General features: G+C 35.0%; 4 protein-coding genes across 30 annotated transcripts in view; 2 read left to right on the top strand and 2 right to left on the bottom strand.

The window, feature by feature from the left end:
* Positions 1–71,892, bottom strand: part of LOC136039289 (zinc finger protein basonuclin-1-like) — a 166,218-nt gene extending 94,326 nt beyond the window's left edge. Inside the window, exons 1-3 of one of the 3 annotated variants that reach the window (XM_065722894.1) lie at positions 71,785–71,892; positions 50,993–51,111; positions 27,103–27,205 (exon numbers count right to left, since the gene is read on the bottom strand). In XM_065722894.1, the coding sequence (XP_065578966.1) occupies positions 27,103–27,205; positions 50,993–51,001 (112 nt within the window). In that variant the 5' untranslated portion in view covers positions 51,002–51,111; positions 71,785–71,892. Of the gene's footprint in view, positions 1–27,102; positions 27,206–50,992; positions 51,112–55,444; positions 55,774–71,784 lie in introns of those variants that run through there. The other 2 variants (XM_065722896.1, XM_065722895.1) reach the window with 2 other exon arrangements.
* An 87,246-nt stretch (positions 71,893–159,138) lies between these two features.
* Positions 159,139–359,177, top strand: LOC136039288 (DNA helicase MCM9-like). 4 transcript variants are annotated; one of them, XM_065722890.1, is made up of 17 exons: positions 159,139–159,203; positions 166,210–166,300; positions 182,032–182,128; positions 183,934–184,115; positions 197,976–198,142; positions 201,659–201,796; positions 209,025–209,131; positions 209,895–209,979; positions 223,844–223,975; positions 248,136–248,369; positions 254,836–254,982; positions 262,103–262,278; positions 268,141–268,380; positions 278,123–278,295; positions 302,398–302,708; positions 333,554–333,716; positions 357,015–359,177. In XM_065722890.1, exons 2-17 carry the CDS (start codon positions 166,279–166,281, stop codon positions 358,862–358,864), a joined length of 4,224 nt encoding a protein of 1,407 aa, XP_065578962.1. In that variant the 5' UTR covers positions 159,139–159,203; positions 166,210–166,278; the 3' UTR covers positions 358,865–359,177. The 4 variants fall into 4 exon arrangements, with proteins under 4 accessions (XP_065578962.1, XP_065578964.1, XP_065578965.1 ...); XM_065722892.1 differs by lacking the exon at positions 166,210–166,300 and having other exon boundaries at positions 159,184–159,203; XM_065722891.1 differs by lacking the exons at positions 159,139–159,203; positions 166,210–166,300 and adding an exon at positions 169,471–169,596.
* Positions 359,178–370,862: 11,685 nt separating this feature from the next.
* Positions 370,863–499,220, top strand: LOC136039287 (acetylcholine receptor subunit beta-like 1). The gene is made up of 10 exons (XM_065722889.1): positions 370,863–370,965; positions 373,819–374,021; positions 393,665–393,801; positions 421,451–421,495; positions 430,947–431,056; positions 435,763–435,853; positions 444,146–444,794; positions 450,145–450,313; positions 471,747–471,921; positions 498,871–499,220. Exons 2-10 carry the CDS (start codon positions 373,958–373,960, stop codon positions 499,030–499,032), a joined length of 1,602 nt encoding a protein of 533 aa, XP_065578961.1. The 5' UTR covers positions 370,863–370,965; positions 373,819–373,957; the 3' UTR covers positions 499,033–499,220.
* Positions 499,221–524,957: 25,737 nt separating this feature from the next.
* LOC136039286 (uncharacterized) overlaps positions 524,958–576,716 on the bottom strand; it is a 287,308-nt gene continuing 235,549 nt past the window's right edge. For 13 of the 22 annotated variants that reach the window (XR_010620404.1, XR_010620406.1, XR_010620411.1 and 10 more), the window contains 11 exons: positions 574,430–574,570; positions 570,655–570,846; positions 563,872–564,009; positions 561,310–561,495; positions 558,422–558,553; positions 552,978–553,160; positions 544,426–544,566; positions 541,982–542,164; positions 535,114–535,254; positions 532,336–532,518; positions 524,958–525,335 (listed from right to left, as the gene is read on the bottom strand). Coding sequence is in view for 12 of the 22 variants with exons in the window: in XM_065722876.1 (XP_065578948.1) it covers positions 525,166–525,335; positions 532,336–532,518; positions 535,114–535,254; positions 541,982–542,164; positions 544,426–544,566; positions 552,978–553,160; positions 558,422–558,553; positions 561,310–561,495; positions 563,872–564,009; positions 570,655–570,846; positions 574,430–574,570 (1,790 nt within the window). In the remaining 10 variants the exon portion in view is untranslated. Of the gene's footprint in view, positions 525,336–532,335; positions 532,519–535,113; positions 535,255–541,981; positions 542,165–544,425; positions 544,567–547,680; positions 547,822–552,977; positions 553,161–558,421; positions 558,554–561,309; positions 561,496–563,871; positions 564,010–570,654; positions 570,847–574,429; positions 574,571–576,716 lie in introns of those variants that run through there. The other 9 variants (XR_010620405.1, XR_010620410.1, XR_010620408.1 and 6 more) reach the window with 4 other exon arrangements.

Genomic DNA, 576,716 nt, shown 5'->3' with positions numbered 1-576,716 from the left:
TAGTTTCCCGTGGTGTTCCAAACTCCAGTCCCGGATGATTGGAAGACCAAGAAGAGCAGGGAAAACTATAATTTGGTGTTCTTGAGACTACCAAATATTAAGAAAAAACACAGAAAATACTTCGGTACATGTGTAATATTCAGAACACACTCAATAACAGAAGTTAGGTTCATTTGTGAAACAAACTACGGTACAGGTACATTTTATGAGAAAAACCGTTTTCATAGCCACTAAGACAAAACTCAATTTAGTTTGCTACGCATAGTGATAGAAGATAATGTATGAACATGGATTTTGCAATGAAGATTAGAGATCTGCCAAAGAGTAAAAAAGAGGCAATTATATTTTTCTAGGATAAGGGGTTGTTTCCCACAACAAAACAGTGCGTCAATGGACACAACATGACTTTATATCAAGCACGCATTCCACACATCCTAATCAACCACGTATGCAACTGTCATCACAAGAAGTGACTCAACAGGATCAAAAGCCCTTATTTCACTCCAAGCTGTAATTTAAGGTAATTTAAGATATACTCTTACGAGAAGGAATATTTTTGTTCCTTCTGTTCTTATGTTTAACCTAACCTAACCTGAACCACAAAAATAATTTTGTCGATTGTGTTCTGAATAATACACAAGTACCAATCCTTCTCTTCATCTGTTTGAGCGTGAGATTCAAAAATTGTTTTCAAATGATCAAATAATCCTATGTCAACCAAGCGTCGTCACCATATGTAGGCTACCTAAGCCTTTTAAACAATCTCTGCAGTGGGCATTCCGATTCCCGTCATGCTTTCGTTTAAATTTGAATTTCCCGCCATTTTCGGTTGTCTGGATTCGATTCCCCAGGTCTGATGAAAGAGTATGGATTCCACCATCATTGGAGACTTGACTTGCAATTTCTACCGTGGAAAACAGTATTTTGATCCATCAGAAGATTGCAGAAAAAGTGATTTGAGTGTCCTGGGGAATCAATCGATCAACTGGGGGACCGCAGAAAACTGTCGTAAGACATATAAAATCATTTTTTTTTTTAGATTTTTGGTTACTATTGGGCCAAGTGAAGAACTGTTTGATACACCCTGATAGAAATATATGTAAAAAGAATTACTGGCCGATTACTGGTTTAATCTATTTCTTCTTTCTACAAGAAATACAATTGTCATACATTACATTTTCTTGAATGAGGAACAAATATCAATGAAAAAAAAACCCAAAAAACAAAAAAAAATTCTGCAATGAAAAGACACCGACATTATAAAGTCATAATTCTTAATAGCATCAATGTCAATGAATTAAAAAGGTAAGCTGTGCCTCCTTATACTAGTGTCCTTGTACTCAGGAAGTACGTTTTTTTTTTTTTTTACGACGGAGATTTCAACAGCGAATACGACTTATTGTATGATTTGGTTTTCATTTTCATGCTGTAATAACTGGAAAAGAGAATATTTATAATATGATTCGCTTTTGGTGAAGCGCCAATGATACAGTAGGCTTTAGATTTTTAAATTTAGGAAAAGAGGCAGTAGCTAAATTCTGGTTTGTAGTGAAACTAAATTTGTGAAACACAGTCTTGGGAAGAAATAACTTTAAACTAATTATTTCATATAGCCTACAATGATGTCAACTGCTCAAAAGACGATCAACTCAAAATTTGACTTTTACTGTCAAACTTTTCTGTCATTGACTTTACTGACTTTTTACTTTACTGATTACTTTTCACTTTACTTTTTACTTTTACTTTACTGACTTTGACTTTACTGTCATTTTTTATTTTCAATGTTGTAATAAGTACGTAAGAAAAGGTCTGTAATAACTCGCCATTTGCAATAAAGCGCCAGTGACCCAGTAGGTTTTAAACTTTTACAGTTAGGGAAGGAGGCAGTAACCATACTCTTCTTTGAATTAATTTTTTTTTCGATCTTGATTCGCATATTTAATTAAAGCTTTATTCATTTTAAGGTTTATTTATTGATTTATGTTAGTACATGCTCTTTGTTTCTCCGCTATGATTGTTTACATAGTTTCTGTTCTTTTTGGATTTCATTTATACTAAAATATTAAAAAACTTTTGTTCGTTTTAAGCTTGATCTGGATATTCAATTTTAGGCGAACTCGTTCTAAGAGTTATTTATTTATTCACATTATTAAAGTAAAAGAATAAAAACGAAAGCAATATGAAACCGGAAGAATGAAACAACAAGAACAGTGCAAGACGAGATACGAAAACTAGAATCAAAATATTTTTAAAAGAGGAAAAAAACAATTGACTACATAATTGCATATAAGGGGGGAGGGGTAAAGTCTTTGGACAGTTTGAAGTCAGAGAGCAATTCTTACTTTAATATGCAGAATAATTGTACCCAACTCACTTTGCATGCAGACCCGCTATACTTTACCACCCTCTAATGTTCAAACATGTAGCCCAAATTTGTCCATGGCCTCAGGCGGTTTGGTGCTGCGATAAGTTCTTGGTAATAGTAGTAGTAGCATTGAACACTAATAAATATTTTGATAGCAAATACTATATTATTGAAAATATCAGTGCTGGCCCGGAAGTGTTACGGTTTCTGCCAATTTTTCATGTGCAGATATCCCGGCGAAATCGTCTGGGGGCTATTTTCCGCGTGTTTTGATTTCTGGGAAATAATTTTTACGGAAGGGGGTATTTCTTGGGTGATCGAGAAACCGATTAGAGATCTAAGACTTATTCAAATGAAAGAATGCTAAGGAGAATTTTTCAGGCTGAATCATCCGCAAGCAATTTTACAGGGAGGTGGGATTCTCAGCGAGGATAGAAATGTCTGGAGGGAATTTGACGCGGGAAGGTTTACTTTACGTCAGATTAACTTTCACCGAAGGAGATTTCCGACAGTTCGATGCGTAAAAGTATATCCGAGTTTGTCAGAATTGCTGCTTAATAGAAACCTGGATATGAAAAAATGTCGCAATAGTACTATTTTTACTTAAAAATGTCATTTTTGGACACGCGTCAAATGCCATAATAGAAAATAAACCATTCGTTTTCAAACCCGCGTCAGTTATTCTGTTATATTTACCCCGAGGATCGCTACCTCTAGGTAGCGAAGGAGTCCTTTCGAATAGAGGCCTTGAGAAGGGCAGATGTGCACCGCAGCTCCCCAGCGTTTCCAGGTGCAGCCTCATCCGTTGGGTCGTCAAACACGACTCTTTAAATACGACCATTGGCCATATCAATCCTCACTTATCTTCAAAGAAGTATGAGATAAGTACTTCAGTGTTAACACAACAATACTACCATTTCAGCAATTTTAAAAAGAATAACAAATCTTGTGATGCTACTCCATGTATGTTTCGGCAATTTACTTCTTATTCCAAACATTATACCACTTGTACGCTACTTGCATTTGAGTAATTGTAAAAAGACATTTATCTGGTATTTAATCGTTAACTGTCTTCAACTGTGGTCTAGCATGTTCACTTCCATAAACTCACTGTTTCTTGTCACATGGTCGAAATTACTAGAAACAGATAGATACCTAAACTGGTTGGTCATATATACTCCACCCTAAGTAAGTGGAATTAAAATTAAACGATCAGAATAAACATTTCAATATTTTGTCAACGAATAAACTCGAAAGGGAGAAATAAATTATTCCACTGCAAGACTGTAGCCAGGATTTTGTTTGGGGGGGGACCTTTAAAAACTGCATCAAAAACTTGCTTATATACATTTTTGTTACGGTTTTGCGAGACAGAAAAACTTCAAGGGGGGAGGGTCACACCGCTATACCCCCCCTCCCCGTAGATATGGCCTTTTTCCAGTATAGCAGTTTGGAAATTTGAAAACAATCAACTTGTTCATAATTTTGTTTTTTTTTAGACCACTGAAGTTAGTACTGGTCAACTGTTTAAGGATTGATAACTCCATCCCTCTAGTCTGAGCCATAGGGTACCACAAAACCTTTTAAAGGTTTATTAACACCTTTGATGACAATAAATATATTTTTATTACAGTTTCTTGTTTTATGAAGCGATTTTGTATCTGTGAGTACTTTGGCAGTGGTTATTCAAAATGTATTTGCGAGACATGCATGACATAAGTCTTATAAGGAAAGCGAAAAAAACTTAAAAATAACTTCCCGGTATTTATCTGATGGTAATGACTATTTGTTAGAGCGAGAGCTTCTTCTAATTTATAAGAAATAATAGAAAGATGATGTTAACATCAGCAGGATTGAATTTTAAGAGAATTTGCAAGGAACGTAATTTTGGAAAAACCACCGGAAAGGCGAATAATGGAAAGAGAAACTATTAAGAAAAATCGTTAAATCTCAAAGGACAAGGTATAACCCAGTAGTATCACCCCCTCCCCCCCCCCGTGCATTATCTTATAAAATTTTTACTGCAATACAAAATCGGAGGAAATTAGCTTGTGAAATTTTGAAAAAATAAAAACCGGTAAATGTCTCGAAGCATAAATCCGTGAAGTTTTGCAAAAAGGGCCTAACTTCACTTTTTTTCGGAAATGAGTATAGCATATGGTTCGAAAGAACTCGAAGATCTATGGATTTGTCTATTCAAAATGGGCGAATCTTTAATTCACACCGAATTAAAAATTGTTCCAAAAGGGCTAAAGAAGAGCAAAAGTGCCTTATCTTCTAAGTAACGAACAATCCAGCAATTTGGACATTTTCAGCGAATTTCGATCGAAAAGTTAACTATGAATCAGTCTTTAAAGTTTCAAGTTTCTTAAAATTCTGATTTATGAGAGAGTTTTTTTTGCATTGGGCGTTTTTATTTTCATTTTGTTCTCCGGTAAAATTGGGAAAAGTGGACTTAGGCCTTTTTTGTAAAATACCATGGAAGCGAGATTGCTGAAAATGGAGTTGACTAATCAGTGCGCTACGCTCAGCTATGTATGAGAGGCATTGTACCTTGGATTGTCTCACCAACATTGGCGTCAATTTGGGAAGGAGAACAGGGAAGGGCATTTCCCCAAGATTTCCCCCTATATTTTGAAAAATACATTTTTGGGGATATTTTCAGTGAGAAATACCTGTTTTTTGGAATGTTCATCGGACAGACCGAAAAACGACAAATTTGCCCCCCTCCTATATTTTGAAAAATGAAATTCTCCCTTTTAAATTTTCGTGAATTGACGCTGTTGCTCACCAAAATGAGTCTTAGCTCAGGCTACAAAGGCAAATTGATTCAATGCATTGGGTAAAAATGCAACATAACTCCTTTTGAGTTGCTGCAGCTGAACTGTGTTTTATACGGTTTAACCGCCAACAGAATGTGTCAACCGTAAACATTATACGGAATTGGATCTTCTTGAGAAATGAACTTATTCAGTAGTTGAAAAACTCGAATAAATTATCTTTTTGTGGAAATCCTAAGAAGGAATGCATGTCGTGCATGGAATCTATTACCGTGTGGACATCATACAACAAAAAGTATTCTACCTACCGCAAAATGTCATGCTATCATTCAATGATTGGACAAACAATATAGATGATACATTAAAAATGGATTTATTCAACAGTTCCTATTCTCTTCCCTTTTTATCATTCAAATAAATTCGACAAATGCGGAGAAGAATAAATAATATGTTTCACTTTTGCAACAAGTAGCAGAACAAGTCAAGATTGATATTTTCCAATACTGGACACCATTCTTAAACACTTAGAAAAAGATGGGACGGATGTTGAAGCATTATTCACAGACCTAGTTCAAGTTTTTGACAGTCTCAACCCTAGGCAGCGGTGCAAGTCCCATCTATTTGTTGTAAGTTTGCGAGCTAGTTTCTATTTTAAAAGATCCCAATGAATCTAACTCCCTGATCATGAGCCATTTGAATTTTAAAAGATGTTTGCAGTTCACCACAAGCGACCAAAATAGATCCATATTCATTTCTTATTGTTTTTAGCTGTCTTTCAATAGCAACTCGTGAACATTGATTACTTAACTGCCTTAGCACTGATACTAATCCATCCGAATATAGTACAAACTGACTTGGTGAGAATTTTTTTGAATTAAAGCTGAATTAGGTCAGGTAAAATTGACGGTTAGTAAATTTCTGTTGGTCGTGGTTTTCACTTATTAGTTCGTGGTGATTTCAATTCGTTGGAAGGGTGACTTATTATTTTATGACTTTACTTTTGCCTGTTTTAGGTTTAGTGTCGTTCATTCCTTTCATTCGAAATATCTCTCTATTACTTTTCCTTTAGAAATGTCTTACAGAAATGTGCTCTATCCGTCGCTGATTTTTGCCCCCACACTTTACATCTCGCCTTCGAGCCTCCACACTGTGGTTCGTACGAACTGAAGCATTGCACAGTCACTTGTAGAAGGGTTTGGACCCGGGCTGAACAGATCCCATGCTATCTGTAACTGACCTCTACTCAAAGCAGCTGACATAATAAAGATTGAAGCACAAGATACAGATTAATAATAAGTAAATTAACTGAAAAAATTCACATGAATGTTCCTAGTAGTTAACAATTATCAAGGGAGGAGGGTTGCAGGGGGTAGGAAATCCTCTAGCACATCAGCGCGATGAATATATTTAAAAAGACAAGAATTGTATGACTAATAGGAGAAAAAAGTGGTTGGCTTCTTGGAAAGGGTACGAAGTTAGAATTTTAAGTTATAATCGTTTTTTTTTTGTATTTATCTGTTATATCTACAACACTCAAGTTCTTCATCTAATAAGTATCGGTTTTTCTGACCATGGTATGAAATTCATTTAGTTTGCGATCTGAATTGATAGAAAATGGTGCCTGACCATGGATGTTAAAATGAAAATTTGGCTAGGTTAGTTTCCATAATTTTGTTAATAAAGTTTTATATTTTCATCATATTTGGTAATTTCATTAGGATTGAGCGTCAGAGAAACCAGTTCTACTTAGACGAAGAACTTGAGTGTTATAGCTATAACAGATAAGTACCTTTTTTTTACAATTGAATGAATGGAAAGAAGAAATATTACCGCTTTCGTAGTTACTCGAAGTTACCTATTCATGAACTTGATCATTTATTGAGTTCGCCTGTGTTGTAGACTCAGGAATCTAAAAATTCGAAATCACTCATGGAGCTTAAATATGGAGCTAAAGATAGGAAAAATTTTAGAATTAAAATTAGAGCCCTAGATGAAGTGAATTGTCCCAAATCAGCTTTGCCAAAAGGACTATTTAGTCCTTAGTAGACCGATAGTAGGCTATAACCGATACTAGTCAGATAGTAGACAATAAAACGAAACAAATTTTCGAATACTATAGCAGTTTCTCTTCGTTGGTTTCTTTTTTTCTTTCCTTAGTTAGCAAACTGGCATATTTGTATTAAATCCCTAACAAAGGTGTTGATATGTATCAATGCCAAGGCTGTATCCATGAGATTTAGGGGGGCTTGAACCCCCCAAAATATTTTTCTAACTCGTAATAACGTAACTAGAATGCACAAAAATAAATTATTGTTGTGTTTCTATAGTTTTTGTATAACTCCACCCCGAAAAAATAATCGTCCCCGAACAACCACCCCCCCCAAAAAAAACATCTTGAAACATAGATCAGGGCCGGCTACCTCCCTGACCTACAAATCATCATTTTGTATGCATTTCTTTTTTTTTCAGGAGTCATTCCCGGTGGCAAAAAAAGAAAAAAAAAAAAAAAAAAAAAAAAAAAAAAAAAGTAAACGAAGATGTAGTTTGTATTAGAACTGTGTAAAAATTTAAGATAAGATATTTTTGCTGGACCCTGGCACGATCACCCCCCTGTTGCACGCCAGGATAGGCTTAGGCAGTATCGAGCAATAATAGAGGTTAGGTCATGAGTGTTCCCATAGTCTAATGCGTGAGGGGGACAGGGGCTGAATAGTTGTTGAGTTTTGAGAATCAATTGGTAAATATATTGAAACAGTAACTTAAAATGACAATTGAAATTTTAATAAAGTATATTAAATACACGAATACATATCAGGTCATGATTAGATTTACACGAGAAAAATAAAAAAGAATCACAAATATTTGATATTGCAATTAAGATTGGCTTCAGTGATTTACATAGTAAGAAGTAAATAGCGCATCAGAAGACAATGGCTTTTGAGGTATGCGTCACTGGTGACTAAATAGCCAATTAAACGTGACCTGTGTCAAACAAAGGTATGCCCGATTTGGAAATGGTACTGATTTGCATACAGTTTTAAAACTAAAAGCTTTGAAGGATAGACTCATAAAAGTTGAATGTGTCCGTAGCATAATAATATGGTTGATAGTCGTTTATTTTGTCCAACGCACGGATTGACGGCTAGAATTCCACCCAGTTCCGTCCATAGTCATTTTATATACGCCAAGTACCTCATAAGTTTTGCCGTGTCTTAAATTGTACAATGGAAAGGCGGACCAGAGACCCATGTATGATAATAATGCTGATGAGAGCTGTAGGCTATCATCGCGAGGACATCAACCATACATCAGTGACATGAGAGGGTATAAGACAGACAGAAAATATTCATGAAGGCAAAAGATCCCGTATTCTATAATTCATAAGCTCGAATGACAGTAAGTGGCATCGATGTCCATTTAAGTCGAAAAGGGACAAAGCGTTAAGGGTCTAGCATGAGATTATCACATCGTTATTGGACTGACGGTGACCATAACCGGAAAGGATGAAACTACTGTCGACGTTACATCAGGGCACCAAATAAGTCCAAGAGAACATAAATTTTATAGAGCTTCTTTCTGTGACTCAACTAAAAGAACGAAGATGGAAGCAATTACAAACACCAAACTGAGCGCTGTTATTGACATACAAGTTGAACCAAGACTACTTCAGAAAACCAGTTGAAAAAATGATTCAATTGATGGCATTCCAAGACAGGACATAATCATCAAAAAATGGCGTTTTTCGACCTGTCGCGAGATCTATAATTAAGGTGCTACGACCGCAAGATGGATGGCCGTATATCCAACATAGGCCACCAATTAATGGAAAAGGTTCTCGCTTGCGTGATTGTCCCTCCTTTTCGATGCTCCAGAATCCAACTATATGTTTAAAGGACATCATCATGAGGCAAATCACCCTTTTTTTTAGCTCTTATCCTTCCTCGATCGATGCGTAAACGTCTCTCAAAATAAAAAATATGATGATGACATAGAATTCTGAAATTTATAGCCACAAAGAAATCAGTCTTCACGTTAATTTTCGCAACAAACTATCGCTTTCGTCAGAATTATCACAATTGTCAAGTGTAACTTTATTTTTTGGCATGAATTATCTTGTTTGCACCCAGAGACGTAATATATTATATATTTACAATATATATATATATATATATATATATACATCTTCGATCAAATAATTTATTCTCAGTACTTAAAAGAAAAACACTTTAATCTCTTTCAAAGCTAAAACCTTCTATATATTCATTTAGCTGATATATGTGTATAACGCTAAAAAGAATGATTTATAATGCATGAATTAATCACATGGTCTATTATTTAGACTGATTTAAAATGATTAAATAGCGTGTGTGTTCATTTCTCTCTTTTTTGTTCTTAATGTACATAGTGGCGTCAATTCACGAAATTTTAGGGGGGGGGGAATGTAGTTTTTAAAATTTGGAGGAACAAAAATCTAGGGAGCATATGACAAAAATTATTATTTTGTAGCATAAGATTATAGAAATTGTAATCACCTTTTACCTGTTATCTGTAATTACCTAAATTTCTACAAATTACCCTGCATTTCTTTTGAAATATGGTGTGAGCGTTACATAAATATGAAATAGTTATATCTTCTTATTAATTTTTTGTCATCAAAGTATATGCAATATATGTTGCCCCCATTAGTAATGAAGCATACATTGTGGCCCACGAAAAAAAAATATTTGCCCACCCTTGGGCTAGATAATGATACGGTTTCAAAATGACGTGATGGTATGCAAGACTGAATCCGAGTAGGCCGCGGTGGGGGTATGGAGTTTGAGCTCCCTCCCCCCGGATTTTTTGTCACACCCCTAAAAACATAACCAAAATGTATAAAAACCGATTTTTGATGCGTTTTTTCATAACCCTCCCCCCTCCCTGGATGCACCCTTGATAGTATCGCTTGCATTTCTGATGAAAAGCACTGCATCAAAATTCGATTCCATCTTGTTTTACGCGGAAGGCAATAATAGCTACACTAGTTTACCCTTAGAATCAGGAGAGCGGAAATGTATAGGCACTGAAATCCATCAGCACATTTTCCTTGGCCAACGGAAGTTACATTTAAGAGATGTTCCCCCTTAGTTTCAGCAGATAGAAATAAGACCAACTTCCGAATACTATAAGGACCATTGCCCTGGGCAATTTCTACCTGAGACAATAAGTGCTAAATGACCAACGGAATTGTTTTCGTCTCCCTCGATGAGCATGAGTTATCTACATGCTTCATATGTCTGTTAAAGTGAACTTGAAAGCCTTGATTTACATCATCTGTATGCTACAATTAATTGTGCCCTAAGTTCATTTATATAAATTCTACTTTCTTCTATTTCTTCTTACCCGTTGTAGCCAAGACTAAGAACAGTAAGTAAAATATTTACTACCCGTATTTTTCACATGGAACAAAACGGAGTTCAAGGAAAAAAAAAAAATAAAAAAAAAGAGAAGAAAAACGGAGAGAAATTTAAAACACAACATGGAAAAATATATAATCAAGAACTGTTTATTGCCCTATAGAATATTGAAAGCAATGTTCACGGTATTGTCATTGTCCTCTAGTGGTGCAGTGGGGTTGATCTCAGCTTGGTATACCCTGACCTAGATTTCGGTCTTAGCTGTAGCAGCGCACTGCAGGGGTCGGAATATAGTTCGGGTGATGAGATTATCCAAAATCGTCTATATATAAATCCAAACAAGAACAAGGTATATGCATACATATTATGTAATACAACAGTTGTATGATACATATAATTGAACCCATTCTACTTTTTTTTTCCTACTCACCTGGAATTCTTTATTGCAAGGGGAAACTGCGCTGATTGTTGACAAATTGATAAAAATGTGGCAGTTTTAATGCTAAAATATGACACCGTATAATAAAGATATAAATTCAAACTTTAAATGGCATTACATACAGGCTACTTATTATTTGATTTAAGATTGTCATTAAAGCCAAGAAACCGCAGAATTATGTCTTATCGACGACAAAACATATACATTAAGCCTTTAGGCAACAAAAGCAATGTTTAGGCAACAAAATTATCTGATGAATTTGAAATAATTGATATATAAAATAAGTTTTGAATTCTATTTTCAATTTTATATTAGCCGAATTGTTTTTGTTAGTTGTATTTTATGGGATGAACCAAATTTATTTTGGTGGTCAAGTATGTATTGATTTAAGTACCAAGGATAGTCAAAATTCAATCTGATTGTTTGAATTGGTTAAAATTTACACAGCGGTGTATATCGTAAGAAATTAGTAAAAGTTAGAAAATTGGGAAATTAAAAAATTAGGAAACTAAAAATTAGTAGAAATTATGGAATTAAAAAATTAGGAAATTAAAAAAACAGTAAAAATTAGGAAATAAAAAATTAGGAAATTCCATTTTTAATAAAAAAGACTTGTTAATACAGTTATTTAGTTTTGGTATTAAGAGGTACTAAATTTAAAAAAAAAGTGGGTGAAAAGTCAGCAAAATAGCTATGTTCTTACGACACCAAACACCTTGAGAATGTCCGGTTGCCCTTTGAAGGTGTATTTGTAATTGGAAATCGATCGTTAATATTTATATTCTTACAGACGAAAAGCGTCGTCAAGTTAGAATTAATTAGTTTTGCTCATTTATTTTCATGCTTTAGCGTGGCAACACTAACAAAAGTGTGATATTGCCCAAAAAGCTTCATAATGTTGAAACAACCGAAACAAAAATTTTAGAAAATCATAGGTATAAAAAGATTTAAAATGGGTCCTGGGTGGCAAGAAGTGCTTTATTTTCTGTCTTTTATGCTTAAGGAAAAGATCTGTGTTGCCATGACATGTTTAAAGAGTAAATTCAACATATGAAAGTGGTAACAGTTTACTGATATTTTGACAAGGGGTCTGTTTCCCTTACTCCAATCGACGCACAGTGAAAATAAGTTAATGATACTCCAATAAGAAAAGCATTTACATTTTTTTTCGACAATTGGACACTAGGAGGGCTAATAATTGTAATAACCATTTAAGCCTTAAAAAAAAAAACTTTCCGTTAAGGAAATTTCACGAATTGCTGAAATCAATTGAGGGCAAGGCAAGACACTCTAGATGACGCCTCGTGTACAGAGTCTGCTTACCGAGTCACGATTACTATAAAACTTTGGGATGCTCGTCTTTCAAGCATTCATTCGCCTTGAACTTCTTAATTACAATTTACACTAATTTTAAGTTTTGTTTGCAATGATTACTGTCTCGAGAGACATTAAGACACAATTTAAACATACCATGATCTTCTTAAAGTTAATTGCTTACCAATGTCAAATCAAGTAACTTTTTCTTGACAAGAGTGAAATGTGCACAATAGTTACAAGCGGCAGCAATAGTGCCGTGATGTCTTCCCTGCCACAGAACGACAGATCCAGAAACAACCCGTGTGTCCATTTCTGATCAGCAAAGAATATACGAAAATGTGCACATTCATCATGATTGAATACCGTTTTTTGATAATAGTAATACAATAACTTGTATCAACTTGGAGGAATCGTTGGACAGGGGCATTGTCGCTATAGATGACGGAGTGAAAAAATCAACTCTCCCAGCTGGTTGTCACAATCGGAGGCAATCATGTCCCTCTTGGACAATCCGTACAAATGAAAACGTACTGTCACGCTCAGTTGAAATAAACTGAATGACTAGCATGTTAAATGGAAACAGTAAATGGTGACATCTCGTGAGGGACGAGAGAAATCCTCATCAACAAACCATTCATATTGAAAAACAATATGTGTAGAAAATGTATGAAGAGGTAAATCAGATTAAAGAAGTAGTGAAGAAAGTTCATTTACGTGGGCTTACTTTTAGAGTTGGTATCAGATGTGAAAAAATCCTTTCAGAGGGGTATGGTCAGTGGCGGTTCTGGTCTCTCTTGCGCTTGGGTGAAATATTAATTAGTGCCCTCCCCCTGTATCCGACAAAAATTTTAGGCCAAATTTCAACAAAACTTTCATTTATTAACGAAATCATTTTCAAATTATTTATTAATCAATTATTTAGTTTTAATTATTTTTCATTTACTATTTAAATTTTTTGTTATTATTATTCAACTATTTTTTATTTATATTATTAATTATAATCATTTATTAACTGCACCCTCTGTATTATTTTAACAAAAGTAAAACTTTAAACATTACAAAATGACTATAACCGTTAGATTATCTATTTGAAATTTTGCACCCCTATACTTCTGCGCCCGGGGCGAGTAACCCCCCTGTCCCCTAAAACCGCCTCTGGGTATGGCAAATATAAAAACTAGTGAAGAAGAATCCACGAAAATTGAAAAGAATTCAGAACAATTCCCCAAAAATAGAGAAGTTCAGTGGACTCTTGTTTGAAAGTGTCATTCGGTAGGTGCCAGCCTAGGCTAATGTACAAGATCCGTTATGGAGTAACAACATTTACTTTAATATTAAAATCTATTCATATCAAATTATTAAAATGCACTATATGCTGCCTCGTTTGCCTCAGAGAAATGTTTAGTATGGAAGCAGGAAATGAGGCAAGAATTCAAGGTCGTAGCTCAAAAGTATAGGACATATGTTGGTGGAATATTAAGTAGATTCGGAGGCAACCATGGAAGCTTAAAGCATGGTCAGCTTGTGACATGCAGCGTGGGGCCCCTTATTAACCGCGCAGCCCTTTTGTATAACATAATCTCAAGATTTAGGGTCTTACAAAATCGTCCTTACCTAATGAAACAAGACTATCCCAAATAAGAGGAGGGCAGGCTTTCATATTCATCCCCCCGTCTTTATGCCTAATTTACACTTCTTATCATTATACTACAAAATTCAAAAAAAAAAAATTGCAGGCCAAAAAATACAGTTTTAAAAAAATACAAAAAACTACGGCAAGAGGAGAGTTTACATCCCTCCCTTTAACCAGAATCCGCGCTTAACCGAAGCATATTCCACCAAACAAAGGCAATTAAGGGGTTTAATCTCCCTCCCATTTATCTGAAGGACCTCTTATGAAAACTTTGGATGCTTGTGGATGTAAATACATTTATTGAGGGTTTAAGTCTCCCCCCACCCCCCAACACACGAAATATTCACTGATCTCTCTCCTGATAGCTGGTGCACATCTATTGAAGGGTGTATAACACCTCAAATTCTTTGAAAAACGGTCTAAATCAACCATTCATTTTATATGGACTACCTATTCGTTAAGCGACAAATACAGCTTAGAGTGACAGCATGGTTTCTGAAATTGGAAATCTATACACTTAGTTTTTTGGTAGTTCTAAACCGATCGGCTATACCAAAGCTTTTACTTGATTAAATAAAAAAAAACAAGTTTTTTTTAACGGAAAGTAAGGAGCGACAATAAAATTTAAAACGAACAGAAATTATTTCATATATGAAAGGGGCTGCTTCCTCATCAACGCCCCGCTCATTACGCTAAAATTTGACTCTTTCTCTTAACTCTACTTTTTTGAAACAGTAAAAAACTTTAGCGTAAAGAGCGGGGAATTGATGAGGAAGCAGCCCCTTTCATACACGAAGTAATTTCTGTTCGTTTTAAGTTTTAATGTCGTTCCTTACTTTCCGTTAAAAAAACTTGTTTTTTGTAGGTGCCCTCCAATTTTTTTGGTCACTTAAAAAGGGCACTAGAACTTTTCATTTCCTTTAGAATGAGCCCTCTCTCAAGATTCTAGAACCCCTGGGTCGATACGATCACCCCTGGGAAAAAAAACAACAAAAAAAACAAACAAACAAATAAACACGCATCAGTGATCTGCCTTCTGGCAAAAAATACAAAATTCCACATTTTTGTAGATAGGAGCTTGAAACTTCTACAATAGGGTTCTCTGATATGCTGAATGTGATGCTGTGATTTTCTTTAAGATTCTATTACTTTTAGGGGGTGTTTCTCCCTATTTAGTATTATAAGGCAAATTTTCTCAGGCTCGTAACTTTTGATGTGTAAGACTGAACATGATTAAACTAATATATTTAAAATCAGCATTAAAATGTGATTCTTTTGACATAGCTATTGATATCAAAATTCCATTTTTTAGAGTTTTGGTTACTATTGAGCCGGGTCACTCCTTACTAGAGTTCATTACCACGAACTGTTTGATAGCCTTTTGGAACTGTTTGGCCAAAAATGTTGTAAATGGAAGAAATCAATAATTTTCTCTGGCGTGATTTTATTTTTTGTTTTTGAAAAGGACACTACAGCTTAATATTTCCATTCAAATAAACCCTCTTTCAATATTTGACGACACCTGGTCCGATGCAATTGCTCTAAGGAGACCTCCCCCACCAAAAAAGCGCATTAATAGCCATCTTTCATGGGAAAAATAAAAAAACGAAATATCATATTTTTGTAAATAGTAGCTCGAAACTTCCGCTTTAGTTTTCTCAGACATGCTGAATTTCACAATGTGATTTTGACCCGGGTCATGCACCTTTTTGGGAATGTTTTCCACTTTTTCTAAAATAGTGTAAATTTTCTTATGCCAATAACTTTTTATGGGTAAACTTAAAATTGATTATGTGTCTTTAGATCCTGAATAAAAAGCGGATTGCTTCAATGTATATAGTGTACTCAAAATTATATATTTTCTTAGCTTCAGTTTGAATTGGCGAGGGTCACTCTTTAATTGCCGTTACTTTAAACAATTAAACAGTTTAAAACATTTAAACTTTAAAACATTTAATTAATCCTAAAAACTTAAAACATTAAAACATTTAAACATTTAAATAGTGTAAAACAGTTTGAAACATTAAAACAATTTAAAACATTAAACAGTTTATGTAAGAACGGAAAACTAATTTAAAATTTCAAAGTCAGTTATCTCCAAATATTTTTGCAGACACAACACTATTACTCCCAGAGACAACCTGTACAAAGTGTGTTTTGTGTTCCAAGAGTTTTATCTTTAAATTTTTAAATGAGGCTACTAGCTTTTTTACTGTGTTTAGATAATCCAAAAGACAAGTCGGTAGTAGCACTTGAAGAGACAGAATTATCTCCGAGTCGGCATGCTCTTTGATATGGTCAAAACTGTCAAACTACATTACCTCAACATCAACAAGACCTAGCAGCATGTGCGGTCTGGTACGACAATCGGGAGGTTGTCCACTTGCCTCAACAATGATCAAATTGACAACATATAAGGGAACATGTTTTGTCTCCCAATTTTCTTTGTCGGTAACATAGACTTTTTTTATCCTTCTATATCCAATGATAGTGGTGCGCGATTTTCAATATCGATATGCCGTGCAGGATCGAAATCAAATCCGACATTAAAAATCAAATAGCAAAAAATATCGATTTTGTTTGGTCTTTTTTTCAATTAAAAACTTTGAATAACGTATCACAAACAATGACAATAGTAATTTCGATGCTAATGGCGATTCACCACCGATTATACGATGGTCAGACAACTGATTTTCTCCTTGCAAAGATGCTAAACAGGATTTTCCTTTTTTTCTTTTTTGTTAATATCAATAGTTACCGACATAATAAAAGTTATGTAGTTTTGAAAAGGATACCACCTAAAGCAATGTGATCTTGGTGAAAATTACAACATTAAAATTTTAAGCCCTTATCTAGAAAGTTCAAAATTCCCTTATCTAGAAAGTTCTTGAAAGAAATTCAATTTTACCCCTGAAGTATGGTTGTGGATGAGATTTTTTTATTTATTTATTTGTTGTTTTTTTTACCAAGGTAATCATAAAAGGGTCTCAGAATAACAGGAAAAGCTTATTCAAGAGGAATTTGAATGCCTCTTTGGTTAGTTGCTTCGATTATTCTTAAAATAGGAAAGAGCAATTTAAAGCAGTAATCATAATATATTGTTAGGTACGTACTCAAACAAGAATTGAGTGATTTCTTCTTTTAAGACTTTTAAAGTTAAAGCCAAACATTCGCCCCCCCCCCTGCCATAAGATAAGAAAAAGCATAAAACCTCATAAGTAACCGAAACTGAAAGAAACAAAGAAAGAAAAACAGTCTTGATAACGATGAAAATATTAAAAGAATCCATAATAAACCTTGTTCCGTAAAATAAAACATGTCCTCTTTTACAACTTTTAAAGTTGCAGCAAAACATCCCCCCCCCCCCTGTCATAAGATAAGAAAAAGCATAAAACCTAATAAGCAACCGAAACTGAAAGAAACAAAGAATGAAGAAGAGTCTTGATAACGATGAAAATATTAAAAGAATCCATAATAAACCTTGTTCCGTAAAATAAAACATGTTTCTTCTTTTACAACTTTTAAAGTTGCAGCAAAACATCCCCCCCCCCCTGTCATAAGATAAGAAAAAGCATAAAACCTAATAAGCAACCGAAACTGAAAGAAACAAAGAATGAAGAAGAGTCTTGATAACGATGAAAATATTAAAAGAATCCATAATAAACCTTGTCAAAAAAAAAAAAAAAGAAAAAAAAATCTGATTTTTGCAGACATGGACACGGAGCCACTGAACTAGAGTTCTCGGATAAGCAGAGTTTTGATGAAGTAGTTTAATAAAGATTGCTGCCGTTTTTGGGGAAGTTTTCCTCTTTTTTCAAATTCAACAAATATTCTCAGGCTCGAAGCCTGTTTTTTATGTCCATAATAAACAAAATTTTGATTGAATATGTACTTGCTATGGCTATGACACTTGCTTGATAAAAAGTCTTTTTCTAGAGTTTCTGATTAACACAAGTCACTTTTAATTATTGTTTCTTACACCGAATTGTTTGAATATTAAGTTGTTTTTTTCTATAATTCTTTGTTTATTAATATATCATATCATATTTTATTTAAATTATATGTTTTTTTCATTTCTATCATTATATATATATATATATATATATATATATATATATATATATATATATATATATATATATATATATATATATATATATATATAGATAACTTCGAAGACCACACTGCCTTTCCATGACGAAAGTAAAACAGTTCAAAATAGGGATGATACCTTTTTATTGACAGTGAAATATAAAATTATTTAACTGTATATTTCGAACACATATACAGTGTTCATCATCAGCAGTAAAACTGCTGAAGTTTTACTGCTGATGATGAACACTGTATATGTGTTCGAAATATCCAGTTAAATAATTTTATATTTCACTGTCAATAAAAAGGTATCATCCCTATTTTGAACTGTTTTACTTTTATATATATATATATATATATATATATATATATATATATATATATTATAAATAATAGTATTTATATTATATATTATTTACGTTTATATTATTTTAACATATTTTATTATATTTATTAATTATAATAAAAATACTTGTTTGATTACAAATCAAACAAGTATTTTTGAATCTGACTATCATTTTCATTAGTGTCAAATATGCGTTTTTTTAATTGAAGGCGCCGGGGCTCATCATTTTGAATACAGTAAACGCATAGCCCTTCAATATTATTGGGGGGGGGGGATCCAACATCCAAACATAACTTGGACTGTGGCTCCCCCAAAGTTGGGACCCGTGCTTATTTTATACTCATAAGATTGTGACTGTGTTTAGTTTATAAAAGCTCTTAAACCAAAACCAAATTATGTTTGATAAGTTTGGAAATTGGAACATCGACTTCGGAATATCGATATTTCGATGTCTTCTGATATCATCTATCCGTTAGGTCAAATAGAGGACAAAGAGGAACGTGTTTTGTCTTCTAATTTTCTTTGTCGGTACACTCAGCCTTTTTACTGTCCGATAAGCGATAGGGCAAATACGAACATGATATTAAATACCTATTTAAAATGACGAGTAAGCTTGGTCTACTAATAATATCAATATTCTGCTTAAATATCATTATGGAAAGGCCGACTTTTAATTGACTCATAAATCTTACTTTTGGCTTTCAAAACATTGTACAACGCTTGCGACTTTTAATGTAGAATTTTTTACGACTAAGAGGATAATCAAATTACGTTTTGAGAATATACCTGGTTATATTTCAAACTAATAAACCGTAAGTACTAAACTAAACTTATAAATAATGAGTCAAACTGTTTAAAACTAGCAGAATTTTTAATATTTCACGTTGCAAGTAACAGTTTTTCTCCAAAACACCAGAACATCGTTTGAAAAAGGTCAAAGCCCCCTTCTTTGCTTAAAAATTTATAAATTGGTCACAAAAAGGCAAAGTTCTTCTGAAAGTAGGGTAAAAAAAAGAATTCATCCCGTCTTGTCCTCCCCCTAAAATTTACAGCTTTGCATCCCCCCCCCCCCGCAGTAAGACTGAGCTGACCTTTTTGTTTAAGACCATGGTGTACATAGAATTTTCCTACAAGGGCTAAAAATATACAAGAAGACCAGAAGCACCTCCTACTTACACCATTAGAACTGTTTACAAAGTTTCTACTAAATTTTTTAGACTTCTCGTTTTCTTAGAGTATAATCGAGAAAAAAAGAGAGATTACCGTCCTGTGCTTCCGTGTTAAAAGGACTGTGCTTTTATTCTATTGGCTTTAAAAAAATATGTCTTCCAAGAGGACACCCACTTTCCACCACTTGGTGTATATCTCCTGATATCGCTGGTTGTTTGGTTTGGGATGGGGTTCAATGGTGTACCTCTGTAAGCCTAGCCAAAGTCGACCCAGCTGTAAATGGGTACCCGGAGAAACCTTGGGGAAAACATGGGAAGCGTCGGATTTGCCCCCAACCACGCATTGCACTCCCGGCCGAAGGCAGTGAATCTCTGCGCAATGCAGACCATTGGTCATGCGAAAACATCTTAAAAGTTTTACAAAGAAAGTTTTCAGACACATTATGTTGATAACGTCTAATTTACAAGTCAAAATAAATGTCAAATTTGAAGCCAGTAAAAAGACCGCAAAAGTAAAAAATTGGACGGAATAAATGAAAAAAAGGTAAAGGTAAGGAATAAAGCACTAGACCCTTAAATTCCAAACCGGCGATACTGATCCCCGTCTCCAGGCCTTTCGACCAGGAAGTACAACGGGGGTTGAGGGTTAGCCATTCTTTGCTTTCGCACACCCTTCCTGATTATCTTCCCTAGGATTCTCCAGGTACCCATTTAGAGTTGGATCAACTTTGGCTGAGCTTAAAAATTCACGCCACTGACCCCCCTCTAAACCAAATAACCGGCCATACAAGGAAACGAACCCCCATTCTTCAGACAAAGGTTTCCAAATCCACCGCAATTCAATTATTTTTGGCTTTTGTTCTCCACCATATTGGACTTTGTTTAAAATAAGTTTTCCTTTTGCTTTTCCTGTTTTTCTTTGTAAGCCATTTTACTTCTTTGTTTGACCAGTTTTTACTCTTTTCTTTTTCTCGTTTATAAGAGCTTCTTTGTTCTTTTGTTATTATTTTTCTATAAAAGTTTTTTTAATTTTTTGCAGTCTTATCTAAATATTTACCCATTTTAATATATTTTCGTTTCAATTATAAATAGAAAGACAGCAGGGCTGTATCCAGGATTTTTTGGGGGGGGGGGGGGGATTATAAAAGATTTATTTTCGAGAAGGGTTACAAAAACTTTAAAAAAATGTTTCAAAAATTTGTTTATATTCATTTTTGTTTCATTTTTAACGAGTCGGACAAACATTTCAGGGGGAAAAGGGTCAAAACCCCTACCCCACCCACATCCCCCCACTCCCTAGATACGGCCTTGAAAGGCAGTGTGGTCTAGCAAATTATTAGGTTATACTTTTATCCATTTTAAGGACTAATGTGATTCGCTTGCTTAAATATATTACAAAAATAAACCAATGGAATCAAAGCACACTTTCTAACACGAAAGTATAGGGTGCTCATCCCTCTCTTTATCTTTGCAAAACACATTAAATATTATATTATTAATGATATAATTTTAATGACGTGTAATATTTTTTGTATAATAAATAATAGTATAATATCGTTTTTATAAATATATAAATTTATATAACATTATTATATGATTTACATAATGTTATTTGCACAACATATTATCATTATTTATTAATATGTTATTATTTTAGATATCATATTATTTAAACATAATATACTGTTTAATTAGGAAACAATTCAGAGAAGCGTGGCTAGTTTTAATTACACTCAACAGAAAAGCCTAATATCTTTAGGCAAAAAATGAAAATTGAATCCGCAGGAATCAACATGTTCTTTGCCTTTGGTTATTCGCCAATTAAAATCTTTCTGAACATACTTTTCTTAGTTGATGGCTAATAGGTGATTTTACAGTTTAATAACTTATCTTCGGGCTGTGAGTTGCCTACCTAAATTAGGGTTCTTATGGTTAGATATATGTGGATATCTTCAAAGATATGGCCACAATTTCTTATTCGTTTTTCATTTGGTTTCGTAGGTGTATTTTAAAATGTCCTGGGAAAGAAGAAGGTATAAAATGATCCATTTATTTGACTTTAGTACAGCTACAAGGACACCAATTCACGAAAATGTAGGGAAAGAGAAAGCATTTTAGAATGAAGATCAATGCCATATCCAGGGGGTTAGGCTATTTGGTTATTTTTGTTTTTTTTAATGAAAATACATGTGGGGTTCGGGGGTTTGCTCTCCCCCCCCCCCCCCAAAAAAAAAATGTTATCGCCTCATAAGAATTTAACAGAAGTTAATATAAATACATTTTTATATTTTTTTTTGTAACCACTCGAAAAAATCCTTTTGAATCCCCCCCCCCGAAAAGACCGAAAAGAATCTTTGATTCGACTGATGAGGTTATAAACAAAATCAAGGAGGGGGGCAATTGGCTATTTTTGGTTTTTCATGAAAATATGGTTAAGATGACTAGGGCTACAATAAGGTTTTTTTTTTTTTTTTTTTTTTTTTTTTTTTTTTTTTTTTTTTGGTACCTACTGCTACTAAAAGCTGCATACAAAGGTCTTTTCATTAAAATAAAATTTCTATTTATTCCCACTTTTTAAGAATGTTTGTTTATATTTTATATGTTTGTTTATATTTTGTTTTATATTTTGTTTATATTTATGTTTTATATTTATATTTTGTTTCATAACAAAATATGTTTTTTTATATTCTACTTAACCGATTAAAAACATTCTGCTTCTGTTTGCACTGTCCTTAGTATTTCAAATTAAAATAAATACGACTTAAAACTTTTTTTTAACCCTGCTAATATTTAGGGCATGTTCTGCAAATTAAGGATGGCATATTACCAAAGATTGTCCTTTGGGCCCACCATCTAGGGCCAAACAAAAATAGGTCACCCCTGAAATGGGTGAGAGGAAGTCAATAGTCAACATACTTAGAATCTATTTTTGAACTGTGGAGTCAATTCATGGAAATTTACGGAGGGAGAAAAATATATTTTACAATTTCTAGGGGGGCAACTTTGTCATTTTTTTAATTTAAAATGTCCAAACAATATATACTTCAAAGTCTAGGGGGTATGCCCAAAAGTCTAAGAATGCCATTGGACCCCCTGTCCTCTTCAATTGACCCCACTGATATTTTGAGTTTAACTGTTCTCATTTACAAACTAATATGGGCAGAGTTAAATTTCATCGTTTGAATTGCCGAATATATATATAAATATATATATATATATATATATAAATATATATATATATATATATATATATATATATATATATATATATATATATATATATATATATATATATATATATATATATATATATATATATATATATATATATATATATATATATATATATATATATATATATATATATATATATGTGTGTGTGTGTGTCTGTGTGTGTATTTAAAAACCAGTGGTCTTTTTCATAGAGTGGAATATTCTTCAGTCTTTTAACAGAGACTGAGACAATAAGAAGTCCTGTGAGCCACCTGAGCCCACTCTCTGTGGTCTAGTGTCCATCTTACAATACCACTTTTGGGACAACTTTGCCACTCGTCTTCTCCCCGTGCCAAGGGGTGTACACGTTTTTGGAAAGTGCCAGTGCCTCGTTAACACACAGGGTTAGAATTTTTCCGGGAGATAAAGTATAGACTTAAGTCATTTGATATTGGCGCTTCGTTTTTGTTACGAACATTACAGGAGAAGTCTTTACAACCAAATAAGAGGTAAAAAGGGAATACCAAATTTAAGGCATAACATTTATATTAAAAATAATCCAAAATATGAATTAATTTTGTTTGCAAAAAATATTTTGTTTCAAATTAAAAACAGAGGTAGATATAGAAATGACTTTTTTTAAACTGCCTGTATCAACCTATATACATTAGTTTCAAATATTACGCTTGAACTTCCGAGTCCAAGTTAAGAAGTAGAATCTCTAATAATTTTAAAATTAGAATTTTTAATTATTTTATCATCAGCACCATCATCCAAATTTTAAGAAAGTAAGAGAAATAAATGAACGTTATCTTGGAAACCTCTTAATTTATTGCATTCTATGATGGAAATCGGAGAAAGTAAAACAGTTTAAAATAGAGATGAAACCTTTTTATTGACAGTGAATAGATATAAAATTATTTAACTGGATATTTCCAACACTGTATATGTGTTCGAAATTCCAGTTAAATAATTTTATATCTATTCACTGTCAATAAAAAGGTCTCATCCCTATTTTGAACTGTTTTACTTTCGTCATGGAAAGGCAGTGTGGTCTTCGAAGTTATCTACGTCGGAAATTTGAGAGATATAAGAACACATCTCGATTGATTTTTCGATATCCTGATGACTCGAACGAGCTTACTCGGGTTCAGAAAGACAATCCAACTACAGGAGGAACAACCAGTTACATGAAAACTCAAGGACGTCGTTTCGGACGGAGGGGGAAGTTGCACCGCCCCCAATAATTTGGAGAAAATAACTATTATATATCACATTCCCATTGACTATCCAGATATGGACCTCTCTTGTCCCCCCCCCCAAAAAAAAAAAATTCTGGAGCTAATCTACTGTGAATACTTAATAGTATAAACTATAAACTTCATAAAGTGTAGTGAACCCATTTCTGTAACTGCAATCCCGAGCTTTGTAAATATTTCCATATAAATTTGGTATGCTCTGCATTATTCGTATTTTTGCTTTGTTGCCCCCACCCCCTCTCCTCTCGAAATTAATTTTTTTTTTACGCAGTGAACAAATTTCAAGTTCTTCAGAGCTTACCACAGTGATACAATTTTATCATGGCAAAGCAAAATCCATTGTGGCACTTTTAGTTTATATAGTGGCACTGTTTTATTCTGCAAGGGAAAGCTGCTCCTTATTCCTCTCAGAGCGACCATTTCCCATACCCGAATACAGACTGTGAGGAAATTCCCAAATTTCTGTTTTTCTTCCAGTTTCACTATGTTCTTCTTCTGTTCTATAAATTGCCTGTTGGGTAATGCTTTTGTATAACGTAAGGATATTTAACAAAAACCTAGTAGGGGGCCAAGAAGTATTCAATGACGAGAAGTAGTAATAGTTCTTATTGGAACAACAGCTTGTCCGAGGCATCTCTCGAGTTTTTTGGAACAGGAGGGAGGAGTTCATCTAGTGGCATCATTTCACTAAAATTGTAGTGGGGGGGGGCAAATGTATTTTTCAAAATCTAGAGGGGATATTTTTCACTTTTGAATGGAAACGCCAAAAAAAGGTATTTTTCGATGAAAATTCCAAAAAAAGTTATGTTCAATTAAAATATAAATATTAGTATATTTCCAAATCAAGGAGTGAAAATATCTTGTGCCCCCTCCCCCCAGCAGTATCCCCTAGAAGATCATAGCATTGATGAGAAAACAAAAATACCAGTTTAGCACCCCTTCAGAGGCTGCACACGGTGACAGCCGTCCCCCTTGTCCCACTAGCTACGCCACTGCCAAGAATAAATAAAATCCAGGTACACCCTTCTTCCTCTCCCTACAGTTATTTCCCATATCCATATAAACCTTTATTTTTCTTCCAGATTCTCTAATTTTTGAAATTTTAGTTTCAAACAAAATACTTGAGGGAAAAAACTCATTTTTCATCAGTTTTCATGATTTCCGTGAATTAATGGACAATTCCATATCAGTATGACGGCAATTCGAGTTTTTATCGTTGACTTAATTTAATGCACGTACTAGCCGACAAAGCCACTTGAGAATTCAAAAACCCGTCACAATCTTGATGACACGTTCTTATGCTGTTGCTACCCACCAATCAGGATCCTGGATTTAGAGTAAGTGACTTAACTATTGGTTAAGATGACAGTGACACATAGATTGTCGCAATACCCATCAGAATATTTATGCCCTGCCTAGAATTCTTGTTTGATCTTGGATATTTCGAGATGAATGATTTACTGACAAAGAATTTGGCCACTACAGTTTGATCAATACAATTGTAAATTCCTTCCATGCAAAGTTAAAAAGTTTAGACTTTGTAATCATAAGCTTCCGAAGTAACTATCAACGAAAACATGACCGGAAGTGAAGTTGGGCTGGGGGGGGGTGTCCTAAAAAATAACAGCTTCAAGCAAAAATTTTTGGGTTTTGCAGCTATGTGAAAGTACAGTGAAAAAATACGTTAAGGGTCTGTATCTGAGATGGGGAACGGGTCGGGAAACGCGGGGATATTCTTCAGTTTGGAAATTAATAAAAATAAAAACAAATTTTATTTGATAATTTGAATAAGAAACGCCAAGAAAATAGGGGAACTTAGGATTTCAGGACAGAGCCAGGCCCCTTTGTACGTTTCTAATTAGCCATAGTCACCGATTGAACGGTATTTTTCGCAGATTAAATATGGATCACAATCTAAAGCAAATTTAGGAGTAGGAAAAAAATACCGAACGTTTTCCGTCGATCTTTCAAATTTTGAATGCTTCCTAAACACCAGTAGGATAAAACAGTACTTTCCAAGCTGTACACAGCTCCATTTTGGGTGAGGATTTTCCCCTCTAGGTTTTTTGCGTCCCCCTAGATTCAGAAAAACACAATGCTTTGTTATTTTCATTGGAGAATACCCTTTTTGTTGCTTTTATTAAATAAGTCAAAATCCAAAATTGCCAAATCGGATGCATTGGCTATAGAGTCATCTATACTCTATAGATGTTTCACTAGTTCTGTTAATTAATAGTGATGATTGGGGGAGAAATCACTACTGCTTTTCAGAGTAATGGGTGTTTATCCGTGAAAATACTTAGTAAAAATTGGTCCATACGCAGTACGCACACAAGACTTGAACAATCGACTCAATACTGGTTATTTTGTATGAATTAGTCAGTTCACTATCCTGTCGTGAAACTCCACTTTGTTAACACGTTCCTTTTTTTCAGATAATAGTGGCACTAATTCACAAAATGTATGGAGATAAGTAATGTTTTGTTTGGTGTCTTTTAGTGAATGTACAATCAGTGAAGTATTCTTAAAAATTTGGAGAGGGAAATTTCCCTACCCCTTCCTTGAATTGGGCACTTAGCACTTAATTTACCACAGCAAGAATTATGGGGGACAGTTCAAAAGGCACGTAGCTCAAGCATTTTTATTGGGGGGGATGGAAGAAGGGTTCATACCTAGACAATCAAGGGGCATGTTTTGCTATATAAATTTTTTTCTTGAAATCGTCGGAGGGCAACTAACCCCCTTGCCCCTCCAGAACGACGCCCCTAGAACTTACCCCTACAAACCTCTCCTTAAATAAAGTTCTGATAAAAAAAACAGCTTAAGACTAAAGCATTCTCTAGTTTATACTACTTTTGCTTTTATAAATAAAACGAAGACAAAATATATAGAAAAAAATATACTAAATAAAGCATAGAAACCCTTAATTAAAAATCATAACCGTCATATTTATATTTTTAAATCATTTATAAAAAAAAACAACGTTAGTAATTTGGCAATATAATTATGATAAATGTAAAACAAAAATTGCGACACAACAGGTATTCAGGTGTTGATTTTATCCTTATAAAAGAAATAAGAGAAATGGCTCACCATGTTCTGCCCAGGTGTGTCCACAGCCTTCGCACACACGTTGTTCTGACTGTCGTGGCTTGAATCCCCCGCAGCTGCATTTATTTGTACCACATAATATTGCCTGACATATAAGGATGTGTTAATAATATAGAAAAAAGCATGTAATTACACTTCCCATAAAAAAGGTCATAAATGTGTTGCCAATAGAAACAAGTCATATCATGCATTTTTAGTTCTCTGTAAAACAAAGGAAAGATGGATCTTAAGCTAAGGAAAGGAGAAATTAAAAGAGAGAATGAATAAGGTTTATACCAAGTGACTTGATAAGGGTGAACTCCCAGTAAGAGTTCTGTGACATAAATGTATTGCTAATAGAAACATGTCATACCGGGAATTTTTAGTTCTCTCTAAAACAAAGGAGAGACTGAACTTAAGCTAAGGAAAATGGAAATTAAAACAGAGAATTAATAAGGTTTATACCAAGTAACTTAATAGGTATGAATCTCCAGCAAGAGTTCTGTCACAAAATAAGATATGGGCAAAAAGTGAATTTGACCTAAAAAACGGGGAAGAAATATTGCTTCCACTGGTCTTAGCCCCTTCCTAAGAAAATTTACTCATTTTGTCCCCTCTGAACGAAAATTAATGACGTCTCCCAGCTTTTTATTAATTGGAATGCCAGTACTATTATAATTACCGATTGTAAACCATTAAAATACTTGTTAATTTCATTGTTTTATCCCAATTATCAGCCTACAAAATTTTCCTTTGGTTGTTCATGACCGTGCATCAGTGGTTTGGTTTCTCTAAGATTGAAATACTTTCCCACAGAAATTATTTTTGATGGATTTCTAAACAACCCGTTCATCATCTTCTTTTGTGACTATACTGTAATTTTTTAACCCTGGGAGCCTTTTAGACTTTTATATTGATTAAAAGGAAGCATTTGTCCATCTCTTTAATTACCCCTTCTCATCACAATTTATCACGATAGCAAAAGTACTCAGGAAGACATGTTGTTCAATGAACTGTGTTTCCTCGATTCATCTAAGGAAATTCCCGTGATTGCCTTTTTCTTATCGCTTCATCACTTCGTAAAGACTTCATCGAGCACATAAAGGCGTACGACATCCGTTCATCTAAGTGATAATGTTGTCCTAAGATCATCAACGCTTAGGAAAAATTCATCAAAGGTCCCCGTCACAAGCACTTGGACGCTCCCAGGATCTAGATCGCGGTTTGACAATGGATTGAGAATCACATCCCATTACTGCTGGACTTTGGCTAATCTAGATATGACAATGGAGCCTCTAAGTGTAGTAACTAGCTATGGCAATTAATGGGAGAGAGAATATGGGTACGAAATGTCATGACACTGTTTTCCTATTCCTTGATCAATAACAGACAATGGACCTAATCCATTGGGATTCCAAAGTTTATTAAGACTCCCCTAGATTTTGAAAGCAACATTGCAGTATCTCAATTATACATGTCATTGACTAAAGACTGTTATTACAAATGCAGAAAAGACTGAATTACACTTACTTGTGCTCTTTTGGTGTTTATTCCCTAGCCAGAATCGTCAACATAAGTGAGCCTTGCAGAAGCTAATCTCATCCAGCTCATTTTATATTCGTTAGATTTTGCCATCAAAGGCCTTAATTAATTGGGAATTTATTTTCAAGGACATTCCCGCCCAAAATGTGAATTAATATAAAAAAACGGTAAAGAAAATGTTTGAGTCACCGACCATTCGACTTTTTTTTTTACACAAGCCAATTTGACTTAGTACATACTGTTCATTTTCAAGGACATCCCCATGTAAGATGTGAATTTATATCAAGAGTGGAGGAAAAAATGTTTGAGCCACCGACCACTGAATTTTTGCTTTTTTTGTAGAACCCAATTTGAAATGGCAAATACTTAAATAAAATAAAAAACATACTGTAGATTCGAATATAAAAGCAAACATAAGCAAGTCGTAGACACATTTGCAAGGATATTCCAAAAAAGTGGATTAAATTAAAAAAAAATCATTTTCAAGGATATCCTCACACAACATGTGAATCTATATCAAAGTGTAAATAAACTGTTAGATCCACCAACCATTGAATTTTTTTTACATAAGCCAATTTGACTTATGAAATACTAAAATAAAATAAAAAAAACACACTATAGTCAAACATACAAGAAAACATAACGAAAATCCTAGACGTATTCGTAAGGACATTCCCAAAAATGGGGATTGACGTAAAAGAAAATTATTCATTTTCAAGGATATCTCCACACAGCATGTGCATTCATATCAAAATTGGCAAAAAAAACAAACAAAAGACAAACGTTTGAGCCACCGACCATTGAACTTTTTTTCTCTTTTTTTGCAGAAGCCAATTTGACTTAGTACAAACTAAAATAAAATTAAAAATATATTATGTATTCGAGCATACAAGTAAGCATACCAGAAATCCCAAACGCACTTGCAAGGGGTTCTAGGCGTTCACCCCCTCCCTTCGGAAAATATAAGATCCCTAAAAATACCCCCTCCCCCATGGAAAATGAATCTTTCCAATTTTGAGAATTTTATTTGAGATTGTTTTTTTTTATTTTTCGTAGGGGAAGGAATTTTGGTACTTGTGCATTGTACGACACTCACTCAAGTTTACGCTGTGTAACTCGAAAACAAACCGGTTTCTTCGTTAGTTTCTCTCAGCTTAGGGCGAGACAAGACAAGGACAAGTGACAGAATAGACGGGAAATATATAGTTTGGGTTATATATTGGCACATAGGGGGGGGGAGAGGTCAGTTTGGAGTCAGAAAACAATCCTTAATTCATAATATGCAGAGTAATTGGACCTAACACATTTCGCATGCAAACCCGCTATACTTTAACCCCCCTCATAATGTGCAAATATATAGCCTAAATTTGTTTCTAAAGGAACAAAGAAACTAACGAAGAAACCATTTTTTTTTCGAGTTTTAGACATCGTAAACTTGAGTGAGTGGTGTATAATACACAAGTACCGGAATTATTCATGGAGAGATAACCTGATTTCCCGACATTATTTAAAAACGATCAGTAATTAAATAAAAAAAAAACAGTTTTTCAACTGAAAGAAAGGAGCAACATCAAAACTTAAAACGAAGAGAAATTATTACGTATATAAAAGGGTTTGCCTCCTCCTCAAGACCTCGCTCTTTACGCTAAAGTTTTTTTTTATATAGAATTTTAAAACAAAGCTTATCAATCAGTTGGTAATAACGAATTGTAGTAAGGAGCAGCCGAACTCTAATAGTAACCGAAACTCTAACAAATATAATTTTTATACCACTAGTTACATCAAAAGAACTTTATTTTTATGCTGATTTTAAGTATATAAGTTTCTGCATGTTTAGTCTTACTCATTAAAAGTTACAAGCCTGAGAAAATTCGCCTTATTTTAGAAAATAGGGGAAAACACCCCCTAAAAGTCGTAGAATCTTAACAAAAATCACATCATCAGATTCAGCGTATCAGAGAACCCTACCATAGAAGTTTCCAGCTCCTATCAACAAAAATGTGGAATTTTGCATTTTTGCCAGAAGACAGATCACGGATGCGTGTTTATTTGTTGTTGTTTTTTTTCCAGGGGTGATCGTATCGACCTAGTGCTCCTAGAATGTCGACTACCAGAAGCATGTTACCTGAAGCTAACACAGCTGCGTACGCCCCTCCCAGTTTGTCTGATCCTCCCAGTGAATTGGACGTGTCTGAGCAAAAAACAAATTGAGAAAGTATCCATATATTTGGACTTAATCCACTAAAAGAAATTCTGGCCCCCTTAATTTCTGGCTCAGTTGTAACGTAACCTCCTGGCTCAATTGCTATTAAAATAATCAGATTATGCATCCTTTAATATTAGTCTCTCTTCGCGACTCTGCCAGTTACTGTTTTCACGAAGACTAATTCAAAAAGGTGAAAAAATGCTTTTCAGTTTTCAGTTCATACCAGACGTCTTATTTGTTCACAATTTCATAATCAACAGAATGATGTCAAACCATGGCCCTTCTAATCTACTGTAAACAAAAGGAGCAGACAAGCAATCGCACGAATTTATCAGTTTTTTGACAACTAACTTGCAAAAGGAAATCAAGAAGCTGACGTTCTCTGAGTAAGCGACCCGTTCCGAGTTTTATTGCTGACACTCACGAACGTTTATTTATAACCTATTTAGCATATTTTATATTAAACTCGGACTATTTATGTCTACATTCCAACTGCTTATTTGGCTTTTTTACTGACATCTTTATCTGTTCAACTGTCACCACGTTTGCACTTTTACAAAATTTAAATTTAAAAAGAAAACTTGTTCCCGTTCTCTGTACCCCATTCGTTCCAATATACATGAGAATAACTTCCCCCAGAGAGGCATGGTTTATAAGCTAATTTTCGTTGCCCAAGTGGCAAAGTGTTTCCTAAAGCCGAACCCTTAATATTGAGGCTCTCGAACTTTACACGGCCTCCGGGAGGATTTCGAAAAGGGATTGCCAAGTTTCCAGTGCTGTTTAATTTGCATTTCTTAAACCATGTGTAGTAGCGACAGAAAAGATACGCTCCAGCTTCAATCATAATTGAAAAGCAGCGGAAATTAGCATTTCATGAAAAGAAGATCCATAGGGAGTTTCCACAATTCCAAGGCTTGGAATTTATTATAGATTCTAAAGTTTTTTCTTGTCGAAATAAAGAAACATATACGTCCTAAAATAAATTACGGCCGTGTAAAGTATGACACCAAACAGAAAGGGAGATATACATCAATGTTAAAGTGTATGTCTTAACTTTTTTGTTTTTATATCTAATATACAAGTCTAAAAGTACATAACAAGCAGAAAAAGACAGTTGTGTAAGACAATTTTTCTACATCAAGAAATTTAAAAGAAAAATTGCCAGGCATACGATATTGCTAAGATATTTTGCATTTTTTCCTTATCTTCGATGGTCTAGTCATTTACTCGTTTTATTCTCTGAATTTTATCAGATACATAGATTTCTTCTTTTTTTGGGGGGGAGAGGGGGTGGTGATGGACGTAAAATAGCTGAAACAACTGAATAATTGCATATAGAAAGAATTAAGAAGTAGTCACAAAACTGTGTGACGTCAAGGGCCTCAACTGGAGGTTCCCATTCTGTGCATGTTTGATCCTCTCTCAGATGGTAAAGTCGATTCCAAGCTTCCATAGATTATAAAGTCTCTAACAACCTTTACGTTAACTGTTTCTGAGACTGAGACTTTGTGCGTTTATGGAACTTTGTTAAAGCCACAATATCCTGGTCATTTTATGGACATATCCAAACAGGTAATTACAGCTAAATTAGTTCATGACAACGACGAAAAAAAGAAGAAGATGCCAAATGATTGTTGGTATTGTGGATCCAAGTCATTCATTTAGTTTATGTTTAGCTGCTGTTTTTATTTGAAACCTTGGATTGTCTTGAAGATAGCCAAGACATTGATTGGTTTTAAAATGACTTAAGAAACGAGTTTTATTTGGTTTTGGAATTGGCGAGTAATGCAGGGTGTCAGATGTACGCATGCGTTGGTGCTCAGACTTTTCTTACTTTTTGGTCAAAGTCAATTTTAGTCATGGTTAATTGTATGGTTATTAACTTGATTAAGATTTTGGGTACTTGCGTAATATACTACACTCACTCAAGTTTACGTTGTCTAGAACTGGAGAACAAACCGGTTTTTTCGTTAGTTTCTTTCAGTTTAGCGTCAAACAAGATAAACACAATTGACAAAGTAGATGGGAAATATATAGTTTGGGCCATATATTTGCACATTCCAGGGGGGGGTATTTGGAAGTTAAAATTTAGAAAACAATTCTTACTTCATAATATGCAGAATAATTGTACTAAGACATCTTGCAAAAAGACCTGCAATACTTTACCTCCCCCCTAATGTGTCAATCTACAGGCCAAATTTGTTTCTTAAGTATCATGTTTTCATCCTATTTTGTGTTGTTTTAATAGGATTGAGCGTCAAAAACAACAGGTTCTAATTAAATCAAGCACTTGAGTGAGTGGCGTATAATACACAAGTACTAGATATTTACACTTAAAGAAACGGTGCTGACTTTCTGCAATGTAGAAATATTGCATATTTTGCGTGATAAAGGAGAAAATAGAAAAATGCGTTTTGGGCGTTCTGACTGTTAGTAAGATGCGATAAAAAACTAGGATGTCATTTCCCCCACTATTTCTATGAGTGAAAAAAAGAGAATATTGGTAAAACTGAACCTCCTGAGAGTGAAAAATTTAAATGAAATAAAAAAAGTAAAATATGAAGTGAGTCAATTAATAGAGCTTCCTTAGTTTTGCGAAACATAAATTAAGCCCAAGTTTTCCGAAAATGTCACACAAAACCTTTGAATCAATTCAGCTATTCTTAAGATAATAGAATAGACTAAACCTAAATATAGCATAAACAGAATCATTTTGACGATTAATCTCAATGGTTGTGATCAGACATGTACTCACGGAAGAAGGGCCATCGGTTGCGTGCCCCCTACCCCGAGGTGTCAAAATTTTATGATTTTTCTGTTAGTTCTTATATTTTCTATATAGTGCACTCATTTTCGGTGATTTTTTCAAAATACCTTGAATTCTCCCTCCCTACCCTTCTCCATTTTTTGTACGTGCCTGATCATCATTAGCTGGTGATACAGTAAAATATAAAATGAATAGTTCTTAGATTGCTCTTGTTCACTCTATTGAAATTCTCTATTTCTGAAAAATAGTGTATTCTTCTCCATATTATATATTTGTACGTTCACATGTCACAACTAGACTAGAGCTTGTCACAATAGAGGGAGTGTCACGCACAGTTGAAATGGTCCCTTTGAGACAGTAGTGACACAGAAAACATGCTTTGGCTGTCAACACTGTCAATTTAATTGTCACTAATCCGAGTAACAAGTAGTGGTTTAGTTTTCATTTTCCCGGAAATCAATTTTACAGCAAATATTGAGGGATCTCTAGAATAACAGAGAAAGTTCTCTCTCACACTCACAAATACAGCTGCTAATAGGTGATACAGGGATCTAAATAAATAAGGAGAAAGTCGAGAGAAGTTTTTTTCAAGGTGGAGCAGACACAAAGGGTTAGAAAAGGGTTATGTTAGGATATTAGGTAGTCTGAAACTTGAGGCTAATTCTTCTATCATTAGTTGCTAATATGATATAATTAAAGTTCGAAGAATCGAGCATCTTGAGATTTGAATGATTTGTTCTAAAATTTCTTTAAAATTTCAACGTAATTTGTATTTTTTGGAAGTATTTGTTTAACTATGCCCTCTCCCCCTTGAATTGAATCTTTATGTATGTGCTTGTTGACAAATCTCAGAAGTGCAAACTGAAAGCCCCTAAAAAGCCTTCAAGCTACGAAATAGCAGCTAGAACATGTCACTAAGAGGATTTATGATTGTGCAACATTAAGATAGCACAAATAATTAATGAATTTTAATTAATACATCGTAAAATTTTACAGTGATTTTACTTATAAAATGATCTCACGTTGGAGTTTCAGGATATTTTAATTTTACTAACAATTTGTAGATAAGTTGAAGTCTCAGTTGAAAACACATGTGTTACAAATTTAGTAAAACAATAAAACTAATAGAAAGATCACAAAATTCGAAATTTTACTATGAAAATCGGAAGTTGCAGTCTGGCTTCAACTAAAAAACGAGCAGCTTTACTTTGAAAATTAGTAATGTTACGTCAAAATGTAAAAATTTAATTCTTTTGTTAAAGAAAATCTAGATTCTACCTTAAAAAGGAAAATACTTCAGGAAAGCACCCAAAAGGTGCTGTAGAAAGCTAACTTAAAAGGAGATCAGCTCAGTAGGGAGGGGGTGTTGCCCCCTAATAATTTGGAAAAAAACACAATTTATTAAGCAAATTTGCTCTCTATTTTGAGCAGATGATTGTTTTAATCCATACTCGTTTTTAACATAAGAAAAAATGGGAAAAATAGGGGTTCATTACACTTCATAATATATTTCACATTAATATTTTTCCGAATATACTGCCTTTGAAACTCATCAAGTGAAAATGTGAGCCTGTTCACAACATTTGAAAGGTCATTTTTCCCCTGATATTTCAGGTGCTTTTACTTCCTAAAATCTATCACTTCAAGCTTAGGTTCTCTAGTTTCAAAACTTCCGTAAGTTGAAATGAATACACCCTCTACATCTGCAAATAAAACAGAAATGGAATCATTGAAGAATAAGACGGTAGATATACAGTGAATATAATTTCCTGAATGAAAAATAAATCATAAAAAAAAATAAAACTTAATGCTTTTTATATTGGCATTTGTACTGTAACTAGACAGGTCAAATCAGTTGCAGTTTAATCATAGAATTTGGTAGAGTAGAGTCCGCTCCAGGAATCATTTAATTGTTTTACTTTTTATATCAAGAATTTAATTGAAATTCTGGTTCTCTTATTTGTCATGCCTAATAAGCGCTGATACCATCCTATTCCCTATGTTTCAGGTTCACACACAAACCCATAAATGTAGAACCGCCTATGTGTATAACACCATACTGACTTCACTTTTCTAAATATTTCCACTTTTTCACTTTTTTTTATTTTTTTTTCAGCTATTTTCACTTTTCTAAATATTTCCTTCAACCAGCTCAAAAAATATTGACATAAATGTGCTAAGAATTATGAATGAAATTAGTTGTATTTCACACAACGTCTCCGCTGTTTGTGGGACCTTTACCTCGGCATCAGCAAGCTGTACGAAATGTCTGCTGAGAAAAGAATAAAGTGAATTTAAACAAAATAAATATATATTTCTCTTACAATTTACAAATTGTATGTGCTCGTATAATCGGTATCAACCCATTCTCTTTTTCTATTGTTTTCAGTTTTATCATGCAGCACTAGGAGTCTGAGCTTTGCTTGTGAAAGGAATTATAGACATAAAAACAATATTCAGTGTAGCCCCCCCCCCCCATCCAGAAATGTATACCGCCCATACCCTGATATACACAAGAAAAACTTTTGAGTAATTTTTATAGAATTTTTGTGGGGAATTTGTCACAATATGTTACACAGTCTGTGGTGTGCTGCCTTTGGTTTTTGTTTCGGCTTTATGTGCCCGGCTGAAATCAATGCTATTACTTAATAAACATCGGTGAACCCACAAAAAAAACATTTTAATAGAAAATCATGAATAATGTTCCAATAAATCACGTAGCCTATATTAAAAGTTTAGTACAACAAAATAAATATTACAGAGTCAAAATCCATTCAAAATTGTGAGCAAATGAATAGCACGATACTCCGGGCTATTAGAATAGAGCGGGGTTCAATTTTTAAATTGAGCATCCTGTGCTGGGAGAGGGTTGGGAGAAGTGGAGGGTGGATATGTACTGCAGCATAAGTGGTAAATCTGGCTGAAAAAAGCCAAGTGTGTACGATATTCCCCTTCGCCCACCAGAAAGCCTGTTTATGCTATACTACTGTAGTCTCCAGCAGCACATTGCTGACAAATCGAACAGTTCGTGGAAACGAACTGTAGGTAAGGAGCGACCCGGCTTAATAGTAACCAAAACAACGGAATATCGATAACAATAGATATATCAAAAGAATTTGATTTTTTATGCTGATTTCAAATATATAAATTTCATTGAGTTTGGTCTTACCCATCAAAGGTTACGAGCCTGAGAAAATTTACCTGATTTTCAAAAAAAAAGGGGGAAAACCCCCCTAAGACTCAAGTTATCTTAATGAAAATCACACCATCAAATTCAGTATATCAGAGAAACCTACTATATAGGTTTCAAGCTCCTATCTACAAAGATGTGGAATTTTTTTTATTTTTTCCCAGAATAAAGATCACGTATGCGTGTTTATTTTTTTTCCAGGGGTGATCGTATCGGCCCAGTGGTCCTAGAATATCGAGAAAGTGCTCATTCAGCCAAAAATCAAAAGTTATAGTGCCCCTTTAAGTAACCAAAAAATTAGAGGGCAACTAGACCCCTCCCCTGCACCATTTTCCCCAAAATCGTCCAATCAAAATTTTTAGATAGATTTTTTGTTTATCATAGTTGAAAGACCCAATAACTATGCCTTTGGGTATAACATGACCCCTCCACAGCCACAGGAAAAGGTCTTTAAGTTATGAGATTTGCCCATTGTTTACGCATAGTATTTGTTATTGGGATGTATGTGTACATTTTCGGGGGGGGGGACAAATTTTCTGCTGAGTGTTTTTCTACGAAGGAATTTTCCATGGGGAGGGAGGTTTCCAGGGAGTGAACTTGTCAGGAGAAATTATACACTGGGGAAATTTGCCAGAATTCTTAAACAAAATTATTCTTATGTGTCTTGCTTTCTCTTTTCCGTCTCAATTTTACGCGCGGAGTTGTTAACAGTAATTGTCAGTTGTAAAGTTTCTCCGGGATTCAATTGTCTAAAGGATATTCCATTGGGGAGGGTGTTTTTCTGTGGAGGTGGGGCCAGATTTCCTGGCATTTTAAAAAAGATCAGAAATTAAATAAATAAAAACAAGCTTTTTCAACTGAAGTTAGAAACAAGTTCTTTGTTAACGCTAAAGTTTGAATTTTGTCCCAATTCCTTAAGAATGACTCCTGAAGCACAGGGGCCATTTAAGTAGAACAATGAGACACTTTCTTAAAAGTACTAAACAACTTTAGCGTAAAGAGTGAGGTGTTGAGGAGGGAGCAACCTTCTTCACATACGTAATAATTTCTGTTTGTTTTAAGTTTCATTGTTGCTCCTTAATTTCAGTTGAAGAAACTTGCTTTTTAAATTTAATTTTAGTAAAAGCCAAGCACCAGCAATTTTATTTATGATTGTTTAATGTGTTTATTGTTTATAATGTTTTGCGAACATTTTTAAATTCACCAAGTAACGAGTTTGTTAAATCATAGGCGCTTGAATAGCACCTACTTCAACAGTACCCCCCCCCCTTGCCCCCTCCAATAAAAATTCTGTAGCTACGCCCCTGACTTTACCATCTTGATCAAGCGTACAAATGAGCAACAAAACATTTTCCGTATGTCCTTAATTCATTGCTGATTCTGTCCGAAGTGGCTTTCTTTGCATAGTGTCTTAAGAGATATGATATAGCATTTTACAGGGCCGTATCCATGATTTTTATTATTGGGAAGGGGACTAGAGAAAAAACTTTAAAAACGCATCAAAAATTTGTTTATATCTATTTTTGTTACGTTTTTGAGACGGTAACAAACATTGTCGGTGCTGTGAGGGGGGGGGGGGGCTCGTGTCATAGCCCCCACTCCCCTTCCAGACACAGCCATGGTATTTTATATAGTATAGTATAGTATTTTGTATTTCTATAGTATAGCAATTTGCCATATTCCTTTGTTTTTTCGCAATAAATATCTATCTTAGATATTATAATTATATTATATAAGCCCACTTTTTCCTTCATGATACGAGGTTGAGATGCACTTGCATCAGTTTGTCTCCTGAAAGTACGGTTTCGTCCTAAAATGCCTAGGAGATAAGGTCACCTAAAACAACACTGAAATTACAGAAACAAGGTCTTTTGAGTAGTCAGTTGAATTAAAATACAAACAAATTCAGTGCATTATGGGGCAAGTTCCACAACAGTGTTCACTAGGGTGAACACTATTACGACGTATGAGCAGGGATATCAGGGTCCTGAAACCTAGGAAGAGGGAGAAAATACATATGTGTCTGCTAAATTTTCTCTAGTTTTATCAATAAAGACAACCTCCAACTTTCGTGAGTGAGAGACTACCCTGACCAAAGAAATAATTTTTAGAAACTAGAAAGTTTAAGAGGTTCACGTTGGCTCAGCAGAGACTTGTGTCGTGTTGGTTGGAATACAAGGAGTGAAATCTAAAACATATTTATTCCTACGATCTTGTGACAAATCAAATAGCGGATGTGTATAAGGAGTGTATGGGGGTCTCTACCCCACTCTGCCCGGAATCTCCTGAGGTTTTGGATGCTTCTTAAATTCCCATATAATTATCTTAGTTTTGGTGCTTTTAAAATGGTCATCAGCTGACATGACAGCAAACAAGAGGCTTGAAGATAATAAATATAGGATAATATCCCAGATAGGAATTCCAAGAGCTGAGGGGTGGACCTAGAACAAAATCTTGGGGGGAATGTGACAAGGGTGCCAATGAGCAAAATCTTGGGGAGACAATGTGACAAAGGTGCCAATAATTGACCAAATTGACAAATCTATTCTGAAAAAGAGTGAAACAAAGAAAAAAAAAGGGAAAGAGGGCACCAGAAAAAAATCATGGGGACCAAGAGCCCCCTGTTCCCTTGCATCCGCTGGTGCGAAAGCTAATTAGTAAACTTATTTAATTTATGAGCATAAGTATATTAGCTTCTATAATTTTAAAGTTGAAAATTCTTATTAGATTCCTTTTTTTTCATTCTCTGTGAAAATATCCGTCTGAAGTGTTATTTCAGCTGAAAAAACTTGTTTTATTTTGATTTAATAAAAATAAGAGAATATATGATGTATTATAAAAAATATTTTGCAATAAAAAATAATGAGTATAATCTTTTATTATTTCACTAGTAACTATTTGTTTTTGATACCAAGAAGAATTTGGTCGATAAATTAGATTATCCATTAGACTGTTATTTAATTGTAACTTTTAATTAATTTAAATTATGAATATACGATGTATTATCTGAAAAACACTTTTACTGTAAAAGTTTTTGAATTGATTTATTGTTATTCTGTGACGATTCCCCAAGGAACTTGATTTGTGAATTGGGGAATTTTTTCCTGAATGCTTTGACATCCGGGTCAATTCATACACATGTCCACTGGGGAAATTACAACTAATTAGTTTTTGACAACTGGAAAAAAGTGAAAGAGACCAAATGGCTGTTGTCAGTATGGATTCTAGACGACAAGCCACATGGGTGGGGGTTGAATCCTTTCCCTCATATTTACATTAGCGTTAAAATGTCTTTGTCGACGATCGTATGTCACAAGCTGTCAAACGACCACACGTGTGACGGACACCGAACACGAGACCTATGAGAAAACCGCAGCCTACTTGTCACATGACGGGCGTTGTATAAACAGAGCTAAATCTCGTATATTGACGCCTCAGAATGAAGTCAAAATAGCTTGGGAATAGATGACAAATTTAAAGTGTTGTCGTAAGGAGGAAGACTGTTGACAGCTAGGAATTTGTCCCTGCTGTAGTTTTTATTTCGACACCTTCAGAAAAATAATAACTAAATACGCATAAAAATAATGTAGACGAAGTAATATCGTAGATATTTCAAACCTGTACTGAAGGGGAGGGATAGGGAGGGACTGAAATAATGTTAGTTTTGAAAAGAGTTGAAAAGCCGTGGGCGGAGGCCACCTTTGTCAAAGCATCAAACAAAAGACACATTAAACGTAAATAAAAGCATTTTGTAAGTAAAATTAAACCCAAAACATGATTGTCTCCAAAAAAATTGACTGACATTAAAACTCAACAAGATAAAATTGTGTGTTGGGAAATGGCACACCATACTCCATAAATGTAGGGTATTTTTCCTCTCTACCCCCTAACTTTTCACTAAAGTTTGACTAATACTTCTTCAGAGTATCGCAGAACATCTACTTACCATCTACTTTTACTTTTAGTCTAGTAAAAATGTGGTTTGACCTCAAACAAACTGCTATACAAATGATTCTTTCACTACCCGACTAAAAAATATGTGCTGATTCCAAATCTAAAAAGTTTGCCTTTCACTAATTTAAGATTTTTTAGGTTGAGGGTGTATTTGGTTAATGTAAAGAATGCCGTCCTAAAAAGACAATTCTAAATTTGGGAAGTAGTTGGGGGGTTTCGTTTAACATCTCTACATATCTTAGAACATTACAACAACTTGGATTGACGATGGAGAGGATGAGGTAGTTTCTGAGGCAAATTTGAGGAACATAAAAGTCTAACTTTTTCGAAAATCGTCATCGTCCCCGAGTTTCTACATTTTTTGCTCAACACTTAAGTAGCAAATCACCTTGCATACGAAGATCTAAATAGGATTTTTAACATTATAAAAATCATGTAGATATAGTTGTATAAAATGTGGTAAGTTTTTTAGGGTTTTAACAAAAAATCTGATTTATCAATTAAAACTTGAATAATTCCTGAAAATTTTAACACAATCGCGAAAGTTTATTATGTAAACTGCAAAAGTATTTATATTGTCTGAGTGATAATTTTATTTTTTTAATTCCAACTAAAAGAAAATTTAAAATTAGTTTGGTTTTCCTTTCACTTCAGTTGACTGGTTATGTCATTTTATGGGGTGGAATTTTGGTCTAGAATGATGATTCATTTCATCTGTAAGAAAGAAATACTCGAAGCGGACGAGAAAGCTGTTGGGACGGAAGTAGGACCGAGAAGCATAAACGAATAAAGTAAAAAGCAAAAGCGAACTGATGTGACGGCTGTTGTGGGGACTGTTTTCACAAGTCATGCCGAAGTTCTTACACAAATGCAAAGACCATTGACCAGGACTTACGATTCTTAGTCAAGCAAACATAACTTTAAAGATGTTGAAAAGGTGGACTACTTTCTCCTGGATTTTCCATCTATCACAAAGGAGCCATTTCTCAGGAATATAGTAACTAGCGAGATTACGACTGAGTAGATGGACGCAGACGAGGCTGTACCAATAGGTAGAAAAATCTTGTATGGTTTGACTGGAAAAGACGCAAACATTTACACTTTCAAGAAGAAAGCAACTGCTATTACTATAAGAGTGCAAACTAACCTGAAGTCAGCAGCAGAACTGCCTACCGTTGACCCTGCTTTGATGTTTCAAAGGCTGGTCACTGTTGCAAGGAGTTCAGCTGAAGAACTCCAGACGTTTTTCAGCTACGGACTCTGCTTCTCACCACCTTCGTTATTTGAGCCGAATGGTCTCTTTGCGGACACACCAACGCTTACCAATGCGTTTTGGCGCAAAGTTGAAGGACTTCAACCAAAGACAGATTGCATGCTTAAAAGTTTGGATGAACCTCAGTATGTATTAGAGCCCTTCTACATCGCTTGCTTTGGGGAAATGCAGCACGCACGCGGATACATGCACCAAATATGTCGACTATGTGAAGAGAAAATATGGATGCACTTTCATACCGTTTGACGGGTATTTATCTGGACGCTCAATTAAAGACGCGACGTATGGGAGGAGGAGCGGGTCTATAGGCTGTCCTAAGATCAACATTCAGCTGTAGATGCGTTGTTTAGTAAAAAAGGATCAGCTCCTTAGCAACGCAGAAAACAAGCAGACAATCATCAGCATTTTGTCCGGCTACTTTAAGATGCAAGATGTGAAGTGTACCAGTCGCCAGCCGAAGCTGTCCTGCTGATTGTAATGTCTGCGGTAGAAGCGACAGAACGCCGACCCACTGTTAGGAGGAGACACAGAATTACTAGTCGTTTAACTGGACCACACGAAGCGAGACTGTAGACGAATATTTTTCCATTCCGAGTCAAAGTTACTGAAAACTGGAGGCCGTCTGTGGGATATATTGGCAACTAAACTGAAACTTGATGACACCCTTTGCGACCAAATTCTTTCCCTCCATACCCTTCTTGGATGCAATCCAACTTCACGAATTTATGGCAAAGGAAAATCTACACCACTGAACCACGGGAAAATAAAAAAAAACTTCCAGGATATTGCCGGACTATTGTTAGATTCAGATTCTACAAAAGACGACATTGGAAAAGCTGGAAAGAAGGCCATACTTATCTTATTTAAAGCTGCAGAAAATGAAACAAGTTTTGACCCGGTCCGCCACAGAAAATTCCTCGAAAAAGTTGGAAGTTCTGGGAAGCATATAGGGGCAAAAACGCTCCCACCAACAAGCGATGTTTACAAGTATCATTTGCTTCGAGTATATTTCCAAGTATAAGCGTGGAAAAATGTACCTTCCCTTCTGTCAGTGATTCTCAGTAATTTTAAGAGCGAGTGTTTGACTCTGCGATGTTCTTGCAAAAAACATGGCTTAAAATGTACCTGGGCTTGTGGAAACTTTAATGGAGTCGGCAGTTTTCCCAGTAATGGAGTTTTATTTGGAACTAGTGTTTCGTTTCCGCTAAGGGAAGCTCTTTGACAGAATATTTTTCTTGTTGTTGCCAAATATACGTTCCATCTTCCTTTCCTCCTCCTCATTCTTACTCACTTTCACAAAACCAAGGTTACGGGCATACTAGACTTTACCGGGACCCAGTCTTGGCTGTTACCAAGGTGCGAGGTTGTAAATGTTTTGCCATAGGCCAAGTTTGATATACACCTGCAGACTGGACCTCTCCCAAACCTCACTCTCCTTCAAAACTTTAAGCCCCAAGCAATTCTTTTGACTTTAAACATTTAGTTTCATGTTTATCAGCAAAAAAGCGTAGAAATGACATATCTAATCACATGAGTCAAAAGAATCATTTGTATATCAATTTGTTTAAGGTTGACCCCTTTTTTCATAGTTTTCCTAGACTATTTCTCTTACTTAGAGCATTTGTTGGTATGGTACTGAGACAAAAAAAAAATCATATTATAGCGTAAAGAGTGTAGAAATTGAGGGGTGGCAGCCTCTTCGTATATATGATGGTTTTTGTTCGTTTCAAAGTTCAAAATTGCTAATTTGTTTCAGTTGATTTTTAATATTACGTATTCAGAGGTAGCGAAAATACGAGGAGGAATTTTGCCCCATGTATTCTTTATACAAGAGTTCAACTATCTATTACTGTAGCCTGATCTTTAGGAACTATCATTTTTCGTTAGAAACCACCGTTTCGGAAATCAGAGGAGAGCATTCATATGTCAGCAACAATAGTGCACGCTTGCTTCAAATATATTCCTCCATCTAAAGAAATTGTAGGATGTAATTTTCCTCCTCCACGTTGATCTACAGGACCTCTCATAGAGAGGTTTTGGGCTTAAGCATTTTTTTGAGGCTCTGGATTTAGAGGATAAAATCATATTAAAAATTTGCATTCCTCTTCCCCCTAATTAATGGCACACAAGCAGGATAAGCATAGTTGGCAGCAGGGCCGTATCCAGAGTTTTACTTTATTGGGAGGGGGGTACCAAAATAATTTTTGTGTCGTGAATTACAAGATAAGAAATTACTCGGGAGGATCGGTTTTGTATAGTTTTCTTTTCTGCATTTTAACAACCATTTACGAGCTAGAGAAATATTAAGGATATGAGGGTTCAAATCCTGCAGCCCACCTCCCTGGATACGGCCCTAATTTGCATGGATGTGTAATCCGCTTAATTTAGATGAACCTATACCTTATAGTCAGGCATTCGGGCTATCTTTTTATGCTTATATTAGGTGATTGACTAACCTGCAGCTCGCCTCCCTGGATACGGCCCTACTTGGCATGGATGTTTAATCCTCTAAATTTAGATGAGTCTTTACTTTATAGCCATGCATTCGGGCTATCTTTTTATGCTTGTATTAGGTGACTGAATAACATGCAGTCCCCTCCCTGGATACGGCCCTACTTGGCATGGTTTTGTAAGCCTCTAAATTTGGATGAGCCTTTACTTTATAGCCATGCATTCGGGCTATATTTTCAGGCTTATATTAGGTGATTGACTAACCTGCAGCCCGCCTCCCTGGATACGGTACTTGGCATGGTTTTGTAAGCCTCTAAATTTGGATGAGCCTTTACTTTATAGCCATGCATTCGGGCTATCTTTTTATGCTTGTATTAGGTGATTGACTAGCCCCTTTCAATTAGAGGTATAATCTGCCTGCATTGTATCCATCCTCAACTCCTGCCAAATTGTAATATCCTTATCTTTCCCGTATTTTGTCTGGAATGCTTTGATGTCTCCTGTCATGCTTTTATAGCTTTGGGCAAATCATTCCATAAGTGATCAGACAAACTTTTTAACCACTTTGTGTATATCCCTTAGAATTCTTGGGATTGTGATCTCAAGTTTAGGGACGCTTTATTCTAATAACATTTAAATTAATTTCTTAAGAATGGCATATGCTATTGGAGTTATTGATCTATTTGGGTTACGGAAGTTCTGTCATGCAGGAAAGAGTATGCAAAAGCTTAATTTTAGAGAATATATTGTGTCATAGGAACTTCATAGCGTTTTTTTTTCTAACGGGATGGTATCTGATAAAAAGAAACGTGGATACTGCAAGTGTTAAAATCAAGTTTTGCATATACCGTAATGCGATTTCTTTAGAACTGCCAGGAGGGAGGGTACTAATTTTAGAGGAATGGTAAGCGTTCAAAAATCCATCAACATTAGCACGATAAGTAAAAAGGTTGTTAAAACTGAGTATACCCATTTTTTTTCAAATTTTCAAACGGCCAGGATCTTAATGGAAATTCCATTAACACCAAGACCGTGTCCAGGGGGTGGGGGTCTTGGTTAGGGAATTTGAAAGACCCTTAAATGTTTGTGCGACTTGTAAAAACGTAACAACGTGAACTTAAAATACATTTTTGATGTGTTTTTTTTTATGTTTGTTGTAACACTCCCAAAAAATAAAAAATCTTTTTGTAAATCCCTCCCCTCCCCGAAAAAAATCCATGATGCAGCCCTGACTGACACTACTGCTTTTCCGCCACCTATTCTTATATATCACTTCTACTAAATCCGCGTCTCCATTCAGGGTTTTCCGAAAACTTGGGCGGAAGACTGGTAATCTGGACAGCGCAGATTGCAACTGCGGCTCCAGTTTCCCGTTTCTGGGTACGGCTTAAAAAACGTCAATAAATGCCAAAATGTAAAAATTAGAGAATATAATATTTTTCTGCTATTGTACAGTAAAAATAGGACACTATCTAAGAAAAAATAATTCTTGCTTCCTGAAAGTTATAAAAATTAAGAACTAAGTAACTTAACATTACATTGGGATAGAGAAATAAAAATTTGCATTTCCAGGTGTTTTTAACTCAAGCATCAGTACCAGCTGCCGTCTTTTAGGTTACCTAAGCCATATTTTCAACCCCTTTAACTAAAAAAGCACACATTTGATACGCTGGACCACCCCCTTGGCATTTCTTTATAAAATCCATCAAATTGTAGAAAAATTCCACAGGAAAGTAAAAACTACACCAATTCTCGGAAACAATTATTTAAAATAATCCCCATGGAGAGGAAAAAAGTGTTTGACACTAGTGTTAACCACGAGGATGGCAACCCTGGTCTAAATTATAGGAGAACAATATTCAGAGCAATTTAATCCCGTCAGTTCAGGATTCTGCAGATACGACAATCTAACTTTGGATAAATCTCTTGAAATTTCCTAGACCTCTCTAAGTCGCGCCGCAAGAAGGATTGCTTTTGATTCCACTATGATCGAAAGCCATTATTTAACCTAAGAGAAGCCATTTCGGCTAAAAGCTTACATCTGGTTTATGTCTTGATGACATTTACTTTGTCACCTTATCTTAGCGATGGCTCATGTTCCGTCATAAAATGAATAGTTTGACTGTGGCAAGCGAATTCCATAACGATGGACTCTCTAAGCACGAGCATACTTTCTCACGAAAGACCGGATGCGTGATCAAAGATAAAAAATGCAAAGTTTCTCTTGAGAGGTTTATTTTACATCTTTTGGATGGACAGCAAAAAGCGCATGTTAACATATAGTCTTAGATACGAAAAAAAAATTATGTAAAAAGCGCTATGCAAAAACATTTGACTTTTGTTAGTACTGCAAACAGTTATATCACAGAAACAGAGAGTTTACTCGTGAAAAATATTGTAACTTTTCGCTCTTTTTACTGGATTAAAACTTCATGTTGAAGAATCAACCAGCTTTTGAATTCTTTATACTGAATCAAAATTTGTCATATCAATAATGAATATTAAAAGTTATAATTTAATCCAATTCAAAAAGCAGTCCTTTTTTATTAGAGATAATTAAGTTTTTTTAAAAGTCAAGACTTTTAATAAAAGAGCCTGTTGGGGCTCACGAAAGGTCAGAAGTAAGTAATAATGGTAGGTTAAATATACTATTAAATGTACAGCGGAAATAAATCAGTTCAGGATTTGGTTTCGTTTTAGTTTCATACGCTGTCTCATTTCTCAGATGGGAAAACTTTCTTTTCTCAACTGTATAGTAGAAGTTGGAAATGCAGTGTGTTTTCTTAATATTTGTGCCATCTATTTCCCCTTTTTGGAACAAGTTTTATTATTACTCAGGCATTTATTATTTATTTCTTTATTTCCTGTTTTTGAGTTAGTGTTTAAACAGTGTATGGTTCCCCCTTTACAGTCTATATAACCTTTGTGGGTATCAGGGCGTTATATTTATTTCAAGTTTTTTTTAGTTTTTGTTTAAAAATATATGTTATCTTTTAGGTAAATATAAATATATCACATATAAACATAAATAATATACATTCATAATCTTAATAAGTATATATAATCTTAATTATATAAAAATATCTTAAATGTTATTCCTTATAAAAAAAATGAAATTAATCATAATAAAGACACATACACACACACACATATATATATATATATATATATATATATATATATATATATATATATATATATATATATATATATATATATATATATATATATATATATATATATATATATATTATATATATATATATATATATGTATATATATATGTATATATATATATATATATATATATATATATATATATATATATATATATATATATATATATATATATATATATATATATATATATATATATATATATATATATATATATATATATATATATATATATATATATATATATATATATATATATATATAGACATACATCTCATAACCCTCCTTGCCATCCCCCTGCATGCCTATCCCCGATTTGTATTCCTTTTAACTTGTTTGTTTTCCAAAATATTCATGGGGGTTTTTTCTGACCAATTAAAAAAAAAAAAAACATTTTTTTCTGTCTCATCAGCAGTGCTTAGGTACTATCCATTTCTATCAATATTTAAAGATAATATTTGAAGTAATAAAACACAAGATTTATGCTCAAGTGTTATTTCTTAATATGTAGCGACTCCAAGAAAAAAACAAAACACAATATCAGTTTTATGCGTAAAACTGTTTAATACTAGCTTGGTCTATCTGGGCGAGGGAAGAGTTTTAGCCTCTAATCTTACACATTGTCCACGCCTACAGACGCGCCTAAGAAAAGTAGCTTATATTTTGTCATCAAGCCTTTTTAATTTATTGGCAAAAAAACATGAAAATAAATCAATAATTGGTGGGGCACGTTAATTATCTGTGTATAGATAAAGAAAACTAGACGATAACATAACCTGGCACTTATCCAAGAGATATAGTCAGTAATCCAAGGAAAAGGGGGGAGAGGATTTATCGTTTTTAATCAGAACTTTTAAATTTTTTTTTAAGATTTAGATTTTTGAGATTTCATTTTAAGATTTTTTTAGGGGATAATGAATTTCCAGGTGGAGAACTGCCCTTCAAGGTATACCCACGGCTATTATTCTACAACATTTTGGCAGTGGAAAATAGAAAGCAATTTCGCCCAACCTGTCAAGGTATGATTTTTTTACGTAAATAACCTAGACAAATAGGCGGCAGCGTTAAGTATGAGTGATTAAACTTACCCAGGGAACCCAGGGAATTTACCAGGGAATAAACTTACCCGAGGAATTTACTTGCGGCCACCTTGCAATTCAGGATGGGAAAAAACGGGGGAAAATTTTGAGAAAAATCTACAAAATTAAAAATTGTATACTAGACATCCGAAACTACAGTAAATTTCTGAAAGAAAGAATATATTCCGCAAGTTCTGCGCCCTTACTTAGGGGTCTGCGTAGAATATAGTGTTGAAAATGGACAAAGAGAACACAATAAATAATTACATTGTTTTACATAAAAATCATTTACTGTTTTTTTTTTCATTCATTGTCAAAAAAGGGTTCAATAATGAAAGTCCATCAACTAATAGTCCCAAAACTTATGAAGTATTACGTACTCATGACCAGCCACGCATACAGGAATTTTTTTTTGGAGGGGCTAATATAATAGAAAACAAAATATGATTTGAATAAGAAGTTCCGGAAAGTTAGAGAAAATTATGAGTTCGGGGGGGGGACTTATCAGGTTAATCAAGGTTATGTTAATGAAATCTACCTCAAGGCTGCACTGCTTCACGGGCTTTTTCAAAGACCAATCTCTATTTGTCATCTTCCGCCAAAATGGAAAGGAAAAGGCCATTTTTTTTAAGGGAGACAGATGGTTTGGTGGATTAACAGAAAAGCAACCGAAGACACTGTTTTTTCAGTAACATGGTTGAAAACAGAAAATTAAAAGCTGTAAGTTCCCGAATTCGTATGTTGGCAGACATTTTCCATTGTAATTCAGAAATTTGCAGACATTTTAATGCAGAATGGCCTTAAAGGTTCACAAAAAACTTTTTGGGTCTTTATCTCATGGAAAACTATAAGTAGTGAAAAGATATTCTTCGCCACATAGTTGAGAATTTTGGTTAATTATTCTTTTGAAAATCTCAGAGAACAATTTCTGGGGTATCACAATTTTAATGGCTTGTTAGTATACAAGCCTGCAATGGTGTCATCTACAATAAATACTACATTTCTGTATCTTTATGTGCTGGCATTATTCGGGGAAAAATAAACATATTCATAGCTTAAAATCATAAAATATGTGGATTTATTACGTTTTAAGTATTCTTTTGTTGATATTATTGTATTTTTTTCGGCAGATTTTTCTACTTTAAAACGGCAATGACCAGGGAAAAATATTCTTTTGTTGACATTATTATATTTTTTTTCGGCATATTTTTCTACTTTAAAATGGCAATGACCAGGGAAGAACTTTCTCACACAAAAGCTTACTAATTGTGTTATTACTGATAACCAAGGCCGTATCCAGAGGGTGGGTTAGGGGGTTTGAACCAAACACAAAATGTTCACCGAAGTAGTAAAAACGCAACAAAAATGAACTAAAAAAATGTGCAAAAAAACTATTTCTTTTAAAAATATAGAGAAAGGTGACAGAAAAACATTGGGAGGAGAGAAAATCTACCCCTTTATATCCCTACTGGCATGTTGTTATTTCGTAAATATATTGTTTTCTATTTGTATTTTTGACAGTTTTCTAGGGCCCTAAAAACTTTTCTTAATTCCCTAGAAAACTGGCCGATTTGAAAAATAATATAAGGGAAAAATGCAGTTTGATTTTCTACTTTCATTACGTCATGGACACAGAATTCGATACTTATGTGTTATAGCAACCACAATTTGTTCCTGATCTGTAATGAAACCGGTTTTCTGTGTCCACTTGGGGATAATCAGCTTAGCCTGAGTGAGATTAAATACAATGCAGGTACATATTAATTAAATATTTAATATATGGAGTTGGTTAGGTATTTAATAAAATGCGTTCTTAGTGGGCTGCTTTCCATATTTCTCTCTTGTTGTTTCCCTAATCTTGTTACCAAAGTATTATATTTTCATCGTATTTTTGTATATTTTATTTGGATTAGCCTAACTTCATTTCTTTGGTGTGGTCGCTATAACACATAAATACCCAAAATTCTACGTTACGTTGACCCTAATCACAAAAAAGAATACCGCAACGTAGCTTGCGATGTGTGTAAATCCGGTAGTGTGAAAGAATTGGCTATGTGAAAGCACCTTAATTCTTTAGAACCCGAACAAGTAGCCTATACCTTTCTTGCATTGTTTACATACAATTAAATTGCTAGAAGCCATAAGGAATATTGACAATTGCCATTAATCATATTGAAAGTCATAACAACAACCTTTCCCACAAACCCCTACGGAGTTTATAATTCTTTTTTCTAAAGTATTTCATACTACTTACTTGTTCCATGGTAAGATGGCAACGAAACTCTGTCTCTTCAGAACAATCACTAGCTATTGGCTAAGAGGCATTCAGGCGCTCTCATGGGCGGAGCTTCTGAGGTACCTTCACGATATATCCTAAAAAAGAGATACATGGTTATTTCCTAAAAAATGATGATACGTTAGGAAGTCGAATCTAGACGATTGAAACTAATACGGGTCTGAAATGGAGTAAAAGAATTCAGCAAATTTTTATTAGACATATCGGATAGCTAGAAACGTTACTGGTTAGCCATAAGCACGTCTGGAGTTTTTTTTTAGAGAGAGAACGAAAAACTATATTTTTGAACAATAATACACTAAAATATTTTTTAGAAATTGTAATATTTTCTGGAATAAGATACAATGCCCCAACTGTTGAACGTATCAGTCGTGTTGATTCACAAAACTTTACGGGGGGTATATGTATTTTTCAAAGTCTTGGGAGGAGGGGCAAGTTCAGATAGAATTACCAAAAAGGCATTTTCAAATTACAATGTCTTAAAAAAATTATTTTTCAAAATACAGGAGGGGACAAACAATAAAGACACTTCCCACTAATTGACACCATTGGATAGTATAAGAAAGACATGAACAATTATAGGAAGCTTAATTTTTAGTTGGGACAGAAGAAATCCCTCTATGAAACTCATTTCTCGGTCACAAAGTTATGAATTTGGACAAATGAAACTAGTATTGATCGAAAAAATAAGCAAGCAACATATCAAACTTTAATTAATTATATCCCAAAGTTTATCCAGGATTTTTGTTCATGGGGCAGGTGCAAAAAAACTTAAACAACGTATTAAAATTTGTTTCTATACATTTTTGTTGGGTTTTTACAAGCTGGACGAAAATTTTGGGGACGGGTTTCAAACCCAGCAACTCCTCCCAGGGTACGATCACAGCTGGAAACAAGCATCTGAAATTCAGGGGAAACAAAAGAAAAAAAAAATTTTTTAATGAGCTTGAATGACCGAATAACTGTTTCTAAGTGTACAAAAAATTTTCTTATCAAACCCAACTAACTGTTTTATTTATTTGCTGAGAAATTATTACTGCCCAGTAGAATGTACTAGAATTTTGTTACTCGAAATTTTTTTCTGAAAATCTAAATTTTTAATTATAATGAATTTAATTTATACTTTTTGATCAAGATAATTGATTTGTACTAGTTCAAGCAGGGCCGGATCCAAGAGGGGGTTTAGGGCTAGGTACCCCTCCCAACTATACAAAATTGGCACTAATTAAGGATTAGAGGGATGAAAATACCAATTAAAGACCGAAATTTTATCGATAGATACTTAATTCTGTATCCACTCTTGCACTCAAGTATGTTATTTTTTCTGTTAATAAATAGTTAAACATAGAAAGTTTTCCCAAAAAACCTGGCACTTGGTTCCACATTCTTTTTAGCAAAGAATGGGCAAAGGTGCTTCCAAAAGTCCATAAACAGAATTTGAGCATATTTGAAAGGTAATTCCAGAAGTCCACAAGCAGCGAGGATATAAAGCCTATAAGCAGCACTTGAACATTACTTGAATCAAACATGGCTTTCTAAATCTGTCTCGTAATTACTGTTCAGCCGAAAAAGGGCAAAAAGATTTAGAAAACGCCTACAAGCAGCGAGGATATAAAGCCCATTGACAGCACTTGAACATTATTTAAATCAAACATTGCTCTCTAAATTTGTCTCTAAAGCCACAGGTAGGCCACAGCTACAGATAAACTGTCAGCGTTTTCAGGTGATATTTGAAGTTTTGATAGATAGAATTGTGTGAAGAAGTTTTTATTTTCGAATTGGTAAAAGTTATTATATTTTTTTTTTCACACATTAATCTTAACTTTACGCCTGCAATATCTTCAAAAAGTGAAAATAAATAAAAGCTCCAAAAATGGAAGGCACTTTTTCTTCGATTTTGAAAATGCTTTTATCTTAAATTTTCATTAAAACAGATAAAAATATCCCTGCCCCCTCCATTTTCGTGTTTTGGGGCCCATATACTGCCTAAAACTAGATCTCTTTTTCCGAGGAGGCAATCCCATATGTCACTTCCTGGTAGCCACCCAATAACACATGATCTATTAATTGAACTGAGGTAGGGCACATAATTTGGTCTAGAGAGGCTCAAGGTCATTGGAGATCGAGGGGGTTCTAACGAAGGAGTTTGAAACAATGACTCTACATTTCCATGAGGTAGTTTTGGAGTAGAAAAGGGAAAATCATTCAGCACATACGTCGAAGAAGAGGTGGCTCATGCTTATCAATAACTTCAATCTGGATGTTCCCAGGTCATGGACTTTTCCAGGATTTGTTATTATCTTCATGTAAGTTGCATATTTATGAATCTTCCAAATTTATGATAAAAACAGCTCTTGCGTAATGGCTTTGTCCAAAAAATATGTTTTGACCTTCTATTACAACAACAAAAGAGAGAACAATGAGGACTTTTTTCCCCAAGACAGTGAACCAACAAAACCTATTTGAATATTTCGGCCCTATATCTAAGGGCTGTCTTCAGTAAAGAAAACAAAAAACAATAAAACACTTACAATAAAAGTTCTCAGATAAAAATCCATTTTTTTTAAATAGGTTTTGTTGGTTCACTGTCTTGGGGAAAAAAGTCCTCATTATTCTCTCTTTTGTTGTTGTATTATGGAAAGGCAGTGTGGTCTTCGTCATTATTTTGACCTTCTTTTTTTCTAAATTTACTGAAGTTCTGAAGAAAATAGAAACTGTACAAGCTAACTGTACAATTTTGTTGTCAAGTAAAGAACGAATATTCATATAAATGAAAAAAAATACATTCAGCAAAAATTCAAATCCGAGTCATCAAACGTAAATAACTGTTTTCATAGGCGTCAATAAGCATCACATTACAGGTCATCGTCCTAACAGGCAGAAAATCATCCGTTTGTTATCGTGCCAAAAAGGGAGAAAATGAGGGGGGATAAGAGTGAAAGAGAGAAGGAGAGCGAGGAGCACACACTTAGATTTTAGATACAAATGAGGGTAGGGATAAGAGTGAAAGACAGAAGGAGATCAAGGGAGCGAGGAGCATACATTTAGATTGTTAGATACATTAGATACAAATGAGGGTAGGGATAAGAGTGAAAGAGAGCAAGGAAGCAAGGAAGCAAGGAAAATACATTTAGATTATCATCGATTGAACGAGCTTTGATATAAATGTGCTATTTTGCGTCTTAATAACATTAATTAGTTTAGATATTAAAAAATAACAATTAATTTAATATAATTAATTACCCTGTTGTAATTAATGAGGTATATTTAGCGCAAAAACATCATTAAAGAGTCGTATAAGTTAGGTTGATAGCAGGTCATGGGGCAATACCACCAAAATAAATAACAAATGTTTCAAGTTCAGACTGCGTTGATACACACACATGAATCTTTTATTCGAGAGGTTCGATTTCAGGTAAGTGCTACAAGACACTTAAAGAGAACTTGGGAGTAAATGACAGAAAATTCGAGATTTTGAGTGGAGGGATTCTGAAGGCGCACGCATGCTTATGTACGTCAAGAAACAACACATTAGGGGATGAGTTCAGTTTAAAATTTTCTAAACCAATTTAACCAAGACATATTGAAGAACTTGTATCAATTCTCCAATGCTGAAATAATTTTAAAACGTAAGAGATGTTTAAACTTCTAAATAATGGGTTACATATAGATGGAATACTTGAATATAATGTTGACCATACAAAATATGCTTAAACTTCTAAATAGAGTAGCAGGTAAATTAATGCCTAGTGGAAGTCCAATAGTGATTGAGTAAACCAGTTTGGAACATAAATTTTCACAGCATGATGATATAGGGGTAGCCTTGATGCAGAGATGGCCAATCATTATCAGAAACAAATTATTGACAGAAGAGGTAGGAGCTGTCCCGTTCAGTTACTGAATTAGCAACAATAACTGTACAATAGTTACTATTATCAAAGGGAATCAAAATTTCAATTTCGAGTCTTGTCCAGTTTTATAAGAACTTGAGTCAAATCATGACTCGAGATCCTCAATAGCATTAGTTCATAGCCGATTTTGAGCCAAGCCCCACCTAGGCACTTATAAAATCCTGATGCCTTTTCGTGGTAATTCAATGTTGTTATTCAAAAATTCACGTGCATTCCACCTGAAGAAAGCGTAAAGGTCATTAACTTGGTAACTCTTTTGGGTCGTACTTTAGGTTTATCTTATAGGCTACTAATGAAAAATATTGTCAGAATATGACACCTTTTATGCAACGCGTAACGTCATTGCTTTAGGCCTACTATAATCTATATATATAAAAATAAGTTGTCTGTGTGTCTGTCGAGTGACGTCACTGTCCGCATATGACGTCTGAATTATTTCATCACATACCAATTCAAAAATGAATGTATTCAGGCCGAAGTAGCTCAGTTATATAACTACCTGTGTTGGCGCAGTGGGTTTGACCTTAGCGTGGTAATACGGGACCCAGAGATCGAACCATGCTGCAGGAATGCACTACAGGGCCGACACAGGGACCTTAGTAGTCAAAAACTAAAAAGAAAAAAAAAACTGAAAAAGAAAAAAAAACCTAAAAAAGGAAAAAAACTGACAAATAAAAGAGAAAAGAAAACTAAAAAATAAAAAAAAAACTAAAAAAGGTAAATGTATTCAAGCCGAAGTAGCTAAGTTGGTAAAGCGTTATGTTCCAGGTTTTAGGTCCGAGAGTTTCCAGGCTCGAACCTTGGCTTTAGCATTAATACAAAAGAAGAAGAAAAAACTAAAAAAGAAAAAAAACTAAAAAAAACTAAAAAAAGGTAAAAAACTAAAAAAAAAAAAAAAAACTAAAAAAAACTAAAAAAGGGTAAAAACAGCAAAAAACTAAAAACAAAAAAATAATAAAAACTAAAAAAGGGTAAAAACAGCAAAAAACTAAAAAGAAAAAAATAATAAAAACTAATAAAACAACTAAAAACTGAAAAAGAAAATAAAACTTAAAAAAGGAAAAAAACTGAAAAATAAAGGAGAAAAAGGAAACCAAAAAAAATAAAAAAAAATAAAAAAGGTAAAAACTACAAAAAAAAACTAAAAAGAAAAAAGAAAAAAACTAAAAAGCTAAAAAAAAGGTAAAAACCAAGAAAAACTAAAAAGAAAAAAAAGAAAAAAACAAAAAATTTATTTCATCATATACCAATTCAAAAACGAATGTATATATAGATCAAGACACAGGGAATATAAATGACGACCGGGACACTCAAAGAGAAATTACAGAGTGGGGCACCGGGACACAAATGACGACTGGGACGTGTGTGTCGACTGACGTCATGTTTGTGTGTCGACTGACGTCATGTTTGTCGACTATAAATGACGACTGGGACACAGGGAAACAACTACAACGGGGACACCGGGGGGCACAGGGGGATATATAAATGACGACGGGGACACAGGGAATGTTCGATTAGCAATCACCATCAACAAAGCTCAAGGGCAATCATTAGAATCATGAGGTATAACTAAAAAAAAACTAAAAAAAGGTAAAAAACTAAAAACTAAAAAAAGACCAATTCAAAAACGAATGTATATACAGACCGGGACACCGGGACACAAATGGCGACCGGGACACCGGGAATATAAATGACGACCGGGACACTCAAAGAGAAATTACAGACTAGGACACCGGGACACAAATGACGACCGGGACACAGGGAATATAAATGACGACCGGAACACAGGGAAACAACTACAACGGGGACACCGGGGGGGCACAGGGGACTATATAAATGACGACGGCGACACAGGGAATGTTCGATTAGCAATCACCATCAACAAAGCTCAAGGGCAATCATTAGAATCATGAGGTATAGATCTGAATACGGATTGTTTTTCCCATGGACATTTATGTGTTGCATGTTCAAGAGTCGGTAAACCTGACAATCTATTTATATGCACAGACAATGGGACAGCGAAGAATGTTGCATATTCGCAAGTTTTACGTAGTTAAAAACATATATATATATATATATATATATATATATATATATATATATATATATATATATATATATATATATATATATATATATATATATATATATATATATATATATATATATATATATATATATATATATATATATATATATATATATATATATATATATATATATATATATATATCTATATATATATCTATATTCACAGGTGGGACACAGGGACACAACTACAATGGCGCGTAACTAATATGGCGCGGGAGGGGGCTTGGGGGGTGCGAAGTGCCACCAAACAACTAGGTGTTGGGGTGGCGCGAAGCGCCACCCCAACAGCTAGTATATCTATGAAATGCATGTATCTTTCAGCACATTTGAATGTGACGTCATTCACATGATTTTTTTTAATTAAGGCTCTAATATATTGTCAGCCGAGGGGTGCACGTCCTACCCCTGATCGACCAAAATATTGTCATGCCCCATCGGTGGGACATGTGACTCCAAAGCAATGGATCCCACCTATTCTTAGATTCACACCTCTTTAAATCTTACAACAAAATATCGATATCCCCTCTCCCCTTAGGAATAGACTGTAGGATTTAAGTAAATATTGTTCATGTTACTTATCATAAGATTTTAACATTTGTAAATCATTTCAAGATCATCTAAAATCTGTCCACACATAATCTCTATTATGAACCTCCTAGCCAAAATCGCCGCCCCGAGTTTGAATTTTTCTTGATTCAACCCGAACTCTAGACTAAGTTTAAGTTAACTTTGTTTCAAGATTATTCCTAGACTAACAATTTTTAATAAAAACAATATGTAACTATTTATATACATTATATCTATAGATGCAACCAAATTATACTTGGTTACTAATATGCTTCTAGTGGTAGTGACTTCATCAATGTCGTTATCTTGTAGTTTTCCCTTCAGGTGGAAACATCTAAAACATTTTTTTAAATGCTTTTTTGACATGCTACCAAAAGTGATCCAAAAACTCAATACATTACTTTTTTAGTGAGTTGTTGCCAACTATTTCTTACTGAATAGTCGTTTTAGCTTTCTAGAATAAAGATTTAAAGCCCTGCGAATACAATATTGTTGTCGATGATTTTTTTACGATAAAATTTTCCTTGTGAGTTTCAACCTTTATTGTTTTTCAAAGAGAGTTTCAACTTTTGTTTTCTAATATATTATTCATTCTCCCTTGAATCAATGGTCCAACAATATTCCAAGGCAAGGCCGTATCCATGGGAGTGGGTTACCGAGTTTGACGCCTTACCCCTTAATTTTTTTTGTCTGGCCCGGAAAACAGCAACAAAAGTGCATATAAGGGAAGTTTTGGTGCGTTTTGTGAATTTTTTTAACCACCCCCCCCCCCAATTAAAACTCCTGAATTCATTCTTTTTCTAGGATAATTTAATGTTTTTTTCAATTCAGAAGAAAACAAATTGACTTCAGACCTACCCCCCCCCCCTGTATAACTAATATACAAGTTCCTTCTGTTTTCCTATAAGTATTTCATAATAACCATTTTCAGAATTTTTCCTAATTTTTCCCCTCCTCTGAGTGAAAGTCCTCTGTGCGTGCCTTTCTCTAAACATTGAATACAATTTTTAAGTATTTTTGAGTTAGAAAATTTTAACTCTAGATTAGCCAAATAGTTCCTTTGTCAAACAGTAATAATTATTATTACTGGCATGGAGGGCCCGGACAATATAAGCGTCAAATTTTTAATGACAACATAATTATGTGTCCCAACTTATCAACTTATCACGTAAGGTGGCTATCAGGGAGAGAGATTAGGAAGGGGTGCCAAGGGGTACTAGGACCCATGAAATCAAGGTAATCAGATGAAGAAACGCCTGAAATCAATTCGAGTGATGTACTTTCGGGACATAGTTTACCTACTTCATTTGCCTCGATCTTACCATAATCATGCTATCAAACAGTTCCCGGTAATGAAATCAAACAGTTCATGGCAACAAACTGTAGCAAGGAGCGACCCGGCTCAATAGTAACCAAAACTCTAAAAAATTACCCATCAAAAGTTACGATCTTACCCATCAAAAGTTACGAGCCAGGGAAAATTTGCGTTATTTTAGAAAATAGGGGGATACACTCCCTAAAAGTCATAGAATCTTATCGAAAATCACACCATCAGATTCAGCGTATCAGAGAACCCTACTGTAGAAGTTTCAAGCTCCTATCTACAAAAATATGGAATTTTGTATTATTTGCCAAAAGGCAGATCACCGATGCCTGTTTATTTGTTTGTTTTTAGGTTTTTTTTCCCAGGGATGATCGTATCGACCCAGTTGTCCTAGAATGTTGCGAGAGGGCTCATTCTAACGGAAATGAAAAGTTCTAGTGCCCTTTTTAAGTGACCAAAAAAATTGGAAGGCACCTAAGCCCAATCCCACGCTAATTATTTTCCCAAAGTAGTAAGATCAAAATTCTGAGATAGTCATTTTATTCAACGTAGCCGAAATATATTATAACTATGTCTTTGGGGACGACTTACTCCCCCAAAGTCCCCGTGGGAGGGGCTAAAATTTACAAACTTTGACCACTGCTTACATATAGTAATGGTTATTGGGAAGGGTACAGGGGTTTTTAGGAGGATTTTTGGTTGGGGGAGGGGTTGAGAAGAGGGGGATATTCTAGGGGAACTTTCCATCGAGGAATTTGTCATGGGGGAAGAAAATTTCCATGAAGGGAGCCCAGGATTTACTAGCATTATTTAATAAAAACAATGAAAAAATAAATATGAAAAAGTTTTTTTCAGCTGGAAGTAAGGAGCAGCATTAAAACTTAAAACGAACAGAAATTATTACCCATATGAGGGGCTCACCTCTTCCTAATACCTTGCTCTTTAAGCTAAAGTATTTTTAATAATTTCAACTATTTATTCTACGGCTTTTGTGATTCAGGGGTCATTTTTAACGAATTGGGACAAAATTTAAGCTTTAGTGTAAAGAGCGAGGTACTGACGAGGAGACGAACCCCCTCATATACGTAATAAAAACATGAGAATACAGAAGTTCTTTACGTAAGCTAATTTATAAGTTACGTATATCTTTTACTAATAAAAAAATTCGTAAAAAATTAAAAGTTACTAGTTGCCTTTTTAATTAACCAAAAAACCGGAGGGCAACTAGGCTTCCTCCCCCGCTCTTTTTTTCTCAAAATCATTTGATCAAAATTATGAGAAAGCCATTTAGCAAAAAAAAAAAAAAATGCAAATTTTGTTCTAATTATTCCTCTGCGGAGAGCCAAAATCAAAACATGCATTGATTCAAAAACATTCAGAAATTAAATAAAAAAACAAGTTTTTTTTAGCTGAAAGTAAGGAGCGACATTAAAACTTAAAACGAACAGAAATTACTTCGTATATGAAAGGGGCTGCTTCCTCATCAACGCCCGCTCTTTACGCTAAAGTTTTTTACTGTTTTAATAAGAAGAGTTGAGAGAAAGAGTCAAACTTTAGCGTAAAGAGCGGGGCGTTGATGAGGAAGCAGCCGCTTTCATATACGAAGTAATTTTTGTTCGTTTTAAGTTTTAATGTCGCTCCTTACTTTCAGTTAAAAAAACTTGTTTTTTTATTTAATGTAAGTTAGAGCGACACAGCTTAATTCTAACCGAAAATCTAAAAACGGAATTTCGATATCAAAAGATATATCAAAGAATCGACTAATTATGCTGATTACAAACATATAAGATTCATTAAGCTTAATGTTATCCGTCAATGCTACGCGCCTGAGAAAAATTTCCCATATTTTCAAATAAGGGGGAAACACTTCCAAAAAATCAAGGGGTCTTAATGACATCATTAAGATCCCTGTGTGGACCTTATGATCTTATGGTGAATCTGATATGATCTAAGGATGGGATCCAAAGCGCATCATCAGATTCAGTGTATCCGAAAACCCTATTGTGGAAGTTTCAAGCTCCCGTGGAAGCTGATAGGAGGGCTTGTTGCCCTCCTATCAATTTTGACGTTTAACAATTGCCCTAGAAATTTTAAATGACAATCTTATAAGCCCCCTCTGAAGCTTATACGACCACCCCTTCCATATTAAGTGCCTCTGGGAAATGATGAACAAACAAACATTATGACATTGAACCCTTTTAGCTCTTAGCTAAAGGCAATGCTACAGGTTTAAAAAGATTCGTAAAGGTTTAAATTTACCTTGTAATGAACATCCGGAATTATCCAGGAAGAATGTGTGTGTGTGGAGGGGGAATTACCTGGAGGAATCTACCGTGGGGGTGTATTTTCCACGGGGTATTTTCAATGGGGTGGGTAGGTAGACGCCGACCCCCTTTATCAAAGGACATTCGATAAAGGCTTAAGATAATAATAAAGGCTTATAAGATTTACGGGGATTTTTCTAATTGTCCTTAATTTAATCATTTCTATACTACGACGTTGTTTAATTTGGTAAAAACCTGAGGATAAACTTGTAATCTTGATTGTAAAATATGCCACTGTCAATGGATTGTTACTGCCACTGACATCAGCTGTTATAATTCATACACAAGTCAATTTGTCAATAAATCCTACATACAGTTACCTTGTGACAGCATAGAGGATACGACTGTGCCGCTCAACCACGAACGCTCAGGTTCGATCCCTGGTGTCACAAGGAGGTAAAATTTATCAAGATAATTATTAATTTTTTTTTATTTCTGCAGCGAATTTCATAAACTTCGTAAGCAATAACCATGAGGTACTGTTAGGAATGTTCTAGCACAAAAATTGAGCGATTTTTTTCTTGAAAATTTTAAAATTGCTGCCAAACATTGTGTTTTTCCCCATAAGATAAGACATAGCCGAAAACTTCATAAGTAGCCTAAACTGAAAGAAACAGTGTCATGATAATAATGAACATGTGAAACATATGTCCGCCAGGGGCAATTGAATCAAACCAATAGCCCTAGAACTTCAGGAAAGGACTCATTTGAACAGAATTTAAAAGTTATGGTGCCCTTTTTAGGTGACCAAAAAGATTAGAGGACAACTGGCCTCCTTTTTTCCTTAAAGTAGCCAGATCAAAATTTTGAGATATACATTTTGTTCAGCATAATTGACAGGTCTAATAAAGATACCTTTAGAGAAAACATGACCCCCTCACCCCCGGAGTGAAGCTCCATTAAGTTATTAAATTTGCCCATTGTTTACGTGTAGTATTTGTTACTGAGAAGTATTCCTAGATTTTTCGAGTGGGATGGTGGTGGTGAATTTTCTGCTCGGGGGATTTTCCATGGGAAGAATTTGTCATGAGAAGGGAATTTTTTGGTGGTTGGGGGAGGTTGAGCTTTCCAGGGGAAATTTTGCACCGGTGGATTTGCCAGAATTTCTATACGAATTTCTTTTTATTAGTATTACTTTATCTTTGCAGACTTAAGAATTTTGCGTGTGGAGATGTTAAGGGGAATTGTCCGGTGGGAAATTTTTACTGGGTTGGAGTTGTCTAGAGCATTGTTCCGTAGGGGATTTTCCACAGGAGAAATTTACCATGGGGAAATTTTCCACGGGATAAATTCTCAGGAGAGAATTTTCTGTGGGAGCAAGTTCCTACTAGGGGGGCAGGTTATTTACGGGAAAACTTTCCCACAGAGGAAGGGATTTTGGTCTGATTTAAAAATAATCTTTTCAAATGAAAGTGCGATAAGACAAATTTTCACCTGGAACTGTCTGCAAAAAAAATTTCGGGGGGAATTTTCAGCTGGAATGAAAATGTCTGTGAGGAGCTTTCCTGGCGAGGGAAGGAGAAACTGATTTTTTCATGGTGGATGAGCCAGATTTCTCGGCATTATTTAAAAAAGATCAGAAAATAAATAATAAAAAACAATTGTTTCAACTGAAAGTTAGGAGCAACATCAAAACTTAAAATGAACAGAAATTACTTCGTATATGAAAGGGGCTGCTTCCTCATCAACGCCCGCTCTTTACGCTAAAGTTTTTTACTGTTTTAATAAGAAGGGTTGAGAGAAAGAGTCAAACTTTAGCGTAAAGAGCGGGGCGTTGATGAGGAAGCAGCCACTTTCATATACGAAGTAATTTTTGTTCGTTTTAAGTTTTAATGTCGCTCCTTACTTTCAGTTAAAAAAACTTGTTTTTTTATTTAATGTAAGTTAGAGCGACACAGCTTAATTCTAACCGAAAATCTAAAAACGGAATTTCGATATCAAAAGATATATCAAAGAATCGACTAATTATGCTGATTACAAACATATAAGATTCATTAAGCTTAATGTTATCCGTCAATGCTACGCGCCTGAGAAAAATTTCCCCGATTTTCAAATAAGGGGGAAACACTTCCAAAAAATCAAGGGGTCTTAATGACATCATTAAGATCACTGTGTGGACCTTATGATCTTATGGTGAATCTGATATGATCTAAGGATGGGATCCAAAGCGCATCATCAGATTCAGTGTATCCGAAAACCCTATTATGGAAGTTTCAAGCTCCCGTGGAAGCTGATAGGAGGGCTTGTTGCCCTCCTATCAATTTTGACGTTTAACAATTGCCCTAGAAATTTTAAATGACAATCTTATAAGCCCCCTCTGAAGCTTATACGACCACCCCTTCCATATTAAGTGCCTCTGGGAAATGATGAACAAACAAACATTATGACATTGAACCCTTTTAGCTCTTAGCTAAAGGCAATGCTACAGGTTTAAAAAGATTCGTAAAGGTTTAAATTTACCTTGTAATGAACATCCGGAATTATCCAGGAAGAATGTGTGTGTGTGGAGGGGGAATTATCTGGAGGAATCTACCGTGGGGGTGTATTTTCCACGGGGTATTTTCAATGGGGTGGGTAGGTAGACGCCGACCCCCTTTATCAAAGGACATTCGATAAAGGCTTAAGATAATAATAAAGGCTTATAAGATTTACGGGGATTTTTCTAATTGTCCTTAATTTAATCATTTCTATACTACGACGTTGTTTAATTTGGTAAAAACCTGAGGATAAACTTGTAATCTTGATTGTAAAATATGCCACTGTCAATGGATTGTTACTGCTACTGACATCAGCTGTTATAATTCATACACAAGTCAATTTGTCAATAAATCCTACATTACATACAGTTACCTTGTGACAGCATAGAGGATACGACTGTGCCGCTCAACCACGAACGCTCAGGTTCGATCCCTGGTGTCACAAGGAGGTAAAATTTATCAAGATAATTATTAATTTTTTTTTATTTCTGCAGCGAATTTCATAAACTTCGTAAGCAATAACCATGAGGTACTGTTAGGAATGTTCTAGCACAAAAATTGAGCGATTTTTTTCTTGAAAATTTTAAAATTGCTGCCAAACATTGTGTTTTTCCCCATAAGATAAGACATAGCCGAAAACTTCATAAGTAGCCTAAACTGAAAGAAACAGTGTCATGATAAAAATGAACAAGTGAAACATATGTCCGCCAGGGGCAATTGAATCAAACCAATAGCCCTAGAACTTCAGGAAAGGACTCATTTGAACAGAAATTAAAAGTTATGGTGCCCTTTTTAGGTGACCAAAAAGATTAGAGGACAACTGGCCTCCTTTTTTCCTTAAAGTAGCCAGATCAAAATTTTGAGATATACATTTTGTTCACCATAATTGACAGGTCTAATAAAGATGCCTTTAGAGAAAGCATGACCCCCTCACCCCCGGAGGGAAGCTCCATTAAGTTATTAAATTTGCCCATTGTTTACGTGTAGTATTTGTTACTGAGAAGTATTCCTAGATTTTTCGAGTGGGATGGTGGTGGTGAATTTTCTGCTCGGGGGATTTTCAATGGGAAGAATTTGTCATGAGAAGGGAATTTTTTGGTGGTTGGGGGAGGTTGAGCTTTCCAGGGGAAATTTTGCACCGGGGGATTTGCCAGAATTTCTATACGAATTTATTTTTATTAGTATTACTTTATCTTTGCAGACTTAAGAATTTTGCGTGTGGAGATGTTAAGGGGAATTGTACGGTGGGAAATTTTTACTTGGTTGGGGTTGTCTAGAGCATTGTTCCGTAGGGGATTTTCCACAGGAGAAATTTACCATGGGGAAATTTTCCACGGGATAAATTCTCAGGAGAGAATTTTCTGTGGGAGCAAGTTCCTACTAGGGGGGCAGGTTATTTACGGGAAAACTTTCCCACAGAGGAAGAGATTTTGGTCTGATTTAAAAATAATCTTTTCAAATGAAAGTGCGATAAGACAAATTTTCACCTGGAACTGTCTGCAAAAAAAATTTCGGGGGGAATTTTCAGCTGGAATGAAAATGTCTGTGAGGAGCTTTCCTGGCGAGGGAAGGAGAAACTGATTTTTTCATGGTGGATGAGCCAGATTTCTCGGTATTATTTAAAAAAGATCAGAAAATAAATAATAAAAAACAATTGTTTCAACTGAAAGTTAGGAGCAACATCAAAAGTTAAAATGAACTGTTTACTATTCATATGAGTGGGACTAACCTCTCAATACCTAAAATTTGAACTATTGTCAAAACTCCTTAAAAAGAACTCCTGAAACACATGGGCGGTTTAATTAGAATAATAAGCTTTTTAAATGTTCTGAAAAACTTTAGCGTAAAGAACGAGGTATTGAGGTGAGGACAGCACCATCATATAAGTAATATTTTCTGTTTTGTTTCCAATTTTTTACATTAATTCATACTTTCAGTTCAACAGAACTTTTTTTTATATTTAATTGTTAGTAAATACGGTACTACGGACATTTTAGGGCCATTCGAAAGATCATTTTTAGCTGATAGTACTGTTTTTTCTCTGGGTTGTTTCCACCCGCAGAATCCCACTCTTTTTCCGTTGATGGTTGTGTATTTTATTTATGTTTATGTACAACAACGTTTCTTTTTGTTTCATTTTCCTAGTGCTCCTCTTGTGTTTTGTTGTTTTGCAGCGCGTTAAAAATAAATTATTATTGTTAATTAATAAAATTGAGTATGTACGGGCTTACAACATCATTTGAAGCTTTTTCAATAGTTTCCTCCCCCTCACCAAAATATTAAGAGCATGTTTCATCCGTTTAAACCCCCTCCTCCAACCACCGATATTTCTTAAAATGGAGACTAGGTGGAGAAGAATTACATCTCTTCATTTCTTTGCAGAAATATCCAGATACTATAATAACTGTGTTCTCAGCCGTGTATTACCGTGTATGATAACCGTGCTCTCGCTTCTATATGTTTCACTTTAAAGTTCTAGAAAATAAAAAAAAGGAAAAAATCGAAACAGAATTAGTCCACTTCAACTTAGTTTTTTTCGATCACCTTAATCTAAAATTGGCCATAAAACAATAAATTTAAATGGAAATAGCAATAATTGCATTTTAAAGCTGAACAACCGTATACAAAATCTATATACCGAACGTTAAGACAAAAAAAAAATACATGTACACTGTCAAAGCGGTATCCAGGGAGGGGCTTAGGGGGGTTTGAATCCCCCTGAAAAGTTTGTCCGACTGGTAAAAACGTCACAAAAATGAATATAAAAAAAGCTTAATGCATTTTTGAATTTTTGCTGTCCCCCTGAAAAATATCCTTATGTAACGCCCCCCGCCCCCCGAAAGAAAATCCTGGATATGGCCATGCACACTGTATAGAAATGAAAATTAATTTCTTTAAAGCGGCTGCAAAATTTTTTTTATGGACTCTTTTTGCTATTCTAAATATGGAAATCTAAAACACTCTAATGCATTGGAGGTTTTGAAGCATTGGACATTTGAACCATTGCAATATTCAGCACCACTACATTTAAATTGTCGTTACCATTAAAAATTACCATTTACCATAAAATTACCGTTACCATTAAAAAAAACAAAAAAAACTCATTCTCACAGATGAAAGCTCTTCATGCCTGGAGAAAACATTACAATAGCCCTCATTGACGGATTCCCAGAAAAAGCATAAATATTGATCTATAGAAGATCTTTTTTTCTAAAAGCTTTTGACAAACATTACTTGATATTAACCCCTTACCTCTGACCATATCCATATACCCTAAACTTAGGGATGAACCTATCTACTTCAGGCACAGACACATATTATTTTCCAGTGGGGGGGGGGCAATGCACATTTTTGGATGGGGTTATAACGAGAAAGCCAATTCTGTTTGAAAATTTGAGAAGGATTTCCCAGAAATTCAGGAACTTCGTGAGGCGTACGTCCCTTATCCACCCATAAATCTCCCTCTGCTACAAAGTCTTGGCCAATTACTAATCTTAAGCCCTGTAAACAATTGTATGAGGAGTGAACAACAGCTACCTGAAGCCAAGTGGGTATTTCACAGGATAAAGTCAATAGGCTTCATTAAAATGATGACGAATTTTGTACAAAAGTTTGTTCAAACTTAATATCAGGGAAGGGGGTAAAATATTTTTTTGCTCACACAAGTGGTTGAGCTAAGGTTTTTTTTTTTTAAATTTTACGCCTATCGTTGTGGGCAGAAATTAGTTCAAAAATTTTAAAGAATCTTTAAATTATGAAGTCAAATGAAAGTTTTAAAACTTGCCAGTACAATGTTGATAACAATAGATGCATCAAACGAATGGAATTTTTAAGGCGATTTCAGATATACAAGGTTTGTTAACTTTAATGATACCAATCAAAAGTTAGGAGCCTGAGAAGATTTAACCAGTCGTGAAAAAAAAGGGAAACTCACCAAAAAGGATTAAAAATGCTGATGGAAATCTCATTATCAGATTCAGCATATCAGAGAACCCAAATCATAGATGCGTGTTTATTTGTTCTTCTTTTTTGTTTTTGTTTTCCCTAGGGGTGATCTTATCGAGACAGTGATCCTAGAAGATCAGGTAAAGGCTCATTTGATCGGAAATCAGGAGTTCTAGTGCCTTTTTCAAGTGATCAAAAAGATTGGGGGACAACTTGCACACCCCACACCCTTTTCCCCCAAAGACATTTGATCAAAATTTTGAGTGAAAAATTGACTATGTCTTTAAATGACTATGTCTTTGGGGGTAACGTGAGCCCCCATAGTCCGTGCGGAAAGGGCTGTAAATTACGCATTTTGCCCATAGTGCTTGTTATTGGGAAATATACGATTTGTTTTGGGGGGGGGGGATTTTCACGGGAAGAATTTTGCGTGTGGACAAAAATTTATGGGTGGGATTTTTCAGGTTAAATTTTACACTAGGGGGAGGAAAGGAGAATTCCTGGCATGATTTGAAATACGATCGGAAATTAAATTAAAAAGCAAGGTATCTCAATTGAAATTAAAGGCCAACATTAAGACTTAAAACAAATAGAAATTACTCCAAATTTGAGGGGTTTCCCTCCTCAGCTCTCACTTTTTACAGTACAGTTTGACTTTGTGTCGTAATTTTTTATGAAAGACTGCTCAAGCACAAGGCCTGTTGCATTTGAATTTAGGACTTCAGATCAATAAGTAAGGGGTTGAGGATTGAGCAGTCCTTTCCCTCGTACATGGAATAACTTCTGTTTATTTTGAGTTAGAAAATTGTTCCTTACTTTCAGCTGATTTTTTTTTAACTAATTTATTTGTTAGGTACATGGATGAGACAAGCGTTGAGAGTCAAAGGTTGTTCAAACATTTCGTGGTAACGAACTGTAGTAAGGAGCGACCCGGCTGAGCAGTCAACGAAACTCCAAAAACTAGAATTTTGATACTAATAGATACATCTAAAGAATCCCATTTTTAGTCTTACTGATCAAAAGTTACGAGAAAATTTGCCTTATTTTGGAGAATAGGGTGAAAAACCACCTGAAAGGCATAGAATCTTAACAAAAATCATACCATCGCATTCAGCGTATCAGAAAACCCTACTGTAGAATTTTCAAGCTCCTATCTGCAAAAATGTGGAATTTCATTTTTTTTTTTTTTTGTCAGAAGACGAATCACGGGTGCGTGTTTATTTTTTTTTTTTCTTCTTCTTCTTCTTTTTCCCAGGGGTGATTGTATCGAGCAAGTGGTCTTAGAATGTTGCGAGAGGGCTCATTCTAACGAAAATTAGAAGTTCTAGTGCCCTTTTTAATTGAAAAAATTGGAGGGTACCTAGACCCCCTCAGTGTTTTAAAAAGTAGATTTCAGAGAAAGAGTCAAACTTAAATAACGGGACGTTGAGGAGGGAACAAGCCCTTTCATATACGTGGTAATTTCGGTTTCGTTTTACGTTTTAGTGCCGCTCCTTGCTTTCAATCAAAACTCGTTTTTTTTTTATATTTAAGTTTGAACCACGAATCATGAAGAACCATTTAAAACTGTTCATTGTTGGGCAAATATTGCCTATCGCATTATTATTATTTTTTAATAGAGTAAGAAAGAGTAATTATTTCTCAAAATAAAACAAAAAAGCAAAAATTTCACTAAATGGCACAAAAATCCTTAACTTTAGATTTAGGATCATTGTATTCTCCGGTAAAATTCCGGCAAAAATAAAATTTGATGAATAACACAGGCAAATTTGTGAATATTGTATATTGCCTTCTTTTTTTGTGAGCATGGGGTTATGCGAGGCACTTAAGATACGCAATAAAAACATACGAATATAGAAGTTCGTTACGTAAGTTAATTCGTAAGTTATGTATATTTTTTACCAATGCAACCTTTAGACGTAACTTCGACGTTATCACCGTGTGCTGTATCTGTACTTTATCTACTACAATTATATTTTACATAAGGTACAAATAATCTGACGATAATTAATTAAAGCAATTAAATTCCATAATAAAAAAGAAGACAATGACACATGAACCTGCTAAATCAAAAGCCGTCGGAACTTGTAAAAGGCCTTCGCACTTAAGAACCAGAACTTTAGCGTGTAAGGAGATATGTCTTTTAGATTTGATATAAATATTAGTTTTAAATCTAAGTGTACAAGCATGCTCCCTACAGGGTCCCGAAGAGAGTAGGGGGGCTGTAATTACGCTTTTACTAAGTTAAAACAATTTATCTAAACGTGCATTTTGCCGTGCTCTGGCAAAAACTGCTTTTCCAGAAAAAGCGATTTTTCTGGAAACGCTTGCTTTTCCAGAGTCAGAAGCTTTAAAATGGCTTAAGGGAAGTTTGTCAAATTTTCAAAGGTTTATAGCTCTGAAAATGATTTTCAGCCCTAGTATTACAAATGGGGGTGGGTGGGTGGTTAACTGTCCCCTTAAGTTTTAATATACTGTTTTGCATTTCTATTAAAGAATCGAAAAAGCCTAGGCTTTGAAAAAAGATTGTTCTTTCATTAAATAAAATGCCAGAAAATATCCTTACCCCTCCTAAATTCTCGTGAGCTAGTTCCTCTGAGCCCCCCCCCGAAAATGCGTACGGTATTTTCACTTCCTTTTTCTATCAATTGGTGTCGATGGTAGAATATTTTGAATCTCTAGCCTATTAAAACTATATGCAAATGGTAGAAGACTTATTAGAAGACTTATAACTCCGGAAATACTTGTCAGCCCTTAAAAGTTAGTAGACTATTGTTGCTTCAGTTGGCATATCAATTCTTGACAAAATGACATTAAAACTATCTCATAAGTACCGATATAGCTAATTCCGGGGACTGATGAGGGTAGAGGCGTAGGTAAGTTATTCAACATCTGGGGAGAATCTCAGTTTTTGTGTCCCCCTTTAATAAATTAATATCCCAACGATTAAAAAGCAAAAAACGAATATATCTAAATGATACCCAAACATACACTGTACCCAGGGGACAAATGTACACCCTGTCCCACTCTCCCATAGCTATACCACTGGAAGGGGGCTAAGCACGCCAAACACCATTGGAAAATACAGTAGTTTTAGAATTGGGCGGAATGTATCTTTTTCAGCAGCCGTCGGCCGTTCGCTATTTTGAGACTAACTGTACGTAGTTTGTAAGAGTGTTTTTACCTTCAGCCTTTCTGTATTATAGCGTTTGTTGTATTCATATTTTTCTGATAACAATTTATTCGCTTTACTGCTATTTCAATTAGACAAATTAATAAATAAATTTCAAAGATTGACAAATATTCATAATTATTCCGACAGAGAACTAACAGATTTGACACAAATATGGCTACTCCTTTTTTTAATTTTAATAATGATCATTTGTTACGTAAACTTCTTATTTAGTATGGGAAATAACAAATACATCTTTTCATATTTTATATTTTTGAAAATTTCACTGTATTAGGAATTGTTATTATCAAACATTTAATTAGTATAAAATATAAGGCATAAAGCTATGAATAATGAAAGCTATGGTTAAGTGTGCTTTGATAATTTTTTTTACTATGCCTGTGGCAAAATGATGGTAAACACTACGTAACAATAAGAGTGATGAAAACAGGGCTTCTCACACTGGTGTCAATTGAGGGGGGAGGGGGACTGTATCTCCTGATTTTTTGCTCCCAATCAGATTTCGAAAAATACCTCTTTTGAGGGTAGCCTATTTTCATTAGATAATGTCTGGTTTTGTACTTCCATTGGAAAATAGATAAATCAAGATCTTTTCTTCCCCCTTGATAATGAAAAATACAGGTTACATCCCCCCCTAGATTTTCAAAAATTGATGCCACTTTCTACTTTTTTTCTGACACCAAGATTAGACACAATCTGGCCAAATAGCTATATAGGGTGACTCTAACTTAAAAATACCCTTTGGTTTTTGATAGCCAAGCTGTTTCTAAGATTAATTTTATTATTTACCTTTTTTCTAATACACTTAGCATATCTCGAGCTATAAATAGCACAAAAAATAGAGTTTTAAAAATGATATAATACACACATTGAGCTTTCATTTGGACTGTAGAGTTAATATCACCTTTAAATGCTTACCCTATTTTTAGTACACTTATTAAATCCCTCTATTTAATTAACACTGAAACAAACAGTAATAGTCACCGCTCTGACAGCGACAGGAGACCATCGCCGATTAGGTTGGCCACAGAGTCCGACATGAGGACAGCCCCGCGCGCCCCGCCTGCTTGGGCCTTACTTCTGCGCCTCGAGGTGCAAACCGGTCATCTCTGTCGGAGAAATGTCACTTGAGGTGACAGAGGACAAGAGATTGGCTGAAATTTGTCGCATTGGGGCAACTGCTTGGAAGATTTATGCGTGGAGTTTGTTTCATGTTGTGAAAATCGGTATTCTTTTATATTTTTGAACATGCCGTGAAATTAAAGTATACCATAAAATTAACACTGACTATTATCGCTTTTTGTTAATTAAGTAAGCTTGACTTGGTTGAATATTAATAAGCTGAATGGGAATGGACATTGGTATCTATTTTTTGTAAGGGAAGGAGGGCCAAAAACATTTATAAGGGGCGAGGGCATGAATCTGAAAAAGAAGGGAATTTAAAGAAAACTATATTTTTTGTCGAACTTGGCGACTATACATTTTTGGTTGTTTAAGAAGGAGAACGAGCAAAATGCCCAATGCATCCTCGTTTGGATATTACAATGTATACAGCAGCCAAATACATTGGGGGAGGGTTGAGTTTGGGCGACATTTAACCCCCTTTTTTTCGTTCCTACCTGTGGATTCTGAAAAAAACTTCTTTAAGGGGGGGGGTCTTGGGAATAATGCCTTTTTATTATATTTTCCCTGGAGAAAATTGAAAAATGACAAACTTACCCTCTAAATTTTTACAAATTCATTTCCCCCTTAATCTTTCATGAATTGACACCACTGGATATTTTTATTTAGCGATACTTGTTTCGTTATGTTGGCTAACATAATGTTGTAACCTAACCTGCAAGCAAAGGTAGTTGAAGGGGTTTTCAGAAAACTTTAAAAAACACATCCAAAATTTTATTAATATGCATTTTAGTCACGTTTCTACGAATCACACAAAATTCTTTTTGGAGGCTCAATCCCCAACAACCCCCCTCTAGATGCGACATTGTGTGCAAGAATTATGATTGGCCACTGGAGGATGAGGGATTGAAACATTTCACCTTTATTTCATTTCCTCTGAAGCAGAATACAAGTTTTTTTTTACATTCCCGATCTGTGCCTTTAGTTGGCCCAAAACTGTAGGAGTTTTACTCTCATAGTCAGTGGTCTTTTGGTGTCCGATGAAATAAAAAACTGCAACAAATAATATCTAAGATCGCACTGCCGTTAAATAATTTGATAAAAGAATTTGTTTTTGATTATTTGACAAAATTTTTGCGTAATTTAAATTCTCTTTTTACTTACGGTGCTAAGTACAGATACAAAAAAACCCTTATCAGTGATTTTTTAGTCCCATAAAGTAGAAACTTCCAATAAATAATATCTAAGATAGTGTGCTAACTTTACATAATTTGATAGAACAAAACCTGACAAAATTTTACATAAATTGAATTTCCTTTCTTTTTTACTAAAATAAGAACTTCCAACTATAGATGTGGTAGCTACAGACACTAAAACATTAAGAAAAATATCGGATACTGCTTCCAGAGCCCTTTCTTGAACTGCTTCCTGAATTCTTTCTCATCGGCAGTTAGAAAAATTGAATCAAAAAATGAAATGAACCCGCAAAAGTAAAACTTTGAAATAAGAGGTCAAAACTTGCCACAACAGTATAAACAGTCTTATTAAAGCAGAACAAGGCTGTGTTTTTAATGAACCGGCCTTTTATATGGTTTCTAAAAGGAAATAATCGAATTAACTGTATAAAATCAAAATGCCGCAATCACTTATTACTAAACGGATAAAATCAGTTGTAATGAGTACAGAACTTTTTTTTTTTTTTTTTTTTTTTTTTTTTTTTTTTTTTTTTTTTTTTTTTTTTTTTTTTTTTTTTACTGAAACAAGCATTAACTCTTATTTTTTATTGGCTGAATAGCAGTCATAAACAAACCATTACTTCAATTGACGTGTGCCTGTATTAGGCATATGAGCACCTCTGTAAGGGTTGGGGGGAGGGTTATTTATGCACAATTTTTTTATTATTGGAAAACATCGTAATTTCCTGGCAGAAACCTTTTTTTTAACAACACATCTTCCCCGCAAAGGTATTTGACATCACTCAGAATGTAAGCACCAGCAACTTGGCCCGAAGAACGGGCAATAAAAGTAACAAAAGAGAATTTTATCTGGCTTTGATTTACAGCTGTGAACTAAAAATAGGAACAAAAAAAAGGGTAAGTGACGGTACTAGTCTGGAAGTCAATTTCTGGAACACCCTAATCGTCGCCAGAGTAAAATATTTGATTTCTATTTCTTATAAATATGTTTGTTTAATTTGATTAAACTAAAAAAATACAACGTAATTGAATAAAATTGAAGTAAGGCATTGATACATAAATCCAGCATAAATTATCAATCTCTTAATCCCTCACTTTTTACGCTTGTTCGATTACCCTTTCTTGAAAACATCATAGAATATGCAAGCATAACAAATCAACAATTGCAAGCATTGTATTTACAGACTGGCTTTCAAAACGTTTGCATTGAAAATCGATTGTTTAAAGCAATTGGGGATAACTAAGCCATTTTTCCGAAGCATTGTAATAAAGTTTTTATCATATAAAAATAAACGAATATCATTCTTTATTAGATCGCTATTAGCGTTTTAACATTTTTAACGTTTATTATCGTTCTTTATTCTTGAAGCATTAAGGAAAGAGTCAAATTTGCGAGTCAAAAAAGTGGTATTGAGGGTGGGTAGTGCCCCTCTCTGAAGGGATACTTTCTATTCATTGTACTTTTTCCTTAATTCATTTGAAAAGAGGTGTGTTTCTTTTTAATTTATGTACGTTCTCAATGTTATATCAATGGTTATCACAAGTATGAGGAGAGTTACCCCTCCTATCATAATCCCACTCTTTGAACTGAAGTTTAACGTTTAATCACAATTCTTCATTATAAGAAAAAACCCTACCGTTTTAAAATACCGTTAAAAACCGTTACTATTTTCCGTTAGAGACTACCATTTGCGCAACAAGAGAGGAGCTGTCGGCTTTTCACCACTCATACTGCATACTAGGTCAAAACAAGTTCCTCCAAATAAAGGAAAGTCAGTATCTCATAGAAATGTAAAAGTGTGGATGTAAAATTCTATTTTACGAAGTCTCAGATATTACCCTCCAAACACACACACACGCACGCACACAAATATAAACCCACTGACGAGCACTTATGGGGAGGCATACATTTGTTACTATTACGGTTAATAAGTTTGTAATAACTGTTCCTTTTGTATGAAATGCATAAAATAAGATTGGGACAATTGTGCCATCGACAGCCTTTGATCATAGATATGTTAAAATTGCTGTGTTGCCGGAGAAAACTGTGGAAATCGGTAGTTTGTGGTGGTGCCAATCTCATTATTTATTTAAAAGAGGCACTAGAACTTTAAAACGAGCCCTCTTTTGATGTATGAAAGTTTTTGATTACGTAAAACAAGGCCGTATCCAAATTGGAAAGAGGTACCGGATTTGACCTCTCCCTCCCTCCAGAATTTTTATCCGATTCGTAAAACGTAACAAAATGTATATCAGCAAATTTCGTGACTTTGTAAGATGAAGTCACACAAGTTTCCTTGGGTGCAATCTTAGTGGAAAAATAGTTCTAAGCCTGTATACTATGTATGGACGACCAAGTAGTTGAGATCTCTCAACACCCTAACTACTAAGAATTGCTGCTGGAGAAGGACTCTTCTCTGTTTCCATATTTTCAGTGTCTTTACTTTCTATGCTCTGTGAGAAAAGTAAAATATTTTGTTTGCAAATACCATAGCTTATACAACTGCATTGCGACTATTCTAAGGTAAAGAGTTAAATTAAGTAGCGCTCACTTCCGTGTCCAGCAAGACTTCCGTCACTAAGCCTCCAGAGTGTACAAAACCTCCACAAGGATGAACACCGTGACAAAAGAATCCTGATTGGTAGAAACTGAAATCCTAGTCGCAAGGTTCTTTACACTAGAACTGGATGCTTGGCTATAATTTGTAGCTGTCACGCACCAAAATTTACTTGTCAACGGTAACTCCCTGGACATTGGTGTTTGGACTGATACAAGTCTAGGCATGCCGGTCTAACTAGACAGACATGTGAATGCTGTCTAGCTGGATATTAGTTTTAATATCTGTTATGTAATATGTGAGTGTTTTTGACCTAGGACTTTAGTTGAACAACAGTCAACCTGAGACATTTTACCCTGCTCTGATCCTGATCCTTACAGGTGTTCTGATTCTTTGCCCTTCAAATCTGGTTGACTTTTCCTAAGTCCTGTCACTGAGTTGAGCCAGAGTGCAGTCACATAAGGATGGTGGGAACATCGCTTATGAACTAAGGTATTGACAAAGGTAATGTTGGGGTATTTAGAAGGGATTCCATTTAAGTTCCTCTGTGGACAAATTTTGTCCGACTTCGAAACAAATGCCTTGCTGAAAAAGAAACAAGCTTCTGATGTTCACATCTCATCGGAAAAGTAGTTATTCATCGTAGTTCTAGGTCAAAACACACTTTTAGCGTATTTTTTTCTGGTAATAGTAGAAGGCTTGAAATTGAGAAAAAACCGACAAAAAATAAATCGAAGAACTAAGTAAGGACCAAGATAGTTTTACGTTAAAAAAAAAAAGTTTGCTGGTTTTCCATGAAAGAAGATTCGGTTTTTTGGCATTATTTAAAAACGATCAGAAATTATATAAAAAAAAAAAGTTTGCTGGTTTTCCATGAAAGAAGATTCGGTTTTTTGGCATTATTTAAAAACGATCAGAAATTATATAAAAAAAAAAAGTTTGCTGGTTTTCCATGAAAGAAGATTCGGTTTTTTGGCATTATTTAAAAACGATCAGAAATTATATAAAAAAAAAAGTTTGCTGGTTTTCCATGAAAGAAGATTCGGTTTTTTGGCATTATTTAAAAACGATCAGAAATTATATAAAAAAAAAAAGTTTGCTGGTTTTCCATGAAAGAAGATTCGGTTTTTTGGCATTATTTAAAAACGATCAGAAATTATATAAAAAAAAAAGTTTGCTGGTTTTCCATGAAAGAAGATTCGGTTTTTTGGCATTATTTAAAAACGATCAGAAATTATATAAAAAAAAAAAGTTTGCTGGTTTTCCATGAAAGAAGATTCGGTTTTTTGGCATTATTTAAAAACGATCAGAAATTATATAAAAAAAAAAAGTTTGCTGGTTTTCCATGAAAGAAGATTCGATTTTTTGGCATTATTTAAAAACGATCAGAAATTATATAAAAAAAAAAAGTTTGCTGGTTTTCCATGAAAGAAGATTCGGTTTTTTGGCATTATTTAAAAACGATCAGAAATTATATAAAAAAAAAATTTTCAATTGAAAGAAAGGAGCAAGATCAACACTTAAAACGAGCAGAAACTATTGCTTATATGAGGAATACTTTCTCATATATTTAATAGTTTCGGTTTGTTTTAAGTTTTGATGTTCCTCTTTACTTTCAGTCGAAAAAAACTTTTTTATTTTACTTTATTCAGTTAAGCGTTAGGTTTTTTAAACTAAGGTCTTTTAAAGCAATTTTCAATTTCAATACCTTTTTCTAACTCATTTTTAAACTTCTAGTATGGTATAGGCCTATGGTATGTAGCTAGTCTACGTTAATAATTTATAAGATATTAGAATGGGTTAGGACCTCAAGTTTAATTGACTATAGTTGAGCTACCGTCAACATTAAGGCTTTTACCCTTTGTACTCAAAGTAACTCAGGCCGTTTTCTCCTCGAATTCAGTTGACTTTTCATAATTCCTGTCACTAAGTAGAGTTAGAATTTACTCACTTATTAACTTTGGAAATTCCACTTATAGATATTTTAATTTTTGAAACAACTGATCCTAGGGTATTTGGAAAGATTCCTTTTAAGTGTTTCTGAAGGTTTCTGGATATAGCATAAAAACTAAAAGTTAGTAATAATAGACAACGTTAAATGTTCCTACGTTAAAAAAGCAACTATTGTATCAACATCTTGATGGATCAGGCACTTTGAAAGTGGCTTATTAGGAGTTTCGGGTACTCGTATCCCAGGGGCAGGAAACATGTAAATAGGCGATATAGAAAATATTTACTCAGGTAGGAGGGATGTGGTACATAGGCAGGGAGTAATGCTCACAATGAATAGGGGAATTACTTTGTCTTGTTTAGGTTTGGAAGGTATTAGTAATAGGATGCTTGTGGCTCATTCTATGACTAAAAACTATACGGTATCAGTTATAATGGTATATGTCCCTGTAAAACTGACTAACAGGAATATTATTGAGTCAGATGAATTTTAATAAATATGTCAGATATGCATAGATTTAATATAAAACTGAAAATTAAGAAAGGATGACTATATTCAGGGATGCTTTTAGGTGACGAAGCTTTGATGAATCTGAGCGAAACTTTCGAGGAACAGTTGAATACTAAATTGGAGAGTTTGAAATTTAACAATGTAGAAAATGGATGGAATAATTTGAAGAGAATAGTCTGTGAAGTCGCTGATTATGTATTAGGGAAGAAAGTTACAAACAAAACTAGGAAAATTAGTGAAAACGCTTTATGTTTTATAGAGAGGAGGAGGGGCTTATACACAAATTATTTCGGTGATAGATTAAACGAAAATAAAAGGGGTGTAATGAAAGTGGAGAAAGTAATAAAAAAGGAACAAATTTTACTTCCTTGTAAAATTCTCTCAACTCTTCTTATTAAAACAGTAAAAAACTTTAGCGTAAAGAGCGGGCGTTGATGAGGAAGCAGCCCCTTTCATATACGAAGTAATTTCTGTTCGTTTTAAGTTTTAATGTCGCTCCTTACTTTCAGCTAAAAAAACTTGTTTTTTTTATTTAATTTCTGAATGTTTTTGAACCAATTCATGTTTTGATTTTGGCTCTCCGCAGAGGAATAATTAGAACAAAATTTGCATATTTTTTTTTTTTTTTTTGCTAAATGGCTTTCTCATAATTTTGATCAAACGATTTTGAGAAAAAAAGAGCGAAGGAGGAAGCCTAGTTACCCTCCGGTTTTTTGGTTAATTAAAAAGGCAACTAGAACTTTTAATTTTTTACGAATCTTTTTTATTAGTAAAAGAAATGCATAACTTATAAATTAGCTTACGTAAAGAACTTTTGTATTCTCATGTTCTTATTACATATATGAGGGGGTTCGTCTCCTCGTCAGTACCTCGCTCTTTACACTAAAGCTTAAATTTTGTCCCAATTCGTTAAAAATGACCCCTGAATCACAAAAGCCGTAGAATAAATAGTTGAAATTATTAAAAATACTTTAGCTTAAAGAGCAAGGTATTAGGAAGAGGTGAGCCCCTCATATGGGTAATAATTTCTGTTCGTTTTAAGTTTTAATGCTGCTCCTTACTTCCAGCTGAAAAAAACTTTTTCATATTTATTTTTTCATTGTTTTTATTAAATAATGCTAGTAAATCCTGGGCTCCCTTCATGGAAATTTTCTTCCCCCATGACAAATTCATTGATGGAAAGTTCCCCTAGAATATCCCCCTCTTCTCAACCCCTCCCCCAACCAAAAATCCTCCTAAAAACGCCTGTACCCTTCCCAATAACCATTACTATATGTAAGCAGTGATCAAAGTTGTTGAAGATCTAGAAGATACAGGCCAAGACTTTGTAGCAGTGGGAGATTTATGGGTGGATAAGGGACGTACGCCTCACGAAGTTCCTGAATTTCTGGGAAATCCTTCTCAAATTTTCAAACAGAATTGGCTTTCTCGTTATAACCCCATCCAAAAATGTGTACTGCCCCCCCCACTGGAAAAGAATATGTGTCTGTGCCTTAAGTAGATAGGTTCATCCCTAAGTTTAGGGTATATGGATATGGTCAGAGGTAAGGGGTTAATATCAAGTAATGTTTGTCAAAAGCTTTTAGAAAAAAAGATCTTCTATAGATCAATATTTATGCTTTTTCTGGGAATCCGTCAATGAGGGCTATTGTAATGTTTTCTCCAGGCATGAAGAGCTTTCATCTGTGAGAATGAGTTTTTTTTGTTTCTTTTAATGGTAACGGTAATTTTATGGTAAATGGTAATTTTTAATGGTAACGACAATTAAAATGTAGTGGTGCTGAATATTGCAATGGTTCAAATGTCCAATGCTTCAAAACCTCCAATGCATTAGAGTGTTTTAGATTTCCATATTTAGAATAGCAAAAAGAGTCCATAAAAAAAAAATTGTGCAGCCGCTTTAAAGAAATTAATTTTCATTTCTATACAGTGTGCATGGCCATATCCAGGATTTTCTTTCGGGGGGCGGGGGGCGTTACATAAGGATATTTTTCAGGGGGACAGCAAAAATTCAAAAATGCATTAAGCTTTTTTTATATTCATTTTTGTGACGTTTTTACCAGTCGGACAAACTTTTCAGGGGGATTCAAACCCCCACTAAGCCCCTCCCTGGATACCGCTTTGACAGTGTACATGTTTTTTTTTTGTCTTAACGTTCGGTATATAGATTTTGTATACGGTTGTTCAGCTTTAAAATGCAATTATTGCTATTTCCATTTAAATTTATTGTTTTATGGCCAATTTTAGATTAAGGTGATCGAAAAAAACTAAGTTGAAGTGGGCTAATTCTGTTTCGATTTTTTCCTTTTTTTTATTTTCTAGAACTTTAAAGTGAAACATATAGAAGCGAGAGCACGGCTATCATACACGGTAATGCACGGCTGAGAACACAGTTATTATAGTATCTGAATACTGCTGCAAAGAAACGAAGAGATGTAATTCTTCTCCACCTAGTCTCCATTTTAAGAAATATCGGTGGTTGGAGGAGGGGGTTTAAACGGATGAAACATGCTCTTAATATTTAGGGGAAGGGGAGGAAACTATTGAAAAAGCTTCAAATGATGTTGTAAGCCCGTACATACTCAATTTTATTAATTAACAATAATAATTTATTTTTAACGCGCTGCAAAACAACAAAACACAAGAGGAGCACTAGGAAAATGAAACAAAAAGAAACGTTGTTGTACATAAACATAAATAAAATACACAACCATCAACGGAAAAAGAGTGGGATTCTGCGGGTGGAAACAACCCAGAGAAAAAACAGTACTATCAGCTAAAAATGATCTTTCGAATGGCCCTAAAATGTCCGTAGCACCGTATTTACTAACAATTAAATATAAAAAAAAGTTCTGTTGAACTGAAAGTATGAATTAATGTAAAAAATTGGAAACAAAACAGAAAATATTACTTATATGATGGTGCTGTCCTCACCTCAATACCTCGTTCTTTACGCTAAAGTTTTTCAGAACATTTAAAAAGCTTATTATTCTAATTAAACCGCCCATGTGTTTCAGGAGTTCTTTTTAAGGAGTTTTGACAATAGTTCAAATTTTAGCGTAGAAATTGAGGTATTGAGAGGTTAGCCCCACTCATATGAATAGTAAACAGTTCATTTTAAGTTTTGATGTTGCTCCTAACTTTCAGTTGAAACAATTGTTTTTTATTATTTATTTTCTGATCTTTTTTAAATAATGCCGAGAAATCTGGCTCATCCACCATGAAAAAATCAGTTTCTCCTTCCCTCGCCAGGAAAGCTCCTCACAGACATTTTCATTCCAGCTGAAAATTCCCCCCGAAATTTTTTTTGCAGAGAGTTCCAGGTGAAAATTTGTCTTATCGCACTTTCATTTGAAAAGATTATTTTTAAATCAGACCAAAATCCCTTCCTCTGTGGGAATGTTTTCCCGTAAATAACCTGCCCCCCTAGTAGGAACTTGCTCCCACAGAAAATTCTCTCCTGAGAATTTATCCCGTGGAAAATTTCCCCATGGTAAATTTCTCCTGTGGAAAATCCCCTACGGAACAATGCTCTAGACAACTCCAACCCAGTAAAAATTTCCCACCGGACAATTCCCCTTAACATCTCCACACGCAAAATTCTTAAGTCTGCAAAGATAAAGTAATACTAATAAAAAGAAATTCGTATAGAAATTCTGGCAAATCCCCCGGTGCAAAATTTCACCTGGAAAGCTCAACCTCCCCCAACCACCAAAAAATTCCCTTCTCATGACAAATTCTTCCCATGGAAAATCCCTCGAGCAGAAAATTCACCACCACCATCCCACTCGAAAAATCTAGGAATACTTCTCAGTAACAAATACTACACGTAAACAATGGGCAAATTTAATAACTTAATGGAGCTTCCCTCCGGGGGTGAGGGGGTCATGTTTTCTCTAAAGGCATCTTTATTAGACCTGTCAATTATGCTGAACAAAATGTATATCTCAAAATTTTGATCTGGCTACTTTAAGGAAAAAAGGAGGCCAGTTGTCCTCTAATCTTTTTGGTCACATAAAAAGGGCACCATAACTTTTAATTTCTGTTCAAATGAGTCCTTTCCTGAAGTTCTAGGGCTATTGGTTTGATTCAATTGCCCCTGGCGGACATATGTTTCACATGTTCATTATTATCATGACACTGTTTCTTTCAGTTTAGGCTACTTATGAAGTTTTCGGCTATGTCTTATCTTATGGGGAAAAACACAATGTTTGGCAGCAATTTTAAGATTTTCAAGAAAAAAATCGCTCAATTTTTGTACTAGAACATTCCTAACAGTACCTCATGGTTATTGCTTACGAAGTTTATGAAATTCGCTGCAGAAATAAAAAAAAAATTAATAATTATCTTGATAAATTCTACCTCCTTGTGACACCAGAGATCGAACCTGAGCGTTCATGGTTGAGCGGCACAGTCGTATCCTCTATGCTGTCACAAGGTAACTGTATGTAGGATTTATTGACAAATTGACTTGTGTATGAATTATAACAGCTGATGTCAGTGGCAGTAACAATCCATTGACAGTGGCATATTTTACAATCAAGATTACAAGTTTATCCTCAGGTTTTTACCAAATTAAATAACGTCGTAGTATAGAAATGATTAAATTAAGGACAATTAGAAAAATCCCCGTAAATCTTATAAGCCTTTATTATTATCTTAAGCCTTTATCGAATGTCCTTTGATAAAGGGGGTCGGCGTCTACCTACCCACCCCATTGAAAATACCCCGTGGAAAATACACCCCCACGGTAGATTCCTCCAGATAATTCCCCCTCCACACACACACATTCTTCCTGGATAATTCCGGAAGTTCATTACAAGGTAAATTTAAACCTTTACGAATCTTTTTAAACCTGTAGCATTGCCTTTAGCTAAGAGCTAAAAGGGTTCAATGTCATAATGTTTGTTTGTTCATCATTTCCCAGAGGCACTTAATATGGAAGGGGTGGTCGTATAAGCTTCAGAGGGGGCTTATAAGATTGTCATTTAAAATTTCTAGGGCAATTGTTAAACGTCAAAATTGATAGGAGGGCAACAAGCCCTCCTATCAGCTTCCACGGGAGCTTGAAACTTCCACAATAGGGTTTTCGGATACACTGAATCTGATGATGCGCTTTGGATCCCATCCTTAGATCATATCAGATTCACCATAAGATCATAAGGTCCACACAGGGATCTTAATGATGTCATTAAGACCCCTTGATTTTTTGGAAGTGTTTCCCCCTTATTTAAAAATCGGGGAAATTTTTCTCAGGCGCGTAGCATTGACGGATAACATTAAGCTTAATGAATCTTATATGTTTGTAATCAGCATAATTAGTCGATTCTTTGATATATCTTTTGATATCGAAATTCCGTTTTTAGATTTTCGGTTAGAATTAAGCTGTGTCGCTCTAACTTACATTAAATAAAAAAAACAAGTTTTTTTAACTGAAAGTAAGGAGCGACATTAAAACTTAAAACGAACAAAAATTACTTCGTATATGAAAGCGGCTGCTTCCTCATCAACGCCCCGCTCTTTACGCTAAAGTTTGACTTTCTCTTAACTCTTCTTATTAAAACAGTATAAAACTTTGGCGTAAAGAGCGGGCGTTGATGAGGAAGCAGCCCCTTTCATATACGAAGTAATTTCTGTTCGTTTTAAGTTTTAATGTCGCTCCTTACTTTCAGCTAAAAAAAACTTGTTTTTTTATTTAATTTCTGAATGTTTTTGAATCAATGCATGTTTTGATTTTGGCTCTCCGCAGAGGAATAATTAGAACAAAATTTGCATTTTTTTTAATTTTTTTTTTGCTAAATGGCTTTCTCATAATTTTGATCAAATGATTTTGAGAAAAAAAGAGCGGGGGAGGAAGCCTAGTTGCCCTCCGGTTTTTTGGTTAATTAAAAAGGCAACTAGAACTTTTAATTTTTTACGAATCTTTTTATTATTAAAAGATATACGTAACTTATAAATTAGCTTACGTAAAGAACTTTTGTATTCTCATGTTTTTATTACATATATGAGGGGGTTCGTCTCCTCGTCAGTACCTCGCTCTTTACACTAAAGCTTAAATTTTGTCCCAATTCGTTAAAAATGACCCCTGAATCACAAAAGCCGTAGAATAAATAGTTGAAATTATTAAAAATACTTTAGCTTAAAGAGCAAGGTATGAGGAAGAGGTGAGCCCCTCATATGGGTAATAATTTCTGTTCGTTTTAAGTTTTAATGCTGCTCCTTACTTCCAGCTGAAAAAAACTTTTTCATATTTATTTTTTCATTGTTTTTATTAAATAATGCTAGTAAATCCTGGGCTCCCTTCATGGAAATTTTCTTCCCCCATGACAAATTCCTCGATGGAAAGCTCCCCTAGAATATCCCCCTCTTCTCAACCCCTCCCCCAGCCAAAAATCCTCCTAAAAACGCCTGTACCCTTCCCAATAACCATTACTATATGTAAGCAGTGGTCAAAGTTGTTGAAGATCTAGAAGATACAGCGAGACGGCGAAAAAGTAAAATGCTGTACTGACATGTTAATGAATTAAAAGGGAACAGTCAATTTGAACTTGTCCCTGGTAAAGATAGAACAGGACTAAAATTAGTGATACGAAAAGAGTTAAAGAGAAATAGACCGTGACAGAGTTATAGGTAAAGATATGGAAAAGAATGAAATGGGTTCTGATACTTATGATGTGAAGGAAGATTTATTTATGTGAGGAAGAATTAGTACAGAATTAACAGGAGTAAAATAATAAGGCCCCAGGGGTTGATAGTGTGGTAAAGATTTTTTTTTTTAATATCGTGGTTATGAAGTTAGAGGTAAGTTACTGACGATTGTGAATGCCATTTTTGAAGCAAAAGGAAGTAGCCTACCTAGAGATTTTTAGAAAGTCCATAATTAAACCCATTTGTAAGAAAGTTGCTAATAGTGAGTGCGGTAATCATATATTAAAGTACAAATTAACAAATAAACACTTTAATGTGATTAATGCTATGTACAAGAATAACATTGATGCGGTTAAGGTAGGAAATGAGGTTAGTAGCTACTTTCTTATTTAAAAAGAAGTTAAGCAGGGTTACTTCCTATCCATATTTATATGAATCATTTAGGTAGACTTTGCCTAGGAAACTCTGTCTAAGGCGCACATCAAAGGAAGTGGGAGAACACTGAACCAATTGGGGAAGTAAAACTCTCCTTGACTTACATTGTGCTGGTAATTTAAGCTGATATTCCTAGATGAAAAAATTAGAAAAATGAATGCATTTTAGAGGTTTTGCAATTTCAGGGTGTAAGAATAGTTTGGAAATAAAATTTATGAAGAGTAAATCCCTCAGACTATGAATAAGTGAAGGTGAAGAAGTGATGCTAGGTAAAGAGAAGATCGATCAAGTAGACAGCTTTACTTACCTAGGTAGTATCATAGGCAGATAATAAAGAGCGATGTGGGCACAATGTATTATTATCATTTTTGTTGCTGTTTGATTTCCTTAGACGAGGGCACTTTTTATAAAAGGAGTTATCGTAGAAACTTCGAAAGGGACTCAATTGATTGGAAATTTCATTTGTTTAAAAATAGTCCAAAATAATAGGCAGCGGAACTGTGCTGCATTACTGAAGAACAATGTGGGCACAATGTATATACATTGTGAAAAATATACATTATGTATAGAAAATATATATCAAGGTAAAAATATATATACAAAAATATACATTAAATATACAAATATACAAGCACTAGTACTTGTAGCAGCAGCAGTTTTAACATATTGCCTTTTCGTCAGTTGAACACCCCCCTTATCAAGTCCTTGAAGTTTCAGCTTAATACAATTAGCTGTTGCTTTGACAGTCCAATATGCCCTTTTCATAACCTGTCTATTCATATACTTCCTCAAATCTTCACCTTAATGCTCTTAGCCTTACAAGTAGTTGCAATAGAAGTAGCAGTTGGAGTAGTATTATTGTGAGCATGCATTTATTAGTATTAGCGCGCACATATTGCCTTTTGGTCAGTTGATCCTCCCCTTTAAGTATTCTCTGAAAGTTCCAACTTAATACCGGAATCCATTCTTAAGATACACCCTTTTGACAATCGTTATGCACATAGTTTTTTTTTATTTAGTTCAAATTTCCCCTCAATATTCTGTTAAACTTTTACCATCATACACTTGACCTTGAAAGTACTGGTTTTAACAGTAGTGGTGGTAGTTGGAGCAGTACTAGCAGTAATATCGTATTATTGGCAATAGTAGTAACAGTAGCTGCAGCAGTATTGAAAGCAGTAGCAACATGTACGTGCTGCCTTTTGGTCAGTTGAGAATCCCCCTAATGATACCCCAGAAGTTTTATCTTGATACGTTAAGCCGTTCCAAATTTATTGATGATATGCTTCCCCCCGTTGATGCCCTTTTCATCTTAATACTCTTAGCCTTAAAAGTAGCTGCAATTCCAGAAGTAGTTGGAGTAGTTTAGTAGCTTAGTACTAGCAGTAGTAGTAGCACAAAATCCAACAGCAGCAACGTTAGTAGTAGCATCCACATATTACCTTTTGGTCAATTGATATTTCCCTTTAAACATTCTCTGAAAGTTCTAACTTAATAACCAAATCCATTCTTGAGATATACCCTTTTGACAATCTTCAGGCACATGGTGTGTTTTGATTTAGTTCAATATTCCTCAATATTTTACCCTCAATATTATGTCGGACTTCACTTTCATACGTGTCGTTTTAATAGTACTAGCATCATAGTAGCAGTGGTAGTAGTAGCAGCAGAAGTGGCAGTAATAGTTTTATATTAGTGCTAATAGTAATAGTAGTTGAATCAGTATAATAACAGTAGCAGCTGGTACATGTTACCTTTTGGTCAGCTGAACTTTCCCCTTATTATGCCCCAAAGGTTTCATCTTGATGCGGTAAAGCATTCTCAAAATATTCCTGATAGGAGTAAAGTAGACCCAGTCTATTTAATGGGCATGTACTCCCTTCGAATCTCAATCCCAACACTTTTTTAAGCTTCTTCAAGACGCAGGTGTCTTTTAGGTTTTATGGAATGTTTTCTAAGAATTGTGGGTGCTGGTAATGTCATGGGGAATGTTTTTTATGAGATGCATGTGTTAATTACCTAATAGTTTCTTTGATTCTTTAAAAAACATCCAGGGGCTACTTTACCCCAGGATTTCTAAGGCTGTTAAATAATAGATTCTTCAAAAAAAAAAACTTAAGGACTTCTTTACCCCAGGATTCCTTTGAAATTTTTGTTAAAATCATGATTTCCTTTTAAAAACCTATAGGGAGCCGCCCCTGAAGTATGGGCATAATCCATACATCATCCCAATATATTAATGCTTTTTCGCCATTTCGTGTTAGCAAACCGTTATGAAGACTATAGATTTCATGGAACAAAGGCTTGTATCCTGTTATTTCCCGGAAAACAGAAACGTCATCCGATGCTATTCTAACGGGGAACTGAGTAATTTCGTTTGTCCCTCAGGGTATAAAGCGGGTATTAGAACGGAAGTTTTATCAATCCTACATAAGATTCTGAACATGACACATCTTTCTAAAATTGATGCTCGTCCAAATTTGAGGAAGAACTGGATTTCCACTGATATGTTGGTGAATCTCTCTTTCTATATCACACGGCAAAAAAGATGTTCATACCCAAATTTAGTCTACTATAACTCTCTATATTTAATTAACAGCTAAAACCAAATCCCCCTCCGTCTCCTCCGGATTCTCACAAATTGTAGATTAACCTTATTTTCCTGCAAAATTCGTTAAATGCCATTAAACAGCATAAGCTGTGTTAAATCATTAATGGCTTAAGGCTTATTTTCTGTCGGACAGCTGTTCTTCTTATAACTATATGAAAGAGATTCTTACTAGCCGTCGAATTTGAACACTGTGTTATTACACATGAATCGCAAATTGGCGAGTTATGCTTAAACAAATTGAATTCTAGCGCAAAACACTTACATAAATGCATTTTGTTTTGGCATTAAATGAGGGCGCGGGTAATATTCTTTCATTATACTGTAAAACTATTTATTATCGTTTATGGAATAATCAACGACTAGCAGATCTTGATTTCGCCAACGAGATCACCCTGATTGATGCAAACAAGGAAAGGCTCAAGGAGCTTCTTGATGTCATGCGAGAGAAAGGTAAGTCTTTTGGGACTGAAGATAGTTCGGACAAGACAAAAAGCGTGACAACGAGTGACTCACCACTTCACATAAAGTCCAGGGACAATTCAGTAGAGCAGGTATTGGAGTTCAGATACCTCGGAAGCACAGTTGAACGAACTTGATTAAGCGGAAAGGAGATACAGTCTGAGATTGGACAAGCCAGTGGGGCTTTTAATCCACTAAAGCAAGTTTGGTGATCAAAAAATCACTCCCTGAAATTAAATTGAGGCTGTTCAACTACGTCCTCTCTGCCCTCCTGTTTAGGTGTGAATGCTGAAAACTGAGTCAATAGCGAGAAAATAGAATTCTCTTTTTCGAGAACAGCTTTCTTCACAAGGTACTGACTATTAACTGGAAGAACAACATAAGGAACCAGACAGTTTGCTCTGTTTCTTATCAGCCCTTGGTAACAGATGTCATACTCAAACAAAGATGGTGCTACTTGGGGCACGTTATCCTTATGGTAGAAGCTAGACTCCCCAGAACGGTACTCGTGTGGCAACCAGAGGGAACCCGAAGAAGGGGAAAGCCAAAACTGCACTTCGTCGTACATACCAGCGGGTTCTGAAGTTTATTAATTCGACAATATTCCCGACCATATTCAAACCGTTAACAATATCCTTGTTATTGTTAATAGTAGCCCATCAACTGTAAAGATGGTTTATTGGAATTTCAAAGAGCGAAGAGTATTGAATTTTTTGATCCTCTTGGTCTACCGTATATGTTCTACACGCCGCACATTAATAACTCTCTTGAGCAAAGTAGAAAATCTATTATTCAAAATTGGAAGCGAGTACACAATTTATCAACCAAAAGCTGTGGTTGTCTTGCCCTGTTATATTCTATTTTTTGATGTTGCAGATATACGTAGAGTGAATTTCTTAGCATTTGTGGTGACAATTCTCGATTGAACGACTTTCTAGTTGAAAATACTCTTTCCTAACTGTATAATATAAATTTCTGTGTACTAAGAGTAAAATGCTTTATAAATGCTTGTAAATTTGTTTGTTAATACAATTTGTATGTACGAAAACTCTGTGTCCTACGGATTTCTTCTTCCATGTATAAGTACCCGTCAGTAATGGTAATTGGTGGCAGCTCGTCAGGATTCAACTTGTATTCATCTTGGCATGAAAAGTCGGGGTCACATTTTCTACAATATAATGTAACCTAATTTTTATTATATCTCTTTGCAAAGCCAATAATATTATTCTGATTCTTATTATAAAATTCAGGTGTTTCAATTTGCTTATTTGAAGCAATGTCACACGAGAAATTCTCATATGAAGAATTACTTTCTGTAACAGCCAAATAAAAGTTTGTAGGCTTATAATCATAGTAGCCAGCATCTTCACAGTGATGTCATAAAAACCAGATTCTCTTATTTTTCCAGCAATCAAGCGTAGACCAGGTTCTTCCTCCCTGAACTGAAATAACGTTTAGAGTTTTTTGTAATCCTGCCAGGGTAAGTATTTTCCCATTGATCCTATTTATCATAGTGACAATTAGCATAGAAAACCTCTAGTATGGGAGTTACAAATATCTTAAAGACAGGAATTACAGTTTTTAATTTGCGGAACATATACTCTATGCAATTTATATTAATTGTATAATCTACACTTTTAATCATAGTCATCAACAAAAGTATATTTCTCACAGCATGACCAACTGCTCAATATATACAAACATATGGACATAATTTTTGATGTTGTCACTTCCAAGAAGAAACCATCTTGGGAAAATGAATGTCTTTTAGGAGGAGGAGTAATTGAATGACGCCACAAAACCTGCTTAGACAGGATTTTTTTTAAATGTCGACTTACTTCTGGTTGTCTTACAAAATGGCCGTCTGGTTAAAAGCAAAACCACAATATCCTTTCGTTTTGTTTCAGTTAGTATATCAATAAGTTGAGCAAATACATTTGGGCTACGACATAAAAGATTCAGGCAATGGTCTGAAGACGTAGGTTCATTTCTCATTATATCGTTAAGCATTCTTTGAAAAAAAATATTTTCCTTTTAAAAGATAACTCTAGAAGATCATCGTCTAGAATCAAACATATTTCCAAAGTCACTAGATTCCGTATGAGTTTTTGTTTCTCAAACCCAGTCATTTTTAATCCTGAAGCTCTCACCACCGATTACAGACCAACAGCAGATCTGGCTAGCAACAAACTTGCACCTTTTTATAGATTGATTCAAATCGTTGTCTTCAATATATATAGCTAATGCATTTAGTCCTTCTTGTAAGCTTTGCATACACATTATATTCACTTTTACTTCAAAGCATGACTGTTCTTCCGACTTGAATTTGCTTAATGATATAACTTATCGCGCAAACATCCCGTCCCATTCTAGGGTTAGCCGGCAACCGCTTATAATTTCCATTGCAGCTTTAGACACTCTAGGTTTCATTTCGCCACTGTTAACGCCTTTATTATCAAATAGAGTAAAAGTATCCATTACTGAAGAATAATATCATTAATGTTGACACACTGAACTTTTTTCAATACTGAAGCAAAGTCACGCAAGATTACGTCACCCGCGCCCGTACATATTGGACCCTGATCAATTTTTTCAACCGGGACTTCCCCGTTTAACCAACGGACTCTGACACTCTCTATTACGTAAGAACTAAAGAAATCCCTGGTGAAAAAGTCCCGAAAGTTTTTTTAAAGACTTTCTATTATGCAACAATCTTAGAAATTTTAGGGTAAAGAAGCCACTAGAGGTTTTTCAAAGAATCAAAGAAACTATTAGGTAACTAACACATGCTTTCTTTAGAAGACATTCCCTGTTATGTAACATGCACTTGCATCTCTTAGAAAACATTCCCTATGGCGTACTTAACACGGCGTCCGGAGAAGCTTAAAAAAAGTGTCGGGATCGGGATTCAAAGAAGGTAATGGCCCTTTAAATAGATTATGCCTACATTACTGATACCCCTCTTGGCAATCAGCAATCTGTATGCACATAGTATATTTTGATTTAGTTTCATATCCTCAAATGTTGATTTTAATATCTTTAGCCTTGGTAGTACTCACTAGTGAAGCAGTAGAGTGGTAGCAGTAGTAGTAGTGGTATTTATAGAAGTAGTAATAGTAGCAATAGAAGCAGCGCGCAAATATTACCTTTTTAGTCAATTAATCATCTTCTTTACCGTTTCTTGAAAGTTCCAAATTAATACACTCAGTCATTCCTGAGTTACGCCGTTTTGACAACCCGTATGCACTTTACGTGCTTTGATTTGGTTCAACACTTTGGAAAGTAAAAGTCTAAGATGTCCACCTTCCTCAATAGCTTGCATTATATATTGACAATGGGCGATTTGCCTAACTTACAGCTCTTATCCTGAGGGCTGTTGGGGTTGACATCCTCTAAGACATAATTATTGGGACTTTCAACAATGTTGAAGAAAATAACTATCTCAAAATTTTGATTGGATGAATTTTGGAAAATGATGGGCATGGGGGAGGGGCTGGTTGCCCTCCAGTCACTTTTTCTTTTAAAAAGCCACTAGAACTTCCAATTTTCAATCAAACTAGCCCCCTCCAAAGTTTATACAACTTTCTATTCCATAAGAACCCTATTTGCTCCTGGGCATAAGTTGCAACCCTTGCCCCTTAGCTCTGGTGGGTTGCATCAGCCCTACAGCCCTGGAGGCATTGTTTTATGATCTTTGGACTATTTTAATCAAGACAGCTATCTCACGATTTCGATCAGATGTGTTTGGGGAAAGTGGCCATTGAGAGGGGGGCTAGTTTGACTTTAAAAGGGAACTAGAATTTCCATTTTCCAATCAAATGACGCTCCTCTAAAGTGTATAAGATCGTGCCTTCCATAAAAACCATATACTTGATTTACAACCTTTGCCCTTAGGCTTCAAGGCCGAAGACCTTGTTATATGATTTATACTATATTGGACAAAATGGCTATCTAGAAATTTCTATCGGAAGCATGGATTCTATCGAAATTCACTCTTAGAAATGGAACTGGAACTTTCAATTTCTAGTCGATTGACCTCTGTTTGAATCTTCCACGACAACTCTTCCTATACTAAGTACCTTGGTGAGAAAAAAATCAATCAAATAAAAAAATAAATAATACATTGTGCCCAGTTCGTTCTTTAATTAGCACTTCTTTACTATTGAGTTCTCGTCATTTTATCTTATTTGATTTCTCGTATACGTATACGTAAACGACTGAACTGATGATTATCTTAGACTGAAAGACTGACTTTTGCAACATGACTATATATAGTATCATTGCTACCTCCACGATTCAATCATATGAAATCTCAGCATTATAGGTAAGTAAGTAATGAGAATATTTTTTTTTCTTAATTCGAATAGATCTCTTACCATATAATTTAAAACTCTCCATTATTATGTCTCACAACGATTATAGTACCTCAAAGTCTCAAGAATCGTCTTTGAAATAGTACTATATTTACTAATCCTACTTCATTGCTAAATATTATTTCTTATTATTTATTTGTCTAGCGCTCCATTACTGTTGTTGTTGCTGTTTCTTTTTTTGCAAATCATGGCTATGGCATTAAGACATATACTTTATTATGTACTTACCTATTAGCAATTACTAGCATTACTGTATCTTATTCTGAATTTAGTATAGGTCAAGGCAATGGCACGTCCTCAAAAGTTTTACTTTTAAATGTTGTTTATTACTGCTCTGTAATAATGAACAATGTTTACCAGACTATTATTCCTTTTCTAATGCTGTTCTATTATATGTTTTTAAATAGATTAATTGGAACAATTTTCTAGAAAGAATTTGATCCAAAGGAAAATTCAAGAAGCTAAATTCAACCAAAGACAAGCATGAATATAGTTCTGCAATAATTCAGACTTAAAACAAGCAGAAATCACTATCAATGAAAAATAACAGAACGGAAAAAGAGAAAAACAGAACAGAAAAAAAGAACATAAACTACAATGTATCAAGCCCAAGTTAAAACGAACAGAAATTACCACAAATATGATTAGCGCGAACAAACAGAGTAAGTAGTAAGTAAGACGGCACTAGACTCTTAAGGTCCAAACCGGCGGTGCTGATCTCCGTTTCATGGCCCTTCAGCCAGGAAGTGCAATGGGGGATTGGGGGCCGACCATCATGTGCTTTCAACCACCCTTCCTGCTTACCTTCCCCAGATTTATTGCAGGTACCCATTTAGAGCTAGGACGACTCTGGTTGAGCTTACAGAGTCACTCCACTGACCCCCGTCCCAAACTAAATAATTGGTCACAACGGGATTGAACCCGTTTCCCTTGGACACAGAATTCCCATGCCAACACGCCAACTACTCAGTCAGGACGGCGTAAACAAACAGAAGAAGAACACAACGTGTTTTAAAATGTATTTTAGAAACGAACAAATAAAATGTGTTTAAATGTTTTCTTTTTATAGCGTCTATAAATCTGAAATTGCTAAGGTTCCAGGAATGAATACCGTAAAATATTAAACAGTCATTCCACTTCCAAATTTTTAGTAATCCTGGTCAATACCGAATTTTCTTTCTGTTTTTGCTGCTGCTGTTAATATTTTGACCAATAAAAAAAATATTCAAAATCCACATCGTTTTCAGCGAAATACAATAACATTTAAGCATTTTATAATTTTTAAGAGAGAGGAAAGGGGGCAGGTAGCACCACTACTATTTGTAAACTTTGATTAGTTCGGAGATACATATATTTTTACGTTGTTGCTGTTGCTGATGCTATGACAAATATAAAAATACTATTTGAAAAAAAAATCTTAGGAGATGTTAACCCTACTCCTGTTTGCAGGCCTGGATATACCAATAAGCCTACTAAGCCTGGGCCTAGGGGCGCACAATAGTAGGGGGCGCAATAGATTATCACTGAGTGAACGTTTTTCTTAATAAAAACAGGATTTATATGATTTATCGCCAAAGCGCCAGGTTCACTCCGCCGCTGTGCTACATATTCACAGAAAATGATTTTAAAATAACATAGGAATTCCATGGCCACTTATAAACTTTCAAATGTCACCCAGGAACTGCAGCTCAAAACTTGGTGTCACCTCTCTCTTTCTTTATTTTCGTCTCATCGGTTGTGATCTTTAAGTGCTTCTACTATTCCCAAATATTCGGAAAAGTTTCTGAATATTTTTTTTTAGAAAAGTTTTTAAATTAATCTCTGTCTGTTTTAAATGACATTGCCTTGTATTGGTTAATGCCAAAAAATATTTGTAAAGTTTTCTTTGGTATCTCTGCGTGAGAATTAGGAATTTGGTTTGCTTTTTATGATTTTTATTAATCGGTATTTAACAATTTACGTTCATAGTAAGTCATTTAGTAGAGGTGGAGGCAAATTGATTCGTAAGAGGTCACTCGACATATAACTTGATCAGTGGCGTCAGTAATGACAGCAATAAGACTTCCAAAGACACACATATCCCTTCAAATCCTGGTCTCGACACAGGTAATTTCTTCTTAGCGCCACTGAGAGCGGTGACACACACAAAATAGGCAGGACCGGATCAAAAGTCTCAGATGTGTTATTTTTCAAATGTCGCAACAAAATTTAGGTTGGATAAAGTTCTTCCATTCAAAGTACCCTCCATTCCTCGGCCTTCACGTAGTTGATTTATTTTCATATTACGAGGATATAGGCTATTTCTTAAAATTCAGGAGATTGTGTCTGTTTTACTATTACAGGCAATTAACGACTATATATAATATATAGTTTAGCAGATAAATAAATTTAAGCTAAAAAGAAGGTCAATTTCCCTATGCTAAGGTCACCGTCTAGGCTGGTTTGGTTTCATTTCCCATTCTAAAAAACTGTACCTTTTTTAGTTGAGCTTCTTTAGTATCACTCGCTTCAACAATTAGACCCTAGCAAGAATCACTTTCAGAAAAAAAGATATAGCTGTTCTTTAGGCTTGGAGTCAATATCGTTGAAGTTCTTGACAATCAACGTTAAAAACTTAATTCAAAATTTTAAAAACTTTAATTTAAAAAAACTCGGCAAGAATCCCCTTAGGAAAAATATAGCTCTTTTCTAGGTTTGCAGTCAATATTTCTGGAGTTCTTAACAATCAAAATTAAAAACTTAATTTATTAAAACACGCTTAGTGGCTGGTTACCTTTTTGACGGCACTGTGTAATTTTATCGTTTATCACTTGGTATAGATACACCGTTGTCAGGTATTTAATTCGTTGTGAAGGACACAGTAGGAGCCAGTATATGTTTCCGATAAGTGGTGGTAAATAAAATCGGAACAATTATTTTGGGCAATCAAAAATTAGATGGTAATATTTTTTTTTTTTTTCAAAATATTCAGCTTATGCATTTTACAAGAGGAAACTTATGTATTGTAGTGATCACATTTAAGAAGAAGTCATAATGAAATGCACCAAAATGTGAGAAAATATAATACTTTAGTAACAAATTTACGGAAACTACAACAGAAAAATTATGGAAAGCAGGCCGCCCAGAACGCGTTATACTAAATACCTAACGTAACCAAATGTATATGTTAAATATATAGATATTTACTTAAAATGTACCTGCATGGTAGTTTATCTCCCTCAGGCTATGCTAATTATCTCCGACTGCGCACAGAGTAAAAGGTTTTACAATATATCAGGCACAACAGTGTACTCGCTATAATACGCAAGCACCTATATGAGTCTATATTTCTAGAGTTTTAGTTGTTTTAAAGTTAAAGTGTATTTAAGTAACAATATATGTAAAAAAAGGTAAAGAATACGGCATTAGACTTTGCAGTCCCTACCGGCGGTGGTGATCTCCGTTTCTTAGCCCTTCAGCCAGGAAGTGCAATGGGGGGCTGGGGGCCATCCATCCTGTGCTTTCGCACACCCTTCCTGTTTACCTTCGCCAGATTTCTCCAAGTACCCATTTGGAGCTGGGTCGACTCTGGCTGAGCTTACAGAGTCACGCCACTAGCCCCCGTCCCAAACTAAATAATTGGGTACACTAGGGTAACAATATGGGTAACAATGGGTAATAATATATGTAATTGCTTGTAACTGGTATATTACCTTATGTAGGCAAATTCACTTTATGATGGATATTTTTTTGAATAAAAAACAGATAATAGATGGTGAAAAATCATTTCGTGCAGTTATGCTTATGGGCCTTTATTATAGTTCCGATTTCATAGCGCTATTAAAATTGCATGCCTTTTTTCGATGCAGAAGGACACAAGTATTCGACCTTTTGTTTATGGCTAGAATGTCTGATGAACAAATTTACATATTCTACTGTTGAAATGGGCGTCACTGCGTCACAGTCAAAATTATGATCGCCAGTATCTCATCCTGTGTCTTTAATAATGTCGCGAGACTCCTGGCTTTGGAAATTTCAATTTTGTCAAGGGGATATGCACTATGTAACTTTGTCTGTACTGAAGGCGTAAGAGTGGGGCAAAGTATCGATATTCTATGTTGAGTATTGGTATCAAAATAAGTTGTCAAGTATCGCAATTTTACTTATGCAGAATTGTTTCTCGATACTAATATTATATCCTGATGTCATACGCCACAAATAAGAAATTCCATAGAAACTAGTTTCTGCGGCTCCAGTAATATGTTAAGTTAAACTATAAAAGTATTCTGTAATTTCAATCTCTCTTCTATCACCCATGAAGTTTCCAAAACAGCTCCATCAAGCATTAATTAACTGATTAATTAACAAATTAACTGATCAAGAGAAAGGAGGATTTAGGAAACTTGAGAAAACCAAGGACGAGTATACTTCACAAAAGCTAGGGATCTACGAATAACTTCGAAATAAAATAGAAAGTTCTTAGCACCAATACTTCATTTTGCGTCAGGATTACGTTCCAAAAAAAAAACTACGATGCAAAGTGAATTAAGATTTTCTATAGCAAACCATGTAAAGATTACTTTTTAAAAAGAATATAATTTTAAAAAAAAGAAAACTGAACAAAGTAAACATTAAAAAACAAAAATAATATAAAATTTTGTTACATACACGCAAAAAAAAACAACAGAAAAACGTATCTATTTAAAACAAAATAGACTACTTTACAAATCAATTAATGTATGAAAAACAAAATTAAGCTGCAATCACATTCTGATGAGCCCATAATTGGTGTTGTCGTAAGTCAGTTTTCTTTTCCAAAAAATAGTCGATGTTTGTTGAAGTCTTTTTTCAACGGGAAATAAATTTCGTAGCAGCAATTGGTATTCGTAGCTATTATTGGAGACATTTTAAAACTCTGCTATAAGGATCATTCAATAAAAAAATTTCCATAGCTTCGTCAATAAAACACATTGCTTTGAAAATTTGTTTTGTAGCTAATTTTTTTCTGAAATTTCTATTGAACGGTCACTGTCACCTTCTTCATGGCAACTGAAATTGGCAATTAAATTGACATTGGCAATCGACTTTGGCAATTAAATTGGCAATTGGCAAATTTCAATTCCAGTTGCAATGGTTCTTCATTAGAAAATTCTTCTTTTGGCGAAGTTAAGAAATTCATTTATGTCAGTCTCCTCCCTACCATCAAAATTAGGCCCAATAGCTAATTTAGAAATTTCATGGTGTGCATCTGGTATACCGTCATTTTCTGCATTGTATAATCTGTGAACAAATTATGACTACATTTTGCACCAAACACCGATCGTGCAAAATGTTTTAGCCTCCCCCGCGAATCAGAAATATTTTCTATGGCTTTGACAATGCTGGACTTTTTCCAAAACTCAAAAATGGTAGTCTTTCTTATCCATCTTTCTTTCTTAAAAAAGTTTAAGTGTTAGTAAAAAAGACAAAAAGACAGTAGTAAAAAGACAAAGATAAAAATCACCCGGGATATGATGAACGAAGACCAGCCAGTAAAATTTCTAACAGGGTCTGGCATGAAGTGACACATAATCTACAATGTATGAACTAATTCTTTCTTTCACCCCTCATTAAATTTTAGCCAAACTGGCGTCCAAAAATATAGTCTTAACAGGGATGAGTCACCCTTTTAACTGGGCAGCTAATTGAATCGCCTGGAAGAAAAGGGAAAACAGTAATTATTACTTGAAAGAGAGGACCAAAGAAAAAGAAAGAAGAAAAAGGAAAGATGAAGGTAAGCTTACAAAAAGGGCATTTATCTAATAAAATGGACTAGAAAAAACAATTCAAGACTCGAATCAAAAACAGGGCAACCTCGAAAACCTAACAACGCTCAATGAAAATGGTACTAATGAGCAGCGACGCAAGTTTGAAAAAACGCAAAGCAAAACAATGGAAAGTAAGGTATAGGTGTATTATAGAATTCAGGACGAAAGAAAACCATTAAGTGCCACTTGGCATCATACTTGGCAATACTTCCATTGACAAATAAGTGCGAGTTTTATTCCCTTTGTATTAACATCGTAAATAAAGGTTTTAAACTCAATGACAACATTTCTATGAATATTCATTTCTTTTTTATGCTGTAACATGTTGAAAAATTCGGTTTGCGGAATTAATGTTTAGGGGTGCGTCAAAATTTGACTCCAAATGCGTTTTTCTACCCCTCCACCTTTATAATTAGTGAGACTTTAGACGTTCTGATGGGAGGGGCGCACCTATGTAATCAAATAGTTCGCGGTAACAAACTCTAAAAAACGGAATTTTGATACCAATAGTTACATCAAAAGAATCAAATTTTAATGCTGATTTTAAATATATGAGTTTCATCAAGTTTAGTCTTACCCATCAAAAGTTACGAGCCTGAGAAAATTCGCCTTGTCTTAGAAAATAGGGGTAAACACCCCTTGAAAGTCATAGAATCTTAACAAAAATCACACCATCAGATTCAGCGTATCAGAGAACCGTACAGTAAAAGTTTCACGCTCCTATCTACAAAAATGTGGAATTTTGTATCTTGTGCCAAAGATAGATCACGGATGCGTTTATTTGTTTTGTTTTTCTTCCCAAGGTTGATCATACCGACCCAGTGGTCCTAGAGTGTCGCGAGAGGGCTCATTCTAGTGGAAATTAAAAGTTCTAGAGCCCTTTTTAAGCGAATAAAAAATTAAACTGCACCTAGGCCCCCTCCCACGCTCTTTTTTCCCAAAGTCACCACATTAATATTCCGAGATAATCATTTTATTCAGCATAGTCGAAAAACCTAATAACTATGTCTTTAATAACTATACTCCCCCACTGTCCCCTTGGAAGGGGCTGCAAGTTACAAACTTTGACCAGTGTTTACACATAGTAATGGTTATTAGGAAGTGTACAGACACTTTCAGGAGGATCTTTTTTTGGTTGGGGGGATTGAGGAGAGGGGGCTATGCAGGGGGAACCTGACACGGAGGAATTTTTCATGGGGGAAGAGAATTTCCATGAAGGGGGTGCAGGATTTTTAAGAATTTTTTTAAAGAGCAATGAAAAAATAAATATGAAAAAGTTTCTTCAACTGAAAGTAAGGAGCACCATTAAAAACTTGAATTGAACAGAAACTATTACGCATATGAGTAGTTCACCTCCTCCTAATACCTCACTTTTTTCGCTAAAGTGACAATATTAATTTCAACTAGTTATTCTACGGCCTTTGTGATTCAGTTGTCATTCTTAATGAATTGGGACATAATTTAAAATATAGTGTAAAGAGCGAGGTGACAAGGGGTCGAACCCCCTCATATACTTAATAAAAATGTACGAATTTAGAAGTTCGTTACATAAGTTAATTCGTAAGGTACGTATATTTTTACTTTTAAAAACGTCGTAAAATTAAAAGTTCTAGTTGCCTTTTTAAGTAACCATAAAATTAGGCCTACTCCCCCGCTCCTTTTTCTCTCAAAATCGTCCGATCAAACCATGAGAAAGCCATTTATTGAAAAAAATAAGTTAATATACAAGATTTGTTTTAATTATTCATGTGCGGAGAACCAAAATCAAATCATACATTAATTTAAAAACGTTCAGAAATTAAATAAAAAAAACTGGTTTTTTTAACTGAAAGTAAGGATCAACATTAAAACTTAAAACGAACGGAAATTACTTCGTATATGAAAGGGGCTGTTCCCTCCTCAAAGCCCCCCTCTTTACGCTAAAGTTTTTTTACTGTTTTAAACAGTAGAGTTGAGAGAAAGATTCAAACTTTAGCGTAAAGAGCGGGGCGTTGAGGAGGGAACAGCCCCTTTTATAAACGGAATAACTTCTGTTCGTTTTATGTTTTAATGTCGCTCCTTGCTTTCAGTTAAGAAAAACTTTTTTTTATTTATTTAATCACTCTCTAGATCGGTCGCTGTGAGGAATCGATGAGATCAAAGAAACTCATTTATTTTTAAATGAACACGTTCATTTCACGTTCTGCATGGAAATATAGTATTTTCTGTGCCAAATACTTCCATGATAAGATGGGAACTATTAACCCACAGCATTCGATTTGTAGAGCTATTCCAAAGATCTGCATGCACTGCCTTTGGAGTGCCACTTTGTAAGGACTTTTCGGACTCACGAGATACGCACCCAAGGTTTTTGCAGTATCATGACTCCTTTTCTCCAGGTTCTAATGATTTTATCCAAGATTTCTACTGTTTTCCAAAAGGTTTCTGTTTAAGCTTTCTTTAGATTAACGTCCATAACCCAGGAAAAAAAAAATAGAGTATGTGCATAATCAATGTGTTTTGTTTGTCACCTGACTACTCATGTAAGTCACGTAAGCCTGCTTGAAACTCGCTTTGAACATTCCTAATGTTAAATTTCTGTTTGTATACTTTTGGGCTTGACTCACCAAAAAAAAAAAAAAAAAAAAAAAAAGTTTTGTCAAAAAAAGTCAGTTTTGTCTCAGCAAAACTGAATATTTCTAGCCCTAAATCTGTAGAACTGCTTACCCAAGTTTTAAGCTCATCTGATCTCGTTTAATACGGTTTATAGGGAGTTAACCTAACAAAGCTTCTGTTTTGAGTATCTATGCCTACAAATTTCTAAATACACCCTAATTCTCGGGATACGACCCTATATCTGTATTTATATGTCTGACCTTCAACTATAGAAAAGCTAAAGAAAAAAGTCTCTTTCTGGCTCACAAGGAATACTTAGAGGTGAGCGGGGAAGGTAAGGATTCCTGTTTTAGTAACCTGGGGAGGTACATCATTAATGGAGGCTCTGTCCAAAGCACAAAGTCATGTACACCTGTGACCAACAGTGGGCAACCCCCTAATTGAATTTGTATTTCAGTCATGTTTTGATCGTGCTGTTAGGCAATTTAGAGAACAAAAGTTCTCCTCTCAATACTGTGATCTAGAAAACAGTCATTCAAAGATCCATTTCATTTATTATGAAAATATGAAGGGTTCCAATGTTGACTATAATTCAGTGCTGTTCCGTCCCGGGTTGCCAATCTCGCTATGCACTCCTCATCTATTAATAAGGGGCAGGACTTAATCGACTTTGCTATCCTGATGAGACCCCACTCGATGATTTGTCGGACAACTCTATAATTGAAACAACGATTAGATGAAGAAAAAAGATGGGACCTCTGTTGCCGACACTCCCCGCTCAAAAGGGACCCTTAGTGAGTTATGTGACCCACATGACATCGTGCAGAGCTCTTGTTTCCTTCACGGCTCATTTTGATTTGTTAACCCAATCACAGAAATCTATAGAATGATGATAACCCTGTAATTACTTCTGAAGAAAAGACACAAACCCTCTCATAACAGTAAGGTGATAGTGTTCGGTAATACATTGTTAATTCTTTTCTTTAATGCCGAGCCAATTAAGGAGTAAAACGCGCCTTCAAATCTAGAAAAAATAGCTTTATTGAAAACGGAACTGAGACTTGGCGTCATACTTTTCCCTGTACTGTAAACAAAACAAAAAAAGACGTCATTTCACTTTTTTTTACCAGGAGTACAAGAACTAAACCATTCTCTGGCAGAGTGAAGATAGTTGAAAAACTCTTTTCTTGGAACTTTTATGGCGGTAATATATAGTTGAAAAGCTTTTTTTTTCTTTTTGCGAGGCCAGAGCCGTAAAGGCCAAAGCGACCGACTACAGTGAGTAAAGTGAGCCGAGGAAAGTTGGCAAAAAGAGCCACTAAGAACCTCTTTTGCCAAAAGAACAAAAAACAACCTCTTTAACCAATACATTTCCCTTCCTTTTGCACCCCTTCACTCGCCAGGTGGTGGCTTAGGTGTTCGGCCCTTTCATGCTTTTTATCATGACTTTATATTTTTATTATGACAGACCTAAAATGGTTCTACAAAAAATTCCCGTTTCTACCTTGAATAGTTTAATTACAATAAAATATAATAAAGTATATATTATACTTTATGTAGGATTTTATCTATGATGCATTTTTTTTTATATTTTATATTATAGAGGATTTCTCTTTGGCAAACCAGCCCAGAGTCTCGGCAAATTAAAAGGAGTATTGGGGGTTATTAATTCTTATAAGTTTTGCTCACATTAGGAGACATTGGGCTGAACTTCTGTTAGCTGAGGTATTTTACCTCAACTAACCTACAATTAAAATATAATCATAACCTTACTTTAATACTTAAAATAAAAATATAACATACTTTAACTATCAAACAGTTCGTGGTAACGAACTGTAGTAAGGAGCGACCCGGCTCAATAGTAACCAAAACTCTAAAAAATTGAATTTTGATATCAATAGCTACATCAAAAGAATTGCATTTTAATGCTGATTTTAAATATATAAATTTCATCAAGTTTAGTCTTACCCGTCAAAAGTTACGAGCCTGAGAAAATTTGCCTTTTTTAGGAAAATAGGGGGAACACCCTCTAAAAGTCGTAGGATCTTAACGAAAATGACACCATCAAATTCTGCGTATCAGAGAACCCTACTGTAGAAGTTTCCAGCTCCTATCTAAAAAAATGTGGAATTTTGTATTTTTTGCCAGAAGACAAATCACGGGTGCGTGTTTATTTGTTTGTTTGTTTGTTTTTTGTTTTTTTTTCTTTTCCCCAGGGGTCATCGTATCGACCAAGTGGTCCTAGAATGTCGCAAGAGGGCTCATTCTTACGGAAATGAAAAGTTCTAGTGCCCTTTTTAAGTGACCAAAAAAATTGGAGGGCATCTAGGCCCCCTCCTACGCTCATTTTTTTCCCAAAGTCAACAGATCAAAATTTTGAGATAGCCATTTTGTTCAACATAGTCGAAAACCATAATAACTGTGTCTTTGGGGGTGACCTACTCCCCTACAATCCCTGGGGGAGGGGCTGCAAGTTACAAACTTTGACCAGTGTTTACATATAGTAATGGTTATTGGGAAGTGTACATACGTTTTCAGGGGGGTTTTATTTTGTTTGGGGGTGGGGCTAAGGAGATGGGGCTATACTGGAGGATCTTTCCTTCGAGGAATCTGTCATGGGGGAAGAAAAAGTCAATGACAAGGGCGCAGGATTCTCTAGCATTACTATAAGAAAACAATGAAAAATAAACATGAAAACGTTTTTTCAAATGAAAGGAAGAAGTAGCATTGAAACTTAAAACGAACAGAGATTATTACGCATATGAGGGGTTCTAAAAATACTTTAGCATAAAGAGCGAGGTATTTAGGAGGGGATAAATACCTTGCTCTTTATGCTAAAGTATTTTTAGTAATTTCAACTATTTATTCTACGGCCTTTCTGATTCAGGGGTCATTCTTAAAGAATTGGGACAAAACTTACGATTTTGTGTAAACAGCGAGGTATTAACGAGGGTACAAACCCCCTCGTATACATAATAAAAATATAAGGTTATGAAAGTTTGTTACGTAAGTTAATTCTTAAGTTACGTATATTTTTTACTAATAAAAACGTTCGTTAAAAATTAAAAGTCCTAGTTGCCTTTTTAAGTAACCGAAAAATTGGAGGGCAACTAGGCCTCCTTCTTCACCCCTTATTTCTCAAAATCGTCTGATCAAAACTAAGAGAAAGCCATTTAGCCAAAAAAAGAATTAATATACAAATTTCATTTTAATAATTTATGTGCGGAAAGCCAAAACCAAACATGCATAAATTCAAAAACGTTCAAAAATTAAATAAAAAAAAAATAATTTTTTTAGCTGAAAGTAAGGAGCGACATTAAAACTTAAAACGAACAGAAATTACTCCGTATATGAAATGAGTTGTCCCCTCCGCAATCCCTCGCTCTTTACGCTAAAGTTTGACTCTTTGCCACAATTCTACTTTTTAAAACAATTAAAAGCTTTAGCGTAAAGAGCGAGGGATTGCGGAGGGGACAACTCATTTGAGATTTAAAAAAGCTTTCAGCATAAAGTTCCATTTGGATGAAAGTTTTTAACCCAATTTAAAATCAATTCATATTGCCAGGAAACCTGGACACATCTAAAAGATATCAAAGCGTTAAATTATTTGGTAGTTTTTATTTTTGAAATCAAAAGCGGACACAATTTTTGCGACAATTCGTTTCGACATTTTTTGCGGTCAAATCACGCTTCAGAGAACTTGCTTTAGAAGTAAAAAAACAAAGCATATTTGCCGGTGCAATCGGAACTGGTGCAAAAACTTAAGGAATACAATTTCAAAAGAGCTATTTTTTTTCTGAGACGCCTCATTATCCCGAATTTTTTAATGTCATTTATTTTATTAATTTTCAGGTTTACTGAATTTCTTTACTCTTTGTCAACGATAAGCTAGCATTAGTTGCATGATTTCTATTATTCTGTCTATAAAAGGAAAGAAAAAGCTTGGCGCGTGCAATTTGCTGGTATTTAAATGTTGTAAAAGGTTAATTAAATGAGAATCTTTCACTATTTGCTCAAGCTTAACTTGGTTGTTTTAAGAGAAAGAAGAGATTATTGACCCCCCTTCTTTTCAAAAAGACATCGTAGGCAAAAATAGAAACTAAAAGAAGGAGGGAAAAAATTTCTAAAAAAAAACAATATGGCTCAGAGTATCAAAATCAAAGTTTTTTTTTAACTTCTCTGACTACTACTACTACAACTAACAACTCACAGCAGCACCAAGCTCCCTGAGACCAACACAACTCTGCACGCTCCTCCAGCATCTGAATCTATTCAGAGCCTTCCTCTTCCCACCCTTCTGAAAAGTTATCATTTCCTTTAAATCTTTCTTTATGACATCCTCTCATCCCAGGCGAAGACGACCTGCTTTCCATTTAGCCCTAGACGGTTGGCCGATAAGGACAATCTTTCATCCTTCATCCACAGAACGTGTCCTAACCATTTCAACCTTTCTTTCATTAATGCCCTAGGAAGCGGGATTGAACCACACTTTTCGTATAGACTACTGTTTGAAATACGATCAGTCAGCCGGGTACCCAGAACAATCCTTAGGCAATTTCTCCAGAAAACATTTAGTAAATTTTCATCCGCTTTTCGGGGCGCCCATGCTTCAGAGCCATATTTGACCACTGTCATCACTGTACCTTCCAATATTCTAATCTTGGTATGCGTCTCTGACGTTATTATTAAACAATAAGAGATGATAGCCATCCAAAACGCCCTTTCGTATTTTCTATCAGAATTCTCTGCACACGTTTTCTTACATTATTTTTCATTTTTTCTTACATTTTTGGAGTTTTTTCTTGTTTTTGGAATTTTAATTTTTTAATGAAAATGGTGTTAAGATCCTTGAAGCTAAGCGTTTTCTTTTATGATATGCTATATGATTTTTAATTGCTGGAAATGAGTTGGACTTGGAAAACCCTATTCTTCTCAGAAATCATGTACAAAATATTTTGATTTTGAAAAATATGGAAGAACTCACTTTTGAAAAAAGTAAAAAAAGACAAATTTTATGGACAGTAATGGAAAAATAATGGAAAAAATTGTAAATATCTTGACTTTTAGGGGGGGGGGGGAATCTGAGCCAGAAAACATTCGGTTGCGTTCTAAAGTGGCAGGGGTACAGCCAAGAAATCCAGTGTTCAAATTATATTCAAGGGTGTAAGAATATCTTTTGAAGTGCTTCAAGATTTGTCCATTATATTTACTCACATATACTTGAATCAGGAACAGGATTAAAAGTCGAAAGGGTGCAGCTGCAATATCTCAGGAATAGTTAGGCGGTTTCGGCTGAACTTACTATACACGTTGATGGGAACGTTTGACAATATCAAAATACACTGTGTATATCTAAGTTATCAACAGGGCGTATCAGCCATGCCTCAGAAGTGGCTGAAGAAATTAAGTTGAAACTTTCAGGGCATGTTGAGAGGGATGTTGTATTACATCAGAACACACTATATGGATGCAGGATGTGAGAATGGCGGTGTCTGCAGCATCCAAGCCAATGCCAATGGCATTAAGTTGAAACTTTCAAGGTGGATTGAGGGTGATAGAACTAAATAAAACAACACCATGTGTATCAAGGTTACAAATAGGGTGTATCTGCAGTATCTCCAGAACAGCTAAACGTATTGACTTAGAAATTTCAGGGTAGGTTAAGGGAAATGCTGAACTAAATCAATACATACCATTTACTTCCAGGTTATCCAAAGGCTTTATCTGCAATGTCTCATGAACAACCAAAGGTATGGATTTTCAGGGAATGCTGAGGGTGTTGAATTAACGCAGAAAACTTGTGGATCCAGGTTGTCAAAAGGGTCTATCGGGAAACCCTCAGTAAAAGGTAAGAGCATAAAGTTGGAAATTACAGGGCGCGTTGGAGGGGATGTTTTACTGTAATAAAACTTATTATATTCTTCCAGGTTATCAAAAGAGTGTATGTGCAACATCTCAGGAGTGGCCGAGCTCATTTAATTTGAAAATTTCAAGGGTGTTGTAGGGGATCTTGACCTAAATAGAAACATATTATTTTCATTCATGTTTTCAAAAGGGCGTATCGGCAGTATCTTAGGAATGGCTCAGGGCATTCATTTAAAACTTTCAGGGAATGTAGATGGGAACATTGAACTAACTCAAAAGACATTATGTATATCCAGGCTACCAAAAGGAATATTGGCACTGGGTGGTCAAGCAGGTTTTAGATTTGATATGGGGGAGAACAAAAGGGGCTCAGCAAGGGTAATAAGTTTTGAAGAAGAGTGTGGTTGTGTTGATCCTTTGCGTCACCCGAATTGTTTTTTTTTTGTTTTTTTTTTTTAATGCTGATCTGCTTAAAATTTCAGGTTATTGGCTAAAGATACCGCAATTAAAGTTTTAGAGCCATGGGAATCTCAACTGGAAATGGTTCTGGTTGCACTGAAACCAAAGATCATAGATAACTTGTAAGAGTGGCAACTGGCACTAGTGTCGGCAAAAAACCTCAACGCCATTTAGTGTTTGGTGACACTAAGCATTTTTTCCATCTACTAATAAGAATAATTACTTTTATCTCGTACAGTTTGTAGAATTAGGGCAGTAATAAGTGGCGGATCTCAGTTCCTGACAGAAAAACGATTACAAAGCTTGAAACAGTGCCAAGTATCACCGAACGCTAGATGGAGTTGATGCTTTTTTTTTTACCGACACTAGTGCCAGTTTCCACTCTTAGAAGTTACTCATATTATGTGGATCAGACATTAAAGTGCCAAAAACATTAAAATATAGATCCCCCCATGGACCCCTTAATGGTCTATTCATACCTAAACGCCGTGATTCTCTAAGATCTTTCTTGTTGGTCACTAAAATGTGTAACCATTAGGACAATATTAAAATTTTCGTCAGCATTTCCACCTAAAACCGTGGAAAGAAATAAGCAGAACAAGTTTGTTCGATTTATTAATTCTGTTTAAACATATTTGTTAATAAGTTAATTTGAAAACATTTTTGTCCGTAAATTCTTTAATATTAACAATCTTTTGATCCCCAAATACAATTTCACCTTAAAAGAAATCTCCCATTGCTTAGCTGTTTGATGCAATATATTTTTAGCTCATTTTCGACTAATTTTTCACACCTTCTTTTTCTTACATTTGGCATCTACTACTTCCGAAAACTGAAAAATTGTATAGGGACATCTTTTTCATTAAAAATTTGGTTTACGTTTTTCTCTAATTTTTAATATAAATATGGTTGTGTAAGTTTTCATTTAACTAATTCCACCCATTAGTTTTCATTTTCAAGCTGTTTGATGCAAAATGATTTATCTTTTTGGCTAATTTTCGGCTAATCTTTTTGGCCTATTTTCGGCTAATTTTTCACCCTTTCTTTTTCTTAAATTTGGCGTCTGCTATTTTCAAAAAAACTGAATAATTGCATATGGAGATCTTGAATTTTTGTCATTAAAAATGGAGATCGTTGTCATTAAAAATCAGACTTCTAATTTTTCCTAATTTAAAGATAATAATAATTGTAGAAATTTATACTTCAAGTAATTCCATCAATGCGGTTTCACTTTCACAGTTCTTGCCATTTAAAATCTTTTTACTGAAAACTTTGTCTTATACTTGATTGCCCAAATATATTGTTCCTTGCTTTCATCGGCTCCTTCCTGCAGTCTCCTACAAAACTTCATTTCTTCATAACAGTTCTTATGGGACAATTGTTATACTCTAGTTTTATTTACAAAAAAGACTGTTAGACACATTAATATGTAATAACATCCGTACAGAGTATTCTGGTCCGTTTCTGTCTAGGGAATAAGTATAAGCTGGGCTATAACAAGATTTCCATACAGATCGTCCTTAAGTAAACAAGGGACAAACAGGCGTTGTGTCCTTCAAGACCCTTAATTGACTGCTGATTACGGCAATAAACAAACTATTCTTAGAAAGGAATTTGATGTATAAACGTGTTGTACTAGGGAACTTCTGAGGACCCTACAGAATTAGCAAAAATAAAACAAGCCATTTTCAAAAGAGATGGTTTCTCGTACAAGCATAAAAATTGTTAGCTCAGGAAACAAAATGGCCACTTTGGTGCTAACAAGGAAGTGAACAAAGAAAAGAACACAAAAAAGAGGAGCTGATGGGAAGGGGAACCGGGAATTAGATAAGAATATTTTTTTTCAGGAAGGAAATATATCAGTTTTTTATGAGACAAGTTTCTAAGCAAAAAACTGTTTAGTAAAACCGGAAAAAGAGTGGATTTTTTTTCCATCTAGTCAGGGCCGTATCCAGGATTTTTGTTCAGGGAGGGGGTTTACAAAAGTTCTGGTTGCTGTAAGTTTCAATGTTGCCTCCAATATTCCTTTGAAAAAACATATTTTAATTGAAATTCTGCCCTTTTTTCAAATCATTCCAGTAAGTTACTTTTCCTCCTCCCTTCCCTATGTAAAATTTCACTGAAAAGTTCCTCCAGAACACTTTTCTTGTCGCAGAAAATTCTCCGGTTGGACGCCTCTCCCCCAGCGCAAAAAGAACTGCTCAATAAATATTTCTTTATATTTCCAATAAAAAACATTATATAGGAACAGTGGGCAAATTGCGTAACCTACAGCTTTTTCCTCAGGGACTATAGGAGTCTCGTCATTTCCAAAGGCATAATTATTAGACTTTTCAACTATGCTGAATCAAATGGCTATCTTAAAATCTTGATTGAATGTCTTTGAGGGAGAAAAGGAGGCATGGGAGAGGGATAATGCCCTCCAATCTATTTGGTCACTTAAGAAGGCTACCGGAACTTTGCTTTCGGTTCAAATATGCCCTCTTGTGACCTCCCAGGACCATTGTTTTGTACGATCGTCTCTGGGTAAAAACAAATAAACGCGCATCTGCGATTTTTTTTAAAAAGAAACGTGGAATTCCACATTTTTGGAGATTGATACATCTACAATAAAGCCCTGTTATACTGAATCTGATGGTGGGATTTTCATTAAGATCGGTTTTTTGAAAGTTGGGCATTTTTTCCCTCAGCAAAAGCAAAGTAGGGAATCTCAACAAATGGGAAGCAAAGTATATGTTAGCTTTTAGTTTTTTATCGTTTATTCGGACCTCTTTGTCAAACTTTACAAGTTATGGCAAGACTGCTCAAACACACGTATAAAATATATTTTATATTTAAAATATAAAATATATTTGTCAAAAGTAAAAGCCTCTCAAATTAAAAAGTTTACAATGGACGAGATATGCTGATTCTTTATGGTATTAAATTCCCTTAATAAATATTATATATTTTTCGGGCCAGCATAAAAAGCCAATTCTATTAAGGCATTCACTGTTATTCAAATTCCATTTTAAAGTTTTGGTTACTATTTGGTCGAGTCGCTTCTTACTTATAGTTCGTTACCGGAACTACTCGGAGCTATTTGATGGAAGACGTTAAAAAATTTGTCTGTATTAGCCATTTGATTTTTCTAAGTTGAGTTTAAGTTTTAGTTCAGTTTCTTTTGTATTTTAGTCCAGTGAAAGGTGGTCACCACCACAAGGGAAGAAAGAGTCCTTAACAAACTCGTCCTTCTAATCCATGTTTATTACTCCTGCTGAGAAGCTCAAGTTAAAAGAAATAGAAACATGTCGATAATGTTCGATCGAGCGGGGAGTGAGACAAATCCACGTATTGTCTCCAACCCTCTTCATCTCCGTAATTGGTTGAATCCTCGTAGAGGTCCACCACTATTAAGGGTGAGGATAGCCCCTCTCCTATCAGTTTCAGACATAAATGATAATGAAGATGTTGATCTTCTGGATGAAAAGAGCCATCCTCCATCAAGGATGGCTCCAACCAGGAGCCTTCCTCGCTCCTTATCAAGTAGGGAAAAACCTTGGGGTTTGCATTTAAACCAGAAATAAATAATAAAGGCGATGAGGACAAGCAACATCGATGACACGTCCATTCTGCTAAAGAGGGAACCATAAAAAATGGTTATTTATATTTTGTTGTTTTTTTCTGTTGTTTTTTTTAGACCACTTTCCTGTGAACAAAATACATTTAAATATTTTCACTTTTTTTACTTCAAAAAAAAAAAAATATTAAAGCTTTAAGGAATAAGCATTAGTATGTGTATATTAAACTGACAATCCACGGTCATTTGTTTTTGTTGTTGTTTTTGAGCAAAGTACAAGGTTATGTTCTGGTCTTGAGAAGCCGTGGGGCTTGTCAGCCCTACTCATGTTAATTTTTGCTGGTTTTTGATTCGGTTATTTATTGTAATATTTGTTCGTTTTGAGTTTCATTTATTTATTGATGGTGATTTGCTTTAGTTATACGCTTGGAAGGCTATTTGACTTTATTTCTGCCCATTTTTGGCTTTGTGGAGCTCTTTACTTTTCTTTTGAAAAACTTGTTTTGTGGAAGAAGTTTATTAAATTAATTACATTAAAGATCAAGCTTTACGCATTAAACTCAGTTTTACTGTCTTTGCTACTTTAAGGATGCAGAACGTGGTCACTAATTACCCAAAAGATAAATTGCCCCCGTATATGTGGAAAAATGCCTTTAGATTGGTGTTTCTAGAAATTAAATTCGCTTGAAACCAACAAATATAATCCTTGTTTGTTATGTTTATTTGGTCATTTACCTTCTTTGAAGTTTTACCCCACAATATAATTATAATGGGGCTTGGACTGTGGTTACCCCCTTCGTGTTTCTCATCCGGCTTCTAAAGGCTAGATATACATCTTTATTACCAACTTAGTTTAAAAAAGTTAACGAAAAATATAACGAAACTCCGCATTCTGAATATTGTTGAATTGCAATGAAAGTAGCAAAGCAGAGAGGGTGAATGTTGTTACGTTTGAATAATAAAATCAAACAGTTCGTGGTAACGGACTGTAAATAAAGAGCGACCCGGACCAGTAGTAACCAAAACTCTAAAAAATTGGATTTTGATACCAATGGATATATCCAAAGAATTGGCTTATTATGCTGATTCTAAATATATAAGTCTTATTAAGTTTAATCCTACCCATCAAAACTACAACCCTGATAAAATTTGCCTGATTTGCGAAAAAGGGGTAAAGAACCCCTAAATGCCATAGAATTTTAATGAAAATTGCTCCATCAGATTCAGCGTATCAAAGAACCTTACTATAAGTGTTTCAAGCTCCTGTCTGCAAAAATGTAGAATTTTGTATTTTTCGCAAGATGAAAGATGACGGATACGTGTTTTTTTAATTTTTTTTTCTTTGTTCAGGAGTCTCCGATCAGAAGAGGAGTCTTCCGAACAGAAATTAAAAGCTCTAGTGCCCTTTTAAATGACCATAAATAATGGAGGGCAACTATGCCCCCTCCCCCTTCCTTTTTTCTCAAAATCATCCGATTAAAATTTTGAGATATTGATTTCCTTCAGCATAGTTGAAAGGACGAGTAACTATACTTTAGGAGACACCACGATTCACAAGGGTAGTAGTGTCTCCTCAATTGGTTTAACAACACCCATAGCCACTACTCTTTTCTTCCTCTAATGATTAAAGATGATGAAGAAGTTTAATGGCGATCCCCCTCAGGGCAAGACACAGGGACATGTTAAGTAATAGCGAATATTTTTTTTAAATATACAGGTGTTAATTGCGTGATTGGGTGGGTTTTCTAAACGAAGCATGTGCTAATTACTCTAAAACCTGCGAGGGCCTTTTTACTTCAGGAATTCTTTGGATGTTACGGATTAGGGAATGTTTTTTTTGGGTACTACCTAATAGAGAGTGTTTTCTCTTTGATTGTTGGAAAAAACTACGAGAGTTAGTCCTTGTTTACTTCAGGATTTCTTTGGTTGTTACGTAATAGGGTTTCTTTGCTTATTCTCTGCGATACTCATTAATTCAAATTTTTCAGTCAAAATGTTCCATTTTTTCCGTATTCACTACAAAACTCACTTCCACTTAGCTTGATTATTTGATTCTATTTTTGCTCGTTTTTGGTTAGTTGAATCCTATACCTTTCTTTGAAAAACTTATTTTTTGTTTATTCTCGCAGGTCAAGAAAACAAACAATTATTCATCTTAAATTTAAGGAGAAACTAAGATTTTAAGGCTCAAGCTATCTGAGAAAAAAATATTCTTTATTAAAAGAATGTTTGGGAATGATTATTAAAATTTGTTTTGCACGGTACATGCAAAAACAAATTTACCGGGAGGGGATGTTAAAATTAGGCTCAAGCTATCTTCAAAAACAAAAAAATATTTATTACAAGAATGTTTGATGACGTGCTTGGCACATGGGGCTACTAGAAATGAATTTAACAGGAGGGGGTAATGTTAAAATTAGGCTCAAGCCATGTGGAAAAACAAAAACATCTTATTACAAGAATCTTTAGTGATGCGCTTGGCACTTGGGGTTAATAGAAACGAAATTAGCGGGAAACTATGACTTTTAATCCACTTACTTCATGAAAGAAACTAAAATTTTATTTCTATTACAGAAAAATGTGTACAACTGCCCCCCACCCGAAAAAAGGCAAACGCAATCGAAGATTTGCCCCTACTGCGGTTACTTCAAGACCGATGATCATCATGTATGGAAAGAATGCCGGCAAAACCACTCCCCCACAACAAAAATAGTGCGAGTACACCCCCTTCAGCTCTCCAACATAGGAAGATCGTTATAAGCAAAGATTTGCTCCCAACTAAGGACCGTTCGAGACCAATGGTCATCATGTATGGTAAGAATACCGGCCCTTTTACGGCCCTGCAGTGATACAGAGAGAATGAGCCCCCTTCAACCCTCCAACAGGAGGAGAAAGCGGTCGCCATGCAAGATGATGATTTTAATGTAAGTGTTTAATGTAATTAAACACTAAAACAAATTAAAATGTAAAGTTTAATTTAAATTATTAATATTTTCGTAGAACTTAATTTTATCAACATGTGAAAATTACCAGGGTCTTGCTGGTTTTGAAAATAATACATTTTTTCAGCCTAATAAAGGATCTCTCCTGATATTTTGAGGAACCCCTTGGTCCTAAAGGAAATGGACTTTTTATCAGGTTTTAACGCTAGAAACTTAATGTATTTTGCTATAGTGAATCTATTCTTCAAGTGATTGGTAACGTTATGAAAATAAGGTGTTTTTAGATTCACCTAGAAACATTTTTGTTGACCACTTGGTATATATGACCACTTGGTTATATATATATATATATATATATATATATATATATATATATATATATATATATATATATATATATATATATATATATATATATATATATATATATATATATATACATATATATATATATATATATATATATATATATATATATATATATATATATATATATATATATATATATATATATATATATATATATATATATATATATATATATATATATATATATATATATATATATATATATATATATATATATATATATATATATATATATATATATATATATATATATATATATATATATATATATATATATATATATATATATATATATATATATATATATATATATATATATATATATATATATATATATATACACCTTTCGTGGAGCACATGTTTAGTGCCATGAATTATGTCAAAACAAAAGCTAAAAATAGAATGAGCTCAGTTGCTTTCGTCCATCTTAGTTACTAAAGGATGTTTTTCTGGGGGAGAGAATATGTTGTCAAAACTTTGTTCCATTAAAATCCATGTTTCAGAGGTTTAATAATTCGATGTTTGAGTTTGAAAGAAGCAACGAATTAAATGGCGTCGAAGAAGCGAGAGTTTTTGAAATCTTGGATGAAATCTTCCATATTTCCTCAAATCCTTTTGAAATTTCCTAAGTTTACATCTATTTTATCCTTGAGTATCATTAAATCTTTCTTTATTTGTGGATTCGATCTGATTTTCTATTATGCCTAACAATACGTAATGCTTAGGTATATATGCCTCATTGAATAAACGGGATAATAGAACGAAGTTGAAACTTAAAATGAACAAAATTATCACCCCTCCACTAGTGCCGTCATAAATTGACTAGCACTTAACTCAAAGCAAAAATAATGGAATAAAGGCTATTCTCTCACTGCTAGAAAAAAGAATAGCCACTTTTTCGGCAGTGCCTATTATTATTTATCGCCTTGAGCCTATGTAGCGTATTTATCAGATAAATTCAGAACACAAAAGTGCAGAGGTGAATTTTCTGTTTGCTACTAGGTATGCATGCATTAAACCGAGTGTGTAAAGGACAATTCACTTTTTTGCTTTCAGTAAAGCAGTAGTCAATTGTACGACGACAAAAGTGGAGGAGTGCTAATTTTGTTCGTTCACAGGTTTTTTATTTTTCTTTCGATCTACATTTATGTATAAGTTATGTAATATGCCAATAGTATTTCTTTCCTCTTTTTACCCATAATAGTGCTAGAATAAGGCACAATAAGGTTATAATAGCGTTTGCTAGTTTGGGCTCTTTCTGGGCTATTGATTGAGCCGGTTTAGGCTATACGTTCTGCCGGAAAACCTGGCAACCATGATCTGTGGTTTCAGGAAATACAGAAGTCGATAGTTTTAAGAGCAGTAGTCAACTATCGAACCTAAAACTACGGACAGAGATTCCTAGTTCCAAGAATGTCACTAAACCTCTAATGCCATGATCAGCCAAGGGATTCCAACATGAAACAGATTCCAACAGGCAAACTACACTAAATAAGCTACTTTAAAAAACTTTTCAATATGAGATGCAAATAAAAGGGAAACAGACATTGATACAAGACTTCAGAAGGCTTGATGATATGAAAATTTGCTCTTATTTTCCTTTCTCACAGATCCTTGTGTTTTTATTGGAGGAAAGTTATTAGTCGAAAATATGCTTCTTCAAATCGCTGAGTTGCCAATTATTCTCCATGGGATCAAACAATTAGAATTGATTTTTTTTCTTTTGTGATTCGTTACTCCATTTTTGTCTTGCTATTTGTAGTGGGTTGAAAATAAATTGTTCTTCTTATTACTACATCCCAAGGCTTTGTTTTTACAGAGAATGTGTTTTGATTCTGACACACAAGTTTTTTTCAATTCAGAGGATACCAAACAGATGCATAAGTAGGCCGAAGCGTCAATTGAGACGGTTTAACAATTTTGTGGGTAGAGAGGGGAAGAGACATGAAAAACAGGAATACATAAAAAAGGGGTCTTGTCATTTCTTGGGGAGAGTCCACGGAGAGTAGGAGCTAATGTGCATAATATCTTTTTATTTTTTTGGACATAAATCCCCTTCTTGCCCAACCTTGCCAGATGTACATTTTGATCATCACTTTCTTATGTAACAGCTCTATTCAACTTAAAATCTAACAGTTCTTGCGTGGAGTTCTACCTATGTCTTTTTGAGCGAGTATCAAAGAACGATGAATCACAAAAAAAGATCTACTTTAATTTTTATTTCTAAGTTGTATATTTCAGTTTCTATCTGGAAACCTATGTTAAAATTATTTTGAATAATACTTATATGTATATATATATATATATATATATATATATATATATATATATATATATATATATATATATATCTATATATATAAAAATAAGTTGTCTGTGTGTGGATCTGTGGATGTGTGGATCAGGTGACGTCATGTTTCGGCTGACGTCATGAAATTAGTTGCCATCATTTTTGCTTTGAAGGTGACGTCATTCAAGTTATATAAGACATATGTTCGCCGTCATGTTTCGGCTGACGTCATGAAATTAGTTGCCATCATTTTTGCTTTGAAGGCGTGACGTCATTCAAGTTATATAAGACGTATGTTCGCGTAGAATTCTATTAATGCTTAAGTTTATAATGACTGATGAAGATGCTCAAAGAGTCTATGCCAAAAAACTTGCTGCTGATAGAGAAAGCAGGGAAACAGGCTTGAGGCTGATAGAGAAAGAAAGAACAGAAAGCATGCCGAGGAACTACCAGAGCAACGCAGAAGCAGACTTGCTGCTAAAAGAGAAAGTGAAAAAAGAAGGCGTGCCGAGGAACTACTAGAGCAACGCAGAAGCAGACTTGCTGCTAAAAGAGAAAGTGAAAAAAGAAGGCGTGCCGAGGAATCAAAAGACCAGCAGGGAAACAGGCTTGCTGCTGATAGAGAAAGTAAGAAAAGAAAGCGTCCCGAGGAATCAGAGCAATCTGAAAGTTATCGCCTGGCATTCAGGTACAACCCAGTCGATGATTATAGCTTGAGTAGATGTGTTCAAATCGGGACAATGTCTAAAATTTGTCCCTATTGCAAGGCCTTGAAATTCAATGGTGAAACAATGGGAATGTGTTGCGCCTCAGGAAAAGTTAAACTTCCTCTATTGGCTGCACCACCAGAGCCATTGAAGACTTTCCTTACTGGAACTACGTCAGAATCTAAGCGTTTTTTGTCAAAAATCAGACAATACAACTCATGTTTCCAAATGACGTCGTTTGGAGCCCAAATCGAAAATCCAGATCAATTTATGTCTACTTTCAAAGTAAAAGGGCAAATTTATCATAAAGCAGGGTCCCTTCTACCATTCTCAGGCGAGAATCATAAATTTTTACAATTGTACTTCATCAGTGATAGAAATTCTGAATTGAATGCACGTTGCGAAATTTCTCCCAACGTTGAAAGGACAATCGTTTCCCAATTGCAACATCTTTTCCACGAAAATAATAAGTTAGTGCGTCTGTTCAAAACAGCCATCGATTTGATGCCTACTGATACTCATAAAATTATTATTTCCGCTGACAAAACGCCTCCTGGCCAACATGTGCGTAGATACAATGCTCCGACTATCGACGAAGTGGCAATCGTTATGGTCGGTGATCAGTTTTTACCTCGAGATATTATTCTACATAAGCGAAACGCTCAGTTGTTAAGAATTGCTGAAACTCATCGATGCTACGATGCCCTACAATATCCTATCATTTTTTGGGATGGAGCCGACGGCTATCACTTTAATATTAAATTGATGAATCCAGCCACTAACAAAGAAATGAATAAGAAATGCAGTGCAATGCATTATTATTCCTATAGACTAATGATTCGGCAGGATGAAGAAAATTATATTTTAAAATGCCGTGAATTGTTTCACCAATTTATGGTTGATATGTATGCTAAAATTGAATCAGAACGTTTGCTATATATCCGCCTGAATCAGACCAAGCTCCGCTCTGAACAATACATTCATTTGCGAGATGCAGTTATAAATGACGGTAATACCACAAACGTTGGAAGATTAACAATTTTACCTTCGTCATATGTTGGCAGTCCCCGTCATATGCATGAATATGCTCAAGATGCTATTGCGTATGTTCGTCTCTATGGTCGTCCAGATTTATTTATTACATTTACATGTAATCAATCTTGGGACGAGATACTGCAGCTTTTACTTCAAGGACAATCGGCGGTTCATAGGCATGACATTACGGCACGTGTCTTCCGGCAAAAGTTGAAATCACTGATAAACTACCTTGTAAAACATGAAGTGTTTGGGTCAGTGCGATGCTGGATGTACTCAGTGGAATGGCAAAAACGAGGTTTGCCACACGCACATATACTAATCTGGCTACATAAAAAAATTACTTCAAACGAAATTGATGATGTGATTTCCGCTGAAATACCTGATAAAAATGTCGATAAGGGGTTACATGATATTATTGTAAAAAATATGATACATGGACCTTGCGGTGCACTGAACGAAAATTCACCATGCATGGCCAAAGGAAGGTGCACAAAGCAATATCCTCGACTTTTAGTACCCAAAACAATTACTGGCAATGATGGTTACCCACAATATAGAAGAAGATCTACTGAAGATGGCGGTAAAACAGCAATAATAAAGAAGCGTAACGGTACCACCATCGAAGTAGATAACCAGTGGGTTGTTCCATATTCCCCTTTATTATCAAAAACATTTAATGCACACATAAACGTTGAATACTGTAACTCCGTAAAGGCAATCAAATACATATGTAAATACGTCAACAAAGGCAGTGACATGGCAGTTTTTGGCTTGCAGTCCGAAATCAAAGATTTCGATGAAATCGTAGAATATCAGGCTGGAAGATACATAAGCAGTAATGAAGCTGTTTGGCGAATTCTTTCATTTCCGATACATGAACGTAGTCCAGCTGTTGTTCACTTAGCGGTACATTTACAGAATGGTCAACGTGTTTATTTCACGGAAACCAACGTGCAACAAAGAGTCCTGAATCCACCGGATACAACATTAACAGCAATTTTTTCGCTTTGCAAAAATGATTCTTTTGCAAAAAAACTGCTGTATACTAGAGTGCCTTCGTATTACACGTGGAATACTAAAAATAAAGTATTTGAACGTCGAAAACAGGGTAAGTCAGTCGACGGCCAACCTACCATCTTCAAAGATACCACGATAGGAAGACTCTACACCGTTCACCCCAATCAACATGAATGCTTCTTTCTACGCCTGCTTTTGGTGAATGTACCCGGTCCGACATCCTTTGAGTATTTGAGGACTGTAAATGGTACTATACATGACACTTACCGTAGTGCATGCCAAGCTCTGAATTTATTGGAGAATGACCAACACTGGGATAACTGCATCAATGACGCGTGCGAAACGTCAACCCCAAGTCAAATTCGTGCATTGTTTGGCATCATTTTAACAACTTGCTCTCCATCAGCTCCTACAGATTTATGGGAAAAATATAAGTCAAAAATGTCCGAAGATATACTTCATCGAAAACAGTTAGAGACGTCAGACATGACTTTTGATTTTACACCAGAAATTTATAACTACACTTTAGTTGTTATAGAAGATTTTTGCATAAGTATGGCAAACAAACCTCTTCAGGGTTTGGGAATGCCTTCACCTAACCGTATCGCTGCTGTTTCGACATGTGTAGAATTGGATCGTGAACAAAGTTACAGTACGAGTGATCTATTGTCGTATGTACAAAATAACATTTCCAAGTTAACGTCGGAACAAAAAGACATTTATGATACGATAATGCATTGTGTCGATAACAACGTTGGAGAAATTTTCTTTTTGGATGCGCCAGGAGGTACTGGTAAAACGTTTGCGATAAAACTGATTCTGGCATCAATTCGATCTAAAAATGATATAGCGTTGGCAATTGCGTCGTCCGGAATAGCCGCAACATTGCTGCCTGGTGGAAGAACTGCTCATTCCGCTTTGAAATTGCCTCTGAACTTGCATTCTACAGAAACTCCCACGTGCAATATTTCCAAATCATCTGGGATGGGTAAAGTATTGCAGCAATGCAAACTTATTATTTGGGATGAGTGCACAATGGCACACAAAAAATCGCTCGAGGCTCTGGATCAATGCTTGAAAGATTTGCGAGGGAAGTCGAAACCCTTTGGCAGCACCTTAATATTGCTTGCGGGAGATTTCAGGCAAACATTACCTATAATACCTAGATCAACTCCTGCAGACGAAATGAATGCTTGCCTGAAAAATTCTAATTTATGGGCACACGTAAAAACATTAAAATTAACTACAAATATGCGTGTCCGATTGCAAAACGATGACTCTGGTCAAACATTTTCAGATCAATTGCTGGCAATGGGAAACGGAAAGCTCCCAGTAGACTCAATTTCAGGACGTATACAACTACCTGCTGATTTCTGTAATTTAGTGACGTCCAAAAATGAATTGATTGAAAAAGTATTTCCGAATATTCTAAAAAATTATAAAAATAATAAATGGCTAAGTGAAAGAGCGATTCTCGCACCCAAAAATATAGACGTCCACGAAATCAACAATATTGTTTTGACCAAGATTCAAGACCAGGCAGTCCTTTACAAGTCAGTCGACACAGTTTTGGAACCAAATGAAGCGGTTAATTATCCATCTGAATTTTTAAATTCCATAGATCTTTCAGGGTTTCCACCACACGTGCTACAACTAAAAATAGGCGTACCAATAATATTGTTACGTAACATAAACCCACCAAAGCTTTGCAATGGCACTCGACTTGCCGTAAAAAAAACAATGGAAAACCTAATAGAGGCCACAATCCTGACAGGGCCTTTTGAGGGTGAGGCTGTTCTTATTCCTCGCATTCCCATGATTCCAACAGATCTGCCTTTTCAATTTAAAAGATTGCAATTCCCAATTCGATTAGCATTTGCAATCACCATTAACAAAGCTCAAGGTCAATCATTAGAAAAATGTGGTATTGATCTTAATACTGATTGTTTTTCCCATGGACAATTGTACGTTGCATGTTCGAGGGTCGGTAAACCTGACGATCTATTTATATGCAGCGAGAATTGGACAGCGAAGAATGTTGTATATTCGCAAGTTTTACGCAGTTAATTTGTATTTCGGAACCAAATGAAGCGGTTAATTATCCATCTGAATTTTTAAATTCCATAGATCCTTCAGGGTGTCCACCACACCTGCTACAACTAAAAATAGGCGTACCAATAATTCTTTTAAGAAATATCAACCCACCAAAGCTTTGCAATGGCACGCGACTTGCCGTAAAAAAAACAACAATGGAAAACCTAATAGATGCCACAATCTTGACAGGGCCTTATGAGGGTGAGGCTGTTCTTATTCCTCGCATTCCCATGATTCCAACGGATCTGCTTTTTCAATTTAAAAGATTGCAATTCCCAATCCGATTAGCATTTGCAACCACCATCAACAAAGCTCAAGGGCAATCACTAGAAAAATGCGGTATAGATCTTAATACAGATTGCTTTACCAATGTACAATTGTATGTTGCATCTTTGAGGGTCTTTAAACCTGACAATCTATTTATACGCACAGACAATGGGACAGCGAAGACTGTTGTATATTCACAAGTTTTACGTAGTTAATTTGTATTGTATCTATCTATCTATCTATCTATATAAAAACGAGTTGTGTGTATGCATGTTTGTTTGTTTGTAAAAAGAGCGTTTGCATATGACGTCATTATTAGTACATACGGCTTTGTATATGGACAGACAATGGGAAAGCCAAGAATGTTGTATATTCGCAATTTTTACGTAGTTTGAAACACATATATAAATCTATCTATATTCACAGGTGGGACACAGGGACACAACTACAATGGCGCGTAACTAATATGGCGCGTAACTAATATGGCGCGTAACGACTTACGCGCGCGGGGGGGCTTGGGGGGGGGCGCGAAGCGCCCCCACCAACTAGGTGTTGGGGTGGCGCGAAGCGCCACCCCAACAGCTAGTATATATATATATATATATATATATATATATATATATATATATATATATATATATATATATATATATATATATATATATATATATATATATATATATATATATAGAGAGAGAGAGAGAGAGAGAGAGAGAGAGAGAGAGAGAGAGAGAGAGAGAGAGAGAGAGAGAGAGAGAGAGAGAGAGAGAGTGAGAGAGAGAGAGAGAGAGAGTATATCTGTCTTCATCTTCGTATTATATATTTTATAGTTGACACATGACACCGTGTGTAAGCAGACTCATACATAAAGGAAACACTATAATTATAAAAATCAAGGTAAGACACAGAACCAACAATTTGGTGTCATTTCGTCCGCAAAGTAATCTTTGTCCTTATGGTAATTAGCGGATGAATATTACTTTTCTTTAAAAGTAAATGATACCACTTTTCAACCGCAATTCTTGACTGTGTCCCACAACGTCCAAACATCTGTCATATTGAATTATGTTTATTCATTCAAAGAAAAATCTCAGCATAATCAAATAACAATTGGTATGGTTGGAATCGGTTAGATAATATTTAATCATGGGACTAGCCGTCACACATCACAAGTGTGGTAAGACAGTTCAAAGTTCTGGTTCATTGAGATTAAGCCAAGTTCACATGATGGCACTAAATTTCAGATTCTTAAATATTTAGCCTAAACCAATCATTATTATGCTTCTTCTTAAAAATTTTATAGGCTCAATTTTAAAGAGCTTGGCAATTGCTGGAAATATCAATTATTTGATGTCGTTTGAAGAAGCACCCAATGAAAATAAAAACACAGGCAACACCAGTTTTCTCTAAACACGTGGACATAAACTGAATAAATATTCAAAAATATTTTATACGGTCCAATGTCAAATCAGCTACAAACAATTTGGGTATCGGCCAGGGTGTTGTAAACGGCAAGTGAGATGTGTTGGTCGCATCAGTACATCAAGGTTGTCTAATGTGTTTGTGGGCTTCAGAGATCAAACCTTACTGGCAAGATAAAAAACATAGAGAAACGTTGGGGAAAACGGCAAAGGGTATGTGGATGACAAGTCTCTGTGCGATAGGAACATGACACAAGGCATGAGGAATAGTCGTTGCCCACGGGGCAGAACCAAGGGTGATTTTAGGGGCATATGCCCCCCAGAAGGTCGGAAGTTAAACTGACTTTAAGTAGTAGGGGTAAAAAATACCGATCGAGGAGTCAATTTTCATCAGTGCTCCCTCCAAGTATTAATTCTATACCCGACCCTGGTTAGCTAGGGCTATGTACTTCGAGAAACATATTCCTCGAAGCTGATTATTGTTTGTCAATTTTTGTTATAAAATTTAAAGAAAAGTAAAATAGAACAGATCACGTCACCTGAGCTATTGTACTCAGTTCAGCCAAATTTATATCAAGTGGAAAAGGAATTTTTTACAAATAAACTTGAAATATTCAAAAGTCTGCTTGAAACGTTCTGGTTAGCAAAAGTATTAGTGCTAATCTACTATTTGGTTTGCAATATTTTAGAAAAATTCATAATATATTACAAACATAAGAAGCTCCAATTTTTCTAAGCTCAAAAGAAAATTATCTCTTAAGCTTCAACCATATTTTTGAAAAACACCAATTGAATGCAAATTTCTCCCCCAAAACTTCGCATAGGTAAAATACTATTTTCACCATTGCTATTCTCACGAAAACGGCTTGAAGCCTAAAAACCTATCAAGTTTTTCGCTGAATGATTCTGAGAGGAAGAAAAACCTAAAGGAGGGTCGCACTAAGTGTAGTGAATAAGGACTTTGACCATAATTCGTGCATTTTCCACAGCACAGGGAATCAAAGTTAATCAAACAGTTCGTGGTAACGAACTGTAGTAAGGAGCGACCCGGCTCAATAGTAACAAAAACTCTAAGAAACGGAATTTTGATGCTAAGAGATACATCAAAAGAATCGAATTTTTATGCTGATTCTAAATATATAAGTTTCATCAAATTTACTCATTCTCATCAAAAGTTAAGAGCCTGAGAAAATTTGCCTTATTTTGGAAAATAGGGGAAAACACCCCCTAAAAGTCAAAGAATCTTAACGGAAATCACACCATCGCATTCAGCGTATCAGAGAACCCTACAGCAAAAATTTAAAGCTCCTATCTACAAAAATGTGGAATTTCGATTTTTTTGCCAGAAGACAGATCACGGGTGCCTGTTTATTTGTTATTGTTTTTTTTTTGTTTTTTTTTTCCCAGGGGTCATCGTAACGACCAAGTGGTCCTAAAATCTCGCAAGAGGGCTCATTCTAACGGAAATGAAAAGTTCTAGTGCCCTTTTAAAGTGACCAAAAAATTAGAGGGCACCTAGGCCCCCTCCCACGCTCATGTTTTTCCCAAAGTCAACAGATCCAAATTTGGAGATAGCCATTTTGTTCCGCATAGTCGAAAACCATATTAAATATGTCTTTGGAATGACTCACTCCCCCACAGTCCCTGGGGGAGGGGCTGCAAGTTACAAACTTTGTCCAGTGTTTACACACAGTAATGGTTATTGGGAAGTGTACAGACGTTTTCAGGGGATTTTTTTTTTGGTTTGGGTTGGGGTTGAGGGGAGGGGGTTATGTGGGAGGATCTTCTCTTGGAGGAATATGTCATGGGGGAAGAGAAATTCATTGAAAAGGGCTCGGGATTTTCTAGCATTACTATAAAAAAAAAACAATGAAAAAATTAACACGAAAAAGTTTTTCAACTGAAAGTAAGCAGTAGTATTAAAACTTAAAACGAACAGGGATTATGACGCATATGAGGGGTTCTAAAAATACTTTAGCATAAAGAGCGAGGTATTTAGGAGGAGATAAATACCTTGCTCTTTATGCTAAAGTATTTTTAGTAATTTCAACTATTTATTCCATGGCCTTTCTGATTCAGGGGTCGTTCTTAAAAAATTGGGACAAAACTTAAGATTTAGTGTAAAAGGCGAGGTATTAACGAGGGGACAAACCCCCTCATATACATAATAAAAAATATAAGAGCATAAAAGTTTGTTACGTAAGTTAATTCTTAAGTTACGTATATTTTTTACTAATAAAAACGTTCGTTAAAAATTAAAAGTTCTAGTTGCCTTTTTAAGTAACCGAAAAATTGGAGGGCAAAGGCCTCGTTCCCCTTCCCTTATTTCTCAAAATCGTTTGATCAAAACTAAGAGAAAGCCGTTTAGCCAAAAAAAAAAAAAATATGCAAATTTCATTTTAATAATTAATTTGCGGAGAGCCAAAATAAAAAAATGTATTAATTGAAAAACGTTCAGAAATTAAATAAAAAAAACTAGTTTTTTAAACTGAAAGTAAGGAGCGAAATTACTCCGTATATGAAATGGGTCGTCCCCTCCGCAATCCCTTGCTCTTTACGCTAAAGTTTGATTCTTTGCCACAATTCTACTTTTTAAAACAATTAAAAACTTTAGCGTGAAGAGTGAGGGATTGCGGAGGGGACAACTCATTTCAATTAAGGAGTAATTTCTGTTCGTTTTAAGTTTTAATATCGCTCCTTACTTTCAGTTAAAAAAACTAGTTTTTTTTATTTAATCTTATTTCTAGCTCAGATACACTCTGCTACACAATAGTCTTCCAAGCAATAACCGAATATCTGTCATCTTACACTTTGCTACACTTAAAGAGACAAAACGCGGTATTTCTTATATTGTATTATTAGTTAAGATAAAGAATTTCACATTCATAAGTCGGTCTTTTCAGGCTTGTATTCATAAACTTGAGATGATCAGTTATCTCAAATAATACAAAAGACAGACAGATAAGCAGAATTTTGTATCCGAAAGGAGAAGGGTACACCCTCCAAAAAAGTATCAAAAATAGGGGAAGTAAACAGAAAACATAGATACTCTTACACCACCATTGGACTTGGAGTAGCGCCACCAGTGTTACTACTGATGGTATTAGCGCATTGTATCACGGCCCACGGTCTCTCATGGACTGTTCTGCCACCAGTATTCGTAACCTAGTGGTACTGGAGTCAGTCCTGATGCTATTAGTGTAAGATTTTTGTCCCCAACGCTGGTAGCCATTGTAAGTAACGTGGGCAAGGTGCCACGGTCAACTCCGCCGTGCCACGGTTTCTGCAAGGCCTGCCCTTGCTGAGTCGTTCTGTTGACTTGTCACAGTTATGACCAGTGAGGATATGAAAATAGTCCTACCTGTGGAAGAATAAGTGTCACATTATTTGGTTAAGAGTGGCACGGTCTGTGCCGTCAATAATTCGTATATAAATCAACTAAAGAAGAGAGAATAATGAGGACTTTTTTTCCCAAGACAGTGAACCAACAAAACCTATTTGAATATTTCGGCCCTATATCTAAGGGCGAAAATGTCGAAAATGTTTTTCGACTATGTTGAACAAAATGGCTATCTCAAAATTTTGATCCACTGACTTTGGGGAAAAATGAGCGTGGGAGGGGGCCTAGGTGCCCTCCAATTTTTTCGGTCACTTAAAAAGGGCACTAGAACTTTTCATTTCCGTTCAAATGAGCCCTCTCGCAAAATTCTAGGACCACTGGGTCGATACGATCACCCCTGGGAAAAAGAAAAAAAAAAGCAACAAACAAACAAATAAACACGCATCCGTGATATGTCTTCTGGCAAAAAAAATACAAAATTCCACATTTTTGTAGATAGGAGGTTAAAACTTGTACAATAGGGTCCTCTGATACGCTGAATCTGATGGTGTGATTTTCGTTAAGATTCTATGACTTTTAGAGAGTGTTTCCCCCTATTTTCTAAAATAGGGCAAATATTCTCAGGCTCGTAACTTTTGATGAGTAAGACTAAACTTGATGAAACTTATGTATTTAAAATCAGCATTAAAATGCAATTCTTTTGATGTAAATATTGGTATCAAAGTTCCGTTTTTTAGAGTTTTGGTTACTATTGACCGGGTCGCTCCTTACTACACTTAGTTACCACGAACTGTTTGATAACTAACTAACTAAACGCATATTCACAAAAGAAGTAAGTTTACCACTTTTACCATCAAGTGATCGACGTGGGCGAGTAAAACCGATGCTACTGCTGCTACTACCGCTAACCACTAACAATTCACCTCAGCGCCAAGGTGCTTAAGGCCAACTCAGTTACGCATGTTCATTGTTTATTGTAATCTATTAAAAGTCTCCCTCTTTGTAATCCCTCAGGAATTTTCCATTTTCCTGAAATCTTCCTTACGACATCCCTCCACCCCAGCTGAGGACGACCTACACTCTTTAAGACCTAAAAAGTTGGCCAACAAGGACAAACTTTGGCAATCTGTCATCCTTCATCCACGGATCGTGCCCTAGCCATCTCAATCGATACCTCATTATAGCCCTAGAAAGCGGGATTGAACCACACTTTCATATAGCCTACTGTTTGAAATGGATTCAGTCAGTAAAGCACCCAAAACAATTCGTAGGCAATTTCTTTGGAAAACATCTGTCAACTTTTCATCTACATTTCAGAACACCCATGCTTTAGGATCATATTTCAACACTGTCATAGATGTAGGTTCCAATGTTCTAATGTTCGTTTGCAGACTTGTCTTGCTATTCTCCCAATCTTTTTTCTATTGTGAATAAAATACCCTAGGCCTTGGCTAGTCTAGTTTTAACATCATCCGACCCAGCGTCTTTACTAACAATTACCAAGGCAAGTGAAGCAGTCTACTTAATTAATCTTTTTGTTACCCAACATCACCTTTTCATCTTCACTTATTCCTAGCTAGCGTCTTGGTCTTCTTAACATTTATTTTTGAACCTATTCTAGGAAACTTTAAGAAATTAATACATAGTAAACAGCCTAGCATCTACGAGAGTTTAACATGCAAATAAACATTATACCACAGGTATAAAATGTTTATACCTATGTATAAAAGGGACATTTATCTGATAATAAGGGGGCGAGGGTTTCAAAAAGAAATATAAGTAAAAACAAGATCAATAATCATTTTTTAATTTGGGCATGAAGTCCTCCCCTTCTCACTGCGTAATGGCCTGCTTGGGAATAAAGATTCTACAGGGATATGAATGAAGTCTTGACCTGTTTTCGAACTAAGTTTCCAACTAATTTTAACTCTTAATTTTAATGTTCACAATGGTGTGTCATAGAAAAACGGTAGAGTGTCAATAAAATAATGATAGAATATTTGGAATCCAAAAGGCATTTTTGTGGAAAATATGATCCAAAAGACCTCTTTATGGATGGAGATGATAAGAATACAGCCCCTCTATCACGGAGGTCTTGTCCGTCGAGGAAGACCAAGACTTCATTACCTCAGCTATTATAACAGCAATGGTTACTTTGTTATAACCAAGTTTCAATGAATGAGTTGACCCCCCCCCCCCCCTGCCAAGTATGTCGGCTGATGAAAGGAGATACCAATACCTTTACCCTCCCTCCTTAAAAAGAGGTTAGAAAAGTTCAAGAGAAGGGACAACTAAGAGCCTAGTTCTTAGTTGGCATCACGTTTGGGTGGGATCTGACATTCACATATGGGAAAACAGCAGATGAAATGTATTTATGGACCCCCTTCCTCTTCTAATGCAGGGTTCAAATTAATTCCATACTCTAAACAGGCATGACTAGGAAAAATACTCTTAATTTCAATCAAGTTTGGCCAAAATATGTTGAATCCTTCTGCTAGGCATGCTGATGGCATAAATTTAAAGTGCCTCTTCACTTTTCTACTCTGTAAAAGTCAGTTCGATTCAAAACTCCCAAAAGATATAATTGTGCCATTATATATCCCTTTTATTCAAGTTTAGGTAAGATCCAACAATTCTTTCTGTTGCAAGTCATCATGACAAGATTTAAGGACCTTCCCCACACAGACTAGACCGGGTGAGCTCATAGCAGGGAGAAGTATAAACACTTATTCTTACGTATCCAAAATCGACAGCCTGTATACCTGACAATCTGCCTTGGTAAATATTGCTATGAAAATAATGTAGGGACCCCGTCTCTCACTTGGTTCGACTTCTGAAGGGATTGGCTGAGAAAGCTATTCTTCCTTCCAAGTAAACTTGGTTGAGATCTGATAACGCCTTCTGCTAGATACCTTGGTCATAAGATTTTAGAGACCACATACCTTCCTCCACCCTGTATAAAGGTTGGAACGGCTCCTGATCTCTAAAAACTTTAACTAGGATATTACCTTCTGCCTAGTTTTTTTTAAGATTAACAACTCATTCTCGTAATCCATCTCATGACGAGCTCCCCATAGATGTCAGAATTGTGGCAAACCTCTACCTGGACAGGTAAGCTATTTACCTTACCTCAAGCTAGCATTACCTTCTCAATATATTCCCCCAACATCCTTTATGGTAGATATTCTGGAATAATGAAAAGGTATATTGAGTCTGGATTACCGCGAGGTATAAGTAGGCCATGAGTTACCACTTATCATATAGTGTGCATGATAGTTGACCACCTTTTGTGAAGTGCCCTCATAACTCGAACGATTTATAGCTAGGTGACACTTACTCTTGCTTTTCATAAAGTTTAATGGAGACCTGATTACTCTTTATTAACTATCTTAATAAAAAAAATTTGGAACCCCAACTTCTCCAACATAAACTGGATGTATGTATAGGCCTCCCTAAGCCCAATTGAGAAACTTATTTTTAATCCTAAGAAAGTTTGTTTCATGATATTCTCTTTTAAATGATTTTCTGATGATAACTATTTTCTTACTCCCTCAGAGTAGTCATACCAATTATGATCCCTATAGCTACCTTTCCGAAACCACAACTAGGACACTTATTTAATTCTCACCAAGTTTGGTCGAAGAAGGACAACGACTTTTGTTATAGGTCATGATGAAAACAACTTTCATCATTTCCCCAGGGAGGCAGGATCACCCTCTCATCCTCGAAACTTATAGCTCGGGCTACAACCATTATTTACAATAAATTTGATTGAAAATGACCGCCCCTTCAGTAGGCTTGCTGGTGACATGAATTTAGGACCCCTCTCTCCCCGCCCTTGTAGAGGTCTTATTGTGTCCAACGCCACAGAGTCATAAATAGAATACAAGTTTTGCTTCCTAACATGTTTGTTTGAGATCTGATAAACCCTTCTTTTGTCCAAATGACGATATTCGGGGGCACAATTTAACGAAAAAAATCCAGAATTGATGTATTGTCCTTTGTATAATCATGTGGGTCATTGCTGTATAATCCAGATTGTCCATTCTAGAATTGGTTTCTAGAAATCTATTAGAGACGGACAAAGTTATAGATTGCAGGACTCAAGACGAAGATTATTCCATGCTGTGAACAAATCCGAAATTACATCGCCAAGAAGGTTACTTTCGGAATTGAAACGGTTCCGTTTAGTTTCTTGTCCAAAGCATTTATTAGCCTAGAAATAAAATGGTTTCTAATTTTTTTGTAAAAACAACTAGGAGTTTCTTAATTTCAGCCACGTGTTTTGTTTTTCTTTTTTCTCCGTTTGAATGCTAATATTGGCTAAAGTTCCCACTATTCATTTCTGACCGCTACTGGTCATTATTTCACAGATGATGTACTCATCATCTACAGATCATTGATCACAGAAAACAAAAAGCTACGAAAGTAGTAGCAGTGCTCCACAACATAATCATATCTATCTCATCATGTTCCGTTAGGTTAATGTTTTGTTATGTTTCCGCTCATGAACAGGGTCGTCGAAAGGGGGAGGTGGAGGGTGGGGCCAAAATATCATGAAGACTGAGTGCGATATTTTTTCCACTTTCAAAATTTGTGTTAAAAGTTAAATTGTGTATATTTATTCACTTATAACAAGTTCATTTTATTATTTCACTGTTTTCTCTTTCCGACCGATTAGAAAATTTAAAATCAAAAGGAATTTCCTGTCAAAACGTTTGAGAGAATTTATGCCTTAGCATACAACCCAGAAATACAACTGCAAGAGTTTACCATTGATATGTCGCGCTATATTCTTAGCTTCTCTACCCTTCTAGTACCCCGTGCCATATATATGTCCTGTTTCATTTTTATCACATTTATAAATGTTTCCTGAAGGACTAAATTTCCAGAAGGGACAAGTTTCCTAAGGAAACTTTCTCCGGGCATCAATTTAACAAGCCCAAATTATATGGATCGTCGATAAGCAAGCTTGAAGCAAAATGATCAGCTCTTCTAATGTTTTGCAGTTCAATTTACTGCGATGAAAATGTTTGCCTTCCTTGCCCAAAGACTGTGCTTTAAGAGTGCACTTGCATCTTAATGTTAGAGAAAAACGTCACACTAATAAATTCACCTGTGTTCCAGAAGCGTAAGTCATTTTAAATTCGAGGACTTCCAAGCCATTATTCAACATGCCTCCTGGAAAGGCTGCGAACACCTCATGTCATCCCCGAGAATTGTCATTCCACTGCCAACAAAAATGCCCCAGCGAGCGATGTTTAATAGATAATTATAGACTGCTGATGACAAAACCGCGGGCATTCTTATGTAAATTTGCATTGGCGGCAGACTCAAAGCTAAAAATTTTTGCATTGGCACTACCAATACCCCGGTTATACTGGGTATTGTTTTCATGGGTAGTACACAAGTTACAAATCTTGTTCTTCATTAAGTTGGTCCATACACATTCAAAGGGAAAGGTAAACAAGAAGAGTAAAACGGCATATGTAGCAGTTGTTTTCAACTGTGGCTAAATATAGGCTCATTAATTTTGGTAAATGTCTTAAATATTGATCTTAAATGACCCGAAATTAAAGGAAAATAATAGTTAACTTGAAAATTATCATAAAGCTAGTCTGGCTTTAAAAAGTTTGAAAACTATGCAGGAGTTACGCTTTAAATGCTTAAAACATATTACCCAAGGAGTGAAGGCTGTATCTGAGGGGAAGGTTATGGGATTTGACCTCCCCCTTGGGAAGTTTTTCCAATTCGCAAAAACGTAACATAACTAAATATAAACACATTTTTGATCAGATTACTTGGTTTTTATTTCAATACTGGATTCACATTAGAAGATAAACCCAGTAGCAGAGGTGTGTTAGTTGGGAGCGGGTGTCCACCTACATTTTTGTGAAAACGATTCAATATATTTTTTTAATATTTCATTTGGTTTTCGAGGCGTTCAAAATTTTTGGGTTTTACAAGCCCCTATTATCTTTTTCTAGCTTAAAAATCTTCCTTGTAAAAATAATTGTTCACAAAGACCAATTCCTAAGTTTAAAACACAATTTGTTTGACAAAATAAAAGAAGTCAGCATGTTGATTTGGCATTATATCTTTTGCATAAAATTGGCACTGTATCTTTAAATTCTCACTTGTATGATCCCTCTGTTGATTGGCTCAGTATGGTCACCCGTCTAACAATATTTAAACCATCCTGAATGACAATTGTTTGTTTTTACTCTTTTAGTCATAAACATATTTTAGAAATTGTAATGTCTAAATATAAAGAACCTTATTTTAGCGTTTCATAATCTGATTGACTATTTTAACTTGTGTTGTTCAACTCAACGACTTGTTTGTCACAAAATTGCTTGTCGCATCAAGTACGTTTGATCCGGGATCCGCTTTTCCACCACTTCCGAGAGTTAAATTACTTCCGAACTTTGTCAGTATATGCCCATCCAATGACAGTATGATAACGTAGCATCAGAATTCTCCCTTCTTGTATTTTCAGGTTGTATAAATTAATACAACTTAAACTGGTGATGGGACACAGCGAAATTTATAAAACACGTATTGTTATACGAGATTTGACAGTGTATCAGCAAGAACACTTGCTTGTAACTGGGGTAGGGTAACTTAAAATTTGAACACTGAGTAAGACAGAGTTCTTCTGTTAGAGAAGACAAAAGACTTTTTGTCTTAGAGAAGACTATAAAGTCACAAATAATATTTTTTTCAAGCTCATTTTTAAAACACACCAAAAAGTAGAAAAGATTTGTTCTCTCAATAATCTATGAATATGAGTGAAAACAGGGGGAACAAAACAGATTAGGCTCTTTTTAACTCCTCCTTCTCAACTTATCGACTTTTTTCATTTATGCATTTATAGTTTAAATCAATCTGGTACCGTTATGTAAAGCCCACTCGTTTTAACTAATATTCACAGATTCTCGAGAATTTTTTTTTTTTAGTCCATTTGGAAAACAAATTTAATTTTTTTTTCACTTTTCATATCGGATATAATTTTAGATCTTATTATTATATTTCCTCTCGTTGATGTAGCCTATATTTTAGGATATATGAATGATTCAATATTTATGAGCGTGAAAAGGAATATATACATTGGTCATTTGTGATCAATCACAAGGACCTTTATTCCTTTTAGAGCATGATTTCATGGTCGATTGTCATTTCGTCAGTGTTCGTAATGGTTCTCTTTTTACACGCTTGGCATCGGAAAAAACACAACGATTGATATTCAGTCAAACCAATTTATATGTCACATCTTGTATGAACCATCGCTTCGTTATAACTGAAGTATGGCATAATTAATGAGGAATCTTTTTTGGTGGAGCCGCAATAACAGAAATTACAAAAGCTTCTAGCAACAGATTTTCTGACAATGTCCTGTTCCACTATTTGTCTTCATTGGAAAGTAGTTACTCTTGGGAAAGAGCAATATGACAAGTGTTCAATATATGCGGTAATTGAAAATAACTGTACAGGTGGTCTAGGGCGTTTTAAAGTTAGAAGCCCAAAGGCCGAGAGTCAATCGAATGATGACCGTGATCCATCAACTATGTCCTGTCAGGTGGGTCTCTTACTGGTTGACAAGCACCTCGCTCTATCACCAAGACTTCTCATTCTCTTCTGTCTTCTGTAATTATGACGGATACTTTTTTCTAATCACAATTCTTCTAGAGATAACTCAAGGAGTATTAAGTGAACAGTCGGCGGAATCATGGGCGTCGACTGTGAAAAGGTATCTACCCCCTCTCTATATTTTGAAAAATTCTTTTTGTATTTTTGTTAAAAATCTAAAAAAATATCCCTCCTCTTTTTACATTTTCGTGAATTGACACCTCTGGGTGGAATGTATGTTGAGTATGGTATATCAGCAAAATTCCGTGAAGCTTAACCAAAGAAATTAAGTATACCACCAACCCCCCCCCCCCTTACACCAGGGGAGAATACAGGATTTATGGTTTGAGGGCACCTACGAATAGGGCTCTGTCATAGACATTTTTCACCCTCCAGCCCAGTAATTACTTCAACTTTTGTACCTCTGGGGGAGGGGCACTTCCCTTAATGACCCCAGATTCCACACCTCCCCTAGAAGTTCTTTGATGCTCGCTAGATTATAATGGTGCTTGCTAGAATCTTTTTTATTAGTCGAGTTCTGGACCGAAGTTGTAAATAATTAAACATCAGATTTTCTTCTGTACGTAATTTTATCACTTATATCTATCATAATTTATATATTAATTTATCATATATAATTAATATTGAAACAGAATTTATATTCTATATAATTTTATCACGTGTATTTTATCACACTGTGTTTGCAATTCAGTTATGAAGTGACAAAATGTTGCAGACTCTATTGCCCAAAATGATTTCGTCATTCAAACGAACAATTATAAGCATCAAATAATTCGTGATAATGAACTGTAAGTAAGGAGCGACTTAGCTAAATGGCAACAACAATTTTTAAAACTGGAATTTTGATATAAATAGAAAAATCGACAGAATCGGATTATTTGCTGATTTCAAATATATAAGGTTCATCATGTTTAGTGTTACCCATCAAAAAAACGAGCCTGAGAAAATTTGCCAGATTTTTGAAATACACCTCCTAAAATTCAAGGAATCTTGATGTTATCAGATTCAGCATACCAGAGAAGCCTACTGCAGAATTTTCAAACTCCTATATACAAGAATGTGAAATTTTGGTATTAAGCAGTTTGTGGGAGCGACCCGGCTCAATAGTAAACGAAACTCTAAAAAAGGAAATTTGGTACCAAATTTCCTAAAGTACCAAAATTTCCTTTGGTACCAAAATTTCCAAAATTTCCTTTTTTTTCTAAAAAAGGAAATTTGGTACCAATAAATGCACCAAAAGAATCGAATTTTTATGCTGATTTCAAATATAAAAGTTTGATCAAGTATAGTCTTACCAATCAAAAGTTAGGAGCCTGAGAAAATTTGCCATATTTTCAAAAAAAGGGGAGACAACCCTCTAAAAGTCGCAGAATCTTAATGAAAATCACACCATCAGATTCAATGATTAAAAAAACCTTATTGTAGGGATTTCATACTCCGATCTGCAGAAATGTGGAATTTTGAATTTTTTGCCAAAAGAAAGATGTGTGTTTGCTTTTTTCCCCAGGGTTGGTCGTATCTACCCAGTGGTCCTAGAATATCACAACAGGGCTCATTTGAACGAAAATTAGAAGTTCTAGTGCCCTTTTTAAGTAACCAAAAAAATGGAGGGCAACTAGGCCGCTCCCACAATCATTTTTTCCCCGAAACTTACCCAATCAACAAGCCATTTTGTTAAACATAGTCGAAAAATCTAATAACTATGTCTTTGAAGTTAACTTTATGCCCCCACAGTCCATAGCATCTTTCCATAGCGGAATTTCTATATGCTAAAGTTTGACTCTTTCTCTAAACTCTACTTTTTAAAACAGTTAAAAACTTCAGCGTAAAGAGCGGGGCGTTGAGGAGGGAACAGCCCCTTTCATATACGGAGAAATTTCCGTCCTTTTTAAGTTTTAGTGTCGCTCCTTATTTGTAGTTAAAAACTAGCTTTTTTTGTTTAATTTCTGAACGTTTTTGGATTGATGCATGTTTTGATTTTGGCTCTCCTTAAATGAATAATTAAAACGAAATTTGCATATTAATTTATTTTTTGGCTAAATGGATTTCTCATAGTTTTGATCAGACGATTTTGAGAAAAAAAGAGCGGGGGAGTAGGCCTTCCAATTTTTTGGTTATTTAAAAAGGCAACTAGAACTTTTAATTTTTTACGAACTTTTTTATTAGTAAAACATATGCAACTTACGAATTAACTTATGTAATAAACTTCTATATTTGTATATTTTTATTACGTATATGAGGGGGTTCAACCCCTCGTCAATAGTTCACTCTTTACACTAAAGCTTAAATTTTGTCCCAACTCCTTAAGAATTACCCCTGAATCACAAAGGCCGTAGAATAAATATTTGAATTTAATAAAACTACTTAAGCGTAAAGAGCAAGGTGTTAGGAGGAGGTGAACCCCTCATATTTATAATAATTTCTGTTCGCTTTAAGTTTTAATGCTGCTCCTTACTTTCAGCTGAAAAAAACTTTTCATATTTATTTTAAGAAATTCTAAAAGAACCTGCACCCCCTTCATGGAAATTTTGTTCCACCATGACAAATTTCTCCATGGAAAGTTTCAACCGCATAAACCCCTCCCCCAACCAAAAAACCCCTTGAAAGTGTCTGTACACTTCCCAATAACCATTACAATATGTAAACGCTGGTCAAAGTTTGTAATTTGCAGCCCCTCCCACGGGGACTGTGGGGGAGTAAGACGTCCCCAAAGACATAGTTATTAGGTTTTTCGACTATGCTGAATAAAATGGCTTTCTCAGAAATTTGATCCGGTGACTTTAGGAAAAAGAGTGTGCGAGGGGGCCTAGGTACCCTCCAATTTTTTGGTCACTTAAAAAGGACACTAGAACTTTACTTTCTGTTAGAATGAGCCCTCTCGCGACATTCTAGGACCCCTGGGTCGATACGATCACTCCTGGAAAAAACAAAACAAAAAACAACAACAAATAAACACGCATACGTGATCTGTCTTGTGGAAAAAATACAAAATTCCACATTTTGTAGATAGCAGCTTGAAAACTGTAGGCTTCTCTGATACGCTAAATCTGGTGGTGTGATTTTCGTTCAGATTCTATGACTTTTATGGGGTATTTCCTCCTATTTTCTAAAATAAGGCAAATTTTCTCAGGCTTGTTACTTTTGATGCGTAAGTCTAAACTTGATCTAACTTATGTATTTAAAATCAGCATTAAAATGCGATTCATATGATGTAACTTTGGTTATAAAAATTCCGTTACTTAGAGTTTTGGTTATTATTGAGCCGGGTCGCTGCTCACTATAGTTCATTACCACAAACTGTTTGAAAGGCTGTACGGCTCCAATGTTTTATTTTTTATTAATATTTTTTTCCCCAAAGCATTTCATATGGATGGGGTCGTCATAAACGTTGGAGGGGGCTAATTCGATTGGAAAACGAAATTTTTAATTTTCTTTTTAAGAATCAAAAGTAATCGGAGGACAACTAGCCCCCCTTCCTTTTTTCCCAAATGCATCCAATAAAAAATTTGTTGAAAGTAGTTCGAAGGTCATATAATAAAAACTCTGATGTCGACACAACCCCCCAGGGCCTGGGGGTAGGCGTTGTAAGTTATGCCCTGCGGCATATATGGTTCTTATGGAAGGGATGCTCATACAAACTTCACAGAGGGTTCATTTGATTGGAAACTGAAAGTTCTAGTTCACTTATCAAGAGTTAGAAAAGATCGGAGGACAACTAGCCCCCCACCCTCGACGCCCTTTTTCCTCAAACCCATCCGATAAGAAATTTGAGATTTTTTTAAATAGTCCAAAGATCATGTAACAAAAACTCTGGGATCGACACAACCCCCCAGGGCCCAGGAGCAGACATTATAAGTTCTGCCCTGGGGGCACATATGGTTCTTATTAAAGAGATGCTCGTAAAAACTTCAGAGAGGGCTCATTTGATTGGAAATTGAATGTTCTAGTTCACTTTTTAAGAGTCAAAAGAGATCCGAGAGCGACTAGCAACCCTCTCTATAGCCATTTTTCCCCAAACCCATCTAATATAAATTTTGGGAAAGCCATAGTTCAAATATCAGATAAGAAAAACTCTGGGGTCGACACAACCCCCCAGAGCCTGGAGGCAAGGGTCTTAAGTTATGCCCTGGAGGCGTATAAGGCTCTCATGTAAGGGGTGGTCGTATAAATTTCGAAGATGTCTCATTTGATTAGAGATTGAAAGTTTTAGTTAACTTTATAAGAGTCAAAAGACATCCGAGCGTAACTAGCCCCCCCCCCCTCTAGTCCTTTTTCCCAAATCCATCCGATAAAATTTTGAGATAGTCATTTTTTTAAATAGTTCAAACATCAGATAACAAAACTCCGAGTTTGACAAAACCCACAGAGCCAGGAGCAAGTGTTTTAAGTTCGCCCAGGAGGCGCATAAAGTTTTCAAGTAAGAGGTTGTCGTATAAACTTTGAAGTTGACTAATTTTATTGGATATTGAAAATTCTAGTTGCGTTTTTACAACTCAAAAGTTAAAGGAGTGATCTACCCCCCCCCCCTTGACACAACCACCCTCTTTTCCCCAAATACACTAAATAGAATATTTTGATATACCCAGTTTGTTTCAAATAGTTCAAGGATAAGATAAAAAAAAAACTCGTTGTTAACCCACCCCCAGAGCCAGGGGAAGGGTTATAAATTATGCCCGGGTGTTTATGGAAAATGTTATCGTATAAACTTTGGAGGGGACTCAAATGATTAGAAATTGAAAGTTCTAATTCACCTTTTAATAGTCAAAAGTGACCAGATGGCGAACAGCCCCCCCCCTCTCTCTCTTTCCAAACCTGCGTAAACTCCTGCAACCATGCGTCCAAGCCATTTTGTTCAAAATGAATCAAATGTAGTATAACAAAATTCAAGGGATAAAACGACCCTCCTCCCAAGAATCCGGGGGCAAGCGTTGTAAAATGTGCTCAGGGGATATATAAGGTTTTTAAAGGAGAGATAGTTGTATAAACTTTTGAGTAGGTTCATTCGATCGTAAGTCAGAATTTCTAATGCCCCATCTCAAGAGTCAAAGTGATAGCAGGACAACTAGCCCCCCCCCACCCAAGGTCATTTTTATCCAAATGCATCCGATCAAAATTTTGAGATAGCTCTTTTATTCAAAATAGTTTGAAGATCAAGTAACTAAAACTCTTGGGTCGACATATTCCCCTCCTGGGCCCCAGGGCAAGTGCCATAAGCTATGCCCAAAGGACATATATGGTCTTATGTTACAGATGGTCATATGAACTTCAGATATGGCTCGTTTGATTGGAAACTGAAAGTTCAAGTCACTTTTTAAGACTCATCAAAAGGGATCAGAGTGTTTACCCCCTCCCTCATCTTATCCCCAAAAACATCGGATAAAAATTTTGATATAGCCATTTTGTTTAAAATAGTCCAAAATTCAAATCACTATAAATAAGGGGCAGAGAAATCCTCTTTAGCACCGGGGACAAGAATTGTAACTTATGTAACTTTTAAGTTCCTAAGAATCGAAAATGATCAAAAGTAAAGAGCCCCCCCCCTTGTGCCCGTTTTTCTCGACTGCATATTATCAAAATTTTGAAATAGCCATTTTGATGAAAATAGTCAAAAATTCAAATTACTATAGCTTAGGGATTGAGAAATCTTCCATAGCCCCCAGAGCAAGGATTGTAACTTATGCAAGTAGCCTATTGCTTGAATATAAGGCTCTATGGAAGAGGTGGTCGAATTAAATTTGGAGGGGGCTTATTCGATCAGAAACTGAAACTTTTAGCTCTTTTTTAAGAGTCAAAAATGATTACCGGCAAACTAGCCCACGCCCCACATTCCCAAAGGCTATCTGGTCAAAGTTTGGATATAACCATTTTGCTCAAAATAGTTCAAAGGCCAAATAACTATGCTTCCAGGGTTGACCCCCCTTCCAGCACCGTGGAAATGGCTCTGAGTTACGGAACTTAAATATTGTTACTTTGATACCTTTTTACTTTGATACTTGGACTTAGTGATTTACGTGGTAACTTCGATTTACGGTGCAAGGGCTTTAAGTTACACAATTTGCTTATTATTACTCTGATACTTTGTTTACTTCGATACTTTGTTAACTTTGATCATTTCTTTACTTTGATACTTTTACACTAATTTTGATACTTTGATGAAAGTTTAATGTTGAAATAAAATTTTATTTTACAAAAAAAAGTTTTAAAAAACTTGACACTTTTTGCAATCAAAAAGCGAAAAAAATTAATCTAAAAATTTTCACTAATATTTTCCTAAAGAGTTGGGGTTATATACTTCTAATGAATGATGTCTTCACTATAAACAAGAGTGAGACGAACTATATTACAACTATTTTCTTTTGTATTTATTACAACATAGAAAATAAACATAATAATTACAGCAAAATTAAATTTTGAACTGATGAGCTTTTAGCAACTAACATAATTATATATCAAATATTTAGTTTAATTTTATTAGTATTTTCCAAGACTGTTCAAGACAAATATAGCTTCACTACAAACAATAATTTGGATACTGCCCCCTTCCCTAACTGTAAAAGTCTAAAGCCTTCTACGTCATTGGTGCTTCACTGAAAACAAATTATATTACAAATATTTTCTTTTCCAGTTATTGCAGCATTGGAAATGAAAATAAAATTTCAGTGAAACAAATCATACAAAATAAAATTACATTGATTTTTGTTTGTTTCAAGCTTGCTCTGCATATTCAATTTAAGTTTCACTCGTTTCAAGATTTATTTACTCATTTATATTAGTAACTATTTTTTGTTTGTTTGCTATGATTTATTTATTTTATTTCTGTTCGTTTTGGGTTTCATTTATGCCCCAATAGCAAAATATTTTTGCTCGTTTTAAGCTTGATTTGCATATTCAACTGAAGCTTTACTTCTTTTGAGATCTACTAATTTATTTATATTAGTATATGTTGTATGTTTTTTTTGCAATGATCGTTTATTTAATTTCTGTTCGTTTTGGTTTTGATTTATTCTTTAATAGTAATTTCTGTTGTGCTTGAGTTTGAGTTATCGTATTTTTCTATTTCTTCTGATCTTAAGTTTAATATGTCCTTTACTTTTCTTTAAAAAACTACTTTTTCTGAATTTTTGTTTTAAAATTTATTCTAATTAAAGAGTAAAGAGCAAGGCATCGACGACGGGACAATCCCCCTCATATACGTAATAATATCTGGTCTTTTTAATTTTTAATGTTGCTCCTTACTTCCGGTTGAAAAAACTTGTTTTTTTTCATTAAATTTTTGCCAGAAGACAGATTACGGATGCGTGTTTATTTTTTTCCCCTGTGGTGATCGCATTGAAACGATTGTCCTAAGAGGACGCACGCATTTGAACAGAAATTAAAATTTTAGTGCCCTTGGTAAGTGACAAAAAAGATTGGATGGCAACCGGCCCACTCCCACACCCATTTATTTCCCAAAATTATCTGATAGAAATTTGGAGATAGTCATTTTGTTCAGTATAGTTGAAAGATCAAATTACTATGTTCTAAGGGGTAAAATGACACCCCAAAGTCCCTGGGGAGAGACATGTAAGTTATGAAATGTGCCTATTGTTTACGTATAGTTTTTGTTATTGGGAAGTACACATAAATTTTTGGGGGGATTTTCTGCTTGAGTGGATATTTATTGGGAGAATCTTCCTTGGGAAGAGATATTTCCGGGGGAGGAGGTGAATTTTCCGGGGAAACTGGGAAGATTTGACAGTATTCCTATACAAAATTGTTTTTAATTGTCTCACATTTTCTTTGCCAACTCAATTTTTCATAAGGAGATGTTCTGGAGGAAATATTCGGGGTTATTTCCGTGTGTTTTGATTTCCAGAAAAAAATTCCACGGAAGGGGGCATTTTCGGAGTTATCGAGAAACCAATTGAGAATAGTCTTTTTCGAATGAAAGTATGCCAAGGATAATTTTTCAGGCTGAACCGTCGCAAAAACGAGAGAAAATAACACAGTGGAAGTACAATACCAGTAGTGGTCGTACAACAGGTCTGGGGCGAACATCATTTGCATTTATCATAAACCTCACTAGATCCAGTGAATGACCTACATATTCATGTCAGGACATGATTAATATATATTCGAGTTTCACTGAATAAGAGGAATGGTCAGTCATTATAATACTTATTATTCAGGTCAGGACGATTATATGAATAATTTTTTTATTTTGGCTGAATTAAACTGATTTAAGCAAACCAGCGAACTTTTGTCACCAATAAATCAATTGCTATAATCAATCGGAATGAATAATTGCTATGAAATTAATCAATTGCTATTGCAATTGCAACTATGAACTTATTTTCATCCATGTCCCAGCCTAAAAGGTGCTCTCAATACCTCTCCCTCAACTTTTTGCCCCTTTTCTTGGAATTCAAATTTTGGGGGGAATTTTTTGGAACTATCAAAGAAGCTGATTGAAAATGTTTTGTACTCTGTGCTGCACAAAGCTCGATGAAGATACGTTTCTTTGAATCAAATGTGTGGTCCAAAATGTTTTGAAATCTGTTTTACACAAAGCTCGATAAAGATACGTTTCTGTGAATTAAATGTGTGGTTTAAAATGTTTTGAGCTCTGTTTTCCACAAAGCTCAACGAAGATCGGTTTCTTTGAATCAAGTATGCCGTTCTAAGTATTTTGTACTCTGTTTCTCTGTTCTGCATAAAGGTCGATAAACATACGTTTCTTTGAAGCAAATGTATGGTTCACAATGTTATGTAATCTGTTCTGGAGACATGATATACTAGATATTGTATACTAGAGTTTGAAATAAGTTAATTAGGTTTCTACCAAAGTCTAAGAGAGATGAATTGCATTCTTTTTAGAATTGTCTGTGTCTGACTGAATCTTCATAAGCTCCCACTTCATATGTCTTTAATTATAAAAATAATCCGATTCATCTGCCTAAAATTTTGGTAAAAGTCTTATTCACCTATTTCAGACTCTATCTCTTATTTTAAAAATAGTCCGGTTCATCTGCCTCACACTCTGGTAAAATCCTAATTCACCTATTTTAGACTCTAGTATACCACTTGTGAGCTGGTAATTGTGTCTGTGTCCGACTGAATCTTGATAACTTCCCACTTTATATGTTTGCAAATCCAAAAGTAATCCAATTTATTCCTCTCAGACTTTAGTAAAAAACTTAATTCACCTATTTTAGACTCTAGTATATCACCTTTGAGCTGGCAGTAGTGTCTGTGTCTGACTGAATCTTGATAAATTCCCACTTCATATGTCTCTAACTCTAAAAAGAATCAGATTAATCGCTCTAAGATTTTGGTAAAACTTAATTCACCTATTTGTGACTCTATTATACCACTTTTGAGCTGGTAGTAGTGTCTTCGTCTAACTGAGTCTTAATAAATTCCCACTTCATATGTCTCTAGACCTAAAAATACCAATTCCATCTTTCTCAGACTTTGGTAAACATCTAATTCACCTATTTCAGATTCTAGCATACCGCTTGTGAGCTGTTAGTTTTGTCTGTGTCTGACTGAGTCTTAATAAGTTCCCCCTTCATATGTCTCTAACTCTAATAAGAATCCGATTCATCTCTCGCAGACTTTGGTAAAATCCTAATTCACCTATTTAAGACTCTAGTTCTACCATTTGTGAGGTGGTGGTAGTTTCTGTGTCTAACTGAATCTTTATAAATTCCCACTGCTTATGTCTCTAACTCTAAAAGGAATCCAATTTATCTCTCTCAGATATTGGTAAAAACCTAATTCACCTCTTTTAGACTCTAGCTTATCACGTGTGAATTGGTAGTAGTGTCTGTGTTTGACTGAATTTTGAGAAATTTCCACTTCACATGTCTCTAACTCTAAAAAGAATCCAGTTCATCTGCCTCAGACTCTAGTATACCCTATTTAGTGTATCATCTCTGCAAAACACAGTATATAACATTTTGAGCTATACATATGATTCAAAAAATTCCAAAAAATTCTAATTCCAATGCTACGGAGGAGCAAAACGTAGGGAGAGGGGTATAAGGGGCCCTTGGAGGCTGAGAGATGGATAAGTTCTCTCTAAAAAAGCCATAGCAGTTGAGTCATTTGCAACATAAGTTCGCTGGTTTACTTTATTCAAGTGCATATCATAAGAAAAAAGGGGTAATAGATTTTTGCTTTTCAATTCATCAAAATTCGGTTCGTATAATAATATGCACCTAATTTACTTTACCCAAAACTGTATCTCAAGACCAGTTTCATTCAGCCCAAACAACAATTTTTTTCATATAACCTGAATGTTAGGTTTTATAGCAACTGGCCATTCCTCTTATTCAGTGAAGGTTGAATATATGTTAATCATGTCTTGACAGGAATATGCAGGTCATTCACCAGATCTAATCAGGTTTACGGTATATGCAAATGATGCTCACCCCGGACATGTTATAGCACCGCTACTAATACCATCTTATAGATAGATAGATATATAATATATTTATCATCACAAAGGCCTCTTTGGGACATGACAAAAGAAAAAAAAAACATTTGGATATAAAAATATAACAAATGATAGTAATATACATAACACTAACGGAACATGGTACATAACAAAAACAATTAAATTAAATAATAATTGAAGAAACAAAGAAAACAAGCAGCGGAAATTTGACAATACTTTCAGCGACCCCACCCCACCCCAGACTCACAAAAATCACTATCTATGAGCCATTCCCGATTAATGTGTATTCTTCGATATACTTGAACAATAAATACATTGACAATTTTTTTAATGAAAATAAACGGGAATATTAAAAATTAAAACGAGCATCAATCCTCATCGTATATAAGACAGAAGGCCCACATCTTCAACTCTACACTCTATGCCCTTGTTTTTGTCAATACTTGAATATTTAATGTTCTAATGCTAGAATAATGAGAAAAAAGTTGAATTTTTACTTTGAGAATGAAATTAATTTTAATACTATCAATGTTGATTTAACGGTTAAACTTAATTTAAATTGATTAAAATAACGAAATACTCATTTTGAATGGCATGGAAGCCCTCTGTAGATTATGTACTTGCAATTACCAATGGATATATTCGTTGAACTGTAACAAACTTTCAGAAAAGCACTAGTCAAGGTCCATCAAGAGAAGGGGGGGTAACTACAGGTCCCTAATATAAGGAATTTTCAGTTCATTTTAGCTTTCAACGCTGGTCTTTACTTTATTTGAGAAAGGTTTTTTTCTTTAATAAAATTTAATATTGCCCGTTTATTTCGCTGGAAAACTCTGTTCGTAAGTCTGTAACACACAAACAATCTCAAATATTGAAAGAAAAGCATGAACATTCTTTTATAAAGGTTATTTAAATCACTCTGTTTTCAAACCCTTGCTTGTACGCAGGGGGTGGACCCTCGGGAGAAGTCTATTCTTTCGTCCCGAGAAAAATTAGCATCCTTCCAAAGATTTTACGATTCTCCTTATGATTTTTCAAAAGGTAAATAGGATTCTCCTATTTTTAGTAGTTTCTTCCTAACTTTTCTTGAAGTCTTTTCTTAGGTAAGTATACACAGTCAAGGGGATCTGCCGTGGGAGATGAGTGGCATGCCGGGAGTTAGAGAAACACAATTTAAGCTTTTTTAAGGAAAAATTACTTAATGGGGTAAAAATTAATCACAACTGTGTTTCTCTTAAAACTTGTAAGTCAGCAGGTCTGTCGATTGGTTCAGTCGTTCCCCATACCTCGATTAACCTTAATTTGTGATTTGCCACATAAAAAGTAATTGTAAGCAAATTTATAATTCACACCGAACAAAATTTCATTTCACTTAGAAAATGAACTTAGGAATTCATTTCACTTAGGAAATAAAACGCTCCTAATGCATGCTATGTACTTAAACTAAACTAAGAATTAAAACAGCTTGGCATTTGCCAATTTTTTAGAACCACTAGTTATAATTTTGATTTAACTGTATAAATGAATTATCAATTATGAATAAAATCGACCTGAAATAATTTTTTTATTTTATCAATTAATTAATGTATTTGGCTTTAAGTAAATATTTAATTTTTTGATTGATTATTAATCAATTAAATGATATATTATTGATTTATTAATTACAACAGTCCATTTTTACCCCTCTCCTCTCGTTCAAAACTGACTCGCAGCTAAATGTTAAAATCACATTTTTATGATCGCTTCTATGTCCCCCGCCTTCCATGAGAGATACTGACTGAAGATAAGTTTGTGACTGGTGCACAAACCGAAGACAAATAACAAAAAGATATATATACATAACACTTACCTGCAGAAAGTCTTCTTGATATTTTAATCATTGTTGAGGTGCACTTTCCTGGTTAGAAAGTTAGAATACGCCATAGGCGACATTCTGGAAATTCGCTTAATTGAGTCAAATACAAGATATAAGTTCCTAATTATCAAACTCTTGCAATATCATATTCCTCATTTTAATAAAAGTTTTCATGGGCTGAAACTTTGAGCCCAATAAACTTTTGTAGCTCTATTGTTTCCCATACATTCTTCCTAAGGAAAAGACTTTTTAGCATGTAAAAGTTTCCGAATAGTTTTGGGCCTTGAATGTTTTAATCAGGCCTTTTATTTTTTGCTCATGTCGATTAGTTAATTTCTTATAAGACTGATCAGGCATCGCGTGACACTTTTTAGAATGTCCTGTCAACCCTGGCTCTGAGTTTTTTGCTTTAATTACTTAATATTCAGCGTTAAAACTAAGCTGCAAATGCGATAGGAATTATATAATAAATAGAAATAAAAAAGTAAATAACAGTGGTGAAGGTAGAGAGAAAGGGCAAAAAGAACGATAAAAGTAACATGCCAATTCTGAATTTATTTCCTTTTCTTTTATAGCGTTCAGAAATGAAATGTAGCTCTGAATTAAGCTAAATTGAAACTAAGACTGTTTTGAACTCTTGATCTTTGCTTTTTCTTCGTATGTCAGATTAAGCTTCACTGACAACGCTAGGACAGAAGCTGTAACCTAGTAAAAAGCAAACCACGGTACATATTAGCCTAAATATAAGAAAGGGGTTGGAAAAGAAATTCTCAACTAGGAAACATCTCCCAATAAACACCATTTTGGAAACAATAAATGGGCCTCGGTCACCTCTTCATGCCACGCTTAGTCTTCCTCTCTAGAAGCCTCTCCCATACTCTTTCAGCTATCACAGTGACATCCACATCAGTCATTTTTAGCTCACTCAAACCATATTCGTCAAGTATTCTCTTTAGTCTATTTGTTCACAAACCCCTTTTTATTCGCACGCAGGAATATGAAATCTTAAAATTTTTGGGAGCTTTTACCAAAATATATCCATCGTCACCATTCCTCTACCCCTCAATGACATCAGAACTAAATCACCGACAGTCATGCGACGTTTAGTCCTCCTCTCTACTAGCCTCTCCCACATTCTCTCAGCTATCACAGTGACATCCACATCCACATCTTCATTTTTAGCATGCTCAAACCACATTCGTCAACTATTGTCTTTATTCTATTTTGTCACAAACCTCTTTTTATTCGCATGCAGGAAATTGAAATCTTAACATTTTTGGGAGCTTTTACCAAAATATAACCATCGTCACCAGTCTTCTACTCCTCAATGAAATCAGAACTAAAGCAGTGACAGTCATGCCACGTTTAGTCCTCCTCTCTACTAGCCTCTCCCACATTCTCTCAGCTATCACAGTGACATCCACATCCACATCTTCATTTTTAGCATGCTCAAACCACATTCGTCAACTATTGTCTTTATTCTATTTTGTCACAAACCTCTTTTTATTCGCATGCAGGAAATTGAAATCTTAACATTTTTAGGAGCTTTTACCAAAATATAACCATCGTCACCAGTCTTCTACTCCTCAATGAAATCAGAACTAAAGCAGTGACAGTCATGCCACGTTTAGTCCTCCTCTCTACTAGCCTCTCCCACATTCTCTCAGCTATCACAGTGACATCCACATCCACATCCGCACCTTCATTTTTAGCTTGCTCAAACCATATTCGTCAACTATTGTCTTTATTCTATTTTGTCACAAACCTCTTTTTATTCGCATGCAGGAAATTGAAATCTTAACATTTTTGGGAGCTTTTACCAAAATATAACCATCGTCACCAGTCTTCTACTCCTCAATGAAATCAGAACTAAAGCAGTGACAGTCATGCCACGTTTAGTCCTCCTCTCTAGTAGCCTCTCCAACACTCTTTCAGCTATCACAGTGACATCCACATCCACACTCCCCCACCTTCATTTTTAGGTCGCTCAAACCATATTTGTCAAGTATTCTCTTTTTTCTATTTGGTCACAAACTCCTTTTTATTCGCACGCAGGAGAGTAAAATCTCAACATTTTATATGACATCAACGCTAAAACAATGACAGTCTTTGAATGACTCCGGCTTAGGCAAGATTCGTCATGCCTACCTTTCTGCAAAAAAATGATGATGGAGTGAGGCCCACACAGAGGGTTTCAGGGGTAATTTTTACCTCCAATCACACATGCAGCATGTCTACATTTTCAAAATGTATCTGTAAATAATAGAGGTTTCTAGATTTTTGGACCCTTACCAATGAGACTCTCATTGGCTTACCAATGCCTCTCTCTTCCCAAGGATGTGTACTCTTAGACATTTTGACCAATTTGAATGGAATGATTCTTCTATAATGCTAGGAAGGGGGGCTATGATGGGGCCAAAGGCTACAAAAGGGTACAGAAATGGCTCTGGCTGCTCACCGTTCGCTTTTGTCCTACCTTGAAATAGCACTACAGCTTCCAGTTTCCGATCTAATGACTCCTTTCTTACGTTTGGAATACTATCTGGGCTATAAGAGACGGCTAGGAACAAAATACTAAAAAAAAGTACTAAACAAAATACTTAATAAAACTAAAAAATACTAAAAAAAAGTTCTAAAAAAATATTTTAACAAATACCCTAAAAAAATACTTTTGAAAAATACTAAAAAAATTACTAAATAAAAAGAGAAGCATACTTCTTTACTTTGTAGACGCTAATCTGTTGACTCTGAAGCAAAATTGAAGTATTCCTCTTCCTCGTGAAAATAAAAATCTAAATTCTGTTCTAGTTAGTCAAACTTAAAAAAATAGTAGGAAATTCTCTCTTTTTTGCGAGCCCAATACTAGAAAAAAAGTATCAGCAATATTTTGTTTCTTTTTTCTAGCCTATTAGCTAGTAAAAAGATGAAGTCAAGCAAAATCGTCCGCTCTAAAATGAAACTTCTTACAGTTCTTCAAATGTCAGATTGGTTTAGAGTATAGTAATATCTCATCGCGGAAGTAAAATTTAAATCATACAGGTTGGTGGTCGATACCCATCGTGGGTTTTACGGACAAGGGAGATAGGAGGTTCTTAGATTCTTGACATAAGAACGTCTAGTAGAGCAGGCTGTATGTATGCCTGTGTATTTTGGTGGTCGATACCCAGCCTTGGTTATAGGGAAAAGGGAGATAGGAGGTCCTTAAACTCTTAACATAAGAATCCTGTACGTTTAGTACAGGAGGCTGTCAGATTTCGGTTAAACTTAGTAACAAGTAAGAACATGCGTTTTAGCTGTAATTCCGGGATCCGTACCTATCCTGAGATTTGTTTTGGTAAGAGGGCTCATGAATAATTTTCATAATATCTACCCAACCGGTTGTCAACTTTTAACCAAACTTGATTTATTAGCATCCTAATAGGGTCTTTTAAAAACTAGTACCCAGTCTGACCTAGGTGGTGAGAAGGGGTGTCTTAGTTCTTGCAGTCATAGTATTTACCAGAAGATGTGGTTGGATCTTAGAGAGTTTTGGCTAAAGATAAGAGCTGAAACCCTAGTCAATCATTTTAGGGACCAAAACCCGACAAGCTTTTGTAGGTAATTAATTTAAAAATCTTTTTCCACAAAGCAAGCTTTTCAAAGAAAAGTAAAGATTAAGCCAATAATGAGTAAAAGTAAAGTCAAATAATCTTCCAAGCGTAAAACTACCACAAATCATTATCAATAAATAAATAAAACTCAAAACGAACAAAAATTACAATAAATAACCGAGTCAAACTCAAAACGAGCAAAAATTAACGTGAATAGGGCTGATAACTCCCATGCCTTCTTAAGACTAGAACACAATTTATGCTTTACTATAAAAAAAAAAAAAAAAAAAAAAAAAAAAAAAAAAAAAAAAACATGGATCGTCGTTCTAATTGACATCTGCTGATATGTATTCCTTAAAGTTTTGACAATTTTTATTTGTGAAAGTAAGAAAAGCGAAAATATTTCAAAAGTATGCTTACGATGTGTCCTGGTCTAAAACCAAAAAAAAAATAATAATAAATTATGCCCACATGGCTCTTTACTTAGACAGCGTTATTGCGCTGCCTATGTTAGGCGAGGGAGGGTACAATTAATTCTACGCTATCTTCAGGGAATGTTAGTGAGGTATTGGTAACAGTTAGATGGAAGTAAAAGTAAGTGCATTAGTCCTTGCTTTTGGGAGGTCGTAGACTATCCAACCTATGTCAGTGGGGAGGACATCTCCTCCAGATATATTCCTCGTGTTTGATCTTCTCATATTTGTATTAGATTTGTGACCTTCTCGTTCCTTTGACAAATGGAGCTTGTCGATTTTCAATTTGGACATGAAGGAAGATATACTTCTGGCCTAACCCCTCCAAAAAAGATTAAAAAATCATTGGGAAATGAGTTCTGGTTATTTTAGACTCCTGAAAATTCTTTGGTGATGAAGCAACTGATAGCAATAAACAGTCCAGGAGCTGGGAGTCTATTTAGCTTGATTTGTGATTTTTGGCATTGGCGTGACAATCGTATCTTAATGGTTCAGCCATTTCTCAATAAACGTACTTTTAAATTAGTCCTCCTCTCTAGAAGTCTCTCCCACACTCTTTCAGCTATCACAGTGACATCCACACCCGTTCCGTTATTTTTAGCTCACTCAAACCACATTCGTTAAGTATTCTCTTTATTCTATTTGGTCACAAACCCCTTCAGTTACTTCATCACCAAAGAACTGTCAGGAGTCTAAAATAAGCAGAGCTCATTTTACAATGATTTTCTAATTTTTTTTTGGAGGGGTTGGGCCAGAAGTTTACCATCCTTCATACCCCAATTGAAAATCGGCAAAATTAATTGGTCAAAATAATTTGGTCAAAAATTAATTAAGACGTTGCTACAGAATAAAATCCCACGTAGTGTGGCTTCCTCTCCCCGCGAGCTGGATCCACTGAAATTAAACTGGCTGCACGAATAATGATAGTATTCCAAGAGATAGCACGAAGAAGAAGAAGGGTAGGAAAACAGGTAAAGTAACCAACCTGCGAGAAATGTCAACCAGTAGGATACTAAAAAAAATCCTGCAAACAAGACCTCAAGATCCTGCAAAGATACCCAAAATCTTCAAAAGCAAGAAGATACAGGGAGAAACGTAAAAAGTAGCTAAGAGCTAACCATCTCTTCACTTGACATAAATCCCAGTACTTATGCAATTTCCTGCCGATGGCTGATTGTTCGCAAATGGGATCAACACAGAATCGATTCTGTTGGAGTTGTTGAAGCCATTGATCAACTTCATATCATTGACTCTTGAGTGCTTGTGATGTGGGCGTAAATTTTCTATTTCTAGTCATACCAATACAACAAAATTAACTACTTTCCCTGGATTTTTTTAATTAACACTATATTGCGGGTCAACTGTAACCTTAGAACCATTGAGTAAATAATTACGAACAATCTAATTAAGTTAAAGGTATACTTATCCTTATATTAATCACCGTTAGAAACCTGAGCGGCATTTTAATTCTAGTCTTACAGGACAAATTCCAATTCACGACCCGTGAAGAAGACTCTACAAACTTGTCTCATATTAACTATCATTAAGACTTCATGTCATACTATCAAACGATTATGAAATTATCCTTGAGGCGACCTATTAGAAATTTATCGATTTTTTTTCTTTTACCTTTCACGATAACTGGTTAAATTAAATTAAACTGGTTAAATCTGGATTTTAGAATAATAATTAAAAAACAAAAAAAAATACAAAGGTATTCCAATGATCCACACTTTAATCTATGGCATGTTGAATGGCATGTGCCGTCAACATGGTGGCAAATGCCAATATAAATTTTTGCGGAAATCTCTAAGAATTTCATCCAATTTCCTGTAAAAAAAAATTCACCAATTAGTGTTGTAAAATTATCCACTGCAAGTGCTGTCGTAAAAATTCGCAGTGATTGGTACTACTGGAGCTCGTCACTAAATTGGCGTCAAATTTGATTTAAACAACACTAAATAGATAACATTCCATAATTCAAATGGTGGTAATTCTCAAAAGTTTAAGGGGTGGTTTGGGGGAGGATGGGCAAAATATATTTTTGAAATCTAGGAGGATAGGGGCAAACTTATTGTTTTTTTCGTGTTTTTCTATGAAAATACGAAAATAGAATCGAAGAAAATACCCAAAAAAAATGTTTTTTCCCAAAATTTATAAGGGGGGGGGGCAAAAAGTCTAAGGGATGCATGCTCCCTGAACTTCTCTTAATTGACAAAACTGTATCTTTCTAAATAGGCTATCCATTATATAGCATATTTATTATCTACCGCTGCAGAAAAAAATCATAGTTTTAGGACCTCTCCGGATTTTCTAATTTTGATCTGGGGAATACCCTTAACATTCATGATTGCTGAACGGAGGAATAGGTAAGAAACAAAAAAAGAATTTATTTGATGATTTATATAAGAGGTGTCCCAAAAAAACTTTAGGATTTTGGATTTTAACTCCCGAACGACCCCCCCCCCCCCCTTTCCGTGTACGTCCCTAATCCATAAAACTAGATTTATGAGATAAACCAGGTTAAATTTAATTCTGCTGTATTGAGTGATTACTGGGAGTTTATATTTCTAATTGTGTCATTTATTAAAACAATAATACATTTAAATATCAAGGTGTATGTCACAGATATAAGTTGTTAAAGCGTTTTCAGGTTCGGGATCCTAAGGCTTTCAGATCTCAAGTGTAATTAACTTAATCTTGTTAGGCCTGTGGGCATAAAGAGCTATGAATACTAAAAAAAAAAGTTTATCATAAAAATACAAAATTATGGTTTGAATTATACCTCTTTTTCTATTGAAAACATGCCTAAATTACTTCTACTATTGTAAATCCCTTTTTCACACACAATTCTCGTGGCACGAGCTTAAACTTATCCGAAGGCTATCTCTTTATATTCTCGCCATTCTACAATTTTCTGAGACTTTCTTCTGGACAGTTCTTGGTAAGGAAAATGTAAGTCCTGTCAAAAATTGCACAACAGAGCCTCGTTAAGTCTCATCTCTCCGGACCTCCAAAGTAAATCCAATTACTAAGGGTGAGACGGTCGGTAATTAGTTGACCAACCGGCATTCTCGCCTTTGGCTAAATATCCTTAGCTCCCTTGGGGATCCTTAAAGTAACGTTGGAGCTGTTAAGAAGCCTAGCGGTCCTGGCCAATTGATAGATGGTGATGGGAATTTTCCCAGAAGATTTACCTTGATGAATTTTCAGGAAACAGAAAAACTTTTAGCTAATAGTTTCGAAAGCAATGAACATTTCTATTTTTACTCAATTAGTTGTAAGAAAGTCTTTGCTGACATTTTAAGACTTGCTCTGACTAAGTCAATAGAAAATAAACAAAACAATACGATAGAAATGAGAAAGTTACAATTTCAGAAAAAAACGAAATGACAGCTAAAAGAATTTAAGGAGAATGGATGCTTCATTTTCTGAGATGGCTGAGGCAGTGTCATTTTGAGTTTAAATCCGATTCTGTCATACTAAAATAAATATTTTTGGATTTGTGTGGCCCTTATGAGGCTCTTATGTGCCTAGAGGATCCTCCCCTATAACTTAAAATCTCTATTAGTCTTGATCAATTGAAGGTTGGTGTTGGAAATTTTCACAGAAGATTTACCTTGAAGAATTTACAAGAAATTGAAATTTTCTTAGCTAATAGTTTGGAAAGCAATAAACAGTCTTCCAATTTTACTGAATTACTTGTAGGAAAGTCTGTTATATGTGTATTAACAAACAAATACAACGTAGAGACAATAGGGAAATTTTTTTAAGACAATGGAAATTATTTATGTAGATATTTCGGCCCTATGTCCAAGGGCCGTCTTCAGCACAATACAAGAATAAGAGAGAAACTATATATATATATAAAAGAACTTACATCAAATTGTGAGAATTAAAACTGATTAGTTAAAAACACTTATTAAAACATTTTTTTAAAAGAATATAGCCCTAGCATCCTTACTTCAGCGAAGTTCAACCAGGACTGGCGAAAAGAATGAAATGAAGAAATATAAACTCATTCAAACTAAAGAGAATAAAATGATTAGATGCAATTTCTTAAAGCTAATCTTGCTTGTTTAGCAGCCTGTCTCAAAGGCCTTTTCGTAGTTGGTTCAGTCCTATTATAAATTGGTTTAGTAAAATATTTTGTTAGGTCATTTTTAATTAAATTTGAGTATAAAGAATTTAGTGAGTATTCCCCCAAGTCCCTGTTCAAAGAAATATTGCTATTTATTTTGAGATTAATTTCAATTGATTCTCGAACCACCTGTTTTATTCCCAAATCATTACTAATGAGTGAAGAGTTTTCAAAAAGTATCATGTGGGACGGATTATTAAATATATGCCAACCTAGAGCAGAATCAAAGGAGTTGTTGCAACCGTTTGAAATTAAGGCCTTGTTTATGTCATTTTTATGCTGTTGTAACCTTTTGTCTAGATTCTGATGGGTCCTGCCGACATAGTATTTTCCGCAATCACATGGTATTTGATAGACCCCTCTTTGGCGAGTAACAAATCATCTAATCATTTTATTCTCTTTAGTTTGAATGAGTTTATATTTCTTCATTTCATTCTTTTCGCCAGTCCTGGTTGAACTTCGCTGAAGTAAGGATGCTAGGGCTATATTCTTTAAAAAAAAATGTTTTAATAAGTGTTTTTAACTAATCAGTTTTAATTCTCACAATTTGATGTAAGTTCTTTTATATATATATATATAGTTTCTCTCTTATTCTTGTATTGTGCTGAAGACGGCCCTTGGACATAGGGCCGAAATATCTACATAAATAATTTCCATTGTCTTAAAAAAATTTCCCCATTGTCTCTACGTTGTATTTGTTTGTTATGGAAAGGCAGTGTGGTCTTCGTCGCTATTTTATATGTGTATTGTTAATTCAAAATATGTTCTTACAAAGTCAGTCAAAAATAGAAAAATTACGAAAAAAGTGAGAAAGTTATTAAAGCAGAAAAAATAAGAAATGACAGGCAAATGAATTTTAGAAGAATGGATGCAAAGTTATTACTTTTTAGGGGGGCTAGGGTATTGTGCTTTTGAGTTTAACTCAATTCTCTTATTGTAAAATGAATATTTATGCGCTCTAATTTGTGATAATTAATTGCCCTAACCCCCCATTGCACTTCCTGGCTGAAGGGCCAAGAAACGGAGATCAGCACCGCCGGTACGGACTGTAAAGTCTAATGCCGTATCCTTTACCTTTACCTTTAATTTGGTACTCTACTATGTATTTCTTTTGACTGGTATAAGGGATTAAAGTTGTACATCCGCTCTTTTAGCATCCTTCATGGTCTGGACAGCGCATGACATTTGGCCAGAATTTTAAATCATTTTTCTTAAGTTTGATTTTAAAAAGAGCACATTAGATTGCAGCATCATATTCGGTTATTTTAATTTTGTTCATATTCACTTTAACTTTTATATTCATTGTTCCTTTTGCTTGTCTTACGTCTGACTGTTTTACTAATTTTTATTTTTTCTTCATATTTTCTGTTTAGTTTAGTTTTGACTTAGGCCTATATGAGTTGATTAAGGGTCTTAGTAAGATTTAGTGCCTATCACTAATTTACACTAACAAACCTCTATGTTTTAACTTAACCTTGAACAGTTAAAAGCTGAGACTGTTGCATCATTGAAGAAGAAGAAGAAAAACCTTTTGTCCACTACCTGGTGCACCGTAGCAGTCTCGACTCTTTTACATCTTGAAAATTTCTTCTAGTCTTAAATCAGATTGGTTTAGAGTATAGTAATATCTATTCGCAGAAGTAAAATTTAAATCGTACAGGTTGGTGGTCGATACCCAACGTTGATTTTACGGACAAGGGAGATAGGAGGTCCTTAAATTCTTGACATAAGAACCTTTAGTACAGGAAGCTGTCAGATTTCGGTTGAACTTAGTAACAAGTAAGAACATGTGTTTTATCTGTAATTCCGGGATCTGTACCTATCCTAAGATTTGTTTGGGTAAGAGGACTCATGAATTATTTTCATAATATCTACCCAACAGGTTGTCAACTTTTATGAAAATTTGCTATTTTCATAAATTTGCTAAAGATGCTACACTCATAGCATCTTTGAGCTCTCCTATTATTGTAAGGCTATGTTAGTAGGTTTAGCCTAAAAGACATTTAATTTTGGTTATCATTCTTCATACTAGTTATCAAAGAAACAGTCTACCTTATTCTTGAGCAAAAAGGCATACCTCAACTAGAAGTGATGACAAACATCTACCAAAATAGATTTATTACAAGTGGGTGCTGCAGATGGCTTGAGGTTACTCTTTTTCCAATGATCTTACCAATTTTATTTTTGACCTCACTTTCAAACTATGAAATAATGAAACTTTCCCAACCGTAACCTAAAATTTTCTGCAATGTCATTACTATACTAATAATCTAAACTTAAGGACAGTTCTTTAAATTCTCGCGTTGTTCTTCCGTTTCAGATTCAGAAACGTTACGGAGTTAGCACTATTTGACGTACCTGGGCATAAAAGCTATAAGTCACCTGGAAACGGATCAAGATATTTTAATTTATACGTTTCTCAAGTGCGCACTGCAGATGGACATATTAAAAAGCACGAAATCTCCTCTCTCCTGTAGCCCCCAATAGTTTTTTTCTTGACTCATCTCCAGCCCGTCACATGGAATGATGTTAGGTCATCTTTTTCAATCCTTTTCAGGTCAATGTTTGATATTTTTTTATGTGTTGTCTGTCAACCTCAGGAGGCTAATCGAACCTTTTTATTAATTCTTTCTTTGTAGCCGGACTTGTGACTGTAGTAGGTTTGGCCTGCGACTATCAATTTTAGGCAAGTACAGTCATTCATTCCAATAGATGTAGCCAATCCATCCTGCTTGTTGTAACTACGTAATATTGAGGTTTGTAGTCTTCTGCTTCTTCGTTAGAAGTTATGTCATGGTATATTATACCAGACATGTAGTGGAATCGTTTAGTCTCAAATACCCGAAACATATATCGGTAATATCTGCATTCTTTCTTAACGAGTAAATATTCGACTAATTATACTGGGATCTAATTTTTTTTTAGAAAATCTATGAACGGAAATACATTGTAGAATTGATTTAGTCACATAAGCTTCTTTTTTTTCATATTGAACGTAGTTTTTTGGGAATATCACGGTGACTCTATAAAAGCAAGTCAGTCAAGCTCAGATTAAACAAATTCCTCATTTCTCACTTGTATGTCTTCCCATACAACTCTCTAGAACAATTGTAAAACTCATTACCCAGTCGTATGCCTTCCCATAAACTAAAAAAATGCTTGGTTTACCAAAGGTCAATTCGTAATGACACTTTATTAATACCTCTTTCGACGTGATACCTTAAACTAAGTATCTTTGTCCTACACCACACTGCCTTTCCATGACGTACAAATAACTTTCAAATGGGGATAACTCCATTTATTTAGACAGTGAAAACAGGTACAAAAGTTTAGATATTTTGATAACATATATGGCTATCGTCATCAGTAGAAATACTAAATTATTAAAATTTAAACTAACATGTTTATACGAAAAAAAATAATTAGTTTCTGGTTTTCTCTCACTAGATTTTTCACAGAGAGTTCAAAAATCAAAGTTCATTACAAATATTGAGATGTACATTTTCTTCTTTAATTTTGCCTAAATGTAAAATGAATTTCCGATGAAGGTGACAAAGTCTTCCCTGTCTTCTAATTGCAAAAGAAATGTTGAATTTAAAGTTGCATATTTGATTGGTCTTATCCGCCCATATATACAACGCCTTTTCGATGTAATACCTCGAACTAGACATAATGTCGCTTACATTCATCTACTGTCGTTTACCTACATCGTTTAACGTAGTTTAAGGGGAATTAGTTGCGCTCTTTGACTATTAAAAACGGTACTAGCCCTTTGAATTTCCAATCAAATGAGCCCTTTTTGAAGTTTCTTCGACAACTCCTTCGATACGAAGTGCCCTGGTCTAACCCCCCCCCCAAAAAAAAAAAATTGTTTAGACCAGGGTAGATCGTATCAAAGGAGTTCACCAACTTAAAAGATTGTTTCAATAAGCTAATGGATATATTCAAAATTTACAACTCAAATAAAAACAACACTGCTTTTTCCGCTGATAATAAAGCTCATTGATCATTTGCCTAATATTAAATAAAAACAATGGCAATTTATGCTGGGACACCTTACGCTCGTGCAAATAGCGAGAAAAATAGGCGAAGGATTGGGTTGCAAGGATATTTTGAAGATTATGGGGAAGGTTAGCCAAATAGGGAAGATGTAATTTAAAAACATTCACAATATATTCTAAACACAATACATTTAAATTGTCATATGGTTACTTTTCTTCGCTACTGCTTGAATAGCACCTACTTCAATAGCACTACCTCTTGCCAACCCCCCCCCCATTAAAAACACTGTAGGTACGCTCCTGATCAGGATGAGCTAAATATATCCCTCACTAGTTTCAAGTGCTTTAAGGTATTAAAAGATTTCTTTAATAAAAATCCATTTTGGTGTTCAACAGCATTCAGTAGAAGTAATGATTACGCTTGTTCAAATAGTTATTGGATTACCTGCAATAAACTGCTCTAATTGGGAATTACAACAGTAGCGGCTTCACTTTTTGGAAACAATTTGGCAACATATTTTAAATCAAAAAAACGTTATAAATTTTGAAAGTTGAACGGATTACACTTGTTTTTGTAAAGCTTTTTTGTTATAACTTCCCTTCATTCTATTTTAGCTGTCAAAAGATTTTGAAGTTTCCCTGGTTATATGCTAAACTACCTGTACCCATTCGGTACAGGCCTTGTCTAGGACTTTTAACATTTGTCTAGGACTCTTAAACATTGCCCTTGTCTAGGACTTGTTGTAGCAGCCTAGGATAGCAGTGAGGATTTCATAACTGACTTAGGGAAAAGGAAATATACTGCTCGATTTAATTTTTTGCTCTTTTAAGTTGACTACAATACACAACTGAAAATGCACCTATCTCCTGATGGTCCCTTATCTAGCCCTAATGTATTTCCTTATTACTGCAATCTAGTCATATGGCTAATTTTTTAGGGTAAAATTCTAGTTGATTGACTTTTGGCTATCTTGGAAAGGGGTTAGGTTAGGAAAATGAAACTTTCAGGAATGGGTCTACAGGTTAAAGTATGTCCCAAGAAGGTAATTTAAAGTACCCACCTCCACTCCCTCTCCCTCTAGAGGGCCCTGAAATTTGCCTACATAACAGGTCTATACCTATTGAAATTTTGACAAAACAACATTTTACCTTAATTTTCAGCTACCAGTTGCTTTTTCTCTGCCTTTAGTTCTGAAAATGCAATTCTTGTTATTTGGGTAGAATTCTGAGCCATATAAATTTTTTTTCAAAATTTAGGAAATGTAGCCTATTTACATATCTTTAAAACCTTATAAAATGGAATTGAGCAAAGTTGTAAAGCTGAAATAATTTTGTTGTACTTCCTTCAAGGAGAAGATCTATTTTGCAAGGTTCCACTTTTATAAATAAAAATATTTTTAAAGATCATCAAAGGTCAGGGCCCTCTAGGGGGAGAAGGAGTAGAGATGGGTACTTCAAAATACCTTCCCAAGACATGCTTTAGCCTTTAGACTCATCCCTGAAAGTTTCATTTTCCTAACCTAACCCCTTTCTGAGATAGCCAAAAGTCAATCAACTAGAATTTTACTGCTTTTTAGTCTTCATTTAATCTCCCTGTATGATTGTACATAATTTACCAAAATGGGATTTTATCCAAAATAGTTTATGAAAGTGGATAATACTGGAAGGAAATAGGGTAATTAGATTAATAAAAACACCCTACAAGTTATAAAGCAAGAATTTTATTGTTTTAGTGTTTTCTTATTGTTCTTTGCTTGGCACAAAACATATAATACAAATATGATTTACTTGCAAACAAAACAGCAGACATCTATCTAGACCCAGCAGTAAAATTGAAAGTTCACAATTATGATGTAATTATGACAAGTTTATAAGGTAAAGCTTTAGTTTCATCACAAGCTGTCCAAACTAGAAACCATGTGGCAAAGCAGCATAGTTTCCATACTATAGCACTTAGAAATGCTAATTCTAGAAGTGCATTCATTTCTGATTGACCCTCCTCCTCCATGGAGCAAGCTAAAATGCATAAAGTGGGCAGGGCTTTGAAGCCAAGGGAAAAGTTGGGGTTGTACAAATTATATTTTAAAAACTAATTCCAGTTATCACTGGTAATTTCTTTATAGTAAGAAGTGAAAAGATAAGTAAAAAACTCATGTATCCATTAGTGTTAGTATCCAAGATTGTTCACTTTCACTTTCAAGTTTAAACTAGCCAGCTGTATCTGAACAAAACAAGCATCCAATTTTGCTTACAGATAACATTAATATAGAGTGAAGAGTATTAGTCCATGAGCCCTGCAGGCAGCAAGGCAAGATCTATATTCTGATTGGTTGAATTGTTAGTTTGTCAGAATACAGACCTTGCCCTGATGCCTGCAGTTTGCTCTATAGTAATGTTATCTGTAAGCAAAATTTGATGTTTGTTTTGTTCAGGTACAGCTGGCTAGTTTAAACTTGAAAGTGAAAGTGAACAATCTTGGATATTAACATTAATGGATGCATGAATTTTTTACTTATCTTTCAACTTCCTACTATACAGAAATTACCAGTAATAACTGGAATTAGTATTTAAAATATAATTTCATTCATATTGTACAACCCCAACATTTCCCTTGGCTTCAAAACCCTGCCTGCTTTATGCATTTTTAGTTTGTTGAAGGGGAATTTTAGAAAACTAAAAAAATGCATGCACTTCTAGAACTAGCATTTCTAAGTGCTATAGTATGAAAACTATGCTGCTTTGCCACATGGTTTCCAGTTTAGATAGCTTGTGATGAAACTAAAGCTTTACCAGTTTATAATTATGACATGATTCAGAGAAGAGTTCTCTACAAGAATCTACCACAGCTCAATTTAAATTAAATTGCAGTCTTAAGTAAGTTTAAGGGTCTCATTGAAATGCTCTCTGATGGCTTCTAAAATTTCTTCTTTTTTCCATCAAGCTGCATGTTATATTGAAGTTTTACATAAACTTGTGGTCTTTTCTCTCTTTGTCTGTTTTGAACTTGTATATATTTATTGGTTCAGCAAATAATGCATATTCTGTTGAAGTTAGTTACTATCCATCTCCTTTCTCTGGTGATACAGTGTTGCTTCTCAAGTTTCTTTCCATGTCCTTTAGACTTTAGACATTTGGTACATAGGGGTTTGGATAACAGGAAAGGTGTTTTTATAGAATATTTTGTGGTTAAAATTCTATCTCTTTATTTTCCTTAGCATATAGATTTAAGGAGTTTGAAATGGTAAAGAATTAAATGGTAGAATAAAGAAATAAAATAAAATTAAATGGTAGAATTAAAAGAATAAAATGATACTTGTCAGTTATATATTATGCACTTGAGAATTTCAATTGTGAATAATGGAAACTAGAAACTGGTCCAGCAACTTCTTTATACCAGAAAATTAGCTTTGGCTCAACAATAAATTGTAGCTATATTTTATTTAGCCTAAGTATTTAGTTGGTATTTTTGTTAGGTTCAAGTTATGTATATTATATGCTATGCTTTACCCTCTCTCCCCCTATTCTGCAAGTATATAGTCCAAATTTGTTTCTAAACTATTATATTTTTGTCATAATTTTTTTTCATTAGCATTAACCAAACTTACTTCTTGAATGTACATTATCTAAATGACAGGTACCAAGAATATACAAATTAGAATAGGATTAAGATAGGATTAATTGAATTAAGAATTAACTAGACCTACGTTGCCTGAGCAACGTGAAGTGTTGCGGCAACCTTTGTCCAGCTTCGCCAGCTAAAGTGTTGCAAGAGCAACACTTTGGTTTTGTTTCTTCACTATTGATCAGTAATCAGATGATCAAAGGCCATTCCTCAGTGTTGAAAAAAACCCAACAAAATAGTATATAAAGAAGGGACTAAATTGACTTTGCAGCCAGTTGAACTTTATCCTTTTCAATTGTAGACATCATGATGAATGAAAACTTGGAACAATATCTTATATAATCTAGTTGGTATTATAAAGATATACGTAACTTTTCTGGATCAAATTATCATAGATGACACTTTATTAATTATTACGCAACTGCTTCGTTGTTTTACGTAATCGTTTGTAGCCGTTGCGTAAACACTTAATTCTAGGTTACAGTGAGTATGGGTAGGCTACACCAACTAGAAAAAGGTATATACCCCTCTTCGCTAAAGATGATTGTAGCCTAACAGACGATTATTACTTACAAGTCCCCTAATGTCTTACTTACCAACACTGGAAACAAATTGGTCTTATCATCAAATACACCAGAAACAAATAATAGGTACACCAACTCGCAAAAGTTGCAAACCCCTCATTGCAACTAGCAAAAGTTGCAAACCCCTCATCGCTGAAGATGATTGTAGCCTAACAGCCGATTATTACTTACAAGTCCCCTACATGTCTTACCACTGGGACCAAATTGGTCTTACCATCAAATACAACAGAAACAAAAAATAGGTACACCAACTAGTAAGAGTTGCGAACCCCTCATTGCCGAGGATGATTATGAGCTAACAGCCGACTGCTGCTTACAACTCCCCTATATGTCTCACAATTGGTATCGGCCTATTTTTGGTTTCAGTGTGTACCTTACTACTGAAGTTGTCAACCCCTTTAAACTTTGAAACTGGTATGTCTCATGAAGGAATTTTTGTACAAAAAAATGGATGACATATAATATACTTTAATCAGCTCATCGAAAGCTATCGACTGCCGTCGAAAAAAAAATCTATCTGTCTTAGTTCAAAAGTTGACTTTTTTGCTGTAGGCCAACTTTCTAACGTCCTCACTTAGAAAGGAGCAAAGGATAAACTCTAATTTCTTTAGCAATGGGAGAACTTTTAAAGTTTAAGAGGCACATCTGATACCATTTCTCTACCGCAATCCCAAATGCGAAAAACCGAATGATAAACTCAACCGAAATCACGGCAGCACTTTCGGACCCGTGGGAAAATGCCGCTTTTTTGCTTCTCTAAATTTTTCTATTTATCACTCAAAGAAGATATATTGGCTGTGGGGCAGGGTAACTGTCCCATATATTTAACACTTATAGATTTTAGTCCATCTTCAATTTGAAACTGGTGCCTGCCTGCTTGCCTGCTAGAACGGAGCTTTCCACTCGAAAAAAGAAACATGGTTTGATGAAACGAAAGCTTGGCTGCATAACTTCAGATAGTCCTCTCTGACATGGGCTATACAACTCCTCTTCACTTCACACACTATAGGCTTTGGCTTAAGGACAAGCAAAAACCATCCTTTTTGGCCCCAGACAAGAGTTCTACGAAGCTTTCCAAAATGTAAAGTCATATTCATCAATCCGGCCTAAGGTCCACACTTTCCGTGAAAACCGCAGAGGTTAGACCCTTACCACTTTCTAGGAATAAGCTGAAATCGGGGTGCTAGGAACAAAAAAAAAAAAAAAAACAAAAAAAAAACACACAACAAAACCAAAGTGTTGCTCTCGCAACACAATTAGGATAGGCTATAATCTGAAATCACATTTGCAGCAATGTCAAAAGATTGAATTGCCATTAGATACAGCATACATCAACAAATTTCTTCTATTGGACTAAAAAAAAAAAAAGAAATTCTTGCATATACAGGGCCATCCAAGGGGCAGGGGGTGACTGGGGCATGCTGTGCTGAATGCTATGGCTAGGGGGGCTGATGCTGGGGCTTTTTTTTTATTTATGTTTGAGTTAGAAGGGAGCTCTTTAATTAATTTTGCACTTAGTGCTACCAACCCTAGGAACAGCAACGTATGTATTGGCCTAGGGTAAAATTCTAGACAAGCTACTTTTTGCTATCTGAAAAGGGGTTAGACTAGGAAAATGAAAATTTCAGGGGTGATTCTACAGACTAAGTGTGTCCTGGGAAGATATTTTGAAGCACCTACCTCCACTCATTGTCCCTCTAGAGGGTAATGACCTTTGATGACCTTTAAGAATTTGTATGTTATAAAAATGAAATCTTGCAAAATAGATTGTATGCTAAATGAAGTACAAAAAAAGTATTTTCAGCTTACCAACTTTGCTCAGTCCCAATTTATGAGGTTTCAAAGATCTGCAAAAACATTTCCTATATATAGAAGCAAACCATTGATATGGCTTAAAATTTTACTCAAATAACAGGAATTGCATTTTCAAGACTAAAACCAGAAAAAAAAAAAAATGAAAACTGGAAATTAAGGTAAAATATTGTTTTGTTAAAATTCTTATAGGCACATTAAGTAGACACATTTCTAAGACTTAAAAAAAAATCAGAAAATGGTCAACATAGAAGCTTTCCAATATCTTCCTGGAATAAGTTTTTTGCCATGGATTCATTACTGGAAGTTTCATTATCCTAACCTTATCACTTTTGAAGATAAAATTCCCCCAAAATCTATACAATTGTAGAATGACAGTCATTACAATAGCACAAACTCAATTTTATTCAAACTGGTTGAATGTATTGGTGGGAGGAAAGCAGTGAAGCATTGATGTGGGCTTACCTGCAAGAATTGTACCAGGAATTCAGAAAAAAATCTTAGAGAACTCATTTTGCTGCCATTATATCATGCAAATAGTCTTTAGTATTGAAAGAAAGACACACACACACACATAATGTGTATTTGAATGTTTTTTCCACAAACAGGATGATGTTTACCAAATTGAAAACTTTTCCCCAAGACCTGGTAAAATAGCTTAGAATCAAAGCAAAACTAGAAAATACAATTAAACATTGGTATATTGCTACCTAATGCATGGTTTTGCTTGGAATCTCTGTGCAGTTGTCCTCCTTCCCCAATTATTGCACCTCACATTTGTGTTCAAATATACAATTAGGGCTTATTTCAAGTATTACTTGGAGAAAAGGGTCAAAATACATAAAATAACTGGAATTCTTATTTCAGGAAATACAGTTTTATCAAAAATGACAATGCATTTGAACAGATTTGTGTTTAAACTAGAGGACATCAGACTGCCTTACAAAGAGGATGACAGCATACTATTCTGTAAAAAAAAACCTTCTTCTTACTTGCCCAACCACATACACCATTTGATGAATTTGTAGATAGTTTACAGGACAAATCATCATCATGCTACCCTTTTGAGGCTGATAACAGCTTTAATGATTATGTAAATAGAGTAATAAACAAAATCCTGATCATGAGTGGATTTATGGAAACATTTGCTTTTGTAAGCGTTTGGCTTGTAATAGAACTGCTGTAACTGAGCATTAAAATCAATTTATTTGATTTTTTATATTTGATTTATTTATTTATTTATTTGATTTATTTGATTTATTTGATTTATTTTATTTTTACAATTTAATTTAAGATAGCCTCTTTGTCAAAAGGATTGTGTCAGAGTAATTGAGTAAATTTTAGCTTTCTCTGTTTAAACAGAACTCTGAAACTCTCCTGTTAAACTATCCCCCTCCCTAATTCTCTGTAGTTTTGTATAATTCAGGTTTTAACTGCTTTGAAAACCTAAGCCCCTCCTTGAAATATGAGCTTCCAAATTTCCTGGATACAAACCCCTGTCTCTTCTCTTAAACCTTTATGATATCACCCACCATATTTATTTTTATTTTATTATATTGTAGTTCATGCATTTTGGTGATGATATGCCTGCACATTTACGGTCTTGATTTCTTACATCATTCACATCGACTATGAGCAACAAACATACCCAAGGTAAAACTTTTTTCTTGCTAAAATAAATCAATGGATACTTTCTTCATTTATTTAAAACTGCTTTTGAAAAAGAAATCAAAGAAAACAAGCAAAATTCGAACCTAAAATAGAAGGCATAAACCCAAGTCAGACTTGAATAAACAAAACTTTATTGGCTTCTTATAATTAGCTATGTCAGCAACTCTTTCCAGTCACTAATCTTTAACTATGGAAAAAAAAAACATTTGCTGTTATATAGCAGGCACCTAAAGCCAAGCCAGTTTTTCTTATTATACATTTATTAGGTTTTAATATAACTATGACAAACTTTTTAGCCTATATAATTTTACAAGTCCACCCTATTTTGTCTTTTAGATGGGGATCAAGATGAAGCATTCAGTATTTTTTTTGGGGGGGGGGAAGGGGCTTAAAATTTTTTGTTTTGAAAAAAGGGCAAAGAGTTTCCTCTCCAGTCCTGGCAAAAGAGTGTAGGCTATGGTTTGTTTTCTTTTTTGTGCCTGTTGTCTGACAGGCTCTGTTGCTAGTTCTCCCTCCAATCCCCTAAAGGCTAGAGTGTCATTGATGCTTTACAGGAATCGATATAAATTTTGTACCGTGTCATTAAAAAAAAACAAAAAACTAATCAATTTTAGAACAACAAAAGAACAAATTTCATAGAATCAACACATAAACATGTAATTAATTCTAGATTTAATAAATTTGTGCAACTTTCAATTTAGTCACTAATTTTTTTTGTTCTGATTCTAATTTGTTTAAAAATTTAGAAAATAAATCTGCTGATAGAAAGTCTTAAAGGTCAATTGGAAATTTTTCAAGCAATCTCTTTAATTTGATGAAGTAGTTCTTTAGATTGGCGAACCAGTATTTTGTCTTCTATACATTTGAAAGGAAACAGCTTAATAGGAACAATTTCTTGATGAAAACCCATTGCATAATATATTAATGAAGCAAATTAATTGTTTCAAGTATACTCAACTGTAAAAAAGAAATCCTGGAAATTTGCGCATTTTTCAATTCTTCATTGCTATAATAAAAGAAAAAAAACTGTTTAAAATATATTTTCTTTTCAATAAGATTTGCGGTAATTTCAGTTTTATTTAGTTTGGCCTTATTATTCATTTGAATTTTTGCGCATCTTATCTTTCATTTTTTTTCGCCTTTTATTGATGATGATATGTATTTTTGACGGAAATCGTAATTCGACAATGGCCATGACTATAAAACTCCACCGTTTCCGATCTATCTCCAATAGATATACAGTTGTCAAACAGTTCATGGTAAAGAACTGTAGTAAGGAGCGACCCGGCTCAAAAGTAGCCGAAACTCTAAAAATAGAATTTTGATACCAATAGTTACATCAAAGAATCGCATTTTCATGCTATTTTAAATATATAAGTTTCATCAAGTTTAGTCTTACCCATCAGAAGTTACGAGAAAATTGGCCTTATTTTAGAAAATAGGAGGAAACACCCCTTAAAAGTTATATAATCTTAATGACAATCACACCATCAGATTCAGCGTATCAGAGAACCGCGATGTAGAAGTTTGAAGCTCCTATCTACAAAAATGTGGAATTTCGCATTTTTTGCCAGAAGACAGATCATGGGTGCGTGTTTATCTACAAAAATGTGGAATTTCGCATTTTTTGCCAGAAGACAGATCATGGGTGCGTGTTTATTTGTTTTTTTTTTTTTTTTTTCCCAGGGGTGATCGTATAGACTCAGTGGTCCTAGAATATAGCAAGAGGGCTAATTCTAACGGAAATTAAAAGTTCTATTGTCCTTTTTAAGTGACCAAAAAATTGGAGGGCACCTAGACCCCTCCCACGCTCATTTTTCCCCAGTGTCTTAGAATTTCTTGAGAGGGCTCATTCTAATGGATATTAAAAGTTCTAGTGTCCTTTTGAAGTGACCAAAAAATTGGAGGGCAGCTAGGCCCCCTCCCACGCTCATTTTTCCCCAAAGTCACCGGACCAAAATTCTGAGATAGCCATTTTATTCACCATAGTCGAAAAACCTAATAACTATGTCTTTGGGGACGACTCACTCCCCACAGTCCCCATGGGAGGGGCTCCAAATTACAAACTTTAACCAGTGTTTACATATATTAATGGTTAATGGGAAATGTACATACTGTTTCAGGGGGATTTTTTTGGTTGGGGGAGCAGAAGTTCAGGGTGGATACGTGGAACTATCTTTCCATAGAGGAATTTGTCAGGGGGGAAAAGAGTTTAAATGAAGGGGGCGCAGGATTTCCTAGCATTATTTAAAAAAAGCAATGAAAAAATAGATATGAAAAGTTTTTTTCAACTGAAACTAATGTGCAGTATTAAAACTTAAAACGAACAGAAATTATTACGCATGTGAGGGGTTTACCTCCTCGTAATACCTCGCTCTTTACGCTAAAGTATTTTTGGTAATTTCAACTATTTATTCTACAGCCTTTGTGATTCAGGGGCCACTCTTAAGGAATTGGGACAGAATTTAAGCTTTAGTCTAAAGAGCGAGGTATTGACGAGGGGGTGAACCCCCTCATATACATAATAAAAACATATGAATATAGAAGTTCGTTAAGTAAGTTAATTCGTAAGCTGCATTTATTTTTTACTAATGAAAATATTCTAAAAAATTAAAAGTTCTAGTTGCCTTTTTAAGTAATCAAAAAATTGGAGGGCAACTAGGCCTCCTCCCCCGCTCCTTTTTTCTCAAAATCTTCCGATTAAATCTATGAGAAAACCATTTAGCCAAAAAAAATTAATATGCCAATTTCCGTTCAATTATTTATGTGCGGAGAGCCAAAATCAAAACATGCATTAATTCAAAAACGTTCAGAAATTAAATAAAAGAAATTGTTTTAATTGAAAGTAAGGAGGGACATTAAAATTTAAAATGAACAGAAATTACTCCGTATATGAAAGGGGCTTTTCCTCCTCAATGCCCCGCTCTTTACCCTAAAGTTTTTTACTGTTTTAAAAAGTAGGGTTAAGAGAAAGAGTCAAACTTTAGCGTAAAGAGCGGGGTGTTGAGGAGGGAAAGCCTCTTTCATATACGGAGTAATTTCTGTTCATTTTAAGTTTTAATGTCGCTACTTACTTTCAGTTAAAAAAAACTTGTTTTTTTTTTTTTTTATAGTTGACAGAGGCATCGGCTCCAACTTGAAAACTGAAGGCTCTTGCTCAATTACTGGCGAAAGCTGTTCATTTAAGCCCTAGGCAAGAATTATACGCAGGTTTCCAAAATGTATTGTCATATTCTTCTGTCCGGACTGTGATCAACATTTTCTGTAAAGACATAGTGGTTAGACCCTTACCATTCTTTAGCAATAAGTTGAAATCGGCGGACTAGGAAAAAAAAGAAAGAATAAAAGCAAAGCGTTGTTCCCGAAACACAATATCATTGTTTTCTTTTCTTTGAAAAACTTTTTTTGGTACTGTTTTCCATATTGTTTTCTGTTCATTTTTTAATTGAAAAAGTGTCATTATGTGTTAGACATAGATACGTATGTCTAATTTTCCAGCTTTTCTGCTTAAGAACTAAAAAACACAATGATATTGTGTTTCGCTCCTGAAACACGATGTCATTGTTTTCTTTTCTTTGAAAAACCTTTTTTGGCTAATGTTTTCTATATTCATTTCTGTTCATTTTCTAATTGAAAAGGTGTCATTTTGTGTTAGCTGTAGATACGTATGTCTAATTTTCAAGCTTTTCTGCTTATGAACTAAATTAACTATTTTAAAACACTTAAGAACTAAAGAATGAAAGTTATTTTGCAATAACTTTCATGTAAAGTTCGAAAGTTCAGTCGTAAATTTTGATCAGCTGGAGGGTGACGGGTTTTTATGGCACTTGGTATTTACCAAGTGGCATATAGTGATCGCAATTTCTGTCCGTCGGTCTGTCTGTCGGTCCCGGTTTTGCTAGTTCTGGCACTTCCAGATAAGCTAGGACGATGGAAGTTGGCAGGCGTATCAGGGACCAGACCAGATTAAATTAGATTTAGTCTCTTTCCCGATTCGACCATCTGGGGGGGGGGGGGAGTGAGCGTACGAGATAGTTGAGAAGAATTTTATTTGTCGATAAAATGAATGATTGTTCTTATTAAGTGTGGCTTGCTGGTCTAGGGGTATGATTCTCGCTTAGGGTGCGAGAGGACCACTCCAATTTTCACATGAAGAAGATCCGAAACAAGATACCTGATCAATATAGATATCGCTGAAATTTGGCAAGCGTATCAGGGACCGGACCAGATTAAATTAGAAATAGTCGCTTCCCTGATTCGACCATCTGGGGGGAGGGGGAGTGGAAGGACGGTTAATTCGGAAAAATTAGAAAAAATGAGGGATTTTTAACTTACGAACGGGTTATCGGATCTTAATGAAATTCGATATTTAGAAGGGCCTCGTGTCTCAGAGCTCTTATTTTAAATTCCGACTGGATCCGGTGTAATTGGGGGGAGTTGGAAGGGGAAACCGGAAATCCTGGAAAACGCTTAAAGTGGAGAGATCGGGATGAAACTTGTGGGAAGGATAAGCACAAGTCCTAGATACGTGATTGACATAACCGGACCAGATGCGCTCTCTTTGAGGGAGCTGGGGGGGATTTCCAGTGCTTTAGCGAGTTCGGGGCTTCTGGACGTGTTAGGACGATGAAAATTGGTAGGCGTGTCAATAAACAAAGAACAGCAAAATCGATAACTCTAGTATCGAGTCTAATTTTAGGTTCCGACCTCGTCACAAGTGCCATTTGAGCTCTTGGCTCTTGTTTTATGGGCGTTTTTTTTTGCGTGAAATCTTAAAGTTACCTTTAAATTATCTTTACACAGAAAACCAAGTTAGGGAAGGCATTATTTGCAAATATTCCATTATAAGGTGCAAATAGAATCTGTATCTCTGTTTTCAGAAAAAGAAACAGGTTTCTATGCTAACAGAAAAGTGCAACTATTGCAGATATATCAATCAAGAAAAGTGTTATTAGGGGGACAGGAGTGGCTCAGTCACGGACGCTGGTACTGCCATCAATCACAATAAAATTAAAAGTATTCGCACAGTACTAAGAGGCAGATTTGGGTCTAGTTGCATGGCAGAAAATCTGCTAAGCCAATAGTGTAGAAGACCAAAGTTGGGACCTTGAAATTTCTTGGATTCATCGCACAGGTTCGATAACCTCTCTGGTATAGTGCCGTGGAATTGAACCAACAAATTGAAGTAATGGGAAAGTGCTGCGGCTTTCGATTGAGGGTTTTAAAGTTTTATGCTGCCAGGAATCCCTGAATTCGAAGTTTTGTAGACTGCTAACGGGCCAAAAGGGGCCAGCGGTTTAAAATTTCTTTGTGGAACTCTCTTGAACGATATCTATATCCTCGCAATATTTCAAATCATTCCACCTATTTTCGTTGGAGGAGGGGGTTAAATTAGGTTTTGAAGGGGTTATGTCTTTCCAAATACTTCTCCCCTGTCCCCTTGGCCAAAGGAACTCGTCGTATAAGTTAGGAGATTAATCGAGTATTTTCGTGTAAAAACTTTAGGGGGTCTTTGCTTGGAAATCCATATTTTTCACGTCCGATTGGCCCAAGGTGCTTTTCTCGTCATTTTAGAGCCGATTGGAGATAAATTATTAGAGCTATTAGAGCCGATTTAGACAGCTGATTTAGGCCTTTCTGCCTAAAATTCGGTGGTGGTGCTGGCGTTCAAGGGATCAAGAGCCTACTTAGTGCTTCCCGTCATAGAGATTGAAACAAGTTTTATAACCGGGGTTCAAGCACGTCCATTTAAACCCAAATTTCGGCTAAACATATGGGGGGGTGGAGGGGACATTGACCCACTTTGATTATCAATTCCATGGTAAAACAAAGTAAAGAGCGACGCGGCTCAATTGTAACCAAAACTTCATAAAACAGAATTTTGATATCAATAGATATATCAAAAGAATCGATTTATTATACGGATTTCAAATATATAAGATTCATTAAGTTTATTGTTACTCCCGAAAAAAGGGTGATAAAGCCTGAGAAAATCCACTGTTTTTCGACAAAAGGGGTAAACACCCCCTAAAAGTCAAAGAATATAATGAATCTTAAATGAAGAATCTTAGCGAATTCTTAGAGAATCTTAAACCACATCACCAGATGGAACGTATCAGCGAACCTTACTGTAGACGTTTCGAGCTCCTATCGGCAAAACTGTGGAATTTTGTATTTTTTGCCAGAATGAAGATCACGGATGTATTTTTTTTTTCAGGGGTGATCGTATCAAACCACTGGTCCTAGAACATCTGGGAGAGCCCATTCGAATGGAAATAGAAAGTTTTAGTACCCTTTTTAACTGACCAAGATTGGAGGGCAACTAGCCCCCCTGCCACGCCCCTTTTCCCCCAAAATCGTCCGATCAAAATTTTGAGATAGTGCTTTTGTTCAGCATGAACAAAATGGAAAGGTCCAAAAACTATGGCTTTGGAGATAATGTGACCCCCCGCAGCCCCTGTGGATAGGTCTTAAAGTTATAAAGTTTGCCTATTATTTACCAATATTATTTGCTAGTGGGAAGTATATAGACATTTTTTGATGGGGGGGGGTATTTTGTGCTTGGGGTGGGATTTCGTGTGGAGAATTTTCTGCAGGGAGGAAAATATCCGGAGGTGAAGTTTCCAGGGAAATTTTACACTGGGGGGATTTGACAGAATTCTTATATAGAATTCTTTTATTTGTCATATTTTCTCTTTGCCAACTCAATTTTGCATGTGGAGATGTTCCAGGAAACTTATCCAGGGAAATTTTTAGCCGGTTGGGATTTCCAGAATTTTCGGAGTGATCGGAAAAAATTACTAGAAAGTCTTTTTATACTAATAAAAGTATGCGAGGGAGAATTTTTATGGCTGAATCGTGCGCAGTAAATTTTGTAGAGGTGAGGTAGGAGGGAGGGGAAGGTTTCAGTGAGGGTGGAATTGCCCGGAGGGGATTTCACTGTGGGGTATATTTTACGTGCGACCAACTTCTCAAAGAGGAGTTTCACGTGAGAGGAGACAATTTTTCATAGAGGGTGAGCCAGATTTACCGGCATTATTTGAAAAATGATCGAAAATTAAATTAATTTTTTTTCAACTGAAAGTAAGGAGCAACATTAAAACTCAAAACGAACAGAAATTATTCTTAATAAGGAGGGGTTGCCCTCCCCTCCTCAATATCTTGCTCTTTACGCTTTAGATTGACCGTTCGTCCCAATTTTTGATAACGACTCCTGGAGCACAAAAGTCATTTAATTAGAATAGGAAGCATTTTTAAAAGCGTTAAAAACGAGATCCTGATTTGTTTCAAAAATGGCACCATTTTTCCAGCCTTCTATTTAATTTTATTTGGATTATGTTTCTCCCCTGTTTATGACTTTTTCACTTATTTTTATGCCAGACGTAATATATATATATATATATATATATATATATATATATATATATATATATATATATATATATATATATATATATATATATATATATATATATATATATATATATATATATATATATATATATATATATATGTATATATACTAAAGGATGATAATACACTTAATATAGTCTCGAGGGTTCTTATGGTATCTGCTCTTTTCCCAAGATCCCTAGCTTAGAATTGAAATTTCCTGGAAAGTAAGTTGAAATATCCCGGAAAGAATCTCCAGGAGTGGCAGCCATGGTCTACACGTTAACAAATGGTTGTCCACAAAGTCTTCAGATAATGCTGCACAGCACCTTAATCTTTACATTGTATAGAATACAAAATAAAATGAAGTCGATTGAACTAATGTCAACCAATATATACTTTTCTCGAAGATATTTAGTCATTTAATACTTGATCAGTTGATTCTTAACCAATGGTAAAATTCGAGATTGCAACAAAAAAGTAACAGTATCTCATAGCCTATACAACTTGTGAAAATACTAACTGTTTAGAAATAAAAGACAAATTTCAAGGATATATGTTATTTTTTGGATTCCAAGGGCGTACAGTTATTAGTTTTATCCATCGGAAATCAAAAGCTGGAAATGTTTTGTGGTAGTAACTGAAACTGTAAAAGCAGATTAATCGCAATATTAACCAATCAGTCGGTAAATCTTGTCAAAACCTTAAAAAGACGGATCTTTTTTATTAAAATATATAACTCAGCTGTAGGAAGCTTAGTTAGTCTTTTTATGTGTATGATTAAATTAAAAGAGAAAAAAAGTTATTTTTTTTTCAACTGAAAGTAAGGAGTAACGTTAAGTCTTAGAACGAACAGAACTGTGAGTATGTGAGGGGACTGCCCCTCCTCAATCCCTCCCTCTTCACGATAAATTTTTCTTAGTACTTTAAAAAGCTTCTTATTCCAATTAAACGGATCTTGTGTTTCAGTAGTCGTTCTTAAAGAATTCTGGCAAAAATTCGAATTTTTGCATAAAGAGTGAGGTATTTAGGAGGGGGCAGCCCCTCCTCATATACGAAATAATTTCTGTTCATTTTAAGTTTTAATATTGCCCCTTGCTTTTAGTTGAAAAAACTTGCTTTCTTAATGTAATTTCTCGTTTTTCTTTCAAATAGCGCCAGGAAACCCCCTCCTCTGCCCCCCCTCCACTAAGAATTCCTCCTTAGACAGTTTTCCCGTGTATTCGCGGACAATCCCATCTTCGCTGAAAATTCCACCTGGAAAATTTCTATCGGCAATTCCGCCTGGAAAATCCTCCTTAGCCTATTTTCGCTTGAAAAAGACTTGTTCTTATTTAATTTCTGATCTTTTTTCGGATCATGCCAGAAATCCCCCCTCTATGGAAAAGTCTTTCTAGAAATTCCCTGCTTCATGGACAGTTTCTCCCGCGGAAAATTCCCCATGGTGGATTTCTGCCGCCGAAAATCCCCTTATTGAGAATTTCTCCTGAAAAAATCCATCCGGCTACGGACAAATCATCCAGATAATTCCAACCGCGCTCAAAATTTCCCTCGGACAATTCCCCTGGAACATCTCTACGCGTAAAATTGAACCGCCGAAGAAAACGTAAGACAAATAAAAAGCATTTAAGGCGGTGATTAAGTGAACTGATGGAACTCGAAAATCCCATGTTAAATTGAAAATTTATATTTAAAAAGTACTCAAGTATTGATTGGCGGAAGATGCCGCTTTTAATATCAGGCCATAGCTTCTTGAAGATGCTACAAAATGTTTGAAAGGATTTTGCTCTATTTCCTCTAATTGCTTAGAAATCTTAGAAAATGTCTAGGTCTTTTTCACAAGTGTACTCTATGAAGGATATTGCTTTTGGAACAAAATCGGTACTATCATGAGCAGAAGACAATAACCTGTAAGATGATTGGAACCATTTTTCGATGTATTTTCCTGTTTTCTAACAGTCCCCTAGAATATTTTCAGCTACCTGAAATTTTTACAAGTCGGTTACCACAAAGAATCGTTTCAGATCGCCGATAATAGCCCCTAGAGACCAAAATGACAAGCTGATATAATCAGCTGCTTGTTAATAGTGTGAAATTTTCATAAATTATTTCAATGCAATGAAGTAACCTAGAAATGAGAAATAGTCAGGAACCTTCAGTAAAGTTGTGCACACAAAGCCGAAATCATGGGGAAAATTAAATCAAAGCGAGGTATGCATCTCAAAAGTGTTACCACACATAGACAGCGCCTTTGTAAAAAGTATTTAGAGCTTCGTAGATGCAAATATCCAAAATACCTAATAATGCGGTACGCCGAAGAACTAGACAAGTCAAGAGATTTAGGTCAAGCGACAAACCTTGAGATGGAGCAGAACCCCCTAGCTTCTTCCCCGTTGCCCTACCGGATCGTGACTGGTGGTAGAAACTTGGATTGCGACGAATTGAAGGATTGCCGACGGATTTTTGATCCTGCATTTTTCATGCGCGATCTGGAGATTAAAGTTTGGAAGCACAGGTGAGCACAGGTATTTTATACTCTATTTATTAAGCCGAATTCTTATGCGTTTTCATTTAAAATGTTTTTAAAAATCCAAGAAAGATTTTTCTTCTGGGTCTTGATAAAGTTTTCAAAGATTCAAAATTTATTATCAAAACTTATTATTATTTTCAAAGATTCAAAATTTAGTAATTATTTTAGAAAACTGAACCAATTATGCCTTAGACGATGCAGCATGTCAAGTTTGGATACAAATGTTCTAGCCCAAAAAGGAAGAGAGGGAGACGTTTTTTTAGAGAAATGGTCAAATAATTATTTTATTAATTAGGTCAAATAAATCAGGACCAAGAGACTGTATTTGCAGGAAAGATAAGAAGTTTTTTGTTTGATATACCATAATATGTACTTAATAAGCAGAAGGAAGTAGATATACTGACGATTTACAACAGTAAAAACATTACAGAATAATAATAGTGAAAAACAATACTTTTATTATAATGGTCGATTGTGACAAAATAACAAGAGCTAAGGGCTCATGTAGCACTTGTGACGAGGTCGGAAGAGCCAAGAGCTCATATGGCATGAGCTGTAGCAAAATTTTAAGAATCAACAGATCGCTTTAAAAGGAAAATAAGAGGCTTAATGCCGGTCAGGACTAAAAATAAGAGCTCCGAGTCACAAGGTCCTTCTAAATGTCAAAATCCATTAAGATCCGATCACCCACTCGTAAGATAAAAATACCTCAATTTTTCTATTTTTTCCAAATTAACAACCCGCAGCTCCCCCAAAGACAACGGATCCGTTCCAATTATGTCAATCATGTATCTATAACTTGTGCTTTTTCTTCCCATCAAGTTTCATCCCGATCTCTCCACTCTAAGCATTTTCCAAGATTTCTGGTTTCCCCGTCCAACTCCCTCCAATGTCACTGGATCTGATCGGGATTTAAAACCTGTGTTCTAAACAATAAGATCCATCTAAATATTAAATTTCATTAAGATCTGATCAGCCGTTCGCTTATCACCTCCGAACTCCTTTCGTTTTTTATTTTTTCGTTTTTGAGTAATTTTTTTGAAGCTTGTGTCCTCCAATTTTCATTCGTTATGAATAACATCTAAAAATTTCGCAGTGGAACGGCATCGACGACTTCGTGTCATTGCTTATAGTTTTTGATTTGTGAATCCTTTTCGTTTTTGGGATTAACGACACTTGTGACAACAAAGGTCCTTGCGCCGGTGGCGTATTTCCACTATTCAGCAATTTGAAATGTCGAACAAAACGAAGAAATGTTTATCGAACGATGGATCGGTTTCGAAGCATGACGACCCAGGGCCTTTACGATTCCGGGACATTTGTTTAAATCCCCGCCCCCAAAAATAAGATCCTGGGAAAGGGTCTATATGTTGGCAAGTTCTTCAGTCTAAAACTTTTGGGAAAGTCTCATTCATTTTATTTTATTAAATATATATTATTTTTTTTAGTTGCAAAGACATCAAGGAGGTCCCAAACATGATGTTTGAAAAAGAATATCTACAAGGACTCCGAAGTAGATTTGTATTCAGATGTGAATCCTGCAAAGAGGAGGAGTCAGTATTTACCGAAGCTCCTCCATCACGAAAAAAAGATAAAAATGCACCGCAAGCAGATGACAGAGAGACCAAAAATTTAAATTGTGAGATGGTCCTGGGAGCAATAAATGCTGGACTTACGCATGCCCAGATTGAGGAGCTTTTTTGTACATTAGGACTACATATTCCAGCGTCTGCAGTGTTTTCAAAGTACGAGCGTGAAATCTGCGAGAAAACAGAAAAACTCCTTGCCGAATATTTATTACAAAATGGAAAAGCAGAAAGAGAGGCAGCTTTGAGAGCTGGAGAAGGGTTCGACCACGAGGGTCTTGTGCAGACAACTGTAATTGTTGATGGAAGTTGGTGCACGCGAAGCTACGGGACTCGTTACAGAGCTTTATCTGGATGTGGTGTGGTGATTGGATACTACTCTAAGAAGCTGCTCCATATTGGCGTTCGAAACAAGTTTTGTGCTATGTGCTTTCGTTACAGAAATTCGGAAAAACCCCATCACAAGTGTTTTTTGAACTGGGATGGACCATCAACAGGAATGGAAGCGGACATCATAGTAGAGGCATTTCGCTTAGCTCCAACAATGCACAAACTAAAATATAAGAGGTTCATTGCTGATGGAGACTCCAACTTGTATAATGAGTTGATCGCTAAGGTTCCATACGGACGGATGATTGAGAAAGTGGAATGCGTAAATCATGCCTGCAAATGCCTTACATCGCGATTGTATAACAAAAGGAAGACTGGTGGCCAAGAATGCTCAAAAAGGCTAACTCCAATAATGATTAAAAAGCTAAGTGGGTACGCCCGGGCAACGATCATCCGAATTAGCCAAGAAGGCAAAGGCGCAAAAGAATTAATAGAGGCTCTTAATGCCATTCCTCACCATTTCTTCAGTGGTGATCACACAAAATGCCCTGGGCTCTGTAAAGACTCAGGTAGCAAAGTGCCTCTTACGGATTGTCCCTCTATGATATTCCTCTGCCATGTCCTACAAGCATTTGAAACTCTAACAAGAAGAGCGCGACTACTGATTGGGAATAATACAAGCAACTTAGCTGAGTACTTTATGAGTATAGTTGCAAAATTAATAGGAGGGAAGCAATTCCTCGTGACTCAAAATGGTCGATATAATTCTCGAGTAGCAGCTGCTGGTGTTAAATATAGTAAAGGAGAGCTAGGAAGGCTTCATATATATAGAAAAATCACAGGAAGGATACCACCTCGAGCGATGACAAAACTTTCAATGAGAAAATCTAGGCTAAGAGCTCTAAAGAAGAGGGCTCGAAAGTCAATGACTTGTCGCAATGAAATACTGAAGCAGAAGAAAGTAAATGAACCTGATGGGAAGTATGGGCCAAACGCAACAACTCCTGATCTTGCAGCTGTTGACTTCGAAATAATGAAGAGTGCCTTTTTACAACGGCTAGAGTGCAGCACTGAACAAATTCAAGAAATAGAAGCTGCGACTCGCCTACAAGGAGAAGACGACGGAAGCTGGTCAGCAGTACGCAGGGACAGAATAACGGCTTCATGGGCCGGAACTATAGCCAAGCGAAGGACGAAGATTGTAACCCCCTTGGTGCAAAAACTTCTTTATGCGCCATCAAAAGTGACTAAAGCAATGATTTACGGGCATACATTTGAACCAGTAGCTGCAAAAAAGTTTGAAGAATCGACCAGATTTAAAGTGGAGCGATGCGGTTTTTTTGTGCACTATGAGCATGGCTTCATTGGTGCCAGTCCAGATTACTTAGTAATTATGCCGTGCGGAAAAAGAGCACTTTTGGAAATAAAGTGTCCAGAAACTGCGAAAAATATGGAGATAGGCGAGTGGATAAAGAACCGAAAAGAGGCTAAGGCGGACTGTTGCATGGAAGTTGGAAAGAATGGACTGGTCAACCTCAAACGAGGCCACGACTACTTTTACCAAGTACAATGTCAGCTTGAATGTGCTCAGCTAGATACTTGCTTTTTCATGATTTTTACCCAGAAAGACTTCTACATTGAAAAGATAGACCGCGATCCAGACTTTTGGACCGAAAAGATTTTTCCCAAGCTAAAAGGATTCTTCATGGATGCTTTGATCCCAGAGCTTGTCGATCCCAGAGTTCCACGGGGGCTTCCAATACGAGAGCCGTACTTGTAAGATTAATGGTCTAGTACCGGTAACAAGAAAATTCATTTTCCTGACATTCTATCCTTCTTTGTATTTATATACTTAATTTTATTATAATTTGAAATAAAATACCTTTGTTTATATTGCTTGTCCTCCAACTTTATCAAACAGTTCGTGGTAACGAACTGTAGTAAAGAGCGACCCGGCTTAATAGTAACCAAAACTCTAAAAAATGGAATTTTGATACCAATAGCTACATCAAAAGAATTGCATTTTCATGCTGATTTCAAATATATAAGCTTCATCAAGTTTCGTCTTACCCATCAAAAGTTACGAGCCTGAGAAAACCTGCTTTATTTTAGAAAATAGGGGGAAACGACCCCTAAAAGTCATAGAATCCTACTGTGGGGAACTATTCCTGGAGGAATTTGTCATGGGGAAGAAAATTTCCATGAAGGGAGCGCAAGATTTTCTAGTATTATTTAAAAAAACAATGAAAAAATAAATATGACAAAGTTTTTTCAACTGAAAGTAAGGAGCAGCATTAAAACTTAAAAGGAACAGAAATTATTACGCATATGAGGGGCTCACCTCCTCCTAATACCTCGCTCTTTACGCTAAAGTGTCTTTGAATTAATGCATGGTTTGATCTTGGCTCTCCACATATAAATAATTAAAACGAAATTTGCATATTAATTTTTTGAGGCTAAATGGCTTTTTCACAGTTTTCATTGGAAGATATTGAGAAAAAAGGAGCGAGGGAGGAGGCCTAGTTGCCCTCCTATTTTTGATTACTTAAAAAGGCAACATTTACTTATTATTTTTACGAACGTCTTCGTAAGTAAAAAATATACGTAACTTACGAATTAAATTACGTAGCGAACTTCAATATTCGTATATTTTTATTGCGTATATGAGGGGGCTCACCCCTCGTTGATACCTCGCTCTTGATACTAAAGCTTAAATTTTGTCCCAATTCCTTTAAGAATGACCCCTGAATCACAAAGACCGTAGAATAAATAGTTGAAATTACTAAAAATGCTTTAGCGTAAAGAGCGAGGTATTACGAGGAGGTAGACCCCTCATATGCGTAATAATTTCTGTTCGTTTTAAGTTTTAATGCTGCTTCTCACTTTCAGTAGGAAAAAAAAAACTTTTCATGGTTATTTTTTCATTGTTTTTGTTTTTAAATAATGCTAGAAAATCCTGCGCCCCCTCCATTGAAAGTCTCTTCCCCCATGAGAAGCTCCTCATGGAAAAATCCTACCCTCTCCCCTCAAATATCCCCCCCAAACCAAAAAAAATCCCCCTGAAAATGTCTGTACATTTCTTAGTAACCATTACTGGTTACTAAGACAAATTTTAAGCTTTAGCGTGAAGAGTGAGGTACTGACGAGGGGGTGAAACACCTCATATATGCAATAAAAATATGAGAATACAGAAGTTTCTTTACGTAAGCTAATTTGTAAGTTGTGTATATCTTTAACTAATAAAATTTATTTTTACTTAAATTTTAAGTAAAAAATTAAAAAAATTTAAAAAAATTTTAAATCTTAAAATTTTTATTTTACTTTAAATAATAAAATCTTATTTTTACCCAGCCAAATATATTACTATTTCTCGGCTGAAACATCTCACCAAAGGAAGCTGTCAATCAAAACCTTTGATAAGACTTGATAATTGGTGCTATTTGAAGTTTTGACAACCAACGGTCTCTAGAGAATTAAAAGACAGAAGGCTAACCTTACTTCAATTTTGAAGCTCTATGTTTTCAAGTTCACTTAATCACGGCCTTAATAAGTTTAGCATCGCCCCTTGCACCAATTTAAAGATTGGTTTTTGTTTGTTATTTTGATTTCTAACAAGAATTCAAGTTTGAATTTGCAGATTAAACTATATTGATTCTTGCCAAAGTGTTTTAAGAGTTAGTTAATCTCTTCTTGGAAAAATTGTTCTTGAATGTTTTTCGTAACCTATTCTCATTGATATTTTATCTTGCTGTTCTGCGAACAGCAACATTGTTCTGTTTTCACCATTGTTCTGCTGTTCGCAGAACAATGATGAAACGCATTTTCTTCGTCTTGTCAGCACAATCGATTTTTTTTAATTTTATTCCTATTTTCAGATTTGTTTCTAAAAGCGTTTTTGTCACTCTATCGAAAAGAAATTGTCTCCATTTTGTTGTCTGAAGATGTTGGTCAAATATCTGTTTTGACAGTCGAGTGAGTACCCCCTTTTCTGTCAAAATATAAATTTTAACTAAACATATCATTTGAATTCAAACTAAATTCGTTTAAAATAGTTCTGTATAATGTGTTGCGAGGGTTTATGTTGTGGAGGGGGGATTGGGCCACTCAATTTCTTCTATTTTTCAAATTTTTGCTGTTTTCTCGAGTTGTTCCCCACTTCAGGGCACAATTTTGCTTATTTGTGTGCTATATTACATAAACATAAAGAAATAAAACGATCAATAATGGGGTTTTTAAAGGCCAAATGAAAATACTAAAGAAAATACAGAAAGCGAATATTTCGAGAGAAAAACCGCATCTCTTCTTCGCGAACAAAATAATATGATCAAGGAAAAAAAACAAAGGCGGAAAGTACAACAAAACCAATGAAATAAAACACCAAAAAATTAAATAAAATTCAATAAAAGACAAAAATTAAAAGAATTAAAATCAAATACCTAACAACAATAAAGTTTTTTTTTCTTTAATCATATTATTTTGTTCGTGCTGAAGAAGAGAGGCGGTTGTTCTCTCGAAATATTCGCTTTATGTATTCTTCAGTATTTTCATTTGGCCTTTAAGAACCCCATTATTGATCGTTTTCTTTCTTTATGTTATGACAAGCCAGTGTGGTTTAAGAAATTATCTTCATTACATAAATTTACCGCAGGATTTTTTTCTGGAATGGGAACTCTCAACAGAATACTACAAAATTAGAAAGAAGGAAATAACGTGACAATCATAGCAAATATGGAGGACGTAATAAGAATTGAGAGTATTTGGAGTGGATAAGCATGGTTCTTTAAAATATGTAGAAATAAAATAATAAAATAAATAAATAACATAATAAATAATTAGAAAATATAAAATAATTATAATATATAATATAAAATAATTATAATATATAATATAATAATATAAAAAATGAATAAATAATAAATAATAAAATAAAATAATAAAATATGTAGAATTGAAGTTATTCTCAGATATAACATACAGGATAGCTTTTTGTTGGTTTGGTTGCTAGTTATGATGGAAAACAGAAATAATTTGATCTATGCTGCCTAGAGGATTTTTATCAAGAATTAAGTTGATATTTTTTTTCTGTATGTTTTTTTTTCTGTTCATTTTCTTTTTTGTTTTTTTTTCTTGTCAGTGCCATTGTAAATTTTTTTTCGTGTTTTGTACCTCGAAATTAACTCCTGAAGAGGGCTTGTTTCTTGCATGTCCTTTTTTATGTATAATAAATCGCACTTGATAGTCAAATCCAAAATATTGCCTGGCTTAACGTTGCACTAGGCATTAGGTTTGGCTTATGCAAACCTAACACGTTCTGAGGTGATCATGAGTATTGTCCATGCTACCCAGCGACTATTTATGGGTTTTGCCTCTGTGTCATACTCACAATAAATTTATATCAATCATGGATTCGATGAACGCAAATAGATAAGCTGTAAAACTTTAGTGTTGAAAAAAAAAACTTAGTACGACCCTTAATCACAGCCACTTAGGCTCAGACTAAGAAATAATACTTTCTTACTCAGGTAAGAAAGTATGCATTAGAGTTTGGTGAAGTCCATTCTCAATTACTTACTTTTGTCAAGTTAGTTAACCATTATGACCCTATTAATTTTAACCATTGTATCATTATAACTTTATTAACCATTATTGCTCTAAAACAAGCATAAAAGAAATAGTATAATCAGTTATAGATATGAATAATTCAACGTAGAGATTTAACGATAATTTTGTTACTCAGTAATTCATAGAAGGTGAGAATAACCCCGTTTATGGTTTAGATTCATGAAATTGCTTGACAACTACCAACTATTATGTGAAAACATATTATGCCAGCCAGTTCAATGTCTTCCAATTGCCAAAATGGCTTTGATAGAGGCCCAGAAGAGCTTAGTGCAAGGCATCAATGATGAGCAGAAGTCGAAAGCCTTTGTGAAAACTAACTGTAGGATTGAAGTAATAGGTAAGGGATTGTCTTAAGCTCTAGTATCACCGAGTATAGTTCAGTGTTTGTAAAGTGGCGTCTTAATTGGTGTGGCGGATTGTCCTAATTGGGGAATAGTGGGAATAAATATCCTTTATTTTGGGGTAATAACGTAAATAAAGAGCGGCCACTAGGATTAATGTTATGTGTTATATAATTTTGTAATTAAACGAATTGAGCTGAAAAAAGGATAATGGGGCTAATAACCCTAAAGTACAAAACCTTTCTATTTTTTTTCTTTGTCTTGGGCCCGAACTAGCCTTGTCCTTTTTTTACAGTGTTTCTGAGAGGTGTATAGGGTAGACGGCAGCAATGAAGCTGTCCTTATTATTGAAGTATTACCCTGGTACTCCCAGTTTGGAATAGCTATTGTTCTAAAAGGAGAGCAAGGCTTGGCCTCTCTAGATAAAAAAATAATAAAGATCTTCCTAAGCCATTGCTGGCGCATAGGGCGTCGAGTCGACGTTTCAGTTGCTGAAACTTCTCTCCTGATCTTCTTATATTTACTAATAAGGAGATTAATAAAGAAGATAAAGGTGTGATCCCTTTTAATCGGCTTATACATAAAATTTAAACAGACAGAATCTGCTCTCCGCTGCTTCTTGAGGTGTACTACTGTTATAGCCCTTATTACACCGATTAAAATTGTTAAATAATTGCAAAACTAAAATAATTACAAAGTGAAAGCTTGTCAGTTGGATATAACGCTTGAAATAATCAATTAAGAACAAGGCACGGCAAATAAGAGATGCATCGGGGAAGGGAATTTCCCTTATCTACAGTGGCTGATCCAAAGATCGGATATCTCCCTGCCTAGATGCAGTTTTTGCGAATTGGCTAAGGAGAGTGAGACGTGGCCTCTTCCGATCTTCTTACAACCACTAATATGGAGATTAATAATGGAAAAAAGGTATGGTTTCTGCTAATCGACTTGTACATGAGTTAATCTACTCTCCACAGCTTGTGTACAAGTTTCCTAAGGTATGGCATCCTTATGACCATTGTTAAACCATTTAAGATAAGGCTTAGTTCAAGTGTCTATGACTCATTAGCATCTATAGATCATTAATGATCATAATTCATTTGTAGGTGTAAATCATATTTTGCGTATTTCATGTTCCATGGCACAAATTTTTAGATGATAGAACTTGCTTACTTAGAAGAGAATTGGCATGAAATAAAGTTTTGCAAAGAAATGTCATATAACACGTTTTGGAATGCTTCAGTACAGTTATCCTTGTGCCGAACATCAATGGACGTGTCATATATTTCATAGTTTAAAGAAGAAAAATAAGAAGGTTTTGAAGCTTTTTGTGGAAGAATTTTGGTACTTATCTGTTATATAATAGACACTCGGGAAGTGAAGTTCGAATAATACTAATGAAATGAAACAAAATATAATGAATATATATTAATTTAGAAACACATTTGGGCTATATATTTGCACATTAGGGGGAGGGGGGGGTAAAGTATAGCATATATTAAATGCGTAAACTAACCATTGCTGTATTTAATATATGTTATGCTTTACCCCCACTCCCCTAATGTGCAAATATATAGCCCAAACTTTTGATAAAGCTAATGAAATAAAACAAAATATGATGAAAAGATAATGCTTCATTTGGAAAACTAACGCATATAAGGCATACTAACCGTTTATTATCCCATCTGATCTTTGCCATCCAAATGATCGACAGTATAAAGGAGTTACTTGACCAGTTTCTTGTGTCGAAATTTTATAGTGTCTATTATATAACCGATAAATACCGAATTTTCTTCGTTGTAAAATTTCTAAGAATGACTACGGTTTCAATTCGGTGTATAGCACATACAAATATGTAACTTTCATAGTAAATACAGATTGTTTTGAATAATTTTATTTTACATTAAGTAAAATAAATAGTGAAATATAATAAGGTTTTATTGTATCTAGAAGTACTGAATACTATTACATATTAACTATACTTTCTTGTAATACTTTTCACATCCTTCGTCCCTTGCCATCCTCCGTGACACTTGTCACATCTCTCATTGTCTCAGGCGCTTAGCCCTTGATGGGTAACACTAAACTTGATGAGTCTTATATATTTTAATTCATCATAATAAGCTGGTATTTTGATGTATTATTGATATCAAAATTCCGTTTTTAGAGTATCGGTTACTATTGAGCCGAGTCGATCTTTACTTACAGTTCATTACCATAAACTGTTCGAGATAATGAAATATACATAATCACTTCACACCCTAGCAGGGCCGTATCAAAGATTTTGTTGGGTGGGGGGATTACAAAAGGATATTTTTCGGGGGAGAGGTGTTACATAAAAACTTCAAAAAACGCAAAAAATGTTTGTATTCATTTTTATATTTTTACCAGTCGGACAAACATTTCGGGGGGGGGGGGTAAAAACCCCTAACCCCCTGGATGCGGCCTTGTACTCTAGTAAAACTTGTCAAAAATGTTGCGATCTAAGTTGTAAGAGTATCCCAAAATAGATACAAAAAAAATGTTAATATGTTTTTCTGGTCTTCATTTTGTTTCTAAAGTTGATCTCTGCATATTAATTTATTTCTAATTCACCGTGTTTAGGTTTTCCTTAAGACTTGGGTGACTAATATACAAATAAAAAAAGTTTGTACTTATGATGATGCCGAGGAAATATGTATGCCCATCGAAACTAGTTCATAAGCTGCAATTACATCGTCTAGAATCGATACTTAGATCGATACTATCGATCGATACTAAATCGGTACAATCATCAAAACTTGGATACAACACAGATTTTAGACAGAGAGTCCTAAAATACAAAAAAAATATAAGGATTGGTGACTAATAATGGCTTCTAACCTCTGCAGAGCAGATTTTATCTCAGTACAGTTGAAACTAAACGCTCAACTTCTTCAGCAGTCAAAGACATTACAAATGTAGTTATTTTCTTAAGGGTACTAAAACTCAAAAACTGTCTTTTTGATCTAACTCAACTTAGTTAGTGGATTTTAAGTTAAAATAAACTTTCACGGTAAAAGGAAAATACAGCTGTTAGCATATTCCGTTAGCTGTATTCTATTGGTAAAATTTCCAATCCGAAAACTTTGAAAAACTTGGAAAATTTGGTTTAATTCTTGAAACGAATTACACGGAGCATTTCCGGAGAATTCAATAAATGAATTACGGTGGAAAATTTTAAGTGAAAGAAGAATTTCAATTATCTGGTGAAAGATATCTTGTGCACATTCTTTCCTCACCTGACCCTATATAGAGTCGAGTCTAGATTTCTAACCATAATTGTACCATTTTTGCTTAGTTTTTCCGGTATTTCATTCGTTCTACCTTTTTTGTTTTTTAGCAATTTTTCGAGTTTCATCTTCTACCACTTGCTATTGTTATTCATATTCATGTCCCCAATTTATCTGTGGTCGCTTATTTTTTTAACTCTTAGTTTACATAGATGTTAATCACACGACCAATATTTGCTTATCGTGGGTATTTAGTTGCCGACTTAAGAAATTGTAGTTGCCTTGTCAAGCAGTTTATTAAGTTGAAAAACTTCAACACTTATTGCGCATTTAGGCAGTTTTTTCTGCATTTTTTTTTTGCACAAGAGCAATAGCCATGTAAGTTACTAGTTCAATTCTATCTAAATAGCGATTAAATAAAAAAACAAGTTTTTTAAATGAAAGTAAGGAGCGACATTAAAACTTAAAACGAACAGAAATACTCAGTATATGAAAGGGGCTTTTCCTTCTCAACCCCCCGCTCTTTACGCTAATTTTGACTCTTTCTCTTAACTCTACATTTTAAAACAGTAAAAAAACTTTAGCGTAAAGAGCGGGGCGTTGAGAAGGAAAAGCCCCTTTCATATACGGAGTAATTTCTGTTCGTTTTAAGTTTTAATGTCGCTCCTTACTTTCATTTAAAAAACTTGTTTTTTTTATTTAATTTCTGAACGTTTTTGAATCAATGCATGTTTTGATTTTGGCTCTCCGCAGAGGAATAATTAAAACGAAATTTGTATATTTATTTTTTTGGCTAAATGGCTTTCTCATAATTTTGATCGAATGATTTTGAGAAAAAAAGAGCGGGGGAGGAAGCCTAGTTGCCTTCCGATTTTCGGTTAATTAAAAAGGCAACTAGAACTTTTAATTTTTTACGAATCTTTTTATAAGTAAAGGATATACGTAACTTATAAATTAGCTTACGTAAAGAACTTTTGTATTCTTATGTTTTTATTACATATATGAGGGGGTTCGCCCCCTCGTCAGTACCTCGCTCTTTACACTAAAGCTTAAATTTTGTCCCAATTCATTAAGAATGACCCCTGAATCACAAAAGCCGCAGAATAAATAGTTGAAATTACTAAAAATACTTTAGCGTAAAGAGCGAGGTATTAGGAGGAGGTGAGCCCCTCATATGGGTAATAATTTCTGTTTGTTTTAAGTTTTAATGCTGCTGCTTACTTCCAGGTGAAAAAAACTTTTTCATTGTTTTATTTTTAAGTAATGCTTGTAAATCCTGCGCTCCCTTTATGGAAAATTTCTTCCCCCATGACAAATTCCTCGATGAAAAGTTCCCCCAGCATATCCCCCTCTTTTCAACCCCTGTCTCCAACAAAAAAAAATCCTCCTGAAAACGCCTGTACACTTCCCAATAACCATTACTATATGTAAGCACTGGTCAAAGTTTTGAACTTGTAACCCCTCCCACGGGGACTGCGGGGGAGTAATTCGTCCCCAAAGACATAGTTATGAGGTTTTTCGACTACGCTGAATAAAATGGCTATCTCAGAATTTTGATCCGTTGACTTTGGGAAAATAATTAGCGTGGGAGGGGGCCTAGGTGCCCTCCAATTTTTTTGGTCACTTAAAAAGGGCACTAGAACTTTTCATTTCCGTTAGAATGAGCCCTCTTGCAACATTCTAGGACAACTGGGTCGATACGATGACCCCTGGAAAAAAAAAAAAAAAAAAAAAAAAAAAAAAAAAAAAAAAAAAAAAAAAAAAAAAAAAAAAAAAAAACACGCATCCGTGATCTGCCTTCTGGCAAAAAAAGATAAAATTCCACATTTTTGTAAATAGGAGCTTTAAACTTCTACAGTAGGGTTCTCTGATACGCTGAATCTGATGGTGTGATTTTCGTTCAGATTCTGTGACTTTTAGGGGGTTCCCCCCCCTATTTTCTAAAATAACGCAAATTTTCTCAGGCTCGTAACTTTTGATGGGTACGACTAAACTTGATGAAACTTATATATTTAAAATCAGCATTAAAATGCGATTCTTTTGATGTAGCTATTGGTACCAAAATTCCATTTTTTAGACTTTTGGTTACTATTGAGCCGGGTCGCTCCTTACTACAGTTCGTTACCACGACCTGTTTGATACAGCCGTGGAAAAGGCTATTCTGAATGTACACAAAGTCAATCGAAATTGCTCATTGATGCAATTCACGAATATTACCTATCGCAGTAATTTTTTTGGTAATTTTGTTGTGCTTGGACTGTGTCCACACACAGCAACCATACAATTCTGCTTTGATAATAGGTGGATTCGAAAATGAATGGGTTTTGAAAGGAATGATATACGTTTATTGAGGCAGTGTTTTCATGTCTCTCTGTTATGGGTCGTTACTTCGCTTATTAATTTCCGGGTTACCGATTCCGATTTTTTTTCCAGATTAAAAACATAGAGATTAATTAATCTAATGACAAGAATCTGTAACATTTATCAAGAATTTGTGATTTGACTAGTAGGAAGGGAGTAAAAATTGGTTGAAGTTTTCAAATAAATATAATGGAGGAAATTTTTCTATGCAAAATGCCTTGTACCTTGACATAGGAAAATAAAAAAAATGAGTCAGAGGGGATTTTAAATAAACTGGTAATTTTAACAAATGAGGTTATTTTGATTGAGGAAAATTTTATACGCAGGGAGGATTTTTCTAAGGGGGAACCATCTGAGGAGAGAATTAGATGGCACCTACTTGAGCAGCTAAAAGAAACTTTCGTTAAAAACCTAATTAAAAACTGGATTTTTTATTGAGTTTGCCCTGCTCGTTGAATTATGAAATTTTGAGTGAAATGGACTGAGGGAGGGGGGGGGGCAGAAATCAATTGAAATTTAAATACATAAGCAACTAAAATAAACATAAGTTTTGGGGAAATTTTGAAGAAAACCTTATAAATTCACAAATTCATTCAGGTTACACAGTTGATACGTTGAAGAGCGCAGAATATATAAACATTAATGCTGAAATACATTTTCTTAGAAGCAAGGCCGTATCCAGAGGTGGTTTAACCCCCCTGAAATTTTTGTTAGACTCGTAAAAACAAAACAAAACTGCATTTAAATTTTTTTTGATTGGTGTTTTTTGTAACCTCTCCCCCTCCAAAAAAAAACAGATACTACCTTTTTTAGAAATCATGCAAACAATTTTATTTGCCTCTCGATCCGTTGAGAAATGACTCCCAGATGGTGATATTAAGAGGTACTTCTAAGCACCACAATGGCCAGAGTCATTTTAAGCTGTAATGTGCCATTATTTTTGTTTTCAAGGCAAATATTCTTTTGGAATAGCCTCCATTCTTCTATATTTAAATTTTTGTAATAAAGTTCATTTTACTTCCAAAACCGCCGTATCACCAAACAAAAAGGTGGCTATTCCATCAGGACTGTTTGCAAAATATCCATATTTAATATGAACAAAAAATGGCGGTTTTTATGATAAAGAAGTTGGCGCACTAAAGTTACAACAGTCTTTATCCGTCGTTTATAAATTATTCCAGCTACTGACGTAGTTATCCTATTTTTCTATATTTTAGCCATTTACTATCAATACGTATTCCCTGAAGTCACGCTGCTTCTTCTATTTGGTGAATTTCAAAGTCAGTACACTGCATACGGTTAAAAAATTGCTTTTTGCGTCTTCAAAAGAATCAGGATCTAAATATGGAGCACTTGCGTTTCGGCCGTAGTTTTTGTTGGATTTCGAAACTTGCTTCGTAGATTGTTATGCAAACAGATGTCTTTTCGGTTTCCACGTCTGCTTGTTTGTGGCGCTTCTGGTTTGCAGCAAGTCACTTCAACAAACGGCTTGATGTAGAAACTAAACTTCTGCAAAATATATTCAAACGGGCAGAATGTCCTTTAGAATATTTGGTGCCCTCAGCGTTAACGCAGATTGTGTATCGGGCTCTTTTAGCCACCTTTATGGCCCCCCCCCCCCCGATAAGCATAGTAACTATGCTCATAAAAATACTCTGCAAGTTTCTAGTACTGTTTCCGATGTGAAATTGGTCTCTAGTTAAAGTGTCAAAGGCTGAATACGCATGACAAAGGAAAATATTGCTTGGGGCATCTTCGTTGAATTCAAAATTTTTTCCTGCCATTTTGCAGCATTCTGGGCATTGTCTATAAACACCGCGAAAGGAATGCAGCGGTATTGTTTTCAGCTCATTTACAAGGTCTTTGACACCTTTCCCTTCTTTGGTTGTGCGTCCAATTGCGTTTTTTTGCAAAGTCGCACATTGTTTTAATTTTAAAATCACTAGTAAACCTCCTGCATTTAGGGTTTTCTTTTCGCTTCATGTAAAGCCTCTTTTAATGGCACTTAAATGCATGGTTGGCACACTCAATTTTTTCGATATATGTACCGTATGGTACTTTGGCTGTAAGCTCTACATGGGTGCTAGAGTCACCATCAGCGATAAATCTAATATATTTTAGAGAGTCCACTAAAATATCAGATTCCATGCCAGTTCATAAAACACGAGTGGTCGAGAAGCAAAGTGTTTTCGTTCGTGCGATGCTTCATATAACTGCAACAGTATTTATTTCTAATACCAAGATGTAGAAGCTTCTTTGAATAAAAACTAATGACGACTCCGCAACCAGCCAACGCAGAATTTATATTGCCACAGTTTCTAGAACACCAGCTACCGTCCACTATTACACAAGTCTCTACTGAGACTTGTCGATTTTTTCGCCTGTTTTAATAGCCATTCTGCGCTCAATCTTGCCATTGTTCAGTAAATATTGGTGATGTGTTTTTTTTCGAGTTCTCACCAAGGTCAATTTCATATTTTGTAAAAATATATTGTGACGGACAGTTTAAATCAACTGTAGAAAAAAGCTCCCGACGCTTGAGTCATACAACCGTTTATTGCACCAACTACTACTTCTTTGTTAACGTTTATTCTCCCTGTGCTGAAATTTCGTCTTTTGGCTACTCTTTCTGGAGCAAAACTGGAGTTTTTTTTGTTTTTGTTTTTCAGTCTGTTTTTCTTCTGGTTGTGAATCTGATTCCAAACTACGTGATTGGCAAGATCTTTTCGATGTCTTTTTCGGTGCTGGTGGCATATCAGTGTGTAAAATAACTTCTTCACTGCACGATTCAAAAAATGAAACGTTAACGCAGTCCAGCCCTTAAGTCTGTTGAATTATTTGCGATAAGTTGATCTCTTGTATTGTATGCCAATGTGCACATTCAGGGGAGGGGAGTAGGTGGAGATCAGTCACCTATTCCGTTGTTCTTGTTTATCACCTTTTTCTCTTAACATTTTTTTCCTTCCTAATTACATGAATATCGCTATATTTTTGATTGACGGAAATGATAAATATAGTGAAAACTGATAAAATCATCATTTTTGTAGAAACTAAAATCGGAATTGAAGTGGAATTTCAAAGATACTTGCAGAAAACAATACCTGCTGTGGATTGTCAAGATGGTGCCCTCAAAACCTCTTGTTTAGGGTTTTAGACAATGGGAATTTGATTAGCTCTCAATTTTGATTGCAAAGCAACGGAGATTTAGTCCCCCACATACAATATTAAGCAGCCATAGAGAAAGTTCAACATGGGTAACTTGACATGTCGATAAGCTATCCTAAGGGGTAACAAAGGACCAGATGACTGACTTTAATGGAATTTATCCTGCCTTTTTCAAACAGTTCGTAGTAACGAACTGCAGTAAAGAGCGACCCGGCTCAATAATAACCAAAATTCTAGTTTTTTGATACCAATAGTTACATCAAAAGAATCGCATTTTAATGCTGATTTTAAATATATAGTTTCATCAAGTTTAGTCTTGCCCATCAAAAGTTACGAGCCTGAGAAAAAATTTGCCTTATTTTAGAAAATAGGGGGAAACAACACCTAAAAGTCAAGGAATCTGAACGAAAATCACACCATCAGATTCAGCTTATCAAAGAATCCTACTATAGAAGTTTCAAGCTCCTATCTACAAAAATGTGGAATTTGCCAATGACAGGTCACGAATGCGTGTTTATTTTTTTATTATTATTTTTTTTTCTCAGGGTTGATCGTATCGACCCAGTAGTCCTAGAATGTCGCACGAGGGCCCCTTTTCAATGTAAATTAAAAGTTCTAGTGCCCTTTTTAAGTGACAAAAAAATTGGAGGCCACCTAGGCCCCCTTCCTCGCTCTTTTTTGCCAGAGTCACCGGATCAAAATTTTGAGATAGTCATTTTGTTCAGCATAGTCGAAAAAATAATAATTATGTCTTTTGGGGCTACCTAATCCCCCACAGTCCCCGGGGGAGAGGATGCAAGTTACAAACTTTGACCATTGTTTACATATAGTAATGGTTATTGGGAAGTGTAGAGACGTTTTCCGGGGGACTTTTTCGTGTTGAGGGGAAGTGGCGTTGTTTGGGGGAGGGCGTTACGTGGGAGGATCTTTCTGTGGAGGAATTTATCACGAGGGAAGAGAATTTCCATGAACGGGTCTTAGAATTTTCTAGCATTATTTAAAAAAAAACAATGAGAAAATAAACGAAAAAAGTTTTTTTTCAGCTGGAAGTAAGGAGCAGTATTAAAACCTAAAACGAACAGAAATTCGTACGTTTACAAGAGGGTTCGTCTCCTCCACAATACCTCGCTCTTTACGCTAAAGTATTTTTAGTAATTTCAACTATTTATTCCTCGGCCTTTGTGATTTAGGGGTCATTCTTAAAGAATTGGGACAAAATTCAAGCTTTACTGTAAAGAGCGAGGTATTGACGAGGGGGTGTATCTCCTCATATACGTAATAAAAACATACAGATATAGAAGTTCGTCACGTAAGTTAATTCCTAAGTTATGTATATTTATTTCTAATAAAACCGTTCGTAAAAATTAAAAAGCTCTAGTAGCCTTTTTAAGTAACCAAAACTTGGAGGGCAGCAGGCCTCCTCCCCCTCCAATTTTTTTTATTAAAATCGTCCGATAAAAACTATGAGAAATCCAGTTAACCAAAAAAAATTAATATGCAAATTTCGTTCTAATTATTCTTGTGCGGAGAGCCAAAATCAAAACATGCATTAATTTAAAAACGTTCAGAAACTAAATAAAAAAACAAGTTTTTTTAACTACAAGTAGGGAGCAACATTAAAGCTTAAAAAGAACGGAAATTATTCCGTATATGAAAGGGGTTGCTCCTTTCTCAACGGCTCCCTCTTTACGCTAAAATGTTTTATTGTTTTAAAAAATAGAGTTGCGAGAAAAAGTCAAATTTTAGCGTAAAGAGTGATACGTCGAGAAGGGTCAACCCCTTTCATAAACAGAATAATTTCTGCTCGTTTTAAGTTTCATTGTTGCTCCTTACTTGCAGTTAAAAAACTAAAAACTAAAATATAACGACCCTTTCTCAGTAACGGTGACTCTTTCACCGTTACTGAGAAAGGGTCATCATATTTTAGTTTTGTGTTTTGTTTTAAGGTTTTTTTTATATATTTTTATCAGTTTATTCTGTACTGAGGATGGTCAAGCGGAGGTCTTGACCGAAGTATTTGCATAATTTTCAATTTTTTCACTGGCTGTTAATTGTCCTCGTTCTTCTTTTCTTTGCGATTTTGTGTTTTGTCATGATTAGCCCTTGTGGTGTCAGAAATTATTTAAGAGCAGGGACTTTAAAAGGTTGGTAGTTACCCTCATATCCAGTCTAATTTTATTCCGTCAGACTTGGAAAAAAAATAGTGAGCTATTGGTGCAGGGACTTAAAAAAAGATGGCTTCAAGCTATTAGGTAAGTACCAAAAACATTGGATAGGATTATGGGGAACGAACAGATGAAGGACTTTTTGGGTAGCAGAGTCTTGCTCCCAGACTTTAAGGTCGATAGCTTGAGCTTTTGGTTTCAAAATAAGTGGTACTGCACTTTCTCACGTGACTTTTAGGTCCTTGCAATTATCCCTGGCTTCAAATGGTAAGAACTTAGGCATATAGTCGATTTTTTTGTTCTCGGAAACCAAGAAGTATTACATGGATCCTTTGGTTTCGTACGTATAACTATCACTTTGCCCAGATGCATCTTGGCCACCCTTAGTTAAAGTACGTGAATATCTCAAATGGTAGCATCTAAAGCATGTCATGTATTGGGGTTTCACCTAAAAATCAAGCAAATTTACTACAGGAAATTAAGGCATTCGTGATTCCAAGTCTTTATTTTTGTATTTTATTGTGATCCACATCAAACTTGAATCCAACAATGAATAAATAGATAAAAACAGATTGCACACTAGTGGAGGCGCACCAGTTTTTGAAAACGTTGGAAAGGGCAAAAAGTTCTTGTTTAATAAGAAAAAAGATAATAAGAAAAAAGAAAAAAGATAATAATAAAAAGATAATAAAAAGAATAAAGATGAAAAAAGAAAAAAGATAATAATAAAAAGATAATAAAAAGAATAAAGATGAAAAAAGAAAAAAGATAATAAGAAAAAAGATAATAATAAAAAGATAATAAAAAGAATAAAGATGAAAAAAGAAAAAAGATAATAATAAAAAGATAATAAAAAGAATAAAGATGAAAAAAGAAAAAAAAAAGATAATAATAAGATAGCAGCAGACATCTTTTTCAAGGTTTATGATTTTTTTCTTTTTTCTCAGTAAAAAATTAAAAAATAGCGATTTCAAATCTTGGACAGGAAATACCCCCAAAACGGCACTCCAGCATCAGGAGTTATCTGAGCCCCTACAACTTCTTGTTTTTTTAGGGGGGGGGGTCAATGTAACCATCCTTGGGGTCAAGGCTGGGAACCATGTTATATTCATGTAAAATCAAAAGCTGGCACTTACATATATTGGATTAAAAGATCTTTGTGATCAACATATAGTCTCAGTGGTTCTATAATGGTTTCCTCTTGCATAGATACTTCCTCCATGTCCAGCAAATACTTTGGAAGTCTTGGTCTTTCGCGTTTCACGTATATTTGTTTTAACTTTTCGCTGCCCTTTTGCACATTAATCAAACCAAACCCTCTTTTATTCTGCTTTTTTCCCCATAATTCAAAAAAAAATTTCAATCTTTTGGATAAAACGAAATATATAAGCTTCGATTGGTTTTTAACAACGGCATATGACATGTTTATCCAAGTTTAGTGGTATCATGCGTAAGACAAAACGTCTGTTAACTGAAACACTGACCCGAAAATTAAACAACCCATGTTCAGTTTGAGGGTTCTGAAACCCCAAATCGATCGCAGCGAAAAAACAAAGGTTGAAAAAGGGTGTTTAAATGAGTAAAACAACATGAACTGTCTAAACAAATAGTTCAGCTTAAAAACATTTACAAGCTCGTATGAATCTTATTAAACTTGCTAATATAGTTTCTTGAACAAAGCCAAGAGAATTTTTGCATAAAAAAACATTTATAAAATAGAGAGAGCATAAGAAAAAAAAGTGAATCTAACTAAATGATCGCCATTAGTCTTCCGAATCAGATGAACCACAATTTAAGTTCGCTAATATACCTGTTGCTTTAAACAAACAAATTTTCTTTAACAATTGAAGAGATAGTCAAGTGACTTGGACAGCTTTCGCCCCTAGCTTGCCTGAATTTCCGTAGCTGTATTTACCCTACCTGGAAGTTGACTGATGACATATCACTCGCCTCATTTATTCTTTACCTGACCTTATGCAGAGTTGAGGTGGTAGCCCTGACCACTATTCCACCATCTTTCTTTAGTCGTTTTCATTTTTCCTCCTAATTTTCTTTTTCCTTTTAATCATTTTTAAGCTTTAACCTTTTCCTGATTACCATTCTTTTCTATTTTTGTAAACCCAAATTATCTACAACTGCTTATTTTTCTAATGGAGACCAAAAAAGGTTAAAAGAAGAAGAAAATCCTTCAGTTATTTAAGTATGTTTCTCTTAGGCTTGCCTGAATATTTGGAGCTGTATCCACCCTACCTGGCTGTCGACTGATGACAGATAGCTCGCTGGTAATTATTCTTCACTTGACCTCATGTACAGTCGAGTTGGCAACCCTGACCATAATTCCATCATCTTTCCTTAGTTGTTTTCATCTTCTCTTCGAATGTCTCCTTTCTTTTTTAACTAATTTTAAGGTTCAACTTTATCTTTTTAACTATTTTTTCTTAATTTCATGCACCCAAATTATTTACAACTTTTTATTTTTCCAACGGAGAAAGAAAAATGTTTAAAAAGACAAAAAAATTCATCAGCCTTCTATATCTATTTCTCTTGGGTTTGCCTTAATGTCCTGAGCTGTATCGTGTCACAATTCATCACACCTGAGATGTCAGTTTGTTGACTACCTGATATTCGACTGATGATAGATCGCCTTGTGCACATTTATTTTTCACCTTAACCTTATGTAGAGTCATTATGGCAACCCTGACCATAATACCGTCATCTTTTCTTAGGTGTCTTCGTTTTTCGGTTAAATTTTCTTTTGTAATAAATTTTTGAGCTTCAACTTTCCCCGCTTACTATTCTTTTCTATTTTCGTTGACCGAAATTATGAACAACTGCTTATTTTTCTAACGGAGACAGAAAAATGTTTAAAGAAGAGAAAAAATTCTTCAGTCGTTTATATATATATTTCTTTTAGGCTTGCCCGAATGTCCGGAGCTGTATCGTGTCACAATTCCTCACACCAGAGATGTCGGTTTGTTTATTTGCTTGAGCGGAACTGTCATAAGAACGACTCAACCGAAAATGCTTGAATACAGGCGGAATTATCAATGTGTGAAGTGTCAATATACTTTCACTTTGGAGGTGAGTTTATTTGTCCAGCCCTAATGTCTCAAGTTTGTGGAAACGAAGACCTTAATTTCGGCCCTTTGCTTAGTCTTTCTTCTGATGGCAGAAAGAGTACTAACTTAAAAATACCTTTGTCACAGCAAATGTGTTTTTTTTTGTAGATTTCAACGACCTCTCCTGTTCTTTTAATTTTATCTTATAGATATTTTTTTTTTTATTCTAAAAGACATCATGGCTGCCCCAGTTGATGCAACCTACTAAAGAACGAACTGCGGCCGAGAGTAACCAAAAACTGAAAAATGTGATAAAAATGGTCTAGTGAGAAAAAATTATCATTTTTAGCTGATTTAGGAATGGTAATTATTATTCTGATTAGTCTTAATAGTACAATATTACTTTGAAAGCAAATTTATGGAAATTCCAAGAGACACCTGAAACCCTTCGAAAATGGTGTGTGATTACAACAAAAAAAGGCCTTGGAAGTGCCGTTGCCGAAAACTCCATACCGGTAGAATAGACCACTACCCTTCAAACCTTTTTGCAGATTAGAAATGATGTGTTCTCTTTTTTTCTTCCTTTTTGTTCTTTTTTTCTTCACCGCTAGTGGGGCACTAGAACATGATCAAGAACTATTTTAAGGCTCATTGGAAAGGGAATTACTATATCTATGTGATTTATTAAATAACTAAACATAATATTAAAAAAAAATTCTAGATTAAGAGTAGGCTACACTTTTATTTTAAGAAATCAATGGAATACACAGACAAACTCACTTATAAATTTTGTCCATCCTTAATTCCTAAAATCATTCTTCTTTCCTACTCTAAATGTTTATGTAGATTTATCGATTTTGAAAAAGATTTCCTAAAAAGAAATTTCTCAGAGAAAATCGAGCAGAAAGAAAGTCATATAATAATTCAAATATAAAACGAAACATGAATGAATAAGTTACAGCCAAACGAACTGAAATTTAAATGAACAATCACAGATAATATTTACTCCCAATGATGAATAAATGAACCTAAAACGAAAAAAAATTAAATAAATAACCAAGTTAAATGTAAAAGACATAGAAATTACAGCAAATAAGAGTAGGACTGCTGCTGCCTAAACTCTTCTAAAGGTTGTAGTGCCATTTCCGCTATACTGAAAACGCTTTGTATTTCGAGCAGTGTGTTTTTCATTTGTCTTAACATGAGCACCAAAAATAGTATCACAAGGCTAATTAAGATTCACAAATAAGGGTGGTTCTGCGGCCCCTTCTCCAACCCGCTAAACGAAAATACAAAAAAGAAAATCGCTTTATGAAACAAAAGCTGATGAACTGAACTGGAAAGAATTGATGTAAGTACACTGATTGTTTAAATTATAACGGGGAATAATTGAAGTAAGTCTTAGCAATTTCGATTTTTCAATGTAGTAGTTACAATGTTTCAAATACATTTTACTTCCAACTATAGCGCAAATGACGCTTTGGCATTTGGAAAGGTTTGAAGGGCGGTAGCCCTACTCCTGTTTTGGTTTGTTGCTGTTCATTTCTTGCTTTTTCATTTTGATTTGTTTTTGTTTTAAGATTTATTCATCTATCGGTAGTAGTGACTGTTGTCTTTTTGTTCGATTATTCTTTTTCATACGTGATCATTTTGGGTTTCATTTATTCATTGATAGTCATTTCTGTTCGTTTAAGTCTGAATTGTTGTATAAAATTATTTCTACTTGTTTTAGTTTTCAATATGGGTCTTTGCTTTTCTTTGAAAATATAGTCATATATAGTTTTATTATTAGATAATTTTGGGCATATGAAAGAGTTTTTTTTATAGTTTTTCTTCTTAAGAACTAAAATATTGGATTTTTAATTTAAAGAGATACTGCACAAGTCAAAATTTTCGATATGAGTAAATTATGAGTTATAAAATTTTAATAATACTTTTAATTATAGAGCTTAGGGTGAACGGACAGGGGGGGGGGGGTTTCTTCATATCAGATGAAAATCAGTGTAATTTTTGGTTTTCTATACGGCTGAAGCTACCCAGACCTTTTTCTGCTGACACTCGTTTAACCTGAATTAACCCGTTTCTTAATCTGAAATTTTATTAAAAGGATCTTTTAATGTGATATTTTGTTATACAATATGTATATTGTTTGTTTGAGTTAATGTTCTCGGACGGTTAATATCAGATATTTTGTGTTATGATCACAAAATATCTGATCCGAGGGACCATGGAGCCAAAAAGGCTCCATGGCCCCTCCTTTAATGGCCGTGGAGCCTTTTTGGGGATTAGTGATTTTATTCATTCAAGGACTTTTTTTAAACATATCTTTCAATCTATCTATTTTATAGGTTTTTAAGTAAATACATCTGTTATTAAAAAAAAGTGTTTTGTTGTCTAAATAGAAAGACATGGCAAATCATCACTACCAAATTTTTTCTTTAGTTAAGGTTTCTTCAGTCCTAAAATTTCATGTAAAAGTGTCTAGTTGTAAGACTGATCAGCGTTAAAAAAAAATAAAAATAAAAATTGCCATTTGCAATTATAGCTTCAGAAAGACAGTTCAAATTCTTTACCCCAGAAAACCGTCTCTATATTATTCCGGTTACGAAGAGTTTTATCCATTTTATAAACATAAGACTATTTATAATATTACTAGGTGAAAAGCTTTCATATACGTATAATGATTAGAAAGTCTGAAATTTCCCTATGGCAGAGTGGAAGTAATTCAAGGTAGTATGAAAACTAGAAAGCACGAGAGACCGCTGGAAAAATCTTGTTTTGTCAGCATTCTTATTTTATCCTAAAAAAAAGTAAAAAAGGCTATTTTTTCAAAAGCATGCTGTTTTAAGAAAATGTCCTATGAATAAAAAGTGTTTCAAGAAATAGTTTAGTGCTAATCAGTGCGATCCTGTTTATGTGTGAATGTACATAAGCCCTTTTGCGGCATAAATGGGAATTCCCATTAATGGTTCATGCAAAGTTCTTCCTTCTGGAAAGTTCGTATTCATTTTATTCGGAAAAAAGTTGTACAGTAGTACATATATATATATATATATATATATATATATATATATATATATATATATATATATATATATATATATATATGTTACCACGAATGTTCGAAATCTGGTTAATGTCGTGATTCACCGATGAATTTCCGAAATTCCTTTTTCTCTGCTTAGATTCAATTAGCTTTGCGTTTCAGCTTTTTCAATCTGCAAGCTATGATGGTAAAAGTTAAAGTTATGTTAGGTTATGTTAGTTTATATTAGATTAGGTTAGATAGGTTAAATTTGGTTATAAATATAAGAAATGGGCGAAAAAACTAAGCTAATTTAACCCAACTTAATGTAACGTTTCACCATCAAACCTTGCATAAAACTGAAAAATTTGACTGGCTACGACCACTAAATCAAAGGAGAAAAAAAATATATTTCGGAAATTCACCGGTGAATTTTTTTTTTTAATGCGTTTGTGATATATATATATATATATATATATATATATATATATTGTTTATAATTCTTGTATCTAGGCTGACTTTGAGCAGCACTATGTATTCCAACCGCCATCGAAATGTGAAGGTCCAAATAGTTGCAACAGCACATCATTTGTTTCTCATGGAAAAACAAACCCAGACAGTTATAAGGACTATCAGGAAGTCAAGCTTCAAGTTAGTATTAGGTTTAGTTGTTTTTTGAAGATTAAATAAAAAAAACTAATTTTTTTAGCTGAAAGGAAGGAGCGACATTAAAACTTAAAACGAACAGAAATTACTCCGTATATGAAATGGGTTGTCCCCTCCGCAATCCCTCGCTCTTTACGTTATTACATAAAAAAACTAGTTTTTTTTAACTAAAAGTAAGGAGCGACATTAAAACTTAAAACGAACAGAAATTACTCCGTATATGAAATGGGTTGTCCCCACTGCAATCCCTCGCTCTTTACGCTAAAGCTTTTAATTGTTTTAAAAAGCAGAATTGAGGCAAAGAGTCAAACTTTAGCGTAAAGAGCGAGGGATTGCGGAAGGGACAACCCATTTCATATACGGAGTAATTTCTGTTCGTTTTAAGTTTTAATGTCGCTCCTTACTTTTAGTTAAAAAAACTAGTTTTTTTATGTAATTTCTGAACGTTTTTGAATTAATGCATGTTTGATTTTGGCTCTCCACACATAAATTATTAAAATGAAATTTGCACATTAATTCCTTTTTGGCTAAATGGCTTTCTCTTAGTTTTGATCAGACGATTTTGAGAAATAAGGGATGGGGAAGGAGGCCTAGTTGCCATGCAATTTTTCGGTTACATAAAAAGGCAACTATAAATTTTAATTTTTCACGAATTTTTTTATTAGTAAAAAATATACGTAACTTAAGAATTAACTTACGTAACAAACTTTTATATTCTTTAATTCTTATTATGTATATGAGGGAGTTTGTACCCTCGTTAATACCTTGTTCTTTACACTAAATCGTAAGTTTTGTCCCAATTCTTTAAGAATGACCCCTGAATCAGAAAGGCCGTAGAATAAATAGTTGGAATTACTAAAAATACTATAGCATAAAGAGTGAGGTATTTATCTCCTCCTAAATACCTCGCTCTTTATGCTAAAGTATTTTTAGAACCCCTCATATGCGTAATAATCTCTGTTCGTTTCAAGTTTCAATGTTACTCTTTACTTTCAATTGAAAAAATCTTTTCCATGTTTATTTTTTCATTGTTTTTTTTAGTAATTTTAGAAAATCCTGCGCCCTTTTCATTGAATTTCTGTTCCCCCATGATATATTTCTCCAAGGAAAGATCCTCCCACATAGCCCCCTCCCCTCATACCCACCCCTAAAACCAAAAAAAAAATCCCCTGAAAACGACTGTACACTTCCCAATAACCATTATTATATGTAAACACTGGTCGAAGTTTGTAACTTGCAGCCCCTCCCCCAGGGACTCTGAGGGAGTAAGTCATTCCCAAAGACATAGTTATTACGGTTTTTAATATGCAGAACAAAATGGCTATCTCAAAATTTTGATCTGTTGACTTTGGAGAAAAAATGAGCGTGGGAGGGGGCCTAGGTGCCCTCCAATTTTTTTGATCACTTAAAAAGGGCACTAGAATTTTCCATTTCCGTTAGAATGAGCCCTCTTGCGACATTCTAGGACCACTTGGTCGATACGATGACCCCTGGAAAAAAAAAACAAAAAAAACAAAACAAACAAACAAATTAACACGCACCCGTGATTTGTCTTCTGGCAAAAAATACAGAATTCCACACTTTTGTAGATAGGAGCTTGAAACTTCTACAGTAGGGTTCTCTGATACGCTGAATCTGATGGTGTTATTTTCGTTAAGATCCTATGACGTTTAGGGGTGTTTCCCCCTATTTTCTTAAATAAGGCAAATTTTCTCAGGCTCGTAACTTTTGATGACAAAGACTAAATTTGATGAAACTTATATATTTAAAATCAGCATGAAAATTTGATTATTTTGATATATCTTTTAGCATCAAAGCTCCGTTTTTTAGAGTTTTGTTTTCTATTGAGCCGGGTCGCTCCTTAATACAGTTCGTTACCACGAACTGTTTGAGAGTTTTTAATTGTTTTAAAAAGTAGGATTGTGGCAAAGAGTCAAACTTTAGCGTAAAGAGCGAGGATTGCGGAGGGCACAACCCATTTCATATACGGAGTAATTTCTGTTCGTTTTAAGTTTTAATGTCGCTCCTTACTTTCAGCTAAAAAAATTAGTTTTTTTTATTTATTTTCTGAACGTTTTTGAATTAATGCATGTTTGGTTTTGGCTCTCCGCACATAAATTATTAAAATGAAATTTGTATATTAATTCTTTTTTTGGCTAAATCGCTTTCTCTTAGTTTTGATCAGACGATTTTGAGAAATAAGGGGTGGAGAAGGAGGCCTAGTTGCCCTCCAATTTTTCGGTTACTTAAAAAGGCAACTAGAACTTTTAATTTTTAACGAACGTTTTTATTAGTAAACAATATACGTAACTTAAGAATTAACTTACGTAACAAACTTTCATAATCTTATATTTTATTATGTATACGAGGGGGTTTGTACCCTCGTTAATACCTCGCTCTTTACACTAAATCGTAAGTTTTGTCCCAATTCTTTAAGAATGACCCCTGAATCAGAAAGGCCGTAGAATAAATAGTTGAAATTACTAAAAATACGTTAGCATAAAGAGCGAGGTATATATCTCCTCCTAAATACCTCGCTCTTTATGCTAAAGTATTTTTAGAACCCCTCATATGCGTAATAATCTCTGTTCGTTTTAAGTTTAAATGCTACTCCTTCCTTTCATTTGAAAAAAAACTTTTCATGTTTATTTTTCATTGTTTTCTTATAGTAATGCTAGAAAATCCTGCGCCCTTTTCATTGAATTTTTCTTCCCCCATGACAGATTCCTCCAAGGAAAGATCCTCCAACATAGCCCCCTACCCTCAGCCCTACCCCCAAACAAAATAAAATCCCCCTGAAAACGTCTGTACACTTCCCAATAACCATTACTATATGTAAACACTGGTCAAAGTTTGTAACTTGCAGCCCCTCCCCCAGGGATTGTGGGGGAGTAAGTCATCCCCAAAGACATAGTTATTATGGTTTTCGACTATGTTGAACAAAATGACTATCTCAAAATTTTGATCCGTTGACTTTGGGAAAAAATGAGCGTGGGAGGGGGCCTTGATGCCCTCCAATTTTTTTGGTCACTTAAAAAGGGCACTAGAACTTTTCATTTCCGTTAGAATGAGCCTTCTTGCGACATTCTAGGACCACTTGGTCGATACGATGACCCCTGGGGAAAAAAAAAAACAAACAAACAAATAAACACGCACCCGTGATTTGTCTTCTGGCAAAAAATACAAAATTCCACATTTTTGTAGATAGGAGCTTGAAACTTCTACAGTAGGGTTCTCTGATACGCTGAATCTGATGGTGTCACTTTCGTTAAGATTCTACGACTTTTAGGGGGTGTTTCCCCCTATTTTCTTAAATAAGGCAAATTTTCTCAGGCTCGTAACTTTTGATGGGTAAGACTAAACTTGATGAAACTTATATATTTAAAATCAGCATTAAAATGCAATTCTTTTGATGTAGCTATTGATATCAAAATTTAATTTTTTAGAGTTTTGGTTACTATTGAGCCGGGTCGCTCCTTACTACAGTTCGTTACCACGAACTGTTTGATTAAACATCATGTGTAGTTGGTGCAGTCGCAGGTATATTTGCCAGCAGGCATTTTATCTCTTTTCAAAAAGTTTAGATTAAATAATTCATTTTGGAAATTTTAAAACAAGCCATGTCTTTTCCCTATACGACCGCCTCACAAAAATTGCATTGGTGTTACCCAACATAATGATTAACAGCGTGTAATATTTTAGTCCTTACATTTAAACGAAGTCTAAGCTTTTGAAACAAGATATTCTTGGAAACATGTAGGAAAGGGGAATTTTTTTATCCATGACAGTGGTCAAATATGGCTCTGAAGCATGGGCACTCCGAAAAGCAGATGAAAATTTACTAGATGTATTCCAGATAAATTGCCTACGGATTGCTCTGGGTACCGGGCTGACTGACCGTATTTCAAACAGTATGTTGTACGAAGAATGTGGTTCAATTCCGCTTTCTAGGGCTATAATGAAAGAAAGGTTGAGATGGCTAGGCCACGTTCTGCGGATGAAGGATGACAGATTGTCCTTTTTGGCCAACCGTCTGGGGCTACACAAAAAGCAGGTCGTCCTTGTCTTGGTTGGGAGGATGTCATGAATAAAGATTTAAAGGAAATGGGAACTTCCTGGGAGGGTGTAAAGAGGGAGGCCTTGAGTAGATTAGGGTGGAGGAGGAGCGTGCGTAGCTGTGTTGGCCTCAGGCGGCTTGGTGCTGCAGTGAGTTATTATTAGTAGTAGTAGCTCCCTCAAAACAAGGAAACCGGATATTTACCTGATGAATTAAATTTAGAGTTTGTAATTGAAGGTTAAATCCCAATACTCTCTGAAAACCCGTCCTCCACAACCTTGTGACCCTCACAACAAATAGCGTGCAACCCCTTTGATACCGCATTATTTCGATTTCTTGTTTCAGAAATTGAAAAAAACTAGCATTTCTAGGCCACTAGCTTCTCCTTTTTTTGAAGGCTTGCTGGGGTATGTACTTCGTGTCAGCTTAGAGTGGGGGGTGGGCTAAAACCCAATATTTCCTTTTAGTTGGCTCAAAACTGTTCTTGATATAGTTTTGTTGATTTATGATTTTGTTATACGATTTTTTTTGGGAGGGAGAAAAGGAGAAAACTTTTGATCCCTCCTTTATAAATGTGTTGCCTTTAGGACAAATTACATGCAACCAATTTGCTACCACATTGTTTTTCTTCGAATTCAGGACAACAGGGAATGCTAGGGCACTATTTTTTTTGTTCGAAGTTCAAAAATTCGAGAAAATTTATAGAAATAACCCCTAGAAACATGGGAAACATGTCATGTTGTTTAAGTTATAAAAGCAGAATTACCGTCTCTCCCAAAAAGTAATATTAGGTGCTTAGTCAATACAATTTTTTTAGGTTCTGCTGTTACAAAGACACTTGTGTCTACGAGGATTATTTTTGCTTCGTTTTGTTTAGAATTAGTATGTAAATTTGGTTTTGTCAATAGATCTATGTCTCTCGCAGTAGAACTACAATTGCAGGAGCGTTTGCGAATTCAAAATTTGTGTTAAGATCCTTAATAAACCCCAAACCCCCCAAAAAATTGTTACAACCTGGTCGGTTATAACAGTTGTAATTCTTGCATACTTTAGAATTGGGAGTATTTACTTTTTTAGCCTGTGGTGCTTTCAGGAATCTTCTTGTAACCACCACCTGCTGTAACTGCTTTGTTTCAGGGTCTCTAAATTTTCTACAGTTGCCATCATTGTTGTCCATGCGTGGCGGTTGTTTACCTGGTCGCGTGTTGATATGCTTTTCCTATATCACTATATATGTTCAAGTAAAAAGTTTATGATCTGAGTTAGTAATGCATCAAAGTAAAACTGATAAGAGAAAAGACTCAAGATCGCCTCTTAAGTCGTGCTTTTATTCTGAGTTTTAAGAAGACAACGCCAAACGAATCAGTCACTAAGAAACCCCGTTTTCCTATGAAATATTTAAAAAGTGTTTTCTCGCAGTTTCATTTCTTAATTTTTCTCTCGTTTGTTCATAAAACGCCAAATGAAAACGTGGCTTCGAAAAAAAGGCAACCAATTGGATCTGACGCTACCCAGTTAAAGCATTAACTCATTCATATAAAACCCACTAAAAACCTCAATTGCGCTGATACAAACATTTCTTTTTACTTTTAGTGTGCATAGCGCTGAAATAAAGAACTGCTTTGATCAAAATGACACGATATGCAGGTATATGTAAATTTCATTGATTGGACTCTCTTCTGCGCAGCGATCTAGCCCTAATTATCTTAGAAGAACAAGTTTGACGGTCAGCACTGCTAGTAGTTCTTATTCTTATCAAACCCGTGTTTTCAATTTCCTAGATTTTTTCGTTATTTATAAATTTTCTATTTCCATTATATTTATCGCAGCAACTTTTAAAAACTAAAAAATCAAAACTTAAATTAAAAATTAAATTAAATTAAAAATTAAAACTAAAATATTAGAACCCGTACGAAGGAACCGTAAAGTATAATTAACAACCCCTGTTGTGGACACAATTGACAATTTCTGTTGCACTGGACTTGAATCCTCTAAAGGGGTGCTAAAAGTTAGACACCGTAATTGTAGCTCTAGGTCGTGTTTACCAAGCCTGCCTAGTCTTTTGATACCTAGATTTTAATACCTTCAGCCTCCCACAGAGTTTGGATCAGGCATAGACCATAAATAGGCACTCTCAGCCCAATTAGTACTTCCCGCCATTTTTTGTGGACTTGAAATCCCCCTTGAATAGAAGTAAAAAAAAGAAGTAAAAATACGGTATTGAACTGTACAGTTTCAACCGGTAGTGCTGATTTGTGTTTCATTGTTCATCAGCCATGAGGTGCTATAGGGGGTTGTGGGGCCAGCCATCCTGTGCTTTTCAGCAACCTTCCTGTTTACCTTCCCAAAATTTCTCCAGGTACCCGTTTGAGCGCTCTGGCTGAGCTCACGCCACAGACCCCCATTAACCAAATAACCAGTGACACCAGGATTCAAGCCCCCGCCCTCACTGAGAAAGGATTTCAAGCCTAACGTGCTAACCGCTGGGGTAGGACTTAAAATAGATTTAGTAACCCCTTTTCTCCTCAGCTGCGCAGCTTCTGTCTGGCACTCTATTCTGGTATGATGATGAGAATGAAGCCCTCTCTACCCACAAATGTTTGATCAGATATGAAGCGCTAAAGAAAAAAAAAACTGGACAATTAGTCAGATGTTGCTGTCCAAAAAGGTTGTTGAGGATAGAACACCTCTTCTGGTAGATGTTAGCCTATTATGCCAGTTTAGGAACCGCCTCGTATCCGCAGAAGCTGCATTTTAATAATTCAATGCTCAAAACGAATCCTACATTAGATGATCCTTTAGAAGTCAACTTTTATAACTGAGGTAGTTTCGTTTTACTTCTTGTTTACTCTGTCTAGTAGGCTAGAAAAACAAAATTCATTTCTTTTTTTGGAAAATGTATGACAATTTTTCAAATTGCATAGGAATGTCTCTTCTCCGTTTCATGGTTCCCATACCGTGAAAAATTTTCAAATCTTTATTTCTTACTGTTCGCTAACAACCGACCCCTGATGGTACCAAAAAAAGAGAATAAAATAAAGGAAAAGTAATTCGTATTGAAAGATTCAAAAAGGGAGTTTTCCAATTCCATTAGCTTAAGACATGTCATGTCTCCATCTTGAGCTGCTGAAGATAACGTGACATTACTCATTACAGGAACATGTGCAGAAGTTGTCACTTGGCAGTATCCCAAGGTCCATATGGGTTACCTTGGAAGATGACTTGGTTGACGCGTGCAAGCCCGGTGATGACATTAGAGTATGGTATGTCCTTCTTGTATTTAGTTAATCTTTAAATGGTTTGTTTAAATATGTTAGCAATTCGGTTGAAGATGGCTTAGCCTGTTAGTGAAACTGGAAATAGAATAAGCATAAACGAGCCAAAAAAGAATCAATATAACTATTACTACTACTTACTCACTGAAGCACCAAGCCGCCTAATGCCAACACAGCTGCGCACACTCCTCCTTCATCCCAAAAATGAAAAGAAGGATAAATGACAAAGGTAATTTGTATGCTTACACGAAGACGTTATATATGTTCACACACGGACGTACTCAGAGGAGGGGATCTTAAGCACAGTCCCCTGAAATCCTAAATTTTCTCGAAAGTTTGGGCATTTACTATTCCAATTATTGAATATTTTTTTTTTATTGGGCCCCTCAAGGAATAAAAGCTTGGCGTACATGCCTGTGATTACCTGATGAATTGTTGGTCCTTTTTTTTTACCGTGTCATTTCCTAACTTATCTTACCTACTCATCTACTTATCTTACCTACTTATCTTATTACTTTCTTACCTACTTGATTAGTCATAGCTCTTAAGTTTTTATTCACTTCCACAAGTTGATTGTTCAGATTCTTCATTAATCTTGTAGCCTTTTATCTACTCTTTGGACGGATTTGCCTTCCTCCAAAACAAGTCGATTTGTACGTGTCTGCTTCAATTACTCTGAATAGGCGTTGAAATGCATTGAAGCCATTGAAATATTTTTTTCATATTTATTTATTTTGTATATTTATTTCAGTGGAATCGTTCTGCAGCGTTGGAAACCGCTCTATCGTGGTCAGAGGTCAGATATTGAACTTGTCATTAAATCCAATCACATTCAGGTAAGATAGTTTATATTCAGCGTATAGATTATTGTAATTGAGAAAGTGCTGTATATTTATTGCTAAAGTGCCAAGGACATCTAAATGAAAGTAGTTTTGCCCCCTGGCCCCATCGTAGGTCTATTCACACCTGAAAACCGGGATTTTCTACAGTACAAACTGTAGAGAGCGACCCGGTTCAAAAGAAACCGAAACTCTAAAAAACGGAATTTTGATACCAATAGATATGTCAAACGAATTGGGTTTTCATGCTTATTTTAATTATACAAGTTTCGTCAAGTTTAGTCCTACCCTTGACCGTTTTTTATTGTTTTAAAAAGTAGAGTTCTGACAAAGAGTCAAACTTTAGCGTAAAGAGTGGGGCGTTGAGGAGGGGACAGCCCCTTTTATATACAGAATAATTTCTGTTCGTTTTAAGTTTTAATGTCACTCCTTACTTTCAGTTAAAAAAAACCTTTTTTTTTATTTAATCTTTACTAAAAACTTTTATGTTGACCTTTTTTTGAAAAGAAGAGCAAAAGACAATTTACATCTCTACTTGCTGCAAATTTTGATTGTTTAAACAATAAAACGAAATTATTTAAACGAAAGTTATGTTCTATGTGTAGGAACAGTTTGGGTACTTATGTATTATCCTGACCCAAGAATTTTGATCTGTATGATCTGAGAAAAACCCGTTTGTCTGTCTGCAGTAGGTTATAATAAGGTTAGTTTCCTTGAGAAAAACTACGATATAGGTACATTTTTGTTAAATATTTAATGTATATTGAGGTGATTATGGTAAGTTCTCCATAATTTTGTTTCTAAAGTATTATATTTTCATCATATTTTCATCGTTAGGTATATTTTATTATGATTAACCTAGCTTCACTTCTTCAGTGTGGTCGGGATGACGCGTAAGCACCGATGGTTAGAGGTGATTACGTTAGGTTAGGTATTTAACATAATCCGTTCTATTCGGCGTGCTTTACATAATTTTCTTCTGTAGTTTCCATAACTTTGTTAATAAAAGATTATGTTTCCATCATATTTTGATATATTTCATTAGATTAATTTCACCTCACTTCTTGGGTGGGACCGGGATAATACGTAAACACCACAGTTTGTTTACAAGAAACTTTTTTAGCCTACCTTCACAAGAAGAACAATAACAATTAAATTTATCATAAACTGAAATTCGCCGGTTTCCCATGTTACTTTAATTTCATCGAGTGATCAACAATCAAATCCGAGCCTCCCCTTTTGGGCAAAGGGTAGGTTACTATAACCACTTTGTCAAATGCTGTCAACCCAAGTAATTTCCTTTTGTACCGAAAAATTACCTTTCAAATTGTCTTAAAATTAGCCAGTAAAATCGTTATATGGTTAAGTGTAGCTTTTCTTTTTTAATCAATTCTTGCGACTGTAATAAACAGAAAAATAAGCCATACTGCGTTATGGTAGTAATCAGTGTTGCCAATTCAAGAAAATATAGGGAGGGGGAGGTAAAATATATTTTTCAAAACCTAGGGGGAGTTTTGCTTATTTGCTCGATTTCCAATGAAAATACCAAAACAGGTATTTTCAAATGAAAATAATACAAACGTTATTAGCAAAATGCTGGGTGGGGGGTATATGTTGCGACGGAGTAAAAGCCCTCCCTGCCCCTGTATAGGCATAGGTCCCACTGTTGGTAATAAAAATGTGAATAAAAGAAGACAGGGACAAACAGAGAGTGAACAAGAAAGACGGGTTGTCTACCTAGTAGAAATTTATTTGGTAATTTTTCTTTTTTGCGTACATCATTTCTGCTGTCATAATTGAAAAAAAATGCTGTGTTAAATGTTTTAATCTGGGATATGTTTCACCTGCTTATACGCTGAAGATGCATAACTGATTTGTTAAATATGACCGATCTGTCGAACTATTCTTTTTTAAATAAATTTTTGTGACTATAGGTTTAACCCCAAAATTAGTCATCATGCATCACATTGGTAAGAAAATGAGAAATAAAGAAGGGAGGTGAGAAGAGTTGAGGGATGCGTTCTCAACATTTAGTTTGTAATTCTTTGTCCTTCGTTTGAACATACTTGCGATCATCACTCTTATGGTAGTTCAAAAACTGCTATTAGATTAATGTCGTTTTTTTTATAATTCACTCGCTCACACGCGCACCATGCTTGGCCGGTTTGGTTAATTTGACCTTGTTCGTCAAACTATTTGTTTATAGCTTAGGCTTTGTGAAAATGCACTAAACGGTAAAATTGGTGGTAAAAAAAGAGAATAAGAGAAAGGAGGGGCAGAAAGAGGGAGATTCTCAACGGTTTGTAAATTTAGTTTGCAATTTCTTCTTTTTATTGTTTACCTATTCGTAATCGTTTCTTTTGTGGGGACTGAAAAATAAGGGTGCCGGCAGAAAATTTTCTGGGGGAGGGGGGGGGGTCAGACGCCAAAATAGCAGTGGCGGTTGGGTGACAGTTTAGGTGGTTTAGGGTACCAAACTACGACTTTACCCCGAAGAGGACGAATTTGCAATCAGTTTAAAATTCTGAGAAGCTAATTGATTTAAAAGTATCAATAATTATGTTTTAGGCTTCCCAATTACAAAAAAAGTAATACCAAACGGTGGCAGTACTGGATTCAGCCAAGTTGACTCGCTTTACTTGCAAAGAAATTAGGCTACGTTTGGTAATCTGTAATTGCGTATCAGCTATAATGAAGGGTGGGTGAGTCACTGTTTAGGGAGGGGTAGGGTAGATTCCTACAAAAGTACATTTTAATTGACAAACTACTTACTCTTCCCGAGGCTTCAGATAAATGTTGAAAGAGGCAGGGGGAATAGGAATTAATTAAAATGTTTCTCTGTACAGCTAAAATGTTACATTCCCATATCTAAAAGCATAAATGGAAAAGGCAAAGCAGGTCATCATCATCCCCACGAGGAAAGTTCTTTGAGGTGGCAAATACTGCTAGGAACTAAGTTTTCAGCAATTTTAAATAGTAATCTTTTTCTTTTTCTATTTATATGAAGTACTCCAATGTATTTAAAGGAATGTTTGTTATGTATTTACCGATAAGAAAATCCTGTTGTAGAGATTGTGATGGCTTCAGTTATGTAGAAGATCAAAATTATCACATAATTTCCATCCATAAAAACAATAATAATCCTTTTCATCCAACCAATATTCTTAAGCGGTAATATTAACAAGGCCTTTTTACCAAAATTAATATTCATTGCCAATTATCTAAGTATATTCAGATTTATCCAAAATTGATATTGCAAATTTAAACGCAGGACGGTACTAATGAACCTACAGTTATTGATTTACACATTTTAAAAGCAATAAACCAGGGATTTAAAGGACCGGTACCTCAAATTATATCTTGGTTAGGCCTATGTATGATTTGGAAAACAGTCAGAAATTAAATAGAAAAAAGAGCTTTTCAACTCTAAACAAGGAACAGATTTTGAACCTATTTGAACAGAATATTCTTTGTATGAAGGGGGCTGTCTGCTCCTTAGCTCCCTCCTCTTTGCTGTGAAGTTTGGCCTTTTAAGATTTTTCAAAGCACCAAACAACTTTTGTTTAGTAAACAAAGTGTTGAGAAGGGGGCAGTCCCCCTTGTATACGGAGTAATTTATATTTAATTTAAGTTTTAAACGTGCTTATTACTTTAGTTGAAAAACCTTTTCTGTTTGTTTAATTACATTTCATGAAACTGTATAGTTTTATGAATACAATATTTTTGGTAGCGCAGAAAAAAACTATCAATATTTCAATGATTTCTATTTGGATTTGATGGATTATTAAACAGTTGGTGGTAACAAACTATAAGTAAGGAGCGACCCGGCTCTATAGTAAAGGAAACTCTAAAAAAGGGAATTTTGATACCTATAGATACATCAAATTAATTGGCTTATTATGCTGATTCATAATATGTAAGTTTCATCATTCAGTTTACTCTTACCTATCAAAAGCTACTAGCCTGAGAAAACTGTCTGATTTTTGAAAAAAGAGGGAAAGACCCCCTAGAAGTCATAGATTTTTAATGAAAAACATATCATCAGATTCAGCGTATCAAGGAACCCTATTGTAGAGGTTTCAAGCTCTTATCTGCAAAAATGTGGAATTTGTAATTTTTGATAGAAGACCGATCGCGGATGTGTAATTATTTTTTTTTCCCAGGGGTAATCGTATTGACCCAGTGGGCCTAGAACGTCGGGATATGGTGGTTCTAGTTAAGGTGCTCTTTAAAATGACCAAAAAACTGGAGGGCAACTAGACCCCCTCCCATGCCACTTTTTTCCAAAAATCGTCCGATCAAAATTTTGAGATAACTTCATTTCAGCATAGTTGAAAGGCCCAATAACTATGTCTTTAGACATAAAATGACCCCCTAAAGCCCCTGGTGAGAGATTTTTAAGTTATAAAATTTGTAGATTGTTTTATTTTTTATTGAGAAGCATGAATATATTTTTCGGGTGGGAGAGGAGGACAATTTTTCTAATGAGAGAATTTTACATGGAGAGGGAAGTTTCCAGGGGGTGAACTTTTCAGGGGAGATTTTACACCGGGTGAATTTGCCAGAATTCCTATGCTAAATTTCTTTATATGTCTTGCTTTCTCTTCACCGATTCAATTTTACGCGTGGAGATGTTAAGGGTATTTGTTCGGGGTAAATTTCCGCCAGAATTGAATTGTCCAGAGGATATTTCTATTGGGAGGGGGTTATTCGTGAGTTGGAGCCAGGTATCCTGGCGTTATATAAAAAACGATCAGAAATTAAACAAAACGAGTTTTTTTCAACTGAAAGAAGGAGCAACATTAAAACCTAAAACGAATAGAAATAATTATGTGCATGAGGGGCTTGTCCCCTCCTCAACACCTCGCTCTTTAAACTAAAGTTTAAGTTTTGTCCCAGTTCTTTAAAAACGCCTCCTGAAACACAAGGGTCGTTTAATTAGAACAATAAGTAACTTTTTTCAAAGTGCCAAAAAACTGCAGCCTGAAGAGCAAAGTGTTGAGGAGGGGGCAACCCCCCCTCATATACTTAATAATTTCTGTTCGTTTTAAGTTTTAATGTTGCTCGTTATTTTCAGTTGAAAAAACTTTTTTTTCTTTATTTCATGAAGCTTAGAGGCTAACATTTTTTTGTAGGCAATGGAAAAAAGTATGTCAATTGAAGTAATAGTATATAAAAATGAAAAAATTAAGTAGTTATAAAAAATACACAAAACAAATTTGGGTGGATATTTTTTAACAATATCGAAAGTTTTGAACTTGGTTATCAAACACCAAAATATTTAATGCCTTTAAACTCAGTGTTTATAAAAAGTAACGCATTATCAAAGTTGTTTCTTCATAGTAAAAGATTAAAACTAAGATTAAGAAAATAAGATAAAAATTTTGAGTCAATATTTTAAATTTAATCTTGAATGCCAAAACCTATATATTTGACACCTTTATACTTCGTAACTATAAAAAATTAGATCTTTTTCAAAGTGACACCTAGACAAATGCAATCACTCCTGGAAAAAAGAAATAAAATGATGATAAAACACACACAAAAAAATATATGTTTAGCGGGAAAATACAGAAATTCCTAGCATCCCGTTCAGCGGAAATATTTCTGATTATAGTGGCTTCATATATCAGCTCATGGGTGCTCAAAGCAAAATTTGCTGGCATATTGTTGCCTAAGTTGCCCCTTATTAAGTTTTTTTCCTTGCGTTTTCTATAATTATGCGAACTTTCTTGTGTACTAATAACTACAGCAATTACTAATTAACAAATATATATTTAGGATCACCATAAAAAGCTAAGCTGATTCTTTGATTGAATGTTATCAACTGTTAGACTCTTATATTTTCGTTGTTGACAAGGATCGTTATTTACTTACTAATTCATTACTATGAAAAATTTGAATTTCTTTTTGTTGCTCCAACCAAATCATATGGAAAAATGTTTGTGGAAAAGTCAAAAGGGGTCATTCAGTCACAAATTAGAACTTTCATTTTCCTTATTAATGGTCAAAATCTATTTGCAGGCAGCCAAAAATGGGACAGCACACATTTTTTCCATGGCTTTTCCCTATTGTGCTCTCTTTCCTTTGGTTTCCTTATGATTACTTTATAGTCTCAAATTTCTAGAGGGGGGCATGACCCCCTGCCCCCTGCCAGCTCCCATGTTGAAAAAGGGTAGTATTTTGCTGTGTTTTTTTATTTGTGATTTATGCTGCAAACATAAAATAATAATATCACATTATGATATCATTATAATATCAAATTGTGATATTGTCACAATGGGGTGTTATCATATTTTGATATTATCTGCTCACATAATTTTCATGTTTGACTGATTTTTTCCAAACTATTTTTTGTTTTTTTGTTTTGCTCTCTGGATTTTACTTTTTATAGGATTTTTCTTTTAAAAAATGTGTTCGTGTTGCTTTTTCTCGGTTATGCGTTGTTAAAAAATGAGAAAAAGACGATACTTCACATTTAAGGCGACTTATTCATCTCTTAACCGACCAAATTTCGTTCCTTGGAAACAATAAGATTGATGTTCCCATGACTTTGCTGGTCCAAATTCCGCGGAAATCCACTTGTACGCCGACTATTGGTTGCTAATCAATTGAAGTGACTGTGATATGCTAATGTCATGCAGTGTAGGTTACTTTGTTTGAAGTTGGAAGTAGAAAACACGGCTGTCCGAATAGTCATTTCCAGGGTATGAAGTTCTTCCCATCCCTAGATCCTTTTGCTCTCCCCTAGATTTTCAAAATAATTTTCTTTTCCTATTTTCGTGGGAATTTTCGCCATTTTATTGGAAAGTATATTTGGAATATATAAATTGATGTTTATATTATTCTTATTTTTGTCATAAGAATAGTTCAACTAACTCCAAATAGGTAGCCTGAAGAAATCTGGGAAGGGAAAATGGGAAGTCTCGGATGATTTGCTCCCAACCTCGCATAGAGTTCCCGTTCAACAGGCAGAGAACCATGAGACAGGTACATATGCTACGCGGATCCTTTCACAAGGAAGTTCCCTTAATTATTGCGTGGTTTCTCTACGCTTTGACCGTAGACACACCCCTCCCTCAGAAAATGTAGGAAAAGTAGAGAAGAAGGGGGTATATTCTTCTAAATTGACAAGTTGTTATTCCAGGTGTATGAAGCTTCTAAACTGTTTCCAAGCTCACCAATTGGGGAGGTGCGCGGTGGGGGGGGGCTCCGGGTTCGACCGCTCCGAAAAGCCTAGATTTTTCTGAATTGATGGGCGGTTCTTTTTCAAATTATTAAATAAAATTTGTTTTAATTAACTAGTCCACAAATTAACGTTGAAAATGGCACAAGCGGATTAGTGAAATATAAAAAAGAAAAAAAAAACACAACAATATTGTAACCAACACATATAAAACAACATAAAAAAACAAAAAAAAAACAAAAAAAAAAAAACAACAAAAAACAAAACAACACAACACACAGCAATAGAAACAAAAATATCGTTACTAAGAACAAAAACAATTTAACCGGTATCATGGTGGAAAAACTATAGAGGTTTATCAAACAGTTCGTAGTAACGAACTGTAGTAAGGAGCGACCCGGCTCAATAGTAACCGAAAATCTAAAAAACGGAATTTTGATACCAATAGTTACATCAAAATAATTGCATTTTAATGTTGATTTTAGATATACAAGTTTCATCAAGTTTAGTCTTATTCATCAAAATTTACGAGCCTGAGAAAATTTGCCTTATTTTAGAAAATAGGGGGAAACATCCTCTAAAAGTCATAGAATATTAACGAAAATTACACCATCAGATTCAGCGTATCAGATAACCCTAGTGTAGAAGTTTCAAGCTCCTATCTACAAAAATGTGGAATTTTGTATTTTTTTTGCCAGAAGACAGATCACGGATTCGTGTTTATTTATTTTATTTTTTTTTTCCTGGGGTGATCGTATCGACCAAGTGGTCCTAGAATGTCACGAGAGGGCTCATTCTAACGGATATTAAAAGTTCTAGTGCCCTTTTTAAGTGGGCAAGAAAATTAGAGGGCTCCTAGGCTCCCTCCCACGCACATTTCCCCCCAAAACTACCGGATAAAAATTTGAGATAGCCATTCTGATTAGCTTAGTTGAAAACCTAGTAACTATATCTTTGGGGACGACTTAATCCTCCACAGTCCCCGGGGAGGGGCTGCAAGTTACAAACTTTGACCATTGTTTACATATAGTAATGGTTATTATGAAGCGTACAGACGTTTTCAGAGGGAGTTTTTCACGTTGGGGTGGGGGTGGCTCGGGGGGAGGGGGTTACATGGGAGGATCTTTCCATGGAGGATGTATCATGAGGTAAGAGAATTTCCATGAAGGGGGCGCAGGATTTTCTTGCATTATTAAAAAAAAATGAGCAAATAAATAATTTTATTTTCACCTAGAAGTAATGAGTAGCATTAAAGCTTAAAACGAACATAAAATATTACGTATATAAGGGGATCCTTCTCCTCCACAATACCTTGCTCTTTACGCTAAAGTATTTTTGGTAATTTCAACTATTTATTCTACGGCCTTTGTGATTCATGAGTAATTTTTAAAGGTTTGGGATAAAATTTAAGCTTTAGTGTAAAGAGCGAGGTATTGAGGAGGGGGAAAACCCCCTCATGTACGTAATAAAAATACACAAATATAGAAGTTCGTTACGTAAGTTAATTCGTAAAGTTCGTATGTTTATTACTAACAAAAATGTTCGTACAAAAATAAAAAAATCTAGTTGCATTTTCAAGTTACCAAAAATTGTAGGGCAACTAGGCCTCCTCCCCCACCCCCTTCTTTCATCAAAATCGTCCGATCAAAACTATGAGAAAGCCATTTAGCAAAAAAAAACTAAATGCAAATTTCGTTTCAATTAATCACGTGCAGTGGGCCAAAATCAAAACGTGCATTAATTAAATACGTTCAGAAATTAAATAAAAAACAAGTTTTTTTTACTGTAAGTAAGGAGCGACATTAAAACTTAAAACGAACAGATATTATTCCGTATATGAAAGGGGTTCTCCCATCCGCAACGCCTCTCTCTTTACGTTTGAGGTTTTTTTTATTGTTTGAAAAAGTAGAGCTGTGACAAAGAGTATAACTTTAGCGTAAAGAGCGGGGCGTTGCGGCATTTTTAAGTAGCCGAAAATTGGAGGGTAATGTCGCTCCTTACTTGTAGTTAACAAAACTTTTTTTTTTAATTTAATAACCGTATTAAATCTGTTCTTTTATTCATGTTTGGGTTAAAGTTTGGTTGCTTTTGACTGTAGGCCTCGACAAAGTGGCTCCCAACATTTAAGGTAATTCACAAGGTGGCTCCCTGCTGTCAGCTAGATTCTGTGGTTGGAGACCTGCTTAAGGAAGGGGAGGATGACGGGTACTTATATTCTAGTCATTAGGGAATCTAATCTCTAAACTATTTCTTGTTTTCTACATAATGAAAAGACAGTAGTTTGTTTCCATATAAACTTCTATCAGTTAACTACAATTGTCATTTTTTTTTTCTTTTTGCGCACTCGAAATTTAGTCACACCGTTTCAAAACCTTATTAGTTCTTATATGTGTAATATAAAAACCATTGCAAAATTATGTATCGCTTTTAATATTTTGTGAATTTGGAGAGTCGAGTCTGTTACAATCTTTAAAGAGAAGGCACAAAAACTGAACAAAGAATTTTTCGCATCACCTGTCCTCTTATCGAACTAATAAGCGGATGGGACCGCACTCGTTTTTTATCTTCCGGTTTTATGCCACTGAGGCGGGGGTTGTCCTTTCATTACGATAATGAAACGAGGGACTAATAGCCATGAAAAGGTTTTTTGAGGTCTGATCATCCGGAATGATATTTTTTGATTAAGTAGCATATCGCTCCTTATGTTGTTGACATTTTGAGGGTATGTATCTACTATGCCCTCTTCACTGTGGGAAAAATAATGCTTTTGTATAGATTTATTCTTTTATACGTTGAGCTACGTAGAAAATGATATTTACTCTTTGGAATTATGCTGTCTACTTGTATAGGATGGTTGAAAGAAAAGGTTTCAAGAGCGACTTGACCGTATTTATTTAGAATTCATGAAGCTAGTGGCAATTACTTTTCCATTATTGCGTTTTCGAGGGTGGGTTCAAACCATGAAAGTATTATTTTAGGAGGGGCCATGAAAGCTCCAAAATTTGTGTCATTGACAGTTTCTCTGGGTTGAAGCTATACGTAGGACTTTATTTTGGGTTTTGGTAGGTAGAAACGCATGCACGTATGAAAGAGGTCAAGATGCGGCTAGAAGTTGTCCATGATATAGTGATTATTTTTCCCGGGAGAATTTCCGCACGTATATATATACTTGTATAGGATAGTTGAAAGAAAAGGTTTCAAGAGCGACCTAACCGTATTTATTTAGAATTCCTGAAGCTAGTGGTCTTTTTCATTGTTGCAGTTTCAAGGGTGGGTTCAAACCATGAAATTTGTATTGATACTTGTGTATTATTCAGAACACACTCAAAATATGATACTTTATTAGGAAAATTGTAACCTAACCTAACCTTTCAAACATGGCCTATTTTTACACTTCCGAAAATGTTCCTTCTCGTAAGAGTATAAATAAAAAAAACAAGTTTTTTGAAATGAAAGTAAGGAGCGACATTAAAACTTAAAACGAACAGAAATTACTCCGTATATGAAATGGGTTGTCCCCTCCGCAATCCCTCGCTCTTTACGCTAAAGTTTGACTCTTTGCCACACTTCTGTTTTTTAAAACAATTAAAAGCTTTAGCGTAAAGAGCGAGGGATTGCTGAGGGATAAAGACAACTGTTTGATGAAGATATATTGTGTCTATTGACGCAATGTTTCATTTGGGTAATAACCCTTTATCCTGGAAAAATAAAATTGCGTCTTTTACAGTCTTTGGCAAATTGCAAATCTCCATTTCAAAATCCATATGCGTAGCGCACTAAATTGAGTTTTGCCTTTGTGGCTATGAAATTGGATTTTCTCATAAAATGTACCTGCATCGTAGTTTGTTTCACGAAAGAGCCTATTGAATGTGTTCTGAATGATACACAAGTACCGTTTTATTTAGAAGGGGCCATGAAAGCTCACAAATTTTTGTCATTGGCAGTTTCTCTGAGTTGAAGCTGTACGTAGGACTTTATTTTTGGTTTTTGGCTGGTAGAGACTTGCATACAGTTATGAAAGGGGCCAATGATGCGGCTAGAAAGAGGGGGCAAGTTTTGCATGACATAGAATGTACTGCTGAAGCATATTAAGCATACTAGGGAGATGGGGAGTCGTGATTCTTTTCCCGGAGAATTTCCGCACGTATATAGGGATAGTTCCATTATTTTCTTTTTAATAAAACGCAAAAAGGGAACCCGCTTGGTCCATTGCTAAAAACAGGGCTAAGCCTAATTATCAGTAGAAATATTTTTTTCTAAAGATATGACCTTTTTAGAGCAAACATACTTATCTGCGTAACTACCATAAAGAACAAAAATAGTTAATTGTGTTAACATCCTTTCCTCTCCTATACTTTTTTTTGGAGAACTTGATTTACCTACATAATTATTTGATTGCCAATTAAGTATAAAATCTGAATTACAATGGTATGTAAACTATTTCACCATGGTCGCTTCGTATTGATTTATCTTACCTTGAGGCACTGTATTCATTGAACAATCCCTCAATAAACAATAGAACGCGTTATAATTTCAGAAATGACGGTGGAATATTCTTTCTGAAGCTGTCAGTCTATTAAAAAAAATGTTATCCAGCACTACAAAGCTAGGGAATGCGCGCTACGTGGTATAGGTACACTCATCTTTGTCTTTATAAACGTCTGGTGTTGCGCTTAAAATGATATTATTTGATTTTATTTTTTCGAAGGATTAAAATTGAGCAAAGTGAATTGACTGTAGACACAGACGTAAGGGTACTTATATCTGCAGCGACCCCACTAGAGGATTACGGTATACCAAAATATGATGAAAATATAATATTTTACTGATCAAATTATGGAAAGTATAGAAGAAAATTATGGAAAGCAGTGTCTCTATTATGGAAAAAAGAAAAAGTAAAAAATTATGGAAAAAGGGTCTTTATCGGAAGAGTATTAAGTCACGTTTTGTCCATTGACGCGCTGTTTTGGCAACACCCCCTTATCCTGGAGAAGTCTAATTGAATTTCTTCAGCCCTTGGCAAATCCCAAATCTTCATTTAAATATCCATTGTAAGACATTATTCTCTATTACTACACATCGCAAACTAAATAAATTTTATCCATGGTAAGAGAAACCGGCTCTACTCAAATCAAGAACTTGAGTGGGGTTGTTATAATACATAAATACCGATGTAAGAATGTATATTCGGGGAACAGCAGGGAGGGGTATTTAACCGAAAAAATGCAAAATTGTCAGGCAATTTCGGGCGTAGTAATCCAGATATATCAATACAATCATATCAGGGAAGGGGCATAGGCTTGAAGTCTTGGTTGATTTATCAGATACGTTTCGTATAGTTGCCTTTGGTTCTCAGGATGATGAGCTAAATTTCCCATAAGGGGGAGGAGGGCTCTTTGAAATTTGAATAGCTATCAAAAATACAGCTATAGCTATTGCTGACAAAAATCGGTTTTTGCTGTGTTTGGAAGACCTGAGCAATGTTTATTGTAAAATTAAACTAGAAAAAGAAGTTATTAATTATACCCATTTCATTTATGCTTATGGAACTTAACCTTGTCAATTTTTGCTAAAATTATTTTGCAAAAACTTAGCATTAGGACTCCTACTTCTTATGTGTTTTAACTTAAAAAAGGGTGAATTCCTCAAGTAGGGGACTTGTCATTGGGAGGCTTAAGTAGTGAGCCCTTTGAGTTCATGTTTTATAAAATCTTTACAGCTTGAATATTATTGACGGTATCCGCAATTTTTTTCGTAATTCGCTTTACTTGACCTTTTTTTAAAAGGCAGTTGCACTTGTGACTGCCAGACAATTTCCTCAGGGAGGGATGCTATCAGGAGCATTCTTTTTACTGTTCAATTTGGAAGTTTTCTTTATTTTAATTAGCTTTTGAATGCATTTTTTCTGGGGAAGTGGAAGGGCATTGCCATCCTGCCGGTGCCCATGATAAAGTGCCGTCAATTCATGACGGCATTTTTGTAGTTTTTGTAGTTTTTTCAGTTTTTCAATGAAAATATTCAAAAAAGGGTAATTTAAAGATCGAGGGGGGAATATATGATGGAGGAAAAATCCTCCCTCCTATTTGACACCACTGCCAAGGTCACTGTACGTCCCATCCTACCTCTAAGCTTGTGCTATGCAATACATAAACATCTACTGTTTTGTACTGCATCATGTGTCTCCATTCTTCCTGTGTACTAAATACGTTTGTTAGTTCCAAGCGTAGGCTATTATGTGACTTTTTTTTGCTTTTGTCAAACTTATTCTCAACTCAACCTCTCGAACTAAGCACATTTTTCTCGCATTTGATTTGTCTCTTATGATATTTAATTTTGTTTATATCCATAGGAGTAAATTAGGAAATGGGAACTTTTGATAACAACTATTTTGCCGGGTCTTGGATACCGTTTAAGCTATGTCTTATTAAAACAACTACTTTTTAGCAAAAGTTAAAATACCTGAAGTCTATTTTTCATTTTTTCCGTAATTTTTGGTTGCAATAAAACATGTTCTGAGCTGCCGCAGCCGAAATATAAGTGTGCAACCCCTGGCTAAGAAGCTGTTCATTTTAATTTGTTAGCCTATTTATTGTAGGCAGTGACAGGCTGTATTCAAATCCATTATAGAGAAGAATGTCGGTTTTTCTTCACTGTTTACGTGAGACTTCATTTTAGGTAAACAATGACCAGAGAGCGGCGGCTTTGGTTACTGAAGATTTAAAAAGAGAGTTTTCACAATTTTGGTCGCGCCACCGCGGTGAGCCACTTACAGGGAGGGATCAGATACTTGCAGCTTTCTGTCCACAGGTAGGTAACCGTTTTTAATTGCTTTAATAATTTATCCAAGCTTAAATGCGTAATTAGCATCACAATATTTCCGTGACGTTTTGCAAATAATAGAATAGAATATGATTTATTGGCTAAAATAAAACGAAAGCTAGCATAAGCACGTCAGAACATGATAAAACAAATGTTAGGGGATAAACATAAAACAAAAAGTTAAATCAATTATTAAAATGAGAAACAAAATAAGGGACAAAAGAGAAGGCCTATCACTGCACTTTTCCTAATTTTACAAGAGAGGAAAATGAAAATAAAAATGCACAATGAAAAAATCGTTCTCACAAAGCAGAATTTGATAAACTTGAAACTTTAAAGACTTATTCGTAGATAACTCTCCGATCAGATTTCGCTAGAAATGTCAAAATTGCTGAATTGTTCGTTGCTTAGAAGATATGGATCTTACGCTCTTTTTTACACCCCTTTAGGACAATTTTGACTCGATTAGAGTTAAAGATTAGCCCATTTTGAATAGATTAGTCGATAGATCTCTTCGAGCTCTTCCAAAGCATATGCTTAACTCATTTTCTGAAAACAGTGGACCTTTTTTGCAAAACGCCACGGATCTATGGTTTTTCTTTGCCTTGTTTGCCTTTCTTCTTTTTACTATCATTAATAACATTTTTTTCTCTTTTTTTAGTTTTATTTTGTCGTTCCGTGCATACAGCAGTGCATTGAATAATATTTCGCGCGGAATTTTCTTTCTACCGCGGAATATTTCGCGGAATTTACCGCGGAATATTACCGCGGAATATTTCGCGGAATTTACCGCGGAATATTACCGTGGAATTTACCGTGGAATATTACCGCGGAATATTTCGCGGAATTTACCGCGGAATATTACCGCGGAATATTACCGCGGAATATTACCGTGGAATTTACCGCGGAATTACCGCGGAATATTTCGCGCGGAATTTTATTTGCTTATGTAACAGCCACAAATTCGATACCGATAAGATTGCTCCAATAGGTGAGGAAGGGCTAATGACCTTAGACTCACTCTCAGCGAAGGAGATGCTAACCCTCAAAACAGGGACCGTTACCTTGCTGCGAATTCCACGTTCAAACTCTGTGAGCAGGTTCGTCAGTCTCCTGCACAGCGGGCACATGGATATAGTCTAAACCACACCAGTACTTAATTGTTAATAAAATGGGGCATTTTTTACTTACTACGATCCCAGCAAAGGGAAATCCAATGAAAGAAAGGAATTATTTCAACTTAACTTAAATCAGCAAGCAAAAGGAATGGATGAACTCGTACTACCCTACTAAATTTAAAAACCAAGTTTTTTTTTAAATCGGAATTAAAGAGAAAAATTAAAACTTAAAGCAAAATTCGGTATTCCACATATGATAGCGTCCCTGTCTCTTTCACCCCATGTTACGTTAAGTTTTATAAGTATTTATAATATATTAATTAAAAAAAAATTCCGAAAAAGAAGTTTTCTAAAGAAAAGTAAAAGGCCATATTTAAATTAAGATCAGAAGAAATAGAAACCTACAATAACTCAAACTCAAAACAACCAGAAATTACTATTAAAGAATAAATGAAACCCAAAACGAACAGAAATTAAATAAACAATCATAGAAAACAAACAAACAATAGTCACTAATATAAGTGAGTAAATAAATCTTAAAATGAGTGAAACTTAAATTGAATATGTAAATCCAGCTTGAAACGAACAAAAATCTCTACAAAGAAGAGTTTGGGTTTGCCTCCTTCTTTCACTGTAATTAAATAAAAAAAAGTTTTTTAACGGGAAGTAAGGAGCGACATTAAAACTTAAAACGAACAGAAATTACTTCGTATATGAAAGGGCTGCTTCCTCATCAACACCCCGCTCCTTACGCTAAAGTTTGACTCTTTCTCTTAATTCTACTTTCTAAAACAGTGACAAACTTTAGCGTGAGCTAAATCAAGAGCGGGGCGTTGATGAGGAAGCAGCCCTTTCATATACGAAGTAATTTCTGTTCGTTTTAAGGTTTAATGTCGCTCCTTACTTCCCATTAAATAAACTTCTTTTTTTATTTAATTTCTGAACGTTTTTGAATCAATGCATGTTTTGATTTTGGCTCTTCGCAAATGAATAATTAAAACGAAATTTGCATATTGATTTTTTTGGCTAATTGGCTTTCTCGTAGTTTTGATCGATTGGTTTTGAGAAAAAAGGAGCGGGGGAGGAGGTCTAGTTACCCTCCGATTTTTTGGTTACTTAAAAAGACAACTAGAACTTTTAATTTTTTACGAATGTTTATTAGTAAAAGATATACGTAACTTACAAATTAGCTTACGTAACGAACTTCTGTATTCTCATGTTTTTATTACGTATGTGAAGGGATTCACCCCCTCGTCAGTACCTCGCTCTTTACACTAAAGCTTAAATCTTGTCCCAATTTCTTAAGAATGACCCCCTGAATCATAAAACCGTAGAATAAATAGTTGGAATTAACAAAACTGCTTTAGCGTAAAGAGCGAGGTATTAGGAGGAGGTGAGCCCATCATACACGTAATAATTTCTGTTCGTTTTAAGTTTTAATGCTTCTCCTTACTTTCAGTTGAAAAAAAACTTTTCATATTTATTTTTTCATTGTTTTTTTTAAATAATGCTAGAAAATCCTGCTCTCCTTCATGAAACTTTTCTTCCCCCATGACAAATTCCTCCAAGGAAGTCCCCCCAACATAGCCTCCTCTTCTCAACCCCCTCCCTCAACCTAAAAATCCCCCAGAAAACGTCTGTACTCTTCCAAATAACCATTACTATATGTAAGCACTGGTCAAAGTTTTGAACTTGATGCCCCTCCCACGGGGACTGTGTGTGAGTAAGTCGTCCCCAAAAACATAGTTATAAGGTTTTTTGACTACGCTGAATAAATTGGCTATCTCAGAATTTTGATCCGGTTATTTTGGGAAAATAATTAGCGTTGGAGGGGGCCTAAGTGCCCTCCAATTTTTTGGTCACTTAAAAAGGGCACTAGAACTTTTGATTTCCGTTAGAATGAGCCCTCTCGCAAGATTCTAGGACCACTGGGTCGATACGATCACCCTTGGGAAAAAAAACCAAACAAATAAACACGCATCCGTGATCTGCCTTCTGGCAAAAAATACAAAATTCCACATTTTTGTAGATAGGAGCTTGAAACTTCTACAATAGTTTTTTCTGATACGCTGAATCTGATGGTGTGATTTTCGTTAAGATTCTATGACTTTTAGGGGTTGTTTCCCCCTATTTTCTAAAATAAGGCAAATTTTCTCAGGCTCGCAACTTTTGATGGGTAAGATTAAACTTGATGAAACTTATATATTTAAAATCAGCATTAAAATGCCATTCTTTTGATGTAGCTATTGGTATCAAAATTCCATTTTTAGAGTTTTGGTTACTATTAAGCCGGGTCGCTCCTTACTACAGTTCGTTACCACGAACTGTTTGAAAATCTAAAACCTGCTGCGTCATTGGCGCTTTACTAAAAACTGTATGTGTCTTGAACAGTCTTGAAAAGTACAAATAAAATCACACTGAACGTTTGATATATAATGCTATTAATTGCTGAATGATCACCAGTTCAATATTTTATTTCACTGTAATTTTATTTTCATTTTCAGTGCTGCAATAACTGGAAAAGAAAATATTTATAATATAATTCGTTTTCAGTGAAGCATCAATTACGTAATAGGCTTTACACTTTTACAGTTATGGAAGGGGGCAGTACTCTAACTCTTGTTTGCAGTGAAGCTATATTTGTCTTAAACAGTCTTGGAAACAACTAATAAAATTAACAAAAGAAAATATTCGTAATGTAATTCCTTTTAGTAAAGCGCCAAATAGGCATTAGGCCTTATACTTTTACCGTTAGAGAAACGGGCCGTAAACAGACTCTTGTTAGTACTAAAGAAACCATTCAGTAGAAGTACATAGCCCCTACTCCCTGAAAACGACCGCGGTCTAACAACCAATCCCTAATCCTATTCTCATTTGTGTTTGAATTCTGTTTTCCCAATTGTTATAATAAAAAAAGGTAAACTAATTTTGGAGAACTTTGTAGCCACTTAAGCAAGAGAATGATAATTCTAGGTAAGAGATTTGGTTTTTTATGGTACTTGGTATTAACCAAGTGACATATAGCAATCGCCAATCCTGTCGGTCTCTCGGTCTGTCTGTCGGTCTGTCGGTCCCGGTTTTGCTACTTTAGGCACTTCCAGGCAAGCTAGCACGATGAAATTTGGCAGGCGTATCAGGGACATGACCAGCTTAAATTAGAAATAGTCGTTTTCCCAATTTGACCATCTGGGGGGGGGGAGTGGGGGGCCGGTTAATTCGTAAAAAATAGAAAAAATGAAGTATTTTTAACTTATGAGCGGGTGATGGGATCTTAATGAAATTTGATGTTTCGGAGGATATTGTGTCTCAGAGCTCTTATTTTAAATTCCGACCGGATCTGATGACATTTGGGGGAGTTGAAGGGGGAGAAACCTAAAATCTGGGAAAACACTTAGAGTGGAGGGATCGGGATGAAACTTGATGGGAAAAATAAGCACAAGTCCCAGATACATGATTGACATAATCGGAACGGATCCGCTCTCTTTGGGGTAGTTCGGGGGGGGGGGGGGGTAATTCTGAAAAATTAGGAAAAATGAGGTATTTTTAACTTACGAACGGGTGATCGGATCTCAATGAAATAGATGTTTAGAAGGATATCGTGTCTTAGAGCTCTTAATTTAAAGCTTGACCGGATCTGGTGACATTGGGGGGGGGGAGTTGGGAGGGGGAAACCTAAAACTTGGAAAACACTTAGAGTGGAGGGATCGGGATGAAACTTGGTGGGAAAAATAAACACAAGTCCTAGATACATGATTGACATAAACGGAACGGATCCGCTCTCTTTGGGGTAGTTGGGGGGGGGGGGGTTATTTCTGAAAAATTAGAAAACAACAAGGTATTTTTAACTTACGAACGAGTGATCGGATCTCAATGAAATTTGATATTTAGAAGGATATCGTGGCTCAGAGCTCTTATTTTAAACCCGACCGGATCTGGTGACATTGGGAGGGGGGGAGTTGGGAGGGGGAAACCTAAAACTTGGAAAACACCTAGAGTGGAGGGATCGGGATGAAACTTGGTTTGAAAAATAAGCACAAGTCCTGCATACATGATTGAAATAAACGGAATGGATCCGCTCTCTTTGGGGTAGTTGGGGGAGGGGTTAATTCTGAAAAATTAGAAAAAACGAGGTATTTTTAACTTACGAACGGGTGATCGGATCTCAATGAAATTTGATATTTAGAAGGATATCGTGTCTCAAAGCAATTATTTTAAATCTTGACCGGATCTGGTGACATTGGGGGAAGTTTGGGGTGGGGGAACCTAAAATCATGGAAAACGCTTAGATTGGAGGGATCGGGATGAAACTTGGCGGGGAAAATAATCAGAAGTCTTACATACGTGATTTACATAATTGGAACGGATCTGCTCTATTGGGGGGGGGGTGATTCTGAAAAATAAGAAAAATGACGTATTTTTTTCTTACGAAGGAGTGATCGGGTCTTCATGACACTTCATATTTAGAAGGACCTCGTAACTCAGATCTCTTATTTTAAATCTCAACCGGATCAAGCGTAATTGGGGGGGGGGGGGCAGTTGGGGGGACCGGAAATCTTAAAGTAAGAAAATACTTAAAGCAGTGAGATCAGGATAAAACTGGATGGGAAGAATAGAAACCTGTCTAAGATACGTGACTGACATAATCGGACCGGATCTGCTCTCTTTGGTGGAATTGGGGGGGGGGGGTAATTTTGAAAATTGAGGTATTTGTAACTTACGAAAGGGTGACCAGATCTTAATGAAATTTGATATTTAGAAGGATCTTGTGCTTTAAAGTTCTAATTTTAAATTCCGACCAGATCCTGTGACATTGGGGGGAGTTGGAGGGGGAACCGGAATTTTTGGAAAACGTGAAAATTGGGGTATTTTCGTATCTTAATGAAATTTGATCTTAATGATCGGATCTTAATGAAATTTGATATTTAGAAGGAATTCACGTCTCAGAGCTCGTATTTCAAATCCCGACCAGATATTTTGACATTGGGGGGAGTTGGAGGGGGAAATCTTGGAAAAACACTTGGAGTGGAGGAATCGGGATGAAGCTTGGTGGATAGAATTAACAGATGTCCTTGATACGTGATTGACAGAATCGTACTAGATTCGCTCTCTTTGGGGGAGTTGGGGGAGGGGTTCAGTGATTTGGCGAGTTTGGTGCTTCTGGGCGTGCTAGGACGATGAAAATTGGTAGGCGTGTCAGGGAGCTGCACAATTTGACTTGATAAAGTCGTTTTCCCAGATTCGACCATCTGGGGGGCTAAAGGGAGAGGAAAAATTAGAAAAAATTAGGTATTTATAACTTACGAGTGGGTGATCGGATCTTAATGAATTTTGATATTTAGAAGGACATCGTGATTCAGAGCTCTTATTTTAAATCCTGACCGGCATTAAGCCTCTTATTTTCCTTTTTAAATCAATCTATTGATTCATAGAATTTTGTTAGAGCTCATACCATATGATCTCTTGGCTCTTAGCTCTTCTCGCCTCGTCACAAGTGCCATATGAGCTCTTAGCTCTTGTTAAGTAAGAAAATGATACTTTTAGCGCTCAGGAAACAGGCAGTAACCATACTCTTGTTTGTATTGAAGACACCATTCAGTAAAAGTACATAGCCCCCTACTCTCTTAAAACGACCGCGGTCGAACAACTAATCTTAATCCAATTCTTACTTGTGTTTGAATTCTATTCTCCCAATTATTATAATAAAAAAAGGTAAACTAATTTTGGAGAACTTTGTGTTGAGTTACTCTTGGTAGCGAAGACACCATCCAATAAAAGTACTTAACTCCAATTTTTTCGGAAAGAATTGGGGGTAAAAACTGTAGGAAAGTTTCTTTTTAATTAATTTTTGTTCGTTTTTTGATTGCAAAAAGTTTCAAGTTTAAAAAAAAACTCCTTATTTCAAAATAAGATTTGTTTTCAGCGTAAAGTGTGATAGAGTGTCAAATTAGTATCAAAGTAACAATGTCCAAGCACCAAAGTATGAAAGCAAAGTAAGGATCTAAGTTAAAAAGGTATCAAGGTAAATAAAGTATCAAAGTAACAATAAGCAACTTGTACAACTTACAGCCCTTGCACCATATATCGAAGTTACCACGTAAATCACTCAATCCAAGTATCAAAGTAAAAAAGTATCAAGGTAACAATAATTAAGTTCTGTAACTCAGAGGCATTTCCCTGGGGCTGATGGGGGAGGGGGGTAGTTCTGGAAGCATAGTCATTTGGCCTCTAGACTATTTTGAACAAAATGACTATATCCAAATTTTGACCGGATGCCCTTTGGAAAAGTTGGGTGTGGGCTACTCACATAAGTTACAATCCTTGCCCTGGGAGCTAGGGAAGATTTTCAACCCTAAGTTATAGTAATTTGAAATTTGACTATTGTGAACAAAATGGTTGTTTCACAATTCTGATAAGATGCATCTGGAAAAAAAGGCACAAGGCGGGGGGGGGGGGCTTGTTACTTTTTGATCACTTTCGATTCTTAAGAACTTGCAACTTAAATAAACTATAATTCTTGTCCCAGATGCTATGGAGGATGTCACAACCCCTTATTTATAGTAATTTGAATTTTGGACTATCTTGAACAAAACGACTATCTCAAAATTTTTTTATTAGATGTATTTCGGGAAGAATGCGTGGGGGTGGGGGTAGATGCCCTCCGAACACTTTGGGAGACTCTTAAAAAAACTACAACTCTCGATTTCCATTCAGACGAGCCATCTCTGAATTTTGTGTGACCACCCCTCACATAAAACCTTATTATCCCTCTGGTCATAGCTTACAATACTTGCCCCCTGCCTCTGGGGGGATGTGTCTACCCTGGGTTTTTTGTTATTAGATCTTTCAACTATTTTGAACAAAACAGCTATCTCAAAACTTTGATTGGATGTATTTTGGGAAAAAAGACCGGGGAGGGGGTGGTTGGGGCTAGTTGGCCTGTCCCCGAGCTTTGGGGGGTTGTATCGACATCAGAGTTTCCGTATCTAACCATTGAAATATTTTTAACAAAATAGCTATGTCAGAATTTTTATCGGGTGGGTCTGGGATTAACCACTGGATCTCTTTTTACTCTTAAACAGTGAACTAAAACTTTCAATTTTCAATGAAATGAACCCTCTCTGAAGTTTATACGCGCATCTCTTCCATAAGAACAATATATGCCCCCAGGGCAGAACTTACAACGCCTGTCCCTGGGCCCTGGGGGGTTGTGTTGACAATGGAGTTTTGCTATCTGAACTTTGAACTGTTTGAAAAAATGGCCATCTCAAAATTTGTATTGGATGGGTTTGGTGGAAAAAGGGCTTGGGGGGACTAGTTGCCCTCCGATCTATTTTGACTCTTAACGAGTGAGCAAGAACTTTCAATTTCCGTTCAAATAAGCCTTCTCTGAATTTTATTCTGGCATCCCTTCCACAAAAACCATATATAACTTACAACGCCTGCCCCTGGGCCCTGAGTGATTGTGTTGACCTTGGAGTTATCGTTATGTGATCTTTGAACAATTTTTTTTTAATGGCTATCTCAAAGTTCTTATCGGATGGCGGAAGTTCATATCAAAGTTAATATTGGATTATGAGGAAAATAAGGCGTGGAAGGGGGAGGGGCTAGCTGGCCTCCGATCATTCTGTACTCTTAAAAGGTAACCTAGGACTTTCAATTTCTAATTAAATGAGCCCTCAACGAAGTTTATACGACCACCCCTTCCATAATAACCATATATGTCCCCAGAGAATAAATTACAACGCCTACCCCCGGGCCTTGGGGGGTTGCGTCTCTGGGGGGTAGGATTCTCAGAAAGAGTGATGGTCTTCTATGCTTCAGCTACTTTAAAATACCTTAGCTTCTGCACTTTAGCTACTCTAACGACTTTAGCTGCTTTAAAAATGATTTTGTAAAAATTTAAATCTGTTGATGTTTCTTCGAAGGTTGGCCTGATCGGTGTCGTGGGGGGAAAGTTTTAAGTCTGAATAAGATAGAAAAGGAGCGTTCGTCTGTGCGTCGACCCCTAATGCCCTAACGCTGTGACGAGGTTGTACTCGTAATTGGTATTTCTTAATACATAGACTGTTTTCCTTTTAAACGATTTCTTGTGTATTTAAAAAAGTTGTTTGACTTTTGGCTCTCTAGAACTGGCTGATCACATCTGTGTATCTCTATTATTTGACATCTAGATAGTTATCTTCAGAAAAAAGCTTAATTGTCTTTGGCTAGCAACCAGCCATTTTGGCATTTTTATTTTGCATGTCATATAAACTAAAATTGGTCACAATAAAAACCTTCAATTGCTTCTGTCATGAGAGCATAGTCGCTAAATCCGAATGTGCGAAATTGAGAGTGATGGGCCTGGCTTGCAGAGACTTTTTCCGGCTTGAGCAAGTGGCAGTCTTCCTGATAGCTTTTTTCGAATTACGATTACTTAACAATCCCAAATTGGCTATAATTTTTGTGTTCTGAGTTTTCACAACAATGTGAAAGAATGTCTTTAGCACGATACTTATTTGAATCTTAGTTGGATGTTTTACTAACCTGAAAATTGATTAGTCATTTAGGGTTAATTACTCTGTGCTGACTTTTATGTACCTGTAAAGTCTAATCTTAATTCTTTTAATGGACTGTCTTAATTGCTGAATGGTACTAAAAAGAATTCTTCATTTTTGGGTAATATTGTGAATAATATGAATAGCGCTAATAAGTTTATAGTAGATCGTCGCTTTATTGTTCTTTTTAAATAAAAAAGCAAGTTTTTCAACTGAAAGTAAGGAGCAACATTTAAATTTAAGACGAACAAAAATTAGTACGCATATCAGGGGGGGGGTCCCTTTAATTCAATGGCTCTTTGAGCTGTCTTTCTTAAAGAAATGGTACAAAAAGCAAAACTTTAACTTACAGAGCGAGGTACTGAAGAGATGGCAACCTCCCCTTATTTACGGGATAACTTCTGTTCTTTTTAAGTTTTAGTGTTGCCCCTTATTTTTATTTGAAAAAAAACTTTTTTTTTAAATTTCTGACCGTTTTTAAAATCATGCCAGGAAATGTACTTCGAATTTGCTTTTGTTTATTTAGATAGCTAATGTACCACTTAAACAATAATGGTTAAATTAGGCTGTTTTTACAGTAAAAAAAGAAAAAAAATAACAGAAAAAAGGTAAATATACTTACAAAACATGGCACAAAGAAGTTAACAAATCTGTTGGTGCGTCACTTAACGGGTTGTAGTTTTTTGTCCTCCCTAGTAATGCTGATGAACTACACGGATGGTGGAAGCGTAAATCTGTTCTTCTCGTTTGCTAATATCGGTGCTAATATCGTTTGCTAAAATCCATGTTCTTGTTTGCTAATAGCGTTTGCTAAAATCGGTGTTCTCGTTTGCTAATATCGGTGCTAATATCGTTTACTAAAATTGGTGCTTCTCGTTTGCTAATATCGGTGCTAATATTGTTTTCTAAAATTGGTGTTCTCGTTTGCTAATATCGGTGCTAATATCGTTTGCTAAAATCGGTGCTTCCCGTTTGCTAATATAGGTGCTAATATCGTTTGCTAAAATCGGTGCTTCTCGTTTTTGCTAATATCGTTTGCTAAAATCGGTGTTCTCGTTTGCTAATATTGGTGCTAATATCGTTTGCTAAAATCGGTGTTCTCGTTTGCTAATATCGGTGCTAATATTGTTTGCTAAAATTGGTGCTCCTCTTTTGCTAATATCGGTGCTAATATCGTTTGCTAAAATCGGTGCATCTCGTTTGCTAATATAGGTGCTAATATCGTTTGCTAAAATTGGTGCTTCTCGTTTGCTAATATCGGTGCTAATATCGTTTGCTAAAATCGGTGTTCTCGTTTGCTTTTTGGAATTTCACTATTGAATCATGTTTTCGAGCGAATAGAGTGGTCGAATTCAAAAACTCAGGGCAGTTTCATAGTTGTTGAAACGGTTCGAGTATTATTTTCGTAGCGTGTTTTTCTTTTAACGTCTTTTGGTTTTGCTGACATGTAAGCACTGTTTTGAGTTCGGGGACCTCAAACACGACAGTAATACACGGGAATAGGTCTGATGTAGGTTGTATACCTCAGCAGGAGCTGGCGATCCAAGAAACCCAACCTGTGCATAATTGTTAAACTTTGGATTGTGTCTAGTCATGGTGTGACTTTTATCTACAATATTGTCTACATGCAGTTTAAATGACCAATCACTTGTAAATATTACATCCGATATTGATGCAGAAGAAACATTGGGAAACCATACGTATGGTATATTCCCCAGTGCAAAATTTGCCCTGGAAAATTCCCCCGAGAAACTTTTCTTCCGCAGAAAATATCCTCGTCGAAAATCCCCCACAGAAAATTCCCCTCCAAAAATAAATTCCGTGTATTTCCCGATAAAATACACTATGTTATAAATCGCGCAACTTGAAGTCTTTCCCCTGGGACTGAGTGACCCTTTTGGTCACTCAAGAATGGCACTAGAACTCTTGATTTTAGTTCCGATGAGCTCTCTTTCGATCTTCTAGAACCACTGGCTCAATATGGTCCCCTGGGGAAGAAAAAAACAACAAATAAACACGTATTCGTGATCTTTCTTACGGCAAAAAATAAACAGTTCCACATTTTTATAGATATATGCTTGAAACCTTTTCAGTAGAGTGATCTCGTATGCTGAATTTGATTGTGTGATTCCTAATAAGATCGCTTGACTTTTTTTTTTTGGGGGGGGGGGGGGTTATTCCACTTTTTTCGAAAATCAGAAATATTTTCAAAGTCTCGGAGCTTTTGATGGGTAACATTAAACTTAATGAATTTTAGATATTTGGAATCAGCATAAAATGCCAATTACTTTGATGTAGCTGTTTTCTTTTTTTTCAAAATTCAGTTTTCAGAGTTTCGGTTACCATTGGGCAGAGTCACTCCTTACCCCAAACGTTACCGCGTGTATCGTTTTTGACACACATGCTGCTATTTTAAATTTTACTGGTGCTGCTAATACTAAAAATCACTGCAGCAGTAAACAACCTGAGACCAACACAAATGCGCGCGCCCCTTGTCCACTCCGATCTATTCAAAGTTCTACTTTTTATCCCCTCCCGTGAAGATTCAATTTACAATTGAGGACGGGATGTCCCATGATGGATGCTCAAAATGCATAGTCGTTGGTAATCTGTCATCCTTTATCTATAATTAAATAAAAAAACAAGATTTTTTTTTTAACTGAAAGTAATGAGCGACATTAAAACTTAAAACGAACAGAAATTAATGCTCCCCTCTTTACGCTAAAGCTCAACTCTTTCTCACAACACTACTTTTTAAAACAATAAAAAACTTTAGTGTAGAGAGATGGGCGTTGAGGAGGGGACAGCCTTTCATATACGGAAGAATTTCTGTTCGTTTTAAGTTTTAATGTCGCTCCTTACTTTCTGTTAAAAAAACCGTTTTTTTTTTAAATTTATGAACGCAGTTAGAATTAATACAGGTTTTAAAGATTGCTCACCATACATGAATAATTGAAACGAAATTAGCATGTTAATTTCACTTTTTTTTAACTAGTAATAACTTTATTTTAACCTAAGTTTGATTTTTGTTCCAGCTATTTAAGAATAACTCCTGAATAACAAGGCTGTTTAATTAGAATAATAACCTCATTTAAAAGTTAAAAAAAACGTTAGTGTAATGAGAGACAACCCCTCTCATATGCGTAATATTTTCTGTTTGTTTTAAGTTTTAATGTTGCTCCTTACTTTCAGGTGAAGAAACTTGTTTTTTTATTTAATTTTTGATCGTTTTCTAAATAGTGCTGCGAAATCCGTCGCCACTATCATGGAAAATTCCCTTCCCCCATGAAAAACTCCTCCATGGAAAGATCCTTCCACGTAACCTTCTCTCCCCGACCCTCCACCAGAAAAATCCCCCCTGAAAATGTTTGTATACTTTCCAATAACCAATACTATATGTAAACAATGGGCAAAGTTCACAACTTGCAGCGTATCCCACGGGACTCTGGGGGATTAAGTCATTTTCAAAGAAATAGCTATTAGATTTTAAGACCAAGCTGGACAAAATGCCTATCTCAAAATTTTGATCGGGTGACTTTGGGAAAAAAATTGCGTGGAGGGCGGTCTGGTTGCCCTCTAGTTTTTGTGGTGACGTAAAAAGGGCACTAGAACTTTTAATTTCCGTTCGAATGAGCCCTCTCAGCTTTTCTAGGATCACTCGGTCAATACGATTACCCCTGAAAACATACGCATATGTGATCTATCTTCTGGCAAAAAATACAAAACTCCATGTTTTTGCAGATAGGAGCTTGAAACCTCTACTGTAGGGTTCTCTGATACGCTGAATTTAATGGTGTGATTTTCATAAATTCTATGATTTTTAGGGGGTGTTTCCCCCTTTTTTGAGAATAAGGCAAATATTCATCACAAAGGTGATGAAACTTATATATTTGAAATCAGCATAAAAATACAATTCTTTTGATGGATCTGTTTTTATCAAAATTCGTTTTTTTAGAGTTTCAGTTACTATTGAGCCGGGTCGCTCCTTACTTACAGTTCGTTACCACGAACTGTAAGAAACGTCGCCTAAATATATTAACCTTTCTTTTATTAAAACCCTAGAAATCAAACCAAATTTTTTGAACAGAGCACTGTCTGGTACGCGGTCAGTCAAACGAGTACATAATGCTCCCCCCAGATAATTCTTCTGGAAAATATTTAATAAATATTCCTCAGCCTTTTGAAGCACCCAAGGTTCAGGGCCTTACTTGACCAAAGTCATTACCGTGGCTTCCAATATTCTAATTTTAGTTCGCTGACTTATATTTGCATCCTTCGAAACTTTTTCAACTGCCAAAAGAGACCCTACCTCTTGATTATTCTACTTTTACATCTTCACTGGGTCCGCCATCTTTACTTATAATACTATCCTGGCAAGTTTTCAGCCATCCTTATTCCATCCTCTCCCCTTGAAGGATTTTTTGGTAGTTTTCTTTTTTATTGATTTTTTTTTAGTTTCTCGTTCGTCGTCTTGTCCATTGTTGCCTGAATGAACCCCCTTTGTAGTAGAAGCATCCAAAATAATTATTCAGTTAAAAAAAATGACTCTAGCAAATGCAGCTTGAACTAATTTAGATAGAAAATTACGGTACTTAGGAAATATACGTAAATTTAGCCTGGAAATAAGGGACACAAAAAGGAGAATTAAATACAAGGAGAAAAAGGAAGAAAAAGGAGAGGAGAGGATATAGTGGATATTTTGTGGAAATTTGGAGACTCGTGTGATTTTCTGTTTAGCTAGAAGGTTTTTTGATCCGGTTGATCCTATTTTAAGAAGAAAGTAAACCCTACTTAAATTAAATAAAAAAACAAGTTTTTTAAATGAAAGTAAGGAGCGACATTAAAACTTAAAACGAACAGAAATTACTCCGTATATGAAAGGGGCTTTTCCTTCTCAACGCCCCGCTCCTTACGCTAAAGTTTGACTCTTTCTCTTAACTCTACATTTTAAAACAGTAAAAAACTTTAGCGTAAAGAGCGGGGCGTTGAGAAGAAAAGCCCCTTTCATATACGGAGTAATTTTTGTTCGTTTTAAGTTTTAATGTCGCTCCTTACTTTCATTTAAAAAACTTGTTTTTTTTTAAAATTTAATTTCTGAACGTTCTTGAATCAGTGCATGTTTTGATTTTGGCTCTCCGCAGAGGAATAAACGAAATTTGTATATTTATTTTTTTTTGGCTAAATGGCTTTCTCATAATTTTGATCGAATGATTTTGAGAAAAAAAGAGCGGAGGAGGAAGCCTAGTTGCCTTCCGATTTTCGGTTAATTAAAAGGCAACTAGAACTTTTAACTTTTTACGAATCTTTTTATAAGTAAAAGATATACGTAACTTGTAAATTAGCTTACGTAAAGAACTTTTGTATTCTCATGTTTTTATTACATATATGAGGGGGTTCGCCCCCTCGTCAGTACCTCGCTCTTTACACTAAAGCTTAGATTTTGTCCCAATTCATTAAGAATGACCCCTGAATCACAAAAGCCGCAGAATAAATAGTTGAAATTACTAAAAATACTTTAGCGTAAAGAGCGAGGTAATAGGAGGAGGTGAGCCCCGCATATGGGTAATAATTTCTGTTCGTTTTAAGTTTTAATGCTGCTGCTTACTTCCAGCTGAAAAAAAACTTTTTCATATTTATTTTTTCATTGTTTTTTTTAAGTAATGCTAGTAAATCCTGCGCTCCCTTCATGGAAATTGTCTTCCCCCATGACAAATTCCTCGATGGAAAGCTCCCCCAGCATATCCCCCTCTTCTCAACCCCTGCATCCAACCAAAAAATCCTCCTGGAAACGCCTGTACACTTCCCAATAACCATTACTATATGTAAGCACTGGTCAAAGTTTTGAACTTGTAACCCCTCCCACGGGGACTGTGGGGGAGTAAGTCGTCCCCAAAGACATAGTTATAAGGTTTTTTGACTACGCTGAATAAAATGGCTATCTCAGAATTTTTATCCGTTGATTTTGGGAAAATAATTAGCGTAGGAGGGGGCCTAGGTGCCCTCCAATTTTTTTTGGTCACCTAAAAAGGGTACTAGAACTTTTCATTTCCGTTAGAATGAGCCCTCTCGCAACATTCTAGGACAACTGGATCAATTGATCAGCCGTGGGAAAAAAAACAAACAAAAAAACAAACAAACAAATAAACACGCATCCGTGATCTGCCTTCTGGCAAAAAATATAAAATTCCACATTTTTGTAGATAGGAGCTTGAAACTTCTACTGTAGGGTTCTCTGATACGCTGAATCTGATGGTGTGATTTTCGTTAAGATTCTATGACTTTTAGGGGGTGTTTCCCCCTATTTTCTAAAATAACGCAAATTTTCTCAGGCTCGTAACTTTTGATGAGTAAGACTAAACTTGATTAAACTTATATATTTAAAATCAGCATTGAAATGCAATTCTTTTGATGTAGCTTTTTTAGAGCTTTGGTTACTATTGAGCCGGGTCGCTCCTTACTACAGTTCGTTACCACGAACTGTTTGATATAACATTAATAATAATAAACGCTTGTGACGCTGATGACTCAAAACCTTGGAAAATGTTGCCCAAAAATAGACAAATACCAAAAATTTGAAGTAATTTCTGCTATTGGACACATTGCAATTTGTTAGCAAAATTGACTAAATCTAATGGAAAATGCTCGTAAAAACACTTTTACTCAAGTACTAACTGCAAGTAAACTACAAAGTAAACTACAAAGCACTAACAAATTTTGAATTCCATCCCCTTCAGAAGGTATCTGCATTTTCAAAAATTCAATTTAATTTACCTAAAAAATTGGCTTCAAAATTTATAAGAAATAATCAATAAGGTCTTAAGAGCTTGGCGAAAATAAAAATAAAATTCTAGCATAAAATAAATAAGAAAATAAATAAATAAACTTAAAAGGAGAGATTTCATACAGATTTAGTCTCCTGTTGTAAACCAACCTTAAAATAATAATTGTACATTGGCATAATTGTGCATTGGAAGTACATAAACATACGACCCCAAAGTATAACTGTAAACGATACAGAAAAGGAAAGCAAAGCAAAGACTTTAAAATTAAAATCAGCTGTAAATCTTTTGTTTTACTTTCTCCACTGTTTGTTCAATAGACATGTTGAAACTGACCCTTGAACGATCTTTGTAAATTGTCATGAAGAATATCCGAACATAGAGTTTACGTTTTCCCCTAAGTTTCATTGATTATTCATAAAAAGCTACTATCGATAATAGGATTTTAACAATAGCTGCTTAACTGGATAAATTCATATCTCTGTTGTCTTTCTTTTTTTTTTCATTTTAGTCTCTTAAGTACTACACCGAAGGTATGGGTAACATATAAAAGTGGAAATTGGCGGTAGCGTTGGCAAAAAACATCAACGCCATCTAATATTTGGTGACATTTGGCATTTTTAAGCTTTATAATTGTTTCAAGAACTGAGATTACACACTTATTAGTACACTAATTCTACCAAAAACACAAATGAAATGAAATATTCTAATTGTTGCACTGAAAAATGCAAAATATCACAAAACACTAGATGGCATTGAAGTTTTTTTCGACACTGGATGCAGTTCCCACTCTAGGAAGTTAGCGACACCCTTTTTCCAACACCTGGTACTTGTTTATAATGTCCATTTTATGGCTGAAGTAACGCTGATACTTCTACCCATTCCTCATTTTATGATTAAAATGGTATCAGTTATAGTAGTATATGCCCCTGTTAAACTGACTGACGGAGTTACTAGTGACTCAGATGAATTTTTCTTACAATTACAGGAGCAAATAGACAGGGTCCCAGGTAGAAATATCGTGTTTTCACGAGAAGATTTTAACGCCCAAGTCGGTTGAAATAGGGATAGATGGTATCCTAGCCTAGGTAAATTTGGTATAGGAAAAGAAAACAGTAATGGCTAGAGACTTTTTCAATTTTGTAGGTATAACAATCTAGTTATAACCAATACGGTGTTTGGTAATAAAATGGCCCATAAGTTGACATGGTATTCACATGATGGTAAGACAGCAAACCTTACTGATTATGTTATAGTAAACCGAAGACTGGCTGGATCAATACAAGATACTAGGGTATATAGGAGCGTTGTTATTGATGTTACAAGTAAAGATCGCCATCTAGTAGTTTCTAGGGTTAATTTAAAGCTGAAGTTTTGGAAGGGTGACTACCTTCCGGGAAGTAATGATGTTGGTAGACTCCAGGATGAGAATTTGAATTGAGAATGTGGAAGATGGTAGGAATAATTATAGAAAAACAATTTGTGAAGTTACTTCAGCTAGGAATATTAGTGAAAAAGTTTTATGTTTAATAGAAAGGAGAAGGGGTTTGCACAAGAATTATCTGAGTGATAGATCATACGAAAACAAAATGAGTGTAAAGAAAGGGGAGAAAGCATTAAAATATGAACTAATGAGGTGCGAAGTGGAGGCCATGGATAAAATTGCCGAGGATCCGGAAGATGCAGCTAGACGGCATAATTATTATAGACGGCATATTAGTGATTAGGACAGAGTTAGAGAGAGATAGGCTGAACATTTTGAGAATATGCTAAACCGAGATACAGTTGCAGGAAAATAAATAGAGGAAAATGAAAAAGTTTGTAATACTTTAGATGTGAAGGAAGATTTCTTTTTGTGAGGAAGAATTAGCGACAGCACTAAAAGGATTAAAAAATAAAAAAGCTCCAGGCGCTGATAGTGTGGTAAATGAGTTTCCTAAATATGGTGGCTCTTAGGTTAGAAAGAAGTTGCTGAAGATTACGAATATGATTTTTGAAAAAGGGAAGTACCTAATGATTTTAGGAAAACCTTAATTTAACCACTGTATAAGAAGGGTGATGAGAGTGAATATTTTAATTATCGAGGCATTAGTCTAGTCTCCGTAGATAGTAAATTACTTAGTAGTTTGATACTTTTTAGACTGAGAGATGCTGTAGACAAAGTTTTAAGAGAAGAACAACGCGGTTTTAGAAAAGGTGAGGATGTGTCGACCAAGTTGTCACTCTTAGGTTAATAATTGAGAAGTGCCTTCGTTGTCAAAAATCTTTGGTCCTCAGTTTTATAGATTATGAGCAAGCGTTTGATTCTGTTGATAGAAGAGTTTTAGCAAAGGTCTTATCCTTGTATGGTATACCAGAAAAACACATTAAAGTGATTAGTGATATGTGCAAGAATAATACTACTGCGGTTATGGTAGGAAATGAGGTTAGCAGCTGGTTTTGTATTAAATTAGGAGTTAGGCAGGGTTGTGTTTTATCCCCCTTTATATGGATCATTTTGATGGACTTCGTCTTAAGGAGCACAGGAAAGGCAATTGGAGACCATGGAATCAAATGGGGAGGAAAACCTCTCCTGGACTTAGATTATGCTGATAATTTCAGCATCCTAGATGAAAGTGTGAGCAAAATGAATTAACTTTCAGAGATTTTGCGAGTTCAGTGTGCTATAATAGGTTTGAAAATTAATGTTAAGAAGACAAAGTTACTAGGGCTAGGGATAAGTGATGATGAAAAGGTGACGTTGGGTAACGAAAAGATTGATCAGGTGGACAGCTTCACTTACCTTGGTAGTATTATTAGTAAAGACGGTGGTAGCAGTGAAGATGTTAAAAGTAGGATAGCCAAGGCTCAAGGTGTTTTTTGCAGTTAGAAAAAAGTTTGGAACTTTTGGAGGAGATCGTCCTCGTCTGGAGTGGGAGGATATCATAAATGAAGATTTAAAGGAAATGGGAACTTCCGGGAGGTTGTAAAGAGGGAGACTTTGAATATATTGAGATGAAGGAAGAGCGTGCGTAGCTGTGTTAGCCTCAGGTGGCTTGGTGCTGTGGTGAGTTGTTAGTAGTAGTAGCTAGATTGTATTTTTATCTTACCCTATTCTAGTTTTTCTTTTTATTTCCTTCTTTTCTTGTTTCTGTTTCTTGTTTCGTTTGTCATCACTGTGTAGCCTGGACGGCTGACTATACTTACATTCCTGTTTGCTCTCATGTTTGCAGAGTACGATTTAGATGCTACTACTATTGACAAAAACCTATACCTAGCCATCATAATATTGATAATAATAATATTGACAGTTCTAGTTTGTTTTAAACTGACGGTTCTAGAGGCCACTTGATGGTCAAGTAATGATTAATCCCCACTAGGAATAAAATAATATAAAATGTCAGTGTTAGATTTTTATTTTACTCCATTTTTAATTTTCCTTTTTATTTCATCCTTTTTAAATTCTTATTACTTTTGATTTATTTTTGTTTTTTATTGGTATGTGACTTGAAAAGCTAATTATACCAACATTCCTATATGATGTCATGTTTATTACTTTACATTTGCAGAATGCGATTTAGTACTACGACTATAGACAAAAACCTGTATATAGTTGCCATATAATTGTAATATTGACAATTCTAGCTTGTTTTAGACTGATTCTTTGGACATTGATAGATGGTTAGGTAATGATGAATCTCCAGCTAGGAATAATATAATATATAATGTCAGTGTCTGGGTCGCATCCAGGATTTTTTTTTGGGGGGTTACAAAAGGTTTTTTCTCGGGGGGATTCACAAAAAACTTTAAAAACGCATTGAAATTTTTTGCTATTCATTTTCGGTACGTTTTTACGATTCGGACAAACATTTTAGGGGGAGGGCTAATCCCCCCTAACCCTCCCCCTGGATACACCCTTGGTTAGTGCTATTTTTTATGCTATAGATTTTAATTAATTTTAATTAATCTTAATTTTCCTTTCTATTTCCTGCTTTCTATGTTCTTGTTACTTCGGCTTTGTTTTCTTTGTCATTGCTATATGGTTTTGAAAGGCTAATTATACCGACATTCCTATATGATCTCATGTTTATTACTTTGAATCTCCAGAATACGATTTAGATGCTACGACTATTTACAAAAACCCACATCTAGCTATCATAAAATTTTGTATCCTCGGCACTCTTTCAAAGACTTTTTATAAATGTCCTGTTTTTGCGATGGCTACTGTTCCATATCGTTAGTTAGGTTTGCCAGTTGGAGACAGCCATGTTTTGCGTTTCATTTTAAAGAGACTTCCAAGTTTTTCTCACTATTAACTGTTTCCGTATTTTAATGTGTTTTTGTATGTTTCAGTGTTTTGATGTCAAAGAGACCTGTCCCAAGTCCTTGGCAAAATGACTCTACTTGATTTTGCTCTTTTAAAAATGAAATGCGGTTATAATCTTAATGATACCTGAGTTTCATGTCCAAGTGGTTTTTTCATTAGTTTTTCATTTATAATTTGATGGCAATATTCTTACGCTTGAATTACTCATAAACTGTCAAGGAATATTTCTGTTGCCTGAAGATGTAATTTTGACAAAATAGATAGGAGCTCCTTATAGGATTCATAAGAGAATAGGGAGAGGTAAAGACATTAACACCCCCTAAATATCCGGGGGTGATCCTGTCAAAGTTTTTCCAAAATGAGAAGAGGGGGGTAAAAGGATTAAATTGTTTTTACAATGGGACATTTTGCCAAATTATTATAGAATTTGTTACGTTTGTATTTTTTTTAAACACATTAAAACCTTCAGAAATTTTCCCTAGGCAATTCTGTCAACAGTTTTCCACAACAAGGGGAGGGGACCAAAAGATTATATTTTTTTTAACGAAACATTTTGCCCAAATATTACAAAATTTTTCATGTTTGTAAACACAAACAACAGGTAGAAAAATAGGGGTTTTGTTTTTGTATGACATTGGAGCCCAAACCCCGAATGAATATTTCTACCCTATATCCAATAGCCGTCCCTAGCAAACCACAAATGAAATAAAAAAAAACACATTAAAATGCGACCATTAAAACTTTTTTTTAAATAGTCCCAGAATTCTCAGTTCAGCGAAGTTCAACCAGGACTAATCGATTAAATGAGATGAAACGAGGCAATTTGTCATGCGCGTTTTTAGTGTGCTATTCTGGCGTTCTTAGCAGCTAATAAAAAAAAAATCCCTATTGTTCTACCTGTTGTTTGTGTTTATAATGGAAAGGCAGTGTGGTCTTCGTCGCTGTTTACATCATGTTTGTACATTTTTGGTCTCTCAATGGGTTCATAGTCTGTCATAATCTCTTGCTAGCTGCTATGTATATAGGTACAGATATGAAATCTCTGCAACAGTGGCAGTTGGGTGTATGAGGTCTATAGGCAGTTTTCTCTACTTTGAGGGATTTATTTGAATTCTGGTTGCCTTTTCGCCAAACGATTTTCCGCTGACCAGTTTTCTTTTGTTATTATTATTATTATTATTACTAGGTCTTATCCTTATATGGTATACCAGAAAAATACATTAAAGTGATTTGTGCTATGTACGAGAATAATACTGCTGCGGTTAAGGTAGGAAATTAGGTTAGCAACTGGTTTTGTAAGCAGGGCTGTGTTCTATCCTCCTTTATATGGATCATTTTGATGGACTTCGTCTTAAGGAGCACAGGAAAGGCAATTGGAAACCACGGAATTAAATGGGGAGGAAAAACGCTCCTGGACTTAGATTATGCTGATGATATAAGCATATTAGATGAAAGTGTGAGCAAAATGAATGAATTTTTAGAGGTTTTGCGAGTTCAGGGTGCTAGAATAGGATTGAAAATTAATGTAAAGAAGACTAAGTCACTAAGGCTAGGAATAAGTGAAGATGAAAAGGTGACGTTGGGTAAGGAAAAGATTGATCAGGTTGGCAGCTTAACTTACCTTGGTAGTATTATTAGTAAAGACGGTGGGAGCAGTGAAGATGTTAAAAGTAGAATAATAGTTAAGGCTCAGGGTGTTTTTTCACGGTTAAAAAAAGTTTGGAAGAATAGAAAGATAATTCTGCAAACCAAGATTAGAATATTGGAAGCTACAGAGATGACAGTGGTCCGAGTGAACCTCATTCTTCGTACAACCTATTGTTTGAAATACGGTCAGTCAGCCGGGTACCCAGAATAATCCGTAGGCAATTTCTCTGGAAAACATCTAGTAAATTTTCATCTGCTTTTCGGAGCGCCCATGCTTCAGAGCACGTTCTGCGGATGAAGGATGACAGATTGCCGAAGATTGCCCTTTTTGGCCAACCGTCTGGGGCTACACGGAAAGCAGGTCGTCCTTGTGTGGGTTGGGAGGATGTCATAAATAAAAATTTAAAGGATACGGGAACTTCCTGGGAGGGTGTAAAGAGGGAGGCCTTGAATAGATTAGGTTGGAGGAGGAGCGTGCGTAGCTCTGTTGGCCTCAGGCGGCTTGGTGCTGCAATGAGTTATTAGTAGTAGTAGTAGTATTCTTTATATGTGCCTTTTAGCCTTAAGAGAAATAACTTAGATTTCAATTATCTCTGGATAAAAATAAATTAGTCTGTTCACAACCATTCGAATATTTGTAATACTGATCTAAAAACATAGCAACTGTTAATGGGTATGTGTCCTACGAATGGATCAGAAAGAAAGACAAGCCAGGTTAAGCCACGTCATTGTTTTCATTAAATTTTACCAGCTTGTATTTCAAACATACGATGTTTATTTGGACTTAAGATGACAAGTTGATCAAACGCCATTTAGTCAGAAAGGGATAAAGTTTGAGTAATTTCAACTGTACTAGTTAACGTTTTATTCCCACCAGCCACATCTTATTGGAATTTTGTGTCAAAAGGCAAACTCGATTTAAAGGAATTTTGATGCTAAGTATAGAGAATTCCTATAAAATAACTTGTTTCTGTCTTATGATAGTGAGCGGAGCGAAGACCCTTAGAAAAAGTGGTTGGGGATCAAACTTTTACAGTTGTTCCACGTCATCACGCGAAAATAAGGAAGTAAAATAATTCTTAGTTTGGACCTTATATTGTCATGTCTATCATTCCTGTTCATACGGGCCACCTTAGTCGAGTGGATGGCACACTGCAGTTTTAAACCGGTGGGTGATCATACTTTTACAGTTGTTCTACGTCATCACGCGAAAATAAGGAAGTAAAATAATTCTTATTTTTGACCTTATATTGTCATGTCTATCATTCCCGTGCATACGGGCCACCCTAGTCGAGTGGATGGCACACTGGAGTTTTAAACCGGTGGGTGATCATACTTTTACAGTTGTTCCACGTCATCACGCGAAAATAAGGAAGTAAAATAATTCTTATTTTTGACCTTATATTGTCATGTCTATCATTCCCGTGCATACGGGCCACCCTAGTCGAGTGGGTGGCACACTGGAGTTTTAAACCTATGTCCTTTGAGCCGAAGGCTCGAGACCTGGTGTTGCAAATCCTTTGGCTTGGGGTGCGAGTCAAAGGTGTTACTCTGCTAGCTCAGTCGCAATTACACGCAGAGGGTGACAACCGAACGTTATATTTCTCGTCACTTATTTATGTTGTACCTGTGCAGGATTTTAGGAGCTTGATGGCAATGGCGCATAATTTAATGGTACTTTTTGTTACAATGGATAGCCTACAAATTACGCCTTACTTCTTATGTGTTTTAATTATAATTTAATATCATTATGCTCCATAGATTTATGGATTGTATGCAGTTAAGTTGGCAGTTGCTTTGATACTATGTGGAGGGGTGCAACGTATCGATGTAAATGGTTCTCGAGTGAGAGGTGAGCCCCATCTTCTTTTAGTTGGTGATCCTGGTTGCGGAAAATCTCAGTTTTTGAAATATGCTGCGAAGCTGTGTCCACGCTCAGTGCTCACAACCGGAATTGGATCAACGAGTGCTGGACTCACTGTAGCTGCTGCAAAGGTATTTATACGTATTTTTACGTTTTTTAAGGTATTTTTGTGTTTGCTTCCCTAACCCACAAAAAAGTTTTCTTTTACTATTGTGTTTTTATGGCACTTGGTATTAACCAAGTGACATATAGCAATCGCCAATTCTGTCGGTCTGTCGGTCTGTCTGTCTGTCGGTCTGTCTGTCGGTCCCGGTTTTGCTACTTTAGGCACTTCCAGGTAAGCTAGGACGATGAAATTTGGCAAGCGTATCAGGGACCGGACCAGATTAAATTAGAAATAGTCGTTTTCCCCCGATTTGACCATCTGGGGGGGAGTGGGGGCCCGGTTAATTCGCAAAAAATAGAAAAAATGAAGTATTTTTAACTTATCAGCGGGTATTTGGATCTTAATGAAATTTGATGTTTGGAATGATATTGTGTCTTAGAGCTCTTATTTTTAATCCCGACCGGATCTGATGACATTGGGGGGAGTTGGAGGGGGAAAACCTAAAGTCCCGGTTCTGCTACTTTAGGCACTTCCAGGTAAGCTAGGACGATGAAATTTGGCAAGCGTATCAGGGACCGGACCAGATTAAATTAGAAATAGTCGTTTTCCCCGATTTGACCATCTGGGGGGGGGGGAGAAGGGGCCGGTTAATTCGGAAAAATAGAAAAAATGAAGTATTTTTAACTTATGAGCGGGTGATTGGATCTTAATGAAATTTGATGTTTGGAATGATATTGTGTCTCAGAGCTCTTATTTTAAATCCCGACTGGGTCTGATGACATTGGGGGGAGTTGGAGGGGGGAAACCTAAAATCTTGGAAAACACTTAGAGTAGAGGGATCGGGATGAAACTTGATGGGAAAAATAACCGCAAGTCCTAGATACATGATTGACATGATCGGAACTTATTTGCTCTCTTAGGGGTAGTTGGGGGGGGGAGTAAGTCTTAAAAATTAGAAAAATGAGGTATTTTCAACTTACGAACGGGTGATCGGATCTCAATGAAATTTGATGTTTAGAAGGATATCGTGTCTTAGAGCTCTTATTTTAAATCCCGACCGGATCTGGTGATGGGGGCGGTGAGTTGGGAGGGGGAAACCTAAAACTTGGAAAACACTTAGAGTGGAGGATCGGGATGAAACATGGTGGGAAAAATAAACACAAGTCCTAGATAGATGATTGACATAAACGGAACGGATCCGCTCTCTTTTGGGTAGTTGGGGGGGGGGGGGGTTAATCCTGAAAAATTAGAAAAAATGAGGTATTTTTAATTTACGAACAGGTGATTGGATCTCCATGAAATTTGATTTTTATGGCACTTGGTATTAACCAAGTGACATATAGCAGTCGCCAATTCTGTCGGTCTGTCGGTCTGTCGGTCTGTCGGTCTGTCTGTCGGTCCCGGTTTTGCTACTTTAGGCACTTCCAGGTAAGCTAGGACGATGAAATTTGGCAAGCGTATCAGGGACCGGACCAGATTAAATTAGAAATAGTCGTTTTCCCGATTTGACCATCTGGGGGGGGAGTGGGGGCCCGGTTAATTCGCAAAAAATAGAAAAAATGAAGTATTTTTAACTTATCAGCGGGTATTTGGATCTTAATGAAATTTGATGTTTGGAATGATATTGTGTCTTAGAGCTCTTATTTTAAATCCAGACCGGATCTGATGACATTGGGGGGAGTTGGAGGGGGAAAACCTAAAGTCCCGGTTTTGCTACTTTAGGCACTTCCAGGTAAGCTAGGACGATGAAATTTGGCAAGCGTATCAGGGACCGGACCAGATTAAATTAAAAATAGTCGTTTTCCCGATTTGACCATCTGGGGGGGGCGGTTAATTCGGAAAAATAGAAAAAATGAAGTATTTTTAACTTATGAGCGGGTGATTGGATCTTAATGAAATTTGATGTTTGGAATGATATTGTGTCTCAGAGCTCTTATTTTAAATCCTGACTGGGTCTGATGACATTGGGGGGAGTTGGAGGGGGGAAACCTAAAATCTAGGAAAACACTTAGAGTAGAGGGATCGGGATGAAACTTGATGGGAAAAATAAGCGCAAGTCCCAGATACATGATTGACATAATCGGAACTTATTTGCTCTCTTTGGGGTAGTTGGGGGGGGGGAGTAAGTCTTAAAAATTAGAAAAATGAGGCATTTTCAACTTACGAACGGGTGATCGGATCTCAATGAAATTTGATGTTTAGAAGGATATCGTGTCTTAGAGCTCTTATTTTAAATCCCGACCGGATCTGGTGATGGGGGCGGGGAGTTGGGAGGGGGAAACCTAAAACTTGGAAAACACTTAGAGTGGAGGGATCGGGATGAAACATGGTGGGAAAAATAAACACAAGTCCTAGATAGATGATTGACATAAACGGAACGGATCCGCTCTCTTTTGGGTAGTTGGGGGGGGGGGGTTAATTCTGAAAAATTAGAAAAAATGAGGTATTTTTAACTTACGAACGGGTGATTGGATCTCCATGAAATTTGATTTTTAGAAGGATATTGTGGCTCAAAGCTCTTATTCTAAATCCTGACCGGATCTGGTGACATTGGGGGAAGTTTGGGGTGGGGAGACCTAAAATGATGGGAAACGCTTAGATTGGAGGGATTGGGATGAAACTTGGTTGGAAAAATAAGCAAAAGTCTTGCATACGTAATTTACATAATTGGAACGGATCCGCTCAATTGCGGGGGGGGGGGGGGGGGTAATTCTGAAAAATAAGAAAAATAACGTATTTTTAACTTACGAAGGAGTGATCGGATCTTCATGAAACTTCATATTTAGAAGGACCTCGTAACTCCGATATCTTATTTTAAATCTCAACCGGATAAAACGTAATTGGGGGGGGGGGGGCAGTTGGGGGACCGGAAATCTTAGAAAATACTTAAAGCGGTGAGATCAGGATGAAACTGGATGGGAAGAATAGAAACCTGTCTAAGATACGTGACTGACATAACTGGACCGGATCTGCTCTCTTTGGTGGAATTGGGAGGGGGGAGGTAATTTTGAAAATTGAGGTATTTGTAACTTACGAAAGGGTGACCAGATCTTAATGAGCTCTTGGCTCTTGGCTCTTCCGACCTCGTACCATATGAGCTCTCGGCTCTTCCGACCTCGTCACAAGTGCCATATGAGCTCTTAGCTCTTGTTCATTCAAGTAAAAAAAAACTAAAAAAACAACAAAAAAACACTTAGCATGTTCTGGGTCGTGAAGTGTAGTGTTTTGTGTGTGTTTGGTTGTGTGTGTTTGATTTGGTATTTAGTTTAGCCATGTCATCTTAAAGGAATAAAAAGAAAATCATTTTAAATGTTAATTATATTAATTATCTTTTACTGCTATTGTTTAACTACTTACCTTCGCAAGCTTTGCTTTAACGTTCTACTAATTAATTTGTTTTCAGTCTCAAGGTCAAGTGCACTGAACTTTTATTTTTCTTTGTTTTAACTCCTTTTTCTCTTTGACAATCTTGGCTTCCTTAACAAAGCCACCAACCATGCCATCTATAATTTTTATATTTTAATATTAGCGAGGCTGAAGCCTATCCCGTCTGTAAATATAAATATTTGTGAAAAATATTAACTATTTTGAAAAACGGGAAAATCGAATAAAAATTTGTGATGGTTAAATCCATCGTTAGAGCAACTCATGATCACAAAAATATTACTTTAATATCAAATATATTCAAATCATGAATTTATACAAAATTACAGTTAATGTTTTGTGCATAAGTTTTATGTTTACATATGATATGAACCTGAACCTTTATTTTATAACCGATTCAATATACATAACCATAATACTAGGGGTAGCATTATTATACTCCACCTTTAGTGTCTGCCAGGCCCACGTTTTCTTTCATTATAAGGGTATAAAATTATGGAATAATTTGGAAAATGAAATGAAAAAGATAGAAAATTTAAGTGATTTAAAGTAAAATTGAAAGAAAAAATATTAAATAAGTATGAATTTTAGTTTTGTTTGTCTTGGAGGAGTTTTGATTTCAGATAAGTTGTAATTGTTTGTTTGTTGGTAATTATGACCCCACTATATGGACATGGTATTTAGCAGCTGTCCCCGCAGCATTATTGTTATTTTATATATTTTATAATTCCTCCTTTTATTCTTTTAAATGACTGGTAAATCAGGTTTTTCACCTGACTCTACGCCAATCGTTTGGTTTTCGGTGAATCATATTGATATATGTATGTAGATTGTTGCTAAGGTTAAATAAATAAATCATCATCATCATAAAGCAAAATAGAGAAATTAAACAATAAGGCCTTATGGCTTTTTGGGGTCACAAATACAACTGAGAATGAGTTTTGGATTTATCATTTACCGACTGACTCTCGATATCAATGATATCAGTGCTAATCGAGACGATAATACTGTATATCAAATCGGACCCTGTTGGATTAACCTAGTGTCAGAGAATTGTAGCTCATTCTATTTGCTTCCTCCTAATCTTTCCCGTCTAGGAAAAGGGCTCGTAATCTTTATGTCAGCCACAGAAATTACAAGCAAATAAAAATATACTGACACACCTGGCTAATAGAAATGAGAAATATTGAAATGTGCCATAACAATTTTATAATTTTAATCCATTAGCTAAAAGGTAAACATTCGATTTGAAGCACTTTTTAACGCTCTTTCAAAATATACTTGTTGTTGTCCTCACAGATTCCATCTTAAGCCCTGAAAGGGACCCTAAAGTAACACCTTGCTTCTTAGTGTTTGTAATTGCGCAGTCGTCCTCCTCCCCATCTAATAGGGCTAGATAAAGCCTTAGGTAATATTAGATTAACATTGAAGAATTCCATGGTGTCTACTCCCCATAAGTTTTTGCCACACTTGCGTCGCCACACTTGAGAACGTTCAGTTTTCAATTTCGCTACAGCGCGGATGTCAAAAAGCACTAGGTTCGACAGTCTATGATCCTTCCTCCGTAACATTTGTCTAATTTTATACTATTTATCTTATTTTTTATGTTCTAATATTATCCTTTTAACTACAATCATTTATCTAAATTTATCTTCCTTTTTTCGTTATAACAATGGAAATTGAAAACAATATTTTCCTTAGGGCTAATAGTTTGACATGTGGTCAATCAGTCGAGAGCCTTTAAGACAATTGTGATGAAGTTCCTCTGGAAACATCCAGCGTATCTTCCTCACCTTTTCGAAGCACCCGCATTTCAGGGCTATGCTTGACCCAATGGCCGGATTCAAATCTTCTGCGTACGTAGGCCGAAGCGTTTTGGTTTCCCTAGGCCCAAGCAATTTTTTCTTCGCGGAGACACAGAGGTTTACAGAGAAACCTCCGAAAATGTGGGGATAGTGGAAGCCCTGAACAGAGGGCAACTGATCAGCGATGAGCCAAAAGTAATGCAAGAAAGAGGTGATACGTTGCGCTCAGCTACCATTCTTGGGGTACGTCTGAAAGTTTATAAGTGGCTTCGGAATTCCTGTTTTAGTTTTGAAATCACTTTTCTTGTGAACAGGAAGAACAGCAGCAAAGTGCACCTGGCACTTTGACGATAAATCACATCAGTCCAGTTTTTGTAAAAAAAAAAAAAAAATCGCCCAGTGTTATTATTGCGCCCCTCGGCATTCTGTACCCCTAGGCCTATGCGTAAATCCTGGCCTGCTTGACCCCCGTCCTTACGTTCTAGCTTCTTTATCTCATTTCCAAGATCAGTGTTCCTGCTCTTTGAAACTTTTGTCAACGGAAAAAAAAAATCTAGTCCTTGGCTATACTACTTTTTACATCTTCACTTCATCCTTACAAACATCGCCACCTAGTTAAGCGAATCTACCCGATAAAATTTTCCTCTGTCTAGTACCACCTCTTCAATCTCATTTATTCCTAATCCAAGCGACTTAGTATTCTTAGCATTAACGCCAATTTTTAAAGCTATTCTTGCACGTGACAACTCCTTGGTTTACTATTTAAATGGTTTCTAAAGTTTAAACCCAATATTGTTCAGGCAATCTTTTTTTAAATTGTATTTTGAACCACCTATTATGAACTTTTTGTTTAGGATTTTATTTTTAAAGATGGCAGCAATCGTTTACCCAAAATTCAAAATTTCCAGAAATTTTATGAATTTGCTCATGTCTATGTAGTTAGTCCTTATTAAAAAAAGAAAGAAACTCATTTATTAGTTAAAGAATCCGTTAATTAGCAATTTCTGGAGAAACTCATTGCTCATGTATTAGTCCTGTCAAAAATTGCCCTCCGCTACATTTGAAAGATAATTTTTTTTTAGCATTTTCATTAAAAACATAAAAGTTGAAAAACAACAAAAATGCCACTCTGAAGATTTAAAAATACTTTTTTTAAAATCTTCATCACAAAATTGAAAAAATCTCCCCCCCCCCCCCGGTTAATTTTTTTATTATATGAAGAATATTTTCTTAAGAATACTTATTTATATATTATTAAGGATTTTTTTTTATTGTGTTTAGAATATTTATGTATATTTGCAGGACTCAGGAGAATGGCAGCTAGAAGCTGGTGCCTTAGTACTTGCTGATGGAGGAGTATGCTGCATCGATGAATTCAGTTCAATTAAAGAAGCAGATCGTGCAGCAATTCATGAAGCAATGGAGCAGCAGACGATTAGTGTAGCTAAGGTATTCTTTCTCAAACGCTCGGGTTTAGAATTGGTATATTATGAAAATTCATGAGTAATATGTGGAGAGTTAAGTGTTTAAAGTGGACAACAGTATCTAAACTCAGATTATTCGGATGATTTGAGTGTCCTAGATGAAAACGTTAGCAAAATTAATAATGTTTTTGAGGTTTTGTGGGTTCATGGTGTAAGAGTAGGCATGTAGATTAGTTTCAAGGAGACAAAATCGGTAAGGTTAGCAATAAATGGAGGCGAAAAGATAATGCTGGGTGATAATGTTGATAATGTTGATGCTATCAAGAATGTTGATGATATCATGATAATGTTGGGATCTATCAAGTGGGTAGCTTCACTTACCTGGATAGTACTGTTAGAAAAGACGACAGTTAAAAAAAAAAAGTTTGGAAGAATGGGAAGATAAGTCTGCGAAGCAAGATTAGCTTATTGGAAGCTACAGTGATGACAGTAGTCAATTATGGTTCTGAAATGCAGGAGCTTCGAAAGACGAAGCAGGATATGCTAGATTTTTTCCAGGGAAATTGATTGTATTCCAGAGGAATTGAGTATATTGAGAAATTGATTTTTTCCAGAGAACGGGATTGTATTGGTTACCCGTCTGACTCGCCGTATTTCTAACAATAAGCTGCACAAAAAATTTGGTTCTATCCTGCGTTTTGCGTCTGTAATGAGAGAAAGGTCGAGATGGGTAGAACATGTTCTGCGAATGAAGTATGACGGATTGCCCAAGGTCGTTCTTTTAAGAAACGGGTTGCATGAGAGTAAAATTCATAGAAGAAAAATATATCAGAGACATTTTATGTGCATAATCAATAAAGCATACTCAGCTTAAACGAAAAAGAACGATATAGGAAAAGAAAGACTATAGCTTAAACCAAAACAATTTAAATTGTATTATTAATGGTTTAAATGCTTAAACCAAAAACAGCTTAAATTATGTTACTAATAGTTTAAATGCTTCAACCAAAAATAGCTTCAATTATATTATTAATGGTTTAAACGCTTAAAACTAAAATAACTGAAGTTATATTATTAATGGTTTAAATGCTTAAACTAAAACAACTTAAATTATATTATTTATGGTGCAAATGCTTAAACCAAAAACAAATTGAATTATATTATTAATGGTTTAAATGCTTAAACTAAAAACAACTTAAATTATATTATTAGTGGTTTAAATGCTTAAACCAATAGCAACATAAATTATATTATAAGTGGTTTAAATGCTTAAACCAAAAACAATTTAAATTATATTATTAATTGTTTAAATGCTTAAACTAAAACCACTTAGATTATATTATTTATGGTGTAAATGCTTAAACCAAAAACAACTTAAATTATGTTATTAATGGTATAAATGTATAAACAGAAAACAACTTGAATTATGTTATTAATGGTTTAAATGCTTAAACCAAAAACAACTTAAATCATATGTAGCTAAAAACAGCTCGTATTATATATGGTTTGTTTTATTTTATGTTTTTTTTTGTGCACTTGGCCCATCAAATTTGTGCACTTGGCGTATTTGCCACATCAAATTTGGCGCATGCACAGTTTGGTGCATTTGGGAATGTCAAGGACAATAGTGCGTTTCCGCAGTCCATTTTTTTGTAACAATTTCTTTTTCCTCGCAAATAGAAATTGTTAACATACAGCTAATTGTTACATGTGGTTTGACTTTTTGAATGTATGTTATTTGCCCTAAAAATTTAGTCGATATTTTTCTCCATGTACAATTCATTTTTTTTTCAGAGAAAGACACTAGCTATGGTTAGTAAGAATTATTTATTTTTGGGATTATTCCCCCTGTGACAAGCACTTATTTAAAGAAATAGATGTCGTTGAGTCTTTGATTTTTAATGATTTATTGAACTTGCATGGTAGTTTCATTCAACTTTTGTCATAATTTTAGATAATTTGGGCTGTGTCAAAAATTGTTTTGGGGGTTGGGGAGTAAATTTTTACCGTAAAAGGTATTTCTTTGTATTTTCTAACTTTTTTAAACTTCATCCTTTTTTGAAGCATTTTGGGTATAAACTGCCTTCAATACCATAAACCCCTCTAAGGATGCAAAAAAAGTCGATTTGTTGAAATATTTCCTGAATTATATTATGATTGAGATAGTCAAAAAATAGTCAAAGTATATGCTGTTTGTAAATTTCAGGTTATAAATGCTATTGATTTGCAAATTAGAAATAAAATTTGATTTTTAAATATTTTTAATATAGTTTCTAATGTTAAGTGTGATAGCAACAGTAGTCTTTGAGTTAAGATTTTTGTTTTTTCGTAAACCCTCAAAAAGATGCATTGACGCCAAAACATACAGTAGGGATTGATTCCTTTTCTGTAAAATAAATAAAAAAAAACAAGTTTTTTCAACTGAAAGTAAGGAGCAACTTTTAAACTTAAAATGAACAGAAATTATTATATGCATAAAGGGGATTGCCCTCTCCTCAACACTTTGCTCTTTCCGCTAAAGTGTTTTAGTACTTTTAAAAAGCTTCCTATTGTTCCAATTAAACGGCTGTTTTAACTTGTTTTTTTTTTATTATTTTTTATGGTTGTTAAGTAATGCCAGGAAATATGGCCCCACCTCCACGGAGAAATCCCTCTTCCCATGGAAATATCCTTTAGAAAATTTAATCCCGGTGAAAATTTACCCCGGACAATTACCCTTAACAACTCCACGCGTATAATTGAGACGGAAAAGAGAAAGCAAGACATTTAAAAAGAATTTTGTATAGGAATTCTGGCAAATTCCTCATGTGTATAATTTCCCCTGACAAGTTCACCCCCTGGAAACTTCCCTCCCCATAAAAAATTTTCCCGTGTAAAACCCCCAGCAAAAATTTGCCCCCCCCCCGCCCGAAAATATACACAAACTTCACAATTACAAATACTATTTGTAAAAAATGGGCAAATTTGATGACTTTAAGACCTTTTCCCTGGGGCTCTAGGGGGGGGGGGTCATGTTGTATCCAAATGCATCGTTATAGGGCCTTTCAACTATGACGAGCAAGATGGCAAGATGGAAAAGGGGTGGGTGAGGGGGCTATGTTGACCTCCAATCTTTTTGGTCGCTTAAAAGGAGCACTAGAACTTTAATTTCCATTCGAATGAGCCCTCTCACGATATTGTAGGACCACTGGGTTGATACGATCATCCCTGGAAAAAAAATAAACAGGCATCCGTAATCTTTCTTCTGGCAAGAAAAACAACCAAATTCCACGTTTTTGCACATAGAGGCTTGAAACCACTACAGCAGGGTCTTCTGATACACTAAATCTTATGGTGTGATTTTCATTAAGTTTCTACGAATTTTAGGGGTGGTTCATTCTTTTTTCGGAAATAGGGCAAATATTCTCAGGCTCGTAACTTTTGATGGCCGAGACTAAACTTGATAAAACTTATATACTTAAAATCAGTAAAAACTGATGAGATTGGTCTCCGTTTTTAGAGTTTCGTTTATCATTGAGTCGGGTCGCTCCTTCCTCACAGTTTGTTACCGTGAACTGTTTAAAAATTTGACATATACAAACTTTGTGCTTTGATAAAAATGGCCTAAAATTATAAACTATCGAAATTGTTTTTTCCCTACCTAGCTTTTGAACTTTTGAACTTTTTTGGACTTTTGAAGCTTGTTCATAGTTATCATCCATCAGTTGAAACAAATTGTCTTGGCAGTCACTTGACTATTGTCCTGATCATAGGCAGTGCAATAGCGCTGCCTAAGTAAAGAGCGATGTGAGCACAATGTATTATATATTGATCTATTTTTTTTGGTTCTTAGGCCAGGGAACTTCGTATCGAACGACTTGTCGTAGTAACTTCGAAAAAATCTCATTTAGTTGGAAATTGAAAGGGCTTGTGCCCTTTTTAATAATCGATAGTGATTGGAGGGGAACTAACCCCCCTCCTTTCCCTATCGTTTCCCCTAACACATACAATAAAAATTATGAGATAGCCATTCTGATCAACGTAGTTGAAAGGTTCGAGAATTATCAACTTGAAGATAATAGCCCCCCCCCCCACAGCCCTCAAGGTGAGGGTTGTGAGGTTATGCCCTTGGGGCATTTAAGGTTTGCATAGAAACTGTTTGTGTAAACTTTGGAGGGGGCCTATTAGATATCTAATCAAAAGTTTTAGTGCCCATTTTGAGATTCAGAGTGATCGGAGGCTGGATATTCCCCCCTCCACACACCTCAGGTCTGGACATTATGTCTTTGAGGTTGACAACCCCCACAGCCCTCATGGCAAGAGTTATAAGTTAGGCCCTGGAGGCAAATAAGGTATATGTAGAAAGGGTGATCGTAAAACTTATGGAATGGATTCATTGGATTGGAAATCAGACATTTAATTGCCCTTTTTAAAATTCAGAGTGGTCAGAGGGTAGATAGCCCCCCCCCAGACACCTTGTGTTTTCCCTAAACGAATCTGATAGAAATTTTGAGATCACCATTTGTTATCGTAGAAACTTCAAAAAAGCTCATTCAATTGGAAATTCGTAGGTATAGTGCTTTTTTTAATAGTCAAAAGTGATTGAAGGGCAACTAACCCCCCTCCTACGCCTGCCAGTTCCTGAAACATACCCAATAAAAATTTTGAGACAGCTATTTTGTTCAACGTAGTTGAAAGGTCCGGAAATTATGTCTTTGAGGATAACACCCCCCCCCCCCCCCATTGCCCTAAGGGCAAGGGTGGTAAGCTATGCCCGGGGGGAATGTACGGTTTATATAGAAAGGGTGATCGTATAACCTTTGGAGGGGGCATATTGGATTGGTAATCAGAAAGTGCTCCTTTTTTTTATCCACAGTGATCACAGAGGGGATACCCCCCCCTCACACCTATTTTTCCCCCGAAATGTATCTAATTTTAATTTTGGGATGGCCCTTTTATTGTTGTAAAAACTTCGAAAACATCTCATTCGATTGGAAATTGAAAGTACCAGGTGCCCTTTTTAATAGTCAAAAGTGATTGGAGGTCAACTAATCCCTTCCCTCAGACACCATTTGCCCAAATAAATCCAATCAAAATTTTGAGATAGTCATTTTGTTCAACGTTCAACGTTGATAAAACCAGAAATCTTGTCTTTGAGGATGACCCCTTCCCCAACCCTCAGGGCAAGATAAGTTATGCCATGGGGACATATAAGGTATATATAGAAAGGGTGATCGTATAAACTTTGGAGGGGGATCGTTGGATTGTTAATCAAAAGTTTTAGTGCCTTTTTAAGATTCAGAGTGATCGGAGCGTGGATAACCCCCCCTCCCCCAACCTCATATTTTCTCGGAATTTATCTGATAGAAATTTTGAGATGACCATTTGTTGTCGTAGAAGCTTCGAAAAAAGCTCATTCGATTGGGAATTGAAAGGGCTAGTGCCCTTTCTATTAGTCAAAATTGATTGGAGGGCAACCTCCACGCCCATAAATTCCCAAAAACGTCTAATTAATATTTTGAGATTGCCATTTTGTTCAGCATAGTAGAACGGTCCAGCAACTATATCTTTAGGGATATTAGGTGTCTCAACCCCCACATTTATGCAATCGCCCATTTTGCTTTAAAACTAACTGTTGCTTTAAAATAAATCAAAAGGAATTGTATTAAAGGGTTGCCAATAAGACACCTCAGCGATATATTGAGAGCGACTGGGGGTATTAAGATGAAACTTTTGGGGATACTTCTATTACTACTTCTGCTCTTAAAATTTAAATAAATAAAAAGAGTTTAAGTGTACCCAGGTTGTCAAAGAGCATAAACAGAATATTTTGGGAATTATATTAAGTTTTATTTTTCAGTTCAACTTCAGAAGCTTTAAAATTAAATTAAAAAAATACTGTTTGTTTCAGGATTAACAGTTGTTGAAGAGGTTTGTATAACATACAAATAGCAACCCATACTATGGATTCTTATAGGAAAAAAGTGAAAAGATATACAATATTTCTTTTCCATGAAAAAGACTATCTCAATAAAAGATGAACAGAAAATAATTTAAGAAACTTTTTTCGCAAGACACGTTTTTCAAAGAAAAATACAGAGCTCCATTAAGCCAAGAATGAGCAAAAATAAAGTCAAATAATCTTCCAAGCGTAAAACTACCACAAATGACTATCAATAAATAAATGAAACTCAAAACCAACAGCAATTACAATAAAGATCCGAGTCAAACTCAAAACGAGAAAAAATTAATATGAGTAGGGCTGATACCCCTATGCCTTCTCAAGACCAGAACTCAATTTGTGCTTTACTGAAAAAAAAATGACCGTGGATTATCAGTTAAATTGACATATACTGAAATTTCTTGGCTTGCTGTATAATGCATTGCTAAAAAGAGACCAGTAACGATTTGGATAACCAGGTATACACCTAGGAGGGACCGAAAGTTTCATCAAATGGAAATTTTGGCCGGCACAGGCAGATCTACTTTTGATAATTTTGATAATTTTTTGTTTGTGAGAGTAAGAAAGGTGAAAACATTTCAAACGTATTTTGTTTTCATTTTGTTTTCAAATTTTGTCTTGGTATTTATAAGGCATGGGGGTTATCGGCCCTACTCATGTTAATTTTCGCTCGTTCTGAGTTTGAGTCTGCTATTTATTGTAATTTTTGTTCGTTTTGAGTTTCATTTATTTATTGATAGTGATTTATGCTTTACATTAAATGTCACAAACACGTAATAATTCATTGGATTTTTCATAAACAAGCCAAGATGGGTCAAATGATATTAATCCTTTGACGCCCTTCTTTGGAATGATTTCTTCTGTTTTAAAAGCACAATTGAGGTAAAAACTTACCTCCTTGTGTTTCCAACTATTGCTTTTTTTTCATCCATTTTAGAGACCAAAGGTTTGAAGTCTTGTATATTTGCTCCTGCAAAATGAAGATTTTGATTTAATGTGCGTTCATTGTAGGAAGTTTTTTTTTATTTATTCTTAGTCGAAGGACATTAAATATAGTCGAATCTTATTTTGACGAGCTTCCCATAGTTTAAGACTTTGATAAAAAATAGAAAAAGAAAGAAAGGTTTTCATGAATAAAACTTCGATGTGAAGATGACCCAAGCAAACAAATAAACATTCTTTTTTTACTCTGTTTTATTTTAAGGCTGGATTGGTATGCAAGTTGGACACTCGGTGCTCAGTTTTGGCAGCAACAAACCCACGAGGTTGTTTCGATCCTTCGCAGTCGTTATCAATTAATGTAGCAATGGCAACACCGCTTCTCTCACGTTTTGATCTGGTCTTGGTTCTACTTGACAGGAAAGACAATGAATGGGATAGGTGAGGCTGATCACAGGCTTTGTCACCTATTCGTCACGCTGATTCTCCCAAGTTTTGATCTGGTCGGGTTCTTCTTGACCGGAAAGACGGTGATTGAATTGATAGTTTTGATATTGAAAATGCCAAAAAAACTGAAAAATCGATAACTTAGATGAGATTAATTACTTTTTTTTACTGTTTGGGTTGTTGCACTTATTTCGTTCAATTGTAAAAAAAAGTATTAAAAAATATAGTTACTGAGTAAATCATCCTAGTTTGTTTCGCTTCATATGCGGAGAATTCACATTACAAGGTGCGAAGTGTTACAGAGAAAGTGTTACAGAGGAAACCTTACAAAAGAAAACAACATTTGTGACTTGGCAACAAGATTATATCTCAGAAACTTTGATTTTTAGGCTTAAACTTGGGCACGTGATTCAGCTTTCAAAACTATATAAAATTATATATATTCAATACTTTTCAAATCAGCTTTTATAAAACTATGTACAATAGGGAACTAAAAATGAAAAGTCTGTTTCGACGTACTGATAGTTTTGAGAAGCTGTAAAAGCCAATTTGAAGACTCTTATTTTTAGATAACAAGTAGTTGTCAGGACGGATTGAAAAAATATACCAACGGGACTTATCCTGGATGTCCTTACAAGATGTCACGGTGTTTCACTCAGCAGAAGTGCTGGCAACCACATTTCAAGAGGTCCTTGAGGATGAGTAGCGTTCCTCTGATCATATTTCTGATGCTAACAAACGCGAAGTGAATATGAGAGGATATTATGGTTTCAACCTTTTCCCTCAGTGCTTCAACGAAGATGAGCCAAAAAACTTCAACCTCCTCACCCTCATCTGGAGCTAGCGGTAAAAATATCTTCAATCATACAAGATAGAAGCTATTGCTATTCTTTTTCGCTCAAGAAGCCAATCTCACCTTTCATCACAATATAAGGTGACTTAAAAAGATTAGGGTTTCTGAGTATTTTCCGGTTGTTTGGCAGTACAGCCATTAAACCATCACAACAGTACAACCATTTAGGACGTGTTTTCATCGTCCTTGTCAGCCCACGAGATACGGCCAAAAGAATAGCAGTTCGCCCCCAAATGGGGTGAGAAGAAGTCGCAAGGGAAGATTAAAATGAAATTGGAACTTCATGAGAGGGTATGAAGAGGGAGGCTTTAAATAGATTGGGATGGAGGAGAAGCGTGCGTAGTTGTATTGGCCTCAGACTTCTTGGTGGCTCAGTGAGTTGTTAGTAGCAGTCGTGTTGACAGTAAAAACTGAACTTTTAATTGCAGCCTTAGTTCAATGGGAATAAATATAGAACAGTATGCTTAGCCAACGACAGAGGAAGAAGAATAAAGCACCCATGCCTATGGTATGGGAGAAGATGAAGTATAAACTAAAAGTCTTTGGGATATTTTTGTTCAAATTCAAGTTTGTTTGTATACAATATATGTGCAACAATAAAAAACACAAAAAATTATCGGGGGGGGGGGAATTATCCCCGCCCCCAGTAAACTCCATTGCACAATAAACTGGGTAAGAAGAAGGCAAAATAAATAATTCAAACAAGATAAAGAAAGATGTTGATATAAAATGGCGAACTGACTCCTCGGATAATAAAGTAGCCACGCTTTGTTCCACTGCCTCAGGGTAAGCAGAGAAAAAACACGGCACTGGTTCAGAAAAAAGGCCCCCAAGGGAAGAGACATGGACATTGGGCGGAATTGGGCGGAGACATGGACATTGGACGAGCGGAACCATCATTCCTTGGTTGAATAACGTGTTCGGAAAAATATCTCAGTTTATATTTATTGGCAAACTAGAACAAAAATAATAGCCAATAGGTCCGAAAACAGGCGAACCTGACAAAATGATATTTATCTCTGTGACCTGGATTTATGATTTTGACTGGATCGGTCTCGGTTTCGCCGTCGGCCAAATCTTGGCCTCATTATCTACATTGAAAATTTCTCTGTACAGAGAAAATTAAAGAAGTAGTATTTGATGACCCAAAAATAAGACAACATATTGGCAATCCTATCTTCATTAAGACCTTGATGAGACTAAGTAAAAGGCCCGGATTTCATCGTTTGCTAAGCCATTTTGAACTGGTAAAAAAGACACTTTATAGTCTTATGTGTGTAACTGGATTTTAAAGGTGCAGGTTTTACATGTCGGTTTCCTCGAAATTTAGAAGACGGAACAAGGGGAATAATTTTACCAATATATTAAAATTGAAGAGAATCTGCTCTCGAGGGAGATGGTATACATAGATGGCGGCAGATAACTCCTGGGGTTTTGAAAGGGATAAAGCCAAAATCAATTCATGGAATATCACCGAAAAGAAACATCCGGGGGGCTTAAAGACTAGTTGGCCTCATTGATGACTTACCCTTTTCTTTCCAATTGAATAACCATTATTGCAACAATTTCTACGAATTTTACTTGTTTTAAATATTTAAAAATGTAAAATTAGTGAAAGCTATTCCTTGTCTAATTTGTTTCTTTAATTAATGGACTTAATTTCAAATAATTTAACTTTACAATTGAAACTCTTAAGCAAAACTAATGCATAATTTGCATCAAGGGTATGAAATTCATGTGAAAATCAGCTCAAAGTTCCCCAGTGCCAAAAACAGAATAGCACAGATTATGCAAGGGTGTTCTGGGTAAATTTTGCCTCTTCGAATTTGTAAATTTTGCCATTTGATATCCTTAACTTTTTATGATGACCATAGGAAAATTTGCATATCTCGTTTGTGCGTTCCAGATGAGCATCCATATATTAATTAAATTCGAAATTGAAATTGAAATTTAATTTATACAGTTCTGCAATATATTAATTAAACGAATACATTAGATACGAAAAAAGGCATTGCAATACGCGAGTAGCTAAACAAACACTAGAATCTCGGTTATACTGCATTTATTATTTTTTTACACAGCAATACAAAACATTATACAGCGCCTACTAAGAAGACCTTAGAGGGCTTGTTGGTCCAATCAATGTGTAAGACATTGTTGTAGCAGTCATTGGTGGCAGTAGGGAAATACACCTAAAATAACCGGTTTTGTCTGCTTCAAACGCTTTAGGAAATATTTGCTGGTGGCAGTGCTCTGCTCGGTGGCAGTGCTGAAGAAGTGCAAGGCGTTCGCCTGAACATATTCTGGCTGCAGTCTGTTATAAATTGATAGTTTTATGGTGTTAGTACGTCTGCATGTCATTAATAATTTGTTTTGCCCTCTTTATAAAAATTACAGTGTAATTGTTGAGGAGTAAATAAATAAGAAAAAATTAGGACAAAGATCTTCCAAAGTCATTGATGGCGGTAACGGGTTGACAGGTTATGACGATTCATTTTCTTTCTTTTTTTTTTTTTTTATATATACAGGGATTGGTAGTAAGCCTGTCACCCTGCCTTGCTGCAGTAGAAACCTGGAGCCCGTATTGCCGAGGAGGATATTAGTTCCTTGTGCTACCACAGGTTAACGAAAATACAACATATGAAATATAAAGAAAACAAGATATAAGTCGCCTAATAATCAAACCAAATACAATATAAGAAATATCTCCGATGCGCTATTTAGACATTGGTACAATTTAGAGGAAAATCAAAAATACTTTCTGTACACTTTTGGAATCTTGTCCATAGTCCGCCCTTTTTCTTTGTAATATCAAATATGGGTTCGTGATATACGAAATATAATATTCCTGATATTATATGGAATATAGTATAAATCCGTATTCCTTAGCGATGAAAGTATTTCTGACCCTTAGGGCAAGACCAAGAAAAAACTTACAGTATCTGAAATCTGTCTACGGGCTATAAGATGTCCACTTTCGTTAAAAAATAGCCAAACCGGCATAATGAAAAAGATCAGAGGTGTAGATATTGAATTGTAAAGCCTTCTATTGTATCGAATTGCCCTTTTAATCTGGCAAGCCTACCTGTAGTCTTTCTAAGTTTTTCCTAGTAACACTTATAGGTTATATACATATATGCATATAACATATATGCATGTAACATGTAACGCATATACATATATGTTTTGTATGAAGTATTCCATTTGTCACTGAAAATGTCTTGTGTATCAAACGTATTCAGTTTATCCCCAGAAAGGATTTTTACCGGACACCAAGAATGATATGATATGCAAAATTGACATTGAACATCACAAAAAACATCAATTAAAATTACTTGAAATATTTTGCGCTGGAATAACTTAGCAAATTTGATGTCAATAGTCTGTTCAAATTACACAACTAATTTTTTCTCTAAAAATACATATAATATAGTTTTTTTTTTTTAAATTAAGCAACCTAAAACAGCTCATAAATCCCTGGCATCGGCAATTGTGGTAGTCCGTAACAAATGCAGTTAAAGTTCCAATAGACACCATTTTTAAGGAACTTAAATTACAAAAAAATAAGTACCTGCAGTCAAGGCCTTATCCAGGGGAAACCGGTTTGAGGGAGAAACCGGAAATCTTGGAAAACGCTTAGAGTGGAGAGATGGAGATGAAACTTGTTGGGACAAATGTTACAATACTGAACAAGAAGAGACTTCAGAAACGCGGTATTTGCAATTTTATCTCTGCAATAATTGCCAATAAACAAAGAACAGCAAAATCGATAACTCTAGTACCGAGTCTAACTTTAGGTTCCGGCCTCGTCACAAGTGCCATATGAGCTCTTGGCTCTTCCGACGTCGTCGCAAGTGCCATATGAGCTTTTGGCTCTTTTTTAAAGTTGTTTTGCAAAAGGAAAAAAATCCTTTTGCAAAACCCTCCGAAAAAAAAAAAAATCGTGGATACGACCCTGCCTGCAGTCAGGAATGTTCACCCACTTCCCAGAATCTCATTTTTTTTCAATTTTCTCTATTTTCAATTTCTTCGAATTTCCAAATTTTCATATAATTTGCCTGTTTTTAGTTATTAAATTTGACCCTTTACTAAATGCCGCTCTATGGAGAAAATTCCTGTGCATGTTTCTTTAGCACTAGTTCTGGACCTTCACGAACCCATTAGCGTGAATACGTGTCAACATTCTTTTTTTTTTGAACTGTCATTGTTTAATCGAATGCGACTTAACCATGGACATACATTGAGCTGAGCATGCCTGCGGTAAATAAATAAATCCAATATGTTTTTGGTTATCTTTTAGATCGGACTCTAGACGGAACACTGGTATAGGGATGGAGGTTTTTTTTCTTTTTTTTTTAGGTAGGACTCTAACCAGAACACTGGTGGAGGCTTAGCCTGATTCCCTTCTTGTTTCTAGTTTTTGAAGTCGTGTTGATAGTTCTATCACTTTTCACCTTATATAGTAGGAATTTGAAAAACAATTCTTGCAGAAATAAAAATAAACGTGTCTTTTTGAACTTGCCAGATTAACTAATAGAAATACATCTAAAAAACAGCTATTTATAGTATCATAGACAAAATGATAGAAGATGCGTTTTGATAAAAAAATACAGCTTCGCTAATTGTAGAGATTTATTAGCCGATGCATTCTTCTACTACATTCAAGTCAGTGTTTCTAAGAGATGTGGAGTTTTTTTGTTTGTTCGAGAAATCGTCTATGATCAGTGATTGAGAATTCTGAGGGTTCTTTTCTTTGAGGGTTGGGGTACTAATGTGAAAGTGCATTATAGGTCCCTATTTTTCTACTTTTCTGGGTTTTAAAAAAAGGGGGGGGGGAATATGTGACATTCATTCTTACCATCACTTCTTGTCTTCGTGTCTCTGATTATTGTTAAGACTTATATAGTATTTATGGACTTCAAAATTTCTAAAAGCTATTGTTTCCAGTATTATGTTTTCAGTTCTATTTTTCTTTCAGGTAATTTACTTCAGTATATTTTCAGGTTAATATCAAGCTACATATTAGAAGGAAAAGATCCGACAAAATTTATAGAAAAACCTGACAACTCGCCACTATGGTCTATGGAAAAGCTACAGGCCTATATATGTTACGTCCGGCAGCTAAAACCAGAAATGTCAGAAGCCGCAAATGAAATTCTGGTCAAGTATTATCAATTTCAAAGAAAAGCTGAGTTAAGAAGCACTGGTAGAACTACCGTAAGAATGCTTGAGAGTCTTGTAAGGTATGTAACGGTAATCTGGACTGGTCAATTGTGAGTTGAGTAGCACTTGTAGAGCTTCTGGTAAATTTGTGAAGCTTGTAAGCCGTTATTTTTCCGCCGTTCTAGCTGAGTGGTTAAGGCGCTAGACTTGAAATTCTGAGGTCAGGAGTTCGAGTCGTGGTGTCGTTGGTTATTTGGTTCGGAACGGGAGCCAATGGTGTGACAGTAAGCTCGGCCAGAGTCGACCCAGCTTTAAGTGGGTACGTGAAAAAATCTGGGGAAAAAACGGGAAGTGTCGAATGTTTTGCCCCAAAGCACTTATTGCACTCCTGGTCGCAGGCGTTAAATCAGGAGGTCGCTAGGAGGTTTTTTTTGTAACGTGTGTATCGATTATGCCTATTTGCCCAAAAGTCCACAAAATATTTATTTTTTAGGTGTCTCTGCCAAATGATTAGGGTCTATCATATTAACATGTATGTTATAACATTATTAATGTTACTATTATTGACGTTAAAGGTCACCATGTGATAGCGTCTATAGTTAATTTAAAGCGGGGATTTGTAAAGACGGAAAAGCAATTATAACTAGGTTGTGAAGTCTTCCAGTTTGATAGAAGAGAAAAGGACTTTGTTTAAGATGATTCCGAGTAATAAGCTTCAAAGTATCAAACTTTGGGGGGTGCTCAATCAATTGGAAATTAGAAGTTGTATGTGCTCTTTTTAAGAGTCAAAGTGAGCACAAGGCAACCAGCGCCCTCTCTTGCCCTATTTTCTAACCCTCCCTCCCAAAATTCTTCAAAGACTTCTTATCAAGATTTTCAGATGGCCATTATGTTTTAAAATAGTCAAAGGTCCAAAATATATACCTTCTGGAGTCTTGTGGTGGCGCAGTGGATTTGACCTTAGCTTGGTAATACGGGACCCAGAGATCGAATCATGCTGCAGCAATGCACTGCAGGGCCGACGCAGGGACCTTAGTAGTCAAGAAGCGTCGTTAATCTGATACAATACAATATACCTTCTGGGATGACACGACCCCATAGACCCTGTGGCAAGGTCCGTAAACAATTTAAATTGGTATTTATTCAAACATAAGCTATTTACTGGAAAGTGGGTTCTGTGTAATATACCAAAAACAACTCAGGGTATTTAGCCGAAACTTGCAGGGTGTGTCCAGAGGGACATTGAACTAAATCAAAAGACATTATCTGCATCCAGGATGTTTAAAGGGCCTATCTGTAAAATCGCAAGAAGGGTGAAGAGTATCAAGTTGAAACTTTCAAGGCATGGAGAGGAAGATATTGAACTAAACTGAAAGATATTACATGCATTTAGGTTGTTAAAAAAGATATCTCAGGAAAAGCTAAGGGTATTAAGGTGAAGCTGTCGAGTTATGTTGATTGGAATGTTGAACTAAATTAAAAGACACTATATGAATCCTGGTTGTCAAAAAGGTTTATATGCAGTATTTCAAGAACGGCATGTATTAAGTTGAAACTTTCAGGGAATGTCAAGAAGGATGTTGAACTAAATGTACGATACTAGGCGTATCCTGGGTGTCAGAAGTGTTTTTTTTTTCAATAGAATTATATCATGGAACAGATTATGAATATAATTATAATATATAATTATATTCGCCTGCGTACATCTTTCCCAAGCTCCTGGATCAGAGACAAGACGAGAGAAGCGGGATTACTGCATACAACTGGATATGAAGACGAGTAATTTTTTGCTTGTTTGGCCATTGTGCTGGTCTATGACACTTCCAGGGGGTTAATATTTTGGACAGGTATAGCACGGATAAATTAGAGGATAAAATCTCGAGGAATCATTAATACGTTAGCCTATCTTATTAAACAAAAATATTTTATTTATATATATATATATTTATATATATATATATATATATATATATATATATATATATATATATATATATATATATATATATATATATATATAAATATTTTATTTATATATATATATATTTATATATTTATATATATATATATATATATATATATATATATATATATATATATATATATATATATATATATATATATATATATATATATATATATATATATATATATATATATATATATATATATATATATATATCCATCTATAGTGCAACTCATCTGAACTTAATCTAAAGACATTGCCTGCATTCATCTATAGTGAAATCCAATAGTGCACCTGCAATATCTCAGGAACGATAAAGGTACTTAGTTGGAATTTTCAAGGAAACTTCTGGGGATATTTGACTAAGCCCAAAGACACACTAAATATACGCTCACGCTCAAAGTCACAAATAATAAAATAGTAAAGAGCCAGAAGAAGATAGAGCTTATATATATATATATATATATATATATATATATATATATATATATATATATATATATATATATATATATATATATATATATATACGCTCACTATAAAAGTCACAAATAAAAGATTAAAGAGTCAGAAACAAATAGAGCCGTTTGATGTCATTTAATGTCATTTAGTTCAATTTTACTCATACGTAATCTTTTGGACATTTTCTCAGGAGGATTCTTTTGAATCCTCCGTTCGAACGAATTCCGAACGAATTCGTTCGGTGGCGGTTTTATAAAAAAAAAAGAAGTAAAACATTATCGGAAGTCAGTTTATAAGCATTTTTGCTACTTTTTATGAGTTAGCAAAAATATCAGGGGGTGGGGGCTCTAGATTTTAAAAATACCTTTTGAGGTATTTTCGTCGAAAATACTTTTTTTGGGGGGAATACTCTCATGGAAAAATTGTCTAGAAATTGTTGTTGAATGAAAAATTTGTTCAAGAGACAGTACACCTTCCTAAAGTTTTATTTCAAATTGAACGGAATTTATGTAATAATTATGTTGAATACAATCAAAGCCAATAGTCAGATCACCTTATGCAACTTAAAATTCAAATTGGAATCTTATATTTTAGTGCTAAGCAGAAAACTTGTAAAACTGCAAAAATTTATATTAACCAATAATCAGACCTTGGCAATAAAAATTACCAGAAATTGATTTTTAAGAAAAGTATACAAAAAAAAACTTCAAAGAAAAGTAAAGAGCCATATTAAAACTCAAGGCGAGTAGAAATAAAGTTATATAATATTTCAGACATAAAGCGGTCGGATATCACTATCAAAGAATATATTAAACCTAAAACGAACTGAAATTAAGATAAATATGATTAAACATAAAGATAACAGATACTGATATAGACGAATAAACAAATTAATAAAACGATTAAAAATTCAACTTAATGCTTATGTCAAGCTTACAGCGGGTAGAAACTGCTGTAAACAGGAGCCTTGGCCACTATTCCACTCCCTCACCGCCTTTAAAATAAATAAAACTTTTTAATCACCGCCTTTAAAAATAAACCTTTTAACGTTTATTTTCAGAATTACTTACATTAATCTATTAATAATATCAATATATTATTTATAAGAATTGTTTATTTTAATATTAATAAATATATATACAGGGCATTATTTGAATGTAGCATTCAAAAGGCTATTAGCCTAAAAAAATGGCAAAATTCAGAGAAGGGAAAATATAATAGGAAAAATTAATGCTTGATGAAAATGTGAGCGTTTATAAGCTAGAAGAAAAACATTGTTTCTGAGATGGATTGTCATGAATGCATTCTCATTTAGATGTTTTTTTTTATTATTTAATAGCATTGAACAATCTTCAAAACATTAATACTAATTCCAATTATTTAAAAGCACTAATAAATTTTCCAATGAATTCAGCCCATTGAAACAGTGGTCATTCATTATTGCCGAGAGAAGGGGTTTCCAGAAAACTAATATGAAACAAAATAATACCCTGTTTACAACAAAAAAAAAAATTAATGATTCACTAATTTTAAAAGTCTGTCTTGCTTTTTGAGACGAGAAATGCTCAAAATTTTAAATTTGCTAACTCAAAGTGCTCATTTGTGTTTTCTTGTGAGTTAAAGCATATAAGCTGTACTTTTTGTACACCTTTTCTAAAGAAGTCCAAGTTTACAAGTCGTTGATACGGTCCAAGTTATTAAGGGATTTTACTGCATTTGAATGGGTTCTATTAGCTTGGATTTTCATGCATAATTGTTAATGAAAGTATGCCGAAAAAATCGGCTCAGTTGGATCAGTACTCCTTAAAACCTTTATATTTTTGTAAACTTTTGACTCTAAGTTAATATTTATTTTCTCAATTTCTTTGAATGTAAGTTTTAGATTCATTTTGATTTCATTTTAATGCATCGATAAATACAGAAAATATTCCACATACGAAAGAGGTTACCCTGCCCCTATGCATCGTAATGGCTTATTCCAATTTAGTTGTCTTTTGTACCTTATTATTTATATTAAGGTACAACGCACCGCTCTTTACGCTAAAATTTTTTATTGTTTTAAAAAGTACAGTTGAGAGAAAAAGTCAAACTTTAACGTAAAGAGTGGGACGTTGAGGAACGAACAGCCCCTTTCATATACGGTGTAATTTCTGTTCGTTTTAAGTTTTAATGTCGCTCCTTACTTTCAGTTAAAAAAAAACTTGTTTTTTATAAGAGTACATCGGCCCCGCCCAGCTCACTCACCAAGGAGCATATCACAGATGGCTAATTTTTTTTTCATAAAAAACAGTCAGATAACCTCCTTTACTCTTTCTAATTCTTCGATTTCATTCTTTATGATTGTTTTTTCACAACTACATCGTCAATTGATTCAAGACTATCTAGGGATAGCATCTGGATTCCTTTTTATTATTTTTTATCCGAGTAAATGGTGCTCGGTCTTCTAGATTTAAATCTAATTTCTTCATTTTCAGTATCAGACTCGACAGTGGACTCCATGATTGTGTTTGGGGGCCTCTTATTGGAGGGTCTTCCTTATTTTTACGTTAAAATTTGGGTTACTCTTTTTGTAATATTCAGTAGTTCTTTTCTTTGTCTTCGTATACTTGAGTTTCGACTATTTTCTTATCTATCAGGTCATCAGCGTCGTGGATCACAGTATATGCTGAGGTTATCACCTGTGGTCACGATGTAATGTTACTCTGACTTGAGGTATATGAATAATAGCTCTTACACTTATCATCCAATTCTTCTGTACGTTTTTCAACTGCGAAAAAACACCCCGCACCTTGATATTGCATTCCACCAGTATGTCTTTATGGCAGGAGAAGCTCAAGATGTAAATAGACGGATAGGTTTTGCTGGGGCATGGGGTTGACTTAGCTAAAGGATTTATTTTGAGTTGTTTAGATTATTTTTGCCTTAGTATCCGATATTATTAAACTTCACCAGTCAAGGTTTTGATTAACAAGCAGAGGGTGGAGAGGGGGAGCTTATGGATTCGTTTTCAGCTTCAAGTAGAAAACTATATTAAATGTTTGATCCCCAAGAAGAGGGAATGGGAGTTTGTTGCTGGGAAGAGAGAGTGGGGAAGCCTAAGCCCTGAGATCCATTTTCAATTATTAGTATTTTAAATCTTGTAATCTGTGAGGGGTTGTGTTTTCCAATGATGATTTAAATTTTTGAATGTACTGTACGTTCTTGTTACACTCCACTGCTCCAGCGCTCGATCAATATTTCTCCTTTGCCTTCAGCTGTTAACATAAGTTGTAGATATGGATAAGAATTTGGTATGTACCGAGAGTGTATTAGAGATATCAGACATTACATCCACTGGGTATTTGAAATTGAGTTGGCTGGAAAAACACTCGTGGACCTGGTATTCTTGTTTTACATTTCTAAGCATTGAGACGGTTAAGCTATCTGGAAAGTTGTGATGTCATTATGTAGCACTTCGGTTGCGTTACTTCGATAAAAAAAGCTTATCTTATTGCTGATAATACCCCGTTTAATCTGATTTTAACTATCCGATTAGTGTTGTGGCGAACTTTAGAGGACATTTTGACGAAATATTTATTTAAATTTTACCACTGTTTCTTTTCTTGACGATAATCTTCGTATGGGCTAAGTAAAATTACAGATATATTCCCGTAGGAGCACAGATGAAGTTAGGTAAAATAATTATTTATCTATTTTTCTGATTTTTTAAAAGATAATTAGCTTTTACCTATTAAATGATCTATTTATCAAACCAAAAAGCGTCAAGCCGTGCCGCTAAGTTGCGAAGTATAGTAAATGAATAATTCATACTTATGTCATCTCAATTTATTCTAGAAAAAAATTGCCAATTTCAATACGGCTAAGTGGGCAGGCGTGATAAAATAAAGTATTTTAGCAGTAAAACTTCAAAAGAAAAAGCTAACCTCGCTTAACGTAGAGTAGCTTACTTGAGGTGGTTATAGCACCTGTTATTTGTGGGTTATTGCCATCTATCATTTAAGCCTGCCTTATGATTAGATGGCAACACGCTTTTTGATTAGGAGTGTCACGAACCCTAGGCGTGTTACCACTATCTCAATTGTCACTAAGATGTTTTACTAGCTCGAGGAAGTATAAATACTGAATAACCAATAAGCATTACCCAAAAGTGTATGAAAACATACGATATGGCTAAAAAAAAAAGAATCTCGAAATGTAAACGAAGATATAAAAACATTATTTAAAGTGTCGAAAAAAGCGATAAAATTTACATGAAGCGAAAAGCTATGAATTTTATTTCTTAATAAGGATTTTACTAAGGTTGTTTTAATTCTTGATATGTTAGAATTTTGCGCTCATAAGCAATCACCAATTTCCAACAAGGTGTCGGTTTGTTAAAGAGATTCATTAACAGGATTTTAGTATTAATTGCTGTTTACTCGCAGGAACATCGTGTTTAGTAAAATATTTACTATTTTTTTTTAAACGGTAGAAATGCCTCTTATTTACTAGGCTCATAATGTTGGTAAAATCATATTAAAAAGGCCAAAAAAATTCAAAATTTGTGGACAGCAAATATAGTAGAAGCAATAATTGAAAATATCGTTTAAAGAAAAAATTGGATGAAAGTAAGGAGCAACATTAAACACGTCAGAGCAACACCTCACTCTTTACGCTAAAGTTTGAATTCTGTCATATTTCTTTAAGAATGACTCCCGAAACATTGCTTGTTTAATCTGAACAATAAGAAGCTTGTTTTAAAAGCACTAAAAACTTTAGTATAAAGAGCGATATTTTGAGGAGGAGCAACCCCCCTCATATACATAATAATTTCTGTTTGTTTTAAGTTTTAATGTTGCTCCTTACTTTCAGTTGAAAAAACTTGTTTTTATAATTTAATCTTCTGGTAGTTTCTTAAGTAATACCAGAAAATCTGACTACACCTCCACGAATAAATCCCTCCTCCCCACAGATTTATTCTCTATACAATTCAATCCTGGTGAAAATTTACCCCGGACACCCTTGACATCTCCACGCGTAAAATTAAGTCGGCAATGGAAAGCAATACATAAGAAGAATTTTGTATAGGAATTCTGGCCAATTCCCCTAGTGGAAAATTTGCGTGAAAGATTTGCCTCCTGGAAACTACTCTCCCCGTGGAAATTCCCCTCGAAAATGTTTCCATGCCTCCCAATAACAAATACTATACGTAAACAATGGGCAAATTTTGTAACTTAATGATCTTTCTCCACGGGCTTTAGGGGGTTCATGATATCTTCAAAGGCATAGTTATTTGACCTTTCAACTATGCTGAACAAAGCGGCTGTCTCACAATGTTGATCGGACCATTTTTAGAAAAAAGGGGCATGGGAGGTGCCTAGTTGTCCTCCAATTTTTTGTTCTCTTAAAGAACGCTAAAACTTTTGATTTCCGTTTGAACGAGCCCTCTTACGATATTCTAGGACCACTGGGTCGGTACGATCATTCTTGGGAAAAAAAGCAAAAAAAGAAGACAAACAAATAAACATGTATCCGTGATCTTTCTTCTGGCAAAAAATACAAAATTCCACATTTTTTTTTTAGACAGGAGCTTTAGACAGTAGTGTTCTGTGAAACACTGAATCTAATGGTGTGATTTTAATTAAGAGTCTATCACTGTTGGTATCCCCCTTTTTTTTGAAAATCAGGCAAATTTTCCCAGGCTCATAATCATTGGTGGGTGAAACAAAACTTAATGAAACTTACATATTTAAAATCAGCATAAGAATTCGATTCTTTCGATATATTACTGATATCAAAACTCCGTTTTTAGAGTTTCGGTTACTATTGAGCCGGGTCGCTCCTTACTTACAGTTTGTTACCATGATCTGTTTGATTTTCTTAATCTCTTATATAGGTTATTTTCTTGTCCGCCTATGGTAAATTTTTACAAATTTGAAAATCAACTGGTGCTCTTTTCACCGACTTAGTTCACTTGTATCATCACATCTGATCAAATTTTATGATATACTAACTTGCTATCAACATGGGTGATATTTGAATCAATAACCTCCATTTGAAAAGAAGTATGAGTTAAGTGAATACAATTTAACGGTTTCCTATTCACATAAACAGTGAAAAAAACAGTGTTCCAAACCAGTGAAAGAACAGGAAAGGTGGTGCTGGGTATTTCTATTCAAAACTCTCACCCTGGAGGTACTCTTGGCATTATTGACTGGTAGAACCGTTATAACTATGATTCTTGGTTAAAATGGTCCACCATCAGAAGGGCTAAACATCTGGCTTGATATACCAGGCCATTTTTATGGCTTTGTTTTTCAGGGTGCTATTTTTGTTGAGTTGCCTTTTAGATTTTAGATAAAAACACAAACTAAAATTCATGTTTTGCCAAGCATCGACTCAAAAATCGTAAGCGCCATCTATTTTATGTTCGGGACTTCGAAGCACTTTTGATTTTTGTCATGACTACCAGATTTCAGTGACATTTAATCCTAAAGTAACTGCTTTGGTTTTTAAGAAATCAGCAAATTTCAGCAATAAAAAAAAAATCCATAACTCAAAAAGTTCAACCTTAATCGACAAAAAAATTTGTTTTTTCCACGTTCTAACAAGAGTTTCTTAATGCACCATTCTTGAATTTAAATTGACTTAAAAATTAATTGAATCTAATTGAATTTAAATTTATGATTAAATTTGTAGGCATCCTGAAGGGCAGGGACAGAATATTGCGAATGTTTCTATTAAAACGTGTTTTTGATTCTATATGTAGCCTGCGCTTAAAACTTCAAGGACTAAGAAAGTTTTTTGATAAACAAAGAAAAAACAAACAAATAAATAATTTGTCTATCTCAAGATTTTGATCGCAGGAATTTGGGGGAAAGGCGCTTGGGAGGTGGCTAATTGCTTTCCTTTTTCCATGGTCACTTGAAATGAGCAATAGAATTTTTTAGTTTCCGTTCTAACGAGTCATCTTCTGATTTTCTACGCCATTTGTTGGATACTGCCACCCCCCAGAAAAAAAAACAAAAAAAAAATTAAAAAACGAATCCATGATCTGATACGCATCTGACAAATTATGCAAAATTCCATATTTTGATAGATAGGAGCTTGAAACATCTACAGTAGGGTTTTTTGATATTCTGAATCAGATAGCGTAATTTTCATTAATATTACTTGACTTTTTGGGAGCACTCACCTCCTTTTTTGAAAATTGCGCAAATATTTTCAGGCTCGTAGCTTTTGCTGGGTAATATTAAGCGTCATGTATTTGGAATCATCACAAAAAGCCAATTCTTTTGTTATATTAATTGTTGCTAAAATTTTTTTTTGAGTTTTGGTTACTACTATGCCGAGCCCTTACTTGTAGTTCTTTACCACTATCCTTGGTTCTTATAGTCATGAGTTCTTTTTTCTAGACTATGTCAGGCCCACGCTCGATTGATGATGAGATCTGAAGTGACTGTATGTGATGCTTTAATTGTGGTTTCTCTATTTGAAATATCGATGGAAGGGACATCTCTTTTGGATGGAAAATGTCCTCTACAATCCCCATTTCCGGAAGACCCAATGGCAGAATACTGGCGTGCAGGTTTGTAATTACAGCTTTTAGTGTAATTATTATATTAGTTATAATTATTGTAATTAGCGTTTATTAGTAAATGCTAACAAATTGAAAGAACTTGTTTCATGGGAAGTTTAAGTGATAATGGGAAAATAAACTAATTGTATCAAACAGTTACCGTAACGAAATGTAAGTAAGGAGTGACTCGGCCCGATAATAACCGATACTCTAAAAATCTAAATTTCGATATCAATAGATACATAAAAAAAACTCGATTTTATGCTGATTCCAAATATATGAAATTCATTGTTTAATGTTAGCCTACCCGTCAAAACTACGAGCCTGAAAAAATTTGCCTGATTTTGGAAAAATGAGGAAAACACCCAAGAGGTCAAGGGATTCTAATGAAAATCCCGCCATTGTCTTCAGCGTAACAGAGAATCTTACTGTGGAGATTTCAAGATCCTATCTCCTAAAATGGGAAATTTTGTATTTTTTCACGCCATAAATAAGATCGTGGATGTGTATTTTTCTTCTTTTTTTTCCCAGGAGTCATAGTATTGTGCCAGTGATCCTAGAAGAGCGGGAGATGGCTAATTTGAACACAAATTAATCGTTCTAGTGTCAGTATTAAGTGGCTGAAAAGATTGGAGGGAAACTAGCCGTCATCCCACGCCCCCTTTTCCCCCAAGACATCCGATCAATGCCAATGGGGATGATTTGCCCCAGAGTCCCTGGGGAAAGGGCTGGTTTGGAACTTACTTAGGTACTTACGTTTTATATTCAGATTGGTTAAATCAGGGAAGAGAGTCTTCACTAACTTAGAAAGTTGTTAACTAGGAGAGTTATTGTGTCGAGAATCGATCTAAAGCCTAAAATAAGTTCTGATAGGAACTTTCTTTCTCAAACTTCTATTTTTCCCTCCTCTAGGACACTTCTTGGGGCAAAGAATAATTCATGGCCCAGGAAGGCTTTCTAACGCTTATTTCGACTCCTCTGCTGCTTGCAAGGCATAGAGATTCCATGAAGCAAGTTAAAAGAAAAAAACAAGAGACAGATTCCTGTTCAAACCATGGCAACCGGAGCTCAACTGACTTGAACTTTGGTTGCTACGATTTGAATATGATTATGACACAACAGGAGGTTTAACAACCATAGATGAGGCACGTAACTTACACCCTACCCAAATAATTTCCTTTTTACGTGCTCAGTGACGTTTAGTCTTCAAGTGGGTCAAGGGACTCTAGGTCAAAGCCTACAGTCAATAAATGACATTCTCTACCCAAAATTTGACTTTTTATATTAAGAGCATTGTTTTCCTTCATATTTAGCATGTCTTCATGAAGCTTTTACAGCCCTATAAGTGGGAATGCTTTAGAGGTAAGAGCTTAAGAACACGTTATCAAGTGATCTCAAAAGATAATAGAAATGTGTATTCATTCCTGAAAAGAATTACGTAAAAAAACCATTTGGTTTAAATGAAAGTAAGGAGCAACATTAAAACTTAAAACGATTAGAAATTACTCCGTATATGAAAGGGGATTTTCCTCCTCAACGCCCCGCTCTTTACGCTAAAGTTTCTTACTGTTTAAAAATAGAGTTAAGAGAAAGAGTCAAACTTTAGCGTAAAGAGCGGGGCGTTGAGGAGGAAAAGCCCCTTTCATATACGGAGTAATTTTCGAAATTACTCGAACTTTTTCGAAATTTTCGAATTTTCGAATTTTGAATTTTCGAAATTACGAACTCCGAGCACGCATCCGTGATCTGTCTTCTGGCAAAAATGCGAAATTCCACATTTTTGTAGATAGGAGCTTGAAACTTCTACAATAAGGTTCTCTGATACGCTGAATCTGATGGTGTGATTTTCGTTAAGATTGTATGACTTTTAGGGGATGTTTCCCCCTATTTTCTGAAATGAGGCAAATTTTTAGGCTCGAAACTTTTGATGGGTATAACTGATCTTGATGGAACTTATATACTTAAAATCAGCATTAAAATGCGATTCTTTTGATGTAACTATTGGTATCAAAATTCCATTTTTTAGAGTTTCGGTTACTATTGAGCCGGATCGCTCCTTATTACAGTTCGTTACCACGAACTGTTTGATCACCCAACACAGCTTTCCAAATTAGTAAATACCCTCTCCTATCTATTTTTACACATCTTTCACATCGTAAAAATCTTTATTTTATAGACAAGAAGGTTTTGTGTGGTGTCAACATAATTGAGTTTATCGACAGACTAGTAATTTTGATAATTTGTAACTTGATTTCTCTTCAGCGTTGTCAATTGTTGTAATATCGCAAACAGAATCTAGTAGTTTCACTTGTCATACAATTTTTCGCGCCTTTGTGGATTTTTTGTATTCGTCTTATTGCTTTATAGTAAATTAGCGCTTTATTTAAGATTCAGATTACTAGTTGAGTACTGATGTGACGGCGAAATTCCTAATAATCACCTAAGATGGATCTTCAGGTGATTCCAAAGAATCATTTAAAGCGCTTAAAGGTTACATCTGACATTTTCAAACTTCTGAAGTAATTACCAAAACCCGTTTGCCGAGTTGCATTCAAAGGAAGGATTAGGTGGAGAATGTATGTTCGATCATACTTCGGTCCTCTGGACCTACATTACCCTGTTGATCTTCCCGTTGAGAACAACTTAGCAAAGGTGCAATTATCTTAGACGATTGTAAATGTCCGATACGTCCTTTAGACGAAGCAGTGACGGTGTTATGAGACACATGTTGACACTTTATGTCATTATGTTGACGTCATTTAAATCAGAGCGTCAGATATGTATCGTTGATTGAGCTAAATATGTGATTTCTCGTGTTTCTTTTTCGTTCCTTCATCTCATATATGAAGCTTGCATTAGTTTCCATTTCAACCTAATTTAATTCAGATGTTTAATTAAATGGATGTTAATTTAATTTTATTCTTATTTGGACTTAATTAAATTTAATAAACAATCATTTCCCTCTTAAAATCAACTCGTCTCATTCGTATATTTTTCTGTAGACTGATTTAATTATTTATATTTATCCCAGCTTTTTAAAATGAGAAGACTTTAATGCAATAATTTGATTATGTTTTTATAATCACAGTATTTTATTCCATCATTTTTTGTGTACTTCTGACCTGAATTTAATTTTGGCGGCCGAAATAACTATAGTTTCATGTATTGTCATCATTAATGTATTGTCACTGTTGTCATTGAAACCGGATTATAAACACTTTAAAAGTGTTATTAACCTTTGTCGTATTGACACTCCCCTAAAAAGGTCCTTGCTGGAATCCCAATGGAGAGAAGACTCTCACTATTGCAAGCTATTTTAATTCAAATAGTTTATTTGATTCAAGATAAAACGAAATGAAACAGTTTCATTTCATTCAAAATCATCAAGAAAAAGAGTTGACCCACAACAGAAGAACATCCTGCAAACATTTAGCGACATTGTAAATTCAATACGCTATGTAGATTTTTTTAGAGTGTTTTTTTTTTTTTGTAAAATGAAAAAGAAGTGCAAATTTTTACATGTATGCCCTGATTTTAGGTCGTAAAGTGGTAGAAATAGCAACTGCTCTTTTGATCATGTAGATTTATGTAGTATTTTAATTTGTGTTGACAGAACTTGAAGTTTCGCCCACGTTTCCATACCCAGACAAGAGTTCTCCCCCCGGACTAGACTAACCCACGATAGACCTGAGAGTCCTTGCCTGATTGGACCTTTGCCTTATTCCTATCCAAAAAAAACTCGCAAGTTGGGGTGCAATGACTGGCCCCTTAGTCGGTTTTTCCGATCGTGAAGGACCCATTCCATTCCTCCTTCCAAACAGCACAGCCCCTCTACCGAAAAAAACTGGTCTCTTTTGCGATTCTCACTGACTTTCCCCTCGAATGCGCAGGATAGGTTATCTGATTTTGGCAGGGACCTTTTCCTGTCTAGTTCCCCGAATAACGATCCGGACAGCCCTTCGGACCTCTCCCCTGCCCCCACCCTAAAACTCCCTCCAGTCTTACTCTCATTTGTGACACCACATTCTTTCCTGTTCACTCTTCAGACATCCCTCAATTATTCCCCTAGAGCCCCGAAAATAAAAATAAAACATTTTCCTTTTCGTTTGGTTCAAGATACCATTTTCCAAATTTCTTGCTTTGTAATGCTGAGAGTCTCAACTTCGAGAAAATGACAGAACTGGCTACTACGGCGAATCTCACAAATTCCCACCTTGTTGCCGTAACTGATGTCAAGGTGCAACATTCTGACTCCCTGAAAGCTTCGGCCTACAAATTTTTTTTGAAACTGAGGCCATCCGATCACCCGCTTGGTAAGGGTGGTGGAGGACTTCTCTTGCTATGCCGTGAGGAACTTACTCCAAAACTGATCACAATCCCCAGCATTGATGATTATGATGAAATCACGTGGATAAGCATTAAACCGAAAGTACTCCCTCGTCCACTGTCTAATATCCTAGTATGTAATTTTTATTGCTCTCCAGGTCAGCATGCGTTATTCGACAAAAGCTCGTTGAAAAACTTCAAGCCAGTGCCGATTTTGCTCTCCCGAAATTCCCAAACGCTGGGATTCTACTCCTTGGTGATGCCAATGAACTGAAACTCGAATAACTATTCAGGGGCCTACGCCTAAAGCAAGTGGTAAATATACCCACAACCAAAGGAGGCTCCTTTTTGATGTCAACTGTACTAACTTGCGTAAGTTCTACAGTCAAACAGAAGCCTTACCATCGCTAGGAGGGTGCTACCATTATATTCTCAGAATGCAACTACTGGATCAAATCAAGGTCGAATACAAAGTCACGGAAACGCTGCATCGCCCACTAACAGACAAAGGTATTCTCAGTTTCGGTTTCTGGATTTCTGAAGAGCGCTGGTCTGAGGTCCTATTCCTGATGTCATTCCTGATGTCAATCCTATAGTACAAATCTTTCAAAGGAAGCTATCTGATAATTATGAAAAATATTTTCCCGAAAAGAAAACTAAAAAGCGTTCAAATGATAAGCCTTAAGTCAATGAACCTCTAAAAGCCAAGATCAAAGAAAAAATTCTTTTACTTTGTAATGGTAAAAAAGCTGAAGCCAACCATATGTGTAAAATGATGAAAAAACAAATTCGAAAAGCAGCTGCTACGTACTATAAAAATACTATGAAAGGGTATTTTAATTATAAGCCCAAGAAGTGGTACGGTCTAGTTAAAAAACTTTCTGGCAAGTAAATTAGTAAAATTGGTTTACTGCTTGATGAGCCTAGTATTAAAACTGCTAATGATCTCAATAAACACCTCGCCAAGATTGTACAGGCATTACCTCCACTTTCCGCAGAGGCTCTTGAGTCTATTACCCATAGGCAGGATGAAAACCCTCCCCATATATCACCAAAGGATTTTTTTTCGAAATAGTTTTTTCGAAATTATATGAAAACTTTCTGACTGATTGGCTCAAATCAAAAATTGAAGAACTTATTGACCCAAAGCAATTTGGTAATCAATGTGGCCTTTTTACTACTCATTATCTGGTAAGCTTACTGGATACAATATATAAAAATTTGGAAAACCCTGATGTTTAGCTAAATCTACTTCTAATAGACCTCCAAAAACTTGATCTGATTAACCACAATGTTTTAGTTGGAAAACTCCTAAAAGAATTTTATGTTTACCCAAACCTTGCTAGAATAATAGCGTTTCTCCTTTCCAGTAGAAATCAATGTGTAAAGTATAAAATGTCTATTCAGATCTCCTTCCAGTTTACTATGGTGTGCCCCAGGGTACCCTCCTTGGCCCGCTCCTGTTTCTGATTATGATAAATGGACTTGCTACTGAATACCCTGACCGCTGGAAATTTGTCGACGACATGTCCTTACTGGAAAAATGCCGGAAAAATTTGAAGAGCTCAGCCACGGAAATCATGGAAGATATTTCCAGTGACGCTGCACAGGCCGACATGACTGTGGTTGCCAAAAAGTCTATTATCATGACTATCAGTTTCTTGAAGAATACACCTTCGCTCAAGTAACCAATCCCTCTGGAGATGTCCGTGCGACAGTGCAAACTCCTTGGTATCACCATCTCGAGCGATCTGAAGTGGGAGGTTCACGTTACTAACATCACAAAGCAAGCTAATTTGGTACTTTCTACGCTTAAATTTTTCTTCAAGTTTTCTTGCCCTACATTCCACCTTTTAAGAATTTATACAAGTTTCATTCGCCATGTTCTTGAATATTCTTGTCTGGTTTGGCATTTTGGCTTAACTACTTCTCAATCTTATTCAATAGAGTCAGTCCAGAAGCGAGCATTAAGAATTATCTATGGTCAAGGTAATCTCCCATATCACTTTCTTCTTAAGCATTTCCAGCTTACTACCCTATCAGAGAGAAGAACCCTGCTGTGTACCCGGTTTGGCAATAAAGCCATGACAAGCTCCGTTTCCAAGATTTATTCCCCCCCGCCCTTTCAACCTTTAAAATCCCAACCTCAAAGATCCAACTCCCAGAAAGTCCCCACCTTCAACCTCTCCCACCAATCCACGAGAGATACAGGAATAGTTTCATTCCTGCATTTGTAAACATTATTTATCAGTGAATTTGTTGTATTGACTCAGTTTTTTAGTTTATGATCGGTTTTTTTAATCTGACAAGTGTCTGTCTGACACTGTGTGTCTGTGTCTGTGTTTTCCCTTTTTTTTGTTTGACAAGTTTTATCTGACTGTAATACCTGACATAACTCGCTAATTCGGTGCCACGCGCTGTGAAAGTCGTTTTTAAAATAAAAGTCTCTCTCTCTCTCTCTCTCTCTCTCAAATAATGTGGAAGTTCTTTCCTAGAGTCCGTATTCACAGGAAAGTCCTGAGGAGACTGTTATTATTACTCTAGTTTGAAACGGTTGAAACTCCTCTTAGGGGAATTTAGAGATGACCTTCCGGGAAATGCTTTTGATAGGACAGTATTCCAATTGGCAACACATCTCTGAATGAAGCTTTTTGACATTTATCCTCTAAAATCCTCAAGGTGAAAAGAGGCACTGAAAGAGGTGATGACTGTTATTCCTCCCTGGTTGTTTCAACTCTAGCAGGACTATCATCTTGCAAGTTCCATTACATCCCTTAGAGAGAGGATGAACCGTGTTATCACAACTTTTTAGCATTGTCGTTTATTCATTGTTTTACAAATGGACTAAAATCCCTGGAATAAAAAAAACACCTTTGTGCTGTTTTCAGACCATTCCCAATTCTTTGCCCTTCAGAGTAAGAAGTTTTCTAATACCCTTACAACACTGGAATTTCGTGCTCATCGTCAGGGAGCCACTCAGCGAAAATGTGACGGGTAGGTGATCAGTGAGCAGTAGAATGTTTGACAACGGGATATGGGGTAATCGATAGCGTTGATCAAGAAAATGGGTGTTATATACTTGGCCGGTGGGAGTGCTTCACCCCAAAATTTATAAGTTCGTGTTTTTTTTGCTATTTCGAAAAAATTTCCACAATGATCTCCAAATCTTTCGTAATTGATGCCAAAAGTGACGAGTACAGTAGGGACCATCACGAATGACCTTGAAACTTACAATTTGAATTTTTTTTTATTTGCGTTGGAAAAGGTTTCACGCATAGATTCAGCTGGTAGCGGATAGTTTTATTGTCTCAGATAGGAAGAGTGCCACTATACTCAACAATGACCTTGATTATAACTCTCTTTTGACTCTTATCATAATTATTAGTAAACTTGACAAGATTATTATTCAATAAATTTTAATAAACAAAAAAAGACTACTATACTAATACCTGCTACGGATTTTGTGAACGGCACTTGTTACTACAAAAGTTAAAAAGTAGCTCAGCATCAAAATTATCCATCAAGCATATCAAACTCGTCCATAAAACGCTTCCCACCACAGGCACAAAGTAAATCGCAAGTTCTATTTCCAGCACATGAACATTTTCTGTATAGCGCTTGCACGAGCAGTAATGGGTGACCACACCCTCTGGAAATGCCTGAAGGGTAGACGCAACTGGTCTAACCCCACCGTCTTGAAACATCCAGCCAAATTGCAGGGGATCCAGAAATTGTGGCTTTGCCCGATTTTCTTGCATAAAAATGTCCAACTGCAGGTACACGCGCTTAGCATGACACTCAAAAGCAGCGTCAGATGGTGGCAAAGACTTAAGCTCCCGCTTTGGAGGGTACAAATGCACTCTTAATTCATTACGAGAGGTAAAGTGGTCTGGGTCTTTTCCGTATGAGGCAACAACGATCAACCTTTTTGCAACTACCTTTTTACAACAACCTTTTTGCAACCACCTTTTTGCACCAACCTTTTTGCAACGACCTTTTTGCAACAACCTTTTTGCAACGACCTTTTTGCAAATCACACTGAATTTTTCTAGAATCACAGGGTCGAGCTTTGACTTCTGTATCTCTTGGAAAAGCAAAGCAATCGGTTTTTCCAATTCCCATTTCTCTACAGCCACCGCAACCACTCGTTTTCCTTTGAAAACATGAAACCCACGGTATCACACCCTGAAAGCGTATGAAGAAGGCAGATGGAGTGAACAAAATCGTTCGGAAAATTGCTGCAAAGCCGATGTATAGGCACTGAATTTGTTATCTGACCTTTGAACTATTTTAACAAAATGGTTATCTCAAAATTTTTATCCGAATGCATTTGGGGGAAAGGGGGCGTGATGAAGGGCTTGTTGCCTTCCGATCTCTCTTGACTCTTAAAAACTGAACTAGAACATTCAATTTACAATTACATGAGCCCTCTCTGAAGTTTGTATGAGCATCCCTTCCATAACAACCATATATGCCTCTAGGGCATAACTTACAACGCCTGCCACTGGGCCCTGAGGGATTGGGTCTATCCCGGAGTTTTCATTATGTGATCTTTGAACTTTTTTTTAAGAAATGACTATCTCAAAGGTCTTATCGGATGGGTTTGAGGAAAATAGGGCATTGAGATGGGGTTAGTCTCCCTCCAATCTCTATTGACTCTTAAAAAGGGAGCTAGAACTTTCAATTTTCAATCAAATGAGTCCTCTCTGAAGTTCATACGAGCGTCCCTTTCATAAGAACCATATACGCCCCCAGGACATAACTTACAACGCCTGCCCCTGGGCCTGGGTTGCTTTGTCGACACCGGAATTTTTGTTATCTAATTTTTAGACCATTTAAAAAAATGGGTATCACAAAATTTGTCTCAGATGGGTTTGGGGAAAAAGGGCGTAGGGGGCTAGTTGCCCTCCGATCTATTTTGACTCTTGAAAAGCAAACTAAAACCTTCAGTTTCCTATCCAATTGGGCCTCTATGAAGTTTGTACAAGCATCCCCTCCATAAAAACCATATATGCCCCCATAGCGTAACTCAGAATCCTGTCCCCTGGCCTCGGGGGGTTGTATTGACACTTTAGTTTTTCTTATCTGACCTTTGAAATATTTTTAACAAAATGGCTATCTCAAAATTTTTATCGGATGGGCTTGGGAAAAAAAGGCGGGGTGGGCTTGTTGCCCTTATATCTTTTGACTCTTAAAAAGTGAACTAGAACTTCCAATCTTCAATCAAATGAGTCATCTCTGAAGGTTATACGAGCATCCTTTTCATATAAACCATATATGGTCCCAGGGCATAACTTAAAACGCCTGCCCCTGGGTCCTTGGGGGTTGTGTTGACATCTAAGAGTTTTGTTATCTGACCTTTGAGCTATTTATAACAAAATGGCTGTCTCAAATTTTTATCGGATGCATTTGGGGAAAAAGGGGTGTGGGGGAGGGGGCACTAGTTGCCCTCCAATCTATTTTGACTCTCAAAAACTAAACTAGAAATTTCAATTTGCTATCAAAGGAGCCCTCTCTGAAGTTTATACAAGCATCCCTTCCATAAGAATCATATATGCCCCCAGGGCATAACTTATAACACCTGTCCCCAGGCCCTGGGGGGTTGTGTCGATCCTGGAGTTTTGTTATATGATCTTTCAACTATTTAAAAATAATGGCTATCTCAAAGTTCTTATCGGATGGGTTTTAGAAAAACAGGGCATGGACGGGGGGGGACAGTTGCCCCTCGATCTCTTTTGACTCTGAAAAAGTGAACTGGAACTTTCGATTTCCAATCAAATGAGCCGCCTCTGAAGTTTATACGAGCGTCCCTTATCTAAGAACCATATATGCCCCCAGGGCATAACTTATAACGCTTGCCCCTGGGCCCCGGGAGTTTGTATGTAACATATGAATTTCCCTTATATAATCTTTGAAGTTTTTTAACAAAATGATTATCTCAAAATATTTATCTGATACAATTTGGAAAAAGGGCGAGGGGGGGGGGGCTAATTGCCCTTCAGTCAATGTTGATTTTCAAAAAGGGCACTGGAACTTCCGATTTCCAATCGAACGAGCCCCCTCCAAAGCTTATGTGACGACTCCTTCCATTTGAAGAGCCTCTGGGAAAAATATAAAACATTGGAGTCTTATAGCCTTTACTGTAGGCAACGCTGTAGCGTTGCCTCTGATAAAAGTGAAAATCAAAATAATATGATATTCCCACACTTCTCAATTATTAATCTAAGAGCGAAAATTTCATTGACGTGTTCTCCTACTTCTTAAAACTCTCCTTTTCTTCTCTTAAAATTTTGCCTACAGTATAATTAATCTAATAAGTATCATCATGCTAAGTAATTTGCTTCCTCCAGATTTCAGGTTAACATGAATTCTATGTATACATATTCTGCGTGTCTGGTTATTGTCGTGGTAGTGGTCGGTTTGGGAAGGGGGGGGGGTGCGTGACTCTGTAAGTTCAGCTAGAGTCGACCCAGCTCTAAATGGGGTACCCGGAGAAATTTGGAAGGTAAGCAGGAAGGGCGTGAGGATGCACAGGATGGCTGGCCCCCAGCCCTCCAATACACTTCCTGGCTGAAGGGCCACAAAACGTAAATCAGCTCCGCCGGTTTGGACCTTGAGGGTCTAGAGCCGTCATACTTACTTTTTTACTTTTTAATGCTGCTGAAATTCACATTGATGATAGTACTAAAATGCGTATAATGAGAAGAAAAAAGTAATACTGGGGTCAATTTAATAGATAAATATAGTGTGTACGAATATCAATTTAACGGTGTTGATACTGGAATATCAATATTTTTTTTTCTTGCATCAGTAATTGCCTGTTGTCATTAAACGCACCCCCTTAGAAACATTACAGATGTAAATCTTTTCTCTTTTTAATTTGTCTTCTTATATCTGAAAGATAGCAATAATGAATCTGTGCTAGGACACATCCTAAGGCGTTATAGCCGTTGCTAATGGTACCGAATATCAGCTTTGAAAGAAATATGTCTCTGTATCTGTCGGAGGGGATAATTAGAGAGAGAAGTTTCTTATAAGTGATACAGCTCTTAAGTACAAGGACTGTTCAAAAAGTAACTTACATTTTGAAGTAAAAATAAACCAGCTTTTCTATTAAATGGATTTGGAGATTCCACGCTTAAATCACTATATTCCCATTTCCTTTTTACGTGCTCAGTGACGTTTAGTCTTCAAGTAGGTCAAGGGACTCTAGGTCAAAGCCTACAGTCAATAAATGACATTCTCTATCCAAAATTTGACTTTTTATATTAAGAGCATTATTTTCCTTCATATTTAGCATGTCTTCATGAAGCTTTTACAGCCCTATATGTGGGAATGCTTTAGAGGTAAGAGCTTAAGAACACGTTATCAAGTGATCTCAAAAGATAATTGAACTGTGTATTCATTCCTGAAAAGAATTACGTAAAAAAACAATTTTTTTTAAATGAAAGTAAGGAGCAACATTAAAACTTAAAACGAACAGAAATTACTCCGTATATGAAAGGGGATTTTCCTCCTCAACGCCCCCCTCTTTACGCTAAAGTTTCTTACTGTTTAAAAATAGAGTTAAGAGAAAGAGTCAAACTTTAGCGTAAAGAGCGGGGCGTTGAGGAGGAAAAGCCCCTTTCATATACGGAGTAATTTTCGAAATTACTCGAACTTTTTGTTAATGTTAATTCCCATTCAAATTTGGACACTTCGCACTATGGAGAACCCTCCTATTGATACCTTTCTCAGTAAATTCATTCCCTGAGGCTTCAAGGATGGGAATGGTGCCACCTCACTTTATTTAAATGTCACCCACTGAGCCTGCGTCTAGCTATGGTAGCGAAATGATTGTTATTAATAAAACAACAGAGATAGGGAAAAATCAATGGAGACATCGAGGGGATGCTTAGTGACATCGCCTGGGTGCTGTCGGATGCTGAATGGGTAGTGGATGCTGCGTTGAGGAATTTGTCAATATGAAGAATGAAGCTGAATACGGAAACTCTGTGGCCTTTCCAGATTAGACGAGCGCTCAATGAGCGTTATCTTTTTGCATACACATTGGATCATGAGCCATACAGAAAGTTAGGAAGTTTCTCTTGGTGATTTAAAGACTAGGCTAGAAAAACATTCTGCCATCAGGGTTACAAGTTTAACATCATGTTTATTTTTCTGTAAAATCACTAAAGACAGTATTGACAAGGAGTACTATTTAATCTTGAAATTGCTTGTTAAACGTATTTGAATGTAGGCTCAAGTATGTGCCCGCCGTCTACAACCGAGAAAAAATGGTATAATTTTATTTTATACATAGACCAAGATCTTGTCCACTGCTGTTTTCAGGAGTATGGACTGGGATATATATTCTTTCGATGTAATGGTCTCGTGAAGCTGAGGAAAATTTATTTACCGTTAATAATATGGGGTTCTTAATGGGTATCTTTTTATTGGCCAAAATATATCCTGTTAATAATGAACATTAGCCTAGAAGGTGAGGAGGCCCAAAAGTTGCACATTTCCTTCTGTTAAATAATTTTCATATTTTGTAGCTGGTTTTGAAACATATTGTGCGTATCGTACAAAATATACATATTGTACATTGTCTTCGTTGTTGATAACGACAAACCTCAATTCATCAATAATCTCATACTGTCATAAATTGTTCTCCCTATTTAGTAGCGTGCATAGAAGTTAATGTTGGGGTCAATGGGAGGGGATTGCACAAATTCGGAAAATTTAGATAGTAACCAAATTTTACTTAAAATCCAGGAAACCTGCGACGCATTGTAAGAACATTGATGTTTCGGAAGGCGGACTGTACTGAATCGAATGAGGTATAGACCTGCTCCTAGCAGCTTAGCAGTTGAACTGGCTTTTCTTATTTCAGTTCATGTCCGTGTATTTGAAAAGTAGTAATGAGACAAATAATCCAATATTTACTCTAGAAAGTTTCAGTATCTTCGAATATTGCTTTTAATGCATTTGAAAATAAATCCGAACTTTTAAACGGTTACAATATTATGTAATATTCTTGAAGTTGTGTCTTCCTTGCAAAATGTTAAAAAAAGGCTTTAAAAAAAAAACTTAAAATAAAACCTGAAAAAAATTCAAGTAAGCCATCATAATACAGCCTTTTATCCTGAGTAATAAAAAAAAAAAAATGGACTTCGTGTAGTGTACCAAAATTCTACTGAAAAATATAAAAAAATAGACTTTGGAAAAGAGACTTATTTTTTAGTTAAAAGATTAGTTTGTAAATACTTTCCTTCTAGAGACTTACAAAGTGATTATGTGCTCCAAGGAAATGATAAGTGTATAGAATGAGTTTTTTTCCAAAATTACTGAAGCAGTTTGTGATATGAAGTCCCATATCAGTGGCTTCATTCCTTGGTCATAAAACAGCTTTATATCCTAAAAAAAAGGACTCCCCATCCCCCATAGTTTCCTACGTTGCCAATTTTTGTCGCTTGATACAATAAAATTCTATTGACAAATCTTAAAAAACCCACGAAAAAAAAAAAAAAATATTAGATACTTTTTTTTCTAGAGATATTCAAAGTAATAAGTAACTGAAGTTTTAATTATTAATTGATTTAAACAATTTTAATTTAATTTTATTTATTTCATGGAATATTTTGCTTATTTATACCGACGAATTATTCTATATTTTCGTCAATCATATTATATTTTAATGCACTTTTAAAAGTATATAGCAAAGACGCTCATCCTCGGCATAATTTGTTGTAACTATTCCAAGTTTTTGTGACGTCATTCACATGGAATATAGTTTTCCAACTTTTTTGCAGAAAATAGGTAATTTTTCCAAGCATTGCAGATGAAAAGTCTTTTTTTTTTTAATTTCAATGTAAGTTTGTATGTTTGAAAAGTACAATAGAAATAAATACAAATATAGTTTTAACTAAAAAAAAGAAAAAAAAATCAAGGTATTTGTCATAATACAACTTTTTATTCTGAAGAAAAAAAGTGGATTCCTTTTCCCCCATAGTTTTCTACATAGCGATTTCTTTGGAATGGTATATAAAAATTTTAATGACGAATCTTAAAAAAAGGACTCAATTATAGAAACATGATTAATTTTTGAAATAAAAAAAAAATAGTTAGTAAATACCTTTCTTCTATAGAGTAACAATTCATTACAGCAGTAAGATTATGGTTGGCCTGTAGATTCGGTTTTGTTTGACATTACTGAAGCAGGTTGATTAAGTCCCATATCACTGGCTTCACCTTAAAATTGGTGCATTAGGTATTAATAAGCAAACTGAAAATTGACTCATGAGTTAGGTTCAAGGTTCAAGGTTCTTTTATTATAACCAATATATACAAAATATTAGGTAACTCAAGGCTGAGAGTATAGCTCGAATGCAATTGAGCTACCTTTAAGAAACACTAAATATGCACAAAATGCATATTTATCTGCTTAGATGAAAGCACTTTTTCCGAATCTTGAGTAAAGATGGAATTCAAGTCTTTTTTGAATCTCTGCTATATTTTTAAGAGGGATCCTAACAGTGATCTGTTCTTGGTCCCGGATTGTTCATTCATCTACATAAATGATACAGTCCAAGGTATTGAAAACAACATGACTTTATATTCACACGATTTATTGTCCTATCGAGCTTCATTGCCCTTCCAGGCGGGTGAATCTGAATACTGTCTCTTTCATTAATAAACGCATCACTCTTTATCTCTCTCATTTGATTCCAGGGCTTTTGGCAATGCCAATAAACAGCATTTTCAAACAGATTCTGATGCTGAGTAAGCCTTGCCTGAAAAATCACTTATTTCTTTTTATACATCAAATGTGTTTGACTATTAATTACCAATTTGGCAATTAAATACATGCCAAGCTCTTTGGCAATGCCAATAAGCAGAATTTTCAACAGCTATTGATAGTATACAAACATTGATTGGGAAATTATTTATTTCTTTTAATGCATCGAAGTGCTGCACCATTTTTTATTTGGCAATATTAATGCAATGAGTGAATATGACAGGACTGTTAGGCGCTTAAGGCTTATTCACAATGAAATTTTGCTAATACCTGCAATTAGCTAGTGCTAATCTGAGGCAGTTACAATTGTCGCAGATTTTTCAGCCTCTCAGAAAGTCCTAGTAATAGCTTACTCTCCATATTAGTAAAATCTCATTTTGAGTGGGCCTTTATCTTCTTAAGTCTCCATCGCAACGGGGAATATCATGCTATAGTTGTTGATGATAAACTGACATTTCACAAACCCACTACTTAAGTTGTTCCTAAGCAACTTCAAATTTTGGATTTCTAGAAGGCACTGTTGTTGCTAATAGGCAAAAGTTTTCCAGGAATTATACAAGGCTTGTTAAGATCTATTTCACTCTGGAACTGCTCTGGGTGTTCTTTTTTGTTACGAAGGATATCCAACTTGTTGAAGGGATGCAGTAAAGAGCAACAAAATATATTAGCCGTCTTTGCAAGAAGTAGGACTCTGACCGACTGGAGGTATTAAAAGGTCTCAATTCTCCTGTTTCTTTGGAAACGTAATGACATAAAGTAGGTGTATACATATCTTAGTAAATCAAGAAAAAGCTGTTTAACCTCTCATCTCAGTAATGATATACTCATGAAAATTTCTATAAAATGTTTCCTTAATAAAATCTAAAATCAGGCAAGATTACTTGTATCAATAGTGGTTAATGATTCGAGATTTTTTAGTCGTGTTGCTGCTAATGCACTGTTAAATAATGGCACTGTTGATACATTGTTTCGTAATCGTAATGTTAATGCTGTAAATTCGCTATCACATAATCATACTGCAATGCTGGTATGTTGCTGTCAATGCAGTATCACATTGTTGAGCTATTAATGCTGTTATGATGCAGTTAATTAAGTGCCACATAATCCTGGTGTTAATGCTGCTAATGCACTAACACACAATCTTGCTGTAATCCTGCTATATTCCTGTCAATACACTGTTGCATAATGGTTCTACTAATACTGCTATGATGCAGTTAATGCACTGCTACATAAACGTATTGTTAATGCTGCAAACTCACTGCCACATAATCATACTGTTAATGCTATTAATTCACTACCACATAATCTTGCTGTAAAACTGTTGTGTTGCTGTCAGTGTACTATCACGTAATGGTGCTACTAAAGCTGAAATGATGCAATTAATCAATAATATATTATTTTAATTTTAATACACTGCAACATAATCGTGCTGTCAATGCTGCTGATGCACTGAAACGTAATCGTACTGTAATTCTGGTATGTTCCTGTCAATGCACTATCACATAATGGTGCTACTAATGCTGTTATGATACAGTTAATGCACTGCCGTATAATCATACTGTTAATACACTGACATATAATCGTGCTCTAATCCTGGTATGTTCCTGTCAATGCACTATCACATAATTGTGCTACTAATGCTGTTATGATGCAGTTAATGCACTGCCATGTAATCATACTGTTAATGCACTGACACATAATCGTGCTCTAATCCTGTTATGTTCCTGTCAATGCATTATCACATAACGGTGGTACTAATGCCGTTATGATGCAGTTAATGTTCTACCACATAATCTTGCTGCTTATGCTGCTAATGCACTGATAGACAATCGTGCCTTAATCCTGTTATGTTCTTGTCAATGCACTATCACATAACGGTGCTACTAATGCCGTTACGATGCATTTAAGGCACTACTACATAATCTTGCTGTTCATGCTGCTAATGCACTGATACACAATCATGGCTTAATTCTGTTATGTTCCTGTTAATGCTCTATCGCATAATGATGCTACTAATGCTGTTATGATGCAGTTAATTTACTGCCATATAATCGTACTGTTAATGCACTGACACATAATCATGCTGTAGTCCTGGTATGTTTTGTGAATGCACTATCACATAAAGGTACTACTACTGCTGTTATGACGTAGTTAATGCACAGCCGCACAATCATGCTCTTAATGCTGCTAATGCACTGAAACGTAATCATGCCGTAATCCTGTTATGTTCCTGTCAATTATCTATTGCAGAATGTTGCTACTAATGCTCTTATGATGTTGTTAATGCACTGCTACATAATTGTACTGTTAATGCTGTTAATTCACTGTCACGTAATCGTGCTGTAATACTGTTATGCCGCTGTCAACGCATATTCACATAATAGTGCTGTTAATGCGATGCCACATGAGGGATTTCAGCGAATATTTGTCAAGAAGTGGGTTAACAAACTCACCAAGTATCATTGGTACGCCTCCAAACACGAACCAAACATCCCACCCATTCTAAATGCACGAGTTATTGTGTTTGTGTTTCTTGCACGTCACTGGACCTAGACTGGGCCTAGTGACACTCAGCTCTAAATATGTTACCCTCCAAGCACTGATTGTTAGTAACGTAGCTGAACAGATTCCTTGCATAGTTTACTTTGAATAAGATAAATTCAGTCAAGATAACATTTAACATTGTACTAAGAAAATTTCCCAAGACAATTAGTTAATTGTTGTTTTAAAGACTCGAAGCATCCACTCTTTGTAAAAAAAAGAAACAAAAAAAGAACTTTAACAAGTGTTACACCAAAAACGTGAATGATCAAGTTTTAAATTCATTATAAAAAAAAAAGTTTTATTACAAGCAAGCACATTAGTTTTTTAGAAAAACAGTTGCTAATTTTATGTCGATACATAACAATAGAACAGCAAGTAAAAAAAGGTGAATCCTGTAAAAAAAAAGTCATGTTAAAAAAAGAGCCAAAAATATGGATAACTGGAATATCAAAGTTCAATTTTAAATTTGTTATAAAAAAAGTTTATGTTTTCATTGAAGATTTCAACAGGATTTTGAAACTACCCCGTCGTCCCCCTTTAAGAGGTATGAGGACCCCTTAAAGACTGAACGAAGAGGAGTGTCTTTGGCCATACAAAATATAGCCTTGATTTTTATTTTATTCAAGTCAGATTCAACAAGCTCTGGACTAAGCTACGCGTTGCGACTTTTAATATTAACCTAACACTTTTTAGTTGTTGTTATAACTAAGTTATTATTATATAACTTAGTTATTATTATGACTTATAACTATTAAGCACGTATATTAGTTTTTAAGAAGAACTGTTGCTTCAATATTGAAAGTTGCTCAGTGGCTTCGATGTTGACATTAAAATATATCATAGTGTCAACGATTTATATAGTTTCATATTGATACGCGTCGATAATCCTCAGCGTATTAATAGTCTTTTTGTACCCTTTGTCAGATCCCCTAGCAATATTATAAATGTAAATACTTTTATCATTTTAATCCCTCTTTGTATGTTTGAAAGAGTTCAATAATAAATAATGGCCTTTGCTAGGATATAACCCAAGGCGTTACATCCCTTACTGATGAGATCCACACGTCAAGTTAAAAAGAAATACATTTCTGTATGCTTCGGAGGGGGAAATTGGAACTGTCTTTCTAAAATCCACTTGAAAAAGTAATATTCACCAAGGGGATTTTGTGACAGAATGTGATAGGGATTTATTGGTGGTAACTTCTGCGTTGCAAAGAAACTGTTGACTTGATTTCTTTTCAGATAATAAAATTAGACTGTTTACTTAAACTTATATGTAAATCTAGTAAAAACGGATGTGACTAGTGGAGGCGTGCACAATAGACGGCCTGTTTATAGGATACTAGTTGTACTGTAATATATATATATATATATATATATATATATATATATATATATATAATTTTATGTTTAATTTAATTATTTAATTCTATCGTTAAAAATACAGTTATTTATAAAATTTGCGATCCATTAGTTTGACTGCTGTTATCATGAATCTCGATTATATCAAGGCGAAATTTAAAATAATTTGGGACAGTGATAGTTTCGTATACAACTCTAAGTAAAACAAATAAAATCTAGGGATTTAGGACAGAAGGTGGATTTTCTTTAGAGGTTCTTCTATAATTTAAATAAAAGAACAATTTTTTTTTATCTGGAAGTAAGGAGCGACTTTAAAACTTAAAACGAACATAAATTACTTCGTATATGAAAGGGGCTGCTTCCTCCTCAACGCCCCGCTCTTTACGCTAAAGTTTTACTCTTTCTCTCAACTCTACTTTTTAAAACAGTAAAAACCTTTAGCGTAAAGAGCGGGGCGTTGATATGGAAGCAACCCCTTAACAAAAGCCGGTTAAAACGTTTAGTAATTTGTTGACAGACGTATTGAAAAATTGGGAAATTCTAGTATGTTAACACAGAAGCTATAGATTTTTACGAATGTATTTAGATTTTTTTTTTGTAAATATTTTCTTTTTATTTGTGTCTCAAATTTATATTTGGACATGCTTTCTCGAAAAGTAGTAGATTCACAAATAAGTAAAAGGTTAATTAAGTAAATATACTTAACTTAGTTAAGGGGCTATTTCATAAATCACAATTTTTGAGTAGATTTTCTTGACAGGTAAATTCGAGTAATTTGTAATAGAAAAGGAAAGACTTTCGAAAGAAGTAATTAAGAACTTAAGAATTACTTTATAGACCCTTAAAAATAATAAAATGTTTATAAATAAATATTTAAAAAAAAATTTTAATTGATATTTAATAAATTAATTAAATTAAAAATATTTAAATATTTTTGTGTTCGTTCAAATGTTTGATTTAGTTTGTTCAATTTGACTGTTTATTATTGTTATGGGGGTATAAAAAAATAGCCTGTTTTTGCTATCTAGTATATTCTACCGAAAGTTGAATAAATAGACTGAAAGTCTTTCCTTCTTTTCTTCTCTTTGATCTATTTCCATCTCCCCAGCGTTGTATTAAAAATCCAAATTCAAATAAAAAATACAATACAAATAAAAAAATAAATACAATAAAGCCGAATAAATAAACTGAAAGTGTTTTCTTCTTTCCTTCTGTTTGACCTATTCTCATCCCCCCAGTGTTGTATTAAAAATACAAACACAAATAAAAAATACAATACAAATAAAAAAAAAATGAAAAAATACAATAAAGCTGAATAATAAGCGTCACATTATTGTGACATGTTGAGTGCGCATTCGATTTCTCAATCGGAGTTGTATATTTGGTAAATGCAATCAGTGATTTGTTTCCTGGCATCTTTTTTGGCATCATTCCGATAATATGCGTACCATAGTGGTTGGATATGCTTGCTGGACAGATTTTTTCATTTGATGGCTACCGAATATTGTTTCGATCTTCAAAATTGTAATGACTACAACCGTCCAAGTATCCTTATTGTAATGTAATGGTCCCGAGCACACTGGTTTTTTATTACCAGGCTTACGCATCATTTTTGGTCCCTGAGTTCCAAGCCAGGGCCCGATGTCACCACTACAAGGTCCCAATGCCCCTCAATTTTTTTTATAAACTTCAATTTTTTGGGGGGAGGACTTAGCAGTTTTTGAGACACTGAATTTTTTTTGTCTGTTTCCGAGAATTTCATGAATGATGCCTTATGTTGTATTGTGTAATTATTCATGTGGTTAGTGAAATAATACAAAACATATTGTGTCAGGCCTCACATCTGGTCTTTTGTGACATAGATACTGTGGCAGCCCTACCCTGATGTACTATTGGAGTTGCTAGTACCTTTTTTGGCATCATTTCAAGAATATGCATCCTGGTTTCCGAGAATTTCTTGGACTACTTCCATGAATTTCAAGAGAGGTGTAATCTGGTTTCCGAGAATTCCATGAATGATGCGTTATCTGGTAAGTTTTTGGGAACAGAATTATATTTGGGACGGATGATGGGTCATTTGGTAATTTTTTGGAGATAGAAATATTTTGGAACGCCAAAGTTTGTTGGTATGTTTCCGAGAATTTCAAATTGACTTGTTATCTGGTATTGCGTAATTATTCATGCTGTCAGTGAGACAATACAATACACCCTGTAAAATCCCTCAAATTTGGTCTTTTCAGAGACAGATACTGTGGCTGCCTTAGCCCATTGTACTATTAGAGTTAGTAACACCTCTTTTGGTAAGCAAGCGTTGGTGCACGCTTACCTGTTCCAAACAAACCTAACTCAAAATCAGTCAACATAATATCCCAAACAATGTAAATTAATAAACAACAGTCCCAAAAACACCCATATATTTCATAAAATCAATGAAAAACTGCTTAGAAGCTAAAGAATGTCGTTGACTCAGTTGCTCTCTCAAAATACCAGATGTGAGGGCTGTCACAGGATGTATTGTATTGTTTCACTGACAACAAGAATGATTACGTGAAACCATATTACGTATCATTTTTGAAATCCTCGGAAACAAGTTGAGAAATTCTTGGAAATCAGGATGCATGTTCTTGGAGTGAAGCCCAAAAAGGTGTTAGCAAGTCCAATAGGACATCTGGGTTATGGGCTGCTACAGTATCTGTGTCTCAAAAGACCAGATATGAGGGCTGTCACAGGATGTATTGTATTTTTTCACTGACAATATGAACTATTGCGCAATACCAGATTACATACCATTCTTGAAATTCTCAGAAACGTGCCAAAAAATTCTAGGCGTCCTCAAAAAATTTGAAGTCCAAGAAAATTCCAAGCCCCCCCCCAAAAAATAAATTTCGTACAACCAATTGAAAACCGCTAAGAAGTTAAAATTGTTGTTGACGTGGTTGTTATCTGAAAAGATCAGAGGTATTGGAATGTTTCACTGACAACATGAATGAATACGCAATACCAAATGGATCATTCTTAAAATTCTTGGAAACATGCTAAGATATTTTAGGAAACCAGGGTGAATATTCTTGGAATTAGGCCAAAAAGGCTTTAGCCGCTCCAATAGTACATCCGGGTCGGGGTACCACTGTATCTGTGTATCAAAGGACCCGATTTTAGGGCTGCCATAGGATGTATTGTATTGTATCACTGGGAGCATGGATACTTACGCAATATCAGATAGCACATCATTTATGAAATTCTCGGAAACATACCTAGGAATTCTCGGCCTCCGAAAATAATTTTAAGCAAAAAAAAATTTAAGTTCCAAAAAAAACATAAATTTCATAATATCAATTGAAAACTGCTTAGAAGCTAACAATGTTGTTGACTCAACAACTTAACAACTATGTCTTTAAAAAATTGTATGTCCAAAAAAGAAAAAATAAAGAAGAAATTAAGTAAAAAAGTTTTTTTTTTGTTTGGAGGCTTTGAAGGCGTGACACTGGGCCCTGGATGGGAACCCGGGGTCCTAAAATCATGCGCAAGCCCGGTAATTGAAAACCAGTGTGCTTCGGACCATTGATTACAAAAGGATATCTAGCCAGTTGTAGTCATTACAATTTTAGAGATCGAAACAAGATTCAGTAACCATCAAATGAATATGTCGTACCAGCAAGCATCTCAAGCCAGTGTGGTACGTATATTCTCGGAATGATGCTATGTTTTGATAACCATCAAATGAATATGTCTGTCCAGCAAGCATCTCAAATTACTGTCATATGCACATTCTCGGAATGATGCCAAAAAAGGTGCCCCGAAACAAATTGCTTATAGCATTTACCTAAAATCCAAGTCCAATTGAGAAATCGAACGCTTAATTAACTTGTTACGATATTGTGACTGTTAACATCAGTTGGCTAGTTACCAGAAACAGTTCATTGATTGTCTTGAATGTATTTCCAAGAACATAACATCATCAGTGACTTATTGGCTCAGTCGAGTAACGTGTCGTTCTTTTACCATAGGAAATTATGGGTCTCACGTTCGATTCATACATCAAACATAAATTTCATAAAACCAGTGGAAAACTGCTTAGAAGCTAAAAGAAAAAATGCGTCGTTGGAAAAGCAAACATCTATAACTCTAATTAACAACAATTCCATCTATAACCTTATTAATTTTTTCTATCTATAACTTTGGTTATGTAGATGGCAGGATTGGGGGAATCTCCACTTTGTGTGGTTTTTTTTAAAAAAAAGTGCCGGTACCAGGGATGGAAGGGTATGGGCTGTTGTTAAAGTACCGTACCACATACTACGAATTACCAAGTCGAACTCAAAGCGGATAGAAAATACCACAAAGAGGAGTAAGGCTAACACCCCTGTGCCTTCTAAAGACAAGAACGTAATTTACACTTTGCTGCATAAAGATCTGCATAAAGCTCGAAATAAAGATCTTTGCTCGAACAAATCAAACAACGTAGACAGCAGAAAGAAAAAGAAATAAAAACTGCAATTGGAAGAAATAAAATTTTTGTTTATATAGCGATGAAGAAATGAAGCGGTTGTCCTCCCGAAACATTTGTATTGTTACGTTCAGTCTTTTGGTTGAACTTATGATAAGCCAATGTGGTTCGTGAAATTATCTTCATTAAACCTTACGGGTAGGATTAAGCCTGAAACAGAACACCGAAATTGTAGCCAGTGAGAAAGTACGAATTGTTTCTTCTTCTGTCGTATCTTATTTATTTTTTCTTTTTTTTCTTTTCTAGAGACTAAAAATGAGTGAAAAGATCTTTATAAAAAGATTTTATTAAGAACTTGTAAATAATTAAACAAACAAAATTATAAAAAATATTAAAATTTTGCCAAGGTTAAAGAATGGTGTAAATCATTTGATTAATCCGAGGATTAAGAATGTGTATTGAAAATGAAGAAAATTAGGGATTTCACGTGTTATGAGATGATTTTTAGGGGTGTCATTAACTAAAATTCAATTAATAGAAAGAATGAGTCCTATTTTTATTTTCTAGACAACTTTCTCGCAAAGTGGGAAATATATGATCTGGCCTTGAATAAAGTTTTACTCCTGTTCTTTCATTAAATCTTCGTTTTCAGCTCACTCCATCTTAATTAAGCTAAATTTGTCTGAAACCTGGGAAACAGAAAAGCGAAGACTCATTGAAGAATACCAAATTAGTCCAGCAGTTGTTGAAGAGAATCTCAACGATGCTAAGAGTAAGGAAACCCATAAAGCACTCGAGAAGACGGAGAAGATATTACAGAATATTCACCAGAGGCGTGCTGTTGAACAGACTCAAGTTTGTGAGACAAAAAAGAGGAAGAATATATTTGAACGAGGCAAGAAAAAGCGGAAAATAATTCAAGCCGAAAATAGTAGTGAAGATGAAGGGCTCTTGGTGTTTGAGGTTTGTTTTGATTTTTTAAGATAAAAATAAATTTTTTAGAGACGATGTAACATCATTGGAAATATTGTGTATAAACAACTTTTCTGACATAGATGGCATTCTTTATTTTTCCATTGACGCTTTATCATATTAGATCTGTGACATTTGTTGTTCAGTTTTGATTAAACTTTCCGGTCCTACTTTCAACTTGTCTAGCCACGTCAACCTTTCTTTAATTATAGACCTAGAAAGGGGGATTTAACGACAGTTATCACAGAGCGTACTGTTTGAAATACGGTCTGTCAGTTGGGTACCCAATACAACCCGTAGACAATCTTTCTGGAAAACATTCAAAAAGTTGAAAAGTTGTTGGAATTTCGAAAGATAGCCTGAAAACCATTGAAAAAGGTTTCCGATAGGAATGAAGATTGGAATTTCCATTGGAATTTTCATTGTTGAAACCCCCATACAGGAAATTTACAGCCCCCCCTGGATTGAACAACAAGGAAAATAACTTTTTTACATAGGTAGCACTGATGTACCCTCTTTTCTTGTAATTTTTTTCTTCACCGCTAACATGGCACACTGGATCATCATAGAAACCTGTTTAAGGGCTCACATGAAAGAAAATTGCCTTATCTACGTGATTGTTGTAAGTAACAAAATAAAATACAAGTTTTCACAAAAGGTGCATCTTTCTATTGAAGATTATGTAATGAAATTAAAAACCGAATGACCAGTGACAACCATGGATTCGAATCAAAATGGATGGTTTTCTTGGAAAGGGACAGTGCTAATTTGCCTTTGACTAATTACACCCTAGGCTAGGATTGATTACCTCATCCTCCTCCCATTTTGTCACAATCATCGGCTAATGTATAATTTCACCATTTGATCTTTACTGAATAAGATATTCATCTTTCCCAAAGGAAGGATTGACTTCCTTCTTTGTTATTTTTATATTTTACTTGCTATTTTACTAGCTATTTACACTAAAGTTTTTTATTGTTTTAAAAAATTGAGTTGTGAGAAAGAGTCAAACTGTTGCATAAAGACCGGGGCGTTGAGGAGGGGACAGCCCCTTTCATATATGGAATAAATTCTGTTCTTTTTAAGTTTTAATGTCGCTCCCTACTTTCAGTTAAAAACACTTGTTTTTTTATTTTAATTTCCGAACGTTTTTGAATTAATGCAGGCTTTGAATTTGGCTCACCGCCTATGAATGATCAAAACAAAATTTGCATATTATTTTTACTGTTTTTAATTAATAATAACCTTATAATAACCTAGGTTTGATTTTTGTTCGTGTTGTATAAGAATGATTCCTGAATCACAAGGGTTGTTTAAATAGAATAATAACTGCTTTTAAAAGTTAAAAAAGGAACTTTAGCGCAAGAGCGAGCTATTGGGGAGAGGCAACCCCCCTTATATACATAATATTTTCTGTTCGTTTTAAGTTTTAATGTTGCTTGTTACTTTCATTTAAAAAAAAGTTTTTTTTTAATTGCTGATCGTTTTTTTAAATAACGTTGGGAAATCCAGCCCCCCTCCATGGAAAATTCCCTACCCTACCTGCAATTTCTCCATGGAAAGATTCTCCCCCGTAACTAAAATTAGCAATATCTGTGAAACTAATTTTGTAAGACATAGTAACAGACCGGCCGAAGAGGTCGAAACTTTTTTTTATGAAAATTAAAGTCACAAGTTGAGCAATTCTCAAATGACTGAAGGAATGAAAGAAAAGATCTTTAACACCCTCATCTACGTAATAATTCATGGTCGTTTTAATTTTTAATGTTGTTCCTTACTTCCAGTTGAAAAAAACTTGTTTTTTTATTTGATAACAATCACAAGCCGGAGACACAAAATATCTTTGGTTTATTATCACATAAAAATCATACTTATGATGCCCCTGAAAAAAAAATTAATGCTAAGATTGGCCGAAAAATAACACAAACAAATTATTGTCTATATCGGCCATTATTTAACAAAGTTTGAACTTTAGCTTAAAGAGCGCGGTTTTGAAGAGGGGACGAACTCCCTTATATACGCAATACCTCGTTCTTTATGATTAAGTTCGAATTTTGTTCCAATTCTTTAAGAATGATCCCTGAATCACAAAGGTCGTTTAATTAGAATAAATAGCCCTTTTGAAATTGCTAAAAATACTTTAGCGTAAAGAGTGAGGTATTGATGAGGGAAGAACTCCCTCATATACGTAATAATTTCTGCTCGTTTTATGTTTTAATGTTGCTCCCTGCTTTCAGTTGAAACTCGTTTTATATTTAATATCTGATTGCTTTTAAATAATTCTGGGAAATCCAGCGCCTCATTCATGGAAACTCTCTTCCCCCATCAAACGTTCCTCAATGGAAAGATCCTCTCATGTAAACCAATCCCCTTGATCCCCCCCTCACCAGAATAAATCCCCCTGAAAACGTCTGTATACTTCCCAATAACCAATAGTATATGTAAGCAATGGGCAAAGTTCATAACTTACAGCCCTTCCCCCGGGGACTATGGGGATTAAGTTATCCTCAAAGACATAGTTATTAGGTTTTTCGACTATGCTGAACAAAATGACCTCTCAATATTTTGATCCGGTGACTTAGGGAAAAAATGAGTGAGGGAGTTGCCCTCCAATTTTTCGCTCACTTGAAGAGGGCAATAGAACTTTTAACTTCTGTTCGAATGAGCCCTCTCGCGACATTCTATGACCACTGGGTCTATACGATCACCCCTGGAAAAACAAAGGCTAAGAGCTCATATGGCACTTGTGACGAGGTCAGAAGAGCCAAGAGCTTATATGGCATGAGCTCTAGCAAAACTCTAAGAATCAATAGATTAATTTAAAAGGAAAATCAGAGGCCTAATACCGGTCGGGATTTAAAATAAGAGCTCTGAGACACGAGGTCCTTCTAAATATCAAAATTCATTAAGATCCGATCGCCCACTCGTAAGTTAAAAATACCTCTTTTTTTCTAAATTTTCCTCTCCCTTCAGCCCCCCCCCCAGATGGTCGGATCGGGGAAAACGACTCTCTCAAGTCAATTTTTGCAGATCCCTGACACGCCTACCAATTTTCATCGTCCTAGCACGTCCAGAAGCACCGAACTCGTTAAAGCACTTTACCCCTCCACCTAACTCCCCAAAAGAGAGCGGATGCCTTCCGGTTACGTCAATCACGTATCTACGACATTTGCTTATTCTACCCACCAAGTTTCATCCCTGTCTCTGCACTCCCAGCGTTTTCCAAGATTTCCGGTTTTCCCTCCAAATCCCCCCCCCCCACAATGTCACCAGATCTGGTCGGAATTTAAAATAAGAGCTCTGAGACAAAAGTTCCTTCTAATATCAAATTTCATTAAAACCCGTTCACCCGTTCTTAAGTTAAAATTACCTCAATTTTCTAATTTTCCGAATCAACACCCCCTCCAACTCTCCCAAAGAGAGCGTATTCAACCTGGTTATGTCGATCACGTATCTAGAGCTTATGATTATTCTTCCCAACAAGTTTCATCCTGATCTCTCCACTCTAAGCGTTTTCCAAGATTTCTGGTTCCCCCAATTCCCCCAATGACACTGGACCCGGTCGGGCTTTAAAATAAGAAATCTGAGTTACGAGGTCCATCTAAGTATGCAATTTCATTAAGATCCGATCACTCCTTCTTAAGTTAAAAATATCTCATTTTTTCTAATTTTTCAGAATTAACCCTCCCCCAGTTCCCCCGAAGAGAGTGGATCCGTTCCGGTTAGATCAATCACATAACTAGGACTTGTGCTCATTTTTCCCACCAAGTTTCATCCCAATCCCTGCACTCTACGGGTTTTCCAAGATTTTAGGTTCTCCTCCCCAACTCTCCCCAATGTCACCAGATCCAGTCGGGATTTAACATAAGAGCTCTGAGACACGATATCCATCTACATATCAAATTTCGTTAAGATCCGATCACCCGTTCGTAAGTTAAAAATACCTTATTTTTTTAATTTTTCCGAATTAACCGTCCCTCCACTCCCCTTCCCCAGATGGTTAAATCGGTGAAAATTATTTCTAATTTAATCTAGTCTGGTCCCTGATATGCCTGTCAAATTTCATCGCCCTATCTTATTTGGAAGTGCCTAAACTAGCAAGACCAGGACCGACAGACTGACAGAATTTGTGATCGCTATATGTCACTTGGTAAATACCAAGTGCCATTAAAAAAAAAACTATATTTTTGTCAATAGGAGCTTGAAACCTTTACAGTGGGGTTTTCTGATACACTAAATCTGACAGTGTGCATTTTAATTAAGTTTATATGACTTTTAGGGGGTGCTTCCCCCTTTTTTCGAAAATGAGGCAAACGTTCTCAGGCTCGTCTCTTTTGATGAGTAAAACTAAACTTGATGAAATTTATGTATTTAAAATCAGCATAAAAATCCGATTCTTTTGAAGTATATATTGGTATCAAAATTCCGTTTTCTAGAGTTTGGGTTACTATTGAGCCGGGTCGCTCCTTACTTACGGTTCGTTACCACGAACTGTTTGAAAAAACTGAAAAGATATAAAATATTATTGCCACAAACTGTTTGATAATTTCTGTTCATTTTAAGATTTAATGTCGATCCTTACTTTCAGTTAAAAAAAAATTGATCTTTTATTTAATTTCTGAACGTTTTTAAATTAATGTAGATTTTGATTTTGGCTCACCGTACATAAATAATTAAAAAGAAATATATTCATTTTATAGAAATATACATGTTATAGAAATTTACAAAAGTAGCTATATAACTGTAAAATATATATACAACTAAGATAAACTAACATAAAATATATAATATTCATTTATTTACATTTACAATTTGTAGTTACCTTCATCAAACCACGAAAGTAACTGGCAACATGAAAATACTAGGGGCAAACCATATGGACGAATTTCATTTCATAAAGGTCTTGCTGGTATATGAGGGTGTTCCTCCTCCTAAATACCTCGCTCTTCACTCTAAATTGTTACTTAATGTGCTTAATGCGCTTATACTAATGTTAATGTTGTGCTCAATGTGCTTATACTAATGTTGCTGAATGTTATTATACTTAATGTGTAATTACATTATGCTACGTGTAAAAATTATGGGCAAATTCCACAACTTATAGCCCTTTCTGATATATGAAGGATGTTGCCCCATCTTAAACACCTTGCTCTTCAGGCTAAATTATTATTTATCTCTTAAAAAATCTTCTTAATGGTCTAATTACGTGACCTTTGTGTTTTAGGAGTCGTTATTAATGAATTGAGATAAAATTCAAACATTAGCGTTAAGAGCATAGTTATGAGGAGCGGAAATTATTCCGTATATAAAAAGCTGTCCTCTCCTCAATACCTTGCTCTTTACGCAATAGCTGCATTTAAGAGCGGGAAAGCCTTCATATACGGAATAATTTCTTTTCGGTTTGAGTTTTAATGTTGCTCCTTTTAAAAAAGGAGCTAGATTAAAAAATCTTGTTTATTTATTTGATTTCCAATCGTTTTTCGAATAATACTGGTAAATCTGCCTCACCATCCATGAAATATATCCCCCCTACCTTCACAGGGAACTTCTCCCTGGAAATTTCAAAGATATAGTGCACCCCCTCTGTCAAATTCCTTCGAGACATATCCATCCTTGCTGAAACCCCCCCTCTCCCGCGTAAAGTGTCTTGCAGACGATTCAGCATGAAAAATTCTACTTGTATACTTTCATTTGTAAAAAGACTTGAATTTCCAATCGGTTTCTCAATCACTCTGGAGATACCCCCTTACGTTGAAATTTTTTCCATTCGTGATCTTTCTTCTGGCAATGATACAAAATTCCACATTTGTGCAGATAGGAGCTTGATACCTCTACATTAGGGTTCTCTGATACGCTTAATCTGATGGTGTGATTTTCATTAAGATTCTATGACTTTTAAGGGGCATTTCCCCCTTTTTTGAACATAAGGTAAATCTTCTCAGACTCGTAACCTTTGATGGGTAAGACTAAACTTGATGGGTAAGACTAAAACCTATATACTTTAAATCGACATAAAAATCTGATTCTTTTGATATATCCAGTGGTATAAAAATTCCGTCTTTTAGAGTTTCGGTTACTATTGAGCCAGGTCTCTCCTTACTTACAGTTCGTCTCCACGAACTGTTTGATGATGCGGGTAAAGAAAAGAACGGGTCGAATACAATTCGTGGGTGGCTGGTATCAAGCTCTTGGATTTGATAGGCTACCCAAAAGAATCCTTTGACCATTTCTCTTGAAAAAATCGAACAAATCCTCCTCCGTCTTTTGGAGCGCCCTTGTTTTATAACCGTAATTGACCACTGTCATCACTATTACTACTACTAATAATAACTCACTGCAGCACCAAGCCGCCTGAGGCCAACACAGCTACCCACGCTCCTCCTCCAACCTAATCTATTTAAAGCCTCCCTCTTTACACCCTCCCAGGAAGTTCCCATTTCCTTTAAATCTTTATTTATGACATCCTCCCAACCCAGACAAGAACGACCTGCTTTCCGTGTAGCCCCAGACGGTTGGCCAAAAAGGACAATCTTCGGTAATCTGTCATCCTTCATCCGTAGAACGTGGCCTAGCCATCTCAACCTTTCTTTCATTATAGCCCCAGAAAGCGGGATTGAACCACACTTTTCGTCCAACCTACTGTTTGAGATATGGACAGTCAGCCGGGTACCCAGAACAATCCTTAGGCAATTTCTCTGAAAAACATCTAGTAAATTTTCATCTGCTTTTCGGAGTTCCCATGCTTCAGAGCCATATTTGACCACTGTCATCACTGTAGCTTCCAATATTCTAATCTTGGTTTGTAGGCTTATCTTTTTATTCTTCCAAACTTTTTTTAACTGTGAAAAAATACCCTGAGCTTTAGCTATTCTACTTTTAACATCTTCACTGCTCCCACCATCTTTACTAATAATACTACCAAGGTAACTGAAGCTCCCAACCTGATCAATCTTTTCTTTACCTAATGTCACCTGTTCATCTTCACTTATTCCTAGCCTTAGTGACTTAGTCTTCTTAACATTAATTTTCAAGCCTATTTTAGCACCCTAAACTCGTAAAACCTCTAAGAATTCATTCATTTTGCTCACACTTTCATCTAATATGCTTAAATCATCAGCATAATCAAACAGTTCGTGGTAACGAACTGTAGTAAGGAGCGACCCGGCTCAATAGTAACCAAAACTCTAAAAATTTGAATTTTGATATCAATAGCTACGTTAAAAGAATCGCATTTTAATGCTGATTTTAAATATATAAGTTTCATCAAGTTTAGTCTTACCCATCAAAAGTTACGAGCCTGAGAAAATTTGCCTTATTTATGAAAATAGGGGGAACACCCCCTAAAAGTCATAGAATCTTCACGAAAATCACACCATCAGATTCAGCGTATCAGAGACCCCTACTGTAGAAGTTTCAAGCTTCTATCTACAAAAATGTGGAATTTTGTACTTTTTGCCAGAAGACAAATCACGGGTGCGTGTTTATTTGTTTGTTTTTTTTTCTTTTTCCCAGGGGTCATCGTATCGACCAAGTGGTCCTAGAATGTCGCAAGAGGTCTCATTCTAATGGAAATGAAAAGTTCTAGTGCCCTTTTTAAGTGACCAAAAAAAATTGGAGGGCATCTAGGCCCCCTCCCACGCTCATATTTTTCCCAAAGTTAACGGATCAAAATTTTGAGATAGCCATTTTGTTCAACATAGTCGAAAACCATAATAACTATGTATTTGGGGATGATTTACTCCCCCACAATCCCTGGGGGAGGGGTTACAAACTTTGACCAGTGTTTACATATAGTAATGGTTATTGGGAAGTGTACAGACGTTTTCAGGGGGATTTTATTTTTTTTGGGGGGTGGAGCTGAAGGGAGGGGGCTATGTTTGAGGATCTTTCCTTGGAGGAATCTGTCATGGGGGAAGAAAAATTCAAGGAAAAGGGTGCATGATTTTCTAGCATTATTATAAGAAAACAATGAAAAATAAACATGAAAATGTTTTTTCAAATGAAAGGAAGGAGTAGCATTGAAACTTAAGACGAACAGAGATTATTACGCATATGAGGGGTTCTAAAAATACTTTAGCATAAAGAGCGAGGTATTTAAAGGAGATAATAAAAATATAAGATTATGAAAGTTTGTTACGTAAGTTGCTAATTTATAAGTTACGTATATTTTTTACTAATAAAAACGTTCGTTAAAAATCAAAAGTTCTAGTTGCCTTTTTAAGCAACCGAAAAATTGGAGGGTAACTAGGCCTCCTTCTCCACCTCTTATTTCTCAAAATCGTCTGATTAAAACTAAGAGAAAGCTATTTAGCCAAAAAAAGAATTAATATACAAATTTAATTTTAATAATTTATGTGTGGAGAGCCAAAACCAAACATGCATTAATTCAAAAACGTTCAGAAATTAAATAAAAAAACTAATGTTTTTAGCTGAAAGTAAGGAGCGACATTAAAACTTAAACCGAACAGAAATTACTCCGTATATAAAATGGGTTGTCCCCTCCGCAATCCCTCGCTCTTTACGCTAAAGTTTGACTCTTTGCCACAATTCTACTTTTTAAAACAATTAAAAGCTTTAGCGTAAAGAGCGAGGGATTGCGGAGGGGACAACCCATTTTATATACGGAGTAATTTCTGTTCGTTTTAAGTTTTAATGTCGCTCCTTACTTTCAGCTAAAAAAATTAGTTTTTTTTATTTAATCTAAGTCCAGGAGCGTTCTTCCTCCCCATTTGATTCCATGGTCTCCAATTGCCTTTACTGTGCTCCTTAAGACGAAGTCCATCAAAATGATCCATATAAAGGGGGATAGAACACAACCCTGCTTAACTCCTGATTTAATACAAAACCAGTTGCTAACCTCATTTCCTACCTTAACCACAGCAGTATTATTCTCGTACATAGCACAAATCACTTTAATGTATTTTTCTGGTATACCATATAACGATAAGACCTTTGTTAACGCTGTTCTATCAACAGAATCGAAAGCTTGCTCATAATCGATAGAACTAAGGACCAAAGGTGTTTGACAACGAAGGGACTTCTCAATTATTAACCTAAGAGTGAAAACATGGTCGACACATCCTCTACCTTTTCTAAAACCGCATTGTTCTTCCCTTAAAACTTTGTCTACAACATGTCTCAGTCTAAAAAGTATCATATTACTCAGTAATTTGCTACCTACAGAGACCAGACTAATGCCTCGATAATTACGACACTCACTCTTGTCACCTTTCTTATACAGTGGTTTAATTAAGGTTTTCCTAAAATCATTGGGTACTTCCCCTTTTTCAAAAATCATGTTCATAATCTTCAGTAGCTGCAGCTTTTATATTCCAATCTTAGTCCTGAGACTTATCTTCCTACCCTTCAAAACTTCTAATTGTGAAATAACCCCTGGTCTTGGCTATTCTACTGCTCTTACCTTCACTGCATCCATCATCTTCCTAATAATACTACCCAAGTAAGTGAAGCTATCTATTTGACCAATCTTCTAGTTCTTCAACATTGCCTCTTCAACTTCATGTATTCCTAGCCTAAGTTACCAGATTTTCTTCACATTAATTTTCTAACCTATTCTTGCACTCTGAAATTTCAAAACGTCCAAAAATCATTATATTTATCAAGATTTTCGTCTTAAACGCTGAAATCGTCGCCAAAATTGAAGTCTAGGAGAGTTTTACTGTGAAATTTTATTTTTATGCTCTCCAATATTCTTTGCCGTGTTCCTTGGACAAAGGTCATCAAAATTATGTATATTAACTGTGATTAAATGCAATTCTGCTTCAATTTATTTTCAGTATAAAGAAAGCCACTAACCTCATTTCCTACTTTAGTCGCAGCAATGCTACTCTTATTCGTAGCGCTAATCACTTTAATGCATTTATCTGGTATACCATACTAAGTACACAACATCGCTACAACCCTTCCGCCGGCAGAATGAAACGCTTGCTCGTAATCTATAATTAAATAAAAAAAACAAGTTTTTTTTAACTGCAAGTAAGAAGTGACATTAAAACTTAAAAAAAAAAAAAATTGTTCCATGTATGAAAGAGGTTGTCCCCTCCTCAGCGCCTCACTCTTTACGCTAGAGTTTGACTCTTTCTCACAACTCTACTTTTTAAAACAATAAAAAACTTTAGCGTAAAGAGCGAGGCGTTGAGGAGGGAACAACCCCTTTCATATAGGGAACAATTTATGCTCGTTTTTTGTTTAAATATCGCTCCTTGCTTGCAGTAAAAAAAAACTTATTTTTTTATATAATATCTGAACCGTTTTGAATTAATGTATGTTTTGATGTTGGTTGAAAATTCGAGTTGTATTTTTAAGTAACCAAAATGTAGGGCAACATGAATAATTAAAACGAAATTTGCACATTATTATTTTTTTTGGCTAAATAGCTTTCTCATAGTTATGAACGGACAATTTTGATAAAACAAAGGGGTGGGGGAGGAGGCTTAGTTGCCCTACATTTTGGTTACTTAAAAATACAACTCGAATTTTCATTTTTTTTTTACGAACGTTTTTGTTAGTTATAAAGATACGTAACCTACGAATTAACTTACGTAATGAACTTCTATATTTGTGTATTTTGTATTACGTATTTACGTATTGTTCGGCTTCTTGTCAATACCTCGCTCTTTATACTAGAGCTTGAATTTTGTCCCAATTCTTTAAGAATGACCCTTGAATCACAAAGGCCGTAGAATAAATAGTTGAAATTACTAAAAATACTTTAGCGTAAAGAGCAAGGTATTGTGGAGGAGACAAACCCACTTACATACGCAATATTTTCTGTTCGTTTTAAGCTTTAATGCTGCCCATTATTTCCAGTTGAAAATTTTTTTATTTATTTTCTCATTGTTTTTTTTTTAAATAATACCAGAAAATCCTGCACCCCATTCATGGAAAATCTCTTCCCTCATGATTAATTCCTCCATGAAAAGATCCTCCTATGTAACCCCCTCCCCCCGACCCACCCCCCTCCCAACGCAAAAAAGTCCTCCTGAAAACGTCTTTACACTTCATATCAACCATTACTGTACGTAAGCAATGGTAAAAGTTTGTAACTTGCAGCTCCTCCTCTGGGGACTGTGGGGGATGAAGTCGTCCTCAAAGACATAGTTATTAGGTTTTCGACTAAGCTGAATAGAATGGCTATCTAAATATTTTTATCCGTTGACTTTTGGGAAAAATTGTGCGTGGGAGGGGGCTTAGGTGCCCTCCAATTTTTTGGTCACTTAAAAGGGGCACTAGAACTATTAATCCCCGTTAGAACGAGCCCCCTCGCGATATTCTAGAACCACTGGGTCGATATGATCACCGCTGTGGGAAAAAAAACAAACACGCATCCGTGATCTGTCTTCTGGCTAAAAAATAACAAATTTCCACATTTTTGTAGATAGGAGCTTGAAACCTCTACAGTAGGGTTCTCTGATACGTTGAATCTGATGGTGTGATTTCTGATGGTGCGAACTTATATATTTAAAATCAGCATTAAAATGCGATTCTTTTAATGTAACTATTGGTATCAAAATTCCATTTTTTAGAGTTTCGGTTACTATTGAGCCGGGTCGCTCCTTACTACAGTTCGTTACTGTGAACTGTTTGAAACTGAGGCAATGAGAAATTTGGTTGAAAAGCGAAAAAAGGCGGAAAGCAAAATTTGGTTGACGTTTGGTTGACGTTGAAATTTGGTAATGACGTTGAAACACTATCAGTACCTGGGACCTTTATATATTTTAGTCCTTTTAGTAGTGTCTCTTATTCTTCCTCGGAAAATAAATCTTCCTTCACTTCCAAAGATTTACAAACCTTTTCATTCTTTTCTGCATAATTTCCTGTAACTCTGTCATGGTTTATCACGTTTTCAAAATGTTATGCTCATCCCTCTTTAACTCTTTCCTTATCATTAATTTTGGCACTAAATGGTTGACCAAAAAGGATAATCTTTTTGGCAATTAAATAAAAAAAACAAGTTTTTTTAACTGAAAGTAAGGAGTGACATCAAAACTTAAAACGCACAGAAATTACTTCGTATATGAAAGAGGCTGCTTCCTCATCAACGCCCCGCTCTTTACGCTAAAGTTTGACTCTTTCTCTCAATTCTTCTTTCTAAAACAGTAAAAAACTTTAGCGTAAAGAGCGGGGCGTTGATGAGGAAGCAGTCTCTTTCATATACGAAGTAATTTCTGTGCGTTTTAAGTTTTGATGTCACTCCTTACTTTCAGTTGAAAAAACTTGTTTTTTTATTTAATTTCTGAACGTTTTTGAATCAATGCATGTTTTGATTTTGGCTCTCCGCAGAGGAATAATCAAAACGAAATTTGCATATTTTTTTTTTTTTGGCTCAATGGCTTTCTCATAATTTTGATCGAATGATTTTGAGAAAAAAAGAGCGGGGGACGAAGCCTAGTTGCCCCCCGATTTTTTGGGTAATTAAAAAGGCAACTAGAACTTTTAATTTTTTACGAATCTTTTTATTGGTAAAAGATTTACGTAACTTATAAATTAGCTTACGTAAAGAACTTTTGTATTCTCATGTTTTTATTACATATATGAGGGGATTCGCCCCATCGTCAGTACCTCGCTCTTTACACTAAAGCTTAAATTTTATCCCAATTCATTAAGAATGACCCCCTGAATCACAAAAGCCGTAGAATAAGTAGTTGAAATTACCGAAAATACTTTAGCGTAAAGAGCGAGGTATTAGAAGGAGGTGAGCCCCTCATATGGGTAATAATTTCTGTTTGTTTTAAGTTTTATTGCTGTTCCTTACTTCCAGCTGAAAAAGCTTTTTCACTTTTATTTTTTAATTGTTTTTTTTTTAAATAATGCTAGTAAATCCTGCTCTCCCTTCATGGAAATTATCTTCTCCCATTACAAATTCTCGAAGGAAAGTTCCCCTAGCATATCCCCCTCTTCTCAACCCCTCCCCCAGACCAAAAAAATCCTCCTGAAAACGCCTGTATACTTCCCAATAACCATTACTATATGTAAGCACAGGTCAAAGTTTGTAACTTGTTGCCCCTTTCACGGGGACTGTGGGGGAGTAAGTCGTCCCCAAAGACATAGTTATAAGGTTTTTCGACTACGCTGAATAAAATGGCTATCTCAAAATTTTGATCCGTTGACTTTGGGAAAATAATTAGCGTGGGAGGGGGCCTAGGTGCCCTCCAATTTTTTTGGTCACTTAAAAAGGGCACTAGAACTTTTCATTTCCGTTAGAATGAGCCCTCTTGCAACATTCTAGGACAACTGGGTCGATACGATCACCCCTGGGGAAAAAAAAACAAAAAAACAAATAAACACGCATTCGTGATCTGCCTTCTGGCAAAAAATGCAAAATTCCACATTTTTGTAGATAGGAGCTGGAAACTTCTACAGTAGGGTTCTCTGATACGCTGAATCTGATGGTGTGATTTTCGTTAAGATTCTATGACTTTTAGGGGGCGTTTCCCCCTATTTTCTAAAATAACGCAAATTTTCTCAGGCTCGTAACTTTTGATGGGTAAGACTAAACTTGATGAAACTTATATATTTAAAACCAGCATTAAAATGCGATTCTTTTGATGTAGCTAATGGTATCAAAATTCCATTTTTTAGAGTTTTGGTTACTATTGAGCCGGGTCGCTCCTTACTACAGTTCGTTACCACGAACTGTTTGATATGTAATCCTTTATCATGAGAACGTGCCCTAGCCATTTCGTCCGTTCTCTCGTAGGCCTAGAAAGTTGGACAGAACAAAATTTGTTGTACAGCTTATTGTTTGAAATAATGTCGGTTACACGGGTACCCAAAAGAACTCATTGGCAGCTCCTTTGGAAAACATCTAAGAACTTATCTTCCTTATTCCAAAGCACCCACGTTTTAGAACCGTTGTCATTAGTTATTATTACTGTCACTGTCATTAGTTTAGCCTACTATATTCTAATCTTGCTTTGTACACTTTTCTTCTTATTCTTCCAAACTCTTTTCCACTGGGAAAAAGCACCCTGGGTCTTGGGTATTCTACTTTTAACATTTTCACTGCATTCACCATGTTTACTAATAATACTACCAAAGTAAGTAAAGTGGTCCACTAGATCGATGTTCTTGTTAGCCTACATCACCTATTCTTCACCTATTCTACATCTCTGAAAAATTATTCATTTTGCTGTCATTTTCATTTAGGATACTCATATTATCAGCATAGTTTTTGGGGCAATGTTAATTAAACGAAACACACTCGAGAATTACGTCAAGGTAAGATCTGAGAAAACCAGTTTCATAGCCACAAAGACAAGTGACAGAATAGATGAAAAATTTATAGTTTTGGCTATATGTTTGCATATTAGGGTGGGAGGGGGTAGAAGTAAAGTATATAGACAGTGCGAAGTTAGACAAAAATTCTTACTTCATAATATGCAGAACAATTGTTTTTAACGCATTTTGTATGCCAACCTGTTATACCCCTCCCTCCCCCTAATGTGCAAACATATAGCCCAAATTATATATTTTCCATCTATTTTGTCACTTTTCAGTTGTCTTTGTGGTTATGAAACCAGTTTTCTCTGATCTAACTTAAGCGTAATTCTTGAGTGCGTTTCGTTTAATTAACAAATACAACTTTTGTTCTTTTCGTCTTTTTTTCTCTTTAACGTGTTTTTATTCGGATGGATATGGCTTAGTTGAGATGCTTGTCTAGATATCTGCATTTTTCTTAATTTTTTTCTTCTGAACTTAAATTATCCTCTTACTTTAACCTTTTTTGTTTATCGTTACTCTTTGTTTGAACACTATTGGAGGGGGGGATTTTTGTAAAAAAAAGTTCCATCCTGAAGCTAGTTCGGAGGTGTACACTAGGATAGAAAATGTAAATGACTCAGGGGAACTATCCCCACTGAATCATTGTTACTCCCTAATAATTGCCTCAAATAGTGTTTTTGTTTTAACTAAACTTGCGAAAAAATGAAGAATGAAAAAATCAAAACAACAAAAGACTGAACCAAATGAGGATTCAGCCAGTGAATAACTTATACCATATATTGCCAGTGTCATTTCAGAGCCATTTTGAACTAGTGTGATCTAAGAACCTATTTAGAAAACAAAATTATTTATTAAAAATGTTGGTCTACAAAAGCTATTTAAAAAAACATCGTCTTTGTCGAGAAGACAACTGGAATAATATCAGTTGTTGCTTTAGGGTGAGATGCCACACACAGTTCGTCACGTCAATTCTTATGAGTTAATTTTTTTCTCCTAAGAATTGACGTACTCTTTATATATAAACTTTTATATATAAACTTTAATATATATAAACTTTATATATAAACTCTCACCATTGCTTACTGCCAGAAATATTCTAGAAGAGAAATATCTTAGAAATATAAACTTGCCGGTGCGCTCCTATATGATTACCCAACAAAAACATCGATTAAATATCTTAGTTAAATTAATTTTCTTTTGAACTGAGAGGGCAGATCTGGACCAAAACCGGGAAAGAACTTTCAAGAAGGGCCAGTGGAGGCAAGGTTAGACCGGCTCTATCGGCACTTGATAGCCCTTTAAAGTTAGCCAGTAGGATTGATAGGTGAATCCTTTACGGTAAGATTTACTCGTTAAAATTGAAAGCAGTTTGCAGCCAGGCACTTAAGAAGGATTTTTTTCTTTGGGGGGGGGGAATAAAAAATGTACTGTTTTGATAAAGAATTGCCTTGAAATTTGGAAGATTTAGGAATTCTGGGGGGCATTTCCAGAGCCCTCCCTTCTGTATATATATGTCCTTTTCTATTTCCTGGTTGGTGACCGACATATATGAGCCCGATTCATAAAGAAGTCTGGGGCGCTGGACAGTGTCGACTATACGATCATACGTATTATATACCTCTCAACCAATGTAGAACCTAGAGGATATAAATCTCTCCTTTTTTTCTGAGTATTATAGTCTCTCCATGGAAATCCCCTAATACTGGAGTGTAAATACAATATGATTGGAGGATACACAAGGAAAGTAGTGATCAATTCTCTTTGGCAAATGCTTTCTACTAAAACATAAGCAACCATTCCTAATTCACTTGAGATGTCTTTGTTCCCTTGAAGCTCTTCAATTTATAGATAATATGATGAAACTTGTATAAAGATCTTTTTTGTGAAAAATTTGCTCTTTAGGACTCATATTTAAATCTCTAAATCTTCTCTTAAAAGGTTTTATTAAGGTGGACCTTAATAGGTTCTTTTTTTGTGATCTATAGAATTGAGGCAATATAAAAAGAATTTGTTTTTCTAGGAAATTGGGTGTTAAACAATCTATCAGAATTGCCAATTCACGAAAATGTAGAGGGGAAAATGTGTTTTTATGGCACTTGGTATTAACCAAGTGACATATAGCAATCGCAAATTCTGTCGGTCTGTCTGTCGGTCCCGGTTTTGCTACTTTAGGCACTTCCAGGAAAGCTAGGACGATGAAATTTGGGAGGCTTATCAGGGATTGGACCAGATTAAATCAGAAATAGCCGTTTTCCCGATTTGACCATCTGGGGGGGGGAGAGCTTGGGGCCGGTTAATTCGGGAAAATAGAAAAAAAATGAAGTATTTTTAACTTACGAACGGTTGATTAGAACTTAATGAAATTTGATGTTTCGAAGGGTATCGTGTCTCAGAGCTGTTATTTTAAATCCTGACTGGATCTGGTGACATTGGGGGGGAAGTTGTGAGGGGGAATCTAAAATCTTGGAAAACACTTAGAGCGGTGGGATCGGGATGAAACTTGGTGGGAAAAATATGCACAAGTCCTAGATACATGATTGACATAACCGGAATGGATCCACTCTCTTTGGGTTAGTTGGGGGGGGGGGGTTAATTCTGAAAAATTAGAAAAAATGAGGTATTTTTAACTTACGAACGGGCGATTGGATCTCAATGAAGTTTGACATTTAGAAGGATATCGTGTCTCAAAGCTCTTATTTTAAATCCCGACCGGATCTGGTGACATTGGGGGGAGTTTGGGGGGGGGGGCGAAACCTAAAATCATGGAACACGCTTAGATTGGAGGGATCGGGATGAAACTTGGTGGGAAAAATAAGCACAGCTCCTAGATACATGATTGACATAATCGGAACGGATCCGCTCTCTTTGGGGTAGTTGGGGGGGGGTTAATTCTGAAAAATTGGAAAAAATGAGGTATTTTTAACTTACGAACGGGTGATCAGATGGAAATATGGTGATCAGATGGAGACGGGTGGAAATATTAGAAAATACTTAAAGCGGAGAGATCAGGATGAAACTGGATGAGAAGAATAAAAACCTGTCTTAGATGCTTGACTGACATAACCGGACCGGATCTGCTCTCTTTGGTGGAGTTAGGGGAGGGGGGTAATTTTGAAAATTGAGGTATTTGTAACTTACGAAAGGGTGACCAGATCTTAATGAAATTTGATACTTAGAAGGACCTTGTGCTTTAAAGCTCTAATTTTAAATTCCGACCAGATCCTGTGACATTGGGGGAGTTGGAGGGGGAAACCGGAATTCTTGGAAAACGTGAAAATTGGGGTATTTTTATCTTACGAATAGGTGATCGGATCTTAATGAAACTTGATATATATAGAAGGATCTTATGTCTCAGATGCTTCATTTTCGACTGGAATTGGATCCCGGGACATAGTGGGTTGGAGGAGGGAAACAGAAATCTTGGAAAACGCTGAGAGTGGAGAGATCGGAATGAAACTTGATGGGCACAAGCTCTAGATACGTGATTGACATAATTGGAACGGATCAGTTCTCTTTGGAGGAGCTGGGGGGGGGGGTGTTAATTTGGAAAAATTAGAAAAAATTGAGGTATTTTTAACTTAAAAATGGGTAACCAGATCTTAATGAAATTTGATATTTAGAAGGAATTCATGTCTCAGAGCTCTTATTTCAAATCCCGACAAGATCTGTTGAAATTGGGGGGAGTTGGTGGGGGAAATCTCGGAAAACGGTTGGAGTGGAGGAATCGGGATGAAGCTTGGTGCATAGAATAAACAAATGTCCTCGATACGTGATTGACGTAACCGTACTGGATTCGCTCTCTTTGGGGGATTTGGGGGGAGGGGTTCAGTGATTTGGCGAGTTTGGTGCTTCTGGGCGTGCTAGGACGATGAAAATTGGTAGGCGTGTCAGGGAGCTGCACAAATTGACTTGATAAAGTCGTTTTCCCAGATTCAACCATCTGGGGGGCTAAAGGGAAAGGAAAAATTAGAAAAAGTGAGGTATTTATAACTTACGAGCGTTTGATCGGATCTTAATGAATTTTGATATTTAGAAGGACATCGTGACTCAGAGCTCTTATTTTAAATCCTGAACGGCATTAAGCCTCTGATTTTCCTTTTAAATCAATCTATTGTTTCTTAGAATTTTGTTAAAGCTCATACCATATGAGCTCTTGGCTCTTAGCTCTTCTTGCCTCGTCACAAGTGCCATATGAGCTCTTAGCTCTTGTTTAAGTTTAGGGTGGGGGCGGGCATTTTGATGTGTTTCTATTTTTCAATTAAAACACAAAACAAGGCATTTTCAGTTGAAACACAAAGAAAGGGTGTTTTAAAAATCTCTTTAAGAGATCTCCATTCTAATTGGCACTCCATAATATTCCGGAAGTGGTAGAAGAGAAGTTACTTAGATGGGGCTGCTACCAATCAGTGTCGTTGAATTTGATTTTGGAGTTTGCTCACATTTATATAATATAGCTTTTTTTATTCTGATAACTGGGCTGTTGAAAGTTGATTAAACATGCAACTGTAAAACAGGAATATTAGTAAAAAAAAGATGTAAAAATTGTAATTGTAAAAATGTTAAAATTCTCCTTGAATGATGAACCGTGAACCGTGACCGCCCACGCTTTCTTCTTTAATTTAAAAAAAAAATAAGTTTTGTATGGTAGTAAAAACCGAAGTTTTCTGTTTTAATACATTCGGAGACAAAAGTTTTTTTAAAATACTTTATTTTACCATTTAGTCTGGTAATTTTGTTATTGTTTCCCAGGTGTAATTGTCCTAAACATGTTCAGATTGCTCTTGCAATTGTTTCATCCGGTCCATCCATTGCAAAGCATTGTTATTGCATGGTGTCTGCTTTGAGATTATTTTCAGATTTCTTTTTTTTAGATATGTCCATCTAAAGGGCCTTTAGCTTATCGTGAGATTCAAGAGCCTCTTAAACATGAGGGTAATGTATGTAAAATGGGGCTGAAACTTTCACATAATTCAAACACCTTCATTCAAATGTTTAATCTTCAACACTAGTTAACACTAATAAATTGTTTAATCCGTTTTTGCCCTTCATTTATATTTACGTTAAATAAATCTTGCCCTTCATTAATAAACATTAAAATAATGGGTACACTTTAATAAATAATTACTGCGGTGTAATTCCCTTCTGCATCTCCCCTGACGTATGCTTGACCGACTCCTGTGCGCATGCTTTATAGACCTGACATTCTTAAGAAGAGAAACGGCGAATGGTTTCATGTTTATTATCAGCAATGGGGGTGATAGCCCTTAAAAGGGTTAAGATTTAGAGCTAGCAGATCACCTGCACTCCCCATGTACGTGCTAGACAGACAGGGCCGTATTTAAGTGTTTTTGGCGACCCTAGGCCCAAGCGATTTACAGCAAATTACTCGGAAATTCGGGGATAGTGGAAGGCAACTGATGAGTGATGGTCCAAAAGTAATGCAAGAGAGAGGTGATACCGAACTCTCAGCTGTCATTCTTGGAAACATCTAACAGTTTATAACCGGCTACGGAATTACGATAAGGTTAAGATCCTTCAGAGCCGAGTGCCTATTAAAATCGATATTTCAGTAGCTGTTCAAGCTAGAATGCTGCATTTAAAAAAAAAAAAAAAAAAAAAAAAAAAAAAAAAAAAAAAAAAAAAAAAAAAAAAAAAAAAAAAAAGCAAGTAATGTTGATAAAAGAAAAACAAAAAGAATATTTTTTGCTCTCTTTTGAAATTTAGTTCACGTAAAATAATGCATAACGAATTACCAGTGTCGATTTACCGTAGTGACTGATCATATGTGTTGTTCTATCGGTAATTTTGAATCATTATACAAACATAATGTGGCTTTTTCATTTAGGTTACTTGTCTGTTAAACGAAACGCAATCAAGAATTACGCTTCGGTTTGTCCCTTTTTTGTTTGTCCCTAGACGGTTGGCCGAAAGACAATCTTTGGAATTATCTCATCCTTCTCCCGTAGCCATCTCACTCCCTAGCCATCTCAACCTTTCTCTCGTTATAGCCCTAGATAGCGGAATTGAGCCGCACTTTTTGTACAGCTTACTGTTTGAGACACCGACAGTCAGTCGGGTACCCAAAGCAATCCGTAGGTATTTTCTCTGGAAAACATCTAGAAAATCTCTCTCCGTTTTTTGGAGTGCCCATGTTTCAGAACCACACTTGACCACTGTCATCACTGCTTCCAATGTCCTATGTTTGTTCGCAGACTCATCTTCCTACTCTTCCACACTCTTTGCAACTTGAAAAAAAACATCCTGGGGCTTGGCTATTCTAATTTTAGCATCTTCACTGCATCCACCGTCTTTGCAAAAAATATCCTGTTGACACCGTATAATTGGTTTCCATCATTTAAAAATCAGAAGAGTTGGAGACGTGTCTTTTAGATTGTTCCATATCAATCTTGGTTTACGTTATCTGAGAATGTTAGCCAGTTTAAGAGTAGACTGAAGAACCACCTTCTGGGAAGAAAATAAGAAAATAATTTAAATGGGATGGCTTATTGACTTGTCTTTTTAAGTATGATTTTTTTTTCTCCCTTTCTTTCTCTTCTTATTCTTTGTTTTCCTGTTGTTTTCTTTTTCACACTTCTCTGTTTCATTTCGTTTCATTTTTTTGTTAATATTGTTGGTATTGGTGCTCATTAATGTTTATCAGCCACTACTAACAAGTCTTTGACTTTCTAAAGTGGCTGATGCGGTTTTTTGTATATTGATGATATGTATAAGAAAAGTGTGTCTCTCTCTCTATCAACAACTTTGGAAACCTTAAAATTTCCTTCGTCCCAATTCCAGGGGGTCAAAACTAACTTCATGAGTTTGGTGCTTCTACCAGATGAAAATTGGTAGGCGTGTCAGGGAGCTGCACAAATTGACTTGATAAAGTCGTTTTCCCAGATTCAACCATCTGGGGGGCTAAAGGGAAAGGAAAAATTAGAAAAAGTGAGGTATTTATAACTTACGAGCGTGTGATCGGATCTTAATGAATTTTGATATTTAGAAGGACATCGTGACTCAGAGCTCTTATTTTAAATCCTGAACGGCATTAAGCCTCTGATTTTCCTTTTAAATCAATCTATTGTTTCTTAGAATTTTGTTAAAGCTCATACCATATGAGCTCTTGGCTCTTAGCTCTTCTTGCCTCGTCACAAGTGCCATATGAGCTCTTAGCTCTTGTTTAAGTTTAGGGTGGGGGCGGGCATTTTGATGTGTTTCTATTTTTCAATTAAAACACAAAACAAGGCATTTTCAGTTGAAACACCAAGAAAGGGTGTTTTAAAAATCTCTTTAAGAGATCTCCATTCTAATTGGCACTCCATAAAATTCCGGAAGTGGTAGAAGAGAAGTTACTTAGATGGAGCTGCTACCAATCAGTGTCGTTGAATTTGATTTTGGAGTTTGCTCACATTTATATAATATAGTTTTTTTTATTCTGATAACTGGGCTGTTGAGAGTTGATTAAACATGCAACTGTCAAACAGGAATATTAGTAAAAAAAAAGATGTAAAAATTGTAATTGTAAAAATGTTAAAATTCTCCTTGAATGATGAACCGTGAACCGTGACCACCCACGCTTTCTTCTTTAATTTAAAAAAAAAAAAAGTTTTGTATGGTAGTAAAAACCGAAGTTTGCTGTTTTAATACATTCGGAGACAAAAGTTTTTTAAAAAATACTTTATTTTACCATTTAGTCTGGTAATTTTGTTATTGTTTCCCAGGTGTAATTGTCCTGGACATGTTCAGATTGCTCTTGCAATTGTTTCATCCGGTCCATCCATTGCAAAGCATTGTTATTGCATGGTGTCTGCTTTGAGATTATTTTCAGATTTCTTTTTTTAGATATGTCCATCTAAAGGGCCTTTAGCTTATCGTGAGATTCAAGAGCCTCTTAAACATGAGGGTAATGTATGTAAAATGGGGCTGAAACTTTCACATAATTCAAACACCTTCATTCAAATGTTTAATCTTCAACACTAGTTAACACTAATAAATTGTTTAATCCGTTTTTGCCCTTCATTTATATTTACGTTAAATAAATCTTGCCCTTCATTAATAAACATTAAAATAATGGGTACACTTTAATAAATAATTACTGCGGTGTAATTCCCTTCTGCATCTCTCCTGACGTATGCTTGACCGACTCCTGTGCGCATGCTTTATAGACCTGACATTCTTAAGAAGAGAAACGGCGAATGGTTTCATGTTTATTATCAGCAATGGGGGTGATAGCCCTTAAAAGGGTTAAGATTTAGAGCTAGCAGATCACCTGCACTCCCCATGTACGTGCTAGACAGACAGGGCCGTATTTAAGTCTTTGGCGCCCCTTGGCCCAAGTGTTTTTGGCGGCCCTAGGCCCAAGCGATTTACAGCAAATTCCTCGGAAATTCGGGGATAGTGGAAGCCCTGAACAAAAGGCAACTGATGAGTGATGATCCAAAAGTAATGCAAGAGAGAGGTGATACCGAACTCTCAGCTGTCATTCTTGGGAAACATCTAACAGTTTATAACCGACTACGGAATTACGATAAGGTTAAGATCCTTCAGAGCCGAGTGCCTATTAAAATCGATATTTCAGTAGCTGTTCAAGCTAGAATGCTGCATTTAAAAAAAAAAGAAAAAAAAAAAAAAAAAAAAAAAAAAAAAAAAAAAAAAAAAAAAAAAAAAAAAAAAGCAAGTAATGTTGATAAAAGAAAAACAAAAAGAAGATTTTTTGCTCTCTTTTGAAATTTAGTTCTCGTAAAATAATGCAAAACGAATTACCAGTGTCGATTTACCGTAGTGACTGATCATATGTGTTGTTCTATCGGTAATTTTGAATCATTATACAAACATAATGTGGCTTTTTCATTTAGGTTACTTGTCTGTTAAACGAAACGCAATCAAGAATTACGCTTCGGTTTGTCCCTTTTTTGTTTGTCCCTAGACGGTTGGCCGAAAGACAATCTTTGGAATTATCTCATCCTTCATCCGTAGCCATCTCACTCCCTGGCCATCTCAACCTTTTTCTCGTTATAGCCCTAGATAGCGGAATTGAACTGCACTTTTCGTACAGCTTACTGTTTGAGACACCGAAAGTCAGTCGGGTACCCAAAGCAATCCGTAGGTATTTTCTCTGGAAAACATCTAGAAAATCTCTCTCCGTTTTTTGGAGTGCCCATGCTTCAGAACCACACTTGACCACTGTCATCACTGCTTCCAATGTCCTATGTTTGTTCGCAGACTCATCTTCCTACTCTTCCACACTCTTTGCAACTTGAAAAAACATCCTGGGGCTTGGCTATTCTAATTTTAGCATCTTCACTGCATCCACCGTCTTTGCAAAAAATATCCTGTTGACACCGTATAAATGGTTTCCATCATTTAAAAATCAGAAGAGTTGGAGACGTACCTTTTAGATTGTTCCATATCAATCTTGGTTTACGTTATCTGAAAATGTTAGCCAGTTTAAGAGTAGACTGAAGAACCACCTTCTGGGAAGAAAATAAGAAAATAATTTAAATGGGATGGCTTATTGACTTGTCTTTTTAAGTATAATTTTTTTTTCTCCCTTTCTTTCTCTTCTTATTCTTTGTTTTCCTGTTGTTGGTATTGGTGCTCATTAATGTTTATCAGCCACTACTAACAAGTCTTTGACTTTCTAAAGTGGCTGATGTGGTTTTTTGTATATTGATGATATGGATAATAAAAAGTGTGTCTCTCTATCAACAACTTTGGAAACCTTAAAATTTCCTTCGTCCCAATTCCAGGGGGTCAAAACTAACTTCATGAACATGTTCTTAATAATAAAAAACATGTACCGAATAGTCCTTGATAACAAACTGTAGATAAAAAGCGGTACCAATGGTAGCTGAAACTCTAAAAAAAGGTATTTTCACAACATTATATACATTCAGAAAACCTACTTTTCATAGGCGTCAAAAGTAACCAGCATATGTAAACCTGCATAATAAATGTGGAAAACAATGGCAATAAGGGAGATCTTGATGAAAATTTTAGCACCAAGTTTAACATTTTCAAGCACTCCAAACCAGAGGGTTCAATTTATATTCCATGTGTTATTTGTTTGTCTTTCTTTGCGTAAAGAGAAATCGTAAGTAAAACAGTTCAAAATAGGGATGATACCTTTTTATTGACAGTGAATAGATATAAAATTATTTAACTGGATATTTCGAACACATATACAGTGTTCGTCATCAGCAGTAAAACTGCTCGAAATATCCAGTTAAATAATTTTATATCTATTCACTGTCAATAAAAAGGTATCATCCCTATTTTGAACTGTTTTACTTTCGTCATTGAAAGGCAGTGTGGTCTTCGAAGTTATCTATATAAAGAGAAATCGTACATAATAGATTTGAGTTGTATAATAGAAGGAACATTCGAACAGAAAGTTCCGGTGTCCCTTATAAGTAGCAAAGAGTTTGAGCCGCAACAGAGTAAGCTGGCATTGGCACCGATTCTGGCACTTTATATTGCGACAGAATTTTGGCCCGACTAGGCCACAGCATTAAAAAGCAAACTATCTGAGATATTTACGGGGTTCATAACTACAGAAAAGCTATTTAAATGCACAGACATCAGTGTGGTTTTCTAAACACAAAATTTCATACAAAATGAATGGTTATAATATAGAACATGCAGGCAGTATTACTAATGATTATAAAGTATTGTCTAGTTGCATTGTCTTCATGCCTTTTTTAAGCCTTCATAGTATGACAAAAGAAGTTTAGTATCAAAATCGTCGTTTTACAAGTACCATTGTAAGATAAGTAGTAAAAAAAGTAAAAAAAAAGGTAAAAAAAAGTAAACGTAAAAAAGGAGTAAATTTAAAAAAAGCAGGCATGTTCCGAGAGGCTCCATGAGCCAAACAAGAGGTTGTAAAATTACCAAAGTTGTATTTCTGATGATAAAACTCGTAAGCTTAGGAGGGCAATAAACTAAAAAGAATAGTTAAAAGAGTTGCGGAAATTACAAGTAAAGAAACTCAAGTTCGTCTTAGAGAAAGGAACATGAACAACATTTAGCGTGTTTAGCCTATTTAGGAGATAAGTTATGTGTTTGATTTTCATTCCAGTCAGTAACAGTCTATAAAGACATGATCTTTGTTCACGCCTTTTATTTCCAAGCCAATCTATTCTATGCTGTTCAACAAAGATTAAGCGATTTGTCTTTCATTGTAGCCTTAGTTTCTTGCTCATGAACGACGTGAGTCTTTCATTAAGATGTAAATAATGCATGGTCCTTGTTATTAACGGCCTTTAGAATTTCATATTCTGCAGGGGTAGCCATAGTAGGGGTAATTGTCTCATTCTCAGGAGATAAAGAACTACAAAGTGAAAAAGAAAAACGAGGAAGTAATGTCATTCTTGGCTCTTTACCGTATAAATGAGTACGGTAATATTATTGTTCTGTTATATAGTATTATAATATATAATGAGAGATAGGTTAGATAGCTGAGACACACTCTGCTGTTGAAGGGTCACAGATTCCCCAAAATCGTCCTTGTCGAGCAACCGTCTAGGGCCAAACGTATTATATAGTATTATAATAAATAATGAGAGATAGGTTAGATAGCTGAGACACACTCTGCTGTTGAAGGGTCACAGATTCCCCAAAATCGTCCTTGTCGAGCAACCGTCTTGGGCCAAACGTATTATATAGTATTATAATAAATAATGAGAGATAGGTTAGATAGCTGAGACACACTCTGCTGTTGAAGGGTCACAGATTACCCAAAATCGTCCTTGTCGAGCAACCGTCTAGGGCCAAACGTATTATATAGTATTATAATAAATAATGAGAGATAGGTTAGATAGCTGAGACACACTCTGTTGTTGAAGGGTCACAGATTCCCCAAAGTCGTCCTTGTCGAGCAACCGTCTAGGGCCAAACGTATTACATAGTATTATAATAAATAATGAGATAGGTTAGATAGCTGAGACACACTCTGCTGTTGAAGGGTCACAGATTACCCAAAGTCGTCCTTGTCGAGCAACCGTCTAGGGCCAAACGTATTATATAGTATTATAACAAATAATGAGAGATAGGTTAGATAGCTGAGACACACTCTGCTGTTGAAGGGTCACAGATTACCCAAAGTCGTCCTTGTCGAGCAACCGTCTAGGGCCAAACGCATTATATAGTATTATAATAAATAATGAGATAGGTTAGATAGCTGAGACACACTCTGCTGTTGAAGGGTCACAGATTACCCAAAGTCGTCCTTGTCGAGCAACCGTCTAGGGCCAAACGTATTATATAGTATTATAATAAATAATGAGAGATAGGTTAGATAGCTGAGACACACTCTGCTGTTGAAGGGTCACAGATTACCCAAAAGTGTCCTTGTCGAGCAACCGTCTAGGGCCAAACGTATTATATAGTATTATAATAAATAATGAGAGATAGGTTAGATAGCTGAGACACACTCTGCTGTTGAAGGGTCACAGATTACCCAAAATTGTCCTTGTCGAGAAACCGTCTAGGGCCAAACGTATTATATAGTATTATAATAAATAATGAGAGATAGGTTAGATAGCTGAGACACACTCTGCTGTTGAAGGGTCATAGATTACCCAAAATTGTCCTTGTCGAGCAACCGTCTAGAGCCAAACGTATTATATAGTATTGTAATAAATTATGAGAGATAGGTTAGATATCTGAGACACACTCTGCTGTTGAAGGGTCACAGATTACCCAAAATTGTCCTTGTCAAGCAACCGTCTAGGGCCAAACGTATTATATAGTATTATAATAAATAATGAGAGATAGGTTAGATAGCTGAGACACACTCTGCTGTTGAAGGGTCACAGATTACCCAAAGTTGTCCTTGTCGAGCAACCGTCTAGGGCCAAACGTATTATATAGTATTATAATAAATAATGAGAGATGGGTTAGATAGCTGAGACACACTCTGCTGTTGAAGGGTCACAGATTCCCCAAAATTGTCCTTGTCGAGCAACCGTCTAGGGCCAAACGTGTTATATAGTATTATAATAAATAATGAGAGATAGGTTAGATAGCTGAGACACACTCTGCTGTTGAAGGGTCACAGATTCCCCAAAATTGTCCTTGTCGAGCAACCGTCTAGGGCCAAACGTATTATATAGTATTATAATACATAATGAGAGATAGGTTAGATAGCTGAGACACACTCTGCTGTTGAAGGGTCACAGATTCCCCAAAATTGTCCTTGTCGAGCAACCGTCTAGGGCCAAACGTATTATATAGTATTATAATAAATAATGAGAGATAGGTTAGATAGCTGAGACACACTCTGCTGTTGAAGGGTCACAGATTCCCCAAAATCGTCCTTGTCGAGCAACCGTCTAGGGCCAAACGTATTATATAGTATTATAATAAATAATGAGAGATAGGTTAGATAGCTGAGACACACTCTGCTGTTGAAGGGTCACAGATTCCCCAAAATTGTCCTTGTCGAGCAACCGTCTAGGGCCAAACGTATTATATAGTATTATAATATATAATGAGAGATAGGTTAGATAGCTGAGACACACTCTGCTGTTGAAGGGTCACAGATTCCCCAAAATTGTCCTTGTCGAGCAACCGTCTAGGGCCAAACGTATTATATAGTATTATAATAAATAATGAGAGATACGTTAGATAGTTGAGACACACTCTGCTGTTGAAGGGTCATAGATTACCCAAAATTGTCCTTGTCGAGCAACCGTCTAGGGCCAAACGTATTATATAGTATTATAATAAATAATGAGAGATAGGTTAGATAGCTGAGACACACTCTGCTGTTGAAGGGTCACAGATTACCCAAAATTGTCCTTGTCAAGCAACCGTCTAGGGCCAAACGTATTATATAGTATTATAATAAATAATGAGAGATAGGTTAGATAGCTGAGACACACTCTGCTGTTGAAGGGTCACAGATTACCCAAAGTCGTCCTTGTCGAGCAACCGTCTAGGGCCAAACGGAAAGGAGGTCGCCTCCGAATCGGGTGGGAGGATGTTGTAAGGAAAGATTTGAGAGAAATGGGAAAATCTTGGGAGCGTTTAAAAAAGGAGGCTTTGAATAGATTGAGATGGATGAGAAGCGTGCGTAGCTGTGTTGGCCTCAGGTGTCTTGGTACTTCAGTGAGTTGTTAGTAGTGGTTGTAATATTAGTGTTCTTTATACCTTCAATTTTGGGATGTGTAAGCCCCATATGGCTAATTATGTCTCTTTTCAATAACGATGATCCGAAGACCTAACGTTTATCTGGCTCTAGAATTCTCCAGAGCTTTAAATGCTTTAAATATGATCTGCATGATAAAGAGCATATGCTAATATGTTAGAGCAGTCCTAGTAATATTTCGAGAACAAGCGTTAAAATTAATGAAAAATTCGCACTGCAATTTTGGTACTCTTATATTTCTTTTTAAGCGTTTCCCTCTCCAAGAATTTTTTTTATCGATAATCACTGATACTTTACATAACACTAAGGACTATTCCAAGGGAGTTTAGCTGCACTGGGAGTTGGCTTTCTGTCAAAGTGCTAGTGAAGCTATCTAAATATAAACATGCTATTTTCGCTGTTCTTTATACATTATTTTCCAGTTAGTGGTGTTCTGACTTAGGCTTGTGTCAACGCGGTAACAGCATTCTTTTGTTCCCTTTTTTACGGGTTTATTTAACAGCATAAAGTAATTGTAGTTCATGTTTGTGCGATTTTTTTTTTATGTACCTTGTAAACAGCTTTGTTTTAGTGCTTCTAAGTGCTATTTTGAGTGTGTCAATAAATATGTCTATGTCTATGAATGCTTTATATACATATATACATATATACACACATATATATATATATATATATATATATATATATATATATATATATATATATATATATATATATACATATATACATGTATATATATATAAATAACCCAAAATTTTAGATATTAATGTTACCTATTGCATTTTAAGTGAACTTTTAAGATTTCAAATTCGGTGTTAACGTATAACTTTTAAAGTTCTTTTTCATCATATTGAAAGTTTGATGTTTAAATTGAAGCAAATCCATTCGTGATAGTCCTGTTTAATAAAAAAAAGAAGAAGGAGAAGATATAGATGCTCGACAGGGTGGTGCTCAAATCAAATTGGAATCGAATTTGTCGTTCATGGTTCAAAAGAAAAGACATTACAGAGGCTTACTTTATACTGATGATTTAAGCTTATTAGATGAAAGTTTGAGCAAAATGAATGAAATTTTAGATGTTTTGCGGGTTCAGGGTGCTAGAATAGGTTTAAAAATTAATGTTGAGTTTCTTTAATTCTTTTTTTGATTTTCCAAGAAGATTAAGTCACTAAGGCTAGGAATTAGTGAAGGCGAAAAGGTGACGTTGGGTAATGAAAAGATTGATCATGTGGGTAGCTTCACTTACCTTGGTAGTATTATTAATCAAGACGGTGGGAGCAGTGAAGATGTTAAAAGTAGAACAGTGCTGCAGTGAGTTATTAGTAGTAGTAGTTAGGACTAGGTAAGTAAGACTGGCAAAGAAAAACTATTATTTTCAATGCAAGACACTTCTCCTTTAGAGATGGGCTTAGTATTATGGTTCATCAGTCAGCATAAAGTCCTCCAAGTAACTGGAGTTTAAGGTTAAATAGCTCCCTCTCCCACCAGTCTAAAGGACCTCTCACTAAAAGTGAAAAATTTAAGTAAAAGAAAAAACTCTTTAGGCCTTAGTACCTTTAGGCCCACAGCAATAACAAAATGATAAAGAATGTAACAAAAGATAAAACGACATTAATCTTACTAAAATTAAATAAAAAAAAGTTTTTTTTTTAACTGAAAGTAAGGAGCGAAATTAAATCTTAAAACGAACAGAAATTACTCCGTATATGAAAGGGGCTGTTCCCTCCTCAACGCCCCGTTCTTTACTGTTTGATAAAAAATTTGAGCCCTAGAACTAGTCCTTTTTCAAGTCCTTTTTTCCTACCTCCCTTTGAAGGTATTAAAAAGTTTGCTGGATGTTATTCTTCCTGAAAAGGTTTATTTTTGGAACATTTTTATATATTATTCATATCGAAAGGGGGCAAAGGAAACAAAAGTTGATTCTGCCTAAATACCTTGTCACTTGACACGAGGTCAGGGAGAGAACTAACCTGTAAATTACTTCCTGTTGAATAAATTAGCCTATACTTTCAAGGGAAGAAAGATAAGATTTGGACGCTTCCATGATATGAATATTTTAAAGTTCAAGAAAGATATTTTTGCGTTCGATTTACTGTTTGTACCTTTACTAAAATTTCTTCTTTTCAGAATGTAAGGTGTAATTTCATGTATTTCGTTCATTGTTCAAAAATGTATCAAATTTTTCTTATTTTGAAATTATTAGTTCTATCAGTTTTGTAGTAGATCCGAGAAGACAACGGTAATGAAACCAAAGAAAAGACCCATAAACAATTAGTGTTCCTTTAATTAATTAGTCAAAGGAATTTGAAATAAATCCTTTTTTTTCAAACCGCAAATTTATTTTGTAAAACAGTATTTTTGATTTGATTTTAATTTTGTTTTGAAAGGGTGAGTTTGGCTCTTGTAAAGGTTGGATGGTCTGTGAATTACACTTTTCTTTTAGGAATCATTCGAAGCTTATTTCAAAGAAAATGCAATGGAAAAAGATGAAAATGATGAAAAAGGGAAAAATGTGTCCGACGACGAAGATTTTGTATCCCAGCCCTCATTTTTATCAAGATTTCGAAAGGTGTTTAACCTACCAAAAAAGCCAAAAATTGCAACAAGTAAGTAATTTCGATAGTTCTTGTGATTCAAAAGGATGCAGAGAAATCGAATTTCCTGGAAACAAGAAATATAAATGCTTTTCCATGCAGATAAATGTAATTCTTCCTGTTGATTAATCCCTCAACGGGGGTTATTGAGACTGCAAATAGCAACTGGAATGAATTGAATAAGGTCTGTGTATTTTAAGAAGAGAGGTATCTGAACTAACGTGTACTTCTGGTTCACCTTGAAATGATGTTTTCAAAATTAGGCTTATGAAACTGTCGGAAGATAATTTTCTGTTTTTTTTTTGCGATCGGCGTGGGATTTGAACGCACGAGCCTTCGGTGGCTAGCTGAAGCCTTTACCTGTAAACCAATCCGGCCAACCGATGTTTATATCCTTAGTTTATATATCATATAATCTAATTTCACAAAAAAATCATCGACTGAAAGAGAATGGGTGGTAGTCATCTGACAAAAAGAAATTTTACGATAGAAATTTTAAAGTTTACTCCGAGTCTGAACGATGAGGTTCAATGTTCTTGGACAGTGGGCTAATGGGCTAGCGTCAATGTTGTTTTCTAGTGGAATTCTGATCTGGTGGCTGAATTTTGAAATGCAGTTTAAGTTTAAAATTTCACAACTGTAAGATACTGAACTATTCAAACCTGGAATCATTAAAGAGTTTTCCAACATCAAGATAACGTGCGTAAAAAACAATGTTCAACTTAAACATTGCTAAAATAGTAACGTTAACAGCGTACTTTGTAAAAGTCTAATTTTCACATCTTACAAATTGCACTCTATTCTTCGTCAGCATCATCACTATAGCGTAAACTAAGGAGGTTATAATGTGCTAATTCGATGCTGGAATTTAGAATTCGAAGTTCGATGATCTAAAGGGTCGGTGCTAAAACCAAAGATAAATTTAAACACAACAAATTTTTACGCTAAAGTTTGACTCTTTCTCTCAACTCTACTTTTTAAAACAGTGAAAAACTTTAGCGTAAAGAGCGGGGCGTTGATGAGGAAGCAGCCCATTTCATATACGAAGTAATTTCTGTTCGTTTTAAGTTTTAATGTCGTTCCTTACTTTCAGTTAAAAAACTTGTTTTTTTTCTTTTTTTTTATTTAATTTCTGAACGTTTTGAATCAATGCATGTTTTCACTTTGGCTCTCTGCAGAGGAATAATTAAAACAAAATTTGCATATTTATTTTTTTGGCTAAATGGCTTTCTCATAGTTTTGATCCAATGATTTTGAGAAAAAAATGAACGGGGGAGGAAGCCTAGTTGCCCTCCGATTTTTTGGTTTACTTAAAAAGGCAACTAGAACCTTTAATTTTTTACGAATGTTTTTATTAGTAAAAGATATACGTAACTTATAAATTAGCTTACGTAACGAACTTTTGTATTCTCATGTTTTTATTACATATATGAGGGGGTTCACCCCCTCTTCAGTACCTCGCTCTTTACACTAAAGCTTAAATTCTGTCCCAATTCATTAAGAGTGACCCCTGAATCACAAAAGCCGTAGAATAAATAGTTGAAATTACTAAAAATACTTTAGCGTAAAGAGTGAGGTATTAGGAGGAGGTGAGAACCTCATATGCGTAATAATTTCTGTTCGTATTAAGTTTTAATGCTGCTCCTTACTTCCAGTTGAAAAAACTTTTTCATATTTATTTTTTCATTGTTTTTTTTTAATAATGCTAGAAAATCCTGAGCCTCGTTCATGGAAATTTTCTTCCCCCATGACAAATTCCTGCATGGAAAGTTCCCCCAACATATCCTCTTTTCTCAAGCCCTCCCCCAGCCAAAAAATCCCCCTGAAAACGTCTCTACACTTCCAAATAACCATTACTATATGTAAGCACTGGTCAAAGTTTGTAACTTGTAGCCCCCCCCATGGGGACTGTGGGGGAGTAAGTCGTCCCCAAAGACATAGTTATAAGGTTTTTCGACTACGCTGAACAAAATGGCTATCTCAGCATTTTGAACCGTTGACTTAGGGAAAATAATTAGCGTGGGAGGGGGCCTAGATGCCCTCCAAATTTTTTGGTCACTTAAAAAGGGCTCTAGAACTTTTCATGTTCGTTAGAATGAGCCCTTTCGCAACATTCTAGGACCACTGGGTCGATACGATCACCCTGGAAAAAATTAATAATAAAAAAAAAAAAAAAAAAAAAAAAATAAACGCGCATCCGTGATCTGCCCTCTGGCAAAAAATACAAAATTCCACGTTTTGTAGATAGGAGCTTGAAACTTCTACGGTAGGGTTCTCTGATACGTTGAATCTGATGGTGTGATTTTCGTTAAGATTCTATGACTTTTAGGGGATTCTTCCCCCTATTCTCTAAAATGAGGCAAATTTTATTTTTAACTTTTGATGGGTAAGACTAAACTTGATGAAACCTATACATTTGGAATCAGCTTTAAAATGCGATTCTTTTGATGTAGCTATTGGTATCAAAATTCCATTTATTAGAGTTTTGTTTACTATTGAGCCGGATCGCTCTTTACTACAGTTCGTTACCACGAACTGTTTCATATAGCTTTTCGCACTAAAATTATAATCAAATTGGCTTCTGAAAAGACTATATAAGCATGTAAATGTTAGGAATTGTTTCTAAAGTAAACAATAATTACCTCCGTCCCCTTTAAAAGTTTTGTATAAACATGGAAACATAAATTATTTAGTTTTTTTAGGTCTTTTCCGGAGACTAAAGATTTTTGGGGCTCCCGCTTGTGCCGGAAATCCTTCACGGAATTCCACTATTTTATGATAATATGAGATATTTACTATCATCAACAGTGATATAGAGGCAATTTAATAATCTTCTTGTGTGTAAGGGAAGCCTCAAATGCAAAGAAGGCCGTATTATGAAATAAGGAACGCCAATGAAATAAATACAATAGAAATGGAGCATTAAAAATTCAAGAAGATAGGGGAATAAATTTAATAAATTAAATAAAGATTGCCGACAGTTGACACGTGACTCTCAAACACGTGGAGGCAAATTTAAGTGAATAAAAGCATATATAGTACGTGTCCCCGGTCTTTGACTCGTATAATTTATTTTTTTTAGAGAAGTTTTGAAATTGTCGCAAGAGAAAAAAGGAGTTTTGTCCTCTAACTGCACCCTATTTGTGGTCAAAAGTATAGATATCTTAAAGAAGATGGAGATAGTTTTGTGCAAGGTCACTTATAGTATTTATGATCAAACAGTTCGTGGTAACGAACTGTAGTAAGGAGCGACCCGGCTCAACAGTAACCGAAACTCTAAAAACGGAATTTTTATAAAAATAGCTACATCAAAAGAATTGCATTTTAATGCTGATTTTAAATATATAAGTGTCATTAAGTTTAGACTTACCCATCAAAAGATACGAGTCTAAGAAAATATGTCTTATTTTAGAAAATAGGTGCAAACACCCCTTAAAAGTCAGAGAATCTTAACAAAAATCACACGATCAGATTCAGCGTATCAGAGAGCTCTACAGTAGAAGTTTCAAGTTCTTATCTACAAAAAGGTGGAATTTAGCATTTTTTTGCCACAAGACAGATCACGGGTGCGTGTTTATTTGCCTGTTTTTTTTTTTTTTTTAGTTTTTTTGTTTTTTCCCCAGGGCTGATCGTATCGACCCAGTAGTCCCAGAATGTCGTGAGAGGGCTCATTCTAACGGAAATTAAAAGTTCTAGTGTCCTTTTAAGCGACCAAAAAAGGTTTTTTACCGTTTTTTACTGTTTTAAAAAGTGCAGTTGAGAAAAAAGTCAAACTTTAGCGTAAGGAGCGGGGCGTTGAGGAGAGAACTGTCCCTTTCATATACGGAGTAATTTCTGTTCGTTTTAAGTTTTAATATCGCTCCTAACTTTCAGTTAAAAAAACTTGTTTTATTTTATTAAATCGCTATAAAGTGCTGCCTGGAAAGAAATCGAGCTTAAATCTAAAATAATAAAATTGAAAAAACATTAGCTCTAACGTCAATAGATAAACTATATATAAATTGTCAAACAGGTCGTGGTAACGAACTGTAGTAAGGAGCGACCCGGCTCAATAGTAAACGAAACTCTAAAAAATTGAATTTTGATGCTGAAAGATACATCAAAAGAATCGAATTTTCACGCTGATTCTAAATATATAAGTTTCAGTTAATTTAGTCTTTGTCATCAAAAGTTACGAGCCTCCGAAAATTTGCCTTATTTTGGAAAATAGGGGGAAACACCCCCTAAAAATCATTTAGAACCCTCTAGAAAAAAAATTCAAGCTCCTATCTACAAAAATGTGGAATCTCGTATTTTTTGCCAGAAGACAGATCACGAGTGCGTGTTTATTTTTTTTTTTTTTTTTTTTTTTTTTTCTAGGGGTCATCGTATCGACCAAGTGGTCCTAGAATGTCGCAAGAGGGCTCATACTAACGGAAATGAAAAGTTCTAGTGCACTTTTTAAGTGACCAAAAAAATTGGACCTAGCCCTCCTATTTTTGCTCATTTTTTCTCGAAGTCAACGGATCAAAATTTTGAGATAACCATTTTGTTCCGCATAGTCGAAAACCATAATAACTAGGTCTTTGGGGATGACTTACCCCCCACAGTCCCTGGGGGAGAGCCTGTAAGTTACAAACTTTGACCAGTCTTTCAAACAGTTCGTGGTAACGAACTGTAGTAAGGAGCGACCCGGCTCAATAGTTCTAAAAAATGGAATTTTGATGCTGAAAGATACATCAAAAGAATCGAATTTTCACGCTGATTCTAAATATATAAGTTTCAATTAATTTAGTCTTTGTCATCAAGTTACGAACCTGAGAAAATTTGCCTTATTTTGGAAAATAGGGGGAAACATCCCCTAAAAGTCAAAGCCCACCCTAATTATTTTCCCAAAGTCAAAGGATCAAAATTCTGAGATAGCCATTTTATTCAGCGTAGTCGAAAAACCTTAAAACTATGTCTTAGGGGAAGACTTACTCCCCCACAGTCCTCGTGGGAGGGGCAATAAGTTACAAACTTTGACCTGTGCTTACATATAGTAATGGTTATTGGGAAGTATACAGGCGTTTTTGGGAGCATTTTTTTGGTTGGGGGAGGGGTTGAGAAGAGGGGGATATGCTGGGGGAACTTTCCATCGAGAATTTGTCATGGGAGAAGAAAATTTCTTTGAAGGGAGAGCAGGATTTACTAGCATTATTAAAAAAAAAAACAATTAAAAAATAAATGTGAAAAAGCTTTTTCAGCTGGAAGTAAGGAACAGCAATAAAACTTAAAACAAACAGAAATTATTACCCATATGAGGGGCTCACCTCCTTCTAATACCTCGCTCTTTACGCTAAAGTATTTTTAGTAATTTCAACTATTTATTCTACGGCTTTTGTGATTCAGGGGTAATTCTTAATGAATTGGGATAAAATTTAAGCTTTAGTGTAAAGAGCGAGGTACTGACGATGGGGCGAATCCCCTCATATATGTAATAAAAACATGAGAATACAAAAGTTCTTTACGTAAGCTAATTTATAAGTTACGTAAATCTTTTACCAATAAAAAGATTCGTAAAAAATTAAAAGTTCTAGTTGCCTTTTAAATTAACCAAATGATCGGAGGGCAACTAGGCTTCGTCCCCCGCTCTTTTTTCTCAAAATCATTCGATCAAAATTATGAGAAAGCCATTTAGCCAAAAAAAAAATAAAATTATGCAAATTTTGTTTTGATTATTCCTCTGCGGAGAGCCAAAATCAAAACATGCATTGATTCAAAAACGTTCAGAAATTAAATAGAAAAAACAAGTTTTTTTAAGTGAAAGTAAGGAGCGACATTAAAACTTAAAACGCACAGAAATTACTTCGTATATGAAAGAGGCTGCTTCCTCATCAACGCCCCGCTCTTTACGCTAAAGTTTTTTACTGTTTGAAAAAGAAGAATTGAGACAAAGAGTCAAACTTTAGCGTAAAGAACGGGGCGCTGATGAGGAAGCAGCCTCTTTCATATACGAAGTAATTTCTGTGCGTTTTAAGTTTTAATGTCGCTCCTTACTTTCACTTAAAAAACCTTGATTTTTTTATTTAATTGCCAGAAGACAAATCACGGGTGCGTGTTTATTTGTTTTTTTGTTTTTTTGTTGTTTTTTTTTCCCAGGGGTCATCGTATCGACCAAGTGGTCCTAGTGTGTCGTAAGAGGGCTCATTCTTACGGAAATGAAAATTTCTAGTGCCCTTTTTAAGTGATCAAAAAAATTGGAGGGCATCTAGGCCCCCTCCCACGCTCATTTTTTTCCAAAAGTCAACGGATTAAAATTTTGAGATAGCCATTTTGTTCCGCATAGTCAAAAATCGTAATAATTATGTCTTTGGGAATGACTTACTCCCCCACAATCCCTGGGAGAGGGGCTGCAAGTTACAAACTTTTACCAGTGTTTAGATAGAGTAATGGTTATTGGGAAGTGTACAGATGTTTTCAGGGGGATTTTTTTTTGGTTTGGGGGGAGTGGTTGATGGGAGGGGGCTATGTGGGAGGATCTTTCCCTGGAGGAATATGTCATGGGGGAAGAAAAATTCAATGAAAAGGGCGCAGGATTTTCTAGCATTACTATAAAAAAACAATGAAAAAATAAACATGAAAACGTTTTTCAATTGAAAGTAAAGAATAGCATTGAAATTTAAAACGAACAGATTATTACGCATATGAGGGGTTCTAAAAATACTTTAGCATAAAGAGCGAGGTATTTAGGAGGAGATAAATACCTCGCTCTTTATGCTAAAGTATTTTTAGTAATTTCAACTATTTATTCTACGGCCTTTTTGATTAAGGGGTCATTCTTAAAGAATTGGGACAAAACTTACGATTTAGTGTAAAGAGCGAGGTATTAAAGAGGGTACAAACCCCCTCGTACACATAATAAAGATATAAGAATATAAAAGTTTGTTACGTAAGTTAATTTTTAAGTTACGCATATTTTATTCTAATAAAAACGTTTGTTAAAAATTAAAAGTTCTAGTAGCATTTTTAAGTAACCGAAAAATTTGAGGGCAGCTAGGTCTCCTTCCCTACCCCTTATTTCTCAAAATCGTCTGATCAAAACTAAGAGAAAGCCATTTAGCCAAAAAAAATTAATATACAAATTTTATTTCAATAATTTATGTGCGGAGAGCCAAAATCAAACACGCATTAATTCAAAAACGTTCAGAGATTAAATAAAAAAAAACTAGTTTTTTTAACTGAAAGTAAGGAGCGACATTAAAACTTTAAACGAACAGAAATTACTCCGTAAATGAAATGGGTTGTCCCCTCCGCAATCCCTCGCTCTTTACGCTAAAGTTTGACTCTTTGCCACAATTCTACTTTTTAAAACAATTAAAAACTTTAATGTAAAGAGCGAGGGATTGCGGAGGGGACAACCCATTTCATATACTGAGTAATTTCTGTTCGTTTTAAGTTTTAATGTCGCTTTTTACTTTAAGTTAAAAAAACTAGTTCTTTTATTTAATTATTGCATCAGAAGATCAGAGGACTTCCTCTGATACTAATCGATAAGATACTAATCGATTACATTGCTTTACAAAAGCTAAGGTTTGTCGCAAACATACTTTTTAGTATTTAAATCTTACGGGACGGAGGAAATAAGGATCACAAAGGCAAAAAGAAAAAAAATTCTCTCCTTGATTTGAAAATTTTGTTGCCAAAAACAAAAAGGGCGTGTATAACATGCTTAATAATTTTACTTTAGATGAAAAACAAGCTTTTCAGTTTTTGAAGGAGTATTTTTGCTCAGAGAAATAAATGATATGTGTTCTTTTAATTATAATTTCCCGCTAACTTACGTAGTTTCTTTTTGGGATACAGCACCAAAAACTATGTTCGCCAGCATTCAAGTTAAGGCTATACCCATTTTGTTGCTTGCTGCTAAATTCGACCCAGAATCAGCCCCGAAAGGCTCATAATGTGTGGCTGAATGTGGGGCTAAAGGCGGTCAGATCAACCGTTGGGCATAAAGTTAGATAATTCTCCACTAAGGATTTATGTAAGATTTCGTAATACTTATGTAAAAGCATTAATCAAAAAGGGATAGCCTAAGGAGATCATTAATATGTATTAAAAATAGTCGTAATCGTAGAATGTACTTCTGGTGCGCACCACTATTGTCTGCACAAAGATCATCAGATATATAATCAGAGATGGTAACTACTTTTTTTCATTTTCAATCAATAAGAACTCAAAAAGTTGAATGGTGCGCCCAAAATGCCAATATTGCGAGATGGTTTTCCCAATGAGACGGGTGGAAACAAAAACGTATTGTATTTTTGGCCCGTATTTTCACAGAGTATATTTTCCTGGTCGTTCATGGGCGGATTGGGAGGCTATATACCTGCATCTATGACGAATACTTGGGTATTTTAGTACCGTTCTCTAGACTGGTCTAAAGACTCCCCATTCCTTCAAAAATTGTTTCCTGGAAGTCAGGGTTGCCAACTGTAAAACGAAAGTGCTATTATAGCACTATTTCATTACGAGTAGCATGTACTCATACATGTGAAAAGACACACTCAGCTGCTAAAGAGGATTTCGGGCGCCCCTTCAGCATGCAACCGCACAAGAAGTACTAAAGTAATAAGTCTACTCTGCTTGACCAGACGCAGGTCAAACTCTGCAATAAATTCAGCCCAAAACAACTCTTAAACTGGAAATGTAGTACTAGTGAGGAAGTTTAGTGTATATTGTGAGATAAACTCTGTTTCGAGGGCAGAAATATTGCGAGTTTTAAAGGTTGTTTCCAGTTCTTTTGCTGACACCTCATGTGATGAGATTGCCAAGAAATTTCAAACGCTTTTTGTCGTGGAAGGAAATTAGTTTAGAAGAAAAGACAAGAAGGGACACTTCATGCTGAGGTGGCGCTCCAAGATCAGTGACAGCTATAGTATTTTCTATTGCCAAATATGTGAAAAGACACACTCAGCTGCCAAAAAAGATTTCTGGTACCCCTTTAGCATGTGACTGCAAAAGATGTACAACCGTAATACGCCTACTCTGCTTAACCAGATAAAGGTCAAACTCTATGCATCAGCTTCAGCGACAAAATAACTCTTAAGCTGGAAACGTAGTAGCTGTGAAGAAGCTTGATATGTATCGAGAGAGAGACGCCGTTTCGAGGGCAGAAATAGTGCGAGTTTTGAAGGTTTTTTCCGCTTATTTTATGTGATGGCATTGCAAAGGTATTTTAAACACTTTTTGTCGTGGAAGGAATATGACTAATTGCCATAAGAACGGCATACTTTTTAACGGATACACTTTTACCCTTATTTTTGGGAAGTTTTTGTTAAAGATCTGACCTGGTATGGGAATATGACAGAACGACTAATAATGATGGATTGAAACAGCTCCAAATGCAGGTCAGCTTTTGCCTGCTCATCATCTTTGGACATGTTACCTAGGTTACTTTACGGGTGAGGATCTGAGCAAGAAACTCCTGCGGTGTATAGAAGGTGAAAGCTCTTTCACTTGAGAGCTTGATTGATGGTTTTGAGTTTCGGTCTGGGCATCAATAAGAAAGTTTAATTAGCTGCTGACTAAAAAAGGGAAAAAAGTATTCAAAAGGTTTTTATGACTCTTGGTATTAACCAAGTGATATAGCAATCGCAAATTGTGTCTGTCTGTCTGTCTGTCGGTCTGTAGGCCCAGGTTTTGTTACTTTAGGCACTTTCAGGTAAGCTAGGACGATGAAATTTGGCAGGCGCATCAGGGACCAGACCAGATTAAATTAGAAACAGACATTTTCCAATTATTTAATTAAATTAGATATTTTCCCGATTTGACCATCTGGGGGAGGGGAGTGGGGGGCCCGTTAATTCGGAAAAAATAGAAAAAATGAAGTATTTTTAACTTACGAACGGTTGACCAGATCTTAATGAAATTTGATGTTTGGAAGGATATCGTGTACCAGAGCTGTTATTTTAAATCCCGACCGGATCTGGTGACATTGGGGGGGGGGGGAGTTGGGAGGGGAAACCTAAAATCTTGGAAAACACTTATAGTGGAGGGATTGGGATGAAACTTGGTGGGAGAAATAAGCACAAGTCCTAGATACATGATTGAAATAACCGGAACGGATCCGCTCTCTTTGGGATAGTAGTTGGGTGGGGGTTAATTCTGAAAAATTAGAAAAAAATGAGGTATTTTAACTTCCGAATAGGTGATCGGATCTCAATGAAATTTGATATTTAGAAGGATATCGTGTCTCAAAGCTCTTATTTTAAATCCTGAACGGATCTGGTGACATTGGGGGGAGCTTGGGGGGCCTAAAATCATGGAAAACGCTTAGATTGGAGGGATCGGGATGAAACTTGGTGGGAAAAATAAGCAGAAGTCTTAGATACGTGATTTACATAATTGGAACGGATCCGCACTATTAGGGGGGTGGGGGGTGATTCTGAAAAATTAGAAAAAATGACGTAGTTTTAACTTGTGAAGGAGTAATCGAATCTTCATGAAACTTCATATTTAGAAGGACCTCGTAACTCAGATCTTTTAATTTAAATCTCAACCGGATCCAGCGTCATTGGGGGGGGGGGCGAAATCTTAGAAAATACTTAAAGTGGAGAGATCAGGATGAAACTGGATGGGAAGAATAAAAACCTGTCTAAGATACGTGACTGACATAACCGGACCGGATCTGCTCTCTTTGGTGGATTGGGGGGGGGGGGGTAATTTGGAAAAATGAGGTATTTGTAACTTACGAAAGGGTGACCAGATCTTAATGACATTTGATATTTAAGGATCTTGTGCTTTAAAGCTCTAATTTTAAATTCCGACCAGATCCTGTGACGTTGGAGGGAGTTGGAGGGGGAAACCGGAATTCTTGGAAAACGTGAAAATTGGGGTATTTTTATCTTACGAAAAGGTGATCGGATCTTAATCCAATTTGATATTTAGAAGGAATCCATGTCTCAGAGCTCTTATTTCAAATCCCGACCAGATCTCTTAACATTGGGGGGAGTTGGAGGGGGAAATCTTGGAAAACACTTGGAGTGGAGGAATCGGGATGAAGCTTGGTGGATAGAATAAGCAATTGTCTTCGATACGTGATTGACGGAACCGTGCTGGATTTGCTCTCTTTGGGGGAATTGGGGAGAGGGATTCAGTGATTTGGCAAGTTTGGTGCTTCATTGACTTGATAAAGTCGTTTTCCCAGATTCGACCATCTGGGGGGCTAATGGGAGAGAAAAAATTCAAAAAAGAGGTATTTATAACTAACGAGTGGATGATCGGATCTTAATGAATTTTGATATTTAGAAGGACATCGTGACTCAGAGCTCTTATTTTAAATCCTGACCGGCATTAAGCCTCTGATTTTCCTTTTAAATCGATCTATTGGTTCTTAGAATTTTGTTAGATCTCATACCATATGAACTCTTGGCTTTTAGCTCTTCTTGCCTCGTCACAAGTGTCATATGAGCTCTTAGCTCTTGTTTTTTAAAGCATGAAGTGTGTTATGCATTTCCAAAAGGACTACAAGAGTTTGGAGAGGAGGCCTCTCATATGGATATCGCCGTCTAACTTTTTCTTTCAGTGGCTGGCTTGTACTGTGGACAGTGGCACTGGAAAGCCGTGCTCCATAAAATATATCTGCAAAGCTAGCTTTTAGAGCAATGGCTTGCTCTTGTTTAATATTTCGTTGGATGTCGAATCTTCATACCTGAAATATGTCATTTGGCAGACAAGCCGACTATAAGGGTTGAACTTCAAATTTTGAAAGCTTTGTGGCTACTAGGCTACTATGTTCATCGGAATATTGATACGGCTGGAGCCATTGAATCACATCCTAAGGTTCAAGTTCAAAAGTTGTGCGCAATTCCCCTCTGCTAGATCGCGCCTGCCAAAAATGCTAGTCAGTGACTGGTGAGTTTGAGGGCTTACATAGTACTGCTAATTAATGCCACGTACGAGAATAACATAATTCTGGGTAAGGTAGGAAATGAGGTTAGCAGCTGGTTCCATATTAAATCAGGAGTTTAGCAGGGTTTTGTTCCGTCTCCATTTATAGATCACTTTGAAAGACATTTCCTAAAGAAGCACACGGGAGAAGATGAGTTGGGGAAGTAAAACTCCCCTAGACTTAGCCTTTGCTGATGATTTAAGCATCCTAGATTGAAATGTTAGCAGAGTAAGTAAATTTTTAGAGGTTTTAAGAGTTCAGAGTGCAAGAATAGGTTTGAAAATTAATGTTAAGAAGGCTAAGTCGCCAAGACTAGGAATAAGTGAAGGTGAGGAGGTGATGTTGGGTAATGAGAAAATCAATCAATTTGACAACTTCACTTACCTTGGTAGTATTATTAGTAAAGACGGTGGGAGCAGTGAAGATGTTAAAAGCAGAATAGCCAGGGCCCAGGATGTTTTTTACGCAGTTGAAAAGAGTTTGGAAGAATAGGAAGATAAGTGTGCGAACCAGTTTTAAAATATCCGAGGCTACAGTTATGACAGTGATAAAGTGTGGATCTAAAGCGTGAGTGTTCTGAAAAACAGAGGAGGATATGCTAGATTTTTTTTTCAGAGAAATTGCCTGATGATTGTTTTGGTCGACCCGATTGATCGACCGTAGTTCAAACAATAAGAATTACGAAAAACGATTACGAATTACGAATTACGAAATTACGGTTCAATCCCGCTTACTAAGGCTGTAATGATAGAAGGTTGATGGTTAGGACACGTTCTGCGGATGAAGGATGACAGATTGCCAAAGATAGTCCTTGTCAGCCAATTGTCTAGGGCCAAGAAAAGGAAGGTCGTCCTCGAACAGAGTAGGAGGTTGTCATAAGGAAAGATTTAAGGGAAATGGAAACTTCTTGGGAGGATGTAAATAAGGAGTTTTTGAATAGATTGCGCTGGAGGAGTAGCATGCGTAGCTCTGTTGGCCTCAGGTGGCTTGGTACTGGAGTGAGCTGTTAGTAGTAGTTGTAGCTAACCTTGTGAAGTGAACTTCTACGATCTGGTGAACCATATACAGAAATATAGTAAGTTGCTTCATATACAAGGCATCATTGATGCCTTCTATATGAAGCTTTAGGGTACTCTTTAGAGGTACTCTAAGAGTACTCTTTAGAGGTACTTTAGAGTACTCTTTAGAGGCATCATTGATGCCTCTAAAGAGTACCTTAACTACCTGTTTGGTTGAGCAAACTTACATAAGACTAAATAATTAATCAGAAAAAAATCGTTATTTCTAAAAACATCAAGACTTTTTTCTCTAGGAGTTTAGATGCCAGGAAATGTATTCGAATATTTCTGTAACTAAATTAAATAAAGGTTGCCACCTTCGTTTTATAGATGTCTTACCTTTGTAGTTTTAAGAGAAGAAGCAAAGCGGAATTAATTAAGCTTAATAAAACTTAATGAATTAAGCTGAATTAATGCTAAATCAAATTAATTAATCCAAATTAAGCTAAACTTAAATTAAACCTTTGAAAACCCATCAAGAAATTGCTTATAAAAGGGTTTTGTTGCATATTTACGGGTCGGTCAAAAGTTTTGGGGTGAGGGGGATAATCCTGTAACCTTCCCCCCTGGACGCGGTATTGAAAGAGTTTCACCTAAAAATTAGCTGTTTTCAAAAGTAATCGTGGATAGATCACAACTAGTCAAACTAAGATTTTAAAGTATACCAAATAATTAAATTCATCCCGCTTAACGGCTTAGAAAAAATGGCTATTGCCACTTTTGGAAGGAAGATCATTCCTGTAGGTTGGCTATTAAGCCATAAGCCGGCAGTTCCAGTGTTGCCGATAACCTGATATTGGATAAATAATTTACAGAATTATTGGAAATAGCAGTAATCCTCTATTAAATTTTCAGCATTGGAGATTTACTGTCGTACGACACTAGTAATGTCGTGGGAGAATGCCTGTTATGACTGTCCATTTTTTTGTTATCTTCCATGAATAACGTGAAAATGTTCTTCGAAACGTTTTCTCTGGTATTTAGAACGTGAGTTAAGGTGTCTTTTCCTTTCTTCATTTCTTTTGATAAAGGAACTATTCAATCCATGATAAAGACAATTATATGTTAAGATATGGACTACGAAAACTAGAAACGCGTTCTGCGACACTTTTCACCAAACCTATCTTTATAACTCACCCTGATTCACAAATATATTTAAGTGACTGGTCTAGTAAATTTCCCCGTCTCTCAAATGGTTCCCGCGTAGAATTTCCTGTTTCTTCCAAAATGAGTTACTTTTACCCTGGGACGACTAAGTTAAACGAGATAGTCAAAAGCAAGGATATCTATAGAAACGTTCCCTATTGGGAGTGATGTAGAGAATAAATGCTAAAAGATTTTCAAGACAGTTGTTGTTTTTGGAAATTTAGAAATTTCGCAATTTCATCTATTTTCTAGGGAAGCGCTACATCCTTCCTTTTCCCTGTACATGCCCTAAGAAGTAGCTCTTGACACGTGCAGAGAAAAATTGCTAATTTTTCTAAAATCCAAAATACAATACAAAGTGTGTTACTTGTTCAAGAATCGCTTAAAAACAATTGGATATGTGTAGATAAGATCGAATGAAATAAAAATACATATCCTCTCTCTTTTTCAAAAAACTGCTAGAAAAAGAATTCTTTCTCTGGAGCAACTATTTTATCAGGAAAAAATTATTTAGTAATAATTTTTGCCTTCCTGTCTACTATCTTTTGGCCAAAATCCAACAAATTTCCCAGAAGTTCTTAAAGTCTGGAAAGTCCTTAATAGAGATGAAAACAATAGAATAAACTCAATTGTAAACTGCAAAATATCTACTCGTCAAGAACATCTCAGCCTCATAGCCTTCTCCTCTTCTTATGTTGATGGTGCCCCTCTTGAACCTTTTTTCGGGGAATGAACCAAGATGATCTAGTCTTGTGTGAATTTGAGGGAAAATACAAAGAATCATTGCCCTAACCAGTAAACAAGAAAGTGCTAATGTAAGTCGCATACCGAATTTCGTCTGTTCATTTTCATGGAGGATATGTGCAGAGTCCAGTGTAAAGCTAGATCGCCCAAAACTCGAAATTATTTAGCTATAGCTAAATTAACTATATGTGTAACAAGTAACAACTTATTAACTATGTAACAATGTAACAACTTATTAACTATATGTGTAACAAGCAACATTGCCAAAGTGGTACGATTGTTCCGCTTTTCAGCCCTATTCTGAGATCTGGTACAATGCGGTATATTTGTAATTTTTTGGTATACTTCAAACTTTCTGGTACATATTGGTTTTATGTTCTCGTTTCTGACTTGGTGTTCAAGTTCTAGTTTATCAAGTATTTGATTCCTGCTATGCCAAATTTTTAATCTGCTCTTCGTATAGTGCAAATTAATCTCTTATGGTACAATTTTAGTCATAAAATTGGTACTATACACAGATATTGAAATCTGTTTACGATAATGTATTCAAATCTTGACTTCTTTTTAAACTCGGTACTTGTCAGTTAGACGAAACACACTCAAGAATTACCACGTTGAAACTAGATTTTCTTGTTTTCAACGGTAATAATTGTTCAGAACCACTATACTGCGGTGGTTTTAGTAATCCCCGTGTTAAATCGTTTCGTTGGCTTGGCATAACAGTTTGCGATTCTATGAATGCTCTCCGGTCTCGTGCTGTTAAAGATATTAGGATAAACTGAGGCTCGGTTACTCTAAGATTGTGATTAAATAAAAAAAACAAGTTTTTTCAACTGAAAGTAAGGAGCGACATTAACACTTAAAACGAACAGAAATTACTTCGTATATGAAAGGGGCTGCTTCCTCATCAGCGACCCGCTCTTTACGCTAAAGTTTGACTCTTTCTCTCAACTCTTCTTTTTAAAACAGTAAAAAACTTTAGCGTAAAGAGCGCGGCGTTGATGAGGAAGCAGCCCCTTTCATATACGCAGTAATTTCTGTTCGTTTTCAGTTTTAATGTCGCTCCTTACTTTCAGTTGAAAAAACTTGTTTTTTTTATTTAATTTCTGAACGTTTTTGAATCAATGCATGTTTTGATTTTGGCTCTCCGCAGAGAAATAATTATGACGAAATTTGCATTTTTTTTTGGGGGGGGGGCTAAATGGCTTTCTCATAATTTTGATTGAATGATTTTGAGAAAAAAGAGCGGGGGAGGAAGCCTAGTTGCCCTCCAATTTTTTTGTTAATAAAAAAGGCAACTAGAACTTTTAATTTTTTACGAATCTTTTTATTAGTAAAAGATATACGTAACTTATAAACTACCTTACGTAAAGAATTTTTTATTCTCATGTTTTTATCACACATATGAGAGGGTTCGCCCCCTCGTCAGTACCTCTCTCTTTACACTAAATCTTAAATTTTGGCCCAATTCATTAAGAATGACCCCTGAATCACAAAAGCCGTAGAATAAATAGTTGACATTACTAAAAATACTTTAGCGTAAAGAGCGAGGTATTAGGAGGAGGTGAGCCCCTCATATGTGTAATAATTTCCGTTCGTTTTAAGTTTTAATGCTGCTCCTTACTTCCAGCTGAAAAAACCTTTTTCATATTTATTTTTTCATTGTTTTTTTTTTTTAATAATGCTAGTAAATCCTGCGCTCCCTTCATGGAAATTTTCTTCCCCCATGACAAATTCCTCGATGGAAAGTTCCCCCAGTATATCCCCCTCTTTTCAACCCCTCCCCCCAACCAAAAAATCCTCCTGAAAACACCTGTACACTTCCCAATAACCATTACTATATGTAAGCACTGGTCATAGTTTGTAACTTGTAGCCCCTCCCACGGGGACTGGAGGAGTAAGTCGTCCCCAAAGACATAGTTATAAGGTTTTTCGACTATGCTGAATAAAATGGCTATCTCAGAATTTTGATCCGTTGACTTTGGGAAAATAATTAGCGTGGGAGGGGGCCTAGGTGCCCTCCAATTTTTTTGGTCACTTAAAAAGGGCACTAGAACTTTTCATATCCGTTAGAATGAGCCCTCTCGCAACATTCTAGGACAACTGGGTCGATACGATCACCCCTGGGAAAAAAAAACAACAAAAAACAAACAAATAAACACGCATCCGTGATCTGCCTTCTGGCAAAAAATACAAAATTCCACATTTTTGTAGATAGGAGCTTGAAACTTTTACAGCAGGGTTCTCTGATACGCTGAATCTGATGGTGTAATTTTCGTTAAGATTCTATGACTTTTAGGGGGTGTTTCCCCCTATTTTCTAAAATCACACAAATTTTCTCAGGCTCGTAACTTTTGGTGCGTAAGACTAAACTTGATGAAACTTATATATTTAAAATCAGCATTAAAATGCGATTCTTTTGATGTAGCTATTGGTATCAAAATTCCATTTTTTAGAGTTTTGGTTTCTATTGAGCCGGGTCGCTCCTTACTACAGTTCGTTACCACGAACTGTTTGACAAATCGTGGACACTATACGAGAAGAGCGCTAACTCGGCTTTACTCAAATTTTTGTGATCATTCTGTACTCTTCTGTACTGGTATTCGGCCACTTCTGTTGACCGGTGATCTAAAACGTATTTGTGTAAACTATTACCGGTAGTGTAAATTTATATATCTGCTCATTCTTACCGGAATACAAAACTGATTAAAAAGTATTATGCGACAGATATTACTGGTGTTTTCAAAAAATTATGTGCCAAACTAGCTATTGAAGCACCTTATAGGCTTGGGTGTTTTCATCGCCTTATCCATCTTTTATCTGTATGTGATTAACTTTGTTTCTTGTTGTTCTTTTACTGTGTCTTTTGTATTTACTCCATCTAACCTCTGTTTTGTAAAGTGGGTGATAAATAAATTATTAAAGTAAAACAGTTCAAAATAGGGATGAAACCTTTTTATTTCCAGTGAACAGATATAAAATTTAGCTGGATATTTCGAACAGTTTATTAGGTGTAAATTTTGTTTGGTTTTATTCATGTCTTTTAGTTTTACTGCTGATGAAGAACGCTGTATATGTGTTCGAAATATCCAGTTAAATTTTATATTTGTTCACTGTCAATAAAAAGGTTTCATCCTTATTTTGAACTGTTTTACTTTCGTCATCGAAAGGCAGTGTGGTCTTCGAAGTTATCTAAATAAATTATTATTATTGTTATCGAAATCTGTTTACGATACTTTATTCAAATCTTGACTTCTTTTTAAACTCGGTACTTGTTAATTAAACGAAACACACTCAAGAATTACGCTTAGGCTAGATCTCAGAAAATTGGTTTCATAGCCACAAATAACGCTTGAAACAAAATGTAATTCCCTTTAAATACGCTGGGATTTTTTTTTTGGGGGGGGGGAACAGTAATAAATAATAACACATTTTATTTGATAATCAAACAGTTCGTGGTAACGAACTGTAAGGAGCGACCCGGCTCAATAGTAACTGAAACTCTAAAAAACGGAATTTTGATACCAATAGATACATCAAAAGAATTATATTTTTATGCTGATTTCAAATTTATAAGTTTCATGTTTATCAAGTTTATTTCAAGTTTAATCTTACCCATCAAAAGTTAGGAGGCTGAGAAAATTTGCCTTATTTTCGAGAAAAGGGGAAAACACCCCCTAAAAGTCATAGAATCTTAATGAAAATCACACCATCAGATCCAACGTATCAGAGAAATATATTTTTTTGCCAGAAGAAAGGTCACGGATGCGTATTTATTTATTTTTGTGTTGTTTCTTTTTCCCAGGGGTGATCGTATCGACCCAATGGTCCTAGAATATCGCGAGAGGCTCATTCGAGCGGAAATGAAAAGCTCTAGTGTCCTTTTTAAGTGACCAAAAATTGGAGGGCAACTAGTCCCCCCCCACGCTTATTTTTCCCAAAGTCACCTGGTCAAAGTTTTGCACAAAGTTTTGTTCAGTATAGTCGAAAAATCTAATAACTATATCTTTGAGAATGACTTAATCCCCCAGAGTCCCCAGGTGAAGGGCTGCAAGTTATGAACTTTGCCCATTGTTTACATATAATATTGGTTATTGGGAAGTATACAGACGTTTTCAGGTAGGATTTCTTATGGTGAGGGGAGGTTGGGAAGGGGGTTACGTGGGAGGGTCTTTCCATAGAGGAATTTTTCCTGGGGGAAGAGAATTGTCCATAAAGGGGGTACCGGATTTCCCAGCTTTATTGAAAACACGATCAGAAATTAAATTTAAAAAAAAGTTTTCAACTGAAAGCAAGGAGTAACATTAAAACTTAATGGAACAAACATTATTACGTTTATGAGGGGGTTCGCCCCATCGTCAATACCTCGTTCTTTACGCTAAAGTTTTTTTTAGTACTTTCAAAAAAGCTATTTATTCTAATTAAACGACCTTTGTGATTCAGGGGGTAATTCTCAAAGAATTGGAACAAATTACAAACTTTATCGTAAAGTGTGACGATGGGGGCGAACCCTCTCATATACGTAATAATTTCTGTTCGTTTGAAGTTTTAATATTTCTCCTTACTTTCAGTTGAAAAACTGGTTTTTGTAAATTTAACTCGAATAAGAAGTGACCGTAACTTCCGAATAATTTCGGACAAAAATTTTACGGTTTGACTGTGTGCGATCTCCATAATAAAAAAAAAAATACTCGCTTGCTTTTAAGTTTAGCGCATTAAAAAGAAAAGAAGTCTACGCTCTCTTACGAGCATCTTATAACATATTGCCTCTGATTTCAAAAGCTCTTCAAGAAATAATCGCTTCAGTTAACCGTTGTATAACATCATCAAATTGTTTTCAGTTGCGGATTAGCTGGGTGTTATGGATATTTATTAACTAAATAAAAATAAATAAAACAATATAAAAATTACTTGACTAGAAACGGAAATACTTCCTTAGAAACAAGACTCCTCGTGACTTTCCGTTCAAAGAACAGATTTTCTTTAATTTGTTTGTGGAAATTTCCAATAGAATTTGTCTAATTTGACTCCTCCTTCAGTTTTTTAATCTTTTGTAAAACTTTTGGTTGCCTGGCTTCTTCAACTGTTCAGACTATGTCAAAGTCTGTGACATTCTCAATATCTTTGGCGTCAAGCTAAAGCTTATGGCGTCAAGCTAATGAAGTTGGAAATAGATGGGACATAGATTATAACTTTTCTGTCACAGTTTGATTTCCTTTGAAATCAAGAAGAAATTTCTTAGAAAAATCGGAATTTTCATGGCTTCAGACTTGAAGAAAAAATGCCCTCGATTTTTTCCATGAATAGTAACAAGACTTACACATAACATTATTCAAGATCCATTTTAAGCCTAAAGGCCATTAGCCATTAAGATAGGGAAATATAAGTTAGGGTTCCTTTTTCGCCTTTTCTGTCCATTAAAAAAAATCTGAACTATTTCGGCTGGGAAATCTGAAATTATAACGTCACAAACGAGTTTTACGGAGAAAGGGCACACGAGAGAAATCAAAACAAAATTTAATTTTGGGAACTAAAGATTAAAAATTTCGGGAAATAAAACTAAAACAACAAGAAAGTCATCAGCGGCTATAAGATTTATGGGAATTATAGCTTCAAAGACATCAGTCGCCAATAGATAATTTTACCGATCGGTCGGTAAAATTCAGCGTTTATACACAGAACGCAGTTAGTGAAAAAATAATTAGTGATTGCATTTTGGATTTATGAAGCTATTGGGAAAACACTGATTTGTGATTATTCCTAATTTAAGTCTAATTTTAGTCCTAATTTAAGCAGATCAAGGAATTTAAGCAGATTAATTTAAGCATATGTTTATCTACATAAAATAAGTATACACTTTTTTTTTTCTTTTTTTTTGCAGAGTAAACTCTGAAAATACTAAAGCTAGAAACTTGAAGGTTTTCCATAATCCTTTTAAAACAGTATATAAAATGTAAGCTGTGAAGACCCGAAAAATATATACTATAAACTGGAAACCCATCTGAAAATGTGAATGCATATAGGAAGGCCAATAGGAGGGCCGAAGGTCTGAGTCTCTTATTCGTGAGGGCCGAACTCCTGAATGCAGCATGTGGAGCAACGCAATTATATATTTCTCACTTCGAAGTTTGAACTTCGCTCTATGCCTTCATCATAAAAATGAATTTTTTATTAATTAGCTGCAAAAGTAATTTTTTTATTATTACAATTACTATTGACATGGGTTGTTAATTTTCACTTAATAGATTATCATCTTCACTCAGTTTAAAATTCAGTAATTTAATAATCTTTCGTCAAAATAATCTTTTGATGAGTAAATTGAAAATTTGGGAATTTTATGTTTAGAATCGTTATAAAAAGTAGATCCAGGTGATGTATTCATAATTAAATTAGAACCTCATATTTTTAAAAGTTCAGTTTCTTTCAGTTTCATTACGTACAGTTGACAACCTTCATCTTTTTTTTCGGGGTATTTTCAAACATGATAGAGGCTGTCCTCCCTCCTTCCTCTCAATCCATTTTTTTTTATATTAATTGTCTTTTGAATTTTCGAATATAGTATAGTAATACCTCAGAAACGATAAAGATCCTTTAGACACTGCAAACCTAAAATTTTTTTGGTGTGGTGGAGGGGGGAGGGGCTTCAGTGTTAAAAATAAATTTAAGCGTCATCATTTTCACCCAACAGCACCCATTTTGGAGGCTTGGACCAAAATATTTGTCAGGATGAAGGGAGGTTTCGAATATAAAATCTTTCTCTTCCTATTTATTCCATATTTCTCTGAAGGACCTCTGACTGGATCTTCTACAAATTAAGTCGTCTAAAGATGCGCAGAACCTCCACCCTAATAGTTGATGCGTAGCTATACAGCACTGAACATAATCAATGAAGCCTCAAATGAATTACCTCAGTCAACTGAAGTGCAGGATAATTATGTTTTTCTATATTGCAGTCTCTTTGCATGGACTGCAAGCATATTGACAAGTGCGCTACTATGCAGTGTCATGACCGCTGAGGTCCGGAGGCTGTATAAATAGGCTTTCGATAGCTTTAAATCGAATTGCTGGCTCAGAATCTTTACTCAAAAGCCTTTTAGCCTTCTTCACGCCAAAAATGTTGTTTTCTACCTCTGGTTAGAACAGAAAATCACTTCGTTGGGGCACAGTCTCTTTTGTCGCTTAAAAGTTTTGAAAGTTTAAGGGTACTTAAACTTTCAACACTCCTTTAGATGGGTCTCTTTTCGACATTCTATGACCATTGAAATGGTACGATAGTCCCTGAAAAAAAAAAGTGTTCTCACTTTCTCGGAAAAATGTGGAATTTTGTTTTTGTTTATACAAAACTTCAGGGACAGGTTTCTGGGACATGTTGAATACTGTGGCGTAATTTTAATTGAGGTCAAACGCCATTTATGGGTATGTTTTCTCTCTTTCTAAAATTATGTACGTTTTCTGAGGCTCTTTACTTTTGAAGGGTGATTCTAAAATAAATAATAAATTGTATAAATCTGGTATCACAATGAAATACCAATTCTTTTGATTTACGTATTCTTATCAAAATCCTTTTTTTAGAGTTCCGGTTAATATTAGCACAATTTGGTGTTTACTGAAAAACTTTTTGAACACCCAAAATCTTGGATTTTTGTAGTTAGGGACTTGAATGCAGTTAGGGACTTGCAAGTTTTTTCAGATTCCTCAAAAATCTGATTTTTTGGTGATATAACCAAAACATTTTATCGGTAACTTTAAGTCCAATGAATTTTATATATTTTGTAACCGTAAAATGGATATTTTTTATTTAATTATTCTTTCAAAATTTCGTTTTTTAGCTTTTGGTGAGCAGTGACACATGTTACCCTTCACTTAGGAGTTATTTGCCATCAACTGTTTGATCAAAAACAGAGAATAAAAAAAATACCAATATATCCATAAATGTCTAGTTTTATTACAATAATAAAAGCAAATCTAGAAATACATGATCATTTATCTGAATAAAAATCTAGTTGGGCATTATACATATATTAGTGCAATGTGACCTTGGGATTATTCATCTTTTTTTTTTTTTGTTTTTTTTTCATTCTTCCTCTTTCATTGGAAAAAATGTGAACTTTTCCGGCCGAATAATCGTAAAAAGATGTTGAAGATTGTGAAAGCTACAAAAAAAACAAACAGATGTTCTTCAGTATAAAGTTCGGTCTAATTTATTGCAAGATTTTACAACTTTCAATTCACGTCTTTCGATTGTGCTTCAATTTTTCAAGAAATATAAAGTTTTACCATCAGTGATTTTCAATTTGTCTCAAGATGTTAAGCTTGTTTAACTTTTTTATGTATCCGAGAAAAATGAGAAATAGTGAGAGAGGGAGGAATAGTTGAGGAAAAAATAATAAGCAAAATTATTGCGATGGATTAGTCTTTTACATATATTCATATATACTTCTTATTTTATAGGAAGCCTCAAAGAAAGCAAGCCTACCCATTTCGAAACAAAAAGTCCTGAAAAATTATCAGAATCATTAATTCACATAAGTACTGAGAAGACTTCTGAATTTACTGAGGAAAATAAATTGGATGACGCGGAAAATCGTTTCCAATCCATAGCCGGATCGAGTATTAGAACAGGGAATAATATTAATGACTCTGTCAAAAGTACGGACGGAGAAAGCGACTCTAGTCATAAAAAGCCCCTCCCCGAGAAAGTATTTCCATCTCCGAGAGACTATATTAATGTCGTGACTGATTTGAGTTTGATAGACGAAAGCTCTTTAAATATAATTAAAAATACTAGAAACAAATCTACTGAAGATAGTCTTTCCAAAGAAAAAAAGGGTATATCTAAACTAAAGCGTTTTGTCAGGAGTGATGATGATAGTGATGACTGTGATAGTGCTTCCAGTTCTCCATTACTGGAAGATGTTAGACATTCAACTGATTACCCAAATAAATCAGAGAGTATATACCCAGTTGTAAATAAAGCTGCATCTGATATCTCTGTAAAACCTAAATCTCCAGTATGTGGCAAGACAAATGAAATAGCAGATAATAAAAAAGGGGAATCAGTGATGAACCAGAATCCTGATCTTAAAGAAAAGATTACGATCTGCCATCAAGGGAAAAGTAAACTTATCCCTGGACCAGCTGGTAGTCCATTAGTACGTCGTGGCCCACCTCCTCTTGCCAGTAAGCTTAGTTTCATATCAAAACTGCGAAGCAGAAATTCTAATGACTCTCAGCTTATGAGTGTTAGTAATATTAGCTGCAATAGATCTGTTCTAGTTAGAGATCAGCGCCCTCAGTTGCAAACGGTACATACGGCTGCTATTCTTTCTAAGAAGCTTTCAACAGAGAAGTCCGTGGATGTAGGGGATACTGCTCGAAATTCAGTTGAATTTCAACCTGATAAAGCTCATTCAACAAGTGGTACTAAAAGTACTGTCAACCACACCAGCTTTTACGTATCTGGTAAGGACATGACTGGTAATTCTACCCTTACAAATTCTACCAATATAAATCCTTATCGACCAAGTAGTTCGACTATTTTGGAAAGTGCACCTAAAGTTCCAGTATCTGTAACGAATCACAGTGATGCCAGTCCCAGTAAAGACAACCAGAAATCCAGTGCAGCTAGTAGATCTTCTCATAGTAATCAATCAATCCTGAAAAGATCATTTAAATTTCCTAAAAATATTCGACCCTCCTCTAACGACCCTCCTCCTCCTCTAACCTCTTCTATTGGAGTATTCGACCACTCCTTAAGTCGTAGCGTATACAATGAGTGCAAATCTAGTGACGATAGAGATATACCCGAGGACAGCTCTGTTGACACCACGAATTTTGGGATGAAAGGTTCCAACTCTCCCACGTTATATTTAGGTGCTACTAGAGACACTTGCGAAACACGTAATTTTTCTTCTACAGCCAGTAGTGTTAAGACGGATGGACGAGAAAGTGAACCATTTTTGGTCAGTTTTTTGAAGAGAAATATGACCAATAATCTCGAACCTAACAATTCAAATCAGGAGTCTTTAGTGCCAGTAGATAGTGCTGTTTCAAAACTCAAACCTCTCTTTCAGTTCAAAAAGAGGTTTCTTAGAGATAAACCAAATAGTGGCGGGGATATTTCTTTAGTCAGGCAGATAGAGAGTTATAAATCAAGTTCCTTTTCAAGTACAGTAAAAGAGGAAACGAACAATACAAATTCTTCAGATCTCTCAGAATATGCAAACCTGTTACCAAAAAATTCTCAACCGCTTGATTCGGACTCTGATTTTGAATCATTCCTAAATGATTTAGATTTCTGAAGGGCCTACATATTTCTCTTTCTTTTGGTGCATTTTCAGTAAGTTTTCAAAAATTTAATGCAGTCAAGACGCAAAGGTAAGGAGGTGTAAAGACTGGCTGATTGATATTTTGAAGAAAACTGGAGGCATAGGACATAGCGGAGGAGGGTTAAGGGTATCCATATTCCTGAATAAGATGTTTCTCTCTGTGTTTTCCTATGCCTATTTTATTTCTGAATAATAAAATAAATGTGTTGCTATTAAACACTGACTTTTTTTTAAGTACTGTGGTATTATTAAACAAATGTGTTGCTATTAAATGTGTTACTATTAAGCGTTGTTTTACTTTTACGCCAGAATTCAAATAGGTCTAGTCAGAATTAGAAATAGCTGTAATTAAGTCAGGATTCAAATAGCTGCTGTTGCATTTTTTTTGTTGTGTTTAATACAAGTCTATAAGCTCACAATATCTGCAGAATTGAAGCTATGCATCAAAATTTAGAATCATATAGTCTTTCGAAATCTAATTAGCATAATAGAATAACTAGAGTTATTCTAGTAACTATAGCCGTTAGAATAATTAGACGTTGCTTATTCGTTCCCAGCTCTGAATGTTTTTGAGATTCGAGGTAACAACCTCTTTTACCATTACTTTTTGCTTACGAGTTTTACTTCATAGTCCCAAATTTGAGTTTTGGTGTTTAAAATAGTTATTTGCGTTTATCACCGACTTTTGAAACTAAATCTGTTTATTTTTTTTGTACATCAGCGGAGCTGCGTGCAAGAAAGCTATGGTTCAAAAGAGCCCTATGTATGTTGTTATTCGCAGAAAGGCTTTATATTTTTGTTTCGAGTCAAACAGATATGCGCATTACACAAATTTGGTGAAAATGGTGTTTGTCACTACAAGTGGGTCTGTAGTATTTAGTGTTCAAAATGCACCGACTTGGTTTACAAAATTTGGAGTAGTTTCGGAATATAAACAAAAGATAACATTGTCAAAATAAGGTTTTAAAAAATGTGTAAGACAGTAAATCGATTCTTGATACATCTGAATTTCAAGATGTTTCTCTCCAATGTGATTTCTGATTTCTAGTCAGAAATCGATTTTTTCTGCTGAAAACCGAACAAAAAACGCTACAAACAAAAGTTTGGGTACTGTCTGCTTCCTTAACTGTTAAAATCTAAAACCTGCTGTATCATTGACACTTTACTAAAAATTAATTATATAATTTTTTTTATCACATTTTTTCTAGTCAGTGAGGTAAATTCTTTGGGGGGGGGGAGACGTAGGAAATATTCCCGGATGCTTTTTTTATCAATATTTTCTATGTTTTCCAAGTAGTTCATCTGTTTTTTTTTTTTTTTGTTTTTTTTTGTTTTTTTTTTCACAACGTAGCCTACTGTTAAGCTTAATAATGTGATATCAAGGACAAATCTTGTACAAAAGAGATATCGAACTTGACGGTTATTTCTTATTGTTATAGGTTTTTTCTTATTTTTTTATATCTATTTACTTTGTCAAGAGTCTTACCATTTCCTTATTCGAGTTTTTGGTTCTAATAAATAAACTTCCCTTTTATGTTGGGGTTGACCATTCTCACTAAGTGGCACAAGCCCTGTATCAAATTTGTGACGGCACAGCTCAGAGCTTGCACAGTAAAATATATCACAACGCAAGAATATAATCTTGCTCTATTATTGCCTTGTGTTTGCGCGTTAACATCAAGATTGTGTTATTTAGATTATTTGTCTAATTGTTTGAATTAGTTGGGGTATTGAATAATTATTGATAATGGAAGCTTCAGAGAAAAGTTTGGTAAGGTTAGTGTAAGATCAACTTGGACTGTACCATAGAAAGCTCTCTGATTAGCACTATACAAATAAACCAATTCTTGGGGGTTCTTGGGGCAATTCTTTGGGGGTTAATCTGTGATTTTGTTTCGCCAGGGAATTCAGCAGAAGTATGACTGGTAAGACCAATGCCGAATTCAGTTTATATAATATAATATTTGTCATATAATATAATCTTCATATAATAATCATGAAATATCTTGAAATCTTTAAAATAGTAAAATTTAAACATTTATTATAAATAGTTGTATTATTAAGGATTATTATATTTATTATTTGTTTATATATTTATTATTTACTATGTTTATAATTTATTAATTTACTATTTTTAATTATTAAAAAACGATAATCTGTAAAATCTGTATATAATAATCAATGCAATCTTTATATAAAAATATTTAAATATATTATAAAAAATATAATCTATACATATTGATTTGTAAAGTATAATCTTCAGCTTGCTCCTGGCTGCATTTTTTTTCACGTAATTAACGAGCAATCTTTTTTTCTGTTCACTTCTTTTTTGGCCTTTTACTCCAGAGCAATCATTGAAGCACATATCAGAATATTTTACTCGTTTTGATCAAGCATTATGCAAACTTAGGAAACGTTATCAAACATTAAAACAACGAAAATTTAACAAAAGAGACAGAATTAGGAATATATGCGAATCTCCAGTATTTCCAACATATTTGATGCACAGTCTGGATATGACATCAATAAGTGTAGTTTTTCGTGAAAAAGTGCGTTTAACTTTAGTAATACAAGATATTTAAGTGATATCCAAGATGTCATAAGATAGTCTCTTTTATGTTGCAGTCCCCGCTAGCATTGGGAAAATTGGAAATATTAGAGCTACCCAAGCTGAAATGGGTGTTTCTTCGATTTTTTGACGGGGGGAGGAGAGAGGAAAACCTCCAGTCAAGGGTTTTGACTATGATGATTCCTATGGTATAATTTTTAGGCCTTTGTTTTTGAGGGTTTTAATCTCTTTTTTGAAAATTCTATAATTTGGTTTCATTATTTCTTTTTAGATTAACTTGAATATTAGTTACCGTTCCTGAATTACTGTCTAATGTCGTCCTTTTATGTTTACAAGTTTATTCAAGTATGCTTTTTCAGTTTTCAGCTACTATGGGCTGGGATGACTCTCAAACAATTCGTGGTAACAAACTGTAAGTAAGGAATGAAGCAGCTCAGTAGTAACCGAAACTCTACAAAACGGAATTTTTATACCCATCAAATTTTATACCCTTTTGATGATTTTAAATGTAAAAGTTATATCAAGTTTAGTTTTATCCATCAAAATTTACCAAAGTTTGCCTTATTTTTGAAAAAAAAGGGGGAACCCCTAAAAGTCATAGAACCCTAATGAAAACCACAACTTCAGATTCAGTGTATCTGAGAACCCTACTGTAGAGTTTTTTTTCCTCTACAGTAGGAAAAAACACAAAGTACGATCCAGGAATCGTGCTATTTGTATAATATGCAAAAATTATTATATAAAGATTCTATTGATTATTATATGAAGATTTTACAGATTATTATTTTATAATAATTACAAAGAGACAGAATTAGAATCAAAAGAGACAGAATTAGGGATATATGCTACATCTCCAATATTTCCAACATATTTTATGTATAGCCTGGATATGACATCAATAAGTGTAGTTTTAAAGTGAAAAGAGTGTTTAAATTTGGAAATACAAGATATTTAAGTGATATCCAAGATGTCCTAAGATAATCTTTGATGTTGCAGTCCTCTCTAGCGTTGGGAAAATTGGAAACCAATCCATTTCCATCCATTTATAAACAAAAAATATCCCAAAGAGCTCAATGGCCCGTTATTTGGGAAAAAAAAAACAACAAAACAAAACATAAATAACTATTAATTACATTCACACTTAAAATATATTTAGAGTCTACTCACCAATCCTCACCCGAGTACAACCGGTCTCCGCACCACCTACTTACAAAAAATAAATAAAAATAAAAAAATATATATATCGAGGATCCAACACTCACACCACCCAAATCTAAATAAATAAATTCAATCTAAATAATTAAATAAATAAATTAAATCTTGATAACTAAACAATATAAATAACTGATCAATATTATAATTTAATTTATTTTTTTTTTATTAAAAAATTCTTCAACCGTTTCTTGAAGGATCCTATGGTACAGGACCGTCGAATCCCAACAGGAATGGAATTCCAGGCACGTCCGACAGCAACTATCAGACCAAAGTCCGAGCGCACTGCAGGGGTGGATGGCACTAGCACATCATCCTTGTTTCTAGTTTCATAAGGACTGACATTTCGAACAATTTCAAAAAGCCCGGAAAAACTTGATGGAAGGTCTCCACGGAAATACTGAAACGCAATGAAAGAGAGGTGTAATGTATGAATATCTTTAATCTTCAGAAGTTCAACAGAAATATGGGTGGTAGACTGAAGAACTTTTGCTGCTTTCAGTTGGAGATTATGTAAAGGTGTAAGTACTGATGGAAATATTGACATCCACACGGACGAGCAGTAGCATAAATAAGGGTAAATAAGAGAGAAATATAATAGACGAAGGATAGAGAAAGGAAAGACTCGCTTCAGCTTTCGAATAATTCCAAGGCCTCGAGAAACCTTTAATCTCATTGACTCAGTATGCCGTTTGAAAGATAGATTTTCATCCAGAAGTATCCCAAGGAATCGAATAAACCGGTCAGCTGGGCGGGATATGGATCCCTTAGATGTTTTAAGCTCTATCACTGTAGGGCAGCTTTTGCCTATGCGGGAGAATATAAGAAAAAACGATTTTTTTACATTCAAAGCTAACAAATTTGCATCAAACCAACGATATATATTTTCTGCCATCAATTGTAGCTTGAGGATAAGAGATGATTCATCAGGTGCTGCAGCCCCCAGGGTGGTGTCGTCGGCGAATGCAAAGAGTTCTTCATGTTGACCAGGCGTATCCAAGGCTTCAACCACAGCATCTCCTTTCTGGCACAAATGACAACAGAAATCATTAACATTAGTGCTACCTAAGCTAAAATGAGTTTTTCTTTGATTTTTGTGACAGGATTAGGGGGCAAACCTCCAGTTAAGGAGTTTGACTACGGTGATTCCAATGGTATACTTTTTACGTCCGTCCGCCTTCTTTTTGATAGTTTTAATCTCTTTTTTGAAAATGCTAAAATTTGGTTTCATTATTTCTTTTTAGATTAGCTTGAATATTAGTTACCATTCCTGAATTAGTGTCAAATGTCGTTATTTTATGTTTACAAATTTATTCAAATATGCTATTTCAGTTACTATGGGCTGAGATGCCTCTTTCAAATAATTCGTAGTAACAAACTTTAAGAAAGGAATGAACCGGCTCAATAGTAACCTCAACTCTGTGAAAAGGAATTTTTATACCGATAGATACATCGAAAAAATCGGATGTTTATGCTGATTTCAAATATATAAGCTTCATCAAGTTTAGTCATACCCATCAGAAGTTACGAGCCTGAGAAAATTTATCTTATTTTCGAAAAAAGGATCCCTAAAAGTGATAGAACCTTAATGAAAATCACAACATCAGATTCACGGTGTCAGAGAACCCCGATGTAGAGGTTTCAAGCTCCTATCTTTAAAAATGTGGATTTTTTTGCCAGAAGAAAGAACACTGATGCGTGGGGTGATTGTATCGACCCAGTAGTCCTAGAATATCACGTTTGGGCTCATTTGAACGAAAATTAAAAGTTCTAGCGCCCATTTTAAATGACCAAAAATTTTGGAGGGCAACTGTCCCCCCCACGCTCATTTTTTCTCAATGTCGCCCGATCAAAATTTTGAGATAGCCATTATGTCAAGCATAATCAAAAAATCTAATAACTATGTTTTTGAGGATGACACAATCCCCCAGACTCCCCGGGGGATAGGGCTGAAAGCTATGGACTTTGCCCATTGTTTACATACAGTATGGGTTATTGGGAAGTATACAGAGGTTTTCAAGGGGGATCTTTTCTCGGGGTAGGGGCTGCGTGGGAGGATCTTGCCATGGAGGAATTTTTCATGGGGTATGAGAATTTCCCATGAAAGGGTGCCAGATTTCCCTGCATTATTTAAAAACGAATAGAATTTAAACAAAAAAAAATTTTGTACTGAAAGTAAGAGGTAACATCAAAACTTAAAACGAGCACAAATTATTAAGCATACGAGGGTTCTCCCCCTTGCAATACCACGCTCTTTACCTAAAGTTTTTTAGTACTTTCAAAAGAGCTATTTATTCTGATTAAACAGCCTTTGTTATTCGGGGGTCATTCTTAAAGAATTGGAACAAAATTAGGAATTTAGCGTAAAGAGCGACGCATTGACCAGGGGAAGAACCCCCTCATATACATAATAATTTCTTTTCTTTTCAAGTTTTAATGTTGCTCCTTACTTTCAGTCGAAAAAACTTGTTTTTGTTTTTAATACTAGGTTTGAGCTAATGCTGGAACCATGTTAAGATATCAATTTTCAAAATGTCACGAAAAGAAAAAAAAGGAGAAAGAAGTAGGTGCTGAAAACGACAGATGTGTCTTGGAAATTCCAATCGACAGAGACGCAAAAAGTAATCGGACTTCTACTATGAAAAATGTGTCCAAGATGTAACAGTATGTCAATTCCTTTGAAGGAAAGGCCATAATTGATATTCATTGTTTTGTGTGTGTACCCTATATTGATTTATGTATCTGCAATAAGGAGCGTGCACAGAAATAAAGTATATACGGGAAGAACAAACAGCTATTTTCTATGGAAAATTAGAGTGTTTTTTACATTCTATTATAGTGTCTTATGCAATTTATTATGCTCATTAAGTCACATGAAGATTGAACGTTTAAGAAAAATTTTTTATTCAAGACAAATCAGTTAGCAGTTATTCTTTTCTTATGTTTCACAAAAAGCTCAAAAATTGATATAAAAAGGGTGTCAGGTCTCTAGCTGATAAGCGACACGTCACGAAGACTGAATAAAATGAAGTTTAAAAATTTTCATGAAATGAATGAAAATAAATCCAATGATTGCAAGTTTGATTGCATTTGATTCGATTGCACATCTAAAATATTTCGTTCTTTGAAATATGTCTTCTATAATATCTTGAAGTATTTGTTCTTGAATATTTCGTTTTATCAAACAGTTCGTGGTAACGAACTGTAGTAAGGAGCGACCCGGCTCAATAGTAACCAAAACTCTAAAAAATGGAATTTTGATACCAATAGCTGCATCAAAAGAATCGCATTTTAATGCTGGTTTTAAATATATAAGTTTCATCAAGTTTAGTCTTACCCATCAAAAGTTACGAGCCTGAGAAAACTTGCGTTATTTTAAAAAAAGGGGGGAAACGCCCCCTAAAAGTCATAGAATCTTAACGAAAATCACACCATCAGATTCAGCGTATCAGAGAACCCTACTGTAGAAGTTTCGAGCTCCTATCTACAAAAATGTGGAATTTTGCATTTTTTGCCAGAAGGCAGATCACGGATGCGTGTTTATTTGTTTTTTTGTTTTTTTGTTTTGTTTTTTTTTTCCCCAGGGGTGATCGTATCGACCCAGTTGTCCTAGAATGTTGCAAGAGGGCTCATTCTAACGGAAATGAAAAGTTCTAGTGCCCTTTTTAAGTGACCAAAAAAATTGGAGGGCACCTAGGCCCCCTCCCACGCTAATTATTTTCCCAAAGTCAACGGATCAAAATTCTGAGATAGCCATTTTATTCAGCGTAGTCGAAAAACCTTATAACTATGTCTTTGGGGACGACTTACTCCCCCACAGTCCCCGTGGGAGGTGCAACAAGTTACAAACTTTTACCTGTGCTTACATATAGTAATGGTTATTGGGAAGTATACAGGCGTTTTCAGGAGGATTTTTTTGGTTTGGGGGAGAGGTTGAGAAGAGGGGGATATGCTGGAGGAACTTTCCTTCGAGAATTTGTAATGGGAGAAGAAAATTTCCATGAAGGGAGAGCAGGATTTACTAGCATTATTTAAAAAAAAAAAAACAATTAAAAAATTAAAGTGAAAAAGCTTTTTCAGCTGGAAGTAAGGAACAGCAATAAAACTTAAAACAAACAGAAATTATTACCCATATGAGGGGCTCACCTCCTTTTAATACCTCGCTCTTTACGCTAAAGTATTTTCGGTAATTTCCACTACTTATTCTACGGCTTTTGTGATTCAGGGGGTCATTCTTAATGAATTGGGATAAAATTTAAGCTTTAGCGTAAAGAGCGAGGTACTGACGATGGGGCGAATCCCCTCATATATGTAATAAAAACATAAGAATACAAAAGTTCTTTACGTAAGCTAATTTATAAGTTACGTAAATCTTTTACCAATAAAAAGATTCGTAAAAAATTAAAAGTTCTAGTTGCCTTTCTAATTAACCAAAAAATCGGGGGGCAACTAGGCTTCGTCCCCCGCTTTTTTTTCTCAAAATCATTCGATCAAAATTATGAGAAAGCCATTGAGCCAAAAAAAAAAATATGCAAATTTCGTTTTGATTATTCCTCTGCGGAGAGCCAAAATCAAAACATGCATTGATTCAAAAACGTTCAGAAATTAAATAAAAAAAAAACAAGTTTTTTCAACTGAAAGTAAGGAGTGACATCAAAACTTAAAACGCACAGAAATTACTTTGTATATGAAAGAGGCTGCTTCCTCATCAACGCCCCGCTCTTTACGCTAAAGTTTTTTACTGTTTTAGAAAGAAGAATTGAGAGAAAGAGTCAACCTTTAGCGTAAAGAGCGGGGCGTTGATGAGGAAGCAGCCTCTTTCATATACAAAGTAATTTATGTGCGTTTTAAGTTTTGATGTCACTCCTTACTTTCAGTTGAAAAAACTTGTTTTTTTTTATTTAATAACGAAAAGAGTCGGAGAGCATACCGCATCCTATGCTCTTCTATTTGTCTTTTTGCCCTTGTTTAATTGGATGGCTCCGTCAAAAGTGCTTTCAAAGGTACCACCATTCCAGCGTCTTTCGCTTATGGGTACTGGATGTTTCCCTATATTATGTTGTTCAGAGTAAAAATTGTTTTCAAAAAATTATCGGTTCCTATGTAAGCACATTTTTTTAATATCTGGACACGTTCCCTATTTGTTTAAAACAAACTTGAGAGCAGTAGAACAAGTCATAAATATGCACTTATGCTGATGATTTAAGCATGATGAGGAGTAATGAAGTTGTTAAAAGTAGAATGGCCAAGTTCAGGATGTTTTTTCACAGTTGAAATAAGTTTGGAAGAATAGGAAGATAAAACTGCAAACCAAGATTAGAATATTGGTAGCTACAGTGATGACAGGGGTCAAATATGGGTTTTGAAGAATGGCTGCTCCAGAAATGGAGGAAGATTTGCTGAATGTTTTCCAGAGAAATTACCTACGGATTGTTTTAGGTACCCAACTAATTGACCGCATTCCAACAGTAAGCTGTACGAAAAGTGCGGCTAAATACCGCTTTCAAGGGCCATAATGAGAGAAAAGTTGAAATGGCTAGGACACATTCTGCGATGAATGATGACAGATTGCAAAAGATTGTCCTTTTTGGGAACCGTCTAGGGCTAAACGGAAAGCAGGTCTTCCTTGGTTAGGGTGGGAGGAAATCATAAGGAAAGATTTATGGAAAAACAAATTACTTTGGAGAGTGTAAAGAGGGAGGCTTTGAACAGATTTGAATTGAGGAGGAACAAGGGGAGCCGTGTTGGTATCAGGCCAACACAGTAAAATTAGATAAAAACACAGTAAATTTACTAAAATTAGAATTTTTATTATTATTCTAAACATAGATTTTGGACTTATTAACTCGTTAATAAGACTTACAAAATATCTTCACTGCTTCTTCGCTACCTTTGTATTTTTTTTTTTAGGTACATTCGTCTTTTTGTTTGATAAATGAAATTATCACCAAGAAATAAATCTAGTAAAAATAGCGACGAACACCAAACTGCTTTTCCACATCAAACAAACAGAAAGTAGAAATAATAGCGACATTTTTTTCCAAGACAGTGGAATTCAATTGAGTGGATGTTTCGGCCCTATGTCCAAAGGCCGTCTTCAGCACAACATAAAAAAAATGTATATGTATATAAAAATTTACATTAAAATTTGGAAATTAAAACTAATAATATTTTTAAAACTTTTCAAAACAGTCCTAGCATCCTTACTTCAAAGAAGTTCAACCAGGCTGTTTTAAAAAGTTTTTAAAACATTATTAGTTTGATTCTCACTTTTTAATTTAAGTTTATATATATACATATATATATATATATATATATATATATATATATATATATATATATATATATATATATATATATATATATATATATATATATATATATATATATATATATGTATATATATATATATATATATTCTGGTGTTGTGCTGAAGATGGCCCTTGGACATACGGCCAAAATATCCACTGCTTTGAATTCCACTGTCTTGGAAAAAAAATTCCCTATTGTTTCTACTTTGTGCTTGTTTAATAAATGTTGTATATATTTTTCATTTTTCATGGTTGCAGTATCTCAGATGTAACCTAGTAATGACCGAACTTCAAGTAAGTAACCTAAAAAATAAAAATGCAGTTTGAAAATGCTGTCAAATAAGGATAAATCCCCATTTGAAGCTGATTCAGGAATGGTAACTGTTATCTCCGTTAATCCTAATGGTAAAAGTTTTTTTTCAAGAAATTTAATTACTGCTTTGCAAAGATACCTTTTGCATAGAACCTTTATTTGGAAAATGACATATTTTTTTTACTTAAGTTCTATAACTTTTCTGTCGCAGTTTTTTTTTTTTTTTTTAGATTTAATGCAAACATATGGATGAATTCTCAATTTTGAACAGTCTAGTCAAGCAAAGCGTCTGCACACATTTTGTTTGTGAAGGAGCCAGTGAATCAAGTGCACGAAACGCGATACCTTGGTTTCTACCTAGATTACAATCTTACACGAAAATGACATAGTCATGTTGTTGCAATTAAAGTCGCACAAGGAGTTGGAGCAACTCGACATTTTAAGATTTTTTTTACCTCCAAAAATTTGATTACTTTTATATAATGCTTTAGTCCATCCGTATATTCCATATGGATGTGTTGTGGTCAAGCAACTTTTATTAAAATTTAAACGAATACAAATTCTTCAAAACAGAACAATGCGACTTTGGTGGATACTTGGAAAAAGTCAATGACACTGAAGCAATAAACTTAGAGTGCTTAATGTTGGGCAACTTCGTGACTACCAAGCGGGAATATTCTCGTATCAGCGTTGGAATTGTATCAGTCCTGAGGTATTTCATGGTTTGTATAGAGAAAATAAATCATTTCGTATTTATAGTACCTGCAATGCTGAGAATCTAGTCGCTGAATACAGACGTGAAACTAGAGCAGGTTTTTCTGTCAGGTCCTAAGGTTTGGAATTCTCTTCCAGAGAGTATTTGGGCGGAAGAGCACCTTGTTTTATTTAAGAGAAAAATGAACTCTTTTTTAAGGTTCGGAAATCTCTTCCAGAAAGTTCCCCAGGTGGACGAGACCCTTGGCTTATTTAGGAGAAAATGAAAAAAATTCTCTTGGCTCTTGGTTTATAGATGATTTTTTCCATTTTCTTTTCTTTGTTTTCATTTTTTGTCATGATTCGAGATTGGTCATAATTTATTTGTTTATTTATTTTTTTTTCTTTTTTTCTTTGTTTGTTAAGAGTTTTTTGTTTGTCAAGTATTTGTTATGTATGTGGTCTCCCAGTATCAAGTGCTTTTATGTCTTTCTTTGGGCAGCCACTTGGATTAATGTTATGTGTTACATCATTTTGCCATTAAATGAACTGAATTGAAAAAACAGTTAATGTTCAAATCGCAAATTACTTTTCCAATTTCAATTGTCGTCTTCATATAACTTGTTTTGACATTCTATTTCATCTACCGTTTTATTACAACAGTGTTAGTCACGTTTCCATTTGTTTTGCATTCTAAGAATTACATTCGTGAATGACATTTCATTTCTTAAGCTTTGTTTTAAATAATTTCAAACTAGCGTCTATATTGGTCCTGGTCGATATTTCGTGAAATCCTTTCTCGGAGAGGCCGAGACTTCGCCTGCGCTTTGCCGGAAAGAACTGTCGCTAGGGGGTTGCTAATTTTGCGTATGGAGCTGAGTTTCGATTATTTATTCCAGTGTCCACTTGTGAAGTGATACGGCTCCTTTTAAGGATTTATGAGGAAGGAATAACTCAGATGGTCAGTGGAATTAAGGTCAGGATCTGAAGAATATTGCGAAGTCAAATTGTCGTGTAAAAAAGAAATATGTGACTTGTACAATAAGCTTCGTCGTGAAATCTTTAAAAGTTCCCAAGTTTTTGACAATAATTTCCAGTTTCAATTTTGATATTAAAATATCCAATCACATATCCTTTTTTCTGCAATCATCTATTGGATTTCTTTTGTTTATTAATGGTCTTGTAGAAATTATTTGATTTGCCCACTGTAACTTTTATAACGATTTGAAATGTTTACGAAAACTCAGCTAGGTGAAAAACACAGAAGTTTGAAAATAAGAAGACTACTAAGTATTTGAGATGGGATATTACAATATATTTGAGTGAATGAGAAGATCAAGTATAAAATTTGCACGAAAAGTCACACCAGTAATAATAATCTAATACAAGAGTTAAAAACAATGTTAATTTAGAAAAAAAGAATGTTAAACCGTGATAGATTTTCAAAAATATAATTCCACTACTATACAAAACCTTTGTTCGTCGAAAAGTTCAAATTAAATAATAAATTCAACAAGCAAAATTTAATCTTTTATAAATAAAATTTCTAATTTATAAATATCTAAATTCATTGTGTATATTACATAACCAAAAATGATAAACTCCAAAATAAAAAAAAAATTATTTTATTTTCCAAGAAATCCTTTAGTGGAAAATAAAATAAATGAAAAAAAACTATTTTGTGGAAAAACTTTTTTAAACTAATTTCTGTTTGTTTTTTATTAGCCTAATCTTTTTTGGGGAAAAAATAATAGTTTAAAATTTAAACAAATTCTTTAATGAGAAATTCTTTGTACTCAAAAATTATTCCCCCCCCCCCTCTCAGACCGATCTTAAGCTATTCATACCATAGAACTACAATTTAACATTGTTCTTTTGGTTGTTTTATAACTATAGAGTTTTTAGGGTTGTACCCCAATTGCCGCGTTGAGCCATGAAAATAAATTAGTCAATCTAAATAGTTAAGTCTTAAAATAATTTTCATATACAACACTCAATCATTTACACATTCCTTCGCCATGACAAGTACACTTTCAAAAAAACCTACACTTTCTTTACTAGTTTAATGCTATCTGTTTGATTTTCCAGCTGCGTTTCTTCTATTCAAATTTGCCGTCCTATAGTATAGTATAGTATATATTATAGTCTATAGTATACTATACTACACTATACGTCTTATACTATACGTCTATACTATAGACGTATAGAACTATAGAATTAAGCTACTTATGATTATATTTTTAATCAAACAATACGTGGTAACAAACTGTGAGTAATTAGCGACTTGGCTCAATAGTGACCGAAATTCTAAAAAACTAAATTTTGATGTCAATATATAAATCAAATGAATTGGATTTTTGTGCTAGTTCCAAATATATATGATTCAACAAGTTTTGTGCAACCAAAAGCATCGAGCCTGAGAGAAATAGTCTGATTTTTGAAAAAGGGGGGAAACAACCCCAAAAATCAAAAATCTTAATGAATATTGCACCTGATATTCAGTGTATCAGAGAGCAATGCCGTAGAGATTTCAAGCATTTATCAACAAAAATGTAGAATTTTGTATTTTTTTTCGCCGGAAGAAAGAACACAGGTGCGCATTTGTTTATTTTTGTTCCCCAAGGGATGATTGCATCGAACTATTGGTCCTTGAAAATCAGGAGAGAAGGCATTCGAAAGGAAATTAAAAGTTCTAAAGCTCTTTTGCCCCCCCCCCCCAGGGTAACTAACCCCCCTCCAACGCCCCCGTTTCCCAAAGTCTTCCGTTAAAATTTTGAGATAGCTATTTTGTTCAGAATAGTTGGAGGACCCAATAACTTTGCCTTTTGAGGTAATATTACCCCCTCCCTCCACAGCCCGTCGGGAAAGAGCTGTAACTTAAGAAATTTGCCCACTGTTTTCGTATAATTTTTGTTATTACGAAGTATACAGACAGTTTTAGAGGAGGGGGGTGTATACTCGGGATGGATTTCCATGGGGAGAATCTTTTGGTGGAGAGGGAAATTTCCTTGGTTGAACTATCCAGTGGTAGTTTACACCGGGGTATTTGACAGTATTCCTATGTGATATCCTTTTTATTTGTCTTAATTTCTCTTCGCCAAATCAAGTGTACATGTGGAGATTTTCTGGGGGCATTTTCTGGGAAAATTTTTAGCGGGTTTGGATATCCGGGAAAAAATACTCGGAAAAGGGAATTTCCGGATTAGAAAAATATTAGAAATTAAATTCTTTTTCAAATGAAAGCATGCTAAGAGGAATTTTTCTGGCTGTTACGTCCGCCAGAAATTTTATGGAGGGGGATTTTCATTGGTGACGAAATTGTCCGGAGAGAGAGAGAGAGAGAGAGAGAGAGAGAGAGAGAGAGAGAGAGAGAGAGAGAGAGAGAGAGAGAGAGAGAGAGAGAGAGAGAGAGAGAAAGAGAGAGAGATTCACGAAATAGCTGAATAAGTTGCAACGAAGTGATTCTGTAATTCTGTGTAGATGTCTTGTCTTTTCCTTGAGAGGAAAAACTGTGCCTAAAAAACTGCCTAACTATGCAAAAATTTTCATATAACTACTTATCAATTACTTATCATATGGAAACCTTAATTAGATAAATATTTGGAATCCCCGAATATATAGGAATCTTTTCTAGTGCATATTATACCAACTTTTAATAATCAAAATTGTGTTTACTCAATGAGGAAGACGGATAGATGATGACACTCGCAATTTTTAGATGCAACATAACCAAAGAAGTGTACAGGTATAATCAAATTTATGATTATTGATTTTTACGAGTATAATCATATTCCAAGAATCGTATAATCTTATTTTGACCTCATTGCAGGTTTTTTCTACCAGCAACTGGTACCTTAGGTGAAAGTAGGGATACTGATGTATCTTATGTTCTGTGGATTGTGCGCGACTGACTTGGGATATGATACGTGATGTGGAACATATGAAGAAGCGACTATCTTGGCTCAGCTATGCGTTTCATAGCAAGGAGGTCACTTCTCCTTATTGTCTGTTTGACGTGGAATCTTTCAAAAGGTAAATCTTTTACTTAAATTAACTAAAGATTATTGAGCCTGAATTTTTTTTTTGTGTGTTTTGCAATCAATAACTGCAAGGGGCACTGCAATCAAGAACAAAAGGGGGAACTAATTACGGTAAATTTACTTAGATAGAGTAATATGAAGTAGCACAATCTAAGATGATTTCAATTAGTCTTCACCTCCTGCAAATCGAAAACGTGGTGCTTGCTGTCTGTAATTGATCAAATAAATTAGTGCCAACTTAATTAATGTAATTACTCATAATAAATTGCAAAAAAACCATACCTTAATAAGCATAGAATAAATCTACAATAAATGTAACTAAATTAAACAAATATAGGAAAATATTACTACTACTACTACTAGTAACAAACTCAGCTCAGCATCAAGCCACCTGAAGCCAACACAGCTACTCACGCTCCTACTCCATCCCAAACAATTCAAAGCCTCCCTCTTTACACCCTCTCAGGAAGTTCTAATCTTTCAATATTCTAATCTTGGTTTGCTGACTTATCTTTCTATTCTTCCAAACGTTTTGTAACTGCGAAAAAACACCCCGAGGCTTGGCTATTCTACTTTTAACTTTTTCACTGCTCCCACCATCTTGACTAAGAATACAGCTAAGGTAAGTATAGCTGCCCACTGATCAGTCTTTTCGGTACCCAACATCACCTTTTGATCTTCACTTATTCCTAGCCTTAGTGACTTAGTCTTCTTAACATTAATTTTCAGACTTATTCTAGCATCCTAAAAACTCTTAACAACCTCTAAACCTCTAAAAGCTCATTTCATTTTGTCCACACTTTCATCAAGGATGCTTAAATCATCAGCATAATCTGATTCCAGGAGAGTTTTCCTCCTCATTTGATTCCGCGGTCTCCCATTACCTTTCTTGTGCTCCTTAAGACGAAGTCCATAAAAATGATCCATATAAAGGGGGATAGAACACAACCCAGCTTAGCTCCCGATTTAATACAAACCAGGGGCTAACCTCATTTCCTGTCTTAACCCTAGCAGTGTTATTCTCGTACATAGCACTAATCAGCTTTATGTCTTTGTCTGGTATACCATACAAGGATAAGACCTTAGCTAAAGCTCTTCGATAAGCAGAATTAAACGCTTGCTCATAATCGATAAACTGAGGAACAAAGGTGTTTGACAACGAAGGGACTTCTCAATTATTAACCGAAGAGTGAAAATTTGGTCGACACATCCTCTACCTCTTCTAAAACCGCACTGTTCTTCCCTTAAAACTTTGTCTACAGCATCTCTCAGTCTAAAAAGTATCATATTATGAAGTAATTTGCTATCTACAGAGACCGGGCTAATGCATCGATAATTACAACATTCATGCTTAGCACCTTTCTTTTACAGTGGTTTCATTAAGATTTTCCTTAAATCGTTAGGTACTTCCCCTTTTTCAAAAATCATATTTATATTCTTCAGTAACTTATTTCTAACCTCAGAGCCACCATATTTCGGAAACTAATTTACCACACTATCAGCACCTAGAGCTATATTATTTTTTTAATCGTTCTAGTACTGTCTAATTCTTCTTCACAAAACAAGTCTTTCTTCACACTCAGCATATCACAAGCTTTTTCATTTTCCTCTGTATCTTTTCCTGCAACAGTATCTCGGTTTAGCGTATTCTCAAAATATTCTACCCATCTCTCTTTAACTCTTTCCTCATCACTAATTGTGGCCCCCTTTCTATCATTAACTGGGACAAGTCCGGATTGACTACTCCTTCTCGATACATTAACATGGCAGCACAATATTTTACTATCATGCCGTCTAGCTGCATCTTCCAGATCCTCTGCAATTTTATCCATGGCCTCCGCTTCACACCTCCTTTGTTCATATTTTAATGCTTTGTTCACTTTCTTTACATTCCTTTTGTTTTTCTATGATCTATCGCTCAATTATTTTTTGTAAAAACCCCTTCTCCTTGCTATTAAACATAAAGCTTTCTCGCTAATATTCCTAGCTGTAGCAACTTGACAAATAGTTTTTCTAAAATTATTCCAATCATCTTCCACATTGTCAAATTTTAAATTCTTAAGTTTAGTGTTCAAATGTTCCTGGAAAGTTTCTCTCAGATTCTCGTCATAGAGTCTACCAACATAATAACTACCCGGGAAGTAGTTACCCTTCCGAAATTTCAGTTTTAAATTAAATCTTGACGCCACTAGATGTTAATCTTTACTTTTAACACCAATAACAGCACTCCTATATATCCTAGTATCTTGTATTGATCCTGCCAGTCATGTATTGATCCTACCTGCCAGTCTTTTACTGCAAAATAAAAAGGTTTGCTGTCTTACCATCACAAGAATATCATGTCAACTTATGGGCTATTTTATGACCAAACACCGTATTGGTTATAACTAGATTGTTACACCTACAAAATTGCAAAAGTCTTCAACCATTACTGTTTTCTTTTCCCACATTACCTTGGCTAGGACACCATCTATATCTATTTGTACCGATCTGGGCGTCAAAATATATTAGTAAAAACACCATATTTCTACCTAGTATCCTGTCTATTTGCTCCTGTAACTGTATATAAAACTCATCTGAGTCACTAGTATCTCCGTCAGTCGGTTCAACAGGGGCATATACTACTATAAATCATTCCCTGAACTTTTTAGTCATGAAATGAGCAATTAGTATTCTATTATTAACAACTTCCCAGCCTAAATAAGACTTAGCAGCTTCCCTATTCATCATGAGCCCTTCTCCCTGTCTATGTACCTCATCCTTCCTGCCTGAGTAAACAAATTCTATATCACCTAATTTCATGCTTCCTATTCCTGGGATATGAGTTTCTAAAACTCCTAATAAGTCCAGTTAGAATCATCTAAATTTGTCAGTCAAAATGTTGATACGATAGTCATTTTTAACGTTGTAACGTTCCAAGCTCCGATTTTCATGTTCTATAAATCATTAAAAATATTTTGGCCCCAGGAAAAGCAATGATCCCGGATACCAGTGAAGGACGGGGATCAACATATCTTCTCAAGTCTATTCTGAAGTGCTTAAGCTGGCTTAGAACTGGACAGCAAGAAGTCCCTGGGACTTCCAGTTTGAATGCAGGTTTTGTGCAATCCTGGGCCCATCTCGATCACAACATGGTTTTCAGCACTTAGCGATGTTTTTCTATCCGCAAGAGCCGACATCCTGCACAGACAGTCCCAAGCTTATTAACTCCGACTCATTATATATTCATGCCTACAAATATTGTGCTACTGCGGGGAGGCAACCCATAGTAAATAAATTAGCTAGGAAGAGGTTTTTCAGCCCGAAAACGCCCGTCAAATTAGGTCAAGCCCAGAATAATTATCCATTAATCAGAATTTCATGCGAATACTGTGCCGTTTACTAGGCTATAATTTCCTCGAAGGGCGCCACTCTTAAATTTTAGAGTTTCTATCATGGGCCCAAAGAGACAAGGTCCCTCCTTGGTCCGTGCCTCCTATAGAGGTACCCTACATATCTGTAGACTGTTCCCCTACCACCAACTGGGGACACACTGAGCGGCCTGGGGGTAGCCCTTAAAGAGCAGTATACTCATGAAGCATTTTTTTTTTGGTAATATCTTTTTGGGGGTAAATATCTTAAAAATTAGGTTTTGAAAAAACTTCTGTGATGAATTCCTTTACATTTAGTGGTGACGAAATCAACTTTACAAATACTTAATCAATATGATATAAATGCTCAAATTTATAAAAATAATTAACAAGCATTAAGGAAAGACTTATTCCCAGGACAATTGAGACAGAACTATAGAGACAGTGAGAGAGGCTGCAAGGAAAAAACAGTGATAAATGACTCCTTGATCCGAGCTCCTTGACAAGATATCGCACTGAGCGAGGTTCCTTATAACAAATTGCAATATAATTTAAACTTAGAGCCTTTGGGACTCAAGCTTGGACCCTTGACCATTCAACCGAGACGACACAGGAAAGGTTCTTGACAAGTGACCAATCAATTTAAGAATATGGACTAGAAATCTTACTGAACCGAATATCCCAAAAATAATTACCGCTCTACTCTTTCCATTGGTCACGAGTGATAATGCCGCTAAAAACAACTGACAGGATGCCATGGTCCTTTTTCTCAGTCATCATGACAGTGTTACCCTGGCAACATTATGTGCCTTTTTGTTCTCCAGAAAATTTGTTGTCCTTTGATGCAAGACAAATCTGCGAAAGAACAAGTCAGGGAAAGAAATAATAGATCATGACACAACTCATGACAGATACAACAGCCTCAGTCAGAAACTACACGATTGATTGTGTAGCTGCAACCAACTGACAGATTACAACTGTACTTTACCCACTCATCAAAAGAAGAAGGTAAAATCAGTATTTTTCCTTCTTCTTAAGTTTCGCAAGTCTTAAGTCTCTGCCCGGCATCCAGGATCTTCGAGACTTTTTTGGTCCATCTAGCGTCGTTATTAGCCAAAAATTCTGGGAGGAGGGGAGCAAAAGATTTTACCGACTGGCTGGTCATTTTTACTGACTGTTTTTGTCAATAATTAACATAATGTCCGGTTCAAATACAATATGCAAAATCGCTGCACGAATCGGTAAAACAGCTGCACTAACTAACCGAGATTTAGATTTCGGTACAAATCACCTCGCTATTTTAATGCTGATTATTTAACCAAATGCAAAGTTGTGGCACCATCTGTAAAATCACGACCCGACTCGGTAAAACTGCTGCGTTTACCGATCAAGTTCAAAATTTATGTAGATGACTTGTCAGTATTTTCGTAATCTTTACTGAAACGAGCAAAGAATTTTAGCAGCGTCCGAAAAATCCTGGCGCGAAGTACCACGATTTTACCGACTTTTTTTTTTTTGAATGACCAAACACATTGGGGGAGGGTGTCATCCCATCCCCCATGCATGGCGGTCATGCAGTACGGTCTGCTGCCAGCTGCTCTGCATGTGGGAGCCAATGGGTTATCCATATGTGTCTGATTTTTCAGAATCCCCGGTAGGTGTTCGTTGCAGAAAGAATTTATAAAAGAACAAATCAGTGAATAAGTAAAGTAGCCTCCGGAAGGTTCAGAAGCTGCTCATAAAAAGCCCCTGTTCTCTATCATTTTGGAATATGTGTCTCTTCATTTATCAGCCAAAATGAAAGAAGTGTAGCCTACTTGTTAATTAAACGAAACACACTCAAGAATTATGCATAGGTTTGATCTAATAAGACCGGTTTCATAACCACAAGCACAAATGACGGATGACAGAATGCATTTGACTTATATAATTCGGTATATGTATTTGCACATTTGGGGGGATGGGCCCTTTGAAAATACTTTACTCCCACCCCCTGATGTGCAAGTATATATCCCAAATTATATAACTATGTAAAATAGAAGTTATTTAAAGGTTATATTTCATTAGGATTAATCTAACCTCAATTCTTGGATGTGTTTCGTTTAATTAACAAGTGCCGAAAGAAGTATATTCCCGCTTAAAAAAAAGTGAGCGAGAGAGATTCCTTTATAGAAAGCCATTCCCCTGGTTGCATTTGCTGAGGCATTCTTACTACTTCAAGTTAGGGGAGACCGGCCGTGATAGGTGATAAAAAATATTTCAGGGTATCTACCTCAAAGAATACCAAAAATAATTTGATTTGCTATTTATAGACTTATTTAGTTTCTTCTAGAAAATATAGTTTCTTCTAGTTTCTTCTATAAAACAGGTAAAAGTGTACATGCGAGGTGAAAATATGTCGAATATACGTTCAGTGTTTCAGCAATTGTTTCCTCACAAAAGCTTAAAGCTTTCAATAGAAACGTCTGTAAAAATTATGCAAAACTAAAAATCGAATAATTTATTACTATTGAATAATAAGAGCTAAATTTAGAATTGAAAGACTTTTGAAATGCAGTCACGAAATCAAATTATAGCACCATTTTTAAATATTTTTCTTCTTTTTATTAAATTTGCATCTTTTTTTCTCCATCAGTTTCATTTTGTGAATTTATAAACATATGCATGCATACGCACATCAAAAGCTGTGGGTATAGCAAATTCCCTTGACAGTTCGCCAAAGGACAATCTTTGGCAATCGTTCATCCGCTCTAGAAAGCAGGATTAAACCCCACTTTTTGTGTAGCCTACTGTTTGAAATACGGTCAGTCAGCCGGGTACACAGAACAATCCGTAGGTAGTTTTTCCGGAAATTACCGAAAGGCGGATTTTTCTGCCTTTCGGGGCACCCATGCTTCAGAATCATATTTGACCACTGTCATCACTGTATCTTCCAATATTTTAATCTTGGTTTGAATACTTATCTTCCTATTCTTCCAAACTTTTTTCCATCAGTGAAAAGACGCCCTGGGCCTTTGATATTCTACTTTAACATGCTTTTTTCTTCTAGGGCATTGTCCTAGCGAAGTAGGGTAAAAACAAATTATCTCTATTTAGAAGATGAACTTTTATAATAAGGCAAAGTTTCAGCAAACACTGTTCCTAGTTTACCAATAATATTTCCGTTACACTACAGTTTAGGAATAGGTCTTTCATTACTTAATTTAGTAGAAATAGTACGATTTTCCACAAGAGTAGGACATTTAATTGATTTTCCTTTCCCTTTTGTGTTTCCCCTATCACACCCTATAGATTAATTAGTAAAAGGATTCAGACATGGTCTGTCTTTGTAGCTCCCCAGTAAAAGTAGGTTTAAGTCATATATTGTGACCTCACTTTTAGGGAAGAATGTATTCGCCTAGGCTTACCGTATAAATTATACACTGGAAACTAAATAACAATGTCTGCACATTCTTTTCTTCATGAGAATGAGAAAAACATCAGTCTAGCTTGGATTTGTTAGTTTTTTTTATCAGAAGAAGCGTCAATGAGGGAAGGGAGTATGTGCCAATTTTGTATTTTGAAAAAATACCTTTTCTGGTGTTTGTTTGTTGAAAAATTACCTTTTTTGATAACTTCATTTAAAAGATTGAAAAAGACAAATTTACCCCACTTCTAGATTTCAGAAAATTTATCCTCCCCCCTAAATTTTCTGAATTTTGCACTACTTTTTGGCAGTTTAAAGTTTTCTCTGAAGAAAAGAAAAATGATGATAATGATTTTTTTTAGAAAGACGATTTAAAGAAAATCAATGCTTCGTGCGACATTAATATTTTGTGATAACAAAATTGATATTTTGTGATTTTTTGATATTTTGTGAAGGTGTCACAGCAAAACGTGCTCTATACACAGTTGTAATCGAACTGTTATTCAAAAGTCTATTTCCTATGTTGAAGTAGAAGCTAACTAGCTATAATTAAGTTAAAAATATTTTAAATTAATGGTGAAATAATATAAACAATTTAATGACTCTTAAACTATATTAAATCAAGCAAGAGAAAAGCATTAACATTTCTTCGCTATTGTCTTTTTTCTTTAATTAAATAAAAAAAAAACAAGTTTTTTCAACTGAATTTAAGGAGCAACATTAAAACTTAAAACGAACATAAATTGTTCTGTATATTTCTGTTCAATTCTGTTCGTTTGCATGCAATAGTTTCTGTTCCTTTTAAGTTTTAATGCTGCTTCTTACTTCCAGTTGAAAAAACTTTTTTTTATAATTTTCTGACTATTTTTGTTTTTTAATAATGATAGAAAACCCTGCGCCCCCTTCATAGCAATTCTCTTCCCTCATGGTAAACTCCTCTATGAAATGAACCTCCCACGTAATATCCCCGAAAACTGGATATTTGAAGTTCATAAGAGGCCACGGCCATTCACAGTTGGTTGCAACGGATAATTTGTAGCGTTTCACAACAAAGTGAAAAATCATCATTATCAGCAGTTGCTTTTTGTCATAAAGTTGGAATTTGGGATTTTAAATTAACTTGGAATACTTATTACTTTTTCTGAGATCATGACTTTTTTATGCGTTTTTAGGAAATCGAGAATTCTCGAAAAACATCGAAATATTATGATGCAAAATATGTCAGTGCTAGTAAACAAAACCTATTAAATTTGGAACATAGCATGAAAGTAGTGTTGGGAATACTTTACTAAAAACGAAATACCTATAATAAAAGTTAATTCAATATCTCTGATTTTTGCAGTTGGTAGAAATGGGTTGACGGCAAGATTAATTGACGAATTAAAAGTTATTATTTTATTTTGAAATTTTATTTTAATTTTATCCGGGTTGCATTGGTAGCTAACAACTTAGAATAGCCACTTTCAAAAATGATCAAAAATAGCATCTTGAATATCATAAATTTGCAAATATCACATTATCATAAATAGCATCTTTAAAATCATCAAAGGAGGTAACGTACTTCCCCTCCTCGCTCTAAATTGATACTACTAATATTAGAACGAATTGCTTTCCTTAAAGAAAACGCTCGATGTTTCTTAGTGACTGTCGTCTACAAGTGCACCGCCTCACACCCTTTCAGAATTTCTACCTCCTAGTGCACCGCTTATGGAGGTGAAGAGACAAACTTGCATGCACTCATTTTATTAAGTATCTGGTGGAGGAAACGTCCAGGAGGAATTGCTGGAAAACCGCCTTATTTGATGCTACACATCTACCTAGAATTATTCTCTGGAACGATTCTGGAATAATTTACGTGGAATAATAAATGATGCTAAATATCACCTGGAATAATGTTGTGGAACGATCATTCCACAAGAAAAAGCACATCATAACGCTTAAAGCCTATTGATTAAACAAAATGGTCAGTTCTGATTGATCTGTTGCCAAAAATATAATACACAAAAACAATCGGGATAGTGAATATAAAGTATCCCTTTTCAAGCATTAAGATGTCGAATTTTTTTCCCCGTTGTTATAGATAGTTCCTTTGTAAAACACACACAAACAAAAAAGAAGATCTGTGATCAAACAGTCCCTGGTAACGAACTGTAGTAAGGAGCGACTCGGCTCAATAGTAACCGAAACTCTAAAAAACTGAATTTCGATACCAATAGATACATCAAAAGAATTAAATTTATGCTGATTTTAAATAAATAAGTTTCATTAAATTTAGTCTTATTCATCAAAAGTTACGAGCCTGAGAAAATTTGCCTTGTTTTGGAAAATAGGAGGAAACACCACTAAAAGGCATAGGATGAATAAAGGCATGTGATTAACGAAAATCACACCATCGCATTCAGCGTATCAGAGAACCCTACTGTAGCAGTTTCAAGCTCCTATCTGCAAAAACGTGGAACATGGTATTTTTTTGCCAGAAGACCGATCACGGGTGCGTGTTTATTTTTTTGTTTGTTTGTTTGTTTTTTTGGTTTTTTTTCCAGGGGTAATCGTATCGACCAAGTGGTCCTAGAATGTCGCGGGAGGGCTTATTATAACGAAAATTAAAAGTTGTAGTGCCCTTTTTAAGTGACAAAAAAAAATTGGAGGGCACCTAGGCCCCCTCCCACGCTCATTTTTGCCAAAGTCAACGGATCAATATTTTGAGATAGCCATTTTTTCAGCATAGTTGAAAAACATTATAACTATGTCTTTGGGGCTCACTTACTCCCCCACAGTCTCTGGGGAAGGGGCTGCAAGTTACAAACTTTGACCAGCGTTCACATACATTAATGGTTATTTGGAAGTGTACAGAACTTTTCAGAGGGATTTTTTGGTTGGGGAGGGGGGAGGAAGGGAGTGGACAACTTAGGAGGATCTTTCCTTGGAGGAATTTGTCATGGGAGATTCGAAATTCCATGAAGAGGGCGCAGGATTTTCTAGCACCATTAAAAAAAAAAAAAACAATGAAAAAATAAATATGAAAAAGTTTTTTCCACTTAAAGTAAGGATCAGCATTTAAACTTAAAAAGAAAAGAGATAATTACGCATAAGGGGGGGGGGGTTCATCTCTTCCTAAATACCTCGCTCTTTACGCTAAAGTATTTTTAGTATTTGTAGTTATTTATTCTACAGCCTTTGTGATTCAGGGGTCAGTATTAAAGAATTGGGACAAAATTAAAGCTTTAGTGTTAAGAGCGAGGTATTAATGAGGGGGCAAACCCCCTCATATACATTATAAAAATATACAAATATAGAAGTTAATTACGTAAGTTAATTTGTAAGTTATGTATATTTTTTTACTAATAAAAAAATTCGTTAAAAATTAAAAATTCTAGTTGCCTTTTTAAATAACTGAAAAATTGGAGGGCAACTAGGCCTCCTCCCTCACCCTTTTTTTCAGAATCGTCTGATCAGAACTAAGAGAAAGCCATTTACCAAAAAAAAAAATAAATGCGCAAATTTCGTTTTAATTATCCATTTGCGGAGAGCCAAAATCAAACATGCATTAATTGAAAAGCGTTCAGAAATTAAATAAAAAAAACAAGTTTTTAACTGAAAGTAAGGAGCGACATTAAAACTTAAAACGAACAAAAATTATTCCGTGTATGAAAGGGGCTGTTCCCTCCTCAGCGTCCCGCTCTTTACGCTAAAGCTATTTACTGTTTTATACAGTAGAACTGAGAGAAAGAGTCAAACTTTAGCGTAAAGAGCGGGACATTGAGGAGGGAACAGCCCCTTTCATACACGGAATAATTTATATTCGTTTTAAGTTTTAATGTTGCTCCTTACTTTCAATTAAAAAACTTGTTTTTTTATTTAATTATCAAAAACCAATTGACTGTGTGCAAAACGTCTCCAGAAATAACCGCAATTTATGTGATACGGCAACGTTATTATTTTCTGAGGAGGGATTGGCTGGTTTTTACGGAGACTGACCGATTACATAAATGAAGATAGAAGAAATTATAAGACAACCTTTTAACTTGTTTAGGGAGGAGAAACTCATATTTACGCACATGAACATTGTCAAATCAAGCTGATAAAGACGTGAGACCTCCATAATCTGATATACTGAAGAAGACAGGTGCTAGAAGTTGACATTTTGACATCCCTTAAAATCCAAATGTTCCACTTTATGTGCAACTCAAGACATCGTGGGCATCTTGAACAACTTCATATTTTGATGGCTGACATTTCACTGATTGACTCTTTTCTGGTGTTAACTTTTACGAGCATCAATGTCAAAATCCCTCTTACGTAGGAAAATATTATTTCTGCAAGATAATCTGCTTCGGCTCCCTTTTTGCTCCCTTTTTGCTGTTGTGTTTCGGTTGATATGCAAATAGAAGCCGTTGAAAATCAAGAAACGTGAATTTTCTCAGCTACTTTGCTTACATGTTAAATTATGGAATTTGAAGGGAAAAGCCAGAAAATTTTGATTTACAAATTCCAACTGAAAGTAGATTTGAAGCCCGCATTGTTTGACTGTATACAAATTAATATTGTTCTTAATTTTTTATATTAGTGGTTGAAATACCAAGGACATTAACAATAAAGCCTTATTGTTCTATTTGGTGAATTGGAAACTTATACAACAGTATATACCTTTACAAATCAAGACAACTATGCCCTCAAAGGAAAGGAACATCTCCTTAAGCTATTTTGCTGATTTTTTTGCTGTTTTTTTTGCTGATTTTTCATCTTATCTCCTTTTTAAAAATTTGGCTACTACAAAAGCTGCATAGCCCAATATGGAGTAACATTTTTTTGCTGTTTTTTCATCTTATCTCCATTTTTTATGGCACTTGGTAAATACCAAGTGCCATATAGCGATCACAAATTGTGTCGGTCTGTTGGTCCCAGTTTTGCTAGTTTAGGCACTTCCAGATAAGCTAGGACGATGAAATTGGGCAGGCGTATCTGGGACCAGACCAGATTCAATTAGAAATAGTCGTTTCCCCGACTCAACCACTGGGGGGGGGGGGCGGTTAATTCGGAACAATTAGAAAAAATGAGGTATTTTCAACTTACGAAAGGATAATCGGATCTTAATGAAATTTGATATTTAGAAGGATATCGTGTCTCAGAACTCTTATTTTAATTTCCGACCGGATCCAGCGACAATGGGGGGAGTTGAAGGGGGAACCTAAAATCTTGGAAAACGCTTAGAGTGGAGGGATCTGTATGAAACTTGGTGGGAAAAATAAGCGTAAGTCCTAGATACGTAATTGGCATAACCGGAACGGATTCCCTCTCTTGGGGGGAGTTGAGGGGAGGGTTAATTCTGAAAAATTAGAAAAAATGAGGTATTTTAACTTTCGAAGGAGTGATCGGATCTTAACGAAATTTCATATTTAGAAGGAACTCGTAACTTAGATCTCTTATTTTAAATCCTGACCGAATCGAGTTTCATTGGGGGGAGTTGGGGGGGGGGCGGAAATCTTGGAAAATTCTTAGAAGGGAGAGATCAGGATGAAACTTGGTGGGAAGAATAGGCACAAGCCCTAGATACGTGATTGACATAACCGTACTGTATCCGCTCTCTCTGGGGGAATTCGGAAAAATTAGAAAATTGAGGTATTTTTAACTTACGAACGGCTGAGCAGATCTTAATGAAATTTGATCTTTAGAAGGATATCGTGTTTCAGAGCTCTTATTTTAAATCCCGACTAGATTCGGTGACATTGGGGGGAGTTGTAGGAGGGAACCTAAAATCTCCGAAAACACTTAGAGTGGAGGGATCGGGATGAAATTTGATGCAAAAATAAGCACAAGTCCTAGATATAACTGGAATAGATTCGCTCTCTTTGGGGGAGTTGGGTGGAGGGTTAATTCTCCAAAATTAGAAAAAATAAGATATTTTTAACTTACGAAGTTTATTGGATCTTAATGATATTTTATATAAGGACCTCGCAACCCAGATCTCTTATTTAGAATCCCGACTGGATCCAGTGTCATTGGGGAAAGTCGGGGGGGGGGGACCGGAAATCTTGGAGAACACTTAGAGTAGAGAGATCAGTATGAAACTTGGTGGGAAGAACAAGCACAAGTCCTAGACACGTGATTTACATAACCAGGCTGAATTCACTCTCATTGGGGGAGTTGGAGGGGGTGTTAATCCAGAAAAATCAGAAAAATTGAGGTATTTTTAACTTAAGAGCGGGTGACCGTTCGTGAAGTATTATTAAATTTGATATTTAGAAGGAAATCATGCCTCAGAGCTCCTATTTTAAATACCGACCAGATCTGGTGACATTGAGAGGAGTTGGAGGGGGAAACTGGAAATCTTGGAAAGCGCTTAGAGTGGAGAGATTGGGATGACACTTGGTGGGTAGAAAAAGCAAATGTCATACATACGTGGTTGACGTAAAAGGACTGGGTCCACTCTCTTTGGAGGAGTTAAGGGGGCCCAGCGCTTTGGCGAGTTCGGTGCTTTTGGACGTGCTAGGACGGTGAAAACTGGTAGGCGTGTCAGGGACCTGCACAAATTGACTTGATAAAGTCGTTTTCCCCGATTCGACCATCTGGGAAGGCTGAAGGGAGAGGAAAAATTAGAAAAAATGAGGTATTTTTAACTTACGATTGGGTGATCGGATCTTAATGAATTTTAATATTTAGAAGGACCTCGTGTCTCAGAGCTCTTATTTTAAATCCCGACGGGCATTAAGCCTCTGATTTTCCTTTTAAATTAATCTATTTATTCTTAGAATTTTTCTAAAGCTCATGCCATGTGAGCTCTTGGCTCTTCCGACCTCGTCACAAGTGTCATATGAGCTCTTAGCTCTTGTTAAATTTGGCTTCTACAAAAGCTGCATAGCCCAATATGGAGTAACTTTTTTTGCTGACTTTTCATCTTATCTCCATTTTTTAATTTGGCTACTACAAAAGCTGCATAGCTCAATATGGAGCACTTTTTCGCCAAAAGTCCAACTCCAACCTTTTCCCAATTCTTGAAGATATTTAACTTTCCACATAACCAATTAAACATATCAGCTTCCATTTTTACTGTCCTTTGTACGCTAACTAATTTGTCTTATATGCATATGCTGATGACTTGCTGATAATAATTAGCCCATCTAGGTTCTGATTTGTTAGACTATATAGGCCTATTTCTAATTTGTTTGGAGAAATTGGCTTTAAGTGAATTGCTGAGAAACGTAAAAATTTAGTGTTTACTGCAAATTATCGAACTAGAAACATAATTATGGTTCGTTCTTAGTTAGTTTGGTTGGTAGTAAATTGAATGTAGTAAGTCGGTATTAATTTTTAATTTTATTTATATACATCATATTGAAATAATTGGGAATGCCCAGAAAAAGATAGAGAAAAGAAAGAAAAACAAAAACAAAAAAAACAAGAGAAAAAACAAAACAAATCAAGAAGAACTTTAACATTTGCGAATACGGGACAAACAGAAATGAACAAAGATGGGAACAATCTGTGTATTAGACTTTAAGAAGACAAATTACTAATATGCTTCTCAATAACTCCAGCTGGATTTACCAGTCGATACTTTCCCTGCAAGATGGAGTTATTTATCCCTACTGGGAGCTTTATCAAATACTTTAAAATTTTAAAATGAAGGTAGTGAACTTGTTGCCTCTTGTTGCAACTAGAAATAGACCAGAAAGGAGTAAGAGCGAATAGACAATGAACTATTAGGCTATTATATAACTGAGATTAGTTTACTCTACTTACATAATGTTCCCTTCTCTACATCAGGTACTCGCTATTCCGCATGTGCTGATGATAAGATTGAACTAAGGGCTTGGAATACTAAAATTCAGGGAGTTACTGGATTTGACCCCCCCCCCCCCGAGTAAAATGCATGCAATCAAATTGTTAATGCATTTTTCGAAAGTTTTTGGTAAAACATCCCCCTTCCCCCTAAAAATAGCTCCTCTGATTAAAAAGTCTCAACACAAAATTGCTGATAATGCCCTGAACCATGGTTGACCTTCCCAGAAGGTTTTAACTAGGCTTTATTCGATCTATTTGTGACCATTTAACTTTTTTGCATATTGGGTTTGCCCTTCTTTATTTAATATTCAAAACATGAGCCATATACAAGTTTTTTTTTACTTTCGTTATAATAAGTAGTTTTTATTTTTGCTTTGGCGATATTTGTACAAGTAATTGTTGTTTCGGCGGTATGGATATCCATAAGTTTGGTGCTACTGATATGTTGAGATCTTAAAAAAAAAACCGGATTTAGAGTTGAAATAAGAGGAAGTTGAATTGAAAAAACGGATTTAGAGTTGTAATAATTTATTTTCTCATATTAATTTGATAAATATTTCCGAGACAGAAATTTTTTTAAGAAAAGTAAAGAGCAAAGTCAAACTTGATACCAATAGGAATGAAGTCTATAATAATTCAAACTCAAAATGACCAGAAATTATAATGAAATAAAAAAGGAATCCGTTCACAACAGCAAATAACTAACTTAAAACCATCAAAGCATGGATAAGCATTTGTTTGTTTGGGTGGAAATATCCTGGTATGTTTTGCTACAATAAAACGTGTTCTTCTTACAATAGTGACTCAAATCTATAACCTTTAAATAATTCTAGTAATTTTTACTTTTCCTCTCATAGTACCTACGAATTCTAATAAAAACAAAAATCATGGAAATGTCTATTCTTAAACTAGGGATTTTGCTATTGAATCTTATTATGAGGCAAATATGAATTCATAAAAAGACTAGTGAAAGGGAAAAACTTACTCGTGTAATATCTTTCATATCCTCGAGAGTGAATTATTTATTATAAGAAAGGGGAAAATACCACCTTTTGCCTATATTTATGGAACAAGCTTACTAAAAAGAAAAAGATAAAGATAAACACCCTTCTTTTTGTATATTCAAGGTCTCATAAGGAGAGAAATCGAAAATCTGATTCCACGAATCAAACGGAAAATCGATAATTCCCTCGACACAAATTCTGTAGCATACGACACATTCTACCCAAGGGAAATATACCCTCTCATGGGTTACCCAATGTTGCTCTAACAGTACTTGAAGGCTAGCGTCTTAAGATACTTACTTTGAATGAATATTTTGATCTAAATATAATTTAATAGTTCATTTCTACACAAAAATTATTGTTTATGTTCACGATAGAAAGTTTTATCAATGTACAATTACCACTACTACTACTACTACTACTACTACTACTACTACTACTACTACTACTACTACTACTACTACTACTACTACTACTACTACTACTACTACTACTACTACTACTACTACTACTACTACTACTACTACTACTACTACTACTACTACTACTACTACTACTACTACGACTACTACTACAACTACTACTACTACTACTACTACTACTACTACTACTACTACTACTACTACTACTACTACTACTACTACTACTACTACTACTACTACTACTACTACTACTACTACTACTACTACTACAACTACTAAAAAGAGAGAAAAGGTATAGAATACGGCATTAAACTTTACAGTCCCTACCGGCGGTGCTGATCTCCGTTTCTTGGCCCTTCAGCCAGGAAGTGCAATGGGGGGCTGGGACTGCTACTACTACTATTACCACTACTCACTACTACTGCTACTACTACTACAACTACTACAACTACTACTACTACTACTACTACTACTACTACTACCACATTTACTACTACTACTACTACAATTACTACTGTTGCTACTACTACTACTATTACTACTATTACTACCGCTAATACTACTACTACTGCTACTACTCCTACTGCTACTACTACAACTACTACTACTTCTACTAACAGCTCAATGCAGTACCAAGCCACCTGAGGCCCACCAAGCTGCGCACGCTCCTCCTATATTTCAATATATTCCAGGCCTCCCCCTTCACACCGTCTCAAGAAGTTCTCATTTTCCTTAAATTTTTCCTTATAGCATCCTCCCACTCCAATCCAGGAGGGTCTGCTATTCGTTTGACTCTAGATAGGTGACCGACAAGGACAATATATTTGGCAGTCTGTCATAGTTCATCCGCAGAACGTGTGCTAGCCATCTCAACCTTTGTCTCATTATAGCCCTAGAAAGCGGGTTTTTCAACCCTTTTTATATTGCTTTTACTAATTTATTAATCAGTAACAGCAATAACTGGTTAATGCTCTTTAAGAAATGATTTTGAATGTTAGAAGTCTGATGAATCTAACAGGACAGTGTGGAACTAAAATCACTTTTTAATAACATCTGTTAAAATAACGTGACTGCATTTTAGACAACCCTAAATTTTGCGTTCATTTAGTCCTAAACGGGTACTACATCCTTTGTCAAATAGTGCTGCATTGAATAGTCGTTTAACTTTTTACAAGCTTTAAAGGGTGAATTTGTTTCATTTTAATTCAAACTTTTGCCAAATCTTTTCTTTAACTTTCTATACGAGTTTGATTAAAATCTAAAGCAATCCTGGTGCAAGAAAGTCATTCCTGAACCTCATCCTATAATAACAAAAGTGTTGCAGTACTACTCGATTCCTCAATCCGCACACTCTTCGATTCCGCACTCCCCATTCAGATTAAGTTTTCTTTTTTCTTTATGATTCTTTCAGAGTCTTTCAGAATGTGCTTTAAATTTTCCCTTGTCTTTAGTCCTGGTATTAAAGGGGGAGGGACTCATACCTTAGGGTAGGGTCTAGAGCCCTGAGTAATTGTCCTTATGTATGACCAATATTTATATGATAATGGTTCCAACATATTTCTGTTTAATATATCTATGGAGGCTCGCTTCTCGAATCAGGAACTAGCATGCTTTGACACCTTTACAATGTGATTCAACTAATCACGATCATGCTTTTCATCAATTCTCTGAAGCCATATTTATATCTTTTTAGGACAATTTCATTTAGGGGGCCAGCTTGAAATTTTAATCCAATGCCGTTTAAGGCAGATGTAAGAGGGTGCTAAATTAAGGGTTCGGACCCTCCCTTTCATCAGTAGTGAAGAGGGCAATACTACGATCATAGATACAAGATGTTATTAACTTCAATACTATTGAAGTTACCAATCCCTCAAGATGTTATTACGCTCACCTGGATTTTACTTAATGCTATACTACACATATATGTTATGTAATACTATAATACACTTCTTTGTTACATAATAGGGAATGTTTTCTTCAAGATTCAGGTGCTTTTTCTACTTTAAGAGTTGGTTGTTACGTAATAGGAGATTTTTTTTCTTCAAGACTTTTTTTCTTCAAGGAGTTTTTTTTCTTCGAGATTTTATTTCTTTAGAGCGTATTTTTTCATTGAGATATTTTTCTTCGAAATTACTTTTTTCTTCAATATTTTATTTTGAGATATTTTTTGTTGAGGTTTCTTTTCCATCCAAATTTTTTCTCCAAGATTTTTTCCTGAGTAAACCTTTGTAATCCAATGAAAACAAAGATTTTTTGCGCTGTAGGAATCGAACGTTAGACCAGATATATCCCAAATGAAATGGAACTTTAACCACCTGTGCCATTAAATCCTTCCTAATATTGTGTTTTGGAAGATAATATGTCTCCAGAGCAAAACTTACAACCCTATCCCCAGGGCCCTAGGAGCTTTGGGGATGGTGGTGTCTTCTTACAGGACACAGTTTTATGGAGCCTTGAACTACAATGAACAAAATTCCTATCTTCATAATTTGATTGGATGTCTTTGGAGAAATGATGAGCATGGGGAGGGACCTGGTTGCTCTCAACTCACTTATGAGCATTAAAAGGGCGCTATAACTTCCAATTTCAAATCAAATGAGCCCCATCTGAAGTTTATACAACCTCCCATTCCTTAAAAACCGTATATACTCCAAGGCATAACTTATAACCCTATCTCTGGGGCGCTGTGTCAACGCTAGAGGCATTGTTATATATTCTTTGGACAATTCTGAATACAATCGCTATCTCACAATTTCAATCCGATGCATTTGGTGAAAAGAGGGGCTGTCGAGGGGGGGGGGTTGGCTGCCCTCCATCACTTTTGGCTCTTAAAAGGAACTAGAACTCCCAAATGAGCCTCCTCTAATGTTAAATAGCCGTCCCTTCAATAAAACCTTAAATGTCCAGGGGACATAAACTAAAGAACTCGCCCCTAGGCTCGGGGGGTTTGTATCAACCCTCAAAGCATTGATACATTATATTTTTACTATTTTGAATAGAATGACTGTCTAAAAGCTTCCATTGGATGTATTTTGGGAAAACACGACGTGGAGGGGGGGGAACTAGCTGCCCTTTGATCACATTGACTCTTAAAAAAGGACACTAAATTTCTGATTACCAAACCAATGAGTCCCCTTCTGAAGTATATACGACCACCCTTTCTATAGAAATCTCATTTGTCCCCAAGGCATAACTTATAACCCTATCCTCCATTATGCTAGGACCTGTGGGGATGGGGTGTCTTCTTTAAAGACACAATTTCCGGGCCCTTGAACTATGTTGAACAACATTGCTATCTCCAAAATTTGATTGGATGTCTTTCCGGAAATGATGAGCTTTGGGAGGGGAGGGAGCTGGTTGCTCTCAGATCACTTTTGACTATTAATAAGAGAACTATAACTTCCACTTTCAAATCAAATGAGCCCCATTTGTAGTTTATACGACCAACCATTCCATAAAAACCCTATATACTCCAAGTGCATCATTTACAACACTATCTTGAGGGCACTGGGGAATTGTGTCTACTCTAGACGTATTGTTATATGTTCTTTGAATATATGAATATGTAAGTTAATTTTTTTTACAAGAAGAATTTAATTTATTCTTCATTCAGTTGAAATTTTGTTTGGTCTTTTATAATTCTTAATTTAAATATTACTTAATTTTTACAGTTATTTGTTCGGAAGATGAGGAAAGATTGGTCCGAAATTTGTTTCGTGGCTATAATAAGCTTATTCGACCTGTCGAAAACTTAACAGAAAAAGTAGAAGTTCAATTTGGATTAGCCTTTGTTCAGTTAATTGATGTGGTAAGTTTTTGGCAAGACCTTTCTTTTAATTCATAAAAAGATTTTTAAAATGTGAGGATGTTTCAAACGTGGTAAGGTTTTTCTTTTAATATTTAGAAAGATGTTTCAATTATGGACTTGTTTCAGATGCGGTAAGGTTTTTCCTTTAATACGTAGAAAGATGTTTCAAATATGAGTTTGTTTCAGACGTGGTAAGATATTTCGTTTAATATATAGAAAGATGTTTCAATTATGAATTTGTTTCAGATTTGGTAAGGTTTCTCTTTTAATAAATAAAAGGTGTTTCAAACGTGAGTATATTTCAAATGTGGCAGGGCATTTCTTTTAATACATAGAAAGGTGTTTCAAATGTGAGTATGTTTTAGATTTGCTGAAGCTTTTCTTTTAATGCATAGAAAGTTGTTTCAAATGTGTTTGTGTTTCAGATGTGGTCAGGTTTTTCTTGTTTATACATAGAAAAATGTTTCAAATGTATGTATACCTCTTCAAAATCAAATAGTGATTTCTGCGAGCTGTCTGTTCATCCCACTTTCCAAGGTCAAGTTGTGCACAAAACACAAGAATAGAAAAAAAAATCTCAAGTGGAAAAATTCAAGCTTCATATGAAATGTGCACGTTTTCTCTTATTTCTGAAGTACCTCCCCTCTCCCTCCAATAACACCTTTCTTTATCGGGACTACCTTGTTTTCTAACAGCCATGATTCGTAATATAGTTTTCCAACGAGCTACTTTCTAATAACATATGTTCTACTAATGTGGCACTCTGTCAGTGCCACATTACAACAACAAAACCACATAGGAGTAAGCATCAACGTTCACTTGAGCCCTTATTCCTCTATCTACAACGTTGAAAATATATTGAATCTTCATTGATTGTGACACTGTCACTTCTGGCACTTCATCATGTTTGTTGAATTGTCATCAAACTTGGAGCACCGAATGTAGTTTATATCTGTATCAGCAATTTTCCTCTATTAACACCAATCCAAAATGGGTGTAACAGGAAATAACCCCAATATATATTATTTTTACTATAATATGACATTTCTACTAGGCAAACAAAACTATATTTTAGAAATTTTATGTTATTGATTAATTTATTTAATGATTAATTAATTGATTAATTTAGTTTTTATTTTTATTGATATTTTTCAAGATAACTAAATGTCAAACTAATATTCATTAATTAGAAAAAAACTATAGGCACAAAATTACCACAAGATTTATAAGTAAAAACTATGTGAGGGTTCTAGTTTTTGGGTATAGTTTTTGTATAAGTATAGCATAGGTATAGGTTTGTATAGGGTATAGTTTTTGTGAACCCTAAAAAAAAGTTTTTGTGAAACTTTTGATTCCTAATTTCTTAGATCTCTTGAAGATAATCTACTTGCAATTCTTGCAAGTCTTGTTTGCAATGCAAAAAGAGTCAAGTATATAACAGAAGGAGTGAGGGAAGGAGATATAAAGAATCTATATATTGTTTAATGTGTAATTTGTCAATAAATCTCTCAGAATTATTTAATTATTAGGTAATAAGGCATAACCCCATGGTTGTATATTCAGATATTGCGGACAACGTTTCCAACAATGTTATTGATCTTGATTGTGAATTTACTAAATGTTACGAAATGTGAATTTACTCCCTTACAATGGATTCTTCCGCCTATTTTCATTCAAAGTTGCTTACGGTGGACCGTTGACTATTGTTTTTTATTTTAATAAAAAAACTTAACGAAAAAGAAGTTTTTCAAAGAAAAATAAAGCCCATATTAAACTTTGATCAGCAGATACAGGTTAAAATTCATACTCATAACGGCCAGAAATTACTATTAAAAAATAAATTAAACCCAAAATGGACAGAAATTAAATAAACAATCATAGCAAACAAACATACAGTAGGTACTAATATAAATGAGTTCGTGAATCTTAAAACAATTAATGCTTAAATTTAATATGCAAAACAAGCTTAAAACAAACGGAAATATTTTTCTATTGAAGTCTTAATGAAACCAAAAACGAAAAGAAATTAAATTAACAATCATATCAAACAAACAAACAAACAAACAGTAGGTACTAATATAAATGAGTACATGAATCTTAAAACGAGTAAAATTTTAAATGAATATATAAATCACGCTTGAAACGAACACATCTCTACAAAACAAGAGTTGGGGTTTTGCCTCCTTCTCTCACTGTAAAATTCTAAGACCTACGGCATCATTGGCACTTTACTGAAAAGGAATTATATTACAATTGTTTTCTTTTGTACTTATTACTACATTAGAAATAAACATAAAAATAACACTAAAATTGAATTTTGAACTGATAAGCTTTTAGCAATTAAAATCATTATATATCCAATATTCAATATAATTTTATTGTTTCTTTCCAAGGCTGTTCAAGACAAATGGAACTTAACTACAAACAAGAGTTTGGATACTGCCCTTTTCCCTAAATGCAAAGTTGACAGCCTACTCCGTCAATAGTGCTTCACTGAAAACAAATTATATTATAAATATATTCTTTTCCAGTTATTGCAGCATTGGAAATGAAAATAAAATTACAATGAAATAAAATCTTGATCTGACGATCTTTCAACAATCAATAAAATTTTATATTAAAAATTAAGTTTGATTTTATTTGTGCTTTTCAAGACTGTTCAAGACACGTATAGTTTTCATTAGCCTAATGCGTCAATGACAGTAGGTTTTAGAATTTTACAGTGAGAGGAGGCAAAACCTAAACTCTCATTTTAAGATAATTTGTTCGTTTCAATCTTTATTTACATATTCAATTTAAGTTTCACTCGTTTAAGATTTATGTACTCATTTGTATTAGTCCTTATTGTATTTTTGTTAGCTATGGTTGTTTATTTAGTTTCTGTTGGTTTTGGGTTTCATTTATGCTTCAGTAGAAAAATATTTTTGTTCATTTCAATCTTGATCTGCATATTAAAATTTAAGCTTTAATCGTTTTAAGATTTACTGGTTTCTAACTCCTCTTGGATCTACATTGCGAATACATCGAAGTGAAACGTCACGTTACTTATATCATTCAACATTTTTGCAAGCTATTGATGCGTTTTGCAAGTTTGATGCATTTATTCATATTCATTAATATACTCAAACTTAGTGCACTCAAAGCAAAGTAGCGCATGCGCTGAAAAAGCAGCTGCTTTTTCTGGGAATGTACCCAGAAAACTACTCATTTCGTACATGAATAAAAATTATCCTAAATCTTAGTATTTGAAAGTAAAAATATTTAGGTTTATTAAGCGATCTTCCACCGTTGCATATTGTTGCATATTTTTATGCTATGGTTGTTTATTTAATTTATGTCCGTTTTGGATTCATTGATTCTTGAATAGTGATTTCTCGTTGATTTGAGTTTGAATTTTAACAGATATTTGTATCTGCTGATCTTATGTTTAAAAATGGCCTTTAATTTTCTTTGAAAAACTTCTTATTCGGAAAGTTATTAAGTTAATTAATTTTTGTTCGTTTTTTGATTGTGAAAAGTTTCTAGTTTTAAAAACAGTATTTATTTCAAAATAAGATAACTTTCATCAAAGTTTCAAAACTAGTATCAAAGTGAAGATATCCAAGTAACAATGTATGAAAGTGAAGAAAGCATCCAATTAAACAAGGTATCAAAGTAACAATAAGCAGTTTGCATAGCTTAAAGCTCGTGCACTGTAAATCGAAGTTACCACGTAAATCACTAAACCCAAGAATCAAAGTAAACAAAGTAACAATAATTAAGTTACGTAAATCAGAGCCATTTCCTCTGGGTTGGGGGGGGGGGGTCAACCCCGTAAGCAAACCAATTTGGTTTTTAAACTATTCTGAACAACATGGCTATGTCAAAATTTTGACCGGATGCCCCTTGGGAAAGAGAATGCGTAGGCTAGTTGCTCATTGATCAATTTTGACTCTTAAGAAGAACTAGAATCTTCTGTTCCGGATTGAAAGAGCCTGCTCCAAAGCTAATACAACCACTCCTTCCACAAAAACCTTATGTTCTAATAATGTACAACTTACATAAGTTAAAATCCTTGCCCCAGGAGCTAGGGAGGATTCCTAGCTCCCGGATCTCAAACCCTAAATCATAGTAATTTGAGTTTTGGACTATTTAGAACAAAATGGCTATTTCAAAATTTTGGTGAGATGTATTTGGGGAAAAAGACGCAAAGGGGGGAGAGGCTTGTTACATATTTATCACTATAGATTTATAAAAAATTACATTGTACATAAGTTACAATTCTTGTTCCGGCTGCTATGGAGGATTTCTCAACCACTAAGTTATAATAGTTTGAATTTTGGATTGTTTTGAGCAAAATGGCTATCTTAAAATTTTATCAGATACATTTTGGGAAAAAGCATGGGAGGGGGGTAACTGGCCTCCGATCATTATTGATCACTTTTAAAAAGAGCACTAGAAATTCTGATTTCCAATAGAATGAACCCCCTGCGAAGTTTATATGACTATCCCTTCCATAAAAATCTTTTATGGCATGTTTTACAACACTTGCCAATGGATTATGGGGGGCTATTTCATCCCCGGAGTTTTAATTACAATTGGTGAATTTTCAAGAAAATGGCTCTATAAAAACTTGATTGGATGTATTCTTGGAAAAACGCTGGGAGGGGAAGCCCTCTTTGAAGCTTATACGAGCATCCCTTCGATAAGAACCATGTAGGTCCCCAGGACATAACTTATAGTGCCTATTCCCAGATCCTAAGGGTTTGTGTCGATACTGGAGCTTTTGTTGTCTGATCTTTGAACCATTTCAAAAAAGGGTTATCTCAAATGTATTTGTATCGTATGGATTCGGGGAAAAAAGGCGTAAAGGGAGTGATCTCTTTTGACAGACAAAAGTGAACTAAAACTTTCAATTTCCAATCAAATGAGCCCTCACTGAAGCTACGAGCATCCTTTCTATAAGAACATTATATTCCCTCAGCGCATAACTAACAATACCTGCCCCCAGGCCTTTTGGGTTGTGTTGACACTGGAGTTTTGTTATGTGATCTTTGATCTATTTTTAACAAAATAGCTGTCACAAAATTTTTATTGGATGCATTTGAGGAAAGGGGGCGTGAGGGACGGGGGGGGGGGTGGCCCCTGATCCCTTTTGATTCTTAAAAAAAGGACCAGAATTTCTTGTTTCCAATCGAATGACCATCCTCCGTAGTTTATTCAACGACTTCTTCCGTATGAAGTGCGTCTGGGGAAATAATAATAAAACATTGGAGCCATATGGCCTTTAAGTAGCTATGTTTTGACCCCCCCCCCCTAAACGCTTTATTTTGATTAAAATGCTAGGCAACGCTATGGCGTTGCCTCTGATTACTATTTACTCTGAACTATTCTGAACAGCATGGCTATCACAAAATTTTGACTGGATGTCGTCTGGTAAAGTGGGGCGTGGGCTAGATGCCCATTGATCACTTTTGAGTCTTAAAAAGAGATAGAAGTTTTAATTTCCGATCAAATTAGCTTCCTTCAAAGTTAATGGAACCACCCTTTCCACAAAAACCTTACATTCTAATAATGGGGACCTTACGTAAGTTAAAATCCTTGCCAAGGAGCGAGGGAGGATTTTTCGACTCCCAAATGATAGTAATTTGAATTTTTGACTTTTTTGAGCAAAATGGCTATTTCAACATTTTGACAAGATACATTAGGAGAAAAAAGGCATAAGGCAAAGGGAGGAGGGCTTGTTACTTTTTGATCACTTTCCTTTTTCCGCATAATATGGAGGATTTTTCAACTCCTAAGTTATATTAATTTAAATTTTGGTCTATTTTGGCCAAAATGGATATCTAAAACTTTTTATCGGATGCATTTAGGGAAAAAATATGGGAGGTGGGTGATTGCCCTCTGATTACTTTTGATGACTTTTAAAAAGGTAACTAGAACTTTGTCCTTTTTGGCCAACCGTCTTGGGCTACACGGAAAGCAGGTCGTCCCTGTTCGGGTTGGGAGGACGTCATAAATAAAGATCTGAATCGAAAAATCAAGATCAATTTATGCCTACTTTCAAAGTAAAAGGGCAACTTTATCGTTGAGCAGGGTCCCTTCTACCATTCTCAGGTGAGAATCATAAATTTTTTCAACTGTACTTCATCAATGATTGAAATTCTGAATTGAATGCACGTTGTGAAATTTCTCCCGATGTTGAAAGGACTATCGTTTCTCAATTGCAACATCTTTTCCACGAAAATAATGATTTAGTGCGCCTGTTCAAAACAGCAATCGATTTGATGCCTACTGATGTACATTAAATTGTTATTTCCGCATACAAAAAGCCTACTGGTGAACATGTGCGTAGATACAATGCTCCAACTATCGCCGAAGTGGCAACTGATATGGTCGGTGATCAGTTTTTATCTCGAGATATTATTCCTCATAAGCGAAACGCTCAGTTGGTAAGAATTGCTGAAAGTCATCGATGCTAGGATGCCCTACAATATCCTATCATTTTTGGGATGGAGCCGATGGCTATCACTTTAATAACAAATTGATAGATCCATCCACTTACAAACAAACGGATAAGAAATGTAGCGTAATGAATTATCATTCCTATAGACTAATGATTCGTCACAATGAAGATAATTATATTTTAAAATGCCGTCAGTGGTTTCACCAATACATCGTTGATATGTATGCAAAGATTGAATCAGAACGTTTCCTATTTATCCGTCTGAATCAAACCAAGCTCCGCTCTGAACAATACATTTGAGAGATGCAGTTGTAAATGACCGTAATACCACTAACTTTGGAAGATTAACGATTTTACCTTCGTCATTTGCTGGCAGTCCGCGTCATATGCATGAATATGCTCAAGATGCTATTGCGTATGTTCGTCTCTATGGTCGTCCAGATTCATTTATTACATTTACATATAATCCATCTTGGGACGAGATACAGCAGCTTTTACTTTAAGGAAAATCGGCGGTTCATAGACATGACATTACGGCCCGTGTCTTCCGGAAATATTGAAATCGCTGATAAACTACATAGTAAAACTTAAAGTATTTTGGGTCAGAGCAATGCTGGATGCACTCAGTGGAATGGCAAAAACGAGGATTGCCATACGCACATATACTAATCTGGCTACATGATAAAATTTACTTCTAATGAAAAAGACGATATGATTTCCGCTGAAATACCTGATGAAAATGTCGATAAGGGCTTATATGATATTGTGGTAAAAAAAATGATATATGGTCCTTGCGGTGCACTGAATGAAAAATCACTATGCATGGCCAAAGGAAGGTGCACAAAGCAATATCCTCGACTTTTAGTACCCAACACAATTACTGGCAATGATGATTACCCACAATATAGAAGAAGATCTACTGAAGATGGCGGTAAAACAAAAATAATAGAGAAGCATAACGGTACCACCATCGAAGTAGATAACCAGTGGGTTGTTCCATATTCACCTTTATTTATCAAAAACATATAATGCACACATAAGCTTTGAATACTATAATTCCGTAAAGGCAATCAAATACATATGTAAATACGTCAACAAAGGCAGCGACATGGCAGTTTTTGGCTTGCAGTCCGAAATCAGTGATATCGATGAAATCGCACAATATCAGGCTAGAAGATACTTAAGCAGTAATGATGCTGTTTGGCGAATTCTTTCATTTCCAATATATGAACGAAGCCCAGCTGTTGCTCACTTGGTGGTACATTTACAGAATGGTCAACGTGTTTATTTTTCGGAATCGAACTTGCTACAAAGAGCCCTGAATCCACCGTATATAACGTTAACTGCTTTCTTTTCGTTATGTCAAAATGATTCTTTTGCAAAAAAAAGAATGCTGTATACTGAAGTGCCTTCGTATTACACCTGGAATACAAAAAATAAATCATTTGAACGTCGAAAACAGGGTAAGTCAGTCGACGGCCAACCTACCATCTTCAAAGATACCACGATAGGAAGATTCTACACCATTCACCCCAATCTGAGTATTTGAGAACTGTAAACGGTACTATACATGACACTTACCGTAGTGCATACCAAGCTCTGATTTTATTGGAGAATGACCAACACTGGGATAACTGCATCAATGACGCGTGCAAAACGTCAATTCCAAGTCAAGTTCGTGCATTGTTTGGAATCATACTACCAACTTACCATGACCGAGGATATACTCCATCGAAAACGGTTAGATACGTCAGATATGACCTTTGATTTTACATCTGAAATTAAAAAAATAGTTATTATTTAAGATTTGTGCTTATGTTTGGCAAACAAGCCTCTTCATGATTTGGGAATACCTTCACATAACCGTAATGCTGCTGTTTCGATATTTGTAGAATTGGATCTCGAACAAAGTTACAACACGAGTGATCTATTGTCGTATGTACAAAATAATATTTCTAAGTTAACGTCTGAGCAAAAAGACATTTATGATAAGATAATGGATTTTGTCGATAACATCGTTGGAGAAATCTTCTTTTTTGATGCGCCAGGACGTACTGATAAAACGTTTGTGATAATATTGATTCTGGCATCAATTCGATCAAAAAATGACATAGTGTTGGCAAATGTGTCGTCCGAAATAGCCACAACGTTGCTGCCTGGTCGGAGAACTACTCATTCTGCTTTGAAATTGCCTCTGAATTTGCATTCTACAGGAACTCCCACGTGCAAAGTACGTAGTTTTACGTAGTTAATTTATTGTGTATATGTATATCTATCTATCTATTTATCTTGGTGGCTTCGCGCCACCCCAAAACCTAGTTGGTGGGGGCGCTTCGCGCCCCCAAGCCCCGGCCGCGCGCGTAAGTCGTTACGCGCCATATTAGTTACGCGCCATTGTAGTTGTGTCCCTGTGTACCACCTATCAATATAGATAGATTGATATATGTGTTTTGAACTAAGTAAAACTTGCGAATATACAACATTCTTGGCTTTCCCATTGTCTGTGTATATACAAAGCCTTATGTACTTATAATGACGTCATATGCAAACGCTCTTTTTACAAACAAACAAACATGCATACACATAACTCGTTTTTATATAGATAGATAGATACAATACAAATTAACTGCGTAAAACTTGCGAATATACAACATTCTTCGCTGTCCAATTGTCGCTGCATATAAATAGATTGTCAGATTTACCGACCCTCGAACATGCAACATACAATTGTCCATGGGGAAAACAATCAGTATTAAGATCTATACCACATTTTTCTAATGAATAACCTTGAGCTTTGTTGATGGTGATTGCAAATGCTAATCGAATTGGGAATTGCAATCTTTTAAATTGAAAGGCAGATCCATTGGAATCATGGGAATGCGAGGAATAAGAACAGCCTCACCCTCAAAAGGCCCTGTCAAGATTGTGGCCTCTATTACGTTTTCCATTGTTTTTTTTTTTTTTACGGCAAGTCGCGTGCCATTGCAAAGCTTTGGTGGGTTGATATTTCTTAACAGTATTATTGGTACGCCTATTTTTAGTTGTAGCACGTGTGGTGGAAACCCTGAAAGATCCACGGAATTTAAAAATTCAGATGGATAATTAACCGCCTCATTTGGTTCCAAAACTGTGTCGACTGACATGTAAATGACTGCCTGGTGTCGTATCTTGATCAAAACAATATTGTTTATTTCGTGGACGTCTATATTTTGGATGCACGAATAGCTCGTTCACTTAGCTTTTTATTATTTTTATAATTGTTTATAATATTCGGAAATTCTTTTTCAATCAATTCATTCCGTTTCCAATTGCCAGCAATTGATCTGAAAATGTTTGACCAGAGTCATCGTTTTGCAATCGGACTCGCATATTTGTAGTTAATTTAAATGTTTTTACGTGTGCCCATAAATTAGAATTTTTCAGGAAAGCATTCATTTCGTCTGCAGGGGTTGATCTAGGTATTATAGGGTATGTTTGCCTGAAATCTCCCGCAAGCAATATTAATGTGCTGCCAAAGGGTTTCGAATTCCCTCGCAAATCTTTCAAACATTGATCCAGAGCCTCGAGCGATTTTTTGTGTGCCATTGTGCACTCGTCCCAAATAATAAGTTTGCATTGCTGCAATGCTTCACCCATCCCAGATGATTTGGAAATATTGCACGTGGGAGTATCTGTAGAATTGATAAATTAAACGAAAACTTACCAAGTTTGAAGTTTGATTGTAATTCTACTCCAAAGAAGGAGCGCCAGCGTACCTGAGAGTTCAACTGAGATAGACGCGTGCAATCGCTTGATTGACCAAAAACAACACCAGTATTTTAAAGTCATTGTATGGTTAAGCTCATGATGAAACGTTGAGAGTTCAATGGGAAGGGAAACTGTGAGGGCAGTTGAACTCTCAGCTACGCTGGTGCTCCTTCTTTGGAGTAGAATGACAATCAAACTTCAAACTTGGTAAGTTTTCGTTTAATTTATCAATTCTACTCCAATAGGAGCGCCTTAGCTTCGCCTCGAGTTAAACTGAGATTTTCAAGTTCAGCATGAGCTAGACCAACACTAATGACCAATAATAGCCCTATTCATAACAAGAGGCTGCTGTACAAAAATTCATTTGTAGTAAGATTATTCAAACATAACAGAATGCGGTGAGTAACTTCAAAAGACAGATAACTGTTTTCCACTCTCAATTTGTTTATTATAGAACCTTGCAAACGTTTTGGCATTTATCCAGCCCACATATCTTATGATTTGGTCCACTTCAACTCCTCTTGCTTTAAGGTGGGAAGTTGAGGCAGACCGTATTCTATGAGCACTATAAACACTGGTATCTATACTTACACTAGTATACTAGCAAGAAATAACACTTCGTTTATCCATCTAGAAATAGATGACTTAGACGCAGCGGTATAAGGCTTACGATATGTAAGATAAAGTGCGTCGTCTCTATTCAGGTATGACGTCATCCTAATATACCCAGCTAGGTGCGTCACCGGACAAAGGGACGACTCTTGAAAAGGTCGACATTTAGCTACTGATTTGTGGTTGCCCGGTTTCGTTGTTTTTAATAACACATTAATTTGAAAATCGAAACTCCCATTGCCATTATGTATCATATTATTAAGTGACAAACTGGCCAAAAACTGAACCCTTTCACAAGCCGATAGAATCAATAGAACTGCTAATTTTTGTATTATTGTCTTTAATTTAAGATTTTCGATATCCCAAGCTGGCAATCTAAATAAATCGAATACACATTTTACATCCCAAATACTAGAAATCTTGGCTAAACTAGGCCTTCTATTAAAGACACCTCTCATGAATTTCTTGGTAATGTGATTACTGCCTAACTGAAGGCTTGGTAAAATTGCGAATAAAGCAATTTATTCGCAATTTTCACAGTATTAATAGCACTGTATCCAACACCTCAGTGAAACAGTTCCGTATGAAAGGTCAAAGGTCAAAGTCACAAAAGTCGATCCATTTTTCAATGTAAACTGTGTACTGGCGCTTAGTTGAATCCCGCCATCCATCCATGATGATATCGAGTGTGGAAGGAGAATATCCTTGGTGGTGAAGCCCTTGCCGGAGACGACACAAGCCGCTAGGCGTAATATTTTTGACAATAGATGGTGTAAGGTCGGTTTCTGTGGAAGAGACAAAGTAAAAGTATCATTTGGTAAAAATATAGGAGTTCCTATTAAGAGCTTTAATAGTAAGGGATATCAAACTTGTGTGGTCCAGTTTAGGAAAATCAAAATGCCAGTTTCCTGATCTGTCTCTACCTTCTGAAGGGTCCTCAGAACTAAGGTAAATGGGGGAAAGCATAAAAGAAATGAAGCTTCCAACTCATTGCAAATGCATCTACGAAAAACATTCTGGATGTGGTTTCCATGAAACAAATGGTTTAATCTAGTTGCAAACAGGTCAATATCTATTGACTGACATACCAACGAATTCAAAATAATGAATATTCTAGAATCCAGTTTCCATTCTTTTTCATTATCAAATTTTCGAGATGCTTTGTCCGCAATATTAGCAACACCTGGCACATTGCTCTGCAGATATCCACCCTTTACCATGCAATACTAGCTGCCAGATCCTATTTGCGAAATAGTTACAAAATTCAGATTTTGTTTCTCCCATTTTATTTATATAAGCTACTGTGGTTATATTATCTGAACGCAGCCGAACATGAGTGTCTTTAATATCCTGAGCAAAACCACTTGAATCCCAGATAAACGGCCTTCGTTTCTAAAACATTGATGTCAAATCCCTTCTCTTCTGAGGACCATTCACCTGTGGCTGTTCTAATGGAATATTCACCTAAGGGTGCCTAGCCTAATTTGGATGCATCACTGCACAAATATTTGTCAATTGACCTAGGCTCAATTGCTTTAGAATATTCAACCACCATTGCCATTCCGAAATTACATTGGATGTTAAAGTAAACCTAGCCGCAAAATCACCCTTCGCGTGCTTTAGTGCTTGAGTTTTCAACGATTCCGCTTTCCGGTAATATAAAGGCGCTAATTCCACTGCTGGGAAGGTTGAAACAAGAACACCTAGAGTTCCGGCCAAATTTTTAGTCGTAGTCGATTCTTGGCGAAGAATTTTTGAAACTAAATCTAGAACCTTTTTAATTTTTCTTTCCGGCAGGAAAATACGCATTAATCACGAATCTAGCAAAAAAATCAGAAATTCTATTCTTTGACTTGAAATGAGAAAACAGACATTTATTCCTTAACGTCTTAATGATTTTCCCTTTATAATAGTAAAAAGGTAAAAACACTTGAAATATGACGGTGGGGGTATCTGCCCTCCAATCATTTTGCCTCTTAAAAAAGCACTAGAACTTCTGACTGCCAATCCAATGGTTTAGCAGAAGTCCTTACCAAAATGTCTGTTTTTGTCTTTCTGCATCACTTTTTTAAACGTTTATTTATAGATGCTGATTTTAGGCATTATTACGTTTGGAAGATTATTTGACTTTATTTCTGCTCTTTTACGGCTTAAAAGGGTTCTTTACTTTTATTGGTAAGCATATTTTGTGGATTTTTTTTTTAATAATCTGACATATATTGAGACGAATAGCGTAAATTCCATTTAGATCGCGTTTGTTTTTGGGTGTGTTTTATCCTTTTTCCAAAACTTTCTCAAAATATATCTATTTCTGAGAGATATTGACAAATTCAATGAAATGTGCATAATTATGGTTAGTGTAGAAAGCCTTCCCAGGTATATATTGTTATTGAACTTCCATTTTATTGAATTTTGATTTCAGTCATGTGACGTCATAAGAAAGGCAAACTAACAAAAAATTTGTCTTCTCTAAAATAGATATACATTTAAAACTAAATATTTACAGTGAACAAAAATATACATCCTTAAAGAAAACTGATGGGTACAGTTAAATTCGATGAACATCTTTTAACGTACATATTTATTATTAAACATCATTTTTTTTTTCAAGTTCCAAATTTAATTAAATACCGTCATAAGTTCAGGCTTCCAAAAAATTAACAATATTAATCTGTTCTTCCCTAAAGTATTTTTTTCTAAACTAAGTACTTGAAAGACGCAAAAAAATTTGCATTTTCTTAAACACTTCAGATCCAGTTAAAAGTTGTAAAATCTCTTACAAGGAGAAAAAATGCAAAGATGTCTTCGAGAACGACTAAGCAATACCGAACATCTAGACTTCAGCAAATTTTCATAAAATCAAGCTAAAATCAAGACACAAAAATGAAAGACAGAAATCTTAGACATATAAAAAGAAATCATGTAGATTCGGACTTCAATGACAATAATCTCTTGTTCCACAGCTCCCCTCTACCCGTTCCCTCTGCTTCTAGATCAGGATGTTTTTCAGCAAAATCTAAACTGTACAAATTCTCAAGAAGACTGTTAAAACCTGAAGAAATGGACTTCGACGATGCAGTACGGCAGACTGTGAATCTATTCATTGCACCAAAAAAAGTTTATAGAACATTTGAGTACCGAAGACGGAAGATGCAGCAGTTGGCAAGAGATGACCCAGCCTTCCTTGTATTATTATTTGCATGGATTAGTGTATCATCGATTGCTTTCACGTTTGTGCTAAACCTTAACTTCATGGGTTTCATTAAATTTCTGCTTTATGCTTTATTTGTTGATTGCATAGCTATTTCTGCTACTCTTTCAACTATTTCATGGTTTATTTTAAAACATTACTTTTGGAAACCCAAATGCTTAAGCAATAATTTAGAATGGGGATATGTATTTGATTTTCATTTAAACGCTTATTTTGCTTTCTTGGTAATTCATAACATATTCCAGCTCATGTTTTACAGTGTTTTTAACATTGAAAACTTGCTTTTATCCAGAGTGTTTGGTAATATCCTCTGGGTAATTTCCATCGGGCACTACGTATACCTGCTACTTCTAGGGTTTAGCTCTCTAGAAACTTTCCAGAACATCAGAGTTATTTTCTACCGTATTTTGCTGGCTCTAGTGTTTATGTATTTTTTATCTTTACCTGCTGGTTTTAACGCTACTTCTGCAATGATGAATTTTTATACAAAAAGGGTCTTGTAATATCTTTAGTGAAAAAAAGTTGTGGAGTTCTTGGGACTTAATATGAGAAGGGGCATGTCATTTTTACCTTTTTTTTCATTTTTTTTTTAGTTTTTTTCTTTTTAGGTTTTTCTTTTTTTAAGACGTCATATGCAAACCCTAAAACCGGGACACAGGGAATATAAATGACGACCAGGACACAGGTATTTAAGAATATCGTTCAAAGACAAATTTTTAATTGTAAGAAGACCGTTGAAAGAGAAATTTCTAATTGTAAAATGACTGAAGAACCTACAATGGCAACGGTACCACCATCGAAGTAGATAACCAGTGGGTTGTTCCATATTCCCCATTAGTGCGAAACGTCAACCCCAAGTCGAATTCGTGCATTGTTTGGCATCATTTTAACAACTTGCTCTCCATCAGCTCCTACAGAGTTATGGGAAAAGTCAAAAATGTCCGAAGATATACTCCATCGAAAACAGTTAGAGACGTCAGATATGACATTTGATTTTACATCAGAAATTTATAACTACACTTTAGTTATTATAGAAGATTTGTGCGTACGTATGGCAAACAAACCTCTTCAGGATTTGGGAATGCCTTCACCTAACCGTATCGCTGCTGTTTCGACATGTGTAGAATTGGATCGTGAAAAAAGTTACAGTACGAATGATCTATTGTCGTATGAACAAAATAACATTTCCAAGTTAACGTCGGAACAAAAAGACATTTATGATACGATAGACTCAATTTCAGGACGTATACAACTACCTGCTGATTTCTGTAATTTAGTGACGTCCAAAAATTAATTGATTGAAAAAGTATTTCCGAATATTCTAAAAAATTATAAAAATAATAAATGGCTAAGTGAAAGAGCGATTCTCGCACCCAAAAATATAGACGTCCACGAAATCAACAATATTGTTTTGACCAAGATTCGAGACCAGGTAGTCCTTTACAAGTCAGTCGACACAGTTTTGGAACCAAATGAAGCGGTTAATTATCCATCTGAATTTTTAAATTCCATAGATCTTTCAGGGTTTCCACCACACGTGCTACAACTAAAAATAGGCGTACCAATAATACTTTCAAGAAATATCAACCCACCAAAGCTTTGCAATGGCACGTGACTTGCCGTAAAAAAAAAACAATGGAAAACCTAATAGAGGCCACAATCTTGACAGGGCCTTTTGAGGGTGAGGCTGTTCTTATTCCTCGCATTCCCATGATTCCAACGGATCTGCCTTTTCAATTTAAAAGATTGGAATTCCCAATTCGATTAGCATTTGCAATCACCATTAACAAAGCTCAAGGTCAATCATTAGAAAAATGTGGTATAGATCTTAATACTGATTGTTTTTCCCATGGACAATTGTGCGTTGCATGTTCGAGGGTCGGTAAACCTGACAATCTATTTATATGCAGCGACAATTGGACAGCGAAAAATGTTGTATATTCGCAAGTTTTACGCAGTTAATTTGTATTGTATCTACCTATCTATCTATCTATATAAAAACGAGTTGTGTGTATGCATGTTTGTTTGTTTGTAAAAAGAGCGTTTGCATATGACGTCATTATTAGTACATACGGCTTTGTATATGCACAGAAAATGGGAAAGCCAAGAATGTTGTATATTCGCAATTTTTACGTAGTTTAACTCCTGCAGACGAAATGAATGCTTGCCTGAAAAATTCTAATTTATGGGCACACGTAAAAATATTAAAATTAACTACAAATATGCGTGTCCGATTGCAAAACGATGACTCTGGTCAAACATTTCCAGATCAATTGCTGGCAATTGGAAACGGAAAGCTCCCAGTAGTGGGAAAGCCAAAAATGTTGTATATTCGCAATTTTTACGTAGTTTGAAACACATATATAAATCTATCTATATTCACAGGTGGGACACAGGGACACAACTACAATGGCGCGTAACTAATATGGCGCGTAACGACTTACGCGCGCGGGGGGGCTTGGGGGGGCGCGAAGCGCCCCACCAACTAGGTGTTGGGGTGGCGCGAAGCGCCACCCCAACAGCTAGTAATATATAATATATATATATATATATATAAACTAGATGTTGGGGTGAATATATATATATATATATATATATATATATATATATATATATATATATATATATATATATATATATATATATATATATATTAACTACGTAGAAAGTGCAAATATACAACATTCTTTGCTGTCCCATTGTCTGTCCATATAAATAGATTGTCAGGTTTACCAACTCTTGAACATGCAACATAATAATTGTCCATGGGAAAACATTCCGTATTCAGATCTATACCGCATTTTTCTAACGATCGCCCTTGAGCTTTGTTGATGGTGATTGCTAATCGAACATTTCCTGTGTCCCCTTCGTCATTTATATATCCCCCTGTGCCCCCGGCGTCCCCGTTGTAGTTGTGTCCCTGTGTCCTGGTTGTCATTTATATTCCCTGTATCCCGGTCGTCATTTGTGTCCGGTATCCCAGTCTGTAATCCCTCTTTGAGTGTCACGGTCGTCATTTCTATTCCCTCTGTCCCGGTGTCCCGGTCGTCATTTGTGTTCCGGTGTCCCGGTCTGTAATTTCTGTTTGAGTGTCCCGGTCGTCATTTATATTGTATTTATATATTTATATATTATGTAGTGTCCCGGTCTGTAGTGTCATATTATAATGACGTCATATACAAAGCCTTATATACTTATAATGACGTCAAATGCAAACCCACAAACAAACAAACATGCATATATACAACTTATTTTTTTATATATAGATACAGTTCCTTCTTTAGTTTTTTTTCTTTTTTAGTTTTTTCTTTTTTTTAGTTTCTTCTTTTTATTGATTTGTTTTCTTCAATTTGTCAATGTTCATTCTTACATTGACACTTGGAAAAATCTTGTCCCGGTCGTCATTTGTGTCTTGGTGTCCCGGTCTGTAATTTCTCTTTGAGAGTTCCGGTCGTCATTTATATTCCCTGTGTCCCGTTCGTCATTTGTATCCCGTGTCCCGGTCTGTAGTGTCATCTTATAATGACGTCATATACAAAGTCTTATATACTTATAATGATGTCAAATGCAAACTCACAAACAAACAAACATGCATATATACAACTTATTTTTATATTCAGTTTCTTCTGTATTTTTTTTTCTTTTTTAGTGTTTTCTTTTTTTTAGTTTCTTCTTTTTATTGATTTGTTTTCTTCAATTTGTCAATGTTCATTCTATACCACATTTTTCTAATGATTGACCTTGAGGTTTGTTAATGGTGATTGCAAATGCTAATCGAATTGGGAATTGCAATCTTTTAAATTGAAAAGGCAGATCCGTTGGAATCATGGGAATGCGAGGAATAAGAACAGCCTCACCCTCAAAAGGCCCTGTCAAGATTGTAGCCTCTATTAGGTTTTCCATTGTTTTTTTTTACGGCAAGTCGCGTGCCATTGCAAAGCTTTGGCGGTTTGATATTTCTTAAAAGTATTATTGGTACGCCTATTTTTAGTTGTAGCACGTGTGGTGGAAACCCTGAAAGATCCACGGAATTTAAAAATTCAGGTGGATAATTAACCGCTTCATTTGGTTCCATAACTGTGTCGACTGACTTGTAAAGGACTGCCTGGTCTCGAATATTGGTCAAAACAATATTGTTGATTTCGTGGACGTCTATATTTTTGGTTGTATCTTCCAGCCTGATACTGTACGATTTCGTCGATATCTTTGATTTCGGGCTGCAAGCCAAAAACTGCCATGTCACTTTGTTGACGTATTTACATATGTATTTGATTGCCTTTACGGAGTTACAGTATTCAACGTTTATGTGTGCATTAAATGTTTTTGATAATAATGGGGAATATGGAACAACCCACTGGTTATCTACTTCGATGGTGGTACCGTTACGCTTCTTTATTATTGCTGTTTTACCGCCATCTTCAGTAGGTCTTCTTCTATATTGTGTGTAACCATCATTGCCAGTAATTGTGTTGGATACTAAAAGTCGAGGATATTGCTTTGTGCACCTTCCTTTGGCCATGCATCGTGAATGCGTTCAGTGCACCGCAAGGTCCATGTATCATATTTTTTACAATAATATCATGTAACCCTTTATCGACATTTTCATCAGGTATTTCAGCGGAAATCACATCATCAATTTCGTTCGAAGTAAATTTTTTTTATGTAGCCAGATTAGTATATGTGCGTGTGGCAAACATCGTTTTTGCCATTCCACTGAGTACATCCAGCATCGCACTGACCCAAACACTTCAAGTTTTACTATGTAGTTTATCAGTGATTTCAACTTTTGCCGGAAGACACGGGCCGTAATATCATATCTATGAACCGCCGATTGTCCTTGAAGTAAAAGCTGCAGTATCTCGTCCCAAGATTGATTACATGTAAATGTAATAAATAAATCTGGACGACCATAGAGTCGAACATACGCAGTAGCATCTTGAGCATATTCATGCATATGACAGGGACTTCCAGCATATGACGAAGGTAAAATTGTTAATCTTCCAACGTTTGTGGTATTACCATCATTTATAACTGCATCTCGCAAATGAATGTATTGTTCAGAGTGGAGCTTGGTCTGATTCAGGCGGATATATAGCAAAAGTTCTGATTCAATTTTAGCATACATATCAACGACGAATTGGTGAAACAATTCACGACATTTTAAAATATAATTTTCTTCATTCTGCCGAATCATTAGTCTATAGGAATAATAATGCATTGCACTCCATTTCTTATTCATTTCTTTGTTAGTGGCTGGATTCATCAATTTAATATTAAAGCGATAGCCGTCGGCTCCATCCCAAAAAATGATAGGATGTTGTAGGGCATCGTAGCATCGATGAGGTTCAGCAATTCTTAACAACTGAGCGTTTCGCTTATGAAGAATAATATCTCGCGGTAAAAACTGATCACTGACTATAACGATTGCCACTTCGTCGATAGTTGGAGCATTGTATATACGCACATGTTGGCCAGGAGACGTTTTGTCAGCGGAAATAACAATTTTATGCGTATCAGTAGGCATCAAATCGATGGCTGTTTTGAACAGACGCACTAAATTATTATTTTCATGGAAAAGATGTTGCAATTGCGAAACGATTGTCTTTTCAACGTTGGGAGAAATTTTGCAACGTGCATTCAATTCAGAATTTCTATCACTGATGAAGTACAATTGTAAAAATGTATGATTCTCGCCTGAGAATGGTAGAAGGGACCCTGCTCTATGATAAATTTGCCCTTTTACTTTGAAAGTAGACATAAATTGATCTGGATTTTCGATTTGGGCTCCAAACGACGTCATTTGGAAACATGGGTTATATTTTCTGATTTGTGACAAAAAACGCTTAGATTCTGACGTAGTTCCAGTAAGGAAAGTCTTCAATGGCTCTGGTGGTGCAGTCAATAGAGGAAGTTTAACTTTTCCTGAGGCGCAACACATTCCCATTGTTTCACCATTGAATTTCAAGGCCTTGCAATAGGGACAAATTTTAGACATAGTCCCGATTTGAACACATTTACTCAAGCTATAATCATCGACTGGGCTGTACCTGAATGCCAGGCGATAACTTTCAGGTTGCTCTGATTCCTTGGCACGCTTTCTTTTCTTACTTTCTCTATCAGCAGCAAGCCTGATTTCTTGCTGTTCTTGTGATTCCTCGGCACGCCTTCTTTTTTCACTTTCTCTTTTAGCAGCAAGTCTGGTTTCATGGTGCTCTGGTAGTTCCTCGGCACGCCTTCTTTTTTCACTTTCTCTTTTAGCAGCAAGTCTGCTTTCGCGTTGCTCTATTAGTTCTTCGGCACGCTTTCTGTTCTTTCTTTCTCTATCAGCCTCAAGCCTTTTTCCTTGCTGTTCTGTTGATTCCTCGGCACGCTTTCTTTTCTGACTTTCTCTATCAGCAGCAAGTTTTTTGGCATAGACTCTTTGAGCATCTTCCTCGGCTGTTGCCATTGTAAGTTCATCAGTCATTTTAAAGTTAAACATTAATAGATTTCTACGTGAACGCATGTCTTAAATATCTTTAATGACGTCACCATCATAACAAAAATGACGACAACTAACTTCATGGCGTCAGTCAACACACAAACATGACGTCACCTGACAGACACATCCACAGACAACTTATTTTTATATATATATAGATATATATTTATATATATTTATATATATATATATATATATATATATATATATATATATATATATATATATATATATATATATATATATATATATATATGTATATATATATATATATATATATATATATATATATATATATATATATATATATATATATATATATATATATATATATCTGTAAATATAAAGATAAGTTGTCTGTGTATCGAGTGACGTCATGTCATGAGGTCGTCATGTCGTCATTATGACGATGACGTCATTAAAGGTATTTAAGACATTCGTTCACGGAAAAATGTTTAATTGTAAAATCACTGAAGAACCTACAATGTCAACAGCCGCGGAAGCTACTCAAAGAGTCTATGCCAAAAACTTGCTGCTGGTAGAGAAAGTAAGAAAAGAAAGCGTGCCGAGGAATCACAAGAGCAACGCGAAACCAGACTTGCTGCTAAAAGAGAAAGTGAAAAAAGAAGGCGTGCCGAAGAATCACAAGAACATCAAGAAAACAGGGTTGCGGCTGATAGAGAAAGTAAGAAAAGAAAGCGTGCCGAGGAATCACAAGAGCAACGCGAAACCAGACTTGCTGCTAAAAGAGAAAGTGAGAAAAGAAGGCTTGCCGAGGAATCACAAGAACAGCAAGAAAAGAGGCTTGCTGCTGATACATAAACACTAGAGCCAGCAAAATACAGTAGAAAATAACTCTGATGTTCTGGAAAGTTTCTAGAGAGCTAAACCCTAGAAGTAGCAGGTATACATAGTGCCCGATGGAAATTACCCAGAGGATATTACCAAACACTCTGGATAAAAGCAAGTTTTCAATGTTAAAAACACTGTAAAACATGAGCTGGAATATGTTATGAATTACCAAGAAAGCAAAATAAGCGTTTAAATGAAAATCAAATACATATCCCCATTCTAAATTATTGCTTAAGCATTTGGGTTTCCAAAAGTAATGTTTTAAAATAAATCATGAAATAGTTGAAAGAGTAGCAGAAATAGCTATGCAATCAACAAATAAAGCATAAAGCAGAAATTTAATGAAACCCATGAAGTTAAGGTTTAGCACAAACGTGAAAGCAATCGATGATACACTAATCCATGCAAATAATAATACAAGGAAGGCTGGGTCATCACTTGCCAACTGCTGCATCTTCCGTCTTCGGTACTCAAAGTTTCTATAAACTTTTTTTGGTGCAATGAATAGATTCACAGTCTGCCGTACTGCATCGTCGAAGTCCATTTCTTCAGGTTTTAACAGTCTTCTTGAGAATTTTTACAGTTTAGATTTTGCTGAAAAACATCCTGATCTAGAAGCAGAGGAAACGGGTAGAGGGGAGCTGTGGAACAAAATATTATTGTCATTGAAGTCCGAATCTACAAGATTTCTTTTTATATGTCTAAGATTTCTGTCTTTCATTTTTGTTTCTTGATTTTAGCTTGATTTTATGAAAATTTGCTTAAGTCTGGATGTTCGGTATAGCTTGGTCGTTCTCGAAGACATCTTTGCATTTTTCTCCTTGTAAGAGATTTTACAACTTTTAACTGGATCTGAAGTGTTTAAGAAAATGCAAATTTTTTTGCATTTTTCAAGTACTTAGTTTAGAAAAAAAAATACTTTAGGGAAGAACAGATTAATATTGTTGATTTTTGGAAGCCTGAACTTATGACGGTATTTAATTAAATTTGGAACTTGAAAAAAATGATGTTTAATAATAAAAATGTACGTTAAAAGATGTTCATCGAATTTAACTGTACCCATCAGTTTTCTTTAGGATGTATATTTTTATTCACTGTACATATTTAGTTTTAAATGTATATCTATTTTAGAGAAGACAAATTTTTTGTTAGTTTGCCTTTCTTATGACGTAACATGACTGAAATCAAAATTCAATAAAATGGAAGTTTAATAACAATATATACCTGGGAAGGCTTTCTACACTAACCATAATTATGCACATTTCATTGAATTTGTCAATATCTCTCAGAAATAGATATATTTTGAGAAAGTTTTGGAAAAAGGATAAAACACACCCAAAAACAAACGCGATCTAAATGGAATTTACGCTATTCGTCTCAATATATGTCAGATTATTAAAAAAAAATCCACAAAATATGCTTACCAATAAAAGTAAAGAACCCCTTTAAGCCGTAAAAGAGCAGAAATAAAGTCAAATAATCTTCCAAACGTAATACTGCCTAAAACCAACATCTATAAATAAACGTTTAAAAAAGTGATGCAGAAAGACAAAAACAGACATTTTGGTAAGGACTTCTGCTAAACCATTGGATTGGCAGTCAGAAGTTCTAGTCCTTTTTTAAGAGGCAAAATGATTGGAGGGCAGATACCCCCACCTTCATATTTCAAGTGTTTATACCTTTTTTCTTTTATAAAGGGAAAATCATTCAGACGTTAAGGAATAAATGTCTGTTAAACAGAAAATCCACGGTCATTCGTTTTTGTTATTATTTTCAAAATAAGCAATTTTTATTGGTTGGTTGGAAGGGAGGGTCGAGGGGAGAGGGTTATTTGGGATTTTCTTTTAATGGAGAATTTATCATCGGGGAAGAAACATTCCCTGAAGGGGACGCAGGATTTTCTAGTATTTTTAAAAAATAAAAATGAAAATATAAATATGAAATTTTTTTTTAAGTGGATGTAAGGAGCAGCATTAAAACTTAAAACGAACAGAAATTATTACACATATTAGGAGGTTCATCTTCTCTTAAACGCCTCGCTCTTTATGCTAAAGTATTGTTTGTAATTTCAAATATTTATTCTACGACCTTTCTGATTCAGGGGTCATTCTTAAAGAATTTGGACAAAAATTTAAGCCTTAGTTTAAAGAGCTACGTATTGAAGAGGGGGCGAACCCTCTCATACACCTAATAAAAATATAGAATATAGAAGCTCTTTACGTATAATATTTCATAAGTTACTAATACTACTACTACTACTACTACTAATAGCTCACTGCAGAATCAAGCCGCCTCGGGCCAACACAGGTACGCACGCTCCTCCTCCAACCTAATCTATTTAAAGCCTCCCTCTTTTCACCCTCCCAGGACATTCCAATTTCCTTTAAATATTTATTTATGACATCCTCCCGACCCAGACAAGGACGACCTGCTTTCCGTGTAGCCCCAGGCAGTTGGCCAAAAAGGACAATCTTCGGTAATCTGTCATCATCCGTAGAACTTGGCCTAGCCATCTCAACCTTTCTTTCACTATAGTCCTAGAAAGTGGGATTGTACCACATTTTTCGTACAACCTACTGTTTGAAATACGGTCAGTCAGCCGAGTACCCAGAACAATCCGTAGACAATTTCTCTGGAAAACATCTAGTAAATTTTCATCTGCTTTTCGGAGCGCCCATGCTTCAGAACCATATTTGACCACTGTCATCACTGTAGCTTCCAATATTCTAATCTTGGTTTGCAGACTTATCTTTCTATTCTTCCAAACTTTTTTTAACTGTGAAAAAACACCCTGAGCCTTAGCTATTCTACTTTTAACGTCTTCACTGCTCCCACCATCTTTACTAATAATACTACCAAGGTAACTGAAGCTCCCAACCTGATCAATCTTTTCGCTACCTAATGTCACCTGTTCATCTTCACTTATTCCCAGCCTTAGTGACTTAGTCTTCTTAACATTAATTTTCAAGCCCATTTTAGCACCCTGAACTCGAAAAACTTCTAAAACTTCGTTCATTTTGCTCACACTTTCATCTAATATGCTTAAATCATCAGCATAATCCAAGTCCAGGGGTGTTTTTCCTTTGATTCCGTGGTTTCCAATTGCCTTTCCTGTGCTCCTTAAGACGAAGTCCGTCAAAATGATCCATATAAAGGGGGATAGAACGCAACCCTGCGTAACTCCTGATTTAATACAAAACCAGTTGCTAACCTCATTTCCTACCTTAACCGCAGCAGTATTATTCTCGTACATAACAGAAATCTCTTTAATGTATTTTTGTATACCATATAACGATAAGACCTTTGTTAACGCTGTTCTATCAACAGAATCGAAAGCTTGCTCATAATGGGACTTCTCAATTATTAACCTAAGAGTGAAAATATGGTCGACACATCCTCTACCTTTTCTAAAACCACATTGTTTTTCCTTTTAAACTTTGTCTACAGCATCTCTCAGTCTAAAAAGTATCATATTACTCAGTAATTTGCTATTTACAGAGACCAGACTAATGCCTCGATAATTACGACACTCACTCTTGTCACCTTTCTCATACAGTGGTTTAATTGAGGTTTTTCTAAAATCATTGGATACTTCCCCTTTCTCAAAAATCATGTTCATAATTTTCAGTAGCTTATTCCTAACCTCAGAGTCACCATATTTAAGAAACTCATTAATCATACTATCAGCTCCTGGAGGCTTATTATTTTTTAATCCTTTTAGTACTGTCGCTAATTTTTCCTCACTAAACAAATTTTCCTTCACATCCAAGGTATCGCAACAACTGTATCTCGGTTTAGCACATTTTCAAAACGTTCCACCCATCTTTCTTTAACTTTTTCCTTATCACTAATTGTGGCCCCATTTTATCTTTAACTGGGACTAGTCCAGATTGGCTACTCCCTTTCAATTTATTAACATGCCAGTATAATATTTTACTATTATGCCGTCTAGCCGCATCTTCCAGATCCTCAGCAATTTTATCCATGGCCTCCACTTGCCATCTCTTCAGTTCATATTTTAATGCTTTCTTCACTTTCCTTGCATTCCTTTTGTTTTCATACGATCTATCACTCAGATAATTCTTATACAAACCCTTTCTATTCTCTATTAAACCTAAAGCTTTTTCACTAATTTTCCTAGTTGCAGTCTTAGCACTCTTCCCTAAGACACCATCAGCAACTTCACAAATTGTTTTTCTGAAATTATTCCATCCATCTTCCACATTGTCAAATTTTAAGCTCTCAAGTTTAGTATTCAACTGTTCCTGGAAGTTTTTCTCAAATTTTCATCCTGGAGTCTACCAACATCATAACTTTCCGGGAGGTAGTTACCCTTCCAAAATTTCCGCTTTAAATTAACCTTAGACACTACTACATGGTGATCTTTACTTTTAACATCAATAACAGCACTCCTATACACCCTAGTATCTTGTATTGATCCTGCTAGTCTTCTGTTTACAATAATATAATCAATAAGGCTTGCTGTCTTACCATCACGTGAATACCATGTCAACTAATGGGCCATTTTGTGACCAAACACCGTATTGGTTATAACTAGGTTGTTATACGTACAAAATTGCAAAAGCCTATAGCCATTACTGTTTTCTTTTCCTACACCAAATTTACCTAGGCTAGGATATCATCCATTCCTATTTCTAACAACCTGGGCATTAAAATCTCCTAGCAAAAACACCATGTATAATTATAACTAATAAAAACGTTCGTAAGAAAATTAAAAGTTCTAGTTGCCCTTTTAATTAACCGAAAATTTGGAGGGAAAATAGGCCTCCTACCCCACCCGTTTTTTCTTAAAATCGTCCGATCAAAACTATGAGAAAGCCATCTAGCCACAAAAAATTAATATACAAGTTTTGTTTTAATTATTCATGTGCTGAGAGCCAAAATCAAAACATGTAATAATTCAAAAACCTTCAGATATTAAATAAAAAAAAAGTTTTTTCAACTGAAAGTGAGGAGCAACATTAAAGCTTAAAACGAACAGAAATTAATCCGTATGTGACCGGGGATGTTCCCTCTTAAACGCCCCGCTCTTTACGCTAAAATTTTTTATTGTTTTAAAAAGTAGAGTTATGAGAAAGGGTCAAACTTTAGCGTAAAGAGCAGGGTGTTTTGGAGGGAACAGCTCCTTTTATATACAGAGTAATTTCTGTTCGTTTTAAGTTTTAATGTCGCTCCTTACTTTCAGTTGAAAAAACTTGTTTTTTTATTTAATTAAATTTACAAACGGCTGTTGAATTATTTTTACATGCGTTTTGGGTAAGAGAAAATGAATTACATTGCTATCGTGATGACAGTGGTCGAGAATGGCTCTCAAGCTTTGGCGCTTCAAAAGACGGAGAAGAATTTCTTAGGTCTTTTACAGAGAAACTGTTGGTTGATTGTTTGGGATATCCACTTGACTCGTATTTCTCTCGATAAATTGCGAGGGAAATGTGGTTCAATCACAATTTCTAGGGCTGTAATTTAAGAATGTTTGAAATGGCTTGGACACGTTCTGCAGATGAAGGATGAGAGATTGCCAAAGATAGTCCTTATAGGCCAGCCTTCTAGGGCCAAATGAAAAAAAAAGTGGAAAATCTTTCTCTGACTTCTTTGTCTTTGATGTTCTATCAAATGGAAAATTAATTTCGGGAACAAATGAACTCCTCAATTGAGGGGAAAAATGTGCTTTCCTTAACATTTCGACAATTAATCAACTCAAAAATGAGCAGAATGAATTCGTCTTTCCCCAAGAATCATGCCCTAACTCTGTCCTAGGATTGTGCAATATGAAAACACTAATATTGTGATCATTCATTTTATTTCCATACTTTGAAACTCGATGACAGCTAGTTAAATCTTGTGCTTAGATAACACAGTCTTGACTAGTTATAAACGCCGAAATTTCTTTGCTGTAAATTTCTTTTTTGACAAAAGAAATTTTCAATCTTGCTCAAAATTCTATCGCATAATAAATTTTTATTGTCACTATTTTCCTCCTGCAAGAGATTGCAGAAAGCTCAACAGCTTTTATTTCGGCATAATTCCACAAATAGACTTACCATCTCGAGGTATCTTGCAACTCGGCAAATTCTCTTGCTATCGGCAGTAGATTATCCGAATCACTTACCTTCCTTCCACCATTTTCCCTTTCACCAGAGAAAAAAAAACTAAAAAAAAGATAAAATATCTACGATAAAAAGAAACATTCAAAACTTTTTAAAGTTTTATACTTCTTTCAAATCAGCCAAGAATGTTGTTCGTAGCATTTCAGAATCTGATATTTTACTTTTTCTTTCAGAACGAGAAAAATCAAGTTATGAAGTCAAATGTTTGGCTACGATTGGTAAGTCTTACCTTTCTCTGCTGTTTTTAGAAATATTCTGTAATACTTTGAAAAGGAAAATATAATTTTCAGAAAGATTTATCAGAGCAATAGAAGAGAAGGGGACGGCATAACAATCTCCTCCTTCTCATGGGTCACAACTATGTATTTTGACAACCATGGATTAAAAGTTTTTTTCGTTTTGTTTTTGCTGCAGGCTTATATTCAAAACGTGTAATTAATCTAATCAATGCTGGGTATCCGTCAATGAAGCCAAGCTTATTAATTTTTATTGATGATCGATGTGACAGATAGAGTCGTAGAATCTATGGGAAGGATCCAAACTTGCTCTATATGTTAAAATAAAGAAGACCGCAATAAACACAACCAATCTTTCATTTTCTACAGATCTACGTATCTTAAGACTGAATGGAAGGCCTTATGTGATCTCCTCCCTAATTTAGAACCTCATTCATTTTTGGCAGCATATTCTGAGGTGAAACTAGTCTAAGCTTTTAACTTTCCTTTGGTAATGTTAAAATACCTTGGATATCGAAATGGAAGTAATTTTTGCCCCTGGTTCCATCTTAAGTCTATTTATAACCAAAAACCAGTAGTTCCTACGATTTTTCTTTTGGTTTTTAGTGGTATGGGGTCTATCTGCCCTAGCAGAGCCCACCCCTTTTGAATCTCGGTGCCGACAGTTTATTTTATAAGACCAAACATAATGTGGATTCCCCAAATGCCACCATCTATATAACCAAGATCATAGATGGCGTCATTGTTAACTGCAGTTATAGGTGGTGACATGTTTTATTTTCCAACGACATATTTTTTGCTTCTAAGCAGTTTTCAATTGATTTAATGAAATTTATGTCAGTAGTCACTGCCCATCAGGTACAATAACAGCCATATTCCACCATTCCCCTGGCAGCCCTATCCCATCATTCCACAACAGCCGTATACCCGCTTTTAAGCTATTCCTATCTTGTCATTCCGACAACAGCCAGAAGGTGCATGTTACGTCATAGGGAACGTTTTCTAAACGATACGGTGGTTCTTTAAAAAACCTTCAGGAGCCTCTATAATCCAGGATTTCTAGGATTAATACCTAATAGATAGCATTTTTTCTTCAAAAACTTACGGGAGCCGGGAAAAACCTTCAGGACCCGCTAGTGGGGAACCTTCAAGACGCTGGACCTTAGTGAGCAATTCCACTATGCCCCCTAGCATCTAGTTCCGATGGGGACCCCCTGGATATCGATTCTAACGGGACCATAGTATCCAATTCCTTTGAGGCAATAACAACCAATTTCACCGGGCCCCTAACCTAACATTGGGGCCCTAGCATCCCATTTCATTAACCCCCTAACCTAAGCACCGGGGCCCTAGCATCTAATTTCACTGGGGGGCCCTAGTATTCAGTTCCATTGACAAAAAGTTTTTCAAGAAGTTTCAAGATATCTTTGGTTGTTATGTAATAGTGGAAAGTTTACTTATGTTAAGTATGACGCATTTTAACGTGAATTGCATGTTCAGGCCCCATGGGGAATCCAAGCTTGCAACAGTGAAGGGCGCAATCGGGGGGTGTTACTTGACGTGGGGTGTTAATGACGGTGCATACATGGATGATATATAATTCTTTAAGAGATTTTTTCTCTCAGTATGTTTTCTCAAGGAACCTTTATATTCCGAAGATTTTAGGTCCGCTAAGGGATTTGAAAGGGGCTTCCCCTAAACGGAACTGTGCCTTGGAAATTTGTACCAACAAGTCATTCTATTATTATTATTCAGAAAATACTTTCTAGCGGAAGCAATTCGAAAAATCTGTGGTTTGTGTGTTTCCTAACCATTATCTTCAAGCCGTGTAACTATACAACAAAGCTATTGATTTTTGCTATGTTAGATGCACCTGCTTGCTAAATTCTATTAATGATCCAGACAGGTTAAGCTACATAGCATTTGCAATAGATTTTTTAATTATGTAAACGATTACGTGTTGTTGTAAGAAATCTAAATGACGCACACCTTTTTACATACAAATTTTATTTAAATTTTTTTTTTAAATAATTAAATTACAGAAGAAGCAGTTAAAGCATTATAAAAGAAAAGACAAACCTCGAAATAAGCTCATAAGGGATAAAGTATAAGCAAAAAGAACCTTGAATTAAAGAAAGGTGAGAACTCTATCAAGCAAATCCACCGGACCCCCTAGCATTTAATTCCACCGGGATCCTAGCATCCAATTCCACAGGGCGCCTTGTATGACTTTCCATAGGGTGGGGGGATTTAGCAAGTAATTCCACCAGTGGGGGGGGCTTTTTATTAGAAGTAAATTTAAGCCCTTTTAAGATCTATTAATATCTATTAAGATCTATATATATATATATATATATATATATATATATATATATATATATATATATATATATATATATATATATATAGTTGTCTGTGTGTGTGTGTCGAGTGACGTCATGTTTGTGTGTTTCGACTAACGTCATGAAGTTAGTTGTCGTCATGTTTGTTATGACGATGACTTCATTAAAGGTAGTCAGTTGTCGTCATGTTTGTTATGACGGTGACATCATTAAAGGTATTTAAGACATTAGTTCACGGAGAAATCTATTAATGTTTAACTGTAAAATGACTGATGAACTTACAAGGGCAACAGCCGAGGAAGATGCTCAAAACTTGCTGCTGATAGAGACAGTAAGAAAAGAAAGCGCGCCGAGGATGAGGAACTACCAGAGCAACGCGAAACCAGACTTGCTGCTAAAAGAGAAAGTGAAAAAAGAAGGCATGCCGAGGAACTACCAGAGCAACATGAAACCGGACTTGCTGCTAAAAGCGAAAGTGAAAAAAGAAGGCGTGCCGAGGAACTACCAGAGCAACGCGAAACCAGACTTGCTGCTAAAAGAGAAAGTGAAAAAAAAGGCGTGCCGAGGAACTACCAGAGCAACATGAAACCAGACTTGCTGCTAAAAGCGAAATTGAAAAAAGAAGGCGTGCCGAGGAACTACCAGAGCAACGCGAAACCAGACTTGCTGCTAAAAGAGAAAGTGAAAAAAGAAGGCGTGCCGAGGAACTACCAGAGCAACATGAAACCAGACTTGCTACTAAAAGCGAAATTGAAAAAAGAAGGCGTGCCGAGGAACTACTAGAGCAACGCGAAACCAGACTTGCTGCTAAAAGAGAAAGTAAAAAAAGAAGGCGTGCCGAGGAATCACAAGAAGAGCAAGAAATCAGGCTTGCTGCTGATAGAGAAAGTAAGAAAAGAAAGCGTGCCGAAGAATCAGAGCAACCTGAAAGTTATCGCCTGGAATTCAGGTACAGCCCAGTCGATGATTATAGGTTGAGTAGATGTGTTCAAATCGGGACTATGTCTAAAATTTGTCCCTATTGCAAGGCCTTGAAATTCAATGGTGAAACAATGGGAATGTGTTGCGCCTCAGGAAAAGTTAAACTTCCTCTATTGGCTGCACCACCATAGCCATTGAAGACTTTGCTTACTGGAACTAAGTCAGAATCTAAGCGTTTTTTATCACAGATTAGAACATATAACTCATGTTTCCAAATGAAGTCGTTTGGAGCCCAAATCGAAAATGATACGATAATGCATTGTGTCGATAACAGCGTTGGAGAAATTTTCTTTTTGGATGCGCCTTTATGATACGATAATGCATTGTGTCGATAACAGCGTTGGAGAAATTTTCTTTTTGGATGCGCCAGGAGGTACTGGTAAAACGTTTGTGATAAAACTGATTCTGGCATCAATTCGATCAAAAAATGATATAGCGTTGGCAATTGCGTCGTCCGGAATAGCCACAACGTTGCTGCCTGGTGGAAGAACTGCTCATTCCGCTTTGAAATTGCCTCTGAATTTGTATTCTACAGAAACTCCCACGTGCAATATTTCCAAATCATCTGGGATGGGTAAAGTATTGCAGCAATGCAAACTTATTATTTTGGACGAGTGCACAATGTTACACAAAAAAATCGCTCGAGGCTCTGGATATATGTTTGAAAGGTTTGCGAGAGAATTCGAAACCCTTTGGCAGCACATTAATATTGTTTGCGGGAGATTTCAGGCTAGATCAACCCCTGCAGACGAAATGAATGCTTGCCTGAAAAATTCTAATTTATGGGCACACGTAAAAACATTAAAATTAACTACAAATATGCGTGTCCGATTGCAAAACGATGACTCTGGTTAAACATTTTCAGATCAATTGCTGGCAATTGGAAACGGAAAGCTCCCAGTAGACTCAATTTCAGGACGTATACAACTACCTGCTGAATTCTGTAATTTAGTGACGTCCAAAAATGAATTGATAGAAAAAGTATTTCCGAATATTCTAAGCAATTATAAAAATAATAAATGGCTAAGTGAAAGAGCGATTCTTCCACCCAAAAATATAGACGTCCACGAAATCAACAATATTGTTTTGACCAAGATTCGAGACCAGGCAGTCCTTTACAAGTCAGTCGACACAGTTTTGGAACCAAATGAAGCGGTTAATTATCCATCTGAATTTTTAAATTCCGTGGATCTTTCAGGGTTTCCATCACACGTGCTACAACTAAAAATAGGCGTACCAATAATACTGTTAAGAAATATCAACCCACAAAAGCTTTGCAATGGCACGCGACTTGCCGTAAAAAAAAAACAATGGAAAACGTAATAAAGGCCACAATCTTGATAGGGCCTTTTGAGGGTGAGGCTGTTCTTATTCCTCGCATTCCCGTGATTCCAACGGATCTGCCTTTTCAATTTAAAAGATTGCAATTCCCAATTCGATTAGCATTTGCAATCACCATTAACAAAGCTCAAGGTCAATCATTAGAAAAATGTGGTATATATCTTAATACTGATTGTTTTTCCCATGGACAATTGTACGTTGCATGTTCGAGGGTCGGTAAACCTGACAATCTATCTATATGCAGTGACAATTGGACAGCGAAGAATGTTGTATATTCGCAAGTTATACGCAGTTAATTTGTATTGTATCTATCTATCTATCTATTTATATAAAAACGAGTTGTATGCATGCATGTTTGTTTGTTTGTAAAAAGAGGGACACAACTACAATGGCGCGTAACGACTTATGCGCGCGGGGGGCTTGGGGGCGCGAAGTGCCCCCACCAATATATATATATATATATATATATATATATATATATATATATATATATATATATATATATATATATATATATATATATATATATATATATATATATATATATATATATAACTTACATAAAAATTTGAAAACTAGAACAAAAAATGTTGTTTAAAAACTTTTTAAAACAGCCCTAGCACCCTTACTTCAACGAAGTTCAACCGGATTGAAATGAATTCCACTGTCTTGATAATTTCCGTATTGTTTCTAAATTGTGTTTTTTGATATGGAAAGGCAGTGTGGCAAGTCCCCAAAAAGTTTAAGTCCATAAAAATACCAAAAATTACATATTCCAAAATAATGTCCCGAGAAAGTTCTAGTCCAAATAAAACTCACTACAAACATTGTTTTTCTAATAGAAAAATTCACGACTAATAGTGCATTTAATGTGATTTTAGACAGAGAAAAAAGTTGAAAAAACTTGTAAAAGTCCCCCCCCCCAAAATATTCATGTCTGTCCAGCAAGCATCTCAAATCAATTACACAAAGAACTTGTTACGATATTGTGACGCTTAACATCAGTTGGCCAGTGTCCCAGAAACAATAGATTGGTGGTCTAGAATGTGTTTCTAAAAACATAATATCATCAATGACTTGTTAGTTCAGTCAAGTAGCGTGTCGTTCTTTTGCCATAGGAAATCATTGGCCTAACTTTCGATTCATATACCAGACACAAATTTCATAAAAACAATGAAAAATGTAATTTTAGTTAACAATAACGATATCTATGATTTTGGTTATTTAAAGGGCAGTATTGAGGGTATCCGATTCTGTTTGGTATTTAAAAATGTGTCGACACCGGGGTTTGACGGGGAGGGCACTGCTCGGACAGATACACCCAAGACTGCTGTTATTATACATCTATTAAGATCATTTTTTCGTCACATAAAGCATATCCTTGTTGCCACACCAAATCGTTAAAAGAGATAAGTGGGAATTTTTTCCTGATTACACAAAAAACCAAATCAAACGATTTTGCTGACCTATTTACCTGCATCATATGGGCAAATATTTCAATAATCAAAAGGGCGCTACAACCGTTAGCATTTTTTATATACTCCTGTAAGTAAGTCAATTAACTTATACTTTAAAGTATTTAATCTTGAAGAATTTCAATAATAAACAAAGATCTGTAACTTAAATTTTTGCTGTTGAATGCATTATGTATTTCTTTTCAATTCTTTATTGGTAACAAGAGGTTAGGGTTACATCCTTTCACAATTTTAACGTTTTAATCATTGTTATTTTTTCCAGTTTAGTGCCAATTAATGGCAGTGTTTGTCTTCTGCTGCATCAATCAGTACAGTTATACTTCCTAGAGCCTATTTTTAGAATATTATTCTATTTTTTTATACTATTTATTTTTTTATTACTATTTATTTTTTATTACTATTTATTTTTTTATTACTATTTATTACTACTATTTTTTTTTATTACTATTTATTTTTTTATTATATTATACTATTTTTTAAGATATATTTTTACTCGTTTTATGTTGATTTTTTACATACGTTTTTTTTACATAGCGGTCTCTCTGCTGGAAGTGCGTCCTACGCACGATGTATTGTGGATTGTATAAGTTTCCATTTAAGGAATTTAAGGAATTGGATTTAGTTCTGGTACTCTAAGACTATGTGAGTGTGCTGCAGCAGTAACACTTCTGTTTTGTTCTTTTTTTGTCACTCAGTTTGTATATTAAGTGAAAATCCAACTAAAAAAATGTCACGATTTTTGACGATAACGTCGATCATAAAAAAGCTTGACTCCTTTTGCAGAACGAAGTACGACAAAGTTTGAAAAATTGGGAAGCCTCCAATTTTGAAAAATTGACTCAGACTGAAATTATTTTTAATAAATACTGGGTATCACCTTTACGATCCAGCTTCTAAATTTACTCAATCGCCCCAACTCTTGCTTACGTTTTCTGGTTTTTTGAACTCCTGATCAATTTCAAGTTGCCACCCCTAGTGATATATCACTACATCTAGTGACTTCTATATTGCCTAAATAAGAAAATCACTAAACAAGCATTAAAATCACTAGATTATTGAAGAAAATCACTAAATAAAAAAATCACTAAAATCTAGATTTTTTTCTCACCAGCTGGCAACTCTTTGTTAAATGCTTTTACGGTAGTACTGACAAAGACTGTTATGTAGTGTTTGTACGCTTAGAAAGCCATTAAAACTTAAGCAGTAATTAAACGACGTAAAGCACTCTCTTGATTAGAGGATAGTTTTGCTCCTATAGGTTTTTTATGGCACTTACCCGTTGGCCAAGTGCCATATAGCAATCGCAATTTCTTTCCATCGGTCGGTCAGTTTGTCGGTCTTGGTTTCTGCTAGTTCGGGCGCTTCTAGATAAGCTAGGAAGATGAAAGCTGGTAGGTGTATCAGGGACCGGACCAGATTAAATTAGAAATAGTCGCTTCCAATTCGACCATCTCTGGAGGAGTGGAGGGACGGTTAATATGGAAAAATTAAAAAACATATTTAAGAAAGTCTCCTTAAAAGCCTGCATAGCGCAGTGGATATAATGTTGGTATCCTACTTCGAAGATCTTAGTTTCAATTCCTGACAGAGGCAATTTTAATAATTATTTTCTTCTTACTCTGCCATTTTTAGTATTGATTTTTGTTTAATTTCGAAACTTTTTAAAAAATGCCTGACCTTGCTTAACACTTTTACCAAAAATATCAGATTGGATCACGTTTTATGGTCATTAAATCTAGAATTTGCTATAGTATGGGCCAGCAAGTGTAGGAGGAGTTAAACCAAGCGGTGGATTTAAAGTTATCAACATATTAGAAAAATTAATCAGCTTTAGAGGTAGAAATCCCACGCAGTGGTGCTTATCATGATAGCCTCCAAAACAAATCACCCCGATAACGTTGCGAAATGCTGGCTCTTCTGACCTCGTCACAAGTGCCATATGAGCTCTTGGCTCTTTTTCTTCAAAAGAACTGGAAGGAATTGGTTTTCCGTCATCAAAGAATTTCTGTTAAAGAACTCTAAGAGCATCAATGCCAATAGTAATTGAAATTCTTAAGAATATTAAGTGTATGGTTGCAAATATGCACAAATTATAAATTTTGAAGGTACCCACCCAAAGTTATTGATACAAGTAAATTTGAATAATTTAAGGAAAAGAGGCAAATAACCCTCCGAAAGGTATCTTATCCTTATGCGAGTTGCCCAATCCGTTTTTTGTACCCCAAGAACCCTCTTACAAGATTTTTAAGCTATTAGTTAGTAAAACACGAAACATTAGATTTTTTTTCATGAGTACGTGTATATTTGGTTTCTTTCTCGCTTTGCTTTTTTATACACCGAGGGGATCGTGTTGAGTCAGTAGTAATAGAATTAGGTACTAAAATTGGTCATTAGATGACTAATGTTGTAATATTTGATACTCATTGACAGAAGTGACATACAGGAAGGGCGTAATTGTCCTTGACGGACTTTTGCTCTTAAAACAGCACTAGCACTCGCAATTTCTGTTGGAATGATACATCTCATGACGTTTTACAACTACTGATTCACCCTGATCTCCCCTAAAAAAATATGTTCCAAAGACATTAAAAATATGGTTTTTCACATTTTCGTAGTTAGGGTCTTGAAAATTATGTGGGGGAATTTTTAAGTATCTAGAACTTGACGATACCGTTTTTATGACGATCGTATTAGTTTTCAGCAATTCTCCCTCTTTTTCATTAATTTTGCAAATTGATATATCCTAATTACTTCTTATGGGTGCTTTTGAACTTAAAAAAAGGAAGATCCTCTAGTATACCCTGAAGAACCCTCAAGCCGTCCTTGCTGAATGTTTGGCGCGCTGGTGTTGGAATTCTTTGTCCAAGGGGCACGGGTTCAATCCCAGAGTGACCAGTTATTTAGTTTGGGACGGGGGTCAGTGGTGTGACTCTGTAAGTTCAGCCAGAGTCAACCCAGCTCTAAATGTGTACCTGGAGAAATCTGGGAAAGGTAATCAGGAAGGGTGTGTGAAAGCACAGGATGGTTGGCCCCTAGCCCCCAATTGCACTTTCTGGATGAAGGGCCATGAAACGGAGATCAGTACCGCCGGTTTGGACCTTAAAGGTCTAGTGCCATATTACTTACTACTACCCTGAAAAACCCTTTTGTAGTACTCAATGTTTAAAAATTCCGGTTTTGAGTTTCAGCTACTACTGGCACGTGCCGCTCGAAAATATTTTTAAGTGTGCTTAATCGACCTTGTTATAAGAATAACAGAAGTAGATTCAAACTACTTATCTTTTTTTGTTATAGATGTGGAATGACTACCAACTTCAATGGGATGAAGCAGATTATGGTGGCATAAAGGTCTTACGGCTTCCACCAGACAAAGTTTGGAAACCAGATATAGTCTTATTTAACAAGTAAGTATCCTCTTTCCATTTAAGCATGTTTCTTTTTAGGATACAGTAGTTGAGAACAGAAGAATTTCAGTGTAATTAGGGAAGCCACTGTACCATGTAACTGAAACTTCCAGGAGTGGATCTATAGCCGAAGTCAAAGTCAAGTTGTCCATTTTGAAATACCAACCTCTATTCATACCCTCTAAAATGCCGACCTTTTATGAACTTGAAAAGCTTTGTTCGAGGTGAATCTGACATTCAGGATACGATTTTTAGCCGAAATTTACAATGAAAAGGTCTCCACAACTACCCTACTCATAAAGCCTGTGAAAATTTGTCCTAGATCGAAAACAACGAAAAAACCCAATTCGTCTGAGAATTAGCTTAGAACCTGGCTCAAACCGTTGAAATCACCATCTGAAAGCCTACAGTGCAGAATAAGCAGGCTATAATTTAAACTCCCCGTTTTATGGCGAGGATTGGTCTTCTCAGAATCTTTCAATCTTCCTATTCCATTTTAGATCTGATCACTAAAGCTGCACTCACACAGTACAACACATTTCGAAGTGACTGCCTCCGATTTCTTTCTCAGCAGTGATTGTTTTGACCCGGTAATCCTAAAAATCGGGAGAGGGCTCATTCGAATGAAAGCTAAAGCTTTCTAATGAAAGTTAAAAATTCTAAAGAATTTTTTTAAGCTACAAAAAGAATTAGAGGGCAACTATCCCCCTTCCAAGCCCTTTTTACTCGAATATATCCGATAAAATTTTTTAGATAGCTGTTTTATTCAGTGTAGTTGAAAGGTCCAGTAACTATGCCTTGGGGGGATGACAAGACCCCACTTAACGCCTTAGGAAACGGCTGCCAAGCTGCACAATTTGTCCATTGCTTACACATAGTATTTGTTAACGGGAAATGTACAAATTTTGTGTGGGAGAGGGAGATTTTTGGTCAGGGGAGATTTTCTGCATGGAGAATTTTCCGAGGGTAGGAAATTTTCTTTTCGAAATTTTCATGAGCAGTTTCAAATTGGGAGGTGGGTTTTTTCATGAGCTGTTTTGAAAAATGGTCAGAAATTGAATAAAAAAAACAGCTGTTTTTGAACTGAAAGTAAGTAACGACATTAAACTTTAAAAGCCAACATATGCTATTCCTTATACTGGGGGGGGATAGCCCTTCTTTAACCCTCGGTCTTTATCTTAAAGATTGACTTTTTGTCACAATCATTTAAAAAAAAAGCTGAAACACAAGGGCTGTTGAATTTTTGAATAAGTAGTGTCTTCAAAGACCTTTAAGATTTTAACATGTAGGGTGAAGGCTGAGGAAGGGTTAGGCCCCCTCACAATTTCTGTTCCTTTTAAGTTTCATTATTGCTTCTTACATTTAGTTGATGATATTTTTTTATTTAGCCTAATGTTTAAGGTCATGAAATGTTCCTACCAACTGCTTATCCAAAACCATTGAATAGGCTTGATTGCTTTAGTGAAATTGCTGAATTCTCAGTTTTTGATCATTAGTAGTAATTGCACTTGTAGAAGGTAATCAGATCTACCTTGCATTAGCAGCGTGAGGTGTTGCGGCAACCCTTGTTCGGCTTCGCCGAGTAAAGTGTTGCTACAGCAACACTTTGGTTTTGTTTCTTCGTGATTAAACACTGAAGTTGTTAATCTGTAAGGATCTTAAAATAAATACTAGGTGCACCAAGTCGCAAAGTAGTAAACCCCTCATTGCTGAAGATGATTGTAGCCTAACAATCGATTATTACTTACAAGTCCCCTACATGTCTTACCACTGGAACCAAATTGGTCTTACCATCAAGTACACCGGAAACAAATTAAAGGTACATCAACTAGCAAAAGCTGCGAACCCCTCATTGCCGAAGATGATTACGAGCTAACAGCCAACTGTTGCTTAAAACTCTCCTATATGTCTCACACTTGGTATAGGCCTATTTTTGGTTTCAGTGTGTACCTCACTACTGAAGTTGTCAGCCCCTTTAAACTTTCAAAATGATATATCTCATGAAGTAATTTTTCTACCAAAAAATGGCTGACATATACTTTGATCAGCTCATCAAGAGTATCAACTGCCATCGAAAAAAATCTATCTGTCTTAGCTCAAAAGTTGACTTTTTTGCCGTAGGCCAAGTTTCTAACGTCATCACTTAGAAAGGAGAAAAGGATAAACTCTAATTTCTTTAGCGATGAGAGAACTTTTAAAGTTTAAGAGGCACACCTGATGCCATTTCTCTACCATAATCCCAAGTGCAAAAAACCGAATTATAAACTCAGCTGTAATCACGAACAGAAATGGGTAGAAACAAAAGATTTTTGGCCCCAGGCAAAAGTTCTACGAAGCTCTCCAAATACAGTCATATTCATCAATCCGGCCTAAGGTCCACACTTTCCGTAAGAATCGCAGGGGCTAGACCCTTATCACTTTCTAGAAATAAGCTGAAATAGGGTTGCTAGGAAAAAAAAGAAAAAAAGAAGTGTTGCTCTCGCAACACAATAAGCATATGCCTATTATTCAAAAAATTTCTTAAAACGCATTGTCTTTCCATTTCTAATAAATGCATAATATATCCCATTTCATAAACATATTGATTTATTTATCTTTGAATATATAATGTATTACTGGGTTTTGGCCCATTCTTACATTATTCAGTCTAAGCAATGGACTTATATTATGCATAAGATTTTTAAATAAATAGACTGCTTCATTCTGTAGATCTTAGATATACGATGGTGTTCAACCGTATAGACCTACATGGCAGTATACAACAGCCTAACTAGAAGTTTTTTCTTAGTTTGCCACACTCAGTTTATTGCTACAAAGGTTTGAAGGGTCTAACCTCTGTATCTTTTATGGAATGTCTGGACCTCAGGCTCGATTGTTGATTATTATATTGTATTTTAGAAAGCTGAGCATTATTCTTAACTTGAACGAAAAAGCGTGGTTTTCGTTCGTAATTGAGCGAGGGCCTACAGCATTTGAGTTGAAATGGAGGTGAATTATCTGTGTTAGAGAGGACTATCTAAAATTGGGCAGTCAAGCTTCAGTTCGATCGAGCCATAATTCTATTTTCGTCAGGAAAGCTTTGGTAGAAAGGTAGGTTTTCTGGTAGGAAGCATTTGAGTTGAAATGGAGTTGAATTATCTGTGTTAGAGAGGACTATCTAAAATTGGGCAGTCAAGCTTCAGTTCGATCGAGCCATAATTCTATTTTCGTCAGGAAAGCTTTGGTAGAAAGGTAGGTTTTCTGGTAGGAAGCATTTGAGTTGAAATGGAGTTGAATTATCTGTGTTAGAGAGGACTATCTAAAATTGGGCAGTCAAGCTTCAGTTCGATCGAGCCATAATTCTATTTTCGTTCAAAAGGCTTTGGTAGAGGTTAACAACTTCAGTTTTAACGTGCATATTGAAAGAAATAGTTTTGAGTTCAAGACAATTTTAAGACTTGAAAGTGATGTTCGACTGTTTAGACCATTGTAATTTTTTTTTATGAGGGAATTGAAGCTTCTCCGAGTTGGTATGATTATTATCGGTTTCTGATATACATTTTAGCTGAATATGGATAATTTGTCTATGTTTCCTTCGTTCCCAGTACATTTAAGGATAACCAAATTTTTCTTCTTACGGTTACTAATAGTGTCTCATTGCGTTTGCTAATACAAATATTTCACAGTGTTGTAGTTTTGCAACTTTTATAGCGAAGAATGTTCACAAAAATATGATTTTGAATACTTATGGGACAGTTACTTAGTGCGAATTATGCTTTACTTAAAATTTCAATTTTAAGCTCTAACTCTTTACGATACCAATGATTAAAAGGGTAAACCAAAAAGTAAAGAATACAGCATTGGACTTTACAGTTCCCACTGATGGTGGTGATCTCAGTTTCTCAGCGATTCAGAATGGAAGTAAAATGTTTGGGACAAGCCATCCTGTACTTTCACACACCCTTCCTGTTTACCATAGTCATCTTCAGCGTTAAGGGGTCGGCATCGTTTATCCTTACCTAGCCTATTGTTGGCTTCTGATGCATTTGAGTTATCAAGAACTAGCTTCTTTTGCTTTTTCGTTTTGTTCTATAATGTTTTATTTTTCTTTTTGCTCTTTTTTACTTGTTGATAAGGCTTTCCGGATCTGAAGATGAAATTTTCAGTTCAGTAATTTTGTCGACTTCTTTTGAAAGAGATTTTGAAAAGCTGCACAATGTGAAGTATAAGAAAAATAGACAAGCGTCATATCTTGTGGCACTGTGCAAAAATGTGACATGTCGTAGAATGTCAGTCAAATTATCGGTCAGAAGGAAAATACACTAGAAATTATCAGCCGTAAAAAAAGGAAAACGAAGTCTTTCATGACATTCTTTGAACTGACTGGAAACTAATTTTAGATTTATTTATAAGCTAGGGCCTGAGAAATAATAAATACCAATATTTTTTTCTTAATTCTGTTAGATTTGCTTAATGACAATCAATAGGATCTAAGGATATAAGTCTAGTTGCCCTCCAATCTTTTCGGCTGCTTAAAAAGGACACTAGAACCTTTAATTTCCGTTCAAATGAGTCCTCTCTGATCTTCTAGGACCATTGGTTCGATACGATTAAATCGGGAAACAAATAAATACGCATCCATGAACTTTCTTCTGGCAAAAAAGTCTGTATTTTTTAAGATAAGATTAAAATTAGGTCCATTTAACTTTTTTTTTTTTGTTTTTCAGTGCTGACGGTAATTATGAAGTTCGATATAAGTGCAATGTTTTAATTTACCCAAAAGGAGAAGTTCTTTGGGTGCCTCCAGCTATTTACCAAGTAAGTTCTCTTGTTCTTTAATCTTATTTAATCTTATTAACAGTGTATGTGCTTGGGGATATAAAGGGTGTAAATTCATGGAAATTTAGAGGGGGGATAGTGTAATTTTCAAAATCTGGGTGTGGAGGGCACTTTGTGTTTATATTTTGAAATTAAATGCCAAAATGGTATTTTTGAATTGTATTTTTTTTTTAATCTTGGGGAGAGTCTAAGACGGGCGATTCCCCCCTTCCAATTTGACATGCCTGAAGGTCTATTTATAAACTTGTTTTTGTGAAGCTTAAGCTGTGAAAAAGTACTAGTTAAGATTCACAAAAACTTATCTATGGAAATGAAGTAAAAACTGATGAATATAGAAATTTGAGGTGAGGACATAATAAAAATTAAATTAGTTTTTATCTTCTTTTCTTTTTTATTATTAGTTACATATAAATATTACCTTAAAATATTATTAAAGGTAATAAGTTTAAATTATATAAAATTCGTCTTATGTAATATAATGTTCATTACATTTGAAAAAAGTGTCAACCGCAAATATTTATTTACCTTCTCTCTGCAAATCGGATTAACTTATTTAGTGTCTATATTTACGTATTTACTTATTTATCTATGAGCTCTATGGGTATCCTATTGACATTTTAACTTTTTTGCCTGTTTGATCTTTATCTTTACCTCTTTGACTTGCACCTATACTAATTTTGCCCATTTAATTGTTTTATTATTTACTGATATACACATTAACTCTCTGTTTTTCCTATATACCTACTCTGTAAAAATATTTTATGAAACAACAAGCCTGTATCAAATAGTTCGTGGTAACAAACTGTGAGTAAGAAGCGACACGGCTCAAAAGTAACCAATACTCTAAGAAACGGAATTCGGGTATTAACAGGTCTGCCAAAAGATGTGGCTTATTATGCTGATTCAAAGCATATAAGAATCATCAAGTTTACCGTAACCAATCAAAAGCTACGAGTCTGAGAAAATTTGCTTGATTTTCGAAAAAGAGGGAAACATCCCTTAAAAGTTAAGGAAACCTAATGAAAATCACGCTACCAGATTCAACGTATTTGAGAACTCTATTGCAGAAGCTTGAAGCTCCCATCTGATAATAATGTAGAATTCTCTATTTGTTGCCAGAAGAAGGTTCATGGATGCCAGTTTTTTTTATTTATTCTTTTTTTTTTCAGGGGTACTCACATCAAACCAATAGTCCTAGAAATTTATTATAACAAAAAATAAAAGTTCCTGTAACCTTTTAAGTGACCAAAAAGATTAGAGTTCAACTAGCCCCCCCCCCTTCCACTCCCCTTTTTCCTAAATGTCGACTGATCAAAAAACACTTCCCAAATTATTGGGAAGTGTACCAATACTTTTTTTGGGGTGGGGATTTCCACCGTGGGGATTTTTCAAGGGGAGAATTTTCATGGGGATACAATTTTCTGGGGTTGAACTCTCTAGGGGTAATTTTACACTCAGAGAATGTGCCAGAAGTTCTATAAGAAATTATGTTTATTTTCTTAGTTTTTCATTATCGACTTAATTTCACATGTGGAGATGTAAAGTATAATTTTCCGGGGGAAATTTATTGGGTTGAAATTGTCTTGAGTATCTCTCAGCAGAAGGTGGGACTTTCCACGAGAGAAATTCTCTATAGGGGAGTTTTCCACGGGATAAACTTTCCACAGGGAGCTTTCGGCCAACCTTCTATTAGGGAGTGAGAAAAGGGCTATTTGCGGGAAGGCTTTTCGACAGAGAGGGGGTTTTCTGGCGTGATTTTAGAAACAATCAGAACTTAAAATATTTTTGAAATGAAGCTTTTTTTTGGGGTGAGGATTTCCACCGTGGGGATTTTCCACGGGGAGAATTTTCATGGATAGGCAATTTTCTGGGGTTGAACTCTGTAGTGGTAATTTTACGCCCGTGGAATTTCCCAGAACTTCTATAAGAAATTATATTCATTTGTCTTAGTTTTTTATTACAGACCCAATTTAACATATGGAGATGTAAAGATGGAGATGGAGATGTGAAATTCTCTATAGTGGAGTTTTCCACGGGATAAATTCTCCAGAGGGAACTTTCTGCGGAACAACCTTCTAACAGAGGGTGGGGGAGGGTTATTTGCGGGAAGGCTTTTCGACAGAGAGGGGAATTTTGGGCGTGATTTTAAAAACGATCATAAATCAAATTATTTTTCAAATGAAAGTGAGCCAAGAAAAAAATTCCACCTGGAATCGTCTGCAAGAAATTTTCCGGGTTGAATTTTCAGCTAGTATGGAATTTCTTGGGAGGAATTTCCCGGGTGACGGAGGGGAGTAGAAAGAACTTCTGCCAAAAATGAAATATTCTGTAGGGGTAAAGAATCTTTCATGGAGGGGGGATTCTTGGTATTGTTTAAAAACGATCGGAAATTATATAAAAAACAAGTTTTTTCAAAGTAAGGAGCAATATCAAAACTTAAAACGAACAGAAAAATTTACATATATGAAAAAGATTACCCCTCCTCAAGACCTCGCTCTTTAGACCAAAATTGGATTTTGTGTCGGAATTCCTTAAGAACGACTCCTGAAACACAAGCACTGTTTAGTTAGAATAAAAAGCTTTTTTAAGAAATTCTATAAAAAAAATTTTTTGCGGAAACAGAGAGATATTGAGGAGAGGACAAAAATTTTCATATATATTATAATTTCTGTTCGTTTTAAGTTTTGATATTGCTTCTTACACGTTGAAAAGCCTTTTTTGTTTTATTTAATAAAAAACCAAAAATTTTCTGTTATAGAAATCAAAAGCGAAACTGATACTTAAAAATTGAAGATAATTCCAACATAATTCGTAAATCAAAACGAACATAATTCGAAATTCAAAAGCAAAACTGAAAAAAACGAGTATAATTCGAAAATAATTCATTATTCAAAACGAACAAATTTAAACTTTAAACAAACATAATTAGAACATAATTCACTATTAAAAACGAAAATAATTCAAAAATCAAAAGCAAAATTGAAACTTAAATCGAGCACAATTCAGACATATTTTATAATTCAAAACGAACATAATTCAACAATAATAAGCAAAATTGAAACTTAAAACGAACATAATTCGAACATAATTCCTAGTTCAAAATAAACACAATTCAAAAATTAAAAGATAAAAAAAAATATTTTGCGTAAACAGAGAGGTATTGATGAGGGGACAAAATTTTTCATATACATTATAATTTGTGTTCGTTTTAAATTTTGATATCGCTTCTTACAGTTGAAAAACCTTTTTTTTATTTAATTAAAGAACCAAAAATTTTCTGCTATAAAAATCAAAAGCAAAACTGAAACTTAAAACATGAAGATAATTCAAACATAATTCATAATTCAAAATGAAAATAATTCAAAACTCAATAGCAAAATTTAAACTTTAGAAGAACATAATTCGCACGTAATTCATAATTCAAAACAAAGATAATTCAAAAATCAAACGTTAAATTGAAACTTAAAACGAACATAATTCGAAAATAATTCATAATTCAAAACAAAGATAAATCAAAAATCAAAAGCAAAATTGAAATTTAAAACGAACATAATTCATAATTCAAAACGAACATAAATCAAAAATCAAAATTAAAATTGAAACTTAAAACGGACATAATTCGAACACAATTCGAATTATTGTTCGAAAAAATATAATTAAAAACAAAGATAATTCAAAAATCAAAAGCAAAATTGAAACTTAAAACGAACATAATTCGAATATAATTCATAAATCAAAACGAACGTAATTAAAAAATCAAAAGTAAAATTGAAACTTAAAACGAACATAACTCGAACATAATTCATAATTTAAAACGAACATAATTCAAAAATCAAAAGCAAAATTGAAACTTAAACGAACATAATTTGAACACAATTCATAATTCAAAACGAACATAATTCAAAAATCAAAAGCAAAATTGAAAGTTAAAACGAACATTATTCAAATGCAATTCATAATTCAAAACGAACATGATTCGAATACAAATCATAATTCAAAACGAATATAATTCAAAAATCAAAAGCAAAATTGAAACTTAAAACGAACATAATTCAAACTTATAGAAGGAACATAGCTCAAAAATCATAACAAAATTAAAACTTAAAATGAAAATGCTTTGAATAAATTCACAATTCAAAACGAACATAATTAAAAATCAAAAGCAAAATTGAAAATTAAAACGAACATAATTTGAACCCAATTCATAATTCAAAACGGACATAATTGAAAAATCAAAAGCAAAATTGAAACTTAAAACGAACATAATTCGAACATAATTCATAATTCAAAACGAATATAATTCAAAAATCAAAAGAAAAATTGAAACTTAAAACGAATATAATTCGAACATAATTCATAGTTCAAAATGAACACAATTCAAAAATGAAAAGCGAAATTGAAACTTAAAACGAACATAATTCGAAAGCAATTTATGATTCGAAACGAACATAATCCAAAAATCAAAACACAATTGAAACTTAAAACGAACATAATTCAAACTTACAGAAGGAACATAGTTCAAAAATCATAACACAATTAAAACTTAAAATTAACATGCTTTGAATAAATTTACAATTCAAAACGAACATAATTAAAAATCAAAAGCAAAATTGAAACTTAAAACGAACATAATTTGAACACAATTCATAATTCAAAACGGACATAATTCAAAAATCAAAAGCAAAATTGAAACTTAAAAAGAACATAATTCGAACATAATTCATAATTCAAAACAAAAATAAATCAAAAATCAAAAGCAAAATTGAAATTTAAAACGAACATAATTCATAATTCAAAACGAACATAATTCAAAAATCAAAATTAAAATTGAAACTTAAAACAAACAAAATTCGAACATAATTCATAATTTAAAACGAACATAATTCAAAAGTCAAAAGCAAAATTGAAACTTAAAACGGACATAATTAGAACACAATTCGAATTATTGTTCGGAAAAATATAATTCAAAATAAAGATAATTCAAAAATCAAAAGCAAAATTGAAACTTAAAACGAACATAATTCGAATATAATTAAAAAATCAAAAGTAAAATTGAAACTTAAAACGAACGTAACTCGAACACAATTCATAATTTAAAACGAACATAATTCAAAAATCAAAAGCAAAATTGAAACTTAAATGAACATAATTTGAACACAATTCATAATTCAAAACGAACATAATTCAAAAATCAAAAGCAAAATTGAAAGGTAAAACGAACATTATTCGAATGCCATTTATAATTCAAAACGAACATGATTCGAATACAAATCATAATTCAAAACGAACATAATTCGAAAATCCAAAGCAAAATTGAAACTTAAAACAAACATAATTCAACTTACAGAAGGAACATAGTTCAAAAATCATAACAAAATTAAAACTTTAAATGAAAATGCTTTGAATAAATTTACAATTCAAAACGAACATAATTGAAAATCAAAAGCAAAATTGAAACTTAAAACAAACATAATTTGAACGCAATTCATTATCTTAGCTCTATGATTATCTACCTTGGCTCTACTGCCCTAAGAATGACGAATGGACGGATAATAGATAGACATATCTATTAACAAATGAACTAACCTCCTTTTTATACAATCCTGATAATGGGGGAATTAATGCCAGGTTTGCTTCTCACTCAATTGAAGTATTTGTCTCGGCTTTTCCTACAATTAGCCATGGCTTGATGCCCACAACTATTCCATTTTAATTCAAAAATTATACCAAATAGCGGTAATTTCGAATGAGGATCTGAAATTCCTTAATCACGACAAAAATACTAAAGAAAACTCTTAACATTGAAATTGCCATTATGAAAACTTTACCATTCCAATGCAAAAAAAAAAAAAATCTTAAGGCGCTTTAGGCTTCCAGTCTAAGCAAATCTTATATTATTTTATTTTTTCAGTGTAGTCACTAGAACTGCATAGTTCCAAGAGTATAAAGAAAAGCCCTGACCCAGTTTTATATGCATGCCACATAGGCAGAACCTATAGTTTTCCGACACCCCTGGTTGTATTTATTGCTGTAATTATGATTATAAAAAAGCACATTTTCATACTTGGAAACGACTATTTTGTTGAATGTTAAGAAAATAATTATGTCCAAATGTAATCATGTTCCATTTATGTAACTGTGCTTTTTTTGTATTCCTAAATTCGTGGTGCCAGATGTAATTGAATATCTGATTTCCCGTTAGTCTTTCATCAAGGTTGTTCGGTTACTATTTAATCTTCTTTTAAGAGGGTCAACAGAGAATCTTTTAGGGATAACTTCCCATGAAGATCATTCCAGATCGAAATGTAACGTCAGATGAAGGTTTTGTTTAAGTACCCTGTTCTCGCCTTGCCAGCATCAAGATAATTGGTGCGAGCTATGTGCCTTCGTGTCTGTCTTAACAGTTTCGTCGAAAAAATGTTTCTATATCTTAGTAAAAGATTGTTTGATGATTCTGATTTCAGTAGTTTATTTCTTAGCTTTCCTAGCCATCTCACCTCGTAGATAACAGCAAGAGTGCATTCTAGTGCTATATAGCAATTTGCTATAGCGCTAAAAGACAAGTTTATTGAGAGCACATAGATGTAAGTACTATCATTTGAATGAACCCTCAAAACCTCCCTGCAATCTTCCAATAGCCTGCTTGCACCAGAGAAAGCCAAAAGGAAAAAGCCGACACATGAATGCTACTCGTGCAAACATGCGATTTTTTCCTCTTTTTTAAGAAAGGGACTATATATTGACGGCTAAGTGTTTTCAACAATGGTTCGCTGGGAATTTTTATCTCAAGAGAAACTCACATTGAAAAGATATTTTCAAAGTTTCTGCTACTAAGGGCTATGTTTCCCTCTTTACTATACTGTAGAGTTGAGATGAACTGAGACAGAAGACGCAACACTGATATCTGAGCTTGGTAACTATTTCGTAAAAGCGAAATGATGAAAAAGTGATTTGACCTTTTGTTCAGGTGGTTTTACTTTCATGGCTCAGAAAATGTGGTTCCTGTCAGGATCATACCGAGGATCTGTAATCACTAAGGCAGAAGCACTAGCCAATTTCCCCAACTACGTAGTAAATTAATGTTCAGTAGACCGCATCATCCAGGATTTTTAACACAAGAAATTTGCTTTTTAAAGATGGCGGTGCGGGAAGTGTTCAAGATGGAGGATTATAAACTAATTGTCTTCGACCATGTTTTATTAGTTTTCCAATACTTATTGGCTATTAAAAATCAATTAAGACATTTTACTCACATGTATATTGAGCCGAGACTGGGCCACAACTGTTGTTTGGTGATTAAAGATTGCACCTTGCTGAGTCACGGCTTCTTTCGTGGCCCAAAAATATTTGAAAATGATAAGTTTCTATATTGCTAATGTAAACTCATTTCCATGAGGTTATTCCGCTCTCGAGACTCTCTGAGGAAAATTGAAAAAATGTATTCACAACATTGTCTCTGTTAATAGAAGATCGCATAGTTTTATGTTCTAAGCTCTGTGTTTTGGGCACTAATTCAGATTTATCGTAGAGAATGCCACTTGAGGCTGACAAACAGCTGAAAAATCTTTTCTCCTTGCAACGCTTTTTTTATACTTCATTTTGGATACCTTGAAAAAAATTCCCAGAGATGAAAGGTCCTCATCAAATTATCACGCATAACCCCTATCTGGGATACCCAGTCTTCTTTTATTTCGCTTTGCTGTCAAAAAAACTATACACTTCTTTCTTTTGGAATCATGTTTTTTTTTTGCTTTTTGACACGTTCCAAAATTGAGCCATAGCTTTTGCTATTCTAGTTCCTACATATCTTTTGCAGTATCTATCCTTGGTTATAAAAATGTCTTATCTTCACCAATCATTGAATCATCTGTCTTCGAACTTGTTTTGTTTTTGAATAAAATAAACAGTTTCTACCTCTACCAATCTTTTTTTGTGTCATCCGTATTAGTTAACTAACTGCTGGGGAGGGGGGCACTAATAAACCTTTTCTTGTAGAATATTCATTATAAAAATATAATACGTTTGACTAATTACTTGAAATAGCTAAAAGAGCATAAATTGAATCAGCAAGATATTATTTTGTATTATCAGGCCTAATAATTTAAAAATTTGAAATTAGCAGACAATCATTAAAATGTAACCATACTAAAGTTACGTCTCTATTTAATTTTTCAACTAAACTACCAGACTGATTTTTAGCTTACAAAAAAAAACTTGCAAAAAGAATCATTTTTACTTTGATCCTATTTATTTTATATTTTTTCTTTACAGAGCTCATGCACCATCGATGTGACATATTTCCCCTTTGATCAACAGACATGTGTCCTCAAATTTGGCTCTTGGACATTCAATGGCGATCAAGTTTCCCTTCAATTATATTTACATAAGCCATTTGTAGATTTATCAGACTATTGGAAATCAGGAACTTGGGACATAATAGAGGTCCCAGCTTACTTAAATGAAAACATAGGTGATAACAATCAAACTGAAACTGATTTAACATTTTATATAACAATTCGTCGAAAAACTTTATTCTACACAGTGAACTTAATATTACCAACAGTGCTCATTTCGTTTTTATGTGTGCTTGTATTTTATTTACCAGCAGAAGCTGGTGAAAAAATCACACTTGGTATTAGTATTTTACTATCATTGGTTGTGTTTCTTTTACTTGTATCAAAAATCCTACCACCAACAAGCCTTGTGCTTCCATTAATAGCCAAATATTTGTTATTTACATTTATAATGAATACTGTAAGTATTTTGGTGACAGTAGTGATTATAAACTGGAATTTTCGGGGACCTCGAACTCATAGAATGCCAAATTGGATACGGGTTGTTTTTCTTAAATATTTGCCTATTGCTTTGGTCATGAGAAGACCGAAGAAGACGAGACTACGGTGGATGATAGAAACACCAGGTAAGTCCTGTTTTATTTTCTAAATAAAGACAAAAATAGATTTTCATCAAATGAAACGAAAAAGTGACATAGAAGCTTATAATTTATGTGAAATATTCCCTGTTTGGAGGAGGTCGCTGAGGTGCCATCTCTAGCTCCTTACGCTAAGGTTTAACAATGCTATACTGAAAGCATTTATGAATGTGACAAATGTAGTCAGTGGGTAATTGCAAGCGCTTATTTAGCGACTGCCTTCAAGGTTCAAGGTTCAAGGTTCTTTTATTATAACCAATATATACAAAATATTAGGTAACTCAAGGCTGAGAGTATAGCTCGAATGCAATTGAGCTACCTTTAAGAAACACTAAATATGCACAAAATTAAAAATAAAAACTTCTCTTAACCAAACTTGACAGAAATAAATAAAAAACAAATCCCGTGCCGTACGATACCACTTCCATCCTCCGCGCACCATCCTGAGACACAATTAAATTTACAACTTAAAACCAAGTGAGTCATAAGACATCTGGAGGTCTCATGGGCGAACCCCAGAGACCAACCCAATACTAAAAAAAAAAAAAAAATATATAAACATCCCTAAAAAAAAATAAAAAAAATAAAAAATCATATTATTTAGATTTATAACTTTCAATCAGCACTTTTTTCAACTTCCGTCTTATAGCATCTATGCTTATATTAAAATCAATCTCATTTTTCAAACTTTCCCAATGTAGAGGAATCAAATACCTCAGGCAAAAACGCGACCTCTCTGTAACTACCTTAGGAGTCCGCAGATTATATTTACCACGGGTTTCAACTTGTGAAGATGAAGGAGAAGAAATAAGACCCATCGATGCAAAATATCTGGGGAGCTTATCTCGTTCAAGCTTAATCTTAAACATAACACTTAAAAATTGGATACTTTGCCGAACAGGAAGAATATTATGAAGTGAAAAAATGGTCTCTGTTGTGGATTTTAAGGGAAACTTTGATGGCGATGGCAGAAAAGGTTTAAGTATACGAACTGCTTTATTTTGTATAATCTGTAGAGGGGTAACATTACTTTTAAAAGTGTTCAAAAAAATAATAGAGGCATAATCAAAATGGGATTGCACAAGGGAAAAGTAAATGGATTTAAGAGCGCAATATGGAAGAAGGTTTTTCAGTCTACACATTATACCAACTCCACGGGCAGACTTTGCTCTAACCTGATTAATTTGCTCTTTCCATGACAAATTCTCATCAAACACAACTCCTAAATATCTTATCAATACAACCGTTTCAATAACAGACTCAGGTTCATTCGCAGAAATGGAAACTGATTCTATATCTGGAAACTTGTGACCCGTCCTGCTGTAAACAATAAACTTAGTCTTCTTTCTATTCAGAAGTAGTCTATTATCAGAGAGCCAAGTAGACAATCTATCATATGCGGATGTTAAATTGACCACTAGCTCTTCACGAGATTTACCAGAAACGGTTGCTGCATTACGGTTGCCCTTGATTACGTTAAGTTTACACTTTGGACATGTTTTTGATGTTTTGGTCACCTTTGATCTCTCATTGTAATTCAAATGTTGTTGTTGTTCTGCTGCCTTCACTGAACGAAGAAAACGGAACTACTGTGCATAATAAAACAGCAGATAAGTTTGTCTAACAAAAAAAAAGTATTGATTCAAGTGAAAGTAAAGAGCCACATCAAACCTTTAAACATAGATAAATTATTTCGTGTGTGAGGGGGGGGTTCCCGCCTCGTTAAATAAAAGGACTTTCCGCTAAAGTTGTATAGTGCTATTTCAAAAGTATCGATACAACTACATCGATACATCGATTACAACTACTTAGTTAATCAAAAATGTAGTTAATGGGTAATTCAAAGTGTATATATATCCAATCCCTCTTAAAACATGTTAGCTGAAATTCTATTGGACATTAGGAAGATGAGAGTTTTAATTGTTTGTGTCCCTCCTTTCCTTTTTTTCTATTTAGTTTTATTTTATTTTATCCCGTTGACAAAGGCATCTGAACGTAAAGCCAAAATATTCGGCTTTTATTTATTTATTTTTTTAATTATTATCATTAGAAAAAAGAAAAGGTTTTCAGGTCATTTTCTGCTGTATTATTTGAAACATTCTACCTTACTTCCATACTTTCATTTGTAACGGTATTTAACCAGTGATGATGATCATATTTAATGCATATCCGAAAAATCTTTTGATTATGAAGGATTATTGAAGTTTCATGCTTCCCGTCTTTACCATTTTTTCAACCCATACGAATAAGGACTGTCCCTTGATTACGTTAAGTTTACACTTTGGACATGTTTTTGATGTTTTGGTCACCTTTGATCTCTCATTGTAATTCAAATGTTGTTATTGTTCTGCTGCAAATTTTGTCATTCAGTTCGTAGGTTGCTTTGATTAATGCCCAGATCAAACTACAGTCGCACTTTTTTATAGAAAAACAAGAACTAAGAGCTCATATGGCACTTGTGACGAGGCCGGAACAGCCAAGAGCCAAGAGCTCATATGGTATGAGCTCTAGCGAAATTCTAAGAATCAATAGATTGATTTAAAAGGAAAATCAGAGGCTTTATGCCGGTCGGGATTTAAAATAAAAGCTCTGAGTCACTAGGTGCTTCCAAATATCACAATTCATTAAGATCCGATCACCCCCTCGTAAGTTATAAATACCTAATTTTTTCTAATTTTTCCTCTCCCTTCAGCCCCCCAGATGGTCGAATCAGGGAAAACAACTTTGTCAAGTCAATTTGTGCAGCTCCCTGACACGCCAACCAATTTTCATCGTCCTGGCACGTCCAGAAGCATCAAACTGGCCAAAGCACTGAACTCCACCTCTAACTCCCCCAAAGAGAGTGAATCCAGTCCAGTTACGTCAATCAAGTATCTAAGAAATTTGCGTATTCTACCCACCAAGCTTCATCCCGATTCCTCCATTCTAAGCGTTTTCCAAGATTTCCGATTTCCCCCTCCAACTCCCCCCAATGTCAACGGATCTGGTCAGGATTTTAAATAAGAGCTCTGAGACATGGGTTCCTTCTAAATATCAAATTTCATTAAGATCCGGTCGCCCGTTCTTAAGTTAAAAATACCTCAATTTTTTATTTTTTCCAAATTAACACCCCCCCCCCCAGCTCCACCAAAGAGAACGGACCCATTACAATTATGTCAATCACGTATCTAAAACTTATGCTTATTCTTCCCATCAGGTTTCATCCCAATCTCTCAACTCTAAGCGTTTTCCAAGATTTCTGTTTCCCCCCTCCAGCCCTCTATGTCACCGGATCCAATTCGAGTCAAAAATGGAGCATCTGAGAAATAAGATCCTTCTATGTATCAGGTTTCGTTAAGATCCGATCACCTATTCGTAAGATAAAGATACCCCAATTTTCACGTTTTCCAAGATTTCCGATTTCCCCCTCCAACTCCCCCCAATGTCAACGGATCTGGTCAGGATTTTAAATAAGAGCTCTGAGACATGGGCTCCTTCTAAATATCAAATTTCATTAAGATCCGGTCGCCCGTTCTTAAGTTAAAAATACCTCAATTTTTTATTTTTTCCAAATTAAAACCCCCCCCCCCAGCTCCACCAAAGAGAACGGACCCATTACAATTATGTCAATCACGTATCTAAAACTTATGCTTATTCTTCCCATCAGGTTTCATCCCAATCTCTCAACTCTAAGCGTTTTCCAAGATTTCTGTCTCCCCCCTCCAGCCCTCTATGTCACCGGATCCAATTCGAGTAAAAATGGAGCATCTGAGAAATAAGATCCTTCTATGTATCAAGTTTCATTAAGATCCGATCACCTATTCGTAAGATAAAGATACCCCAATTTTCACGTTTTCCAAGAATTCCGGTTTCCCCTCCAACTCCCCCTATGTCAGGGGATCTTGTCGGAATTTAAAATAAGAGCTCTAAAGCATAAGATCCTTCTAAATATCGAATTTCATTAAGATCTGATCGTCCGTTCGTAGGTTACAAATACTTCATTTTTTCTAATTTTTCCGAATTATTCCCCCGCCCCAACTCCACCAAAGAGAGCGGATCCGGTCCGGTTATGTCATTTCCGTATCTTGGACTTGTTTTTATTCTTCCCACCCAGTTTTATTCTGATCTCTCCGCTTTAAGTATTTTCTAAGATTTCCACCCCCCCCCCCAAACTGTCCCCCGCAAGGACGGGGGGCCCCAGCTCCACCAAAGAGAGCGGATCCGGTTCGGTTATGTCAGTTCCGTATCTTGGACTTGTTTTTATATTAAACCACCAAGTTTGATCCTGATCCCTCCACTCTAAGCGTTTTCCAAGATTTTAGGTCCCCCCTCCCAAACTCCCTCTGATGTCGCCAGATCCGTCGGGATTTAAAATAAGAGCTTTGAGACACGATATCCTTCTAAATATCAAATTTCATTGAGATCCGATCACCCGTTCTTAAGTTAAAAATACCTCATTTTTTCTAATTTTTCAGAGTTAACCCTCCCCCCCAACTACCCCAAAGAGAGCGGATCCGTTCCGGTTATGCTAATCACTTATCTAGGACTTGTGCTTATTTTTCCCACCAAGTTTCATCCCGATCCCTCCACTCTAATCGTTTTCCAAGATTTTAGGTTCATCTTTCCTCCAACTCCCCCCAATGTCACTGGACCTGGTCAGGATTTATATTCAAAGCTCTGAGACACGATACTCTTACAAACATCAAATTTCATTAACAACCCATCACCCTTTCGTAAGTTAAAAATACTTCATTTTTTCTATTTTTCCCGAATTAAGCGGTCCCCCACTCCCCAGACGGTCAAATCGAGAAAAAGACTATTTCTAAGTCTTTTCTAAGCGTTGGTGCAGGATTTTTAAAGTAAATTCTTGGCAATTCATTCATCTACTTTTCTAACGCAAATGATCAACAAAAAAAAAAAACTAAAAATAAGCAGACTTTTATAACTCTTGGCTTTTTTTATTTCTGTATTTTGTAGGAGAAAAAGAATGAATTACCTCAATGAATTATCTCATTGAGGGGAAAGAATTGAATCCTGAGATGTAACTTATAGAGCATAAATAAAAAAAAAATCAACAATTAAAAACAGATATATCGATGCCAAATGTGGTGAATAAATGAGAAGAAACTACCCAATTACTAGGAATCTAAAAATACATTTAACCGGAGGAGTGAAGAATAAAACTCGGACATATTAGGGAGGGGGTAGTATGGTTGCAATTGGGATTTCTTGCTACTACAACGAATTATTACCAAAACTAGTTTATAAAACTAATATTCGTCCTCTAATCTACTTTGCTAGTATACCTGTCAGTATAACGTTTGTGATACATTACCATTACAAAAAGTTCTCATTATAGGTGGTGGTGTGGTAATGCCATCATCATCAAGTATGTCAAGCGGAATTCCTCCTCCACCATTTCCTGCTGCGTCACCTGTCCCTCCAAGAAACAATGTGGAACACATAGAACTTGCTGAACTGCATCATCCGAGTTGTAGAATGTCAAGACAAAACAGTGACAGAGACAGGTAAGAACCTCAATTTATCTGAGATTGCTTCCCATTTCCTGCCTATATAAATCTAAAGAAACCTTGTTGGGATGAATTCTTGGGAAAATTTATGGGAACGGGAAATGCAGATGGTCTCAAGATACATACTCGATCCTAGATGTCACACTCTCAAAATGACGATACATTATTTTTCACCGACTTGCCACAGCGATAAGAGATTACGAGGCTTAAACAAAAAAAAAGGTTCTCATCATGGAAATTGGCCCTGTACAAATTTCAAGTTGAAAACAAAAGAAAGAAGGAAAAATAGAGAGAGAGAAAAAGAGAGATAGAGAGAGATACATTTGATATTTGTTTTTTTTCTTGGAGGGGGGGGATAGAATGCAAAACTTACACATCAAAGATAGCTCTGACTAGATTGGTTCTTCCTTCACTATGAATATGTAGTCCACAGGTTAAAAAAACTAAGTTTTGCAGGAAAAGTGCTTAATAGTTTTGTTATCATTTTTTTGTTATTGATAATGTTATTGAATCTGTTATTTATTTTTATTAGGAGTAGTTTTTGTTTTATTTGGGTTTACACTTATTTTTTTATTTTGCTTCGAATTTTATTTAAGTAAGTTTCATTTTGCCGACAAGACTGAATGTATTTCTTTGGTTTTTCATGGTCACTTTCTATTTCGTCCGTTTAAAAACATAAAATTCCACTTGTAATTTATAAATTATTATGTCAAAATTATTTGAGCCTACCTTGCCCAAAAACAGATATATTCTGTCACCCATAAAAAAAGAGCCTACCATTGACTACGCCTTGCTCTATTTTCCTTAATTTGATATAGCCTGGATTTATCAATCAAATGTTTTTTTGTTTACTATCTTTACCAAATAATTGACTTTTAATAAAGAATCTTTACTAATAGTTTTGGGGGGTCTTAGAATCGCTCAATTTTCTTTATCCAATATTCCGGGACTTCAGATTCATTCACAATGAGATTTTATTGACTTCGAGGCTTAGGTAATGCTAATTTCAGGAATCAGCTTAAACCAAACTTGTCAAACAGTTCGTAGTAACGCACCGTAAGTAGTTAGCGACGCGGTTCAGTAGTAACCAAAACTCTAAAAAAGGGAATTTTGATATCTATAGACATATTAAAATAATTGGTTGATTATGCAGATTCCAAACATATGACTCATTAACCTTAGTGTTACCCATCAAAAGCTACGAGCTTGAGCAAATTTGCATGATTGTTGGAAAAGGGGGAAGCACCACCTAAGGAACCGTAATGAAAATCCTACCATCAGATTCAGTGTATTCAATAGGCCCATTGTAAAAGTGTCAAGCTCCCACCTGTAAAAATGTGGAATTTTGTATATTTTGCCAGGAGAATCACGGATGGGTATTTATTCATTCTATGCGTGTGTGTATGTTTTCCTTAAAAAGAGATCGGAGCCAACCAATAGTCCTGGAATATCGAGAAATGGCTCAGTCGGACGGAAATCAAAAGTTCTACTCTTCTTTTTAAATGACCGAAAGGGTTGGAGGGCAACTAACCCCCCTCTCATCCCCCTTTTTCCAAAAAATTATCGGATCAAAATTCTGAAACAGCCATTTTTTTCAACATAACTGAAAAGTCCAGTAATTATGCCTTTGAGGATAACATAACCGCCGAAGCTGCTGGGGAAAGATGTGTAAGTCATCAAATTTGCTATTTTCTTATAATTCTCTTATATTTCCATTCTCTTATATTGGGAATTATACAGGTATTTTTCAGGGTGGGGGTGATTTCTTATGCTGGGAAGATTTTCCACGGGGATAATTTTCTGCGGAGAGGAAAGTTTTGGGGGATGAGCTCTCTAGGGAGATTTATAATGTGGTAATTTGACAGAATCCCTATGCGTATTTATTTTTATTTGTCTTACTTTCTCTTTGCCGACTTAGTTTTAAATATGGAAATGTTAACGAGAATTGTCTGGGGAGTGGATCTTTAACGGGTTGGATTTGCATGGAGTATCCATAAACGGGCGGATTTTCTATGGGAAAACTTCTCCATGTGGGAATTTTCTGAGGGATTAATTCTCCAGAGCAAAATGTCTGTGGCAGTTTTTTCCCACTAGGGGATGGAAGAATTTTACATGGAGGGGGCGATGTTTGGTAAGGTTTAAAAAAAATCAGAAATTAAGGTCTTTTTCGATTGAAAGTATGTTAAGAAGAATTTCTCAGCTGGAATCGTCAGCAAGAAATTTTCTGGAGGGAATATCCTGCTAAAATAGAACTGTCTGGGAGAAATTTTCTTAGCAGGGGTTATTTTATGGGGGTGGAACTATTCACCAGGACGTGGGGAATGATGCGGCTCAATAGTGACCGAAACTCTAAGAAAGTTTGTCTCGATAACAATAGATACATGAAAAGAATCAAACTTAGATGCTTATTCAATGTAAAAAATGCATCAAGGTTATTGTTACCCATTAAAGTTGCGAGCCAGAAAAAAATTGCCCAATTTTTAGAAAAGAAGAAAAACACCCGGGTTACATCAAGTGATCTTAATAAAAGTTACACAATCAGATTCAGCATATCAGATAACCTTTCTGACAGGTACAAGCTTCTATCTACAATTATATAAAAAAAAAACAAGTTTTTTTAACTGAAAGTAAGGAGCGACATTAAAACTTAAAATGAACAGACATTACTTCGTATACGAAAAGGGACTGCTTCCTTATCAACGCCCCGCTCTTTACGCTAAAGTTTGATTCTTTCTCCCAACTCTTCTTTTTAAAACAGTAAAAAACTTTAGCGTAAAGAGAGGGGTATTGATGAGGAAGCAGCCCCTTTCGTATACGAAGTGATTTCTGTTCGTTTTAAGTTTTAATGTCGCTCCTTACTTTCAGTTAAAAAACCTTGTTTTTTTTATTTAATTTCTGAACGTTTTTGAATCAATGCATGATTTGATTTTGGCTCTCTGCAGAGGAATAATTAAAACGAAATTTGCAAATTTTTTATTTTTTTGGCTAAATGGCTTTCTCATAATTTTGATCGAATGATTTTGAGAAAAAAGAGCGGGGGAGGAAGCCTAGTCGCCCTCAGATTTTCGGTTAATTAAAAAGGCGACTAGAACTTCCAATTTTTTACGAATCTTTTTATTAGTAAAAGATATACGTAACTTATAAATTAGCTTACGTAAAGAACTTTTGTATTCTCATTTTTATTACATATATGAGGGGGTTCACCCCCTCGTCAGTACCTCGCTCTTTACATTAAAGCTTAAATTTTGTCCCAATTCATCAAAAATGGCCCCTGAATCACAAAAGCCGTAGAGTAAATAGTTGAAATTACTAAAAAATACTTTAGCGTAAAGATCAAGGTATTAGGAAGAGGCGAACCCCTCATACGGGTAATAATTTCTGTTCGTTTTAAGTTTTAATGCTGCTCTTTACTTAAATCTGAAAAAAACTTTTTCCCATTTATTTTTTCGTTGTTTTTTTTTAAGTAATGCTAGTAAATCCTGCGCGCCCTTCATGGAAATTTGGGCGCACATGGATATTCCTTGATGAAGTTCCCCCAGCATATCCCCCTCTTCTCAACCCCTCCCCCAACCAAAAACCCTCCTGAAAACGCCTGTACACTTCCCAATAACCATTGCTATATGCAAGCACTTGTCAAAGTTTGTAACTTGTAGCCCCTCCAACGAGGACTGTGGGGGATAAGTCGTCCCCAAAGGCATAGTTATAAGGTTTTTCGACTACGTTGAATAAAATGGCTATCTCAGAATTTTGATCCGTTGACTTTGGGAAAATAATTAGCGTGGGAGGGGCCTAGGTGCCCTCCATTTTTTTGTCACTTATAAGGGGCACTAGAACTTTTCATTTCCGTTAGAATTAGCCCTCTCGCAGCATTCTAGGACAACTGGTTCGATACGATCACCCCTGGGGAAAAGAAAAAAAAAATAAAAAAACAAATAAACACGCATCCGTGATCTGCCTTCTGGCAAAAAATACAATATTCCACATTTTTGTAGATAGGAGCTTGAAATTTTTACAGTAGAGTTCTCTGATACACTGAATCTGATGGTGTGATTTTTGTTAAGATTCTGTGACTTTTAGGGGGTGTTTTCCCCTATTTTCTAAAATAGCGCAAATTTTCTGAGGCTCGTAACTTTTGATGGGTAAGACTAAACTTGATGAAACTTATATATTTGGAATCAGCATTAAAATGCGATTCTTTTGATGTTGCTATTGGTATCAAAATTCTATTTTTTAGAGTTTTCGTTACTATTGAGCCGGGTCGCTCCTTACTTACAGTTCGTTACCACGAACTGTTTGAAAATTGGGAATTTCGCGCTTTTTTTCTTAAGAAGAAAGATCGCGGATGCGGATTTATTTGTTATCACTAATTTGGTGTTGCTACGTGGAATTATTTTTCCATGGAGAAACTGTTAAGGAGGTGATTTTCCGTGGAGCGGAGTCGGGTTTCCCAGAATTATTTGAAAAATGATCAGTTTTTCAAAAAATGTGAAAAATGATCAAAATTAAATAAAACAACAAGATTTTTCAACCGAAAACAATCAGCAACATTAAAACTTAGAACGAACAGAAATATGACATATATAAAGGGGCTTGCCCCTTCCTCAATAAATTGCTCTTTACGCTAAAGTTTGACTTTTTGGTCTAAATATTTAATAATGACTCTTGTGGTAGATTAATTGGAATAACAAGCTTTTTTAAAGTTCCAAAAACTGTAGTGTAAAGAGCGAGGTAATGAGGAGGGGGTAACCCCAATCATAGAAACAATAGAACAAATATTTTCAAAACCTTGATTAATGTGTTCGTTTATCCTCGCACGATCTAGTTTCTGAGGGTAAGGGAGAATTTTTTAGTGTTCATTAACTTGTTCTGAATTTATTCAGTAGATAAATTAATTGATAGATTCAATTAGGTATATTCAGTTCATTGTGTAGAATTTAATCATACTAGCAAAGTTATAAAAATAGTTCGAAGCAAACCGAAGCTACTGTGCTTGAACAGAAGCATAGGAATAAAAAATTCAGCTTTTTTGCGTTGCTCTTGCGATCTTCTGATTTCCGATGTCAAACAACTCGCCCGTTTGTTCTCGGAGGCTGGGATATTGTGTAAATAGACAACGAACAAATAGAGAAACTTCAGAGAAAAGACACCACATTAAAATCTTTAATTAAATACTTTGAAATGATAGAAAAAAAAAAAAAGTTATCAGAACAATTGGACGACAAAATCGACTCTGCAGTCTGGATAGAAGAAATGAGGTTGGAAAAAGGTGGGAAAACCCAAGAATGTTGGGGGGATAGTAAAACTGCAGCAGTAGCATTTGGAAGACCCTAATATGCATGGTGTTTGGATGATGGTGCAACTGCCACAGGGGCACCCCTAGATGGAAAATATTGGCAGTGTGCCATAGCTGCCATAGGAGAAAAGGGGAGTGACACAGCTGCCGTAGGGGTAGTGAAACAGCCCTAGTTTTGCTTAGTTTCAGACTTATGTGCATCTGCCGAAGAAAAGGGAGCCGGTTTTGAAGCTGCAATGGAGGAAAAATAAAGGTCACTTAAATGTCACTTGAAGGTCTGTGCAAATGGTATTTTGTCCGCTAGTTTTAACCGCTAGCCATTACTGTGTAAACTTCTTGTATATATGTCTTCTATTTTGGCTGATGTAAGGGTTTACTTAAGTTCTCTAAGGTGGTCAAAAGCATTAGCTTCGAGATATGGTCTTTGCTAAATAGCAGTACAATCACCCGTACAGTAAAGTGATGGTAAAAGATAAGCGCACAGTTTGGATGAAGGTGAAATGCGTACTGACACTAAGAAGCATATACTTGGCCTGAATTCCTCTGGAACGGAAGTTCCAGTGATTGGCTATTTGACTAGCCCTGTGAATGAAACGTTATTGTGATTTAGCTATGGTCCCAGAAGACCCTCGACCCCCCTGAAAGGAGCTCTCGTTGACAATGGGCGAGCCTGTTAGAAATTAGCCACCCAGAAAGGCAGCTAAAATCTATACTACGGATAAAATTCACAGTAGCTTAAGGGTCTCATACTTGCTGAATCTCATTTTATAACTTCCATCATGATTTATGGGGGGGGGGGGCTGTTTGAATTTTTTTTTATAAAATCCCATTAATGTCTTCATCCTAATATCTTTTGATGAGGAAATTTTATATGCACGTTAGAGTTATTTTTTGCCTAAAATTGTGATCACTATAAAAGTACAGGGCCTTTGGATCCGAGCTCCCCCGTACCAGCGCCCAAGTACCCCTGGGGTCCATTTGGATCCGTGTACAAAATACCCCTGGGATCCCTTATGCATTCTAAGTACCATGAACTCCCTCCGTACCGATGACACAAATAGCGTTGTCTCAGCTTCCGGGGATAAGAATATTTCCTGGACACGCTTGGCAGCTATTGTTTGTCGATGAAATGGATCTATGGATACTAGCAACATGCACTCGGTATTTTGGGTAAGGTCTCCTGTGATGTATTAATTTGAATGTTAAAATACTTTGTATAAAAGAATGGGCAATGGTCCAAGCTATTATCTATTGGTAAATTGAATTGGATAAAGCAAGATATCTAAAATGAATTTTAAAAAGGATTGTAATGTATAAGAGGTTCGAGATCTACATATATTTTTGTTTAATGTTTAGAGGAAGAGGACAGTCTACTGCCATACAGTTTTAGTTTATCGAATGACATTAGAATCTCCTTTAGTTACCGAATTGTATGTTTATAATTTTTAGCTTCAAAATCGTCCCTTTCTAGTAGCCATTCTTAAGCTATCGAATTCAATCCATTGAAGATTTTGAACCTGGATATTCAGGGTACGGTAAAGAGCAATATTTTTTCTGGTTCTGAACAAGAAATGGATAGACACGGTATCTTAATGAACATGAGAGGGTTCCCTAACCCTTGGGGAAGGGGAGGGAGCGAAGGGGTTATATTTTAAGGAGGGTAATATTTTTGAATTTTCTTTTCCATAGTTAAAAATCACATTAAATATACTTGTAAAAAAAAAATTCACTTGTGATATTTCAAAAATACGAAATACAGATAACATAAATATACGTCAGTCGTGATTTTTCTATTTGATAAAGTAATATTTGTAGTGACGTATTTACTGTTTTTAACTGAAATTCTCTCAAATTTTTTTCATGTCTGAAATTACAATAAATACACTTGTAACCAAAATGAAATCGCTTGTGATATTTAAAAAAAATTGAGGTGATATAAATATGTCAGTCGTGTCTTTTTAAACTAGAAACATAATGATTGTAGTGATGTTTTTTGGAAACACTTTGGACAACAAAGAAAAATATTCACAATGAGTTAATAGAAATCTTAATTTAATGCATATTTTAGGAAGTTACAAACTGAAAGAGGCTCATCAAGTATTTCGGATAACATGAGGTATACATTCTTACATGGACAGGAATCTGACTTTTCCTCTTCGATACTGTGAATTTTACAATTATATCAGAGACAATCTTGAACAAGTGTATCTAATGACAACTGACAGACACAGACTAAACGATACTTTAAATGAAACTGTGGAATATAATAAAGACAATAATTTGAACTTGTGTATGAAAATAGTGCGAAAAGTGTGTTATTATAGTATTTTCGAACATAAAAATGTTTCGAAATAATAAAAAATGAGCCTATGACATGTTAAAAGGTTTTTGACATAGTCTGGAAGGGATGAAATAGATTTTTTCCCAAAGTCCACATGCAGACACATAGACAGAAACACGCGCAAAGAGAGATAGAGAGAGAGATAGAGAGAGAGAGAGAGAGAGAGAGAGAGAGAGAGAGAGAGAGAGAGAGAGGAGAGAGAGGGAAAGGGAGAGAGGGAGATAGAGGGAGAGAGAGAGAAAGATACACACACAAACACACACACTCGAAGAAGTCACACAAACAAGAAGCCATACAAGTGTGATATATATTAAATGATTTCTCAGGTTTTGAATTTGCGTGCACATAGAAGAATTCATACAATCGAGAAGTCATAGAAGTGTGACATTTGTCAAATAGCTTTTTTCAGAAGTCATATTTGAAATGACATAGACGCACATACACACACGAAGAATTCACAAGAAAAAGAAGCAATACAATTGTGATGTATGCATGAAAAGGTTTTCTCAGGTTTCAAATTTCCGTGCATATCAAAGAATTCATACAATTGAGAAGTCATACAAGTGTAGTATATGACAAAAAGGATTCTTTCAGAAGTCATATTGAATAGACATCGAAGAATTTACCACAAAGAGAATACATAGAGGATGGATTTATGTCAAAAAATATTTACAATTGATTTTGAACATTAAAGGATATTTAACTGGCTCATGCTAAAATTGGGCATGATATGCCGGTAATATGGTTGACATAGACAATTTGAAATTATTTCTACTTAAACTTGACAGGCTATTAGAAAATGGTTCTGTCAAGTGAATATTTTTGGCAGGGGACCATGGAACAATAGGTTGTTGAATCAAGGAGTTGTCGTGTAGTTGGCTTGTTCTATGAAAATATTTTTTCTGCATACTAGAAAATAAGGTTTACCTAGAGAATTTGAAATAATTTCTGCGTAAATTTGGCAGATTATTAGCAAATGGTTCTTTAAAGTGAATATTTGTTGGAAGGGAACCATAGGAAAATGGGTTGTTAAATCAAGGATTTGTTTTGCAATTGGCTCGTCCTTATGAAATGTTTGACATTGCATGCTAGAAAATGAGGTTTGCATAATGAATTTAATAAGATTATTATGAAAAATTGACAGGCTATCAGCAAAACGTTCTTTCAAGTAAATATTTTTAAAATGGTGCCGTAGGACAATAGGTTGTTAAGTGGGTACAAATTTCAGATTTAAATCAAGGATTTATCTTTCATTCGGCCTGTTTTAGGGAAAGAATTAATGTTACTTGTTAGAAAAAAGCTTGAATCAAGGAATGTACCCTGATAGATTTCTTATGATTTTGACAATTAAAAAGGATTTTTAACAGGCTCGTATCAGGCTCGTGAAGTGAATATTTTTGGAAAGGGACCATAGGAAAATAGGTTGTTAAATCAAGGATTTTGCTTGCAATTGGCTTGTTTTAAGGAAATGTTTGACGTTGATGGCTAGAAAATGAGGTTGACATAAACAATTTGAAATCATTTTTACTTAAGTTTGACAGCTTATTAGCAAATGGTTCCCTGAAGTGATTTTTATGAAGGGTGCCATTTGAGAATGTTTGGAATTTTTCGTTTGTAACATCAAATACTTCTCTTACATACTTACAGCCGTCATCTATTCAATTATAGTCAAAGATGACGCCGTTTTTATATTAATGTCCTTGTGATTCCTTATTTTTTCACTAGAATTATACATGGCACCGCAACACATTTGTCACTCAGGTTACATTATGTTAACTGACATTGAGTTAGGTTCGCTTGGGGGTACGCACACTCTTACTGAGACATAATTTTTCTGAGCCTTTAAAATTTTATAGCGTGCATCATCAAAAATTTCCTTGAAACGAGCCAATTGTATAAAAAATTCTTGATTTAACAATCTATTATCATATGGTTCCCTTTCATAAATATACTTGATCGTACCATTCGTAAATAACCTCTCAAATTTACGCAGAAATCACTTTGTCTATGTCAACCTTATTACCAGCATATCATGTCCGATTCTAATATGAACATTTTAAAAACCCTCCAATTTTCATGCTCAACGATGGTCTCTCATGGTATATTCCGTGACTCAAAAACTTGTTTTTAGCATGTAAAATCAAACATTTACCTAAAACATGCCAGTTGCAAGATAAATCCTTGATTTAAATCTGTATTTTTAACCGATGTAACAACCTGATGTCCTTTGGCACCCTTCCAAAAATATTCACTTCATAGAACTATTTGCTAATAACCTGTTAAATTTAAGTAGAAATCATTTCAAACGGTCTATGTCAACCTCATTTTAGCATACCCTGTCCAATCCCAATATGAACCTGTTATAAAATCCCTTTAGTTATCAAAATCAAACAAAGTTTCTCAGGTTGCATTCCCAGACTCAGGCTTTTTTCTAACATGTATCATCAGTCATCTGTCTAAATCAGATCAGTTGCAAGACAAATCCTACATTTAAATTTGAAATATATACCAATTCAACAACCTATTGTCCTGTGACACCCTTCCAAGGTATTCACTTGAAAGAAACGTTTGTGAATAACCTGTGGAATTTACCCAGAAATCATTTCCTATTTTTAGTGTCATCATTTTCTAGCAGGCAACGTCAAACATATCCTTAGAACAATACAATTGTGGTGACAAATCCTTGATTTAACAACCTATTGTCCTATAATTCCCTTCCAAAAATATTTTCTGGACGGAACCATTTGGTAATATTCAATCACATTTAAGTAGAAATCATTTCGCGTTGTCTATGTCAACTGTATTACCAGCATACAATACCTAATTCTAATATGAACCTTTTAGAATTTTCTACAATTCTCAAATTCGATAGTAAACATTCTTTTAACATACATTACACTTCTATGCCTTCACTTTCCTGTGTATTCTTTGGTGATAATGTAAATTTTCAGAATTATCAGAAAACATTTTTTATATTAATCACACCTGTATGGTTCCTGTTTTGTGTGAATTCTTCTATATTTCTTCAAATATAACTTCTGAAAAAACCTTTTTGACATATATCACACTTGTATGACTTCTCGATTGTATGGAGTCTTTTATATGGACACAAATTTGAAACCTGACTAAACATTTTCACAGACATCACAATTGTATGGCTTCCCTTCTTGTGAATTCTTTGAGTATGTGTATGTTTGTCTGTGTGTGTGTGTATCTGTCTCTCTGTGTGCGTGTCTTTATGTGGACTTTAAGAAAAACCCTGCTTATCTCTTTCAGACTATGGTAAGAACCCTGTTAACTTATCTAAACTCAACTTTTTCATTATTTTGAAACATTTTTGTTTTTAAAAGTATAGTAACAATATACTTATCGCACTATTTTCACATACTAGTTCAAAATATTGTCTTTAATACATTTCAGAGTCGCATTTAATGTATCTTGTAGTCTATTTATACCAGCTGTCATAAGTTACACTTTTTCACGTTCGTCCCTAATATAATCACAAGATTCACAGTATCAAAGAGGAAAAGTTAGATTTCTCTCCGTGGAAGAATGTATACCAAATTCTATTTAAAATGTCAGAGGAGCATCTTCCTGGTTGTAATTTCCCTACAATTTATTATATCACGATTTCCATCAACTCGTTATTCACGTTTTTTTTAGTAATTGTTCAAGGTGTTGTCCCTATCAAAGATTTTAAAAATTCTGTTCCAAAAAAATCCATCCCAAGAAATTTGTATGTAAAAAATGTCACTACAAACATTATATTTCCAATAGAAAAAATGATGACTGACATATTTATGTAATCTTCATTTTGTATTTTCAAAATATCACAAATGATTTTTTTTTATGAGCATTTTTAAGGTGATGTTGAGAAAAGAAAAAATTGACAAAATTTCAGTTATAAAAACTAAGTAAAAAAACTTCACTACAAACATTATTTTTCTAATAGAAAAACCACAACTGACGTGTTTATATCATTTGAATTTTGTATATTTAAAATATAACAAGCGAATTTTTTTGTTATAAGTATATTTAATATACTTTTAAGACATGGAAAAAAAGTTGAGAAAACTTCAAACGAAAAGTTGCCCCCTTAAATATTTGACTCCCAATTTCCCCTGTTTTCCTCCTCTCCAAGGGGCGTGGAACCGTGTCTTGTTCATTTACGATACAGTGTCTATCCATTTCTCGTTCAAAACCAAAAAAGTACGGGGGATGGATCCTCTCATTCTCATTCTACGTATTCCAATAATAATCATTTTTAGGCTCAGGTTGAAAAATAATCTAAGGACTTAATTCAAAAGTTTAAGAATAACCAATAGGAAGATTTTTTTAAACTAATGATTATATATGATTTTCCCCGTTCACAACATACAAAAACATACAAAAACACACACACACACATATATATATATATATATATATATATATATATATATATATATATATATATATATATATATATATATATATATATATATATATATATATGTATATATATATATATATATATATAAATATATATATATATATATATATATATATATATATATATATATATATATATATATATATATATATATATTTATCACAAAAAAAGATGAGAAAACTTCAAAAGAAAAGTTGCCCCCTTAAATATTTAACCCCCAACTTCCCCTGTTTCCCTCCTCTCCGAGGGCCATGGAACCGTGTCTTGTTCGTTTACGAATAAGACCAATTCCCATTCTTTTATGCTCAAATAATCAATTTGAATATTTCCTGTCAAATACGTTGGTATTCAAATATATCCATCACAGGAGACGCTAAGCAAGATACGAAGTGCATGACACTTGTATCCAAAAGCCCATTTCACTTAGAAATAACAGCTGGCAAGCGTTCCCTGGAAATATTCTTATGACTGGAAGCTAAAATAACGCTGTTTGTGTGGTCTGAACAGCTAGAGTACATGGTGCTGAATGTGTGTAAGGCACCCTAGGAGTGTTTGGCGCTTAGATCCAAAGGGACCCCGGGGTACTTGGTGCTCGGATCCGAAGGGCCTATACTACTTACTATTGCTATGATTTGGTCTTTACTTATAGTTTATTACCATGAGCATTTCTACAATAGTATATGTGGCAGATATTACTGGTAAACAAAATACAATGAATCTTTGGAGTTTTAAGTTGGTAATATAGGTTTCCAGAAAATCAGTAAGGTTTATTAGATGAAATAATAAATGGTCCATTAATATAGGGAATCAGTGGAATTATTGCTTTCTGAAGTTGTCACGATAGGAACCAATAAAAAAACTAGGATAAATCTTCGTTAGTTTTCTAAGCTTGCCCCCCCCCCTCTTCTAGACCCAGACTAATATTACGTCATCGGAAGCTGTATCTTGGCTTTAAAGATATCCACAATATCTCTCTGCTTGTATAACGAGGCATATTATTATGTTTTATTTTATTTATTGGCTTTCCTAAGATACCAGAATTAGCATGATGGTATCTGAACCACAAATTTAGATCCCATATTCTCGAGCACGAAAACCATACCTCAATTTTAGTGAAAACATTCTTGAATACAGACTTTCAAAACAAGTTGTCACTTTTGCATATGATTAAAATGATTCGCATTTATTATTTCTAAGAGGTAATATAAATTCCATCTGTGGCTTCTCCAGTGAAAATATTTTGTCGGAAAATCTCATTCTTTCCAATTTTCCCTATAGTCTCGAAAGAAACGCTATATAGGTTGGTTTGATATGGCACAAGGAACTTAGGTTTTCAGAAGAAACTACCTATTTTATTGACGGAACTAAAAGGGAGATGAAAGCTATTAAACTAGATTAAAAAGGTGGAAGGTTTGTTATTGGAACAGAGTTGAGATTCTACTGTTCTAAGTTTATAGGTGGAGAGACTGAGCATGAAGGGCTTATGGTTTTGCAATTAATGTATTTCATAAAATCTATTACACCTACGGTAGAACCCTACTTCTTGGCGTGTCTGAGATAATTATCAAGAACTATTTGCTAAGTTCTCTCAAATGAGGATTACCAGGCAGGGTTGCCACCCCTAGTGATTTATCAAATATTTCTAGTGATTTTTATATTGCCTGAAAAAAAAGGGTAAATCAACACATGAATTATAAATTATTCAAGAAAATCACTAAGTCAACCAAAAATTACTAGAATCTAGTGATTTTTTTACTAGCTGAATCCCTGCCAGCAGGACAGCGCATAGTACGATCAAAGTTGATTGGATATTCATTTTCATGCTTTGACTTGCTTTGAGAACCGCTTAGTAAATCGTATTTGTCAATTTTGTGGAAATCCCTGGTGCGATATTGAGCTATGATAGTGACGACCTACTCATGGCCTCTGCAATATGATCTGAATTATACATAAAAAATTACTGGATTCAATTAACGGAGGTGCTAATTTAAAAAAAAAATTTCGTTTGCCGAAAAAAACGAAAAATTTTCAAGTACATATAAGGAACCTTCTTTATTAAGCTAGTTCTATACATTAAACAGTTCGTGGTAAAAAAAAAAAAAAAAAAAAAAAAAAAAAAAAAAAAAAAAAAAAAAAAAAAAAAAAAAAAAAAAAAAACTGTATATAAGGAGCGATTTGACCAAATTGTAATCAAAATTCTAAAAATTGAAATTTTTATATCAATGGATACAACAAAGAATTAAATTTTCATATAGATTCCAAATATATAAAATTCATTAATTTTAATTGTAGCCATCATAAGTTTTGAGCCTGGGAAAATTTTCCTGATTTTCGAAAAAAGGGATTAACCATTTCCAAAGAGTATGGAGTCATAATTGCACTATCAAATTCAGCTTATCAATGAACTCTACTGTAGAGATTTTAAGCTCTTATCTAGAGAAAATACGAATTTCTTATTTGTTTGCAATAAAAAAGATCACAGATCCGTGTTATTTTTTTTTACAGCAGAGATCGTGTAGCTCCCTTATTCAGTGACCTAGAAGTTTCGGTGGCAAATAGACCCCTTCCAACGCCCCCTTTTCCCCAAAGCGATCCAATCAAATTTTCAAGAAAGCCATTTGACTCAAGATAGTTGAAAAGTACCAATAACTATTCTTTATTGATTTTTTTTATTTAGGGAATAGCGACTATCTTTGGGAAATATTGCTACGGGGGGGAGAAGTTAGCTTTACGTCCACTTTCTCGGTTGTTTACTTTTTTACTGTACTTTTTTTTGCCAATTTCGGCTTATAACTCTCCAACAGTTGTTATGAGGCAGGCAATAAATGCATGCAGTACCGTATTCCTTTTATACTGTATTATATATTCTAAATAGTATTAATCAGCAAAAGAAACTGTCGACCTCGAAGTTTGCATTGTCGAACATTCTGTATTAGGAACTCTCAAACAGCAAGTGGGTGCCCAGTTTTTGCCACCTGGTGTACTTCTCAGGACGTCATGTGTACCGCACATTTCCACCATGCTTGGCAGAGTTTCAGCCACGCTTGACACAGCTTATGCCAAGCTTAGTACAATTTCAACACGCTTGACACGCACAACCTGGTGTGCATTATTTCCGAAAGTGGGTGCCAGTTGTCCAATAAATTCTCAGTGCCTTCTTGCCAAACGTATTAAGGTCAGTGTCCGCATAGAGTGATGATTTTTCGGTTGTTGGTTTTCCCTTAACTTAATTCCAAGTCACAATAAACAATTACTCTGACATTGGGTATTCCGTTGCTACTTATTGCAACGTTGATGTGTCAACAGGTGTACCCTGTAAGGGCACAGAGCTTTAGGCTAAATAAGGGGGCGGGAATCTATCAATTATAAAAGATGGCAATCCCTGCAGATAGTTAGCCATTTTTTAGTTAGCAACTTTATGCAAGTAAGTATTTCATAGTGTGCAGACTACAAGACTACCATTGCAACAGAATTATTGATTGAAACGTGGGTATTATATGGGCTGAAACACATTCTGAAATAACGAATCGGTTTAGAAATATCGAAGGCTTTAGATTTTTGGTTGAAAGTACAGATCAGACTAAAACATGGAACGCTCTCGAACCAACGTTATTATTTTTACTGCTTTATTGAAACCACTTTAAGACTAATAAACATACTGGGTAATAGCAAATTTAAATATTTATGAAGTAACTTGGTTGAAATTATTGAACTAAATTTACTTCAATAAAATTAGCATTGATAAATTGAAATAATTTAATATTTATTTTGTAATTCCTGTGACAGGTTATAACAGGCTATGGAATTTTCAGGAAGGAGGTCCATGGGTCTAGTCGAAAATAATCATGCTAATATTGACATAAGTCTCGAGCCTGTCCTGAGAGGGGGATTCATATACCCACCAAACCACTAGCAATAATAAAAACAGAAGGGGAGTACCATTTTTTGGTTCTGGGAAATCACTTATCAGGGGCAGAACACGTAATCGCAAGTTTTTCTTTATTAACTGGCTTTCAAAACATTTAAACTGATAGTTTTACAGTTTCAAACAAATATTCATAAATAAGCTATTTTATTATTGAGGCATTGTGAAAAATACATTTTATCCCATCGCCCTTGTGTTAAAATATTTTCTCTCAAAGTATTAGAAAAATAAGTTAATCCTTAGTGCGAAGAGCAAGGGCTTGAAGGAGATAGCCCCCTCTCAAATGCAGGATGACCTCTGTTCGTTTAATTTGAAGAAAAAAATCTTTTTCATTTAATTCCTTCTCGTTCTTAGTAGTATATCCAACATTATCTTCGATACGAGGGATTCAGCTTTTGTATAAGGATACTTTGAGAAATATTTGCCATCTTGATTCTTCAATTTTGAAAATAAAATGGAATTACCATAAGTAAATTATCGTTTTTGCAATAAAATGGGGCTTTTATTCCCTCCCAACTATACTGCTCATGATTCGTCCATCTATACATATATTCTTCCACCTAAGAACTCTTTAGATTAGACCGTAATTATTTAAACGTTAATCGTGTTCACCTGAAAACCATCGAATGAAGTTTTAAACTGTGGGACTATAAACCCTTTTTTACGGTCTTAGACTTCATCTCTTCATAAGATAATCTACTAGCCCCGACCCTAATAGCTGATGTGCAAATATGCAATGCTTAATATTTCTAGTTTTTTCAGATATGTGATCTAAAATAACGGTTCATTTATAGAGACTACATGTGTAATTAGGGATGGAAGTTATAGCACTTATTCGCGCCAAATTGCTGTTTTCTTAAGACAAACTTTAAGACATTTTGGTGTGTCACAATCTCCTTTTTTTCAACTTAAAAATGTTGAAAAACTTTCGACTTTTCAACTATTTTTCTACTTGCAATAATCTACTATAAACTTTTCAACTATTGCAATAATCTATGACAAGTGGTTCCTTCCAATCGCCGACATAAAAATAAACTTACCTTATTTCATTTAGAAGACTATTTTTGGCCTAAACATACACTGTGGGTACTGAGGGGTGACAGCTCCCCCAATAATTGTGGAAACGGCAGTTTTGATTGGAAAAGTTATTTTTAAATGTCGAAGCATTATGACAAGAAATTGTGAAATAGTTGACACAAAAAAATATGAAATAGTTGAAATTGAAATAAGGAACAGTTGAATTATGGTGGGGCCGATGACTTCTGTCTTATTTCGGCAATTCTTTTCTATTATGAAAAGAAATAACATCAGTAAAGTACCGAAACACCAACAGAATACATAAATGAACATCAAATTTTGACATTGGAATGGAGGCAGGTATAAAATTAAATAGCTTATCATCAACAATTATCATCAAGATTATCATCAACAATTTAAATGACATGATTTTTATACAATTCTTAAATAAACTTATACCAGCTTTACCTGTCACTCAGACTATATGTTTTGGCTTTTTCTCCAATTAGCCACGACTCTTTAACTTTTTCATCACAGTCCACCAACTCGAGTTTAATTCAAAGGCTGGATTAAGCTCATCTTTATATTTCAAAGCCTTCTACACCTGAACAAAATGAGGTTGGCTGCCAACCCCCTCAGCCACTAATATAGTATAATATAAAAATAATAACCGAAATATAATAGATACATAAACTAAATTTACATTTATTTTAATTTTTTTACCTTACATTAGTATTAATCAGTATTTTTCCATACCAGCCTTCTGTTAATTCTCAAACTATTAGACAATACCTTTTCATCCTAAAAAACAAACACTCTTATAACGAAGTAGATTATAATATTCAAAGGTGATTTCCCAAGCACAATGTCCAAAATTTTTCTTTCCAAAACAGTTCGTGTTGAAACGTGACAACATATATTTTAACATTCAGTTTGGAGAACACTTAGCTCAATCTAGATTATTTTTATTTTCCAATATTTGAAAACACCCTCTCAGTATAATAAATGTACATCTTCTATCTCTGGGCACGCATTTAAAGGGAGCCATTATGCCTTTGCAACCTTAAAAGTTTCAGTATCTTTTTATTTGATAAATTAAACGAAAACTTACCAAGTTTGAAGTTTGATTGTAATTTCAAACAGTTCATGGTAACGAACTGTAGTAAGGAGCGACCCGGCTCAATAGTAACCAAAACTCTAAAAAATGGAATTTTGATACCAATAGCTATATCAAAAGAATCGTATTTTAATGCTGGTTTTAAATATATAAGTTTCATCAAGTTTAGTCTTACCCATCAAAAGTTACGAGCCTGAGAAAATTTGCGTTATTTTAGAAAATAGGGGGAAACACCCCCTAAAAGTCATAGAATCTTAACGAAAATCACACCATCAGATTCAGCGTATCAGAGAAACTTATTGTAGAAGTTTCGAGCTCCTATCTACAAAAATGTGGAATTTTGCATTTTTTGCCAGAAGGCAGATCACGGATGCGTGTTTATTTGTTTTTTTGTTTTTTTGTTTTTTTGTTTGTTTTTTTTTTTTTTCCAGGGGTTATCGTATCGACCCAGTTGTCCTAGAATGTTGCAAGAGGGCTCATTCTAACGGAAATAAAAAGTGCTAGTGCCCTTTTTAAGTGACCAAAAAAATTGGAGGGCACCTAGTCCCCCTCCCACGCTAATTATTTTCCCAAAGTCAACGGATCAAAATTCTGAGATAGCCATTTTATTCAGCGTAGTCGAAAAACCTTATAACTATGTCTTTGGGGACGACTTACTCCCCCACAGTCCCCGTGGGAGGGGCAACAAGTTACAAACTTTGACCTGTGCTTACATATAGTAATGGTTATTGGGAAGTATACAGGCGTTTTCAGGAGGATTTTTTTGGTTGGGGGGAGGGGTTGAGAAGAGGGGGATATGCTGGGGGAACTTTCCATCGAGAATTTGTCATGGGAAAAGAAAACTTCCATAAAGGGAGAGCAGGATTTACTAGCATTATTTAAAAAAAAAATAAAAAATAAATGTGAAAAAGCTTTTTCAGCTGGAAGTAAGGAACATCAATAAAACTTAAAACAAACAGAAATTATTACCCATATAAGGGGCTCACCTCCTTATGATACCTAGCTCTTTACGCTAAAGTAATTTTAGTAATTTCAACTATTTATTCTACGGCTTTTGTGATTCAGGGGTCATTCTTAATGAATTGGGATAAAATTTAAGCTTTAGTGTAAAGAGCGAGGTACTGACGATGGGGCGAATCCCCTCATATATGTAATAAAAACATGAGAATACAAAAGTTCTTTACGTAAGCTAATTTATAAGCTACGTAAATCTTTTACCAATAAAAAGATTCGTAAAAAATTAAAAGTTCTAGTTGCCTTTTTAATTAACCAAAAAATCGGAGGGCAACTAGGCTTCGCCCCCGCTCTTTTTTTCTCAAAATCATTCGATCAAAATTATGAGAAAGCCATTTAGCCCCCTCCCCCCCCAAAAAATATTCAAATTTCGTTTTGATTATTCCTCTGCGGAGAGCCAAAATCAAAACATGCATTGATTCAAAAACGTTCAGAAATTAAATACAAAAAAAACAAGTTTTTTCAACTGAAAGTAAGGAGTGACATCAAAACTTAAAACGCACAGAAATTACTTCGTATATGAAAGAGGCTGCTTCCTCATCAACGCCCCGCTCTTTACGCTAAAGTTTGACTCTTTCTCTCAATTCTTCTTTCTAAAACAGTAAAAAACTTTAGCGTAAAGAGCGGGGCGTTGATGAGGAAGCAGCCTCTTTCATATACGAAGTAATTTCTGTGCGTTTTAAGTTTTGATGTCACTCCTTACTTTCAGTTGAAAAAACTTGTTTTTTTGTAATTTTACTCCAAAGAAGGAGCGCCAGCGTAGCTGAGAGTTCAACTGAGAGATAGACGCGTGCAATCGCCTCAATTGACCCAAACCAAAACCAGTATTTTAAAGTCGTTGTAGTATGCGGTGGGTTTTTGTTTAATTTATCAATTCTACTCCAAAAGGAGCGCCTTAGCTTCGCCTCGAGTTAAACTGAGATTTTAAATTTCAGCATGAGCTAAACCAACACTAATGACCAGTAATAGCTCTATTCAATAAAAAGAGGCCGCTGTACAAAAATTCATTTGTAGTAAGATTATTCAAATATAACAGAATGCGATGAGTAATTTCAAAAGACAGATAACTGTTTTCCACTTTCAATTGGTTTATTATAGAACCTGGCAAACGTTTTGGCATTTGTCCAACCTACATATCTTATGATTTGGTCCACATCAACTCCTCTTGCTTTAAGTGGGACGTTGAGGCAGACCGTGTGCTATGAGCACCATAAACACTGGTATCTATACCTGCAAGAAATAACATTTCTTTTATCCATCTAGAAATAGATGACTTAGACGCAGCGGTATAAGGCTTACGATATGCAAGAAAAAGTGCGTCGTCTCTATTCAGGTATGACGTCATTCTAATATACCCAGCTAGGTGCGTCACCGGACAAAGGGACGACTCTTGAAAAGGTCGACATTTAGCTACTGATTTGTGGTTGCCCGGTTTCGTTGTTTTTAATAACACATTAATTTGAAAATCGAAACTCCCATTGCCATTATGTATCATATTATTAAGTGACAAACTTGCCAAAAACTGAACTCTTTCACAAGCCGATAGAATCAATAAAACTGCTAATTTTTGTGTTAGTGTCCTTAATTTAAGATGAATCAGTCCCCGATGATGTTACGACTACTCTTGAAAATGCCGACGTCAAGCTGGTCCAGTTCATTACATACCTTGGCCTTTCCATTGGTTAAACTCTAAAAACAACGCGTCGATTGCTTATCGCGCATCTACAGAAGTGAATTGGTTTTGCATATAGTAAAATTGTTTCATTTAAGTTAAGGTTCAGCAGACAAGCTTAGCTCGGCGTTATAGCGCAATTTTCGTCCCCATTTTAATTTCACCCCCCGACATAATATAACAGACCCAACTCAGCCATTCTTAATCAGATCTCAAAGTTCAATACTAATATTAAGAGCCCCCCGTGTTTTGTAATCCTCCGCCAGTAGAACTCGCTATGTTTGTGTTTTCGCCATGGTTTAATCATTCTTTTCGTGCTAGTGAGTATTATTTACGGATACAGTTTCTTTCTTGTATTTTTATGTGATCCGTCTCTTTTGTTTGCTTTTATAGGGTAATAAAGTAATAATAATATTATTATTATTATTAATAACAGTTGTTTTTCTTTAAAATTAAAAACCACCAGAAGGCAATGTCGATCTATAGACTCCTTTGCCAATTACTTTGTTTGCTATTTTCTCCCATGCTTCTACAAAATGAACAATATGATGAAGATTAAATTAGCTTTTTCTGCTGTTGCTCCAAAACTTTATTTTCAAATATCTTAATATGCTTTTAGGGATTTCCCAGGAGTACGATCGTCAAATTCTGAACGAGACCGAGAGGCGTTTGGAAGCACGAGGAGAGGCAGTGATACTTCTGATACGATTTTGCTTACTCCTGAGGCATATAGAGCAACTGAGGCTGTTGAATTTATAACAGAACATCTTAGAAATGAAGATGAATATATTCAGGTAAACATTTCTGCTTTTTCTTTATTTGGAAGCAATTTTATGATCTGGCAAAAAAGAGGAAGAAGAATCTAATAGTAGATTTATAACTAGATCCGATTCAGTAGTAAACAAGAAAATAAGATAGATAAGCTCTAGTAAACTTTTAAGCCTATTCTTTATTAGAAAGTAAAATTTAAATTTTGAGAAAAAATAAACTAGTAAATGAGGGGAAAAAAGAAAAAGTGAAAGAAAAGAATGCGAGTAGAGTATTCATAAACGTTTCAGTCAAAGAAAATAATAATGGGAAAGAATTGCTTCCTTTATTGATACTAAACCACTAACACACTTGAATGAAGGTAAAGCTAAAAAAAGGTAAAGAATAGGTAAAGAAAAGGTAAAGGTAAAGGTATGAGACTTTACAGTCCGTACCGGTGGTGCTGATCTCCGTTTCCTGGTCCTTCAGCCAGGAAGTACAATAAAGGGCTGGGGCAAACCATCTTGTGCTTTCGCGCACCTTGAATGAAGGCATTCCTTTAATTGATTTTCCAGCATCAAGGGGAAAAAAGACTAAAAACCTACACATTATAGAACAACCGATGCTGGGTAAGATTGTGATTAATAGGTGAAAATTTTGAACACCAGAAATATATGATACACACACAAAAGAATGTGCAATTAGAAAAAGGAAGTTTTTGGCGATATGAGCCCCTCGCTCTTGCTTAGTGGCGTGCCTGCCCCAATAATACAGTACATGCTAATACCGTAGAGAGAATGGACATCAAAGGTTGTTGATCTTATTACAAGAAACTCTTCTGGTGAAATTCAAACTCTTTCTACGAGTTTAGTTGAGAGAATCTCAACTAAAGAAACTGAAAGAAATGAGAAAGAGAATCTCTTTCTCTTCCCAAGGCTTGTTAGTACCCTGCCACAATACTGGGAAAAAAATCAGAGCAGCTAAGGCCATTGAGTTTGTAGCAGAATATCTTAGAAAATAAGATAGATATATTCTGGTAAAATTCAGGCTTCATCTATGTGCTTGTATGCTTTGAATTTCTTACTCATGCTTGATGGCGTACTTACCATAATAATTGGTAAGATAATCATGTGGTATAGCATCCGTGCAAACTAAGGGTGTTGGTCTTTCCAGCAAAGTATGGTAAAATTTAAACTGCCCCTGTGGGCTTTGGTGCTTTAAACATCTTTGTAATGCTTGTTAGCATAACTGCCACATTATTATCATCCAAAGACAGAGCAACAAAGGTTGTTACCATAGCATCTTAGAAACTAATGTAAAGTTATTTGGTAAAATTTGAACTATGTCTATGTGTTTAAGTGCTGTGAATCTATTGCCCATGTTTGGCGGTTGGTCTGCCGTACATGGTGCCATAGTGTTTAGATTCTACTAAATTTTCACTCATGCTTGGTGGCGTTATTGTAATAGTTAAGATTAATCAGGAAAACTAAGGCTGTTGAGTTATAGGAAATCAAGTTTGAAATACCAGTTCCCAGTTGTGGTATGTCTGGCTGGAATGGATTTTGGCCAGATCCAAAAGGTTTAGGTTGAAATTGTTTAGCGCTGAGATACTTTGGACGTGCCAAATTAATGAATTTTAGATACTGCTGACTTGTGCAATATCCATTCCTGAGAAATTACTTAGAATACTGCGATACAAAAGAATAGAAATAATCATCAAAAGTTTTTGGTCATTTGATGAGCTTTAACTTTTATTAAAGTGAAATTTATTATTGTAGAAACAATTAGCTTCAGGCCCCTAAATAAAGTAAGAAAAGAAACTTCCCTACAATTAGCTATATAATCCACCTCTGACTAGTCTGGTTTAATATTCCGCTTTTGCATAACAGGTTGTGAGCTTCCTTGAACTCAGGAGAACACTAGACTTCAATTTTAGTAATGAGGAACACAAATCTGGAATAAAACCAAGTGAATTGGGAAAATGGGATAAAAAAAGTCAATTTAAACTGAATTTAAAGCTAGAATTTTAAAGTAGAAATCATTTTGGCGTGTAGTTTCATTGTGTCGCAAAAAAATTTACCCATTGAATACAAATGACATGGAAACCCTGCTATTCGATTCTAAGAAGAGTAAGAAACATACGATTGAAATTGAGCATGGAATGCTGATTTTTAAGTCCTTCCAAGAAAACGATATTTCAATTTCCAGATCATCGTTTTCCACAAAGAAGGGCTCACTTTCATAGTTAGTTCTAGGCAATGAGGCCGTATGTATTTGTCCTTAAAGCTACCGTTTTAAGGACATGTTTACGTTTAAGGACATAGTATATTTGATTAAAAAACAAATATATATATAACCACAATCGAATTGCAACAGAAATGATTTACGCACAATTTTATTAAGAAAGTTGGAATAGTACGTTGAAAATCAATTTCTCTGAATAAGATTGGCATCTGATGATTTTAAGGATTTTTGAGTTTTTGCGTCTTTATTTTAAAAAATTATTGACCTTCACTGTGGAAATAAAATGTTTAGATTTTAAATTTAAAATTATCACACGTATAAATAAATTACGGACTGAGAAGTTTTTTTATTTTTTGGAACAAACAAACATGTCCTGATTCAGAAAACGGCGCCAATTTTTTCCTCACGTGCACCTGGGGCATATTACACCCTTGAATATTAAATTTCTTGTGCATATTTCAATATTAAGACAATAATAATCAAACAAGTTGAAAACCTGTGACTACACAGGGGGTTAATCTCTGCTTGGAAATACGGGGCCTGGGGTTTCATCCCAGCCAATTAAGTCATATGCTTTGACTTGAAAAAGAGGAAAAAAATTTAAGGGGGATTTAGAAAAGAGGAAAAAGATTAAAGAGGGAAAAGATTAAAAGGGGAAAAAGATACAAGGGGATAGGGGATTTGAACGGTTCTACTAAATATGTCCTTTACATAGTAATAAATGAAGTAACCTTTTTAACAATTATATCTCTATAACAGCTTACAAAAAGTCGAAATTTTATAAGAAAACTTTCCTTTTTTGTTCATTAAGTAAAATTATCCCTTGAAGATAATTTCTTTGGCATACCTTGGGACTTATTACCTGCTGGACCAAATTAGAATAAAAAGATAAAAGTAATATTAAATCATTAGTAAGATTGAAAAGCTTCCAAAGCATTATGATCATATTTTTAAGCCGGCTCATTCATACTTTAAATACCTCTATTTCATTTCACTGAAGCTTTTAGCCATAATATGTTTTCCAGCCGAAAAAAAAACAGATGTATATTTTCCCTCTGTGCTTAACTTCTCTGTGTAATTATTCTAAGTTGCCATATAATAAAAAGGTCAAATGATTGAACTTGATCGATCCTTCTATTTAAAAAATGTACATTTGACCTTCAATGACTAGTAAATATTTTATCTGAATATTTATTTTTCGAAGTATTTTTGTTCACTTACAAAATTAAATTTTATTAAGTTGTTTTGAATTTACCCTTTAAAAAACCGTAAAAAGAAGCTAATCGGTTTAGCCTTTGGGAATGCAATATAAATACGTATCTCTCATAGTCAAATATCCATTGCCTCGCCTTTATTTTTTCTCTGAATTCTTTCTTCCTTATGCCCAACTTTATTATTTAATATGTATAAAAATTTTCCGTGATCACTTCGGCTTAAATATAAAGAATAAAAATCCTTTTTTTTAGAGAGCGAGAAATAATTTGTTAACGAAAATAAAGATATTATTTCAACAATCATTGGAGAAACCCATTGGGTTTCCCTTTCAAAAGCTTACTTCAATTGGCTTTTGGCATAAGTATGTGTGTGCCTTACATATTCATCTAATCTGCTTTTTTATAGAATATTAAATCAATCTTTAGATTGATTATTTAAAATTCCTCCTTACTCCTACTACTGGAAAATTTTGTCAATTTGGCTTGTTTCTGAAAAATAAAAATATCACGTAGTTCCATGTGGTCTTTTTAAGACTCAAATGAAACACCTCTCACTTATTGAACATTGAGAAGCATCTGTTGTTTTCTCTTTAGATTATTTTGTCTTCTTTCCTTTTTTTATTTCTTTTTATGCTTCTCTTTGTTAACCTCCCTCCTACTTGTGTACCTACTCCCACCACTATCAGCCTCTACTGTATTTGCTCTTCAAACAGGTATTTACCCTTCAAAGTAAGTATTTACTCCCCAAGAAGGGTGGTTTGTTCTTTGTATAAAGAACATTAATGAATCTTGTTATCTCTCATAACCAGATAATAGGAGCAATAATTTAGTATGCTGAAAACTTTAAAAGCAGAGCATCACAAATTGTTAAAAAAAAAGTCTTAATAGACCTCTAAAAATACCCACATTCTCTACTAATTTGTCTCTTATCTACTAGTTTTTATTACTTATTTTTAATAGCTGGTGCTGCAATAAACATAAACAAAGCAGTTTAATGCCTGTTAAGCGCTGAAAAAAACATTTATTTTTATGATATATAATTTCCTGATTATTTAATATGCCCCCTTGATCCCACGGCTAGAAATTTTATTAATTTGGATTAAATGTGAGCAATAAAAGACCACGTAATTCCGATTAGCCTCTTTGAGAAAAATGAGTACAACTGTTATATATATTCAAATATCAAATTTCTACTGTTGTTTTCTTGGATTCTTACTATTTAATTTTTTGGTTTCTTCATTTTTTTTATGCTCCACTTTTTTATTCAGCGTATAAAACAACTCCCACGACTATCAGTCTTTTTAGAATAAGTGTCGCCCAGCTGGAGACACTCAAGTCATTTTCTCCCTATTTTCTTACTTCTCATTCAGCTTAAGTATTGATCTGATTGTCCTCTAAGTTGAGATATTCCATCAAGTATTTACTCCAAACAGAAGGGTTTATTCTATGTAAAAAGAAGATTAATTGATATCGTCTTCTTTCGTAACTAGATAATAGGAGCAATTCTTCAATATGTTAAAAACCAAAAAAGCAGGACCCTACGATTTGTAAAAAAGTCTTAAAGACCTTAAAAATTAATCAATCTTATCGGCCCACCCCTACTAATTTGTTCCAGTGCTTTTTGTTACTTTTTCTAATAGGTAGTACTACAATGAGCATAAGGGATGCTACATTTAAATGGTTGTTAAGCGCTGATAAAAACTCAATCTTACCTTATTACTTTCAACTAATTTGTTCCATGACTGTCTGCCTCTTTTTCTAATAGTTAATGTTGTGATAAATGTAAACAAAGCATTTAAATGCTACTCAATTCTGAAAAAAGGTCACTGTTTTATCTTTTCAGGTTAAGGGAAAATATCCTTTAGCTCTATTGTTCTCATTTTTTTCCCCTAGTACTTTAATAGAATATCTGTGTTTATGATAGTTCTACAGATTGTAAGAAACTTCTTATAATTCTTTAAAAGCTTTTCTAGACCTAGAATATTTTTGTGCTAATTTTGTATAAGATTTCATTTAGTGTTCGCTTGTTCTATTGGGGAAGACTTTTAAATGTAAATTACTGCTCTGGGTGATCAAAAAGTCTTAGAAAGTTCTTGAGTTTAAAAATTCCCACAGTATCTATTGAAAACAGAAATGGATTAGTCTCTTTTTGTCATTAAATAAAAAAAACAAGTTTTTTGAAATGAAAGTAAGGAGCGACATTAGAACTTAAAACGAACATAAAATTACTCCTTATATGAAAGGGTCCTTTCCTCCTCGACACCCCGCTCTTTACGCTAAATTTTTTTTTATTTTTTTTTAAAAGTAGAGTTGCGAGAAAGAATCAAACTTTAGCGCAAGGAGCGGGGTGTCGAGCAGGAAAGGTCCCTTTCATATAAGGAGTAATTTCTGTTCGTTTTAAGTTCTAATGTCGCTCCTTACTTTCATTTCAAAAAACTTGTTTTTTTTTATTTAATTTCTGAAAGTTTTTGAATTAATGCATGTCTGATTTTGACTCTCCGTACATGAATTATTAATAGAAATTTGCATATTAATTTTTTTGGCTAAATGGCTTTCTCATAGTTTTGATCAGACGATTTTGAGAAATAAGGGGTTGGGAAGGAGGTCTGGTTGCCCTCCAATTTTTCGGTTACTTATAAAGGCAATCCCAATTCTTTAAGAATGACCCCTCAATCAGAAAGGCCGTAGAATAAATAGTTGAAATTACTAAAAATAATTTAGCATAAAGAGCGAAGTATTTTTCTCCTTCTAAATACCTCGCTCTTTGTACTAAAGTATTTTTAGAACCCCTCATATGCGTAATAATCTCTGTCGACACCCCGCTCTTTACGCTACAGTTTTTTATTGTTTTAAAAAGTAGAGTTGCGAGAAAGAATCAAACTTTAGCGCAAGGAGCGGGGTGTCGAGGAGAAAAAGCCCGTTTCATATAAGGAGCAATTTCTGTTTGTTTTAAGTTTTAATGTCGCTCCTTACTTTCATTTGAAAAAGCTTGTTTTTTATTTAATTTCTGAAAGTTTTTGAATTAATGCATGTCTGATTTTGGCTCTCCGTACATAAATTATTAAAATGAAATTTGCATATTAATTCTTTTTTGGCTAAATGGCTTTCTCTTAGTTTTGATCAGACGATTTTGAGAAATAAGGGGCGGGGAAGGAGGCCTAGTTTCCCCCCAATTTTTCGGTTACTTATAAAGACAACTAGAACTTTTAATTTTTAACGAACATTTTATTAGTAAAAAATATACGTAACTTAAGAATTACCTTACGTAACAAACTTTTATATTCTTATATTTTTGATTATATATATGAGGGGTTTGTCTCCTCGTTAATACCTCGCTCTTCACACTAAATCTTAAGTTTTGTCCCAATTCCTTAAAAATGACCCCTGAATCAGAAGGTCGTAGAATAAATAGTTGAAATTACTAAAAATAGTTTAGCATAAAGAGCGAATCTACTTCTAAATACCTCGCTCTTTATGCTAAAGTATTTTTACAACCCCTCATATGCGTAATAATCTCTGTTCGTTTTAAGTTTTATTGCTTCTCCTTACTTTCAATTGAAAAAACTTTTTCATGGTTATATTTTCATTTTTTTTTTTTTTAATAGTAATGCTAGAAAATCCTGCACCCTTTTCATTAAATTTCTCTTCCCCCATGAAATATTCCTCCAAGGAAAGATCCTCCCATATAGCTCCCTCCCTTGAACCCCACACCCAAACAAAAAAAAACCCGAAAACGTCGGTACACTTCCAAATAACCATTACTGTATGTAAACATTGGTCAAAGTTAGTAACTTGCAGCCCCTGCAAGGGGCTGAAAGTTACTTGGGTGGTAAGTCATCCCTAAAGACATAGTTATTATGGTTTTCGACTATGCAGAACAAAATGGCTATCTCAAAATTTTGATATGTTAACTTTGGGGAAAAAATGAGCGTGGGAGGGGGCCTAGGCGCCCTCCAATTTTTTTGGTCACTTAAAAAGGGCACTAGAACTTTTTGTTTCTGTTAGAATGAGCCCTCTTGCAACACTCTAGGACCACTTGGTTGATACGATGACCCCCGGAAAAAAAAAAAAAAAAATAAAATAAACACGTACCCGTGATTAGTCTTCTGGCAAAAAATATGAAATCCCACATTTTTAGTTTGGACCTTGAAATTTTTTCTATAGGGTTCTCTGATACGCTGAATGCGATGGTGTAATTTTCGTTACGATTCGATGACTTTTAGGGGGTGTTTCCCCCTATTTTCTAAAATAAGGCAAATTTTCTAAGGCTCGTAACTTTTGATGACAAAGACTAAATTTGATAAAACTTATATATTTGAAATCAGTATGAAAATCCGATTCTTTTTATATATCTTTTAGCATCGGAATTTCGTTTTTCACAGTTTCGTTTACTATTGACGCGGGTCGCTCCTTACTACAGTTCGTTACCACGAACTGTTTGATTGGGAACGGAAACGTGAAAGAAGAAGAATAAGATGATAAAATTCTCTGTTCATTTTTGATCAAAATAAAGTTAAAAATAAATAAAAATATCCCGTCTGTACCTTGTCGTGCAAAACATAAGAAGAAAGATAATTTTGTTTTCTGTAGAAGAAAACTGAAAAGTTATTCATCAAACACACACAGACACATAAAAAGAAAACCAACAACAATAAACAAATCTATTGTTAAAAGATTAAAGTTAAAAAAATCACGTGAAATGGAAAGATTTTAAATGCAACAATTGTCACTATAGTATCTTTTGTAATATTAGACAGGGTTTTAGTTAAAGGTTACAATATATACTAGAAATAGTATAATATGATTAATTGGAAAGCCTACAGTACCGTCGAAATAACAAATAGAGGAAACTATAACCTTTCCCTTTTTGCTATTGCAACATATAGTAGAGAGAACAATGTTTTGATAGAACCAGGCTTACGGATAATGTTTTCTATTTTCTTTCTTCAATTGTAGTTTAGAAAGTTCCGAGATATTACAGTAGGCTACTTCAGAGCTTCTCACTGCATTATAGAACTAAATAGAACAATTTCATAATAGTTAGATTTTGGGTCCATTGCAATTGAACCACCGTGTATTATAACCCTAAGCAACTGAGCCCCTGTATTTGAACTACCGTATAACTGAACTCTCTAAACAAATGAACCCCCGCGTAACTGAATCACTTTGCTTCTGAGCCCTCGTGTAGCTGAACCTTCGTGCAACTGTTCCCCGTTAAACTAAACCCTTGTGCAACTCAACCCCGTGCAACTCAACCCCTCGCAACTCAACCCCCGTGTAGCTGAACCACTGTACAACTGAGCTACCGTTTACCTCAGCATTCCTGTAACTGAACCCTCGTCCAACCGAACCTCAGTACAGACCCTTTCAGATACAGAGTAATCTCTGTTCGTTTAAGTTTTAATGTCGCTCCTTACTTTGAGTTAAAAAAAACTTTTTTTTAATTTAATTTCTGAACTTTTTTGAATTAATGCATGTTGCTTTCCGTATATGAATAATTAAAACGAATTCTGAATATTAATTGAACTTTTGGCTAAATTGCTCTCTCATAGTTTTTATTGGACGATTTTGAGAAAAAAGGAACGAGGGAGGAGGCCTAGTTACCCTCCAATTTTTTGGGTATTTAAAAAGAGAAGTAGAACTTTAAATTTTTTACGAACGTTTTTGTTAGTATAAATATATTTAACTTACGAATTAACTTATTTAAAAAAATTCTATGTTCGTATGTTTTTATTTCGTATAAGAGGCGTTTCACCCCCTCTTCAATACCTCGCTCTTTACACTAAAGCTTAAATTGTGTCCCAATTCCTTAAGAATGACCCCTGAATCACAAAGGCCGCAGAATAAATAGTTGAAATTCCTAAAAATACTTTAGCGCAAAAAGTGAGGTATTTGGTGGAGATGAACCCCTCATATGTTTAGTAATTTCTTTTCGTTTTCAGTTTTAATGCTGATCCTTACTCTCAGTTGAAAAAAAAATTTCATATTTATTTTTTCATTGTTTTTTTTAAAATTTTCTAGAAAAGTCCTGCGCCCCCTTCGTGAAAATTCTCTTACCCCATGACAAATTCCTCAATAGAAAGTTCCCCCACACAACCCCCTTCCCTCGATCCCACCCCAACCAAGAAAATCCTCCTGAAAACGTCTGTACGCTTCCTTATAACCATTATTATATGTAAACACTGGTTAAAGTTTATAACTTGCAGTCGTCCCCAAAGACATATTAGTTAGGTTTTTCAACTATGCTGAATAAAATAGCTATCTCAGAATTTTAATCCAGTGACTTTTCGAAAATAATGAGCGTGGGAGGGGGCCTAGAGGCCCCCAAATATTTTGGTCACTTAAAAAGGGCTCTTAGAACTTAAAATTTCCGTTAGAAGGAGCCCTCCCTCGACATTCAAGGACCAGTGGGTCGATGCGATCACCCCTGGGAAAAAAATAACAAACAAACAAATAAACACGCATCCGTGTTTGAAACTTTTACTGTAGTGTTCTCGGATACTCTGAATCCGATGGTGTGATTTTCGTTAAGATTCTATGTCATTTAAGGGGTATTTTCCCCTATTTTCTAAAATAAGGCAAATTTTCTCAGGTTCGTAGCTTTTGTTGGGTAAGAATAAATTTGATGAAACTTATATATTTAAAATCATGTTTTTTCAAATCAAAATTTTGTTTTTTTTAGAGTTTCGGTTACTACTGAGCCGGGTCACTCCTTACTACAGTTCGTTACCATGAACTGCTGGATTATTTGTTTTTTAAAGTTATGATGTAAACGCCTGTCAAGATGATTAATTAAAAAGCTCTGTATTGTTGTCACAAAAACAAAGAAAATTAGACGTCACGGACCATTAAAGCCAGATTTATTATTCCTTGTTTATGTGTTTTAATGAAGTTTCCTTCGCCCGTTCATTGTCTGCAGATCTAGGCGTTTAACCCCCCCCCCCCCCACTGGAAAACACCTCCCTAAAATTGCTTCCTCCCAGTAGCTGGTTGGCTTACAACCACTTTTGACTTATAAGAAAAGGACTAAAATTCTCAATTTATGGTCGAATGAGCATCCTCCGAACTTTCTACGACCGTGAGGTGGAGGTGGGGATGAGCCAAGGGCAGTCCCGTCCTATACATAATGCATTCTGGTCCTTTTGGGGTTTAATGTTACTTTTTGCTCACATAGAAACAGCGTAGACTACAAATATTCTCAGCCGAAAATTCACCCCCCCCCCCACCAAAATATAACCCTCCAAACAAAAGTCCTGATATAGCCCTGGGGATTTTATATCAATTTCTACCTCCACTCTCCCCTCGTTTTCCCTTAGAACAAATTCTGTAGTTAACTGAATGCTTCATGAGAGTCGGGATGTTTTGGTATCAAAATCTACCCTTTGACGCATCTCTCTCCCTCCCTAACTACAAAACAATCATAGAACCTTATTGTAGAGGCTTGAAGGCTTAATATGCAAATTTTTTGAATTTTAAAACAACAGGGAATCTACCTAGATCAGTAAAATTTTTATAGACCTTAAAAATATTTTGGCTAGTTTGGGTGGGAGGGAAATGCCTGTAAATTATTTAATTTGACTATTGTTTGCATATAGAATGTATTATTGGGAAGTTTACAGACATTTTCGGGGGGAGGGTTTGTGCTTGGGGTAGCTTTCTATAGAAGAACGTTCCGTGTGTAGGGAAATTTTCTGGAGGATGAATTCTCCAGGGGAAATTTTACACTGGGGGGTTTGACAGAATTAATATACAAAATTCTTTTTAATTGTCTTACATTCTCTTTGCCAAATTTTTCATGTTGAGATGTTCAAATGGGATTTTTCGGGAGCTGTTTTCCGCGTGTTTTTATTTCCGGTAAATAATTTCCACGGAAGGGGGACATCTGGAGTGATTGAGAAATCGATTAGAGATTCAAGTCTTATTCAAGTGAAAGAATGCTAAGGAGAATTTCTTAGGCTGAATCTTCCGCAAGCAGTTTCACAGGGAGGAGGATTCTCAGCGAGGATGGAAGTGTCTGGAGGGAATTTGACGGGGGGGGGGGGGCTGCACTTTACGTTGGATGAAATTTCCAAGGACAAGTGTTCCTCGAGGAGAAGGGGTATATTTCGTAGAGGGTGAGCCAGCTTTACCGATATTGTTTGAAAAACGAGCAGAAATTATTCCATGTATGAAGGGTTGTCCCCTCCTAAATATCTTAGTCTTTACGCTAGAGTTTAACAGTTCGTCCCATTTTTTTAGAGCGGCTACTTAAATACGAGGGCTGTTTAATTAGAATAGGAAACTGTTTTTTAATGCTAACAGCTTTAGCGTAAAGAGTGAGGTATTGAGGAGGGGAACCCTTTATATACGTAATAAATCTGCCAAAATTAACATACAATTTTGGTTTTAATTTTTCATATATTGTGGGGTCAAATTTGAACCTGCATTAGTTGAAAAACGTTCAGAAATTACATAAAGACAAGCTATTTTAACTGAAAGTAAGGAGCAACGTTAGAAATTAAAACGAACAGAAATTATCCCGTATACGAAATGGGCTGTCTCCTCCTCAATGCCTCACTCTTTACTCCAAAGTCTTACTCTTTGTCAAACTCTACTTTCTAAAACAATCAAACCTTTAACGTAAAGAGCGAGGTGTCGAGGAGGGAACACCTTTCATATGCGGAATAATTTCTGTTCATTTTAAGTTTTAATGCTGCTCCTTATTTTCAGTTTAAAAAAAAAACTTTGTGAAAACAAAACAGAGCTTTTTTTATGTATCATCTTCACAGGCTTTTAACAAACAATTCGTGGTAACGAACTGTAGTAAGGAGCGACCCGGCTCAATAGTAAACGAAACTCTAAAAAATGGAATTCAGATTTTCATGCTGATTTTAAATATATAAGTTTAATCAAATTTAGTCTTTGTCATCAAAAGTTGCGAGCCTGAAAAAATTTGCCTTTTTTTAGAAAATAGGGGAAAACACCCCCTAGAAGTCACAGAATTTTAACGAAAATCACACCATCGCATTCGGCGTATCAGAGAATCCTAAAGCAAAATTACTCCGTATATGAAATGGGTTGTCCCCTCCGCAATCCCTCGCTCTTTACGCTAAAGTTTGACTCTTTGCCACAATTCTGCTTTTAATAACAGTTAATAGCTTTAGCGCAAAGAGCGAGGGATTGCGGAGGGGACAACCCATTTCATATACGGAGTAATTTCTGTTCGTTTTAAGTTTTAATGTCGCTCCTTACTTTCAGTTTAAAAAAAACTAGTTTTTTTATGCAATTTATCATGTAAAAAACAAACAATCCTAACACGGTTGAACATGTAGATATTTTGCATTGGTTTTAACCCAATGATATTGCCTTATATATGTTGAATATTGAAAAACCGGGTATAGAGGTTAAAGTTGCACGAGGGTACAGCTATACGAGGGTTGAGTTACACGGAGATCAGTTAAACGGGGATTCAGTTGCACGGTGGTTCAATTGCACAGTGGTTCATTTGCACGGTAGTTCAGTTGCATTTGCACGGGACTTCAATTACAAGGGGGCTCAGTTAAACGAGGGGTTCAATTAAATGGGGTTGAGTTTTACGGGGTTCAGTTTCACGAGGCTTTAGTTACACGAGGGTTCAGTTGTACGGGGCTTAGTTTCACGGGGGTTCAGTTACGCAGGGGATCAGTTGCATGGGGCATCCGTTGCCCGTTGGGTCAGTTATAGGGGCTCTGTTGCTTGGGATTCATTTGCACGGTAGTTCAATTGCATAGTGGTTCATTTGCACGGTAGTTCAGTTGCATTTGCACGGGACTTCAATTACAAGGGGGCGCAGTTAAACGAGGGGTTCAATTAAATGGGGTTGAGTTTTACTGGGTTCAGTTTCACGAGGGTTCAGTTGTACGGGGCTTAGTTTCACGGGGGTTCAGTGACGCAGGGGATCAGTTGCATGGGGCATCAGTTGCCCGTTGGGTCAGTTATAGGGGCTCTGTTGCTTGGGATTCAGTTACACGGTGGTACAGTTACACACCCACCTTAGATTTTGTCTTCTTAATAGGAAATTTTCGATTCTATTCTTTTTTTTTTGCATTGCCAAAAATACTTTTATTACAATGATACATAATGGAAGGTAGTAAATTCGGTTAGAATAAAAAAATAAACAATATAGTCTTGAAATTAAACACGGCAAAATTAAAATTGTTACTCTCTTTTCTGTTTTATTACATGTCGCAAAAGAGTCATTATTAGGGATGGTGTGGCTGGTTTCAAACCCGATTCGAGTCATAGAAACTTTTCAAGTCGATGTTTGAGTAGTGTGCTTCGTTTTAGGGTTTATTGTTTGAGAATTGGAGGTATAAATAATAAAAATATTAGATAAATAAAGATAAAAGATTATTGTGCTTTGTCGCTGTTTAAAAGTAAGAAACAATTACTAAGAATTAAAACTATGCCTTCTCGTCAACTCTTCACATGAATAAACTTCAATGACGCTGTTGAAAGTTTTTTCTGGATTACTAGTACTTCCTCTAGGTATCCCTCTACGGACCCCTTGCTTCGAAACAATAGTGACTTTTATAGATTATAAGTAAACTTGATAAGCTACTTAAAAAGAAAAGAAAAAAAATATATTAAAAAAAAACAAATACCACGTAAACTATTATTCCTAATTGTAAAACTAATCTGAAAATGTCTAACCATCAACATAAAGAAGTAAAAACCATTGGTTTGTTTCTTTTTTCAGCCGCAAACCTAATATCAAACAGTTCGTGGTAACGAACTATAGTAAGGAGCGACCCGGGTCAATAGTAAACGAAACTCTAAATAACGGAATTTTGATGCTAAAATATACATCAAAAGAATCGAATTTTCATGCTGATTTTAAATATATAAGTTCCATCAAATTTGGTCTTTGTCATCAAAAGTCACGAGCCTGAGAAAATTTGTCTTATTTTAGAAAATAGGGGAAAACACCCCCTAAAAGTCACACCATCGCATTCGCCGTATCAGAGAACCCTATAGAAAAATTTTCAAGCTCCTATCTACAAAAATGTGAAATTTCGTATTTTTTGCCAGAAGACAAATCACGGGTGCGTGTTTATTTGTTTGTTTTTTGTTTTGTTTTTTTTTTCCTCAGGGGTCATCGTATCGACCAAGTGGTCCTAGAATGTTGCAAGAGGGCTCATTCTAACGGAAATGAAAAGTTCTAGTTCCCTTTTTAAGTGACCAAAAAAACTGGAGGTCACCTAGGCCCCCTCCCACGCTCATTTTTTCTCCAATGTCAACAAATCAAAATTTTGAGATAGCCATTTTGTTCCGCATAGTCAAAAACCATAATAACTATGCCTTTGGGAATGACTCACTCCCCCACAGTCCCTAGGGGAGGGGCTGCAAGTTACAAACTTCGACCAGTGTTTACATATAATAATGGTTATTGGGAAGTGTACAGTCGTTTTCAGGGGATTTTTTTTTAGTTTTGGGGGTGGGGTTGAGGGGAGGGGGCTATGTGGGAGGAGCTTTCCTTGTAGAAATATGTCACGGGGGAAGAAAAATTCAATGAAAAGGGCGCAGGATTTACTAAAATTACCATAAAAAAACAATGAAAAAATAAACATGGCAAAGTTTTTTCAATTTAAAGTAAGGAGCAGCATTGAAACTTAAAACGAACAGAGATTATTACGCATATGAGGGGTTCTAAAAATACTTTAGCATAAAGAGCGAGGTATTTAGGAGGAGATAAATACCTCGCTCTTTATGCTATAGTATTTTTAGTAATTTCAACTATTTATTCTACGGCCTTTCTGATTCAGGGATCATTCTTAAAGAATCGGCACAAAACTTACGATTTATTGTAAAGAGTGAGGTATTAACGAGGGTACAAACCCCCTCATATACATAATAAAAATTTAAGAATATAAAAGTTTGTCACGTAAGTTAATTCTTAAGTTACGTATATTTTTTACTAATAAAAAAATTCGTTAAAAATTAAAATTTATAGTTGCCTTTTTGTGTAACCGAAAAATTGCATGGCAACTAGGCCTCCTTTCCCATCCCTTATTTCTCAAAATCGTCTGATCAAAACTAAGAGAAAGCCATTTAGCCAAAAAATGAAAATAAAATGTAAATTTCATTTTAATAATTTATGTGTGGAGAGCCAAAATCAAACATTCATTAATTCAAAAACGTTCAGAAATTACATAAAAAAAAACTAGTTTTTCCAACTGAAAGGAAGGAGCGACATTAAAACTTAAAACGAACAGAAATTACTCCGTATATGAAATGGGTTGTCCCCTCCGCAATCCTTCGCTCTTTTTGCTAAAGTTTGACTCTTTACCACAATTCTGCTTTTTAAAACAATTAAAAGCTTTAGCATATAAAGCGAGGGATTGCGGACGGGACAACCCATTTCATATACGGAGTAATTTCTGTTCGTTTTAAGTTTTAATGTCGCTCCTTACTTTCAGTTAGAAAAACTGGTTTTTTTTTATGTAATCTACCAAAAATCGAAACCGATGACACTGAAATTCTTTGCAAACGAAATGTAAGCACAATGTGATCTTGGCCCAGACGAAATAGTTCGATGCTAATATCCATTAGGCATACAGCAAACCATTCGAACAAACAGAAAATTATATTGAGAGAAAATCAAATTTATCAAACAGAAGCATTGGAATTACCTCTTAAAGTCGCATAAATAATCGCCAAGAAATTATGGTCTATTTTTGACAATGACTTCGTGATAAAAACATTCTTCAAGTTTTTAAGAACTATCACTTGGAACTTCATGATAAGATATTTATCCCCAAAAAAAACTGGGCAATGGCAATAGACTGAAGCAATAGCCACAATTATTAATTAAATGAACATGATTAATAGTTTAAGTAGAACTTAGCTTACAATTTCCAATGTACTCTCTACTTGCTCCAAAGATTTTTCCCGGCGGGAATTCTAGAGATTCTAGAATTCTAGAATTCGGGAATTCTAGAGTTTAAGTAGAACTTAGCTTACAATTTCCAATGTACTCTCTACTTGCTCCAAAGATTTTTCCCGGCGGGAATTCTAGAGATTCTAGAATTCTAGAATTCGGGAATTCTAGAGTTTAAGTAGAACTTAGCGTACAATTTCCAATGTACTCTCTACTTGATCCAAAGATTTCTCCTGGCGGGAATTCTAGAGATTCTAGAATTCTAGAATTCGGGAATTCTAGAGTTTAAGTAGAACTTAGCTTACAATTTCCAATGTACTCTCTACTTGCTCCAAAGATTTTTCCCGGCGGGAATTCTAGAGATTCTAGAATTCTAGAATTCGGGAATTCTATAGTTTAAGTAGAACTTAGCTTACAATTTCCAATGTACTCTCTACTTGCTCCAAAGATTTTTCCCGGTGGGAATTCTAGAGATTCTAGAATTCTAGAATTCGGGAATTCTAGAGTTTAAGTAGAACTTAGCTTACAATTTCCAATGTACTCTCTACTTGCTCCAAAGATTTTTCCCGGCGGGAATTCTAGAGATTCTAGAATTCTAGCATTCGGGAATTCTAGAGTTTAAGTAGAACTTAGCTTACAATTTACAATGTACTCTCTACTTGCTCCAAAGATTTTTCCCGGCGGGAATTCTAGAGATTCTAGAATTCTAGAATTCGGGAATTCTAGAGTTTAAGTAGGACTTAGCTTACAATTTCCAATGTACTCTCTACTTGCTCCAAAGATTTTTCCCGGCGGGAATTCTAGAGATTTCTTGGAACTTTAAATTATCTTACCATTCACTCATAATTATCACCACCCTTCATCATATCTTAATGCAGGGGCCAAGTTTTGTCGTACCTCCTAAATCTAATTTTTTTGTCCTGTGTGTTAACAATCTAAAGAACAGCACTATTTTCAGCGATTTTAAAGTGAGCTAGAGGTATGTTTTCAGAATTGCTCAAAATGGCTTGAGGCATCTTGATAAAAAGTTTTTCCCCTACGTAGGTTGTCTCAACTATGTGATAACAGATCTCTTGGGTATTTTCATATACTATCTGAATAATTCATAGTGAGGAAACTTAAGACGGTCAATCGCTCCTAGCAAGCCCTCTACATAACAAACTCTCTACATAGAAAACCGATGTATATTTTGCTTTAGTTCTTGGACATTCAAATCTACCCTGAGTTCAATATTACTTATTGCAACTGACTGTAATTGAGTTTCATCCCTGATTGCCAATAAAAACCGTCATTTTATAAATATTGTAGTTTTCATTGGCTATGGGATGAGAAAAATCAGTTTCAATGATCAATATCGGCCACAGGGCTGATTTTATATCTATTTTCCTATAAGCTATTCTTAAGCAGGGTCTATACCTTTGGCCTTCAGTGAGCCCTTCACGCTGTTTTTTTCTCACTGACTTATCGGCGAACGTTCACTTCTTCTCTTTGTAAATTTTATTAGTTGATGCTAACCCTCACTTCTTTATGTCTTTTCCTATTTTATCATGCGGGTTGAGGGTGACTTGTTTATTTTCTTGCCTTGGAGGTAACGCGGGAAAACCTTTTGATGTTGCCTTATTCACTTTGGGATGCCCGGTTTCTCGAACGAAGCTGTTAAACTGATTTCTAACCATAAAAATAAACATAGTGGGACCACACACGAACACCTTACCGAGAATTCTTGAGACAGTATCGTGGAAGTATATTTAACCGACGGGTCCCCTTCTCTGTCGGTCCTTTGGCAACTGGGATAAAATTCCAGGACCCATATTGCTGAGATCTGCTAATATGGCAGCCCAGCTATCCGCTGGGCTGCCATATTTCTTCAGAGCTTAAAAATTTGTCGGATAAATTTATGTGCAGAATTTTATTTCTTGTGAATATTTCATTTTTTCTACTCCTGTAAGTATTCCCTTTTTTGTGCTGTTTTTTTTTTTACTTTGCCAGTTTACCTCTTCTACTGCTAATAATAACTCACTGCAGCACCAAGCCTCCTGAGGCCAACACAGCTACGCGTGATCCTCCTCCAACCTAATCTATTCAAAGCCTCCCTCTTTATGCCCTCCCAGGAGGTTCCCATTTCTTTTAAATCTTTATTTATGACATCCTCCCAACCCAGACGAGGACGACCTGCTTTCCATGTATCTTCAGACGGTTGGCCAAAAAGTACAATCTTTGGCAATTTGTCATCCTTCATCCGCAGAACGTGGCCTAGCCATCTCAACCTTTCTTTCATTGTAGCCCTAAAAAGCGGTATTGAAACATATTTTATATACAACCTACTGTTTGAAATACGGTCAGTCAGCCCCGGAACAATCCGTAGGCAATTTCTCTGGAAAACATCTAGTAAATTTTCGTCCGCTCTTCGGAGCACCTATACTTTAGAGCCATATTTGACCACTGTCATCACTGTAGCTTCCAATATTCTAATCTTGGTTTGCAGACTTATCTTTCTATTTTTCCAAACTTTTTTTTAACTGTGAAGGAAACCCTGAGCCTTAGCTATTCTACTTTTAACGTCTTCACTGCTCCCACCTGATCAACAATTTTCGTTACCCAGCGTCACCTTTTCATCTTCACTTATACCTAGCCTTAGTGACTTAGTCTTCTTAACATTAATTTTCAAACCTATTCTAGCACCCTCAACTCGCAAAACCTCTAAAAATTCATTCATTTTGCTCACACTTCCATCTTATATTCTAAAATCATCAGCATAATCTAAGTCCAGGTGTGTTTTTCCTCTCCACTTGATTCCAGGGTCTCCAATTGCCTTTCCTGTGCTCCTTAAGACGAAGTCCATCAAACTGATCCACCTAAGGGGGGATAGAACACAACCCTGCTTAATTCCTGATTTAATACAAAACCAGTTGCTTACCTCATTTCCTACCTTAACTACAGCAGTATTATTCTTGTGCATAGCACAAATCACTTTAATGTATTTGTCTGGTATACCATATAAGGATAATACCTTTGCTAACGCTCTTCTATCAGCAGAATCGAAACCTTTCTCATAATCAATAAAACTGAGGACCAAAGGTGTTTGACAACGAAGGGACTTCTCAATTATTAACCTAAGAGTGAAAATTTCGTCGACACATCCTTTACTTTTTCTAAACCCCACTTTTCTTCCCTTAAAACTTTGTCTACAGCATATCTCAGTCTAAAAAGTATCATATTACTAAGTAATTTGCTACCTACAAAGACCAGACTAATGCCTCGATAATTACGACACTCACTCTTGTCACCTTTCTTATACAGTGGTTTAATTAAGTTTTTCCTAAAATCATTAGGTACTTCCCCTTTTTTAAAATCATATTCATAATCTTCAGTAGCTTATTTCTAGCCTCAGACCACCATATTTAAGAAACTCCTTTATCACACTGCTTTTACTTTTAGCCTTCTTATTCGTCTTACTCATCATCATATTTTAATGCTTTTCGGTTTTTTCTTTTTTCCACTTTGTAATCTGGAGTTAAACTTCAGCTTGAAAAGGGCAAAGGCTCTGAACTTTTTAGTTTCACAGTGTTACTATTTAACTTAATTAACGTAGTTAAATTAATAAAGACAGTCATGTTCCTCAGATTGCTCCTGTGTCTAAAGGAGTCTTTTACACTTGATACCAAAAGCTGGACATAAAGTATACGATATTCATCACAATGTCGCCTATAACACATTTATTACACATCTGATCTTTCAGGTCACCTTATTTTCTTCAGTTACACATCTGACTGACCTTATTTCAAACAATAAATTGTACAAAAAGTGTGGCTGAATCCCGCTTTCTAGGGCTATAATGAGAGAAAGGTGAACATTACTACGACAAGTTCTGCGGATAAAGAATGACAGATTGCCAATGATCGTCCTTTTTGGCCAATCATCTAGGGCCAAACGGAAAGCAGGTCGTCACCAAATTGGGTGGGTTGCAAGAAAAGATTTGAGGGTAATTGGAAATTCTTGAGAGGTTGTTAATAAAGAGGATTTCAATAGGTTAGGATGGAGAAGGGCCGTGCGTAACTGCGCTGACTTTGGGAGGCTTTGTGCTGCAATGAGTTGTTAGTAGTAGTAGCGGCAGTAGAAGAGGACGCTTATGACTTTACACTGTTAAATTTGCTTGTTTCAGCCCCTTTTCAATCATCTTAGTTCGTTTTTTCTTATCTTATTCTTATTTTTTCTTATTTCTACCTTTGTCTATGGTCACTTATTTATTGTGTCAGAGTTGGTGCAAAGCGAAGATAAACCCTTAAGGCTCTTTTACGAGTCCCTGAAAAATTGAAGTATATAGATATGAAGCTTTGAAGTACTATGTTTATGTGAATACCATTTGTTCCTTCGAATCTATTCCTCTAATCCTCCCAGGAATTTCTCCAAAAATCCCTCAAGCGACATCTCAGGAATAATAGATGTCAATTATTCTAATTTTACCAATAATAAAAATAATGAAAAGCGAATGTCGATATTTGACACACAAAAAAAGGAAAGCAACAGAAGCAAAAATATCAATAGTGTTGGAGGCATAGAAATAAAGTTGAGAAATATAAAAAATTAACTAAATGAATGATGCAAATGCAACATGCCTTAAAAACAGCGAGTAAGGAAAATTAAAGAAAGCGCTTTATAAGACTTCAGCTATAAAAAAGAGAGAGAGAAAAATAGACACAAAAAATCAATAGCATAGGAGGCAAACATTCAAATAACGGGATATTAAAACAATCTTCTTACCAAATGAATAATTCAATATATGTTAATGATGCTGCAAGTAACAAAAGTCAAAGGAAGCGATTTTCAAGACTTGAAGTATAAAAAATAGATACAAAAGCATTAATAGTCAAAAGGACAACTAATGCCGAAATGATTAAAAAGTACTTTTCACAAATGAAGAATGCAAAAAAGGGAAAGACTTGCTTCCTTTAGTTATGGTACACCAGTCACGTCCTTTAATAAAGGTGTATTCTTACGGTTTTGTCCAGTTCCAATGAAGAAGCTATTATACTTTCAATAATCATACCTTCCAGCTTCTTACCTTCCAGCTTACCTTCTGTCCTTCTGTCTTACCTTCCAGCTTCCCCAAATCCTTGTGGTTTGTGTAAATTTGAACAGGAATTTATTTGCAACATATTTTTGCTTATGAAAGTCTAAATCTAAAACGGAAATCCAAATATTTTTTCACTTAGTCTATTTGGAAACTGTTCCGTATTTTTGGTATTTAATGCTACATCTTGTTGGTTATTAATTATCCTTGTTTTTAGTCAATAGATAACGCAACAATAGTTAAATAATTAATTAAAGTTAGTTAATAATCTTGTTGATCTTATTTTTTATTCTATACTATTCATGTATGACTTATTCAACTAAGCCGACAGATTGGTGGGAAAGAAGGAGTTTTAGTCCTATTCTAAAAACGAAAAAAAAAGAAAAATAATATATGTAATTATTTTCAGCCGTATAGTATAGGTAGACATAGTATAGTATTACTATACTATAGTATAGGTAGTATAGATAGTTATAGCATAGGTAGACATATAGTATAGGTAGAGTTAACAATTTAACTAGGTTGATTTTAGCTCATTTACTTCTTATTGTATTGTTTCCAATTGTTTCTTATTTCGCATTGCTTATTCAGGTTTACCCATCTACACGAAATTGGAATAATCTCGAAAGTCTAATACTAAATTCATATGAGTGGGGAAAATCGATCGTTTTTGCAAAAACCATTGGCTTTCCGTTAGGTTTATCTCTAGGTGTGAGACAATTTTTGGTTCAACCTTCCTTCTAGAAAACCCATGGGGTTTTGGTAAAATATGTAATGAATAACAGTTCTCAGCTCCGCCCTGCCACTAGGACCATGCACTACCCTTAGCGCATGAAAAATCGGTCGAAGTTTGGTATGGGGCTCGTGACTTACATCGTTTCACAAGTCTCTTCTTGGTTTACCAAGTAACTAGAAGGCTTTCTTCGACTATACATACATCATTGACAGGAAAAATCAAATAGCTTTCCTTTACTGTATTACATAAAAAAAAACTAGTTTTTCTTAACTGAAAGTAAGGAGCGACATTAAAACTTAAAACGAACAGAAATTACTCCGTATATGAAATGGATTGTTCCCTCCGCAATCTCTCGCTCTTTACGCTAAAGCTTTCAATTGTTTTAAAAAGCAGAATTGTGGCAAAGAGTCAAACTTTAGCGTAAAGAGCGAGGGATTGCGGAGGGAACAATCCATTTCATATACGGAGTAATTTCTGTTCGTTTTAAGTTTTAATGTCGCTCCTTACTTTCAGTTAAGAAAAACTAGTTTTTTTATGTAATTTCTGAACGTTTTTGAATTAATGCATGTTTGATTTTGACTCTCCACACGTAAACTATTCAAATGAAATTTACATATTAATTCCTTTTTTGACTAAATGGCTTTCTCTTAGTTTTGATCATACGATTTTGAGAAATATGGGATGGGGAAGGAGGCCTAGTTGCCATGCAATTTTTCGGTTACATAAAAAGGCAACTATTAATTTTAATTTTAACGATTTTTTTTATTAGTAAAAAATATACGTAACTTTAGAATTAACTTACGTAACAAACTTTTATATTCTTTAATTATTATTATGTATATGAGGGGGTTTGTACCCTCGTTAATACTTCGTTCTTTACACTAAATCGTAAGTTTTGTCCCAATTCTTTAAGAATGACCCCTGAATCAGAAAGGCCGTAGAATAAATATTTGAAATTACTAAAAATACTTTAGCATAAAGAGCGAGGTATATATCTCCTCCTAAATACCTCGCTCTTTATGCTAAAGTATTTTTAGAACCCCTCATATGCGTAATAATCTCTGTTCGTTTTAAGTTTCAATGCTACTTCTTCCTTTCATTTGAAAAAACGTTTTCATGTTTATTTTTCATTGTTTTCTTATCCTGCGCCCTTTTCATTGAATTTTTCTTTCCCCATGACAAATTCCTCCAAGGAAAGATCCTCCAACATAGCCCCCTCTCCTCAGCCCCACCTACAAACAAAATAAAATCCCCCTGAAAACGTCTGTACACTTCCCAATAACCATTACTATATGTAAACACTGGTCAAAGTTTGTAACATGCAGCCCCTCCCCCAGGGATTGTGGGGGAGTAAGTCATCCCCAAAGACATAGTTATTATGGTTTTTGACTATGCTGAACAAAATGGCTATCTCAAAATTTTGATCCGTTGACTTTGGGAAAAAAATGAGCGTGGGAGGGGGCCTAGATGCCCTCCAATTTCTTTGGTCACTTAAAAAGGGCACTAGAACTTTTCATTTCCGTTAGAATGAGCCCTCTTGCGACATTCTAGGACCACTTGGTCGATACGATGACCCCTGGGGAAAAGAAAAAAAAAACAAAACAAACAAACAAACAAATAAACACGCACCCGTGATTTGTCTTCTGGCAAAAAATACAAAATTCCACATTTTTGTAGATAGGAGCTTGAAACTTCTACAGTAGGGTTTTCTGATACGCTGAATCTGATGGTGTCATTTTCGCTAAGATCCTATGACTTTTAGGGGGTGTTTCCCCCTATTTTCCTAAATAGGGCAAATTTTCTCAGGCTCGTAACTTTTGATTGGTAAGACTAAACTTGATGAAACTTATATATTTAAAATCAGCATTAAAATGCGATTCTTTTGATGTAGCTATTGATATCAAAATTCAATTTTTTAGAGTTTTGGTTACTATTGAGCCGGGTCGCTCCTTACTACAGTTCGTTACCACGAACTGTTTGATAAATACATAGCCAAGCTTTGCTAGATCACTTTTAAGGTTTGATTAACCGTTTTTAATGGCTAAAATTAAACCATTTTTAATTGTTATTATTTTTAATTGTATAATTTTATAATCTATTGTTATAATATTTAGTAGTGTTTAAATATTAATTTTTAATGTTCCAATTTTTCATAATTTTATAATTTTAGTTTAGTGTTGTAATCGTAGTGTCATCATTTTAAATTTTAATTGCATAATTCAGGTTTAATTTTTTAATTGATCATGTTTAATTGTTAAGAAAAAGGTCTAACTCACACCGCAGAAGGATTATCTTTTTTTAATGTTTCTAACGAACTTAGAAATATTAAAAAAAGCTTAGCTATGTATTGATATAATTATTAAAGCTAATTTGATTTCTCAATAAATCAATTTATCCATCTTGGTTCTTTGCTCTATCTATGTACATTATTGTTGCGGTATATTATTAATTTTTCTTGTCATTTTTACTTTTTTGGTCGTGACAGCTATTTTCAAAAAGTAATGGCTAATGACAACTTATCTCCTAATTGAAAGGCTCCGCTTGCTAATGTTGTAGATTTCCCACAGAAAAATGATTTTCACTACAGCCCAGAACGACTAAGGAGAAAAAATCCTCGAAAACATGATTACTTTAATTTGAATCTGACTGAAAAAAATAATGGTTTTGTTTGAAATAAACAAGTCTCTTGCTTTCAAATTTATTTTTTTCAGTGGGAAAAAATTCTTTGACTTATTGTCGAAACACAATGCCTAAGATTAATACTTCGAATCGTATTAACTGCAATGTATTGGTTCAAAATGTATCGATTCGCTTTTATTGACTTACTTTCTTGAATGAATCTGTGGTATCATGCAAAGAACTGACAAATCCTGTCATTTATTCCGTGTATTCTGTATTCTTATTTTCGCCTATCAGTTTGCTTCATTTCCTTTCTTCCAGTTGGAGTTAGTTTTTATATTTTAATAACTGTTTTCTTTTGTTGTTTTTTTTGGTTGCTTTTTCTTTCTTCACAAATTATATTTTTGGGAACTTAATTACTGTTGTTCACAAAGTGGTAACATTGATGGGTGGCAACCCGATAATGCTTTCTTCAGAATTGTAAATTCCCCTGTTTCATTGAAAAAAAAAATGAACACATCCCGAAGGATTTCTAAAAATGATTGAAAGATTGAACTTTGTACCATATCAAATAATAATTTACGACATAATTTACTATGCAGAATAGTGAGAAACTGGTAAATTCACTGTCACTGAAAACTTTTAAATATATATTATTTGAAATATTTTAATATTTAATACATATTTAACATTTAATACAATATTTAATATTTAACTTTAAATATTTTATTTTAACACATATTTTTAATAAATATTTTTTTAATACATATTTTAAATATAAATATTGAACAGGACCTCCCGTCAGTCGTATTTTGTGCAAAAAAAAGGAAAGAAAAGGAGTATAAAAACTCCCAAAATTTTTTTAAGCTTTTCTTTTTATTTCATTTCATTGCTTCTGTCCATATTTTTTTTTTTTTTTCTGGACTGAAGAAATCCCAGTGGAGATCTTGACCAAGATATTTAAATTTTTCTTGTTTTCACTTGCTGTGAAATTTGATGACAGTATTATGAATTATTAGTATATGGACAGAGGCACCAATTCACAGGAATATAGGGGAAAGCAAAAATTTTCTAGAATTTTTGTTATAATGGTAAAACCAAAAATATGGTCTTTTTTTAAATCTAGGAGGTGTAAACCTAAATGAAGTTTGAGCAAAATGAATAAACTTTTATAGGTTTTGCGAATTCAGGGTGCTAGAATAGGTTTGAAAATTAATGTCATGAAGACTTAGTCACTAACGCTAGGAATAAGTGACGATGAAATGGTGACGTTGGGTAACGAAAAGTTTAATTAGGTGGGCAGCTTAGCTTGGTATTATTATTAGTAAAGACAGTGGGAGCAGTAAAAGTGTTAAAAGTAGAATAGCCAATGGGCTCAGGGAGTTTTTTTTACATTAAAAAAAAAGTTTGGGAAAATAGGGAGATAAGTCTGCAAACCAAGATTATAATATTGGAAGGTGCAATGATGACAGTGGTCAAATATAGCTCTGAAGCATGGGCGCTCCGAAAAGCGGATAAATATTTACTAGATGGTTTCCAGAGAAATTGCCTACTGATTGTTCTGGGTACCCGGCTGACTGACCGTATTTCAAATAGTAGGCTGTACGAAAAATAAGGTTCAATGCCGCTTTCTAGGGCTATAACGAAACAAAGGTTTAGATGGCTAGGGCACGTTTTGTGGATGAAAGATGACAGATTGCCGAAGATTATCCTTTTCAGCCAACCGTCTAGGTCAAAACGGAAAGCAGGTCGTCCTCTTCTGGGATGGGAGGATATCATAAAGAAAGATTTGAAGGAAATAGGAACCTTCTGGGAGGGTGTAAAGAATGATGCTTTGAATAAATTGGTATGGAGGAGCTTGCGTAGCTGTGTTGGCCTCAGGTGGCTTGGTGCTGTGGTGAGTTATTATTATTATTATTATTATTATTATTAGTAGTAGTAGTAGCAGTAGTAGTAGTAGTAGTAGTAGTAGTAGTAGTAGTAGTAGTAGTAGTAGTAGTAGTAGTAGTAGTAGTAGTAGTAGTAGTAGGTGTAATTTTTCAATGAATATACCAAAAAAGGGTATTGTTCTTTTATTTGGCGGGGAGTGGTGGCAGGGATATGAATTGTCCCTCCTCCAACAGACGTTCTTTTATGTGAAAAAATCAAGCTTGACTTTTTTTGATATTTGACTATTGCAGTCTCAGAACTTGTAATCATTTTTTTTTTTTTCAGATACGAGAAGACTGGAAATATGTTGCCATGGTGATAGATAGACTACAGTTGTACATATTTTTTATAGTCACTACTACCGGGACAATTGGGATTCTTATGAACGCACCGCATATATTTGAATATGTAGATCAAGACACAATCATGAGTCAATATCGGTGGTGATTCAATACAGGTGGTGATTCCTGTTTCGGTGTATTGTGAATCTTTGGTTATGCACAGTACTGCCAATACAATCGAAATGTAATTATATTTTGTGTCAACAGGTTTTGTGGTAGATTTTATAAAAAAAAAAATGTACCAATATCGATGTACATATGATGTTGTGCCAGTATCGATATTGACCGATATACATGCACATTCATAAACCAATATGGATAGTGATACAATACAGGCTGTTTGGGTGCATTGTGTAATACTTAGGATAGGGACTATATTGCCAATACACTCGGTATGGAAAATTAATGTGGCAATGCGGTATAAACAGTATGAAAATTTTGCTCTCTAACATGTGGTTTGGGCAGTTACTGTAAAGGGAGTTTAAAAAAAAGAAATTGTGCCAATATCGATACATAATCTTCTTCAATATCGATATAGAAAACTGTTCTATCAGTTGATGTTATTGGGGATTTGGAAAGTTTATTGTGTTTATTGTTATTCTGTTACGCGAAAGATAGGGCCAACACGATATTGAAATAACATAAACGGGTACTAACAATACGGTATTATCGATACCATATTTTTGTAACCGATATGTTGTTGTGTTGATTGTTGTGAAAAAAATAAACAAAATTGGTTTTATCCAAAGGAAGTCTGTGCATGTACCAACAATAGAAAGCATAAGATTTTAGTGTTAAAATTTACTCAAGCTATTTATTCTACGGATTGTTGTCGATATAATTTTGTCATATAATGTTTTTTTTACTCTTTCAATGATATATTCCTGTGACTAAATGCTCAAACAAATACGATAGATTGAAATTTTAGCTTATAATGTCGATCTTTTGTGAGAAGAGTTTTTAAAACGGATGGTATTTTCATGTTGCTTCCATCAATAAATTATTCTAAAAAAGCGTTCGGTTTTTGTATCATTTGGATACCTCAGTTACTATTATGTCTATAATAAATTATTTTCCAACGGTATACCGGCTTTTCCCATATATACTCAATTTGTAGCTCACTGGTTCCTATTCAGTCTGACCTGTGTAGTTATTATCAATCACGTTTGTAGTTGTTATGAATGGAAGTAATTTGAATGAAAGAAAATCACGTCAAAAATAGCTCTAATTTGAAAATGGTAAAAAAAAAACTAAATTGATTTTCATAAATGTATAGAATCAATTAATCATGTTTCTCTTCCCTTGAAAAACTCCTTTGAAGTATTTAGTTTTAGGTTCGATTGTAATAAAAGATAAGCACTGCTCAAGACTTGTCTTACTTTCATCAAATCACAAAGGAGCCCTTGCACCTCAGGGGACTCCCTTTTACTTATTGTCATTGAAATTATCTTACGTTCAACTGTAAGATATCTTCCTAAAAAAAAAAGTATTATATAATATTAATGTTTCATGCAAGAATTCGTCGATACATGGTATACATGGAAAAAAACGTCGATACATGGAAAATTTCTGGTATCTTCTCTAAAATCTATAATATGTTAAGACAAGATATATTCAGAAAAAAAATATAATAGAATGTTCCCTGAAATCTATAGTACTAATAAGAAATACAAGGGAGTGAAAGCTTACCTGAGATCTACAATGACTACATAACGCTTAATAAATCGGATTCCGATCGGAACACTAATCGGCTTATTCGATTAGCGATTATCGATAAGTGATAATAACTTTTTTAAATTAGTAAATTTGTTTAAAGTTAAATTCAATAAATATGACGTTTTTAGAGGCACTACTAGTTACCTGATGGCTGTTCTATAAGACTTACCGTCCAGATACAACTGTAGATATTTTCCTTAAAAAAAGTGCTATATAATGTTAGTGTTTCATTCAAGAATTCGTCGACACGTGGTATATAATTGTACTTTTTTGGAATCTGGTCAGGATCCATAGCCAGAAAATTTCTAATATCCTCTCTAAGATCTATAATATGTTAAGACAAGATATATTCAGAAAAAAAATATAATAGAATGTTACCTGAAATCTATAGTACTAATAAGAAATACAAGGGAGTGAAAGCTTACCTGAGATCTACAATGACTACATAACGCTTAATAAATCGGATTCCGATCGGAACACTAATCAGCTTATTCGATTAGCGATTATCGATAAGTGATAATAACTTTTTTAAATTAGTAAATTTGTTTAAAGTTAAATTCAATGAATATGACGTTTTTAGAGGCACTACTAGTTAGCTGATGGCTGTTCTATAAGACTTACCGTCCAGATACGACTGTAGCTATTTTCCTAAAAAAAGTACTATATAATGTTAGTGTTTCATTCAAGAATTCGTCGACACGCGGTATATAATTGTTCTTTTTTGGAATCTGGTCAGGATCCATAGCCAGAAAATTTCTAATATCCTTTCTAAGATTTATAATATGTTAAGACAAGATATATTCAGAAAGAAAATGTAAGAGAATGTTACCTGAAATCTATAGTACTAATAAGAAATACAAGGGAGTGAAAGCTTACCTGAGATCTACAATGACTACATAACGCTTAATAAATCGGATTCCGATCGGAACACTAATCGGCTTATTCGATTAGCGATTATCGATAAGTGATAATAACTTTTTTAAATTAGTAAATTTGTTTAAAGTTAAATTCAATGAATATGACGTTTTTAGAGGCACTACTAGTTAGCTGATGGCTGTTCTATAAGACTTACCGTCCAGATACGACTGTAGATATTTTCCTTAAAAAAAGTACTATATAATGTTAGTGTTTCATTCAAGAATTCGTCGACACGTGGTATATAATTGTTCTTTTTTGGAATCTGGTCAGGATCCATAGCCAGAAAATTTCTAATATCCTCTCTAAGATCTATAATATGTTAAGACAAGATATATTCAGAAAAAAAAATTATAAGAGAGTGTTACCTGAGATCTTTAGTACTAATATGGAAATATAAGGGAGTGAAAACTAACCTGAGATCTACAATGAGTACATAACGCTTAAAAAATTGGATTCCGATTGGAACACTAATTGGTTTATTCGATTAGCGATTATCGATTAATGATAATAACTATTTCAAATAAATAAATTCGTTTAAATCTTAAAGCATCAAATATGACGTTTTTAGAGGCACTGCTAGTTAGCTGATAACTTTTCTATAAGACTTACCGTGCAGATACAACTGTAAGATACCTTTCTAAAAAAAGTACCTTGTAATATTAGTTGGAATATTTTAGCCATAAAGAGTGCTAACTTTTTTAAAGTCACTGATACTTCATACTAGAGCATATTCTCAAATGCAGATTTTCAGCTTGAGTGGAATATTGGAAGATACTGCCTAGTCTTGGATACATGATCTTAAAGCTGGAACAAAGCCCTTCAATCATGGAAAGATGTTGAAAAGGAGGATAATTCCATTGAAAGAGACTAGAAGCTAAGGGTAACTTTTGATTAAAATTAAATGTTCAAAAAAGAAGTTTAGCAGTCTTGTCAAATTGGAAGACTGTCAACAACCAGTTATATCATACCCTAGATAAAGACCTTGCTGGTCGTGCTCAAGAAAGATACACTTTAATTGAAATGCTTTGGTTGTCAAAAAATTAATGACACTATCTTTCATTTCGATTTCTTACGACTCTGCTGAAATTGATTCTACGTATAAAATCATTATACATTAAAAGATACTCCCTTTACTTATTCTCTGCGGGAGCCAGGCGTTCCGATGTCCAGCCCCGATTTACATTTGAGTGAATTTGGATAACCATTGTTGCTGGTTTTTGGTGGCAGCATTTGTGAAACATACCAGTGTTTGTTCGAACGTCATCCCTACCTTAGAAACCTTACCTACCCTGTAGGTTAACCTTGTAAACTTCCCTACCCTATAGGTTAAAAAATACTGAGAGACCCTTCATTTCATAATTAAATGCATCTTTTTGGTTACGTAATACGTGACTATGCTCAGGGCTCGAACATTTTATCTATCAAGTGTATTTTTTACCACAGTGTTTTTCTTTCTTAGGTTGTGGTATACAGACACATTTTTATGTTGCTTTGGAAAACTTGGTCAAGATCTAAATAGTAACTCAATAGTAACTGGAACTCTAAAAAAAACATAGTTTTGATATTAGTCTTTCTTAAGTTGTGGTATACAGAAACATTTTTATGTTGCTTTGGAAAATTTGGTCAAGATCTAAATAGTAGCTCGATAGTAACTGCAGCTCTAAAAAAAACATAATTTGGTATCAATAGATACATTAAAAGAATCAGCTTATTATGTTGATCCAAAATATATAAGATTAATCAAGTTTAATGTTACTCATCGAAAGTTGTGAGTCTGAGAAAATTTGCCTGATTTTGAAATAGGGGGAAAACAGCCCCTTAAAAGTCAAGGAATTATTGACTTTTAGTCAAAAATTAATGTAAATCAAACCATCAGATTCAGCAAACCAGAGAAATCTACTGTAGAAGTGTCAAGCTCCTATATTGAAAAATGTGGAATTTTGAATTTTTGCCTGAAGAAAGATGACGTATGTGGATTTATTTATTTTTCGTTTTTTTTTCAAGGGTGATCGTAAGGAAATCATGGTCCTAATAGATTGAGAGGGGATGCGTTCGAACGTAAAATGAAGGTTCTACTGCCCTTTTTAAGCGACCAAAAAGTTTATAGGGCAGCCATGCTCCTTTTTCTCCAAAGTTATCCGATCAAAATTTTTGGATTGCCATTTTTGGCCATTTTGTTCAGTGTAGTTGACAGATTCAGTAACGATGTTTTTAGCCGTAAAATGATACCCCCCAGTCTGTGGAGAGAGGCATGTAACTTACAAAATTTGTCCATTGTTTACGCAGTGTTTGTTATTGGGAAGGACACAAAAACATTTTGGTTCAGGGGGATTTTGGGCTTGGGGTGCGTTTTCATAGAGAGAATTTTCCTTGGGGGAAAATTTCCGGGAGGAGAAGTTTTCCAGGAAAAATTTTACACTTGGGGGATTAGACAGTATGCCTATACGAAATTATTTTTAATTGTCGTATTTTATCTTTGCCAACTCAATTTTGCATGTGGAGATGCTTTGAAGAAATTATTCGGAGGATATTTTCAGCGTTAATAGATTCCAGGGAAAATTTCCACGTATGGGGGATTTTTGGACTGATTGAGAAGACGATTAGAGATTAACTTCTTCTTCAAATGAAAGTATGCTAAGGAGACTTTTTCAGGCTGGATCGCCCGCAAGAAATTTTAAGGGGGCAGGAGGATTTTCAGCGAGGATGGAACTACCTGAAGGGAGTTTTACGGGGGGAGTATTTTACGTGATTGGGGGGGGGAATATTTCATGAGGGTGAGTCAGATTTACCCGTATTATTTGGAAAACCACTGGAAACTAAATAATTTTTTTTTAACTCGAAGTAAGAAGGAACTTCAAAACTCAAAACAAAGAGAAATTATTTCTGATATGAAGGGGTTTTCCCCTCCTCGGTAGCTTCTCTTTTGCACTAAACTTTGACTGTTTGTCCCAGTTTTTTAACAATGGCTAACTGGAACATAAGGGCCCAGCGAGACCGAAAAAAATTTGCGAGAAAAAGATTTTTGTTTGAAACTTTAAGCTATTAGGTATTATGGTATCAATGCACAATCGGGGCTATTGAGGAAGAAATACAATAAAATCCAGAAAACGGCTCTGCAGCATCCTAAAATACTTTCTTACATCATTTATAGCAAGTGCGGCGTCTGTTTCTGCTAGACGTTCGTCCATTTCCTGTTGCGTACCAATACTCCGAGTCAGTAACACAGAGCCATCTTCTATTTGTGCAAGCTCTTCTTGAATCAGCGATCCATTGTTTTTCAAAAGCTCGTCAGTTATTTGTTTCAATCTTTTCGCCAATCTTTTCACTATGATGAATTATTTGTTAAGTAGTTAAGTTCAATATATGAAAATATTGGTTTCATATTCGTTTCAATATTAGTTTCAAAATATTGGTTGGTCATAGTAGTTAGACAGTTAGTTTATTTAGAATAGGAAGCTTCTTTACAAAGGCTAAAAGCTTTAGCGTAATGAGCAATGTATTTAGGATGGGGCAATCCTTTCATATACGGAATAATTTTTGTTTGTTTCGAGTTTTAATGTTGCTCCTTATTTTCAGTTAAGCAAAACTTGTTTTTATTTTATTTAATCGAATGTAAGGTTAAGATATTTTACTTCTCTCTTAAAAACGAATCTCCGCTTAAATTCTCCTCTGTGTATTGATTTCTTCTAGTATCTTGCGCCTCATTTGTTTGAAGTTTATCATGTTCAATCCTTTTAGACTGAAAGATGCATTTTATGAAATTCTACTCAAATAGCTTTCCTTTTTTCTAAATCCTATTTTTTGACAATTTTATATGACAGTTAGATTCATTGGTCTTATGATTGCTTTTTGGAAAAAGAAAGCATTTGCTCAGATAAGAATTAAAGCTCTGCTACAAGGAAAGAGAGACAGAAAATGGTCAACCAGCTTATCTGCAACAGGTTGTTTATGGAATTTTTACGAAAGACTTGAGACGTATGTCACCATATCTTTATGAACGAATAGATTTTATCCTAAATATTAAAGTTTAACGCATAGCACTAAGAAGCACTAAAAGGGACAATTTCTAGTATAATACAAAGACTTGACATTTTTGACGTAAAAACTAGATGTAAGTTTTTTTTTTAAATAGGATGGGTGAAAGTATAGGTCAGGATATTGACCTCATTTGGCTATGAGCTATGATGAATTATTAGTGAAGTAGTTTATTTTAATACATATAAATATTGGCTTCTTTCGTAAACACAACATTATATATTAAATTTACACGGTTTTATGTTGTTCAGAAAAAAAACTTACTAAAGAACTGCACGGCGAACTGATCAAACAGAAAAAGAGCTATTGCTATCATATAATTATGTTTTAGAACGTCAACTTTAATTCCATTAGTTTATTTTTGTGACGTTTTGTTTTTTCAAGCCAATTATAATATTCTTTATTTCTGGCAAGAAAAATTCTCAGAATTTTGGAAAAACCGAGTTGACTACTGTCGAGTGACAAATCTAAAGAGACAAGGAAATGCAATTTTTAGAGGTACAAATAAATCACCTTTCAAAAACCTGATTGGGTCTTATCTGCAAAATATTAAGCCAGTGAAACATGAGATGAGGTCTTGTCGACTTTAGGAGTGAGACCACCTTTACCAGTGGACTTCGAAAAAATAGCTGTTTGATCGCGTTCAGTATCTCTGAAGATAAAGGTGGTACCACATCAATTTCAAATGCTAGTTATCTACTGTTGCTAGCAGCATCAGCTGCCAGCTTAAAATGGCATCAGCTGCAATTTTTTGTATGTTGGTCAGCTGAGTTTAAATTAAACAAGTCTTTGAAATAACTGCTATAGCTATCAAGTTTATCATCTACAACAGGTATCACATTTTCTTGGGAGTCTTTTGAAAGGACCAGCAACAGTTTATTTTTTAGCTATTAATTAAAAAAACATTTCAAGAAATAATTTTTCCAACAAAAAAAAAGGACTATATTAAACCTAAGACAAGTAGAAATAAAGTCAAATATTAACTCAAGCGTAAAAGAAACACAAAACACTATCAATTAATGTATGAAACCAAAACAATAACTAATTACAGTAAATAATCAAGTCAAACTTAAAACGAACAGAAACAACCACAAACAGGAGTTGTGGTTGCCCCCTATGCCTTTAAAAGACCAGATCGGTATTTTTACGTGTATTAATTGATAATGGCTTCGACTCGTTTAAGGCTTGGATTACGATTTCACTTTCTGCTCTATAGAGCCTTCTCGAGCAGTACTTCTCACTGCTGTTTCATTACTAAAGGAAGTTTGTTGAAAAATTTATCGTGGTTCTGACATAAACTGTTCTTAACTTGTTTACGCAACGGCTTTTTACTGTGATTGATACATATGATATCTGTCAATTTAGCCTCATTTAGTTTCACAGTCTTCTGTAAACCTTTTTTTGTTTGCAGGGGCGTAACAGATAGCTTCTGTGGCCACCATTTCAGTGGCCACCATCCTAGAATTGTTTCAACAGGGTGGTCGTGTCTTCATTACTGTCTGTCAGGCTAACAAACTGGCTCCGGAAATTCAAGATGGTCTCATTTTACTACTTGTATTTTTAGTTTCTCACCATTTCTAACTTTCTTTTTGGAGACTGTCTCTTGCTCGCACTCAACTTTAGGAACATCTTTGCGCCTACAAGAGTAAAGTCACTTCCGGAATTTTGCCGTGTGCATGCTCTTCTATAAGTTTGTTAAACGTAACAGAGGGTTGCCGACTAGGGTTACGCATACTTTTAACCAGAGTCTGGTTTGTTCAGATTTCACTGGATCCCATGCAAAAAAAAAACTTTTTGGTGAATTCCTTGTTCACAAGATCCACCACACGCACCAGAGTAAAGGAGCAAGTATGACTTGTCGGAGTTCCAGATTGTTATAGTTTCTTCCGAAACATGGTGTAATCTTGTCACTGACAGACAAAAAACGCCTGCCTGGTGAAGGATCGTTTTCATATCCAACAAGAGTCTTGTTGATTCTTGCTTCACCAATCACGCATTCCAGTTATGACCTTAAATTACATTCTTCTATAGATTTTTTTTACAGGGAATAGCTTGCCCACCTCTTGACCTCACCGCTATTCCAGGAACCAGGATCACATCACTTGAAACAGAGGACGCCGCAGCAGGCACAATATCTCTGGGAGCCCTTGTCTTCAACGATATTTCATGAAAAATGATCGAAGGGACGACCTCTTTCCCATCAGCCTTCCTCAACACGGGCAAGGAAACAGCAATTGCGGAGGTAAAGCCAATGCCACGTTAAAGCCAGATTTAATCCGTTGTGGAGCGTATATTTTTCAAATATCGATCAAAGAGTGGCACACAACACCTTCATGGCACACAGTGGCACACAACACCACAGCCAAAACAAATTTGAAAATATTGAGTGATGCACATATTTCAGGTCTCAGACTTAAGGGGATCTAGATCATATATCCTCCAAACAGACATCGAAAATATTTTAAGTAGAATTTCATTCTTTTTTACAAAAAGATATTATCCAATAAAAACGCGCAAACCGTATGTAGTAGAAAAGTCTGTTTCATGAAATTAATAGAATTGGTATGGAAGGAAATTGATTTCAGGGCAAATTGAATTGATAGTTTTCGTAAGGAATTAAATTTTGTTGTTTTTGAACGTTCGAAGTCTCTCAAATTAGGTAAAAAAGAAAATAACATGCAAAACATATAGGTGGCCACAAAATCCTACCTAAGTGCTTTTTCGATAAAGGAACTCTCGAACACTCTATCAAAGCCGCACAGAAGCAAAAAAAAATCGAAAGAAAGTTGTATCCAATTCTTTTGTATTTCAAGTTCCTTTCTTTCATAGCTAATTAAATTGTCTGGTTTCTGAGTGATTTGCTCTTTACAAAGCCTAGAAGCAAAAAGTCACTGGACATAAAACTAATTTTCTTTGCGAGGAAAGCATCCAAATTCTAGAGGACGAGATAACATATAAATAGACAATTTGTTGAAGGTTTGTTGTTTATTTTGTCTATGAAAACAGTTGCGTGGCAAAACTTCCTTCGTCCTATATGGAAGGTAGATATGATTCCCTCCCTAAGGCATGGGGATATGATATGATTTAGAAGGGAATCAGGATATGATTCCCTCTTTATCTCATGAAAATAATTATAAATGCTGGATAGAGGTGTATCAGCCATTCTTACTTTCGTTCAAGTTATATTTACCCAATCCTGTTTTACCTATGGAACAGACTGCAGATCTTCAATAGTTCTGTTATTGACCTTTTTGACGACCTTGCACCATTCGTTTTTAATTTGTTAATGTGCCAATACAGAGGGGGGAAGTCAAAATGACCAGTCATCAGACAGCTATGAATATTGTCTATTTTTTGTGAAATCTTTCACATAAGCAATTAAAAGAATATGATATATTTTTGGGTGCTTTTTGGGTGGGCATAACCCACCCAAAAAGCAGAGGTTAGCTGTATGAGACACATTGGTCCTTGTTAAGCCAGTACTGTTGCATTGACTACGAAAACATCATCAAATTCGAAAAAATATTCTACTAAATGAACATCCTGATAAAAAAGGGTTATCAAAGATGAATTTTGAACTTGGGACTAATTTCTTACTTGCATCTCAGTATGTTCAAGGTACTGTGCTTTTTTGGCAATTTTATTTGATAGCATACTTTGATTTCGATTATTATTTTTCTTATTGATATTTTTTTAATGTTATCTATGAATACAGAAGTTCCCTTGTCAGAAAAGCCGAGTTTATTATTTTTCACTTTTATTCAATCTTTTTTAAGCACTGTTACACAGTTTCTACTTTGTGTTTCTCATAAAAATTTAATTTGTAACCACTTTGCCAAAATTGCTTAACTTGTCCAATTGTTTCATTCTTTTAACAGCCCTAGATACGACAATACCAATACACGAGACTAAGACAAAACTCTGAATTTATTGCTAAAGTTTGTTACTCATAAAACGAGACTTGGGGGGAAGAAGGATAATATATGAGTTTGATTAAGATAATAACCTATATTTACTAGGAAGTAAGGCTGAAGAATTACTTAAATTGAAGTTGAACAGAACAAAAGATAAATTTAGACAGAACAGGGGGGGGGGGGTAAGTGAACTGGAGGATACTTGATTAAAAGAATTTAATGGATAATTAAAAAGTAGAAAAATTCAGTATTTATTATTAGTTCTATTTATACTATCATTAGAAATGATTTTATCATTTCTATAATTATATAATTCATAATTATATAGTAATTATAATTATATAATAATTATATATTATACGATTTCATAATTATATAGAGAACAGGGTTGCCAAATTTTGATTCCATCCTAAACTAGGAAAACATCAGTAAAAAACCAATAGGGGTTTATATCTTAACCAAAAATAAAAACTTTAATAATGTATTCTGATTGATCTTGTCTCAAATAAAAAAAATCAACAGAAAGTAAGGAGCAACATTAAAACTCAAAATGAACAAACATTATTCCCTATATAAAAGGGTTTGTTACCCTCAACACCTTGCTCTTCAAGGTGAAGTTCTCGGCACTTTAAAAAAAAATTCCTATTCTAATTAAACGGCCCTTGTGTTTCTGGAGTTGTTCTTTAAAAAAAAAATGGGACAAACAGTCAAACTTTAGCGTAAACTGCAATGTATTGAGGACTGGGGCAGCCCTTTCATATACGGAATAATTTCTGTTACTTCTCAGTTTTAAAGTTGCTCCTTACTTTTAATTGAAGAAAGCTTGTTTTCTATATAATTTCTGGTTGTTTTTCAAATATACTGGTAAATCCGGCTTATCCTCCAAAAAGACTTCCCTCCTCTCACGGTAAACTCCTGGAAAGTTCCTCCCTCGCAAAAGACATCTCATCCCATGGAATTCCCTTTGGACAATTCAACCCTCAATGAAACCCCCAGCCCTTCTCCGTAAAATTTCTTATGGCCGATTCAGCCTGAAAATTTTTCCTTAAAAAACTTTCATTAAAAAAGATATTAATTTCTAATCGTTTTTCCAGTCCCTCCGGAAATCTCCCCTTCCAAGGACAAATTTTCTGGGAAATCCAAACACACTGAAAATTCCCCTGAACCATTCCTTCGGAACATCTCCACATGCAAAATTGAATTGGTAAATAGAAGGTAAGATAAATTAAAAGAATTTGCATAAGAATTCTGTCAAATCCTCTCGGTGTAAAATTGCTCCTGGAAAGCTCACCCCCCAAGATTTAACCCCTCCCACGGAATATTCTCCCCATGTAAAACCCACTCCAAGCACAACCCCCTGAAAAATGTCTATATGCTTCCCAGTAACATGTACTATACATAAACAATGGGCAAATTTTATAGCTTAAAGACCTGTCCCCAGGAGCCGTTGGGGTCATATTTTCTCCAAAGGCAGAGCTTTTGAATTCCTAAGCTACTTTGAACAAAATAAATATCTCAAAGTTTTAATCGGACAATTTTAGGGAAAAAAGGGGCGTGGGGGCTTGTTTCCCTCCAAAATTTTCGGTAACTTCAAGATGGAACTAGAACCTTTATTTCCATTCTAATGAGCCCTATCTCCATATTCAAAGAACATTGGTTTGATTCTATCACCTCTGGGGAAAAAACAACAAAAAAACAAATATACACGCATCCGTAATCTTTCTTCTGGCAAAAATAAAAATTCCACATTTTTTTCAGATAGGAGTAGGGTTTACTGATACACTTAAACTGACGGGGTAATTTCCAGCCATATTCTTGGACTTTTAGGGGTTTTCTCCCTTTTTCGACAATCGGAAAAATTTTCATAGGCTCGTAGCTTTTGATTGGTAACACTTAACTTAATTAATCTTATATATTTAAATTCAACATCGGTGGCAGCAAGAACAGAAAGTGAATTACTATCTACGGCAAGAGATAGTATGTCAAGGATAGAAAAGTGGATGAAGGTTAATCACCTAAAGATAAATTATAAGAAATCTCATTGGGTAATTTTATCTACATTGCCCGATTATTATCCTTGGTTAAAGAAATCAAATGTCGGATTTTACCGTATTGAGCCTGTACTGTCAGTAAAATATCTTGGAGTGATAGTAGATGAGACTATTAGTTTCTCAAAGTACATACAATGTATATGATCGAAAATTGCTCCGAATGTAGGGATTCTGAGAAAGTTGAAAAACTTTTTCCCAGTTAATATACTTAGATTGATATATTTTTCTAGTGTCAACCCTTATTTAATTATTGTTCTCATGAGTTTAGGAGTACCACTTGGGCATCTTTTGTGATTCGGCGTTATGGTCCCCATGTTTGAAATATATTGCCCAAGTGTGTGAAAAATGCGCCTGGTCTTCCGGCCTTCAAGTCACGGACAAAGAAGTTTCTTTTATCTCGTGTGTGATTTTGATGTGAAGCTCCAGGTTGTCATTCTATTCAAGGCATTTCCCTAATTTATTTTGCTGTCATTTTTATTTTGTTTTCTGTCTTCTTCCTGTCTTTTTCTCTTTCTCTTTTTTCCTTTCTTCCTTCATCAGTCGAGTTTCTGTTGTGTTGAGTAGCTTGATATGAATGTGGTTTTAATTAGCTGAGGGTGATAACCTCGCTTGCCCTTCCAAGCTTATTGCCTTTCATGGCAGGCGAATGGCGTGTTTATTTTCTTTTTTATTAAATGTATAACTCATATCTCATCTACTTTTGAAACACATTTCAAGTCATTATGTGCTCTCCAAAATTCGACAATTCGGGTTCTCCAGTTAGAGATAGTTACAAAACATTAATATTTTACCAGTTTCAGATCTTTTTAATTTTTATAAGGCTCTGTTAAAGTCTCATATATTGCTTAAGAATGCACCTGAATGTTTGGTTGATGTGTGTGAGAGAGATCAGCCTGAATATGAGACAATGAATTCGTCAGCAATTAGAAAACCGATTAAAAGGTCTACAAGGTCTGCATTTTCGATTCACCATGTTCTTCCTTCTATATGAGAGTCCCTTCCTCATAATATAGTTCAAGAGACTAATAGACCGACTTTTTTTGGGTTGCTTGGGGACCATTTTTTGGTATTTATGATTTATGATTTTTTTTTTCTTTTTATTTATAAGTAGATAAAGTAAAAAAATATTGCAAATACTGTTGTTATATTAGATTAGTATAGTATAGAGTCTCAAGTGGTGATGTTCTTTGCTTGTTTTTTTTTTTTTTTGCTTTTTGGGGTAGTCTATCGATAAGTGATTTGTTCTGTAGTTTTACAATGTTTTGTAGTTTTTATTTTATTTTTGTGTTTTGTTAAAATAAATTCTTTCTCTCTTAAAAAAAAACATAAGGAGTCAATTCTTTTGATATATCTATTGATATAAAAAGTTCGTTAAATAAGAATCATTATTGAGCCGTTTCGCTCCTTGCTCGTAGTTCGTTAGGACGAACTGTTCGATACTTTTAGTTCTAGATAGCAACAAAGAAAACGACAACAAGTAAAAAATAGGGAATTTATCCCAGACCTTGAAACTTGTTTCAATTTTAAATGAATATTTGGGCTCGATATTTCAGGAAACCTCATATACAAATCAAAATAAGACTTACAATAGAATCTGTAAAATTTAAATAAAATTTTTAAATTAAACGTTGACCTTTGTTTTTGCAAACATATTGCCTTTCACTGAGACATTTGAATTGCATTCTGTCACCAAGAGAATAGAAAGAACGTGATAAAACTTCTCAAAGAATTCCACAGCTGATTTTTTTTTCATAAGCCTGAGAGAAAGCAAATAGAGGGATCTCTTTCTCAGTTTAGAATTTTTATTTGACAGAGCTATCTGAATCAGCAGAAAATAGGCGGAATTTCAGAATTACAAAGCCATAAAGCTTTTCAAACGGATAAGAAAGAAAATGAAATGTCACCTCAACTTCTACTTAATAAAAAAAATTCTTCTCAAAGTTCTGTATGGAATTTAAATTGACTCTGGTGTAGAATAAATAAAACTTGAACGTCTAAAGACCCCCCCCCCAAAAAAAAAGCAAGAAATAATTGACAAAAAGAGAGACAGGCTGAATTGAAAAGTGATTGGAATAGAAGAATATTAAAAACATTTCGAGAGATTTGAAAGCACATTAATCGGGAGGGACTATATTAATTATGTACGATCAGGTCAAGGGCTATATTACTAAGCAACATAAAAATATAGTAAACTTTATTTATTACTCTTGTAGTTGAAAATACACACCACAATACAGCTACAATATATAACAAAGATGAAAAAATATATATTAAGCACAAAAATCGTCATTTTTTTGTTTTCTAGCTATCCTGCTAATCTTACAAAATACTACAGAATCAGAACGCATATTTTCCCAGGAAAATATAATAATACTCATGAATATAAAGTACCCATAAGAAAGATGATCACGTTATTATATATATAAACGTGAGCCACTGTAGTATATTTATTAGGTATCTATATATACACTGCATGTTCCCGTTAGTGGACCATCTGGAATATTTATCAGCATCGCATGAGCATTAGATATACTCAATTAACTATATTTAGGCTAAAACGAATCATTTAGGGATTCGGTAGGGATTGTTTGAAGTCATGATCTTTGACAAGGCGTGGAGATTTCGTTTTGCATGACAAAAAGTTAACAAACGCATATAAAATGCTTCAAAACTATCTAGTATTTGGTACAACCTTTGTTCGCAAGGTTTAAATGGTTGTTGGCTTCATAAAAACCAACAACTGGCCATCGATATTCAACCTTTTTCTAAATAAACTAGAGCCATTAAAATAAAACAAACAAAGAAACTAAAGAAATATTGCAAAAACTACAATTACTTAAGTGCTGAAAATTGTCAGAAAAAAGGCTATTAAGTTTTTTTCCTGGGAAAAGATGCGTTTTGATTTGTCAGTGTTTAATAAGATTTGCAACATAACTAGAAAACAAAACAAAGACAACTTTGCACTTAATATATATTTTTCATTTTTATTTTATTTTGTAGCTTTATTCTGGTATGTAATGTCAACTACAACGGTAGTTTATTTCATTCTGCTTAGTAGCACAGCACATGACCTGACCCTGCTAAATCAATATAGCCCTTCCTCATAAATATTATGGCCTGCCTTCAATATAGTGTATGAGTATCAATTATGCCTGCCTTCAATATAGTGTATCAATTCCGTTGGGCTCCAAAATATGAATTGGCCTTGTGCCAATTGTTTCCTATCGATAGTTTAGCCCTGTTTTAGATTAAATAAAAAACAGTTTTTAAAGTGAAAGTAACTAGCAGTATCAAAACGTAAAACGAAGAGAAATTATTCTGTATATGAGTGGCACTGCCCCCCCCTCAATACCTCGCTCTTTACTTTAAAGTATTTTAGGACTTTTAGCATAGCTTCTTATTGCAGTTAAGCGGTACTTGTGTTTCAGGAGTTATTCTTAAAGAGTTGGGGCCAAAACTCAAACTTCAGCAGAAAGAATGAGGTAATGAGGAGGGGGCAGCCCCCTCATATACAGAATAATTTCTGTTCGTTTTAAGTTTTATTGTTGCTTCTGACTTTGAGTTAAAAAAAAACTGATCATTTCTGGCCATTTTCAAATAATGCTTGGAAATTCAGTTTGGAAATCTAAAATTCCGTCTTCCCACATAAATTTCTCGAAGTAAAGTTATTGCCACGTAAGAACCCCTCCCTGGGGAAATTCCCTCTGGACCTTTTTATCCTTGCTGAAAATTCCTCAGGAAAATTTATTGAAGGCAATTCCGCCAAAAAAAACTTTCTTATTATTTTTCAAATTTCACCGAAATTTACCCTTTGTGGAATTTCTTCTGGAAATCCCCCCAGCCCAAGTGATAAGTTGCTACGGCAGAAAATCCCCTCGAGGAGAATTTCTCTGTCTGTATGCTTCCATGACTTACAGTCCTTTCCGTAACTGACAGCACATTTTCCGAGTGCAATGAGTAAGCTACTTATTTGTAAACTTCTCGAAAGTATAACAGTTCAAAATAGGGATGAAATCTTTTAATCGACAGTGAACAGTCGATTGAAAGGTTTCATCCCTATTTTGAACTGTTATACTTTCGTCATGGAAAAGCAGTGTGGTCTTCGAATTTATCTATGTAAACTTCTCACAGTGGAGATGTTAAAAGTAGAACAGCCAAGCCTTAGTGTTTTTTTTTTTCACAGTTCAAAAACGTTTATAAGAATAGGAAGATAGGTCTGCGAACCAAGATTAGAATATTGGAAGCTATAGTTTTGACAATGGCCAAGTATTGTTTTGAAGCGTGGGTACCTCAAAAGATGAAGGAGGATTTGCCAGAGTTTTCCAGAGAAATTACCTACGGGTTGTTCTGGGTACCCAACTGACTAACTGAATCCCAAACAGTGAACTAAAAAAAATGTGGTTCAATCGCGCTTTCCATGTCTATAGTGAGAGAAAGATTGAGATGGCTAGGACAGATTCTGCGGATGAACCCTGACACACTGCCAAAGATCGTTCCCGTTGACCAGCCTTCTAGGGCCAAATAAAAAGCAGGTTGTACCTGAATGGGATGGGACTATGTCGTAGGGAAAGAATTAAGGAAATTAGGGTATTCTTGAGAGGGTGTAAAAAAGGTAGTTTTGAAGGGGTTTAGAGGGAGGAGGAGCGTGCATAGCTGGGTTCTCAGTCGCCCTAGTGCTTCAGTGAGTTGTTACAATTAATATTAATAGTAGTAGTAGTAGTAGTAGAGTAGTAGTTACAGTGAGTTGTTACAATTAATATTAATAGTAGTAGTAGTAGTAGTATTAAGAGCCCTTTTCATCCCCAAAGGCTTGTAAGCCACTAGCACTGAAGATGAATTAAGAAGAACAGTTCCAATACTAGGACAGAATTTTAAATCCCAAATTTCCTAGCACACTTAAATTTTGAGATGTGGAATCTGAAATCCCTGTTAAAGGTTTTTAACTATGGTAACCTATGTTTTGTTTGGTGGCGCGTTTTCAGGGACTTTCTGAATATAATATATATATATATATATATATATATATATATATATATATATATATATATATATATATATATATATATATATATATATATATATATATATATATCGGGCTCTCGGCGTACATTTTTACTGTTAGGGGAGGTAGAGATAGAAGATAAAAGTTGTCTCAGAAAACCTTAGAAGCCCTCCCTGTATCTTCAACTTTTAATGAATTGGCAACCGGCTACCCAAATAGTCCGACTACCGTAACAAGTCGTCAGCCTTTGTTTTGCAAATTCAATCTATCAAAATTCGTTAGATATCTTATTTATTCGATAAATTCACAGCCAGTAGCATTTATCAATGAGAGATTAGAGACACGAGGAAGGGACCTCTATAAAGGTAATCAGATGATCCAAGTTCTTCTGAGAGGACAATGGAAAATTCACATCTAAAAGCTATGAACGTTGTATTTCTGAGATGAAATGTCCGTTGGGCGAGTGTCCTATCTAGGGTCGTAGTTTGAGGGGATATAATTTTTTTCGGGCAGGAGGTCAAAAAGTTCTTTTTTATGCAATTTGCCAAAAAAGAAGCACAAGTGTTTTATACGTATTTTTTATATTTTTCTGAGGTGTTTCTTAACACTCAAACCAGTAGCCACGCTGCTTCACAATGTTACGTTTTATTCAAGGATCAAGATCAAATAACAAGATAAAACAATGAAAAGCCATATGCTTAATAAGTGTCCCTATCTTTGAGTGCCAAGTTTTCAAAAATATAAGACAGAGAAGCGGGGATCCTTTTAGTCCTGCAATCAAGGGCTCCCTGGAGAGAACGATAGAAACTTTTCGTGACTTGGCATTCAACATCAAAGGCGAAAAGCTTAAAATCTGAGAGAGAAAGAAAAGGAGAAATATTAGACATGATCCTATATTCCAGCTTTAAAAACGAGAATTTTTCAAGTAAGAGATAAACGGTGAAACTCGGCCAAAATATGTTGTCAGATAACATTCTATAGACAATGAATCGTAAATATTACGAACAATCTGCCCCAAGGATGGTAAAAATAAAAACCAATTGTCTGAAACGTTTATCGGAGATACATAACAGGTTATACATATTCAGTTTGAACCAGTTATACATAACAACGTATGTCATAAAAATTAGAATGGCAAAATTTATAGGAATGTCACACTTTCCTTTAAAAGTGATAATTTTGAAACGACCAAATAAAAAAAATAGAAAGTTTCGGCTTTCAGGTATAAATATTTCCAAAATAGGCCCAGAAGGAAGGAGAGAACAAAAGTGTTTTTATTTTGATGTTTGGGTATATTAGCATAGTTTCATACAAGTAAAAAACAGTAATATAATCTAGGAGAAAGAGTGCAGAATGAGAACGTATGTTATTACAAGAGACCATTCAATCCCTTAATTAATCCAAATTCTAATTATGAGCTGCTTAGGTTTTGTATCCAAATCTTGTATAATTCAAGCATCCCGAAAATGTTTTTTACTTAGAGATAATAACTTCTCTAAATAATAGTTTGCTAAAAATTAAAAATTGTCAATGTTTAGACTATTTTAAATGTTAGTGAACTAAAAGCAGATACTTTAGATCCGTATAATTTAGATACTTTACATTCGATCCTTTAAGGTTTGTGTTAGGAGCCGTGTTAACCACCCTTTATTCCATAGATGAAGGACCATAAAATGGAGATTAGCCTCACTGGTTTGGACTATGAATTCTAGTAGTTTATCCTTTAATTTCTACCCTCCCCCCTTTTAATCCGTACTTTGATGCTGTCATCATGCATAACATTATACCTCCTCATAGAAACAGACCAAACTCGAAATACTTACTGGTAAACTAAAATCTTACGGTATGGTTTTACATAAGTAAGATTGAGTACCAAGAGCAAGGTGGCTTCGCCGCCGAGTTTCGGCACTTGGCACGTGGCAAGCTTCTATATGTGGATTATAACTATCGCTTGTCTTCTCAAGGCAGACAGTTTGTTCCTTTTCTTGATGTCATGATGTCCAAATAGACCTTAAATTAGAAGTGGTACCTTTGCAAAATTACGTTTTTTATATTGGACCTTTAACCTTTGCCTCGGTTTGTCTTTTGTCATTATGAAAGACATACCGCCGAAACTTTGTTTCTTTTAATTGTTCATGTGGTGAGACAAAAACATCTTCTTTTGCCTCGGCTTGCCTAACGTCATATGAAAGACATATCGCCGAACCTTTAAAACTTTTAATTGTTCAGGTGGTGAGACAGAAATTTCTTTTGCTCTCGATGGTTTATCTAGTCCAGGTTTTGGATTTTCAAAGGTATAGTAGGCATTGATGACCTTATCCATGTTGAAATCCAAAACCTAATAATCATCACTAACATTTTCAATTTGTTTAGTTCGTTATATCTCGGCTTCTCTTTCGTCATTATAAAATACATATCGCCGATCCTTTTTTAAAAAAGATATGGTAGGCGTTGGGAAGAGAGAGAGAGAGAGAGAGAGAGAGAGAGAGAGAGAGAGAGAGAGAGAGAGAGAGAGAGAGAGAGAGAGAGAGAGAGAGAGAGAGAGAGAGAGAGAGAGAGAGAGAGAAAGGTTTATTTAAATAGCAATCGTTGCTCAAATGGCTAATTTGATGTTGAAATACAAAACATGTTATTATGCACTATTATATATTGACGGAAAAAAGGGACGAAAGAGTTCTGGTAGCAGTTTGTCCGAGCACGCACAGGCACAAGTCTTAGCTTTTGTCTCGTACGGCTGACTGTCAGGGCTTCTGGGGGTAAAATGTCACGGTGAGCAGGGCTAGACAGCAGCATTTTCCCAAACCTCAGGATGAGGTCACCCAAACGGAGTTCCAAACTTTGGAGTTCAAGGGTTGCTAGGGCATCGTGGTAGGAAATGTTCCTATTACTCAGGATGAACCTTGTTCCCCCGTTTTTGGACTGACTCCAGTTCCTGCATTAAATAGGCGGTTCTAATACTGACGGGCCCAAGGCAGGACAGGTGTATTTCAGTATGGGGCGTACGTAGCACAGGTATGCCAGTAGAAGACTGTGGGCGTTGCACCCGAAGCGACGCATTTTTGAAAGGGTTTGCAGAGATGCGTTTGCTTTACGGGTTGCACTATTAATATTGGTAGTAAAGGTACAATTACGTGAGAAAATGACACCTAGTATTTTCACCTCACTCACAACAGGGAAAGGAACTTCAGGGAGACGAAGTCTCTCTTTAGCGGGTTCAGTCTAAGTATTTTTGACTTATCAGAGTTAATAGTCAATTTCGTATCAGAGCACTGTGAACTTAGTAGATCGAAAGTGATTTCAGAGAATTGTTTGGTGGGGACATTGCCATAAAAGAAGATAGGCGAGTAAGAGCAACAAACCGTCAGCAAATTTGTATTTGTCGGTAAGTTCTACCAGCAAGTAGTTGATGATGGCAAGAAACGTTATTCCTGCCAGTTTTGTCCCTTGTGGGGTACTGCAGGTTATTTTACTCCACTCTGATTCACAGTCCTCTTCGTGTAAAGCAAATACTTTTTGCTGTCTTTCAGACAGAAAATCGAGCACAATGACTAGCGTTTGGCGCTTAGAACCCATTCGTTTCAGGTTCTGGCAGGCCACAAGGTGTGATAGGAGATCAAAAGCTTTTCAAAACTTGATGGCTGCTAGGTCGACAAAACAGCCTTTCTTTTCAAGCCATTTCAGGATCTAATCGTACATTCTGACTAGGTATATAGACGTCCCACATTTTGGGAGTCCGCCATAATGGTATTTGTCGATATTCGGTCTTACTTGCAGTAGCAGCCGCCGGAAGATGAACGATTCTGTCACTTTTGCTAGGCATGGCGTTAGGGAGATTGGTCTCAAATCATCACACGACTTGGGTGGACTCACTTTGGGAATGGCACGGATGTAGGCCTTTTGCCAGAATTTAGGGAAGGTCCCGGATGCAAAGCACCGGCTTATAAGAACTGAGCATGGCATGGCTAGGAGCAAAGCAAATTCACGTATGAGAGATTTGCAGTGATTTTGCCTGGGAAAGGAGAGACGTTTGTCTTTACTTTCTTGATTTCACTATACACCTCAGTTCCACTGAGCGCTACTGTACCTTTGTTGGGGCAATCATCAAGAAGAGAGGCTTTCTCCTGGGGGTAACGGCTGAAAAAATAGTACAAATGGAGGTTAGAAATGCATTAGAGTCACTAGACCCAAGTATTTTTCCATTATCGTCAGATATCTTGACACTGGTTTTCGAAACATTTCCACTCATCGCTTTGACCGGGGGATGCCACTTTGTTCAGTGTTGAGCAGGGGATCAACTTTTTCACGACCATACTTGAATTTTGCATTTCTGACCATGTTAAATATTAGGTTTCTTTTGGTTGCTCCTTGATTTCCCTTGCCGCTCGAGTAAAGGCGGCTGTGTTCACGGATCAGGGCCTTAATAGTGGGGGTGATCAATGGTTTGTCGTATTCACTTTTAATCACAGTCTTTGCTCGAAATATCTCGAGGTACTTGGAGTACAATTTTTCACTGAAAGTACACACCCTTTGCTCAAGAGAAACGTCCGTTGAAACCTCTGGGAAGTCATATTCGGCAATCCAGCGGCCATATTCACGGATTGCAGAGTCAGTTATTGGTCTAGTAGTGATCCCTGAAAGCCTGGGTTTTCTCACAGAACTCTTGGCTTTGACAATACGGCATAGTGATCAGACTAGCCGACTGGTTCAAGCAATGTCAATGGGTGATATAGGTCCTCAGTGTTTGTAAGAATCAGATCGAGGGTACTGCCAGACAAGTGAGTGGGAATGTTCACAGTGTAATTAAGACAAAGACAGGGGGCTAGCCAAGCTTTCTTTGTCTGGTTAAAATCACCAGAAACTATAAAATCAGGACTGCTATATCGGCTTCGAAGTGTAACAATTGTCGTTTGGCGGTAGAAAACTAGGTCACATCTGTTTTGTACGCTTTCGGGGTAATATACCGATTCTGTTATCACACATGAGAAACGACGAAACAAGCCCGCGATTTTGCACATTACCCTTATCATGATCTGGATTCGTGAGTTCAAGTAGGAGTTTACACGAAATGTCTTTTCTCACATAGATTCCTACACCACCACCGAGCCTGTTGTCACCTCAACTATTTTGAGTACTTAGAAATGAGTACTCAATTAGAAATGTTTTGACAAAGGACAATTGGCATGGTTTGTCAGTAGTACCAAAATTGTACACCCTGTACGCCTTTTCCTTTTATTTTTCCCTGCCCGGTATCCACGTTTCCTTCGTGTAGGTTTGTTTCCACTTGTGGACGATGCGCCATCTGTGAATTCTTCTAACCACGTGTGTCTTTGCTCTTCATTTCATTTTGTCAGGCACTTATTTTCGTTTTCGGATGTCTTCTAGCCATCCATATCTTCGCTCTTCGTTTTCATTTTTGACACATTTTGGATTTCAATTACTTCAGACAATTTAGCAATGACCTATGCTTTAGCTGCCCGTATTGGTGTTGTCGTAATTTGTTGTCCAGGTTGTCCATTTCTACATCTTATCACAACTGATAGTTCAGGTATTGGATCCACAGAGTCAGCATTTATAGTAGCTGCAACTACAAATTTCGATTTTTGGGCCTTTCAAAAGACATTATGTTATACAAATAATTGATGCATTGGAAACTAATGCATGACGTCATATAAGAAAATTATAATATGATGTCATTAGAAATGTCTATATGATGTACTAATATAGTACATTTGATCATTTGCTAGAATCAAAATTAAGGCTGTAAAACGATTTCCTCAGACTTCTGACATATGTAGATCGTTTTTTATGCGAGAGGTAACACTTAAGTGATGTATTACACAGTACATGACCTCATTTGCAAAAACCAAAATTAAAGATCTTAAAGAACTTTTTTAGACTTCTGGCCTATCTGGATCATTTTTTTATGCAAGAATATCCTAAGAGACCAATTTTCCCGAAACAATATGGAGCCGTTTTCAAGAACATACATAAATATATAGACAATTATTGCTCACTTATAAAGATAGTATATAGATACTGTTTCAGGACCCTTACTTTAGCTCCGATAAACAAAAATTTCAAAAAAATTATGGAAACTTTGAAAAATCTTGAGAAAATTAGCTGTGATGAATAGTATTAAAGCTATTTTTTCACTCACCTATTAAAATACGTCTCTATGAAAATTTTTAAAGGTAGATAAGTTCTTCCCAAGTATTATCCTTTCCACTTTTTTTCTAGCAAAAAAGTTTTAATAACAATTTTGAAAAATTTATTTTCGTTCCTTCTAGAGAGTCCTTGGTCAGGCCATAATGCACATATTTTCCCACATTTTTATATCTTTATCATGGATTTTTCTGGCAGCACCTGAGATGATTATGGGAGAAATTACTTTCCGGTGCTTTTTAAGCTTAATACCTTTTTAAGAAACAGTTTAAAATATTACAAACTTACAAGAAATATTTCAGTAAAGACAGAAGAAGGCGAATTTAAAACCATGGATACAACCATAAATTTTTGGATTAAATTTCATGGATTAAAACCATATATACGGCTGTTTTTCAACAGATTCTATTTAAGTAGCAGGATATCCTCTTTCCTCTCCAATGAAAAGATAAGTGACTCAGAAAAAAAAACACTTAAAACGTTTCTTATGGAATTTTTTATCTCTGTGCCAAAGACAACAAAGAAATCAAGCAACAAAAGAAAGCATTAAGAAAAATTTGCCCAGAATACAGAAATACTGACGAAAAGTGGAGCTTAAAGAAAATCTTAGGAACATAACTTTATGTCGGAAAATAGTTTTAATTGATTTTTACTGCAAGCAGCTTAAAAGAAACAAGATGTGAAAATTTTTTATTTTTAAAAAGTCTTTTATTATTAAGAGAGAAATAGTTCAAAGCAAAACTCTTGATTTTTGAATTGTAGCAGGAAGCATGTCAATTTTGGGGAATCTTTTTCCAAATTAATTGAACTTTCTGGATTATAGCCAAAGCTCTTCTCTTTACCACACGGATTGGTAAAAGAATTCGTCAAATTTACCAGCCAGGGAATACAAATAGCAAGAAATTGAATATTTGGTGGCGGTTATTTTTTCACCAATAATTAGTATATGCTGATCAAGGTCGTGCCCAGAGTAGGGGGGGATATGTGGTTAAAACCCCTCCCCCTCCAAAGAAACAACGAAAACATTTTGATGCATTTTCTAAAAAGAAAATTTTGCACCTCTCACCCACGAAAAAAATATTCCCTCAAACGAAAATCCAGTCTACAGCCTTAATACTGTACCTTGCGTGGGTTTGCCTTTGGGAAAGCAGCAAGAACCAATAAAATATAAGTTAATAAAGTATTGACTGACGGCCTCATTTGAAATGAACATCTTTGTCAAAAATTTTTTATCGCGGCCAGAAGAAGCTAAAGCTTTGACAAAATGATCCAACATTCTCACTTTAGTTTTAACTTCATAAACCACCAAAATATTGCCAGGTCCCACCCAATCGGATCTATCAAGATGAATTTTTTTTGTGATTGTTAAGGGAGAAAAGACCAAATTAAATCCATACATTTTTTAGTTTGGGCTTTCCAAGGAAAGAAAAGGGCAATATTAAAACTTGAAATAGACATTTTAATATTCCCCAAAATATTATAAATTGAATATTGCTAATTGTATAGTAAGATTGGTTAATATACAGGTTAGCAGCTTCCGATAAATTTGTGATTTTTACCCCCCTCCCCCTGGTCAAAAAGGTTTATAGATGCTAATGAAAAGTCAACGATTATTTTCCTTGAATAAATGTATCTATTATGATGAAACTTTTGGAGGGATGACGGGTAATAAACCGGTGGGACCTGCATACCTTTGGAAAAAATGGCTCTGAAGCATCAGAGATGATATATACGAGAACAACGATTGAAGATCAGATGAGCCATCACTAAACAGCCGACTTACGCCGTTCAATGTGCTTGCTGTTCATTTGAGCCAAATCATGGGTGCCATTCCAGCAAATCCTTTGACTCGGAATATCAATCAGTGTGTCAACCACTTATCACCTTTTTCACTGGGGCATCCAGTATCATACCAGTGAAAAAAATGAACTAAATGAAACGTGCCATTATGATTATGGTCAGTTTAGACCTCTTCCTGCCTATTCATAATAGGAATTTCTGTCTAAAAATTAGCCTCATCGATGCTAACGATGATCCAAAAAATATTATAAATTCAATTATTAATGTGAACCTAATGAAAACAAATTTACTTCAGCTTTTATTTGACTGCCTATTGGAATTTGCTTGTGATGTGTTTTTTTCTTTTCTTTCAACTTTTGTGTTGGATTAAAATCTTTTTTGAATGGTAAGTTATCGTGAATTAATGATAAAGTATAATTAAAATAAACAAAAATATAGGATACACATATATTTATTGTGAAAACATCATTTCTCATTCTTCAAAAATAAACCCAAATCATTAAAACCAACAATAAAATTGACATTAACTTAACAGTTTGAGCGGATTAACGCGCTTCAGAAAAGTATCCTAGTATTGGACCTGCAGCTCTACAGTGGAATGCTGCAGTGAATAGATAAGGCAGTATTTTCTTAGTGACATATCACGCCGTTTTGGGATGTGGGCTCTTAAAGAAGAAAATGAGGAAAACTGTGTAAACTATAAACCCAAAAGTTATGGCTCCAAGAGCATACATAAAAACATTCAGTTCGGGATGCCGAAACCGATTCTTTTGTAACCAGTCCAATACTTCGGTCTCGTTCAAAAGATCACCTGAAAATATAAAATAGATAACTTTGTTGCAAGGCTGAATTGCTGTCTTAATAAATAAAAAAAGATACAGTTGGTGCACAATATCGTAGTTCAAACCATTTTTCTTGTTTTTCTAGCCGACGTATGTTCTTTGTTGTACAAGCCAAGAGACTGTAAGTTCCATATGTAGGGGTTTTTGGACAAGACGTTTCTAATAGCGTACTTTGTGTTTCGATCTGACACTATTTTTAGGATTTATAGTTTAGCGTATTTCTTAGTACAGGGCACCATCGTCTCTTACTAGGTTGCCAGCTACCGCTGTAACCCAGATTATTTATCGAATTTTATAAATTGCATTAGAAATACAGCGTGTTTGAACCAAAATTCAAAAGCAGTCAATTAAGTGATGCATTTGATCATTGAAGTTTCATCTTAGTTCGACCTGGTCTTTGAGACAAAAATAATAATGTAAATGAAATATAATATAAACTAAAAACAAATCTTCAGGGGGACTGATGTCTAGCTGAGTGATAACTGGAGAAAATTTCAAATGCTAAATAGCATTAAACCATACGCACATCAAGCAGACAAAGAAAAAGAAGTAGACTTTGTCTTTTATTTGTTAAAGATATATTTGTAAATTTTTAATACATATACAATAAATTTGATTTTTTATCAAATCCAAGAGCTTGTCGTAAAATGTTGGAAAAGGGCTCTTTCAAATGAAATTTGCGAGTTCTGGTGCCCTTTTACAATTAGATGCAATACGGAGCATTTTTCCAGGACCCTTTCCTTTCCTTTCCAACCCTAATTTCATGGCGGCAATGCATGATTTGATATAGACAGTCAAAATAGCTATTATAATGGGAAAAAATGAAATATACGAAACTGTTGATGAAATTAAAAAAAAATAAAAAAGTGACAAACAACAGTGAAACTCAAAACGAATAAGCCTACTTTGTAATTTAGGAGGGCTTCTGCCCCCTTTAACTCCTCCCCCACCCTTTAAGCTATGTTTTATCTTTCTTAAATTAATACTTCAAGAACAAATACTCCAACGCCAGAGCAATGGAATAAGAAGTTACCTTGACAATAATATACTTTTAAAATGCTGGGAGGGGGTATTCAAATTTTCCTTGGGCCAAAAAATTCAGATTAAGAGCCTTGAAAGATAATCAGTTGAGTAAAGCATACATAATTATAAATTTCCTGTTCTCCTATATAAAATGGTTTCAGCGAAGAACTAGCTGTACTTTAGCGCAAGAAGTAGCCCCAGTTATATATGATAGTTTCTGTTAAAGGATAAACGCTGTTTTCTGCACAAGAAATTTTCTTTATAATCTAGAAAAAAACATTACATTGAATTCAAATATTCTGTCAGTTTTTTTTTTTTTTTTGGTCAACCACAGTTTTTACTTAATATTTTTTAGGTGAAATCTTGGTGTTTTTATCTTTTAATTGTTCACTGAAGTTTTCTACCGTAGTTTTCTGCTAAATTCACAGATATAACTTTTTTAATTTTTAATAATTTTTAAGGGTTATTTATTTTTTACTTTTTTATATATTTATTTTTATTGATTTTTTTAACACCTAATACATAAAAGAGAGTTTCGTAGTAACAATCGACGGTGGAAGGATACTTTTTGAAATCTATTCCCCAAAGTTGCATTAGAACCAGATAATTTAGTTCTTCAACCCCCTTCCCTCTTCTTCAGGATCAATATGACTCTTTAAACAAGATACAAACTAAAAACTCTCTACTATAGTAATGAACAATGTTGTAATTTTAAATTCCAGTTACCTTGTTTCTGATGACAGAACTGTATGATAGTTACATGGCATGTTCAAATCATTCCATTTTTTTCAACATTATGAGTCAACCAGGATTACTATATTTTAATTCAACATACAGTTTAAATATAACTTTACTAAGTACACCTAGAGATCATCGCCTACATTTTTTCTTTGAACGGATTTGTCCTACACTATATTCAGTTTGGCTAACGTTTTAAGGTGTATCCCTTCATCTCACTCATTTTAATATTTTGAAAATAACCACTACTGCTAACAACAACTCACTGCAGCATCAAGCCACCTGAGGTCAAAACAGCGACGCGCGCTGTGCTGCCGTAGGAGGAACCACCTAAGGTTTTATTTCGGGAACAATGCCTTTGGAATCAAAATTGTTTTTGTTATATCTTGAATATAATACTCAAGGCCGTATTCAGGGGCAGTAGGGAGTGTGAGGCCTCCTCCAGAGGAGAAAAGGAAGACTGTTTTCCTACATTAGTAATTAATATAGATCAGTACTTGAATGAGGCCTTAACCCTATTCATCCATACAATTACATAGGTCAAACAGCATAGCCATACACAATCAACCATAAAGAATAATCCATGGACAGGCAGTCGTGTCATAAGTAAGTATAAGTCGTCATTTACCAAATATTAAAAACAGTAAGAAAAGACAAATAATTCAGAGGCAACAACCCAACACAAGGGCTAATCAGGAGAATAGACACTTGCCTATAGGGTTTCGGCACTTTAAATTCCCTACCCAGGCAAGTGGCGTGCCTACCATAAATTCCCTATGGTATCCCCATGCTGGGTATCACCCCCAAAATATATGCCTATGAAAAAAACAAATGTAGAATAACCAAGTAACACCAAAACAAGCTTATCATACCTTGGTTCTGGCCCTCGTATATTTATGTTACGACTTCAAAATTTATATTAACACTTCACAATTATTAAAAATTTTCCACTATATTAAATTTTCTCTATTGATGTACATGTTACCTAGATAAAAATCAAGAAAATGAATGCAAAATAAGACCATTTGAAAATACAATATATTAAAAATCCTCCGGAAATCCACTGTCAAAAATTAAGGACATGCCAAACTCAGTAACAAAGAAAATCAAATCAACCAAAGATTTCGCTAAGTATTTGAAGATAATTCTTTCGGTATTTATTTAAAAGTTGGTTATAATGAAAACTAGTTTTTTAAATTGCCAAGTTAATTAATTTGCAGAAAAACCTCTTAAAATCAATTTTTGGCTTAAAATTTTACATCTATTTTTAAAATCAATTTGATTACTATAAATCCTTGCATATCTGAGAAACTGTGAGCAAAATGCTGAATATGTGATATTTGAGTGTATATTACTTTCAGGGAACGGGATATTAATCACTTCTAAATCGAAATCATCCGTTTTATTACACATTTTAAAACCTAATTTATTGTTATCAGAAATATTAATATTCAAATCTAAGAATAGATCTTCTGTACCAGTGCCATGACTAGGTTCAAGAGTAAGCTCTGATGGATATATATTTTTAGAAATATCAATAAATTCCTTACAATTTAAAACCAAAATATCATTTAAATATCTTTTATTATTGGACAAAACATATTTTAAATTATTTGGATTATTCTTATCCATCATATATTTATATTCGAGTTGACTTAAAAACAAGTCAGCTATAAATGGGCTGGCATTCCCCACCCCCATGGGAATTCCCACGATTTGCTTGTACAAATTACCATTAAATCTTATATTAGTATTATATAAAAAACATTCTAATAAATCAAAAATAATATCTAAGCTGTAACATCTTGAGCTAACTGTAGTCTAAAAGCAGTTTGTCCATATAGCTTTTTTATTATAAGTGTCTATTTTTAAGAAATTCTCACTAGATAAGAGAAAGATTTCTTGATAACCGTTCTTAAATTATCTAACACTACATTAAGTGATAAATTAGTATACATTGTCGCAAAATCGAAAGACTCAATTCTTTCAGCTGAAACCATTGTTAAAGAGTCTATCACCTGCAGTGAATTATTAACAATCCAGTATGGATTAAAATTTGAAATTTTTTTAATACCAGAGCAATAGGTTTTAAGTTTATTTATAATTTCCCTTAAAATTAAAGAGAGGTCAGTAGCAGCAATGCGGGTTGGACATCTAACTGCTCCAGCAATAAACCGTGGTTTAGGGGGATTCTTATGAAATTTTACAGTCCAATATAGGAAAGGGAATTTTTTATCATTGTCATTAATTCTAATATTAAATTTTTTTAAAAGCATTTCTTCAATTGTTCAATTAAATTCTCATCCTCTAAATTCACCTTTTCGTAAACATTAGTTGTGCATAACTCCCTTGTTAAGACATCACAATACAGCTTCTGACAAATTATTGCAAAATTATTATTAGCTTTATCCACCGGCACAATTACAAATTCATTCTGTAGAGTAGCAAATGCTTGTTTTATCCTAGTATTATAAAATAATGCTTTAGTGTTACTATTTTTATGGCACTTGATATTAACCAAGTGACATATAGCAATCGCAAATTCTGTCGGTCTGTCGGTTCCGGTTTTGCTACTTTAGGCACTTTCAGGTAAGCTAGGACGATGATATTTGGCATGTGTATCAGGGATCAGACGAGATTAAATTAGAAATAGTCTTTTTCCCGATTTGACCATCTGGGGGGCCCGTTAATTCGGAAAAGATAGAAAAATTGAAATTTTTTTAACTTACGAACAGTTGATAGGACCTCAGTGAAATTTGAGGTTTGGGAAGATATTGTGTGTCAGAGCTGTTATTTTAAATCCCGACCGGATCTCTTAACGTTGGGGGGGCAGTTGGGAGGGGGAAACCTAAAACTTGGAAAACACTTAGAGTGGAGGGATCGGGATGAAACTTGGTGGGAAAAATAAGCACAAGTCCTAGATACATGATTGACATAACCGGGACGGATCCGTTCTCTTAGGGGTAGTTGGGGTGGGGGGTAATCCCGAAAAATTAGAAAAAATGAGGTATTTTTAACTTACGAACAGGTGATCGGATCTCAATGAAATTTGATATTTAGAAGGATATCGTGCCTCTGAGCTCTTATTTTAAATCCTGAACTGATCTGGTGACATTGGGGGAGAGTTGGGAGGGGGAAACCTACAACTTGGAAAACACTTAGAGTGGAGGGATCGGGATGAGGCTTGGTGGGAAAAATAAGCACAAGTCCTAGATACATGATTGATATAACCGGAATGGATCCACTCTCTTTGGGGTAGTTGGGGGGAGGGGTTAATTCTGAAAAATTAGAAAAAATGAGGTATTTTTAACTTACGAACGGGTGATCGGATCTCAAAGAAATTCGATATTTAGAAGGATATCGTGTCTCAGAGCTCTTATTTTAAATCCCGACCGGATCTGGTGACATGGGGGGTGAGGAGTTGGGAGGGCGAAACCTAAAACTTTGAAAACACTTAGAGTGGAGGGATCGGGATGAAACTTGGTGGTAAAAATAAGCATAAGTCCTAGATACATGATTGACATAACTGGAATGGATCCGATTTCTTTGGGGTAGTTGGGGGGGGCTAATTCTGAAAAATTAGAAAAAATGACGTATTTTTAACTTACGAACGGGTGATCGGATCTCAATGAAATTTGATATTTAGAAGGATATCGTGTCTCAAAGCTCTTACTTTAAGTCCCGACCGGATCTGGTGACTTAGGGGGGACTTTGGGGTGGAGGAACCTAAAATTATGGAAAACGCTTAGATTGGAGGGATCGGGATGAAACTTGGTGGGAAAAATAAGCAGAAGTCTTAGATACGTGATTTACATAATTGGAACGGATCCGCTCTATTGGGGGGGAGAGCTAATCATGGAAAATTAGAAAAAATGACGTATTTTTTACTTACGAAGGAGTGATCGGATCTTCATGAAACTTCATATTTAGAAGGACCTCGTGACTCAGATCTCTTATTTTAAATCTCAAACCGGATCCAGCGTAATTGGGAGGGGGGCAGTTGAGGGGAACCGGAAATCTTAGAAAATACTTAAAGCGGTGAGATCAGGATGAAAATGGATGGAAAGAATAAAAACATAATCGGACCGGATCTGCTCTCTTTGGTGAAGTTGGAGGGGCGGTAATTTTGAAAATTGAGGTATTTGTAACTTACAAAAGGGTGACCAGATCTGAATGAAATTTGATATTTAGATGGGTCTTGCGTTTTAAGCTCTAATTTTAAATTCCGACCAGAACCTGCGACATTGGGGGGAGTTGGAGGGGGAAACCGGAATTCTTGGCGTGAAAATTGGGGTATTTTTATTTTACGAATAGGTGATCAGATCTTAATGAAATTTGATATTTAGAAGGAATTCATGTCGCAGAGCTCTTATTTCAAATTCCGACCAGATCTTTTGACATTGGGGGAGTTCGAGGGGGAAATCTTGGAAAACACTTGGAGTGGAGGAATCGGGATGAAGCTTGGTGGATAGAATAAGCAAATGTCCTTGATACGTGATTGACGGAATCGTACTAGATTCGCTCTCTTTGGGGGAGTTAGGGGGAGGGGTTCAGTGATTTGGCAAGTTTGGTGCTTCTGGACGTGCTAGGACGATGAAAATTGGTAGGCGTGTCAGGGAGCTGCACAAATTGACTTGATAAAGTCGTTTTACAAAATTCGACCATCTGGGGGGCTAAAGGGAGAGGAAAAATTAGAAAAAATTAGGTATTTATAACTAACGAGTGGGTGATCGGATCTTAATGAATTTTTATATTTAGAAGAACATCGTGACTCAGAGATCTTATTTTGAATCCTGACCGGCATTAAGCCTCTTATTTTCCTTTTAAATCAATCTATTGATTCATAGAACTTTGCTAGAGCTCATAAAATATTATCTGTTGGCTCTTAGCTCTTCTTGCCTCGTCACAAGTGCCATATGAGCTCTTAGCTCTTGTTTAAACTAGCATATATTTTATTTTGCATTCTACTAATAATTAACTTCTTCCAACTTTGAAAACTCTCTTTATTTTGATTCTCTTTCTTACACCGCTTATCAATGAATAAATCAAAATCATTTTCTAAGCTATCAAGAATACTCGATGGTTTCAAATGATGGAAAAGACGGAAATTAGCCCCTTTATTCATTATAGTTTGACAGCTTTTTACAATTTATACGAACTCAAAACTAGATTAAACTGTTGGTAAGGCGTTACACAAACAAAGCTTACCTCTATAAATAGATGGAAATTTCTTTCTAAAGTAAACTAATGCAGGTAATTTTGAGACTCCATATTTTTTGGCGTATCTTGGATCTTTGATCTTAACAAAGGTAATGTCCAGATTATCTGCTTCATCATCAATATTTTCTAGCTCTTGCAATGCTTCTACGCACCTCTGACAATTGTTGTCATCTGAAAAGGAAAATTGATTTTAACACCAAAAAAGATTCATAAATAAAAAAGTTATCGCCTAGGATAGGACGATAATTCTCCCAAACTTCCTGTGAAATAAATTTTCATACAGTCATTACTTTAGAAAAATCTTAGAGTTGAATAATAATATTTAAGTTGAATAATCACTGTGTTTTAGACCATTACTTAAAAGGTTTTAGCTCGCGATGAAAGTCAGGGTGGTTAGATTTATATCTTTAGATTAAGTTGAATTTTTAATCAAATAGACACAGAAAAGTTATTAGTTTTTCAATAAGAAGTGAAGGATGATATTTAAACATAGTCATTTATAATATATTTTTTGCATATAAATAAAAAATTAACAAAAATAATAAAAATAATGATAATTAGATATATTTCAAAATATCATTAAACGAAACTGAATCATGAAAATAATAAACATTTAAACACATACTATTTAAAACATTTACTTATCATATGATATACATTTAATGCTTATATATACTTTTAAAAAATACATATCTATAATTTAGATTTGACAAATAAAAAACTTTTATTTTCAAAAGAAATTAAATAGAAATATTAAGGCAAGAAATATACAGAAGAACTTAAGTGTGATGGCACTAGACACATAAGGTTTAAATCGGCTTTGCTAATCTCTGTTTTGTGGCCCTTCAGCCAGGAAGTGCAATTCCTTAAACGAAAAATTTCCTTAAACGAAAATTCCTTAAACGAAAAACTGCTTCTACGCACCTCTGACAATTGTTGTTATCTGAAAAGGAAAATCGATTTCAACACCAAAAAAGATTCATAAATAAAAAAGTTGTTTTTTATTCATAAGTAAAAAAGGCGAAAACTTTTTTATTTATGAATCTTTTTTGGTGTAGGCTATTATCAAATCACGCTGCGGCATTTGGAGGGGATGTGTTTATGTTACTTTTTTTGTTATTAAATAAAATATAAGAAATTGGAAACCTAACTTTTTGGAAAAAAGTATTGTTTGGTGCTGTGCTAAAATGAGCGTGAGACCTTTGGCATAGCGTTGTTAGACATGTTGAGTTAGCTAATGTAATCAATTTTTTTAAGCTAATTGCTAATTGCTAATTGGCTAAAAAGTAGTTGCTTTTTAGGCTAATGAGCTTAGAAATATTTCCTCCGTTTTGGGGGCCGTATGTTGGGGGCAAGCCATCCTGTGGTTCCGCACACCCTTCTTGCTTTTCTTCCCCAGATTTTTCCAGATACCCATTTCTAGAGCTGGGTCGACTCTGGCTAAGCTTGCAGTTTCAAGCCACTACCCCCAGCCCCAAACCAAATAACCGGCCACGCCGAGAATCGAGCCTGTGCCCTTTGGACAAATGATTCTCGACCCAGTGCGCCAACCACCTAGCCAGGATGGCTTCTACTGAGCAACTTATAATATACATGAGGGAGCTACCCTCTGTTTGACTCCAAATCTTGGTGTAAAATTTTGACTAGTGTTTTCATGAAACTGTTATAGACGATACAAAATTTTGTCCTTGAGTGACTGCAAGTGATTTTTTTTACCGGTTGTCTTCCTGAACTGTTTAACTAAAAACTTGCTTCTACTATTTAAAACACAAAAAGATCAATAAGCTCTTTCATTCTCTGACCACTTTTTGAAAAAAGAACACATTTTCAAATACATTTTTCTTGCGTAAGAACATTTCTTTTTAAAGCATTGAAAGGAACTGGCACATCGAAATCTAAGCTATGGAAAGCTAAGCATAGACAAGCTATGGAATTTCTTAAATGGGAATATCAAAAATAGTAATTTAAACGGACTTAAAAGGCTGAATAATTTGTTTTTTAAATATGATTTCAATGATTTATGTAATCGGACGCATAGTTGATAAATTAAATTGATATTAAATCATTGCAAGCGGTGTATTATTTTTATTGAAATGTGTTAAGGAAGAAGTTGAGTGTAAAGTTTTAAACGTGTGGTAGCAGGGTATATGATGCTGTAGTTCTGTTTTGTTTTTACACCCTTTCTGAGCTTTATGTTAAAATATTTTTTGTTTTGTTGTTTATTTTATTTGTTTGGTTATCCCTCCTCCATATCACGCTGCGGCATTTGGAGGGGATGTGTTTATGTTACTTTTTTTCAATAATGTTATTAAATAAAATATAAGAAATTGGAAACCTAACTTTTTGGAAAAAAAGTATTGTTTGGTGTTGTGCTAAAATGAGCTTGAGACCTTTGGCATAGCGTTGTTAGACATGTTGAGTTAGCTAAAGTAATCAATTTTTTAAATCTAATTGCTAATTGCTAATTGGCTAAAAAGCAGTTGCTTTTTAGGTGAATTAGCTTAAAAATATTTCCTATGTTTTCCCAAAACTACGCATACTTTTTAACGCAAAAAAAATTGAACGATTAGAATTAAACTTAATAATTTTAGATATTTGTAGTCCCGCTAAAAATCAAATCACAGAAAAATTGTGAAAATTCCTATTTTCTAAGGTTTCTTTTATTATCAGCACAGGCCATTCTCCACCCACAGTCCGTTGCGGCTATCTTTTTGATAACAAAACACATTATGTTGAATTCCGAAAATTCGATGAATTTTAACTTACAAAAATAAACTGCAACAAAATCATTTTCATCAAGAAGTTTGTCGAGCATTTTTCTATTTACTTCTTCAATTTCGTCCTTAATTTCGAAGACATCCTGTGATGTTAACCAAGTTAGCACACGATTTTCATCAAGAAGATCTCCTAAAAAAAAAACAAAAAACCAAACAAATGCTTTTAATTGATAGATTGGCTGAAAATGTGTCCATTAGATTATTTAAGTTGAAACTAGAGGGTAAAAGTAGAAAGAACAATGAATGTTATCTAGTATCTGTAATTATTTAAAGTGATGATAATAATCAGCAAGACATCAGCAAGTGTAATGTGAAGATCAGAATTGAATCTTCTTTGAACCTCCTTTATGTATTCTATTCTTCTTTAAATGAGCCTTCTTTATGTATTCTTCTTTGAGTATTCTGCTCTTCTTTAATTGAATCTGCCCTATGAATTCTAAGATTTTTAAGATGAAGTGAATTCTCACTGTGAAGAAAATCAAGAAGAAAAACGTACAGATTTTTAGCTAAACGCTTACGCTCTAAAAATTAGCCACCTTAAATACCAAGCAAAATTAAATCTAATCGTCTGAAATGGTTCAGTGTAAACCTGCACATTTTTAGTAGCAGCAAGTACCATTTCTAAAAGCAAGAATCATGCTTCTAAATCCGTAAAAAGTAAGCTAAACATAAATACCACCAAACGGTTTAAGAAAATTTAGCTTCTCTTTGAGTATGTAGGTGTACAGGGGAATCAACAGGTTAATAGTGATTGGGTTTTAATGTATATAAAATACTGTCAAGTTTAACTAATCAGTTTTGTTTATTTATTTTCACGACTCAACGTGGTCACACTGATGGAATTTCAATACTCTTTTCAAAGTCTCACATGGAGCCAATAAAAAGAAAAATCTTAGAAAATCACGATTTTCGAGCATGAATAGACCTAGGGTAGGTCTAAGGTTTAAACATATGTTTATTTTGATGTCCTTCGTACTTCGTACTTCGTACCTTCGTACAGCTTTATTTATAGCACAACAACCCCATAAACTAACTTGATATATATATATATATATATATATATATATATATATATATATATATATATATATATATATATATATATATATATATATATATATATACTAATACACTTTCTCATCAAAGAACAAACGACAGTAAAAGATATAGGCGCTTTTTTACAGGCTATTGCTGTCATTCAAAAGATACGAAATAAAAATGAAACATTCCCTCCTAATATCCAACAATATTTCTGGTCTGAATAATGTATATATTAGTCGGGGGTAAGGTCTCTGCTATGGCTTTCAAATTTCAATAATGGCCCTTGAAATTAGCTAACGATGTTTAAAACGTCTCGTATATTTTCTATAGCTTAAAACTATGAATTAAGTGAATTTAATAGCATAAAATCGTATTTCTAATGCCTAATGAGGCTCTGGCTGATTTTTTGAAAGTTTCATTGGCCTAGCACATCTACTTTCCAAGATAGCAAACAGCCCAACGTCAATGATTTCATTGTTTCTTAAATTGAATCAAAATTAAGTTTTGAAAATTATAACTGCTGGTGAAGATATGGGGAATGATTTGTGTCATTCTTTGTTTCTGGTACTAAGAAACACTAGCCAAGGCTCGTCATATTCAGCTTTTTTGTGTCATGTTGTTTAAAAAAGACGGACAAATTGTCTTTGTTAGCATTAGTCAATAATTGCGTAATTTTCTAACCAATCCATTTTTTCTGCCCTGAATTTTAAACTTAACTGCTACAACTCTAACAATCCCCAATATATCCTCTCTCCTTTTAAATCAAGTCTCTTAACTTTGCCTAATATGAGATTTGTGACGCAAAGAGCCACGAGCTCTTTATCAACCGTCAATAGAATTAGAGTTTATAAGGTGCAAAAACTTTTTTCTATCGTATTTTATTACAAATTTGACATTTGCATGGATACTATAATTCATTTTATGATGATTTTCGATGTTGATAAAAATGAGTTTCCATCCATTTGTTTATTTATATGTTTTGATGTCCCAAAACTAGTATTGTCTTGTTTTAGAAAATAGATCCCATTTTGTTTTATAAAATGTATTCACAAAACTTGATTTATTATTGTTAGAAGCGCATCTTATCCTGCTCGAAAATTTCATGGCTTACAGAAACACTACTACTACTACTAACAACTCACCACAGAACCAAGCCGCCTGAGGCCAACACGGCTACGCAGACTCCTCCTGCATCCCAATCTATTCAAAGCCTGCCTCTTCCCACCCTCACAGGAAGTTCCAATTTCCTTTAAGTCTTTCTTTATGACATCCCCCCCACCCCAGACGAGAACGACCTGCTTTCCGTTTAGCCCCAGATGGTTGGCCGAAAAGGGAAATCTACGGTAATCTGTCATCATTCATCCACAGAACGTTCCCTAGCCATCTCAGCCTTTCTTTCATTATAGCCCTGGAAAGCGAAATTGAACCATGTTTTTTGCACAGCCTACTATTTGAAATACGGTCAGTCAACTGGGGTACCCAGAACAATCTGTAGTAAAAGATATATCCAGGCTGATTTTGGTTTTTTCACTGTTCTTTTTTTCTTTTTCTAAAACGCAACTTCTTCTGGAATGCGATCTCTTCTTATCAAGACGTCAAGATAGCTCTCTTTTAAAGACATTACTAAATAGTTGAGGCTGCATTCTATACTCGAGTAATTCTCGAATTCACGGACAAGGAATTTTTCCACTTCGAGGACTTTTCTGTTTGCTAAAAACTAAGAAAAGTATCGTTTGCTATGCATTTGTGACTTAAAAAAGAGTCAAATGCAAACTGAAACTATTGCTGGGTGGTTTTTGAGGTATGGTTGACAAAAAACTCACTTAATTTGTATTCTTCTATTAAGAGTGCGTTGTTAAGGTGTTTTATTTGCTATATGTGCACCAAAATATGAAATACTGCACCCGCTAACAGTACTTAACCTTTAATTTAGCAGAAAGGGGGAGAGGACGCAATCAACCGTATATCTTGTATTTGTTTTGTTTCGTGGGCTAGAAAGTGAGTCCGAAAATTTATTATGGTTATTATTATCAGCTACAAATGTACACCTTGTTGTTTTTGTTGTATTTTTGCCTCTGAATAATAGCTATTATAGTCGTGAAGATGCAGGGGAATTTATTTAAAACGAAGCATAGATGTATAAAAAAAAAATGTATTCTAAACGCAATTTTGCTTTCTCGGGGACTTGAATTGCATATACCAGTGAAGAGGACGAGGTGCAGGTTGATAGGCCCTTTGTACATGAACCAGGTCAGAATGTTTCTTTGGAGAATTAATGCGACAATGTTTTTCCTATTAGGAAAAGCAAGAAATTAAATTAAAATTAATAAAGTAATATTAGAGGAATTTGATAAATTTTTGCAAAAGGGAAAGGTTACTAATTATGTACGGGAGGTTGAGAGTAGATTTTGGTATAGGTGATTTTACTTGTTAAAATGGGTTTAAATCGAGTTGAATCGATTATCTTTTATATAGCTTATCTCTCTGGCTCTGGGCGGCGGACCTTAGGGTCCTAGGGTTAGTCGGATCTGACCGTTTGCAAGTGAGTCTTTATCTGAGAGCGGGTATTTGACGGTCTGAAAGGGTAAACGAATGGTCTACGCGTGAGGAAAGGATCCGCAAACCAGCTTTGAACTAGAACTAGAAGGAACTAGAAAGCGGGGAATTTCAGAATGATTGCCATTCGATTTTCAATTTTCAGAACCAGCTGAAATGGATCAAGCTGTTCCGGTGATTACAGAAAAAATTTATGAGAGAATCAAGTCTTTATCTCCTGATCGGAAACATCCCACTAGAAAAGATAAGGGTTTTTCGATGAGGAGTGTAGGCAAGAGGGAAAGGTTAATTAGGTTTTTCAGGATACCTAAAGTATCAGACCCATTGGATTATGGAGTAAATTTGCGTGGGTTATAGGAATATAGGAAATTAAGGTCAGATTATAATAGGGTTAAAAGAGTTAGAAACAAGAGGGAAGCAGACGGGGATTAATGAATAAATATAGAGAGCCAATGGTGTGAATAATCCTGGTGAGTTTTGGTCACTAGTTAAATGTTCAGTCTGGAGCCCAGGAGTAAGAGTAGATGTCCCGCCAGTTGAGACGTGGCCAGATTATTTTGAAAATGGAGAGTCAGATTGTATCGGAGGGACTGAGTCGAATGGCTTACAGCATAGAGAGTTATGTCGGGCCTTTGGACCCTTTGGGATTTTTTTGGATTACAGTGTTTTTTTTTTTATATTTATTGAATAAAAGAATTTGAACTTGTCTAAGGACGGTGACATATCCTTTAAGACAGAATGATTGTAATTCAATTATGCCTGTATCTCAAGATGAAATTTGGGATCAGTTGAAAGAGGTAAATGGTAATTCGTGTCCAGGAACAGATGGCATATCTATAAGGACCCTTCGGCTAGGAAGGACAACTTAAATACACATGTTGGCCGTAATTTCCTCATTTGTTGTGGAGAAAGCTTGATGGTCTCGCTCATGGGACACTTAGGTGGCAGTGGTTCTTTTCAAGAAAGATAATAAGAAGTTACATGCAAATTTTAGGCCAATCTATATGCGAAATGTGGTAAGTAAATTATTTTATAGGTTTCTCGAATTTAGGCTAAAAATTGGTAGGATAAGGAGGAAACACTTAGCCTGGTCCAAGCAGGATTCGGATGGACGTTCAACACGGTTGACCGTATTTTTACTCTCGATATATTGAGAAGGAAATATGCTACAGTGAAAATGTTCGGCTATTCATAGCATTTTTAGACCTGAAAAGTGCTTTTGACTCGCTTAATAGGAGGTTGTTAGTTGAAGGTGGGTTAGAATTAGGCCTGCCGTACTTTTATGCAGCGATATTAGCAGACAGGCATTGGAAGGCGAAGCTTATTGTGAAGCCTATGGAAAAATTTCCTAAGCTGGTTACGTCTCACGTGGGTGTGAAACAAGGAGATACTTTATCTCTTAAGCTTTTTTCCTTGTTTGTTAATGATAAAGATAGTTTTGTGAAAAGTAATGGAATCCCTTATGTATCTTCGGACCAATTTAGGCTATTATATGTCATTCACGGCTGACATGGCTCTAGCGGTAGATAGCAGAGATAATCTTCACAAGCAATTAGAAATCATGAAAAAAAATATTTAGAAAATCAGTATTTAGGGGCAAAGGGGATGATGACTCTGAGGTTGTTTTAATTTTGGAGGAATGGTGTTTGAGGTTAAAGAAGAATTTGTTTATTTGGGCGTTAAATTTAGTGCGTTAAAGGGGATGTCTTGGCCTATAAAAGATTGTAATTTAAGGGGTAATAGGTTAATAAATATTCTTTTGAGAAGTAAATTAGGTAAGCTAGTTCACATAAAATCCAGAAAAGAGTGTTCCAGAAAAAAGTAGTTTCGGGTTTACATTGGGGTTCTATGGTTTGGGCATTTGCTAAATCAACTGAGTTTAAAATAGTTCAGTTAAGATATTTAAAGAGAATTTTAGGCTCGAAGGACTCAGTTCAGTTCAGTGGTTCAGTGGTAGTTCAGTGGTAGTGGTTCAGTCGTAGTTCAGTGGTACTGAAAGAAGGTTCGGGGCTTTTCACTTCAAAGAGAGTTGGATTGGTTACAATGGTGAAATTTTAGGAGAAATTAATTAGGCTACCTAGAATTCACCTTCTCAAGTCAACTTATTTCTAGTACTTGAAAGACGGTGGACGCGATTTATGGCCATACCAGGCCAAGACAGTACTGGGAAATTTTTGGGAAAGTTTAGGTAGGTGGCTGGCCCCTACTTTTGCCTTATGTGTGGATGTGTGAAGGAGAATTTATTTCACTTCGTGTCCGAGTGTGAAGAGCTGTCTGAATTGCAGAATGAATGTTTTGGACGAGTGTTTGGGAGTGAATGCTGGTTGATTGAGCGGATGGCTGAGAGGAACGCATGTGCTATTAAACGCTTGTGGAATTTCGTTTAGGGATTAAACATAGGGAATCACGTTTGAGGGGATACCTTGTTATGCTTTTTAGGATTAGAATTTTTTATGATTAGTGTTTGTCTGTTAAAACTTTGAGCCTTGATATCTTTCTTTGTTGTCTTTTCGTTGTTGTTTTTTTTCTTCTTTATATATACTATCTAAAGTTGTATTTTTTTTTCCTGAGATTTGTTTGCAGGCTGTATTCTGTGTTGCTATGGCCCACAGGCTCTTTGCAATAACTCTTATCTGAAAGGGATCCTATTCAAGCTCTTAAGGGCAGTTAATGTTGTGGACTTCACGGTGAAAAATATCGAATTAATAAAAGTACTGACTTTTGGTCACTTTCGCATGGTCTAAATAAAAAGAACACATATTTAAAATTTAGTAAATACTACTTTAGACTTCAATACTCATGGAAACTAGAAGACAATAATACATACAAAACACGAAGATTTTCTATTATTTTGAAACAAGCTGCACATATACCCGCACATACATGAATCTTCATTTATTTATTGGTGTGTTTATTTTTTTATCTGTACCCTTAAGATACGGCTTAAAAAGCTGCAGATACAAGGTCCCTTAACGGAAATTCATGAAATTGCTACACACAATATAATAATTCCCTCTAAGAAAAATTTGGAGGTGTGATAATTATTGCTCACTTTTCTTGTATTTTTCACATAGTTTCCAGTTTTTTTTTTTGTTTTTTTTTTATCAGTTTTGACACATTTCAACATCTCCTCCTGATTCTAACGCCCGAATTTAATTCTTCCGTACTTTCATGCATATGAGGTGTTCGCGGCAACCGTAATAAAATTTTTTTTTTTTTAAATTATCTATCGAAGTCTGAAAACCAGAAAACTCTTTTACCTTCATAAATTAAGGGAATTTTTTTCCTGAAGTAAGCCAAAGACGGTGTATTCAGAACATTGTACTTCTTAGCAGCTTCTTCATCATTAAGTTTGACAAAATCAATGCCAAAGGCATCAGCTTCATCATCAATATTTTCAAGCTCCTGAATTATAGCTGGGCATTCCGCACATTCATCATCATCTGAAAAAAATCACATTGCTTCCTTTTTCAAACACATTTCAAAGTAAAACTTGCTTTTGCAAAATTGCAGACCTTGGCAAGAAATCAAACATTTGATAGATGCATATAGATAGATAATAGAGGGATACTAAAGGTAACAGTCCAGGTGGCAGTATTCCTTACTCTGTTGATCAAGATAATGCATGGCACATGAGATCAATTTTTTTTTTTCAACCATTCTACAAGAGTTTTATTGTTGTACTTTTAGCTATCTAGTTTTTTGGCTTTGGTCAGTTTTTCATGCGAGATTTTATTGTTTAAATTCATGTTGTTATTAATTTTCTTGAATTTTCTTATAAGTAATTGACTAACTCTTTCTCTCTATCTGTATTTTTCTTATTCTTTTGTCTCTCTCTCTTTCTTAGTTTCTCTCCTGTAACCTCCCTCTCTCTTTCTTTTTCATTATATTATCCTCCTCTGTCTCTTTCTTTGTCTTATATGGTTAAAGTGAGTTTCAAGGTAAAACTCACGGTTAATATATTAGCCCTATTTACACAGTGCAGTAAACATTCGAGATCAGCTACTCCGTTAAAAGACCGCAGATTCACTGAATACTGGTCTACTGATTACTGATTTACTTTTAACCCAGAGGGTCAAAAACATGACAAAATATATTTTGATAAAAACCGAGAAATATCCCAGATCAATATCTTCAACAATGTTTGACTCTAGTCTTGGTTTTTAAGATTTCAATTTCTTCCAGTAAAATTCTTTAAGAAAAATATTTTATTAGAATATTTATTTCGATGACTATAATTTGAACCATACATGCACTTGAATTAAATGTATAGTGTTGGAAATACTGTTCAGTAGATAGAGGGGTTTTGATGCTTCACAGTAAGTGCAGGTCTAGTTATGTATAAGTGTATGCATTTTATTGGGGGGGGGGGGGGTAAAAATTTTGCAAAGAAGCAAACCCAATTCCTTTTTTATTCGCAGGTATAAGAAAAAATTGAGAAGTTTCAACCAAAGAAAATCAATTCAGGAATTTTAAGTCTTTTAAATGTATGTTTTTTTGGCGGATTTGAGACACTTATCTATCTATGCATCTATTTTTCAGCTTTCGGCCAAAGGAGAAAGATATTTTACCTTTCTGTGAAAGCGAACTATTTTTGACTAATAGCTTATGTCCATTACTGTAAAAATCTCTTTCAGAAAGTATCTCAAAGATAATGGTTAACGATGTAATAAAGGTATTTTCATATGTTATCTTGAATTACTCATTTTGAAAGAATATTCTGTTTTAATAGCGCAATTGAATAACAAATAATCGGGTAAATAAAAAGTACCTGGTATACCGGCAACATTTCATCTATTTTAGCTGAATTTCAAGGTTTAATACATTTTTTAAGCATTTGGTTGAAGAAACCAACAATTGGCGTTGGTTTCAAAAGATATCTACGTGTGAGCAAAGCCGTTTCAAAAGGACTTAAATATTATTGTTTGAATATATTATTTTTTGGCCCTTAAACGTGCTTTCTGCCTACATGTTTACATTTGTACTAACAAAAGATATAAAAGAGACCTCCTTAGAGGGGAATACGAAAATAATAAAGGGGAAAAGCTCTTGGGAAGGAACTGAGTGATTAAATTTGCAGAAGATAATCTTCGATAGCATATAGTCTATCTGTCGAAATCAAATATTGAAAGTTTAGTGCAATTTTAAACTAAGAAAATATTTTTCACTGATTATTTACTGTAATATTTCCAGTGTTCCAGTGTTTATTTTGTGTTTCCTTTATTTGCACCATAATAAAGTCAGAATTCCCAGTTCTTGATGCTGTATATGAATGCAGAGATGCTGATCATAAGGAACAGCCACAGATGCTGAAATAAATTTTGCTTATAATCATTACCCGGAATATTATTAATCTGAAAAAGACAAAGTAGTTTATGAGAACAAATAATCAATGAAAAATGCTTAAGTCTGCGCTTCCATTTTATTTTTCTACGTGAATTTCATATGTGCAGCTAGAATGTCAGAAAGCCAGTACGCACAACAGAAATAGATGAATTTAAAACTTTTTTTTTCTGTTTTATTGATGATTCAGTATTTCAACAACCGTTTCCATTACCGTTACCGTTACCAACAACCATTTATAGCTACTTACGCTTATGGTAGATCTGATCAAATCACTAAAAAAAAAATAATTATAGAGACAGAAAAAAAACAAAACAAAACAAAAAAAGACAGAACAAGTGGAAAGCGTCAGGTGACTCACAGAAGAAAACAGCAAGAAAAGGGGAGTCATCAATAAGTCGGTCAAGCATTCGAGCATTCACTTCTTCAATTTCATCAGCCAACTCACGGTTGTCATCATCTTGCAACCATTCAAACACAGAATCTTCATTTCGTAAATCTCCTGTTAGAGATAAACAAAATACATGAAATAAAAAAAGAATAAAAATTATTAAATTTGTTTAGTTAGCAAAATGGATTCCTTCATGCACAACTAGTCAATATGACCTTGAATTACTTTTGAAACGCTCATGTGTTTCCATCTTCAACGATTGTTTCAAGAGTTAGGGGGTGATTTATTTAATTCACACTAAATAATGCACACTGGCACAAAAAACAAAATTATTTTGTATTCTGAAGAATGTAGTTTGACTTGGTTTTTTCTTTTATAGTCAGTGCAACTCTGTTGCTTAAAAATATTAAAACAACTCTGATGTGATCAGACTTACTAAACTAAAATGCTGTTTCCTTTTAATATGGTGCTTTTTCCTTTTTATATATTCCTTATTTATATACTCCTTTTTTATAATGCTCTTTCCTTCTTGTCCTTTTAATAATTTCAATTAGCCGATACAAATTGGACAAAATTTCAGCAAATCAATTTATATTTGTCGCTTTGCTAAAAAGAGCTTAAATTATAAATTTTAAGGATTTATACGAACAATTATCCTATCCCAAAAAGACGAACAATTTAAGGTAGTGTTGCAGTCAAGACATTTTTTTGTACTGAACATAATAGGAAACTAAAAAGTGTTGGCTCACAAAAGTGTTAGCGTTGTCCAGTTGCAGCCTTCATTAGCGCTTAGCTTTCGGGGAAATGTTCGAACATTTTAGATTTCCCCCAAATAATATTTAGTCCCCAATTCCCCAAAAGTTTTCGGAAGATTAATCTAGCTCTCGATACCCTGAAAATAAGATTTTGATTTTCCTCAAAACATAGTTTCCGGAAGTACTTGTATTTTTTTTTTCAAGTTTATACTCTTGCATTTATGAATGGTTTTATACATCCGAATCTCATCTTCCAAAATAATAATAACAGTAAACAGATAAACTACCTTTGCGTAGTTTTTTCAGCTGAAATAGTTTTGGCTTCCAAAAGCTAGAATAACAACAATTTTACTAATTATTAAACAAAAAATTAAGCAATAAAACTATATTGAGAACTCTGGAGATGCCAGATTCAAATTTAAAGGCAAGCTTACAAGAAACAACAGTTTTGTTGGATTTAAAATATTTTATCAAGAAAAAAAGACTGTAAATTTTAAATTATTAGCCAATGAATAATTAACATAAGGCTATACAACATAATTGTAAACACATATATTCCACATGTATATGTAAATCAAAATATTGCTAATTTAAACAAATCCACTAGCACAATATTGCTGTTCCAGAGCAGTTCCTAAGTTTGATTGTGCACCGAGAAAAATTAATTATAGCACCCCCTCCTGACTCAAATATTAGCAAAAAAGCCGTTTGAAGTGAAAAATTTATTTAATTGGACCACCCCTCTGCCACAGTGCCTGGTGCAGTTGCACTGGCTTCTTCTTCCCCATTTTGAATGGCTCTACCCCTTAACTCCGCCCTATCCTCCGAATTTGCCAGCCAAGAATCATTACCGTAGGACGCTTCCCTGATAAACATTATTTTTAATAAAGATTTTTTTCATTTGTTTTAATAAAAAAAGATCTTTAATAGAAACGAAATTATGTTTTATCCAGTGCAACCTCAGTTTAATGAAAGTGTTAAAGTATAATAAGTGTTTACTAAATTGATAAACAGGCTTGGCTCTCAACAAGGTTTTTAACTGTTATATCATTCATACTTTGCTCCCTATTGAATAAGTTTGAGGACCCCTGGCTTGAAAAAATATGACTGAACGCTAAAATGGAAAGTGAATGAACGTTTCAATATGTAATTCAAGTGCCACCAATTCTGAAATAGTGAAATGCTAGTAGGAGAGGCAAACTCATGCAGGTGCGTCATCTATAGCCAAACCTCAATCTCAAAACTTGAGGGCTGTAGAGCTTATGATAAAATGATCATGGAAATATTGAACAGACTAAAGGACTGGTAAGACATTTCTTTTTTTTCACCTTCAAGCATACTGCCGATGTGTGCGAATCGTAAGATGAATTTTTCTCAGAAGTAGACCATCTTTTCATTGCGAATATTTGAAGCCATTGGAGAGTGTAAAAAATGCTGTCAGTGATGTGCATCATAAAAAATCAAGTAGCTTTAAGTTTTGGTGGAGATTTTTGTATACATAATATTTCACAAAAATTGCATTTTCTATTCCGAATTATTAAATATTGTTTTTAGTGGATAATTAATTTCTAGTAAGAAAATAGGTAAAGAAAGGCAGTATTAGGAAACCAAGGCCTTTGTTTTTGAAAATTGCCATGTCTACTCAAAGCTCCAATTGACCAGAGTTATTTCTAAAGCCCTCAAGAAAGAGTGTATAAAAACTAATAAGAAAAAAAAAGCTCGAATCTTTAAAATGATACTGACTGGAAATCAAACTATTGGTCCCCCCAATCGTCCTGCGGCATCAACAGAACTAGAAACATTCAAAACAAGCTGAAGTTTGATTTTCAAAAAGTTATACTCAATTTAAGGTATAACTTTACTTGAATCCTGCATTGTATTTTCTTTGTAGGAAATTTTTCTTGCTTTGAGCCCTTTGTTGTTTATTATTAAATTGTTAGGACTGCAGGGAATAGCCTAGTTTAAGCGAATGCAAAAAATATACCTATTTTCATTTCTTTTTGTAAAAGCTGTTTTACCTTAAACACAATATAAAATAGAATTATACAGATAAAATGAAAAAATTTTCGATTTATCTACTACAATAAGCTTTATTATTTTCAATTTATTACGTGATGAGAAATAAGTAGCCCACAAGAAGTAATGTAAGAACTTAAGAATTATTTTAAATATATTATAGGCAAGAACATATCCAGGATTTTGTTCAGTGGGGGGAGGGGTCGAAAATCTTTAAAAAAACGCATAGAAAATGTGTTTATATGTATATTAGCTATTTTTTACGAACCAAACCCGACAAATTTTGAATTACTTAAATTAATATGTAAGTAACGATAATTAAAATTAATTTCTTATTTAGTTTTTTTATACTCTCTTGCCACGGCTTTAGACATCGATTGTATTTCTCATGCTGTCAATCACCTCAATTTTTGTCTTTGAGATTTGGCTCAAGCAAATATGGGACACCACTCACAAAACATAACAGCTAGTCTATCTGAGGTTTCCAAAAGGTGATCCAACATCGTTGATGTTACTCCTTCAATCTGGTCACTTAATTCACGGGTTTCTTCACTCATCATCCATGCGATAACACTTTTTGATGAGAACAAATCTCCTGTGTAAGTATTTAATTTTATGAAAAAGATACAGATGGAAAGGTTCACAATAGTTGGGGTAAGCTTTGCAGAGAGTTCAAAATAAGAAAAAGCCAAATACATTTTTCGGTGTTCAACAAGGATTCATGTTTAGCAAATATTAATAATTTTTATTTTCCTTGGGATATAGCAGAGCAATCGAGGAGGAAGTTGAAGGATTTTCGAAATTCCATTTTCATAGAGGTCCTGGGATGGATTTGTTTTTACTGTTGACATGTTCAATAACTTTTCCAAATTTAAGAAAATTAAAGATATTGTTCCTATTTATATGTTTCTTATTAACTGTTCCTTCTATTGAATAGAAAATTGAAAATTGAAAGAGTTATATTGAAAAAGTATAATAATATTTATGTTTCAGGCTCCAAACTTAAGATAGAATTATAAGAGAGGACATGTATAAATATCGTTCTATGCTTCCAATATTGAGGACCACTGCTCTGAGCTAGTATGTTCAATTTTTTTGTACCACGCTGCTAAGAAGAACAAGAAAACAGGGGAACATTTTTGGATTTTGACAGCCCTTACACTAGAAGAAACATTCCCAACAATGAAGAAGAAATTATGCGGGATTTATTTAAAAAAGATATTTGAATCAAATCGCTATTGTGCTCGCATACCTTATCCTTCTAGATTGAGCCCACTGGCCAATTATTGTGTCTCAGAAACTCTTACAATTAACATCGTTTGTGCCATACCTTGAAGTATTTCTTCTTTTTTTTATTCAAAAAAATGTTCGTACCAAGCAGGGAAAGTGATCTCACAGTCTTTTTGTTTCTTCCTTATGGGTCTTTTATCCTTTAAACGCTTCATTACATCAGTTTAGCACTTTTTGAATTAGGACAGGTGAAAAAAAGTGGCATTCAAATCTAGAACTACAACGGGTAAAGACTATTTGTTTTTTTTTTAATTAGAGACTTGGGGTTAGGGAGTCTTTTTTTTCAATTTAACAGAGTTGACTATTGAGTCCACTTGAGTTGGAGTTAAAAAAAAATACAAAATTATTAAATACTTCATGCAGTTATAAAAATACAAATAAAAAGTCATTCCCTATAATTACCAAACCAAAATTCACAAAATATTATTAGAGAGGTTAAATAAGATTTTCAAACACAATCTCAAACCTCTATCAGAACTTTGAGTTCCTGTGAAATAAGGAAAAATTAGCTACTATCAATATAATACTTTAATTTCAGCTTAATTAGTTACTAATCAGTTCAATAGTTTAATCAGTTTAATATTTTAATTAGTTACTACCAACACAGTAGTTTAATTTCAGTTTAATAATTTCAGTTTAATTAGTTACTATTCAGTTTATTAGTTTGATCAATTTAATCATATCAATCAGTGTTTTAGTTTAATCAGTTTAATAGTTAAATCAGTTTAATAGCTTAATTAGTTACTACCAATACAATAGTTTAATTTCAGTTCAATTTGTTACTAATCAGTTTGATAGTTTAATCAATTTAATCAGTTTAATAGTTTAATCAGTTTAGTTGTTTGACTAGTCTAATAGTTTAATCAGTTATTACCAATATAATAGTTTAATTAGTTACTAATCAGTTTAATAGTTTAATCAGTTTAATAGTTTAATTTGTTGCAACCAAAATAATAGTTTAATTTCAGTGAAAATCATAATTTATTATTCTCCACTGAATTTTTGCTATGAACGCTAACACATTTTGAAGAACTGCGGTCAAATGGATAAAACTAGAATGAATAAAGAATGTCTTTTCAGACCTTGGACAAATTTTTAGAAATGAACCTAACTGAAGGTTAGGCTTTATCTAAGGCTAATTGATCTGTCATCGGTTTTACTTCACCAGCTATTCAATCCTAAATTGAATCGTGCAGTTTTGAAAAATAGCAGGTAAAGGTATTCCAAAAAACTTATTCAAATATAAACACCATACAGTAATATTAATATAAGCAAAATGATTTCATAAACACAATAAGTAAAAACCTTATTTGTATATCTAGTCATACCATATTTGAAGTACATGAAATTAAAATAGAAATCACATCCTTATTATTTTAATCATAGTATCAATATTACCTATCCTATTCATGTTGCCATGGAATAAGACATTTCGAAATAGTAATGTTGCCAAATTGCAATGCTTCCACTTTTTTTTTTCTGAAAATCAGTAACGACTCCAAAAACCTGAGTATATTATCGCGAGTTTTTTTTTAAGTCGGGGGAAAATCAGGAGGCTTTAAACAACTGTTTTGTCTCAAATACCAGCTGTATTGGTGGTAAAATTTCAGGAATAGAGAGACAGAACAAAGTACAATCGGAAATATGTTTTAGAGTCTTAAGTCTGGTCTTCACCTCACGGAGCTTTCAGAATCCGGTCTTCCGGATTTTTCTTTGACGTCTTCTTCTTCTTGCATTTAAAATATGCCGGAATACGTCTTGCATCCCAAACAGTTGTAGGATCCGATCCGGACAAAAAAAAAATCACCAGAAACATGTTCTCTGATCAATTATAAAATTTTACTCGAATCCAATCACCCGTCCCAAATTTAAGGATGACTCAATATTCCGGATTCCTCCTTCCTCCCCTCTCCCCTCACAACTATCGGACCGAGTAAATTTTGTATTTACAAGTCAGTTTGATCGGGTCCCTGATACCCCGATCCCTTTATTCTAACCGTTTTTCGAGATTTCTGGTCTCTCCAAAACAGAACAAAATAAGACAATTAGAAGAGCAAAATAATACACTTTGAACACAGTGACATAAAATTTAGACATATCAACACTTTGAAAACAGAATGTCCCTTTGAAAATAGATTTGGTATGGCTGGCTTTTGCCTACATCTTAAAACCCATCCTATATTATTGTGAAGCCGATTTCGCCGACACTCAAAATCGTTATTAGACTAGGTTATTAGTCTGGCGAATACTGGATATCTGTAAGACCCGTAAAAATAGTGTATTTGAATTTGTACTATAGAATCCTTGAACTGGCAACAGGTTAAAAATTGGTTTCAAATTAAATGTTATTTTGGTAAAAAAAAAAAACAAAAAAAAAATAGATCATAGAAGCAGTCAGTAGCCTACTTCTTGGATTACCCACGAGCAGGGATGTATAATTGTCCAGTTCCAGTAAACTTGGTGCCGACTAGGTCATTAATTAGGGTCCGTAGTTGACTTCCATGAATCAAACGCGGCCGGCAGCTTTGAAATCCCCTTTTTACGGGCAACAAAGACATATTTTGCGTTTTGCCAGACAATCGCGAAAGATTAAAAATTTCAAATTGGACTGAGCTCAATCCAACAGAAATCGGGAGACATTTCAAAATTTCAGTCGGGAGATTTTCCAAAAAGTCAGAAGATCTCACGATAAATTGGGAGGAGAGGGAACACTGCCAAATTGGGCAATTTCAATGGTTTGGCCGGAAAAACCTCTGATTCGCCAATCAAGTTAATCGTATAAATTCCCCAATCAAAACTTCGATTGCCTTTAAGCAAGGCGGGTATTGAAAAAAAAATATATATATAGATTCCAATATTTCTGTGATAGATCACGATTTCTCGAACACAAACAATGGAAATTAGTTAGCAATGAAAATATTGTGTTTTGATGAATCTCTACCAGGATATCTGCCCAGCTTTACTAAATTTGCTCTTTTGTCAAAATACTTACTTTGAAATATCTTAAATATAATTTAATTGATTTATAATATAATATAGACGGCCTGTCCAAAAGAGATACAAACTTTCTTGGTTTTGACCACTGATAAAACAAAATAAGCCTTAGGATTTTATTACTTAGCGGCGCTTACTTTCTTAATTTATTCTGATTTTTGTCATAATTGCAGTAGTTCTTTTTTTTAAACAAAACAAATTGTCTTTCATATAAATATGAAAAAAATTTTCAGTTCAAAAGTTAGAATTTTGAAAGTTTTTGACCCAAGCCGTTTATTGTTCTGAATTTAAAGCATTCTATTTAAATTATGTAAGTGACGACAAAACTTTTTGAATTTTGAATCCATGGAGTAAGCCTCGACTTGATTGAAAAAATAGACCAAACATATTTATTTATACGATAGTCATATGACCATCAATAAAGAAAACCTGTCACTAATCTTGGCAAAAATCCTTGATAATATGATCAAAACTCTTCCAAGAAGTCTAAAGAATGTTTTTTTAAGGATCAATTTAGGCATTGGTTTGAATTAATTAATTCAAGTCCCTTAATGTAGCCATTTTAGTATAGACTATCAACAATCTTATAGTAGCCAATTTTCCAGTGGTGGCTCTGGCCTCTGATGTACCCGGGGCAAAATCTTGATTAGCTCCCCCACCCCTATCTTCTAAAAATGTGCATGTCAAAATTTCAACAAATTTTTACTTGTTAACAAATTATATTTATTAACAATTTTTTTTTATTTATTCAAATTTGGCTTATGTTACTTTATGTCGAAAAAAATAAGGAAAATGGAAAGTTCAGGTTTAATTTGCTTATATTTACTGTCAACTGTGCCCTCTACTTTATATTTATAAAAATAAAATTTCAAAAATACAAAATGATTATTATTAGATACATTATTTAATATTATAGATTGTAAATTATTTGAAGAGATTGTTTATATGGAGCTTGGTGCCCCTAAAATACCCCCCCGGGTTAAGTGTCCTCTGAGGCTCTATTTACCCTTCTGCTCTCTTATCTTCTAATAGCTTATTTAATATGGGCTTATCAAAGGCTCTTCTGATAAAAATAGTTTGGTCTTACCGTTTAACCGTTTTATGTTTAATCCAAAAGACGTACTTCAATATGAAACTGACTGAAGCTGAAGTATGAAGTTGACTGACGATAATGAAATTGGCTTTTCAAACTATTCAATATCCATTGCCAAAAGTTTTCTAAAATCTTGTTTTTGGTTGATCCCCATTTGTAGGGATCTTAAGTAATCTAAAGATTATCGACTATCGCTTTTATCAAGATACAGAACAATACTGTGGAAAGTTATTTATCAATTTTTAAATATGCTGTAAATACATGGAAAAAAGTGTTTTTAGGGGCTGCTCTAAACTAAAAAATATGCTTGGTAGGCTAAGAAAAAAACAACATCGTAACCCAACGTCTTTCTGCAGAAGGTAATTCTTACTCACCGTCATACAGAAGTGGATTTCCGTTTCTAAAATAAACAAGGGCTGGGAAGGTTTTGATGCCATACCGCTTAGCCAACTGTGTATCCATGATCTTTACCATTTGGATTCCATACCTGTCACACTCATCATCTATATTCTCCAATTCTTGAAGTACTTGCTCGCATGATTTGCAATTCTGCTTATCTAAAACAAAGTTTGAAATTGATGCATAAAACACTTGGCATAAGAAATTTTAGTCGTGTTATTTTCATCATATTATAAAATAAAATTTCACAATCGATTTCTACAATAGATTTAAGAAACTTAGGTTATTCCTAAAGCTCTGATATTTGAGAAGGGTTCTGATTCTTATGTAATAAAAATAAATCTTAAAAGTTCTCACTATTATAGTTTTTTTCGTAGTTATCAGGGTTCTGTGACAATGATCGAAGAAAAGTTCCAAAGATGGAAAGATACTATGAATAACTGTTGAGTTTATTGTCATGTAAATTAAAAAAAAATGAGTAGCTACTTTTATTAAATTAAAGCAATTTTTGATAACTCGAATTCTTTTTTCAACTATGGACCTGGTTCCAACACCTTTTTCAAAATAAGTTGTATGGCTGGTATATTTCATTTTCAATTGCAGTGATAAAAAAAAATTGTCCAATTTATATTTCTCTATGCCCTTTGAAGTGAATATAACTTATGTTTTTAGTCAGCTTAAGGCCAGCTCACACATCAAAGGGAAAAAATTCTATATACTAAGGTACTATTAACTCAATTAATTGGAGTCAGCACAGCCGTGTTAAAAAAGTAAACAGTAATGTGATCTCCTTCTGTTATTCTCCTTTCTCATAGAATAATTGGTAGAGAAGTTTGGATGGAGGCTCATTAAAGTGACAAACAAAATCCTAGTTCCGAAAAGAGAACAAACGCAAAAGAGAACAGGAGCACACAGCTCCCTCAAGTGCCCTTTCTCACCTCTGGTCACCTTTGTTCCCCTTATTATTATTGTATCAAAATTTAAGATGACCATTTTGCTCAAAATGATTTAAAGACAAACAAAGTGCCCCAACGAACCAAGCCCATACATCCCGAGGGAAAATGGTTTAAAATCTTAAAAATGACCTATTTGACCCATACACATGTTTGAAAGAAATGGGTGCGTTTCAGCATTTAAGGGAATTAAATCTATATGAATGGATGTATAGATTATGTCCATGAGCCCTCCAGTCATTCCTCCAGTCATTCCTCCATCCACCTCAAAATATTCTGGCATAAAAGCAGGCATGGGGATTTTCAGTAGACATACTAGGAGGAGAAAATGTTGCCCATTCAAACCTGGTAAACAAAAAATATTAATCAGTGTAAGACCAAGAGAAGCTCAAATTTGATGCAAAATTGAGATACACCCTGCCTCAGTTTACAAATGGGCCAAATCCTAACTAGGTGCAATAAATCTCTGTTCATCATCCCTTATCATGATCCGCGAGATATTTTGTATCAGTGAGTCAACAGTAGATGAAGTCAACAAGTATTTGGTATCGTCTGTCACTGGTGTTTAAATTTCTATTCCAGAATTTTAATTAAGCTAAATGTCTGGTCAGAACAGCTAATTCTCGCTCTGAAACCTCCCTGGTTAGGTTTGGTCACACTGTAAGGGCGTTGTAGAATCTACTGATCAGTATAATGGTCAGGAATCTATCCGCTATCACTGTCTACCATACCTTTGTTAAAAAACAAAGGTTTAGCGATAGTTATTTCATAATGACGAAAGACGAACCGAGGTAAAAAAAACTAAACAAATTGAAAGCGAAAGCGATGATGATTGGGTTTTGGATTTTGACATTGATAAGGTCATCAATGCCTACCATACCTCTGAAAATTGAAAACTTGGACTAAATAATTCGTTGAATTATTGAATCTTTGTGTGCCCTCCTCCTCCTTATCCTAGTGAATTTTTGGCAGTAGTGCTTGGTGTCAAGTTTAGCATCGACTGCTCTTTCAGCCTTCATGTCGTTACAATTATCAAAAAGGCAAATAGTGCGATGCGGACACTTATACTAATGCGTCGATTTGGTTTCTCAGTGGCACAACTAAGGATAGATAGTATGCATGTCCCGTATGGGGCCCACAAGTCAATAACACTATTTACTTAAGTGACCAGCTTGGGTCAATACAAAAACGAGCAGTCAAAGTAATATTGTGCGATGCTTTTACTGAATTTAAGTTAGCAATATCCACTTTACAAATTCCCTCTCTTCAAGAGCCTCGACTCAGTTTGATTCTTGACTTTGGCCAATATCTTCTCAGAAGTGATAAACACAGATCGATACGACCACCAGTTTTAGTGAAACATCGAAGTACTAGGTCGAAGAACATTGACAGATTAGCAGCACTTCCTTCACGTACAAATCGTTTTTCCAACTCATTCATCCCTTTCTTTGTATCAAAGTATAACAATTGTTGATTTAATCATATTTGTCTTCTAATTTCTTTTCGTTTGATTTAATCCTTTTTTCGTAAGCACAAGCGTCATTTAGTTTTATGACTACGAGAGATTGTGCAAATAAAACCTATTCTATTCTGAAAGAAAAAGAAGTTTTGTCACACCACCTGAGCAATCAAAAACAATAAATGTTCGGCGATATGTCTTTCATACTGACAAACGACAATCTGAGGCAAAAGTTAAAGGTCAAATTAAAAAAAAATTAATTTTACAAAGGCCGTTCTTATAATTTAAGGTCCATTCGGACGTCATGACATCAAGAAAAGGCTCAAATTGTCTGAGTTTAGAAGACAATGAAAATCTATATATAGAAGCCTGCCCCGTGCCGAGTGCTGGTGCCTGGAGGCTTTCACCACCGGGCTCTCAGTACTAACTTTTATAACTATATTACTTTGACTAATGAATAGTCACTAACTGCGGCTAAGTTCCATTTCAAAATTATTTAGTACCTGGCTCCACCTGGGTAGTCTCTGGTGCACAGGGTATTGAAGAAGCCTCTATAGACATCTTGTACGATTGCTGTGGTGAGAGCATCTTCCCGCTGGTGTTCAAGTCAAGCCTCCACACATTGGAGATTGTGGCTACACGTGTGTTTGAATGTATTTCTCGCTCTCCCTCTCTGTTGATCAACAAAGAAGTCTTTAATAAATGAAGGATGATTTCCAGGTGTGCAGAATAGTCACACCTCTCACGTGTCTGACCTTGGGAACACCGACCATAAACCAAAATATCCAACGTTTTTGAAGCCCGTGAACACTCTGATGATAGTGAAGGCTCGCTGAAACTCTTGAAAGATAGTGTTCTTGCATCTACAGCTAGGACTGACGGAACCAACAACTATCATCGCTGGAGAGACTGGATCAGCAATGAATCTCTCACTATTATTGATCACAGAAAAGAAACCCACCTTTGTTGGGAAATGGCATCAAAAAGGAAGCAAAACAAAGCTTTCAACGCAATTCTACAGAGACACCACAGGGACTTCATTCAAAACAAGGGTGCAAGCTTTAAGAGACCAACAAGAAAAAAAACGTAGATCCACCACATGCAAGATCCTTCGTCAGCTCTCGAGTCAAGAAACTCAATGTACAACACATCTACAGAAAATTGGAGCAGATAATACCATGATGAGCAGAACACCAGAGACAGATCATAGTGCCTCTGCAAGTGCAAAGACTTCTCTGAGAAACTTCTAAGCTCAGAGCAACCCAACCAAATTAACGACCAATTTACTGCTGCAACAGGCAATACTAAAATTGATTGGACCAATTCTATTGCAGATTAAACTGAAGCTCCTTTCCTATGGCTGAAGAAATACAACGCGTCAGGACTATGTGACTGTAGGTTCAAAAATATTAAAGATTGTGTATTGTGTGACACTCCGTAAAGATTCCACCAGACAACAAGACTGGCTTGCTTTTACCAGTCTACGAAAGAAAAGAAGGCAAAACAGAATGTAGCCACTATTATTTAATAGCTCTGTTCTAAGTATCTAGTAAACTCTTTGCCATACAGCTCTTCTAGTGAGCATCTACCTAAGTCTATTCTCTCCAACATCTCCAGAAAGGTGGCTTTTTGCTAGGTTGCTCCACCACTGAGAAAATTTATAAAATTATACAGATGGCCAGGAAAACTGTATAGCAGAGAGAAACTATTTTTGATATCCTCACCATTAACACTGTCAACCAACAGCCACTGAGGATGATCATTCAATAAGCTGGTATGCGTACGACAATTTTCAATTTTTAGAAAAATATGTACTATAACACCATAATTGCTGTCATTTTAAATTCAAAACTATAAATGATGTTTTCCGTAACATTGCTGCATATGAATTGTGCAACTGTGTCAAAGACTATGTTCACAACAAAACACTGCTCGTGTAACTGCTTGGCAAGGTTTGTGCTGGAAGACGTCTGCGGTGATGTTGCATTATTATTTCCTGCCAATTTTTGACTGCCATGGAGATACTGGTGCTGCTATAGAAAAACTAAGTTTAAAAGTTAGTAGATCTAAGACCATAATAATTCATGTGGAGACTAAAATTTCAGTCCCTTGATATATATAGAAATGGGTGGCCCGAATGTCAAGACAGTAAAGCATCTGATCTACCTCGGCTCAAAAGTCTGCTCAAATGGATTCTAGATACAGAGCCTAGATGCTGTTCTAAGTTGTCTTTTGAGAACAATATTTCATAACTCCCACTTAATCCACCTTGCAAAAGCACGAATCTACTTTTCCCCCGTAGCTAGTGTTATGCTACGTTCATTAGCTATGATGCACTCAAAAATGCGGTCTGAGATCTGGACACAGATGATTAAGATATATGTTATCCATAACAAATCGAACAAATTCTACCAGTCAACAGGGTACGCTATTAGGAGATTCTAGAATATTATAAGTTCGGACCGCTGTCTGAAAAGCTCGAGTCTTGTTCACTGCATTGGTATGGGTCATTTACTTCGACTGCCCACGCAAATACTTTTCTACTCATCTTCAATTTTTAACCAATTGCAAATGGCTGGAATCATCACAGAGAAAGACCACGCAAAAGATGGCTGAGTGTTAATATTAGTAGATTCACTACCTGAAGCATTGCACCCAATGAGATTCCAGCTCTCCCAAGGACAGACCGCTTTGGAGATGTCTAAGAATGCTGATTTCTGGCTACTTTCTAACAATGATTTCTAAAAATGCTGATTTCAATGGCAAAGTTGTGGATTAAGTGCTTTAAGTAAGTCAAGTTTAAATCACTCTTTAATTTCATTTAATGACCCTCCATTTTTTGTTTGACCCTTAATTATGAGTTAAGGTCTTCCTAATTTATATTCTAATTTTGCTGTTACCTTTTATTTGAATAGTTGCTTTTCTTTAATTTAATATAATAAATACATATTCAAATTTTAGTTATATAAAAGTTTTAAAAAAGAGGTATTGAAATTTCTATACATACAAAAGAATACTGCAAGATACTGAACGTCATTCAAAAGAGATTCCAGTATTCCTCTGGTGACCAGCTCTATTCTGTCTTCCGTCTTCTGTAAAACAAGCCACTGCAGAACTTCTTCCTCTGCCATTAAATCTCCTATGATAAAGAATTAAAATCATCATTTAAACTAATAACTAAACATCAAACAACAGAAAGGACAGGCGGAAAGTTATTCTGTCCCCTCTCCAAGACCAGCAGAACTGTCTTTAAAAGTCTCAACGAGCCATGAACAGCCAGGTAAATAATTTATTATGATTATGATTTTGTATCAGAAAAGGGAAATTATTTGAGCATATTTCGCTTAGAGATATACGGAAAAGGAGGGGGTAAATGAGGGAAATAAGTACGACCTCGAGAACCGCTGATGTTCAGGGCAAAAATCTTCGTCAGCAGGATTCACCAGCAGGTAGAACAGAGTTGACTAATTAGACATCTGAAATTTCTAATTAAAGCTTCAGCTAATTTACGAAGAGAAAATCCCCCCGCTGTTGAACCTCTAAAAAAATAATTCTTTATCTGTCTTCTAATATATAATAGTTTGAATTTCAATTTTTTCGTCCATTTTTTCACAAAAGAAAACACCTTCTTAACATTATACTTTTTGCCGTCAGAACAAAATTTCTAACGAGCTCATACCCGCAGTTCTGATACTGGGAATCTGATGCTTTACTTACTGATCTAGCCGGGTTCGTTCTGATTTAATGTATTTAAATTAACGGGTTTTTCAGAGGGTTGCATAAACTTACCAATTACATAATTATAAACTAAGATGTGTCAGTTATAACAAATCGAAATTCCTTGAACTACATAATATACATTCCCTCAAAGAACCCACGCATTTTCTTGCTTTGATTGATAATAATGGTCAGATTTTATATCCAAAAGGATGGATTAGTTTGTCCTTGAGACAGAAAAAAAATATATGTATATATATATATCCGTAGCATTTCCAGTAACTATTGTGATATAAATTATAAATTGTGGTTATAAAATTATAGCGACGAATGGGATATTTATAATGGCTGGAATTTAATGTCTCATTCAAATCTTTAAGATGGCTGAGAAGAAAGGTTCTGTGGCAATAGAGATTTTTGCTGTGTGTTAAATGAAAATTCTCCAATTAAAGATAAAGAAAAACATAGAAACCTTCTCATTTTGTTTTTATTTGTATGGTTTATTTCAAGACAATGAACAAATATTTAGTTTTAAATAATAAAAGCCGTTTTAATCCGTCCATATTATTTCCAGTATAGCCAGTTTCTCCTTTATTTACCACGTTTTTACCAGAATAGAAGTTAATCGCTCAGATTGGTGCTACTCATATTATGTGGACTCATCAACAGCAACTCATTTCTGAAGCGCCTTTGAGGATGGGCCTTCATCCCTGTCTGATCCGGTTGTTATAAGCTGTTTGATGTTGGGATAGTTATTTATTTGTTGTTTGTTTTGTGCAGCGAATTTTATTTATATTCTTTAGTTTTTACTCCACTTATATATATATATAACTGCATATATGGAAAACTAGAAAATTTAAGTTAGTGGCTAAAAAGAGAGGGGTAAATACAAAATGTGTATTTTAACGAAAACAGGTTAAAAAAATCACCATTTTCAGACACCCTTCTGAAAGAATATCCTCTTTCAGGAATTTAACCAATGGCTTAAACTTTAAGAAAAAAGTTTCAGCAGCCAAATAATAGAGACTGTAATCCCTTTTGAAACAGTGATTGAAATAACGAAAAATGGTTAACAGAATTGAAGTTTTTTCCTCTGTTAGAAAAGGAAGAAATTTCTTGTTTGCGTATTTATATTTCCTCTATTACACATTTCTACCCTTTTCGACTTACTTACTTACTTAGGTCCTCCCACGCCTGAGGGCGCATAAGGCAGCAACAGTGGTTCGCTACGACGACCTGTCCTGAGCCCTCGACCAAAGCTCCTCCATCGAAGACCTCGCCAGCTTCGCCTCCTTCTCTAACATCCTGCCAACGGTCATTTTTGGTCTTCCTGACTTGCGGAGGCCAGGGGGTATCCAACACCATATGTCATGAGGTAGCTTTCCATCACCCATTCACACCATGTGCCCCCAGTACATACATCGTCGCTTTCTAATGGCATCAAGGACGGGGGTATGATTTGTCATGGTATAAATCTCATCATTTCTTATTCTCTCAGTTCAATGTATATATAAAAGAGATCTTAGGCAGTTATTATCGAATGTCCGTAGTCATTTTCCTAGTTGCGCAGTGATACGCCAAGTTTCACAACCATATGTAAGGACGGAGAGGACGTTGCTATTATAAATTCTAGCTTCTAGAGTTTAGCTTCTGGGAGTATTTGCTATTTCTCCAAGCATTTTTGAGACAATTGAAGGCAGAGCCAGCCAATGCTATTCTGCACAAAATTTCTCATTCAGGATTGCCATCTTGCGTAAGAATGCTGCCGGGATATTTGAACTCTCTCACTACTTCAATTTCCTCATTGTTGACCAAAAGTCCCTCAGCTTCGATTTCTGTTTTATTGCAATATGAAGAAATTCTCGAAGGCAATGATGTTTTCAGTAAAGTTATCCTGCAAGACCGTAAGATTTTGGGTTGGCGCAATTATTAACTGCTGCCGTTTCAGTGACTTGAAAGTATATATTTTTTGTAATAATGCTCTTTTTTCTTTTCTTTTGTTTTTTGTTTTTTTCTTTCATTTTTTATTTGTTTTTTTCTTTTCTTTCTATGTTTTATTCAACTTTATTTTGTTATTAGTGGGTCAAAATTAAACAATACAAATAATAATATGAATTTCATTACATCAATGAGGACGGAGTTTTGTGATTTTTTAAGCAAGCTAAAAGGCCTATATACCTTCAAATATAGATGGCACTTGGTTTTCAAAGTAGATAAGAGCAGGGAAGTCCATTACGCCATAATTTTTAGCAATAGCGGTGTCCTTTGTTTTCAGCATTTGAATGCCATGTCGATCGGTGTCGTCATCTATATTTTCTAATCCCTCTAAAACTTCGGTACATTTTTCACAGTCCTCTTCGTTGTCTGGAAGATAAATTAAAGCAGGGATAATGTTAAGTTACATGTTTAAAGATATATTAAAGCACTGGTGCAGTATTTCAGCGGAATAACAACGACTTAAAGAAAGGAATAAGGAGACACGAAACAATAACAACTCGCAACAACAAGACAAGATATAGCTTCAAATTCTAAGAGCCACTGAATGGTTATTCCATGGTAAGAACTGACTGTTGGTATGAATTTGACCTTACCTTTTTTTTCATTCATTTTGAACTGTCTTTATCTTTGTCATTACTTTCTGAGAGTGAGCTTTGTGTGCTTTTACTTTTTTATTGTCAGCTCAACCTTGTGGCTTCAACAAATTAGCAAAAATTTATAAGAGAACCAGAATCAGAGAGATCAAGCTGTGTTAGAGGTGGGGGGGGGGTCATCATATTTAAAAAATTAGCTAATCCACTCTACTCATTTTTAAAATAGCCTAGATAGAGATTTTCATAGAATCGCGGAAACATTCTCAAAATAAGTAAAATGAAACAAATGAAAATGTAAAATGAAAAGTAAAATGAAAAATGTGGCCTTACGCTACAATTTCACGGGTTTAATTGGCTCCAAAAGTTTTAATGGTTCATAGTTTTCAACTATACTATTCAACACTCTAATTTTACCTAAACAATCCCTTATTAGCGAATGACTGTGGTACGAAAGTTAAGTTTTAGCATCAAGAGCAGTGGTTTTGAGGGGTGTAAGTTCTCTTAATGTTTAGATTACCATGAATATGATATTAGAAAAGAACACAGAATAAATAAATAAACTTTTTCAACTGAAAGTAAAGTTTAACATTAAATATAGAAAAAAAGAGAAATAATTTATGTGAGGAAACTGCTGCCTCCTTGCCCCACCACATTTTCTACGCTTGAGTTTCTATGATATTAGAAAAGAACACAGAATAAATAAATAAACCTTTTCAACTGAAAGCAAAGCTTAACATTAAATGTAGAACAAAAAGAGCAATAATTTATGTGAGGAAACTGCTGCCTCCTTGCCCCACCACATTTTCTAGGATTGACTTTCTTTTTCTTCTCGGTACTTCAAGACAAGAGCACCTGACATCATGGTTGCAGCTTCAGATAAACTCTAAAGAATGAACTCTGGTCCATTATAATCAAAATTTTAAAACCCACTTTGATAAAAAAAAAAAATCAGGGTAGAAGAACTGCTGTTTGATGCTGATTCACGAATGATTATTGTTATTTTTGGTAATCTTAATGTTACAAGTATATTGTGACATTGAATTTATGGATATTCAAAAAAAGCCCAAAATATCCTCAAAATCATCTCAGATTGAAGTGAAAACCCATTGGATCAAAACCATGGATTGAAGTGAAAGCACCATTGGAATTCATACCCTAAAATGAAAAATAAGAGAATTACCTTTCCCAATCATGAGCAACCAGGAAAATTACTTTTTCAAATTGGAAGCAGTGACGGGCCTCAACTTAACTTTTTCCTTTGGTGTGTATTACACACGAGTAATGAGATATAAGGCTAAAAAAACTATCGCATTGCTTCGATAATTTATCTGTATTTAATTTGGCCAACTACATTAGTTTAATGTTTTGAAAGGCAATTGTTTAATGAAATTTTTGTGATTCTGGCTAAATATATTAAGTTCTAAAATTATTATAATAAGGAATAAAAAAAAAAAAAAGGATACGGCATTAGACTTCCTGTTTTACCTTCCCCAGATTTCTCCAGGTACCCATTTAGAGCTGGGTCGACTCTGGCTAAGCTTACAGAGTCACGCCACTGACCCCCGTCCCAAACTGAAGAATTGGGTAAGCCAGGACTCGAACCCGAGTCCTTTCAGACAAAGGATCCCGAATCCAGCGTACCCATCCACTCGGCCAGGACGGCTATAATAAGGAATAGTAATAAGGAAAGGAATAATAAGGAAAAGGAATAATAAGGAATAGTGGAACTTTAATGTGTAAAGGGTATACTTAGAAGATGGCAGAGTTCCCTTCATATACAGAATCGTTTCAGTCCTAATATTAACCTTTACTTTGACTTGAAAAAAAAAGTTATTTTAAATTTAGAAGCGACCATATATAATAAGAAAACTCAAATACTTTTTGGTTAGCTATGGCAAACTGCGTTACTAATATTCAAAGCAAGAATTTGGGTTTTAATTAATTAATTAATTAAAAGGAAAATCAGTACGGTGCCACACTAAAGGTTTTTAGACACAATTCTTTCGAACTTGATTGTAATAGCTTGATTGTTTAGGAATTAATATTTCCTCCACACTTTTGATGGTAGTGGAATTTTTCAGATAAAAAACAAGGTTTGGATTGACAATATTAGACGAAACTATAATATATAAAAAGGCTGAAAACTTACAGAAAAAAACAGAAATGAATTCCTTCTTTCTAATGAAATCAATTAACTCTTGTCCTTCAATTTCTTCAATTTGATCTAAGGTTGGGTCTTTCTGGATTATCATCCAATCTAATAGGCGTTCCTCACTTTTTAAGTCACCTAAAGGTAAAAAGTAAAGCAAAATAATTATGTTATAAATCAGTCATATTGAACATTCCCTTAAGTTTCTGACGGGAAATAATACGTGTGAGTCTTACACCTCAACCCTTTTTGAAAAGAAGTATTCAAATGGTACTTGTATGATAAACCCCTTGCCGCTCAAGTTGTTCATTCATTGACACATTATAGAACTGGTTTTCTTCATTAGTAATTCTCAGCTTAGCTTGAGACAAGACAAAGAAAAGTTACAGAATAGATGGAATATATATAATTTGGGCTATATATTTGCATATTAGGGGGAGGAGGGTAAAGTATTTGGATAGTGTGAAGTTAGAAAAAAATTTTTACTACGTAATATGCAAATAATTGTGTCTAATAAATTAGGCATGCAGACCCGCTACACCTTACCCCCAGCCCCTCTAATGTGCAAATACATAGCCCACATTTGTTTCTAAAATGTTACATTTTTATTTTACTTTGGTATACTTCCTTAGGATTGAGTGTCAGAGAAACGCGTTAGAAGAACATTAGGTAGGGTGTATATCACACAAGTACCCCTAGAAGTTTTACACCTCCCGCGTTTTTGAAAAAAAAAATCAGATTTCTAATTCAGAATCGTCTAAATAATAATCGTTTATCTGATTTTTGGCTTAAAAGTGTCAAATTACAAGTAACCAATGAAAATCGTTTACCTTAAGAAAGAAAAATAAGAATAGAGCAAAGAACATAAATTATGGGATAACATTACTACAACTACTACTACTACAACTACTACTACTACTACTACTACTACTACTACTACTACTACTACTACTACTACTACTACTACTACTACTACTACTACTACTACTACTACTACTACTACTACTGCTACTACTGCTGCTACTATTACTACTACTACTACTACCACTACTACTACTGCTACTACTACTACTACTACTACTACTACTACTACTACTACTACTACTACTACTACTACTACTACTACTACTACTACTACTACTACTACTACTACTACTACTACTGCTAGTACTATTAATAACTCGCTGCAGCACCAAGCCGCCTGACGCCAATACGGCTAAGCACGCTCCTCCTCTAGCCCAATCTATTCAAGACCTCCCTCTTTACACCATCTCCCCGGGAACTTGCGATTTCCTTTAAATCTTTATTTATGACATCCTCCCACCCCAGACGAGGACGACGTGCTTCCCGCTTAGCCCCAGACGGATGGCCTAAAAGGACAATCTTCGGCAAGCTGTCATCCTTCATCCGCAGAACGTGGCCTAGCCATCTCAAGCTTTATTTCATTATAGCCCTAGAAAATGGGATTGAACCACATTTTTTGTACAACCTACTGTTTGAAATACGGTTAGTCAGCCAGGTACCCAGAACAATTCGTGGGCAATTTCTCTAAAAAAAAAAAAACATCGGGTAAATTTTCATCTGCTTTTGGGACTTAAATCTCCACAATTTTCAAGAGTTTTAAGAAGAAATCGAACTGTTTTCTCCCGAATGAACTAGTTTTTATAAAGAATCAAATATTTAAACCAGAAACTAGTAGTTTACAAAAAATAATATTTAAAAATCATGTATACTAAAATTCCCTTCCATCCTATTAGAACAAAAATGATTGAAAAGAATATGTTGGGCGATAATTTGAATAAAAAATATATCAAAATATGGATATTTTTACTTTCAATATTCGATAATCGATATATCGATTTCGATATTCCTGATCAGTTTGTTTGCTCGGATTAACATTAGGTTCTGCCCAAACTCAATAAATAAATTGTAATAAAAGAGAATTTATCAATAAATAATTGTAATTTTAAAAATTTTCAAAAATTTTTGAATAAAATACAAGAAAACTTCCACTACATGAAGGATATTACATAAACCCTGATTTAGAATTGCTCAGGATAAAGAATAATAGCCTACTGGCCATTTTTGGCTATTCAGAATCAACAGCATATTTTCCCCTGATAGGTGCTTCTGCCTTTCAGTGATTAAATAAAAGAAAATCCACGGAAAGTACGGATCAACAATAAAACTCAAAAGAGCAGAAATTGCTTTGTGTATGAGGGAGATAACACCTTTTCAATACCTCACCCTTCACACCAAAATTTCTGTTTCTATTTTATAAACCTCCCTAATTTAATTAAAAGGCTCTTTTATTTCAAGAGCTGTTCTTAAATAATTGGAAAAAAACAACTAAAATTAGGGTAAACAACAAGGTATTGAAGAGATGGACCCCCTCCTCATACACGAGACAATTTCTGTTCATTTTTAATTTGGATGTTGCTCCTTGCTTTCAGTTGAAAATATTTGTTTTTTTATTATTATTCTTTTAATAATGACAGAAAATCCGCCTTTCTTCTCAATGGAAAATTTTAACCCCTCCCCTCAAAAATCACTTCTTGAAAAATTCTTCCCGAATAAGATCCCCCTTCTCCCAGACAATTTCATCCTTGCTGAAAATTACTCCAAGAAAATTTCTTCTGGACAATTCCGCATGGAAAATTCTTTTGTGCCAACTTTTGTTTGAAAAAAAAAGATTTGTTTTTCTTTTAATCTCTGATCATTTTTTAAATCATGCCAGAAATCCTCTCTCCGTGGAAAATGACTGAAAATTTTCACATCCCAATTTCTAAATAGAAAGTTTCTGCCGTGTAAAATCCTCCCATAGAGAATCCCTCCCGTGAAAAATCACCCCCACAGAAAAATCACCCCCTCATAAAAATCCCCCTAACAATTCCAATTCCTTTGAAAATTTCCCGTGGGCAATTTCCCCTATATATCTCCAAATGTAAAATTAAATTTAAGCCGTGTCATCCCCAAAGGCATGATCACTTGACTTTTCAACTCTGGTGATCAATATGGCTATCTAAAAATTTTGATTGGATGACTTTGGGGAAAAAAGGGCACGGAAGAGGGGATCTTTCTGTCCCCTAATCGTTTTGGTTCACAAAATAGGTAAAAAAAAAAGGTAAAGGATGCGGCATTAGACTTTACAGTCCCTACCGGCGGTGCTGATCTCCGTTTCTTGGCCCTTCAGCCAGGAAGTGCAATGGGGGGTTGGGGGCCAACCATCCTGTGCTTTCGCACACTCTTCCTGTTTACCTTCCCCAGATTTCTCCAGGTACCCATTTAAAGTTGGTCGACTCTGGCTAAGCTTACAGAGTCACGCCACTGACTCCCGTCCCAAACTGAACAATTGGGTACACTAGGATTCGAACCCGCGTCCTTTCAGACAAAGAATCCCAAATCCAGCGCACCAACCGACTCGGCTAGGAAACATAATAGGAAACATAATTCACAAAATAGGGAACTTAAAATTTAATTTCCAGTCGATTAAACCCTCTCCCGATCTTATATAGCCGTTGGTTCGATAAGATCACCATGGAAAAAAACAAAACAAAACAAAATAACTGAAAATATAAACACACATTTGTGATCTTTCAAAAATTACTAAATTTCACATTTTTTTCAGATGGAAGCTAGGAACCCTTACAGTAAAGTTCTTGGATATGCAGAATCTGATGCTGCGATTTCTATTAAGGTTCTTTCACTTTTTAGGGACTGAAAATATAAATATAAACACACATTTGTGATCTTTCAAAAATTACTAAATTTCACATTTTTTTCAGATGGAAGCTAGGAACCCTTACAGTAAAGTTCTTGGATATGCAGAATCTGATGCTGCGATTTCTATTAAGGTTCTTTCACTTTTTAGGGGCGATTCCGCCTTTTCTCAAAAATCAAGCAGAAATTTCTCAGAAATCCATGGCTTTCTGTTTCTATTTGGCCGAGCTGCACTTTACCAAGGTTGTCAGGTATGAGAGGAGGGGGGATGCCCCCCAATCTTTTTGGTCGCTCGGTAAAAAAAAATAAGTCAGTAAAATCTTGGCGCATCGCACCACGATTTTTCTGACGCTGCCAAAATTCTTTGTTCGGTTCAATGAAGACCACGAAAATACTGATGTCATCTACATAAACCTCAAACTTGGTCGGTAGACGCAGCAGTTTTACCGACTCCTGCCGCGGTTTTACGGATGGTGCCATAACTTTCCATTTGGTTAAATAATCAGCACTAAAATAGTGACATGATATGTACCAAAATATAAATCTCGGTTGGTAAATGCAGCGGTTTTACCGACTCGTGCAGTGATTTTACGTATTGCATTCGAAAAGGACATTAGTCTAGTTATTGACGAAAAACAATCGTTAAAAATGACCAGCGAATCGGTGAAAACCCCCCCCCAAACATTTTGGCAAGTAACAACAGTGCTCCTTACTTACAGTTTGTTACTACAATCTATATAATTAACTGATCAGGCTTGGAAACCACTCTCAGTATTTGTGTTGGAAATGGACATAAACTTTATGACAAATTTCTACGGGTATTTCTTAGACCCATATTACAAAACTCTCATGACCTGAGTGGATCAGTTTTTCTTGGAACTAAAGAATCCCTACTGAAAATCTGGAAGGTGGTGATAGATGCAGTTTCTGAAAAAGCTCGCCTTGCATTGACTACAGAACTTTCGTCAGGTAATGCCCACAAACTGGCTTGATTCTGTAGTGGCTGAATTAAAAGGACTGTCATGGACCTTGCATCTGTTGATACAGATTCCAGTAAGGCTAAATCCATGTCTCAAGGTAATTTGCTCTAAACTTGGAGAAGAACGTCAGGGGTAATTTCTTGAAACGCGAATTGAAGTATATGGCAATTATGACGAATGTGATCTGAATAAGCCTATAAGGTAAATACCCTAGACTGTCAGATGTTTTTAGCAATATTTGAAAGTCCACCCTCACTAAACTTAGGTTGCAAACAGGTTATGCCAACCTATGGATACGGCTGTGCATGCTGTGTATCAGCGTAGAAGAATCAATGAATTGAGCATATTACTCTTCTTCTCGGCTATTTACGAAATAATTTTCTCTGTTGGATCTTTTCTGATGGATGTTCACCGGTAATAAAAAAAAAAAAAAAAAAAAAAATATCGTTTCTGACATCGATATTTATCTTTCGATATCGATATATCAATATCGATATTCAATATCGCCCAACACTGGAAAAGAGTAATATTCTGCAACACTCAGAAAAAGAATTATAATTTCTCATTTAACTTCTCAGGTATTTATATATTTAAACTTTATTTTGGGCTACACCTGTGCTAATGTGAACATATAAACCACTAATGAATGATCCATTACTCATCAATACTTTTTGTTGCAATAATTTCGTTTCAGTAATTTTCGGTGTTTATCACTATTTTTTTTTCATTCTAAAGGAAAAGAAAAGTGTAAATATACTAACTCACAGAAAATAAGAAATGCGAAATATCAACAATTATAAGTCAAAATCCAAAAAATTATAAATATAAGAAATCTCAATATCAACAATTCTCTGAAACTCCAAGATCAAATTAAATTGTTTTGGATTGTATCCTTTTAATTAACTATGTTGTATAGGGAATTAATAGTCTAAGCAAAAATAAATAATTTGCAAAATAAAATTCATTAAAAATGTAAATATTATGATGAACAACATGCCTTTAGTTGCTGGGTTTAGGGGCAAGCTGCAGTTTTGCAACCATTATGAGCCGAATGATATTTGCAAGGATATATAAGATATATAACAGATTCAGATTGTTAGATTCAGATATTTATTACTTCCCCGAGAAAACATAGAACACAACCACATTATATAAATAACTCAAGACGGACATAAAGGAAAAGAATCCTGTGGTTGGTTTCATCTTATAGCTACCTTTTAATATAAAAAAATATTCAACAAATGAAAACACAAAAAACAGCTGTATTATTTTTTCACAAAAAAAACAAAAAACAACCCCCCCCCCCCCAAAAAAAAAACAACAAACAAACAGAAAAGTCAAACAGCCCCTGTCCCAGTCTTATAAGTATTAAGGACGTTGAACTCCATAAAAGTGGTATTTTGATTCAAAAGCTTCAACAATGTAGGGGAATTGACTTAGGATCAGTTTTGGAAGAATGAATGTTGATATCAGGATGTAAGGGCTGCAAACCTCTTAGACACTAATCAATTCTGCCGAAAATAAAAAGCTTTTTTTATATAGCAGGACTCAGAGTACCAGTAATTATGACAATGTTTTGCTAGTTAGTTATATCAAATATCACTATTTTTCATTTATAAGACTGTTTAAGCTTTTTAAGACTATTTAAGACTTTAAAATAATTCATTTTAGGCTGCTGCTAAGGGTCGATTTTATAAAAGAATAAAAAAACAAAAAATTATAAAATATTTTTTATTAATACTATTCAACTAGAAACTTTTTTGATGAAGGTAAATAATGCAAATACCGTCCTGATCGGAACACAAATCCATGTCAAACTGCCCCATGTCAATCTGCCCCAAAGTTTGGGGCAGATATTTATTTATATTTATTTATTTATATTTGTTTATTTATTTATATTTATTTATAATACTCCGTACTTTGTGTTTTTTATACTTTACGGGTAATAAAGTTCATTCATTCATATCACACTGGAAATACCAAAAGGAGATCACAGCATATGGCTTTAGAGAACCAATATAGTTATGGAATCAAAAGATTATGAACAGGATTTTTAAATAAAAGTAAGTAAATAGAAAAGTACCTGCATAGATTACTGGATCACTTTGTCCAGGCTTAAAGAAAACAACAGCTGGTAAGGCAAATACTCCGACGTCTCTTGCTAGTTCTTTGTCATCTAGCTTCACAAAATCAATTCCAGCAGCCCTAGCTTCGTCATCGATATTCTCAAGCTCTTCCAGAACCTTATCACATTGCTTGCAATCCACGTCATTGTCTATAAGGAAACTCAAGCTTATTTTTTTTTTTTAATATTCCGAGCTCTATAAAATCTATGACGAACATTTAGTGGTAACGAACATTAAGTAAGGATTGACCCGGCTCAACAGTAGCAAAAATTCTAGAAAACGGATTATTTATGTCTATAGATATATCAAAAGAATCGAATTTTTATGTGAATTTCATATATATAAGTTTCATTAAGTTAAGTCTTCAAAAGTTGACCCATCAAAGGTTACGAGCCGGAGAAAATTTGCCTTTTTTCGAAAAAAGAGGGAAACACCTTAAAAATCACACCATCAGATACAGAGTATCAGAAAGCCATATTTTAGAGGTTTCAAGCTTCTATCTACAAAAATGTGGGATTTTGTATTTTTTACCAGAAGAAAGATCACGGATGAGTATTTGTTTTTCTTCCCAGGGGTGATCGTACCGACCCAGTGGTCCTTGAATATCATGAGAGGGCTTATTCAAACGGAAATTAAATGTTATAAGCGGCCTTTTTAAGCGGCCAAAAAGATTGAAGTGCAACTTGGCCCCTTCCTCACATATTCTTCCCCGAAATCCTTCAATTATAATTTTGAGATAGCCACTTTGTTTATCATAGTTGAAAGGCCAAATAACTATGTCTTCAGATATAACATGACCCTCCGCCACTCTAGGGTTAAGATCTTTAAGCTATAAAAATTGCCCATTGTTTACACATATTATTTGTTATTGGGGTTACCTCCTCCTCAACACCTCGCTCTTTACGCTAAAGTATGAAAAACGCACAAGGGTCTTTTAATTGGAACAATAAGAAGCTTTTTGAAAGTAATAAAAAACTATACGGAATAGGCCTAATGTCTGTTCGTTTTAAGTTTTAATGGGGTGCTCCTTACTTTAGTTGGAAAAACTTCTTTTTTATCTAATATTGGTAAGATAAAACCCTTTGTCTATTGATCCAAACTTCTTGGAGAATCAAAGATATTGAGAAGGTAATGATCATGACAACCTATATTTCTTAACTTTGTCATTCACCCTGAAGGCCACTCTAGGGGGAGTTAGGGTTTTTACCCCCCCCCCCCTCCTAAAAAAGGAAAGAAAAAACATCTTTGCCCAAATCGTGAAAACCTAACAAAATGCATATAAATAAATTCTTGATGGGTTTTCCTCCCTCCCAAAAAAAAACAACTAAATGCCTGGAAAGAGCTTTGTTTGTTATTAACTTTAACAATGAAAGAGATGGGTAGAAAAATATTTCGATTGTCCGATCTCTTCTACCATCTTTTCTATAGTAAACAGGTATATCACGGAAGCTCTAGCCTCGTCAGGAATATTTTCAAGCAATTCTGAAGCCTTATCCCATTGTTTTCAACGCCCATCGTTGCCTATAACAAAACTCGAGCTCATTTTTATTTAGAATTCGAAGTTGTGTCAAAATCCATCTAACGGTAAGACAAGAACTTCAATTTACTGCTTTAAAAGATTGAAAGACACAAAAAATATAACTAAGAAGGGCGTAGGGTAGAAAACTATTAAGAATGTCTGATCTAATTTCTAGCAGATAGATTTATCCCATAGGCTAAAGCTTGCAAATTGCTTGCAATCAGCATCAATGTCAATACGGACACTTAATGTCGTTTTAACTTAACATTAATGGATTTAAAAGAGAGTCATTTAAGGGTAAGACAAGGCAAGGAACCTTCCTTCCTTGCTCTAAATTTTGAATCAAAGATCTTGAGAAGATCATGATTATTAGAATATTTACTGTTTCCTTAAATTTTTGAGGTGACACTTCACTGCATATATACTAAATTGTCTTTCATTAGGGTGAGGGGGGAGCTTGTAGGACAACTATTAGGGCTTTCAGATACCCTCTATTAATTACGTATATGATAAGTAAAGGCTCTCTAGTAAGTATTTATGTACACATAGCAGGTTCCAGAAAATCATAGGATATCAAAAATGGGATCCTAGGGCCTTTTTGAAGTTACAAAAGAAATTACCCCACTTCAAGTGCCGATGTCTGCAATCTTATATGACCAAAAAATAAAATTTTGGAATAATATGCCCAAAATACTAATGAGACAAATTGTGAGATAGCTAATGAGTTTGGAACTACCAAATAGACAAATAATATTTTTCTCCATGCTCGGTTAATTTCTAAGAAAACGGTTATCTGTTTTGAATGATTCAAGCTAGACTTAAAAAATTTACGAATTCTCATATTTAAATTTCTGATTCAGGGTGGTGAATGTAGTCCAAATATTTTATGATCTTATTAATCATGAAGCCACCCGGTGGTTCTATCCTTGAACAAAGAGCTTGCGCACTTTGAAAATTTTAAAAAATGTGCCAAACGTCCAAATATTGAAACCATCGGTCAAGTGAAATTCTAATCTAACCATCCTTTTCTCTTGAAGTTTTTTACAGTTTTCGTTAAGATTTCAGCATTTAGATAGATTGAAAGCTTATTTTTTCACGCATGTTTTAATTTTGTCTAGAAGTTTTACCATTTCTACGTGATCAAGGCCCAAGGATAGATTGATATATTTACATGAATTGTAAAAATATTTACTTTTTCTTATTTTTCCCTAAATTACTTCAGAATTTTCAATAGATGCAAGGTTACAAAAAGAATTAAAGCTTGACTTCTCATAAATATACAATTTTACTATAGGCTCCCCCCTACCCACCATAGGCAAAAAGAAACAATGAAAATGCCAAAATCCGGGAGAAATTATGCAAAATTAGAGGAGAACGGAGAGGCTAACGAGCCAAATATGGCCCTAGACAATCTGCAAAAGTTCTTTATTTAATTGAAATTTTTAAAAATTAAACTACTAAAATGGCAAAACCTGGGAGAAATTATGAAAAATTAGAGGAGAACGGAAAGGCTAATGAGCCTAATACGGCCCTAGATAATATACAAAGCTTCTTTCTTTTAATTGTTTTTTTTTTAAACTAAACCACTAAAATGGCGAAAACCGGGTAAAATTTTAAAGATTCGAGGAGAATGGAGAGGCTAATGAGCCAACTATGGACCTAGACAATGTGCAAAAGTTTTTTTGTTTCATTTGATTTTTTAATTAAACAACTGATTTGGCAAAATCTAGGGAAAATTACTAAAAATTAGAGGAGAACGGAGAGGCTAATGAGCCAACTATGGCCCTAGACAATCTGCAAAGGTTCTTTTTTTAATTAACTATAGTAGATATAATGAGCCAACTGTTGCCGACAAATCACCCAAATAATATCAAATACCAAGGTAGCAACGGATTTTCATTCAAAGGGTAATAATACACAAACAACTGAACCTATAGTAAAAAAAAATATATTTAAGAAAAGCCAAGGTTTTATTCCACCTTGAAGCTGATACCCACTAAAAACTATAAAACAGTTGAAGACAAAACAAGAAAAAGTATATTTTTTGCCAAAAAAGAGGAATTTTATGAAGCCGTTATTTCCAGCGTTGGGACATTTCATACTGCTTCTAAAATTTTTACAGTGCACAAGCAGACCAGTAACAAATAGCGAGACCAGAAGGATACGCAAATGAGAAAATGAGAAAAAGAAAGAGAGCAATCAAGACTTCTTACAGAAAAATGCAACCAAACTGTCTGATCGGGACATTATTTTTTCAAACATTTTCCTATTAACTCTTTCAATGCTGTCAGCCAATTCCAAAGTATCAGGGTCAGTTAGCCAATCGAGTACTTCCTCCTCATCATCAAGATCTCCTAAAAGAAATAACAAATTATGGAAGAACCAAAAAAAGTGCAAACTACTTGAAAAAATTTCCCATCTTCTAAAAAAATAGAAAGAAATATAAAAAGCTTCAACACAAATATTAATTTATTTCTTAAGGAGGCAAACAAATGATTATGTAAAAGAAGATTGAAAAACAAAAGGATCAAAAACAAATTAAAATAAAGCTAAAGAAAGTCTGTTGAAGACCACAGTAATAATTGTGCATACGGATGGTACAAGAGGATGAGCTGTAAAGAAAAAAAAGGGAATATAATTATAATAGTTTCACTTGACCTACTTGATTTAAGTTCAATCCGTCCTTGATGGTTGGTTCGCCTCTTCATACCTTTAAAGCCCCTTCCTTTGTTATATTATTAATGTGGTGATAGCAGCTATCGTTAGCCAGGCAAAATAACTGTCACAGGTGAATTGGTGAGAAGAGATCTTTTGATCTATAAAGGAGGCAATCTACGGGCGAGAACCATGTAAGTGACAGCCCAAGATCATATTTGGAAGATAGAAATGCAACATATGTTGAATATGGCTTTGCTGCCTAGGTTGTTGTAGCCCATTTTATCAATATTATTAATGTGATGATTGCGCCTATCGTTAGCCAGGCAAAGAAATTGCGGCAGATGAATTGGTGAGAAGATATCTTTTGATCTCTAAAGGGCCAACCCAAGTGACCACCCAAGATCATATTTGGAAGATAGAAATTTAACATACGTTGAATGTGGCCTAGCTGCCTGGGTTGTTGTAGTCAATTTTATCAGGCATGGTGTGTCTGATCTTGATGATTTCAAATAACCTAGTATTGGGATTCCAATAAGTACGTTTGCAATATGACAAAGTAACTTTGTTTAAATGTGACCTGGTGACGTGCACGGTCAATTCCATGACTCACACGCATATATGTCAATGGGGATTATCAGTATGTTGAAGTGCATCTTTCTCAATTCTTTCCGTTGAATAGAATCAACAGATACTAGTACCTACAGATAGTATTTCTGGCAAGCGCCAGAGTTGGCAAGCGCCAGGCTTTTTTCGATATCTTTTGAATGGACGTTATCGGACGTTGAATTGCTACCAATGTAGGAGAAATGCTAATCTAGTCCAAATTTTAACTAGACCTACGTTGCCTGGGCAACGTGAAGTGTTGCGGCAACCTTTGTCCGGCTTTGCCGATTAAAGTGTTGCGAGAGCAACACTTTGGTTTTTTTTCTTCGCTATCGGTTAAATGCTGAAGTTGTCAAAACTATCAAAGCTTTCAAAACGGCATATTCAAAGAAGAACACAATCAGTAATCACATGATCAAATTCTTCAGCGTTGAAAAAACAACAGCAAAAGAATATCGGAAAAAGGGACTAAATTGAGTTTGCAGCCAGTTGAACTTTATCCTTTTCAATCGTAGACATCGTGACGGATGGAAACTTGGAACATTATCTTATATAATCTAGTTGGTATTATAAAGCTATCCGTAACTTTTCAGGATCAAATACCATAGATGTGCACCAATTTGCACAAATTTGTAGCCCCTCATGAACCTCCTCTAGCAACCCATTCTTGCTTACAAGTCCCTCTTCCGTGAGAGACAAAGAATAACACAATCAGTAATCAGATGATCAAAGGCTATTCCTCAGGGTTGAAAAAAAAAATATTGGAAGAAGGGACTAAATTGACTTTGCAGCCAGTTGAACTTTATCCTTTGCACACCATAGGCTCTGGCTCGAGGACAAGCAAAAACCATCCTTTTTGGCCCCAGGCAAGAGTCGTACGGAGCTTTCCAAAATATAATGTCATATTCATCAATCCGGCCCGAGGTCCACACTAACAGCCGATTATTACTTACTAGGCCCCTAAATGTCACTTTGCAGCCGGTTGAACTTTATCCTTTTCAATCGTAGACATCGTGACGGATGGAAACTTGGAACATTATCTTATGTAATCTAGTTGGTATTATAAAGCTATGTGTAACTTTTCAGGATCAAAATACCATCAGGGACCCATAAATTTCCTGTAATGACTCGCCATCCAGGATCGCTTATTATTGGATGGCGAGTCATTACAGGAAATTTATGGGTCCCTGATTCCATAGATGTGCACCAATTTGCACAAATTTGTTGCCCCTCGTGAGC

Source organism: Artemia franciscana, chromosome 19 (assembly GCF_032884065.1).
Source record: "Artemia franciscana chromosome 19, ASM3288406v1, whole genome shotgun sequence".
NCBI lineage: Eukaryota > Metazoa > Arthropoda > Branchiopoda > Anostraca > Artemiidae > Artemia > Artemia franciscana.
Note: the sequence above shows the minus strand (reverse complement) of the source record. Positions and strands in the feature narration are given on the sequence as shown.

Bases quoted from the DNA above. Each gene is read 5' to 3' on its own strand.
- LOC136039288 (XM_065722890.1), top strand. From the start codon at position 166,279: ATGAGCAACAAACATACCCAAG. The intron at 198,143-201,658 runs GTGAGTTTATTT...TCTTGTATCTAG, and splicing joins AATATACTTTCACTTTGGAG to GCTGACTTTGAGCAGCACTA. The intron at 254,983-262,102 runs GTATTCTTTCTC...TTTTATTTTAAG, and splicing joins AGACGATTAGTGTAGCTAAG to GCTGGATTGGTATGCAAGTT.
- LOC136039287 (XM_065722889.1), top strand. From the start codon at position 373,958: ATGCGTTTCATAGCAAGGAGGTCACTTCTCCTTATTGTCTGTTTGACG. The intron at 374,022-393,664 runs GTAAATCTTTTA...TAATTTTTACAG, and splicing joins GACGTGGAATCTTTCAAAAG to TTATTTGTTCGGAAGATGAG. The intron at 431,057-435,762 runs GTAAGTATCCTC...TTTGTTTTTCAG, and splicing joins GATATAGTCTTATTTAACAA to TGCTGACGGTAATTATGAAG.